At 43.1% G+C, this 576,716-nt stretch overlaps 6 protein-coding genes and 2 long non-coding RNA genes across 37 annotated transcripts in view; 5 read left to right on the forward strand and 3 right to left on the reverse strand.

Annotated features, from left to right (window-relative positions):
* The first annotated feature begins 57,349 nt into the window (after positions 1 to 57,349).
* CCN1 (cellular communication network factor 1) lies at positions 57,350 to 60,211 on the forward strand. Its single transcript, XM_045028751.1, has 5 exons — positions 57,350 to 57,677; positions 57,971 to 58,184; positions 58,525 to 58,872; positions 59,026 to 59,228; positions 59,342 to 60,211. The coding sequence occupies exons 1-5, from the start codon at positions 57,615 to 57,617 to the stop codon at positions 59,639 to 59,641; spliced, it is 1,128 nt and encodes a 375-aa protein (XP_044884686.1). The 5' UTR covers positions 57,350 to 57,614; the 3' UTR covers positions 59,642 to 60,211.
* A 15,326-nt stretch (positions 60,212 to 75,537) lies between these two features.
* On the reverse strand, positions 75,538 to 138,869 carry ZNHIT6 (zinc finger HIT-type containing 6). 3 transcript variants are annotated; one of them, XM_045027375.1, is made up of 10 exons: positions 138,713 to 138,869; positions 137,914 to 137,979; positions 137,730 to 137,836; positions 137,557 to 137,642; positions 128,809 to 128,912; positions 115,525 to 115,593; positions 114,263 to 114,343; positions 111,612 to 111,692; positions 83,184 to 83,308; positions 75,538 to 76,395 (listed from the first exon to the last, which is right to left on the reverse strand). In XM_045027375.1, the coding sequence occupies exons 1-10, from the start codon at positions 138,793 to 138,795 to the stop codon at positions 76,310 to 76,312; spliced, it is 888 nt and encodes a 295-aa protein (XP_044883310.1). In that variant the 5' UTR covers positions 138,796 to 138,869; the 3' UTR covers positions 75,538 to 76,309. The 3 variants fall into 3 exon arrangements, with proteins under 3 accessions (XP_044883310.1, XP_044883312.1, XP_044883311.1); XM_045027377.1 differs by lacking the exon at positions 138,713 to 138,869 and adding an exon at positions 138,133 to 138,341; XM_045027376.1 differs by lacking the exon at positions 138,713 to 138,869 and adding an exon at positions 138,058 to 138,341.
* LOC123375936 lies at positions 138,867 to 143,934 on the forward strand. The gene is made up of 3 exons (XR_006581631.1): positions 138,867 to 139,374; positions 141,145 to 141,263; positions 143,797 to 143,934. It is a non-coding gene; the product is annotated as an uncharacterized LOC123375936 (long non-coding RNA).
* On the reverse strand, positions 143,857 to 398,112 carry COL24A1 (collagen type XXIV alpha 1 chain). Of its 4 annotated transcripts, XM_045027371.1 has the most exons (61): positions 397,895 to 398,112; positions 381,664 to 381,728; positions 368,382 to 369,697; positions 354,940 to 354,993; positions 349,139 to 349,192; positions 337,375 to 337,428; positions 331,354 to 331,407; positions 321,542 to 321,586; positions 318,268 to 318,321; positions 316,888 to 316,932; positions 313,089 to 313,142; positions 311,952 to 311,996; positions 305,176 to 305,229; positions 302,196 to 302,240; positions 291,475 to 291,528; positions 291,327 to 291,371; positions 290,896 to 290,949; positions 289,965 to 290,018; positions 288,214 to 288,267; positions 272,207 to 272,260; positions 267,466 to 267,519; positions 265,777 to 265,821; positions 256,502 to 256,555; positions 254,397 to 254,441; positions 234,558 to 234,611; positions 231,871 to 231,924; positions 229,245 to 229,298; positions 228,491 to 228,544; positions 220,944 to 220,997; positions 220,510 to 220,554; positions 220,345 to 220,389; positions 217,535 to 217,588; positions 214,187 to 214,240; positions 211,863 to 211,916; positions 211,597 to 211,650; positions 207,148 to 207,201; positions 206,381 to 206,488; positions 201,850 to 201,903; positions 201,134 to 201,241; positions 194,938 to 194,991; positions 194,072 to 194,125; positions 192,752 to 192,808; positions 188,293 to 188,346; positions 187,097 to 187,150; positions 186,919 to 186,972; positions 183,685 to 183,738; positions 181,777 to 181,884; positions 174,994 to 175,101; positions 173,233 to 173,340; positions 173,088 to 173,141; positions 171,578 to 171,640; positions 170,098 to 170,151; positions 168,108 to 168,143; positions 156,901 to 156,936; positions 156,777 to 156,803; positions 155,416 to 155,481; positions 154,419 to 154,587; positions 147,655 to 147,764; positions 145,578 to 145,793; positions 144,733 to 144,866; positions 143,883 to 144,003 (listed from the first exon to the last, which is right to left on the reverse strand). In XM_045027371.1, exons 1-61 carry the CDS (start codon positions 397,948 to 397,950, stop codon positions 143,883 to 143,885), a joined length of 5,199 nt encoding a protein of 1,732 aa, XP_044883306.1. In that variant the 5' UTR covers positions 397,951 to 398,112. The 4 variants fall into 4 exon arrangements, 3 of the variants coding, with proteins under 3 accessions (XP_044883308.1, XP_044883306.1, XP_044883307.1); XM_045027373.1 differs by lacking the exon at positions 144,733 to 144,866 and having other exon boundaries at positions 143,857 to 144,003; XM_045027372.1 differs by lacking the exon at positions 186,919 to 186,972.
* LOC123375937 lies at positions 240,322 to 283,452 on the forward strand. Of its 3 annotated transcripts, none has more exons than XR_006581633.1 (3): positions 240,322 to 240,532; positions 240,993 to 241,170; positions 283,300 to 283,452. It is a non-coding gene; the product is annotated as an uncharacterized LOC123375937 (long non-coding RNA). The 3 variants fall into 3 exon arrangements; XR_006581632.1 differs by lacking the exon at positions 283,300 to 283,452 and adding an exon at positions 264,816 to 265,110; XR_006581634.1 differs by lacking the exon at positions 283,300 to 283,452 and adding an exon at positions 253,820 to 253,923.
* Positions 398,113 to 480,577: 82,465 nt separating the features above from the next.
* On the reverse strand, positions 480,578 to 541,944 carry ODF2L (outer dense fiber of sperm tails 2 like). Of its 15 annotated transcripts, XM_045027470.1 has the most exons (21): positions 541,592 to 541,696; positions 540,869 to 540,967; positions 536,038 to 536,181; positions 535,048 to 535,211; positions 534,127 to 534,244; positions 532,827 to 532,958; positions 531,229 to 531,291; positions 529,768 to 529,839; positions 527,846 to 527,962; positions 522,223 to 522,408; positions 520,379 to 520,488; positions 518,705 to 518,840; positions 514,814 to 514,924; positions 508,333 to 508,437; positions 507,411 to 507,569; positions 505,452 to 505,537; positions 505,205 to 505,367; positions 504,102 to 504,227; positions 481,907 to 481,988; positions 481,497 to 481,606; positions 480,638 to 480,761 (listed from the first exon to the last, which is right to left on the reverse strand). In XM_045027470.1, exons 2-21 carry the CDS (start codon positions 540,953 to 540,955, stop codon positions 480,756 to 480,758), a joined length of 2,277 nt encoding a protein of 758 aa, XP_044883405.1. In that variant the 5' UTR covers positions 540,956 to 540,967; positions 541,592 to 541,696; the 3' UTR covers positions 480,638 to 480,755. The 15 variants fall into 15 exon arrangements, with proteins under 15 accessions (XP_044883406.1, XP_044883405.1, XP_044883408.1 ...); XM_045027471.1 differs by lacking the exon at positions 481,497 to 481,606 and having other exon boundaries at positions 480,578 to 480,761; XM_045027473.1 differs by lacking the exon at positions 480,638 to 480,761 and having other exon boundaries at positions 481,014 to 481,606; positions 481,906 to 481,988; positions 541,592 to 541,694.
* Positions 537,688 to 561,449, forward strand: LOC123375972 (cytochrome P450 4F22-like). Of its 7 annotated transcripts, none has more exons than XM_045027487.1 (12): positions 537,688 to 537,872; positions 542,988 to 543,210; positions 544,382 to 544,526; positions 551,220 to 551,273; positions 553,465 to 553,592; positions 554,006 to 554,127; positions 556,911 to 557,178; positions 557,694 to 557,760; positions 558,630 to 558,759; positions 559,228 to 559,361; positions 559,491 to 559,555; positions 560,251 to 561,449. In XM_045027487.1, the coding sequence occupies exons 2-12, from the start codon at positions 542,989 to 542,991 to the stop codon at positions 560,335 to 560,337; spliced, it is 1,422 nt and encodes a 473-aa protein (XP_044883422.1). In that variant the 5' UTR covers positions 537,688 to 537,872; position 542,988; the 3' UTR covers positions 560,338 to 561,449. The 7 variants fall into 7 exon arrangements, with proteins under 7 accessions (XP_044883422.1, XP_044883424.1, XP_044883425.1 ...); XM_045027485.1 differs by lacking the exon at positions 537,688 to 537,872 and adding an exon at positions 541,878 to 541,993; XM_045027484.1 differs by lacking the exon at positions 537,688 to 537,872 and adding an exon at positions 542,224 to 542,371.
* Positions 561,450 to 575,635: 14,186 nt separating this feature from the next.
* LOC123375366 (maestro heat-like repeat-containing protein family member 2B) overlaps positions 575,636 to 576,716 on the forward strand; it is a 57,773-nt gene continuing 56,692 nt past the window's right edge. For all 3 annotated transcript variants that reach the window (XM_045026159.1, XM_045026160.1, XM_045026161.1), the window contains exons 1-2: positions 575,636 to 575,734; positions 576,284 to 576,382. In XM_045026159.1, the coding sequence (XP_044882094.1) occupies positions 575,647 to 575,734; positions 576,284 to 576,382 (187 nt within the window). In that variant the 5' untranslated portion in view covers positions 575,636 to 575,646. The remainder of the gene's footprint in view (positions 575,735 to 576,283; positions 576,383 to 576,716) is intronic.

Raw genomic sequence — 576,716 nt, forward strand, 5'->3', positions numbered from 1 at the left:
TCACTATGTTAACTAAGTGTTGCACAAAATTAAGGAGCATGAAAGACCAGGACAAAAAGGCATGTTAGGCATTCAACCAGCAACTCTCTGCCATGTGGATAAGTCCACTGTACCAGAAACATAGTTAGAAGACATTGGGTAAAATTTTCAAGTTTCTTCTATGTTTCTTTCACCTCTGTAGGAAAATACTGCAACTACTTTGCAGAGGAGTGCTAATAATCACAGAATCTAACATAATCAGACTGCTGCCCAAACATGAGAAGTATGATCCTACACTCCTTACTCGGGCAAAACTTCCATTAGTATCAATTGGAGTTTGGTCTGAACAAGGTACATGATTCGATTCTAACTGTTAGGGAGATAAGTATTATTTATCCAATTTACAGATAGGGATGCTGAGGCAAAGCTGTTAAATGAGGGCTTATCTACGCAGGAAAAAAGAGTTTGGAATAGCTATTTTGCATTAAACTATTCCCAGTCAAATTCCTGAGTGGATTCTTTTATTCTTGAATAAGAATTCTTTATTCTGAATTATCTTAATCCATTTAGGATGTGGAGTTAATCAGGAATAGCTATTCCACTTTATATTCAGACCCTACCTTAAGCCAAATTTGCTTCACAGTATAGACAAGCACTGATTTTCCAAGGTCACATAACAAGCCAGTGTCAGAGCTAGGATTAGCATACAGAATTTCCTGACTTCCAATCCAGCCCACTTTTACACAAAATAGCTCAGTCATTTAGGCAAATTATATTCTTATTAAAAATCATGTTATCAGGGTATCAACTCAATAATCTGGGTAAAATCAGGGGAATTAAAAAACATTAACTGATTGCATTCAGGCAACATGTGCACAAACACTAAGACACCTTACAAAGCTTGTGCCAGTCTTTATATGTTCAAAGTGCTGTACAAATATAACTATTTAATACTGAAGATTATTCCCTTTTTATTATAATGGTAGAAAAAGAAGCTAATGCAAGCTGAAAATAGCTGTGAACTATTCAGTGTTTATGTAGCAGAGACCTCTTTGGAGGGAACAGTGATCGCTTCCAGATGTTAAACCATGTACCTGTCATCATCTGGCAGAACGTTCTGGAGGTGCAATGTTTTCCTGATTTCTCCCCTACCTGAGCCTAGGGGAACTGGAGTTGAGTTATCTAAACAAAAGGTTATAGATCCATACCCTGACTGCAGAATTTGTTCTATATGTAGCTTGTTCAGCAGAAACACAGTATTTGTTTAATCTACTGTGCTTTAATGAACTAGGCACTTTGTCAGCTGGCATTTTACATAAGACAAGTAGCAATTTCCATGAACTGACAGCTAAGCAGTTGGGGAAAAAATGCTGTCAAAGATTATCCTTTAGAAATCAGCTTTGACAGCAGTCTTGCCAATATGTGTGGCACCAAGAAGCACAGACAAAAATCAGAGGAGTCATGCATGCTTCACATCTATGGTCGTCCCACTTCTTTTGTTACAATGAGATGCACTAGTACAGCTAGGCTGAACTTTGGATTTACTCAGTTGGGTAAACAGACCTTTTGGACATTAACCACATAACTCCTGTAGAATTATTTTCTATAGATTCATTGATAGTATCTCATCTTCTTCTAAAATTCCCTTTCAGTAAGTGAAATCTGTCATTTAGGAGTGTGGAAGATTAAAGATGTGGTGCACCACAAATTCACATTACCATGGGTGAAAGGGTCTCCAGGTGAAAATGAAAGCATTAGAATTTTTCTTACAGAAAAGAGTGGAGAAGATGATATTTGGTTCAATGATGGATGCATTTCCTAGACAAATGCAACAAATACTAGATAGACAGTGAGGAAATAAAACTAAGACATGCACTCTCTATTGTGCCATTGTCATTCCTGTAGAAAAATGAGGCAATAATAAATTTTCCTGGCATCTGGCATCTTTTACAGGCTATGTTTAGGTATATGGTCTTCTGTGCATGGGAATGAGACAGCGTTGTAGTAATGTATGATGTTATTGTATTAGCTTGGCAAGAAAAGGTCAATACGCTTTTTGTAGAAGACAGTTCATTTGTATCTGACAGGTACGTTACTCATTCTCAGCCCACACAAGTGTATTATAAGTTTAGGTAGGAAATGCTGATCTATTAGTGATGGCACAGACCTACAGTAAGTTTACCAAGGGATGTTTGCATAGTCTGATAAACCCCACCATCCATCATAAGGCACAATAAATTTGCAAGACATATGGGATGAAATCTGCAATCTAAAGCTTCACTGCTCCAGTGGTAATCATGTGGGCGGACACCTGCACAGCACTCACAGCAGGATCAGAACCAAGTGTTGGATTTAAGCCATGGTTACACAGCATGGTGTCTATAAAAGAACCAATCATTTAAGCGGCACAACTGCAGTTTGCATTGGAGCTCCTGGGATAGCAACTACATTAACAGCAAAAATATATACACAGTATTTACTGTTAAAAGCTTGAAAAGACTGATAGATTTGTAAAGGACAGTCCAACTGGGTGCTGACTGGATGATTATGAAGGGGGATGATTGGGAAGAAATTCAGTAGGAAAAGACAGTTTCAGACTTACAAAATACAGTGGCACTCAAACTTAGAGATTTAAGGCTGCAGTTTAGTAACTACCTAAAATGGCATTGTCAGACACCTGTAGAGAATGCTTTGCCTTCAGGCTTGAGTGTTTGAGGAAATTTGTAATGTACAAAGCAGATTTTACAGATTGCTCATTTTATTATTCTCAAATTGTTAAGAGCATCTAAAATTAATAGGGAAAGATGCAGGTGGATATTGTCAATAGCTCAGGATACTCTCTGGGGCAGTCAGAAATCTGGTGGCAATGATGTTAGCCTTCTCAGAGAGTCTACTCCAGCAATTAAAGCAGAAAGGATTATGGCATATTCACTCATGCTGCCGAGACAGGGTGCAGGGACACTAGCTAGTGCCCAGTGAACAAGGAGCAGACACTAGCCCACCTTCCCCCAGGGGAAGATCTGTAAGAAGGTCTGCCTGGGAGACAGAAGGGGTAAAAATCCTTTGGGAAGTTAGGGGTCCACAGCCAGGGTCACATGGCAGGGCTGAGTTGTAGCCATGCCAGGGCTTTTTCTGATTAATTTTTTGTGCTTGTGTTTATAACAAGAAGTTATGTTAATTTTATTCTTGAAGAAAGAAGCCATAGTGCCTGAGGGTAAAATTTTCAGAAGTGCCTAAGTCCCATTGAAAAAGTCAATGGGACTTAGGTGCTTTCAAAAATGTTACCACAAGACTACATTTGTCTGTTCTGCTGAGTCATCCAACCAGCTGACAACCCTTTGCTGGTGCCCTATGGCAATCAGGTGGGCCAGGCCCAGGAGGTGACTGGACAGATGGGGACAGCTGTTGTCCCCAGCATCATCTCCTGAGAAACGCATGGAGAGTCAGCATTATGAGACAATGATGTTTGGACTGTTGCTACAGAATCTGATGCTTTCCTGAGCTTGGACCTCCCATTACCTTTGGGAGCTATTAGTAGGTGAACCAGACTCTCTCATCACTTCATCATCATATTTGTCTTGAGTTTTAAATGTTTTGTGTATTCTTGATGCTGATGGCCTCACATGATATAAATGCTGCCTAATACTGTATATAGTATCTTCCTTCTTTATGGTAAGTATATTGTCAACAAACAGTTTTCAGATGTGACTGTGAAACCGGATATTTAAATGAAAATGGCTAGGTGGAGTTAGTTACATATTCCTGGGAAAGACATCACAAAGTTATTACTTATATATAAGTCAGCAGTTCTGTGGATTTCTTTTTGTTCCCACACAGGCCAGGAGAAAGTTATTTTGCAAGCTAGGTCTGGAGCCAGACAGACAGATTAATACATCACAAATTAAACTAAAAAAGTGAACATTTCCAAGGTTCTTTATTACTAAATTTAATAATATACTCTGTGGACAGTGATGGTTAAGAGATTGTATAAGCAGAAAGAATATGGAAGGTTAGCTTCAATATCAACCCTCTGGGTTTAATGCAATTATCGTTGCTATTATTTAGCACAGAAAAGGATGGGAAAGGTTCTTCTTTCTTCAATACAAGATGTTCTTTAGACTGCGCAGATTTGAAAAAAAATGCAGATAATTCCATTGGAAACATGATCAAAATGTAATTAATATGGGCAGCAATATCACAGGAAATCTTGAAAGGATATCAGCTGTGGAAATTTATTCTTTTAGGACTTTCATATTGAGACTGCCTTGCAAGTCACCCCCAAGTATTTGATAATTTTAAGCCTCCAGCTGAAAAGGAGCAAGGCACCGTTCATTAAGGGATAGAATATCTGATTTCTGCCAGTTTACCTTATAACAAAAGAAATAGAACATGTCAGAACAAAGGGTTCTCAATTCACCAAATAAACCAACAGATCAAGAGGATAACATAGAATATATTGCAGCAAGTTTCATACCATTAAGTTTTTAACAGCAATAGCTAGTGGTTCTATAGCAAAAAACAAAACAAAAAACCCACAGAGGCTGATAGAGAGCAGCCTTGCTATGCACGTACATCCATTAAGAGAAGATTAACTCCATTAAGGGCAAATCTTGCTCCCACAATGATGGGTGCAGAAGGCACCATGTACAGTGAGAGGTGAAGTTTTACCTTCTCTGGTAGGGCAGGCTTAGGAGAGAGTACAGAGGGGTGTACACCCCACATGGTTCCATGAATGTGCTATGTGTGTTATAGTGGGGCACTTGGCGGGAGGAAGAAGGAGGAAGGATGGTCATTGCTCCCATGCAGTAGAGGTACAGGAAGCACAGAGGTTACTACAGGGGAGCTTCTGTGGCTATGCTGTCACTCCATGGCAGACTGGAGAAGAATTCCTCCCCTTGCCCCTGTGGATTTCTCCAGCACAAAGCCCAACTACTTACTCTGTACAGATGACTTGCCACTCAGTGGTACTCCAATCACAGGGCTGGTATATAGCAATAAGGGGACCGATTTTGTACCCAAGTGAAGCCTTTTTAAGCTTGAATATTCAATGTATTTTTTAATGTTTTGATCCTGAAATAGCAAGGAGGTTTCTAGAATTATTGCTTTCCCAAAAGAAATTTGCTTTCCACATAGATAGAGAAAATCCAGTCCCTTCACTTAACATTGTGCTGAATTTATGTCTGAGTATTGTTGTATATTTATGAGTAGCAAAAGTTCTATCAAAGCCTCAGTACCACCCATTTGGTACTATGTAGTGCAGGGGTTCTCAGACTTTAGTACTGGTGACCCCTTTCACACAGCAAGCCTCTGAGTGCGACTCCCCCCCCCCCTTATACATTAAAAACACTTTTTTATAAATTTAACACCATTATAAATGCTGGAGGCAAAGCAGGGTTTGGGATGGACTGGGAATGTTCTGCCTCCTCCTTGCTTAGCTAGCCTACAGCTAATGTGCCTTGTAGACCTGCTGCCTTTTTAAAATCTCTATATTTCTATGTTTGATGCCAGTTTTTGCATTATGTGACAATTTCAACCACCCTTGTATTATGTACAGACAACAGATACTTGGCATTGTTAGTTGCCTTATAGGAATGCAATGAATGTTGGCTTAACCATATAGTTAGAGAGAAATTGAATAATAGATGCAGGCTCTCTCTGCTGTTAAATTTGGTGGCCTTATTAGTTTAGCTGTGTTTGAGAACAGGTGAGATTAATGTACAGGACTTGTTATACTTTTCCCAAAGTAACTGAAAAGGAGAAAGTCAGCATTGAAAGCAGGTAGCCTTCCCGCCAACGTCACTGAAAGAAATAGCAGATCATCAGCAGAACTGTACTCTACACAGTCACCAGGAGGCAGCACGGGCTCAGACACTCCTTCCCTCTCCCCCAATCCCTCACCTGGAGGTGTCAGGGCTCTGGCTTTCAGCAGCGTGCAGGGTGGCAGCAGCAGCGCAGAAGTAAGGGTGGCAATGGGGCGCTAAGTCTGCTGTGAAAAGTGATATTGACAAATATCACTTTTCCCTTTGCCTCCTTTATTTCTGTGCTGCTGCTGGCATGGCGCTGCTTTCAGAGCTGGGCACCCGGCCAGCAGCCCGTTGCTCTCTGCTCTGCCTTCAGAGCTGGGTGGTGGTATATATACTTGGGGAGAGGTCTAAACAACTACAGGCACAAAGAAGGGAGGCCTGATCAAATAAGTTTGATAACCACTGTACTAGAACAAAACTGGCAACTACAAACTGAAATGTGTGTGTGCTGGAAACAGCACTTTCTTAGCAACTAGCCCGTGAATTTGGAAGCCACTCCCTGAAGAGGTCAGGTTTGCGATGAACCTCAGTACCTTCAAAGTGAAATGCAAAATCCACTTCTTTGATCTAGACTTCTCGAAAACACGCCATTTAAAAACAAACATGCCTCATTTAACATAAACTTAGTCCAGTGTCCCTGCTGACTGGAGAGAGAACAATCTCTATGTCTACACTTAATTTTCGAGAGGCACTCAGACACTAGAGTGACAGAGAGTGTATAAGAACCTAGAGATGAACAGAGTCTCCAAAACTGAAAGCACATTGTGCATTTGGGAAGGAAGGAAGGGGAGAATAGCTGATTTTTTTAAAAGTCTACCCACGTACTCCATTTAACCCAGAACTAAAATTTGAAGACTAAAGGGGTCTCAGCTCATGCATAACAAAGACACAGAATGAAGATATACATCAAGATGACGAGTACTGTGAAGTAAATGTTGTGCCCAGATGGAAATCGATAGCTTTGTTCGTTCTTTGGCACCATCAGTTGCTTTGGATTGCAATTAAAAGCCTACCAGCTGCCAAGTGTCCTAATTTCACACAAGAAATCCCACATCTCTCCATATACCTGAAACATCCCTCCTGCTACATTCATTCAGCTCTTTAAAGTCATGCTTGCTGCTGCTGAAATACTTCCTTAAGAGACAGCAGCACGTTCCCGATTGTGCATGGCTCCTTGAGTGAATGATTTCCTTGAACTCCTGAGGATATTAAACAATAACAGCCTCCTTTGTGTAGTGTGAAGTGTAGCTGTGGTAAACCAGCAATCTTGCAGGTCTGATACAGGACCTTTTGTGTCAGTGTCTTTCTTCCCTACCACTCTGCTTTCTTCCCATATGTCACCACTGGTTTTTGTCCCCACTACATTTTGCAGCCTGCTTATTTCCCAGCCCTTGGCAATCCCCATCAGAAATAGTTTTCGCCTGCTCATCCACTTGCGACTTGGTGCTCTTAATTCTAGTAAGCACTCCAGAATCCGTTGCAACAGTTGCTGCAACAACTTGTGTTCTGAATTCTGTGTCATGTTCTGAACGAAGCAGTTACAGACAGCAGAATGAAAGGTGGCACAGACCAATACTGAGGGTATGTCTACACTACGAAATTAGTTTGATTTAATACAAGTCGATTTTTCAGAAATCGAGTTGATACTGTCGTTTGTGTGTGTCCCCACTAAGCACATTAAGTCGGCCGTGTGTGTCCACAGTACCGAGGCTAGTGTCGACTTCCGGAGCATTGCACTGTGGGAGCTATCCCACAGTTCGCAGTCTCCGCCGCCCATTGGAATTCTGGGTTGAGCTCCCAATGCCTGATGGGGCAAAAACATTGTCGCGGGTAGTTCTGGGTACATGTTGTCAGGCCCGCCTGTGAAAGCAACGGGAAAATATCATTTCTCGCCTTTTTTCCTGGGTTACCCATGCAGACGACATACCATGGCAAGCATGGAGCCCACTCAACTCACTGTCACTGTACGTCTCCTGGGTGCTGCTGACAGACTGGGTACTGCAGTGCTGCTGACAGACTGGGTACTGCAGTGCTACACAGCAGCAGCTCCTTGCCTTTGCAAGTTGGCAAAGATGGTTACCAGTCATACTGTACTGTCTGTTGCTTTGCAAGTTGGCAAAGACAGTTACCAGTCATACTGTACCGTCTGCTGCTGTCATGGGTGCTCCTGGCCGGCCTCGGTGAGGTCGGTTGGGGGCGCTTGGGCAGACATGGGTGCTCCTGGCCTGCCTTGGTGAGGTCGTTTGGGGCACCTGGACAAAAATGGGAATGACTTCCCAGGTCATTCTCTTCTTTAAGTTTTGTCTAATGGAGATTCAGTCCTGCCTAGAATATCAGGCAAGCCTATTAAAGAACCATAGATGCACACGGCTGCTCCGGGTCAGAGCCCCAGACATCCTGCAGAAATTATGAGCTGCATGCCATTCTAGGGGGTGCCCCTACAACAACCCCACCCGTTGCTTCCTTCCTCCCTCACCCCTCCCAGGCTACCTTGTCAGTTATCCCCTCATTTGTGCGGTGAAGTAATAAAGAATGCATGAATTTGAAACAACACTGACTTTATTGCCTCTGCAAGCAGAGACCAAAGGGGAGAGGGGAGGGCGGTTGGCTTACAGGGAAGGAGAGTGAACCATCATTCTGCACTTGCTCAGCCTATAGTTGGACTGCTCCTTACTACTGTCCAGGCTTCATGAGCCATGGGAGCAAGGGGTAGGCTGGGGTAGGTGCAACCACGCAGTGCTGCCGGCTGGGAGAGCAGCCTGAGGCAGAAGCCTCCAGTTGGCATGATATTCCAGGCAGGACTGAATCTCCATTACACAAAACTTAAAGAGAGAATGACCTGGAGTCATTCCCATTTTTGTCCAGGCGCCCCCAACCGACCTCACGAAGGCCAGCCAGGAGCACCCACGAGACGACAACGATGGCTACCAGTCATACTGTACTGTCTGCCGTCTGCAAGGCAAGGCAAGGCAAGGGGATGCTGCTGTGTAGCGCTGCAGCACCGCGTCTGCCAGCAGCATCCAGTAGACATACGGGCTGACAGTGAAAAAAGACGAGAAACAATTTTTTCCCATTGCTTTCATGGAGGGGGTGGGGGCTGACAACATGTACCCAGAACCACCTGCAACAATGTTTGAAGGGTCACTGGCGCAAGTTACTGACTTGCTCAGACCTCAGTGAAACCAATATCACCATCGTTATTGCTGCTTGCTGTGCGCTCCACAATCTCTATGAGAGTAAGAGGGAGACGTTTATGGTGGGGTGGGAGGTTGAGGCAAATCTCCTGGCTGCTGATTATGCGCAGCCAGACACCAGGGCGATTAGAAAAGCCAAACTAACCTCCCCCATCCTTTTCTCTGGGATGACTGCTTTAACCCTCCCCCCACCGCACCACGTGGCTGGTATCAGGGAAGATCCCTGCTAGCCAAACACGAACAGCTCAGCGCCAATGCCCCATCCCCCACACCGCTTGGCTAACTGCAGGGAGGATTTCTTTTCAGCCACAGACAAACAGCCCAGTAGGAATGGCCACCTATGAATGTCCCCCTAATTAAATTCCCATATTTCAACCAGGTTACCATGAACGATATCACTCTCCTGAGGAGATAAATAATGGATGTTGCTTGAATGCCAGCAAACACTGGGACCATACGCTGCCAGGCTTTGTCATGCAATAATACCAGATTACTTGCTACTAGCATGACGTGGTAAAGTGTCCTACCATGGAGGATGGAATAAGGCTGCTTTCTCCAGAAACCTTATGCAAAGGCTGTTAGAGTACCTCCAGGAGAGCTTCATGGAGATGTCCCTGGAGGATTTCTGCTCCATCTCCAGACATATTAACAGACTTTTCCAGTAGCTGTACTGGCCACGAATGTATCCCAAGTCCTCAGGGCAAATTAATCATTAAAAAACACTTGCTTTTAAACCACATTTTATATTTACAAAGTACACTCACCAGTGGTCCCTTCTACGGCTTCATGGTCCAGGACACCGCCTTGGGAGGATTGGGAGGGTATTTCAGTCAGGGTGAGAAAAAGATCCTGGCTGTCAGGGAGAACAGTGTGCTATGTGCTCTCCTCAACCTCGTCCTCCTCATTTTCCCTGTCCGCAAAATCCTCAGGCATGGTGACTGAGAGTGCCCCATCATCAGAGTCCATGGACAGGGGTGGGGTAGTGGTGGTGGTCCCCCCTAGAATTGACTGCAGCTCAGCGTAGAAGTAGCATGGCTGTGGCTCTGTCCCGGAGCATCCGTTTGATTCTTTGGCTTTCTGGTACTCTTGTCTCAGCTCCTTAAGTTTCACACGGCACTGTGTTGAGTCCCTGTTGTGGCCTCTGTCCATCATGGCCTTGGAGATTTTTTCAAATATTTTGGCATTCCATCTTTTGGAATGGAGTTCTGATAGCACGGATTCATTTTCCCATACAGTGATCAGATCCAGTACCTCCCGTACAGTCCACGCTGGAGCTCTTTTTGGATTCTGGGACTGCATGGTCACCTGTGCTGATCAGCTCTGCATGGTCACCTGTGCTGATCAGCTCTCCACGCTGGGCAAACAGGAAATGAAATTCAAAAGTTTGCGGGGCTTTTCCTGTCTACCTGGCTAGTGCATCTGAGTTCAGATTGCGGTCCAGAGCGGTCACAATGGTGCACTGTGGGATAGCTCCCGGAGGCCAATACCGTCGAATTGCGTCCACACTAACCCTAATTCGAACCGGCAATGTTGATTTCAGCGCTACTCCCCTCATCGGGGAGGAGTACAGAAATAGATTTTAGAGCCCTTTATGTTGACAAAAATGGCTTCGTTGTGAGGATGGATGCAAGGTTAATTCAATTTAATGCTGCTAAATTCGACCTAAACTTGTAGTGTAGACCAGGCCTGAGACATGATGGGCTACATTTTTAAAGTGAGGCCTCCATTTGTGCACATGCAGCTTTGTGCCTGCAAAATCTGCATGTGCATCTTTTGAGCACTCTCACTTGTACACAGGAAATGAGTTTTGTATGAATGAATTTTATCATAGATTCATAGATTCTAGGACTGGAAGGGACCTCGAGAGGTCATCGAGTCCAGTCCCCTGCCTTCATATATCAGATACATACAGAGACTTCATATATCAGGTTCTTAGCAGTATTGGTGAGTTTGCTGACTTGAAAGTCCCTCTGGAACACATCCACAGCTTGAACGGGTCATTCAGTCCTTTGTCTAGAGCTTCATTTGCAGAGAGGTTTCTCCAGAGGTAAGAAGCAGGAATGAAGACAAAATGGAGATGATGCAGCTGCCTTTTTATATCCTTTGCCATGTGGCTTGGAACACAGAGCACATGGCATGGAAAAACCTGAGTTCTGTCCATAGCCATGCCCCTACATGTCTTGCTGACTCATAAGGTGTAGCCCTGCCATCTCTCAGCTGATGTCTCTTGATGGGCCACCACGCAGACTTAGTGCTGATGCCATTTTGTCTGGGGGTATCACCCAGAAACACAGCATCAGTTTTGAAATACAGATATACCATACATCTCTATAACTCACAATACAAAGGTGATACAAACATATAAACAAGATCTGCTTGCACAAATAAGAATGCTCAAAAGTGAATGCATAATTATTTTATGCCTGCATATGTTGGCCTCTTTGACAATCTTTGGAAAATTTGGCCTTACCTTTTTGCCTACAGATTTTTCATTTCTTATTTATATTTCCTTTGGGAGCTAAACACTAAGAATCTTTGGAGTCTGAGTGAAAAGGGTGGATTTTACTATCCTCAAGGGAGAAAAATAGGTTTAGCAATGGTTTCTGATTGATCTTTTATATGTTATATTTTATATGCCCGGCATATTTTAGGTGCTGTATAAATAATAGCATATAATGGACAGTCTGACTCAAATAGTATGAATGGTTTCCAGTAACAGCTCCACAATGGCTTTGACCAAGGAGATGTGGTTTTTAATAGGCCTTAAATTACTCAGGCCTGAATCCAGTTAATTAGTGAATGTGTGCAAAGCACTTTGAAGATGAAAACCACTAAGAGCTAAGAATTATTGTTTTATCATTATTATTACTTTGTAATAGAGCTAAGTGAGGACAGCCATAAAGTTCCCAAGGAGACTAGAGCCATGGGTTATCTGGTGATTAACACAACCATAAACGTAGAGGTGAAGAAGCACTCCGGTTGAGGGATTAGCCAGACACCTCAAGACCACATTGCCCAAGATATTACACTGTACATATAACCTTGAATTTGCAAAATGGGATGATTTATTTTAATTAAGGGTAAGGGTAGCTGGACAAGAGTTCAGTCTATATTTAGCACCAGTAGAGATGAACAGGCTGTGAAATAAATAAAAGAGAGAGAAGAAAGGATCACTGGGAGTCGGTCATTCTTCCTGAGCCATTCATAGCCATGCCAAATTGTCTGTGAACTCCTGAGAAGGGGGCCGAATAAGACCACTAAGGTGAGTTGATGGTGCTCACTTTCTCTGTTTATCTCTAGAACCAATTCTTCTAATATCATTCTGAATCTCACTTACCTTGATCCCCCTTCACTCTGGAAGTGCAGAGGTGCCTCTGATGTGAGTGTAAATGGATTTATACTGCTGGAGAGACACAAAAGGGGCTTAGGGCAAATGAGAATCATTGCCATTACCAAAAAGGAAACAAACATATTTACTGAACATTCAGGACTATTTTCAATTTCAAAAGAGTTTGAAAAATTTACTTCCCCTCGCTTACACATTTTAGTATCTGCACAAAATACTACACTAATCCGCCTATAACAAAAATCAAGGAAATTCACATACACACAAATTACTTTAAAATTAAACCTGCTGGGAATCCACCCCTAAGGACAAAAATGCCATCAGTCCTGCACCAGCAAGACACAAAAGGAATGTCTTGGCTTTTATTTTTAATGCCACTTGTCCAATTTAATGTTGAAAGATGATCTTTCACAATATCATAGAATCATAGGACTGGAAGGGACCTTGAGAAGTCATCTAGGCCAATGCCCTGCCTCATGGCAGAACTAAGTATTATCTCGACCATTCCTGACAGCGGTTTGTCTAACCTGCTCTTAAAAATCTCCAGTGATGGAGATTCCAGAACCTCGCTAGGCAATTTATTCCAGTGCTTAACCACCCTGACAGTGAGGAAGATTTTCCTAATGTCCAACCTAAACCTCCCTAGCTGCAATTTAAGCCCATTGCTTCTTGTCCTGTCCTCAGAGGTTAGGAAAAACAATTTTTATCCCTCTTCCTCATAACAACCTTTTACGTACTTGAAAACTGTTATCATGTCCCCCTTAGCCTTCTCTTTTCCAGACTAAACAAACCCAATTTTTTCAATCTTCCCTCATAGGTCATGTTTTCTAGACCTTTAATCATTTTTGTTGCTCTTCTCTGGACTCGCTACAATTTGCTGAAATGTGGTGCCCAGAACTGGACACAATACTCCAGTCAAGGCCTAATCAGTGCAGAATAGAGCAGAAGAATGACTTCTTGAGTCTTGCTTACAACACTCGTGCTAATACATCCCAGAAGGAGGTTTGCTTTTTTTAAAAACAGTGTTACACTGTTGACTCATATTTAGCTTGTGGTCCACTATGACCTCCAGGTCCCTTTCCACAGTACTCCTTCCTAGGCAGTCATTTCCCATTTTGTATGTGTGCAACTAATTGTTCCTTCGTAAATGGAGTACTTTGCATTTGTCCTTATTGATTTCATTCTGCTTACTTCAGACCATTTCTTAAGTTTGTCCAGATCATTTTGAATTTTAATCCAATTCTTCAAAGCACTTGCAACCCCTTCCAGCTTGGCATCATCCGCAAACTTTATAAGTGTGCTCTCTATGCCATTATCTAAATCATTGATGAAGATATTGAACAGGACTGGACCCAGAACTGATTCCTGTGGGATCCTACTTGTTATGTCCTTCCAGCATGACTGTGAACCACTGATAACTACTCTCTGGGAACGGTTTTCCAACCAGTTTTGCACCCACCTTACAGTAGCTCCATCTAGGTTGCATTTCCCTAGTTTGTTTATGAGAAGGTCATGTTAGACATATCAAAAGCTTTACTAAAATCAAGATATACCATGTCTACCACTTCCCCCATATCCAGAAGGCTTGTTATTCTGTCAAAGAAAGCTATCAGGTTGGTTTGACACAATTTGTTCTTGAAAAATTCATGCTGACTGTTACTTATCACCTTATTATCTTCTAGATGTTTGCAAATTGATTGCTTAATTGTTTGCTCTATTATCTTTCCGGCTACAGAAGTTAAGATGACTGGTCTATGCAACATGCATTCACCTATGTTGGTGAAGGGCTGTGTAATTTACAGTGCTGAACAGATGTTGTGTAATAATACTGATCGGACTATAATTTATTAAAGTTTTACACTGACCTGCTAGTGGAAATTCTTGGCTGGGCATTGTCTAGAGAGCCTAAGGGCTTCCACTGGGGATAGGAAGGAGGAGAGTAAAAACCATTTTCTGAAACATTTAAAATGAGTAATTAAAAAAGAATGCTAGAAGAATACCAATACTCATCTGATTGGGATGGTGTTGCAAAAAAGCTTACCTATTTTTTAAAAATCCAAAGATGATGCAAGAAGGGCCTGTCTAGGAAGAAAAATATGAGCCTATAAACATTTGAAAAATACATTTAAAAAGTACAAAAAAAGAAGGTGCTGAGATTTTTCTTACTGTTTTTAATTTGACAGCTGGCTATAGGTAGGGTGACCAGACAGCAAGTGTGAAAAATCAGGACGGGGGTGGAGGGTAATAAGAGCCTACATAAGACAAAGCCCCAAATATCGGGACTGTCTCTATAAAATTGGGACATTTGGTCACCCTAGCTATAGGAAAAGACAGACAGAAAAGGGAACATCTCCAAGACATTGCATCTTTCTGCTCAATGAAAGTTCCTAGCAGCCTGAAAATTTACCTGCTTTTCTCCCTAATCCAAGGTGGCTACCATATGCAGTGTTATGTTGTCTCATGATTAAGGCTACGGTTTTGTCATGGAGGTTGCGGAAGTCACGTGACTTCCAGAGACCTCCATTACTTCAGCCCGCAGTTCCGGGCCGCCGTGGGGACTTGGGAGTTCCCACCCACCATGAGTGGTAGGGGGCTCTGAGCCCAGCAGCTCCTGGCCACCAAGGGCAGCGGAGGCCCCCCGGAGGTCCAAGCTGCCATGAGGGGACCCCACAGCTACCAGCTGGCAGCAGTGGCAGGGCCCCCCTGCTGCATCTCCCAGCTGTTGCAGGCAGCGGGTGCCCCTGGAGCCATGGGTTGTGGAGGGACCCTGCCGCTCAGAGCCCCCGCAGGTGGTGAGGGACCCTGGAGCTCCGATCCCCCCATGGGCAGTGGGGTCCCCAGAGCTCTGAGCTGAAGCCCCCACAGCTGCCCAGCCACCGCGGGTGACGTGAGGATTCTGCAGCTCCCCATTTTTGTCACAGATATTTTTAGTAGAAGTCAGAGACAGGTCACGGGCAATAAAGAAAAATTCACGGAAGCCTGTGAGCGAGACGAAGAGCCAGTGTGTGTGTGTGACTGTGTGTTGGGGGACTGTGAGACTCTGTGTGTGTGTGTGTATGTCTGTGTGACAATCTGTATTGGGGGATTGTGACTTGTGAGAGCAGAGTGTATGTCGGTGTGAGAGCCAGTCTGTGTGTGAGAGAGACTGTGTGTGTGTTAGGGAAGTGTGACAGACAGTGAGCGCACTGTCACTTTAAGTCCCCCCTCCTTCACTAGCTTCTCCTGTTCTGACCCAGCCCGGCCTGGCCCGCCCCCCGCCAGAGACCGAGCGGCACAGGCAGGCAGGGTCGAGGGAGGGACTCCACTCTGGGCGGTGGTGGGCCAGGTGCCACGCCACCAGTGACCGGCCGCACCACTCTGGGCTCCCCAAGGCTGGGGTGGCAGAGCCGGAGGCTGGAGCCCTCAGCTGGTTTGCTGAGGAGCAAATGAGGGAAGGGGTGGGGTTGGGGTTGGGAAGAAGCCAACCGGCCCAGCAAGAGGGTGGGGGAGGCTGGAGAAGAGAGGATTCCAGCCATGGCCAGCGAGGGCAATGGTGCCCCAAATTTTCCGGTGCCCTACACAGCCGCATATGCGGTGTATGCTTAGGGACGGCCCTGCGGCAGATATGACAGCATTGTCTGAACTAGCCCTAGGAACAAGGGATTGCAGGGGTGCTTGAACAGTTTTTATAATAGGGGCGCTGAGAACCGTTGAACCAAACTGTAAACCCTGTATATAATGGAAACCACTTCAAGCCAGCAGCCTCTCTCCTCCACACCCTTAATATCAGCACCTCTGAGGGTTTGGCCAGCCAATCATGATAGATGAGGCAGAAACACAAACCAACAAGTTGAAGGGAAGCTAAAAGCTGGACAGTGAAGCCTAGAGAGATGTGAAATTATCATAATCACATGAAGAGACAGAACAAGAATATGGGGAAAGAAACAAAACAAAGGTGAAGGACATGTTGATGTCTTTGAAAAAAATCACAGGTGTAATGGTCATGCTGTCAGACAGAAGATGGTTAGAATAAAGGCCAATGAGGAGGCTATCAATGGTGGAGGTATAAAGGCAAGTCAGAAGTCGTTTCAGTTCCTAAAAGGTCAGATCTATCCCCATTATTGCTTACTGAGCACTGATTGTGTGCTCAGTACTATCCAGGACAAAGAGGAGGCAAGGAACCTACTGCAAGCAGCTTATAGTTTAAGACGACAAACATGCAGACAACAATTATAGCCCAAAAGCAGTGACTAGCCATGTGGTGGGGATGCGTTGTGATACAGTAGGTTTTGTTGTTAAGGAATCATAACACAACAAGGGTGCTTTATGATCACATTGTGAGGCTGTCTTCTAACCAGGATCTCAAGGAGATTGGGAGGATGATTAAAGATTAGCAACTGCTTAACTCATATTGTCCTGGAAAGAATTTAAGAAGAATGAGGAGACTGCATCATAACGTGGAAAAGCCTGAAGATGTCCTAGCATATTTGTGCAGTAAATCCCGCCAACATTTCTCTACTATTGTGATTCTTGGATCATTATTCTTTGTAAGCTGTGACCAAAAATGCCTTCTATTATATTCTGCTCCCTTTTCATTTCACACACAAGGGAAATCTCCCTCTGTGAATGCCATCGGTGAATACTGATTTCTCAAAAGTTGCATGGCAAAGGTGTTTTTCATCATTTGTTTGCATACTGTAAGCTTCAGCACTACTGTAAGTCATTCATACGCATTTCAATTGTAAAGGTCTGCTCTTTTTTAATACTCAAATGTGTTACACAGAAGTTTCTTTGCAAACCTGAACATTTATTTTAATTAACAGTTCCATAACACATGCAGCATTCAGGGAAATGAGCCACTAAAATGAACAAAAGGGTTGAAACAAAGATGATCCAGTAAAAAATCTCATTACATGCACATAAACACACACACTCACACAAATAGTGTTGTAAACTACGGTACAATACACAATATTGAAATAAGAACAAGATGATGGATGTGAAAAGGTCCTGACTAGAAACTAGAATGTTTTTCACATTCAGCCCTGTAAGGTAATTTATAGAAAAGTCTGACACAGCTGAACATGAGAAAGTGAAAACCTCTGAAACAGAAGGACAGCACAGGAAAGAAGAGGAGGTAATATCTAGCAGAGGGTAACAGAGCAAATCAGCTGATGAGTGAGAATACAGCACAGGAAAGGACAAAAACTAACTGCAGAGTCTTCTAAATAAAAGAATGAGGATAGAGCTGCAGAAGAAAGTAAAAGCTGTTTTCAGACAAGAATAGAAAATTCAAACTCTGTCAGGGGTTTAAACGTAAATAGATTTACTTCAGCCATTCCAGAACAGAGAAATACTTAGGAATTTTGGCATTCATTATCCTGAGTAATTGTAACCTTTGAGTGTCCAGGGTGTTTAGTGTACTGTAAGTCCACCAAGAGGGTACTTTTATGCTATTTGGGTGCATGCTTGAAGCTATGCTAACCTACTGATGATTAGCATGGACATTTCTTCCAAAAAGGTGTGACTGACACCCACACCACACACACCAGGGTGATAGGATTGGGTAACTCGGTTTATAGGTGGTTAATTTCCTCACATCTATGACTGAATCCTAGCATTTACTATTTACAGAGATTGAAGTCCTATAGTAATCCCCAGACCAAGTACAATACAAGCAGTGGCAAAGTTCCCCCCACTGCCCTACCGTTATGTTCCACAACCATTAACAGCAGGGGACTATCCCTAGGGCATCTTAGTCTCCATGCCCCTTAATAACATCCTTGACCATCTGCTGCAACTATGAAGGAACAGATTAGTGCCAATGCTGATGGTGATTTGTGTGTCCTGGACTGAGACCACTAAATAGAGAGCAGTGCAATTTATTTAAAGCAAGACTGGACAGAGCCCTCACCAATGTGATAGACTGATTCCCCATTTTCCTCTTAAATACTTTCCCCCTTCTCCATTAGTGTCACCACCACTATCACATACAAAGTAGGGACAACTCTGACTCCTTCATTTCCTCATCCCCTTCCATCCAGGATGTGTCCAATTCCTGCCACTTCTTCCTCCACGTCATAAATGAAAATCCAACCTAGTCCATCTGTATCAGCAGCTTGTTCACACTTTAGTCATCTCCTGCCTTGACAATAATTGTGTCTTCTCTAGTCAACTTGATACCCACATTGGCCACCCCTACAATCTGTCCAAAATGCAGCTAAAATCATCTTCCTTGCTGATCACTCAGATGACCACCTCCTCTTTGAACCCCTCTACTGACTCCTCATTGTCTTGCTTCAAGTTTGAACTTATTGGAGTAGATCCTCAGCAAATGTAAACAGTCCTAGCTCCCACTGACTTCAATGGAGCTATGATAATTTACACCAGCTGCAGATCTGCCCCCTTGTTCTTCCTTTGAAGGCCATGCACATCTCTGCCCCAGCTAACCTTATCTCCTACTGTGGACACTCTCTGCTTCAATCCATCACTTCTCCTTTAAATCCCTCTTTAAAACTCACTTCTGCCATGTTGTCTACAAGAAGTGAGTTCTAACTGAGAACAAATGAATACTACCAAACTTTAATAATTTGCAATGCATTCTCAAGAAGTGCTCCTGGCAAAACAAAGTCACACTGTGAAATAACTATAACTACTGTATAATCCTAGTCCTCCCGACTGCCTTCCTACCTCCCACTTCTGTTTTAAACCTTCTCATTGCATCTCTGGCCAGGAACTTTGCCTAAAGAAAGCTTTTGTAAAGTACGTAGCAAAATTCTGGACACTGTCAAAATAACAGTAACTGGAAAGAAGATGGACAAAGTAATTTAAGGTATTTTACATTTCTAACTTACTATGATAGTAGAGTGAAAAAGTAATGTATTTAGCAATATTTGTTTATAACATTTGATTTCTGTTTACTAATTTGATTTAAAACTACAGATTTCCTATGCACTAATTTTACTTTGGAGTTTACTGCACAAGACAGGATTACTAGTATACTATTTTAGTTCAATGACTCCTGGGCCCATTTCTGAAGAGTTATTGAGTCTAGGACTGGAGCTGCAGGTGAGTAATCATTATAATTATGGGAGTTGAAAATGAAACAAGAAATGATAAAATCATTAAATGTTTGCAGTCACAGAAAAAATATTAAATATTCAAATATCTAATGGGAGGGACGTTAGACCATATAATCGTTCCATTTCTGCTTCTGAAAAGGCACCAGGACACCATGTCATGGCTTCTACATTTGAAGCCTTGATAAAATGTGCACTTGTAACCTCTGCAGTTTCTATAAAAAGGTTGTTGCTAGTGAAATAGGTACTTAATTTGTATTGAGTAATTTTGGAAACTAAATTCAGGCTTGTTTTAAACAGCAGAGTGCAAGAGCTGACGTTTTCCTAAGCTTCTAGCTGTTCTCTGATGAGGTACGGTCTTATTTTATGTTGCTTATAGAATTTATGTCTGAAAGTAACTATAATTTGTACTATTTGATTTGTGGTTTGTCTTTTTTTTAAGTTGTTTTTTGAAGAAGAGTGTCAAAGATTTAATTACAATGTTTGTATTCTGTTCACAAATCTGAGCATCAGTAGAGAACTAAGCCCATGGCACATGAATGCACAAGTGATATGAGTCAAACTATGATAAAAATGAGAATCAAGGAAGGGGAAAAGCATCAAGCCACATGGGTGTGGGCTAAGATGTCCTAGAGAAGAGTGTGTCAAAGGTTACACAGACCGTGTTACAAATCAAATCTAACTCATCTAAGGTAATTGTAAGGCACCTATCCCCATGATACCAATGTACCAAACAAACAACTGAATCAGAAAAAGATGACGTGGAAAATGTATTGCAACAAATGGAGACTATTAAGGTTCTGCTTAAAAGCTTGCTTTAAAGGAGAGGGAGAAGCAAATGGATAGCATTTATAGAACCTACACAGAAAAGTCCGACCCAGGATAGGAACGTTTGTTGAAAGCATAATGATGCTTTTGTGTTTTGTTAGATTATAAAATTCTCTTATGTGAGAGACTGATTCAGGAGAGCACTTAAGCACATGTGTACTTTAAGCACATGGCTAAAGTCCATTGAAGTTAATGGGACTTTAAAGTTAAGTCCCACATGGTGTAATGCTTTCCAGAATAGGGAACCAGAGGCTGGAAGGAGTTTTCCCTTGCCCCAGGAATAGCAATGCCCATTTGTCTAGAGACACTAGTTGGAGTGGAAGGATTCATCTTTCTCTGAACATCAGGCACTGGCCACTGACGAATGAGGGATACCAACTAGATGGGCTAGAAGTCTTATAAAGCTTGGACTACAAGGAAATAGAATTCCTCACAGAGAAGGAATAAAACTCAGAGAAAGTGGACCAAATTCTGCCCATATTCCACACAACCCACTATCATGCTCACTTGGTATAAATCAAAGAATACTTGGCATAAAGAGCAAGGAAGAAAAGCATAAAGTAGAAGGAAGAATGTGGGGGCAGAATGGTATTTCTTAAATGCTTATAGAGCAGGGTGTGAGGAGGAGAATTAAAGATGAGTATAACGTTTTTCGTATTAATATCGCTGCATGAATCTGATCTGAAGAGTTCAATGTCACTAATGCTTTGTGTGTGTGTTTTACTTAGGGGGCGGAGAGACTAATATCATCAATTTTTGCAGTAGAACATGTGGCTTCAGAATTCTGAAAGACTTTTCCTAACCCTTCTCCCCTGTGCACAAGTGGTAACCTCACAGTTCATTACTAGAAAGGGGCATGGAACATTTTTTTTTAAAAGTCAGATATCAAAAGGACATGCTGTTTTCCAAAATGGAAAACTCCTAGTTTTGAAATCAAATAATTTAAAAGTTGCTGAAACAAGACACTAACAGTTAATCCTGCCCAAAGGGTTGATCTAAATTCTTCCTGGAAAGGCTATTGTATGTGGGTTTATATACAGTGGTTAACCAAGTATTCAAGGGCCATTAGTAATTACCATAACATCCCACCACTCACTGTGTCATATACACAACTTAGTCAACAAGCCCACAACATAAAACAGAATCCGTTTATTTTTAAATGGTTGGAAATATATTTTCCAATTATCAGATCTTTTTCTGATCACCTTCCTGCCCTCCCCTAAAAAATACTTTGCCTCTCAGATTTCTAGGTGTGTAGGATGGGATCCCTGTTATGTGTAAACTCTGAAACACACTTCAAAATAATTTTTCTCCCACTGCTTGTTTCTCACACAAGTTCCTCATTTTCTGCTCTTACTATGCTATGCACACATTAAACTACTATGCCCTTTCATTGTGGGTGCTACGCTATTGACAAGAACATAAGAATGGCCATGCTGGGTCAGTATCCTGTCTTCCAACAGTGGTCAATGCCAGGTGTTTCAGAGGGAATGAACAGAACAGGTAATTATCAAGTGATCCATGCCCTGTCGCCCGGGCTAGAGCCTGGGAAGTGGGGCGCTAGGACCCTGCAAGGTGGAAGTGTCCCAGAGCTCAGCCTGCAGCCAGAGCCCAAATGTCTACATCACAATTAAACAGTCCCTTAGCCCAAGTCACTGGGCACGGGCCAGCTGCGGGTGTCTTTGCAGTGTAGACATACCTTTATGAAAGGTGCTCTGAAAACAGATCTCCTCAATGTACCCACCAAATATATAGAACAAGTATCAGCAGTGTATGATTCCCCCACATTGCCCCATCAGTGTTGCTCAGCCCTGATCCCAGGGACTATCTATAGGGATGTGTCATAAACAGATAGTTAAGGGTAAGGTCTCTTTTACCTGTAAAGGGTTAACAAGCTCAGTAACCTGACGGACACCTGACCAGAGGACCAATCAAGGGACAAGATAATTTCAAATCTCTGTGGAGGGAAGTCTTTGTTTGTGGGTTGTTTTCTCTTTGGATCTAAGAGGGGCCAGACGTATATCCAGGCTCTCCAAGCTTCCTGAAGTATTTTCTTCTATTCAGTATAGTGAGTATTAGAAAGGCGGATTAGTCTTATAATTAATTTCTGTATTTGCAAATGTGTGTTTGCTGGAGAAATATCTTTATTTCTGTTTGCTGTTACTTTTGATTATTCTGAGAAATGGGGGGGGGAGAGTCCCCCTAGGTTTATAAGCTAGACCCTGTAATATTTTCATCCTGGTGTTACAGAGATAGTATTACTTTCTATCTTTCTTTTAATAAAATCTTTTCTTTTTAGAACCTGATTGATTTCTTCTCTTCCCCTGAGATTCCAAACAAGGGGAGTGGGGGGGAAAGGTGAATCCCTCTCTGTTTTGATTCAAGGAGTTTGAATCAAGGTGATCTCTCCCAACGGCTAAGGGAGGGGGAGGTGGGGGGAATGGGCTATTTCCCTTTGTGTTAAGATCCAAGGAGTTTGGATCGGTGTTCCCCGGGGAAAGTTTTGGGGGAACAGGGAGTGTGCTAGACACTGGAATTTCTAGCTGGTGGCAGCATATCCAGATCTAAACTAGGATTTAAGTTTAGAGGAGCCCATGCAGGTCCCCATCTTGTGGACGCTAAAGTTCAAAGTGGGGAATAAACCTATGACAGGATGAAAGGAGAGTTCATCATTAGCTCTTAGCTTCTCTGCTCCAGATTTCCAACAAAAGTGCCACTGCCAATTACGGTGACAGTCTGAGATGTGAGCTCCTGTCTACCAGGAAATGTCCTGAGACCACCATGTTTCACATAGGCCAAACAGCTGTCAACTGGGAAACACATTCAATCATTGCCATCCAGAATGGAATTCAAACCAGGGTCCTAAAAGCAAGAGGCTGCGGCATTACTAACTCCCTGAGCTGTCTGATTCCCCTAGTGTAAGGTGAACTCTGAAAACTTCAGCCACTTCACAAGGGCTGCCTTTTTGGATAAAGCAGATGCACTGCACATTTTTAGGGTCTGGTCCTGGGAGCACTCAACTCCCATTAAAGTAAATGAAAATTAGGAGCATGACTTGAGCCCTTCCAGAGTCAGGCCTTGGGCCTTAATGCTGCAGTTGCTAGTGTTCAGGTGGATTGCTACATCTTTGCCTAGCCTCAGTTAATTCATTAGGACTCCACCTGGACACCCCAGTGCACTCACATGCTGTCAATTGCAGGAGTGGGGCCATAGATGGTAAATGTCAAGAAAAATATCCTAGTTGGGTTCCTCCCTCTGTTCCTGTTTACGTCAATAGTTTTGTCACTCACTTCAGAGGCATTAGGATTGGGCCTATGACAGTGTAGGATTCATTACAGAGCCTTAAGAGATTATTTAAAAATGAGCATGCATAAATATCAAAACCAAACCCCTCTAGTTTGTCCTCATTTTTCTTCCCTTGATATTGCACATTCCAGTATCATCTTGCTCACCAGTTAAAATAGAAATTCACTAATGCATACTTTGGGAGTTCTGTCACTGACGGAAGCATTTAATGGTGACAAATAAGCCAGAGAATAAAATAAACAGATGGAAAATGGTCATCTCCGTCCATGGACACCTGCTTTGGGATGAAGTCTGTAATGATATATGCACTTAATTCTTCAGAGACAAAATCACTTTGCCATATGTTAAAGATTTGATATCTAAAAATGAGTTATAGGGAAGACAGAATGGGTACCAGAGATGGCATAAAATCAACTGTCAAAGCAGTGCCTAGTTGTAGTTCTGAAAAGAACTGATTATCTCATTCAACAAATAGCCGACAGATTGAGAAATAGTATTTCCTATACTTCAGCTGTAAAAGTGCTTAAAAGAACTGTTTTGATTCCTAGTATCATTAATCCAGGCAGAGCATAATTCACCTACACAACCAGCTAGAACAATTTTTTCAAACCTTGGTGCCTAAAATTAGTCTTCTAAATCCATATTCAGGCCCTATCTCTGTAATTAAATACATGTGACAGTAAGGGTGAACTTCTGCACATCTCACTGCAGGATCCAGCCCTAAGGGACCTAAGCAGAAGCCAGAGTGTTGAGCACCAAAGCTCCCAATGACTGTCATGGACAGTGGGGTGCTCAGCACCTTTGAAAAAAAATCAACCCACTTCTATCATGGTGCCTAAATATGGCTTTTCAAGCCTAACTTTAAGTGTCCAAGTAGAGCAAATTACTCTAAAGCATCAAATATGGTAAGACAACAACAATGGACATATTTAGGACACACTTTAAGGATGCCAACAACATGATTTCCATGGCAAGTGATAATCTGAATACCAGCTGGAAAGAGAATACGAAGAGGGTTCTAGAGAATCATTGCGCAGAACAATAGAGAAAGAAGCCAAATCCAGCCACATGACAGTCAGAGGTCTGAACAGACAAGCACAAGACCAAAAATAAAGGGCAGAAGCTGGTGGACCTGAGTGTGAGGGAAGATAAAGAAGAAAGAGGGGTACAGTATTTTGAGTATTGCCATGCGCACAGCACCCAATTAAACTACTCCTCCTCTGACACAGAAAAATTCAAATTCATGGGTAGGCTTTCTTGCTTTATGTGGTTATCACCTGGTGTTTATCATTACACCTTCCCTTACTGGCAAATAGGTAGATGTTTGGTCTGATGCCAAGCAGATTTTGATGTAACTCCAGGCATCTTTTGGTGATCACCTTTTTGATGACAGGTACATTTCCACAAGGCTTAACCAGAATGTGGCTCACACTGATTTTGCACATCTTACAAACAATGATGGCTATTTTTAGAACCCAGATATCTAGAACTTGCAGGACTTTCCCCATTAGATAATTGCTATTTTAAGATTATAATTTGCCTGCCAAACTGAGCCAGAAAGATGAGATCCAAATTTAGCACTGTTTGTGTCACCATCTAAAGTTAGCAATTGGTAATGCTGTAGAACAGGCTAATTTTAGTCATCTGTGGAGTCTTTGTAAGCATGCTATAGTCAGCCTTCTTCCTAAATATCATTATGATGAGTAGGCCATATCTGACCTGAAACTGAAAAAATATGTTTGGTGTCTTTAGGATACCTCTCAGCACATCTGGCCTGGATAAGATAATTAGCTTCATATCTAGATTTTACTAGTTCTGCTTCAGACCCATTCTAACATTCTCAAAGCCTTTCAAAATCTAGAGACACTTCATTTGACTTTCTTATCAATTCTTACAGAACTGTGTGATATTTTCAAAGATCTAAGTTGCTTTAGGAGAAAGATGTCTCATCAGTCAGAGTTGGTCACTTGCTTTCTATATTCTGTACACTGCACACATTCAGATCCTGAAAAGTTTCCTAGGGGACACTATCGGGTTGCCAATTTTGGTTGGATGGATTCCTGGAGGTTTCATCACATGACATAATCTTTCAGTAAAGATTAATCTTTAATTCCTGGAGACTCCAGGACACTCCTGGAGTGTTGGCCACTCTAGAACACTGCTATGTATGCTGGTCAGGGTGGCATATGCCATGACAATGAGCTATGCTCTATTCATAGTCACATCCCAAAACAAAATCACATTTAAGTCATTCAGGACTGGTATCTTACAGGTAATTTAGAGAAGTGTGTGATAGCAAGGTCAGAGCAGTCTCAATCAGGCTTTATTATTGCAGGTTGCTGTGCTTGACCTAGGGACCTAGCCAGGAGGTACACGTGATATAGTAAGAATTCCATTCAAGACCTTGCATCAAGGTCTCCTGTTGATGAGGCAGATGCTGTTCTTGGCTCTATGTTTCATGGAATGTGAGGTGAAGGTAGGAGGTGAGTGGGGAGTGGGATGTAGGAGTGGGGATATTCCAGACAAGCTAACATCCTTGCTGTTGACTGCCGTTACTCTGACTGTGAGCAATACAGATTGTGAAAGACCTCAGTTGTATGTGAAAGAATTTTTTATTTCTTCCTCCACAGAAAGGGATGGATTCAGCATATGCCAGACCTGCTGCTGCTTTTTTGTGTGTGTGACAACTTGTGGCCCACTGTTTATCAAATGGCATTCTGAATCGTTTGCATCATCTTCTCTCTAGCTTAGGCTATATCTACATTGCACAGGACTGGCAGCGGTGTGTAGGATATGCGTAGCTACATGCTGCAGTGAAAAGCGGGCTGTATCCACACTGCAGTGTGGAGCTACATGCAGCAGTGAAAGGCTGCAGTAGGAGGGAAAAGGTTCCTTTCCCCACTGCCTCTCCCCTGACAAAGCATTTTCTCGCTGTGGGGAAAGGTTCCGCAGCAGGAAGCTGCTGGTCCAGAGCCTTTCCCTGCCGCCTCCCCCCTGCCAGAGCCTTCCCCTTCTGCTGGAGAGGTAGTGGGACACTACACTGCTAAAAAGGCAGTGTAGATGTGGGAAGCGCTACTTGGGTGTGTAGAGAGCCATGTACATACTCCTAGGGCTCAGGGATGTCTTTACTCACCTAAGCAATGCCTCACCCTCTACCCTGGTATTTATGCCTGTCCTAGGGTAGTGTGCAGTGTAGATACTTTACACACTGACGTAAAGAGTGCGCAGCACAGACATACCTTTAAAAAGACCTTTATATCACAGTACACTGCTACTCCGATATAACACAACCCAATATAACATGAATTTGGATATAACGCAGTAAAAGTGCTCCAGGGGGGTGGGCTGGGCTGCACACTCTGGTGGATCAAAGCAAGTTCCATATAACATGGTTTCACCTATAACACGATAAGATTTTTTGGCTCCCGAGGACAGTGTTATATCAAGGTAGAGGTGTATGTGTATTACCAAAAAGATGCTTTATTAGAATGTTATGGAAACCAAGTTTAAAATTTCTCACTCACATCAGATGATGCATTTTACCAGGGAGGTAAATAACTAGTGTTCATTCCTTCTCTAGTGTACTGTGTGTGAATTCAGACTTTCTAATGGATTTATTTAGTATTGTAGTTGAAAGTTTCTCTTGCAGCAAATGCTTTCATTACTGTGACAAAGTTCTGTCCTTGGGTCTTGCATTTCCTGGCAGATTTTTGCTAGCCTCAGAGGCTCACTGTGACCCTCCACATAGCCCTTCTCTCTCTCTAGAGGTAAGGGTCACAGCTTACTGAGCCATTTTCAGCATAAGCCATCAACAGAGGTGAGGAAAAGCAATCCTCCCTCACACAGTCTCTGTTGTCTCCCAGTCTCAGTAATTAATCAGGGAGGGGAGGAGAGAGCCTGGGCCCACCCTCTACTCCAGGCTCCAGCCCAGGGACCCTAAAATTAGCAGCTATGGTAGCTGACTTTTTGGAAATAGGACATGTACAATTCCCTGGGCCACTTCCCCACAGCAGTTCCCCACTCAATATCTCCTTCACCATTACCTCAGGGCTGGCTGGCTAGCAGGCGGGCGGGTGGGTGGGTGGGCTGGCTTCCTTCCTTACACCTGATATGGATTCATACTGCATCATTCCTCCAAAAGCACAGCTCCCTCCTATAACTCCTCACACCCACACCTCACTGACTACCTGGGAGGCTTTTAATTAGTTCCAGCCAGCCCTTGATTGGATTCAGGTGTCCCAATCAATCTAGCTATCTCCACTGCCTTCTAGAAGGATCTTAATTGGCCCTAGGTGTCTTGATTAACCTGGAGCAACTGTCATTTGGTTACCATGGTACCAGGGACTTGTTTAGCCTGGGGCTAACATACCTGTTCCTCACTACATTACTGTAGCCATCTGGCCTTGCCCAGTGATGAGCTGCCAAAATTTTAACAACCGGTTCCCTATAAAAAGTTCTGATTTAAGGGGGGGAGCGGGGGAGGGGCCGGGGCAGGCGGAGACATACTTGTGGGGCCAGGGGACCCTGCAGGGCCTGCGGCAAATTGCCCCACTTGCCCCCCCAGCAGCCCTAGAGCTTGCAGCCCCCTCCCCCCTTACCTTGATGGCAGCTCAAAGCAACTCTGGAGCTCAGCTGAGCTGCCCAGCTGGTGCCGGCGGCTGGCCACGCTGCAGCTGGGGGGAAGCGGGGAAAGGGCCAGGGGAGCCTCAGCCTCCCCAGCTGGGAATCCTGGGAGCAACAGGATGGTCCGGCCCACAGACCGGAGTTCTTTGCCCACCTCCTGGCCCTTTAACAACCGGTTCTCCATGGAGGTCTAATTTTAGCAACCGGTTCTTGGGAACCTGTGGGAACCGGCTCCAGCTCACCACTGGCCTTGCCCCATCACAATTACAAGAGATGACAGTCTCTCCCCATTTGTTAAGGGTGTTGCTAGCATTCTGTTACAAACCACATTTTGAACTCTCTGCTATCCCAGAATGGACAGATTTGCCCCAAAAAGGGACAAGTGTCTTGCTCTCAGCTGTGCTTTTTTTTGGAAGTAATCTGAGTGTGGGAAGGGGGAAGATCCTGGCCCAAGCAAGATTCCCTTTGTTCTGTTTCACCACAGCAGGTTCTATAGCATCACTGGCAACACCCTGGACTAAGAAAGGTTGTGACCAGAACACTCTGTACTTCAGCAGTCCCCATACAGCATAACAACCCCTTGGGCCTGTTAACAGTCTGCACAATTTAGAGCAGCCTTGAAGCTGTTCACAGTTGTGCCAGGGGCTGAATCATTCCATTCTCTGCCTCAGTGTTAGGGGCATGAAAGGTGGTGTAAAGCCACCTTTGTCTCCCCTCAGAGCACCTGAGAACTGAGCTCAGGGAGTTTATAAGATGTGACTGAAGTCTCAGATGATTTTTCCTTATGTAAAATTGTTTTAATTTCTGTCCTGAAACACTGTATCAAACTGGAGTTGGCCTAGAAATGTCAAATTTGATTTCTTCTATCCTTACTGACAGCTGGTGCTCAAGTATTTCTGAGAAGATTGGGTGGTCAGCTATTGTTATTTGATCTGATTTTGACAGGTCCACGAGATCTCATTATCTATTTCAATTATAATTGAACATATCACTTCCTCAGTGCATTAGTTTTAAAAACAAAATTCTCTTTATTTTTCAACAAAGAACATTACAACAACAAGTCTTTGGAGGGCATTCATCCTCCAGCATTGGCTACCCATTTAACAGAACATTCATTACATAGCACAACACAACACACCTTCCACTAGACTCCTTTACACCTGCCATACAATCCTCTCCAACCCACACTCCCTATCTCTTACTATTATTAACTATTATTTCTTACATATGGACACTAATGTCCCCAAACATAGCTTGTTAAATCTGTCCACGCTGCACAGAAGTGCTATTTATTATTATTATTAATTTGTATTATGAGTGCCTAGAGGCCTGCCAAGATTGGGATTCCATTGTGCCTAGCGCTGGATAAACAGAATAACAGACAGTCCCTGACCCAAAAAGCTTATAAGCTAAATGCACAAGAAAACGAGAGGTTATAGGGGGAAGAGGTTACCATACAAGTATAGCTTTAGTCTAGCTAGCTTGGGGACCAATAGCAGTGAAGCCTGGTACATGGACTTCAGCATGAATTAGACACCTCAGTAAGTACCCTGGGTCCTGGATGGGCTGGGATAGCCCATGCTGAAGCCCAGGCTGTCACAGCTTCACTGCTTTGGTAGCCACACTAACTAGATTAAAGCTAGCTCAGCTTTGTCTACACACGCTGCAGCCACACACCCCGATCACAGTGTAGACATACCCTGTGAGGGAGGGAGCAGGAGTGGGGCTGGAGCAAACAGCCAATCAGCACAGAGGAGAGAATGTCCAGGAGTTCTGGATGACACAGTACAGGAGGTCGGGGTGCTGGAATAGCTGTGACCACAGCCTATCTTCCAATTCACTCTTCACTGACAAGTTCACCACTTATGCTATATACACAACATGCACCTCTCCTACCCCCATGTCACCTTCCCTACATAGCTGTCTCACACCAGGCACGGGATGTTTTATAATAATTGTGGCAGCAGCATAGTCTAGTGGCTAGAGCACAGGCCTGAGACTCAGGAAATCTGGGCTCTGCTCCTGGCTCTGCAACTTGACCTTGGTCAAGTCACTTTCCTTGTTTGCAACTCAGTTTCTCCACCTGTAACATTTGGATAACGATACTTTCCTTCTTGGTAAAACATTTTGAGATCAGTGGACAGAAAGTGCTCTAAGAGACATAAGCATGTTTTCATTTTAGCTCTTGGTTATCACCAGTGATCATGCTTCCTGAGTAGAGGACATCTTATCCCCAACATCAGCTATGTAGCACCTAATATACAAGCCTAGGGCCTGATTCTGATCTCATACCACTGTTGTACTCTTGTAATTTCATTGGCTTCAGCGGAATCAGTCCTAATTTGCACCAGTGTAAGCAAGAGAAGGATCAGGCCCTTAGAGTCCTTGTATGAACTAACAAACTATATAGGGTTTCAGATGTTCCTAGCCCCCTGGGTTCATGGTCAGACTGCCAAGGAATACAGGACTTAGTATGTCAAACAGCTCAGAGACTTGTCACACAGATGGAAAGAGCACCCGGTGGCATAGAGATGGAGTTAGAGAAGTTAAAGTTGTTTGGGGGTTTTGAATGTCACATTTCTATACTTTCCAAAGTGTGTTTATTCATTATTTTAACATTACAACTTTATTTTCATGTGTTTTCTTTTAAGATATTGATGTATATACTGCCTTAAAAAGACACTGTCATCTTAGAAATCACACTTGTCTGAACTGATTTTTTGTTTTAAACAAATTGTAGTTATAAATAACATCTACAATTACTAAACCTGAAGGAAATTAGAGAAAAATATTTCTCATTTTTTCAGTTTATTTAGTGCATTTTAGATATTCAGTTTCATTTTTTCCTACTTACGGTCACTTTCCTGTGTTTGTGTGGGTCTTTTGCACAGCAACAGAGGAGAGAAAAACATTGAAAACAAATAGGAAAATGTGATAGTAAACCATAAAAAATTGACAAAGGGATTCAGAGGCAGGTGAAGATACTTTTTGTATTTTTAAAAGGACTAGATTTCAAGCAGAGGTGTCCCTTTATCTCCAGTTTAATAAGGATATTTGGTGGGATGACTGGGAATTTAGACAGCACTTCATTTAAACAGGTCTGTGAAGTCAAGTCAGCTTTGTCCTGCAAAAGTCTGATTCTGCTCCTCCTACTCACAGTGAGAAGGGTCCTTACTCCTTAAATTTATCCAAACTTCTAAGAGTAAGTAAACCTGCTACAGTCCAGAATTTTTAAACACACCCCAATGCCCCTGCCATATGTAACACCTTCTGGGCTGTAGCTGGTAACCAAATTGCAGGCTGCAAGTTTTTGTTTGGGAAACCATTTAAAACGAGCAGCCACATCGAGTGGTTGCTGGTAAGGCTCTTTGTCCAGTGAAAGAAGATTGCTCAGTCAGCTATGTGAAGGGCATAGACAGACTTTCCACAGCCTCCTAGGTGCCGTAACACATCTTTTGAGGGATGCTATGTTTATTGTGGCTGGAAAGTTTCTAGCCAAGAGAGTTGCTAAGTAAGGAGGTGTAGCCAATGAAGAGTAACATGCAACAGTGTTGCTGTGTTCAATAATACTGGGGCGTATTCAGTTAGGGTTATGAGTAAGCTGAACAGCTTCATTTCACCTTTGAAATGTTTCATGTAGTTTTAGAAAATATGTGGGCAAGCTTCACTTTGTTGCACTGCTGATATCTTATTTGGTGGAGAATAAGAGAGGTGGGCGGGGATGTTTGTATGCAACAATGCAGAGGCCATAAACTAAGTCTTGGCAGTAGTTTTGACTCCACGAAGTCCTAAACTCCCATTAACATACATGTTAATAATCACCATAATAAAAGCTTTACCACACTTTGAACAGTTGCTGTTCACGTAATCACAAATCTTTTCCCAATAATGGTCTCAAATGGGTAATTTTTTCTTGAAAGTCACATGTTGCATATGAAAGCTTCTTCTATTTAATGAACTGCAAATAGCTACATTTGCAATTATTTTTCACTGTGTAAGATAAGCATATTAGCATGTGTCAACTGTAAGGATCCTATCACAGAACCAGCTGCATGAAAGGAAACCAAAAATACCCAGTCTCCAATCTGAACACAGAGCAGTGTCCACTGACTTCTTTATTTTGTATGTAGCTACATCGCGTACATTGATCTTGGATTCTGGTTGGCTGCTATTGATGGTACATTTTTTTCTATATAACTACAGGTTCAGAAGTTTTAATACTACAATTATCTCTGGGCTAGATTATAGTTAGCGCCTACGTAGCCACTAAGTGGAGTGTGAGAAAGTAAGGATCCGCTTCAACCACCCCTGCCCCCTTTTGCTGCCTAAAGAAAGGACAGCCCAGAATCACAGCCCTTGCACTTGGTGGGTACATCAGAGGTCTGAATGGTATGAATGTGGGTTCACTCTCCCTCTGTGTGTGTGTGTGTGTGTGTGTGTGTGTGTGGTGGGGGAGGGCAACATTTGACACCACTCAAAGGGATATAGCAAATTGTTCTCATCCAATACAACTGAAGAGCTCAAAGAGGCTTCCAGATGCTCCCCTGGCACCCACCCTTACAACAGATTATGCCTTAAAGACACAATCAACACCTTTATGATTTGGAAAAGGATGTAAACAACAAGCTGGAGAAGTCTCCTGATAGTGCTACGTTTTTCTGGTTAGTAAAAACTAGTTTAAAGGACTGTGAGAAACTCCTGATGGATTTAGACATACTGAAGATTGGGCAGCATGTCAGATGGAATCCAACTTGGATGAGTGTATGGTAGGGCATACTGACACAATTATTTTAACTTCTATACTTACCCATATGGGCTTTAAACTTTCCAGATCCTCAAAGGGACATAAATTCAGGAGTCATTATAGATACTCAGTGAAGACATCTGCCCCCGGGCAACAGCAGTTAAAGCAAATAGAGCACGAGTACATTAATAAAGGGATGATAAACAATAGTACCCCCATCATCTGAAATAGCATTACCAATGCTGGTGGCCTCATTGAGACATAGGACAGACTGAAGAAATCTGCAGAAGGGCAACCAAAATGCCTAGATGTCTGTCTGAATTTACAGAGATGGGAGATTACAAATAGACGAACATTAAACAGCCTGGAAAGGAGAAGAGGGAGTTATGTATTCAGAATGAGGAAAGACTGAAAATTGATCACTGAAAACTAATCAGCCTCTCACCTTTATATCCTGTCCCATAAAACAACAAGTATACACTTGCTGAAATTAAAGGCAGTAATTTTAGAATAAAGGAATTTACTTTATAGTTAATCTGGAAGTCAGAATCAAAACACAGTGGCTAGATAATTTCATGAGCACTAACACCACTAGTGCTATGCAAGTTAAGACAATATGGACAATCAATCTCCTGAATAGAGAAGGAAGATGGGCCAGTGGTTGGAGAACTAGCCTAGGACTAAGGCCCTGTCTACACTGGTAAGTTTCTGCACAGTAAAGAGCTTTCTACGTTGTAACTCCTGAGGTGTACACACTGCCAAGCCACTTAGTGCGCAGAAACCGTGCAGTTGCAGCACTTTAAAAAAACCACCCCACCGAGAGGGGTACAGCTTTCTGCACCAGGGAAGACACCATGGTCGACACCATGGGACACTGCAATTGGCCTCTGGGAGGTGTCCCACAATGCCTATTCTCACCTCTCTGGTCATCGGTTTGAACTCTACTGCCCTGCCCTCAGGTGACCAACCATCATCCCCACCCCGTAAATTCCTTTGGAATTTTGAAAGTCCCCTTCCTGTTTGCTCGGTGACGCATGCTGTGGTCTCAGGGCATCTTTCCAGGTGGCCATGCCTGCTCCACGCACCGGGCGATCCCCCACTTGGAGCAATGCCAAGCTGCTGGACCTCATCAGCATTTGGGGAGAGGAGGCTGTCCAGTCCCAGCTGCGCTCCAGCCATAGGAATTATGATACCTATGGACAGATTTCACGATGCATGACAGAAAGGGGTCAGGACCGGGACACACTGCAGTGCAGGGTCAAAGTGAAGGAGCTGCGGAATGCCTACCACAAGGTGTGGGAGGCAAACCACTGCTCCAGTGCTGCCCCCACGAGCTGCCAGTTCTACAAAGAGCTAGATGAGATACTTGGCAGTGACCCCACCTCCACTGTGAAGACTGCTGTGGATACTTCGGTAGCTCACGTGCCAGTTGAAAGTGGACCAAGCCAGGAGGAGGAAACCTTGAATGAAGACGTGGAGCAGGATGGGGAACCAGAGACAGAGGATGACTCGGAGGTCAGAGATGCAAGCAGCCAAGAGCTCTTTTCTACCATGGAGGAGGCTAGCCAGTCACAGCTGTCAGATGTTGGTGAAACACAAACAGGAGAGGAGGCCCCTGGTAAGTGAATATGATTTTGGAATCACTGAGGTGAGTTGTTGGGGGCAGGAGGGTTGCTTGTCTCCCACTACATGCCTAGTCTGAGCGGTGGAACAGGCTGTTGATTGATTCCCTCACTTCAGGGGAACCTGTCTCAGATTTCCAGGAAAATCTCATGGAGATACTGGGCAATCCGTTGCCGCAGGTTCTTCAGTACAGCTGCTTTGTTTCTTGCCCCATTATCAGTGACTTTCCCACACCACTGTGCTGTCACAGGGATCATTGCTGCACACAGGCGAGCTGCGCAGGGGCCACGGTGGAAGCCGCAGTCTTGGAGAAGACCCTCTCTTGATTCCTTGCTCACCCTCAGCAGTGAGATATCTTCCATAACGATCACATCCTGTGGAAAGTGTGGGGACAGGAATGATTATCAGGCCCCTGCTACAGTGCTGGCTGTCCCCAAGAGCTACGTGCCCAGTGTACAGCACGGTCCGGGAAGAGTGATTTCCCCTGCCTCTGAGGCTACTCACCATTTTGGGGGTCTTGTGGCTCATGTGTGCTTGCCTGGGGTCAGCCAGTTAGTGACAGGTGTGAGAGTACTGGCTATGTTTTAAATCACTGAATCAGTGTTCTCTGTGTTGCAAACAATTCTGCTTCTGTAAAATGCTGCATTTAAACTTCACAGAGATGACTTTGGGAGCACAGCCTCTCTCTTTGTTATCGGCAGCTGAACGGCTGTGCGGAATTAGAAAATGGCCAGGAAGAACTAAGGAGGACTTTCTGTGAGACGTTATGATGCACTCTGCAGCCAAGAAACAGGAACTGAAGGAGTGGTGGAATGAAGCCGTGGAGCGGCTCTTAAACATTATGGAGCGCCAAGCGGACACACTCCAAGCGATACTAGCACTGCAAACTGCAACTGCACCCACCCTCTCCTGCAGCCGCTGTCGCAAAACTCTTTCCCATGCTGCTCCTCTCAGACACTGCCGACATACCGTTATCAACCTCCTGGCTCCAGTCTATACCTGCGGCATTCCACTCCTCCCCCATCACAGTCCAGCACTGCGGACTCACAGTACCCACTGCACTCAACACCCATCCCTCTGCAGTTTGGCCCTGCTGAAGTACAGTACCCGCTGCACTGTATTCCAAAGGAGAAGGTTGGATATGATCCCTGGACATACACAAATCTTTAGCCGTCCCGGGACACCACCTCCTCCTGGGACCTTCCTTTCCCCCATCCTCCTCACTGCTGATGGTTTTTTTTTTTGGTTTGACTCTCTCCTCCGGTTATTGTTTTTTAATAAAAGAATTGTGTTGGTTTGAAAGCCATCTTTATTCTATTAATTGAAAGCAAAAGGAGCCATACAAAGCAACATTTAATTATGTTAAACCCACATATTGCATCATCTGCACCAATCACCTCCTAGCACTATACACTGCACTCCAGAGTATAGCAACATATATTAGTGGCTTTCAGCTTCAAATTTCTGCCTCAAGGCATCCCTGATCTTTATGGCCCTGTGCTGCACCCCTCTAATAGCCCTGGTCTCTGGCTGTTCAAACTCAGCCTCCAGGCAATGAGCCTCTGTGGTCCAGCCCTGAGAGAAGCTTTCACCCTTCCCTTCACAAATATTATGGAGCATACAGCATGCAGCTATAAGCATAGGGATATTGTCATCAACGAGGTCCAGCTTCCCAAAGAGGCAGCACCAGCGGGTCTTTAAATGGCCAAAAGCACACTCAACAATCATTCTGCACTTGCTCAGCCTGTTGTTGAACTGCTCCTTGCTGCTGTCAAGTTGCCCCGTGTATGGCTTCATAAGCCATGGCATTAAGGGGTAGGCGGGGTCTCCCATGATCACAGTGGGCATTTCTACTTCCCCTAGGGTGATCTTCTGGTCTGAGAAGAAAGTCCCTGCTTGCAGCTTCCTGAACAGGCCAGTGTTCCGAAAGATGTGTGCATCATGCATCTTTCCGGACCAGCCTGCGTCAATGTCTGTGAAATGCCCACGGTGATTCACAAGTGCCTGGAGAACCACTGAATGGGAATATGCGTGCCATCTATCACCCCTCCACAGTTAGGGAAGCCCATTTGTGCAAAGCCATCTACAATGTCATGCATGTTGCCCAGAGTCACGGTCTTTCAGAGCAGGATGCGATTAATGGCCCTGCAGACTTCTGTCAACACAAGTCCAACAGTAGACATTCCCACTCCGAATTGGTTAGCAACTGATCGTTAGAAGTCTGGAGTAGCCAGCTTCCACAGTGCAATCGCCACGTGCTTCTCCAACGGCAGGGCAGCTCTCATTCTTGTGTCCTTGCGCTGCAGGGCTGGGGCTAGCTCATCACACAATCCCATGAATGTGGCTTTCCTCATCAGAAAGTTCTGTAGCCACTGCTCATCATCCAAGACATGCATCACGATGTGATCCCACCACTCAGTGCTTGTTTCCTGAGCCCAAAAGTGGCACTCCACTGTGGTCAACACCTCCGTGAATGCCACAAGCAATCTCGTGTCATAGCTACTGTGCGTGGCGAGATCAATGTCACATCCCTCTTGTCTTTGTAGTTTAAGGAATAACTCCACTGCCACTCGTGACGTGTTGATCAGAGCAAGCAGCATACAGGTCAACAGTTCGGGATCCATTCCTGCAGCTCAAAAAGGCAGGGTGTGCAGTACACAAACGGTTGAAAGATGGCGCCAAATGCAGACGGAAGCACAGGGATTGCTGGGATGCGACCGAGGATGCCCCATAACCCCCTCCACCTTCCCACAACTCTTAGCGGCAGAAGAGAAAGAGGTTCTCTGTGGGATAGCTGTCCAAAGTGCACCACTCCGAATACCGCTGCAAGTGCCACAAGTGTGAACACGCTATTGTGCAGGCAGCTGACAGTGTGAGAGGAGGGATAGCTCAGTGGTTTGAGCATTAGCCTGCTAAACCCAGGGTTGTGAATTCAATCCTTGAGGGGGCCATTTAGGGATTGGGGCAAAAATCTGTCTGGGGATTGGTCCTGCTTTGAGCAGGGGGTTGGACTAGATGACCTCCTGAGGTCCCTTCCAACTCTGATATTCTATGATTCTATGAACACACAACAGCAGTTTTCCTTCAACACTCTCTGAGTGGCACTGTAATTCCCAGCGCTGTAGTGTAGACATGCCTTAAAGAGATACAGGTTTAATTCCCTGCTCCACCACAGTCTTCCTGTGGGCAAGTCACTGACTCTTCATGTGCCTCATTTTCCTATCTGTAAAATGGGAATAACAGTATTTCCCCACCCCACAAAGATGTTGTGAAGAAACATACACTAAATATTGCCAGGTGTTCAGATACTGTGGTGATGAGGCCATATAAGTACCTAAAATAGATAGATGGTTTAGGGAATAAGTTAATTGTGGTGGTCAGGAAGCAATCCATCAGATTCAAAAGTTCCCAATTGGCTTGAAATGTGCTGTTTGTGGGAGAAGGATTCACATGCCTCCTAAGCACCCATATTGGTGGAATTCCAGGCTAAAGATAGAACAATGGTGTGATCTGACATAGCACATCCTATATTGAGGCAGAGTAATTTAGCAGCAAGAGGACAGCAATTTAGACTCTCAATTTGTACTGAGAGCACAGCTTATGTGTCAAACCCTCTCCCTCATGATCTAGGTGAAAACTTGCTTCTGAAAGTATTTTCCTTTCTAAAACAAAACATGAAAATGAAAACAGAAGAAACTTAGCACAAAAGAACTGTTTAAATAGCAGAGTTATTGAGATACTATGGAGTAAAAAAGTCAAAGATAGGGCTGACATACCTGTAGGCACCTGAGGGGCTGCCAAACTGCAAATGTTTAATATATACACTCAGTGAAACAAACATTGAATTTGATCCTGCTCCCACTGAAGTGAATAGCAAAACTCCCATTAGATTTCAATGGTTCAGGCTCAGGCCCCTTCTGACAAGGAGGTAGATTAAAGACTTTTAAATGTTGTATTTGTTTATTTGTGCCACAGTCAGTGTTGCTAACACTTCATTTTTTGTACATTTAGAAGATATTTAGTTATCTCAATTATTTAACAATGTGTAAAATTACAAACAAGTTCAATTACAATATGTTCCTCTTGCTTGCGTAAACCTCTCTTCTTGGCCATATACATAATGAAAACCCTATTGAGTCAGTAATAAAATCCAGAAATCTTTCAAGTCTCAGAACAGAATGTTCAAATTTTGTAGCTCACTTCCTTTTCTAACCAGACAGCAGGGCTGCCAAGAGAATTTCTGGGCCTTCAGCCCCTTTTCATATTCTTTTAGAATATATATATATAAAATATAGCACTCTATCGGAGCTGCCAGGGAGCAGACACTGATTATTTTTAATCCAATTATGTATAAAGGCAATTAAAAAATTAGAATACGCCTTGATTTTTATTCAAATGAGACAAATGCCTCAGTCTCGGGCAGGGAAAACGATCATCTGCAGTTTTGTCAATAAATAAACGTTCACATGTCATCCCAGTGAAGGAATAATGCACTACCAACACACTTCAGGACATGGCTTCCAAGCACACAGCCCTAATTCACATGTTGTTGAGCATGCAAAATGGGTATTCACACATGCCAGTACCTGATTTGCATGTGTAATAGCAGTAAGTGTGTGTGCAAGTTAGGTGAATGATTTGGCATATATCGTTTTTTGAAGACCATTTTCTTAAGACTCATCCTGTGAGAACTTTAATGCCCTCACCTCTCATTGAAGCCAATGAGTGATGAGGTGGTTGGCAAGTCACAGCATGGAGATTTTGATAGTAAATATAAGAGAATTAATTGTATATTACACACGACACTTGAGATTCCTGTATGATGGATTAATAGTCTGGCACTATCTGCACAAAATGAAAATTCCACAACTGCACTTTTATTTCTCTTTGGTAGCACTGTCTGCTTTTGTATTTATACTGTAAATAGCCCGTTAAAAAGGCGCACAATAGATTTTGCATATGTTAGTACAATAATTACAGTACAGGAGCCGGCAACAGCCACGTGAAGGGAATGACAAACATTCAAAGAGATTCATGTGGCATAAAGATACAAAACTAAGCTCAAGTCAGAGAGTTTTCCCACACTCCAGTTAAGTGCATTACCAACAGGCCACTGATGTACTTTATGTGATCACATGAAAACATCATTGTACATGGCATAATAAAATGTATCCCTAAGGCATTTATCATAAGATATCTGTAACAGAGGTATTTAAACTGGTGTATGTGTTCCACAAGGACCAATGAACATACAGTTTTTAAGGGGGCTATGAGATAACCTGACAAGGAAACAAAGGAATCAACATGGGAGGGGGGAGTTAACTCCATCCCTCTTAGAAATTTTACAGGAAAAACCAGGTAATCCTAAACCTAACCCACACCCTAAAATGGAAGGAACTCATGGATTTTTTCCAAGCTCTTTGCACTGCTCCTATGCTTAAATCTTTCCACATCAGTACAGTGACATAATGAGGCAGAATAGGGCACAGATAGCAATTACTGAAGGGTCCCTGGAATTTGAGAGAGCCCAAAAAGAAATATTTAGGAAGAAGAATCCTAGGCCACGTCTATACTTACCCGCCGGGTCGACGCGGCGAGTTCGACTTCTCTGATCTAGACGCGATAGTTCGAACTCCGGAAGCACCGCGGTCGACTCCGGTACTCCACCGCGGCAGGAGGAGTTGCCGGAGTCGACCTTGGAGCCGCGGAGTTCGCTTCCGAGGCGTCTGGACGGTAAGTCATTCGAACTAGGGTAGTTCGAATTCAGCTACGTTATTCACGTAGCTGAATTCGCGTACCCTAGTTCGAACCAGGGGCTGTGTGTAGACCAGGGCCTAGAGAGATAAAGTGAATGAAAACCAGCCAAACAAAAACCAGACAAATTATAGGGATGGGAGGCCGGTTGGGGACAAAACCCACAAAAGGATAGATAAGCAAGCAGGCAAAAAGATGAGGGGACATGGATAAGGGGAATTCAAACAGAAACAATGGGTTGTCGGGGGGAAGGGAAGAGAAGGAAGTGGGAGAGAGAGAGAGAGAAAGCAGGTAAGAATGGACTAAATGGAGGAGGAATGGAGAGCAAGAATAGTAAGAATGGTGGGATTAAGAGATATGAAAAGATGTGACACGCTCCTCCCTGTGCCTGCTGGGGGGTGCCTACTCCCTTGCTTGGCTGAGGACTAATGCAGCGCAAGTTTCCCACGGGCAGCTCCAGGTCGGCGGCAATTTGGCGGTGGGTGCTTCAGTCACTCCGGGTCTTCGGCGGCAATTCGGTGGTGGGTAATTTGGCATGGCGGGTTCTTCAGTCTTTGGCGGCAAGACTTGGGGTTCTTTTTTTCCCCTTTTTTTTTCTTCGCTGCTTCGCAGTGGATGGCACCTTTTTTTTATATGTTCGCTCCCCGTGCTCTTAGAACCTGGCTATGCCACTGCGCTTAATAGGGGTAGCTCCCCAGGAGCACAATATACTGCACATGCATTCAGTGTTAACAGAGGAACAGCCATACTGGGTCAGACCAATGGTCCATCTAGCCCAGTATCCTGTTTTCTGACAGTGGCCAATGCCAGGTGCTTCAGAGGGAACAAACAGAACAGGTATCACCAAGTTATCCATCCCCTGTTGCCCATTTCCAGCTTCTGGCAAACTGAGGCTAGGGACACTTCAGAGCATGGTTTTACATCCCTGCCCATCCTGGCTAATAGCCATTGATGGATCTATCCTCCATGAACTTATCTAGTTCTTTTTTGAACCTTGTTTTAGTCTTGGCCTTCAGAACATCCTCTGGCAAAGAGTTCCACAGGTTGATTGTGCATTGTGTGAAGAAATACTTCCTTTTGTTTGTTTTCAATCTGTGGCCTATTAATTTCATTTGGTGACTCCTAGTTCTTGTGTTATGAGAAGGAGTAAATAACACTTCCTTATTCACTTTCTCAGCACCAGTTGTGATTTTATAGACCTCTGTCATATCTCCCCTTAGTCGTCTCTTTTCCAAGCTGAAAAGTCTCAGTCTGATTAATCTCTCCTCATATGGAAGCTGTTCCATACCCCTAATCATTTGTAGAGCTATTATTATTCGGCAGTAATTCAGGAACAAGAACATTCTAAATGCAAATGGCATCATCTTGAGAGTTTTACAAGTAAAATTCCTGTCATAAAGAGGACAGAGAATTAAGGAAGAGCAGACTCCAGCAGGCAAATTCTTAGCCAGCCCATCTTCTGAATCCTAGAAATACTGTTGACCAGGGCTAATAAATTTCCCTAAGACACAGACATTCTCTTGGCCCTGATCCCAAGTTCACATAAGAAACCATTTCATAGGCTAAGTTCTTATTTATGGTTACTCAGCTCCCATAGTATTTTATCTGAGGTGGCATTTTTAAAACCTCTACCACCACACATGCTACTGGATGAACTGTCTCTTTCTTTGCTTTATAGATTTGCAACTAATCTAGTAAAATCCCATAAATATTGGGATGCTTCAGTGCCCTACACTCAGACAAGAGCTGGCTGAGGAGAAAGCTCATTAGCATCGAAATGATGGTGACATGCAGACTGAGGCTGACAGTACATTCATTTGTTAAGTCTCTTGTCATTATGCCAGCTGTCCCTGAGGAACGGACTATGTACCAACTGTGCCGCCTTCAAAGTGTGTGATATTCAGGCAAGAGAAAATCTCTTGCCATAAAATCAAGAGAGAATCAAAAGTCCCTGCCAGGTCACTACACTAGTGTTTCAACCTCTGGAGTCCATGTGCCAGTTTCTCTGATTCACTGCAGACTCTACATGCCTCTCTAGCAGCACAAATGGGTCATAAAGGCAGAGGAATGGCACACTGGGGAATATCCACAGGATCAGAGGTGCCCCAGGGAAATTCTCTTTCTGGAATCAAGGAATTTCAGTGTGGGCCTGACGACTGCTGTTTGTAAATGTTCATATGGCTGAATTTTTTGTTTGACTCACTATTCACAAACAATAAATACTAAAAGGGTCTGAATGGCCTGAATTGAAGCTTGGTTTCTAATTTAGTTTTGCAACCAAGTTTTTCTATTATTCTGCTAGTTCTATTCCTAAACAGCATATCTCTAGTAGTGAGCTCAAATAGGTGGCCTGTAACACCAGTGTACCTTGCCTCAGCGTGGAGACGTGGTGTCTGCCTCAGTTTCCCTCTGCTGGCACCATACTTTCACAATGCAATGCTCTGCATTCTTCAGTTCTTCTGGTGCTCTGAGGTGGCTTGTAGTTGTGTAATCCCAGGTTATGCCCTTTAACCAAACCTCTATACAAACCCTTCACTTCCCAGGGATAACAATCCATCAGTCCTACCTTGCCTCAGTAATCCTTTAACAGCCCTTCTCTGGACTCAGTAGTATTTCATCATCTCTTCCCCAGGACACAGCTTCCTTCAGCCTTTCCTAGCTGAATAGCCCTTTCTCCCTCTCAAGCAATAGATTTCTGTACCACTTCTCTAGCTGACAGTATAGGGCTGCAGGGAAATCCAGTCCCTCTCATCATTCCAGACGCCACCTCCAAGAACATAATAAGTGAAGCAGCCGTCTGCTTCGGCCTCTATGTTTGTTTCACTGATCCCCAGGGCTACTGACCACAGAGGCTGGCTTGCTTTTTAGGCCTTCACTCTGGCCCCTTCCTAGGCAGTCTCCCACCACTCCGTCCTAGACCTTCCCCAGGCCTCTTAAGGCTCAGCTCCTTACAGTCTCTGTTCCCAGGCCTCTTTAACCCCCACACCTTGACCTGGAGCTCTCCCAGACCAAGCCACAAACTTGTCTCATATGGCGGCATCAACTTTTAAAGGGGCTAGCACACTTGTTACAAAGCCTATAGCAAAAGCTAATTGTATTTAGTCAAGGGGGGGTAGCATCCAAGAACAGGGACAAACCCTGGGAGCCAGATTCTGCGCTGTGTTTTTCAGGAGGTGCTCCACAAAAGGTGCAGTCCAGGGTTTGAGGTTAAGGGTGGCTTTATGACATGTTTGCACCTCCCTAATTCTGGGCTGATCCAGGAACTCATGACAGGCTGGCACAGCTGCCTATGCACTGCTCTAAAGCTCAGAATAGCTGCAGTGCAAAGCACTCCTGCCACTCCTTTTCCTGTCCTCAATTTGCCCATAGCATGCCCTGTGCTGAGGGCTGTGCAGAAGGGCAGCATAGGGCTACCTATAGCAGGCTTACAACAGCCCTGAACTAGGGTACTCCCAGGAAACTGTTCTGGTCCCTTTATGCCACTCCAGTTGGACAGACACACTCACCTATAGTCCTAGCAGGTAAGAAAAGAAAATAATCTGCCTGAGACTCCTGGCTTTCCTCCTGTGCTGTGCTGACAGTTAAATGAAAAATATCTCAATCCAGAATAACTGGCTATATTTGACCACATACATCTTACCAATATCCAGGCTCTAACGGACTCTTATTTCCAGCATTCACTTTCCATCATCAGGAGCCTCTCCAGCTAGGTCAGTCAGGCAGCTCAGCCTCAGCGACTGCTTTTAAGCATTACCGTAATGAGCCTGGGTAACTAAGCTTAACGAGGGGTAGCCGTGTTAGTCTGGCATCCGACGAAGTGGGCATTCACCCATGAAAGCTCATGCTCCAAAACGTCTGTTAGTCTATAAGGTGCCACAGGACTCTTTGCTGCCTAAGCTTAACAAATCCCCTGCTCTGATTAATTAGATCAGCAAGGAGGCCCCGTGGTTGTCCCTCAGCCCAGGGAAACTGCAGAGAAGTGGGTAGGACAGGGCTAGAGACAGAGGAAGGAATGGCATCCCACTCACCCATTCTTCAAGAGCTCTCTAGAAAATCCACACACAGATTCTAAATCACATTTACATGGATGTAAATCAGAAGCAATTCCATTGATTTCAACTGAGTAACTCAGAATAATGCCTATATAATTGAAATGAGAATCTGGCCCCCAGTTAAGATCTTGATCAAAGTTCAAAACTAATCCTTACAAATCCCCTTGGATGGTCCTGGCTTTCTGAGCAACATTGCCAGTTGCCTATACATATCCCCAGTACTGTTTACACAGATGACAGAGGTTTGCCCTGAATGCTTTTGACTTGAGAGTGTTCTCCTGTCAAATGCTGAGAGACCTACTCACTCAGTCACATCCACCACATTTGGTCCTGCATAGACATTAATTCTAGTGCTCTTTTTCTCAATTGGCAAGAGCTTTAACAATGTTGGCTCTCAGTTTTTAAGAAAATGCTGATAATATTTTAACTACCCAACTTTGGAGATGAGGCTCACAGCATTTAGCCTGTAGTAAGGGGCAGTATGGAGGACCAGAGGTGATGGTTGATATTCCCCATTCTTTCCTTCCAGCTTCAGAGCTGCAGCTCTTCAGGATGAGCAGCTCACTAGCAGCCCTGTGCTCCCCCAAGCACAGGGGCTGTTATTCTGTATGTCCCTGACACAGGCCATGCAAGGTAGGGGAGAATTCTTCCTTCCTTCCCTAACCTCGCTAGCCACAATCTAGCTCTTTATTTTGTAAATATTTCAGGCCTCAAATGTAGAATTTGGGTTTCTAAAGGAAGCTTTTACACCAGCTAATATTAATAGAAACACTTCCATGAGTTTTTTAAATGTCAGTGGAACACTTTTATTTTTTTAAACATTCCTCTGGTGCTCGCAAGCCAAACACTGCGGCCTTGTGCTACTGCATAGAACTGACTATGAACAGATCAGTCTAGCTTCCCTGTCAAGCTGAGTGAAGTCACAGCATAAATGAGTAAAAGTATGTTTGTACATTAAACATTCATTTTCAGTGTGAATAATCTAAAAGTGTTATTAGTAACACAAACAAGGGGCAGTTTAATCTAGGATTTTTATCTTGACAATGCACTAGTAAAAATCTGATAGGTACATTCTGAAAATGCAAACTCCTCCTGCTCTGAGGCTACTCAGAGACAAACCTAAGGTTATGTCTGGTTAGTTTTCCAAATAAAGAGTTACAGGTGACAGAATCGGAGATGTAGCTGAAACTTTCCTACCAAACCTTGCAGTGCAAAATTCAACAAATCTCTGCTAATCTGGAAAATCTGCCTCTCGGCTTTAGAGTAAAATCTGGAAAATCTGCCTCAGAGCTTTAATCTGGAAAATCTTCCTCTCACCTCTCTCTCTGGGCCCCTGAAATTGCTATGGATTCTTATTCTGATTTTGCTGTCAATCCTTTTTATAGCTTCCTTCCCCAGCACTGGATTTTTCATCCATTGAGAAAGGTGCAATATTAAATAGGGACCCATTCTCCTCTACGTATGAATAACCTGCACATGGAAGCCAAATACAACAGTTAATTATGTTATAGTCATTGTGGTTCTTCAAGATGTTGTTGTCCCACTCCAGGTGTGCATGCACCTCACATGTATGAGACTGTACTGTTTTGAATAGCAGTCTCCATCAGGGCCACGCCTGCATTGTGCATGCCACAGTGACACCCTCCTCCCACCCCACCTGATGACATAAGGGCTGCAACTGTCCCTCAGTTCCACCCGAATTCAGAATCCCAGATGAGGAGGACTTTGAAAAAGAAGAGACGGAGGATGGGTCTATATGGTCAACATCTCAAAGAACCACAGTTGCTATAAGGTAAATAACTATTCTTTTTTCTTTGAGTACATGTCTGTGTGGATCCCACTCTAGGTAATTGATAAGCAATGCCGATGTGTAAGGTGGGACCAAGGAGTACCAATTGCCACTAACTAAACAGTCTGTAACACTGCCAGACAAAATTTTGCCTCTGATCTTGCAGCCAGGTCAATGGCATAGTGTTTAATAAAAGTAAGGGATTACTCCATGTAGCTGCCTTGCAAATTTCAGATATGGGGATGTTCCTGAAACACTCAGAGGATGGAACTTGCACTCTAGTCAAACGAGCTTTAATATTTGGAGAGAGAGCTGTACCTGCCTATGGACAGGTGCCATCCCTGAGCACCTCCTTGTGGCTTGAGGTAGTCCTGCAGGCATCCTGCCCTCATTCCCTCTTCGTTCCTTGCAATGACTTAGGCTAGGTCTACACTTGGGGGGGAGTTGACCTAAGATACGCAACTTATCTTAGGTCGATTTACCTGGCGGTGAGGACGGCAGCGAATCGACCGCTGCCGCTCCCCCATCGACTATCCCCCATGGATAGAAAACTGACTATCCAGGCGGGCTCAACGGGTAGTGATCAATGGGTCCATGTCTAGTTGGCAGCCGGTATCAAGTGGAGTGCCCCAAGGGTCGGTGCTGGGGCCAGTTTTGTTCAATATCTTCATTAACAATCTGGAGGATGGTGTGGACTGCACCCTTAGCAACTTTGCAGATGACACTAAACTGGGAGGAGTGGTTGATACGCTGGAGGGTAGGGATAGTATACAGAGGGACCTAGACAAATTAGAGGATTGGGCCAAAAGAAATATGATGAGGTTCAACAAGGACAAGTGCAGAGTCCTGCACTTAGGACGGAAAAATCCCATGCACTGCTACAGACTAGGGACCGAATGGCTGGGCAGCAGTTCTGCAGAAAAGGACCTAGGGGTTACGGTGGACGAAAAGCTGAATATGAGTCAACAGTGTGCCCTTGTTGCCAAGAAGGCTAATGGCATTTTGGGTTGTATAAGTAGGGAAATTTCCAGCAGATCGAGGGATGTGATCATTCCCCTCTATTCAGCACTGGTGAGGCCTCATTTGGAGTACTGTGTCCAGTTTTGGACCCCACACTACAAGAAGGATGTGGATAAATTGGAGAGAGTCCAGCGGAGGGCAACAAAAATGATTAGGGGGCTGGAGCACATGACTTATGAGGAGAGGCTGAGGGAACTGGGATTGTTTAGCCTGCAGAAGAGAAGAATGAGGGGGGATTTGATAGCTGCTTTCAACTACCTGAAAGGCGGTTCCAAAGAGGATGGGATCTAGACTGTTCTCAGTGGTAGAAGATGACAGAACAAGGAGTAATGGTCTCAAGTTGCAGAGGGGGAGGTTTAGGTTGGACATTAGGAAAACCTTTTTCACTAGTAGGGTGGTGAAGAACTGGAATGGGTTACCTAGGGAGGTGGTGGAATCTCCTTCCTTAGAGGTTTTTAAGGTCAGGCTTGACAAAGCCCTGGCTGGGATGATTTAGTTGGGTTTGGTCCTGCTTTGAGCAGGGGGTTGGACTAGATGACCTCCTGAGGTCCCTTCCAACCCTGAGATTCTATGATTCTATGACTCTGCTTCCGCCTCTCACCAGGGTGGAGTTCTGGAGTTGACGGCAGAGCGATCAGGATTGATTTTATCACGTCTACACTAGACGCGATAAATCGATCCCCAATAGAGGGTAGACATACCCTTTGTCTCAGACCAGAACACTTAAACAAGATTCCCCCTTTGTAAGGTCTCATTTTGTTCAGTCATTTCCAAAACACAGACTCTTTTAGCCCTAAGCCCTGTCATTCATTTCAGGAGTCTGACAGACCTCCTTGGGATCTGTGTTGGTTCAGGCCAGTTTCCTCTCCTGGGCTGAGGAATCACACAGCTCTCCTTGGAGTCTGTGTTCATTCAGGCTCACTGCAGCCTTACACCAGCTTCTCCCCAGCTGGCCTCCTTTGTAACTCAATACCTTTCCTCCCTGGGCTGAGAGAGGTCAGCAGTTCTTCCCCTGCTGTTGTCTTCCCTGTTATGAGTAGGGGTCTACTTAAATCATGGAGAAATCACACATTTTACATGGGCTGGTCATGGCATAAATAGCAAATTTCACGGCTATGTTACACATTCATGAAATTTTCTAAATGCCATGATCAGTTCACGAAAAATATGTGATTTCTTTGCAACTTTTTTCAAACCAAGGTCCCTGATCCAAAAGGAGGTTGCAAGTCCATTGTAGGGGGTCGTGGTATTGCCACCCTTACTTCTGCGCTGGTGGTGGTGGTGCTGCTTGAACCTGGGAGGTGGGAGAGCAGTGGTTGCTGGCCAGGCGCCCAGCTCTGTAGGCAACATCGCTGCTGGCAGCAGCAGAGAAGTAAGGGTAGCAATACCATGATATAGGCCGCACAGCTTGAATAGGATCCACACAGACATGTTTAAAGAACTGTGAGTTTGAAAGTGTGCAGTTTCTGGTGAATTCTTCATCTGGGAGAGAGACTATGGCTTCCCCATCCAGGGAGAAGCCAGAAACCCACCCTTTTAACCCATGTCTCAGGAAATCATGGGTGGATGGTTCTTGCTTCCAATCTGTTGTCATGCCCCACAGGGACCATGCTTCCATGATCTAGCCCTACTGTCTGTGTGAGGTGTGAGCTATACATTTTAGAAGGGAAAGCTGCACAATTTAATATAGCCTGCAACTGTCTTAGTTTCCTTGTTTTTTCTGTGGGGTCAGGAGGAGGAAATTAGCTCCCCCTCCAGTTCCGTAGAACTGGAAGCCCATGATACCCTGGAGAGGAGTCAGTGGAAAGCTGTCATATCAAGAAATTGTTACCCTTGGCTATTCTAAAAGCCAAACTCCCCCTGAAGATGTGGAGGGCAGCATGGGGCACATAGATAACTAATATATCAGAAAATACAGGCACAGACTACAGGAGAGCTGACAGGCCTGAGCCCAGCTAAAAGAAACAATAAGTTGATAGTAAGGGAAGGGAAAGTACAGATAGGAAACCCTGCACACAGGAATTCTGCATTAACTGTGCAGATCCAGGGAGTAAAATCTGAACCCACTTAAATTGTACATGTTGAGGCCTTCCTGCTACTGCTACTCCACTGCTGTGCCTGTATGTTGCTATGCTTAATTTGCCCCACTGGATTAGCACCTCCTATGAGTCACCGAGATGAGCCATTGATCCTGGAAGAGCTGATTTTGTGCAGCAGGAACCAGCAGCCTGGCAGGAGCAGCAGAAGAGGCCCAATCTATGTAAGTAAACATTAAAAAAGGAAAGGCTAGGGGGAGAAAGAACTGAAACAGGGCGAAGGAAACCAAAGAAGAGGGAACATGTAGGAGGGGATGGGTAAAAGAAAAGGAGAATGGGAAAGAGGAAATTACAAAAAGATTTGGGTTCTGGTTTTAATCAGAACCTTCCCAAAAGTTCACATAATTACAACCTTTTAATGTTCTCCTTTCCAATTCTGGGTATGTACTTTCAGTGGAACCAGCAACACCTAGGGGAATATCTGTTCATAGCCCCCAAATCCCTGAAAATAGTCTTGAAAGACCGAAATCTTTAGGTAGGGAGACACACTCCTCCATTAATTTCCTTTTTGTTTCTGTGGTTCCTGTGACACGTCATTCCATATTATTTATGAAAATATGCTTATGCTATGAATATGACATAACTGAGATATACTTTATGCCAGTGTAGAAGGGCTCGGCCGAGGCTCGTCCCTCAGCGGGGCTGTGGGGTATCCCACCGCCTCGCACTAATTCGCTCTGGGCCCACGCCCCGGGTCAGGGCTGGCCAGTAAACACACAGTCTGGAGCTCGGGCCCTTAAGCAGGGGCTGAGCCAATAGTTCAATATGAGCCCTGGCCCTCGGTCAGGGCGGGGCAGCAAACACACAGTCTGGAGCTCAGGCTTCTGAGCGTCTGGTGCGAGGGGGAGACTGCCACCTGTGAGTGGGGTGCCAGGTGGGGACACAGGTCCACCTGCTCCACTGCGTCCCAGCCCGGGGCCCTAGCAGCGGCAGAAGACTCACTGCTACGTCAGTGGGGCTCCTGACCGCAACACACTGACATTGGTTCTGGCCCTGCTGCGGCCAGGCCAGGGTCGGCTGCCCCCGGGCTACTTCCGGACTCCCCCTCGTAAGGTACCTGGGTTTGGCTGGCGTCCTCGGCGGTTTCCAACACCATCGGTTCCTCCGGGTAACTAGCAAAGGGTAGGCACGGCTGCTCCTCGGGGTAGCTGGTGAGAGGTAGGCGCGGCTGGCCTGGCCAGTCCTCGTGTTGGCCATGGCCTGCAGGCGTTCCCCAACCCGGAGCTAGGTCACAGGCATCTGGCCTCTCCTGCAGCTGGCTTTCAAATGAGCTTTGCAGCGGGGCTTTTCTACTTCCTGTCCTGCGCCGTGACCTCTGGGGGGCGGGCGCAGGACCCACTGGCTCCGCCCACATTGGTGCTAGGGGAGGCTCGCCCCTCAGCAGGGCTGTGGGGTATCCCACCACCTCGCTACAGCCAGATGGCTCATGTGAGATAATACTGGAAAGGTTATGATTTACTGAATGTGATTATCCAATTTGTATGGCTGTATCATTTCTGTATCTGAAGTTAGGAATATTGACCATGTATCTGTATTTCAACTATGCGACTTTATTTGACGCCCACTGCTAACACTTCAGGTACAACAATGGAAATGCCAGACAGGGCAGATGGCCCATCAGCAAAGACAATGGACTGTGAAAAACTTGGCCTTTCTGTGGATGCTCCATACTGCCCCTGACTCATGGACGCTGTAATCCTACATAGTCAGGTGGTCTATTACCTGGGACTTCTTGTAACTTTCCACTGTAAGGGAAGGGGGGGTCAAACTGGGGAAACAAAGGATTCCTGCCTTATGCAAATCTTATTTAAGGTTAGGGAGTGAGGTAACCAAGGTCGTCAGTTCTCCCCTGCTACCCCACACAAGATGACTACTGGAAACAACTAAGACCGAACTGGGGGAAAGACCTGGCCCCAGGCTGGAAGGGCATCTGGCCTGTGAAGAAGATTATTAGAACCACATTTAGGTTGAGAACTTACATGTAACCAGTTTCTTTCGTGTATTAAGCTTAGTTTGCATGCTCTGTTTTATTTTCTTAGTAATTTGCCTTGTTCTGTCTGCTACCTCCTTAAGCACTTAAAATACACGAGTTATAGTTAATAAATTTATTTCTGGTTTACAATATAACCCAGTTTATGTGATTTCTAACTGGGGTGGGGGGAATAGTTGTACACACCCTCCTCCACATTGAGGGAAGAGGCGAATTTGATATTATTTTGGGTTTGTACTCCAAAGGTGGGTGGACATCTGGGTGCTGTGGAAAGTTCCTTAAGATGAGTCTTCCCTGAGCTGATCTGCAGCTGGGTGTGGCCCTGCCTGTGTGTGTGTTAGAGGAGGTTTTAAGAGCCTGGCTCAGCAAGACAGGTTAAAGGGGGCCCAGGCTGGCAGAACAGGTAGACTCAGTGGTATCTCAGCACATCAGGTGGCTTCCCAAGGGGTCCAACCCATCACAGTTCCATTGGAACCCTTTTCCCTGAAGAAATGAAAGTTCAGAATCTAGGCTTCTAAAGCACAGGTGCTAGGGAAATGCAAAGAGAGGTGGCCTGTGAAATTAATGTTATATATACCCAGTAAATATATATAGCCACAAGTATAATCCGTTGTCCCAAATGCTTGCTTTGTACTAAGGAGGGTGTAGAATCATATAAGTGTAGGACTGGACAGGATGGCTATAGCTCATCTAGTCCTGACCCCCTGCACTCAGGACAGGACTAAGTAATAACTAAGTAATAACATCCTGACAGGTATTTGTCTAACCTGTTCTTAAAAACCTTCCAGTGATAGAGATTCCACAACCTCCCTAGGCAATTTGTTCCAATGCTTAACTACCTTGACAGTTAGGAAGTTTTTCCTAATGTCCAACCTAAACCTCCCTTTCTGCAATTTAAGCTCATTGCCTCCTGTCCTATTCTCAGAGGCTAAGAAGAATAATTTTTCATCCTCTTCCTTGTAACAACATTTTATATACTTGAAAACTGTTATCATGCTCCCCCCGCCCCCGGTCATTATTGGAGGTTTTTAGGAACAGGTTAGACAAATACCTGTCAGGGATGGTCTAGATAATATTTAGTACTGCCTCAGTGCAGGGGACTGGACAAGATGATCTATCTTCCAGTTCTACATTTCTATGATTTATCCTGGATAAAATTGTGTCAGAGATTCAACCAGTCACAGGTTCAAAAGGAATTACAGATCTTCATATCACATGTTCAAAAGGAATTACAGATCTTCATATTAAAACATCTGAGGAGAATCATACACTTGCAAAATAAGAAAACCTGGAATACTGGATAGCTCAGAGAGTTGGAAACAGGATAAGAAACTTTTCACCTCCAGGTCACCAACTGCAATTTTGCCAAGTCAGTAGCGGTAGAAATGGTTAATGGAACCACTTAATGGTTATTGGTGGCTCATGTGAATTAGTTGGTGGTCTCAGGCCAATTATTAATGGGTAGGTATGCAAATAAGAATGCCTATAATCACAAATAGCACTAATTGGTGACCTATTGTCAATATTGGGAGACAGTCAACGAGCTGAATGGGAATAAAGAATTAATTACCCTTGCAACCCTGTTTTTAGGTCAAGTTTTGAGGCAATTGATGGGTAAGGGCAGAGAAGAGAAGGGAAGGGAAGGATTGCCTGCTACCACTCATGCTCAGGTAATATCTAATCTGTGAAGAGAAGGCCTGGAGCTGCCAACCCATCACCTTTCATGAGCCACAAAAACACCATAGAAAAAAACCCCAACAAATCTATGTCACTTGAATGAAATTGCAGCAAGGGAGATTTAGATTAGAATGAAAAGAAAATGGTGAAACGATTAAAAGGATGAAACACCACATTAACCCTTTTGTGGCTGCATTCAGGTGCGGGCTCTGAGCCATGGCAGAATGCATATACTATACTCATATAAATTACAACACTTCAAAGTATTTGGTGCTACTAATCTAATCAATCAACATCACTAAAGCACACATCTGGGACAGCTGCTCACCTGCTTTTTGCCCCCAGCAATGTATCAGGCACATGCACTGGCACACAAGGAAATGTAAATCCTTAAGAAAGAGTGAGAAAACTCTGTTCTTTTAGACTGCACACCTGCCTTATCTTCTCAGCTCTCCTAAACTCCTCCAGGCACTGCCAGATTACAAGATTAGCTGCGTTTTTCCTTTCCCTTATGGAACCCGGAGCAAAATGACTTCACAGATGAAAACAAAAACAAATACATAAAGTTGTGATTCTGTTATTCTAACCAAACCGCAGAAAAACATTGGCCCGGAACCAAAATCCCTCAAGGGCATTGCGGAAATTTGGCCCCAGATCCAAACTTGGCACTGGTCCCTATCTCTGTAATGGGTCAAAACAAAATCATCACCCAAATCCCCCATCCCACCCAAACTCTGAGGACTGTCAGATCCAAATGTGAACTTCATGGCTTGGGTCCATCTCTAAAACAATGTAAAACAAACTCAGCTGTTCAGTCCTATCCCTAACTTAATGTGGTTTACATGCCAGGATGAATTGATGATATTCATTCTTGAGGCACAACGGTCATCAGTAAACTCTCCAGAGGAGGAAACCCCCCCAAGCCCCTCCCCCAGGCTCAAAAGGGAAGGATTGAAAACGTGCCCACAGATTCTCCAGTGACCTGTATTTTTGGTATGCAGGTCAAAGACCCCTGATTTCCTCTTTCTAAAAGGAGCTTGGTGGCTGCTGCTGAGGCTGCATCATCCCCATCATCGGGTGGATGACGAAGCTCACAAGACTTTCACCAAATATGGAACTGAGCTGGAAACATCCTAAGTTTGTGCTGAAGCTGGAAATAAGACTCTGGCAACAGACTCTCTTCTCTCTCCCTCATTGCAGAGCCTCAGCAATGGGCTGAGCAGGGGCCAGTGCAGCCCATTCCCTTCCAGCATGGGGCAGCAGCACCTCCACAGCAGTGACAGCTCTGGGGGCAGCTGCTGCTGAGACTAGTTCCAGTGCAATGACAGCCACACAAATGCCTCTTTCTGTCTCCTTTTCGTACTCTCTACATTCCCACCCTGGCACCATATGAAACATAACTGAAACAGGGAGACCATGAAAGAGCCTTTAAAGCAGAAATGCTTCCAGTAAAATACTTCCATTGAGCTGGGTCTCTTCCACCAAGAGAAGTTGGTCCAATAAAAGATATTACCTCACCCACCTTGTCTCTCTTATAATTGTAAAGGCACTTTCAGAGGGGGGTTGGGTGGGGGAGAATTATTTTATGCTTAAATTGGTCCCTTATGCCACCATTTCGGGTCAACAGATGGTTTCCTCATGTTACTTTATTTATCCAGGGTGATGGTGGTGGGGTGTTGATGGGGAGGAGGGAGAATGGTCTCCAGAAGAATCAACAAAGATGGACTTTATCCATCAACCCTGGTCTATTCCTTTGGGGGGGGGCAGGGCAGGGGTGGCTGGAGCCAGTTAGAAAAGATACATGCTTGAGAAGTAAAACAAAACCACATATGTTTTGGAAACTCCACTGTAGGGTTCAGGCTGCAGCTCCAAGCCTCTGCTGAAGACAGTGGCCCTATTATATTGGCCCCTTTCTTGTGTCGCCTTCACCTCCCTGGCAGCAGAGCCCCCCCCCCCCACCGCTCAATCTAAAGCCAAGTCTAGGAGCAGGCGCTCCCAAGACAACAACAAACCCCCTTTTCTGTGGCTCCAGCAAGGTCCAACAAAGCTGCCTATTATTCCTGCTGTATTTTAAAAAAAAACCCCAAACACACACACACATCCCCCAGCCTCCTAAACAGATTTAGCACCGGGAGCAACACTTACCCTGAAACATGTGCACAGTCCCCCAACCAGTCACCATGAAATGATCCTCTCTGTAACCCTTTCAGTGGTGGAAAGGAGCAGGCGACAAGACGTCTGGGCTTCTCTCCTCCTAGCAGTGAGGCCGGTGCTGCTTTCCCTCCCTAACCACCTATCCTTTAGGAGCAGCACACAGAGACACATACTGTTTGGAAATGCTAGGCAGACAGGTTAATCAGATCCCCCCTCCTCTGCCCATCTCCTCCCTCGCCACTTCTTCCTCACCACCTCTGGTTTCCCAGGGCACTGGAGGTTTTTGTCAAGTTTCTCCTCCGCTGTGGGTCTGCTCTTCCACCTTCAGTCATTGAAGGCAACAAAAAACAAACTTGTGTTAGGAACCGTAATCTGCTTGCAAAGAAAAAAATCCTTGGAATGGGGATTTATTGTAACGCTGTTGGGTAGCAGACTAAACTACTTTGCTTTTTTTCAATAAACGAGCAAGCTACAGTTGGCTCCTCCACTGTAATTTCTACTAAATCATGATAGACAGATTGCATGAAAAACAGGAATTCCAAAGAATTTCCTGCCCTGGGAACAGAAGTTAAGTCTATATTTAACACCATTTGAAGCTGTCAAGAATGCTTTGTGGTTGGATAACAGAGCAGAAAAATGTGAAAAATGCAGGCTACCGCTATACCAAATATGGAAATATTGTTACGTCTGGTGTCTGAATCACCATCTGGAAATACTTACAGCCATGAAACCTAAAAAATGCCACAACAGAAGCTAGGAACTTCTCTTCCCCGCCCCCCCCCATCCTAAATTTTTAGCTTCATGGAGGAATCCCTAAGTGAGTCTAACTGTACTGAGGATTACTAACAACTTTGGTGATAAACACGACTGCAGAGGGATGTATGTGCTGCAGGGCCTGGGATTTTCTCCTAACTTGTTCCTGGCCTAAACACTAGACATCTAAAGCACTCAAGGGTTTATCTCTGAAATAATAACCCCAATAACAAATGATTGGATTAATGTAAATTTGGTATGTAGCGAATATATTAAAAGCTTTAAAAAGTCTATGTATGAGTATTCCTATACAAAAGTAACATGGTTAGTCTTTGAATGTTCACTCCTCTAGGGTTAACCTATAGTTTAGGCAGATGTTTATTTTAATTGCTTATCATTGTATGCTGGAGTGAAGGTCATAGGGAGGTCAATATTCCATAGAAACTTAAGGTTTGTTATTCTGCCCTCCTAAAGTATTTAGGCAGAATAAAATAGCAATGAGGCTAGTAAACTCAATATAATAATTTAAAAAGTTCCTTATATTCAATTTCAAAATCCAGAGTTTAAAATAATTCTAAACCAAGGAGCAACTTTCTTGCAGCGACTTCACCTTTAAAAATTATAAATTAGAGAGAACACAGTGTAGCAGTTTCTTCATTTTTCCCAGGAAGAGTATATATAAAAGAGTTGTCTGACTTACCCTTCCTAGGGCAAGGCTTAGGATAAGAACATGTAGCAGAGTTATTTGCATTTCCAAATTCCAATCTTTAAAAAAAAATTACACAACCTGGGGGTAAGGGCTGGGCAAGGTCAGCTGATTATATATGTACTGGACCTGTAAAAAAGTAGCCAGCTTTTTTCCTGTGATTCTTCAAAGTCACTGCACTGAGAACCTCCACCTTCCATGATTATAACAAAAGTGGAAATCTCTCAAAGCAAAAAGCTAGGGAAGACCTTTTAATGGAACTTTGCCAGACACTAGGGAGCTATTTATTGTGTTCCTTTACCATTCATAAATATTTAAAAGTAAGGCATCAGGGCATTGAAGTACACACCCTCGCTCACACACTGGATCAAGTTTTTTGGCTTTGATAGGAAGGTGCATAATTCCAGCAACAGATTTGTGCTGCTTTTCCGGACACCCCCCTCCTCCCCAATATTTCAGAGTGACATTCAGTCGTACATAACTTACTTAATAAACACACAGGGAGGATCTACATACAGCGTTTCCCAGCCTGAAAACTGGGAACTTTTTTTTTTTAAAGAACCTCCTAAAATGCATTTCCCACATGATCATAAAAAAGATCCTTAAAGGGAAGATTATTTAAATTATCATTTCAAGTGTGGGAATTGGGGGGAGGGGGGTGTAGAACTATTTTATTGAGACAAAAAAAAAAAGGTGCAATTTAGACAGGGAGGAGCTTGGACGCAAACCGCGCCAAGAAACATTCCTGAGATGCTTTGGAATTCTGGATGCTTTAGCATTCTGGAACGCTCAACGTCAGTGCAGCTGCAACACGCGGCGGCATCAGCACTGTATATAAGGAGTGGCTCCCTCGCTGCCTCCTCAGACTGCAAAGGGACCCCGGAGAAGCGGAGGATCCAGGCAGCAGCCCTGATATCCCTCTTGCTCTTCTCAGAAAAGAAGAAAACGTAGCAGCACACGCTTTCACAGCCCTTTAGGATTTAGACTCCTCTCTCTACAGGCACAAGAAGAGATCCACTCAGCCTGTAAAGCCGCAGGGAAAGTTTTAGACTCTCTCTCTCTACTCTAGTCTGTTATTTTATTTTAGCTATAGTAGGAAAACAGTTCCTGCGCTAACAATGAGCTACCAAACCACCAGTTATTTCTTTCTGGCTGTTGCCTTCCTCCACTTATTCAGGCTGGTAAGTTTGCGTTTGCATGTAACGTTGTTTGGGATCGTAGGGTTTCGAAGTTTTTTTTTTTTTAATCTGTTTGCCATTTTTGGTCACTTTCCTGCCGCGAAATATACCCCCGGAAAGTCGATCGCCTGCGTGTTTGTGTTGTGAAAGCATAAACTGGGAGCATCGCTAACTCCTAGGTGCGGACGAGCGCTGCTGTCCATACTGTGGGCTGTTGTAAATCTCGGGTTTGTCTCTCTATGCATGAGCCATTTAGCACATACACTCATCGGCTTTTAATGTGCTTCGTTCCCTAGGCGCTTTCCGCCTGCCCGGCCGCCTGCCAGTGCCCTCTGGAGGTGCCCAAATGTGCCCCGGGAGTCGGTCTGGTTCTGGACGGCTGCGGCTGCTGTAAAGTCTGCGCTAAACAACTCAACGAGGACTGCAGTAAGACCCAGCCTTGTGATCACACCAAGGGGCTGGAATGCAATTTCGGCGCCAGTACCACGGCCCAGAAGGGGATCTGCAGAGGTAAGAGGCGTGTGGTTTGGCTCCTTTAAAAATAATAATAGTCCCCGTAGTGCCCAAGTTTAGTAATTTTGAGTCCATGTATGGTTATGCTTTGTTGTTGGTAGCTTGGCAGAAAGGCATATGACTTCAGCAGTCTGGAATGCAATTCAGTATGTCTGGGCTCCGCTAAAAGCGCATAAGGAAAAGTGATTCCTGACTAACTTATTGTTCTAGCCTTGAGTCTCTAGGGGATTGTAGGGAACTTTACCATAACTCGAATTTAACAGAGCAGCAAATATGCATGCGTTTAAAACAGCGGGTCTCACCTCTAACTCCCTCCTTTCTCTATTAACCTCTGCAGCGCAATCTGAGGGGAGACCCTGTGAATATAACTCAAAAATCTACCAGAATGGTGAAAGTTTCCAGCCCAATTGTAAACACCAGTGCACATGCATAGATGGAGCTGTGGGCTGCATCCCACTCTGCCCGCAAGAACTCTCTCTTCCTAACCTGGGCTGTGCCAACCCAAGGCTGGTTAAAGTCCCTGGCCAGTGCTGTGAAGAATGGGTCTGTGATGAGACCAAAGATGCTCCTGAGGAGTTGGAAGGTTTCTTCAACGAAGAATTTGGTCTGGATGCTTCTGAAGGTGAATTAACCAGGAACAACGAACTGATTGCCATTGTGAAAGGAGGACTGAAAATGCTACCTGGTGAGTAAGGCTATTGTGCATATTAGTAACACTGTATTGGGAGGGGATACATTAAATACAATGGGTATAGTGCTTTGCTGTACTCCTCATATATCTTGGTGCTTCTTCTCAATGAGAAAGTTTATGCCAAGTTCTTCTTCTCCTCCCTTCTAGTCTTTGGATCTGAGCCATATAGCCGATCTTTTGAGAGTCTCAAATGCATTGTGCAGACAACTTCGTGGTCCCAGTGTTCAAAGACTTGTGGAACTGGCATCTCTACCAGAGTCACCAACGATAATCCCGACTGTAGACTAATCAAAGAGACCAGGATATGTGAAGTGCGGCCATGTGAACAGACCAGTTATGATTCCCTAAAGGTAAATATAGATCTCTGTGAATGGCTCCCTTTTTCTCCCCAGATGGGTCTAGGTTGAAGATGGATGTTACAAAGAAATCTTTTGCTAATAACATTGTTACCTCTTCCATACAGAAGGGAAAGAAATGCACCAAGACCAAGAAGTCACAAGCCCCAATGAAGTTTACTTATGCTGGCTGTTCCAGTGTGAAGAAATATCGCCCCAAATACTGTGGCTCCTGTGTGGATGGAAGATGCTGTACCCCCCACCAGACCAGGACCGTCAAGATCAGGTTCCGCTGTGATGATGGAGAAACTTTCACTAAGAATGTAATGATGATCCAGTCTTGCAAATGCAACTACAACTGTCCACATGCAAATGAAGCTTACCCCTATTACAGACTGTTCAATGACATTCACAAATTTAGGGACTAAATTGTGGTGGGGGTGGGGAGTTATCAGAATTTTGAAGTAACAAGCAACGGAGAAAAGAACTCTGTGGAAATGGTGCCTTGCCCATTTGAGGGCAACATTGAGATACTACTACAAGAGCACCCTGTGCAACTGGACACTAATGCAACAGAGATTTAAGCATACTTAAAGCTTCATAGTACTGGAGCAACTTTATTGCTTCTTTTTGGAGCACCGTACCTTAATCATGTGCTGTTTTCTGTTTGTAACTTATCAGATAAATGTTTGTTCTGGTTATGAAAACTTTAAACTTTTCTAAACCCTTCAGTTTTAACACTATGCTTTTTTTATTTTTTTCCAAACATGAGTTGGAAGATACATTCCTTCCTGAGGTGGGCACTTTAGAGTGCTCACTGGTGGCAGCTATTATGTACCAACGATAGTTTAACTGCAAACAGAAATCAGTTGTTTTAAAGCTGAATATTTTATTTATCAAAATGTAGCTTTCTTTTTTTGACCCCCCCCGTAATACTGGAATAAGTTGTAAATGATTTTAATTTTATATTCAATGAATTAAAAGAATTTATTTATGGATTTAATCATTTAATAAAGAAATATTTACCTAAGTGTACTCTTCGTAGAAAATTTTGACAGGTAACAGACAATTTGGCTAAACGTGGAAGCGTTTTGTAGTAGAAGCTTGAACTTATACAAACTCAGTTCCTCCAAAACCTAAATCAAGCTCTACCTTGGAACTAATGATGATTGATAGACTTTAAAATTATTAGTTTAGGGGGAAAAAATTAAAAATTGCTCTACTCAAAGTGCAGTCCCTTATTTGCTAAAACAGATGAAAACAATTTAATAGGTGTACGATCAAATCTCTAAAATAGAGATTGCTTTGTTAATTACATTGTGAAAATATTTAAATTATCCTGAAATTTGCAATATAGAATGCAGACATGCACCACAGTGCTGAATGGTGGGTTTGAAGAGTTAGCCCAGGCTGACATGTTACTTTGTATAGTTGCTTCTTGAAAATTAATACATTTATGTGGAAAAAGAATGTTTCCTAGAGTCTGTAGGAGGTAGTTTGCTTTCACTAAATTCAAACTAAATGAGCTTGAAGCAATGACTTGTGTTAATCCTAATAACTCAGTGATTAAAAGTAAACATGCTGTTAACAGGAGAAGAATGTGAAGAATTTCAAGTACTTTTCCAATAGAGAGTTAAGGCCAGCCTCTCTCCCTTTCCCTTTCTCCCCCTTTTTAAATATAATTAAACTTCATATTTTGTAGATGTGAATTCAGTTTGACTATCAGCATGGTCAAAGGGTAGGTCACTAGGATATGTAAAGAAAAACACTTTTTTTTTACTAAGGCTATAAGAAACTGAGGAAGCTGGCATGAATGTTTGTACTAATGCTGGCTGCTACAAAGCTGCACTATAGACAGGACTGACAATAAAACTATGATAGCGTAGATTTCTCTGTTATTTCTACCCTCTTGTCATCAATACAGCCCTCTAGCAACATATTTCACTATACTCTTAAGTACATTATTTTCAAGAAGCAGATGTGGGTGTTTGTGTTTCCACACTTAGAATATAGTCACTGTGAGTGCCACCAGACGACACAGATCAGTAGTCTAGTGTCATAGTTTAGGTTTAAGTTAACTTCCATTAAGGTTAGCCATAAATACTACCACCAAATAAATGGCCAAAGGTCTCAGAACTTCATTGTTTGGCAGCTAATACCTCACCTGAAAAATTATAACCTGGTATTTTCTGCTCAGTCAGGTTTTCCCCCTCAAGGCATTAAACACTTTAGCATGTTTTGGAATTTACCAGCTGGCCCCCAGTCTTACCTATACCTAAACTTGTCTGTATAATATTTGTTGACAGAAAAAGTATGAAATTCAGTGGGGCACTTTTGTTGGGCTTCCATTTAAATCTAGCAACAAAGAGTGTATACATCAGGATGTAGACTGTACATAGCTCATGGCTGGGGTATTTTCAACAAACTCACTCTTGCTGAGAGTTCACCACTTGTATGGGCTGGTTTATTGGATAGCGGGAATGAAAAGGGCATGTCCTCTACAGACATGTACACAGTAGCTGTATTTTCATTCCTAGCCACTCCTACTTTTAGTATGTGGCTGTACCTTTAGTTTATTGTATTTTATTCAATATTAAAAGTTAACCAGAGTGAATTAGTACCCTTTTAAACAATACACATAATGGCACTTCCAACTCTAATAAAGCAGAGTAGTAGTCATGCCCCAGCAAGAATGACATGCTTTTGGCCTTTCATACTTTACAAGTTTTGGGCCTAATCCTGTGAGCCTTACTAAGAGCAGTCTACCTGAAGTCAAGGAGTAAGGGTTGCAGAAGCAGAATGGGAAGCAAGATATATTAAATGGAATTCTCCTGTTAAAAGGTGAAATTCTGGCCCCACTGAAGTCCATGGCAAATCTCCCAGGGTCAAAATTTCATACAGAGCGTGTGTGTGTCGAACAGGGATAAGTAATAACAGAATTAACTATATTCCACACAGGTGTGAAATGGAAATAGCACAGAAATAAAAATACTAAACCCCACTAAGTTTGATACTGTAAATTTCACCTCCCACTTATTTTTCATCTGCAGCTTCTACAAAACTCTCCATCCCCTCAATTGCCCCAACAGAAAACCATGCACTTTGTATATAAAAATGGGAAACAGTATACTCATGGAGTTCCTTCAAGATGTAAATGGCAGGGGTTACAGCTAAATTCTGAATGCATTATTATAATTTTATTTATTGAGTAAAAGCAAAAGAAAGCACTGAAATACCCCTTCAAGATAGATTATTCCTTTCGAGTGTTCCTGTTAGAGTGATACTAAAGCAGCTCTATGGCCTGCTTTTTATAGGTACTGGGGACCTTGCACCATTCACACCAAAGGGAGCTGTGAGTGCTCAACACTTCTGAAAAACAGGACATTGAATATTTCACTCACACCCCAAATACAAAACCAAACCATCCTATACAAAGCAGAGCTTCCTATAACCACGGCCAGATTCCATGAATTCCAGTAAAGACTTTGATATGCCAATCTAGTCACCTGCAAAGAACTCATTACCATAATGAGCACCAGTATGCAACCAAAAGATTGAAGGAATCCAATATTCTAGCTATTATTCTATGTGCTTGGAAGTATCTGGGCTGTATTTTAATTCCCCCACCCACCCTGAGCAACAAAATGAAGTTAAGTTCCCTTATTTGAGGCCTGATTTGGGGAGGGGGCAGAGAGAGAACAAGTGCAAGGGGACTGTTGCCCCCTTACTAACACTCAGTGGGGGTGTTTTGGTTGGCTAGCTCCCAGTACCAAAAGGCGAAGGGTCGATGGGAAATCAGGACCCTGAGACTGACAGTCCCCAGGAACAATGGAGAGAGGCCAGGGCTCCAGGTCAGCCGGACTGACAGGGCGGGCAGGCTAATCAGGGATTCAAGAGGCCAAAGTGGATCCCGTCCTCCCTGTGAGCTGGAATTGCCTGGGTCAGACAGAGGGGGGCCGAGCTAAGGAGATAGCAGGGGCCTGAGCTAAGCTGCTGGGAGCAGAGCTGCAGCCCCAAAGCCAGAGCACAGCCCAGAGAGAGCAGACCTGCCTTGGGAGCAGCGCTGCAGCAACCAGAGCCAGAGGGGCCAGACAAGCATCCCAGGAAGCAAGTCAGAGCTGGGAGCAGAGTCACAGAAGAAGCCTGCAGAGCAGACCTGTCCTGGGAGCAGAGCTGTAGCAACCAGAGCCAGAGGGGCCAGAGAAGCAGCCCAGGGAGCTGGAGGCAGAGCAGCAGCAGCAGCCGTGCTGAGGCAGAGTGGAGCTGGAGCTGGGGCTGGAGCAGTCTGGAGCTGGGTGCGGTGAGCAGCTGGGGAGAGCGAGGGGGACCCTGGGCAGGGGGCCCAGCACAGGGAGACGCCTCAGCCAAGATGCTCTGCAGGCCAGACTTGGAGGGGGATCGTAACCCTGACAGGGCGGGGGCGACACTGGGAAGAAGGGTCCTGCTGCCTAGAGCCTCAGAGCGTGTGGCCACCGCCAGAGCAAGTGTCCAACCCGCAGCATCCCAGCAGCACAGCCAGGGCCTGAGAAGGAGGCCTGGGACCTACAAGGAAGACTGTGAACTGCCCTGACATTCCAGAAACGCTGTGATGTTCCCGGCCACAGAGCAGGGTGACGTGTTTCCTTTAACCTTTCCCATTTTTCCTTATTCTTTTTTAAAATTGTTAAACAACTTGTATTTGCTTTAAATTATATGAAATGATCACTGGGTCAGGGAGGTGCCCAGTGCAGAGAGTACCCCAGAGTGGGGACACCCTAGCCCCTGCCCTAGGTGACCACAGTAGGGTTGGGGGTCAAGCCCCCCAGGAATCCTGGGCCCAGCCTGTTGCGGTTATGAGGACTCTGCCAGACAGGAGAGTGGAAGGGGAGTCCTCAAGGGCAGGGAGGCCTCTGGGTAAAGGAAGTGGGTGCGAGGACTCAGATCCTTTCACTAGCCCACTTCACCGGGGTAGTGCAGAAGCCAGGAAAGTTCCCCACAATAGTGGGACCATTCCCCTGCTTACACAAGCAACACTAGCCAGGAAGTTGAATTCAAGAATTATATTCAACCATCTCTGTTGGAATGCCTCTAAAATTCTATCACAGACTAGCTGATAAGGAGCAGATGTATGTAGATGTTCACTTCAATCACTAGCCGCCTGCAAAAAACAGATCAATTCCCTGATCACCTTTATTTCCATGGAGCAGCTTCAGAAACAGGACCATGGCAATGCAATCCCACAGTGGTGGGTCAGTGGCCCTAACAGCACTTGTTACTAAGGTTGCCTGGCACTCCCCATTATAAGACCCTGTTTTCAGTTGCTTATAACTTTGCTAAACTTTAAATGTTGGGGCTGAAATTTTCCATACTGGATTTATTTCAGGTTTTGGGGTTTTTTTTTGGTGGGGTTTTCTTTTTGTGTGTGTGGGAATTTTAGCCAAAACACATAATCCATTTCTGAGAACAAGACTATGGAAAAATACATTGTTTTGCCCATGTTAAAAAAATAAATCTGGTGGCCTTCTTTGATAATCTATAAGCAAACCTGTACCTTGGAGAAGGGACTTGACATTTGGGAGAGAGAGGTGTCTTTTGCTGTTCTAGTGAAAATCTTCCCACATTAGGTGAAGTTATATGCATTTGAAAAACTGCACTATGCATATGCGCACAGAGACAAGATTTTAGCAGCCAAATTCCCCAAATATTTTGTTCACACAAGGCATGCTCCAGCCTGCGGCTGAGCAGGACTTTACCTGTAATTTCAGCTTTGGGCTGCTGCAGGTTATTCTGGGTCCAGACACTTGAACTAAGAGCAGGGAACCTCTCTCTCCTGTGCTCTCAAGGCCCTTCCTGCTGGGCCCAGGTAGAGTGGAGGAGGAAGCTGTTTCAGTCAAATGTAGAGGTGGGGAGAGTAGATTGGGCCAAAGAGAATGGGGACGATACAGAACCTCAGATTGGGAGTTGGGGTGGGCAGTGACTGGGACTGCCTGGGCCAGGAGACTAGGAGAGTGAGTGGGGGGGCACAGTGGTATTGGGATGGGCAGTTGGAGAGGTGAGACTTGGACTTGGTGGGCGAGGAAACTGGAACAAAGATGAAAAGCCTGAGAAGCAGAGACTGGGACAGCCTCGGTAAGGAAAATGGGACAGGGATGAGGAACCAGAAGTGGGGAAGAGACAGGGTTGGGTTGGAGGGAAACATAGGAGTCTGTGGCCATTGAAACACACTCCTCTGACGAGCCTGAAATGGAACCTAAGATTTCTCAGGCCTACACTCACAAAGGCACTTAGGCATTCCAACCTAGAAAATCACAGGAACACTGCAATTCAGAAACCTGAGTTAGGCTCCCTATACAATTAATGGGGAGAGTTAGGTACCTAGGAATGCAATCTACAAAAGCCAGAGTGCTAGGCAGGGAGCTGCCTAAACTAGCCAATAGGAGACCCTGATGACAAGGGTGTGTCTTAAGCCCCACCCCTTTCATGGAGATGAGCAATAAGTCCAGCTGCAGAAAAGCACCTAGCTGTGCTACCTATCCATGAACAGGAATCTGCTGCTTGGAGTCAGGCTTAGGCACTTAAGTATTTCTTGTAGTAATTAATTAGCTGCCTGCCTTGCACCACATAAAATATCTGGAGAAGCTGGTGCTGCTGCTGTACACTTCAGAGCTGTTAGCCCAGTGGTTAGGGCACTTGCTTGGGATGTGGGAGACCAAGGTCCAATTACTCCTTTTTGCAGGAGGGGGAGAAAGGATTGCAACAGGGGGTCTCCACTTCTCAGGAGAGTGCTCTAACCACTGGGCAATCGGATATTCTGATGGGAGGGGCTCCCTCATTCTCTCCTATTGAAGCTGTTCCATTGTGGATAAAGTCATTGGAGCAGGGGACTGGATCCAGGGTCTCCCACCTCTCAGGGGGTGCCCTAACTACTAGACTGTAGAGTCATTCCTCTCTGACCCACTGACTGTTCCATTGTGGATAAAACACTTAGTCACTGGGCCAGAGAAAGAGAGCACCTGAGAATTACTGCATGGTCCAGTGTGTAGAGCACTCTCCTTGGAATGGTGGATCCCATTACAATCCTTTCTCCCCCCGGCGGAGAATTAATTGTGTATTAACACAGAAGCTCAAAACTTGTCTCTGTAAATGAAAACTTGACAGAATTTAAATCTGTCATAGGAGCTGGATATTGAGAGGGCCAGCTATGGCCTGTAGGTTGGGAGTTTGAGATCCCTGCCTAGACAAAACAGGGTGTGGAACTCATGAACAGAGGAAGCAAGTGAAGCTGTAATGACAGGTTGGTACCTATATTAATTTCAAGAGGCACTGGTTCTGGGGTTAAGTCTCTAACTCAGGGGTCAGCAACCTTTCAGAAGTGGTGTGCTGAGTCTTCATTTATTCACTCTAATTTAAGGTTTTGCGTGCCAGTCTTACCTTTTAATGCTTTTAAGAAGGTCTCTTTCTATAAATCTATAATATATAACTAAACTATTGTTGTATGTAAAGTAAATAAGGCTTTAAAATATTTAAGAAACTTCATTTAAAATTAAATTAAAATGCAGAGCCCCCTGGACTGGTGGCCAGGACCCAGGCAGCGTGAGTGCCACTGAAAATCAGCTCGCGTGCCGACTTCGGCACCCGTGCCATAGGTTGCCTACCCCTGCTCTAACTGATAAATTATTGAAAGAATTAAACAGCCAGGTACATCTACAAAGACCACAAAAAAGCAAATGCAAAAAAAAAAAGGGATAGATAGTGTCTGGCATACGATGATGAACTGAGATTACTATAACTGAAGAGATGAGACTTTTGTATGCACAACTCCTATATACATATATGTATGTAACTTCATCCACAACTGAAATGTGCAATGTTTTTGTTTCTTAGGTGGAGATGAAGGACAGTTTCTCTAATTCATATTATAGGGGAATTTTTTACGGTAACCACATGTAATTACCCAGAATGGAATACAGCTAGGTGATAAAAGTTAACGTATCTTTTTGTGAAGAGCACAATGGGATTTTTAATAACACGTGCACAGGTATTCCATTTTAAATCTCATCTAAAAACACCAGCAGTTCCTTCTAGCACTATGTTAGGGACACTGGTTCAATACAAGATTAGAAGCAAACCATGAAACCTACTGAGTAAGGGAAACCACTTGCTCCAAAACCTGTGATTTCCTTGGAGATCTCACGCTCCAAGTACTGACTAAGTCTGACCCAATTAGCTTATGAAAACTGACAATCACAGATTGAGATGGTCTGGCTGGAAAACCAAGACATTTGTTAGTAAGAATTTAAGGTAGAAGAAATAGTTTTTCTACAACTCTGCCCCTCCCTGCCCCCTTCTGCTCTCAGGTATACTGGAGCAATCCCATTAAAGCCATCAGGGATGCATGGGTGTAGTTGGGAGCAGAAATTGGCGTGAAGCTTATTAATAAGATACAGATGAGAATTTAAACATAAAGATGTCAGGAGAATCTCAGTTAAGTTTCTAACACTGTCCCACACAGCCATCTCCCCATCACATTCACCAGCTTTAATTCTGCCCCCTTTTGTGCACATGCACATACAATATGGGCCACCTGGGGAGAGTGGATAAGTTCCTGGCCTGTAATAGGAGTCTACACTGGATGCTTCGTTCAGTGGTGTGTAGCCCCAGGTAGCCCCACTGGCAGGGGGTTCAGTAGCAATGGAGATGGTAAGGCATGGTGTAGGCGAGTAGAGGGTGTGGGTATGTTCCCGAGTACTTACCCTATATGACTCTACTCACCCAAGCTGCACCTTCCCTTCTACATTGCTATTTTTAGTCATGTAGTGCCCCGCTGCCTCTCTGCTGCCAGAGCCTTTCCCCACCGCAGGGAAAAGGAGCTGGCAGCTGGGACTCCGTCAGCTCTCTTCTGCTGTAGCCTTTCACCACTGGAGGGAAAGACACTGGCAGCCCCCATTGATGGAGTCTTTCACCATTGCAGGTAAGGACTCCAGCAGTGGGGAGGCAGCAGGTAAAGTCTCCACCGTCTTCTCACTGCTAGAGCTTTTCTGCATTGCGGGTAAGGACTTCCGTAGTGGGGAAAGACTCCTGCGGGGTGGTGGGGGAGAGAGAGAGAGCGAGCACAAAAGCTCCTCACAGTAGCGAAAGGCTCTAGCAGCAGGGAGTTGCTGAAACCTTTCCCTGCTACCACCCCCCTGCTACAGCCTTTCACTGACATGTGTAGCTATACACCAGTGTGTGGACACAGAATGCTTTTCACAGAGGTGTGTAGCTACGTATACCCTATATGCCACCAAAAGTGGTGTATTGTGCAAACATAGCCTATGAGTACAGGACTTCCGTAGTGGGGAAAGACTCCTGCGGGGTGGTGGGGGAGAGAGAGAGAGCGAGCACAAAAGCTCCTCACAGTAGCGAAAGGCTCTAGCAGCAGGGAGTTGCTGAAACCTTTCCCTGCTACCACTCCCCTGCTACAGCCTTTCACTGACATGTGTAGCTATACACCAGTGTGTGGACACAGAATGCTTTTCAGAGAGGTGTGTAGCTACGTATACCCTATATGCCACCAAAAGTGGTGTATTGTGCAAACATAGCCTATGAGTACAGGGTCCATTTTAAATTGATGGCTGGAAAGACATTAGGCCTGATGCTCAGTCATTCTATTCCTGTGCGTGAATCAGTGATAGAGGGAGGGCAGGGAGTGGAACATATAGTTGTAAGCCACCTTTGCAAGCCTCATATACTGGGATTGTGCAGGGACCTGCCCAGCACCAGTGTGAATTACTGCAGCTTCAGGGTTGATCTAACTTACACTCTGCTCCATAGTGCTCCCTATGAGAACACGTGAATTCAGCTTCACGGCTCTCATTAGCACAGCGGTCTGCTTATCCAACGTATAAGTGCAGCTCACTGAACTGAATCTTTTCAGTGAAGAGACTGGAATAAAAGTTTGCTTCGCAACTCCAAACCATTTTGCTATTCAGATGGCATAGAATGAGATGACCATGCAGGAGCTGCCATTGCAATCCTCCATACCACTTATGGAACAGTCCCAGATGCCCAAACCCAGCAGAAGCCCCTCTTTTGATTGAGCACAGGGAGCAGTCAGTCTACTGACTCCCTGAAAACTGTTAAGACAGCTAACAAGGCTGCAAATAAATATTAACTGTGATGCTGGAAAAGCCCTCAACATTCTAATGGAAAGAAAAATAAAGACATATTGGAAAACAACTTCTAATACTTGATTACAGGCAGAATTAGTAGTTCTATGTAATAAAGGAGGAAAAGACCACTAAAAGAATCAGATAAACAAGTAATGGAAGTTTAGGAAGAGCAAAATAATCTTGAGAAATAGACTCTGCTTGGATTCAACACGTTAATTAAATACAAAGTTATTCCTCTTTCCACTACATTAATTTCCTGTTGGAATAAAAATCTTACCAAGGTGAGATACAAATATGACATGACTTCTTGTCAGAACAAACAGTAGGTGGGACAAACATCCTCATCCAATCTGCTCAGAAGGCAGATGACCTCGTTTCACTGTATTACAAATCTCGGAATAACAAGCGTGCAATACCCATTTGCCAAGATTGCCAACAGTAGAGCTAGGAGATTTGTCCTACATTTGCCATGACATCACATTTCACAGTGCAGCGCAAGATGAATTTTGCAGGCAAGAGGCATGTGCAAATGCATATACATTTAACAAGATTGTGAATACTGAGAAGCTCATTGGGTTAAGTTTCAGAAGATACATGGAAATGGAATTTTTATTGAACATGCAATGATACAAAAAATTCAAGCAAATAATCTGAAAAAATTAAATACCCAACCAGGGGCAAATTCTGTTCCCTCCTTGCATGGAATAACATGGCCTGAAAACAGAACTACTAACATGCTTCTGCACAGAGTACATACAAGGTCACAGAACCCAGGAGCATTATTGCATGGAATTTTTGCAGCCGTGCAGATGGGAGTTTGGACAGTCGCCAAGGTACTAACAGTGAGTCTGCCAAATCCACTATCCAACACCCCCTTTAAGAGGGGCTGTATCAAGCAGCAGCCACAACTGTAGCCAGGAAGATCTGCTCTTTGTCCTGGTGGGGCGAGGAGACAATTCTGCCTAGATCCTCCATGCAAAGCCCATTAATTTTTATATGGAGAATGGAAGTTTGAGCAGAACGAGCACTTCCAAAAGGAAAATGTGAAAAGATGTCAGGAAAAAGCATCTACACCTCAGAAAAAATTCCTACAGTCAAGAGTAGCTGGCAGCAAATACCCTTTTCTGGATTATTCAGAAGGCAGGTGATCTAGTACTGTAGTGTCGCCATCTTTTGAGTGTCTACATGGATACTGTCAATGTCAACAAATAAGAAGCCATATTCCATCCTGCTCTAGAAATGGTTTAACTATTTGGAATACAGCTTTGTGGCAAAGATCTTCATTTAACTAAAGATACAAAAAGCATGTTGGAAACAGCTTTACAGTGGGACACTGGTGTGACTGATATGCCATGGGAGAATACTTGCTGCTTGCATGCAACTCTGTGACACTGTGACGGGTGGGGGTACCCCACCCATGAATAAGTCTACTGGACTGCTCTTGGTCTCAGGGCCTCGAGACCTAGTGGTCAGAGTCTGTAGAGTTGCCCTCGCTCTCAGGGCTGTAAGGCCAAGTGGCCGGAGTCAGGAACTCTGGCCACCACCTAGTGGAGGGTGATGGCTAGGGAAGGAGAACCAAGGTCCTCCCTACTCCATTGGGTCCAAACTCAGGGCCCTGTCAATGGCGGGGATCCTGACCACAACATGCTGACTATTCTCGGCCGGGCGGCTGAGGACGCCCCTGGGCTATTTCCTACTGTATCTCTTGTAGTCATACTTTGGGTGCCTCCATGGTCTCCAAACACTTTGTTGCGGATGGCTCCTGGCAACCCTGGATTCTTCTTGACCTCCACCAGTGTCTGAGTCTCTGCCTGGGCTTCAGCATTCCTGGTTCCTGCTGTCGGAGCCTTTGGCACCTCTCAGGTGGGAGCCTGCGGCAAGTGTTCTTCCTCCTTGGCTGTCAGCCCAGACTCAGCTGCGCAGCTCCCTTTTATACTACTGCTATACTTGGAGCATGCCTAGTAGGGAGGAAGGGTCCTGGCTTCCTCAACCCACAATATGGAGTTAACCGTTCCCTGTCCAGTGCAGGGTGAGTACAACCGGTTGCAGACACTACTATTAAATAAAAACTCCATTTACACTCTCTCCCTCACACACTGTGCACATGTCTGTATCAATATCATCTCATTGTGAGATTGTAGGGAATATTGTGCAGAGCAAAATGTGATACATATGTTGTGGAGGAACTTTCCTTCTCTTAGATGGTGAAAAAAGAAAACATGAAGTGTAGAAATTGTTAGAGAAGTCAGACTGACAAACCTGGCTGACATCTAATTTTATCCACAGTACAGATACAGTACATGAAATCGCCATGCAAGCTATCCCACATCACCAGCCAACATGCATCCATCCTGACCTGAAAGTAATACATTGAGGAGTGAGAGCATAACATCACTTGGGCTGTGCCTCCACTAGAGAAGTTTACCAAAAGTTTATAATCTGCTCCACTGCACCAATGGGAGCCCTGGTATAGAAAAGGCTGCAGTGGCTTCTGATCTTTTTACCACCATGTTAATTAAGCCAGCTGAAAAGTCCTTCCAGTCTATCCTAATGTAATGGGCTTTTCAGCAGGTTCAATTAACAGAGTGGTAAAAGTAAGTTTAGCCAACGGCGCTTTGCTTCCACAATAAAAACTATTATGATCAATAGAGTTTTTATGGGAAATGAGCTAGAACAAGAAAAACATCATTAGAAACTATGCCATTGTCCATCAGTCATACAGGTCTGTGACACAGTGGGAGTGCAGTTCTGTTACCAAATTACAAAAAAGTTGGCAGGAAAAAGTCTACATTATCTATGTGATGTTTTCCTGGATTTAATATATCATCTATGACAGCTCTTTCACTTTCAGTATTTATACTGAACTTTCTTTGCTGCAATTTCTTTTTTGTTTGTCCTGCATACATGATTTCCTTCCATTTCACTGCAAATTTCTATCAAACAAAACCATATGCACTACCATAGCAACATTCTAATACAAACATAGGGTAATCTTTGTTCACTGGAGTACACAGTTCATCTTTTTCCTTATTAACAGAATCTGCATCTGCATACAGTTGAACTAAAATTCCATAGCAACAACACAAACACATATTCATGGTGTATGTTTTTTTTCCCGTTTGGTAAGTGTTTTCAGGGAAATTGTTTGGAAATTAAAAAGATAGAATGCAGTGTTTGTGAGCAAACAGCTTGAATTGAATAACACTGTCACAGCTGTACATTTACTCTTTGGGGGCCCCATGTTGCAAGGTGCTGAGCATACTCAACTCCTACATACTTCAGGGGAGGACAGGCAGAACAGAATAGAACAGAGTTCTGTAATAGGGCAGACCCAATCCCATCACTTAGCTTCACTGCCTCTTAGGAAGAGCTTGTCATATCTTTGTCCTTGACCATGCGGGGTGTAAAATGGAGCTACTCATGCATCCTTCAAGATCAGGCCCTGGATTATAAATACCTCCATATAAAACATATAGAGCCAGCGCAGGACTATGCACAGCTTAAGTCCCACCGAAGGGACTAAGTGCTGGCTTTGTGCCGGCCTTCTGCACAGAGATGAATTTCACCCACAGTGCACACAGACCATTTGATACATGATCAGGCTTTTAAAATTTTTTTTTATGCTTTCTAGAGTCCTAGAGTATGTTTGATAAAAGTCACATCACTTGATCATATCACGAATTCTCTAGTACAGACATACTACAGTACTGTATTAGGAGAGACTGGTTTGCTCTCCACTGCAACAACCCTCACAGACCCAGCATATGGCCTCAGTACCTCATCTACCCCTTTTAGTGGCAGCACATGGGCAGCAACCTCCCCTCTTCACATTGTCTGGGAATGGGATAACTCCTGGAGCAGCGAAATACAAATGACAATAACTGGGAATAAAGACAACATGAATTCTAGACTCACTATTTATGCTGACAAGTCTGTACTCTTTACAACTCATTATTAAGCAATGCCTCTTCTTCCAAATACAGGTCACACAAACTGGGAATAGAACAGAGTTCTGTAATAGGGCAGACCCAATCCCATCACTTAGCTTCACTGCCTCTTAGGAAGAGCTTGTCATATCTTTGTCCTTGACCATACGGGGTGTAAAATGGAGCTACTCATGCATCATCAGTAACCCACTGTTTCACTGTGTTACACATCTGCCTCAGAATAAACATTTATCAAATACTGGTGAAATTAAACTGTGTTTGAACTAGTCATGGAGGAAATTCAGAGTCATCCCCATTGTTCAAATTGGTAGCACCCTTTTGCCAACACAGGTGAAAACGATTGAAGGCAGTCTGGAAAACAATGGTAAATGCATCTGTTAAAAATTAAGGTTTAATTCTATCTATACTGCGAAAGCCTGGGTGATGGTTTGCAGCTTTGTTCTGATGAATTTTATTTCTAACTACAACCAAAAGAATTATGCTAAGTTATGTTTATTTTACCATTTTAAAGCAATGAATACTTTCAATCTGAAAGGCAGATTTAACAGTATTTACACTTAAAAACAAATCAGGGTTGTGTTTGCCTGTGACAAAAGAGCTTAAATTGGACCGGTGTAAAAATAAGGGCAAGCCATTTCTGCACAATTAATGAAAAACGGCAAGCATTTAGAAGAGTAATGCAAATTGTATCTACTACAAAACCACGTGCCTCAGCCAAATATTAATCATACACAGATGAAGTGCCCAGTTTGCTAATATCTTTGGTATTCTAATTTCTACGGTATCCCATGAATCTTAAGAACAGGAATCCCACTATCTTCTACAGATGAAACTAATTTTCTATCAAATAAGCTTTGGCAGTTATATTGTTTAGTTAAAATGAGAGGTTTATTGCTAATGCATATTTATGTGAACAGGTGCAAAACTTGTTTTCAGTAACTTGTGGCTACTGAGCCTGAATGCAGTAATCAGTAATTATGAAAGACCTAGTATTTCATTTGAAGTGAAGTAACATGGAAGTATCTATAACAATGGACAAAAATCCTTGTAAAAGTGGGTAAAAAACTAGCTTCATGTGTTATTTTTCTCTATTACTATGAATTGTAAAAAGAAAGTAGGGCACAGGATGCTGTCACCAGACAGGAAGAAGTTTGGTTGTTTGAAATTTATCAAGAATCCAGGGCATAGGAAAGAGTCAGAGATGTGACTTCCCCCCGTGGGAGCAGGAACCTAGTCCCTTGCATGCATCAAAAGCAGCTAGAGAGCCAGGGTGATGGGGGTTGGTGGAGTGAGGGGAGGGGCAGCTGGGGAAAGGAGATGTGGTGTTATTGTCAGAAACAATGGCATGTATCCTATAACTGTCCAGTGCTAACAAGGCATCAACCCTCTCTCCAACACTTGATTAACTGGATGGCCCAATGAATGGAGCATTTGATGAATATCAGATTCCTATGAAATGATGAAAGCATACCTTATACCCAGGAAAGTTGGTGGAAAAATTGATCAGTGTGGGAGGGATATCAGATGCAGGTTAACCATGACCATCTTGCACAGACAGAGCTACCAAAGTCTTCTGAAAGGAGCATGATGGGTAAGGAGCTAGCAGGACTAGCTAGCATCATGGGTCAGTGAAATAGGACACAGGAGTGGGAGTCAGTAGACCTGGGTTCTCTTCTTGGCTGTGCCACGGATCCACTATGTGATCTTGGACAGTCCTTTCACTTCTCTGTGCTGCTGTTTTCCTGTCTATTTAGGCTGTATGCCTTCTGCAGGGACAGTTTTTCTGTGTGTGTTTGGGAGTGCCTGACATGAGATCTCAATCTGAATTAGGGCCACTGTGTCCTACTAATCAAGGATCGGCTTTCCAAGTTCCTATCACACGGGTCATCTTAAACTGGAAGGCGGGTAAGGGATTTAACAATGCTGACTTGTGAACTTACAAGAAAAGTATATTACAAACACGTCCTGATCTTGCAAGCAGCCCTGCATGTGGAGATCCCCAATGCTATGTTGGACCATAATGATTTGAAACTAATAGTGCCAGGTAGGTGTATCGGTGCTTTACTGCCCCCAGCCATGTGTGCTGTCCCCCTACAGCAAATACCATAAACATGGGATCTAACCAAAAAACAGGCTGGAAGGTATTAAGTGACTCATGACATGGATGTATACTATGGGATAATCACATCCTGCTGTAGAATTTCACAGCAAATGTTCCTTGCCAGCAGGTGATGTGTTACATGAATCTCTATGCAGCATCTTTTATTTATTTTAAATTAGAGATAAATCTCAGAAGATATTCCATTAAAACCAGGAAATATTTACAATGTCTGATTTCAACAGATGAAATCACAATACAAAAGTACACAAAATAAGAAATATTTATAAGTCATAAATGTATTAGCATTACCTGCAGTTAGTGAATTTACTCAGTTCTGCTGATTTAAAACAACATCATGCTAACAATGCAAAAGCTCACTACTACTCTAGCCAGAAAAAAAAATGTTCTCACTGGATCCTGCACAATGCACTTAAATACGAAAAACTAAATTTACTGCACTAAACACATACATTGTTACCAAATGAAGATTAAAGTCAACAAGAAATTATGACCCTGTCTACAGAGGCTCAGCACAGCAAAGAAATACTGTAAAAAAATAAATTCAACTAGAAAAAACATTTAGGTCAAGATTTTTTAAAAAATAGTAGGAGCCTAAAGTTAGGCACCTAAGTAAATGGCCAGATTTTTAAGCTCTGTTTGAGAAATATTGAGCTGGGTTGTTAAGATAAAAGCTAGATGCCCAAGATTACTGCACAAGCTGAATGTACCTTTGAAATATATAGTATTACGCTGATTTATGGAAAATGTATGGCTAGGACTTACCCTAAAGTTAGGCATCCAGTTTTGAAAACGCTGCCCTTAAAACAAAAAAACTGTCACAATAAATGTAATGAAGGAGAAAAAAAAAAAAAGAAGTATAAGAAGCTGATCACACCCCCTTCTGTCAAAACAGATTTTTCAGGAACTGTCCCGTATTTCCCCTTCTTCCTCAGATGAGAGGGATGAACTGTCACTGTCCAAGTCCTCAGTGGATTCACTAGCATCTGAGGAGGGCATAAAAAAAAAAGAGGAGACCATTATTACAACACTGTTTTTCATTTATTTGCTCATGGTAGAGTATGGGTGTTCTAGAAAAAACACTTTATATTTCTGCTTTCCAATAACAGCGATTATTTTCTTGAATGACCATTTCACAGTGAGATTATGAACACAAACTGGTGGCATCAAGAAGAATCTCACTATTGTGGGACAGAGCAAAAGTGCTTATAGATTTCTTGACATTTAGCAATAAAGGCAGAGTGCATTTGCCTCCATGTGACTTTTCTCCTCCATCCACTGAAGTTTGGCTCATTCCCTCAGCTAATTTGTTTTGAAATACTGCTTTCTTGGTTGCCACATACTTATAAGCCAAAAGAAATGCAGTATCAATTATTTGAAGTTTTGTTAGCGTTTTGATTAAGAGGGAACTCTTGAGACATGCTAGTTTCCTGTTGGAAAATTAAGATATGATGCACATAATGTGTTGTGTTTATATGTTTCACTCCTAAAGATGAGGCAAGGCTACAGAATCCTGAGCCAAAGATGATGTTATGGGTTCAGGATGCCCAGAGCTTTAGGACAGACCTACACTGTCTTAATATCATCACATTATGCAGCACACATTTTCTAATCTGGTCTTCACACTCATATTTATTTCCTGACACAGCAGGTACTGACTCCTACCCTGGGATGCTGGAACATTTTGTATAGTAGGGGTACTGAGAGCCATTGAATGAAACTGTAAACCCTGGATATGATGGAAACCACTTCAAGCCAGGCAGTACGGCAGCACCCCCAGTACTTCTAGTTCCAGTGCCTATGCTCCTACCATCCCAAGATGAGGTCATCAGATGCCAGCAGTTTGCAGCACCACCACATAAGCAATATAAATAGTCTTGGAAGGATTTGCTTTTTCTGGTCAAACTCTGGATTTCATGGCGCACACAAAAAACAGTATTTTCATCCAAAATAATCAAAAGCTACAGATAGGCAAAGAAAGAAAAACGCTTGACATTATTAGAGCGTAAAGATATTTGCTTTGTATATTTTGACATGTGATGTTTTAACTGTTATAAAAATTTAACTTTTTGAGTCTCAGAATCTATTGTCATTAAATAATTATCTGGCCCCCTACTATTGCCTGATTCCCCATAATTTCCCACAACTGTGAAAATTTAAAATGAGTACAAAGTGAAAATGCTTAAAAATATTATCCATCAAAATTATTTAAAAAATTAAGAATCAAATTCTGCCAAACCTAAACAAACTACAGCTAGAGCAAAGTAAGGCTACAATAGAGACACATGCCAACTTCCCCTTCACCCATTGGTATTTTCAATGTTTGATCACTGATTAATTCAAATAGGTTTTCTGGACATATGGTGTCAGCTGCTCTTTAATAACGAAATATTACGGAGAGGGAGCTAATGGAGCATCATTATTATGTTGTCAAGATAAGTTCTGCAGCTGGCAAGCACAGATAATACATGGACCATAGTGTGCACCTGTACATTTTCAATGGAATTTGGTCAAGAAAATAGAAGCATTTCACCCAGAAACATTGGAGGTCACATTTTGTCTACATTAAATCTAGTGTATAATCAATTAAGATTTATATGCCAGATATGTACTGAGTTAATGCACAAAGTGAGGACTGTTTTTGCCCCTCAGTCTTGAAAAAAATGTCTGTAATTCCCTATGAACTTGACCCATGACTGACCCTGTGTGCTGACAGCAGAGTACCTGTATTTTTTCTTTACGCAAGTCAAGCATCACAACTTTATAGAAAATAGTCTGACAAACTTCTGACTCAAAGATGCTCAATGGGCTTAAAGTTTGAATAGTAGTTTATTTCTGCTTTGTTACAAGTACTACTACTTCAATGGATAGTGTACATTGTTTTCACTCAGTTAAAAATAGTATATTGTTTGTTAAGGGTGGGGTTGGTAGTATTACCTATTAAGGTTACCCAACACTTCCCATTATAAGACTGTTTGATGAAAGCTATGATTGTTATGGTACTGGTGATAATGAACAGAAACTAAAGACTTTTGGTTAACAATCTTTGAATGGATTACTCCTTATTGTGTATATTTGGGGACATTTATATATATAAATAAAAACAACCTGAAGAGTCTCAACTGTTTATGTGATCTCTAGTCAGTTTATTTTATATCTTTTCTTCCATCTTATTTTGTACCTTCAATAGATTTCCAGTCCATTACAAAAAAAAAAAAAAAAAAGAGGTTGCACCTGGATCTTTTATGAGGTGAACTCTGCTTTTAAAAAGTCTTAATAATCGAATAATGTAGTTGGCTTCAAAAGTTATGATAATTTTCCTTCAAACCTAACTCCACTTTCTGGGCAGTTTCAGGATTCTTCAAAACACCGAAATTATATATAGTCACATTTTAAAAAGGGATATTTGAATCAAACACTAATTTTTTTTTTACATTTAAATTAGAACAAGTGTTAGGGTGGTATTTTTCCAAACCTCCCCCCCCTTCCACCCACCAGGTGAGAAGGAGCTTGCTTGGATATAAAGGTAAGTCCTTTAGTATGCACAGAGAAGGCCCTGCAGGCCATACAGCCCAAACTGAGCACATGGCTTAAGAGCATTATTAAAAAACAAAAAAGACATGTTAACTAATAAGATGTGCAAAGGTAAAAACAGCATGATCTTTCCGTACTGTAACCTTTACCCTTTAGTATACAATCTTTTGCTATGCTATGTCTAATCTTGTTTGTAAACTTATGGTAGGGGGACTGCATTCTTGAATTTTTATGTAAACCCATGATGCCATATTAACAGCCATAAAAAGACTAAGCAAATTCATGGTTTGCTAAACCGGAAATGGGTGTCTACATTTACTGAATATAAGCCTTTTAAGAGAGCATCTTTTTGAACAAACCCTGCAATAGATGGTCACTGTCTTGAAGACATTTATTTGCACATCTCTAACACATTCCTCAACATTTCCTCAGGTTTCTGGCCAACATCAGTTTTCTCTTCCCTTTGCTCCAGTCCTCTACTCTGAGTTTTTATGGAACCAACTAGTTAGAGAAGCAGTAGTAGTACAAAGGTTAGAATTTCTTTCAATACTTTATTTGGATAATAAGCTCAAAGGCAGTTGCCATAATAGCTCATCAGGCAATAATAATTTTAATGACGTCAACCCTATTCAGACTTGGTTTTTAGAATTGAATTTTAGAACGAATTCTCTCATGCCAGTTATTACCACATAGGGGTCCTGTTCAACAGGGAAGGGCTCAGCTCAAGCCAAACTGGATAAGACGAAGACAAAGTTTCTCATTGAATGGAAATGTTCCAGTAAGTGTAATGTGTCTGCTTTTCCTCCTGGAGTGAATGTCTGTGGATGTAGTTGCAAGACAAAGACTTCAGTCTCACCCTCTGATGTGGTGCCTTACTTCTCAGTAGAAGTTAGAGTTTCTGTCGTTTATCAGAAGCTCTCAAGGTCAGCTGGAAAGGATCCCATCCCTTTCTTTAAGTGAGGGTAATCTAGCAGGATCATTCATTATAATCCAGACAGAACAGTGGTTAAAAGTCATGGAAGTTAGATGGCTACCCCACTGCAGCCAAGAATAAAAGTATATTTAGGATAGAGAGGTGAAATATAAATATTAATTAATATTGTAACACAGGCCTTTCAAGTCTCAGGCCTGTAAAATACTCAGTCACACAAGGCCTTAGGCCTGAAATAGGTTGGTCTGACTAGTTTATTCAAAGATAACCCTCTACTAGTAAAGATTAAAATTATGGTAAAAGATGGGTTAAGTGCTGATGTTCCGGAAACTATTCAGCAATCGACTGGCAAATACATCGCTATGTACCAGTTAATACCACAAGATGCCTGATAGAGAATACCCAAAAATGTTACTAATAACCTCAAGTTGTTATGGTAACTCATTTATGTAGGTGTTAATGAGAACAAGGGGAACTAAGGGTAGCGCCAATGAGAGATGGGGCACCCCTAAATTATCCATACTTTCACTCCCCGCTGAAGAAAAAGGGGTTGGAAACCTTATATACAAGCCTTAGCAGGTGTAAGCATAACTCAGGGAAAAAAAGGTGTTGTCCGGCCTGTGTGCTGGGGAGTGGGGTATGTAGAGGAGATATCAGGATGAGAACCCCAGGTGACGATGATGCAGGGAAAGATAAAGACTGATACTCCAAGGTCCCCCAGCAGGAGATCAGATGTGAGTGACGCCACTCATACGGTTAAACACTTTGCAGTCTTTATCGCTATTGCATTTCAACATTTGTGGGACTGTTTATCTGCATAGTGGATTTGTTAATAAAGGGACTTGTGATAACTTGCAAGTTGCTTCTCATGTCTTCTAGGATCCCTTATTCTAATGATACTGATAGTAATACTCCTGATGCTGTAGCCCTCAAGAGACTAAACCTTTATTGATCACTGTGGTTTAAAAGATTAATCAATCACCAATCCATCAATAAGGCTATACCATCCTCCTCAGCTACTGCAGGACTGTTTCCTATGGTATGCAAGTCAGTGTTTTCTCCAGTCCAATTCTGAATCTAGGTAGAGCCATGATTAAGACTGCCAAGAAAGATCTGCTGCAAACCTATTTGGGAGTTTCTCCACAGAACTTTGTCAATATTACAGACTGGATTGTTGGAGCTTACTTTGGTGCAATGCTTGAATATTCAATTCCTAGTGCTGACATTCCTGATCTTCCAGCTCACCTACAAGCTCTTTGAGTTGATGCACCAATTAGGAGGCACATGTTATTGTTACCCATTGTATTTTTTCTAGTTAGATTCCCAATACCAGCACCCTCCTTGTTTTCTCTGTTTTTTGTGCCTTTGGGGTCTTTCTGGATCCATTTTGTACTTTTCTTTTGTTGCACAGTAACTTATTTCTAAATTAGCTGTATAAATAGGAAGCAAGTTCCTCTCAACCAGATGGCAACTTCAACCTTCTAGCATTCAAACAGGCAGCCCACGTTTCTGTATTGGCAGCTTTAGATACCACTTTCCTGTGTTTCCTGTAGAGCAGAAGACAAAATGCCTGTGCCTCACTTGTCATCAGCATCACTAAAAATGATGCGATGAGTCACCCTTCTTCCAAAAGTTGTGCTCCTTCTGTTAGTGGCAGTTTGAAGTGGAGTAGAACAAAAGTGAAAATTAAAAAATAAAAATGAAAACTTCCTGTAAGGGTCCGTGTGCGGGTCCCCTTGTCAGGTGAGGGGTCGCTCTTCGACTTCAGGGTGCCTGGGAACCAGGCCGCCTCACTACAGGAGGCTGAGTAGCATTTCAGTCTCACAGTCCACGCCCTAGATCAGGGCGGGGCAACAGGCAGTAGTCCTGGGCTCAGACCTTCAGGCAGGGGCTGAGCAAACAAACAGTACTTTAAGCCCAAGCCCTAGGTCAGGGCGGGGCAGCAGGCAGTAGTCCAGGGCTCAGACCCTCAGGCAGGGCTGAGCAGCAGTTCAGTTTATCAAGCCCAAGCCCTAGCTCAGGGCGGGGCAGCAACAGATACAGGGCTCAGACCCTCAGGCAGGGCTGAGCAGCAAACAGGTAAGTTCAGGCTTCTAAGCCTGAGCGTTGGGGTGAGGGGGAGACTGCCACCCGTGAGTGGGGTGGCAGGGGGGACACAGGCCCACCCACTCCACTGTGTCCCGGCCCGGGGCCCAAGCAGCGGCGTGGATCTGCTGCAGTCAGTGGGGATCCTGGCCGCAACACACTGACATAGGCTCAGTGTCGGCTACAGCCAGACTGGGGTCGGCTATCCCCGGGCCACTTCCAATCTCCCCCTCCGTTGGTACATGTATCGTCGGAGCTTCGGCAGGGGGGTCCACCAGCATCGGCTCCTCAGGAGACGGGTGCACGGGAGGGCTCGACTCCTCCTCAGGATACCGGGCTCGGGGCAGGCTCGGCGATCCTCCTCTGGGTACCGGGCTCGGGGCAGGCTCGGCCAGTCCTCCTCAGGGTACCGGGCTCAGGGCAGGCTCGGCCAGTCCTCCTCAGGGTACCGGGCTTGGGGCAGGCTCGGTTCAGCAGGAGCTCGGGCACCAGCGTCTGTCCTCTCCAGCGGCCGGGGCGCAACTGAGCGCTGGGCCCGGACCTTTATACTTCCTGTCCCGCCCCTTGACTTCTGGGGGGCGGGGACAGGTGGCGGTGGCTCCGCCCACTGAGGCGGCTGTTCTGGCTTGTCCCTCTCAGGTGCGGCGGGGAGCCAGGCCGCCTCACTACACTTCCTTTAAAGTTTTCAGTTCAAAATGTGATTTTTCCTCTTTTATTAAACTAACTATCAAAAGGTGTTCACAACAAGGTACTTTGAAAAGATAATGTAGCTCTTTTAAGCCCATTGAAACTCCATCTTCTGAATTATCTGGTAGGCATTCGAACTTATAATGTCAATTAATTGTCCAATGTGGGGAAAAACTACACTGGGAAATTACGCAAAATTGTGTCCTTAAGGCCAACAAGTGTTGCACAGCTTTGCTACCCATGAAATGTAATAAATAAGACTAGAAAAAAGTCCAAAAATTTTATTGCTGTGGTTACACTACATACGATGTTCTAAAAACTAGTACACAGAGTAAGCACAAAATTTAAGCCATCTACCTAAAGGAATTAAAGCAGAGCATTCACAAAATCTGTAATAGATTTTTTCTGTCAATATTTTAAATTTAGAGGCAAATACAAAACATACTGTACATTCCTGAGATTAATAAAGGATGTATCCTTAATTATTGTTTATTCAGCTAAAACATCTAGCATAACAGGAAATAAATTTATGCTTACCTTGGCCAAGAACTCCCATATCATTCTTGAGTTTCTTTAATACCACAAGTAATGTTGGGTACTCAATTACTACCTTGTCTTTCAAATTGTCTAGAAGGCTTTTACTGGTATGCAGTTCATCATAGCTTAAAAAATAATTGAAAGTTTATTTTAACTTTTATAGCATCGAGGATATAATATGCATTTTCTTATTTCCAGAAATGAATATAATAATTAGTTGTAAATCATCTTGGTAAGACTAATTTTCAATTGGAAACCATTTTAATTACAAGCCAATGTTACTATCCATCTAGATCAAACAAACATTTTAAAGCTTAACACTTTATCCTAAAAATATAGGAATGAGCGAAATGTAAGTATCTCTAAAGACTAAGAGGACTAAAACCTGATTTTGAATTAAATAAAAATAAACCTCAGTGCGCAATTTGTTTTCCTGTACTAGTTGCCATTATAGTATGCTAAGTAAATAAACAGATGTAATCATAATTTTTCATGCTTTAAGGCTCTAATATTAAAGGTTTAATTTACATGCTTAACACTGAATATTAGTTTAACATACTGGCTTTTTAATTGTCAATACCTTATTAGACAGGTAGAAAAGATCATATAGGCTCAAACTGTCAGAACAAATTTATATTGGAGGCATTTACATCTATCTTGTAAAGGTAAAATTGCTTGGACACAATTTAGACAATGTATGATCCCCATTATGTGAATCATGTTTTGAAAAAATGGCATAATCTTGCCATTTACCCCTCAGCCAAACCCTCTCCTCACTGCATCAGCTGCGAACACAACTCCCAGCAGAAAACTCCACTTATTCGTCTGTTCTGCCAGGGTCACGTGATTTGGATCAGCAGGCCTTTTCCATATAAGGAAGCCTTTTCACCCTCCAGGAAGGATATATTCGGAGCCAGTACTGACATCAGCTTTACGTAACACAAGTTATGCCACAGTAATAAAAAGTCAACTGAGCATATTCCCTACAATTACATCCTAAAACTACCCTATCCTCTCTGGTCTTTATAAACCTCCAAACCAAAATAAGCTGGATGGTGGTGTTGGGGGGGAAAGAATTTTCAAAAGTTTTCTACAATGCAAACCCTGTTTCTAATACTTAATATAACTGCAACATCTAACAGATGCTCAGCTATTATTACAATGTGATCTGAGTGACGTGACTCCCGTTTTGAAACTGAAATTAGGATTATTAAATTACTACTAAACTACTGAATCAGTTAAAGGCAAATAAAGTTTAGATACAAAATAAATTTTATGTACAAGGGGGACATTTCCCTTAGTTGCTCTTTGCTCCTTTTTTTTTTTTTTTTTTTAAACATGCTGTATAGTTATTCTTTACCAATAACCACATTGCATGGATGAGAGAAGTTATTGATACATTTTACTATTTACAGTAATGCGTGATTAAGAACAGTACACCTCAGAAACCACCAGACAAAAGAAATACTGAAGGTAAGCTAGGAATTGAGTTTTCTGGCTTTGAAGGAAACTTTATGTAAACAATAGCTATTCCCCCCCCCCATATTAAACTTCAACCATCATGAAAATATTTGATTTCATATTTCTCTTGACCCAAAGTAATTATGACCTGTTCTTTCTTAAACCCTTTAAAAAGGATAACAATATATTACATTTCTTATTCAATGAATGCTTTCATAACTTGTGGATTAAAAACACAAGAACAGAAACATTTACTGGTTTACTTACAGTACTTTGCATTTAAAGTATAGCAATACCTTTCCTTTGGCAAGGACCTCAACACATTCTTTTCTGGTTAAGCAAACATTTACCTCAAAGAGGCTAAAGTAATTCACATGCCACAATACACTTTCCATTATCTCATGTTTTAGACAAAACAGCTTTAGTCTCAGTTTGGCATAGCATAAAACCTTTGTACGTTAAACTATTTTATGATTGTAAATTATTGAAGTGTTAGATCACTGAACCACAGTTTGGTTTTTTTAAAGTAAATTTTATTGGCGATAGACAGCAAGAGTTACAGAAAGTATATAGAAGTTTAGTTTTTTTTTTTACAGTGCAAATACTTGCAAATATAAAGTGAGCACTGTATGCTTTGTATTCTGTGTTGTAATTGAAATCAATATATTTGAAAACGTAGAAAACAGCCAAAAATATTTAAATAAAATGGTATGCTGTTTAACAGTGTGATTAATCATGATTAATTTTTTTTTAAATCACTGACAGCCCTACTGGCAACAAATGTCAGCAAGGGGTGCATCTGAACTGGTATGGAACACTGCTGAACTGCATGTGTAGACAGGAACAAACAACATTCAGTACTGTTTCAGAAACTGTGGTTAAAGCCTGTTGTTATAAACAAAGCTTCATTATCTGGCACCGTATTCAATCTCCCTGCCTATCCCATCATGTTCCCCTGTCCCCACAGACACCCCACATCCACATTCTCTACAAGCTCTCCCTTCATTGTTCTGGCCACCCGTTGTATTCACTTCCGCATATTCCCGACTTCTCCTACACACCTCTCTGATTCCCTGCCTTTACTCCCCACCCTGGGGGGCATGGATCAACGTTCATGTCACACTCTCCATCAGTACCCAGCCTGGGCCAAGGAAGCTAATGATCCAATCAGCAGACCAAATTCGGTAATGATTCCTGGTTACATGCCACCTGAGGCACATTGTGTATATGCTAAGATGATGACTCTCCACCCTGGGTCATTCTTTGCCCCACACATTGTACTGTTTCCCCTGCTCCCTCTTCTGCCTAGATCTCACATGATGAATAAGCTGAGGGAAGCCTAGATTCTGTCCCACTGAGTACAGCTTCACTACCACCTGGTAAAGGCTGTAGGCAGATGGCTGCCAACTTGGCGGGGGGGTTGCTTGTAGTTTTAGCTCTGTTGTGACAATGGTAGATAGTAGCCATTTTAGTAAGGGCAATCACAAGCTGGTAAGCCTAACTTCAGTACCAGCAGTCATGGGATAAGAGGGGAAGTCCTCTTATGGATCAGTAACTGGTTAAAGACAGGAAACAAAGGGTAGGAATAAATAGTCAGTTTTCAGAATGGAGAGAGGTAAATAGCAGGTCCCAGAGGGATCTGTAATGGGACCAGTGCTGTTCAACATAGTTATGAATGGTCAAGATAAAGGAGTGAGGAGCGAGGTGGCAAAGTTTGCAGATGATAACTACCTTCTGTAATTTTGTACGTCCAAAGCTGACTGTGAAGAATTACAAAGGGATCTCACTAAACTCTGTGACTGGGCAACAAAATCGCTATTGAAATTCAATGTTGATAAATGCAAATGCAAGGTAATGCACATTGGAAAACATAATTCCAACTATCCATACAAAATGGAGTTTAAATTAGTGATTACCACTCAAGAAAGAGATCTTGGAGTCATTGTGGCTAGATCTCTGAAAACATCTGCACAATGTACAGTGGCAGTAAAAAAGCTAACAGAATGTTAGGAACCATTAGGAAAGGGACTGATAATAAGACAGTAAATACCATAATGCCAATATATAAACCCAGGGTATGCTCACACCTTGAATACTTTTGCAGTTTTGGTCACCCCATCTCCAAGAAAAGATATATTAGAAATGGAAAAGGTACAGAGAAAGGAAACAAAAATTATTAAGGTTGTGATCAGCTTCCATATGAAGAGAGTTTAAAAAGACTGGGTCTATTTAGCTTGGAAAAGAGACAACGGAGGGTGGATATGATTGAAGTGTATAAAATCATGAACAGTGTGGAGAAAGTAAATAAAGAAATGTTATTTGCCCCTTCACGTAAGACAACAACCAGGGTCACCCAATAACAACAGGCAACAGGTTTAAACAAACAAAGGGAAGTACTTCCTCACACAATGCACAGTCAACCTGTGGAAATTTAATGTGGATAAATGTAAAGTAATGCACATTGGAAAAAATAACCCCAACTATACATACAACATGATGGGGGCTAATTTAGCTACAACGAGTCAGGAAAAAGATCTTGGAGTTATCGTGGATAGTTCTCTGAAGATGTCCACGCAGTGTGCAGAGGTGGTCAAAAAAGCAAACAGGATGTTAGGAATCATTAAAAAGGGGATAGAGAATAAGACTGAGAATATATTATTGCCCTTATATAAATCCATGGTACGCCCACATCTCGAATACTGTGTACAGATGTGGTCTCCTCACCTCAAAAAAGATATTCTAGCACTAGAAAAGGTTCAGAAAAGAGCAACTAAAATGATTAGGGGTTTAGAGAGGGTCCCATATGAGGAAAGATTAAAGAGGCTAGGACTCTTCAGTTTGGAAAAGAGAAGACTAAGGGGGGACATGATAGAGGTATATAAAATCATGAGTGATGTTGAGAAAGTGGATAAGGAAAAGTTATTTACTTATTCCCATAATACAAGAACTAGGGGTCACCAAATGAAATTAATAGGCAGCAGGTTTAAAACAAATAAAAGGAAGTTCTTCTTCACGCAGCGCACAGTCAACTTGTGGAACTCCTTACCTGAGGAGGTTGTGAAGGCTAGGACTATAACAATGTTTAAAAGGGGACTGGATAAATTCATGGTGGCTAAGTCCATAAATGGCTATTAGCCAGGATGGGTAAGAATGGTGTCCCTAGCCTCTGTTCGTCAGAGGATGGAGATGGATGGCAGGAGAGAGATCACTTGATCATTGCCTGTTAGGTTCACTCCCTCAGGGGCACCTGGCATTGGCCACTGTCGGTAGACAGATACAGGGCTAGATGGACCTTTGGTCTGACCCGGTACGGCCTTTCTTATGTTCTTATGTTCTTATGGAACTCATAGCTAGGGATATTGTGAAGGTGAAAACTATAATGGGGTTCAAAAAAGAATTAGATAAGTTCATGGAGGATAGGTCCATTAATGGCTATTAGCCAAGATGGTCAGGGACGCAACCCCATGCTCTTGGTATCCATAAGTCTCTGACTGCCAGATTCTGGGACTGGACGACAGGGGATAATTGCCCTTTTCTGCTCATTCCCTTTGAGCCATCTGGCACTGGCCACTGTCAGAAGACAGGATACTGGGCCAGATGGACCATTGGTCTGAACCCATATGGCCATTCTTATGTTCTTATGGCTGGCAGCTTTCAGAGGGTCTCAGCAAAATGATCTCTTGGCAGGAAGCTGTGAGTGTGGAGAGGATGAGAGCAGGGCATTCTGTCTGCTGCACTGCACCCTCTGGCATTTCCAGGGGGCTCATGTGCTCTGTGATGGTAAAAAGGCTATGGAACAGGGCATTGCTTACATGGGGTTGGTTTGGAGCACCTTCTCCAAGGTGCTGGAGTGTGAATACCCAAGGAGAAGAGGGTTGCACGGGAGTCCATAGGGTGTGCAAAGACATCCATTCTTTTAACCAACAGATTGTTGCCCTTCACACTAGCCTGAACCTCTTTGGGAAACCCAGAGGATTAGAATTATGAAACCCGTATCATGAAAACTGAAGTCACCACAGATCTGTGTCCATGACATCAACTGAAGCTTGGAGGCTGACCTGGCTGTCAGCTGATCCTTGTCAATGATGTCTTGAAATTGTAGTTTGAGTTACTGTGGAAGTTTTGTTGGTAAACTCAGATAATTTGTTGTAATTAATAATGTTGTATTTAGAAATCAATGCCTGATAATTTGCAATGCAAAACTGTAGGCTAGTGGAGGAGAAATTTTCTTCCAAAGAGGTCTACTTTTTGGCATCCTTGTTGGAAGGAACAGAATTAGGCTGTCTCAGTCTGATGCACTCAGTGACAGTCTGAACTACCAGAGATTTGGCGTGTGTGTGTGAAAACAAATATTCCACCCCCTTAGATGGTACACCTTTTAAGGGTTGGGGCACAGGTGGCTGGGGTATGCAGATTGTCTTGATGGACCCCAATATAGCTTCACTGATCAGAAGTGATACTTTGATAGGGACTGCAGTCTGGAAGATGCCCAACATTTGTCAGTGGAGTCCTGGATTTCCTCCAGGGGAATCTGGAGTGACTCCCTAATGCTCCTCAGGAGGTCTTGAGATTGGCAGAAATTGTTGGGTAGCAATGAATAGCCTCAGAGCTGCTATCTCAGCCTCTAGCTCATCATAGGAGTATGAATATCCAGATTCCACTGGCATAGCTGTTGGCACCATATACCTCAGCTAGTGGACAATACTGTAAAATGGGGCAATGATGTTGTGGATATCTGTCTAGAGACCACTGATTCCACCAGTATCAGTGACTGGGTTGGAATACAGAGCCAAGTCCTCAAGCATAGCAACCAGGGTCTGATGGGTGGGTAATGGGAAGGGCTTCTGCCTTTTGGTTGGGCAGATGGTGCTGAATTAGGCTGGAAAGTGAATGTCACTACTATCTAGTATTTCTTCCTGTACCATTGGTGCAGCTGGTAATCCTTCCCTTCTTTTTCTTGCTGGTGCCAGGTTGTGTTTTGTTTTTTTTAAATATCAGGGTTGGAAGGGACCTCAAGAGGTCATCTAGTCCAACCCCCTGCTCAAAGCAGGACCAATTCACAGGCAGATTTTTGCCCCAGATCCCCAAATGGCCCCCTCAAGGATTGAACTCACAACCGTGGGTTTAGCAGGCCAATGCTCAAACCACTGAGCTATCCCTCCCACCCATGTCCTTCCCCTTCCATGACCAGCAGTTTTGGGGCAGCTCTTGGCAGTTCAGATCCATGCTCTCTGTGAGCCCCTGACACATCCGTACCAGGGTGCAGAGTCTCATTAGATTTGGAGGGTGCAGGGAAGGCAGTCATCTTCTTGTAACCCTTTAGGAGAAGATTTCGCCTGCTTCTTACGAGAGTGTTTCTCCTTACCCTCCTGCCATTGACTATTAAGAGTCCTTGGGCCTGGTCTCTGATGGCCCAAAGCCAGGGTGCGTCTGGCTAGCAGGGGTGTTAACATGTACCTCCAGCTGATGTACAGGGTGTATGTGTGAAGATCAGCTGATCCAGGGTCAGACTGGGCTTTCATAGACCACTCTATCAAGTGTCTTCAGAACTGGAATTCATGGGATTGCTGGATTCAGGGTGGAAAGGAACAACCAATATTGCATTTGGAGGAAATGTGGGATTCTCCAAAGCAATATAATCCCGAATCATGGGGGTCACGCCATGCAGGAATATAAAGCCTGGAATTTTAAGCATACTAAGAACTAAATGGTGGTGGTGTAAAAGAGGGGGAAACCCCCCAGACAGCAAAATACTACCTACCTATTAGTAAAACTACTGTAACTATACAAAGGGTACACTATTTACAGAAAAAACACACACCTAGATTAGAAGCAGGAAGGTTAGTGAAGCTATGGACAATGAGGGGTAGAACAATAGAAAGGAACTGGGGAGGTAGTCACCCTAACCTGTGACAAGGTTTGCATACCCCGCACTAGGCAAGAAAGGGTGGTGGAAGTCCTACTCTGGGTGGTGGAAGTCCCACCCCACAGACCATGCTGGGCATGCTCCAACTGCTGCCTCAGTATAAAATGGAGCAGCCCAGCTCATTTTAGGCTGACCACAGAGGAGGGAGGATGCTTGGTGGAGGCTCCAGCATCTGACTGTGGGAACCAGAAAACCCATGGACCAGACCAGAGACCTTTTGCCTATGGCCGAACAACCAGAGTTGGAATCCCAGAGCGCTACCTACACCAAGGAGCTTGCAGATCCCAATGATGTACAGAACCCGGCTTCAGGAGACACAGTAGGAAGTGGCCCAGGGAGGCAAAGTGAGTGGTATCTCCCATCTGATGAAGATCAGCATGTTGTGGTAAGGTCCCTTTTGACTGGATGGTGACCACACTCACTACTGACAGGGCCCTGAACCGAGACCCAGTGGAGGGGGTCCCCCTACCCCAGCTATCACCCCCACGGTGGCGGCCCCTGACTTTGGCCATTAGGCCACACAGTCCTTATCCCTAGGGAAGCCATACTGACTCTGGCTATTAAGCTGCACAGCCCTGATCCCCAAGGACAGCTGTATAGACTGACTACTAGGTCACGCTGCCCTGAACACAAGAGCAGCCATATTGATTTTGGCTATTAGGCCACACAGCCCTTATCCCTATGGCAGCCGTACTGACTCCAGCCATTGGCCTGTGTTGCTCTCAGCCTAGGGATAGTCAGGTAGGCTGTAACCGTGGTGGTATCACAACCCCAAAAGGGGATGGGTGTGCATACTTCCTCTAATGCCCTCTGTTCGGAACACGAAGATGTGCAGGAGCAGACCAGGGGACACTTCTAGTGAAAAAAATTTGTGGTATGCTCACCCACATTGGAACACCCACCCATGGGGACTACCACTCAAAGAAGAATCTACAGTTTTGTGCCCTGCAACCATTCTTCCATCTCCCAGGAAGACAAAAATATCCAACCTCCTTCTGTAGACAGTAACATTACATTTGTTTAGGCTATTGCAATAAGACCCCCTCCACTGGAGCCTACAGCTATCATCTCAGTGGTATAACTGCCTGCACTGGTTCAAACAACAGGAAATTCCCTGCTAAGATCAGGTCTCCCCCTACATCATCCACAGGAACTCTGATTTTGTGTTGCAATCTCAGATTAAAGAAAACAAATTCTCATGCGATTTCTGGAACTCATAGAACTCTAGTTGTAGGACAGAAAACTGTCATATCGGAAACAATCTTTGATCAGATAAATCATAACATTTACAAAAATAAACAGAATGCAAATAGTTCACACTTCTAAAAAATTTTCTTGCACTAACCATCACATTTGATCATTACCCAGATTTTAAGATGGTAGTCCTGAAGCAAAGCCCTCCCCCCCATAATATTTTGAGATCGAGCTTCCCTAAATGGAAACAGAGGTATTATTAGTATAATTAAGACACAATAGATTGATGGCATGAGACACTACAGTTTTGGACCCCATCTTAGTATCGTTATTCAGGCAAACTCCCAATAACTTCTGGGAAGTAAATGGAATTTTCCTGACAAAAGATTGCAGGATTTTACCCTTTTCTGGATGCCTATATTTTCCTCAAAGAGAGCACTTACAAGATCTCTCCTAAGCACTCATTCTGAAGTGCTGTAGCACAGCAAAGATAATAACTAACAGATGGACTTTCATTCCTAAGTGGTGAATAAACCCTTTGTGTGGTTATGATTTGGTGAACATGGAAGTAGTGAAATACACTTCTGAATTAGATGAGAGAGGAAAATTTATTTTTGGATTGGGAATACATTTTTCCTTGAAACTACATAAAATTCTTTAGCTTTGTATTTACAAGTTCTGTCAAAATTTTAAATGCGCAAATTTTAAGAATATCAATCTGAACTCTGAAGAACTAGGAAAAAAGTAAATCTTTAAAAGGAACACTCCCACCATGAAACTACCTTTTGATTAACATCCCTTCCCCATAAACTTAACTTTAACATAAATACATAAACCTGTTTTTAAATTGAACAATACTTTTTGAAAAGTGAAAGTAAGTTCAAGGCAATTAAGTTTACAAATGAAAATGTAATTTACACTAATATTTAAAAATATATTGGCATCACCTTTAATTCAGTAGTTTATTTTATTACAGATTTGTGAACCTCTACTTTGTGAGCATTTTTAGGCTGTATCTACACTAGTCTCTCTCTAAACTTTCCCCCTTGCTGTTAACACATGTACAGATCTACCTGTGCTAATACTGTTGAGTGTAGAGTCCAGCTCTGGCATTTTAACCATTATGTGATCTATCCCTCCTAAGTACAGGTGTAGACAACTCGGTGGCTGCCAGCTCCTCATGTACACTAGCACTCCCACTACTGCAATGATGGGAAATTTCAGGAAAAAAGTCCTAGTGTACATAAGGTGTTAGAACACACTGCCTTCCTCTCAGGGGCGGCTCTAGCTTTTTTGCCACCCCAAGCACGGCACCAGGCAGCCTTCAGCAGCTTGCCTGCAGGAGGTCCGCCGGTCCTGCGACTTCGGCGTACCCGCTGCCAAATTGCTGCTGAGTCTGCGGGACTGGCGGACCTCCCGCAGGCAAGCTACCGAAGGCTGCCTGACTGCTGCCCTCACAGGGACCGGCAGGGCGCCCCCCTGCGGCTTGCTGCCCCAGGCACGCGCTTGGAGTGCTGGGGCCTGGAGCCGCCGCTGCTTCCACTGTCAATCAGTTGGTCCAAAAATCTTGCCAAGAACCAACTGTAACTTTTATTATCACTATTTCAAGAGAAGTTTTTTAAATTCAGCTCATTTCATCATTAAATGAGGATCATCCACAGAGCGAATCTTTTAAGTCAGTGTTCTATATCCTTCAGGCACAAAGTTTTGTTGTACAGCAGCTTTATGCAGTGTTTGAACCTGGGATTCTCAGCACAAAAGCAAAGACCTGTACCACTTGAGCTAAAGGAGTAACTTCAGTAGCTGAAAACAGCAGTAGGGGGTCATTGCCTGGACGACTATAGAGGGAGATGTAACCTACTTCACAAGCATGTTACACATGCATCTCACCATCCAACTTTACCCATCTGCATAAAAAGTGCATATTTTTCTCCAACTATTAAATACCGAATGGAACAACAGAACAGAAAAGGAATAGCATCATCCTTTTCTTTAAATTCAGATTAAGTTCTTCAGACTATGTAATGATAATTTCAGTCATAGAAATACCATCAGAACCTTCAGAAAATATAGATCCTGCTGAAGACACAGTTACAGCAAGCCATATCTCCTCTCTTTTGTATCTATGAGCCTTTGACTATGGAAATCAAAGTACAGTTGGAATCAGAAGTGATAGAAACATGTAAACTAATATTCTAACAGTTACAATAAAATTGAATGATTGAGGCAAGAGTGAAGCAAGACCCAGTGGAAAATAGATCTGTAAGGACACTTTTTATCTATGTAGTGAGGCACAGCGGCCTCCCACTGAGCCAGACAGGGAGAGTCTACACTCTGAACCAGGGTGGGCGGGGCCAGGCCATGCTTGCACACCCATCCCACCAGAAGTCAGGAGGTGGAACAGGAAGTATAAAGGGAGGGTCCTGGAGCTCAGTAGTGCTGCAGCCACCAGAGAAAAACAGGCACCTCTTGCCCACTCCCGGGATGACAGACTGTAGTGGAGTCCTGCTGAACCGAGGACGGGACAGAACTGCTGGTGCTGCCCACTGACCCAGGCACTGAGGAGTCACTGGCCTTCTACTCTGAGGAAACAAAGGACCCCCACGGATCCAGTTACACCTCAAAGGAATGGTAGGAAGTGACCCAAGGGCAGCTGACCCCAATCTGGCTGCATTGCTGCTGGAGACCTGGTTAGTGTGTTGTGGCTGGATTCCGCGTTGACCCAGTAGCGGAACACTCTGCCACTGTTCGGGCCCTGGGCTGGGGCCCAATGGAGTCAGGTGGGCCTAGGCCTCTCTATCCCCTGCCACCCCATCCCCACTCTAGGCCAAGAGGCCTGCGTTTGTCGGCCATCCACTGGAACCAGGGTACAGGCCAGAGCCATAGACTATTGCTGCTCTGCCCTGACTGAAGGTCTGGGCTCAACAAACTTGCCTGTCCTGCCCTGAGGGCTGGGGGTCATAGACTTGTGCTGCTGTGCCCAGATGCTGGGCTAGAGCCCCTAATTATTTGCTGCTCTGCCTAGACTGCAGGCCAGAGCCATAAGCTGTTTAATGCTCTGCTAATTCCCTGACTCTGGGCGATGCCCAGTGACATAGTAAGGCAGAGTGGCCTCCCAATGACCCAGAGGGGGAGGGACCACCCCAACCCACTACAATCTACTTATCACCTAAATTACTAGTGATATTTAAATACTCAATATAGATAAGCTTTTCATTGTTAGTCTAGAGATACTAGGTAACAGTGAAGGGGAAGAAAAGGTACTAAGACAGGGGTTCTCAGACTTTTGTACTGGTGACCCCTTTCACATAGCAAGCCTCTGAGTGAGACCCCCCCCTTATACATTAAAAACATTTTTGTATATATTTAACACCTTTATAAATGCTGGAGGCAAAGCCGTGTTTGGGGTAGAGCTTGACAGCTCATGACCCCCCACGTTATAACCTCACGACCCTCTAAGGGGTCCCGACCCCCCAGTTTGAGAACCCCTGTACTAAGAAAATAAAGAGTGGAACTAAGCCACCTCAGAAGGACAAAGGTTGTCCTTGTCACATTTTGAGAATGAGGCAATGGCTCAGAGCTGAGCAGAGTAAAACTTGTCTAAAGAGAAGCATAAAAAAACGGTAAAGCATTAAAAGCAGATAGTTTGTCTGCTGCAATGATTCCTTTGACAAAGTGAGGGGTAATTTGTGAAAGAAGAGTTTGGGCTGCATAATCATAATCCAAAGACTCCAACCAGAATGGTTTGTCCTTAGGATTTGCTTGTCACTTATGGGAGAGTGGTAGAAAATATGAAAACCCTTGCGACTGGAGGGAAGGGAATGAGGTTGGAACTAGTGATTGTCAGCTGCCTGGATTCAGTACAATCAGGTTAACAGAATGCAGCAGTACAAAGGAATTAAATTTCAGGAAAAAAAATGTTGAGAAAATAAAGAATTCAGTAAGGCATAATGGGAGGAAATATTAAAATCCACCCACACAAAAGACACTTGGAGTTTCCCAAGACATTACAATTAAGATGCAGAAGACAGAAACATCTTATAAAAATAATTAGCCATGTGGCCTCACAAGGAACTGCTGTTAAAAAATAACGATACTTTAAATGGTAAGATGGGGAGGTAATCAAACAAGAATATTCTGAGTCAGTTAAGGCTGGCATAGAAAAGATAAGGGCAGCAAAATGAGCTAATGCTAGCTAGAGGGGCTAACGGAAAGTCTCCAAAACCAAAAAGCACAAGGGAGAAAGCCAGTCAGCTAATACTTCAGAAGGATCAATTAAACGGATGTCTCAAAAATAACTCAGATATTGTCATTTTCTATACTACTAAATTATTCCTAAAAAAAAAAAAAGTCATGAACAGTTAGTTACCAAAAAACTAAAGGAAAAATCAAAACATGTAACTTCTATCACTAGTGTAATATTGGAGAAATGGGGAGAAAAAAGGGAATGCTGGAGGTGCAGTGTATTTTGATTTTAGTACATTCTATAAGGTTTTATAAAATATTACTTGAAACAGTTTGAACAATCACGTGGACTGCAAACAGCCTAAGGGCTTGGCTACACTGGAGAGTTGCAGCACTGGTGGTGGCTTTACAGCGCTGCAACTCACTCACCGTCCACACTTGCAAGGCACATACAGCGGTGTATCTCCCAGGCTACAGCGCTGCATGTACTCCACCTGTGCCTGGGGAATAACGACTGCAGCGCTGGTGATGTAGCGCTGCTCCGCCAGTGTGGCCACCAAAAGCATTGTTATTGGCCTCCAGAGATATTCGGAGGTATCCCAGAATGCCTGTTCAGCCACTCTACTCATCAGTTCGAACTCTACTGCCCTGGCCTCAGGTGATCTGCCCTTTAAATGCCCCGGGAATTTTAAAAATCCCCTTCCTGTTTGCTCAGCCAGGTGTGGAGGGCAATCAGTGAATCTTTCCAGGTGACCATGCCTCCACGCGCCAAACGAACCCCAGCATGGAGCAATGGCGAGTTGCTGGACCTCATCAGTGTTTGGGGGGAGGAAGCTGTGCAGTCTCAGCTGGGCTCCAGCCATAGGAATTATGATACCTTTGGGCAGGTATCAAAGGCCATGCTGGAAAGGGGCCATGACCGGGACGCGCTGCAGTGCAGGGTTAAAGTGAAGGAGCTGCAGAGTGCGTATTGCAAAGCCCGCGAGGGAAACCGCCGCTCTGGTGCTGCCCCCACGACCTGCCGTTTTTACAAAGCGCTGGACGCGATACTTGGGGGTGACCCCACCGCCAATCCGAGGACCACGATGGACACTTCAGAGTGGGGGGGGGGCGGAGGGAGGCGGAGGAGGAAACCGAGAGTGAGGGTACTGGGGTGAGGGGAGACACCCCGGAGTCCCTGGAGGCATGCAGCCAGGAGCTCTTCTCAAGCCAGGAGGAAGGTAGCCAGTCGCAGCCGGTACTTGGTGGAGGACAAACAGAGTAGCGGGTTCCCGGTAAGCAGCTTTTTATTTTCAGGATGGAAATTTTTCGGGAGAGGAGGGAGGGTTCTGCATGCATGCCTAGATGTGGAATAGCGCATTGATGTGGTCTATCACGTTGCGGTAATCGGCTTCGGTAATCTCTTCAAAAGTTTCAGTCAGAGCGTGGGCAATGTGCTTGCGCAAGTTTATTGGGAGAGCCATTGTGGGCCTTGTCCCAGTCAGGCTAACGCGTCCGCACCACTGTTGCCGCGAGGGGTGGGGGGCACCATTGCTGCACACAGGCAAGCTGCATAGGGACCAGGGCGGAATCCGCATTGCTGTAGAAGACCCCCCCGCTCTTCCCAGGTGACCCGCAGCAGCGAGATATCTTCCAGGATCAACTCCTGTGGAAAATGTTGGGAGAGTGTTCAGTGTAGGTGCCACCTGCAGCTGTTTGCTTCCCCCAATGCACAGAAACCCCAGTACAGCCCTGACACAATCAGTCCCCCTTACTCACCATTTTGGGGCTCCTGTGGGTTATGTGCGCTCTCTTTGGTATGGGAAAATTATGCTATTGTGAAGAATGTTACTCCTTCACTGTGTGGGAATAACTGTCTGAGATATAAACAATGCTGCCTCTGTTAAGTCTTGTCTTTTTTGCCTTTCCACAAGCAACCTTGAGTTCTCGGCTGCCCGTGTTATCAACAGCTCAAAGACTACAAAACCTCCGGAGAAGCCACGAAAAAGCAAAGATGACCTGCTGCAAGCAGTTATGGATCACTCTGCCAGAGAGAATCAAAAAGTGCAGGACTGGAGGCAAAGGGAAAGCAGGATCCACCAGAGAAACGCAGCGGCCAGGAAGAAAAGCACAAAGCAGCTGATAAGCATCCTGGTGCGCCAAGCGGACTCTATCCAGGTGCTCGTAGCCATGCAGGCAGAGCACTACCGCGCCGGCCTCTGCCCCGTCCCAAAGCTCTTTCCCTTGTGCCCCAATGTCAGCTCAAAACCCCCTTCCCCAGCATCCAGGTTCTTACCACCACCAGCTGCCTCCAACACCTGTACGTTCACCAACCAGCCCTGAGAACTACGACCCTTACCCTCTGCACTCAACCCCCATCACCATGCAGTATAGGCATTCTGAAGTGCAGCAGTCATTGCACAGCACTCCAGACAGGACATATTCAAACCCGTGACTGCACAGTTCCCCACCCCACCCCCCTGCCCTTTTAGGTTCCCAAAATGTTGTGTGTCTGTCAATAAAGTTATTTTCTTTTCAATAAATGAATTATTGGCTTTGAAAACAGTCTTTATTATTGCAGAAAGTCAAAGATACCTTAGCCCAGGAAAGAAACAGGCACTGCAAATCAGCTTAGGAAAAACAGATTCCTACTTACATTGTAACCACTGCACTTCACTCCCGTGCAAGGCACCAAACATTACTGTTGGCTTTCAGCCTCAAATTCCTCCCTCAAGGCATCCCTAATCCTTGAAGCCCTTTGCTGGGCCTCTCTAGTAGCCCTGCTCTCTGGCTGTGCAAATTCAGCCTCCAGGCGTTGAACCTCGGAGGTCCATGCCTGACTGAATCTTTCACCCTTCCCTTCACAAATATTATGGAGGGTACAGCACGCGGATATAACCGCGGGGATGCTGCTTTCCCCCAAGTCTAGCTTCCCATACAGAGATCGCCAGCGTCCCTTTAAACGGCCAAAAGCACACTCCACAGTCATTCGGCACCGGCTCAGCCTGTAGTTGAACCGGTCCTTGCTCCTGTCAAGCTTCCCTGTATACGGTTTCATGAGCCACGGCATTAATGAGTAAGCGGGGTCTCCAAGGATCACAATGGGCATTTCGACATCCCCTACTGTGATCTTCCAGTCTGGGAAAAAAGTCCCTGCCTGCAGCTTCCTGAACAGGCCACTGTTCCGAAAGATGCGTGCATCATGCACCTTTCCAGGCCAGCCTGTGTTAATGTCAATGAAACGCCCACGGTGATCCACAAGCACCTGGAGAACCTTAGAGAAATACCCCTTCCGATTAACGTACTCAGATGCTAGGTAGGGTGGTGCCAGAATAGGAATATGCGTCCCATCTATCGCCCCTCCACAGTTAGGGAAACCCATTTGTGCAAAGCATCCACAATGTCCTGCACGTTCCCCACAGTCACGGTTCTTCTTAGCAGGATACGATTAATGGCCCTGCAAACTTGCATCAACACAATTCCAACGGTCGACTTTCCCACTCCAAACTGGTTCCTGACCGATCGGTAGCTGTCTGGAGTTGCCAGCTTCCAGATTGCAATAGCCACCCGCTTTTCCACCGTCAGGGCAGCTCTCAATCTCATGTCCTTGCGCCGCAGGGTGGGGGCGAGCTCAGCACACAGTCCCATGAAAGTGGCTTTTCTCATCCGAAAGTTCTGTAGCCACTGATCGTCATCCCAGACTTCCATAACGATGTGATCCCACCACTCAGTGCTTGTTTCCCGAGCCCAAAAGCGGCGTTCCACGGTGCTGAGCATTTCCGTGAATGCCAGAAGCAATTTAGTGTCATACACGTCAGGCGACTTGCTATCATCACCAGACTCCTCATCACTTTGGATCTTAAGGACTAGCTCAACTGCCAAACGTGATGTGCTGGCAAGACTTGTCAGCATACTCCTCAGCAGTTCGGGCTCCATTTCCTACAGAAATCACGCTGCACAGAAACCATTGAGAGACTCAAGATGGCGCCAAACGTGGACGGAAAAACAGGGATAGCTGGGATGTGAAGCGATGCATCACGGGGTGTTGGGACAGGAAGCAGAATGACCCGCCCCCTCCGCCCCCTTCCCACAACCCACGGCTCCAAAATAGCACCAAAATGGGATGAGGTGCTCTGTGGTATAGCTGCCCATAATGCTCCACTCCCAACACCGCTGCAAATGCTGCAAATGTGGCCACACTGCAGCGCTGGTAGCTGTCAGTGTGGCCACACTCCAGTGCTTTCCCTACACAGCTGTACGAAGACAGCTGTAACTCCCAGCGCTGCACATCTGCAAGTGTAGCCAAACCCTCAGTGACTGTAAGCAAAGCATAATGAAAAGTGGTCATGTACAGAGCAGGAGGAAGTGTTAGGTCAAATTTCATTTATATCTTAATTAATGGAAGTAAACAGCACATTAATGGAATCTGCAGATGCTACAAAATTGAGAGATTTATTCCTTGTAAGTGGGGAAGGATTTTACAAATAGGCATTTTATGGGGATGTGGGTGGGACAGTAATGTTGTAAAACTTGTTTCAGAAGTAGAGACAGCTTTTAAGTTGCAGGTCAGACACAGACTGTCATTTAAGATTCCTAGTTAGCGGATTCTTACGTACAAAGTAAGCATTATTGCCTGGCTAGCAATATTTTTGGAAATATTAGCACAAGGAAGGATATAGATTTATAGACTTTAAGGCCAGAAGGGACAACTGTAGTCTGATTTCCTGCATAACACAGGCCACAGAATTTCACCCAATTATTCCTGAAGTGGAGGGAATTATTATTCTTACGAGAATATTATCAAGCCCAGCAAATTGTAGTTTTAACTTGTCTATATTTTAGAAAAACATCCAATCTCAATTAAAAGACTTAAAATGATGACAAATTTACCACTTCTCTTGGTAATCTGTACCAATGATTAATTACTCTCACTGTTACGAAGTTGCATTTTTTTCTAGTTTATATTTTTCTAACTTCAACTTCTAACCACTGGATCTCATTATGTCTGTCTGCTAGACTAAAGAGCTCTCTAGGTATCTTTCTACTTGTGCAGGTACTTCTTTCATCGTGTGACCCAGCTGGCAAGCCTAGGGCACGGCGGAGAAAGGCACAAGGTATTCTACCCGATCTCCAATTAGAGCAGCAGTTTCACAGGGACTGCTATCGCTGGCACCGTATAAAGCAGGCCTAACACACCCTGAATTCAGACTAGAGGAGATAAATCCAACCCTGACAGTGCAGAATCCTTACTCCACCCTTCACCAGTGTCCAATCCCGCTCCAGAACATGGATGTAAACATAGAGTATCTTTAAAACAACTGCAAAGGCAGTTTTCTTTGCACCAAACTCTACTTTGTGACAGAAAGAAGATAAAAAGCTGATGCAATAGCCATTGGCTAATCCAGTGTAATGAAATGTGACATAGAATAAAAGATATCTGGAAACACTAACACAAGACCTTTAATGTACTGTAGACAGAATGATGTTCCAGTCAAGAGGACTTATTACTTCCTCACATTCACTACTTTTGACATGCGTTTTCCCCACTCCCTCAATTTTAGACTGGTACAGCTTATCTTGCCTAAAACTTAAATCTTGACTCTGTATTGTTACTCATCGGTCTTAGGCTTTTACAGCTTATCTGTGTAAGAGGCTCATTGCCATACGCTTGCCAATAAGGGGTTACTAACCCTTTGAGGAAAGGGAAAAAATATAAATAAAAAAAATAAACAAGCTCCTTTCCTGGCAAACAAGCAGGAAGGTCAAGTCCCTCCTTGGTGGGGGACAAACCGTCCTAGTTCCCTTCTGTCAGTAAGAGATAAACAGAGGGATTCCCCTTTGGCAGGGTCAGAAGGAAACAATGTTGGTTCTCCTTTCTAACAGGAACATAAAAGGCTCCCTTTTCAAGTCTGCCCTTGTATCAGAAGGGACAGCCAAGAGACCATTTTTCACAGCAGTCTGGCTTCACTGAACAATCCTGTGTGTTCTCTGCTCAGTTGTGAGCAAGCTCGACTTCTTTCTTCCAGAAGCCCTTGCCCCCAAACCAACCCTGCTTTATGGAAACATCTTAATATGGCCCAGTTGAAGACTCTTCTTGCCAAACCTAGCAGCCAATGAAACCTTTATGAATCAAGGCAGAATCTCTTCTCTCACCCCTAAAGGGATTTACCAGCTTCGCTATCCTGATGGATGCTGGCCATATATACTACATCACATGCCTTTTATTTACATGCCCCTCAGATCTCCCCCAGAGCCTACAGAACACTCCTAGCTGACCAGATAGGCAGGAGGTAAGCCATGACTAATGTTAAATGGATGATTATATTCTCTCATCCTCCACCTCTTCCTCTATACTCCTTTCCCCATGTTTGTAGCTTTTGTGCAGTATTAGCACAGTAAGGCCCTGACTCCTTGACTGAGGTCCTTAGGTGCAGTAATACAATTAAAAAGAGTCCATTAAATCCAACGGAATTCACTATTGGGTACTAAATGCTGTTTTGTGAAACTGTCTCCAGGTTTAAAACAATTACTCCTGAGAAAACAACTTATTGCTCAAGATAGCAAGAAGGACATGTTCTATCCAGACTGGAATTATTTATAAAAGTTTCTCAAAGGTCAAGTAAGCGATTATGAACATTCAACTTGGCATACTAAAGATTCAGATCATACGCATTAGTTACTGTTAGCAATGACTATATTTCTGCTTTCCATTTGTGTTGTGTAATACAAGGTTTTAGTAAAGAACATTAAGTGAATAGGAATGAAAATTGACGATCATTACAGTAAAAAACTTACAAGTTCTGGAAACTGCTGCTCCCTATTGTTTTTAATCAGTTGAAAAATTCAAGCTAACTATTACTAAAAGGAGCAGACAGACTGATACTCCCAAGAAGAAAGGGAAAGCAGAACTTTAGTTGGATACCGAATGGTTGGAGTTGCTGACAACAGTTAAGGCTGGAGATGGACTGATCAGGAGATTTAAGAGATATGTCAAGCTATAATGTCATTGCTATGTAAATAGTAAAATGCTTCATGTACCAACATGGCATCTAATGACCTTGCTAAACCAGTGTAAAAGCCATTAAGTATAGAATATTTATACTAATGGGAAATTAAGAACTGGCACAGGATAAGAAAACCCTTAACTAACTCCAGAAGATAAGAATCATCTCTCTGAAGTCAACAACTTTTAATTATTTAAGCTAAAGACTTTGAGTTATTTAATTTAAAAAGACATTTGAAGACTAAAACTTTTGTATAAACAGGTGTGTTTGGGATTTTTGAAAACAGAAATTCATTTTCTGTCAAACAAAAAAAATTGAAAGAATTTCTCTGAAACTGGCTGAATGAAGAGAGTTAAAACTAACTTTACAAATTATCTGGATCTTTCCTACCACAAAAACAAAGGCAATTAAAGAAATGTTGCATATTTATTAAGCAGACTGTACATTCAGGAGCTGAAAATGTCAACTAAGCTAACCCCGAAGGCATGAAGCAGTGACCTTTGAATCTAAACAACCTTGCAAGAGGTGTGTTTTCCTATAATTCAATGGAAATAGGAAGGGGATGGGTATAAAAAGCTCTGAAGTGAGCACTCCTCATTTGCACACTCTGGTACCAAGCTCAAACACATCACTGCCACAGACAGTAAGAAAAACCATTTAAGAAAGATGACTCAAGAAAAATCTCCCCAAGACTTCAACTTGGATTGGTGAGATGAAGTTACCTAAGACACTGCCAACGGATGAAAATTTAAAACTACTGTCATGATTTTGATGGAATGTTGAAATGCTGTTGTAATTTAAGACTAACAGTTTCTCCTGTTCATCACCAAGTGGTTAGAAGACTATGTACTTCTTGAGAGGAGATGGGCTAAACATTGGTAAACAGAGAAATAGTGGAATGTAATTGGCCTTAAGAATCTTAATATTCATAACTGGCTCATTAAATGCTGCTTCTAAGTAACAAATTTAAATGTTTTCCTTGATTTCATAGGGTTTAGCTAAAACTGCCTACTTTGCCAACTATAAACTGGTTAATTATTTAATAATAACCAACAGGTTCACCAGCCTTGAACCAGAATTCTTTAGCCCATCTATAAACATTGTTAGCTGCCTAACATCATAGTAAGGGATGGATTCACAATAATTTTGGAAATTAATTTACCTTGGTCTTAACTTACCAAGAGAGAAGAGCCCACAGAGGGGTTCACTCTCAAGGGTAGAATCTCTGTTAAAGCTCTCTCCAGAAAGATATACAGAAGATATTGAAATGGTCACTAGTTTATCACTTGTATTGTGTCATTTGTGTTGTTTTGTTTAAAGTTTTCTTTTCCTTTCTTTGATAATAAAATAGCCCTGGTTAATAATTGTGATTATTTTGCTTAGTCTTGATCAGAATACTACTTTTGTTTATACCACATCTTACACTCCAAGACAATTTTGTGAAGGTGAAGTGGCACATTGAATAAATACACAATTAAAGCAAATGGATTTTTATAATTAGGAGATGAAGTCAACTTCCATTTACATTTGATTTTAATTTTAACCTATCGTGTCTACTTGTGACACCTACAATTACTTTAACTGGAAGGTTAGAGAAAGAAAGGCTCCCTATTTTTATCAGTTTGTCTTTTTAGACAATAACCCTATTTGGACACAAACTGTGCTTTCTTTCATATTTGTACAGATCATAGTGCATGGCAGGTGCACTCAAATACATAAATAAAAACTAATAAGTCAATATCAACATTTACAACTGTCATAACTATAAAGGGAAGGGTAACAACCCTCCTTTATACAATACTATAAAATCCCTCCTGGCCAGAGGCACCAAAATCCTTTTACCTGTAAAAGGTTAAGAAGCTCAGGTAACCTGGCTGACACCTGACCCAAATGACCAATAAGGGGACAAGATACTTTCAAATCTTAGGGGTGGGGGGGGGGGGAAGAGCTTTTGTTTGTGCTCTTTGTTTTGGTGGTGTTCGCTTTTGGGACTAAGAGGGACCAGACATCAATCCATGTTCTCCAAATCTTTCTGAACAAATCTCCCATATTTCAAACTTGTAAGTAACAGCCAGGCAAGGCGTGTTAGTTTATCTTTGTTTTCTCAACTTGTGAATGTTCCCTTTGTTAGAGGGAGGTTTATCCCTGTTTTGTTGTAACTTTGAAACTAAGGCTAGAGGGGGTTCCTCTGGGCTCTTTGAATCTGATTACCCTGTAAAGTTATTTTCCATCCTGATTTTACAGAGATGATTTTTACATTTTCTTTTTAATAAAATCCTTCTTTTAAGAACCGGACTGAGTTTTCTATTGTCCAAAGACCCAGGGGTTTGGGTCTCTGATCACCTTGTAACCAATTAGTTAGGATATTATTCTCAAGCCTCCTCAGGAAAGGGGGTGTAAGGGTTTAGGGGGATATTTTGGGGGAAGAGGAACTCCAAGTGGTCTTTTCCATGTTTCTTGTTAAATCACTTGGTGGTGGCAGCGTATCAGGTTTTAACATAAGCTGGTAGAAATAAGCTTAGGGGGCTTTCATGCGGGTCCCCACATCAGTACCCTAGAGTTCAGAGTAGGGAAGGAACCCTGACAACAACAAAGTGCATTTCAGCACAATCACTATTACAGGATACATACTATCTTTAAGTGATAGAGGAATGTACATCAAGCTTTTTAAATTTGTCAAGGAGTTGGTTTTCGTGATATTAATAGCAAAGAGCATGATATTAGCAGAATCTAAAGCGACTTTAATCCCTAGATATTTAAAAAAAACAGTAGGCCACAGAGGAAAATTCTCTCTGGGCATGGAAATAAGAGTTTACCAAAGCAAATAACTCCTACTTCTGCCAGCTGATCTTGAGACAGGAAAGTGCTCTAAAATTACTAACATCCAGCATTCTGGGAAGCAAATGTTTTGGATCAGCTAAAGCAAAATAAGTGGTCACCAGCATAAGAGATGACATTTAGAAGAGAAGCACTTGCAATCCTTGTTTAATGGATTTTTCTTCCTCACTATCCACTACAATTGAGTAAGCTAGGATAGCTGTGTTTTTCATTTGCTTGGCGAATGTCACTCACTGCAGCTAGCAAGAGGCAATCTGATGGTGGGTGTTGATGTTTTAAGGTTTCTTAAAGCACTGAAATATGAGTTGCACCAGGACAAAATGTACAGACCCCATCCTTGGAGCCCTTTGAAAGTGTGAACTCCACTGAAGTCAATGGAAGCTTTGCATTAGGAACACCTGTAGGACATAACCTGATTTCACTCAGTATTCCTGTACCGTTCAAGGAACTGATCCAAAAACTCACTGAAGTTAATGGAAGGCTTCTAGGCCTTTAAAGCCAGATTTTAAATCACACTATGCACCTATCTGCATCTTTACGTGCCTAAATACCTTTTAAAATCTGGCTCTTAGTGTTATATTAAAATTAACTCCATGACAGTTTATTCTGAAAAAATATATTAATAATGAATCATGAACAGTTAACAGGCTAGGAAGAAAATTAACTTATGAAAGGATCCTTGTTGAGTTTCAAAAAGACAGTCTGTTAGAAAAAATATTTCTTGCAAAACAAATTTGTCCTAGTCAGTATTAACTCAACAGGAGAATACTATATGAATGATTTAACAGTAGCCTCATCATGCAATATTTGTATTGGTATAAATGCATGTAAACTGCATGTCTTTGTTTACTAATCTGATGTAACTATTCTGATCATCAATTTAGTTACAGTGAACATCAAGTTCTTTGCTTAACAAAGGCAAATCTGGCAGCACTCTCAGGAAAATGAGAAGGTGTATTTCCCAAACTAGACTGTATAATTTGGCAGTTGCGTTTTTCCTTCCCTTAGTGGAAAAAGCAATAATCTTACCACATGAAGTCACTTTGAAGGCATCCCAAATAAAGGATTAGACACAGTAAGGGCATTAATTTATTTTGAAGAAAGAAAATATTATTTTATAAAAGAATTTAGAAGAGTGCAAAAATCATCCAACGGGCATCAGTTAAACCTCCCCTGGAATAGTTTCACCCCAGAACAAAACTTAGACAAACTGAATACTGCATACCAGGTGATAGGGGTTAACATCTCCAGATGGAAAACTTCATTTTTAGCAATCCATCCAAAAGCAGATTTTCCCAAACCAACAAGAAGAGAGCTGTGGATTTCAGAGTAAAAGGAGCACTTCTGTGTCTATATAACATTGGTGTTACCAATCCTCCCTCTAAATTAACTACAGTTACCTTAAAAAGGATCTTTGAGTGGCCTATCAAGGGTCTAGTAGTCACACACTACAATTCTAGATAATGGTGGGAGGGTGTGCTTTGAGTCACTCAACCAAAGCTGCTCCAAATGATTCAGGAGTAATACCAACACATAATGAAAGAAATCCTGGCAAAGTCCTCCTAAACCAAGATAGGCTCCCATATTATGTGCACTTCAGGAAGAAGAATGTCACTATCTAACATAAAAAGGAGTCAATGGAAAGCAAGCAAGCTTCATGTTGTTCAACAGCTAACCAGTCTATCTGTGCCCTAGTGGTGTTAGCTAACTGTTGTTTAACTTCCCTAGCTGAGGCTCTCATGTTTTAAGTAAAAACATGTAGTAGCTGGCAAATATAAATATTCTCCTGAGAAAAATATATTTAAAGATAGTATTTTGTAAATGACATTCAAATTAAAATGGCTGTTACACGGTGAGCCATAGAATGAAACAGTCAAAATTAAACCACAAACTCCTGTTCTATAAACATTTTCAGGAAATAGTGAAATCCTCTTGCAAGATGCTTATCTTAAAACTAGAAGCCTAATGTTTTATAGCCTATAATAATCCTATTTAGTTCTCTGAAACACCACTGCATTCCATTAATGCAGTGGTTCTCAACCTATTTACCATTGTGGACTGCATATGCTCCCTGTGTTATGTGGGTCACATACATATGGATATATACTATCTGTATGGTGCTGAGGATGTCACATGGGCTACAGCTGTGCGCTGATAGGGCCCTAAACTGAGAACCACTGCTTTAATGATACATAACTGCAATTATGAGCAGCACGGTCTTAAAAGACTCTGGACTAAAATCTTACATCCAATTTGACAATGTATAGTTTTAAAGTCCTCCTATTAGCTAATCATTTTAATAAGGTGTTTTGAGAATCCTAGATAATACAATATTCATATGAACTTAAAGGCTGGGGGGCAGTATACTGGTACTTTCCTCCAGCAACCCGCTCCTCAGTGGTAAAAGGGTCCCTTTCACACAGCTGGGTTATTGCTCTGCCTGATCTTAGACAATGTGAGCAGAGCAGAGCACTGGTGGATTATGGCATACTCTTTGTACTTATAGCCGCAGAGTGAAACAGCAGTATATCCAAGGCTGGCTCCAGGGTTTTTGCTGCCCCAAGCAGCAAAAAAAAAAAAAAAAAAAAAAAAAAAAAAAGAAAAGAAAAGAAAAAGAAAAAGAGCAAGCTGCGATCGCAATCACAATCTGCAGCTCTACTTTGGCGGGAATTCGGCAGCTGGTCCTTCGCTCCAAGAGGGAGTGAGAGACCCGCCGCCGAATTGCCGCCCAAGACCCCGATATGCCGCCCTTCCCCTTGGCTGCCCCAAGCAGCTGCTTGCTGGGCTGGTGCCTGGAGCTGGCCCTGGGTATATCAAAGTGTACTACAGAACTTTTAGGCTTGGCAGCAGGGCCCACACAGCCACTTAGTGGGCAGCAGCCTAGAGCACTGTAGATTTACACCCTGGCTTGCTGTGAACTAGATCAGGGCCGCCCAGAGGATTCTGGGGGCCCGGGGTCTTCGGAGGCGGGGGGCCCTTCCATTCCTGGACCCACCGCCGAAGTGCCCTGAAGACCCGCGGCGGGGACCCCCCCGCCGCCGAATTACCGCCAAAGTGGGACCCGCCGCCGGAGTGCAGCCCGGTCTTCGGCGGTAATTCGGCGGAGGGGGGCCCCCGCCACGGGTCTTCGGGGCACTTTGGCGGCGGGTCCCGGAACGGAAGTGCCCCCCGCCGCCGAATTACCGCCGAAGACCGGGCTGAACTTCGGCGGTGGGTCCCGCTCCGTCTTCGGCGGTAATTCGCCAGCGGGAGGTCCTTCCGCTCCGGAGCGGAAGGACCCCCCGCCGGCGAAGACCGGGAGCGGCAGAAGCTCCTGCGCCCGGCCGCACAAGAGTTTGCCGGGCACCCCGGAGCGAGTGAGGGACCCCGGTCCAGGGCCCCCGAAAAACTCTGGTGGGGGCCCCCGTGGGGCTCGGGGCCTGAGGCAAATTGCCCCTCTTGCCCACCCCTCTGGGCAGCCCTGCACTAGATCTCCATACAGACAAGCCCATGTTATTAAGAATAACCTGGCCTGCACAATAGAGGAAAAGCTGTTAACACTACCCTTACTAATATAGGGCAGCAACATGGTGGTGGGGGAAAGACGTGGTCAGGAGGAATGCAAAGGGGGAGGAAGTTATAGCAAAGATCAGCATTCAACTTCCTTGCTGCACCCAAAACTGCACTAAAAACAAGCATATCTGTTTTAACAGAACTGAAACTGATATATTTGCTAAGTGTTGATATTTTAAAAGGGATGCCATCAGCTTTAAATCTATCACCTAAAAAAAAAGTTACCTGCTTGAGTTCCTCACCAAATTTTTGGTGTTCAACAATCACATTTTCCTTTTAAAAATATTTTGCTTCCTTTTTCTGTGTGTAAGAACCACACAAAAACTGAAGATAACTGACTGCACAAAACGTGTTGATAAATGCAGTTAATCTAAGGAAGATTTTTCTCTCTAACACAGTCTTCTTTGTAATCATAAAAAGTGAAGATTTCAGACAAAAGAGCAATTCTGATGTTGGTGACTGCTCTTAAATTCTCCTGTAATACTCATCTTCAACCAGAACGTTAGTCTTTCCTTTAAAGCACTGCGTTTCCTATTAGAATATTGCCTTTTAGACACTTGGAACCACAGCTTAGGTCTATCTTTGGTCTTGGTTAGTAGGTTTAGGCTATTTTTCCTAAAGCTATGGTAAGTTAATCAAGCACAGAACAAGTTTTATTTTCTATTCACGTTCCACGAGAGGAATACATAATTATACCCAGGATTCAGCAAGGTACTTATGTACTCACATTAAACATGTAAATAATCCCATTCATTTTGCTGAATATCTGGACATACAAGATGAAGATCAACCTTAAGGGTTTTTTAATTTCTTTTAAATTCACTACACCTTCTATCTGAAGATCCAAAAGAGCTTCACAAACCATTAATGAATTTTAGCTCAATTCCTCTGTGAACTAAGAAAAATATAATGCCCATTTTATAGAAGGAGAAACTGAGAAGAGATTGTGTGACTTGCTGACAGGCACGAAAACTTTCCATGATAGAGCAGGTAAAAGAACATACACTTTTGGATTCCAAGTCACATACTTTATAAAGCTGATCCTCCCCTCCTAATCAAATGTATTATACTAGTTTATAGAAAGAATGCCTACATGGCCAAAAAAACAAACAAACAAAAAAAAAAACCAACCCAAACCAAAAAACTCTGCAGCAGCAAGTCTCAGTTCAGTGGTGGCAGGCAACGTGTGCACAAAAAAGGAAGGGAACAAGATAGGCTGCAATCATAATAAGTCAAGTTTCCAACAACATGTTTGTTTTTGGAGCTCTTGACACCCCCTCCCCCAACCAATCAGAAGAGAGCAGAAAAGCCCAAATAAAAATAATTTAAAATGGGAAATTTTTCTAAAAAATACTATCATCAGAAAGGTAATTTTATAAAGTTAGTCAATTTTTATAAAAAGTAGAAGCTGACAAAGTCTCCTTAATGTATTAAATCCTGAAGTGGAAATCAGCTCATTTTATGCAAAAAGAAAAACTGCTAGCTGACAACTATCTTGTAGCCAATGTTACAGTTATTGAGAAAAAAGTATCAGAAGAAGAAAAAGTTAATTTGTAAAGTTTCATTTTTTCCATTCAAATCCAGAGTATATTCTACACTCACTCTTGCACAGAGTTTACAATGAAATAAATTACAGGGAAATAGGATTTCTCGTAACTTCATTAATGTTTTTCTTTAAATAGTGGTATGTCATGTTCCAGGGAACAAGTTAAATGACATTAAGTTTGTTACATTTGAAGAAAGGAATGCAGTTTAGAAATCTTAACTAGAAATTACTGGTCAACCACAACAAACTATGATATTAAAAGTATGTATTCTTTTCAGTAACAATGGCAGCTGGGTGGAGTGTTCTAAATGGTGCTTATGATACGTGTAGAATTATTTCTTTAGCTATTTGCACAGTTTTTATTTTGATGGTATAAAACAAATTTTGTCCTAAACTAATATAATAAAGAATAAAATTATATTAAAGTTTAGGTTCAAGAAGCTTAAATCTTGAGTCCAAAAACACCAAAATGTGAAATCTGACCAGTTAATAATGTTAAGAAAGCATCATGTGGCACAGTAAATTCAACTTAATTTTACAGATGTCTCAGTAAACTTTATCTTGATTTTAACTACATTTTTTTTGTAATTTCATGTTGCAAAACAGAAGGAATTTAATCAGAGAGTAGAGACATATTATCCTTTATCACAGCATCACTAGAGACTAGGAAATACGTTCAACAAGTAATCTCTCTCTAAAAAATACACAAACAGCCTACATACAGAAAAAAATATATCCCTTACCTGACAGAATTATGTTGCCTGTTTTCTATTTTCATTAAAATTTGCACATCTGACTGAGGAGACATTGTATATATTTTTAATCTGGGAAGAAAAAAAAACCAGATGAAATCTAAACAAATCACATTAAAGAAAAGGTCTAAATCACTTGTTACCGTTAAGAGATTTACAAACTTTTAGAAGCCTACAACCAAACCAGCCTTCCTGTCAATGTAAATACAGGTTTGTCACTATCTAGAATTTTAAGGCAGTCTATGAATTAGAGCTTGGATTGCAAATGTGTTTCTCTACTTTCTCCAGATAAGGCATTAACACTACCGTTATTTAAATTAATTCTTTTGATTTTTTAATCATTTCAATTGCATCATCAGCCAATTTCTTTGAGCGCTGCTAGTTTAAATTCAATGACTTTAGAATAATACAAATGTAGGGCTGGCAGGGACCAAGTAAACTAGATCATCCCTGACAGGTGTTTCTCAAACTTGTTTTTAAAAGCTTCCAATGATGGGGATTCTATGACCTCCCTTGGAAGCCTATTCCACAGCTTAACTACCCCTTATAGTCAGAAAGCTTTTCCTTATATCTAACCTAAATCTCCCTTGATGCAGATTAAGCCCATTACTTCTTGTCCTACCTTCAGTGGACATGGAGAACAAGTGATTACAATAACCCTTAACATACTGGAAGACTTATCAGGTCTCCCCTCAGTCTTCCTGTCTCAAGACTAAACATGCCCTCCTTTTTTAACTTTTCCCTCATAGGTCAGTTTTCTAAACCTTTTATCACTTTTCTTGATCTCCTCTGGACTCTTTCCAATTTGTCTACATCTTTCCTAAACTGTGGTGCCCAGAACTGGACACAGTACTCCAGCTGGGGCCTTACCAGTGCTAAGTAGAGCAGGACAATTACCTCCTGTGTCTTACGTACTACACTCCTGTTAATTCACTCCAGAAACATATTAGCCTTTTTTGCAGCTGCAGTACATTGACAACTCTTACAGTTTGTGGTCCACTATAACCCCCAGCTCCTTTTCAGCAGTACCACCACCTAGAAAGTTATTCCCCATTTTGTAGCTGTGAATTTGATTTTTTCCTTCTTAACTGAAGTAATTTGCACTTGCCTTTATTGATTTTCATCACAATGAATTCAGACCAATTCTCCAATTTGTCAAGGTCATTTTGAATTTTAAACCTGTCCGCCAAAGTGCTTGGAACTCCTCCCAGGTTGGTACGATCTGCAAATTCTATCAGCATACTCTCTACTCCATTATCCAAGTAATTAATGAAAATATTGACTAGTACCAGACCCAGGACTGAACCCTGTGGGACTCCACTAGACACACCCTCCCAATTTGATAGCAAACCATTGATAACTCTAAGTACAGTCTTTCAGCCAGTTGTGCATCCCACTTTACAGTAATTTCATCTAGATTACATTTCCCTAGTTTGCTCTGAGAATGTCATGTGGAACAGTGTCAAAAGCCTTTCTAAAATCAAGGTATCTACTGCTTCCCCCCATCCACTACGTCAATCGTATCAAGAAAGGAAATGAGATTGGTTTGTCATTATTTATTTTTGACAAATCCATGCTGACTATTCCTTATAATCCTATTATCCTTCAGGTCCTTATAAACTGATTGTTTAATAAATTTGCACCAGTATCTTTCCAGGTACTAAAGTTAGGCTGGCTGGTTTATAATTCCCTTGGTCCTCCTGGTTCCCCTTTTAAAAGGTACTATGTGTCCCTTCTCCACTCTTCTGGGACCTCTCCTGTCCTCCAGGAGTTCTCAAAGATAATTGCTAATGGCTCCACGATTGCTTCAGCGAGATCCTTAAGTACCCTAGGATGAATTTCATCAGGCCCTGCTGACTTGAATACATCTAATCTATCCAAATGTTCTTTAACCTGTTCTTTCGGCTTATGTTTCTTTGCCTTGGTTGTTAATATTGTGTTGAGTATCTGCTCACCATTAACCTTTTTAGTGAAGACTGAAGCAAAATAGGCATTAAGCACTTCAGCTTTCTTGATGTCATCTGTTATTAGCTCTCATTCTCCAATAAACAAAGGACCTACACTTTCCTTTGTCCTTTTCTTGCTCCTAATGTATTTAAAGAACCTCTTCTTATTGCCTTTTATGTCCCTTGCCACGTCTAACTCATTTTTTGTGCCTTGTGCTGTTCTTTTGTATTCCTCCTTATCAATATCGCTATGTTTCCACTTTTTGTAGGATTCCTTTTTAATTTTCAGGTCATTCTTCTGATCTTTCCTTTGCATCGGAATAATTTACAGTTGTGCCTTCAATATTGTCTCCTTGAGAAATCACCATTGTCCTGAACTCCCTTTTCCCTTAGATTTTCTTCCCATGGGACCTTATCTACCAGTTCTCTGAGTTTGTTAAAGTCTGCTTTTTGAAGTCCTTATTCACCTACTCACTCCTTCCTTTCTTTAGAAATCATGAAATTTACCTAATTTAATTTCAGTCAATAAGTATTAATGAGGTAGCTTTCCTCATGAAGATAGCGAGTGCACTATTAGCTAGGAATCCAATTCTGAATGGCTAAAGTGGAAAACTGACAGTTTGACAGAATTTATTTGAATAGTTTGGTTATTTTAAAATCAGTCAAGTAAAATTACTAATGGTTTTTAATACATACCTTTGACGAATAACAGGATCTGATTCTTCAGGATCAAGGTACGGTTTAAGGATTTCACCTAGCATTTTATCATCAGGCACCCTTTGGCCAAAAAGATAAAAATGCAGTTTATTAAGTATCGTTCAAAAAGAAATATTAAAGCAATTTTAAGGAAATGATATTTCCATATTTAAATTGATATAACACCAGCAGGTAACATCTGGAAACGGTGCAATGTGCATCAACATAGCACAAGCTAGCAATGGATATTATCAGCCCCAGCACACAGAGTACGTCTATGCTGCAATTAAAAACCTACGGCTGTCCCGTGTCAATTGGGCCTTGCAGAGATCTGGCTAAGGGGCTGTTTAACTGCAGTGTAGATGTTTGGGCTCAGGCTGGACCCTGGGCTGTAGGACCCTGAGTGGGGAGGGTCCCAGAGCTCAGACTCCAGCCTGTGCATCTACACCACAGTTAAACAGCCCAGTGAACCTGAGGCAGCTGGTGCAGGCCAATCATGGGTGTCTAACTGCAGCACAGACATACTCTCATTCAACATTAGGATTTAGCTGGCACCTGCAGGAAGGAATCAGAGACCCTACCTCTTATCCTTCCCCATGTGTGCAGCTGGAAAAGCAACTTCCAGTCCTTGCAGCCCTGAGAACAAGTGGAGAGGGCCTACTTCTGAGCTTTCCCACCCCAAATAGGCATGGGGAGAGAAGAAGTAGTTTTTGTTTGTTAAGGAGAATTGCTGTTTTTCTGCTTTCCTAAAGGCATCTTCCAAGGAGGGGGTTTGTAGCATCTGCTACAAAGGCAATATTGCTTCCTTTCCATCCTCTCTGGTGTGGGAGAGGATTTCCTGCAGGGAGCTGGATTTTCTCTGAAGATCAAGGAAAACATTGGGAGTATGCAAAGCTCTTCTATATTAGCATGCTGATGCATGTGGACAGCAAGCATCAAGAGGCATATACAAGGCTGCTCTATTTACAGAAGATTAGTAAATAAAACAAGTATTTAAATTAGAGAAATTCAATCTGAAAACAGACTTCAGTATTATGCTTCTAAGGTGATAGAAACAAAACTAGTATTTTAAAAAAGTGATTTAACCTGAAGTGTCCCCTTTGTAACACCCCCCCGCCCCACCCCCGAAAGAAAACAACAACTCTTTATCTTGAGTCTTATTACCACATACATAGGGATGGCTAAGAAACTAACCAAATAGTCTTATAAAACTAGTTTGCTATAATTAACTACAGACATCTGCTTTTCACAATCTCAGGTACCTTTTTACTGTGTATTCAGCATGACTGTGAGGAAATATGAGCTTCAAATGCCAGTAGAACCTTTGCTCCCTAAAAAGAAAGAGAAAAACACACACTAATATCTCAGAGGTATTATTTGTATCATGGTAGGGCCTAGAGACCTCTACCAAGATGGGGTACAGCAAATAGTAAGAGACAGTCCCTGCCCCAAAGAGGTTACCATCCACATAAACACAGAGGGGAAAAAAGTATTATTAAACCCATACTAATATATGGGACATTGAGGCACCAAGAGATTAAGCAATCTACAGGAAGGTCAGAAAGGAAAGCTGTGGTAGATTCAGGAACTGAACCCAGATCTCCTGAGTCCCTGTCCAGTTCCTTAATTAGAAGCTCCTTCCCTTCCTCTCTTGCCGACACAGTTAATTATAGAGCAGTTTTTATTAGGTATTTGGAAGCAGAAATTACCTACTGCAACATGGTTCAAAGTAAGACACACTCTTTATGGGAGGCAGTCAGACCTTCCTGACAGCCCTGGGCTGGGACTTGGGAGACCTGGGCTCTATTCTTGGTTTTGCCACTAGCCTGCTAGGTGACCCTGGGCAAGTCTCTTCACTTCTCTGCGCCACAGTTTTCCCATCTGTAAAACGGGGAGACAGACACTGACCATCTTTGTAAAGTCCTCTGTGATCTACTGATGAACAGCACTATATAAGAGCTAGGTATTATTATGCAGCTGCTCTTTCTAGTTTAGAATTTCACACACAGCACATATAGTTAAGGTGAGGATAAACTGAAGCAGCATTTACAATGTTCCAGAGGTCTGACAATTCCCTGAAATTCAGGAACTTTTGATGGTACTTTTTTCAGCTATCCAAGACATGGGACTCCTAATAACACCCCCAAAACCATCAAGTTTACAAAGGTTTACAAACTTATGATTAAAAATAACGTGCTGCTGTTGTAACAAAGTTAATTTGGATATCAGACAGATGAAACACTATACAGTTGGGTCCAGCTGGCTACAGAGGCATGTACGTGCATTCAGTAGCAAAACAGTAGACAACAAATTGGTTGCTAAGTACAATTAACTATGTTATTGCTTTTAGATGAGAGCTTACAAAGTTTGTTCACTGAAATAAACAATTATTCTTAACCTAGTTATTTCTAGGGGAAGGTTACAGTCCATACAGTATTTCAGATTACGTATATAGCACAGAAAGTTTTGGATGCTCTTCTAAGAGGAGGGAAAACAAGGTCCTTACCTACAAAAATCTTAGAATCTAAACAGATAACGAACGTATAGATGAATATTAGGGTACAACAAGGAGCAAATAACTGAGTGGAGTTGTACAGAATGTCTTGTGAATTCTCCATTTCCATCCTCTTCCTCTGAACCACTTGTTAAAGTTTGTTAAGCCTCTAAATATTAATCCTCCCCTTTAAGTATGAATGTTTTAAAGAGAGATGGAGTCACGGCAGACCAGCTCAGGGAGAGGAAAGAGGATGCAAAGACAAAGGTTGGAGGAGGACACAAAAAGGGTGGCTGTAATCAGAAGTTGGTACAGTTGAAAGTCTGTGCCCTGTCTTCACATTTTAAGACGTGCCGTTTGGTGTAATGGTATGGTATTTACTATTACAAGTTCCAAACTTGAACATTAATTTAAAAATAATTTTGAAAGCAGATTCTTGTTTTGAATGTTAAATCTGCCTTATGAAAAATTATATAAAAAAATTCTTAGCACCTCTGGAGCTGGCAAACTCAAAGCAACATTAATATCACTGAACAATTGTACAGCAAACTGCAATGCTAATGAGGAAGGGCTTCAACTCAACTGACTATTAACAAGGTCACAATCCCAATCTCAGCTGTACTTTAATATTTAGCACTTAGAACATAAGAATAGCCATACTGGGTCAGACAAATGGTTCATCTTGCCCAGTATACTGTCTTCCTACAGAGGCCAATGACAGGTACTTCAAAGGGAATGAACAGAACAGGGCAATTATCACATGATCCATCTCCTGTCATCCAGTCCGTGCATCTGGCACTTACCCGGCATATACAGTGTAAAGCACTATCCCAGTATTTAATTAAAACTTGCTGTGGAACTAAAGGTGGGGGTGTTGTCAACTGGAAGGCGGGCTGCAGGATCACTACTGATAGTCACAATTGAGAAGATGTACACTTATGTTGTAGTAGTGTTCAGATTAGATATTTCATTTCTTGCTCTGAAAATAGGGCCTAAGAATGAGGCTTGGCTTTTTCTTTTCCTTTCAGTTTGGGCAAAATGGTCTCACAGGTGAAATCATCTTCCTCCAGTACCTGTGTGTAGAGTGATAGGAAGAGGCAGTACCTGGCTATTCCAGGAATGAGCAGATTGCCCTTGGCAAAGTGCACAGTGCAACATGTACATGCTGTAACACATACATTGAGCTGTAGACTACCTCTCTATCACCTCCACAGAGAAGGGCTGCATGTACCTAGACTACTTGAGAACTTTTCAGCTCATTTACAAATCCAGCAATCACATCCCGGACTTCATACAAAAGGGGGATTCTTCCACCCATCCTTTTTGGGTCAGAGCAATAAGAGTGAGGGAAAGGTTGGGGATCTTCCTTTCCCAAAGGGCCCAGAACAGCTGTAAAGTGGTTAAGGAGCCATTTCTCTGGCAGGAGCAGAGGGCTGCCTCTACTCCAGACAGCCGAGAAGATTCATCAGCACTTGTCGCAATCTGGTGCTTGAAATTACGATTTCTACTGACACACATCAGTACTTCTGTCACGCATCACAGCCTGATCTCAGAGGCAGGTCTAGTTCTTCTTCGAGTGCCTGTTCATGTCAATTCCAATCAGGTGTGTGTGCTGCATGCACGACAGCCGGAAGATTTTTCCCTTAGCAGTATCCATAGGGTTGGCCTGGGTGCCCCTGGAGTCATGCCTTTATGGCCCAGTCGACCTGACCCCTCCTCAGTTCCTTCTTACTGCCAGTGAAGACTAGCTGGAACTTCCCTCTCTCTTGCTTCTGCAAGAGCCTTTAGCAGTGTCCCATTGTGATCTGTATACAGTTAGTTTCTTAGTTAGTAGTAGTGTCAGTAGTCATTTATCTAAGTTTCCATTACGCCCCCTTCTCCCCCCATTTCTTCCCCGACACCAGGGGATGCCTCAGTCACCGGGGTTCAAATCTTGTGAAGTCTGCGGTACACTGATGCCAAAAAGTGTACACTTCTTGTTTGAAGTGCCTTGTTACCAAAAGGACAAGTGCTGCATTTGTAAGGGTTTCAGATGTAAGGATCGCGAGCAGAGACTCAGGAGTTATCCTCATGGAGGCAGCCCTCCATCCACAGTCCGACTGGGTCGGCAGAGCCCATGCCAAGCACCATCTCCTCCGTGTGCAGCACACCAGTGTCAACGGCGTGCAAGCCAACAGCAGGGAAAGAGGCTAAGGACTCCCAGCACCAACATGGTGCCAAACATAAGACTTCTGGCAGGTGCCGATCTTCATCCCTGCTGCCCCAGAAGAAAAAGAGGTAGGAGAAAGAGTGCTCTCCCCCTTCCTAAGCCTAATGAGCCAGCAGCAGGGAGATGCCAACCCACTCAGCCTACTTTGGGCCCGGTGGCTCCAAGGGGCTTGTCGACTCCTGCCCCTCAATGGGTCCAGTCGAGTCCGGCCCACTATCATTCTCCAGACCTTCATGGCTGGGACATTCAACTCCCTCCACTCTGGAAGCTTTTGAGGCAGCACAGGACCTTATTCGCCTGACGGCACTGCCTTCTCCAAGGAGGGACAAGGCACCAGTGATAACCTGGCCACCTATTTCATCTAGGGGTAAGCCGGCTATCATGTCACACCACTCCCCATTTCCGGTGCACCATTCCATGGCGCTGGCCATCCACATAGGGGGAACCACACCAGTCTTCAAAGGCCCGGTACCGCTCATCGGCACCACCCCTAGTACTGCTCCTCCGTGGTCTTCCTTTTTGGAGACCTCAGAGTCCAAGGCAGAAACCTATTGTTCAGATAGGTCCAGCAGCAGGAGGTCTAAGATCTAGGCGACACTGCCAGCCTCCTCTGGCACCATGGCCACCCCAATGGCAACCACCAGCTCAGTGGCCCTTTTGGACCCCTGGTCTTATCATCAAGCCCAGCGTCGGAGCAAGGCATCAAGATCGAGGTCAGCGTCAGTCTTGTCGGCATCCCTCGCCTCCACGAAGCACCTGGCGTCGAGACTATCTCTGGAGACTATGCCAGTACCTCTGCCTGCCGCTCTGACGTCGGCACCAGCGGCTGTCTTGGCATCATCAACACATGAACATGACCCTCTTGCCGGTGACGGCAGCGACCAAGGCCATGTGCCGGTGCTCTCGTCCTCCTCAGATGAGGCCGTTGCGGGCACTTCAATGGCCCCGGCCTTAGAGGATAGCAGGGCCCTGCAACACTTGTTGGGCAGGGTGGCCCAGAACATGAATTGGATAGCAATCTAAGCACCTCTTCTCCTAAATGAGATGTACCAAACTTAAAAATATTTATGCAAATTAGGTTCTAAAATGTGTAGGCTTTTTAGCAGCTACTGGTTCTTCCTGAAAAAAAATCTGCTCCCCTTTACCCTGCCAAAAAGTTTTAAATTTGCAACATAAAGTAATTTCTTCAGCTACGCTTTTCCTAATTTCCCCACATAAACATACAAGCAAATAATCCATAAGCAAACCAAGCCTCTGTTCCTATAGGTAAGGAAGACAGCAATTGTTACTGTCATTTCTTTCAATATTAGAGACATTTAGATATAACAACTGTGGCAGCTCTATGAGCACCACAGTCATCACCTCCTGAGAGCAGGGGTTCTCACAACCAGTTTTTTGGTGGCCTCAGAGTGTGGCCACCAACTCTTGCTGATGGCCGCTATGACAATTTTCCCTAAAATCTTTAATTAACTTTGGGGAAAACAAATAAATATGCACATGTACATATAGTCATTTATGTAAGGTTTTTTTTGCAGACTCAATAATAAAAATAATGTACAGTTATCTCTATTCTTTACTGGACTTAAACTGAATAGAAACAAATAAGATGCTTTGCATGTTTTGTTGTTTCTTTTGCTTGTTTTTATTTTTCAAAAAACATGCTAGTCGGTAAGTCTGTGTCTATGAAAAGTGATATCTGTAAGTTTGTTACTATCACTTTTCACAGCAGCAGACTTGTTAGCTAGCTAGGAGGCAGTGAAAAGTGATAGTAACAAACAAAAATATCACTTTTCACAGCAGACTTACTCAGCTCTGGCAAACCGGAAGACAAATTAAGCCTTGGAAGGGAAGGTGGGGAGGCAGCGGGGGCCAAGGATGATAGGGAACTCTCACTGGCTGCCTGCTTCTCTGGCGTTTGTTGCTCCGGAGGTGGGCAGGGCCTAACCCTTCCTGGTAGCCCCAGGGGAAGGCTGCTTTGCACGCCCTTCCTCCCACCCCCATCACCACTCAGAATGCTGTGGCCACATGAAAAAGCCCCTGGTGGCCACATTTGAGAAACACTGTTGTAGAGTATCTGGACTGCTGTGCTCTCCAACCTTTTTGCTGAAACAATCCCTAGCAGTGTGGTTCTGTGTACCATGATTTAGGCAAATGCTGTAGACACTGCAGCTTCTAGGCCCCAAGAGACAGATTTTTATAGGTATCTGGGTACCTAAGGAGGCAGGATAGGTAACTACTGGTATTTTCAAAAGGGCCTAAGTACAGATTTAAGGTGCCTAACCTGCTCTGGCATTTGTAGCCTATCTGCACTTTTTGGTACTTAAATATCACAGTAAGTCTGGCCTCAAGGCTCTACCAGCACCTGGTGGTCCTAAATAGCACTCTGCCAACAACAGTATTTCCCTCAGACACCCCATTTCTGTGATCCTTTTCCTTCACCAACTGCCATAGAACCTTTTCCTTCCTTCCTCCTGGCAGAGAAGCAGGGAGAAAGCAACAGCAGATTCACCCTTATCAGAGTCATCACACCTGCATTCTGCTGATCTGCCACTCAGCTGATTTAACAGAATTTAGAGGAGAGAATCAACCCCCCCCCCCACTCCCTGCCCCTCCCCACCACACACAGATTATGGAAGTGCAGTAAAGGCAGAAGCAGCACTGAAAGGAAGCTCAATGATTTAGAAGTACAGTAACTGTATGTATTTAAGGGATGGAGGGCAAAAAGTGTTCAGCTTTGTTTTCTTGTCTTACATGAATATAATTGGTTTACAATGCTGAGAAGAGAATCAGACCCTTTGCTCATTCCTTGCTTTGTTTTCCATTAAAGAATCTTTAGCCTATCTATCTGAAATTAAGTAGACGACATTTACTGTTGATCAATCCAAGAACCACTTGCCCACGATTTTATAGTACTTGAAATTGTCCAAACACCTCACAAAAGCTGGGATGACCCTAATTCAATAGATCTTTTCAATAAAAAAACTAAACTCGATTTTCCTGCCCTCAAATTAGCCTTTGGTTCAATGTTTACATTTACCAAAGCTAATTCCAACTCTCTATCACTCTGCGGATAAACACCTTGAAAGCAGTCACATGAGACCACTCCCACCTATTCCGGACATTATCTTTGCCCTTGTCTACACTGAGGTACGAGGGGGGGGAGAAAAATCAATCTAAGTTACACAACTTCAACTACGTGAATAATGGAGCTGAAGTCGATGTACTTAGACCAACTTACTGTGGTGTCTTCACCGCGGTGAGTCGACTGCTGCCGCTCCCCCGTTGACTCTACCTGCGCCTCTCGCGGAGCTGGATTACAGGAGTCGACGGTAGAGGGCTCAGGGGTTGATTTATCATGTCTAGACTAGACATGAAAAATCGATCCCCGCTGGATCAATCACTGCCTGCCGATTCGGCGGGTAGTGTAGACATAGCCTTAATTACTTTAAATCAAGTAGCCTCAACCAGATAAACATGAGGAGGCATGAGAGACAAACCATATTTACAGATTCTAACATTAGTAAATATGATAAGATTGTTCAACCAGCCTTGAAAATAAAATCAAACTAAAATTACTGAATTATAAAGAACCATCACATCCTGACTTAAGACCACTGACTTTCTGCACATTTAGTCCATTTTAAGAATCAGAAACGCTCCTACAGAGCATCAGAAGTCAAACATGCAGCGTGAGCTGCTACTTACTACCTAAGAAAGAGTACACACTTTAAGCACTCAGCTTTTTGATCCACTCCCCAGATGTGCCTGGGACTTCGCTTCCCCCTCTAAGGAAAATATATTTGATGGGACACGATGTCTATGAATTTCATGAAAACATGTAGAATCTGCATCTTGTGAGTTTCACGGGCCACCAAAACATCCTATCATGTGCTCATTCACAAAACCCCTTTTTTAATCCTGCAAAGCAGCAGAGGAGCATTTATACATATATACGAATATAGCCACTATTACAATCAGTTTAATATTATAGTGGGCTCTTGTTAGGCTTTGTGATACTTAAGGTTGCAAAACAGTTTGTTATAATCCTATTTTCACATGCTCTTAACTCTCAAATTCTACTTCAGGGTTTGAAGTTTTCCCTGCTTGTTTTTTGCCTCAATGTAAACCCTATTTCAGAAGGCAAAGCTCTTTTAGCCACTTTTTTGTTCACCGGAGGGGTGAAGCCACGATACCCTTTTTGCCTTTCAGAGATATGCCAGATGCAGACTTGTTAATTCAAAGAACTTACAAGCCCTGCTGGTAAATTTATTAAGCTCTTGCTCCTCCTGCCCAGTGAGTAGAACTGTGCACTGTATTTTTCTCCTTATTCTTCTCTGATTTTGCCTAGTGTACTAGGTTTACATGCGACACTGACTTGTTTACATTTATCATTTACTTTCCATAAAACCATAAAAAAGCAAGTCAAATGTAAGGATACTAGAAATTATTTCTCAGAGACAGGAGAGAACATTAAGAGTGTTTATATTAAGGTATTTTGATAGATATGCTTCAGGTTTCTCAGTTAAACTTATAAACGTTAGGGTTTTAGTTCATCAATTCTCAAGGTACTTTTATGAAATGTATCATGTATAAATTTTCTCATCTGACTGTTCTTTTAGCTTTTATACAAACTCAGTCCTAGAAGCCAGCCTTGATTAACACAAGAATCAGCTTGCTTTATTAGTAATTATATTAACAACTGTCCTAGCTAGCATTATTCACATCCTAATTTGCTAACAGGAAACACCTAACTTTAATCATCAAAAATCTCAAACAAACAATGCACATTGGAATCTGCTTACAATGAACTCAGATATAGAAGACATCGTTTTTATATATATAAATAAAAGTAGACTGAAAATCCCAAATTGTTCAATGCATTGTAATGTACCAATTGTGACTACAGCGAACTTCACTTAAAGCGAAACCCTGTGAGACAGAATGACTCATTGGGGATTTTATTCTACTGAATAATAGATGCCATATAAAGTTATTGGAAAGAATATGTGGAAGTACCTTAGATCCGGGCATATGCATGTTCACATATACAATAGCATCTGCTATACGCAGGTTATACCACATCAACAAAAAGGAGAGAGGGAAGAAATGGGGAAGTTTAATGAAATACCAGTCATCCTTTAACCCTGATTTGCCACTTTAGTGGTCCATCTCACCCACAGTACAGCAGTTTAAGTATAAGGGGATTAAATGTTTACTCCTTTTGATAATATTGCCTTAACCTGCTTTAGGCAACACAGATCCAGTTCAATTAAGTCACTGGATTCTTGAGAAATCCAAAAGCCCCTCAATAAACGAATAATAGTTTGAAGCTTTCACAAAAATACACTGTCTCTAGTGCCACTATACCTACAGTGCTAACGACATTAAACAGCAGAAGGGACCCACACTTCGTTGAAACTCAGCTAAACTAATTCCCAGCTGAGATGCAACGGACAAACAATAAAGTTGGGTTATTTCTACTTAAAACTGAAGCATTTCCCAATTGTAGTAAATTGTAAAGCAAGACTATCCACCAAGAAACTGATTGAAAAACATTTCCTTTGTAACATATATGGTCTTTCTCCCAAGAGCCTCAGAACAGCAGGAGATCTTACTAACCATATGTGCTGCAATATTCAAGCACACTGGGTTTGAATTAAAGGTTCTGTGGAAACCGAAAGACTTTGCCAAGGTTGACTAGTCCAAAATTTAACCTTCTTTAAATATGTGTTTTGCCCTCTCCTTTGATTCTCTGAGGAAACAAAAATGCCCATCAGCTTCCCTGCATGAGAACTAACACATTTAGGTTTCTATCACACTTCCAGGCTAGACAAGCTGCCAAGTGCTGAGCTGGGATGTAGTCTTTCTTCATGTTTGTATGTCGTCCCTCCATTTTCATGAGGCTATCAAATTATTGAAATGCACAGGGATCATCCTCTCCGATCTTTAGTGAGCAGCATTCATGTAATGCTACCTGGCCTTCTTCATGCTTGTATGCAGAGAAAGAGTCACCTTGTGATCATAGGTACTGGAACTAAGGATGTGGGGGTGCACCCCCTGGTCTGAAGTAGTAATAGCAACCCAAATACATGGTTTACACTTTTAGCACCCCCACTACAAAAATGGTACCTGCAACACTGATTGCAATGAGACCCAGACAGCAAGCAAAAAAAAGCAACTGTACTACTAGATTTAGGCTTAACAGCCCTGATAGGGTACATTTAATTCAAAATACCTTTGCATTTCTGAGTAGTCTAAACCTTAGCATTGCGATATGGCTTCTGTTCATTATTTTAACGCAATTAAGAAGTGAAGAGATTTTCATGTACTTAAGTTTCCCCAGAAGTATACCTCAGATTAGTATAATCTTACTAGAGGCGTTAGACAATAAGAGTTAAAAAAAATCTGATTTCCTAAATGTAACAATTTATCTAGCCATGATTTCCAGTAAATATTTGATCTATACTGAATGTGCATGTCTGTGTCTCTAATTTCACAGGCCAAACTGAAGTTTAATTTATTAAAAATGGGTTTGTTTGTTTGTTTTTTGGACACAGCAGATGAGGGGCAAGAAGAACTCCTTCAAAGTCATTTCCAATATCCTAAGCATCACCTATTTAATACTATTGCCAACCTCTAAAGTTATGGCTCCATTGTCTAAATGTTTGTATGAAATCGAAGAGATGAGAGTTTGCATATAATCTATCTTAACTGTTTGTGAACAGTTGTCAATGAGAACATGCTTATAAAGAGGATGCTCTACGAGACTTTACATTATTTGAATAATGGGGATGTCCCATTTTGACAGATACTGCAGATTTCAAGGTTTACCACTGATCTGCAAAGAAATATGGACCATAGTGGGACACACAAAGAGATACAGGTGGCTCCCAGTAATATAACTTGTTTTCTCACAGCAGCTCTTAGACACAACTTTCTTCATCAGAAGGCAGCCCAAATATCATTTTGTCACAACTCTGATTGGACCCTATTTTCTAGTTATAGCATAGTCAGTTTTAAAGAGAAAAGGCAGACTTCTTAGCCTTGATAAGCGATGACACCTGTTCCAATACAGCTGGGAACGGGCATTTTGCAGTATCTGCAATACTTCCCCCCCCCGACCCACAGTGGAGGCAAAACTGCACTTTACCATGTAAAATTTGTATTTAATACCTCCCTTTCATACTCATCCACAAAATGTGTATCATTCTCACTGCCTGGAAAAATATTTGCAGAAAGCAGATGGCTACTTTCCTAAAGAATGATGTTGCTGTGCCACTTGATGACACTAGAATGTGTCTATGAAAGATTAACATTTCAAAACAAAAATTGTTCTCCACTACGACAGAAAAAGTCATTGTCTTATTCCTTTCTGGCTGGTCCTGAAATAGTCCCATGCTTAACTATTTACCTACAAATAACACACCAATCCTGCTAGATCTTAAAAAGGGCCTCTGTTCAATAAATGTATAAATATAAATGTATAGACACATGTAATTCAATGCAGAGATAAATTAATCCCCAGCGCTCAGCCGTGTGTTTCCATATGTGAAAGTATTTTTGTGAACAGAAGAGTTTAAAAGCCACACTACATAACAGCAACAAATATCTGTCAGTGTGTGGCTGTCTCGTGTACAGGATTTACCAGTGAGGAGAACGTTTTTGTGGTTATGCCCCCCACAACTCTCAGCCATTGATGCAGAGATCTGCAGTATTTGGGGGTTGCCTTGTGGTCTGTTCTGAGGAAGCCAGGAATCCTCATCAATGTAAGAATTCATGAGAAATTTAAATGGGAAAAACCACATTTCCTTTCTTTTAACCCCTCTTGTGGATTTTCCCTGCCACTCAGAGCCTCTATTTTAAAGTATGTAACACAGAAAGCTAACATTTCAGAAATTCCTTTATGCACTATGTTCTGCTAAGAATAATCTCCACCAACAAGAAAAAACTGCTTTTGTTTCAAAACAGAAGAAATTATGCTAGTTTTTATTTATTTTTTTATTTATGCAGGCAAACTTACTTGCTAAACCTTTACAAGAGGGACACCTAGTGGTTTAGTCACTAAAATACTGTCAAGTTCTCATCCATTCATTGTTACCAGATAACTAATGGTAAATGGCATTAACTGAATAGAAAAAATATCTAGGAGCAGAATGTGTGACCAAAACCAATAAACAGAGGGGAGGGAGGGAGGGAAAGAAGCCCAAAGAGAAACCATCAGGGAAAAAGCCTGCTCCAAGTGGCTATTATCTGAGGCTCTCAAAGTGTTCACTGTCTCTCCCCCCCAGCTCAATCAAATATTTAAATTTCATTGAGCCCTCATATTAACTTTGGACCTGTCCCTGTAGTTCACACAGAAGCATTCTTCACCAAGTTACTACATTTTTGTATTATGACACAGTACTATACAAGGAATATCAACTTTTTTATATTGGCAAATGTTTGCTTCATGAATAACCCAGACTTAAATCCACATCCTTTCCCCTCCATGAGAGGGAGACATTTTCAGCAAGTCTTCTCATCTTAAACAGATGTACCCATCCTCCCAATCAAAGAAAAAGAAAGCCAAGAGTACCTTTGATCAGCAAGTACTTCGGTAATCCCAATTAATGGAAGAATGACAGATACAGAACTCGTCTAGGGTCTAAGAGTTACAAATCCTTAGCAAGGAAATATGAATTGAAAATCATTTTGGTAAAAGCATTAAAAAAATCCCGTCACAGGCAGGCATGCAAGTAAAAGCCCAAATTAATTTATGAAGAAGGAAGAACCTCTCTCTCACTCTCTTCGTGAATGCCATTGTTCAGTAAAGACAACATTTAATTGACTAGCACCAGCAATGGATGGTATAATGCCACATGGCTGATTTCAGTACTTGGATTTCCGACTATGACAATCAGTGACTACTTTATGACAGTGGGAAACATCAGCCCAAGCACAACAGAAGAACCCCAACTGAAGTTTGGGGTATAATAAATCGTCATTGAAGAAGCTGAATACTAGAAGACTGCAGAAGAATTTAGTACAAATTTCCATCTGAATATGTTTCCAAATGGAAGCATTGTTCACTGTCTAATGCAGGGGTGGGCAAACTACAGCCCGGGGGCTGCATCCGGCCCTCCAGGCGTTTTAATCTGGTACTCGAGCTCCCGCCAGGGAACGGCGTCTGTGGCTTGCCCTGCTCTGGCGCTCCAGCTGGGGAGCGGGGATGGGGGCTTGCCTCACTCCACGTGGCTCCTGGAAGCAGCAGCATGTCCCCCCTCCGGCTTCTACATATAGGGGCAGCCAGGGGGCTTCGCATGCTGCCTCCATCCCAAATGCCTCCCCTGCAGCTCCCATTGGCCGTGGTTCCTGGTCAATGGGAGTTGCAGGGGCAGCACACAGAACTTCCTGGCCGCACCTCTGTGTAGGAGCTGGATGGGGGACATACCTGAAGCAGTGGCAAGTACCGCCTGGAGCCTGCCCCCCTGCCCCCCTCCTGTGCCTCTGCCCCAGCCCTGATCCCCACTCCTGCCCTCAAACCCCTTGGTCCCAGCCAAGAGCTCCCTCCTGCACTCACAGCCCCACCCCAGAGCCCACACCCCCAGCTGGAGCCCTCACACTCTCCTGCACCCCAACCCCCAATTTTGTGAGCATTCATGGCCTGCCACACAATTTCCAGACCCAGATATGGCCCTTGGGCCAAAAAGTTTGTACACTCCAGGTCTAATGTGATTCTGTCATGAAAAATGCTACCAGGCTTGAAGTCTTACACAAGAGCTCTTCACCAGCTATTTTTTCAGTAATACTTAAATGAAGGTTTTGCCCAGTTGTCCCCAAACCCCATACTAATTAGAAACTTACTTCTTGTTGAAGGTGGTTGAATTCTCTCTCCTTTTTGTAAATCCAATGGGTAAAGTTTTCAAGTGGATATTGTGCTTTCGAGCTCGGTTTTTCAAATAATTTATCTAACACAGAAAATAAAAGTCAAAGTATATTCAAATACGGAAACATTACTTCTGTCCTGCAAGTCTAAAAATTGAGGCCAAAAGAGCAGTCCCGGAACCAAAGTGCCTGTCAAGCATTTAAGAAGCAGCATAATGGAGAATAGTACACAGTGATAAACTTTCTCTCTCTCTCTCTTTTTTTTTTTAAACAAAAGTTCTCAGTTAAAAAAAGATATTTAGATATCTTCTAGAGTTTCTAAGCTTTTTCCTTGAACATTTACAGACAAAGTTTTCCTATGGTGAGCATAAGGAGTCCCAATGAAACATAAAAAGTATGTTATAAGTAGAACTCAAACAGTACGAGAGGGTTGGAACCCAACACAGCTACAGAATTAGTGACTGACCTCTTACGATTTTTTAAATCCAAAGGAGCCCTAAACCTTTTTGTGCACAAATCAAGTACAAAGCCTGTATCTTTGAGGTCCAGAGGAGAAATTTTCCCCAAACCCACTCCACTACTGCAGTTGCTGCACACAGTTTCCCTGAGATGAAGGCTGAATAGTTAGTAAATCTACACAGTCATTAATCAACTGGCCAGTGCAGAGGAAACCCAAAGAAGCGGGCTCTGCAATGCCAAGGGGTAATAATGTTGACATGGCATGGCTGAAGCACCATTAGATCAGTATTCTGTAATGGTACAGTCTGCTAAAACACTTAACTATGCTCCAAGGCATTACTGACTTCCATCAGAAATTCCGCAACATTAACACCACCCTTACCACCATGGATACCACCTCCCTCTACATCAACATCCCCCACCACAACAGCACTGCTGCCTACCTCAAATACCTACAGAGAACGTATGTTTGAAAATCCACCCTATGCACATTGTCTGTTGTTAATGTGCATAGGGTGCACTTTGTCCAAACTATGGGGACAGCCATGGGTGCTAAGGTGGCTCCCCTATACACCAACCTCTTCATGAGGAAGAATTTCTGGAAAAAATGCACCATAAAAAACATACCAATATATATGAGATACATCAATGACATTTTCATCCTCTGGACAGAAGACCTAAACTCCTTCATAGATTTCCACCACTTCAACAACCACCATTGATCTATTACACTCTCGGTAGGACACTTCCACACCAGCATCAGCTTCCTGGACACAATGATTAACTTCAACAATGAAACCTTACATATGACTGTAAAAGCAGCAAAGAATCCTGTGGCACCTTATAGACTAACAGACGTTTTGCAGCATGAGCTTTCGTGGGTGAATACCCACTTCTTCGGATGCAAGTGGTGGAAATTTCAAGGGGCAGGTTTATATATGCAAGCAAGAAGCAAGCTAGAGATAACGAGGTTAGTTCAATCAGGGAGGATGAGGCCCTGTTCTAGCAGTTGAGTGAAAACCAAGAGAGGAGAAATTGGTTCTGTAGTTGGCAAGCCATTCACAGTCTTTGTTTAATCCTGAGCTGATGGTGTCAAATTTGCAGATGAACTGGAGCTCAGCAGTTTCTCTTTGAAGTCTGGTCCTGAAGTTTTTTTGCTGCAGGATGGCCACCTTAAGATCTGCTGTTGTGTGGCCAGGGAGGTTGAAGTGTTCTCCTACAGGTTTTTGTATATTGCCATTCCTAATATCTGATTTGTGTCCATTTATCCTTTTCCTTAGAGACTGTCCAGTTTGGCCGATGTACATCGCAGAGGGGCATTGCTGGCATATGATGGCATATATTACATTGGTGGACGTGCAGGTGAATGAACCGGTGATGGTGTGGCTGATCTGTTTAGGTCCTGTGATGGTGTCGCTGGTGTAGATATGTGTGCAGAGTTGGCATCGAGGTTTGTTGCATGGATTGGTTCCAGAGCTAGAGTTACTATGGTGCGGTGTGCAGTTACTGGTTAGAATATGCTTCAGGTTGGCAGGTTGTCTGTGGGCGAGGACTGGCCTGCCACCCAAGGCCTGTGAAAGTGTGGAATCATTCTCCAGGATGGGTTGTAGATCCCTGATGATGCGCTGGAGGGGTTTTAGCTGGGGACTGTATGTGATGGCCAGTGGAGTCCTGTTGGTTTCTTTCTTGGGTTTGTCTTGCAGGAGGAGGCTCTGGGTACACGTCTGGCTCTGTTGATCTGTCTCCTTATTTCCTCGTGCGGGTACTGTAGTTTTGAGAATGCTTGGTGGAGATTTTGTAGGTGTTGGTCTCTGTCTGTGGGATTAGAGCAGATGCAGTTGTACCTGAGTGCTTGGCTGTAGACAATGGATCTTGTGGTGTGCCTGGGATGGAAGCTGGAGGCATGAAGGTAGGCATAGCGGTCGGTAGGTTTTCGGTATAGGGTGGTGTTAATGTGACCATCAATTATTTGCACCGTAGTGTCTAGGAAGTGGACCTCCCGTGTAGATTGGTCCAGGCTGAGGTTGATGGTGGGGTGGAAGCTGTTGAAATCGTGGTGGAATTTTTCCAGAGTCTCCTTCCCATGGGTCCAGATGATGAAGATGTCATCAATGTAGCGTAGGTAGAGAAGGGGCGTGAGTGGACGGGAGCTGAGGAAGCGTTGTTCCAGGTCAGCCATAAAAATATTGGCATATTGTGGGGCCATGCGGGTGTCCATAGCGGTGCCACTGATCTGGAGATATATATTGTCATCAAATTTGAAATAGTTGTGTCTGAGGATAAAGGCACAGAGCTCAGCAACCAGTTGTGCTGTGGCATCATCAGGGATACTGTTCCTGACAGCTTGTATTCCATCAGCGTGTGGGATGTTGGTGTAGAGAGCCTCTACATCCATGGTGGCCAGGATGGTGTTTTCTGGAAGGTCACCAATGCATTGTAGTTTCCTCAGGAAATCAGTGGTGTCACGGAGATAGCTGGGAGTGCTGGTGAATAGGGTCTGAGTAGAGAGTCCACATATCCAGACAGTCCTTCAGTGAGAGTTCCAATGCCCGAGATGATGGGGCGTCCAGGATTTCCAGGTTTGTGGATTTTGGGCAGTAGATAGAATAGCCCTGGTCGGGGCTCTAAGGGTATGTTGATTTGTTCCGGTGTTAGTGTAGGGAGTGTCCTGAGTAGATGGTTCAGTTTCTTAGTGTATTCCTCAGTGGGATACGAGGGAAGTGGCCTGTAGGATTTGGTGTTGGAGAGTTGTCTGGCGGCCTCCTTTTGGTAGTCAGACCTGTTCATGATGACAACAGCACCTCCTTTATCAGCCTCTTTGATTATAATGTCAGGATGGTTTCTGAGGCTGTGGATGGCATTGCGTTCTGCACGACTTAGGTTATGAGGCAAGTGATGTTGTTTTTCCACAATTTCTGCCTGTGCACGTCGGCGGAAGCATTCAATGTATAGGTCCAGACTGTCATTTCGACCCTCAGGAGGAGTCCATGTGGAGTTCTTCTTTTTGTGCTGTTGGTGGGAGGGTAACTGTGTATCAGTGCACTGTTCAGTGTTGTCCTGAAAGTATTCTTTGAGTCGGAGACGGCGAAAATAGGCTTTCAGATCGCCGCAGAACTGTATCATGTTGGTGGGGGTGGCAGGGCAGAAAGAGAGTCCCCGAGATAGGACAGACGTTTCTTCTGGGCTGAGTGTGTGGTTGGATAGATTGACGATGTTGCTGGGTGGGTTAGGGGTACCAGGATTGTGGCCCCATGTGGCAGGTAGGAGTTTAGACAGCTTACAGTCCTTTTTCCTTTGTAGAGAGGTGAAGTGAGTGATGTAGATCTCCTGTCTTATTTTAGTGAAGTCCGTTTGTATGGAAGTTTGGTTATTAATGAGAGTCTCCAGGTTGGAGAGCTCTTTTTTGATGTTTTCCTGTTTGCTGTATAGGAGGCTGATCAGGTGGTTCCTCAGTTTCTTTGATAGAGTATGGCATAATCTCTCACTGTGGTCTGTGTAGTATGTAGATAGCAGTGGATTTTTTACCTTTAGTCCATTTGGTATGATGTCCAACCGTTTGCATTTGGAAAGGAAGATGATGTCTGTCTGTATTTGTGCAAGTTTCTTCATGAGGATGATGGATTTCCACTCCATACGGCTAAATGCAGTGCCTTGCATGGTGTCAAGTATCAGAGGGGTAGCCGTGTTAGTCTGGATCCGTAAAAGCAGCTCTGGAACCAATCCATGCAACAAACCTCGATGCCAACTCTGCACACATATCTACACCAGCGACACCATCACAGGACCTAACCAGATCAGCCACACCATCACCGGTTCATTCACCTGCACGTCCACCAATGTAATATATGCCATCATATGCCAGCAATGCCCCTCTGCTATGTGCATTGGCCCTACTGGACAGTCTCTAAGGAAAAGGATAAATGGACACAAATCAGATATTAGGAATGGCAATATACAAAAACCTGTAGGAGAACACTTCAACCTCCCTGGCCACACAATAGCAGATCTTAAGGTGGCCATCCTGCAGCAAAAAAACTTCAGGACCAGACTTCAAAGAGAAACTGCTGAGCTCCAGTTCATCTGCAAATTTGACACCATCAGCTCAGGATTAAACAAAGACTGTGAATGGCTTGCCAACTACAGAACCAATTTCTCCTCTCTTGGTTTTCACTCAACTGCTAGAACAGGGCCTCATCCTCCCTGATTGAACTAACCTTGTTATCTCTAGCTTGCTTCTTGCTTGCATATATAAACCTGCCCCTTGAATTTTCCACCACTTGCATCTGAAGAAGTGGGTATTCACCCACGAAAGCTCATGCTGCAAAACGTCTGTTAGTCTATAAGGTGCCACAGGATTCTTTGCTGCTTTTACAGATCCAGACTAGCACGACTACCCCTCTGATACTTACATATGACTGTATACATGAAATCCACACATCACCACACTCACCTTCACAGATACAGTAACCATCCCAGACACACCAAAAAATCTGCTACAGTCAGCCAGGGACTCAGAACCCGCCTCCAAAGAGAAAATCCAGGCTATACACCTTACTGAACTTAAAGCCTCCTTCACTAAACAATGATGCTCCACCAGAGAAGTAGATTGCATCATGGAAAGGATCACCCAAATACCCCAGGAGAACCTACTTCAATACAGAAAAAACAACCCTCACTGACTGCACACCCTTACTTGTCATCTACTGCTCTACCCTAGAGCCCAACTGGGGTATTGTCAAATAATTACAACCCGTATTTGATGGGCATATGCTGAAGGAAAACTTTCCTAACCCCCTCTTCTGGCGTTAAGAACAACCCGCGAACCCTGACAAGCTCACTACCAAAAACAAGCTCACCACAGACCCGGACACACCAACTCAAAGCAGCATCAGACCCTGCCTGAACAGATGCAAGACATGCAGACATATCTCCACTGCCACAATGATCAATACCTGCCCCAAGATATCTTTCAAGATCCCTGGGTCCTACACATGCCTATCAAGCATGTGGTTTACCTCATCCAGTGCATCAAATGCCCCAACAACTATGTGGGTGAAACCAGACAATCACTACACTTTTGAATGAACTCACACAGAAAAATCATAAAAGACAAAAACATATCACCTGTGGACAAACACTTCTCATAAAACGATCACTCCATATCTGACCTCTTGGTACTTGTCCTCAAGGGGAATTTGCACAACACCTTCAAAAGGTGAGCCTGGAAACTTAATTTCGTAACTCTGCTAGACACTAAAAACCATGGACTCAATAGCCACACTAGTTTTTTGACTCATTACAACAACTTACAACACACCCCACTGCCTGCTAATCATTAATTGCCTACTTCATTTTAAGGGGGTTTCCCACAACATGTTATTCCCTTATGCTTAATTTGTCCCAACTTTTATTTAGCTCAGAAAAACTGATTTCCTTCTCCACAATGGAAGAAGAGCCCTGTGAAGCTCAAAACCTTGTAACTTCCACTACAGACATTTTTCTAATACTGTAACTCCTCACTTAAAGTCATCTTGGTTAACATTGCTAATCAATTAGGGAACATGCTCATTTAAAGTTGCGCAATGCTCCCTTATAATGTTGTTTGGTAGCCGCCTGCTTTGTCCACTGCTTGCAGGAAGAGCAGCCTGTGGCAGCTAGCTGGTGGGGGCTTGGAACCAGGGTGGACCAGCAGCGCCCTGCATCAGCTCCCCACTCCTCTAAGTTCCCTGTGCAGCAGCTGCTCAGCAGGCTACCAATTGCCATCCCCATTGCCATGTGCTGCTCCTTCCCTCTGCCTTGGAGCTGCTCCCAGGAACCTCCTGCTTGCTGTGCAGGGAAGGGGGGGGGGGAAGAGAGGAGCTAATGTCAGGGTGTCCCCCTTCCCCCTATTCCTGCCCCCCCTTACCCCTTCTCCATATACTGCAGGGTGGGGAGAGCTTGCTGGCCACAGCTGCTGTCTCAACTTCCTGATCTTTTTAAAGGCAATGTACTTAGAGCGGGGCCAGTGTACTTAAAGGGGCAATGCACGTCTCTCTCTCTCTCCCCCCCTCACACACGGTGTCTGTCTCTGTCTGGTATGCTGTCTCTCCTCCCTCCATTTGTGCTGCCTTGTAGAGCATGAGGCTACATTAACAATGTGTTAACCCTTGAGGGCTCAGCTGAATGCTAGTTCATCATTTAGCACCAAGGCATTCCCTGGGAAATATCCCACCCTCTAACTTCACCACCTCAACCAAGCTTCACAATCATCATTGCTGTGTACAGTATTAAATTGTTTAAAACTTATACTGTGTGTGTACATAAAATATATAGTTTTTTGTCTGGTGAAAAAAAGTGCCCCTGGAACACATTTACATTAATTCTTATGGGGAAATTGGATTCACTTAACATCGTTTTGCTTAAACTCGCATTTTTCAGGAACATAACTACAACGTTAAGCAAGGAGTTACTGTACAAGATATTAGTTCACCCACCTTGTCTATCTCATATCCTAGGACTAACAAAGCCACAACAACACTGCAAACTTAACTATGCTGTACTTTAAAAGATCTGTTTAGGAAAACTTCAGTGATCACTTAGTTTATAACAGGGGTTCTCAAACTGGGGGTTGGGATCACTCAGGGGGTTACAAGGTTCTTACATGGGGGGGGGGGGGTTTGCGAACTGTCAGCCTCCACCACAAACCCTGCTTTGCCTCCAGCATTTATAATGGTGTTAAATATATAAAAAGTTTTTTTAATTTATAAGAAGAGGTCACATTCATTGGCTTTCTATGTGAAAGGGGTCACCAGTACAAAAGTTGGAGAACCACTGCCTTATACGGATAAGTGAATTTGCAAACCAGAGATACAGATATAAAGAAGTAAGTTTCAAAACAGTTTTTGGTAATACCAATCACTATTCCAGTATTCCCATTCAGCAAACGGGGCTGTTCTCTCTCAGTGAGTTACAATTATTACAACTAAAAACCGTTTGATGATGTAAGATTAGACTGAAATAACATGATTTCCCATTGCAATACACTGAAAACAAGAAAGCTTCAAAGTTGCTTTTAGGCAAGTTACAGAATTTGAGAATTCGCGGTAACTTTGATAGCTGGTTTAACAACAAACGAATATTTTAAAACTTACAGCACTTAAAACAAAACTGGCACTTCCTGCTATTTGGTGTTTTCTAAAGGCTCACTCCTGCAAACATGCATGAATAAATTTACTTAGACAGATTTCAGTGTTTGTATATCTTTAAAAACTTGTCCATAGGTAATTTGCCCAAGCTCATACACGAAGTCTGTAACAGACCAGGGAACTGAGTCTAACCACAGGACCACACTCAAGTAAAGTTACTTGTGTGTGTCTGAGTGACTGAGTTCTAATAGAACACTTGATTCTTTCAATTTTACTTTACAGCAAACTGTCCACATGGCATCTTCTTGCTGGATCAGTTCTAAAATTACATTTAAAGATGGTTTGCATAGGGCTTAAAAAATTAACAACATCGAGTTCGCGGCTTTTTATGATGTACAAAGAAGTCTTAATACGTCATTTTGATTTTCTCTCCGCTTGTTATTTTAACTTAGAAGTATAAGGAATGTAAAGTATGGTCTTCCCTAGCTTTGCTGGGAGGACCCGTGAGAGAGAGAAAATATATTTATTGTGAGCTCTTAACACTTTAATCGAAGGGATGATTCTTATTGAAAGTCCTTTCCCCTTTTTAATAGCTCAGCTCTCACTCGTTGTGTGATGTCACTTATCCCAGCTCTCTAGTTGTCATCATCTCCCCTCCCAATGGTGATCATATAACAATTCTGTGGCAACTAAAGTGATTGCTTACATGAGAAATTTCAGGAAATATTTTACATATGTGTAAAATGAATTTCTAAAATAAAAAGTCTTTCAGGCCTTCTTTATACACCATAAAGAAGCAGAAATGGGCACAAGTCAATTTTTCTTCATTCGGGATCACCTTTACTATTAAAAAATGTTTGTAGTGATTTATTCTTCTTAGTTATTAAATGTAGTGATCAGAATCTCTCATATTACATTGGAGCTCTCCTTTAATTTAAGACTGGGCTTCATATATACAGTTCTGATCCTGAACTTCAGGGGGACTCAGATTTAAGGTTTGTTCAGTCCATTACAGGAAAAGAACCAGTCATAAATTTTGGATCTGGATATCCTCAATTTGGAGGTCAGGAGATGTTCTAATCTGGGATTTTGGAGCAGCCTCATTTCTACTTTAAACTGACAGAAAAGGTAACTTGAAACTCACAAATTTATTGGTTGTTGGTCTATGCAAGGAAACATCTCGAGCAGCACCATCAGTCATCCTTCCTACATCTTCCAGAAAACGATAATCTAAATATACAAAGAACAGGAAGAAAAGTGTAATGCTGGTTTAAAAAAGAAGATGGGGTGAAGTTTACACAGCAAAACAATTCTTACCACTTAGGAGATTCAACTCGTTAAACTCATGTATGGAGACAAATGCTGCCTTCTCTCTGACTCCATTACAACTCAGTGCAGTTTTGTGCTTTTTCACACACGCCAAACTGAAAGTACAGAGAAATATGAGCATCCTGTTTCTAGCACACAAGAAACCAAACGAGAAAATTCAAATTGTATATACCTGCATGAGTATTTCATGCAACGTGGACACCTGTACTTTGCTTCCTCTCCACCACAGGTTTCACATCTGAAAGAAAAAAAAGGCATTTCATTTGTATTAAAATACTGCATTTGTGTTTGTACTTAAAAGACAGGTTTTCTTTACATTTAACCAAGCCTGGGTCATAATTCTGAGAAACGATCACTGCAGCTTGAAAGCAGGGAAAGGAAATACGGATGCCTCAGCAAAGCGAGTAGTTTCCAAACACTTCCACAGGGTGAGCCTCAGATCAATACCGGGGGAGATTTCCCAAGAAACAAAGGGAAGTGAGGAACCAAGACCCAGCTCCTCAAAGATACTTAGGCGCTTAACTCCCATTCAAAGCCATGGGAGGTAGGCGTCTAAGTGCCTTTTAGGGTCTGGGCCTAAACTGCCACTCAAAGGGGGCGTCTAACTCCCCTCTGCAGGAAACCGCGCGCGCCTCGGGGGACACTCACTGGCTGTCTTCCTTTAGCCCGCCTCCCGGGGAGGAGGCCAACCAGTGAGAGACGCGAGGGCAACGCTCGCTCGCTCCGCCCGCCGGAGCTGAGGGCCGGGAAACCGTGACGCCCTCGCGCCCTGTCCCGGCGAGGGGAGCGGGCACAGGGCACAGAACAGCCCCCCCCCCCCCCGCGCGCGGCATCCCCGGCCCGGGGCGCGAGGGTGAGACAAGCGGCGGCGGCGCCGCGGCCGCCGCCAGGCCTCGGAAAGGGAGCAGCGGGACACCCTGCCCCACGGGCAGACGTGGATCTGCGGAGCCGAGGCTCCGGGCTGCTCCTACCCGTGCAGCGCCATCTTCCGCTTGCCGCAGGCCAGCCCCGGGCTCCCCGCCGGCCCGCGCGCCGCCCCGGCTCCCTGCTCCATCCGAGCCCCGGCCACACACGCGCCGCCAGCGGTCACGTGAGCCGTCTTCCTCCCGACCGGCCTGCACAGCGTGGCGGCGCGTGACCGCCCTCTGGCGGCTGCTTGGGACAGCGCCGCTGTTTCCATGGAGACCTGGAAACTCCTCCCTGCGGGATGGCTCTGCTCCCCCACCCCCAGCCTGCGCCCGGGGGGGGGGGTGGCTTTGCCCCCTCCCACCCCAAGCCGCTCCCACTGGCGGGCCGGGGCCTCTCCCTCTTACTCCCGTTGGGGGCCGGTGTCACTTACACACAGTCCCACGCAGAGCTGCTTAACCGTTCGTACCCCTGCGCATCCCTGGCTGCGGCCACCCGGCTGCACCTGGACGTGACCAATTCGCCTCAATCCACCTGTCGGGGTTGTGGTCCCGAATGGGGCAGGTTGTGCCGTTAAGTTTCTTGCAGTCCCAAGCCTGGAGCCCAGCGCACTTGCACGGGACATGGCAGGGTAGACCATGGCTCTGAGTGATCACCTCCCAGCGAGGATACAGAAGTTCATCTCCCTGATGCACATGTGGTTTCCTCTGATTGGGAACTATCCCTGGTATACAATGGGCAGACTGGGGATGATATTGCTTTAGCTTTTTAATTTTACCTATAACCAGTGAGGGTTTTTGTTTGTTTGTTTGTTTGTTTTTGTTTTAAAAATCTGGTCACTGTGTGGTCTGCACTGTTGCACTAATCTAAGCACTGCTGGATATTTGGAAAATTCTTTGACCCAATTAAGAGCTGTTACTTTTCTGGCTGGATTTTGATATTTAGAGATAATGGTCCAAAATCTACACAAAGTAAATCCAGAGTAACCCCATTGATTTTAGTGCAGTTAAACAGTTTGACTAATTTTAATTTAATAATTGGAAATATACCAATCTCCTAGAACTGGAAGGGACCTTGAAAGGTCATCAAGTCCAGCCCCCTGCTTTCACTAGCAGGACCAAGTACTGATTTTTGCCCCAGATCCCTAAGTGGCCCCCTCAAGGATTGAACTGATAACCATAGGTTTAGCAGGCTAATGCTCAAACCACTGAGCTACCAAGCTCAATGGTTCTAGGATAGCATATGTCACATTCTGTCTGTTGGGTGATGAAGGGGCCATAGATTCCAGCATCACTAGTGAGCCCTAAATGACAAAGGTGGCCACCTAGGCCTTAGAATGTAAATGATCATATGATAAACAGCCTACTTAGTTCACTTGGTCTGTGATTACATTTCTAAACATGGACTGGTGTATACCTCCATTTATGTGGACAGAGGGGTGGAAACCCACCCTGCTTTCAAGTATCAGAGGGATAGCCGTGTTAGTCTGGATCTGTAAAAGCAGCAAAGAATCCTGTGGCACCTTATAGACTAACAGACGTTTTGCAGCATGAGCTTTCGTGGGTGAATACCCACTTCTTCAGATGCAAGACTTGCATCTGAAGAAGTGGGTATTCACCCACGAAAGCTCATGCTGCAAAACGTCTGTTAGTCTATAAGGTGCCACAGGATTCTTTGCTGCCACCCTGCTTTGTGGCATTCTCCCCGTAAACCTAGAGAACACCCTTTGTAGCGATAGGGGTTTACAGGCTAGCAGGCAGCATGCCAGAATGGAGTCATGTAGTTCCTATCCAGAGCAGGTTTTCTTCAAGTTCCCTGCCACTTAGACCAGTATTAACTCCATGTGGCGTGGGCTATTTGTGCAACTGCAGTGGGAGCAGGCTGTACTCTCATGGTAGAGTAGGTTGATGGTGGTTGTGTAAAGATTTCCAAATCTGTGTGGACATCTGCAAGGGTTGGGTTTCTATTTGCAACAAATCCTTTGCCTAAACAGGCTGATTTCTTTCTCATGTTGATGAGGTGGCATGCACCCCTCACGAGATACATACTATATTTTTTCCCCACTCTGATGCACTTCTCTTCATGAGGTGACATTTGGTTATAGGTATTATTTAAACCTTATAAATAGGTATTATTTTGGGTCTGATTCTTTGTTTCCTACATCTGCAGAGGTGTAGCTAAGGACAGAATGTGAGGACAATAGGGTTGTGTATGTGTAACTTACAGCAGCTATTGGCCTATAGAATCTCTATTACTAGAAGTGACATGTCAGAAACTATCCAGCTTGACTTTGAAAATTCAGGCTGCAGCAGAGCGCAGTGTGCAAAACCAGACTTGTTTGGGTTTGTACAGGTGACAGAGAAACCCTCTTCTTGATTGTAAATGAACAAATGTGATACAAAAATCAGCTAGAGCTCCACAGTGCCATTTTCACAGCTACTTTTCAGAGTAGTACTGCACTTTAAATGTTTAGCGTTTCTCATATTCTGTTTGTTAGGTTAGGTTACAACTGTTAGAGACAGAACAGCTCTATTAGGTCAGCCAGTCACTGCTGACTCAGTCAAGAGAGGCAATACTTTACGTAACACGAGGAATCAGAGGAGTCCACTTCTGCTGGTAAGTTGCTTAGCAAAGCTTAAAACAAAGTAGAGCAGGGGTTCTCAAATTGGGGGTTGGGACCCCTCAGGGGGTCACAACCCCTCAGGGGGTCGCAAGGTTATTACATGGGAAATCGTGAGCTGTCAGCCTCCACCCCAAACCCCACTCTGCCTCCAGCATTTATAATGGTGTTAAATATATTAAAAAGTATTTTTAATCTATTAGGGAGGCGTCACACTCAGAGGCTTGCTGTGTGAAAGGGGTCACCAGTACAAAAGTTTGAGAACCACTGAAGTAGAGATTCTGTCTGGCTTTTTATATTGTTAGAAATATATTGAAGATATTTTTGGCACAAGACATGCTCTTCCTTAATCTAAACTTCAAACTATTAAACATTCCTTTATTTTAATGATAAAATAAGGGAGAGGGGTTCATAGTTGCTTGGCTGGACTGATTCTGTGTTGCCTAGAGCAATTTGAAGTATTATCATCAAAAGAAGTAGAGATTTAACCTTCTTATTTGAATATATGAGAAAGTGGCTCATTAGGGTTTCCCACTCTCTCCCCCTCCAATTTTATTGATGCAGAATAACCATTTTAGAGCATTAGCTATAAAATTCAGGAATGCATATATATGCCAATCTAAAGAATATACACACACAAAAAACTTAACATTTAAAGATGCTTGTTTTTTTAACACAGCACTGTCCTTATGAGATACAAGCATTAAAAATGCATTAAACATTAAAAAAGTAAATGAAAATGAGAATAAGGTTAATAAAGGGATAAAAAAGCCCCAGCATGTTATAAAAGATTGCATTCTTACAAAAACAAATGGAAGTAACATGATCTCAAACTAAGTCAAACTAAGAGCACATGTGAAATGGTTAACTGTCATAATATTGCCTTTCAATGCTGAAATGACAATGATAAATCTTCTCTGAACCATCTCTTCTTTTCTCTTTTTCCCCTTAATTGATCATTCTATATCTTGATTTGCTTCTTTAGATTACTCAAAGAATATGCACACTTTAAAGAAATCCATAATTTGAGGAAAAATGCTACTTCAGCCCCAGATTTAGAATTGGAGATTCTACACATTTGTCTTGTATAAGGAAATGTTCTATGTCATTTGTGCAATATCCTGTAACACCACAAATATGCATGTGTTTCCCTTCCTAATACAAATATTTATCAAACAAGAGACTCTGTACTCTTTTCATGGTTGCTGAAAATGAAAATACCAGGAAAGGGAATCAAAATAATAAAAGATAAACAGTTATTTTTGAAGCACATTTTATTATAGATGAGTAAGCATGACTTACTATGGATAAAGATGATTTAAATGAATTGCTCTCCCTCCCCCCAAATACGAGGTATAATCTTGCTCTGTATTACTGTACGAACACTGCTTTGACAACAGATATAGGCAAGCAGTTTGCAAAACCTTTTAGAGTACATGTTTTGTCTTAATGATAAAAGTGTATTTTGTTCAACAACTGAGGGTCAAATACTTTTAGACTCAATAAAATAAAAGTGTGAAACTGTCTAGTAATATTGCAAACAAATGGAATTTCTAAGTTGCTGAAGTAATGGTGATTATAACTTAGCAGCCATTCAGAACATATGCTGTATTAACATTTTCAACAAGTTACAAAATATATACACAATACATCATCTTAGATGCTATTGGGTGTTTAAAATAGTTAACTGCAGTCCAGAAACTAAACCCCAAAACTATTGTAAGTAGCTCTTCTACAACAATCTTTACAATGGCTAACAATTAGTTGTCCTTCCTATAAGCACCATATACAATGTGCTGTCTGGTATACCACTTCCACAAGAATAAACAAAAACATTTTAATCAAAAATTTCACATAAATAATGTTTTTACTTGTAATGAAGTATGTGACCAAACAATTTAGATAAGTACTTTTACAACAGAAACATATCTTGATGTAACCAGCACATACAGTCTGCAAGAGAAAAAGGGAATCAAATAATCTCTACTAAAGCCACAAGCACCTTGTGTTATAAAGAGCACCAGAAATACAAACAGGAAACACGTAAGAGGTAGTGTACCATCTGTTAAGATGTATGTGTCCAAAAGGACTATAATACAACTTAGTGTTTAAGAAAAGACAACTTCTTGTACTGTGGCATAATTCACTCTCATACATAAGCTATTGCACATTTGGGAGCATTAGCCAGTATTGCTCCTTACTACTGTATGTCTCCAGCTTTCCTTAGGATGTCCTGTACAGTGTTGTTAAATAGGTTATTAAGAATACTAGAGGTCCTGAAGAATTTTATGTTTAGATATATAGTTCTCAGTTCCAGGGAAATATACAAGAAAGCACCAACCAATATTTTAAAAAATTAAATACTTTAGCAAAGTCATCATAGTCTTTTTTTTTTAAATGCCATTTCTCCTTCTTAGGAGGAAGTCTTTTTCTTCCTGAGATTCTTTAAGATATAGCCAACAATTTGCTTTAAAATTCTTCCACAGTTTCATAATGATTTAATCTTTAATTCATTTTTGTTTTGAAAAGATGCTTTTTCTGTGCAACAGTTCCACGGTGTTGTGAGAAACCAGAATCAGGTCAGGAAGCTTAGAGAAAGCACACTGAACCACTTTCTATGGTATGCTGTTGTCCTGGTTTGAGATGAGGAAACGTATGCACTTGAACAACCGGAAGGTCAGTAGTGTCCTGAGTGTGAAAAAGGAACTCTGTCTTATGCCAGCTGCCATCTTGGATCTGCAGTTCACAGAATTAGAGCATTAAATGCATATCAACTATCAATTTCAAAACACAGAGAGACTCTAGAAATCAAGGAACCAGAGAAGCAAATGAGCAATCTGTTCTCTTGTCAATACATGTAACAATTGTGTGTTTTTTTTCAAAGGCCATCTCCCAATCCATTGAAGAAAGAACATCTGTCAAAATTCTAACTTGCTGTAAAGCTTGATGAGGACTTGAACTCTGAGACTAATACATATCTATATTGCCTAGGCTTTTGCTTGGATTTAATATGCATTCTTAAGAGTTATGGGGAAACTGTTACCTTATAAAAATATAAAATAACAGTATAACACTGTTTGGGGATGTGGGAGTCTTGATGTTTGCAGTCACTGCTTTCTTGCCCAACCAGTCAAAGCAGCAGGTACAGTGGAGACCGCTGAAAAGTGAAATCCCTGCAGGAAGGGATATGTGAGATTCTGCAGGAAATCTGTATAGTACATAGTTTCCTGACAAGAGAGAGATCTCATAGAATCTCACAGAAAAACTACACTTTTCAGTAGCCATCACTGCGTGAAAAACCCAAATCTGACATACTTTTATAAATATAGGGCCTGATTATTCACTGCTTTTCACTTTTTGCAGTAATTTATACCAGTGCAAAGTGCTACAGGTCTAAGTGTGTTGAAAATTCTGATTTGGTAACATTTTATATCCACTTAATACAGTTTCCAGTTTGAAAAGCACCTGTCATCATGCCATCTGTCTGCACACAAATCTCCCAGTGAATTCGAAAGAGTTCCACCCCTGGAATGATGACAGGATAAGGTTAAGTCCTTTGTTCTCTTTAGCACAGTATAGAATTGGATATTGTAGGCTCTCTGTAATAAAAATACAAATTATTGCTACAAGAGTCAGTGGTAAAGGCAACATCTTGCCTGTTAATGGAGTTGATCTAATAATCATTGGAAATGTATTAGATTTTTAAGATTTTTCCAAGTGCAAAAACATTTATCTTAGCCAATGAAAGTTTGTCCATCATCAGTTTATTACATAAGTAGACAATTGCCCTGTAACTAGTGAAGTAAATGACATTCAGTCATCAAAAGATTAACTTCTAGCCTGTAATAAACTTGCCCTTTTCCTGCAGTTTGGTTTTATTCAGATAACATCATCAGAATATACTCAGCCTAAGATTTCAACCCATGCCTGGCTGTTCCAGGATTTCCTGAAGAACCTCCATGTATCTATCCTAAGTTTCCTCTGAAGAGAGGGCCCTGTCACCTCTCAGGTCCTGGTAGAATTAACAAGCAGGGTCCACTGGGTCTGATGCTAAGAGCAAAGACAGATTCCCTGCATAACTGCAATTGCTGTTAGCATCTGGATATACCTTGAACTTAATATCAAATGGTCAACATATGGAGAGACTTGCTAAACAAATGAGAAGTGTGCTTCATGTTATGGAAATCTAAATGACTGTTATAATGATAGAAGGAAAAATAAATGCTCAAAGCTTATATTTATTGTTGTTCATCTAATAATATCTAAACATTAATTGCACTGTAAGTTTAATAACGCCAAAATTTATTTACCATGCATTCATCTGTAAGCACCTTTGGTTCAAGTAGTGTATTTGCTTCAAACATTTGACCATTCCAGCCTTTGAAGTGAACAGATGTTTTCTGAGCATCTGCCTCATTTGTTCCCCACACTGGTGTGTTCAGACAGTGAACTGTGATGGAATGGGTTGCTTCTGAACTCAGTAAATGAAGGAAGTTCATCTGCACTTTTCCAACTGCAAACTCCAACTAGTTTACAAAAATACATTGTTAGACGTAACAGTTGTATCATGCTCAATGGCCAACAATCAGAAAGATTTTGGCAATATAAATGTGGCACTTATAGGTGATATTAACTGTATCAGTTAATTTGGTTGACAAACCAAAATGCACGTGTCTCTTGCTTTCTTCAGAAGTGTTTATATATAAAAGTGGAATTCCATAATCATCATGATGAATGCATACAATTGTATACAAGCCTATACAGTATATACATTTGTATAACTTACATTTTCAAAGCTCGTTATAAAATTAATTAATTCTCAGTATACCCCTGAAATGTAGGTAGGTAGATATACTTATTCTGCAGATAGGAAACTGATTCAAAGAAAGATATGCACAGAAAGAAGTGACAGAGTTTGGATCAGAGTTCAGAAGTTCTTTGCTCCCCGTCTTGTTTTTAGTCCATTATATTGCTCTGCCTCTCAACACCTAGATTTTATTAATAACCTGAGATATTGCAAGACAGAGAGAGAGGCGATATACATTGAGCTATATATGGAAAATGTAATTTTTCTTGCATTATTTCTTGCATATTTGCAAGAACAAGTATATATAGAGGGCCAACCCATGCCCCCTAAGTCTGTACACACAGGAGACCCTCTGTGCACAGATCTCACTCCTCCCAATCAGAGAGGTGTGTCAGTTGCCTGTGCTGCACCATCCTCCAGGACTTGTGAAGGACTCTCCCCAGGACTGGAATCCGCCTAGAGGAGAGAGAGCAGGGACTGGGCAGTTAGTAGGTGGTGTATGTTGGGTGAGGACTAAGCCTTGAAAATATAATACATTTCTGTGGAGTCCTCCATAGTGGGGAAATGACCTTGAAGAGGGATACTGGGGGAAGCATGGCTAGGGGTTCTCTTGCTCATGTGGATCCAGTGGAACTGTGCTGTGGGAAAAGGAATGTGAGATGTTTGGGCTTCTGGGACGAGTTGATTGTGTTGGGAAAGTTAGACAGGTGTGTAGGATGATAATTATCCTATGAGGTCACAGCTGTGCCTGTGTAGATCTAATTAACCTGTTAGTCGTTGCCTGATTGCCTAATATAATTGTGTATATAAGAGCCTGCTGGTGTGGAATAAAGAGCTCTCTCTGCTTGTGACCACACTTGACTGTTAGACTTCGTTCCTGCTCCTGTGATGCAACACTGTGCTGATTGGCAGTGAGAGGAGGATGATCTGGAGATACAGTTGGCATAAAGGGCACAGGTGCTTCACAAAGACAGCATCCCAGAGAGATCTATGGAGTATGGGGCAGAACCATGGCTCATTCTATTGGAATGGGAAACCCCCACCTGAATAACAATGTGAGAGAAACCCAATAAGGGACTTTTTCCTCCCATGGGCAATCTGGCCCCCACCCCCACAGATATGGTTCAGTACAGTTCAGTTAAAGTACATAGGTAAAACTTCACAGAAAATCAAGTCCCCATTCCAAAAGGCTTGCAGTCTAAATATAAATAGATGTTAGGATGTATTTAGTGAAACAAAAGGAAAACCAGTTTGTACTGAATACTTTGGTTAAATGTTCAAGAGTAGTGACCCTTATGTCAATTCACATTTTAATGACAACTACAGTGCGCAATACAGGGACAGGGCATTTTAAATATTATAGACAGATTAAAGAGAGGTCCATAAAGATAGTCACATAGAGACATATCTGAAAAGAAACAGATAATCAAATGAAACAGAGGAACACAGATCTAATTTATGGTGAAATAAAGCTGGTTAGCACTGAGAAATCTGACATGCCAGCATACATTGGGTAAATCAGTGTTCACTTATTCAGCGTTTAAGCACAGAAATATATCCTAATGAGAAGCAAAGCATACCTTTGTCACAGATACGGGTGATAGACATGTCTGGCCACCAGCAGTAAAGTTGCAGAAAACCTCAATGGCATCAGAAGGACATCCAATATTTGGGTCAATCCAGTATTTTCCTATCAATTTATAATCCCAGATAGAAAGGTGAAAAAAGATATAACGGCTGTTAAACAATCTTCTGAATAAAATTTCCATAATTTTTGGCAAATGTTAGAAGTATTATTACTGCAGCTTAACCTCCCTATGGCATCACTAAAGAACATAACAGACTAGCCTCCTTGGAGTTACTCTGGGTTTATGCCCAATGTAGGTGATCTGAATTTGGCACATAAAAATTTGATGTTCAGCCAAAGCAAAGCAAATAAATAAAAAAAATCCACAAAGCCTCCACATTACTGTCATATTATCAATAACTATTCCATACGGTTTACCTTTTCTATCGCTTTTGTACCAGTTTGGGATTTTCAACTCTATCCTTTGTTTCCAATACTAAATACTGAGTGTGAACAGGTGTCATTCCCACTCTGCTCCCAACAAAATCTATGCATGCTATAGGTGGTCAAACGTACTCCTCTTCCTGGGATTTGGCTTTATCAAATACATGAATATCAGCCTAAGTTTTCATCCTGAGCCTGGCTAGTTCCTCCATGTCCCTGCCCTCAGTTCCCTCTGACCAGAGGTTCATTGGCAGCTCTTACATCTTGGTGGAGTTACTAAGCAGTACCTGCTGCCATCATGAATTGGTACAAGTTATTCCACAGCTTTATGCAGGGTTCTAACAGGGTGGGCAGCAGAAGAGCCCAGCATATGTATGCTGGATCATAGCTCCTGCCACCCTGTTACTCTGACAAAGTCATCATCACGGCACAGCTAATCTATATTTGATGTACAGCATGTCTGATCTGTATTTGTGACCTGGTTTCTGTTTAATCCCCTCTCTCTTGATTGTTTGAGTTTATTTCAATGTGTTTTCATCTAGACCAGTGGTTCCCAAACTTGTTCTGCTGCTTGTGCCCCGTGCCGCTTCCAGCAGCTCCCATTGGCCTGGAGCAGTGAACCACAGCCACTGAGAGTCGCGATCGGCCAAACTTGCAGTCGCGGCAGGTAAACAAACCGACCTGGCCTGCCAGGGGCTTTCCCTGAACACGTTTGGGACCATTGGTCTAGAGGGATATAACAGCGGTTTTGGATACATGGCAGACATTGTAACTCAGGGGTCGGCAACCTTTCAGAAGTGGTGTGCCGAGTCTTCATTTATTCACTTTAATTTAAGGTTTCGCGTGCTGGTGATACATTTTAATGGTTTTTAGAAGGTCTCTCTCTAAGTCTATAGTTTATATAACTAAACTAGTGCTGTATTGTAAAATAAACAAGGTTTTCAAAATGTTTAAGAAGTTTCATTTAAAATTAAATTAAAATGTTGATCTTATGCCGCTGGCCCGCTCAGCCCACTGCTGGTCTGGGGTTCTGACCCTGGCTGGCAAGGGTCTGGCAGCCAGAACCCCAGACCGGCAGTGGGCTGTGCGGGGCTGGCGGCCGGGACCCCAGACCAGCAGTGGGCTGAGCGGCTCACCCCGCTGCCACTCAGGGGTTCCATCCGCCGGCTCCTGCCAGCCAAGATCCTGGCTGCTGGACCCGCTCAGCCCACTGCCGGTCTGAGGTCCCGGCCCTGCCCACATACAGTGGGTACCTACCTTCTCCCTGGTTCTGGCCCATTCTCTTCCTCTCTCTGCACTGAGCTGAGGGTGGGAGTGCACTGAGCACAGGGCTGGGGATGAAGGGGCCAGGAGCCAGAATGAGGGAGAGGGCTCAGGGTTGAGGCAGGAGGTTTGAGAGTGGGGCACTTACCTGGGCAGCTCCCATTTGGTGTGAGGGGTGGAGGTGGGAATGTGGGGGTGGTGGTGCAGGAACTCCCATTTGGTGCTCAGGGTGGGGGTGGGGATGTGGGGGGTGCAAGAGTCAATACAGAGGGCTGGGGGCATATGAGGGGGGTGCAGGTGTCAGGGCAGGGAGTGGGGGGGGGCTGGGTATGTGTGGAGGTGCCAGAGTCAAGGCTGGGGTCATGGGGGGGGGTGAAGGAGACAAGCAGATGGCTGCGTGCATATGAGGGGGGTACAGGGCATGGGCCTGGGGGGGGGGTGGGGCTCAGGGCACAGGCCTGGGGGGTGTGCAGGGCTGCGGGGCTCAGGGCAGAGGGCTGGGGTGTGTGTGAGGGGGGGTCAGGGCAGGGGCTGGAAGGGATATGCCCCTATTCTACCCCCCCCCTTCCTCAAGGCCCTGCCCCCGCTTGTTCTTTGCCTCCGCCAGGAGCAGCAAGCACGCTGACTCTGCTCCTTCCCGACCCCCTCCCTCGCAAGGGCCATCAGCTGATCAGCCGGCAGGGAGGGAGGGATGGAGAGGCGGAGGAGAGGCAGGAACCCAGCACACTACAGGAAGAAGCAGGGGAGCCGGCAGGACCAAGCTTCTGTCCCCTGCCCCTGTGGGTGGGGGGGTGGAGGGTGGAGAAGAACGGGCCGTGCTGGGCTGGACAGGATTTTTAATGGTACGCTGCTGCCTGCCTCGTGTGCCATCTTTGGCACGCGTGCCAAAGGTTGCTGACCCCTGTTGTAACTAATCTCAAAGCAAAATACAGTTTGAAAAATGTACTGAAAGGCCTGTGCCAACAGAGAAAAGAAAAAAATTAAGCTTTGGAATTATAAGAAAGATATGTTAAGTTTTACATCTACCTTAACAGTTACACACTTAGAACTGGTACACTCTTATCCATTCTAGATTCCAGAGCACATTTCCTTGATGGAACTAATGTTCATTCTATAACTAATACTGACTATTCAGCAGCTAGGAGGTGTAAATTAGAATCTTAACGCTGAATCCTCTTCTCCACATACAATAGTTAGAGATATGTTTCAAAATTAATTCTGAGAGGAAATCCTTTTTCTATAGTTAGTATAATAGATGCTCATCAATTTCTGTGAACATGAAATTAGTACAAGTACCAGATCATAAAATAGAAAATTGTTTGTTTGCACGTAGGGGCTGTAGTGCACAAAATGCTTTTATTTTCTCTATCTTCATTTCACTTTTGCTGCTAAGATCACAGGTGACCCTCTCTACAATATGTGGGTGTAATGTGCTTTAAAGATGTTGGTTAGTGTTTGCTTTCATACTTGGGATAGAATATTAAGGCCAATTATTCGTTTTTTATCCTGGTGCAACTCCCACTAAAGTCAGTGAGAGAAGAAACAGTGCAAGTGACAAGTCTAAAATAAAGCAGAATTTAAGTCCATGTTTCCTAAGCGACAGTTAAAGATAGGCTAGACTGTGCCCCAGAATTGACAAATGGAGGATCCTTTGTGCAAATCTCCCTCTCCCCATGTCGGCAGGAGAGGGCATAGGGAATGGGTGGCTTCCAGTGACGGCCAAGCACATCCTTTCTTTACCAGTGTTTTGCAGATTAAGTAGACAAGATAATATAACCTGGGGCTATATTACCTTTTGTGTGGAGCCCCTTCTGTAATAGGAACCCCTCTTTCAAAGGGCGGTCCTGGGGGCAATTGGACCTCTGGTAGTGCAGTTCCACTGAGAGTGCACTAGCAAGAACTGAGAAGGCGAAATGAGATGACACTTGGGTTCTAGAGCCTGAGAGAATAGCTCTGGCTTCACGTGGATCCTGGAGGACCCATGGAGTTTGGAGTCAGACCCATGGAGGGCATGTTGAGGGGGCAAACCCCAATGGTGGAACAGCTTTGTTAAGAAAACCTCATTGAATTTTCCTCCCGCTTAGCCTCTTGCGGCTTTTACTGCATGAGGGATGGTCCTATTCTATGCTTTTACCATGCTACAATGACACAGGCAATGAGATTTTAATCCTCAACTGTTTGGGATTTGGCTACTTAACTCCCTTAGGCTCCTTGGAAGAGTCTTGTTTTACATGAGTTTTCTAAACATGTTTATTCATGTTTAAATCATTACAGTATGTGAAAGCCAATGCATACGTTTATACTGAAAATGAATACAATACTTTTTTGCTCCATACCGGCAAACCCTACCACCACAGGGAAGTACAGCTCCATTGCAGGGTAAGGGGTGGAGGGCTAGGTGCCTGCTGACTGCACACCCTGCACCTTGATGCACAGGGCAGTGTCAGAAGTGGGGCAGGGGCTGATGATTCACCAATTGTTTCCCCTTCCCTCATGTGCAAAGGGGTGTAGGAGCTATTGTCTGCAGTGGTCTCAGAGTTGTTCCACTGCTGCTCCACAGTTTGCAGAAGGGTGGTACCTTCCTTCTTGACCTCTGCAGCTATCCACAGTGCACAGCCTGGTTACTCAGGGCCAGGACTTGGCCCACAGAAAATAAAGAGTCCACATGCAGGAAGCAAATTCTTTCATGATTGGCTAATAACAATCAGGTATGAGTCAGTAAGTTGCCTAACAAAGACTGACTCTGGACAATTTTACCTGGTTAGATGCCATATACATGCTGTTTAGCTCATCTGAGGGCACAACAATAATTCCCCATAACATTTACATAAGGTTGCATTTGAAAATAAGTACTTTGCCCCCATTACCTCTAAATTCATTTCCTTTTTGCATATTTGTTTTTATTTTAACAATTGTTACCTGTAAGAAATTCATGGTGCTAATGGAAAGATTTGAAGATATTTATAATGAACACACTCAGACAGTGAAGTATGTGAAATACTTCTATTGATGTCACATTTCAATGACCATTCAAGATTTATTGATTAATGGTTGCCTCAAATATAATAGTTGTCAATATATCTGATTATACACATTTTTTTCCTATAAAAATATAGACCTTTATCCACACAAAGTTCGTTGCAGGATGAGGTATTTGAGAAATTATTTCTATAACAAAGCTAGATTTAAAAGATGTGAAAATGTTACTAAATATTAGAAAAACTAGATTTCAGATTTTCAGCATGTTTTTTATTTACTTTATATCTGAAGTACTTTAGTGTTAAAAATAAAAATATAATTATACATATCTATACAATATGGCCAGCTTTCACCATATTTGAACATAGTACAGGACATTCCAAAGCACTGTTTAGTAGCCTGTTATTTACTCTGTTCTTATGCTATGTAATGACTGGGCTCAATCCTTTCCCCTTTGAAGTCACAATTGGCTTCAATGGGAGCAGGATCAAATCCATATTGTCTGGAAACTGTGATAATTACAGAACTCAGATTCTGCACATTGAGTCAGATGATGCCATTGGCTCAGATTCTGCAAATACTTGCATACACGAGTAACTTTATACATGTGAGTAGTTCAATGGGACTACTTTATGTGTATAAAGTTGTTAAAACATCTAAGAGCTTCCAGGAGTGGGCACTTCAGTCAGTCATGTCAATATGCCCAGTTTCGTCAAGCTGCAGTTTGAGGGTGTTGATATGAGCAGTGAACACTGAATATGCTAACATCAAAAGACACACTTTACATATACAATACATTCACATCAACTTAGTGCAAAATACATATAGATTTGTGCGAGTTTGAGCAGTGATGGCCATGAGAATTTCTGTAGAAGTAGAAGCAATCTTGAATATCGTGTTAGGAACCAGTGACCTGGTGTTAGAGCAAATATTTTAAATACCTAAGTACCAACTACCTCTAAAATTTATTTTTGAATAATAAATCCATAACCTACTGTAAACAGGTGCATATGGAAATACTGTGATAGGTGCTGCAGAAATACTATGGTAGCGAGATTAAGGCAGGGCTTTTCAAGGGGGCATAAAGGTACTAGATGCTCAACTTTCAATGAGTTTCAATCGGTACTGGGAGCCAAACTCTCTTAGGGTTCTTTGAAATTTCCAATCTAAATGGTGTGTGTAGCAAGGCTTTAAAATTACACTGTTTTTGTTGAGTTTTTGAGAAATACATCACACCGAGTCACCTCAGTCAGATCACTTTTCATGAGGTTCTTTGATATGAGGGGCACACAAGATACATAACATCTCAGGGTATGTCTACACCGGAGCTGGAAGGTGTGATTTGCAGCTGAGCAGAATACCCACGCTAGCTCCGATTGAGCTAACGTGCTAAAAATAAAAGTGTAGTCGTGGAGGCATGAGCAGTGGGAGGGGCTACCTGCCCAAGTATGTACTTAGGGTCTCAGATGGGATCATACTCAGGTGATTAGCCCATCCCACCACTTGTGCCACTGCACAAGTACTTTTAGAGCACTAGTTCAATTAAAGCTAGCGTGAGTATTTCTACTTGAACTGTAAATGACACCTTCCAGTTTCAGTGTACGCAAACCCATAATGTAAAATGAAAAAGGTAAACGTAGAAGTCCGGGTGTGGGCAGTAAGAAGTCTCTAAGCCTGATTTTCATCAGTGTACATCGATTGACTTCAGCTGAGTTACCCCTGGTTTACACCAGCATGATAAGAGTATCATATCCTCTGTACTGAAAAAGTGCAGGTTTGAGATTGTTTTAAAGATCCTGTTACTCACAAGAAATTCAGCACTGAGTATTGGTAGGTTGGAATAGCCTAGAAGTAGCAGCAATTACTTTTTCACCATCCACAGAGAGCAAAGGCTGCTTTGGGCATAAAATGACAGGCAACTCCATTATGGATAGGTGTGTGGTACTCAGTAGTAATATGGAATTAAAAAGTTAAAATTAATATAGTTATTAAAATGCCACCCATTACAGTTTTGCTCTAGAAATTAAAAGTTGGAAACAAGATATTCTAAATCTTGATGATATGTATGATTTGATGAAAGTAGACACTTACCATCTGATACTTTACGTTCACAGTTAAGCAAATCCCTGCAGATGCGTGCTGGGTTATCCCGAGTGCCAAGGGGGTTCTTGATACTGTGCAGTAAATTGCTAAGATAGTGTAGCGTTTTGAATATCTCTGCACTGTGATCTAGTAAAGTTACTTCAGTATTCTGGTAGCTCTGCCGTTAGCAATAATGTTATCACAAAAACGCCATAGCAGCAGTGCATGCAGTTAAATCAAATGCCCATTGGAGACCACATGCAGAAATGAAAGGTGTTTATGATGCATGCAGCCGGCCACATATAAGATAATAGAAATGATTTATTCAAATTAGAAATAATTAGTACAATTTATTAAAATTATTGGAGCAAAGGAGTTGCAGTCAGGTTAAAAATCATGCAAAAACATTGTTATAATACATGGAAATGGAAATTTGAATGCCCAAAAAAGAAAAAAAAAAAAGAAAAGAAAGAAATTAGTTCATTTTATAAGCGATACCACGCTGTCGGATTTTGAACAACGGAGTTAATAGTCTTAGGTCCCATTTCTAAAGACACGTACAAATGTGCTTAACTTTACACATGTGAGTAAGTTCATTGCATGTGCATAGTCCCATTGACTGCAATGACTCTACTCACATGCATGAAGTTAAGCGTGTGTAAGTGATTGATGGATCAAGGCCTTAATGACAGTCTCATTTGTAGGCATGTAGCTGAATGTATACACTTCACATTGTATAATGGATTGATACTTTCCATCCTCTTTAATCATATTTAAACATTGGAAATACTGTGGTTTTTAAAACTTGACTTAAATTGCATCCTATATATCCAATTTTGTTTAATCATATTATACATGCGTTAGTTTTTCCTCACAAAACAGTTCCTAGTTTTTCTCTGTTTTCAATAAAGCCTTTGTGAAGAAGCCATGTTTTGGCCTTAAAAAACCCAACTCTTTATAAATTTTCTAATGTATGTGCCAATGTAAATAAAGCAAGATATATTACCTCCATCTGTAGTGCACCATTTGATTCAATCAAGGCTTGAATAGCAGCATTGATGTCCATTTGTTTCTGTGTAAACCAAAACCATTGAAGATCAGCAGTAAAATCAACAGAGAATAAAATTAAGGTTGTAAGTTCTTCATGTATGGCTGCAGAAATATACTAGTTATATCTGATGAAAAATTTGAAAGTCTTTTGATTAAAACATATTGCGCATAAATGTGTATGTATCAAAAAGGACAAAAAAGCCCGCCTTCCCCAAAACCTCTGAGGTCTCCTCATTATTTAGTTGAATGCTCCACACCCATCACATTACATACTATGTGAATTCTTACTTTTAAAAGGAAAAAGCAAATGGCAGAATGAAATGGAATACTCTTATTTTAAAGAATTGTAATTTAAAAAAAGAAATTACTTTAGTTTCTTTTATCAGTTATTTTCCTGGGAGAAAAATAAAACAAACAAACAAAACAAAAAATCCCCCCCAAAATCTCAAACCAAAACTATTGGCTCCAAACCTGTCTGCCATCAATCTAATTAATACATCGACAGTTACAAATACTATTTATATCTGGAGAAAAAGGTGATATTTACTCTCCAAACAAGATACACAAAGAACAATTCAGTCTCTAGTCATGCACATACAACATGGATCAGATTCTCTGATCCCTTTGCACTACTCTAGTGGCGAAAAGTGCTATATCTTGCCAGCTGAGAATTCCTTTGATGCGAGGGAGTCCTTGACTGGCAGACAACTAGTTCAGCTGCCTCCTATACCTCAGGCCACCCTAGTCCCCACTGTAGGGGGGATGCCAGAGTGGGAGGGAGTGCAGCATCTGTCACGCCATGGCCTGACTCAGGAGGGTGGCCCAGGAAGGGGGCTGCCCAATAGAGCAGAAATAATAGAAAAGAACTAGAACGGTAAATCCATCCTCCCAGTAAGTGCTGGATAATAACACCCTAGAAAAAGATGGATACATTTGATGTTAACTGTAATGGCATCTGGTGAATGACATACCATGGAGCATCCTACTTCCCTTCAGAATTTGTATATGCTGAATTCCTACCAGTAAGCTTTCAAACTGGAGTGAAGTTTATGTAGGTCAAGCATGTGAGCATGGGCATGTGATTTATCCTTTTAGGACTCTGCAACATGGTAGCACTACTAGAACAGAAGATGTCAGATAGGAGGTTTAGCATAGCAACTATATCTGAGCTTAGATATTATAGTGATGAGTGCTAAAGAAAAAAACATCTGAATTTCACTTAAGATGGAGGAAGCAATACCCTATGAAGAGGGTCTCAAAATTTTCACTTTCAACAATGAGGGAATGTGTTGTAGTTAGCACAATTATGAAACTTACTCTTGGACCAGGTACCCCAGGTGGACCCTAGAAAACAAGATAAAACAGTTATTAGGTATTGCAGGCTTTTTTAAACCATACGTGCAAGGAGAACCTAGATAAAAATACCTCTTTATACACTTACTGGTGGACCTGGATGACCCCGTGGTCCCTGAGGGCCCTAGGAGAAAGGAAGATAAAATGCATTAGGGTTACAAAAAATCCTTCTACTTTTGATTTTTTTTTTAAATCAGAAAATGCCATAATGAAGTGTAGTCAGCTGTAATCGGCACAACGATTTCTTGGCAGAGCTGTAGACCATTTGTCTCCATTTCTGAATGTACGGCATTGTGCATTTTAAAAAAGTGAGTGTGGTTCTTGTGAAAGGTGCCAGGCTGATAGTGCTGGATACCAAAAAACCCTCTGTTTATCCGATCACACTTGATATTCAGAGTACATTTATAAATAGTGTGCAAAAGATTAATAAATGTTTAATAGATTTTATAAGCATGTCACACATGAGTAGTATGTGTTATGGATAGCTATAAACACATCAGCACAAAGTGTTATAGATGGTTATAAAGAATCTCTTAATTTAATGGACTCTAATAATTGATCAACCATTTAGTAAAATATATATTAATAATGTATTAGCCCATAATAAACTATTTATAAAAGTACACTTAATACAAAGTATGACATTTGATCCAGGACGTGGAACACTTACATAATGGGCCCTTACATTGCAGGCTTCTCTCCTTCTAATCAAGCAACATGTCGCCACCATCCCCGGCCCCAGAGGAACTTCATTTAAGGGTGGAATTAAGCAGCAGGAAGGGAGGGGGAACCAATTACAGTCAGCAGGGGCCTTGCAGGGAATAATGTGTACAACACACACAAAACGTTAACGTAAGTGGAAAAGGAAAGAGAAAAGTTGACACCTCGGGTGTAGACCTCACAAAAATAACATCCTTAATCAACACTGTTATACCAACAAAAGTTTCTAGTGTAGACCTGGCCAAAACCCTCATTCTAGTAGTAAACCATTTCATCTGTTCCTTTCAGTTCTCTAACCAACACACCAACAAGTAGTATGTCATCCAAGAGACTTCAAAAGAAACATCTGCATAAGCATCACTGTACAGAAGAACTGCGAGCATGATCCTGCATCTCAAACTGCCAACCAAGTCAATGGGAGTTTGGGGGGTGTTTAGAGCATGCAGGGTTGTGTCCAATGCTAGTCCACACACATTTAAATGAAAGGATGCCAGATTAGATCATATAAAAGAGACTAATTTGGGTAATTGAGACTTTTCAGATCTATCAATCTTTAGAAGCACATTGGTCACATTCTTTAGCCCATGTGATATAAAATTCATGGGACAAAACACATGGTAGCTATGTGAGAGCGCACATGATTTTCAATGAGAGCTGTTACGATGACCTTGATTCCCTCAGTCTCCATAGCCCAAATCTGTATATTGTGAGTGCTGCTGTTCTATAAACAGCTGTCTAGTAATTATGGAGGGGAGTTAAAACTGAGGTCATTTCTTTATGTTTAGGTTTAGCCTTTGCTGTTTTTTAATGTGAAGGCTTTAAGGGCTGAATCAGTTCGGATATTTTATTTTGTCAGCTTTTCATCCACCACCCACTGTCACTGGGTCCTACTTACCTGGTTTCACCCTGTGTATGCATATTCAAGACTATAAGCCACCACCTCCATGCCGCAGACCAACATCTACTGTAATTTTACAGAGGCACCATTGATTAGTGGTTAATGTAGGGGAACAGTAATATAACCTAAAACTTCTGATTCCTAACTCTGCGTGATTTTGGCAAGTCACGTAACGTCACTCTGTCTCCCTTATTCCATCTACGGCTAATACTACTTACCAACCTTTAAAAGTGCTTTGGGATCTCATGCTTAAATAGGCACAAAGTATTATTATTGTTGTTATAAAATTGATGAGATTTGGTATTAGCAAAATCTTCCGTATGACTACTTTGGGTCAGATTCTCAGCTGGTGTAAATCAAGTGAGTTCAATAATGCTATGCCAGTTTATGCCAGCTGAAAATTTTGCATTTAATTAACCAGATCAGTAGCAGGTTTGTCGTCAATCTGTCTCAAGGATCCTTCAAACCAATGGGTGTATATTACTGTATTCTTTGATCATGCTTAGCAAATTGCATCTGATATCCTTATTGGTAGAAAAAGAAAGGGAAAGGGTGAAAAGAAACTAAAAGAATAATTTCCACAGAGTAAGGAGATACTTATGTATCTTGGTTCAGGACTGGGTTACACAATGGCCAAGTTACAGCAAGATGTGAAGGCTTCAATGATCTATACTGCCCCTATGTAAACACTTATTTCTAGTGTATAGATGTCTTTGTTCTGTGTACAGTGATTCAAAACTTTCATTGGATTTCTCATAATAGCTGAAAGATTCTATATTTTTGGTGTATGCGCCACAACTGTATGTCTGTGGAACTATTTTAAGACACTTGAGATTTATAGAGAGGGATTTTATTGACAGTTGTATTGTTCTGATGAATTTAAACTGTTCTATAAAGAGTTGATGTGACTCAATCTGCCTTGATCCACTATTTCCTTGCTAATCAAATCCCATATGAAAAGGTAAATTGGCAGCCAACTGCTACCTGGGGCAACCCCCCTTGGGCATATTACATTTCTTAAATGCTTTAAAACTTCAAGGATCTGCATAAATTACTTTTACAAGCCTTTTAAACATAACAAAATTGCAAATAGTATGTTGGAAATTCTGTAGAAACATTATAAATGCTCCTTTCTGCCACAGAGCTGCAGTAGAAGGTTAAATTGCACATTTTATGGATTCAGTTAATTGCAGAATATTCCCCTGGAATGTACAGGATTAGCTTTATGAATCTACTTAAATGCTAATGTGATCAAAGGATAAGTAAAGGAGTGAGAAAACTATAATTCCAGTTCCTTAATTCCAAAAACAAAGAATAAAATTAATTATTTTTAGTGTATCCTTTAATCCTTTCAAGCCCTTAATTTGACTGGTAGCACAAAAGGTCAAAGGCCTGAACTCCATCCTTTTTTCTTTGATACCTAAAAATTCTGATCCTACAAACATTTATGTATGTGCTTAACTTTAAACATGAGCAATCAGTGACAACAGCACTACTTACATGCTTACAGTTAAGCATGCACAGAAGTGTTTGCAGGATCAGGACCGTAAACACAGTTGGCCTGATTTTTAGAGATGCTGAGCACTCATAACTCCTGTTTGACCTAAAGAGAGTTGTGGGTGCTCAGCCTCTACGAAAATCAGGACATATGGTTTTGATCATCATCTCACTTCCACCACCTTTATGCCAGTGTAACAATGCTGACTGGAGCGGAATTCTTCCTGGGTTACACTGGTGTAAGTGAGAAGAATCACCCTTTACATGTTTTTATGTCCCATTTTATTGAAGACAATAGAGAATCAGAGAATATCAGGGTTGGAAGGGACCTCAGGAGGTCATCTAGTCCAACCCCTTGCTCAAAGCAGGACCAATCCCCAGACAGATTTTTGCCTCAGGAAGGGCTAATAATGTGATCCTTGGATGCACAAATGGGAATCTTGAGTAGGAACAGAGAGATTATATATATCCTCTGTGTTTGGCCTGATGAGACTGCTGCTGTGTCTGGTTCTGGTGCCAACAATTCAGGAAAGATGTTCATGCCTTATAGTGATAGACTCAAGGAGTTTAATGTATTTAGCTTAACAAAGAGACGGTCACGGGGTGACTTGATTACAGTCTATTAGTACCTACATGGAGAAAAATATTTACTAATGGGCTCTTCAGTTTAGCAGACAAAGGTATATACAACAAGATCCAATGGCTGGTAGCTGAAGCTAGACAAATTCAGACTGGAAATAAATTGTAAATTTTTAACAGTGAGGAGAAAGTAAATAAGGAAGTATTATTTACTCCTTCTCATAACAAACTAGGAGTCACCAAATGAAATGTTTGGTGGGAAAATGAAACTCAGTTGTGAATGTTTGCAAGGGGTAAGAATCTCTTCATTTGAAAAGAAAATGTTTGCTGCAAATACAAGAGTAGGGTTCAGTCCAACAAAGTGTATCTGCAACTTCAAGTCAGGCTCCCTATTTAGATACAAAGATGGACTGCTGTTGAAGGCTAAAAAGCAAAAAATTATGAGCCAAATCCTCAGCTGCTGTAGATGGATATAGTTCTATTGAAGTCAATGGAGCTTCACTGGCTTACTTTAGCTGAAGACCTGGCCCAGCATATGAAACCAGTTTCTGAGTTAGCTGGGGAAAGGACAGAAGAGTTAGGGCAGGTCTACACTTACAACACTGCAGCTGTGCCGCTCCAGTGCTTCAGCAAAGACGCTACAGACATGGACAGGAGGACTCCCTAAAGAGGCAGTAGCTATGTTGATGAGAGAAGATCTCCTGTGGACATAGCACTGTCTACACCAGGAGTTAGGAGAAAATCCCTGAGTGAAGTAGTTATACTGACATAAATGTCTAGTGTAGACCAAACCTGAAGCTTTGTTGCTTTATCTTCAATATTCCCTTTGGTAGATCTGTTTTCCTGACACTCTCTTCTTACCCCCATTAACCATGGTCAAATCTCATGAATGAAACCTTCAGGATGAAATTCACTCAATGCAGAGGATTCAGAAGCTCCTTAATGTGGGGCTTCAAACGCATGGGAACCCTTGTGCAGGCCTCCGCCCTGGGGTGAACTTCATCCTCTAAGGACAACGCTATTTATATTAGATCATGAACAATCTGTCTGCACCCCTAAAAGCAATTTTGGTTGGCATTTTATTGATGTATAGGTAATTCAGAGGCATAAATTAGAGAAAGTATTATACTGTAGAAAAGTACCATGCTGAGTTGCACAAGAATGGTAATAACTTCAGTGACCTATGCTTAGACCAGGGGTGGGCAAAATATGGCCCAGGGGCCACATCTGGCTCTCCAGACATTTTAATCCGGCCCTCGAGCTCCAGCCAGGAAGCATGCGGCATCTGGAAGCAGTGGCATATCCCCCTCCAGCTCCTACGTGTAGGGGCAGCCAGGGGGCTCCGCACACTGCCCCAGCCCAAAGTGCTGCCCCAACAGCTCCCATTGGCCAGGAACAGCGCGCAGAGCTGCCTGGCCATGTCTCCGCGTAGGAGCCAGAGCGGGGACATGGTGCTGCTTCTTGGATCTGCTTGAGGTAAGTGCTGCCCGAAGCCTGCACCCCTGATCCTCTTCTGCACCCCAACCCCCTGCCCCAGCCCTGATCCCCCTCCCACCCTCCAAACCCCTCAGTCCCAGTCCAGAGCACCCTCTTGCACCCCCCAACCTTTCATCCCCAGCCCCACCCCAGAGCCTGCACCCCCAGCCAGAGCCCTCACCCCCCCTGCCCCAGTCCAGAGCCCCCTCCCACACCCTGAACTCCTCATTTCTGGCCCCATTCCAGAGCCCGCACCCCCAGCCAGAGCCCTCACTCCCTCCTGCATCCAACCCCCCAATTTCGTGAGCATTCATGGCCCACCATACAATTTCCATACCCAGATGTGGCCCTCGGGCCAAAAAGTTTGCCCACCCCTTAGACTATAGACTGGCTGCACAAAGTAGAATACATAGTTATGTTAATTGGAAGGAGCCACTGATATAACTCAATGACTTATGACTGTTGAAAAATGTGTGTCTGCTTCTTACTTTTAGGCTGGGATTTTCAAGTGTTCTTAGCACTGGCTTAGCTTCAGTAGCAGCAGAATTAGGCCAATACTGAGCACTTTGGAAAATCCCACCCTAAAGAAATATGGGCCCAGATCCAGACTGTACTGCTGTGTAACAGGGAGCGGGTGGAGGAAAATTATCATACTTGGGAATAGGGGATGTGACTTGAAGGAAGCAGTCATGGCCAGGGTTCCACTGTGTTTTTGCAATTTTCAGTTAGTACATTGGGCTCTTAGAGGCCATGGTGAGACAGTATAATTTAGAGCACTGGTTCTCAATACTTGGGCGGCCGCTTGTTCACGGAAAGCCCCTGATGGGCCCGGCCGGTTTGTTTACCTACCGCATCTGCAGGTTTGGCCAATCGTGGCTGCCACTGGCCACGGTTCACCACTCCAGGCCAATGAGGGCGGCGGGAAGCAGCAGCCAGCACGTCCCTCGGCCTGCGCCGCTTCCTGCAGCCCCCATTGGCCTGGAGTGGTGAACCGCGGCCAGTGGGAGCCACGATCGGCCGAACCTGCGGACATGGCAGGTAAACAAACTGGCCTGGCCCACCAGGGGCTTTCCCTGAACAAGCGGCGGCCCAAGTTTGAGAAACACTGGTTTAGAGCAGCCTCAAGCTGTTCTAACATATGTTAGCAAGAGGACCATGTAGATAGAACTGGCTCCAGCTTTGGGAAGGTGCAAATGTCTCCTTTTCAGGTGAACTCTATCCCAGTTGTGCTCATTGCTTAGTAGGTGTGGCTGATGATTGTGCTCACAAAGTTGTAGAAGGTATTAACTCCAGTAGAGAATATTAGAGAGCAATTCCATAAAAAGTGGTATAATCTGCTAATTTATTGTTACGGTGAATAACTAACAATGCCAAAGAGGTGAGACACCTTTGTTCATACTGCCTCTTACACATGAAACCCCCTCCTCATGTCTGCCAATACTCTCTCCTCATTTAAATCCCTACTGAAAATTCAATTCTTCTGCAATGCCTGCAGCCAGGGAGCCATTAACACCACCTGAAATATTTTTTTATAAAAGGAAAACAAAACAAAATGTATAGAACCACCAAGAACTGCATATATACAGACTGAAGATCCAAGTGACTGTAATGCTATAGCCTTCACCCTCCATCTCCCCAGTCCCCTCCTGCTGTTTCTTACCATGACTCATTATATCACATCTAACATTTACACTGGCAGCTCCTTGAGGTGCAGACTGTCTTTTATTAAGAGCTATACTTTTTGGGTGCTATAAAGAGTGCTTTTTGAGAGTCATCCATTTTATAGTTCAAACTAGGAAAAGCACAGGATGCTACTGTGAGTTTGTAATGCTTTGCATTTATTTAAACCAGGGGCAGGCAACCTAAGGCACGTGTGCCAAAGGCAGCATGCACAGGGGTGAAAGTAATTTACAGGACTTACCAGTACTGCCAGAGTCCTGAGGGGGGCGTGGCCTCATCCAGAAGGGGCGTGGCCTTTCAAGATTTAAAGGCCCTGGGGCACCAGCTGTGGCTGGGAGACCCAGGGCCTTTAAATCAACCAGGGGCTCCCAGCTGAAGAGGTGGCTGGGAGCCCCCCAGGCTCAGGGGCAAATTAAAGGGCCCGGGGCTCCGGCTGCCGGGGGGAAACCCCGAGCTTTGCAGGGCTGGGGCAGGGATTTAAAGGGCCCATAGCTCCTGCCACTGAGGGGAGCCCCGAGCCCTTTAAATCCTGGCACCAGCCCAGCTGTCAGAGCCGCGGCCAGAATTCAAAGGGCTCTGGGCTGCCCGCAGCCCCGGGAAGCTCTGAGCCCTTTAAATCCCAGCCACAGCTGGGATTCAAAGGGCTCTGGGCTGCCCGCAGCCGCGGGGAACTCTGAGCCCTTTAAATCCCAGCCGTGGCCGGGATTCAGTGGGCACTGGGCTGCCCGCAGTGGCAGGGAGCTCTGAGCCCTTTAAATCCCAGCTGCAGTCAGGATTCAAAGGGCTCTGGACTGCCCGCAGTGGCGGGGAGCTCTGAGCCCTTTAAATCTCAGCCGTGGCGGGGATTGAAAGGGCTCTGGGCTGCCCGCCGCAGGCAGCCCAGAGCTTTTTCAATCCCGGCTGTGGAAGCTGGTGCGGTCCAGCACGGCGTACTGGCTCTTGCTGGTATGCCGGACCGTACCGGGCCGGACCGGCTTACTTTCACCTCTGGGTACGCAAGCTGATTTTCAGTGGCACTCACACTGCCTGGGTCCTGGCCAGCGGTCCGGGGGGCTCTGCATTTTATTTAATTTTAAATGAAGCTTCTTAAACATTTTAAAAACCTTATTTACTTTATATACAACAATAGTTTAGTTATATATTATAGACTTATAGAAAGAGACCTTCTAAAAAAGTTAAAATGTATTACTGGCACGCAAAACCTTAAATCAGAGTAAATAAATGAAGACTCGGCACATTCCTTCTGAAAGTTTGCCGACCCCTGCTTTAAACCTTGGAGAACTTGAAAAAAAAATCCACTGTCAACCACGTAAATTATGAGGGAGGGCAGGGGTGAAATTATATGAAGTTCCATACAGGTTACTTCTGTCGGTTAAAAAAATAATGGGCCTAATTCTCCTCTGCTTTTCATCTTGTGGAGCCATTTTTATCTGTGCAAAGTGAATGCACAGTAGGTATAGAAACACTTCCATCAGCATGAGTGAAAAATTCAGATTTGGTAGCATTTTAAATCACTGAGCCATTAGAAAATCAGGCCCATTCATTGTCCTCAAAGAATGTCTCTGTGAGTCCCAGTCAATGTTGGGTCAAGAGGAATAGAAATTACTTCTGTCATTATTTTGGAATTCCAAGTATCTACTGAGGGGTATCTAGATCTGGGAGAAATCAAACCCACAACTTCTGGAATTAATGACCACTTGTTCATGTCCCTCAGGTTAATCGCACACTTGCCTTTAAACTAATATCACTGCACATGCTTTAGAATTATACCTCCCTCTTCTGGAAAGAGAGTCTCATGAGATGAGTACATTAAGAAAGGAATTGAGTATAAAATGCCAGTACAGATAATAGAAACCAGTGTTTCTAGATGAATAAGCATTTGCATTGGTTTCAAAATGCAAGGGCACTTTTAGCTCCACACTGCCCAGAGAGAGGGCATCTGGGAGGGTGGGGTGGGGGGGCAGATCCTAAACCAGAGGAATGGAAATGAGAGTTAAATATCTAGGGAATAGTCTTAAATGAGCACTGTGGTATTTGTTCTGTCCCTCAGATAGGAATTGCCTCAAGAATATTAAAATAAAAAAGGATTGTTTCAGAAAACGAACAGCAACATATTCTGAGCTAGCTAAGCACAAAGCCCACATTCCTTCAGCAACGTTCCAAATTGCTTTAAAATATCGGTTACTGTAGTGTTTAGGTCAGACTTGGGGTCCCATTGTGCTAGGTCACTGCAAACACACAAGCAGACACCAAAAAAACTTATTATCTAATTTAAGACAAGACACAACAAGCAAGTATGACAAACAATAGGAGGGAAGAGGAGAGGGAAGGGGAGAGTAAAAGGGATAAGATTACATAGGTTAGTTATTGGAAAACATGGGCATTCCAAATCATTATAGCAATTTATATATATTATACCACACACACACACACACACACACACACACACACACACAGATATCTGTTGCAGCAATGGACAATGGCCCTCTGCATGGTCATTATTAGTAGGCAATTTTTTGTATGTTCAATGCAATGCAGTGCATTTTAGTTAGATATTTTGGACGTTTATAACATTAAGGCAGCTAAAGTAAAATAATAATAAGATGATGATGAAGAAAAAGGAGGAGAAGAATAAGAGGAAAGTGACTTAATCATGTATATACCACTTCAGTAGTGCCTGCTGCTACTATAGCAGTCCATATATGTTCAGTTGCTGGCCTGCATGCTCTCAACCTCTGCTTTTGCATATACTCACACAGCCGGTGAATTCCTGTATCTCTATGTAACATTACCTAGAGGGATCTGATTCACAATAGTGCTGTGGTACAGGGATTACAGTATCAGCTACTAGAGCAGGGGTGGGCAAACTTTTTGGCCTGAGGGCCACATCTGGGTATGGAAATTGTATGTCAGGCCATAAATGTTCACGAAATTGGGGGTTGGGGTGCAGGAGGGGGTGAGGGCTGTGGCTGGGGATGCGGCCAGAAATGAGGAGTTCAGGTGCTGGAGGGGCTCCGGCTGGAGGTGCGGAGTCTGGGGGGGGAAGAAGTGAGGGGTTTGGGGTGCAGGAGGAGGCTGCATGTGGAGCAAAGGGGTTCAGAGTATGGGAGGGGGCTCTGGGCTTAGGCAGGGGGTTGAGGTGTGGGAGGGGGTGAGGGCTCTGGACTGGAGGTGCGGGTTCCAGGGTGGGGCCAGAAATGAGGGGTTCAGGGTGGGTGCAGGGGAGGGGGCTCTGGGCTGGGGCTGAGGGGTTTGGAGTGCAGGATGGGGAGCAGGGCTTGGGCAGGGGGTTGGGGTGTGGGAGGAGGTCAGAGGTGCAGGCTCCAGGCGGCGCTTACCTCAAGCAGCTCCCAGAAGCAGCGGCATGTCCCCTCTCCAGCTCCTACATGGAGGTGTGGTCAGGCGGCTCTGCGCGCTGCTCCGTCCACACGCACGGCCCCTGCAGTTCACACTGGCCACGGTTCCTGGCCAATGGGAGCTGCAGAGCCGGCAGTTGGGGCAGGGGCAGCATGTGGAGCCCCCTGGCTGCCCCAATGCATAGGAGCCAGAGGGGGCACATGCTGGTGGCTTCCCGGGAGCTGCGCGGAGCCATGGCACGCGTGGAGTGGGGCAAATCCCTGACCCCACTCCCTAGCTGACTGCAGGAGTAGGGCAAGCCCCCAACCCTGCTCCCCAGTGCGATCTTGAGGGCCGGACGAGGCCCACGGGCTGTAGTTTGCCCACCCCTGCAATAGAGTGACAAGAGGTCTTGTAGGTTCAATTCCTAACTGGGATACATTTTAAATATACAATTATTTTATGACCAGAGTCAACAAGGTCTGTGTCCATGGGCAGCATACTTATGCAAGTGGGAGGGGAGTACATGAGTCAGCTGTTATACTAATGGAAAGGCATCACAGCCAGCCACTGAGCAGTTGGGAGTAGAGCTGGTCACGAATTTTCTGATAAAACATTTTTCCATCAAAAATGCAGATTCATTGAAACTGAAACTTTTTTGGGGGAAAGTGTCAATGAATTTCCTATTTCAAACCATTGACAAAATGGTTTGAAATCATCAGAACATCCTGTTTCAACATTTTTTAAATGAAAAGTTGAGATTTTTTGTTTTGAAATTTAAGTTAATTTATAATAAGAAAAATGTTTTAAAAGGTAAAAATCAGAACAAAGTGTTTCAAAATTACTGAAATGAAAAGTTTCAATGGGCCTGAGCCGAATGTAGTTTTGGATTGCTGGTTCACAAAAAATTTTAGAGATTTTGACATTTCATCCCAATTCAGGATGTGAAAATGTTTTAAAATCTCTAAATTTTCCCCAGGACGGGAATACAGTTTCCTGCCCAACTCTAGTTGGGAGCACTGTGGGAACATCAGGGAGTGCTGCTGTCACAGTACTCTCATGGCAAGACACAGCCAAAAAATAAATATACAAACGATGTTTAGACTTACAATTTCACCCCTGGAGCCTTTTTCACCCCTGGATCCCTGAAAAAAATAGAGACTGTTAATCCAGTGCACTTTGTAATATTTTAGGACCTCAACCTGCAAAAACATATACACGTGAGTTACATACTCACATCAGCAGTCCTTTAAATATTAATTGCCTCATGTGTACAAATGTTGCAGGACTGGGGCCACAGTTTGTACTATAGATACATAGATTATAGACTAGACCAGGAGTTGCATGAACATGACCTGCGATTTCTATATTTTGTTTTTTATCTTGTCAGTTGTAATTCCATGTTTTGCTCTTTCTGAAAATGGTTAATATTATTTTTCTTTTAGTCAGTTTTGCCCTGTTTAGCTGTTTGTTTAGCTAACTCTTGCAGCATGCTTAAACCATCATCATGGGGCTTCTGTGCTTAAGCCATCATAATGCTGCGAATTAAACTATATACTATCTGCAAGTGAGAAAATCCATTTAATTCCACACCACATTCTATGGGTATTTCCACATCTGCTTTTACTGCTGTCATCAAAGATATAAATGATCATTATTAATTCCCAACTACAGGTAGATTAGCCATCTCTTCTTTGCCTATATGAGGTTCTTGGCCAGTTTTGCATCGTTAATCTAAAATGTTAATCTAGCAATTAATCTGATGTGCATCGAATTTTGGATCTTGATGTTTGAAAATGAGTCAGAGCTAAACCATTTTATTTATTACAATGACAGGTTGTCTGGCTTTGTATGAAGGACATTAACAATCTTCATACAAGTACACAATTGTGGAGAAACATTTTAGAGTAAGAGTTGTCATCTTTCCTTTTGTTGGGGGAAAAAAAGGAAAGCAAATATTGTACTTTGCTGGTGTGGCCCTTTTTCCCAACAAGGGGCAAGAATGATCTATTCCTACTTCCCTTCTCTTTCTTCACTCCAGTTCCATACATGTTACAAATACTAAATATTAACTACTGTACATTAACATTATTTTGCTGCTCTGTATTCCAACTTCATAGGGTACGTCCATACTACCCGCCCGGGTCGGCGGGTAGCGATCGACTTCTCGGAGTTCGATATATCGCGTCTCATCTAGACGCGATATATCGAACTCCGAACGCGCTCCCGTCGACTCCGGAACTCCACCACTGTGAACGGCGGTGGCGGAGTCGACGGGGGAGCCGCGAACTTTGATCCCGCGCCGTGAGGACGGGTAAGTACTTCGAACTAAGGTACTTCGAGTTCAGCTACGCTATTCGCGTAGCTGAACTTGCGTACCTTAGTTCGAACCCCCCCCCCAGTGTAGACCAGGCCACAGAGATATCAGGTGAGATCCTCACTCCTGCTCCTGCTCCTTTGTGCCATGAGAGGGTGTAAAGGGGCCCTAAAAGCCTCATATCTGGCCAGGAGAGGATTCTCCAGCACAGAAACTGCAGAGAGAGCCATAAGGCTGCCTCCCAAGGACCCCTTTGCGAGCCCTGGCATAGAGTATGTGCTGGAGACGGCGCTATGGGCAGGAAGAAGTGGATGGGGGTAGGGCCACAGCAGCGCAGAGATTCTAGGCAGCGCTATGGGCCAGAGGACGACCAAAGCAGGCTGCCTTAATTTACACAGGCCCCCAGGCTGCCTCTATTATGATAGGTCCTCTCCAAGATTGGGAGAATACAAAGATGGATTGAAGCCACTACGGCACCTCCTGTCTGTGGGTTACAGAATCTGTGCTGAGCCAATTAGAGGAGCCGGCTGGACTCTCACCCTAGGCGTACTGCATTGTCAAGAAGAGAACTGGTTCACTCCAGTGACACTTGCCATCTTTTAGTTTGCTCTACTTATATTACAGTCACATACAGTAGCTTGTGGTGTAATATGAAAATAGTCTTGCTAGTTACTGTTTAAGTTGTAAACATCTTCTATTAAGACATAATTAAACACATGGATGAAAGAACATCCTAACAAATCATGTGAAAGGTAAAGGGAAACCTAAGGACTTGAACTTACAGGTTTGCCTGTTGGGCCTATTATGCCTTCTTGACCAACGGGGCCAGTGTATCCCTGTAAACAAACAAAGGAATTTACTAGCTAAGCATGATTTCAACATGAAGAAAATCCCAGGAAAAACACATACTCTGTTTTAAGATTGCTCAGTCTTCAAATAACTGTATTTATATTTAATAACACCATTCTATGCCTCCATGCATAATTATAGGCCTAAAACTTTCAACAGCATCAGGGGCGGCTCCAGGCACCAGCACACCAAGCGCGTGCTTGGGGCGGCAAGCCACTGGGGGCGCTCTGCCGGTCGCCGCGAGGGCGGCAGGCAGGCTGCCTTTGGTGGCTTGCTTGCGGAGGGTCCGCTGGTCCCGCAGCTTCGGCAGACTGAAGCCGCGGGACCAGCGGACCCTCCGTAGGCAAGCTGCCGAAGTCAGCCTGCCTGCCGTGCTTGGGGCAGCAAAATGCCTAGAGCCGCCTCTGAACAGCATAGTAATGAAGCAACACAGGATGCCATATATATATTCAAAGTGCCATGTCAATGCTGGCTTTCTGAAGACTATCAACAGGCAATGAACCAGATAATTATTTTAATAATCAGTAATTATGTGTGTGTGTTTGGAGAGCCCTTATATGGCTATGAAAGTCAGAGCACTAAAAGCAATGGTAAATGAAGTCTTTTGTTTACCCAAAAGCCAAATATTCCTTGTTTTGAGCTACCGTCAGTCACATCCTGAGGTATATTGCTACCCACAAGTAATCATATAAGACAACTAATAAACACTGCTAACAGAGGTATTTTCCTGTTTCATTCTGGTAAATGATAAAGCTCCTTTTGGGCAAATAGCTCAGAACCATTGTCTTTCTTGTACACCGATGATCAGGAAGAGAAAACAGCTATAAAAATAAGTCTCTCAAGCTGGTTATCTCAGACGCCAGCTAATCAAACTCTCTCAGAAGTGATGTCAGGGCACATATCACACTAGCCAAGACCCTGTCATTGGCAGTGAAGAATAGAGTATTTTACAATGTGATTTGCAGAGATGCAACCTGGCTATCACCCCAGATTGTGAGATGGAAGAATATTCCCTCCCTCAAATATCACTATTGATAAATTCCAGCAGTGCCTCCAGATCTCTGGATGAGTAACAGGAGAGAAAATTACAATGTGAAAAGCTGTCACAGGTCGGACACAATCAGATAATTCAGTTTAGTTACTCTTCATTTAAAAGGAATAATTCCTAAATGTGACATTTGAATTAATTATTCCCAGGGGCCAAATTTGCCCTTCAGAGGCAGAGTTTGGCCCTTTTTAGCTGCTCAGAGGTGGGATTTTGACTAAATATTCTGGCTTGCTATGAAAAAAAGGGAGTTCTTTGGCTCATTCAGTCTGATTACAGAGCTCTACTGAAAAGGCTATAGAAAACGAAGGTGCACCAACTAAACAGTATTGTGAGAATTATTTTGTAGAATTACATATAATACTTACAATTTGGCCTGTAGGTCCTTTAGGACCCAGAATTCCAACTAAACCAATGTCCCCATCAGGACCCTAAAAATAAAAATAAAAAGCTTAAATCACCTGACCATCTGACAGATTAAAATCTAGCCACTATCTCAGCCAAAACTACTGTACGTAAGCAATTATTTTTCTCAGAAAGAACAATATGGAAAGTGGAAGCATGATACTTGCTAAGAGCAATCAAAGTGAAAACATGAAACAAACTGACTCCGGGCTTATCTACACTTACAGTGTTGCAGTGGTGGCAGCAGCACGGTTGTAGCACTTAGTGAAGATGCTGCCTATGCCGATGGGAGAGCTTCTCCCATTGGCATAGGTACTCCACCTCCCTGAGAGGTGTTAGCTATGGCAATGGGAGAAGTCCTCCTGCTGACATAGCGCTGGGGGTTAGGTTGGTCTAACTACGTCACTCAGGTGTGGATTTTCTGTAGTTATAATGTAGTTATATTCACAGAAGGTGGTAGTGTAGACCAGGGCTCAGAATATTACTGTTCTGGGTTAGGCTAAAACTCATGGAAGCTGGGGGATGTAACTGGTGCCTTTTATTTAAGATAGCTGTAAGAAACAGTTAAGTTCCTTTTTGAAATAGTAGAGGCCTCCACCCCAAACACAGGTATCTGACAACACTCAAAACAAATTCAAAGAAATTTGACACTATGAAGGAGAGGGGCTTGGGTGGGTATTGTAACAGAGGTGTGTGCATGATAGAAAGAGAAGCAGGAGAAACACCATCGAAATAGACACAGAGTGCAATTAAAAGCCTCCAGCTGGCCTGTGCCAGCTAAATCAGGCTCGTGGAGCTCAGGTTAAGGGGATGTTTAATTGTGGTGTAGATGTGAGGCTCAGTCTGCAGCCTGGGCTCTAGAGTCCCAGAGCTTATTCTGTAGCCTGAACATCTATACCGGAATTAAACAGCCTCTTAGCCTGAGCCTCTTAGCCCGATTCAGCTGGCATGGGCCAGTCACAAGTGTCTAATTGCAGTGTAGACATACCAAGAGAAAGTGGAAAAAGCCAGACACAGCCTGGACAAGCACCAAGAGCGTAGCCCCGAGAAAAGCCCAGAGAGAGTGAGAGCTTTTGGGCTGAGTGCTGGCTGAAAGGGGCTTGGAGCTGTGAGCAAAGAAACTCTCCCCCATAGTTTGATTCCGCCTGTATTCAGGGAATGAGGACTTTGTACAGTCTTTGTAAATAAACATTATTTCCTCACAGATACCTGACTGCATCATCAGTTTCTCCTCCTAACAGAAACAACCCACAGTGCCCTGAACTTTGGCTAATTACTCAGGTCAAAAAGGGGTAATCCTACTTTTTGATCTCTGCTTTAGATCTGTGATACATAGCTTGATGTCTGCAACAGTCCAATAGTTCTGGATACATTTAAAACCAATTATTGCTAAAACCAATTAAAAATTGCCCCATCTTTCTTTGGAAATGGCTTAAACGCTAATTAAAAAGAAAAAAAAAGATGCGCACATACTTTTGGACCTGGGAATCCTTGAAACCCCATCAAACCTTGATCTCCAAATTCTCCCTGTAATATTAGCAGGCATGTTGGTTATTATTCCATGTTGCTGACTGAATTGTTAGAATATTGTTTTGTGTCATCCGTGGTAGATACGTACAGTTTTCCCTTTCAATCCAGGATCTCCTGGTGGGCCTTGATCCCCTTGTACCCCAGGATGGCCTCTTTTACCTTGTTTTCCTGGATGACCCTGAAGCCCTCGCTCACCCTGTGGAGAGACCGATAATGCATCTTTCCTTATCATTGCAACAGAACAGCTATAAGATTAACTCCTCAATGAAAGTGTGTCAGAAAAGAATTATGTAGCTAAACAGCTTACAGCAACAAACTTTTTCACTATCTATTTCGAACAGTTGTACAGTATTTTACTACTTTTCCTCCAGGAATATTTTCCAGTAATTATTCCTTTCACTAAAATACAAACATTGCTTGATTGTTGTTTGACTTGGGGACACAAAACATCACCCTGACAACTTTGCCGGTGAGTTGTATCCCTCTCCTCTCCCATTGTCTGTTCCCTGAATGTCAGCTCTTCAGGGCAGGAACTGGCTATGTCTACACTACGCATGTTTTAGTGACACAGGGGTACCACTACAGCTGTGCCGCCAAAAGGCATGCAGCGTAGCATCTGTTTATTGGTAGGAGCAGGGCGGCTCCAGCTTTTTTGCCACCCCAAGCGGCAAAGAAAAAAAACAAAACCGATTGAGCTGCCGCTGAAGTGCTGCCGAAGAGGAAGAGAGGGAGTGAAGGACCCGCTGCTGAATTGCCGCCCCAAGAATGGACAGATTGTCGCCCCTTTCTATTGCCCGCACCAGACACCTGCTTCCTTCGCTGGGATCTGAAGCCAGCCCTGGGCAGGAGAGAGTTCTCCCATCAACAAAAAACTTCCACTCCCAACGAGCGGCGGTAGCTTTGTTGGCAAAAGAACTCTCCTGCTGACAAAGCGCTAGTCACACCGGCACTTTTTGTCAGCAAAGCTTTTGTCATTTGGGGAAGGGGTGTTTTTTTCACATCTGTGAATGACTTTCAGGTTCCAGTGTAGACAAAGCCACAGTCTGATACTGACCTAGGGCAAAAGAGACCCAATCCCGATTGGGGCCTTTCAGCACTATCATAATACACATAATTAGTAGTGACTAGAATAGTTAGTTCCAAAGTATAGTCATGGAAAGATAACAGAGAGATCAGAAAATCTCTTCATACGTTCTAAATAAAACCTTTTTGTTTTTAAAAATGGTTTACCAGTAAAATCATGTGGAGAAAAATGGACTTTCTAGAAATCATCAGTTTAAATCAAGCATTCCACTCCAAATCCTGAAAAGACTTCTGTTTCCACTCTCTGCTGCCTACGGCACTGGCTTCACTTTACTTCTAGTCAGTTTCACATTAGTAGATGGATCAAAACATGCTATTATGGTATCTGGAATTGCCTGGAAAATGGAGCTAATGGATTGCTTCACAGGACAAATCATGCAGGACGTACTCCAGCAAAACTCCCATGTCCAGTCAGGGGAAGTTTGCCTCAGTAAGACTAAAGGATTTGGCTCTAAAACTTGTATTAGCATGGGGCCAGATAGATGAATTTTGATTGGTTCTTGGTGTTGGAAGTAAAATGCTGATGGATGGGAACTGATGCTCCAAAGCCAGATTAATTTGCTCTGTTTTTATAAAATGTGAGAAACAAGAAAAATTATGCAGTCTGCAGTCTTACATTTCAAATGTGCGTTTGATATTAACATTAGTGTTATTAAAAAGTGTTTTGTTGTCCCATGATCTGTCACAGCTAGGAGATTAAGATGAAGATTAAGGAATGTCAACAATACTGGATCTGACAAGCATAACAAAATATCATTCACAGTACCTTTAGTCCTGGTTCTCCACTGATACCTGGCATGCCCGGCAATCCCTTTGCTCCCCGAGTTCCAGGATACCCTGCCAGCCCTGCTATTCCTGGGCTTCCTTTATTGCCCTTAACAAGACAAGAACAACTGATTACAATCAGAACAGCCATTGGCAGCATTTCTGTTGCACACTAAAATAGGCACACACTTTAATGTTCAGCCAACGCTTTTTATATATTTGTGTATATATTTATACCACATCTCTGTATATGCGCGCACACAGCTAGAAAATAGTATACAGCTGTAAAACATATTGTGATTACTCTATAAATAAACTTGTTCTTAGTAATTAAAACAACATTTTGTGCTGGGGTGCCATTTCGGTCTTGGAGGAGGGGCAACTTTAACTGTGATTCCAGGGGCTACATAGGCACCTGAAAACTCTAGGTTTTTTTTGCAGATAATTCATAAATTTGCTGACAGGAGCACTGTATCTAATTCCTATATAAAGAACAAAAATTAAATAATTATGAGACCCACTTAGCTCGAATACTAAGATGTAGACATGTTATTCCTGGACTTTAGTAAAGCTTTTGATACGGTCTCCCACAGTATTCTTGCCAGCAAGTTAAAGAAGTATGGACTGGATGAAAAGACTATAAGGTGGATAGAAAGCTGCTAGATTATCGGGCTCAATGGGTAGTGATCAACAGCTTGATGTCTAGTTTGGCAGCCAGTATCAAGCGGAGTGCCCCAAGGGTTGGTCCTGGGGCCAGTTTTGTTCAATATCTTCATTCATGATCTGGAGGATGGCATGGATTGCACCCTCAGCAAGTTTGCAGATGACAGTAAAACTGGGAGGAGTGGTAGATACGCTGGAGGGTAGGGATAGGATACAGAGGGACCTAGACAAATTAGAGGATTGGGCCAAAAGAAATCTGATGAGGTTCAACAAGGACAAGTACAAAGTCCTGCACTTAGGACGGAAGAATCCCATGCACGGCTACAGACTAGGGACTGAGTGGCTAGGCAGCAGTTCTGCAGAAAAGGACCTAGGGGTTACAGTGGACAAGAAGTTGGATATGAGTCAGCAGTGTGCCCTTGTTGCCAAGAAGGCTAATGGCATTTTGGGCTGTATAAGTAGGGGCACTGCCAGCAGATCGAGGGACATGATCATTCCCCTCTATTCAGCATTGGTGAGGCCTCATCTGGAGTACTGTGTCCAGTTTTAGGCCCCACACTACAAGAAGGATGTGGAAAACTTGGAAAGAGTCCAGTGGAGGGCAACAAAAAGGATTAGGGGTCTGAGCACATGATTTATGAGGAGAGGCTGAGGAAACTGGGATTATTTAGTCTGCAGAAGAGAAGAATGAAGGTGTTTTGGTAGCTGCTTTCAACTACCTGAAGGGGGTTCCAGAGGATGGAGCTAGACTGTTCTCAGTGGTACCAGATGACAGAACAAGGAGTAATGGTCTCAAGTTGCAGTGGGGGAGGTTTAGGTTGGATATTAGGAAAAACTTTTTCACTGGGAGGGTGGTGAAGCACTGGAATGGGTTACCTAGGGAGGTGGTGGAATCTCCTTCCTTAGAGGTTTTTAAGGTCAGGCTTGACAAAGCCCTGGCTGGGATGATTTAGTTGGGAATTGGCCCTGCTTTGAGCAGGGGGTTGGACTAGATGACCTCCTGAGGTCCCTTCCAACCCTGAGATTCTATGTTCTGACATCTTGTATCAAGTCACTTAAAGGACACTGGTTTGGTTTAAAATTTTAATGTATATTCTAACTCTTGAATAGAACAATTGAAACAATTGTAGAAAAATCTAACTACTTTCTATCACTTTTTTGCAGTTCATCATACTTGAAATAGATCATTTAATGTTTGGAAACACCTTACTAGGGCAGGGCCCCAGGAGTTTATACTGCACCTGCCTGGGAGATCGAGGGGTGTTAACCCACTACAAATAGACTAAAAACAGACTTTAAATAGGAGTGAATCTGACACTTTCAAGTCATTTTCACTGTATTGCCAACACCAAGTGTTCAAAAATCATGAATCAGGCTCACCAAAAATCATGTGATTGGCTTTAAAATAATGAGATTATGTAAAAATAATAGATTTGGTGTTCTTTGTATTTGCCTTCTGCTTTTTGAGACTTTAGGGTGCACTGGGGTCATGCTTTAAAGCTTTCTCCACAGCCACGAGAGCTAGAAACTTTATTTTTCTTTAAGAATGAAGGCTGAAATAATTACATATCCACTTGACTCCAGGAGCTGGGGCTTTAAGGAAAACAATAATTATCACGAGACTCATGACGAAATCATGAGAGTTGGCAACGCTGCAAAGGCTAGTTACTTTCCAGAAAGCTCTTGAACACAACACTACAGTGACTGAGTTGCAATTTTCACAGGAGAGTATTTAAAACCAAACACCAAGAAAATGCCACATTTTAAAGATGAGAAAAAAAAAAGACTTCCAAGGTATATCAGGGCCACTGCAGGCAAGAAAGGAAAATAAACAGGCACAGGACCTCTGGGCAGCTCTTCCTCTTGAAAGACAGTTAGAGGGTCAAATCTTCTAATCCTTAATCAAGTCAAATTTTTATTGCCTTATATAAGCGCCTCCACTCACAGATATTAACATGTGCTCAGTAACTATACACTTCATACTTAAATATCTGAGCCATCTTATCCAGGGCTACACATCTTATACACATTGGCTCAGGGACTACATTTTCTGGCACATTTTGAACAGTGCTGAGTACACAGATGGTGCCCAGTCAATAATACAAATCATGACAATAATCGTCGACTTTATGGACTCTGTGGACGCAATTTCTGTTCTTTGTTCTGGAATTGGCCTGGATACAGCTCAACACATCTGACTAAGAATTTGAGGTGTAAACACATTTGATACTCAAATGACACTCTCTCATTCCTTCCTTTTCTCAAACTCAGAACAAAAAATGACAAAACAAAATGGTTTTCAGTTAAAATCTAAAATTGCACAGCAGCCATTGCTATACAGCCCAACCTGGGGCAGAACCTGCCACCTATTGTGGATTAAGTGATCTCCTCGCATTCTCGCTTCATCCTTCCTGACCACTGTGCTGCTTTTCATGTTGTGAACCATGCTTCCCAATCGCTTGGGACTGTTTGCTGGAGTCTTAGAGAACTGGCCTTCTTGGTTTTGCTCCCATCTATCAGAGTCCTTTTTTTTTCTTTTTTCCAGCATGCAGCAGAGAGATAGGTTGGTCCAGTGGATAAGGAGCTAGCCCTGAGTAGAACGACCATATTTTCCCAAAGAGAAAATGGGACACCCCCTGGGGCTGGCTGAAGGCCTCCCACCTCCAGACAGGGCCGGCCCAAGCCCTCCCTGCCTCCCAGCCCAAGGTACTCTTCCCTCCCCCCTATGTGGGGCCAGCCCAAGCCACTCCTGCCACCCACCCGGGGCCAGCCTAGCCCAAGCTTCTGTCCTGAGCCCTCCCTCCCGCACGGGGCTGGCGTTGCCACTTGCCCCCTGCATGTTCCTCTGTGCCCTGCTAGGAATTGCACCCCACTTTTGTGGCAAAATTGTGCATTTGTCCAGTTTGCTCTTGCCAAGTGGTGATCAGTTGGCAAGAGCAAATGGGACAAATGCCCAGTGGGACAGGGCTTAAAAAAGGGACTGTCCTTGCCAAAACAGGACAAAGGGTCACCCTAGTCCTGAGAGACCTGGATTCTACTTCCTGAATGACCTCAGACCACTCAGGTACACGTAGGTACAGAGTTTCCAAGGTTTTTAGGCTCCCAAAGATGCAGCTGGGCATCTAGTGGGGTTTACAAAGCACCTAACCTTCTAGGTGTTTTTGAAAATCCCACTAGGTCCCTAAATACCTTTGAAAATCTGACCTTTATTCTCTCTGTGCCTCAGTGCCCCATCTGTACAATGGAGATCCAGCACTGCTCTACCTCACAGAGGTGCTGTGAGGAAAAATAGGTTAGACATTGTGAGGCACTCAGATATGTGGTGATGGGGCCACATAAGTACCACAGGTAGAGTGGGAACTTCTCTATACCACTTCCAGCCCTTCCATGGGTATTGGCCCCTTCTTTTGACCTATGCCCCTCAAATCTCCCTCTTTTCAGACTGTAAACTTGGCTCAGAGGGCTTGGCTGTATTTCTTCTGAGTCTCCTGCGTTCTCTCTTTAACACTCCTTCCTCTCACCAGGGATTCCTGTTTTACAGGTTCATCTAACCACTTCCAGATCCTTAAATCAATTACCAGCCCTTTCTTATCTTAATCACGCTGCCTCTGTCTGTAAACAAAATACTGACTCCCTGCCATAAGGACACAAGCTGGGAGCAGCACATCTCCTCTGCAGAACTCACATTCCACACTAATGCTGTGCTGTAGGCTACGTCTTCACTACCCACCGTATCGGCGGGTAGCAATCGATTTCTCGGGGATCGATATATCGCGTCTCATCTAGACGCGATATATCGATCCCCGAATGAGCTCCTGTCGACTCCGGAACTCCACTAACCCGAACGGTGGTAGCGGAGTCGACATGGGGAGCCACGGACATCGATCCTGCGCCGTGAGGACGGTAGGCAATTCGATCTAAGATACTTCGACTTCAGCTACATTATTCACGTAGCTGAAGTTGCGTATCTTAGATCGATTCCCCCCCGTAGTGTAGACCAGCCCTTAGTTAAGAACTCCGGCTGGGAGCACAACACCTGTACAAAACTTGCGGTAGGGAGCACAAATGACTCCCCCCACAAATGACACCCCTGATTTTGTGATTTGACCTCCTCTCTCAGTGTTTACTCTGAGAATCATCTCCACAGGCCTAGATAAAGGCATTGAGAACTGTGAAGTGAATAAACACGAAATCAGTGGGGCTCCCTGCTGGCACTGATGTCCCCATGTGTGTGGTCAGTTGCAGGACTGCAGACTGAGTCTGGACATTGATGACCAGCACAATGATCTTCCACATAACTGTATATTTCAAAACTGCTTTGCTGACATCCCAGTGGCTTCTTTCACTTCTTCTATTCAAGGGTAGTGTGGATCATACAAAGTTGTTTATAGTAGTGATGGAACCATCTATCTGAAACTAACACCACACCTCAAGTTTTGGGGACACCAATAAAATGGGATCTGGAGCCGATCCATAGCTGGTTTTGCTTGATTACCGTTTACAATGTGCAGGGTCAGGGCCCTAATCAGTGTTAGTAATAGAAAATGACTGCTTGGGCTCATCCTTGGATGACACATGTATGATCTTTCCATAGATATGTTGTTTTCTTTTTAATTAGGTCTGAGAATTCAAGAGATCACAAGCTTATAATAAGGAGCTCCTCTTGATGAAAACCAGATGTCAGACTCATTGATTGCAGATGTACTGAAATGACTGTTCAGCCTTGAACCACTTACTCGCGTAGGAGGCTCTCCACATAATAAAAAGATAGTGCTTTTTCTCATAGCATCTTTCAGAGACATTCAGATTCAACATGCTTATTTATAAATGCCAAACATACTAATAATATTAGCATTATTGTGTACAAAAAGGATGAATATAAAAATAAATTTACCACATCAAGAAACATCAGAACATTTGCTACTAAAATATATTGGTACCCCAGACTGTACAGAAGAGTAACAATTTTTAATGAAAAAAACATGCTGCTGAGTGTATGGAGTTAAACCAAAAGAACGTGCCTATGCCATGTTTTAAAAAATGAATGGAAAGATGCCCTCCTCATCCTTAATTAGTGTTTATTATGATGTCACTTAGAAGCAAACACAGAATATCTTTTTCATATGTCGTTCCATTCATCATTTCTATTAATAAAGCAGGTTTCCTAATGTGGCTCCCACAGCCTTTCAATATGTTACTCTGGTTCCCAGTCTGATGAACTGCTGTGCTTTCATAACAAATGCTCTGCTCTCTCTATTTTATGTGGCTAACTCGTGTTTAAAATATCTCTTAAGTAGATACACGTCAATGTTATTGTTAACTTTCAGTATTCAGTAGTACTGGAAGAATGTTGAATTATTACTGAACAGGCTAAAAAGAATAAGAAAAAGCTATCCATTATGGTGTTCCCTCTTAATTCAACTGCAAAGAACTACAGTCACTTGAAATAAACCCTGTAACTCCGCAGTTAGTAGAGATGAAGCCTTTAACAGCTAGAGTAATATGCATCTTCTGCCCCCTTATGAACAAGCTATTTCATTTGTTTTTTGTTTTTTTTCCACCAAAATGCAAATACACCAGTATTTATAGCACTTCTTCGTCAACTATTAACTTGACTAAATAGTTACATCAAATTTAATCTAATTTATCTTCATAACAAATTATGGGTCAATCCAGCCAATACTTACTACCAGGCACAGTGTTTACTACTGTAAGTAGCCTCATTGATTTCAATGGGCCCTAATTTTCCATGGGGGAGAATTAGCAACAGGGTTTCCGTCCTTCCTTTTGGTGAAATAGTGACATATAAAAGATGTTCAGCGGGGCGGAAGGCTGCCTGCCGTCTTCTCTATAGGAAAGTAGGATTGGCGCGCGCACACACACACTCTCTCCCCTTTCAGACTTCCCCAGCAACTCTGGGCTACCTGGGATGCCTCAATCTCTAGTAGTTATTAAGGAACTCCCAATACTTTTCTAGCTGCTGTGGGAAAGAATATGGGATGACTATGCCATAACAACAGTGCTGTAAACAATGCTGTAAAAAGAACTTTTCCTTAACCCTGCAGCCTCCCTCTGTTTATATGTAAAGCATGTAAGGCAGAGGTAGGTATATGTTACTCACAGGAAAGCCAGCATTCCCAGGTAACCCAGGCTTTCCAGGATTCCCAGGAATGCCCTCTGGTCCAGGATATCCAGAAGCACCTTTCTGCCCTTGTGGGCCTGGTTTTCCCTTGAAACAAATTCAAATAGAATATGAATCTACTCAATCTATTCATATTCATGAGCAGTGTCTAAAATCATAGAAAAAAGATTTCATAAAAATATTTCCGAGACCCTACTATAATAATAGTCTCAGTAACCTAGATCAACATTTTCAAAAGTGGCCTCTGAGTTTGGATGGCCAACCTGAGATTCCTTGGGTCTGATTTTCAGAGGCGCTGAGGACCTGCAGATCCCAGTGACTTCAGCTGGAGTTGTGACTGTTTGCACATCAGGTCCAAGGTATCTTAGGTGGGACATCCAACAATCAAGGCTTCAGAAGTCAGAGGTCATTTCTGAAAGTATTTGGAGCTATTATATAATTGAGAAATTATATAATTCAAACAAGTCTGTACCAAAAACACGAGCACCTCTCATTAAACAGCACTCACCTTGCTAGCCCTTGGTTAAGCTTTCACTGAATGCTATCATGCTATCTTCATCAAAGCTTCAGTGAATTTCTTTCAACAAGGTGATTTACCTTTAAATTGCGATATACTAGTGGAAGAGGCTTAGAACTCATGTAACTATCTCCAAGTGAATGCTAGCACCAGAAATACAAAATATCCTCTCCAACTAGATCACTATGCCTCATCCAAAATGTGTTTTAAACAGTGATATAAATATGTAAAATGTTTGTCACGTAAATCTTGGCTTCAATTTTTAGTGGTACAAGAAACTTGCACCTTGTAATGAGCCTGAGATAAGCTTTGAAATTCCCCAGAAGCCTCCTCTCATCGCTCCTCTCTTCCCTGCTTCTCCTTCCTTTCCCCTGCCTTTTCCCATGTTCTCTTTGTTCTGCACTACTGATACTATATATGTATCTGTTCAGTACTTCAGAGGGCATAACTAAACTTCTAGGATTGCTACATAACTTAATTTATCCAATAAAATGCTGTCCATCCACTCTGTATAGGATGTGCAGTTTGTTGTCAGGCTTCTATTAGGCAGCTGTACTTCTCATTTACCAGAAATGATTGTATGTGAAGCTAGTAAAAGTTATTTACAGCATGTGCTGGTGTGTGTTATTTATTAGTGGACCCAGAAGTAGCCTTGTTGTAATGTATACTAGGTAATGTTTATGGAACATCCACTGGTTCTCTCTTCTACTCACCCCTTGTAGAGAGGGGGAAGGATTAGTTCCTTTAAAAAGGAGTAACTGCTTTTTAATGAAAGTGTATTTTACTTCTGGGGTCTGATGGAGTGACAAAGGTGGGGAAAGGTCAGACGCTCAGGCAGCCATATTTGTCATGGGCACATGGATGGAGAGTTCTGAAGGCAGTACACATTCAAAGGAGAAATTATGGGAGCCAATGAGTGAGAGTGTGTGTGAGGGGAACAAATGCAGCTAACTTCAGGGTGGTCCCTGTTAATGTGATAAGAACTGTATGGTCTGTGTAAACTCTACAGACAAAGAATGTAGTTATAACTTTGCAAATGGGAAGCAGCCTCAGGATATAATTCACTAATTGTACCTCATTCCAAAGTGCTGATTAACTGAGAGAATTCGTTTTCAGTATCATTTAATACCATTTTGTGTTTCATCAAAGATTACTAGCCTGATTCTCATTTATCTTAAGGACAATTACATTTAGATCCACTTTGAGTCCCATTTAGATTGGCAAAGCAGTATAAAGTGGTCTTATGGTAAATGAGAATCAGGCCTTATACTACCACAAGCAATGAATAATTTTGATTTTTATAGGCATCATCATTTGCATTTTTATCTGTTTTATAAACAGAACATAGATGGCAGAACCTTGTTACTTACAGGAATTCCAGGTTTTCCAGCTTCACCAGTCATTCCTTTTTTTCCAGTAGGACCCTAGATAATTCAAACATTTGTGAACTGGTCAAACCAAAGACATAAAAGAAGATTCTAATGAGAATCTTTTCATCACCTGGCTTTGGATCAGGCCCTAAAAGCATGCCATTTTCAACAATCAAAACAAAGATTTCATAGTGTGGTTGCAACCAGTTTTCCCCCTCTTCTTTAATATACTGTACAATTTCAGGTAATTTCAACAGTACCAGAGCTAATCAGGATATTCCAGATTTTAGGTAACTTTGCACCATCAGACAATATCACTGTAACAAAGTACATTTTCTATAGCACTTTCATCTCTTTTTGAAAAGCAAAGCATACAAAAGCACACTGATGCCCGTATTGGAAAACAGGACTCTTGCCATAGTGAATATTCCCTTTTATCTGGACTCTAAACACAACACAAATGATGAAATAAACAGTTAAAAAAGCTACTTTTTGGATTGCACAACCAATGTGGAGACATCTGTGGATTTAGCTAACTTACTGATATGGAGAAGGTAACATTTTCAAAAGCACGTTAGTCCCTTTGACTTTCAGTGGGTCTGAAGCACTTTTGAGAAGATCCCAAAGCACACAGAAAACTTTAAAAAGCAATTATAAATCACAGTGTATACAGGGATCATTCATCCACTTCAGAAATACAGCCACCTCCACGTAGACGGCAGTAGCACACAACAACACTACAGCATAGAGTGAGTAGAAAAGACCTTTTAAAGTTTTCTGGTCTAAATTATTTTTAACACAATTTCTAGAAATAAAGGCTACTGAATAACCATACTATGTTAAAACTATATTCAACCTAATAAAGTTTAAACAAACAAACAAAGATAAAGATAAATACAAAACCCACCACCCAACTAATGTAAATACCAGAAAGTTAACAAAATACTGTTCCATTGTTTACTTTAATAACTTTTCTTAATAAAACTATGGCACAAAAACTCCACCAATTAAAACTGCAATCTATAAATTTAAAGCACCCTGTTTTGCTTTCATTAACAGTTCAGAGTTCATATAAAATAAAAATAGTTAATTTATGTTCTGTGTGACTAGCCTTGTAAGACTTATTTATACCAGCATTATTCACACCACAGGAGCTAAGGTTGTGTCAATGTTTCTATTATTAACCAGCTTTTTTATAAGACTTTAGGTTGTAAAGTTTTGTTCCAGACTGAATATTGGCTCCAAATTGGCATATGGAGATTTCTTGCTGGGGAGTATTTTCTGACTAATATAATGGAAGTTTTCCCCAGGGAGAGGGTTGAGGGATGACTGTTTTTGTCCTTCAATGTGCATATGTTCTCAAAGTCAATATATCAGAATGCATAGGAGAGTTTCATGTTGGTACTGGTATATGAGGATTTCATGTGTTCATTTTGCATTACTGCCCATTTCCAATGTGTCTCAGATTATCATCTATACACAGAAAATGGTTTATTTGCAGCAGGATTGTGGGGTGAGGGTGGGAGTTCTGGGACAAATCACTAATATCCATCCCATTTAAATTGCAATGGGAATGCAGATTACAAATCATCTTTATTCTAATCCTTCTAAAAATATTAGAAGCCAATAAAAGTCACCCAATGGCAGAGTGTGAAATACTTTGGGCAACTGACAGCACACCATGAGGACAAAGTATTACTAGTGAAGGAAAATATTTATATTTGATCTTTTCAAGATTTGCTCTGTCATTAGAGTGCTGTTGTTTTGTAGCATATCCATGCTTCCAGGCCTCAGTCTAATGCCCAGCCATTCTGAATGTACATACTATACAGTCTGATTGGGCTTTCTTTACAGATTATTTCATCAGATGGATCAGTGCTATGTAATTCTGGGTGTTTGGACAGGGCTAGTTTGTCAAATGGGCTTCCATTTAAGGACATAAAAGGACATTCAAATATTTTGAGAAGAAGCAAATTTTTAAAGGCTTTTCACCACTTCAGGGTAAAAATACTTATCTATCAAGTAGTACTTATTTGCTATCTTAGGTTATTGCGAATTTTTGGTAATTTTCCATTTCATGCTATTTTTCTCCTTAAGGGATGAAATAGAAACAGGATCATTTAAGTCTCAACATCAATATAAATGTATGATGCCTCAATACCACTGTGCCACTGTCAATCATTTTCGGGAGAATTATCACATCTTTTCTCTATAAGCCTAACAGTTGGAAAAAGTAGTCCAAATGTTTCAAAATTGTATTTGATTCTGATATCTGATTCTTAATAAAGCTGATACAGCACACAGGTATCACATAGGAGCCAGATTGGGGCAGGCCCTTGTGTGGGCACAGGAAAGAGGAAACATGAAAGGAACTTGCTCATTTGTGACCTGAGTACAGGTGGTCAGTCTCAATTGTAGACCTTAGGCTAACTTGAGAGCAATGACTGCTCCTAGCTAGTACCATTTGGGAGAGGGTGGGGTGACATTTTCTCTACCTCTAACCCTAACCCCAGCCTACTTCCTCTCAGACAGTGGAATGCATGGTAAGGGATGTAGAAGTGGGCATACACCTCCAGCACACCCTGGGAGCTTCAGAAGACATTGTGCTCGGGAGTGGTGGAACTCTTCACTGCTTCCAACTCAGAGTGGTGCCTTAAAGGAAGTGTTGAAACTTAGGTAAATACACATTAACAGTTCCTAAAATATTTGGAAATATAAATATGTTGTAATAAAATATGGCAAAAGGAGACATACATCAGGTAATTAAGGCCAAAAATCAACCAATTCCAAAATCAGTTGGCATCTTGAATCTGGCCTAATTTGAAATCTAAATATCTTTTACAGAGAAAAGTCTAGTGAGCACAGGGAATTCTTTGGAGAAATACAAATGAAATGTACCTAATTTGATGGGGACCCTGTTCAAGTCACAAAAGTGGACAACTATCCTATTCATCTCTGTTTGGTTTTAGGTAGCAATCAGGTCCATTGTGTTTGTGTTTGTAAGGACTTAACAAGGCGTACAGTGTCAATACGTGGCAAGAAGTCATGTTAAAATAGAACACGAAGACAAATACTGCAGTCATCTTTCAGCACAACAGCTGTGAATCATGCTTTGTTCTTAAAGGGACCCTTATGGTTTAAAAATTTCACTTTGTCTTCTAAGGACAATAATGGTTGTTACAATTGCAAACACAAAAGAATTACAATAAAGTGGAGTTTTTTTTTTCCACCTACTTCTGATCCTCTCTCCCCCTTTGGTCCTTGTTCCCCCAATTCACCTGGTTCACCCTTTAGAAAGAACAAAAAAAACACAAGCAAACACAATTGGCCATGAAGGTAGGAGAGAAATAAATTATTTCCAATAACAAATACAGAAGCACAATACATACAGCTAACTGCCTGGAACACTTACTGGAGGTCCTTGTTGTCCAATTGCTCCTCTTAGACCTGGAAGCCCTGTGTGACCCTAGAAACAGAAAACATAAATATCACTGCAGAGATAACTCTGATGAGCTGATCATTTTCTTCTAAAGCCCAATCCTGGGAGGAGCTGCGGATATGTTTACATTGCAAAATAACCCACATTGGCAAGTCTCACAGCCTGGGTCAAATGATTTGAGCTCATACTATGAGGCTAAAAATAGCACTGTAGATATTCCTGGTCAGGCGTGTGAGGTCAGTCTAACGAGCTAAATCAATTAACAGCAGGATACCAAGGGAGAAAAAATAACTTTTGAAGTGGTAAGAGAGTGGCAAGAGAGTTGACAAGAAGGTGTGAGTAACAGTAGGGAGAAATTAGTATTGGGGAGTTCTGTTACTCTCACCTTCTTGTCAACTGTCTGTAATGGGCTACTTTCTTACAACAGCTCAGTGGTTTGAGCATTGGCCTACTAAACCCAGGGTTGTGAGTGAAATGCTTGAGGGGGCCATTTAGGGATCTGGGGCAAAAATCTGTCTGGGGACTGGCCCTGCTTTGAGCAGGTGGTTGGACTAGATGACCTGAGGTCCCTTCTAACTCTGACAGTCTATGATTCTATGATTTACCACTTCAAAAGTTATTTTTCCTGCCTTGGTATCCTGCTGTTAATTGATTTAGCTCGTTAGACTGACCTCACACTTGGTAAAGCAACCCCCATCCTTTCATGTATTTATACCTGCTTCTGTATTTTTCACTTCATGCATCTGATGAAGTGGGTTCTAGCCCACAAAAGCTTATGCCCAAATAAATTTGTTAGTCTCTAAGGTGCCACAAGGACTCCTAGTTGTTTCTGTCAGGGACTGGATCTTTTTGTTTGGCTGACGCAACAACAGTGGCAAGTTTAATGAGTGTTTGTTATAATGAGGTTACAGCATATTTGCAGGAAAACTGCATAAAACATACACAAAATTATTAGGATGAAAGTTACAAAATAATAGTGTTTGCAATTCCAGACAAATGTATTAGTTTATTGGATACAGTATAAATTTACACTAAGGACTAATCAATACAGGTGAAGCATCAGCAGCTCACTTGTGTGAGTGAGTGTGTGTGTGTGTGTGTGTGCGCGCGCACGAGAGAGAGAGAACAGCAATTTTGTTTTGCAGTTTTACAAAGCAAGTGGTATTTACCTTGAATCCCTCATCACCAGGTTCTCCTCTATCTCCACGTTCACCACTAGGACCCTAGAGAGACAACCAAAGAGCAGAGTTTAATCACTGAATTGAAATACTGCTGCAGTAACAATACATCTGGGCCTTTCCTTCAGAACAAACCAACCAACCAGCTGTGAGGTTACCAAAACATACATACTGGAAAGGGTTAACAAGCAGTACCTGTGGACACCTGACCAGAGGACCAATGAGGGACAGATCCGGTCCTGGGACTGGATGTACTATGGCTGCTGTAGTTGTTGGCATGGGATCCGTTTCCACCACCTCTGTCTGGGTCTCTGGTAATACAGACGGGGCCCTGGTGGATGGCTCAGGAACAGGGATGGGAGTGCCTGCTCGTTTGGTTTGGCTGCGGGTGATCACCCCCCCCCTCTTGGCCAGCTGCACATGGCTGGCCAAGTCTTCCCCCAATAGCATGGGGATGGAATAATTGTCATAGACAGGAAAAGTCCACTGTCCTGACCAGTCCTTGTACTGGTCTTCAGGGATGCTGTACCCATGGCAGGTCCTTTTAAAATTTTTCAAGAAGGCCTCAGTGTCCTCACCTGCCATGTAGGTGGGAAATTTCTTGGGATGGGGAACAGTGCCTGGAGAAGGATTGTTAGGGTTGACTGGAACATGTGGGTTAGCTCTTGCTAATTCCAGGTCTTTGTCTCTTAACTCCATTTGTTTTCTGTGTTCAGCCTCTTTGGCTGCCTCTTTGGCTCTGTGGTCAGCTTCTTGTTTCTCCAGCTCCCTCTTGTGGTTAGCCTTTTTGGCTTGTTGCTTCTCCATGTGTTTGTGCTTTTTGGTGCTGGCTACACCCCTCTGCATTCAGTGAACTGTATTGCTTGGTTAACTTTTCCTACCCTTTCTATTCACGACTGAATAAAAAGAAACAAAACTTTTTATTTGCAAATGGTGATAGCTGATGTTTGCTGATATACTGAGAAGACCAAAAAAAACCTGGTTTGTCCTGTTTCTAGCACTTGCTAAGTACCTCATAGTGGGGTTCTTCTAACAAGCCTCCTAGAAAACTTACACCTCTTTCCTAGCTGTTTTTCAAGCAACCAGAAAGAAAAAAGGAAAAAAAAAGAAAAGAAGAAGAAAAAAAAGTCTTTTCCTAACACAGCCCGTTAGAAAACCTTATTTCCCTCAGCTAAACCCAGCTGAAAATCTGTTTCCAAAAAAAAAAAATCTCCCCTTCCTGGCTTCCAAGAAGGTAAAAAAACCGGTTTTGCAACTCTCTCTCGCAATTGCTAAGCACCCTCTCAGTAGGGTGTTCCTTGTAACAAAAGCCTGGTTAGAAAAACTAATTCCCTCCAGCCAACCATGCTGAAGATTTCTTCTAACCCTGAAAAACTGCTTTAAAACTCCCTTTTCCTCAAGCTGCCTGTCCAAGCGACCAGAAAGAAAAACTGCTTCCAACAAAGCTTGCTGGAAAACTTAATTCCCTCCAGCCAACCTTGCTGAAGATTTCTTTTAACAATACCAGTTAGAAAGTGAATACTTGTAACCCCCCCTCCTCTCTCAGGTTGCTTTCCTGCTCTAGAAGAAGAGAATAGCTCTTTTCAGCTTAGCCCAGCTGAAAAAAAAACTGCCTCTAACAATACCAGTTAGAAAACCTGTGTCTGTTTGTCTTCGGGGTATCTCTCCCTCCTAACCTGCAGTCCTGCTTTAGGAGAAGAGAAAAGCAATGGCTCTCTGGTTCAGAAAAAAATCCCTCACCGCTGCCCACCATGTCATAGGTCTCACCCCCACTTAGAGCTGTTGGGTTCCAATGTGGGGACCTGCCTTGGTTTCCCTCTAAACTGAAATCCTAGTTTAGATCTACTACACTGCCACCAGTCAGTTTTCTAAGTGTCTGACACACTGCCTGTTCCCCCAACTTTCCCTGGGGAACACAGATTCAATGTCCCTGAATCTCTACACACAGGGAAGCAGCCCACTTCCCCCCTCCCTCTCTCCTAGCCACTCTGGAGAGATATACACCGAGTCAAATCCTTGACTCAACACAAAGAGGGACTCACCTCCCCCTCCCCTTCCCTTGAATCTCCACAAAAGAAGGAATTAACCAAGTCCAAAGAAAAGAAAAGAATTTATTAAAGAATAAAAAGAAAGTAACTGTCTCTGTGATACCAAGCTGGAACAATACACAGGGTCTAAACTTATCAATCTCTGGAGAGAATTCCCCCTCCCCCTTTCTTTCTCAGAAAAAGCAATATCAGCAAACAGGAATAAAGAATTTCCTTTAGCAAACACACAATTGCAAATATAGAAAGCAACTCAAAAGACTAATCCGCCTTTCTAATTAATACTCACTATTAAATAGTAGAAACTACTCCAGGAGAACTTGGAGACATGACTGACCTCTCTTAGATCCAAAGAGAGCTCTGAGCAAACAAGGAACACAGACAAAGGCTTCCCTCCACAGAGATTTGAAATTATCCTGTTCCTTGATTGGTCCTCTGGTCAGGTGTTTCTCAGGTTACTGAGCTTGTTAACCCTTTCCAGGGAAAAGAGACCTTAACCCTGATCTGTTTATTTATGACACTGTTAAATTAGAAAATCAGCTAAATCCACAGAATAAAAATGAACCATTTCTAAAACAAAAATGTATTACAGTAAGACATTCAACCCACCGAAAATATATTGTAAATGAAGACCACAGTCCAAGCTTCTAACCTCCCACAGCTGCAAATCTGGACATCCAAGGAATCTCTCCAGATTTACACCCATGTAAGTAAGATCAGAATGTGACCCTTTTTTTATTTGAAAGGATTATTTCATTCAAATTGCAGAAGATTATAGGAAGGTGTCATTGCCATGATTAATATGTAAAGAAAACAAATGACAGGGACCATTAGGTACAGATAGAACCTGTTTTATAATGAACCTGCCTATAGTGAAACTCTGTATGAGAGGAAATCCTCAATCCCTTAGCAAAGCCTGCATGAAGAGGTTTTGTGTATGAGAACTGTACAGAAGATGGAGGAGGCAGGGAAGCCGCTCACCTAATCCAGAGGCAGGGCCCTGTGAATAACGGTGCTGCTACTATCGCATCCCATCACCTGCAGTAGAAGCTGCAGTTTGCTGACTGCATTTAAAGGAAAAAAGTCTCAACTCCCAAATCTGCAAGGTGCTGGGTCCCCGCTGGGAAGGGTTAAGCGCTTTAATGCTCATTGCAGTCAATGAACCAAATCCTGCATCCACTGAAGCTGATGAGTGCAGGATCTTACCCAATGGACGTAAGGAGGCTCAGCACCTTCCTGAAGGCACTCTGCATTTAGGTGGATGGAGATTTTAATAGGGAGCAGCTTTTCCCTCCCAGTATCTGAAATAAAAGCACTAAGAAAGCAAATATTGCTTTACTTCAAGGTTACCAGGGGATCATCAGGCGCGGTGGATCTGCAGAGTTTATGAACTGACCCACTGGCCATCTCTATTACATGCTTGTTACCATGGTATCTGATGCCAGGTCCCTACTTCTCCCCTGCACTCTAATGTTTCTGCAGAGACAGTTGCTGTAGAGCTCAGCTACATGGCATGCATGGGATTGTGGAATCCCCCTCCATTGCCTCTCCCCTTTTCTGTGTTTCCATTGGGTTTTGGGCCTCCCGAAGCAGCCACGTGGTATGCTTCCCAGCGGAAACCCACAGGGAATGGAATGATTCTGCATACAACTTTTGCTCCAGTTAGCATGGCAGAATCAACACAGCTATTGGTGAGTGAACTAGAGTCTTTTCTTTCTCAGGCATCTTCATGAGAATTGTTAAATGAGTTCCCTCTGGAGGTCCAAATTCTGTCCTCATTTACATCATCTCATTCCATGGCCATCAAATTCTTCTTTTTGGAGTAGCAAAGGTATAAATAATAAGGGAAGAATCTGAAGCCAAGTGGGCTGGATAAGTGTATCTGAGGGCAGAAGCCGGCCCTGAATTCAAAAAAGACTTACGGTTATGGGAGAGTTTTGTTTGGCATGCTCCTTATTGATGTAGATAGTTGTAGGTAGTGCTCACCGCATTTTAATAAACAAATTATCATAGCAGCTCACCCTCGCACAGTTGCATTCATTTTGCATTGCTAACAGGAATGAAAAGACACTTATATTGGGTCATTAAAACAAGCGGATAACTATTTGGAATAAATACAGGGACAAATTCTGTTCTCAGACATGTTGATCTAAATGAAAAGTAATCTCATTAGGATAATTTAACAGAGAGTGCAGATCTGCTGAGTAAGAAGGTGCCATTTTTGGACAGCCACTTTTTATAGTAAAACAATGTGTTCAGTTTTGTTTCTAATGACACCGGTTCTGCACCTTTGTATGACAAAGTGAACCTAGACTTCTGAGGCAACTGTATAACTTGTGGAAACTCCATTTACTGCCTCTTGTCTTGAATCACTAATATAATTTTTTTGAGAAAGAAAGACCTACTGGTTCACCTATGGGCCCAGGTGGTCCCAGTACGGTGTTGTCTTCGCCTGGGTAACCCTAAAAGGAAAATAATTATTAAAAATATTTATTCCTGGTAATGAAAATCTACTTAATCAAGTATTTCTTTACTATGCAATACATTCTGATTTCATCTTCAATATTAAACAGAAATAAACATTTCATACAGTGCACATACATGCAAATATGGATTATAAAACACAATTACCGGTATACCAATTGGTGGTAGTGACTACTATAATTAAGGTTGCAGAAACCCCCTTGCTTTTACGTGCACTGCACTTTCAAAAACATTCACATTTTGGGCTAATTACTCCTAATCCAATAGGTGTAGAGGAAAGGCTCTTAATTACACTGAATATCATAATAATTATATAGGTTAATTTTATGATGTTTTAAATGTCACACTACTACCCATGCCAACAGCTAAAACACTCTCTGCTTCAGTAACATATTGCCCTTAAAGACTAAGGGCCAGATTTTCTTAGGTGTTTAGGCATCCACAGATCCAGAGAGGATTTTCAAGGAAGCCTAGGCAGGTTAGGAACCTAACTTCCATTGACTTCCTGATTGTTAGTTGCCAATCTACTTAGGTGCTTTTGAAAATTCCACCGGGCACCTATTGGCATCTTTAGGAGCCTAAACACTTTGAAAATCTGGTCCTAATAGGTTATTCTGCAAGGCCTTGATCCTACAAGCTCATCTGCATGGGTGGATCTGTGTACCTGTCTGACACCCCATTGCCTTCAGTGAGCATAAGGGTCCACCTGCAGGATCGAGGTCTAAAAGAATCAGAGTGAATCTATAACATTGGGTTCTGATCCTGTAATCACTTTCTACCAAACATAGACCCTGATCCACCAAAGCACTTAAGCATGTATTTGACTTTAAAGTCAAGTCAATGGAAATTCTCACATACTTAAAGTTAAGAACAAAGTTAAGTACTTTGCTCGATCTACATTGTTTACTACTATAAGCACACCCAGGGAAGTCAATGGTGATGTCTGGTATAGTGCAGAAAATGACTGCAGAAGTAGGACCTTATGTTTTCTAACCTGAAACATTTTATCATTCTAATTCTTAACTTTATCTTCCTGTAATTTGTTTCCCCAGATTTGGATTTTGGCTCACACTGCATCACAACAACAGAGGTGTCATTCTTTTTCCCTTTGATGGTTTTGGATAAACAAAGGCTGTGAAAACTGTCTTTTGAGAAATGCTTTGATAATCTATGAATGTACCGCAACATTTCCACCCTTTACAATCACTGGGACTGTAAACAACAAGAACCAGTCTCCGTACCTTCTCTCCTTTGGGTCCTGGTGGACCAGGTGATCCTGGCTGACCCTGATGACCCTAAAAAAAACCCCAAACAAACTAAATACAAAATGTTATATATTGATCAGATTAGTGCTTTCTGCTGTATGATAAATTGAATAGTGACATTTCAGACAAATTATGGGCCCAGTTTGGAAATTTGTTGCAGGCAGGTAGATCTCTGTGTGTGCAGTCACAGAGGCTCTGTCCAGACAAAGGGGGCCAAGTGCAGGATCAGGGCCTTAGTTTGCAATTAATATTTGAAGACAAAGATTTGATTATTATTCCATTAGGAGACAGCAGGAATCCACCTACACTTTGCATCTACTATATCAGTTTGGAAGAAAATGATTATTTTTTGAGAGAGGCCACAAAACATTAATGTCCTTCTTCTAATCTTGTTAAATCTAAAAACTACAGGTTCCCTTATTGAAAGGGGAAATGCCTGTCCAATCAGCAGACAATAACTAAGTTTTTAGGAGCTCTCTTCTATAATCATTATCCTACATAAGTAGTCCTTATCTATGGGAGCAGCCCTATTGAATGCAGTGGTCGAGAGCAAGGATTTCATGACTGGGCCTCATGTGTGTAAGAAATAATTGCCAGTGAAGCTTTATTATTTATCAATCCATCCAACATGATTAAATTTATTAATTAAAAATTAGTTTTCATGTAAAAATATCTGGTGTGTCGGTCACCTAGTTGGATACTTACACATTCTTTGTATAGCTGACCTCCAATTATGAGAGATTGTTCAAAATATATTGTAATCACAAAATTATATATATCAGATATAAATACTGACATATATACACACACACACATATACATTAATTTGGTAATAAGCTCACCATGTAACCTGGAATCCCTGGCTCTCCTTCAGGTCCCATTACTCCTAAATGTCCCTGTTAAACAGAATAATCAGTGATAAAGAAAAGGACAGTTACTTGTTCCATAACTGGCGTTCTTCGAGATGAGTTGCTCATGTCTATTCCACAGTAGGTGTGCGTGCTCGCCACGTGCACTGGCGCTAGAAGTTTTTCCCTCAGCAGTACCCGTAGGGGGAGCACTGCTGCAACCCCTGGAATGGTGCCTTTATAGCGCGCTATAAGGGGAGCTGCGTGCTCCCCCCACTCTCAGTTCCTCCTTGCCGGAACAACTCCAACAGAGGGGAAGGAGGGTGGGATGTGGAATAAACATGAGCAACACATCGCGAAGAATGCCAGTTATGGAACAGGTAACTGTCCTTTCTTCTTTGAGTGCTTGCTCATGTGTATTCCACAGTAGGTGATTGCAAGCTATGTCTGATGGAGGTGGGTAGGAATTCACAGATTCCCTGGCTGAAGCACAGCTCTACCGAAAACAGCATCATCCCTGGCGTGGGAGAAGATCACAGAGTGCGACGTGAATGTGTGTACTGAGGACCAGGTAGTGGCTCTACAGATGTCCTGGATAGGGACATGGGCCACAAAGGGCGCCGACGAGGCCTGAGCCCTTGTTGAGTGAGCCCTTACTATAGGTGGTGCGGGAACCCCTGCTAGATCATAGCATGTGTGGATGCACGATGTAATCTGCTGGGAAAGCCTCTGGGTGAAGATCGGTTGACCCCTCATGTGCTCGGCTGAAGCAACAGAGTTGCGAAGAGCTGCATCCGATCCAGATAAAAAGCCAGTTCTCTGTGCAAATCGAGCATATGGAGGCAACATTCCTCGTTAGAGGCATGAGGTTTGGGGCAGAGGATAGGCGGGAATATTTCCTGGCCCATGTGAAAAGCGGAGACCACCTTAGGGAGGAATGCCGGGTGTGGGCAGAGCTGAACCTTGTCCTTGTGAAAGACTGTGTAAGGGGGGGTCGAAGGTCAGGGCCCTGAGCTCCGAGACCTGCCGGGCTGACGTGATGGCCACGAGCAAGGCCACCTTCCATGAAAGGTGAGACCGTGAGCATGTGGCCAGGAGTTTGAATGGGGACCCCGTGAGGCGGGATGTTGGGTTTTATGCGGGCCGGATAAAGCACAACAACCAATATGATTGCAAGCTGAATCATTTTATTTTTTTATGCACCCTTTTTATATATTTTTATTACAATTATTATACTATGATTATATTATTACTACACAATTATTAATTGGCTCCCAAAAGTTTGTACGTTCCCTGCATAAGCGCTGCTTTTTATTTATTGGCGAGCTGTCATGTTGCATACCTTTTTGATTTATTATTTTGTTTACGGCCTTTCCTGTATTAAAAGACCAGACAAGGCCGCGTTGAACCGGTTTCAGCCGCCTGGCACACAACCTTACTTAACCCCTCTATCCTAGAGGCCTGATGTTGTAGCTTTCCACATTCCTGTTTATCATGTCAGCATAGGGGTAATATATTCCCACAGCGGGATAACACCAAATTTAGATCCCACTGTTGGGAGGAGAAAACCCTGCTCAAGCGATCGGCCTGGTGTGTTGTTGATGGCTGGCAGGTGGAAAGCCTTCAGAGAGATGTTGTGGGCTATACAGAACTCCCAGAGGCTGAGGGCTTCCAGGCAGACCTCGTCCCACCTTGCCTGTTGATGTAAAACATCACGGCGGTGTTGTCCATGAGCCAGGGGCGGCTCTAGACATTTCGCCGCCCCAAGCACGGCGGCACGCCGCGGGAGCACTCTGCCGGTCGCCGGTCCCGTGGCTCCAGTGGATCTCCCGCAGGCGTGCCTGCGGACGGTCCGCTGGTCCCGCGGCTCCACCGAAGCCGCGGGACCAGCAGACCCTCTGCAGGCACGCCTGCGGGAAGTCCACCGGAGCCACGGGACCAGCGGACCCTCCGTAGGCACGCCGCTGAAGGCAGCCTGCCTGCCACCCTCCCGGCGACTGGCAGAGCGACCCCGCGGCATGCCGCCCCAAGCACGTGCTTGGCGTGCTGGGGCCTGGAGCCACCCCTGCTGTGAGCACTCTGACCACTTTGCCGTGCAGCTGTGAGCTGAACACCACACAGACTAAGCGTATCGCCCTGAGTTCCCTGACGTTTATGTGAAGGGACAGCTCCTCGGCTGACCACATCCCTTGGGTCTGTGAGTTCCCTACGTGGGTCCCCCAGCTCAGGTCCGACGTGTCGGACACTAGGTCTAGTGATGGGGTTGGGTCCCGGAAGAAGCATATTGGCCGGGCAGGACCACCATTGTAGTGTGGCGATCACCGGCGGCAGTACCGAGAGGACCTTGTCCAGTTTGTCCCGGGCCTGGGAGAACTCTGAAGCCAACCAGAGTTGTAGGGGCCTCATCCGAAGCCTGGCATGGTGGACCACGTATGTGCATGCCGCCATGTGGCCCAGGAGCCGCAGGCATGCCCTGGCCGTGGTGTCAGGAAACTCCGTGATCGAGGCTATAACCCCCTTCAGGGTCTGGAACCTGTTCAGGGAACGGAGGCTGCGCCTATGAATTTTATGCGCTGCACCAGAACCAATGTTGACTTGGGCTCATTTACTAGGAGGCCTAGGTTGGCACACATAGCCAAGATCTAAATGAAAAGTAATCTCATTAGGATAATTTAACAGAGAGTACAGATCTTCTGAGTAAGAAGGTGCCATTTTTGGACAGCCACTTTTTACAGTAAAACAATGTGTTCAGTTTTGTTTCTAATGACACTGGTTCTGCACCTTATTCCTGGTAATGAAAATCTACTTAATCAAGTATTTCTTTACTATGCAATACATTCTGATTTTATCTTCAATATTAAACAGAAATAAACATTTCATACAGTGCACATACATGCAAATATGGATTATATAACACATATATTATATAACACATATATAACGGTGTCAAGGATCCATGACCCGCCAATCTATCCCTCGGGGGTCTGGATAGTGCGGCTGAAGGGGCCTCCGACGCCCTTGCTATTGACCAAGGGCCTTGCTGGGCATGCACGGGGGGCTAGGGGGTCCATTGGCACCGCTGGCCTTGCCATTGACTCTGGTGCAGCACCGGTGGCACCAGCTGGTCGGGTTGGCCTGGCTGAATCTTAGGGTACTGCGTGTAGGTTGAGGTCAGGGTTCCCAATGACCTATCGGTGCCGTGGGAGTGATACAAGCGGTGGTACCGAGAGTGACATCTGCCATGGGACCGGCACTCTGACGTCGACGAACGGTACCACCTTGAGCTGCTACTCCTCGAGACGCTTCGACGCCTGGATCCACGAGGAGGTGGAGCTGGCGATCTCCGCCGGGAGCCGTGGGCACGGTGCCTCGAGGTGAGAGAGCCGGAGTGTGACCGGCGACGGCACCCATGTCGGAAGCGGCTTCGGTAGCTCCTCCAAGAATGGGAGCATCTACGGCATCTGCCCCTGTCCCATCGATACTCTGTACTCAGCATGGAGTGGTGCCTGGAACTCCGCTCCGACGGCACCTGACCAGACAACCTGTTGGGTGACGAAAGCGGAGGCCGGAGGCTGTGTCCTGACAGGACACTGAGTGGCGAGTGGGCCTGAGAGAGATTCCCTGACCGGGATCTGCATCAGGTCGGTGTCGACTGTTGAGAACCCAGTGGCGGCTTGCCTCTAGAGCGGGGTCCGGGCACCTGCAGAGTCATAATGTCCTTGGCCGCTTGCAGGGCCTCTGGCGTCGAAGGCATGCAGATGTCTGGAAAGGCCTGAGTTGATGCAACTGGGCTGCTCCACTCAATCTGAGTCAGAGCTCTAGAGCCTGGGGGGAACTGGGGTTGCCCAACGTGGGTCTAGCCTCACCTCTTGCTTTCTCTCGACACCTTTGAGAGGACGGGGCCTTTCTCTGCTTCTTGGACGGGGAGCAGTGTCGGCCACTGGAAGGTGCCAGGAGATCACTGCGCACCGAAGACGAAGTGCCCAGTGCCGATTCCGCTCGGCACACTGGGGTTGGAGCCAGTGCCGACTCCATGAGAAGGGCCCGAAGTCTAATGTCTCTCTCTTTTTTAGTTCTGGGTTTAAAGGACCTGCAGATCTTACCGCGGTCTCTGATGTGAGATTCGCCCAAGCAGCGGAGACAGTCGGCGTGCGGGTAACTTCTAGGCATCGAACACCTGCAAGACTTGCACAATTTAAATCCTGGGGCACAGGGCACGCCCTGGCCCGAACACTAACTAACTAACTAAGCTGAAACTTTATTGAACTAACACAGGTACTACTAACAACAAAACGAGTTCTGGGACGAGCTGCAGCAAAGCTGGAACAAGTAGTTCCGATGCACCGTCACTGGCAGCAAGAAGGAATTGAGGGTGAGGGGAGCGCGCAGCTCCCCTGATAGCACGCTATAGAGGCACCACTCCAGGGGTCGCAGCAGTGCTCCCCCTATGGGTACTGCTGAGGGAAAAACTTCCAGCACCAGTGCACGTGGCGAGCACACACACCTTCTGTGGAATACACATGAGCAAGCACTCGAAGAAGAACTAATTGCTTGGCACTTGAGTAATGGTTTCTTCTTTGTACAGAGGATGTGTATGCAGGTATGAACATCATCACTGACCATTAGAGGGAATACAAGAAATCTGTACAAAACCAGGGTTGCCAACTTTCTAATTGCACAAAACCAAACATCCTTGCTCTGCCCCTTGCCCCGCCCCTTCATCACTCCATCCCCCCCTCTGTTGCTCACTCTCCCCCACCTTCACTCACTCACTCATTTCACAGGACTGAGAGTACGGGCTTTGGGGTGTGGCCATGAAGGGTTAAGGGTGTGGGAGGGGGCTCTGGGATGAGGCAAGGGGTTGGGGTGCAGGAGGAGGCTATGGACTGGGGGCTAGGGCCAGGGATAAGGGGCTTGGGGTGCAGGAGGGGGCTCTGGGCTGGGGCAAGGGGTTGGGGTATAGGAGGGGGTGTGGGCTCTTAGGTGGGGCCAAAAATGAGGGGTGCAGGAAGGGGCTCTGGGCTGAGGCACAGGGTTGGGGTGTGGGAGGGTGCAGGCTCTGGGCTGGGCCCAGGGATGAGGGGCTTGGGGTGTAGGAGGGGGCTCTGGGCTGGGGACGAGGGATTGTAGTGCGGGAAGGGATTACAAGATGGAGCAGGGGGTTGGGATGTGGGAGGGGGTTCAGGTTCCAGGAGGTAGTTTGGGTGTGGGAAGGGGCTCAGGGCTGGGGCAGGGATTGGGGTGCTGGCTCCAGATGGTGCTTACCTCAGATGGCTCCCTGGAAGCAGCGGCATGTCCCCGCTCCAGCTCTAAGCGCTGCCCCTGTCCACTGGTGCTGCTCCCGCAGCTCCCATTGGCCACGGTTCCTGGCCAATGGGAGCTGCAGAGCTGGCACTCGGGGTGGGGGCAGCATGCGGAGCCCCCTGGCTGCGCCTCTGCCTAGGGGCCGCAGGAACATGTTGCTGCTTCTGGGGAGCCGCGCAGACCCAGGGCAGACATAGAGCCTGCCTTAGCTGTGCTGTGCCATTGACCGGATTTTTAACGGCCCAGTTAGCAGTGCTGAGCGGAGATTCCAGGGTCCCTTTTCGACCAGGTGTTCTGGTCAAAAAACAGACACCTGGCAACCCTAGTACAAACAGGGCCTTATCCAAAGCCCATTGAAGATGATGGAAAGACACCTATTTCAGAACAGGGGGTGAATTTAAAAATATGACTTTAGAATTTGATTCTGATTACAGACACATGGGTGCTTGTGTCAGAAAATTCCACTTACAAGAAACAGACTATATTTTTGGAGTATCTGAGAATAAACTGTGTTCAAAGATAAAAAACATTCCCTCACTGATAGTACTGTTTGTATACATCTTATATCATAATTGGTCTAAAAATGTTTTAAGGTGGTCAGTTATAAACATCCTTCTTTATTATATTCAGCAGATGATTCCTGAGCTGCTTAGTCTAGGCCAAGATTCAGGGTAACTCTGTGTGATGACAATAGATAGTGTGGATTGTATTAGCTATTCTAGGAATGAAACAGACAGAGAAATGCAGGGTCTATCTGTGTCCAGCAGCCTCAATAAAAATTACCTTTTAAATTCACTACAAGCAAGACTCGTCTCTTCCCCTCTATGAGACTCCATGCCCCTAAACTGTAAATACATGACTCCATAAAAATATATATTGTACTAACCAATGGACCTCTAGTTCCTCTTGCGCCTTTAGGACCAAATTTTCCAGGTTGGCCAGCATCACCTGTGGCTCCAATCTCTCCTGGGGGTCCTAGCTGCCCCTTTTCCCCCTGTTGGTGTTATTTTATGGAAAGAATTAAGACATTTACATTACAATTAAATATCAGTTTATACCTTAGCAAAAAAGAGTATAATTTAGTAAGGGTATTATTTTTAAAACACACAATTTGCTTTTAACTGTAGTTTTTAAATCTGAGAATCTAGGACATGCAGTGAGGAGTATTTCACTAACAAGCATGATGGTTTGTTAGTAATTTATTTTAATGTTTTATACTACTACTAGTGATGGGCTCAACCTGCAAAATCCAGAGCCACATTTTGATGCAAACTTCCCCTGAGCTGTACAGAACTTGGATCTGATGTTCTGTTTTGGGACCATACCTACCTACTACAGGCTCCACTGCTGTGCTAGTGATAGAAAATTATTTGCCCAACTTCAGGGCAAAGTATGAGATGAAGTACATGGGGACTTGATTCCTCTTATGCCTGGGGTTTCCCGGCTCATCGCATGAGCCTAATGATGCAAGTGGCACAAAAACTTATGGTATCTTCTGGGGCTCTGGATCCATCAACACCAAGTGATTAAGAGGAATTATTTTGTAATAGAAATTCAAGGCTCACACAGAAAGGAAAGTAGGAAAGCTGAAAAAGACATTACCTTTCTTCCTGGACGACCCCTTTGACCTGGATTTCCTGGTGTTCCTTCAGATCCCTGTGTATTTATCATGGAGGGAGAAACAGATATTGAGAGGGCTCTGAGAACATGTTTAAATTGCACTCCAGACTGGATAATCTCTGCGAGGCCTTTGAAAATTAGAGATGTAGGTAGAAAAATGTTATTAACCTTGGCCTTAAGTTAGCATGGGTGTTAGAATGAAGTAAGCATCAGATCACTTTGAAAAGGCACCAAAACCAGCCAAATGAAAAATATTCATGTGGGAATAAAAATCATTTTGTCTTCAAGCCAAACACCGGATCTAGTGAAGTATGATATGCAGACAATGGAAAACTGACTGTGGATCCCAAGATTCCTTCTGTAGAGGGAGCCCTAGTGAGAGCAGTAAGGCCCATGCAGGGCTCACCGCAGGTCTGAGGCCTAAACCAGTAAGCAGCAGGCAACATGGTGCACAGTTCATTGCTGCCAGCCACGCAGTAATCCAGGTGCAGGGCCCACCAAGCAAGAGATGAATATCAGGTCCAAGCTGCCCCTGCTATTCAAGTTACACCACAATCTGACCAAGCCAAGGAGGTGGAGGGGGGAAGCCAGGCTGTTACTAGGAGTCTTATGATTCCAAATGAGCCAGAGTGCTCAACAATTGATGCTGACTTTCAAGGGGGAGGAGAGAAGAAGTGTAGGGTTTCTTTTTCTGGAGGGGAGAGAGACATTTTGGTGAATTTGGGATCAAAGCAGGTTAAACCCATCTCCTACTTTATAATCTTCCTCTATGTTTAGACATGGCCTCAAAGCAAAACTATTGGTTAAAACATCACTGACATTTGAGGAAATTCATTTCCTGGTCTAGAGCTGAACTTTGGAGCTTGGTCCATATGCTCATAATGAGGCCAAACCAAAACATAGGGTCCAAACATTCTCAACCTTTGAGACCTTTAAGGAAGAAGGAAAGCAATTTACTATAGTGGCCTGTGAAGGAGCAGAAGCCTGAAAAAGCTTCAGCTAACAAACAGCTAATCACCCGATTAATCTTGTTTTGTGATGCACAATAAGACTTTGATAATGAGATTTGCTGTATAAAAATATAATTTTATAAAATGAAGATGTGCTAAAGCTGGGTTGTTTTTTGACCATTTTAGTATACAAGTAGTGCAAACAGACAGCATTCCAAGTGTTCTGAGTTCTTCCGATGTTTGTAGCAAGGAGAAGAAAATATCCAGCATGGTACTGCTGATCTCCAGATTTATGCAAAGTTAGTAGGGCTTAAAATCAACAAAGAGGAAACTAAAACCCTGAGAATCAGCTGAGTCAATGTCAGGGACCATGAACCCTGGCCCACAGGGCTCTGCGGAGCTAGCAGGTTCCAACTTGCCACCAAGGGACCAGCTAATTGTTATCAGAATAGGAGCTGAACTCAGACAGAGGACCCAGTCCCCAGAGCTGATTGGCAGAACACTTGGGGCCCTGATTGGTTCACAGGGATGGCTCCAGGCACCAGTGCACCAAGCATGTGCCTGGGGTGGCAAGCCAAGGGGGTGGGGTGCCTGCTGGTTGCTGTGAGGGTGGCAGTCAGGCAGCCTTCGGCGGCATGCCTACGGGAGGTCCCAGGTCCCGCTGCTTCGGCAGCAATTCGGCGGTGGGTACGCCGAAGGTGCGGGTCCGGCAGATCTCCTGCAGGCATGCTGCTGAATCCCTGTTACCAGCGGACTTCCCACAGGCATGCCGCTTAAGGCTACCTCACTGCCGTGCTTGGGGCGGCAAAATATATAGAGTCGCCCGCCCCTGTTGGTCCACAGCCCCTATTTAAACCCAGCACAGGAACAAGAAGTGTCCATGCATCTGGGATCCACCTTGATCTGGACTGTGCCTTGTGCTTCCTGCTCCTGCAGCTTGACTCTGGTTATCGATCTGTGGTTCTGCTCTCAGGTTTGTCTCCAGCTTCTGGGGTCTCCTGGTAACCTGACTCTGCCTGCTTCCTGACATTCAGCTCTCGGTTTGCCTCCTTTCCTGCCTGCTTCCTGACATTCAGCTCTCGGTTTGCCTCCTTTCCTGCCTGCTTCCTGACATTCAGCTCTCGGTTTGCCTCCTTTCCTGCCTGCTTCCTGACATTCAGCTCTCGGTTGCCTCCTTTCCTGCCTGCTTCCTGACATTCAGCTCTCGGTTTGCCTCCTTTCCTGCCTGCTTCCTGACATTCAGCTCTCGGTTTGCCTCCTTTCCTGCCTGCTTCCTGACATTCAGCTCTCGGTTTGCCTCCTTTCCTGCCTGCTTCCTGACATTCAGCTCTCGGTTTGCCTCCTTTCCTGCCTGCTTCCTGACATTCAGCTCTCGGTTTGCCTCCTTTCCTGCCTGCTTCCTGACATTCAGCTCTCGGTTTGCCTCCTTTCCTGCCTGCTTCCTGACATTCAGCTCTCAGTTTGCCTTCTGGGCTGTCTTGGATTCTGACCTCTGTGTGGCTGATCTGGCCTGACTCCTGCTTTGACCACTAGGTCAGATTGCCCACCTCCAGGTCATGACAATCAGCTTTAATTCCCTCTGGGGACTCTACCTGCTGTGCTGCCTCTCTGCATGCCTCCAGCATCCCTGACTGTGCCAAGGACTCAGTTTAGCCTTATACTTTTTATTCTTGAAAAATATAAGAAGCTTGTTCAATTAGTGATTTCAGTGTTTTCCCTAATGCATTTCATAAAATCTTTAAGCATTTGACTCTCTGGGACTGCATATCTCAGGGGACTTGATCGTGGGGTAAAAAATATAATACGCTCCTTTCTCAGTTTGTGAGACTGTTTCTTTAAGGAGCCAAGAATAAGCAGTATGTTGCAGAGGTCCTCCAGAAGAGTTTAAAGTTGAAGACAGTCGGAATGCCTGAGCTTCCAAGAAGAGAAAAGTTCTCAAGAAAATGCAAATAGGGACAGGTGAACCCAGCTACCCAAATTCAGCAAAGGAATGTTACAAGTAGTTATGTTTCTAAGTAATTACAATGTCCAGTATTCAATCCAGATTTGAACAGAAAGGCTACAAAATTATCCAGAATCTTGAAACTCTCAGAACTACCTCAGCTGCAGGTTCAAGACATGCCTCAGGTGTATGATTCCAATTTCAGACATGAGCAACTGATTACTCATCTTCAACTGTGGGAAGCCAACTGTCAGTTTACAGAAAGATCAGTGAAGTCAGTTCAGAGATACCTCAGTATGCTAAACCAAATCAAATTTCCACTGTTTTCAAAGTGGTGACACTGATAAATGATTTTGGACATCAGTAACTAATGAGGTATACGAGAGAGTCTCAGAATAAGTTGTAGCTTTCATTTGATCAGATGGACTCAAGGTAAGTGTTATTTGTGTTCTCCCCCTTTGAGGGAAGGGGAACGTAACAGCAGAGAGAGGATGGCTGAGGCCTTCTCTCTAATCTATGTGGGGCCCTGTGAATAAGAATATTTAAATCCCTTGTCCATTCACACTGTCTGCGTCTAGATGCTAAAAAAAGGTACTTTTGTAGAGTGACTTTGAAATTGCCTCCCTTCCCTCAGTTAAGCAGAACCTGGGGAAAGCGATTTAACAGAAATTCGGCTCAGGGGAGCTCATCTGAGGAGTTTTCCACTTCTAGGCCAGTTGTTCAGCACAGTTTAAAAGTTCTTTTCATCTGATAGCTGTTCAGTGGTTTCTCTAGAATAAGTTATTGCTGTCACTCTGGTTCCTAGTGAATGCAGGTGCCCATGTGATGGTACTATTGTTATTCTCAGCAGAAAAGCTAAGTGTTGATTGGGGATGGTGGCTGAACTGACTTGTCATTCCTTTAGGTGGTCTTTCAAAGATAGGGTTGAGGCACATAGCTGAGGCAGCATTGGGGACACTCGCTGGTGTCTGTGGGGCAACTGTTTTGTAGATTGAGAGCGCACCTTTCACCGTACAGGCTGTCACTCTTTACAAGCGCTAAATTCTTTTGCAGAAGTTTTTTTAAAAAAGTTGAGGCTTATAATTCATTGTTATAAAAGGATTTGTAGCTAAAACCTGGTTACACTTTAAAGCCTGAAGCCTCGGCATTTATAAAGGTTGCAGATTGTTTTTATTTATTCAGCACTAGGTGCTTTATAGACCAAAAGATGGCAGCTTTCTACCTCAAGAAGCTTACAACAACAGACAATAAAACATTAGACAATCAAAGGATGACAATAAGGACACAGGTAGGAGGAGGAGGAGGAGGACAATGTGTACAGCATGAAAGGTCATGACATAACATTTACTGCTATGTATGTAACTTGTCAGGAGGGGTTTGAAGTAGGAGACTTTAAATTACTGGTATATGTTGCACAGGATCCTTGTGATTGTTCCAGGCATAAGGGAGTGACAGTGAGGAGACAAAAATCTACCAAAAGGTTCCACATTTAAAAAATGGCCAACATGGTTCTCTTCTTATCCATGCATCAAGCCATGGAAAGTTATATGGAGGTGGCGAGCTCATTCAAAGGAGATTTCTTTTTGCAAGAATACCCAGCTTGGTTGAAATTTATACTTACTGGAATGCCCATTATGCCAGGTTCACCAGTGGGGCCTGTAATTCCTGGAATTCCAGTCTCTCCTTTTTCACCATCCTCTCCTGGAAGCCCTTGGTCTCCAGGGATCCCCTAAAATACAGCAGAAGAATAAATCAAGCCTGAAAAGAATTAAACTGTTATATTAAATGATGTTACACAAGAATTCTCTGCTTATTTTTGGCCCCAATCTAAAGCCGATGGGGTCTTTCCACTGACTTCCAAAAGGTTTTTGGATCAGGCCCCCAGTTAGGGGAAAATGCTTTTTATTCAGTTCAAATTGCCCTCATAATGTCAGATTTTTGCCTGAGTCCGATGCAACTGCACTGTTCTTCGGAGGCCTCACAAAATCTTCCTTCCTTTGTGTCCTTTGCACAGGGGCCTAGTATAGTCTTGGTCCTTGTACTCCTTTGAAAGCAAGGACTGCGAGTGGCTTAGCACTTTGCCACTTTTGGTTGGCTATATAAAGAATCTCGTGTTGCACCTTCTTAAGGGTCACAGTCACTGTGCTCCCCAAAGCACTGGGGTTGTGGAAGGAAGCATTGTGCCTCCCTGAATGCCCTTTCGCAGATTTCTTGGTGGGCTGGTCCATAGGGTCCATAATAGTAAGGCAATCCTTAGCTATTTTACATTAAGTGCATCATTGGGCTTGTGAAATGCAGATAAGAAAAACTGGACTTAGGTAGGTAGGTTCTTAACTAGGTAAGTAAAACCAGGAATATTTCACACCTATTATGAAAAATGAAGACTACCTTTGAGCCATCTTTCCCTTGAACGCCATCTTCTCCTGGGGATCCTGGTTCACCCTAATTTTGAGAAGAAATAAAACAAAGTTACTGCCACTTCCCAAATATCTGAAGGAGCTCTCTTTATTGGGACAGAGTTGACTGTGAAGAACGTGTGTTGTTTAGTATTACATGCATTTTTTAACTGAAATCAGATTTTTGTAGACAGATTTTTTGTTGCTGGGATTTTTTTGTCTTCATTAGAACATAACAATGGCCATAATAGGTCAGACCAATGGTCCATCTATCCCAGTATCCTGTGTTCTGACATTGGCAGGTACCAGATGTTTCAGAAGGAATGAACAGACCAGGGCAATAACTAAGTGATCTATCCTATCATCCAGTCCCAGCTTCTTGCAGTCAGAGGTTTAGGGACATCCAAAGTGTGGGGTTACATCCCTGACCTTCTTGGCTAATAGCCATTGATGGACTTATGCTCCACAAAATTATCTAATTCTTTTTTGAACCCAGTTATACTTTTGATCTTCACAACATCCCCTGGCAAGTAGTTCCACAGGCTGACTGTGTGTTGTGTGAAGAACTTCCTTTATGGCTGTTTTAAACCCACTGCCTATTAATTTAATTGCTTGATCCCTAGTTCTTGTGTTATGGTAACGGGGTAATTAACACTTCCTTATTCACTTTCTCCTCCCCATTCATGATTTTATAGACCTATCAGATCCCCCTTAGTCATCTTCTTTCTAAGCTGCACAGTCCCAGTCCTTTTCTCTAGCTCCTTGTATGGAAGCTGTTCCATATTTCTAATAATGTTTGTTACCCTTCTCTGAACTTTTTCAAATTCTAATAGTTCTTTTTTGAGATGGGGCAACCAGAACTGCATGCAATATTCCAGGTGTAGGTGTACCATGGATTTATAGAGTGGGTTTATAATATTTTCTGTCTTATTATCTATTCCTTTCCTAATGGTTCCTAATATTGTGCTTTTTTGACTGCCACTGCCCATTGAGCAGATGTTTTCAGAGAACTAGCCACAATGACTCCACAATCTCTTTCTTGAGTGGTAACAACTAATTCAGTTGCTCATTACCTTAGGGACTAAAACTCAGAGGTCTGTAAATATGAAATGCAGTAAGGTATAGGTCAGGACTCCTACAGTTACAACATTCTGAAATTTCAGATTCAAATATTTGAAAGCATGAAATTTATGATTTTTAAAATCTTATGACCATGAAATTAAGCAAAATGGACCATGAATTTGGTAGGTCCCAATTAATGGCTCATTTATATAGCTCGCTCAAGATCAACACTGTCCATGAAAAAATCATCACTTATCAACAGTTACAACACCAAGGTATTTTGGGTTCTTCAATATTTGTCTTTATTAGGGTCTGATCCTGAGAGAGACTGAGCACGCATAACTTTGCCTTCACAGCAAACTGCAGGTGTACTGCACCATAGGAAATAACTTTGTGGTATCTGATATACAGTGGTGTGATAAGTGTTGACTTTTTAATGCTGAGTTTATTTTTCTCCAAGGATCAGCAGAATCTTGAAACCTACTTCAATTAGGATTCTCTAAAGGAAGAAAAGGGGGTGTTGATGAATTGATGGAATGTACAATTACATTCTAAAGTTGAAGTTAGAAAGAGTCTTGCTTTATTCTTGTCAAAACTTTCTAGAGAAAATCGTTTAAAAACCAACCTGATAACTTTCTTTGACAGGGTAACAAGCCTTGTGGATAGGGGAAAAGTGGTAGATGTGGTATGTCTTCACTTTAATAAAGCTTTTGATACTGTCTCGCATGACCTTCTCATAAACAAACCAGGGAAATGCAACCTAGATGGAACTACTATAAGGTGGGTGCAAAAGCGGTTGGAAAACCGTTCCCAAAGAGTAGTTATCAGTGGTTCACAGTCATGCTGGAAGGGCATAACGAGTGGGGTCCCACAGGGATTGGTTCTGGGTCTGGCTCTGTTCAATATCTTCATCAATGATTTAGATAAAGGCATAGTGAGTACACGTATAGTTTGCAGATGATATCAAGCTGGGAAGGGTTGCAAGTGCTTTGGAGGATAGGATTAAAATTCAAAATGATCTGGACAAACTGGAGAAATGGTCTGAAGTAAATAGGATGAAATTCAATAAGGACAAATGCAAAGTACTTCACTTAGGCAGGAACAATCAGTTGCACACATAGGAAGGAGTACTGTGGAAAGGTATCTGGAGGTCATAGTGGATCACAAGCTAAATGAGTCAACAGTGTAACACTGTTGCCAAAAAAGCAAACATCCTTCTGGGATGTATTAGCCAGGGGCGGCTCCAGGCCCCAGCACGCCAAGCGCGTGCCTGGGGCGACAAGCCGTGGGGGGCACTCTGAAGGCGGCAGGCAGGCTGCCTTCGGTGGCATGCCTGCGGAGGGTCCGCTGGTCCCGCAGCTTTGGTGAACCTCCCGCAGGCATGCCTGCCTGCCGTGCTTGGGGCGGCAAAATGCCTAGAGCCGCCCCTGGTATTAGCAGGAGTGTTGTAAGCAAGACATGAGAAGTCATTCTTCTGCTCTACTCCGCACTGATTAGGCCTCAACTGGAGTATTGTGTCTAGTCCTGGGTGCCATATTTCAGGAAGGATGTGGACAAATTGGAGAGAATCCAGAGAAGAGCGACAAAAATGATTAAAGGTCTAGAAAACATGACCTATGAGGGACTATTGAAAAAACTGGGTTTGCTTAGTCTGGAAAAGAGAAGACTAAGGGGGACACGATAACAGTTTTCAAGTACGTAAAAGGTTGTTACAAGGAGGAGGGAGAAAAATTGTTTTTCTTAACCTCTGAGGATAGGACAAGAAGCAATGGGCTTAAATTGCAGCAAGGGAGGTTTAGGATGGACATTAGGAAAAACTTCCTAACTGTCAGGGTGGTTAAGCACTGGAACAAATTGCCTAGGGAGGTTGTGGAATCTCCGTCATTGGAGATTTTTAAGAGCAGGTTGGACAAACACCTGTCAGGGATGGTCTAGATCAGTGGTTCCCAAACTTTAACAACCTGTGAACCCCTTTCAATAGAATGTCAAGTCTCACGAACCCCCTCCTAAAAATGTATATTTCCACGAATTTTCTCCTTTACCTGAGTACAAATTATAAAAGCAGTGATCTTGGAAATATAAAATTTGTTTTTAATATGCTTATTACACACTATTTATGATTAATTATTATTATTTATCATTACAGTATTTTTATTAAACTATGAAAAGGGTAACACTCTTCCAAGATCTCACTTTCATAGCTTGTGTCAGTTTGAATAAGCCTGTTATAAGACAAGGCTCCTATGTTTCATCAAGAAGTATCAGATGTGAAAGAGCAGGAATGTATTTAAGAAGCCAACTCAAAGAGTTCCTCCTACACAAGCATTCAGGTCTTCAGCAGTCCAGGCAAAGAACATACATTACAACAAAGCTTAAGCTTGTTCTTCATAATAATTTTAAAAACAATACTAGCTGCCTATTTAATTTTTAAAACAGCAAAAAAAAATCCGCCTCCCTTTCCATTTCTTATAAGGAGTCTTACAGTTTAGATCTCCTCAGTGTGATAGAGATGCTTGCTTTGATTTGCTTGTCTCTTGGAAGTCCAGAGGCTCCAGGCTGCTGGTCCCGTGCTGCCCGGGATCTCTAGGGCCAGCTCTGTCCGCCATTAGGGGATTTTTTCCTGACAACCTCCTGTAACATTTCACGAACTCCAGTTTGGGAACCACTAGTCTAGATAAAACTTAGTCCTGCCATGAGTGCAGGGGACTGGACTAGATGACCTCTCAAGGTTCCTTCTAGTACTTTGATTCTATGATTATCAACTTCAAAGAATTTTTACAAACATTCAACACCCCTCAAAAGTTGGTAAGCTGTAGGGTGACCAGATGTCCCAATTTTATAGGGACAGTCCCAATATTTGGGGCTTTTTAAATATATATATAGGCTCCTATTACCTCCCCCCCCCCGTCCCAATTTTTCACACTTGCTGTCTGGTCACCTTGGTAAGCTGATGGGGAATCTGAGGCACAGAGAGGTGAAGTGACTTGGCAAGTGTGTCAATATCAGAGCTAGGCTTAGAACTCAGGAGTTCCTGTCTCCCAATCCTGTGCTTAGACCACCTCACTCTCAGTGACACCAGATACTGCATGGAAATATTTTAAAAAAATCCAATCTTTACTCATTTTAATTATAATGCTTAGAGAAAATCATGTACTTAACCTTATTGTTATTTCCACAAATTAAAACCACTCTCAGATATTTTAGTATTATAATTTATGCCTTTTTAAAATTAACCTGTTACAGTGTTGCCAATATTATTTTTAAATGGTTCAAAGAGACATTTTATTCAATTTCTCTCACACATAGAGGTAATTAGACTTGACAGTTCTGAAATTCAAAACATTCTCCTTTTGGAAATAGAATTATATTTTTCACCCACCCTTAAGCCTTGTTCTCCTGTTTCTCCAGCACTGCCAGCAGGTCCGATGTCTCCCTGGAATATGCAATATGAAAATTAAACTATTGAACTGCTGGGAACAAATAGTCTCTAATGAGAATTACTGATGCTGATGGGTATTCTTTGACATTTTCTTTATTATTGCTTAATTGCCTAATAAGCTAAATCAACAACAGAAACTTGATTTCCTTTTACTTAATTCAGCAAAGAATTTATGCAACATAGAAGAAAACAATCCCACCATCTACCTTTGCACCTGGTTCTCCTTGCAGGCCAGGCTCTCCCTCAGGGCCAGGAGGTCCCTATATGGTACAGAAGCTACTGTTACACGTTATCACCAAGAATGGTTTCATAGCTATCAAATAAAACAGTAAAGATCTAAACAAAAACTGTGATGCACTAGGACAGCTACATGACTGAAAAACATAAGCAAGTTGTGTTCTTTGATCTAGCCTGAGACATGCAGTATTAAGGGAGAATGCAGTGTGGTAGAGGTTCAGGAATACACCACGGACTCAACAGATTCATTAATCCTGTATCTTTCATAATGAAACATGTAGTATAAGCACAACTCTGCATTTTGCAACCTTGTTCCCAGACCCCGACTTACAATTCCAGCAGTTTTTAAACCACTAGCCAAATGCATGCTTAGGAGGATCTATGTGTAGGTCCACAACCTACAGAGTTATTGGCACCTGCTTGTTTCTTTCAGAGTTTAAATTTTAATAGTAATAAAAATAATAATACAAAACAGATCAGAAGGGCATGGTCATGGGTGTTTGGCAAAGAGCATTTCTTTTGAATGAGCCAAATTATTTGTGAATGAGCTCAGGCCTCAGCTACTCCATTGCAAATGTGGTTAATAGCTCCTCTCATGTTTCTTTCAAAGAGATATTAAAAAGCCCAAAACCAACCCCCCCAAACAGGACCACAAGCAAAGTAGAGAACTGTATGCAGCTGCTTTTTCATCCACCGCTAGCAAGTGACATAATGACTTGAAGAGGAGTTATCCGTGGTTTGCTGTGAAACTGGGAGGCTGTATCTTGTGGAGTCTTGCAGAGTGTGGGTGCACTACTATTTACTAATTTTCATGAATGGCTTAAGAGAATGGAGTGGAGAGTATACGGATAAAACTTGTGGGGACATCCAGCTGAGAGGGATTACAAGCACTTTGGAGGGCAGAATTAGAATTCAAAATGACCTTGATAAATTAGAAAGTTGGTCTGAAATCTAAAAGAGGAATTCAATAAAGACAAGTGCAAAGTACTACACTTAGAAAAGAAAAATCAAATGCACAAATACAAAATGGGGAATAACTGGCTAGGCAACAGCACTAAATCACAAATTGATTATGAGCCAATAATGTGACACAGTTGCAAAAAATTCATTATCTTTCTGGGGTGTATTAACAGGAGTATGATATGTAAGACACAGAAAGTAACAGTTCCACTGTACTCAGCACTAGTGAGGCCTCAGCTGGAGTGTTGTGATCAGTTTTGGGTGCCATATTTTATGACATGGACAATGTGAAAGAGACTAGAGGAGAGCAACAAAAATAATAAAAGGTTTAGAAAACCTGATCTATGAGGGAAAGTGAAAAAAAACTCGGCATATTTAGAATTGAGAAAAGATGACTAAGGAGGCTTTGATAATGATTTTCAAATATATTAAGGGCTGTTATAATGAGGATGCTGATCAATTGTTCTCCATGTCCACTGAAGGTTGGAGAAGTAGTAATGGGCTTAATCTGCAGTGAGAGAGATTTAGTTTAGATATTCTGAAAAGCTTTCTAACTATAAGGATACTTAAGTACTTGGAACAGGTTACCGAGGGAGGATGTGGCATCCCTGTTATTGGAGGTTTTAAAGAACTGGTTAGACAAACATCTGTCAGTGATGATCTAGGTGTACCTGGTCCTGCCTCAGCATGGGGGGATGGACTAGATGACCTCTTGGAGTCCCTTCCAGCCCTTAAGATTCTAGTTGCAAACCCCCAGCCCTGGATAGGTGTAAACTGACTAACTGCAAAGGGAATGGTGTTGCTTCTGGAAAAGTGCTGCATTCAATAAATGTACCATTTTCCTTCCAGATGAAGATACCCTGAGATTAGGTTTGCAGAAGCAACTGGCATCATTACATCCTTTTTTCTTTCAAATTATTGTTTGCAACAACCATAAGCAATGGAGAATCTCTCAATTACACATAGCAACGATGAGTCCTGTGGCACCTTAAAGATTAACAGATGTAATGGAGCATAAGCTTTCGTGGGTGAATACCCACTTCGTCAGATGCATGTAAACATAGTTTGCATGCATCTGACAAAGTGGGTATTCACCCATGAAAGCTTATGCTCCAATACATCTGTTAGTCTTTAAGGTGCCACAGGACTCGTTACTTTTTACAGATCTAGACTAACACAGCTACCCCTCTGATACTTAATTACACATGATATTCAAGTTCACTGTAGGTAACACAAATATAGTTTTTGAATACGTTATTAAGGTACATTCTGTGGCTTAAGTTTCTGTTGGAATTTATTATAAATAAATAAAGACAAAGCATAAAAAACTCACCTCAAAACCCATTTCTCCTACAGGGCCAGCATCACCTTTTTGTCCTCTTGGGCCCTAGCATTAAACAAAATCTTCTGTATATATAATTCAGTTATATTTAGGCAATACATAATATTAACTGTATAATATAATACACTATATGAACGTATCACATTTAACTGCCAGCTGGCATAATCAAGTATATCTTATTTTGCTTCATCATTGTGTTTCCTTCCAAATTCTGTGACTGATGTTAGTCCCTGTAAGGGAACATTGTTACCAGGAGTGAAGACTTCATTGCCTCTCTTGACATAGTCTAAAGATAGATTTCAGAAGGACAGCACTGGTTTCTCTTCTCTTGAACCAGAAGTAAATTCTAATCTAAACTATATTCTTCTCTTGATTAATGGAGACTTTGTTTAATTAAGACTTATTTAATTCTTCATCTGGTTTGTTTTGCACAAAAGCCTACAGTCTGCTATGGAATTAACTGAAAACAACTACTGTATGTTTCATTTTATGGATTTAACAATGTTTACACAGGACAGTCACTGAGGTGTAAGGGACTGCAGACTGGAGCCTTTCTGGCAGTTTCAGTAAGTAACTATACTATGAAGCAGTGTTCTTGTAAGCCAATATACTGTAAGTAAAGACACTGTAACATCTAAGGGATGAATTTCTAAAGCAGTGTGCGTGAACGATATATACAAGTCCGGTTATCCATATTCTGTAACAGTGAGATTTGTGTGCCTAACTTTCAATTAGAGTTAGCTTCTAGACATCTAAAACTCCACCCCTTGGCCCAAGCTCTATAACAGGACAAACCAAAACCCTGGATGTAGCCATCCCTGATCTATGGGGTCATTCAGAATCAGATCCAGACCTGAACACTGTGGTCTGGACCCGTCTATGTTTTAAAGAAACCCCTTCAATGCTAAAGTAAACAAGATTTTTGGTGCTACATCTTTATGTGCAATATAAGCCTTCCAAGCAGCTAATTTCCCTGTATACCTTCTCAGGACATGGATTGTGCATGAGGTGTTCTTGTTCCTGTTGACTTGCTAATATTAATAAAAGCAGCCTCTTCCTCTTTTCTGGCACCGGAGCTAATTAGATATTGCTGGGAAGATTTCAACGGGTATCCCTACATTACTCAGCAATGTCATTTAAGTACAATCAACAGCTAAGAACTGCAATGAATACACCATTAGGGATCTATCCAGGCTGAACCAGAATTGCTTTGGTTTGGGATTGCAGCACCTCTGTAGTCTTCCTCAGCTTTACTGTCATAAACTTAAGTCTGATTTAGGAGCCAAACATCTCCACACTATTCCCACAGAGCTCAGACGTCTGGCTTGGCAATATACCTCTCTCCCATGACTTCCATGGAACACCAGAAGCCAAACAAATCCAGGAACGTTTTGAATAATGCTGAGACCGCTTTCAGTTCTAATCAAAAGACAGTTTGTAACCAATTACTGTACTAACAGATGTCTAACACTTAGGCAAAATGAATCATTTACTTTACATTAAACAAACTAAATTAAATTGCTAAACAAATTTAACAGTTTAAGGGTTTTTCTCTAAAAATATTTCCTTGCTTTTTGCAGAGAAGCCAGTGACAAGGCCTCTGAAGCTACCTTACATACAGCAACCAACAGACTGAGGAAGAAGGCAGACTGCTTGGATAAATCCTCAGAAAAAAAACATTTTATTTTGCCATATCCTGTGTCATTTACTTAGCCCTCTTTGAAACTATACACACAAATTTCCAACCAAATCCACTTAAACGTCTGACATAACATGCAAATAGTCAGATTCTGAGTCTTTTCTTACTTGCTGCCTTTAACTCATAGATGCTACAATGATCAGCAGAGTAGAAATGTAGATTGACTAGAGCAGAGTAGGTGTCTTTAGATTACGTAAGCGTGCTTGCTGGCCCATATATAAACATGAAAGTCAGGCTCATGCTGACAGTATCATAGGAGGATGAACACACATACACTGCTACCTCAATATAACGCCACTTGATATAACACAAATTTGGATATAATGCGGTAAAGTGGTGCTCCGGGGGTGGGGGGGAGGGGGGCTTCACACTCTGGTGGATCAAAGCAAGTTCAATATAACACAGCTTCACCTATAACGTGGTAAGATTTTTTTGGCTCCCAAGGACAGCGTTATATCGAGGTAGAGGTGTACTATGATTTTGAATTTGTAAGGCTCTCAGATACCACAGATTGGAGCAAAGTATAAATTGCTTAGGCTGGTAGGCGAGAGACTAGATTAGATTAGATGAAAGACACACAATGAAGGGGATCCAAACTAATAATAATAAACATTAGAATATACAATGCTTAGTGGAGATTTTCTATAAAGTGAAATATATTTGTTTTTATAAGCTAGCTATCTACTTCTAGCAGGAAGTGATTTAGAATATGCAGATTAAAATGTATCAAAGGAAATTTACTTAAATAATTTATCTTAGGCTGCCAGACTTTTTCCACTGTTTTAGCCCAAATAATTATGTAATGACTACCTGCAGGCATCCATGTCATCCTATGGATTTATAGGCATCAGTTCAGCACTTAAAAGAATACAGTATACTGTAAATCTTAAGATTATATCAACAATGTACTTCTATGCCATTTGCTACAAGAAGTAATTTTTTCATAGGTAATAAAAATAAAATATAAAAAGTTATTTGACAAGTTTTTGTTTTGCAAAATAAAATGGCAGCCTTATAGCGAGTCCCACCACGAAAACACATACTACTACATTATATTTATAAACTTGCGACTTGGCTTTAGAGTTGTTGATGTAACAACATTCTTGCCGTGTTTATACCTTCCAGCCCATTGTATATAGTTACTACCTCTCTATATGGTCTTTTGTTATAGTATTAGCCACATAAAAGTATGTGGGGCTTTGTAATAATAGAAATAAGAACAGCAAACCATTCAGGAAAAGAATGCCTGAGGTTTATTAAAACAGACTCTTTTTTGTTAGAGCAGTAACCTGCCAAGTATATGCGGTTCCAGAATTCCAGAATAACTAGCATAAAACTTGGCTGAAAATAACAAGGAAACCATCAATGTCTACATTTAAAGTTTTATTTACATACGACGTCATATAGTATGTCTGTCTCTAAGCAGTGTGAAGCCGCATAATATAATGGACCAGATTCTGCACTGTTACTCATGTTGAGCTACCCAAAAAGAGGGCTACAGAATCTGTTCCAAAGTAGTCTTGGCGCAGTTTCCAAAAGTAGTGACAGTTGCAAACCTTGACAGAGTGGAAGTCGAATTATCAGGGAATTAAGTACAATATATAAAAAGCCTTATCAAGAAAGTATGACGGTCAACTTACTGGCTCTCCCACAGGGCCTCTGTCACCCATGTTTCCAGGAGGTCCAGGCAAGCCCTAAGAGAAACAAAACCAATAGGAAAAAGATCTGTTTCAAATTCTGTAAAAAGCCACTTCCTTCCCACTTCTGTACACCCAGCAACTCCCTCAAAAAATCCCTCTAGAAATGTGCTTAGCCTTCTCCTATGTGATCTGTGTTATTACGTCACCTCTTGTGAGTCACGAGTGAGCTGACCTGCTTGTGCTTCATTTACTTAGGGGTAGCTGGTTTGCTGATTTTCCATTTAAAATCTTAACAGATTCCTGCGGTTCACACGTGACCTAACAACAGGGTTAAGGGACTCTTTGTCCCTCAAACAATATATGTGGGATTAATTGGACAAGTCTCAGCTTTACACCATAGCAACACATGCAAGTTCTGCTCAACTGTTTCATGGAATCCTATTTCCATCTATGAAGAGGAGATATAGAAGCATAATGGCAACCTTTAACACTCTGCAATAACGTCACTTGTTCCTACAGACAATATCTCTTCAACCTAAAGGTGTTTTGCTCTATTTGTTCCTTTGATATAAACACCAGAGTCTGTGAAGAAATGAAACACAGAGCTCTCAACTATACATTATTTTTTGTCTGTCACAGATCACTCAAGTGAAAATGCCCCTCAAATTCAGTAAGGGTCCTTGGGAACAGGAAAGAAAAAAACAGAACAGATGGCAGAAAGCAAGAGGAAGCATTCACCATGCTGCAGCAGTAGAAGCAAGATACATTTCTGCCCTATCGTCTAGCCAGCTTTATTGCCTGCCTGGGGAACGAGACAAAATCTGCTTAGAGTCACTCATGGGACTTCCTTAGCTATTTCTTTGACCTGTTTGGCAGATGAACCCATCTTTTCATCCAGTGTGGTGGTGCCCAGCAGTTGTAATCTCAGAAGTGGGTATATTGTACATGGGAGTTTTGTGAGGCCACACTTAGTTTGTCATTCAAAATCCACTTTAGGTTGTAATCGGAGTCATTTATGCAGATATGAACTAGAGTGAGCTAAACAAAGGCAAGTAGAGTCAAATACCCAGTGTGTTTATTGAGTCTGAACCAGAATTTAGACACAAGTGCAGCTCTATAAAATAGAACCCTTGGGCCAACCTACCCTGCAGAATCAGCCGTAGTTCACAGATTAATACATCAGAAATGGGGGTTTCCACTGCAGTGGGGTGCTGGAATAATTTGTATAGTAGGGGTGCTGAGAGTCATTGAACCAAACTGTGAACCCTTTATATGATAGAAACCACTTCAAGTCAGGGAATGCGGCAGCACCCCCAGTTCCAGTACCTATGCACTGCAGTGGAATTAAAGACTATCACCAAGAGAAGTAAAAGGGAATATCAAGAGAATAACATCTTGAATTTATATAACACCTTTCATCCCAATGGATCCTCAAGAACTCCATAAATAAACTGAATTACATCTACTGTATAGATAAAGGTCACCTGGCACTAAAGTGACTTCTGGTTTGAATGACCTCAGCAATACCAGGCAACAGTGTAGAACAGGAAACAATGAAGAATACCATACCTGACTGAAACTGAAGGGGCAATTTCTACTCTGGCAAAAAAATGCCATGCGGTCCTTCACAACCACGAGTGGTCAAGACCTCAGTTTTACATCTCACCCGAAAAAGGATGTGGTTTACAACTATGTGAGATTCCAAATTTTTTGACTCTAACACTGGATTTAAATAGAGAGTTGCTCAGCGACTGAAGAGAGGTGGGGCAAGGTATCTTCCTTGCCATTATTTTCCTTCTCTTATTGAGGGATGCCATTTCTTCAGTGTGTTTTCTATATGACCTCTCTACTTGTCAGCAACCAATGTGGGACCAATACTCCCTCCAAGTGAATGGTGTGAGGTGGTACACATATTACTTGGTGGAATGACTGACAGGGGGCAGCAAACTTCCCAATTCTCTAGACAAACAGGCAAAGCTATGAAGTGGCCCTGATTAAAATGGCAACCAACATGATTAGTCTTAAGTACAGCATTGCACTGGTAATATGATTGATATTAGTCTCTTGCCTTTGTTTTCCTTACTTCTTTTCTATTAGCTCACCACTCTTGAAAAGTCACTATAGCGTGACTGGTCTGTTAACCATATTACCATAGGAAGATGTGTGATTTTTCACAGAAGGCTGAGCTTTGTTCTCTTATGGAAAAGCTTTTTTATTGGTATACAGTTCAAAGGAAAGGTGTCCTAACATAGCGTTCCAGTTATGTTTATGAGATATACATTTTATCCCTGCAATGATCACATAACCCTACGGTTATACCATAGTGGCTGTCTCCTCTAAAAATGGCGATAAAACTATTCCAATGTGCAAGGCAACTTCTAGCTGTCTCCCACAATTACGCAATAGAATTTCTTCTACTGCAATGTTCTTTTAAGTTACATCCTATAGACGGTATCTCACCTGAAAGATTACATTTCTAATAATAGACAGGATTACTATCAGATATTCCTGGGTTTCATTCCCATATCTGCCAGTGTTTGACCCTGAGCATGTCACTCTACCATCTGTGCCTTAGTTTACCCATTTGTGAAACTCAGATATAATGCCAAAGAGGAATTCTGATGCTTTGTAAATTGATGTTACTAATATGCCTTAAGACCTCAGATGAAAGGTTCTATACAAAGTTAATGCAAACCATTATTCTCAGACCTCAATGACTGGTATAAAGAAAATAATTTCCCTTGCATTTGAGTGTGAAGCAAGGTTTTGTTTTGTTTTTTGTAGCAGGGCTATAAGATTTCAGTACTTACTGGTACTCCTGAATCACCCCTTTCTCCAGGGTTTCCAGCCTTGCCCTGGTCAAATAAAATTATTAAAAGAGAATGCTGATGTCAGATAAATTCCAAATCAATGTCAGGCAAAAATTCCTAGCGTAGGTATTAGTGCCTAATGCCCAGAACATCTCTGATACTTACAATAAGTCCATGAACACCTTTTTTCCCTGGATCACCTCTTTCTCCCTGACAAATAACCAATGATGAATGAGTTCAGTACAAATTTACTAGTTTTGCCACACAGAAAACTACACATGAGGAAAAAGAGAATTACCATGGGCCAAATTGTTCCATCATTTACACCAGTATAAATGTAGAGTAACTTCACTTAAATTGATGCATCTACTATGGATTAACTCCAGTGTGAATGAAACCAGAATTCAGATCTACATGTCTACTATACATAAAAATAAGAACCTAAATGAAACAGAAAATTATGAATCCCCACTGGATTAATAACAAACTCAAAACTATTTCATAGTGTCCTTTTTTTCCTTCTTTTCTTTTCCATCAGTCAACATCATGTGCTGTATAAGCATCCTCAGCAGTATTGAACAAAACAAATAAATAATTACCTTAATACCTTGTGTCCCTTGCTCTCCTGGAGGACCATCTAGACCCCTTGGCCCCTGGAAATTAAACAAGTGATTTCTGGTTTTAATTATAAACTACTGACAGTACCTACTGTAGAGATTTAACAGAAAGATACCACATCAGCTTTACAATTGAATGGAAAGCTACCCATTCTCTTAGCATGGAGCTCTGAAATTCCACATGATGGAAAGCACTTTTTATTCTGTTAAATGTGAAATAAAGCATCAACTATTATAAAATCAGTTTCCAGCTTGCTGTAATATGAGTCTAAAAAGAATGCCTTTACTGTTTAATATTTAAACAAGATGTTCAACCTGCTTGAAGGCAGACTCTATTTCTATGCTCTCAGTTGCATGTGCAGACAAAACCTGCATTTGCAAGTATAACTGATTATTTGGATGCTCACATTTGGTCATGTTATCAGCTGAATGTGCAAAAATTGGTCTGAGACTGAACATCTGGCCTTTAAAATTTAGATAGTACAGTTCTTCTGATGTTAAACCAATATAAAGCCAAATAGAAACGGTAAACTATTTTTCAGCAGGGGCTTCCATATTGCTAGATTAACTGAAGTCTCTTGAAAATTGAGATTTTGTAATACCAACATATGAACAAAGTATAACTTACAGTATTACACTATATATTGCATTATAATTAATATCTGTAAAATGGGAATAATGATATTTAGCTCCTTTGTAAAGCACTTTGAGATCTACAGATGAAAAGTGCTGTATAAGACCTAAGTACTATTATTATTACATAATAGCAAATGTTTAAAGTCAAAATATTCAAAAGTGTTTGTTTAAAATTAGGCAACTGAGTCCATAAGTAGGCATCTAAATCAAAGCAACCAAAAGTAGCTAATGACCAAAATCGTAGGGGATCTCATTCATACTGACAATGGAGGTTGTTTTTATGATTCTAAACATTAGAACCATTTGGATATTGACAATAAATGTAAGATAACTTAATACAGATATAGAACAAGTAAATCACAACCACCAGATCTTCATCAGCATTTAAGGACTTGATGAATGATGCTCTTCAGATATGGTCAGAACAGTATTATTTCAGGATGTTTTATTGAACAACATGGATACAGTTTTCTTAAAAGCAAAATAAGATCTGCAATATCATACAGCAAAGTGAACTGATGTGTAAAGAAGAAAATGGTTTGTAGTTTCAAGTGCACAGAACATGGCTGAGTAACACTTCTACATAGTCTAGAGTTTCCTACATGATTGGCCACCTGTTCTTCAGATCACATGCTACATTGTTCCATCTAGACGGTCATGCAGGATTTCTACATAGTCATGAGAGCGATATTATACACAGTATTTTTCTAGTTGGTAATTAAAAGAACTCAGATGAAAGCATGTTGTGTAAGACTCAAGACTGCGAACAACATGCTGAAGCTGCAAGCAATGTCTAAGTGTTGTTCTCAGTCTTCACACTTGTATTTGCTTAGGGGAGAACAGTTGGAAGACCCTCTCCTTGGGCACCTGGGACCAGGCTGTTCTCAGAAGAGCATTATGTTTAGCTGGTTTTGCCTGGCTCACTTTCTCTCTAAAACGTGGCTGATTCACATACGTTCCTCTTGCATCACAGAATTCCGTTTGGATTTAATAATATAAATCAAGGGCTAGATCAAGGGTTCTCAAACTGGGGGTCGGGACCCCTCAGGGGGTTGTGAGGTTATTACATGGGGGGTCATGAGCTGTCAGCCTCCACCCCAAACCCCGCTTTGCTTCCAGCATTTATAATGGTGTTAAATATATAAAAAGGTGTTTTTAATTTATAAGGGGGGGGGTCACACTCAGAGGCTTGCTGTGTGAAAGGGGTCACCAATACAAAAGTTTGAGAACCACTGGGCTAGATCCTGACAGGTGCAGTGCACCCATCTCTCTGACACTCTCTGTTTGTCTTATCCTCTCTGGGATTCTCCATCACTAATGTGTCTCCTTCTTCCTCAAAAAGGGAGAGGGGAAGAAGGAGACACATTAGTGATGGAGAATCCCAGAGAGGGCAAGTAGACAGGTCAGTAAGCTAAAGAAGGGTTGGAAGTTGAAGGGAGAGTCAAGAATGCATCACACAAGGAAGCAGTCAAGTAAGCAAAGAAGACACTGGAAAGTGGGAAAATCAGAATACTAAGCAGAGCAGTTGCAGAATGTAGAGAAACTAAATAGGGAGGGTGAATGATCTGAGGTACGTCATGCACGCATTGAATTTTTGCTGGACATTGAGCCACCACTGTTTTAAGTGAAGTTGACTTCAGTTGTCTATTCATTAGGAAGAACTTAACAATTGCTTCAATCATGGCTAATCAAATGACAGCTAATCAAAATAAAACTCGGGGGCAAGAACTAGAAGCCAAGGACTAGGTTTTGGAGCAATGTAATTTAATTATAAAATGAAAACAAAATAAAGGAAATGAACATGATGTCCAGTGATACTAGATATTGTATTAACCTCTTGTCTGGCACAGGGCAAAGAATATGAATCCAAAGAAAGGGCAGTTATATATTCTATCAAAAGCAGAGCATCATTCCTATAAATACTACTGCGTGACTCATTATTGGCACAGTTAAACTCGATCAAATAGAATTAGTGTCATTCCCTACAGTAGCTAGTGCAGAATGAAATACACACAATTTGGCTGCAGTTATTTAATATAGGCTGCGTATTGTATGAGTCCACAAACTGCAGAGTTGGGCAATGCAGCTGACAAGTGATCACTACTGCTTTTTTAATTTGGCATAGGTTCAGCTTTATTTTGAGGAGGAAATATATTATCATGCATGTTTATAATTATTTAATCATAATTAACCCAGGAATATTTGCCTGACAAAACAAATAAACAAATAAATAAACAGCACTCATTCCCACCCTTTCTCCTACACATAGAAAAAAGAGTGAGCACAGCATACTCTATGTCCCACCCCCCCAAGTTTAATATGCAAGAACAATGGAAAATTATATTAGTTTTAAAACCTCTTTCCTTGAACAATTAAGCATACACACTTACTTTCAGCCCTTAGTAACATATCCCAGAGCCTGTCTTATTTTTGTCCAGACGCACATAGATCACACGTTCTCCCTTGCTCTCAATTCAGTATCATGCAGAATATACTGAACCCATCTCATCGACTCACATAACTGATATCCTTATTCTTCTGTAATTCAGGTTCATTAGACCAAATTCAGACCTAGCTGGAGTGAGTGTAACTCTATAGGCTTCAATGGAGTTGTGCTGCTATTGCCTGCTCTGACTTTGGTTCATCATTTGTATGCGTCTTAGAAAGGCTTGCGTTTGAATGACTTTAAAATGTGTATTCAAGATGGGACATATGAACGTCTACTAACCTTTAACATACTGAACTTTGGTCTGAAGGATGTTAGCGGCTAAGAATGGTATACTAATGAAAATATTTCTCAACAACTTATCAGTCGTCTTCTTACCATTCCCTGCCATGCAAAAGCTATCATGTTCATACATCTTTGATTTGCAAGGACACATCCTTATTAAACATAGGCAAAGAATGCTAACAGTGACTTCCCCCTGATTTCAATGAGAGTTTTGCCCATGAACGGACAACAGAAGTTGGTCCATAATGTATATTTTATCATTACCAAATAAAAAGGAGGCTGGTTATATTAGCAGAAAGGGCAGAGGTTATAGTAAGAACAAAAAGCAGCTCTGGCACCTCATGTTTTAGGTTATGTCTGCACTAGAGTGGGAAGGTGTAAATTCCAGCTCCAGGAGACATATCTGCACTAGCTCTAGTGTGCTAAAAATAGAAATGTAGCTGCAGTGGCACAAACAATTGGAGGATTTGGCTGCCCTGAGTACAGTCCTGTCTGAGGCCACAGGTACACTTCGGGTGGCTATGCTTCTATTCTAGCTAGTGTAGCTATGGCTCCTTGAGCTGGAAGTTCTACCACCTGCTCTACTGTAGACATACTCTGAGATTTCTATTGCATAAATTAGCTTGCATCACGGCAATATGGTACTAACAGCTCTCCTGACTGATATCTGGATACTAGTGAGCCGGCACAGCAGCTAGCAGGAAGAACAGCTTCATTACTGTAAACAGGGTCTTTTTATACTTCCAGCAACACCTCTCCTGGGTTCATACAAGCTCTCAAGTTCACCCACCTTAAGAAGTGTAACCCTATTGACTCCCCTCCTCAAGTACAATTATCCCCACCTCCTACCCCAGAGGAGCCACCAGCGTGGAAACCTCTATAGTCCCTTGTCACAAGTGCAACATTTAAAGAATAAAACATGGGTTGCTGTAGGACCAGAACCAACAGTTCCCATGCTACAGCTGCTGTTCCTATCTCTGGCCTCCTCACGGTTGGTAGGTGATTTGCCTCTCCACAATGACGTTAGCTGGGATGCAGAAAGTCTTAAGCATGAAGTGGTGAAATACAGTAGAAGCTAGGTGAGACACTTACTTGGTAAACTGTACACCAAATGGCACAGCAAAGAGAGAATGAAGGAACACCTGATCTTTTCTTCAGCTAGTCAGAATTCCCCCATGTACGGAAGACTGAATAGCTGGATACTCCTAACAAAATTAAATTGCTGGGTAGTCTTAAATGCTAAATGGCTGCTCAGGGGTTAATGGTGCATGGTATAAAGCCATTTCATTGTGTAACAATGCAGCAATAGCTGGTCACTGCTATTAAAACTTCCTATAAATTCCAGCTGTGAAGATGTGATCTGTTCTTTTATTTATACACAAAGGAGAATTTTCATATGCTCTTATTTAATTTTTGCATGCAACTTGCTGTATGTGCCCTTTTAAATCCTGCCACACACAGCTCAGTGTCCCCATTGAGCTTTCTTTTGAATCCAAAGGCGACATCTTCAGTTTTAAGTGGTCTCTCTATATTTTTCATACATTAATCCCATATTGGGCCCAATCCTGCAGTCGAGAATGCAGGCAAAATTCCTATTGGCTTCAATGGGGAGGTTAGCCTGAACAAAGACTGCAGCACTGGGATCATTTTGTAACAAGTTCTAATGAAGTTACTTTTAGCAGTGCAGTGTCCTGCTGCCTCCCCACTGCTGGAGCCTTTTCCCACCACCGTGAAAGACTCTGGCAGTAGGGAAAGGCTCCAGCACTCCCTGCTGCCAAGCCTTTCCCCATTGCCTCCCCCTGGCAAAGCCATTCACTGACATGTGCAGCTACATGCTGCAGTGTGAATGCAGCCTGTTTTTCACTGTGGTTTGTTGCTCTACATACCATTCATGTTGCTGCACGTCATGTCTCATTAGATGCTTCCCACAGTTCACTTGATGATTTTCTGAGCTAAACTACGTATGACTGTTTTCACATGCAGATTTATCTAACCAGTTCTGAACATTCCTAGGTGTTTTAGGAGGATTTTAAAGATTATTCACTGTTTAGTTAAAAGATATACTATTATTATTAAATCAACAAATACATCCCCAAATTGTAACATTTTATTTCCTCAACCTTTTAAATCCGTCTACAAAGTAACATTTTAGAAGACCAAATCCATTGTTATTAATGAAGTAGGAATTCAAGCACCCTATTTTCATAGGATTATAGCAATTCTTTTTGGTGGGACTTGAAGATGCTTTTGCCTGTGAGCAGCTGAAGTTTTAGGTTAATTTCTTAATCCTGCAACCCTAACTCAGACAAATCTTCCACTTAAATAGGACTTTATTTGAGTTAGACCATCAGAATCAGACCTATAATGTACCAGATTTAGAAAGTCCATCACAATCTCATGATTTTATGTGTAGAATAACTATACAGGAACATCTAATGTTAGCACAGGCACTTAGAGCTAATATTGACATTTTTAGATGAAAAGTGGATATGCGTACATGTTTCAACTAGGTTTCACATATTTGTTCAAGTGTAAAAGACTGGGATAAGTTATTCTGTATATCTCATCTTAAAGAAAACATTGACGTGGCATTTCCAGTTAGAAGCAGCTTCATAATAAGGTTTATTATTATACCAATTCCTAACTTTTAGCAGAGATCATACATTTTATATGTAGTATTTCACAAATGGTTCATATGTATTATACTAGCAAAACAGAAGCAAATTAAAATAGATTTATTTTGAAGGAGGAAACCATAATTGAAGGGAGAAGAACATTATAGACAAGATATTAACTTTCTCTAATGAAAAAGTAATATATTCTTAGTACTATATAAAGCATATTTCAAATCTATGGGAAATAAATATAAAATAACACTTTTTTCTAAATATCTTATGTAACCTTGTATAAGGCAGTAATAATAATGAAAGAAAAAATTAAAAGAATATATAGGTCACATACTTTTATGATGCAAAACAAGTTTACTAAACTTAATCTTCTGTATAGGACCCTAGTGTTAGGACATATATGTAAGCTTTTTAAGTATTTATCTTTATCCAAGAAAAGTTACAAATCCTCCAACCTTATAATATTTGTAAATTAAAGTATACGAACATTTTCATTTTCATCAAAAAACTATATATTGAAATGTCTTTTTAAAAAGAAGGAAATGATGTAACAGATATTTAACTATATGAAGGACTATTTTTGTTTCCAGTTCCTGTTACAAAAAAATATTTGACAGAAAAGGATTCAAGAATTTTGGCAAAAGAGACCATTAAAACTTTGTTTTAAGTATTCTCTAAGTAAGATGATACCCTACTTTTCATCTCATAAAAGACCCAGTTCTGTAAGGCATCAAGTGTCCCCTGGTTCAAAGCATTAAATTAAATCTAAGGTGATGAGTGCTCAGTCCAACAAGAATAAGTAATTAACTAGCTTTCTAAGAGGAAGAATTCACATAGATCATGCATCAAACCATCACATTATTTTACAGCTTAATTGCTCTCTTTGAAACTGTTTAACTCAATGGAAAAACTGCCACTGACTCAAATGGACTTTGGATCAGTTCACTGTGCACAAGAAAAAAAATACAAGTTTTCACATTTTGCTGATAAAATAGGGAACATGCAAATAGTCTAAAATGAGTTTTATGGTGCAGGAATATGATGAGATTAGGTGTCATGTATAGCTTTGTTTTTCCTCTCCTAAAATTATACAGTAGAAATTATAATTTTCTTTCACTGGTATTAGAAGGCATTGAAAGAATGCTGATCAAGAAATTTTTTAGTCTGTAAAACACAGAAACACAGCCCATCAGCAGGGATGAGGGTTTGCATTAATATATTTCTGTAAGCAGAGATGGGTAAAGTAAACAAGCAATAATTTTGGTTCTGATCCTGCTTCCAATTGAAGTCAATGGCAAAACTCAAACTTACTTCAATGGGAGCAGAACTGGAACTTGGACTTATTTCTTACTAGAAGCACATGTCTTGTGTGTCATATTTCAGTTAAAATGCCTTGAATCGATATTGATGATCAATATTCTATAACCTAGCAGAGAGTTCAAAAGAAGCAACTGGGGGTAATTTAGAAACTACATTCCTATTAAGTCATGTGCTGATCATTTATTTAGGTAAAATATAACAACAATTCTACTTACTCTTCGTCCTTTAGATCCCTGTGGTCCTGGAGGTCCTCTTGCCCCTGAAGGACCCTAAGTATTACATCAACGCATTATTTAATATCCTGTACAGAAATACCTCCAGAAGTGACAAGAGATCTATATTATAGACTACATATAAATTCTCATAGTAGTTCACTATAGGCTGAAAAAAAATCAAGCATTCTCTCTTTCTAAAAGCTCAGAATCAACCAAATTACTTCAGTACAACTTGTCCAATAAAATATGCTTAGTATTGGCTTTGCGCTGGGTAAGAAATAATGTGGACTGTGCCTTTCTCTAGTGGCTATTCATGTAAATGATAAGAACCTACTACTGCTACCAGGTCCTTTGGTTCAAATGGTAGAAACTTATGTTTTAGGGTGCTACAAGGCTCATTTGCTATCCCTGCTGGTGACCCATGGTGGAGAGTATAACACAAGCAAATCAGGAAGATTCCATTTGTTTTTGATTAATAGCAAATACATCATCCATACAATTAATGGATTTTAATTAAATATCAGCAAAATAAAATTAAAATGGCTACACTTTAAATCAGTCTTGAACAATTCTACTTGTCTACTTGCTCTGTGTAAATAAAAAATATAGGTAAAGGGCAGGTGAACAGTATTTGTGCCTGAGCTGGTATGTTTTCATGCCAGTTCTGCAAATAGCCTTAACAGTAACAGAAGAAAAGATTGATTTTTAAACCGACTGCATTTTATGTTAAATCAAAATGTTGGTCTATACTTACAGGCAGCCCTTGTGGCCCTAAAGGCCCAAAGCCCCCTGGAGGTCCTGAATAGCCCTAAAATAGAAAAGGGATTGAATAATTCTGATCTTAATTTGCTGAACTCAAAATTGCAATTTTGGCAGGTAATGGCATTTAAAATAATCTCCCCAAAAGCTGATTATATAATCTTCAGAGTATCTGAAAGAAGCAATCCACTCTCCAAGGTCACAAGATCTGAATGTGCACCAACTCAAAAGAGCTTTTACGAACAAAACCAGATTTTCAAATTTCTAAAACAGGCAAAAGATTTCCATCCCATCCCAAAGATAATCCAGTCTGGCAACTCTGATTTGGTGACTGCCTCGGACACAGCAAAATTATAGTTCTCCTGGATACATGTTGCCAGAGCCCAAAACAGAAAAACTTGTCAGTGCCACAATCCAGAACTGGATACATACATTTCAAAGAAGTCATTTAAATTTGGGATGTGTCCCAAGCCCAAAGGAATTGCTTACCATCCATTATCCTCCAACCGGGACTGTGCGTAGTGGTGTGAACAGGTGGTCATGGTAGACAAGTATCAGTGGTATTTTATGGGAACAGGACTGGCAAGGAAAAATTATTTTGCAGGCCCACCCAAGATTGCAAACTCTAGCTCTGGTCCACAATGTCATGGCATGTTACATTTACTGCAAACACTTACCACCTGGCATAGCACTTTCTACCATGACTTTAGTGGGACTACTCACAGTAGTATGCACTATGGCTGATAGTAAAGTGTTAACAGGATTGTATCCTATACTAATAAATCCTTGTTTATTCAGTTCCTGGCTGAGATCTGTTCCTGAGTGTAAAGTGGCAGATAGAAGATGAACCCAGTCAAGACAAATTTAATGTTGGTAGGAAGCAGGAAGTGTGTCAAAGAATATCATCTCATTTCTACAGACTGCTGAACTGATCTGGAGCCTAGGGGTCCATTTGGACTCTTCTCTGCTAATACACACCTAAAGAGCAACTGCTGCAAAAAAATGTCCCTTCTATTTGCAGCTGGCCAGAAAACACATAACACCTTATCAGTCTCAGGCCTAGTGATCTGTGTGTTTGGGATCTCCAGCTTGACTACTGCAATTTACTATATCTAGGAATGAAGCCATACACCCTGAAAAACCTTCAACTGGTACCAGATGCATCACCCTGCTAGGACAATGGTTACAAAATACATCAGCCCACCCACACATCACCCCAGGGCTCTACTCTGTGCACTGGCTTCCTTACTGAATAAAAAGAGCTAGCTTCAAGGCACCCCGGTCTTGCTATTCAAATCCATCCCTGGAACTGAACCAAGCTGCCTGAGAGACTGCCTCTCCCTCCTGCTCATGACCTCTCACAGCAGCTCTCATTAAATATAATAATGCTGCTCTGAGCAACAAGAGTTTGGTCTTGTTAGAAAAAGAACATTAAAAGGAGAGAGGGAAACGTCATGTAACAATGTAACCACCAGTAGACTCAGTATAGGCCCCCAACTCCAGGAGAGGATCCCTGGCTCTGAATCCCAAGTGGAAATAGGTGCCTCTCTCAGGGTGTGACTTGCTGCACACTTCTTTCATCAGCATGTTGTACATCCCCATGTAAGCTCCCTAGCACTGGTACAAATAGCAGGGTAGATGGTGAGGCACAGCTTAGGTGAGTGAAGACATGCCGGATGGGGGTGAGTATGAAAACAAGTACAGCCCCTAATGGCTCTCTCTTCGCCCAAGCCATGCCTCACTGCCTACACTCCTATTTTTAGCAGTGTAGCATCCCACTGCCTCCCTGCTGTTGGAGCTTTTCTCCACTTTGGCAGCCAGGAAAAGGCTCCAGCAGCTCCCGGTTGCAGGGAAAGACTCTGGCAGTGGGGAAAGGCTCTGGCTGCAGGGAGCTGCTGGAACCTTTCAATGTTGCCTCCCCTCTGCCAGAGCCTTTCACTGACATATGTAGCTACATACTACAATGTGGATGTGGTGTGTTTTTCACTGAGGAAGGTAGCTACCTGTACACTACATGCTGCTGCCAGTTATGTGTGTAGTGTAGTCATAGCCTCAAAGTCCCTCAAATATACCCTCTGCTTGGCATTTCTTGTTGGCTAGTGAAGGCAGCTCCCTGCTCAGCTTGCTGACTTCTGTGAATCCCTTTTCGGGTGCCTAATTCTCCCCACACATTGTACAGAAAGCCTGGACATCTACCTTAGGGCTGTGAATTCTACAAGGCATCAGAGCATCTAAAAGTCAGACATTTCAACACCTGTGAATCCAGCCCTAAGTCTTAGAAAGTAGTTTCTCAGCAAACATAATCTGCAGACTATGAAGTTTACTTTTCCTTCTTTTTTGTCATGCTTGCTAATTCACTGGGCTTCAATCCTGCACATAAATCTGATGAGAGCCATTTTTAAAAAAAGGGGGTGATTCATATTCACTGCATGCTGTTTCAGTCTGCAAAGTACTTAGCAAACTACTAAATGGAAACTTTCCTAGAAATAATATATCGCAAATGCTTTACTTTTCCATAAGGCTTTTTGCTATTGGCATGGCCAAAATGAATTAGGCTTTTGGGAAGGAACAGTTCCTTTGCAAGTAAAATAAAGCTGACTTGTACCTCATTTACTGCTTACCATGACACCTTTCTCTCCAGGAGGGCCCACTGGTCCTGGACTGCCCCGCTCTCCCTTTAACAAACAATTTAAAAAAAGAGAAGAAACAAATTTATGGTGTGTTATTTCACTGGCACAGTTCTTTTTCCCCAGTGAGGATTTCTTACTGTGGCCCGGAGTCCCTGTAGCACATGAGCTGCAGGAAGAGGAGGGCAGAAGTAGAGATGAGGCTTCTGTGGGGCTATTTCAAAGCACAGGTACATGCTCCTTACTGCTACTACTCCTATTGTTTTGGATTTCGCACCAAGTAGGAAGGGGAGGGTTTAAACTTCTGAGCCTGCTGCTCATGGTGGATATTAGGTAGGTAAAAAGTTCAGAGCCTGCAAGTTGGTTTCATGAACCCGAAGGGTTGTGTGTGTGATCCTCTGAACTAAGGAGAGTGATTCTGAGCTCTAGAGAAAGAAAAGGGGTTCGCAGCCTGGAGGGAGACATGTGCATTCACATGCATGCACGTGTGAGGTGTTTCTGACCATGTGGGGGTTTGGCTGGAGGAAGAGGCGGCGGCCTAGGAACTTTCTGAGCTCAGAGGATGATGTGTGGGCGGGTTTGAGTTCAGGTGGAAATGAAGTCAACTGATGAATGGGGAAGTAGGTGAACAGGTGTACAAAAGTGGGGAGATAGAAGGGGAGAGCTTGAGATTAGGAGACAACAGCAAATGGGCAATAGAGGAATAAATATGGTTTTCTCCCACTGTACCCTTTACTATAAAGTGTCCCATTTCCTCAAAGGGAAGTGGGAGAGGGCACTTCTCCCCCCGCACTTCCCCACCAACCTCTCTTATTTCCCCAGCACAACACCTTCCTGTGATCCCCCAAATGCAATCACAGTGTCCCAGTTTTTCATTTTGAAAATAAAATCAAACTACAAGTTACTCTTTCCCTTCCATTTTACTAGGAGGCTTACAGGAAAGAGATTCAGAAAGTGAACTGGGCTATGCAAACCACCAGCAGCAGGGACGTGCCTTGCATGGGGATGCGTCACATTCATAGCTACCTACATTCTTTATGCATCCATGAGTTATCCCTGGCTAGAGGAGGAGGAGGGTTTTCCTCACCTCTTATAGCCTTACTCCTCTTCTATCCTAATAACATCCGGCCCAGCTACTAGGCCTGGCTGAGGATTAATATTGGCTGCTAAAATACAGCTCTTAAAAATAACAAATGATTCCTTTATGTTACAGAGAGGCACCTGGTACATCGCATTACAGCCCACCACTAATCATGAAGAGACAAGTATGCAGTGTAGTCATGGAAACTGTCACTCTGTCATAAGCAGTTTGCTTCCATTTGCTGGCAGATATGCTACATTTCCTCTCCTATTTTAGACAGGGCCGCCCAGATGATTCAGGGGGCCTGGGGTCTTCGGTGGTGGGAGGCCCCCGCCGCCGAATTGCCGCCGAAGACCCGGCACTTCGGCAGCGGGTCCCGGGGCGGAAGGACCCCCTCCCCGCAGGTCTTCAGGGCACCTCAGCGGCGGGTCCCGAGGCGGAAGGACCCCCCGCCGCCGAATTGCTGCTGAAGACCCGGAGTGGAAGAAGCTCCGGGGGCCCAGGCCCCGCAAGAGTTTTCCAGGGCCCCCGGAGTGAGTGAAGGACCCTGCTCCAGGGGCCCCGAAAAACTCTCATGGGGGCCCCTGTTGGGCCTGGGCAAATTGCCACACTTGCGCCCCCCGCCTCTCCCCCCGGGCGGCCCTGATTTTAAACCAGCAACTGAAGTAACTTTGTAAGTGCATGAAGAGCAAACAAAATGACAAGATCTCCTTCAATACTGTATTCTAGGCATTTAATTATGATTAAAGCCTTATCAGATTTAAGATTTGACAACCAGTGCTTTCATTTCATGTATTCCCTTTTCCTTGTAATATAAACCAACAGTAAAAACATCACCATATTTTCATGGAAGTTATAATAAATTCATAGAGTAAGATTTTTGTCAATAGCATACTTTTGAATTCCAGACACCAAAGTAGGTGAACTAATTCAACCCTGCAGGGGTTGAATGGTGCTAGATCATTCTGACAAATAATTATGTGTTTATTGTAATTGAAACTGACATTCAGTTAGGTAATAGCTTCCTGTTTTTATCTTTTTGTTAAAGTAGAACTTGTCTAATAGTCTTAGACTTACATTATGCTAATAATATTAACACTGCCAAAGATTAGATTCACAAACACATCTGGGTGCCATATAGGAGAGGAAATTGTAACTACGTTCATTTATTGACTTAGCTTCATTTAAAAACTGGCACAGAAACGTTAGTAATGCTTATTGCTAAATAATAGTGTTCTGCTTTTATCTCTCTCTCCACAGTGAAGTGAAAAATGGCCACCCAATTGAAACAAATACTGGTCATGTCACATTCTCAGACTGAACCCAATGAAATGCATAGGAAGGTAACCACTCAGGCACGAACAATATCTCTGCCCACTCCAGTAAATTCACACGCTCCAATTTCATTATAAATAAATTCAAACGTATCACGTGCCGGTCACTGGTATTGGATTTGTGCTGCATTTGATTACATCCCTAAGTGTTAAAATGCACACTGACATATTAGTTATGTCACGGTGATCACTAAATAATCTATCATCAACGTATGGTTTCTATAAGCAATTTATACTGCTGTTCAGACTGAGGGGTTAGAAGTTACCTTTTCACCTGGTATTCCAGCGGGTCCAATTTCTCCAGGTAAACCAATGGGTCCCTACATGAAAAAACAAACGGATTTTATTTGTATGATGCCCATGCTGCTTCATGTTTTTGCATCTGCCAACAAACAAAGGGCAGATTGTGGAGCCCTTTTTCACCCTGGTGAGCCACCTACTCACAAGAGCAGACCCGGTGGTTTGGAAAGGACTGTTTGTGTGAGTCAGAGTTCATCCATGTGAGTAAGTGTTGTACAGCCTAGCCTATAGGACTTCAGGGGCAGATAACTGATACTAATTCCTAACCTTCCCCCTCCTGGTAGTCTCGCCACAGCATTACAGAGCTTTTCCTAATATACCGTTTTCCCTGCTGAGCAAACATCTCTGGTAGTAGCTTCTGCTGACAGTTTGCAGGTGGGGCTAGACTCTGGCCTGTGGGAGGCACCCCCTGTACTCAGATCCAGATGCAATCAAGGGATGTTGAAAGAAGGGGAAATATTATTTAATTATTATTTAACTTTTGTGTTGTGGTAGTGTAAGCCACACACCTCCTGGGTGTGGTGTTTTGTCCCATTCAGTGGCACCAAGACCACTTAGAGAGAGATTAATGAGTCTGCTCTACAGCCATATGGGTTTTAGCTCGTGCAGTAGAGGCTCATGCATTTAGCTCCACAGCTCCCAGGTTTGATCCTGCCCACCGACAACCAGGGTCTGTTGGCGTTACAGTAGCACCTAAATGCCACTACTAGGCTGGGTCTCATTGTGCCAGGTGCCCTATCAACATATAACTAGCGGTGCTAATTGCTTTCCTAGTGCTTTAGTCCTAGCCACAAATTTCTAGGAAAGTATAAATTCATCAAAGAATATCCTCAATGTCACTGGAGCCCAGTCTGAGTGAGTCAAACCCGGGCAAAACAAAAATACTACTGGATGGGGGTAATCCTTATTTTCTCCTTTCTTAGCTTTCTAGGAATGGAACACCCATTGAAGTCACGGGGAGTTTTGGCTGAGTAAGACACAGGATCAGATCTTTTCTTAAGAAAATAGCTCTCTCGTGACTCTCTCCTACTAATTTCCACCAGCATTGTACTGGCTATAACAAAAGATTTATATGGAGGGGTTCTAAGCAGGTGTGTTCCACTAATAAAATATATGTCCTTTTGGAACTAATCCATTCTCAGTGGCCTCGGTCTGCTCCCATTGAAGCCAATGGTAACACTCAACAGGCGCAGGGTTAGACCAATGCTGAGTACTTGTCAAAAATCTCACCCCCACACCATGTAACACACCGCCACCACAACATTCAAAATAAATGAACAATTAAATAAATAAAATACCTCCATCTTTGTAGCATTTAGCATCATTGTAACACTAGGCCCTGATTCAGTAAGGTACTTAACGATGTGCTTAACTTTAAGTAAGCCTGCGTGTAGCCCAATTCACTTCAAATGCCTACCGTTAGGCTGGTCCCTAAGTACCTTTGCTGAATTGAGGCCTAAATGCAGAAAACAAAGAAATTTAGAGCGAGGCCTGTTTTCCAACATGCAGTAAAACAGGACAACTCTTTGATTACTATCCTGATATTTCCCATTGGGTATTAATAGTGGAGCGCAGCCTTAGCTTTTTTTTCTTTTTGCTCATCTAATTTAGCAGGTGCTGGTTTTCTGTAGTCTGCTTGAGGGGAAAAGGTACATATACAGGCAGATAGACAGATGTCAAAAGAGATAATGGAAGCTAAGCAGCTACAGTATCTGAAACCATATGGGCAAATGGTGCCACTCACATGATTATTTATTTTTGAATTTTATACATATATATATTGTTCAGTGCAGTTACGCTGCTTTTTCCCGAATCTCTCTAAAATGGATATGTAATTGAAAATTACATAGTATCCTCCTAGCTTCAAAAGACTTGGATGATTGACATTTCAACTCTTGAGTCTGTTGTTAAAGCTTTTGGGCTCCTTCTGAACTCTTTATTTTTTTTTCTTTTTAAAGAAAATGGAGTCTTACTTAACAAATGGAGGGAGACAGACATATCTGTCCAGTGCAGAGTTTAAAGCAGTCTATTGACAGTGTTTGAAAAATACCTTCCATAAAAGGCTTGTAAAATTTGCCTAGGAAAAAATGAAAACTTCTCCAATGGAAGAAAATGTCCTTTTTGTAATTCTTAACATAATTACATTCTCTCATTTGAATAGACCTGTAATCATTAATCCTATTGCATATGCCTTCCCTATATAGCCCACACATTGTTTTACTTTTACTAGCACTACCTCAGAAATCTACCATCCTGGAGACATAGTCCTTCAATTTGAACTGCCTCCAGATTCTAGGGTAGAAGGAGACTTTGAAAACGAGGCACTATGTAAACAAATGAGAGTCTAAGTACAGAGGAAAAGGCAGTTCTTTATATTGAACAACTGAAAATATCTTCTTTTTATGTTCATTTTAAACCATTCTTTCATACCAATAGGGACACATAAAGGAGAACACCAAACCCTGTCATCAAGACATCTTGTTAAAATGGATACGTTTATCAGTCTGTACATAGTAACAGCAGTTTATATACCAGGTGGGAAAGTCTGGCTCCATTGAAATTAATGGGAGATTTGCCACTGAACTGAGTGAGTTCACCCCAGACATATAAACTCCGTCTGACCATTAAAATCAGTGGGATTTCTCATATGAGTAACTCCCCATCAATGGAAGTCAAAGCTTCACAATCTGGCCAAGTCTTATAGTTCTTAATTGTGATATAGACTAAAAAACAACAAACTAATTACACCTACAACCAATTTGTTTAAGGAAGTCTTAATGCTTTGAGGCAGTTTAGCGGCTCTGGGATTTGTATTCTGAACATTACATTCACAGCCTGGACTGAGAGTAGGGACTGAATTGTGAAAAGAACACAGTAATGATCTCAGGGGCAACTCCTCAGCTGGCGTAAACTGTCACAGCTTCAGGGATTTAAACAAAATGGAGCTAGGATGGTTTAGTCCAGCTGAGGATCTGCCCCTGATTGTATTACAGGTAAGAATAATCTTTATTCCTGTTGAGTGCATTTATTTTATTCTGAGAACACCTAATAGAATCATAGCTAGAAGCTATGTAGAGCTGTGTTCATTTGAAAGAGTTACCATTCCCTGTAATGGGAGTTAGAAGAGATCTTTCAGGTACTTTTAATTTTACAGGACACTCCATGGTTAGGTGGAAAACTGAAAGTGCCCACACTCAAGGTTGGTTAGTGACTGCAGCCAGTTACTTCCAAGCAGTAGTAATGAGCACGGGCGCCTTCCCCCTGGGACAGGAAAGCTGTAGAGAGGGTGGAAGAAACAACAAAGGGAGCGATAGGAAAAGAAAAGAAGCAGTCAGTAGAGAGAAGCTGTGAATGCCTTGGGAAAGGAAAGCACATTCACGATCCCAATTTTGAGCTATCTGATGAAGTGAAAAAAATTAATGTATATTCAGTATTTTACTAAATAGAACAACAAATAATAACAGATCCAAATGTATTTTGGTTAATGTATTTTTATAGCAGTGAGGAAATTACCTAACAGCATGTAGACATGGCAAACATGAATGTTGTCCCTTTACTACCCATATTGGCAGTCCCAGCTATGTATTGGCATATTGATGCCTTTTGCTTCTGTAAATAAAGATCAGTAAATGCTTGACTCAACTCCTTCAGTTCCACCTTGTTTTCTGAGGATGTTGCGATTTTTTTTTTCAAAAAGAAAATACACAGAGCTGGTGGTCCCAGCTACGTACTTGGAGGCAGCAGATTTTCAATAGCACAAATGAGAGTTAGGGATCCAATCCCAATGACTTGCAGTGGGAGCTGGCAGCTTAATTACCCTTTGGTGCTTAGGAGGTTGAGAGTTATCGTTCTAAGTGTTTCCTCGATTGTAACCCTTTTTGTTAATAAACATGTGGAAGTTTTTGGCTGTTGTATCTTTTCGGTAAGATGTAAAACAACTCCTGTAAATCATCTTTCTTGTGAATGCAGTATATTTCTTCCAAGAGAAATTATTTCTGGAGTTTCCAACTGGAAAATCATGCAAATGGGCCACAATCAGTCAGCAGCTATGTGCGTTCCAGGTTTTGAACACATTAAAGGATACCTCTGATTACTATTAAATTCTGGAAGAAAACTGCTTTAGGGAGTCAGTGCAATTGTAAAACAAGTATTGTTGGAAACATGTTCTCAATTTCCTTGCTATCCCGAAGATCTGGACGAGGATGGGGTTAGCAAAAGTGGAACATTTAAAAAAAAAGGTGATTGAAGAACTAGCAAAAGGCACCTGGAATACATCATATGAGTGATCATGAAATATGCAGTGTTGTTGTAGCCATGTTGGTCCCAGGACCGACACTGCTTGCGAAATATGGCAGAAATATGAAAGTTACTAGTAATGTAGTAATATTCAACTGTGTTATGTCTGTAACACATTAAATCAGCTTATGTGTATAAGATTCAGATGTTGGCAACTGCTATCTCTACATACATAGGAATATAACCAAGTTTAATTAGCAGTAAGCAACTTTAACTGGCACTTAAACAAGTTTTTATTTTTCAAGAACAAAAATATTCACACACACCAGATAGCTCTTACTTCTTTTATGATTTATTATTTTATTTCAGTCTATCAAAATCATTGCACTATAGATTTATACTGTTGACAAAACAACAAATTCAGTGATTTCTGCCTTTAAACATGCTCTGTTTACGTATATAGGTTCAATAAAATCCACAATCAAGGCCACTAGAAAACAGCAGGTGCAAAATTACTGCTAGGTTTTGTGATTTGTACTCTGCTCTAGGGTGACCAGACAGCAAGTGTGAAAAATTGGGACAGGGGTGTGGGGTAATAGGCACCTATATAAGACAAAGCCCCAAATATCGGGATTGTCCCTATAAAATCGGGACATCTGGTCACCTGTCTCTGCTCCCTATTTTCCTGGAATTTGAGCTGCGTTAGAAATCTCATTGTTTAATACATTTTGATATATTAGCCAGTGTTAGGCCATCTCAATTGCCCTGTCGAATACAGTATAAGGAGGGTCTGCCATCAGTGCTTGAATCTCACTAACTCTCCTATCTGAGGTTGTAGCCCCCAGGAAGACAGTTTGGGGTGTGAGCTGGCGAAGAAAGCACCTGGATAAGAGTTCAAACATAAAGCATCATTTCACAAGGCCCTAAAAACTACATTAAAATCTCAAAATGAGGGAGGTTCCTGAAGAAGGTGATATGTGTGAACCAGTCCTTTTGGAATCTTTGAAAGAGTGGAATGAGAGAACACTGTGTAAGTCTGAGTGGGAGGGTGGCAAGCTGCAATGAAAACTAAACACACCCTGACATGGGGGCCCAACAGCTTGACCTGGAGGCTGTTATCCAGGATCTTGGTAATAGAAGCTTGCAACAGGATGAGGCCTTGTTGTGAAGACCAGATGGAAAAATCTCTTCCACTTTGATCCGCAGACTGATTGTGTAGAAAGGTTACTGTTCTGTTACAGGATCTTTTGGATCTATGTGGATCTAATGCTGTCATTTTTCTCAGCCAGCTAACTTCCAGGTAATCAGAGTAAGGAAGTGGAGTCTGGGTGGAGAATTGAATATGTCTGGCAGACTCGGGAGAGACTGGTGGCTGTGTGGACATACACAATAGGTCTGTGAGCCAATAATGACTGTCTGGCCCAATAAGAGGCTGTAAGTATCACTGTGGCCACATCCTGACTGATCTTCCTTATGACCCTTTGGGGGATGGGAAGAAAAGCACAGAGAAGCCAATGAAGCCAGGGGATGAGGAAAGCATCTTGGAGTGACCCTCGCCTTGGTATCTGCTCTGGAGCAGAAGACAAGGCAAGATCTACCTCAGGGAGCCCCATCAGTGGAATGAAGGCTTAGGAATAGAGGGACCACTCATGGTTGGCTGAGTACTGTCTGCTGAGGCAATCCACCAGATCTTTGTTTGTTTCTGGTAGGCGAAGGGCCAAGGGAGTTATCCTGTGAAGCTGGTACCATGTGCATAGCTTGATTGCTTCCTGACACAAGGGGATAAGCAGGCATCTCCCTGCCTGTTGATGTGCCCTGTGAAGGTGTTTCTGTCACGATATGTACTGTGGTTCCTTTCAAGCACAGTACTGCAGAGACAGGTGCTAATGGTATTGGTACTGGGGCCAGGGTTGGGGTCAATAGTTAGTAACCGGCCTGCTGGTATTGTTAAGGACTGTGGTACTGGTAAGTCTGGCACTGAAGGTGCCAGTGAGGAGTCATTGCCAGTATTGAGCTTCATGGCACAGTGCACTTAATTCTACATGGAGCTGGATGCAACAGGGAGTCACCCCTGCTAGCCTGTCCAGGGTGATCAGGCATGTGGGCTTGTGAGTTAGAAACGTTGGAAGGCCCATGACTAATTTCTTTGCTATCTCCCATTCCAGAAAGAGTATTGGTGCCATGAGTTACCCCTTGAGCAGAGCTCATATCTGCCCTGCCTCAACATAGTGGAGGCGGTACCAGGATTTGGCGCTGATTGCCAAATCTGGTTTGGAAGACTGAGGACAGCTGAGTGAAGAGGATGCGGAGCCTTTCTTGGTACTAGCAATGGGAGCCTTCCAGGTAGAGTCTTTACTTACAGGAGTACTAAAGCAGCGGGATCTCTGGGAGGAGAGCGCCATTTTTTAAAGTAGATGTTGCAAGCCTGAAAAATGGGAAGGGTAATGGAGTTTTCAAGGAGGATGGGAAGGAAGAGAAAGGTCAGAAGTGAGATTAGAGAGTCAGAGAATAAGGTGAACATGGTGGGGGTGCCAGCAGAGATGGAAGAAGAGGAACATTCTTGATGTTCTTTTTCTTTTGGAAAAAAAAATGGCAACATCCTGGCCAGACAAAGTGGGACTGAGGAAGCCTAGTAAAATATTTACTGACATTTATTTACAGAAACAAAAACACCTTTATACCAATTAGGCCGAGCCAAATAGTGTTGATGTCATACTAAACTTTCTCAGAGTTCATGGGGCTCTTTAGATCCAGGGCTTTTGTTTGGCTAACATAAGGAAGCCAACTGCAAAGTTTGGATCCAGATCACTACAGGTTTGAGCCCATCTCTGCTTATTACGGAAGAGGATAAATATCTGCCAAAGGTAGTGTATTAAGTCAGAGTCCTTTGGCATCCCCATAACTCCCTTTTGGCACAGTGGTACACTCCAAAAATCAAATTGAATGTGTTAAGTAGAAGTATTATAAAGGAAAGGAAAAGGAAAACAACTACATGAAAAAAGCGATCATGGCCATAAACATTGTTAAAAAATTAGGCCATAAACTTTCATTTGCAAGGATTTCTGTACGACTCTCTAATGACAAAAATCTCTTTATAGAAGCCTCCTTGACATAAGCATTTTTATGGAAAATGGATCAGAGACCAGATCCCACATCTAACACATGCGTAAGGAAGACCAAGCATATTGCCAGGGCACATGCTGTGTGTTAGAAACTGGACTAGAGTGCAATAATTGGAAACATATTTTATACTTAGTGCAAAATAGAGTATGTAGTAATTTTTAAAAAGGCTTGGTTAGAGAGAAGCGGATATTCATCCAGTACCAAAAGGTTCCCGTGTCACCAGTTACCTGTCAGGCTATATAAACTAACATTTACTTTTAAGTCAAAAGGAAACTTTCCAATAAACCATCATTTCATATAGAATTCAAAATTTCACCATATTCATAAGACATAATGTTAATGACATGATACAAATAACCATACAATATTTTCTTGCCACAAGAAAATCTTTATATTATTGTACTCTTTTCTTTCTATTTATTTCCATGAAACTTTCCTTGCATCTGCACATTCCTCCCAGCTGGAAGATGAGATCTAACCTGTACCAATGCAATAATTACTGTCTGCTTGTAAGGATTTATACACAGACATTTTTATCAAGAGCCTGTAAACTTCAGTCTTTGCAAAGAGTTTCCTTCCCCTGGGTACAGTATTTAAAAAAAAAAAACCAAAACGAATCAACATCCAGATTTCAGCACATCAAAATTAAACTGAATAAGTCAGTTTCTTTCTATGCTAATTTTAACAAAACAACCACTACTCAAAGAACAACCATATTACAAACCTGAGCTTCTATTATTTTATGTCATACGAATATACCTAGAAATGTGTTTTCAACTTTTAATATGAACCCCCCCAACCTTTGAAACTAAAGTCCAGTCTCAGGCCAATTTCACCAGCCATGCATTATGAGACATAATAAGAGTTGGTATATTTAGATTAGTTTGATATTTTTAATAGACAACAGCAAAAATAAATTAATAATTACAAGGTAATGCAGCTTATTTGCAATAAATAAATACATAAAAATAAATAGGCCAAATGGTTGTCCAGCTAGCAAGACACCCGCTGTACCCCTGCAACAGCAATGCACATCACAGCTAACAATACGGGAAGAGAGGCATGCTCAAAAAAGCCACTCTGTTCCCTCCTCACAAAGGAGGGGGTGGAATCTTGACCTGCCCACATAGTGTGCCAGCTAACACCATTGTGCTGGCTTTCTGGGGAACAGAACATTGTGCTGCAGATAGACCCAGAGCAGTTCATTCCCTCCCTGGAGCAGCAAGGGAGCCAGGAGGGGGACTGTGACTCTGAGTCACAGCATCACTCCTGACTGCTCCAGAGGCAGTGCCAAAATGCAGATCCTTTGCATCCAATGGATAACTGGATCTGAGTTCATTCAGAGTTTTGAAGATGAAAGCAAAGACCCCGAAATGAAGCCCAAATCTGATCAGTGCTAACGCAGAGTGCAGACAATTAGTTTTAAAGGCTGTCCTGTCTCCAGACTGCTGTGAACATGGAACAAAAAGGAGCTGAAATGGAAAAAGTATTGAGAAAATTCTGACTTCCTACAGATAGGGGGGAATTTAGCTTTAATGGGGTCATCTCCTGGGCCCAAGACACTTCCTTTGTCAATGTCACATAACTACCGGTATTTGCCAGAAGCTTTCTGTCTGACTGTAGGTGAGGTACAACATACTTGGGTCATATTACTTATCCTTCCAGAGGGAACACCAAAAAGTTTTTTTTTTTAAATAATATATTTTATTCTGTAATGGTTAGGAAAGGCTTTTCACTGTGGGGAAAGCAAGGAGGTAGAGGAAAAATTCTTCCTCAAATGAATCTAAGGCCTAGCAAGTTGGTTTACTTGGAGAAAGGAACAATAACGAAAATATAAAAGTTTGCATGCACACACACACCTCGCTCATTCTAATGCTGCCTTCCCCATCCATTTTTGTCCTTGTAGCTTTCCCATTTTTTTCTTTGTTTGTATAACATGGTGCTGCTGTTGCTATACCCTGCAACAAAGCTCTCTCAATTTCAAATAGAACAGAAATAACACACACTCTCTCTCTAATCAAGATCAGATCTGACTCATAAACAGTACTGTTTCTTCTAAATTTTGAAACAAACCTGAGATACTAAAGCATATTACAGTGCCATCATTTACTATGCAGATTGAGTTGGCTTTGATTTACAATACCATAAGCCAGGAGCTCAGGGAGGAAAATTGAACATACTTACCGAATTTAGTCTTTTCCGAAACCTTTAATGCCTTGTGCTACACGTATTTGCTGATGACACTGCATTCTGAGTTAGGCAAAAAGATGATGGTAGACTAGAACATTGCCCCATGTGCAGGGCCTGACAACTAAACAGCTGTTTGATCACAGTTTCTGAATCTCACTGCTATGCTTATGCCACTTGGCAATCTAAGCTTTTTGGTGTGTGATCTGTATTAATAGTCAACCTTAAAATTTCAGATCAATTTCCTGCCTCAGAGCCTTTGTACCAAAAATGTTAGGAAGGGAACATAAGATCTATAGGTGCTTTACTCATGATTATGTTCAGAAGCACAAGGTTAGAAAGGCAGATGCCCTTGTCCTCTGTTCCACACACTGGGATCTGACTATTGGTTTTGTTAAAATTTTCTGTCCTTTGAAATAGTTATTTGGTAGTAAATCAAAGTCATCTGAGTAAAAGCCTCTGAAGCTACTTATCTGGGATATGTACATCCTGCTGGGGAAATATATTGATTTTGCAGCAGATAGCTACAGTCTCACTGGAACCTTCAAAGGTGCAGTTGCCAGACTCCAGAATGAACTGAATATTAGAAAGAGAAAACATGTTGGCATCACTGCTTTATCCACAATTCAAAGATACAAATATCATGGGCCAAATTCTGCTTTCAGAAACTCTGTAGTAAATCCAGAGTAATTATTCCAGATTTACACCAGTATGATGTACCTAAATTCTACCCCATGCTTCTCATCTAAGATGACAGAGTGCTGGCAGGATGTTCTCATAAGCAAAGTGTTGGAAGTCAGTCTTTTTCCACCTTCTTCCCAGATGCCATGTGAGGACACTACTCATGTTAAAAAATAAAATGTTTTCTTGGATCATAACGGTGTACAAAAGAGGTGCATTAGACTTTGAGAGGCAGACTGACACTCATGAAAATGAATACATATACTCTATGAACGTCTGTAAGGATCCACAGGTCTAGAACGCAGGGTTGTGGGGTCCTTGGATGATTGATCCTTCCACATCACCACTGGGGAGCCAGGTGAAGGAGGATCCAACAATTACTGGAGGGTTACACACCTCAGGAAGTATTGCCCAAAAAGACCACAGTGACACAGAACCCTGTGAACACCTGTTTGGTCCACACCAACTATTTAAACCAAGAAGTTGCCCCGGGAGCTGTCTGAGCAACAATGCAGACTCCAGCTTGCTGCTGCTACCAACCCTGTCTTTTGCCTTGTCTTGCTCCTGATTCCTGCCATCGATCCTGGCCCAATTTGACCTTGACAGGCATCTTCTGACTTGGCTTGGTAACTAGTCTCGACTCCTGCCTTCGACCCCTGCCCAGGGGACACTACTGGCCCAGCAGCCTATGCCCCAGCCATTACAATGGCATTTCCTTGATCATCAGTCAGATCGTTCCCAAATGTCTCTTCTCATATTCCATCTTCACAGGTGACCTTGATATACACATAGACTGCTACAGATGAATGTAAAGGAAGGTAGCTAGGAACATTATGCTGGGTGGTAAAAACATTATGTTGGGTATAAATGACTGTGACATAAAGAGTGTTTGAAGTCTGATGCCATTGCTCTCCAGAAAGAACAAAGCGGTTCTTTATTTCCAGCATAGCATCTGGTGAACAGGACTTAACAGATCTCTTCTGAATGGTAGATGTCATGCTGCCTTCCACAAGTAGCACAGCTGAGCATTTGTTGAAAGTTGTTATTCTATTTTGCAGATAAGATTGCCTGGATTTGGAACAAGATGCTGTTGAGATGACAGCACACGCTTGTGCAGGAATTGTTGGACTCACTCTTATATGGTTTTGTTTTCTTCTCTGCCAGGGCAGACCAGATGGAGAGCTAATTTAAATCAAGATTGGATTTTTTTCTAAAATAGATGCTCTAAGGATTATTTTCAGGAAATTCCATGATCTGTGCTATACAGGAGGTCAGACTAGATGATCACAATGGTCCCTTCTGGCCTTGGGATCTATGAAGCTATGTGCCCCATAGCTCTCTTGTCTGAAGTACTACAGAGTTCCATTTTGTCACTCCTCCAACATGTATGTAACGCTTTTAGGTGGAGATGATGATGAGGTAGTGTGGACTAAGGTGACTCCAGTATCTGGAGCACTCTCAGGGCTGGTCTTTTTGGCTGCTAAGGACAAGAGCTTTACACAGTGCAAAATGACCTTAAAACAGCTAGTGATTTCTCACAGAAAATTCCCCATGTGTGGGGAATCTTTACTGGCGCAGGGCTGCTGAGATAGCGTAGCCACCTCCTACACCAGCCACTCCCCCTCAGTGCAAGGGGGAGGTGGGAGCATGACGGAGCTCAGCTTCACTATACCTGATTCTCCCCTAGTGTAAGAGGCCTTATACCAGCAGCATAATTTAGAGGACAATTCCACTTGGGCAGCACTGAACAGGGAACCATAACTAGGCTGCACCCAAGGCTGTGGTCAGACATAGCGGAGAATAAAGGCTTCTGTCTCTGCTTTACTGGATCTGGTTGGTATGGTTGACCAGTTTATCCAGTGACATGCTGGGATTGGAATGAGAGTGAACAGCCCTCTGGATTTGGATGGATTATGCTGGTAGGCTGGGGAAAATAGCTATAAGAAATATCTGTGGTGATACCAGCTCCCTCAGTGTAGGTAGCTTGTCCACTTTTCTTTCTTCAGGTTCATAACTTGGGGTCTTATTGGATCAGTGAGCTGTTTCTGAAGGTCAAGATAAAAGTATGGGCCAAATGGTGTTTTTAATAATCTGCACATGGCCTTTTCTTTTGAAATGATCCCTTAACACAGCAGATTCATACTATTGTCATCTTGAGATCAGACTGCTGCAAAGGACTATGTCGTGCTGCCCCTTATAGCAATTAGAAATTTCAGCTGGTGAATATGGTGGTGGCCTCTTTGTTGAATGGTTGTTCTTGCATGGAGCATGTCACACTTGTGCTTCATCACTTTCACTTCACCTTCATTTGGGAGGGTCAATTTAAGATGCTAGTTCTGATCTATCAAACCATAAATGGTTTGGGGTGCTGGGTACTTCAAAGACTACCTCTCTCTCCATGTGGGATACCATGGCATCTGAAATCAGCTGATTAAGGGCTTTATCAGTGAGGAATCCTTCAACTTTGCAATTTGCTTCTTAAACTGGTACACCGGAGCCTGAATTGGTTGACCTTCAGGTCATGTCACAATGTCTATCTGTTTTCCAGTGCTTTTCCTGAGGGGGATGGATAAGTGGTTGATGGATACTGTCAGTTATGTGGGATCTGAGAGGGGTTTTAATCTTTGAGGTCTACAGTATAGATGAAAAGTGTTATATAAATGCAAAATATTGTTATTACTACTCTATAAATCCTTAATAGTCTCTTTTTCAAATCTTTATGAAGTAGGTTTTTGAGAATGGCTGCGCTAGTTGTGTCTTCTAATGCCCCGATTGACCCCACACCTTCACTATCATTTCTTTGAAAAATGTTTTACTCAGTTTGCTTTTCTTTTTCCTGCTGTTTCCAATTTTTGTTTGTGCATCCCCAGAGTCCAGACTTTTCACAATAGTTCAAAGGACTGTCTACTTAGCCTCTTGAAAATTCACTCAAAGCCCCTTTAATCTTTTCTTCAAGCAAAGAGAATTGCAATTTTCCATTCCCCATAAATTAAACATCCATTCCATGGGGCCAATCTTGCCACACTTTGCCTCTGCAGGAGGTGGGGAAATTACTTACATGAGTTCTTCCCAAAAGTAACTCCACATCTCCTAGACACAATTACTGTCCACAATTGGGCGTACTTGTTTAAATGTATTTTAAAAGCTCATTTGTGAAGTGTTAGGATTATTTTTTCAAGGTTTGTGTTCTATGCCTCTGCTTACTCTGGTTTGTCATTTTGACACTAACTGTACATTGTACTGTTGACAGCTTCTCTGTTTTTCCTGAATTTTTGCAGTGATGTTGGCAGGGAGAAACGTTCATTAATTTCCTATCCGGCTATTCATAGTCTGTTACTACCTGGATGAACTCTAGCATTACCAAACAGTAACACAGCCCTAGCAGGCAACTGTTTTAATCTCAGAGAATTTCCGTTTTATGGCACAAAACCCATAAAACAATCACCTTCTTAAAATGTCTGAAGTCATCCATGCACTGGGATGAGCTCTATACAATACAGATGCAGTATTTGTTTTGATGTGCTTGAAGTAACATGGTTTCAAAGATTTGCCAACCACCAATAATTTAAGCATATGAAACCCACATGCCAGCACAGTGAGATTTTTTTCCCCTCTCACCCAGAGGCAATCTTCTCAGTAGCTGGAGCCAGTGTTTCTTTTGGGATGGTTTCCAAAAGATCATCTCTCACTGGTATTGTAAATTTGCTCTGGCTGCAGTCCCTTATTAAATTAACCAACCACTGTCTAAATGGATCTATTGATTCCATAGCAGATGATTATCTCATCAGCAAGTTAGTTTCTGATTCTGCTCAACCAAACTGCACCAGCCAAAAATGGGACTTCACCATATAAACCATGATGAAACAGAAGCAGCTTTTACGTTAAAATCATACCTGCTTTGAACAGCTGACAGGTTTTACACTACTAGACAATATGCTGATAATAGCTTTGTTCAAGGCTTCATCACAGCAGTGTTTCAGTTTCCTTTATCATTATTTGGACCATACAGAACTCAAAGCCATCCAAGCCAAGTACCTTTGTTTTTGTTCTTGTTGGGCTCAATCATATGCGCGTTAGGAAGAATTTTTTATGATTATATCATATTGTACAATGGGCTAGCTACATTGTGGGAATGCAGTGTTTCATCATCTTCTGAGGCATCACATTTTAGATTATATGGATCAGTTGGTCTCATTCAATGTTTGGCAATTCTGTGTTCTGATGTAAACTTTAAACCAAATCCAAAGCAATGCCTTATTAATATTACAGTATGTCTTTTCTTCATCTCTGCAACTACTTTTTAAATCTGGTTACATTTGACAATATACTTTCCTATGGAATTTTGATCCTGATGAAAGTAGTTGAGAAATGATTCTGTACAGTACATCACTTTGATTTTAAGCTTCATTTTGGTTACTTTTTTGGCCTAGGATTGTTATGGACCCATTACAACAACATTTATTAGACAAATAATATTTTCCCCTGAAGTAAAATTGCAGTATAGAGTTACAAGTGTTTTAGCAAAAGGATCTTATGTGATTGTAGTGTAAGCATCCATAGATGCCTCAGATAGCTATCGACAAACATGCAGAGAGGAATGGAAGGAAGTGTGAAAGGAGTTTTACATACAGAAAATGGTGAAAATCTCCTGGATTTAAAGAACATTCTTAAGCAGTCCAAGTTCCATCAGTAGAATAGTTAGCACCATGATTCATGAGAAATTGAGAAAATGGGTTGTTTGAAAGAACTTTTCTATGTACTTTTTATTTTTAATTTCATATAGAAGTTCATAAATATTATAGTGCTAAAGTACATAGAGCTAAATCCAGCAGGCAGCTGAATACTGTTGAAGGAGGTGCACAGAGGCAAAGCAGTAAGCCCTAGGAACCCAGCTTTTGCTCAGCAGCCTTGGAGAGAGATTTCTGGGTAATGAGAAAAAATAGGAACTGTGCTCAAATTCAGATAAAGCTTTGACTTTTGAGGGGTTTTGTGCCTAAGGCTTTGGAAAATTCCACTGTACATCCACCCTGAAGGCACATGGGAGTAAGAGGAAAGGGAGTGGGCATGGCCAAGGACTAATAGTCTAAGTGCAATCCTGTACGTGGAAATGAAAGCCCTAATCCAGCAAGAAGCCTGGGTGTAATTCTAAGCATATGAATAGCCCCACTGGGCCTAGATCAGGGCTTATGTGCACAGCGAGCATGTTCACAATTTCAGGATAACCAGCTGGAGATCTTCTCCAGTTGAGTGTATGGAAAAACCGACCTTAAGAGGGACTGAGAGCAGAAGCTGTCATTTGGGCCAATGATGTAGATAGAAATGCTTGCTACAGCTCCCAACAAGACAGCAGCTCAGTTCCCCTTGATATATGCCATTCCAGGCAGATGTTCTTGCTGGACCATTAACCATGGTCCAGCAAGACCATGGGACCCAGGCCCCAGCATACTTCATCTTACTGGATCATGAATAACAAAGCACCATGCTTAGAATCCCTCCAGCTGGCTTTGTCTTGCTCATGTTCAACCCTTGTGTATTCCTGCAGGCTGAAGCTTATGTTCAGCAGGGCTTACTCTGAGAAAGCTGTTCACTGTAGAGTCATCCTTTTGATGCTTTGGCCACAAGCTATACTCCCATCAGCTTAAATAAATAAATAAATAAATAAAAAAAGCTGTCTGGAACCAGGGGACAGGAGAATAAAAATGGTGACAACCATTAAATTAGTACTTTTAATGAGGTGGACTCCTCATGTAGTTTGTTAATTAACAGTAAATAAAGTTATTTAAAATAATCTCTCTTTTAGTAACATATCCAGAGAATTTGCATGCTTTTATCTGGAGATTTTGATTATGTTTTCTGATGTAGTATAACAACTTTGTTCATTTCAGTTGCAGGTTTATAAGTATATGCTATATGCTATGTAATCTTGGATGAAAAGGGGAGTCAATGAAGTTTATTATTAAGAAAAAAGAGGACAGGCAAAAAAAAGTAATAGGCAAGAGCAATAAATAAACTAAGAAAAAATAATAAAATCATCATATGCCAAGTACAGCAACTAACAAGGTTTGTGGCTGCCATTCCCCTGATCACTTTGCTTGTATATCCCTTTCTTCCACTCATTGTATTGTCTGATTAGTCTGTAAGGGTATGTGTATACAGACGAGTCTCATCTTACCTGCATTTAAGATGCACTTTACGCGCTGACAGCGGCACGTAACCCCAGCGTAAGATGAAACTCGCCTGTACTACAACATAACACCCAGGGCTTGCCCATGTCAGCTGATTTGGGCTTGCAGGGGTTGGGCTCTAGGGCTATAAAACTGCAGTGTAGACATTTGGGCCTAGGCAGGAGCCCCTGCTCTGGCACCCTTTCGCCTTGTGGGCTCCCAGAGCTTGAGCTCCAGCTTGAGCCCAAACAATTGGCAGAGACCGTGCGGGTTTTTCACTTTCCTCTATAGCATGGGTCACTTACAAGTTTAAATTAGAGTAAAAGGGTGGATTCTCTGTAACTTGAAGTCTTTAAATCATGATTTGACGACTTCAGTAACTCAGCCAGAGGTTATGGGTTTATTACAAGAGTGAGTGGGTGAGGTTCTGTGGCCTGCTCCAGGTCTTTCATTGCAGTGTAGACATGCCCTAATGTCCTGATAGGTCCTCAAAATGTTTTAGGTGCCTAACCCCAATTGATTTCAAGGTCTTTGGATAGGGACTATTTCTTTTTACATGTATTTGCAATGGGGCTCTTATCTTGATTGGTGCTTTTGGGCACAACTGTAATACAAATCAACAATAACATTATTTCACCTGTTCCAATATACCACATATTTAGTGGCCAGGATTTTCAATGTTCTTCTCTTTTAAAATTCACATGATTGTAGGGATATTGGTTCTTGAATTCAAAGTTCTTGAAGGAGGCAAGCAAAATGAAGGAATTCACTGGTGTGTCTTCGCTAACTATTATTATTACTAATATGTGGAGGCGCTTAGAGGCATAGATCAGATGGGGCCCCATTGTACTTGGCACTACAGAAACATATAGTAAATGACAGTCCCTGTCCCAAAGATCTTAGAATCTAAAAGATAGAACTTAAACACTTGAGTATGTGTGTGTAACAAAGGCTCTATGTTCCGCAGTCTGACGGGGAAAAAAAATCAAATAGGTGTATATTGGCATAGCAATGCTGGTAACGTGGGTAGCAGAACTTACTCCACTCTCTCACACAGCTATTAAGTTTCAGTAAACATTCATCTCTGAATCTCCCTGTGAGAAGAGTCTTCACTCATTTCAATCATAAATATGCAACCCCACCTATTATATCAGCATCCAATTCTCTCCCATCTTTGCACTGATGATTCAGCATCATTACAAAATACACACATCCCTTTCAAACCACTTTTTAACTTAGTCAGCCTGATTAAAAGCAATGGTTTTGATATTTATAAACTGTGGAAGAAGTTCTGGGGTCAAGCTGTTACTGGTAGGTTTTTATCTTTTTTAGATATGTTGACTATCATATCTGATATTAATAATATGCATTATCCACATTTTATATATACACACATTAAGCACCAAGCACATGAAGCACAAATACTGTAACATAGCCTAAACTGATATAGCCTAAACTGGCCTATACCATAATCCTATTCGCTTAAGCTAAGTATCCCATAACTCCTTGCATTTGCTGAAACAAGTATTTGCATGAGCAAATAGGAAACTTGTAAACATCAAGATTAATTTGGTCTATGTCTTAGTACAAGCTAGGGAGGTACCTTCATGGACCAGTACCTGGAATGCTAGTATCCATAAGAAAGATAAGAAAGGAACAGAACAACAAGTTAGGGAACTGGGACAAACTGATGGGTTGGATTTTAATGATGTGTAAAGAGATATGTAAACTTGTAAAATCACTGCATAAATAATACCAGCTGAAATTGTAACTTTGGGGAGCACACCTTCTGCATAAGGTGAATCTAACATCACTGCACACGATGGCTTCTTGGACACTGGCATCGTACAGAACCTTTGTCCTGGACTATATTAATAAACCTGACTGACACTGGTTATCTTGAGTATATTTCATAACAAACCAAAGGATGGTCAAGCAATTGACTACACAACTTATCAATAGATATGAGATACGATGTGCAGGTTTATTTTCAAAGTGGGCCAAGTGACTTAAGCTGGGCCTGCCTGAGCATTTTTAAAAATCTTGATTTTGGGGCCAGTCCCTTGAGCCATACCTCTGGCCCTCCCTCCTTCTGGGACCATTCAGGCCCAAGAGCCCTCAACAGACTTGGGTATGACGGATAAACTGTTCTGAAAGTTTCCTGATTGCTCAAACATTTGAGTTCATTTGGAGTTCCCAGAAGGCCATTTTCACCCATACAACCTACAGAAGTTTTTCAGAGCACAGAAAATGGTTGAGAGAAATATAAAGCAAATATCTCAGACAGTGGTGAACCATTGCCAGTACATTTTACAAATAACTAGCTGGAAAAAACTAAAGGAAGACTCCATATGAAGGAATATAATTTATCATCACTTTTTCACTGTCTCTTCATTGACTTGAATGAGTTTTGGATCAGGCCCTTAACCTGTAGTTTTCAGTTTACCCATTAAAATGGGCTCAAACTGGTAAAATGTCAGATTAAAGCTACATTCAGTCAAAAGGCAATCTAATCAGGGACTTTCTTATTAACAGGAATGATTCTGAAGCACCCTTTAGGCATAATTCCATGGTGTGGAAAATCAGGGAACGCAGTATTTTAAAAAAATATCATGTGCACCTCAGTTTACGTGTGTGACATTATCCTGCCTGAGTGCAAGGATTTAAATCAAAGGAAGCTGTTGGGGCAGGGGAATGAAATGGGAAGCAAAACCATGGCAAAGTTAAGGAATGGTCCAGAGAATACTATAGGCCCTTGAGGAAACAACAGGGAAGCTATTAATTGGAGAATCCCTCCAGCCCGGCTCCAACTAAGATGGCAAATGTATTCTTCCCAGACCTGAGCCTAGGGAAGAAGAGGGATTGAGTGGACTGTCAGCTAACCAGAAGGAGACGTGACAGGCACACAGAGAGACACAGAAACTGCGGCAAGCAGACTGTCTTCCCCAGCTTAGAGATGGAGGTAACTGGCTGAATGGAACTCTCCAAAAGCCCATAAGAAAAGATTTAAAGTTTAGGTAAAGGGAAATAGGTGTAGAGGCCTTTTTGTTTTTATCCACTGCTGTGTGCTATGTACCTTTGGGTGAGTAAATAATGCTTTGATTTGAAGATGCTGTTTTGGAGTCACTATAATCAGCGGCTGCCACAGGAAGGAAAAGGATTTCCAAATGCCAAACACAAACTTGTGTTAACATGGCTTGAAAACATAGGGGCTGTAGCCCAGAGATCCAGTCAGAATGGCTGGACTTCAGGAAGCCAGGCCTGATACCTGAGGGATGCACTCAAGAGGAGAAAGCAGCACTCACCAGGAAACATGGTTTTAAAACAATTTAAGTCAACAGGATTATGACAACATACAGCTCTCAAAATAACTTGTACAAAAAAAATTAAACTAGAAAGAGCATCTAAGCTTACTGCTTCACCAGTTTTTCCAAGGTTTCCTTGATCTCCTGGTTCTCCCTGTTAATGCAGAAAACAGATTATATAGTTTATTATAAATTTCACTTCTTGCAGGAGGGTACTTTAAACTTCTCCATTTCCCCAAGTTCCCTTTGTGTTTCATTTTCTATATAAAACCTAAGCAGTAAAATTATACACACTTAAGTTTTGCCTTTATGATCAGGTATTGTTTGGTTCTCTTTTTAACCCCCTCCCCCTTAGATTCATATCTTCCTTTTGTCAAATGGAAATTAAATATAAATACACTATATAATTCCCTTCATTAGTTCATAACCACTTCTACAAGCAAATTTTACTTGTAAATAGTCTGTTAACTTGACAATACACCATAGGGGGCAATTGTCTAGATAGACTATAATAATATTAATCAGATATTTAACTCTTCAATTGCTTTTCCAAATTTGCACTGTTCCACATTTATGATGGTTTTGCCAGACACCCTACTTTACATAGCAGTTGGAATGAAATTCTAAAAATCTCAGGTTACTCTTCCAAAATGCTACATTAGAAAGAGATAGGAGTATTATAGGAGCAATTCTACTCTCAATTATTATGCTGCAAGTCTTGCAAATCCGTAGAAGCTCCGTAGTCATGGTGGATTTACACTGATGTATTTTAGAGCAGATTTTTACAAAAGAATGTCACTGTATTAATTTTCTTGCTAACACTACAGAAGTGGCAGTATCAGCCCTGCTATCCCATCAAATATTGCTTTGAGGAGCACTTGCTGTTATGTTGGCTTAGCTGTGAGGCATTGTGCTTCCCTGCAGCTAGAGCATCGGTATGCAAGGAGCTGCAGCATCAGTGCCATGGAAGTCCTTTAAATGCAAAGGGACTGAACTCACGCCAGCCTTTTCAACATGTACCCCAATCCTCTCCTTTCTTCCTGCCTCCACACCCCCATGTCCCTAACATTCATACTAACCCTCCTCTTAGCCTCCTCAAATTTCCACTTATCCTCCCCCACAGAGCCATATGGAGGGACAGCAGGTGCTATCCATGTCCCACAATCCTGTTGGGAATAGTCTTCACTCTCCCAATTGAGGAACCTGCAAGTAAGCAGATTCACTGGCTAGATTAAGTCTGTGAGTGGTCTCCTCTCAGGTGCCCCCTCGTGGCCACAAGACCACTCTGCAAGTGGTCCCTCACCTCAGTTTTCCTCTTGAGTTCACAGTAAGTTCAATACAAGCATGTCCTCATGTCCATTACAGTTTATTAACCAAAACACAGTGCAAACATCCCAAACCAAAAGTCACACAACACAGTTCACATCATCCCTGTTCATGTAATCTTTAAAAACCCAGCTCCTTTTTCACCATCCCAATGTCTTCCACTAGACCTGAACTCTTTATCAGTTGTTCTCTGTCCCACCACCAGGACTGCCACCCGAGCCCTTCCTTCGGGGCACAATCCCCCTCTTCCCAGTGGCAACTCCCACAGTCTCTCCACTTAAAGTCTCACCTGGTTCTTCTGGGACCCAGCTCCCCGGTAAGGAGATGCCAGCACCAGCAGGTAAGGCCCTCTGCTGCTCCCCAACCTTCAGCCCTCTGGATCCAGCTCACCAGCTTAGAACCAGTAAGCATCTCCCTTTGTTGCTCCTTCCCACTTTCAACCCTCTCCAATCCTGGCTTGGGGAAACCTGCCAACAAACCCCTTGCTACTCTCCTGCTTTCAGCCCTCTCCTAGGAACTACTCTTCCTGACTGAACCAGTGTGCTCTGACCCTCTTAACTCACTCATAGGTCTCTTATGTTTCCCAGATGGTGCCTCACCCTCTTAATTGGCTCAAACAGGGAGCAGCTGTACTGGAACAGGAGAGCTGAGCCCAATTTCTTTTAGTGGGCCAGCAACCCTGTTACGATGCATCTCTCTCGCGCACACACACTCTAACCAGGGTGTTGGAACAATTTTTATAGTGGGAGGTGCTGTTGATGGAAACCATGTATTTGGTGTTTGTTATTACTAAATACTTCAAGTGAGGGTGTGTGGCAGCACCCCCAGTTCCAGCACTACTGACTCTAACTATATTCTATTTTCATATATAAAACCCAGCAGTATTACCTTCAAGCCTTCTGATCCAGGTTCACCTGCGTACCCTTTCCGACCTGGCCTTCCCTAAAATAATAAATAAAATTTAAGATTTCAAATATTTGACTTTTACAAAAAATATATCTCCATTTCCTAATTTCCCTATTTATCACAGGCTCGCTCTCAGAAAAGCTATTTAATTACATTTATTAAATGTTTAAATATATTACACTGTCTACTAACTTTATTGCACTATGCATTTTACAGCCACTTTTCTGAAAATATGCTATTGAATATAAAAGAAAACAGTACACTCAACAAAACCTGTATCAACTTTTACGACAGCCAATGATTTATTAGAGAACATTCTTCAAAACCCAATGATGTAACATCCACTTCAATTTCAGTTACAAGAGACCACTGAGGTGGCAAAGAACAGAAAGGAGCTAATTCGCTGCTGTCATACCACCACTGAAGCAGGGGGAGTAACATTGCCAGAGAATTTAATGACAGGTGTTCCAACTCCCTTCTCTCTATTGGACAGAATCAGCTCAAATTTCTTCTCTCCTTTGCTCAGAAAGTGTATTGTAAATTTCAACTCCTGAGTTGTTTTACCTTTGGTTCGATGATTATGCTTGTTAACAAATCTTGCTGCTATGATAACTACTTAATTGTAGCATATTGTTAGCTGAGGAGAAGTATGGTACCATTAATGAGACTGAGAGACCACAGATGAGGAGGCCTTTGGAAACCTTTTACTGTGACCCCCTCTAGCTGCTGCCACTCACACAAAACGGCACAGAAAGACAAAAAAGGGATTCTTCTCCTGAATTTTCACTTGGCTATTTGTAAAACTTTAATTGCGCCAAGGGCAGTCTTATTTTTATTGTGCCATTTATTTATTTTTTTCAAATATGTCTTATTTCCTCCTCAGAATAACTTGCAGCCTAGAAATCTTAGCCCAGTACAGTCATGTAACAGTAGTGACAAGTTAGTCTCCCTAAGCGATGGCAGTTTTATTTACCACACTTCCGTTGAATGTCCCCAAATTTCAGTGAAGACTGTTTATCCAAACGTAAAGGTTTTCAGAACAATTGTATTTTAAAAGGACCATCTTGGTTTTTTTAGAAATACACTGTGATACTGCAAAAGTACAATACATCACTGCAAGTTATGGACATAACATGGCATATGCTGAGGATTATATCATTATCACACTTGGGACTGCAAAATGCCAAACACAATTACCCAGGCCATTTGCAGCTAGCAGCTGCCAGTAAAATACATCCTTGGTGCACAGTGAAACCATGGCTGCTGCATAAGAGTGTATAGCGTGGGTACTCTGTTGACCAATGTATGTGTGCAGGAGGTGGATACTGAAGTCTCCCTCCTGGCTATCTCCTTTGAGGTGGTTAGTCTCATGTTGTCCTTGTGCTCAGGGGAGCACAAACAGTATAGCTGTGCCTAGCACCTAATGGGTGCAAACTATGTCTGAGATGCTTGCAATCCAAACACTCGAAACAAATATATACTAGGAGAACTGTGATGCTATATATAATGGACTCCTCTTAAAGGCTGATTGACAATACCACTGTAGGTGAAAAGCCTTAAAAGGGAAACTACAAGTATTGTACAGATTCTTGAAGTTCTGCTTAGCAGGAATTTTCAGTCTTTTGAGCATAACAGCTGCACCAGACTGAATGATTGTGACTCTAGGATCAACAGTCTGCATTGGGGCTTTCACTTACAGTATACTCATCAAAATCAGCGCAAAGTGCAATCAGAGCAATGGGCACTAAACTATCTCCTTATTTCTCAGAACAAGGGCACAATCTGCATCTTGGGGTTCTGTTACCTTGATTCTCTGTGCCTGTATCTATCCCTCAGTGCCAATGTCTGGGCATGTTCCCCGACTGTCTGAGAATTCTCTGTATGTTTTGAGACTATATATTCTTAATAGGTTCCCTTGATACAAACTTTAATCCCATTCTTTTTCTGGCAGCCACAATAACCCTAAAAGCATTCCATTTTGTTACACAAGTTTCAACAAGTCCGGACAGACATGTGCTTTGGTAATATTCTTTAGTTGTTATAAATGAGTTAATACAACCTCAGGGTGGCAATGCTGCCAGAGAGGAGGCAGTTACTGAAGTCAACCCATTTGAAACAGTCTTTGGCTGGCACCTTCCATGTGTTGAAGTTGGCGTTGCAGTTTATGATCAGCAGGCACAATGCCATCTTAATATGAGGACACAAGTGCAGGTGCAGAAGAGACCAAAAGAGAGCATCAAATGAGTTACCTGAGGGCACAATTCCAAGTCAGAAGTATTGAAACTGTATCTCATTCTGACTTTACAAACTCTGGGTTAAGGGCTACGCTGTCACTACCCTGCTCAGTGTTGGTTCAACCTTCCACCTTGGATCCAGTTACGTGGGAGTGGACTAGAGAGAGGTATGGTAATAAAGCCTAGGGCAGGGGTAGGCAACCTATGGCATGCGTGCCGAAGGCGGCATGCAAGCTGATTTTCAGTGGCACTCATGCTGCCTGGGTCCTGGCCACCGGTCCGGGGGGCTCTGCATTTTAATTTAATTTTAAATGAAGTTTCTTAAACATTTAAAAAACCTTATTTACTTTATATACAACAATAGTTTAGTTATATATTATAAACTTATAGACAAAGACCTTCTAAAACATTAAAATGTATTACTGGCATGTGAAACCTTAAATTAGAGTTAATAAATGAAGACTCGGCACACCACTTCTGAAAGGTTGCCGAACCCTGGCCTAGGACTTTGTGAAGAATAGCCCCAGAACTGGAGAAAGCACAGTTTGCAGAAAAGTCACATGTCTATAGATGGGTCAATAATGCGAGGGCCGTAAGTGATGGGCTTCTACAGGCTATTGCATGCACAGGGGCTGTGAAACTATTCTGTTGGAAACAGACCTTCATTATTTACACTCAGTAGCTCACAATATATAATAGTTTTACTTGGAATTCCCACAAGAAAAATCTAACCTAAAATGTAATGATAGATCACTAAATATTTATCATTTGTTTCTACAAAGATTGTGAAGCAGTTTCTGCAACCCTTCTAATGTGCAGCACTTACTCCTCATTAAAGTAAATGGGACTAGTTGTATAAGTGTTACCCAACCTAAGTAAGGGTTGCAGAATCTGGCTTTATAGGATTATTGGTGTCATGTGATAAATTAATTTAGGGGCACTTAAAGTTAGGATTTATATGGCTCAGCTACAGGAGTTATTTTATTGCAAATTTGCCATGCTAGCCAAGAACAATTTACAGTCTATAGTCTAACTGCAAAGAATAACTCTGAAATCCATGCCTATTATTTAGAGTTGCTCAAAAAATATGTAAAACTGAAATTGGAGGAAAACATACTTTTGAGTGAGTGATTAAATATTTCACTTGCTCTTGGAAACTGCAGTTATTAAATTCTGAGGTTAATAGTCTACCTGATGCTTTACTTTCTGGACTTTGTTGTGCCAACTTGCATTACATTGTCGCCTCTTCATATTAGCAAGCAAGTGTTCATCTACAGTATCTCACCTACAATTTCTTCAGGAGAAAAATGGTTGGAGCTTGCTCTGAATCATCTCTTTGGCTGAATTGGTATTGAAGAATCCACTCCACATATACATATTTCACAAAGTACCAGAATTTAGCAGATCCCGTGTAATTATTCTCCCCCCCGCCACCCCATATTTCCTTTCCAATCATTGTTAATTGCCAAGATTCGGGGGAGGTCCCGGATGACTGGAAAAAAGCTAATGTAGTGCCCATCTTTAAAAAAGGGAAGAAGGAAGATCCAGGGAACTACAGGCCAGTCAGTCTCACCTCAGTCCCTGGAAAAATCATGGAACAGGTCCTCAAGGAATCAATCCTGAACCACTTAAAGGAGGGGAAAGTGATCAGGAACAGTCAGCATGGATTCACCAAGGGCAAGTCATGCCTGACTAACCTAATTGCCTTCTATGACGAGATAACCGGCTCTGTGGATGAGGGGAAAGCAGTGGATGTACTATTTCTGGACTTTAGCAAAGCTTTTGATACAGTCTCCCACAGTATTCTTGCCAGCAAGTTAAAGAAGTATGGGCTGGATGAATGGACGGTAAGGTGGATAGAAAACTGGCTAGATGGTCGGGCTCAACGGGTAGTGATCAATGGTTCCATGTCTAGTTGGCAGCCGGTATCAAGTCGAGTGCCCCAAGGGTCGGTGCTGGGGCTGGTTTTATTCAATATCTTCATTAACGATCTGGAGGATGGTGTGGACTGCACCCTTAGCAAGTTTGCAGATGACACTAAACTGGGAGGAGTGGTTGATACGCTGGAGGGTAGGGCTAGGATACAGAGGGACCTAGACAAATTAGAGGATTGGGCCAAAAGAAATATGATGAGGTTCAACAAGGACAAGTGCCGAGTCCTGCACTTAGGACGGAAGAATCCCATGCACTGCTACAGACTAGGGACCGAATGGCTGGGCAGCAGTTCTGCAGAAAAGGACCTAGGGGTTACGGTGGATGAAAAGCTGAATATGAGTCAACAGTGTGCCCTTGTTGCCAAGAAGGCTAATGGCATTTTGGGTTGTATAAGTAGGGGCATTTCCAGCAGATCGAGGGATGTGATCATTCCCCTCTACTCAGCACTGGTGAGGCCTCATTTGGAGTACTGTGTCCAGTTTTGGGCCCCACACTACAAGAAGGATGTGGATAAATTGGAGAGAGTCCAGCGGAGGGCAACAAAAATGATTAAGGGGCTGGAGCACATGACTTATGAGGAGAGGCTGAGGGAACTGGGATTGTTTAGTCTGCAGAAGAGAAGAATGAGGGGGGATTTGATAGCTGCTTTCAACTACCTGAAAGGGGGTTCCAAAGAGGATGGATCTAGACTGTTCTCAGTGGTAGAATATGACAGAACAAGGAGTAATGGTCTCAAGTTGCAGAGGGGGAAGTTTAGGTTGGATATTAGGAAAAACTTTTTCACTAGTAGGGTGGTGAAGAACTGGAATGGGTTACCTAGGGAGGTGGTGGAATCTCCTTCCTTAGAGGTTTTTAAGGTCAGGCTTCACAAAGCCCTGGCTGGGATGATTTAGTTGGGTTTGGTCCTGCTTTGAGCAGGGGGTTGGACTAGATGACCTCCTGAGGTCCCTTCCAACCCTGAGATTCTATGATTCTATGAAGATATTTTGGGTGCAGTTCAGATTAAACAGGTAAAACTGTGTGTAAGTCTCTTGGTAAAATTTCCCAATGATATAAATGGCAGTTTAGGTGACACATCAGATGAAAATTGATCATAAAATGGGTGAAAGTGGATATAAGTGGGAAAGCAATGTAAAACTGAAGACAGATTTGACATTCAATGCATGTGCAAGATGAGTGTCATTTACACATTGAGGGAGAGAGTAACTGACAAGAAAACATAAGATAAAGTAAGGGTAGCCTCTCCTCATCCTACATCATTCTTGGAAAAGACACTTTAATGAAGTAAAAAAAACCTAAGGAAAATGATTTTTTTCTTAATGAATTAATGGAATATGCCAAGCCCCCTTCAAGAAAGAGAAATCAAGTGTACCCCTTTTGCCCCCAAAATGGCCTACTCGTTGTAATTTCTACATTCTACATGTTGCCCTCCTAACCCTGGCTAATCCTTCACATGACCATACCCCACAGAAGGGCAGGCACCACACTTTGGGATATGCTGCTATAACAGAATGATTGTAAATGCTCACAGAGCTTTGCTGGGACTTTCTACACCTTCCTAGGAGGAACAGATTGACAGGCTAATATATCATTTCATAGATTATTTGTGGCTTTTGCTTTTCATCTGTCTCTCACAAAGGCAATCAGGGAATATCAAGCAATATACTGTTTACATTCATTCTAATGTTCTGAAAGTTTCAAATCAGTGACTAAATGGCAAGAATAAAGGTACAAAAACCATAGCCAGCTGATTGACTGACCTACAGTGCCATAGTGATATTAATGTCTGGCTAAACGTTATGACTGTTTGTTAATTGTGATTAAATTGAATATGCAGAGGCATCTCTTGTATGTGGCATCTATTGTATTTTCACAAGCAAACTAAGCTAAAATGAAAATCAGAATACGCTACTCTACACAGAGTATAAGAACACATAAAAGAACAATCTAGGCATTTGTCACTGAGCTAGTATGAGAAGGAAGGTTTTGGTAAGAGGTGAGCCCGGGAGCTGAATTTGACTGAGAGTTGGCAAATATAATAATACGCCAAAGGGAAACACCTGGAACTTTAGATTTGGATCTGGATGTTGAATCCTGGAGTTCAGGAAGGAGAGATCCTCTATTTTGGTTCTAACTGTTTAATATATCTGGGAATTCTAATCCAGATCTAAATTTGGGATCTCAGTCTGGGTTCAGGTTCATCTCATTCATTCAGTAGCTGGTGGTGGAATTTGTTTGGGGCAGTTGTCATTGTGAGGATTTGGTCCCAAGTTTATCTTGTAGATGTGTAGAGGAGATCTTAGCACATGCCTAAGACTGGCCATGACACTAATGTCTTTCACCTGTAGATAATAGGGGCATATTAGATAGAAAAAACAGATTAGATGCTGAAGAAGGGCAGGAAACCTCTTCCACTAAAATCAATGGGAGTTTGGCCAATGACATCAATGGGAGGAGGATCATAACTGTAATTCCTTTGTTTCATTAATATGGTAAATTCTCTAATAACATTAGCTTCCACAATGTTTTTTGAAAACTCTGTTCATGCAAACACTGTGAAAAGCAAGACATGTAAATAGCTTGTTGATTTGGATCTGAACTAGCATCCAGGCGTGTTCAACCATATTTGGGGTACATTTGATCGAGGTCAATCCTCACTCCCATGTAACCATCCAATCTCCCCCAACCCATGTTATGAGAAGGGGTGCAGAGGCAAGGGTAGGCAGAAACAGGGGAAGTGTGGGGAAGGAGAAGGGATCCAGGGGTAGGAATAGGAAGCAGTAAGCTAGCAACGGGTCCTGAGACAGCGTCAGGTAGGGGAAACAGAAGTATCCAGGCCACAGTAGCTGGGTCCCTGAAGCAAGGGAAAAAGCTGGCGGCTGAAACACAGAGAGAATCCTGACCCCCTACCAATCCAAAAATCCCTGCTTCTCTTGCTCTTCTGTCTCAGCAAGGAATGTGGGCTAGCAATCTGCTCCAAAATATTTGAGGTTAGCCATGGGGTTGAAATCTCTAGCGTTCATGAAGCATATATTGTTTGTCATCATAGAGAAAGTAGTGAATCATTAGTAGGGCTACATGTTTGTCATGGTGAGGAAAATGTCACAGATAATGTGACTTTTCAAATTTGAATGAGGGGACTGGCACTAGCACTCTGGCCTGTTGGCCATACCTGAGTGTTGCTGTGACCCCACGTACCAGGTTGCAATGCCTAGAGTGGGAAGCCAGGCCCAGCCCCTCCAGACAGCAGCTGCCACTATGGGGTGAGTGTGGGACACATTCTATCTCCAGCCCTGCCCCCACCCTGCTGGGGCCTCCCCTTCTCACCAGGCTGGGATTAGGGTTGTGGTGCGGTGGTGGAGGATGCTGCTGTAGGTAGTCTGTGCCCTCTCGGTGGCAAGAGGAGGACGACGATGACTCTGGCCTATGATTTTATAGAGGTATAGTTCAATTTCATTTGTTACGACTTTTTTTAAATAAAAAAATTATGTCTTTTACTAAATTTACCATGACTGCTCTGTGGTTTCTGATAAAAGCTGTTGTGACAAATCTGCAGCTCTAATAATTAGAGATGCTGATATTTTTCAATTTTCTCTCAGGAAAATTAAAACAAAATACTTCATTCTGGGTCAAGTTGACCTGAATCAAAAAATTTCAGTTTCTTGAATCAAATCAAAAATATTTCCTTTTGGGTCAGTTCGACATTACTCTGTGGCTGACAGAGCTTTAGGGTTGCCAATTTTGGTTGGATGTATTCCTGGAGCTTTCATCATCTTGGAGACTCAAGGTCAATCTTGGAGGGTTGGCAACCCAACAGAGCTTCTGCAGCACCTCATACTCCCATGGCTATCATCTCCTATGATACATTGCAGTCTCTCCTTTGTCTGAAATGCCACAGTACATCATGGATACTGTAGTCAGTTCCCAGAGCTCACCCCATAAGAGAGAATGGGAGTATGAAGTATGCAAACTACTATTCCCATAAAGCACTGCAGCAGCTCAGGCAGACACAATTCAATGTCAAACCGCACCTCACCAAAACATTTCAACATTTACTAATCAACATTTTTCAGAAATTTTTGTTCTGTGAAATTTTTTTGATATTTTGAATTTTCAACCCAATTCAGGATGAAGATAAATGTTGAACTATCAGAATGTCCAAGGTTGACTGGTATTCTATTTTCTGACCAGCTCTAATAAATAGGCAAGAAAGGCAAAGGACGGGAGAAAAGAAGTAGTACTATGCCATTTTGCAGATAAAGAACTGAGGCACAGAGAGATTAAGATCACACAGGAAGTCTATGGCAAAACCAGAAAATGAAACCAGATCACTGGAGGCAGTCCAATGGCTTAACTACAAGACTATCCTTCCTTTCCATTGACGCCTGTGCTTTGATTTGATTTAGACAAAGTTCTGCTATGCTCCCCTGCACTCTATTGTAAATTATTATCCAGCATTTACATTTTCAAGTTTAATTATTTCTTGCGTAAATGAGTTTAGAGCCTAATGGATTTTAACAGCTGAAAAATAAATAAATAAGAGAATCAAAGTGTGATTGTAAAACTGGCATTGTGCAGTTCCATCTTTATTGCTGTTGGTGACTCCATATCAAATGTGATTAGTTTATAGTTAAAAGATGATTTCTGTAATAGCCAGCCCTGCAAATGCATCCTGAGATCTGAGAGCTGAGTTGTGTTCTTTCCTTCTCGTGAATCATTGCCAGTAATAAAAGTTCTGCAAGCCAAATTAGACCTTCAGATACACCTGTGAAACCCCATTGTCTTCACGAGGGTTGGACAGATGCAAGTGCCTAGAACTTAGTAAACAATTCTGATAATGATGCACATCGTATAAGGGACATAATCCAGCTCTCTTTATCAGCTGTGTTGACTCTGCAGGGCTAATAGGAGTAATAAAACCAATGAAAACTTTTTTGACACTAAAGTGAATAGATCTGACTCAGAATACACAGAGGAAGAAGATCCATTTTTACATAGTCATTTTTCAGAGCAGACTCATCCTTTAAACAATACTTTTTGTTGACTATAGTAATTTGTGTTTGTAGTAATAATGTTGCTCATACTTACTCTTGGTCCAACTCCTCCAATAGGTCCAATTGGTCCTTCTTCTCCCTGAAAAAAAAAATCAGGACTTGGAATAAGTTTTTTGATACTGCATTTAGTTTTAAAACCTGCAAAGGACTATGTTCACTTATATTAAAATCTTAAACTTGCATAGTGAATGGACATATGTAGAGATCTTTACTGCTAGGATCTAGGTTTGCACTATACAGGAAAGGGTCTAAAACTGACCTCTTTTAAGCCACTCTCTGTCAGAAATCCATGTTTTACAAAACCATCAAACACAATCTGTTTAAGAAAATCCCACAAACAGAGCTGGTAAAAGTTTTCCACCATTTTTGACCAGCTGTACTGAGAAGACAATGGGGTTTCACAGACGTATCATAGAATGTCAGCATTGGAAGGGACCTCAGGAGGTCATCTAGTCCAACCCCCTGCTCAAAGCAGGGCCAATCGCCAGACAGATTTTTGCCCCAGATCCCTAAGTGGTCCCCTCAAAGATTGAACTCACGACCCTGGGTTTAGCAGGCCAATGCTCAAACCACTGAGCTATCCCTTCCCATGCATTTAAGGGTCTAATTTGGTGTAGATATGCATAGATATGCATTTGTCTCTCATGGAGTCTAGTACTCTGATAGGACTTTGTCTTGCTCTGCATGGTCACCACATAGCTATGGTTTGATTCCTAAGCAAGCAAAACAGTTCTGCCAGGATCACTCTTGCCTCTTCAAGCAGATGGGAATGAGTGTAAGGTCAAAAATAGACTGACAACTTTTTTTCATCCCAGCTGCCAGGAGTACAGGAGAAGAAAGAGGAGACATTATAGTGTTACCAAGAGTCTCAAAATAATCACACACGACCATGTATTGTAATGGTAGGCTTTTGAGGCTGCCGCATTACATTATGACGTTAAATCAAGATTCTGTATCATAATGCCAAGTCATAATGTCATGCTGTGATTATCTGATGGTTCGGTGACCCCACTTAACATGAAAGTGTTTCTCCAGCTCTTGGAGGCAGAGGTGCTCTACCTGGAGGAGAACACGGCAGTCTGAATGGAGGAAATGTGGTCTGCATTTTACATGGCTTCTGATCACACTGATCGTTTTTTGTCACTGTTAGTCTTTTATCATTTAAAAGCTCTCATGATAACTCATTAAGTCAGCTACATAGAGCTCTTGAGCGCTACCATCAGACTCATTAACTGCTTTAATGCATTTTTTAAAATCTATATTTACCAGCTATCTCAACAGCACAGAATAGCATACGGAGTTGGATTTAATACATACATATTTTATGCTAATGAATTAAGAATTCTTGATTAATAAGTTTATAGGATGCAACCCTGGCCCCATTGATGTCAATGGGAGTTTTGCCATTGAATTCAATGGGGCTAGGATTTCACCCAATTTTCTTATTCAATATTATTATTTTAAAAAACCCACCACTGTTTAATTCTGGATTCTACATGCAACATTCTGGGCCCACACTGCTTAGACACTCCACAGAGCTGCTGAAATAAATCTTATAATGAACACACAATACTGTAAAAGAACTAAAAATCTCCCAAAACGGAAACTTGAAATCCTGCATGGCAACACTGCCCATCCTGAAGCAACGTTTTCTTATAGAAAAAAAATGAGTCAGATTTTTTTTAAAATGTAACTTGTTGACTGGACTCTGTTTCCATCCTACCTCGATTCCTTTCGGGCCTGGGGCCCCCGGAGGCCCTCGGTCACCTAGAAGTCCCTAAATAATAAGACAACCAAAAATGAGATTTTATATCAATCGATAAGTCTATTTGCCTGGTTTCTTTCCTCTTACAATCATGCAGTGAATGAGAGGCTGAAAGCTGAGGAAAGAGACATCAGTATCTGCTATTGTCCATTGCCCTTAGAAAGCCAGGAGAAAAGCTGCCCTAATTTTAACATCAGCTGGAATGCTACAGTATCTAACAAAGTTTAGCTATATTGACATTTCTAAGATTCAGACTATTTTCATTTATCCTTTGAAGGAGGAGACGGATCAAAGTAACTGGTGCTCACACGAGAACAGTTTATTTTTGTTACATAACATTAGTTTGAATTTGATGGGCTGCTTAAAGAGGAACTGAGAAATCCCCTGTAAATCCAGGGTTTAGGTAATCGTTAGCCTAATATTTGGTGATAATGAAAATTGACTTATATTAAAACTATTCTTCTCTCCACCACACTCCTCATTCTATGCAGTTATTTCCCAAAATCCAACACAATACCACTTACACTACCAAAGCAGATCAGTAAATCAACCTTTTCTTATTCTTTGGTGGGATTACGATTGCTTTCAGAACACAAGCATTATGGAAATAGCTGTACAAAGGTTAGACTTTTACTTTTTTACCCAGCTGCAAGCCACTTCCAAGCATTGACTCTGAAGGCAGTTAGCCATGATTGAATTTGTAACAAAATCTTGTTAAGTAGCGTAAGACAGAACAAAATAAAACTAAGCTCTGCTGTGTGTGTGAATCAGCACTGCTTTGGCAAGGGTGATATCCTGTCATATCTCTAATCTTTATTTTCAGTGTTGTCCTGATAATTTAATTTTCAGTGTAGAAAGTAACTTTGGAGACTGACGTCCTCTATTTATCCACACAAGAGGTACACCCTGGTAGTGGCATCATATACAACCTTCCCACGCTGCCAAACCTATGTACCCAAATTCTGATCAGTTAGAGAGAGAGTTTACAAAGATTCAAACCTCAGTCAATATGTTGAGAATGCCTACCGAGATGTCAAATGTAATGCTGGCATTTGTTCTGTGGATTGGGAAGTGATTTGAGGGTATCAACTCATTCAGAACTGCTGCCAGATAGTAAGGATATTCAGCCATTACAAACCTTGGCAGGATTATATCCAGTGTCCTAGAAGTGAAGGACATATTCCATTGCCAACCCTGAGTCATCACATCCTCTTACAGCAACATTTGTAAAACTCCACTACTCAGACAGAGGATCTAATGGTGTTTCAAAAACCTTGGTTATCCAAGTTATAATGGTAGTAACTGGAATAAGCACTCAACCCGGCTTTATGACCAAAAAGATGTATGTAAATATATTATTATTTATGAGGGAAGTCAGGCTTACTTATATCAGATAAAGCAATGAGAACAAAACATCATCTCTTATGAAAGAGATCATTAGCCTCTAAAGCAATATTGGATGGAAAAGCTCCAACTCTAAGCCTTATTAAATTTATGAAATTTAGACTGAAGGTGCACACATTTGTCCAGCAGCTTCCTGCCTGCCTGCTTGCTTAGCACGCAAAGCAACACTTCATAGAAAATGTATCGGGCCACCTCAAAATACTGAGTCTTCTTAAAGTTCCCATCATTTGATTTTATCTGGAATAAAGTATGATGGAGAACTGCAGGTGGAGAGCATCTCACTGGCAAAAGTAACAGCAAGACACTTAGTCACATTCCATAAATAATACTGATCTTTAGTTGGTGAAGAAAAGTATATCCTTAGCAAACAGAACTGTTATTTTACTATGCAATAGCAATACATTAACAAATGCTAAGCTTTTCAGTATCATTTAAACTCATGCAATGGTGCAAATATTAGCAAATTTCTTAGCTACTGTGTGTGTTCCTAGACAGCACTTACTCAAATTTATAAAGAACATCCCAGACTTTAAAGCTGAAAATTAACTGCAGTTTCCATACCCTCACTCTGAGGTTTCAGGCAATGAACAGAAAATGAAGGTAGCCTTTAGAGATGTGCCAAAATGTCTGGAAAGAATTCAGGGAGTCAGCAAATGGGGGTACCATGTATTTCCCATGTGTTCAGAACTTTCCATTTGACCCTCCCTTACAGGATTAATAGAACTCTTAACAACCATTTATATGAGGTATGCTACCCAAACAAAACATCAGTGAGCAGAGGAAGGAAGCTCGCAGCTATTTCCATGGTACAACATGTATTGCTAGAGAAACCATTATGATATTTATATAGTGAGCATGTCTGCCTTACTTTTTACTCTGGTTCTTGTAACATGCAGCCAAAAGTATTTGCAAGAGTAACACAATGAACAAACAACAGAAAGATATTTCAGAACTTCCCAAACTAAAACACTCCTCTTTTTTATTAGTTATTATGCAAGTACCTCATTTTTATGAACGTTGGATCAAAATCAAACACCTCCTAAGATATTGCTTCCAAGATGAATAATGTGCTATGGACCAAACTATGTAATGTATCTTTTGTGCATTATTCTAGGAGTTCATATTTGTTAATTACTGTAGTAATTTGGATAAAATGGCCATTCCCAAAGTTCTACTGGTCTTTGGAGACAGGTATATCATGCTTGCATATCTTACACTCTATCATGATGGTTGGTTTCTCTCATGCTAAAATATAAAGACTATGCCACCTTCCTGGCACTTAGTGCAGATTTTGTCTCTGAAGAAGCATAGAACAGAAGAATGAGGAAAAGAGCAGCTGAGTGAAAACAGTGTTCCAAAAATAAAGACTGAAGGAGACTCTTTAAAATTGCAGTGAACGCAAGACCACTGGGAATCCTAAAGGCAAACATTTCCAGTTCCATGTAGCCCTGCTCTCTCGGTATTAGGAGCTGTGCAAAGGCAATTCCAGTTTAGTAACACTGCATCTTCAATGTAAGTCACCAATTCTCTTTGATTAGACCTGGCTGTCCAAGCTTTTTGTCCTTGAGAGCCAATGTGCTGGAGAGACCACAATGTCTTGTATAGTCATGGAATTCTTGCTGTATTAAATGAACTCTGGAACCTTAAATACTGTGGGCTACCTCTTAGCATTTCTGCAGGGATTTGAATGAATGGAGATAGACTAGTACTGTATCTCTGAAACATAAGTCCACTACTAATAGAGCAAATTAACGTTAGCTTTGAATTGCATATACAGGGGAATAATATATATCACATCACTAAGAAGGGCTTTTGATCTCATTTACACTATTAATGCATTAGGGTGGTTATTTAAACTGAATCTGTAGCTCTAGATCTAATTTAATCCCACTTCTCTCATGTCCACTAATGCATAGGCCTGATGTCTCATAAGGGCCATTTTTCTGCTTTTCAATTCAGGTGCTATCTTTTCATTCCACAGGGAAGGAGTCTCTCCAGAACTTCTTTTAAGCTTTCAGCCTTTGGAAAGGTTTTAGGTGCTCTGTCAATTCATTAATCTTACAAAAACGTAATAATGACCACTCAGTAGTATTCATATTAAACAAGCATAAATGGTAACAAATTAACTCAGCCAGCCAACAAATCAGAGCAAAAGAAAAGCTCCTCTCTAGTCACCTCTGCCTCTGGAAACACAACATCAACCTTTCTCCCAAACCATGTAAAATGGCTTTTGCAGCATGCCTAGAAAGTTGTTATGTTTGGGCTGTTTGGATCAAGGCTATTTATACATTTGACAGATGTGGGAGGCAAGTGAGAGTCTGAGGTTGACCAGGTTTCCGGCAGTTGGAGTGACTATTAGATCTGAATGAGGGGCTAAAAGAAGATGGCGTTTGGCTTTCTATAATTCTTACTGTCTATAAATAAAAAATAAATAATAATTGGAGACATACCAATCTCCTAGAACTGGAAGGGACCTTGAAAGATCATTGAGTCCAGCCCACTACCTTCACTAGCAGGACCAAGTACTGATTTTTGCCCCAGATCCCTAAGTGGCCCCCTCAAGGATTGAACTCACAACCCTGGATTTAGCAGGCCAATGCTCAACTCACTGAGCTATCCCTTAAGATGTCAGTGTTTAAGGAATATTATGGCCAACCCTGGCACAGATGAGACTCAAGCATACAAAACGTAAGCAAAGGGCTGAAGCAATGAAGGGTAATAGAGATTTAGGTATCATTTGCATAGAAACTATACACAAGCTCACATGTTTAAAAGTGGATGGCTAAAGTGTTAGAAAAACAACAATGTAACTCCACCATCCAAAACAGAGTTAAGCTTTATCTACATAGGAAAGTTGAACAAGTATAACCTAATGAGTAAATTTAAACACGTACTGTCAAACTAGTACAAACCCATGTGTGGACCCTCTTATTCTGATTTAAGAATGGCTTGTTCTGGTTTAGCAAAAAGACATCTGGGGACAGGTTTAAGCTAAATTGAAGTAAAAATCATTCTTAATCCAAAATAAGAGTGTCCATACAGAGGTTGCACCAGTTTAACTACACTGGAGTAAAAACAAATTTAAGCTACACCAGTGCAAATTTCCTATGTAGACAAGGCCTGTCTCCTGACTATGAGAGGCAAGTCATGCTTAATTCACAGTTCTTTGCTAGTTTCCTAGGGTGCAGTGTGACACCTATTCCCAGTCCCTGTTTTTTCCCCAAGAACCTTCTCTTCGTATTATCTCACTCTCAGTGCATTAATGACATTGCGATAAGGCTCTGTAAGTTCTTACCTTTGGACCTTCAGGGCCATTTAGTCCGGGTACACCAATATCTCCTGGAAAACCCTAAGGAGGAGAAGATAGGCAAGCTGTTTATAGCATAGGAATGTTTCCGTTGTACAAAGTAAAAAAAAATGTACTTGTTGTTTTGAATCTGTTTATTCATTTTAGAAATGTTAACAAACCTGAATTGCAGAAGTCAAGACACGGATTTGTTTTACAATATCCAAAAAAATTTGAAATCCAATAAGCTCTCTTGAAAGGACTTGGCTGAGTGACAGACTTTAAACAGCCTTCATTAAACTCAATTTGACAGATGTCAGTATAGCTTTTATTTGTCTTTAACACTTTTGTCCATTTGACAAGGTTTATTATTAAATAGACCCAGTCTTGATCCCACTGAAATCCACAATGGAACCTTGCTCCATCAGTTATGAATGTAGAAAAACTGCTTGAACTCCAGCACCTAATTGCTTGAGCCCCGGCACCTCTTTCATTACAAATTAAGCACTGGGCACCACTACACAGCAGCTGTCCAGCAGCCTTTGGGAAACGAGGTTGTGGCGTCTAATGCCAACCCTGCTTGACAGACCCCCTGAAACCTGATCGCGGGCCCCCAGGGGGCCCCGGACCCCTGGCTGAGAACCACTGATTTAGACAATGAATTCACAGTTGTACAACAAAAAACTGGTTTATACTATTTTACAAGAGGTCTTTATACAGAGATGTTTTTTGACATTTTATATGAAAGTCACACAAAGGGCAGGAAAGTCCGATATAAATTTCCCACAGCCACCTTAACTTTGCTCCATTTTACAAAGGAAATGAACAACAAGTCTTTTAAACAAAACTTGTGAGCTCTTTACTGCTTTAAAGTAGAGCTGCAGGCACATGTTCCGCAGGAGATTAAAAACTGGCTGCAATCTAATAAACACAAATGTTGTCCATGGACTCTTTTACCATTTACAAGTCCTGACTGATCAGATATAAAGGTGATGGGGGGTGTGATACGGAAACCTAGATGAGCAGACAGAGTTTAAGTTATGAAATCTGATGAGATTGTAGTCCACACCAGTGTGGCTGCAGGACAACGATGTTAATGGTATTCACTGAATTCTCAGGTGATCATTCCATTTAAGAACAAACTAGACTCAAGCCAACTTAATTTTTCAAAATTGAGCAAGATCAGACTTTTTCACACTGGTATTGCCATCTGTTCTCAAGCTAGCAATTGCTGCTAGTACTGTGACACTGATATTTTATTCAGCACAGGATGCACTTATTCGTCTGTCAAAACATATTTATGTCTAAATGCATGTCAACATTGAATTTTTGAACATTTTTTAGTTTCCCCAAGTACAAAAGAAACCTATGAAAAAAGTCCTAAGAGTTGAAAAATGTTTTCCCATCACCTACTGTTCCCCCAAATCAAGTAACTCAAAATACACCAGTGGTTTTTATTAATCTTTCTGAAAATTATTCAGTATTAGCTGAGACTAAGCTATTAAATTTCAACCCCAAAGGTAAATTACCAAATTCATTCTAAAGCCCCAGCTTTAGAATGAAAGTGACACCTCACTCTTAACCACATTACTGCTACTGTAATATTATAACAAAAAGGGTTTCGTGTGTTTACTTTTCATAAACTGCTTTTAAATGAACTCAATCTGTGATGTTCACTTTTGTAACAAACCAGAAGTAAATGAGTAAAATAAATCAGAAATCTAAAACATATGCTTGAGAATTATTGATGTAACCAGTTTGTGACCCAGTCGGTTCTATGACCTTTACAGAAACCTCTAAACTTTTAGCACTTGGATGCCGAGGGGCACGAGAACAAGGCCATTAGACAGAGTGACTGCCCGATTTACAATGAACGTTCAAAACAGACGTTTCTGTACCAACCCTAACTCTGTACACTCTAATCTATATTAAAACATCAACATTAACGTTCCCCTTCAAAATGGAGAAATGTTTACTAGTATAGTTGTGCAACAACACTAACATGCCTCAGATGGCACATAATATTTTATACATATGTGATAAATGCACTCTAATTGCATATTTAAAATATATCATTTATATCACTCCAGATTTTTAAATGGTTCAGGTTAGAATCTAAAAAGCAGATGATTACTCACTATATTAAACTAATTAGGTCAATGCAACAATAGTTGCTATTTCACCTTTTCATACCTCTAAAAGTTGCTGAATATAGAAGCATTCGAGAATTTAAAATGTAGTTCTTTATATCTCTCTAACTAAAAAGGGGGTGGGTGTCAAAAGCATGAATGGATGGTAACTGCTGACATGAATACAATTTCCTTTAGGTGATATGCAGCTCAGAAAATGCTGTGTTAACAAGGAACTGGAAGAGCCATATTCCTTTTAGAAGCATTCTTACTTTTTTTGTGCAGAAATCCTTCTCGTTTATTTATTTACTTGGGTGTATACAAATGCTTCTAAGAGAAATTCTAAAAGTTCTATGATTAAGCTGTAAGTGTAGACAAGAACAAACTGAAGTCAGTATCGGTTCAGCTAAACCAACCCTTGAAAATGTACTATTTCCAAATGTCAACAAGGTGTGTGATGCGCCCAGGCACTAGGGTGATGGGCACACTAGGACTACATATAGTAACAATAATGGTATATCCAAATATTCACATATCTTCATTTTTATTTTAAAAATAATTTCTTCTGTACTATAAAGTCTCCTTTTTAATCTTCTTCTGCTGAACACAATCTATAAGGAAAACACAGATACTATGACAGTCCTGGAAGACTGTTTTGAAGGAGTTTTGAAATTAATGACATGGTATACTAATGTAGCAGTAGGAAAGTGGTTAAATAATATTTATGACCAGTTTATCAGTAAGAACCTAAATGCCTAATCTACACAAGTGTTGAGAAAACCTAACCCCACAAAAATCTGCAACGAATCTTAGAGCTGCATCTTGAAGCCCTCAGTAAATCTTCACATTTTCAACAATGGGAGTTTTGCTGAGTAAAGACTTCAGTACTAGACCCTATGGACTGGTACTGGGGAAACTATTTGAAGAAACAGATGAAATTCAGTGAGATTCCTGACTTAGAACGGTAAGAAATTATCACATAAAGGGATGCACAGATTGGCTCATCAAGATATAGAGACTTATCTACTTTTGTTATGCTAAATAGGTACCTTGGTATCGGTCTTCAAATTCAAATGACAGTGGATCCAGTACTGTAATATTATAAGAATCTAGAATCTGTAAAATGTCCTAATTTCATTACATAACATGGAAATTGGTCCTTTAATTTCTAATTTGGTTTACTGTTTTGATGGAGAAGAACAAACAGCATTGCTATTCATCAACACCAAACAGGACCAAGTTGAAGCAAAAGAAATGAACAAGGCTGGAACTCAAATTGTCTTGACAATACTGTTTTCCTTCCAAATTCCGAGCAATGTAACTGCACTCAGTATACTCCTACCTTCAGAATTTCTGTTTGCCAAGAGTTATTCAGGAGTCCACCCTAACATATCCACCCCCAGAATAAAAAAAATATTTTTTTAAAAACACAACCGATAATCTAGGAGGCTTAAGTGTAATTTCCAGATTAAATTCTTGAGTGCAAAATATTAGCAGATATTTTGACACTTCCTAGGGAAATGTAAAAAGTAGACTATCTAGACTCTGCCAATAGCCAGAAGCTAAACAGCTGGTAGGTTACAGAGTACTTCTGAAATTCTGTAACAGCCAAAGAGTTTTGGACCCCTCCCATCTTAGATACGAGGCCTGGGAAAGAATACAATTAGATGGATTACTGATTTAGATGGAATTCCATGAGCACAATAGGTAAAATTTTTGGATAAAGTCCTGAGAGTCATTTTATCAGGGAAGAAGACTGTAGTGGGGATTCTGCCATTAGGGCCTGGATTTCTCCTACTCACCTTGTAGAGGTAATGACCGCTGAGAAGGAAGCTTTCACAGAGGGGTGTAGAAGGGAGCATGATGGCTTAGGTTTAAATGGAAGCCCCGTAAGTACAGGAAGTACTAGGTTAAGGTCCCAAGAAGAAATGGGACCTTAATGGGTGTCTTCTCAACCCCTTTATGAATCTCAGAACCGTCTGATGAGAGAAGACAGATTGGCCACTGACAGGTAGCTGATGCTGAAACTCCCACCAGGTGAATTCTCCCCGAGCTCAGAGAAACATTAAATCATTTCACTTTTAGCAGGTAATCCAGAATCATAGGAATGACCTCGACTTCCTCCCCAGTGGGAGAATCTTGTCCACTCCACAAAGTAAGTATGTCTGGTGGAGTCTTCTCTACTGTTGACCAAAATAACCCTGAATGGAGATGAGCAGGCACATAGGAGGCTAGACTTCCATCCAGGAGCCAGACCTTGAAATGGGGAGACAGGAGCCCCTTCAAACCGAAGATACTACATGTGGACTGGACTTACGCTTGGGGAAGCCAGATCCCTGTAGCCATGATGACCTGTGTACAACCATGGCTGTTGCCATTGTGTGAGAAATGATGTTAACCACATCAAGGGCTGCCTGGAGAGTAGTTTTTGCTATAAGATGTCCCTCTGTGATTAAGGTCACAAATTCTTCTCAGGAATCAGCCAGAATTTTACTGGTGAATGCAGCAATTTTCTCACAGAGACTAAAATGGTATCTTGACAGTAGGGCTTGATAATTCAGAAGAGAGAATTGTGAGCTGGCTGAGGAATAGTATTTCCTGTCAAATAAATCTAACTTTTCTGGCCATTTCTCCTTTGGTGTTTTGTTTTGTCTAGCTTTTTTAATAGCTGCCATCACTGCTGGAGATGATGGGACTAGGTGGGTATAGAAATACGCAGAACCCTTGGGTGGAACCTGATATTTTCTATCCACCTTGCAAGAGGTGGGTGACACCATTGCTGGGGTCTGCCATACCACTTGGGCAAGGTCCATTATGGCCTCCTTATGGGTAAGGCTATTTTCCCAGAGGAGGTAGGTGGCAGGATGTCAACCAATTTGTGTGTGGACTCCTGGGCCTTTTCCATGGATATGTGCAATGCCTCCACTATTGTCTTAAAAAAGTCTTGAAACTCTTTGAAATCATCAAGTTAGGGACCCACTGCCAGGACAACTGCCTCATCTGGTGAGGAATATAATAAGGTTCCCACTAGAGATGGCTCAAGCTGTGGGGGGAGCCTCTTCTTCTGGTTCCTCCACTGGAAGCAGGGAAGGCTGTGGTAATGTCGGGGCCATCATGGCTGTGGATGCTGGGAGTACATAAAGTCTATTCACATAGTTGCAAGCTTCACAAGATGACCAATGACTCCAGTATGGCCATATGTGAGTGGGATATGGTCCTGATAGCCATGGTTGTGGAAACCAGAGGATTTGAGAGTGGTGAGAGAACCGTACCCACCTCTGGAGTGGTCCCTGGTGCTCCTGCAAGAGATCAAGGACTGTGGCAGAGAGGCCAGAGCAGAGAAGGTGAATTGCTAATCCATCTCTTCTGACCTTAAGAATCAGAGGAGTAGAAATATATGGGATCCACAGGCAGGGTCAAGGGTCTTGGTGTCATTTAAGGCAATGGCGATGTAGACCGTGCTATTGCCTGTGGGTCCAATGCCATTAGGGAAATGAAAATCCTGGCTCATGAACAACTGTTAAGTTCCTAAATGCTGTGAATCTCATTGTGCCATTGTGGGGAACTCAAACCACCCAGTGCTGGGAACTCTGCTGGTGCTGATGTTTGGGCCAAGCACTGTGATGCTAAACTCTGTGACACAGGTAAGACTGTAGACTCCATCAGTGATATTGTCAGTGCTGAGTCCCTCACAAGGACCGGTCTCTGAGATGGTGCTGTGAACCTCAAGCAGCCTAGTTGGGGACCTGCCCATAGAAGTTCCTGCACTCTGGGATTTATCTGAGTGCTTCTTCTCTCCCGTAGAATGCTTAAGTGAATGAGGAAAGGGAGCCGGCACTCATGCTCTCCGGCACCAGGTGTCACACAGGGCAGTGTGGATGGCCAGGGTTCAAGGCAGATTCCATAGATTTATTCAGCAGAAATACCTTAAGTCTTGCCTCTCTGTCTTTGTGTGTTCTGGAAGTAAAAGACTTACAAATGGCGCCCTTCCCAGGAATGTGGACTCTCCAAGAGAGTAGAGGCATTTCAGGTGTCCATCACTGGCATAGCACCTTCACACAAAGGGATGTTCTTAAAGCCCAGTGACTTCATTGAAGCCATCATAGAAAAAATAAAGTTCTTTTTGTATTTTTTTTTTACACCAATGGACAAAAAAAATAATCAACTACATTAACAAACAAACTGTCCTAACTGGCTGGCTAAGTACACAACTATGACTGGGTTGTACAGGGTGGTCGTCTGTGGAGCAGATCTCTGATGTGCTGTCTTGATAGCAGGAGGTGGCTGAGAGGAACTAATGGTGGTAGGCACACACCACCCTTATGTATGATGAGAAACATCAGGATGCAGGCACACTGCACATATACTGATGGCCAAAAAGTCTCAGGTCTTGAGTCCATGGGGTGCATGCATGCCAATAGTGGAATGTGCATATGGACAATCACTCGAAGGAGACTAGGCATTTGTCCAGAGTAATTGCATTGAAGCCAACGCACTTACTTTGGATTTATGCTGGAGTAACGGAGAGAAGAATCATGTTCAATATATATAAATATTATAGTATGAATGTATTAAGGTACTTATAGTAACACTAACTTGCATGCATTGTACATACTGTATTTATGACTCAGGTATATATTTAAGAGCATAAGAATGGCCATACTGGGTCAGACCAAAGGTCCATCTAGCCCAGTATCCTGTCCTCTGACAGTAGCCAACGCCAGGTGCCCCAGAGGGAATGAATGAACAAGTAATCATCAAGTGATTCATGCTGTCACCCATTCCCAGCCAAAAGCCAAATAACTGAAAGTATTGTGTGTGCAAAATATATATGATTTAATATTACTGTGAGAACATTAACTTTTGCATTATCAGATTTTGTCTTTCATCACGTAGCCTTAATTTTATCAGAACAGGTTTTTTTTCCATTTAAGTTACCTTTAAAAAGCAAAAACCTAAAGAAATTGATGACTGTTGTCATTTCTGTGGGCCCATCTAAGGGTCTGACTACACTTCCAGCTCTGGGAGCCATTTCTACCCGGAACAGTCATACCTGTGCTAGCTTTGCTCGAGCTACCATTCTAAAAATAGAGTGTAGCTGTGGTAGCACAAGTGGCTGGAAGGACCAGCCGCGCCGAGTACATCCCCATCCCTGAAGTACTCAGCGTGGCTACCCCCTCTTGCCACCAGGGCTCTGTTTTTAGCACACTAGCTCAGGTACGTCTGCTTGATCTGGGAATTATATCCCCAGCTTGATGTGTTGACACCCTAAACTTTGAACTTGACTCTTCATTGAGATGGAAGGGGTTTGTGAGGACTGCTGCTGATTAGCTCAGTTCATTTTTCTGCAAGGCTGGTTAATATGGAAGCAGCATATCTGAAAAAAAATGAAATTCAGGCACTAGTCCTGCAATGAGTTCCACATTGGCAGAACCCTGCACCAGCAGAGAGCCCCTCTAATGCCATTGGAGCTTCAGGCAGGAATCTGCCCAATTAGAGCTCATTGCAGGGCCAAAGCCTTGGGCACTACAGTCCCCACCAGCAGTCCTTAGTCCCATCATACCTGCCTGGGTCCTGGTGCAATGCAAGACAACAAAGGGAGCAAATCTTTATGAGACTGCTGAAATTTTTGCAAATGCCAAATGAGCATCCTCAAAAATGATTTTTTTTCAGTTGGATACAATGCTTTGATTTAGGTGAACATTTAGGGTGTGATTTGCTAAAAGCATTCAGTGTTGGCGCAACTCAACTCCTAAATGGAAGCATTTAGGCCAATGACAAGTGTTTTTGAAAATCCCACCCGTAACATCTTCTCAGTCAGCAAGTTACCTCAACTAAATGCAATCACATATTTACAGGTACATTTGAATGAAGCAACAAGTTAGTGATTTATGGAAGATATCTTTGAGAGCACTTGAAATTGATTTGCCAAGCTAATTTCAAATTTGTTATGGTATTCAAATCATATTTGCCAAAAAGGATATCTGTTTACAATAGTGGCCACTCTAATTGTGGAAATCAGAGTTATGATTTTGCATCCTCAGATAATAATGGCAGAGTTTATTTGTTGTTTATAATTATGTCTGTAGAGGGAAGATTTAATTTGCAATTTATTTTTTCTCTAAATGATTTTAGAAATGTCAGTATTCCCACAGTCACAAGCTTTCTTCTCTGCCATTTGTAAAACTGTGTGCCCTATCCGTAATGTGCTGAGTAGGAAAGTAATAGATATATATTTTTAATATGGCCTCCTCTGTGCGGGAAAAATCCACTCGAGGTTCAGTGGCAACATTTTTTTTAAAGGCAGCAGCAATACATTAATTTTTCCTATCAAAAATCCCGACTTTGGAAGAGGTGGGATAAGGATTCTTAACACAGCACAAATTGTTAAGGAGGTAGAGATAGCACAGTAGTTTGAGCATTAGCCTACTAAACCCAGGGTTGTGAGTTCAATCCTTGAGGGGGCCATTTAGGGATCTAGGGGGGGAAAAAAAAGTGGGGATTGGTCCTGCTTTGAGCAGGGGGTTGGACTAGATGATCTCCTGAGGTCCCTTCCAACTCTGATATTCTATGAATTGCAAGACATAAAATAATTGCAATTTGCCAGGAACAAACAAAAAGGTAGGGGAAACAACAAGTAAGACAATAGAGTTTGCTGCAGGCACTTTGATTACTGCCAGCTGAAAAGAAGCTGAGCATGATTTGTCCTTGTCTAAACTTGCAACCAAGCCATGTTCAGTGTCAGTTCAGCTCTACACATCAATAGTTCTATTTTGTGGTGTAGGAAGGTTATTGTCTATTTCAAGTGGTATGCAACTTGCTTCAAAACCACTTAGAGCACGTGTGTGTGGATGCAAGGCAAGTTGCAATCATTCCACTGGAAACCAATAGTACTTAGCATAGGAAATTTCTCAGTCTAAACAAGGCCTTAGACCAAAGGGCTCAACTAGGATTTCTGAAATGGACACAGTTTGGTCATGTATGTGTGTGCAATTAAACCATTTTCATACAAAAGCTATATACACCAAATAGGATTTCTAATATTGACATAAATAAAATTAACTTAAATTTGATAAATTTTCAGTAAAAGCTATCACGCCATCAGGTGAAACCCTGTCAGAAAAGTTCACTGGCTGACCTCCCGCTTAAAAAGTGTCCAATTTTAAACTCATTTTGGGCAATCTTGAAAAGTGCTATGACTTACTCTCAACTTCCCCCTATGGAAAAATTCCCAAGAGGAATGGGAAACTGTGTTCAACAATACAATATAGGAGACTAACAACTTTAACTGCACCATCTATAGTAAGATCTTGAACAAATTTTAATGGACTTCCACTAGGCTTAAAACAGCCAGCCTTAAATAGATAGAGGCATAGTCTCTCCCTATTGCATATTCTCTGATTATAGGACAAAAGAGCTTTCAGACAAATGTGCTCTCATCTCAGAGACTTCATAGGCTGGATGATGGCAATCAATTACTTACCTTTCCGAAATACTGGAAAAATCCCAAGCCTTTCTTTCCACAGAGAAGACAAAATTATTTTCCTCCACACTTATGGAGAAAATGACCCTTTCAGGAAGGGGCAACTTAGACTTATTTCCAAGATCATGGTAACTTTTGTAAGTTGTAATGTTCCCATACTTGAAAAGCTATAGGCTAGGTGAGGCTTGACTTCATCTCCCATGATGCAGCATGGTCTCCTCTCAGGTTCAACCACCCAGGTGCATCATAAGAATCTCACAACCATGGTACATCATGTGAAATAGAGGAGACTGGGGGCATAAGACACCTGGATTACAACAACTCCCACAAGGCAGACAGAAAGAGAAACAGAACATTTTCACATTAACAAACAATGATTCTGGGGAACTTTCCATTTTACAAAAAAGAAAAACACAGACCCAACCACTACAAATGTTTTGACCTTTTGTTCTGATTTGGGATGAAAACAAATATCAAATATTGGAATTTCTTATGGGATAGAAATTTCAATTTTTGACCAGCCCTAGTCTGTGTATTTTAAGTTCCCAGGACTAGGTTCTAAAGGCCAAATCCTAAAGCCCCTTTTTCAGTATTCATTCATTGTTTATTCAGGCAAACTCCTATTGAAGTAAATTAAAGTTTGCCTGGGTAAAGGCTGAATATAAACTGAGTAATGACATCACAATTTGACTCTATAATTGTGAATTTTGAACATTAGGAGATGGACTGTTCTTAGCTACTGAACTTCACTGTCCGCATAACCTCAAAATATCATGTGATGAGATGAAATGTGCATTGAAAACAACTCTTTCTCCCTTTTAGAGCTAACAATTCAAAGCAGCCAGTGATTCACTTGCAAAAGATTTGGATTTTGTTACTGTTTGCTATTATGCTAATGTGCCCCTTTTCTTTGTAATTCTATAGTGCCGAGGATAAAACGTATAGCAGCTGACTCCCATATGTGTACCTTCCTGAGAGAATAAGTTAACAAGTTCAGACCAAAATAATACAAAAATGAAATAAAGGTCTAGTGAAGATAATGACTAATGCTCCCTTTGCTCCAGATGAAATCTATTTGTAATACTTGAAGCAGATCTTAGGCCACATCTGAAGGAAACAATAAACTCTGCTTTAAGAGCCTATTTTGGGGATCAATTAAAATAGGCTCATGGCACAAGATTCACCTACAAATAAAATATTATGAATGCATTTGGAAACCTCTTAAAATTCATTTTAATTTCATGCCTGTTAAGACATCTCACCTATTCAATCCTGTTATAACTATTATGCAAAAAAGTGTGTTAAAACACTGCTATACAAAGACTTGCAATTAGTTTTGTGAATAAAATAAATGTCTAGAAAAGGGCACTTTTACATGAACCATTTTAAGAGACATGAAGAGGCTGGACAATATGTCAGCTCTTCAATGGCTCAAAAAAAGCTCAGTATGGTAAAAGGCCTGCTAAAAATATCTTCTGCTCTCTTAGCAGCAAATACCCTGCAGTGGATCCTGGTTCAGTGGAAGCATACCCAGAAGAAACGTTGGTCTGATACGGCTCAATCCCCAGACTGAAAAAATGCACTCCCTAGCCAAGGGTCATGGAGCCACCCAGAAAGTGAATGAATAGGAGACCCTCTATTCCCGCCCCCCACACTTGTGTCTTATCCTCAGGAACTTTAAGCCACCCACTCATGGCCCTGAAGCAATCAGGAGTTACTAAAACTCTAATCTGAAGTAACTCTGTTGCACAGCTGGAGAGGAAAGACAGATTTGGTGAGTTATTTGAGGCTGGACTGCAAATAAAAAGCAAAAATCTGTGTGTGTGAGAGGCCTAGTGGGTCTATTTCTGATCTTGCATACAACAGGGTAAATATTGACTTCAGTGGAGGAATTGCCTGATTTACAACAGTTTACACGAGAGAAGAATCAGGGACTGTACAGGGGCACCGGAACAATTTGTATAGTGGGGAAGCTGAGAGCCATTGAACCAAACCATAAATCCTGGATATGATGGAAACCACTTTAAGCCAGAGGGTGCTGCCACAACCCCAGCACATCTAATTCCAGCACCTGTGGGGCTGTATCACCCCAACTGCTACATCTCACATCTGTCCCAGCTGTGCTTTGAGTTTGGGGATAGATGTGTTCAGAAATCTCAACCAACCATTGTTGTGAATAAGAGCAGAGACCAGTGTGGGCTGGAACCTGGCTTTATAGGACCTCTTAGAGACTATGTCTACACTGCAGCTGGGAGGTACGTTTCTCAGGGCAGGTAGACAGATTCATGCTCGCTCTGCTCAAGATTGTATGCTAAAAATAGCAGCATGGATGTTGCTGCATAGGCGACAGCTTGGGCTAGCTACCTGAGTCCAAGGCCACCCAACCCCCTGGGTCTGAGCTCAGGCAGCTAGCTCATGCCACTGCCTGTGCTGCAATGTCCACACTGCTATTTGCAAACTTGAGAGGAGCGAGCACGAATCTGTCTGCCAGCACTGGGAATCATACCTCTCAGGTGCAGTATAGACACACTGTTTGGGGAGGGGGCATGACATGTCTGACCACTCTAATAATGCAGTGCAAGCAGTGAAAGCGCTCCTCCTTAACGTGCCAGCTAGCTTTCTTTGAAGCTTTGAGCAGAAATGCTATCTGAGATGTGCTGGCAGGGCATAGCAGGGAAACCTGCACTGCTACTGTCCATACTGTATATTTATGGTCTGGTTACGTCAAAATAAAACTTGCCAGGGAATTCAGGTCACTTTTAAAAACAAAAATAAGATGGGGAAAATAAAACGCAATCCTCATTTTGAAGCAGGGTTTTTGTTCTTTGTTTTGTTTTGGGTTTTTTTGCCTTCTACTAGAGAACCTTTGGCATTCACATTCCTCTAAAGATTGTGGAATACAGCTGTCCCGCCCTTATTTGCATCTCATATTTCACCATATGGTGACCATGTTATAAATGTTCACAGTACAGACAAAGCTCATTTTATCTCATGTCAACCTGACCAGCATAAGAAAGGCTAACGGATGCATAACTTTGGAGTGTTAAACGTGCTATTTGTTCAGTCACATTTTCAAAGACAAACATTTGGTCACTCTTCAGCAGGAGTTCTCAGACTTTTGTACTGGTGACCCCTTTCACACAGCAAGCCTCTGAGTGCAACCTCCCCTTATACATTAAAAACACTTTTTTATATATTTAACGCAATTATAAATGCTGGAGGCCAAGCAGGGTTTGGGGTGGAGGCTGACAGCTTGCAACCCCCCATGTAATAACTTTGCGACCTCCTGAGGGGTCCCAACCCCCAGTTTGAGAACCCCTGTTTTACAGTTTTGTTTACATAACAAGACAGACAAAGATCTTCTTCTGAGAGCTCTGTTCCCCCGAGCAACAGGAAATGCTAATTTTTTTCAGACAGGAAATGCTTGCTTGCTTGGTGACTAATCCCATTAACAATGCGTCTAGAGCATGACGTGGTATACAATATCATGCAGGTATGCATTCTTTTGCATCAAAAGAACTAGTACTAACACGAGAGGAACTCAAATCCATGACATACTCTATTAATGACATTATACTGAACAAACCAGTTCCCTTCTTTAAACAACATCAATCAGGTTCAAAAAGGATTTTTTTTTTGCACTATGCAGTCTCTTAATTTAGCATTTTCCTCCACTTTCAGGTGAGATTTCCTTGAACATCACTATGTAAAAAAGGGCACCTTCCTACCCCAACAGATCTGGTCCCTCTGTATTCCTATGTACTTAAGAGAGAAACTTTGTACCACTTTTAAATCCTCTTAAAACTACAAAGCCAAGACAGCTATGGGAGGTTGTTTTTATTCTACCTTGCATATCATCTACAGATTTAAAAAAAAAATCCAAATGCAGGGCCAGCTTCTATCTGTATTCACATCTGCACAACTCCACTGAAAACAAGACTTGCATGGGCGTAACTGAAGGCAGAATTTGGTCTATAGAATCTTTACTACTGGCAATGTAGCTTGAATCAGAAAGAATCTAACTGAACTTGCAGATTTTAGGCTCACTTTGCAGGACTGGCATTTAGAAAAACAAATTTTTCTTGTAAACTTTAGTACTCAAAAAGTTTGTCCTGGAGTCATTGGGAGAGATGGTCAACATGGAACCTCACAATGCAATTTTTAGAGTTACTTTTCAGGGATAACCTCATTTTAAAGAAGTAAAAGGGTAAAAGAGCCTTCAAGTATAAAATGCAGACTTTTATACAATTTCAGTAAGGATATTTTAACTAAAATCAAACTTCTGAGGAATCTATTTACACGTAATTCCAGTGGTATAGAAAGGTCTGATGAAGCAAATGTTAAAGCCTTATCATTTCCCCATAAACTATTAAAGTGAGGAAGACTGTGTCCCCATATAATACATGATTGAAATTCTACTTATATCTTTGCTACTTTTAGAGAGTTATTTTTAACACAGACACGCACAATGTGCTATTGTGATTCTCTAATGTGATACCATTAGGTGTTTTATCATATTAGGTTTTGCATTAACAATTTAAAAGGAAAACACTAATATTAATGTAAAACATTAAATATATTATAGGCAGAGCAGGTACTATCAGCTGTTAAGGTTGCCTGATAACCCCATTATAAAATCCTGTTTTCAATTGTTTATAACTTTGCTGAATTTTAGCTAGCCAGGCTGACATTCTAGATGCCAGACGACTGCCTCGGGTGTTTGTGTTTGTTTGTTTGATAATTTCAGCAAAAACGGTTCAGCTGTTTCTGAGAATGAGGCTAGTGAAAAATACATTACTTTGCCCATGTTAAAAAGTCCTGGTGACTTTTTCTTTGAAAAGCCCACTCCACAATGCTTTGAAGCAGGGAGCTGAAATTGGTAGGGGTGGGACCTTGGTCAGGGAAGTGCATTTTGACATACCTGTGAAAATCTGCCAAATTCAGCCTACTTATGATTTTTTGAAAAATTGCTTGCTTGTCACTTTTAGTAGCTAAAATCTCTTAAGATTCCCTCCTTACCGTGCAAGCTTGAGCCTCATACAGCTCCTACCGTTAACCAGATTGTTTATGTGCTACCTCCACAGAGTGACTGAGTGTGCTCCATCCCTTCACGGTTCCTATATTTGACCCTTACTTCAATGGGACTGCTCATGTGAATGAGCTACTAATATGCACAAGTGTTTGCAGGATCAGGTCTCATATTAGGGCTAGAAGATAGTGCTATCTGAGATGCTGCAGTTATGTAAAAACTGAAAGCAAATATTGACTTTTAAAGACGTCCTCTGTACTACAGGTCTGTCGCATCTTACGCGCATTTAACATGCGTGATTTCAGCTTTACGCGGTTGGCAAAAGCAAAAACCAAAAAAGAGAAAAATAACAATTTAAATACTGTTTCTGTAGTGCGGGCAATTCTGCCTGCCATTCAACTCAATGTAATTTTGACTATACACAGTTTTCGCTTTATGCGCTAACCGCGGAACGGAACCCCCGCGTAAGGTGAGACAGACCTGTATTATGAAAAACTAAGTTAAAACGTTCTTAAAACACACTTTCAGTTTACAATTGTAAATGTGTTATTTAAGTTGACAATGGTCATTTAATAAATGTTACCATCATTAGCAAGTTTGGCGTATTTTACAAATATACACACATTAAAGATTATAAAGATTTTTGAATAAATCTGTTGGAAAAAGTTAGCTGCTTAAGAAAATAATCTGAATTGTTGCTTTCTTCTGTCCAGAAAATGGCATGGCTTTCCTGTGTAGTCTGAAACATTCAGTCTACATGTTGTGACTCAAGATGCAAATGCCAAAAACACCCAGATGTAACATCTCAAAGATTTAGCTGGATTCCATGTAAACTTCCAGAATATGAAGCAGTTCTAAATCAACTGCTATGCCAAAGTTAAAATTTTAACAATATACGGTATCCAGACTGTCCAATGTATATGCTTTGCAGTCCTCTCAACTACATGTGCTCTGCCCCCAGAGATAAACATAAATATACAGCCAGTCGTGAAAAATTTTGAACATAAACTTGCTGCAGAGTTCATATATGGAAATATGGATTTAAGAATCACACGTACTTCATCCTAGCTGCAATGCACAACTGTAATCAACTGAGAACTGATCATGGCTACACATTAGAATGGTGCACATCAAGCAGCATTCAAGGAACAATGTGTGTTAATCCTGTGTATTAAAGTTATTGTCCAATAGCACCTTATCATATAAAAAAACCTGAACTAATCCATTTTTAAAGGACATGATTGAAAACCAGTTTTTACCTTAAGACTAAACCTTTGAACTGACCAACCACAAGTTTGCCTTCTAATTTTTGTTTTGTGTTCAAAGCACAATTAACATTAAATGTTTCATTTACATCTTTCAAGCAATTTCTTACCTCAGGTCCAGGAGGACCAGATGGTCCCCGGGGTCCTGGATCTCCGATTTTTCCCTAAAAAAAATCCAAAAATTATAACTTAGCAAATTAAAACTTTACAAGAAGCAGATTTGTATTAGATTTTTGAAAGCACTTAAAAACATCAAAATATCAAATAAAATGCTTAGCTGGATTTTCAGTTAAATAGGATTAATTTTTATACAGCTTTTTTCTCTATTTAATTAAGTCTAGTTATCCATTACTGGAATTTTTAATGAGTCCCTCTTGCAGCTGCAATAATAAAAACATAAGTCATTTATAGATATTTAATTTTGATATAATTCCTGCCACCACTCATTATTAAATATGTATGTGAGTATTCATATAATTAAAAAATATTTCTTAAACCTGTGTGCATATTATACATACACAAAGGGAATATGAGGGTTACAAAACTAAGTTCATATAGATACTTTCAATTGGCTTATTTGCCCAACCCTGCACCATTAAAATCAATGGGAGTTTTGCCATTGGTAGCAGGATCTGGTCCAGCTACATATCTTGATGGTTCCGCTGTACAAGATTTACTTACACACAAATTTTTAAAATTGCATGACCTTATTTTTCTAAATCTTGATCTCCTTTCCCCCATTTCTTTCCCTCTGTTTGTTGCTGCCGCTGAATGCAGTGTGTCTAAAATTTAATGTCACTGAGGTTTGCAAAGTTAAGCATGTGTTTGCTTCCAAAACTTTAATTTAACAAAGTACTTAAACATCTGATTATTTTAAGTTATTCAGCAAAGGGCATAAGCACATGCTTAACTTTACATTTAATGGGACTACCCTCACTGCATAAAGTTAAGCATGTGTGCATAAGTCTTTTGCAAGACCAAGACTCTAGATTATGAGTTCCCCAAGGTAAGGAAAAGTGGCGGTATTTTTTTTTATTGCTCTGTAAATTGCCTACCGCATTATGGGTGCTAAATAGGAATACCATCACCATGATTCAAACTGTGCATAGGAAAGCTCCAACTCCACTGACAAGTTCTAGTGACATATTAAGTGGGCTGGTTGTGTTTGCCACTAGGAATTATACAGAAAGTCAGTCTAGTCATGGAGAAAAAAGAACAAAAGTCTCAAATTTTTGGTAAGGAGAATTCCAAGACCCAACAGTTGCATTATTACAATCAAAGTATCCTTTATTCTACTGCTGAAAGTGCTGTCCAGTACCAGCCACTGCAATTGTGCAGCATCAGCAGTGCACAAAGGCAGGTAAAAGACTGGCAATACTACATCCTCTTCAGCGCTGCTTCCTTGTCACAGTGTCTTCAAAGGCAGAAGGAGCAGCGTTATGGCAGAGTTGTCAAAAAACAATTCACAAGCACACAGGCTTAATCATAAGCCAGCAGAACTTCTAAGACTGAATTCAAGCCTTACTTTATTTGTATTTTGGGGTAAGTGATTTATTATTATGGTGATGATTAAGTGAGCCCTAAATACCCAAGTGGCCTTCTACACTTCATGGGAAATCTGAACTAGCAGATTAATGACTGAGCACAAAATGCCCTCTTATGGACCAGAATCTGTTCTCAGTTACACCAGTTATATAACTCTCTTGACTCCAACAGCATTAACTCCCAATTTACACCAATGCTAGTGAGATCAGAATTGTTCCCCAAAGCAGTTGGATTGTCTGAATTATACAAACAAGTATCGACCCATGTGCCACATACTGACGTAACCAGAGTAAACAAAATAAGTGTTCAAACCTACAAGAGGACCTGGCTTTCCTCTGATTCCTGCTGGTCCTGGCAAACCAACAGAACCCTTAAGGGAAAAAAAAGCTATTAAATATTGTGGAAAATTATTTATAAAATTGCCTGTAGTAAAAAACTGGTTATACTTTCCCACTTGTGCAAAATTAATTAAATATCAGCTCAACACTCAGACCAAATTTAAAATCCGTTGAGCGGATCTGAATCAAACTCTTACATTCATGTTACAGCAAAATAATTCAGTTAGTTTATGCTATTTTAATTAGTTGTACTGCAATAACAACATACCAGTTTAAAATTTTTATAAAAACAATCCTTTGGGTAATTTAGGAGTTATGGATTACCTACCAAAGATTCCTTTACTCAAATAGGTATGAAAAGCTTGTTTATTAACCATTTTCATTATATCCCAGGGCATTGGCCCTGCTTTGAGCAGGGGGTTGGACTAGATGGCTTTCTGAGGTCCCTTCCAACCCTGATATTCTATGATTCTGGGCTGTCTGATAACACATTTTTGCCTGGCTGCTGACCACAGTTTTCAGGTTTTTTGGGTCAGATAAAACTTTAGGCTCCACCCCAGGAGGCTCCTTGGCTTCTGTTGCAAATTACCTGTATAACAAGCTCTCAGTGAGTTTTGGTGGGAATTAGACTGCTCTGTCCTCCCTCTTCTTACAGCATGTTTTCTGACATGCCTAAGTGCAAACATGGCAGCCAGAATTTGACCCATACATTTTACATGCCTTTGATCATTATTTTCATAAATAAATAAATTAAAATAATGGTACAGAAAATAAAATAGTGCTGGGGTGTTCAACTGATATCGCCGAATTCCATTTGATTGTACATTACTTGCTGCAATTTAAAAGAAGAAAAGGCCATAGGGATTATTAGACCAGAAGATATGTCAAAAGAGTGCTGTCTTAATTTACCTTGTCTCCTGGATAGCCCAGCTCTCCCGGTTCTCCTGCAATGCCTTGTTCACCCTAAACAACATATTATTTTAAACAGACATATATATGCAGCTTAAATGGTGTATTTTTCAGACTCACAAAAGCAGAAAGATTTAAATCAATGTTCAGTATTTAAAACTATAACATGGTTTTTTGAAGGACAGAGCATGGTGAACCACTGTACAACCCAATCCTGCAAACATCACTAACACAGCGCTTGACAGCACTATTCATAGTAGTCAGCACTATGCCCTGTAGTGTTTGTAGAATCACACCCTCAGTTTGCAATAGCTTGATAAAAAGAAAACAAAAAGAGGAAAAAAATGAAAAAGGGATGCTTTGCAAAACAGAGGTGAGAAAGACTGTCTACATGTAATATATCTCTATGAGAATGGAAATATTTAGATCACCTTATCACCTTTCATTCCAGGCTGCCCCATACTCCCTGGAAGACCCTATTAAAAATTAAAAAAAACAAACAAACAATGTTTGACTATTATTTGAAAAATAGTCAAGGCAATTGGCAAATGGTAAAGTGAGTTCTGCTTAATGCCATACCAGAGGCCCAGGAATTCCAGGAGGTCCACTCGGTCCCACAGGCCCAACAACACCCTAAACAACAGAAAATAAGATGACTGCATTAAACTTTTACTTACAGGGGGACTGCTTCCTGAATGATTCAGGGAACTGGAAATGCCATAAAGTATCTTTTGCCTCTATGTTATTGGTTGCATTTCAGCCCAGGTTGACAGTGACTGAAAGTGTTTTCATCTGTTTGCTGTTTGGAGATGCAAATCCAGGTACTCATGGACAAGTATCCAGATCACAAAACCTCCACCATTACTAGCATCCTCTATCTCAGCAGAAGCACCATGAACTAAACTACCCTCTCATTCCTAAATGTCATGCACACAGAAGAGGATAGATGCATATCTGGTGGGGGAGTGTGAGAAAGCTTGCACTTGTATTGTAACTGCAGTCTGTAACTTCATTACATGCTAGGACTGCCAAATCCAGCCCTTTTCTGTCAGCACCAAATTTTATTTAAATGAATTATTCTGCTTTGAAATGTGACACTTGTAAAGGTATCTCAGTGATTTCCATATCAAGTATACCCAATATACAATGAAAAGATGCATTTTTCCCAAGTACTGGCTGTGCACATTTAGCCTAAACTCTATAGCAGCCAAGCTGGGTTCTTTCATTCTCATGCATCTTCACCAGTAAATAAAGGCTAACTATATCAAATTAATTACTAGACTACTCCTCTAGGTGATTTAAACTTGCACTTCTACTACTAGATGCTGCAAGAGAAGAAACAGAGAAAAAATTAAAGGTAAAACTAAAAGAATCAACAGTATATTCATGCATGATGGTTAGATGAACATGAGAAATGATTTGATAATGGCTACAACCATCAATACAGGGGAAAATGCTTTTCTGCTTCCTGCCATTGATTCTACAATTTGAAAAGAAAATGGCAAAATGGTGTGTCCCAGTTGCTGTAGATGCCATCCAAGAATGCAAAGAAAAGTATGAGGATGAGGTCTTTCATCATTTGCTGAGATAACAGAAATAGCAGAGAAGATGAGAGAGCTTCCCAGGTGCAGCCTCCTGCACTTCTGATATATTCAGTACTTAAAACAGCCCTATAACACATTTTGAAAGTTCAAAAATCCTTCTGCAGCCACCAACAGCCTCACGGTTAGTTGACTGAAAAAGGAAGATTGACGACTCAGCTTCCCAATGATGCCTGCCTGGTAAAATTATCAGGAAAACTGTCTCTCTACCTCTGCATCCAGCTTCCATGAGTGCTTAGAAGTGTTGCTTTGCCATGGTCGCTGCTGCCAAGAGGACTGAGTTCTTGATTAAAATGTGCTGCTTTTGCTGTGGATATTGCATCAAGGCAAACTAATTTAAGCTGCCTTAGTGGTCCTATAAATATTCATTGAAAATAAGAAAGGCAGTGACTGAAAAAGCAGAATTTCACACAAGGGATTCTGCAGAGAGACATCACACTTTCCAAAGCAACAGAAGGAGGTTTCAGATGGGTTTGACAGATTACAGTTTGATGACACTAATGTCACAGACTCCACGGGAATCTGGCTTGACCTAGTTAACAGCAAAGAACTAGAACTACACAAAAATAAAACAGAAAAATTATACAGAGAAACTATGGACCCTTTGCATTATTTAGGTACCATGACTGATCCCAAATACAAAGCTTATAGATTGAGTCTAGAACAGGAAAAAGTAGAAACAGTCTGATGCAATTTAAATCTGAATTCCTTCCTACTCTTCTAGCACTTAAAATTGAAGATACAGTTTCTCCAACAACAATATATTTGTGAAGGAGATTGTCTCAGTTTGTTGTACCAAGATGGTGTGAACCTGTGGAAATAAAATCACAGGTAATAGAACTGAATTAATAATTTTGTCATTTTTTTTAAATTGCCAGCATCAATTGAGTGTGTATCAGCACTTACTGGTTGGTTTGGCTGAAACATCATAATAGGCGCTGAATGAGCAAACAGCATATCAACATCAGGCAAAATAAAAGAGAAGTTTAATTACACAGTGGAGAGATGACTCTATTGTGTTCATTTGTTTTACCTACAGAAATGCAAGCTTTTCATTTAAGACAACACATGCACCTTGTGATGCTTGAAGAATAAACATAGTTGGGTCATTACACTAATTGGATCTATTTCCCCATGTTAAGTTCTCCTCACACCATCTCTGGGTCATTTCGATTATCGCTTCAAAGGTTTTTTTTCTCCTGCTGCTGATAGCTCATCTCAATTGATTGGCCTCTTAGTTGGTATGGGTACTTCCACCTTTTCATGTTCTCTGTATGTATAAATATCTCCTGTCTGTGTGTTCCATTCTATGCATCCGAAGAAGTGAGCTGTAGCCCACGAAAGCTTATGCTGAAATAAACGTGTTAGTCTCTAAGGTGCCACAAGTACTCCTGTTCTTTTTGAGGATACAGACTAACACAGCTGCTACTCTGAAACCATACTTATTATGTGAATCACCTAGTATGTGATTCACATGGTTTATTTCACAGAAAACATTTCCTGTGTTTTGGGTTTTTTTTAAATGTTGGGGAAATATTATAACAGTCCTAGTCAGTGTCACATATGCAGACCAACTGTCTTCAAATTACACCATCAGTGACATATGCAACCTCATTGACATCAGTAGGTTTGCATAGGCATAGCTGAATGGAACTTCATAAAGAGTTCTGATGGGGATGCACAAGTAGGCATAAAAACTCACTCCTGGTTTGTTGGCTCCAGAGAGCTAACAGAAGTGAAAAAGCAAATACAAACTTATTTTTGTCAGCAGATAAGACTCTATATACGTCTGTTAAGCTGTTACTTTTCAGACACAACCACACCTTAAGACTGAAGAAATATATACACTAGGGCAGGTCTTCACTACCCGCTGGATCGGGTAGACGTGAATAAATCGATCCCCGAATGCGCTCCCCGTCGACTCCGGAACTCCAGCTCGTGAAACGAGGAAGAGGAGTCGATGGGGGAGTGGCAGCGGTCGACTCGCCGCCATCCTCACGGCCAGGTAAGTCGACCTAAGATATGCCGACTTCAGCTATGCTATATATAAGCCCAGTGTAGACCAGGGCTTATATATAATTGACAGCACTATTATATATTAATTCTAATTTTTCCCATTAGAATAGTGCTTGTAATGCTCTAATCATTGATAGCCAACATTTATGTGTTTCATGAGAAAGAATGAGGAATGTATGCTTCTATCTCATTACTAAAAGGTTGAAAATGAGAAAAAATTCAGTTTCCAGAATAAAACTATATGTGATATGAGGGAGGAAAAGAGTAATTTGTCCCAGCTTGTTAAAAAAAAGAAAAAGATATGTTAATTCATCATTTTTGTTATTTCTGAATAGAAAAGCTGTACTCTGATAATTACAGTAGCAAGTTTACTCAAAGTCTACATCTTTCTAAGGCTCATGGCCTTATAATTCATGACAGACGGAATCATGCAGACAACCAGAATTTGGTACTTGGCAATAGTTTTGACACTTCCAAAGAAACAATAGCAGGAAGTGTTTACAAATGTCTTGAAATCAACTCTCCCCAGCTGCTTGCTTTACCATCACTTCTATGAACAAACAAAATAATGTACATAGTTCTCATCTTGCACATACTGTAATTAGATTAAACACATTACTTGAACTATTACTGTCAGCTTCAGCTAGAATTAATGTTGCATTGGTATCTGCTGTACTACATTGCATCACGTCATGACATAATGTAATATAACAAACATTAAATGCCTTTGGACAAATGCTCAGGTCTTTATTTTTTAACTCAGTCCTCAAAGCAAATGGGAGTATGCCTGAACAGAGTCCGAGTTAAAAAGTGAGGGTCAGATGGCAGCCTTTAAGCCACAAATTACATTCAGGGTGTGGGTGCAGTATAGCGAGGGGCCATGCTATAGAGGGAACCCCAGGAGGAGAGTCAGCCTTCTACCATCCCTTTAAAGGAGCACAGTATCTTGTAAATACACCTTCAAAAAACAAACCGTAACCTTGAGGATTCCCTGTGCTACTAAGAGCACCTTGAAATACAGCACTGAGACTTGATATTGAGGTATACAGCAATGAGCTTTATGCCAGCACTGCCTGACTATCCACACAGCACCAACTATGACAGATCTCAAAGTTCTTTCCCATAATGCACTGAGCTTATTTAAAAGCCTGCAATAGATTCCCCTGGGGCCATCTGTGCTAAAGCTGTTCCAAAGCCCTGTTCAGAAATCCAGAGGGAATGTCACCACCTGAGGCCTGTTATCTACCTGGGAGGATTAACCTTCAAAAGAAGCAGATTTTCCAACACAGCCCTGGCTCAAATTTCTGTTGGAGGAAGGTAGCTTTGAAATCCACCAAACTGTTCACAGGATCCTATCCAGCTGCAATGGAGATGCACCACATCACTTCCCTTCCCACTACCTTGACTAGTCCATTACCTTTTGGGGAAGCAATAGCTCCCTACCATAAGCAGGGTATTGCACATATGTTTTGTCTGCACATTTGCCACACACAAGACGAAACTCAATGGAGACCATAGTTTGGTTTTCAGATTTGGCTATTTTTAAATCTGTAAACACTTTCACAGCTTTTCAGCATATTTGCATTAACTGTAAACACACACGTACACGTCCAGTGATCAAAGAAACTCCCTATGCCACGAAAATCTCAAATCCTGGAAAGCCACCTTCTCGGGGGGAGCAGTAGGGGAAACAGGGGCTTTGCAACACACTCTGAAGGTCGAATTCTGGCTCTGTTGGACTAGTATAGTGCATTGCAGAGTCAAGGATCCCCACTCAGAAGGTCCAGCCTCAAACGCTCAACCTTTCAGATCTGGAGACTCTTAGCAAGAGCACTTTAGCTGATCTCACCTGCGCAGAGAGAGGCAGGTCCCGATCCTAAGGTCTCTGTACTTTTAGTGAGCATCAGTTACATGAATATAGAGCACACCTACCTGAATGCCCCTTTATACTGCTGGAGCTGTGCAAAAGGGCCTTAGTGCAAATAAGGATTAGGCCCACAGTATTTACAAGAGCCAGTCCTCAAATCACTTACGGCCTTGGAGAGCAAAATCAAATTACACCATCAATTTAGTTTTGCTAACAACCACTAGTCTGAATAGATCACCTTAGACTAGATTATATGTAGTAGTCCACATGTGGATATTTTCCCTCTCTCTACTCATTCCAGCAGCTGAAAAAAAAAAGCAGCTGTTAATGTAGAAATGCTAGTTTAAGTATTTTCTATCAAAACTTGTCTTGCTTTCACTGATAGTAACTTAGAAGCACAGGTTTTAATTATTTATTTATTTAGCACAGTAGAATACATACCCTGTATACCCGACGTTTTGGAAGCATGCAAATCATTCCAGCTGTAAGACTGAGTTTGGAAGCTTTGGCAGTCTTGCTGCACTACATTTGTATCACAACATCAGCCCAGAAGAGCCTGAGTTTCTGAAGCCCATATCCAGAGCACAGATAGCAGGAGATGGAAAGCCACACCAAGAGGCATCACATGAAAACAAACCTTATGCTACTAGAGCCCCACTCCAGAACATGGTGAGGATAAGGCCAAGTAGATGAAGCTGCTATCCCCTATCTACTGGGAATGGGCTCCCAAATTCAGGGGCTTTTCTTACCTACCCAAGTAGCCATGCCTCTCCTGCTAGCCATACTCCACCCACCCATGGAGCACATGCTTTCTGGTTTGGTGTCACAATACAGTAGCAATTATCTTATGACAAACATCACCATATCACCACTAGAGCCAGTTGCAAATGCACAACAAAAAATGTTGAAAATGTTGACCATCACTCAACCATTTTTCATCAAAATCTTGCAATTTCGAAAAATTTAAATTAGCTCTAAATATAAGGCTCCATGCTGGGCACAGATGCACCCACACAGATGTAGTTGCAGGGTCAGGGCCAGACTTCAGGTAAGATGAAATTTACCAAACATTATCACGTAGAATGTGACAGATTTACTGTTCTGAGAGGGTCCTGTACCCTGGAAACCATGAAATCCCACTAAATTAGCTTATCATCACATTACTGTTTGTGTTGGTTTAATTAGGTAAACATTTTAAAACTTGTTATTGCTTTTTTAACAGCAATATAATAGTACAATGCTTAATAAGATTACATTATTGGCAAGGGAAGGACAAACAAAAAGAAGATAAGAATAGAGGTCAGGAAATGGAAGATTAAATGAGACCCTGTGTGATGGTGTGTGATGAACAGAAGCTTTCACATTATTTGGCTCACCCTGTGCCTACACTGTTCCCCTACCAGCTTTCCATATGACTGTTTGGGGAAGATCACATTTTCTTTGTATTCAAATTGTTACTCTTCCAGGCTTTGCCTCTTCAAAGTCAAAGTTTAATTTCTCTATGAGGCACCCATCACTGACTGCCCCAAATAACAGTTCTGAGATTCAATTAAATTGGTGATTTTACCAAAAGCAAGACAGAGAAAAAGTGTAAAATTAAAGGTAGTACTAGGCTAATACTTCTAAAAATATTGCTAGGCAGGCAGAAATGTTCATTTTGTAAAGTAAGAATCTATTATCCAGATCCAGAAATGGCAGAATCTTTGGTGATTGATCCACAGCTCAAAAACCGTTTCATAGCTTCTGAATCCAATTTTACAACCTTCACCCTCACTGTCCTCCGAACGCATCTATTAGCGAAAGCCTTCTCACTTAAACTTCTCTGTTTTCTCACTTCTATATTCATGGTGACAGGATGCTTATTACATCCCATTTTTACTGGTCCACTAAGGAAAATATAACTGCACAAACTCATTCATTCTCAGCTAGGAGATTTGTTCCTAGCAGCATTAGATGAGTATTAATGGAAACACCAATTCCAACCTATCTTTTCAGATACATGTCTCTCTATCAAGGAAATCTGAATGTCCTACCCTCAAGTACAGTATACGCATCCATTAGTGGCTCTTCCATCTTTTTAAACAACCCTTAATTAACAGCTTGAGACAGGCCTGGCAAATTTCTAGCAGCTCTGGGCCAGAGAGGTTACTTCCCAATAAGTAAATTACGGTTTCTTAATTAGACACATACAGATTGATATAATAGTTGGAGTCTTTAAAGAAAATTTCCAGATGAGGCCAAGGTAAGGAAGAGAACAGCTAACTGTAATCCAGATGAAGTTCCTAATACTGTTAACACTTAAGCACACGAGTAACTTTACTCCCAGGAGTGATCCAATGGACTCAAATGGGACAATTCATGTGAGTAAAATTATCCATATGCGTAAGTGTTTTCATGACCAGGCTCCGACTCCACAATGGGTTTATCTAGCAAGAAAATGTGTCTTGTCTGGGCTAATGCAACAACAAAAAATCAATAAAGGATAACTTACTTTTAAAGAATTTTTTATTTTATATTATAAACAACACAATAGCATTTGAAGAATATAACAACACTGGGACTCAACTATATCCTACTTCAAATGAAAGTTCACATGACCCCTACTGAGAAGAAACAAAAATACCGATTAATACTGGAAGCAATCAGAGCTTTTCTAACTAAAACTGTTAACATGCCACATTCCCCCACATAGTTATGTACCAATAATATACTGGGTAACTGATCCTACCCGAGCTGATGGCAGGATTCGAACTCAAGTCCTTCACTGTTAAAAAGCATTAGATGCTATTTCTTGAGCTAGCAGTTCTCAAACTGCATTGTACCGCGACCCACTTCTGACAACAAAACTTTCTGCATGACCTCAGGAGGGGAGACCGAAGCCTGAGCCTGCCTGAGCCCTGCCACCCCGGGCGGGGAGGCTAAAGCCAAAGCCTGAGCCCCACTTCCCTGGGTGGGGTGCAGGGTGGGGTGGGGGACAAAGCCCAAGGGCATCAGCCCTGGGCTGGGGGCTTGTAACCTGAGCCACGTTGCCCAGGACTGAAGCCGAAGCCTGGCCCCACTGCCCAGGGCTCGGACTTTGGCTATGGCCTCGAGCAGTGAGGCTCGGGCTTTGGCCCCAGGCCCCAGCAAGTCTAATGCCACTTTGGGGTCCCAACCCACAGTTTGAGAACCGCTGAAGGAATAAGTACATTAGCTGAAAGCATAACCTCTTGTGTGGGCCAGCTACTAGAGGAGGACAAAGACATAAGAACGGCCACACTGGGTCAGACCAAAGGTCCATCTAGCCCAGTATCCTGTCTTCCGACAGTGGCCAGTGCCAGGCGCCCCAGAGGGGATGAACAGAACAGGGAATCATCAAGTGATCCATCCCCTGTCGCTCATTCCCAGCTTCTGGCAAACAGAGGCTAGGGACACCATCCCTGCCCATCCTGGCTCATAGCCACCGATGGACCTACCCTCCATGAATTTATCTAGTTCTTTTTTGAACCCTGTTATAGTCTTGGCCTTCAGAACATAGTTCTCTTACTATGTTTTTTAATTTGGGGGTATACATTTAAGTTGAACCTCTATTATGGTGTCTTTAAAAAATTTCCATTCAGCTTGCAGGGATTTTACTTTTGGTGCTGTAGCTTTTAATTTCAGTTTAATTAACCTCTTCATTTTTGTGTTGCTCCCCTTTCTGAAATGAAACGCTACAGTACTGGGCCACTGTAGTGTTTTCCCCACCACAGGGATGTCAAATTTAATTATATTATGGTCACTATTATCAAGCAGTCCAGCTATATTCACCTCTTGGACCTGATCCTGTGCTCCACTTAGGACTAAATCAAGAATTGCCTCTCCTCTTGTAGGTTCCAGGACAAGCTGCTCCAAGAAGCAGTCATTTAAGGTGTCAAGAAACTTTATGTCTGCATGCCTTCCTGAGGTGATATGTACCCAGTCAATATGGGGATAGCTGAAATCCCCCATTATTATTGAGTTTTTTATTTTAATAGCCTCTGTGCATGGAACTGGAAGCATTTCAGAGAATGCTACCATGGAGGTCCTGGACTTTAATCTCTTACCTAGCAGACTAAATTTGGCCTCCAGGATCTCTCTTTCTCCTATCCTTCCCTATGTCATTGGACGCATGCTTCCTTGATGGGGTTACATATGTATAACTAGGATTTTGCCATATCTGCATTATATGCATTATCATCGGCAATGCAGCTTAGTTTTCATCTGGTCATCCAGGTGATGACTTATTGTAAAAAGTCATTTACTAATAGCATATATAGAAATAGAACATTTTGAGGGGGACACAGGAAACAGCACTGTGAGATTCTGCTTTTAGACATATTTAAGGCATGTTTAGTTTTGAGAAATGAGGACTGAAATGGGAACCTGATAACAGTCCAAATACATCGAGGGCTGTTATAAAGAGGACCGTGATCAATTGTCTTCCATGTCTACTGAAGGTAGGACAAGAAGTAATTGGCTAGAAATGCAGCCAGGGCAATTTTTTTTTTTTTTTTTTAGATATTACGAAAAGCTTTCTAACTATATGGATAGGGAAACACTGGAACAGATTACTGAGGCCTGGTCTACACTGGGGGGGGGGGTCAAACTAAGGTACGCAAGTTCAGCTACGTGAATAGCGTAGCTGAACTTGAACTACCTTAGTTCGAACTACTCACTCATCCAGACGCCGCGGGATCGAAGTCCGCGGCTCCCCCGTCGACTCCGCCACCGCCGTTCGCGGTGGTGGAGTTCCGGAGTCGACGGGAGCGCGTTCGGAGTTTGATATATCGCGTCTAGATGAGATGCGATATATTGAACTCCGAGAAGTCGAACGCTACCCGCCGACCTGGGCAGGTAGTATAGACGTAGCCTAAGAGAGGTTGTGGAATCTCCATCATTGAAGATTTTTAAAAACAGGTTAGACAAATATCTGTCAGGGATGGGCTAGGTCCTGACTCAGTATAGCGGGGTGGAATAGGTCAGTTTTTGTCACCCTTTTCAGACGTCTGATCTTTCTTGCGCTCCCCCATGTTACACCTCACGTCAAAATTACTTGCTTACAAAATCAGACATAAAATACAAATGTGTCACAGCACACTAGTACTGAAACATTACTTACTTTCTCATTTTTCCATATAATTTATAAAATCAATTGGAATATAAATATTGTACTTACATTTCAGTGTATTGTATATAGAGCAGTATAAACAAGTACCTGTCTGTATGAAATTTTAGTTTGTACTGACTTCACTAGTGCATTTTCTGTAGCCTGTTGTAAAACTAGGCAAATATCTAGATGAGTTGATGTACCCCTCTGGAGACCTCTGCATACCCCTGGGTGTACCCCTGGTTGAGAACCATTGGAATAGGTGACCTCTCAAGGCCCATCCCAGCCCTATATTTCTATGATTCTATATCAGGCCAAATTCTGCTCTGAACACAATGGATTGACAACAGCAATGAAGTTGGACTATACATCTTAACTATATTGTATAAAATATTGCACCTAACAGCAAAGTCAAAATGAATTAGAGGGAATAAACTGGCAAGCTGAGCTGTTTCAAACAAAAGTTCTGATCTGCTGAGACTGGGTTTAGGTTATTAAGTATACAAATGTTCAAACTCGAATGATGGAAGAGCAATGTTGTAAAATTATTTTATTAGAATGACCAGAGCAGTTTATTAAAATAAGGTTAGATTTAAATAACAACCCCAGAATCTCTTCGTTTTAAGATTTATTATTAGGATTCTGGACACAGAGACAAAATGTAAATATTTTAAAGAAGTTCAAATAAATGGGAAAAAGTTATACTCACTCTCAGCCCAGGAAATCCAGGAGGCCCAATGCCTCCAACAGCTCCCTTTAAAGAAAAAGTGAATATGGAACAATCAGAACTTTTTTAATACACCCCCACTATTTTAATACACCCCCACAGGTGATCAAAGATGAGCTGCAAAGAAAAAGAAATTGGAATTCTGACTTCTCTCTGATGTATAAATAGGGCCTGAAAGATGACTGACTAACATTATGCATAAAGAATGTACGTGCTAAAAGCCCCTTTATCAAGGTAAGAGAACCCATAATAAACATGACGTGAGAAATGAAATCCTGCCTTTAAAACCAGGGAAGATCAGACTTGATATTCCTACTATTTTAAGGGGGGAAAACAAAAGATGGAATGGGAAACTATTTTTTTGTTTTGTGGGGGGGAGATACAGCTTGTCAGGCTCCTTTTATCTATAACAAGGAAGCCAAAAAATGCCCAAGCTCCATTTAAGAATCGATTTCTTTGCAGACTGCCCTGAAAGGCAATGCTCTCTTTATGGGCAATTGTTTATGTATATCTAAAGCTGATTCCAGTTTTAGTGCACATCTGAAGTGAACAGAGAGTTCATTATAATTATTCCTTCTTTCCCAGCTGGAGAATATTTTTAATAAGTTTCAGAAAATAAATTACTTCAAACTTTTTTAGCAATTTTAACAAACTACTGGCTCTTTCCTACCCAAATTAAACTCTATGGCTGCAGAATCTCAAAGGTGCTATGAACCTTATGGGTTACCCAGCCTCAAAGACTGCAATCTCTATGCTCTCCCCCTTTAGCCACCCAGGTCTGCCTCCTTCCAGGCTCAGACTCTATGCAGCTGAATTACCATATGGGCAGCCAGGTGATAGAAATATGTCAGGGGCTCAGTGCATCCCTCCACATCCTAATGTTGGAGGTGGGGAGTATGAAAGCAAATCTGGGCCCACTGTGAAGCTATTGTTTGGGCTTTCCAGCTGTGAGACCAAAACATTTAAAAGGTAACTTCCTCCTTCTCTGCCAGCCACCCATCCACCAGCCCCAAACTCCTCTGCCGTACCAGCTGGGAGGGTTCTATTCTGTGTGGGCTGTGGATGGGGAATGTAACATGTACACGATTAAGGGCTAGGGAGGGAAGCATGAAAACAGGGATGGAATAATCCTGGTAAACAGAAGCAGGCTGGGATGTGGAGAGTATGATTTGTCCCAGCCAGAGCTGAGATAACGGGGGAGACTTCCTGAGTCTCCAGGGACTTCTAGCTCTTATCACCACAGAACTCCCAGGCAGCATGCAGTAGCTCCTGCTCCACATCATCAGCTCTAGAGTACGCTCAGTGAATATCACATTATATTTGCAACCTGACCTCCAGCCCCCTGCAGCTGCAGACTTGGCACCTTGCCTGAACCAGCCCTGCAGGGTGGGTTTTTCGCTGGCTATTTGAGGAGGCTGTGATAGCAGCAGCTGTCTTGCTAGATTAGAAGAAACTCATTTTCAAAAGTGTGGTGCTAAAATGCAGTTCTTTGTAATGTTTAAGTCTGTAATTTAGGACCTAGACTTGCTGAGTTTGTCTCTATTAAAGTGTTGCTCTTCCCCTTCAGTTCTGGTGGAAAGAACGCATCTGCTTTGGAGAAGGGCAGAGGGGCAGAACGAACTGACCCTTGTGTATAATTTGTACAGCAGTTGGTTACACTAATAAAGCCCTTTGAGTTCTTTCAAGATGAAAAGTGCCACAGAAGTGAAAGATATTATATTACCTAACCCCTTGGCGAGCTTCATTCCAGAGATCAGAAATGCCGAATACATTTACTGCGTGCCAAAATCCTGGTGCCACTGGGCAATCAAGGCACCAGCAAAACTTTAAAGAGTTTCCAGGTGGTGCAGCAGAGGAGGGGTCATCCTCAGAGATTTTGTTACGGTTCCCTGGTTCTTCGCCCAGCTCCTGGCCCCCATCCAGGTTAGAGTAGCCCGTAGGCACTAACTGCCCATCTTTCCCAAGGGAACATCCATCAGCTGAGAACAGCTGCAATCTGGCCACTCCTACTACCTGTTCACTGTGTCCAGGGCCGGCTCCAGGGGTTTTGCCACCCCAAGCAGCCAAAAAAAAAAAAAAGCCGCGATCGCGATTTGCGGCAATTCAGCGGGAGGTCCTTCGCTCCAAGCGGGAGCGAGGGACCCTCCGCCGAATTGCTGCCGAACACCTGAAAGTGCCGCCCTGCTCCGGAGTTGCCGCCCCAAGCACCTGCTCGATAAGCTGGTGCCTGGAGCTGGCCCTGATTGTGTCAGGGACCATGGGAAGAGTGGTGGAGGAACTAGCTTTACATCTATGGTGGGCTCCTCCAAGCCAGGGGAATCCACAGCTAAGAACTGCAGCCAGAGTCAACTAAGAACCGGGCAAAAGAGAGAAGCTCCTTTGAAGTCAGTACTGAAACAATGACATGATGACTGTCACATGTTTTGATTACTGCATCACCAGAGCACTTTATTCTGAAGAGGTGTTGCTAAAGAAAGAGCAGCTGCCCTACAGGTCCAGAAGCTTATTCAGTAACAGTTCAAAGGTTAAAGCTAGTAAATATCTGAACATACTAAAGCCAGTTTCCTGAGAAACAACTTCAGAATATCCCCTTTTTAAGAGACCCTGGAACTGTAGTTTACTCATATCAATGCAAAGTCATGTCCTAGGGCGCTAGTCACTAAGGATTTTAGCAAGAATGCAGATTTCTTTAGTTAGCCCTAAACAGGCAAGAGTTTGATCCTGAAAGGTGCTGAGCATCTGCACCTCCTAATGGGAGCTGGCCACATTTAGCAGCTTTCAAAAACTCTCTTGCTTACCTTCAATGTAAAATCAAGAGCGATAGCAAATTTCTAGTGGACTTCATTGAATCTCTCCTTCTTTTCAAGGGGTTTGTTTGGTTTTTGGACAGGTTTTATCACAGACACATTTTAATACCATCACATTGTAAATTGCAAGGTCACACACACAGTTTGATACTTACAGGACTCCCATCTGCGCCAGGGGGGCCTCTGTTTCCAAAGTCACCTGGAAAACCCTGGTAACGAGAGCACACACCAGATATTATTTACTTGGAAATGTGTACGAATGTGTAAGAAATTTGGCAAGAACGAATGACTTGTCCTTTCTTATCCAAAGCTGGGAGGTTCTAAAAGAAGCTTACAGGAGTAAGAATTTCTATGGAATTTGGACATCATTGAATTTCTATGGAATTTGGACATCTCATTCCCATAGGTCCCTTTGAAAGCCCCAGCCCAAATTGATCAAAGGTACTAGAAAGTAAGATGATATTAGCAAGAAAGGGGAAAAATAAACAATTTCAGCTGCAGAATTCAAAACACACTTCATTGTCTTATTCCAAAATCCCATCCAAGAAAGATGTAAGAAGATTTTTTGGATGACATTTTGAGTTGCAAAAATATGACATTATCCTCTTACTGAGCCCTTATTAGGTCAATACTACGCAAGTGCCCACTGGAATGTTTCTTTGGGGTCTTCTGATACCCAGTTCCATGCCTTTACTACAAGATCACATCTTCCCCATGCCCTATAGTATTTATCTAACCCTGTTTTTTAATATTTATGGATGAAAACTCAATATGACAAATGTGCATTAAAATCAATGACCAGTATGAGGGACTCAACGCTGCTCAGATTTAGACCTTCATTTTCTAACCATTCTGCATGCAAAGTTATCCTTGCCAATGTAAACTAATGCATGCTTGCCTGGTTGAGTCTGCAGCTAGAGACTGAAACAACAGCACCAAATGAGGTATGAATTTCCTCAATCATCTTAGCCGAGTGTTGACTTCAGAGTTTAGTTATCGGGTAGTGATGCTATGTAGTCACCAGATGCACCTAGAATCTGATTGGACAAGTGAAATTTCAATTTTGAGCCAAAATTAGCATTGTTGCCTGGGGCTGCAGGACTTGTAGTCTTGCCTTCCTGGAATCATGGTCTTTCTTGCTCCCTATTAAGGATCCTATTTTACTTCCCCAGCTGTTGCCCCTGGAAAGGAAGCACGAATTGACTGAATTATTTTAATTCCTAATGATTTAATATCCCTATCAAATGCTCACTAACCAACTGGAAGAGCCACATGTGGGAGAGAGTGGATTCAGTGCTGTGGTGCACAAAAGTTAATGCCCACAAGAGCAGCACAATTCTGTTGTAAACAAGAGCACAAAAATGTAGTGATCAATGCCAATATATTAAGTTGGAGGGAAGGTGTGTAGTGGAGAACTGTGCAGAGCACTGCTAGAACCAGTCTGATTTAACACATTTCTTAATAACCTAGAAGAGGTAGTAAAACAGCACACCAATGAAATTTGCAGACGATACTAAATTGGGAGGGGATTCTGCTTGGAAAAATGCAAGCTAATACAGCCAGGAAAAAAAATCTTAAATACAGATAGTATGGGAATAAAATATCTTGCAAGCACCGGGGCTGTAAGAGAGCCAAGAATGATCCGGGACATATGAGCTTGTGATACAGCTGTAAAATTCCAGTGCAATTTTGTGCTACATTTGCCAAGACATCCTAAAAGTAGGGAACATGGTATTTGAATGGACAGTTCATAGTTGCTAGCATAGTATTTTTAGACTGTAATAGAGGACACAGTTTGCTGTGTTTCCTTTACACCCTCACAGGTGTTTCAGACAGTGGATTAACACCATTTATGGACTTACTGGCCATCCCTCCACAATTGCTCTGATCCATCCCTAACCTTCTCAGTGCATTCTCATAGGGTTTGTCTTGTTCATATTGCAACTTCAGCAACATGATTTAGCTCAAGTAATTCAAGTTCACTAACACAACTGTAAATTCTAGTGTACTGTAGATATTCCACAATAGTTTGTTCCAGGAGGTAAACATTTGTTCCTAGTCATGGTTCACCCTAGGTCAGTGGTTCTCAACCTATTTACCATTGTGGGCCGCATATGTGGCCCACAATTTGTTATATGGGTCACATCCAGTACTACCTGTATGGCCCTGAGGATGTCACATTGGCCACAGCTGTGTGCTGACTGGGCCACAGGTTGAGAACTACTGCCCTAGGCTGAGCCCCAGGATAAGCTAAGGATCCAGAACATACTTTTGGGAGTGTTTGCACGAAGATTTACAAATAACTGCGAGTGTGCATGTTAGAATTCACAACTAGTTAACTCACATTAATTGGAACCACCCTTCCATTCCCACAGACTGGAGGGAGCAGTTTCTTTTATCCTGCATGTAATTATCTCATAAACATTACGTTTTCTGCTCTCAGGTGTTTTCAAGGTTATAGTTTTCTCTCTGTATAGCTGCAAGAGTAGGTTAAGTTACTAACCTTTCACCTCCAGTGGGCCATGCTCAGAAGTGCCTCAGGTCACACATACTATTAGTTTAGCCCTTTCAACCTTCCTTCGTTAGGCTGTCTAGCTCATGATTTAGCAAAGCTAAATATCTTTAGTTAAAAGCTGGGAAGGGGGAGAGGGGTGCCTAACAATGGATAAACAGGGACCACAGACCAGGAACTGAAAGGAACCTTAACAGTTGCAATGGGGAGGTGGGAAGTTTGCCCTGAAATGCAAAATACCTCTGGATTTCTCAGCCATGTTTTTCTTTAATCAGAACTATTAGTCTTTTACCTTGGTGTCATCATAAGAACTGGAGTTTAACTAAATAATAAGGGAAAATTATCTTGTATAACTCTCCTCTCCTCCACAACCATTGAACTAGAGTTGTTCCAGCTAGTTTTGTTTTGTCTTGTATTGTCTGCTTTGGTCTTATTTACTTATACTTTGTCTTGTTCTTTTCAGTTTTGTCTTATTTTGTTCCAGTCAGTTTTCATTGTGGACAAGAATACGTCCCACTCCTATTCCTCTGTGAATGTACCATTAATAGCCTATATAGCATCTTGCAATAACTGACTAGGCTCATAATTCCTCATATTTCCATCATAATGTGAATTAAATTGATTTATTCATTCTAATTCATGTGCTGACTTTTGAATTGTAATCATTACAATGAACGAACATTGTATTTTTAACAGAAATAATAAAATATCAATTATGAAAAGGAGAAAGACAGGTAAGATTGACTGGACAGTTGCATAGTAGATGGTTGTTTATTACAAACTGTGAGTCAGCTCACTACTTCAGCACTCCGGGGAGTAATGCTAGCCTAAATCCTGGCTCTCCTGAAGTCAATGAGAGCTTTGCCAATGTCGTCAGTGAGGCCAGGATTTCACCCAAGATGTTTAAGCCCTGACAAATTACTGTCTGTGACTGCATCTGAAGTTTTAATTTGTCAGATGTTCTCCAGATCAATTCTGAAACATTCTCCATGCTCTGTAGCAGCTTTCACATTCAAAATACACAACAAACCATTCAGTCTTTTATGATTAATCCATTAAAAAACTCCACTGGATGGCTACGGTAATCTCAATATTTAATGTAAGTAAATGGAAAAAACTGTGGAAATTCATTACTGGACATTATATTAAAATCCATAAAGGAAGTTAAACCATTAAAGTTCCTACAACAGTGTACACATACCCACATCACACAGATACAATTTAATATCCTTTGAATTTCTAGTTAAATAGAGGAAGGTGGCTTATTCACAACAAAATGCAGACATGCTTAACTGACCAGGCCGTATTTACCAAAAGTGAAGCGGCAAGGAATACATTATAGCTGTTACCACCCTGACATCACCACTGCTGCCCTCTTTATGGGCCTTCTGCTGGGAGAGCAGAAGGCCAGCTTTCCTTAGCAGCTGACACTACAGAGACGCTCTAATGGTGAAGGTGGCAGAGGGATGCACTGAATCAAGGCATCTGCAGGCAAAATCCCTGTCCTGGCAAACACAGTTAACTTTTTGGGCTGCACTCACCTTCTAAGAGCCCTCTGAGGAAGGGATGTTTGCTGCTATTTTCTGCTACCTCTTCCTTTTGTCAAAGTTTCTGCCACCAAACTCCTGAATTTTCACTGGCTGAAGCCCTCCCAAACACAGGATGACCCTGGCCCAAGGTGTTTTTTGCATTCTGTTGCAAACTAACAAACAGGGCCAATTTCTCAGAAAATTCTGCTAAAGTCTGCATGTGTTAAAGGCAAAAGATAGCCCTCCAAATTCACCAGTTTTCAGCAAAAATGATTCAGGCCATTTCCAAGCAACAAACAGGCCCATCTATCACACTGTGAAAATTGTATTCAATATCTGATGATGGTGCTCATAAGTGACAATTAATATACCTTAATTTTAAGGTACGAGTTTTTCATAACATAAATAGACTGTATAACATTTATTCCTTATGTGGCTGTTGATTCAGTAGATGTTCATAATGTTAATTATTAAATATAATAGACTTTGAAATTAACTTGCAAACCTATACACTCTGGGCCAAATTTTCAATTGGACTCTGAAATTGTATCATGAAATTTCACATGTGCAATATATCTTTTGCTTATTTGAGGCCACCTTCTGGGAAGCCATAGTCAAAGGCTAATTTACTGCTCTTTTAAGAAAAATAGCATATTTTGGGAGGATGTGTGCTCGAATAGATGTTAAACTCCAAATGACACCCATGAAGACACACGCTTTTAAATAGAAATTAACAGTTGGATCACAAGTGAAATGGAGGAAGCAACAAGGCAATTTTTCCAATTACTAGGTCTCAGATTCAGATTGTAGGTCAGGTTTGGGCAAACTTTTTGGCCCGAGGGCCACATCTGGGTATAGAAATTGTATGGCAGGACGTGAATACTCACAAAATTCGTGGTTGGAGTGCGGGAGGGGGTGAGGGCTCTGGGGTGGGGCCGAAATGAGGAGTTCAGGGTGTGGGAGAGGGCTCCAGACTAGGGCAGAGGGTTCGGGTGTGGGGGGGGGGGTGAGGGCTCCAGATGGGGGTGAAGACTCTGGGGTGGGACTGGGGTGAGGGGCTCAAAGAGCAGGAGGGGGATCAGAGCTAGAGCAGGGGGTTGGGGCACAGGAGGGGGTCAGGGGTGCAGACTCTGGGTAGTATTTACCTCAAGCAGCTCCTGGAAGCAGCGGCATGTCCCCGCTCCGTCTCCTATACGGAGGCGTGGCCAGGTGGCTCTGCGCACTGCCCTATCCACAGGCACCATCCCTGCAGCTCCCATTGGCCGCGGTTCCTGGCCAATGGGAGCTGGGGGAGTTGGGGCATGAGGCTGGGGCATCATGCAGAATCCCCTGGCTGCCCCTACACATAGGAGCTGGAAGGGGGATGAGCCATGAGGTGCCACGGCATGTGTGGAGCAGGGCAAGCCCCAGACCCCGCCTGTGCCTTAAAGATGAGGAGTAAGGTCTTGGAACTGATTTCAGGATCAATAAATAGACCTGGCATTAAGTAGAAAGCCAACGATATGTGCAGAACACTGGGCTGATGTGCTTTCATTGATTTCTGTTACTTAAACCGTGGACTGCCATGTGTTAAACTATTTGAAGATGGATCTCTATGGTCAAGAGTCCTCACTAGAGAGGGATGGGTGCAATACATGACTAGCTGAAGATGGAAAATTAATTTCTCACCACTTCAGCTACTGGTGTAGCTAGGAGCAGGCCAGTGGGATCTACACGTCATACCACCTTGAGAACCAGGGGTCAGGTGCCTTCAGTTGAATACAAGATTATAATTCCAGACAGTTTTTTAAAGTTTCCTATTAGCATCACCTCCTTCCTACACAGATTGAGCATGAGCCATCTGCTTTTTTACCTTGATGCTCATTCTTCTCAGAAAAGCTAGCACATTGCACATGGCTAATACGAGACTTATAAGCATACCAATAGCATGGATCTGCTAGTGTACACTTTTGGGATGCACAAAGCAGTACATGATTCAAATGAGAAATGAGCAGCAACAATGTAGACAAAAAACTGAACACACTGTCCTGTTAGCCGATTACTTTAATAAATTTCACCTTTTTTGATTCACACATTAATCTGTAGCATTAAAAACTTAAATAAGGTTCTTGATTTTAATTAACGTATTTCAGGAGCACCTTTGGTGTTATGCACTGATTAACCCAAAATTCACATGTATTGGAAGCTGGTCCATATTTCACATGGTTTTGTAATAACTATGCAGCAAATTAAAAAAGCAAATTCAGATGTACAGAGCTATACATCTCTCCCTCCACAGTATTTTACATCCAGACAGCAAAAGTCTTAAAGTACAACCATATGGCAGAAAACAAAGAACTTGGCACATAACAGATCATGCTACAGTTTTCTGATCTATCAGAAATACTGTAAACCTTAGGAAGGTATGCATAGCAGATTTGTGTCTGTCCCCAGATGCAGAAATACATTTGTATTAAGTAGGGAATACTATTTTTCCTACAAACATCTGAAATTATTAGAAGCTGCAACTGACTTGTATTCATGCCAACACCTGAATCAGACTCCTCATAAAGTCTGGAATCATAAATCTGTGTTGCATTAACAATAATTTTTTAAAAACTGTTTGCATTTTTCTGTGACCTTTTAACTCCATGGCAGTCACACTGATAGTTCCAATGGCTGAACTGGCCATCAGGTTAAGAATTCGTAATTTACATTTATTTAGCAGCACCACTAAATTTACCCAACAAGTTGTCATTTTTCTGTAGTGCAAGGTATGTGCTGGAAACAATAATACAATCATTTGTGAATAAAACTACAGTAACATTTTCAGCTACTTAAAATTATATGCAGACTTACATTATTCATTTAAATTAGCAGCAAAAGTAGTAAACCATATTAGTAACCTTACCAGTCTTCCCTTAAGACCCCTTTTTCCTGGCAGTCCTGGAATACCCTAGGAAAAAAAAAAGAAAGAAAAGAGACTCTACAATCTAAAAACTCTACAGAATCTAGATTTTTAAAAAGTAATTTAAATTACATATTATTGGCATGCACATTTGATTGCAAAAGGCAATCTAAAAATCACCACCACAAAAAGCAGACACTGTACCTATTTCTTGTTATAAGGGAGCACGGAGAATGCAGGGAGAAATGTAAATTGTGATCTCTTCACTCCAGGCATATTAGTTGAATTATATTAATGTGTCCTAGAATGTTGAGAAGGGCCTGCTCTGGTTGTCATTAAGGTCAATAGAAAAACTTTCTTTGATTTGAATAGTAGAAAGATTAGGCTCAAAATCAGTTATCAGATTATCATGGGCATTTTTGTCTTAAACACATACCAGGCAATTCAAAAATGTGATTTATACATGGACTGAAATTACTCTTAGGGTAGGTCCACACTAAGAAGGGGGGGTCGAACTAGGGTATGCAAATTCAGCTACGTGAATAGCGTAGCTGAATTTGAAGTACCCTAGTTTGAACTACTCACCCATCCAGACGCCACGGAATCGAAGTCCGCGGCTCCAAGGTCGACTCCGCCACTGCCGTTTGCAGTGGTGGAGTACCGGAGTCAACTGGAGCGCGCGGGGAGTTCGAACTATCGTGTCTAGATTAGACGTGATAGTTCGAACTCCGAGAAGTCGAATTCACCGCGTCGACCCGGCAGGTAAGTGTAGACTAGCCCTTAGAGGAAACTTTCACTGCTCACTTCAATGACAAGAACAGGCATCCAATCTCAGAAATTTTAGATGAAATCCAAGCTTCACTTTACAGTCAATTCAGATTGATTAACCCTGGTGCTATTTTGATTTTGTTCACTAGATTCATTCTAATCAGCAGAATTTTATTATTTAATAGGATGACATTTGCACACAACCCCAATCAGTTTTGCTGTCAGACAAGCCTTATTTTCCTTTTTAAAAAGTTACATAAATAATACATCTTATTTAAGTTTTCCTTGGTCTCATTCTGGAATATGTTATACTTCAGTGCGTTTCATTATCATAAATATGTACACATTTAATAAATGATTCATTAAACCTACTCTTTCTCCTTCAGGTCCTGGCTGTCCTGCCACCCCTGGAGGTCCAATGAAACCCTTAGAACAAATAAATAATTCTTAAATTTCTTCATTAAAAGGTTGCATATCAAGAACAAGGCTAGAGATTTACCACATTTATGTACGTAGAGTAGTTTGAGATTCTGGGTGAAATCCTGGCTCAGTTGAAGTCAATGGCAAAACTCCTGGTGCCTTTGATGTGGCCAGGATTTCACCCTCCAAATCCAACTGATGGTGACAATCACCCACCATTGCAGAGATAACATACAAATTAACCATACTAGGAAAAAAAATTCCCAAACGATATATTATTACATCAGAAAGTGCTCATCAAAGAAAATTAAAAATAACCTTTCAAATTTACTATCTTCCCCACATGTAAATCAAAAAGAAATTATTTTTTGTCAATAAGTTTGAGTGATTTCCACTACAAAGGAATTATTTTGCAAGTTTAACTTGTCACAGCTGGATTGTTTTATTAAAAAGTGACTAAGATGTCTTCTCCCTCCCTGCTTAAGTAGAAGGGGAGAATTGTCTATCCCATTAAAAAAACAGTGACACATTATTGTAAGCCTCAGTTTAATTGTACCTGCATCATGCCATGCTCTCTTTCCATGTAGAGAGTGATGCTGTCTGAGTGATGCTACACTGGAAGTTGCAATTTCCAGGTCAAGGAGACATCCCACACTAGCTCTGACTGAGCTTGTGTGCCACAAATAGAAGTGTTGCTGCAGTGGTGCAAGTGGTGGGAGGAGCTAGCTGCCGAGAGTACATGCCTAGGATCTCAGACGAGATTATATTTGGGGAAGCTATCCTCTCCTATTGCTTGCGCCACTGTGGATACATTGCTATTTTTAGCAAAGCTAGTGCAGGTATGTCTCCTCAAGCTGGAAATTATACTTTCTGGTATCAATATACCCTGAGAAATAACTTCCTTATGTTGCATCAAAATCTCAAAATCCACAGCTAAATACCACTGTGTTCAGTTTTTAAAATGATACGGTAGAAATAACTGAATTTTAGAACATATGATCAATAGAGTAGCCAGAGTAGTAACTATTGTGATAGGACACATGCTAACCACTGTTCTCAAAATATCCAATTCACTTCCAGTTAAATGAAGAAAAATAAAGTTAAGAAAGTGAAAACATTAAACTGAAGAACTTCTCACATGAAAATAGCACTTAGGAGTTTTTGAAAATTTTGCCTTCTGTGACTGAATTAGGAAGCAATTCTACTTTTCATCAATATAGTGGAGATCAGCAGAAGCCCCACAAAGTCTAGTTAAATAAAAAAAATCATAATATGAAATGCAATGAAAAGTTATAAAGGGCAGTAAATGGTTCTCACTCATAAGAGCTGTTATAATTCTCTGTTGAGCAAAACACAGGTGTAACTTTCTTCTACTAGACAACGAGAATGTCATTGGTGATTACTCCACTGTTGGGTTTGAATGGGATATGTGCAATTCAGAATATAAGGTGACTTGAAGGAAGTCACACTTATGTCCTTGGTCAGCCCATTTACTTCAACATGAAACTGGTAAAGGGAGGATTGTATTAGGAGGGAAAATAAGTTCCACGTACAGGGAGCTATCCTGGGAAAATGTATTTTTTTAAAATTACGCTTAAAAAAAAATCCACCTCCTAAAATGTAGTCATCATTTAAATTCCTGGCTCTTAAGATTTGAAAACCCACACTATGTCCTGAGAAATTTACATCTCCTCTCAAACCTTCCATGGTTTGTATGTGCTATATTCCATGATATTGCTTCCAAAGCTCAGTTTCACATTTTCATGGCTGTGTGCATACATGACAGACACATACAAATTCAATTGCAAATTGGCATAAACAAAAGTACAATGAAGTGATTCTACACATAGAGGCTCTGAGAGAGAATGTGCAAAGGCAGGTGCAGCATCTAGTTACTGAAAAAAAAATCTGTGTTTTCACACCTATCTCTACAGTCCTTTGAATTTAATGAAATATCTTAACCCATCTTTTGAGGATCTTAGGAAGGACAATATCTTCTTGGTATCCCACACATTAGGAAAAAATGCAGCTCTCGTTTCTTTCCCTGAATTGTCTTAAAACCCTTCAATAAGCAGGATCCACAGCTATCATAGGAGTGTGTTCTAACCTTAAGAGCTCAAATTATATTGACATAACTGCATGGGTCAATGGCACAAAAACATGTTTCTGGGTCAACATTACAGGCAACATCTGGCAAAAAGGATTATGTAGGAGACACCCTTTTGAAACATGACATTCTGAGATTGTTAGTATGAGTCTTTTTTGAGCAATTACAGAACAAGTCATATGAAATAAGAAGACGCTTGTGGGCCACTTAGTGGAAAAGATTGCGACCACCTTTCTCTTGTATAACAGGAGAAGGAGTTGGCTACAGGTTTATAAAGAACTTTGGGGCAAGAGAAAAAGGAACAAATGTCTGAGGACTGAGAGCCATGTGGGTGCAATATTTTTGGGACACAAGATCCTTACAAGCAGAGGAATCAACTCTCCCATCATATAATGAAAGCTGAATTTAAGAAGAGCAACACTTAGAGACATTTCAAAAAACTGTTGCAGATGAAGGCATTAAATATCTGCAATAAAAAGCACAAGTGCACAGATTCAGCAACATGATGGAGAAGTTGTAACAGAAGCTTGACAGCATCATAAGGTACAGATTTAAAAAAATTATTAAAGTTAATGTTTAAGATTAAATATACACAAGTTAAGAGGGAAGGTACTGTACATCTGGGGTCCAGCTTGAGTTATGGGGGATTACAGGTATCAGTTACAAGGATCACGAGATACATACATATCACATAACCAGCATAGACCCAGATTGCGGTGCGGGTTTTTTTAACGCATCAGTGGATAAGTGGACTCAGATATGCCACCCATGGAATGTATAAAGAGCTCAAGTCAGTATCAGTGTCACGAATAAGTACATGGGTGGGGTACTTCACAGCAACCTGTACGATAATGGAGTTGTGTAAGGATGGAGGTGGAATAAAAAACCTGAGAACTTTCTAGTGTAAAGCAATTACAAATCAAACGTTACAATACGGAGTTAACATCATATTCCCATGTGATCCAAGTCTGATGATCTGTTGAGGGCAGTGACCTTGAAAGAAATAAAATCTGATGGTTTTTACATATATAGGTGTATATGTGTGAAAAATAAAACTTTTTTTTCCACTTTTCTCCTTGAAACTTTACTCAAAAATGATCCAAGCAAAGCTTAAATTTTTAAAGGGCTCAGATTTGTACCCCTGGTCTGGGCTACAAACGATATCAACGGAAATATTTTAGGATCTAGCAGAAGGTGACTCTCATATTCTTTACATGACAAGATTGTTTCCTTCCATCAACCTCTGTCACAGTTGAAGATTACAAATGCCAGATCTGCCTTCACTCCTGACAGCTTCTATTACAGAAATAATGCTTCAGGCAGGAAACGGCCTCTTCCCCTCCACTTCCCCCTCTGCTCGCCCCCCCCCCCACTCTCACACAATTCTTTTTCTTTCTTTTCATGTCTGTATATGTTCCAAGCAAAGGAAGAGCAGCAAGATGAGATTATTCTATACTGCTTGTAGGCATGAAAAAGAAATAAATCCTCAAATTGTTAATGAAATACAGTTTGTCATTAACCAGTTCTGCAATAGACAGAGTGATTCAGTGGCCGTGCAACTGGTAATTCAATGAAGTTTCTCAGGCATACTATATGTATAAAAATACAGCCATGCATGCCGTAATGCTTACAAATGTTACTTACTCTTACACCTTTAGGACCTGGGTTACCTTCTGGTCCAGCTAAACCCTAGTATGAAAAGACACAACTTTTACTTCATCTAAAATAAATGGAAATACTAGATTTAAAAGAATTATCACAATAATTGTTAATTTCCAAACTGGCAATGCACTTTTCATGATGGGTGCTATGTGAACCTCTAGACAGAGATTGCAACTTCCTTTATATTAAAGTTATTTCTTTTTGGAAAGTTCTTCCCAATCCAGTTGAAATCTTCTACCCAATTGTGAACTTGGCATTAAAATAACTTCATGGAACTTTTCATAAACTTTTATATTGGAATGCAGTTCCAGTAATTTTCTAGCCAACATTAGAACAATAAGTTTATTTCAAATACTCAAAGCATTTTGTATTTTTAAATGTTGGCATGTTGTCATCCAGTCATTATATAAACTATTTAATAATGCTTTTTAATATATAGCCACTGTAAAATTGGTCTAGTAAAATGTTGAAATAGTTTAGAGAGCATGGGTCAAATTCAGCTCCTTAAGCAGGCAGGACTCCATTGAATCAGTTGACGAATACAAGGACTGAATTTGGCTCATGTAGTTTGAATGTTAGGAAAAGTGACTGACATTTCCTCTTAGTTCAGTATATGCAGTTGGTGCATTATCTATCTGTCCCAGGTATATAAACAACCAATATTACAAATGGCTTGCATTGATAGCATTTGATGTTTTCATTGGTTCTCTCTCTCAATGAACTGAATGGAAAAAGCCCTTAAACATACTCTTTCCCCACATAAAAGTTAAAGAAAGAGTTTCAGCAGTAAAAAAAAGTAAGTGTAGGCAAATAAGTAGCAATGGCACTAGAGCAGAATGCTTTCTGTTTCTTCTGAACATTAAATGCCAAAAGGTTGAAACAGACAGAGAGCAATGAAGGTTTTCAAAGGGGTGAATAGGGCTTATACATTCTGTAATTTGGTAACAAGATATGTATGCACTAGAGGGATACAGAATTACTGTGTCTCACTCACTCAGGGCTCAGTACTAAGGGCACAATGTGCCACATTACTTCCGTGTATGGTGCCTCTGAAAGGAGGCTTGTTCCGAGTATTAGTGATACAATGTCAGCCAACACAGTGATGCCATCAGCACTGCCAGCAGATTTAGATATGGTACTTTTAGAAGTTACATCATTAATGCTACATGATGGCAGACAATCCTTTTGCGGTAGATCAGTTTGTCAAAACACTCCTTGCTGACGAACAGGCCATGTATACTAGGCATCACTTTGAAAATTAACCCCAAAGAGAGGAAGGGAAACATATTTTGAACTAATGTATACTACTGAAAAGGTGCTTATAACAGGAAAACATATAATTCTATTGTATAGTTACTGCACCTGCCTGCCAGGGTAACCAAGTGAACCAGCATTGCCAGCCATTCCTGGAATTCCCTAAATTGAAAGTGAAAAAAAATGTAATCAGGTTTAGTGTATTTTTACCTGTTGGTGAGATGAAAGAGCTTTCTCCTAACACAAGACTGTTTCTTGTGTAAGTTGCATAGGAAGCCCATAAAACCCACTTTTTATACATAATTAAAATCGGCATGATTACTTCCTGAGCAATGGTGCACACATTGCAAAAGCATTTAGGATGGAGGGAGAGGGAGGGAATTAGTCCAAAATGAAGTGAAGTACAAGGGAAAAACCACTGATTCATGACGGAAAACCCTTAGATGATGTTTGGCAAAATCAGGTATGCACAACGGGAGATGCCCTCAGGGGACAGGTATTTATGGTGCAGATAACCCAAGCTGACACTGATCTTGGCCATATTATTAAGATTTACACTTTTATGGAACAAATGTATGTCCTTGTATAGCTGAATTTCCTTATATTGGTCTCAATATGGGTATGCTAGGATAAGGTTAGACTAACAGTGGATTGATAATGGGTACAGTAAACTCTTCTGTTTCCCCCTCTTCCCCCCCTAATCAAATCCAAAAGTGTCCCTTGCCCCCTAATAATTCTGTGTATTTGATTGTTTATTTTAAGAAAATTCTACTTTTCTGAAATGGGCAAATTCTTGGGTGCCGGGTGGTAAAGTTCATTGTTGAAGAACTGGACACCTGTTTGGTGAGCAACCTTTACTCAAGCAAGGTCCAGAACTAGATGAGATGTGGTGAAAATAGTCAGGATGGGAGAGCACTTCATTAGCTGAGTGGTGACACTTGACCTGTATCTCATCCTGTTAGTCCTTCATTCAGGGAATAATAAGTTCACTAAAAAGTTTCAGACAAATGAACCAGTTGAAGGTGTTGCCAAGAGAGAGACAGGCTCTCTGATATCAACAATTTCCCAGTCATTACATCGCATCACAGAGAATAAGAAACCTCTGAAACATTTAAAATGTCTTTCATAAATAAAAATGAATAATTAACAATAAACCAGGAGTTACCATCTTGACCAATTTCCACTTTGCAATGCCAGGGAGCTGGGCATCTAGGCCTGGCCTCCAGGACTGGTATTCCTGGCAGTATCAGCCAATCTAGACTAACCTCTGTCTGGGGAAACTCATGTAGTTTTCCTGACCCAGTGCCCACTCCTACAATTTATCTGTTAGAGAAGCTGATTTGGCCCAACATTTCTGGACCGTAGGGCCCTTAGAAGGTCCATTCTTGATATCAACCAGGAAGAAAAACAAGAGGTGCCACTGGCCAAAAATATTAAGAGAGAAGAAACTCATGGCACAGGTGCTGGAGGAAGTGAAGCCACTTGGGATTCTCCAATGATCAGCTTCTCCTCAAAAGCAACTACTAAGATTTGGAATGGGAAGGAAGTAAGAAGTTAGAATGTCACCATCTTTCTCTCCACCCCTGGCTCTCTACTTGGCTAATTTTATGCTTACACAAACCAAGTCCATAGGGAAGGCATAGAGATTGTCCAACCTGTCCACCCATTGTCACATGTGGGAGTCACACTAATGCAAAATCAGAACTTCCTCCATGAGCGACATGCAGCTGGTTTGAGTGAGGAAGAATAATCCCAGGCATCAGAAGTCATGAATGTGGGAAGCAAAAGTTATTTTGCGTAAGTGCTGTGCCTCCAAGACGGTTCTGCTTTCCATGATTTCTTTCATCCTCTGGGCATATATGGGAGATTGATTATTCCCTGAATGGGTTGGTCTGCCATGGAACCAGGATCCAGGGACTCCTAAAGCTTGAAACACTTCAGAGGGCTATGGATATTTTTGGCTGAATTAGGTCCCAAAAATTCCAAGTGCAGATCATGACAAAAAACCCCAAGAGCAACAAATCATTTTAATTTACTCTTTGTTCTTTTTAAAACCTTGCTTGCACTCCCAGTCATGCTTCACTCTCAACTAATTCCACATTTGATATATTTACAGTAACTTTTTTCTTTGTTGTAGAGGTTTATGGAAATTCCAGCCAACAAGTGGATACTTTGAACTTCACAAAGTCTGTAGCTACTGACATGCAAAATGACTATCATTGTCCTGACTCTTTCTGGGCCATCCTCTATAATTACATATCTTATTGTTACAGTCCTTAAAATAGCAGCAGTAAGAACAGGCTGCAGAACAAAAGTATTTTCCCAAATTTTTATAAATGAGTTTTAAATATTTCAAAAATAATATATCAGACTATGAATAATATTATTTATAACCATAGTAGGGGTATGTTGAGATGAGGTCAGACAGTCTTCAGTACTGCTGGGCAAACAGTAATTTCACACTGAGGTCTAATGTATCAGATTATATTCAAGAGAGTTCACACCCTTGCATATTTAGTGCCAAAATTATTCCTCTGATGTCAGTCTCTCTCTCTCACACACACACACAATTTACCCTCTTGTTTTCATTACTAGTTAATCACTTTTCACAAGCTCCTACTTTGGTTCTCAGGTCCTGCAGTTAACAATGCTGTTCTTTTGAACAACTCTGATAATTAATTCTCTTGCAGAAAGACGACAGAAGCCGAGGGACTGAACTATAACAATTGCCCTCACTTCATTTGGTTTCTTGGAGTACAGCTCAGTTAAAGTTTTGGACAGCTAAAATCTATTCTTGTATTTTTTGTTTTTGACTGCTCCTCTGGTCACTACTATCATTAGGTCATGGTTATTCATTCAGCATTGACAAGGCATTCAGTACTGTATACAAAAGAGAAAATCTTGACTCCTGTTCCAAGGTTATGCGAGTTGACAACCATGGCCCCTTGCCCTTATCTCTTGAAGGGAGGAGTAACAAGTGTCTACCTCTTACACTCACATGAAGGATTCTTTAAGAAAGCAACACACAGTCCCTTCCCATCTCCCCATCCAGAGATTAAGCATGCATTGTCAAGTCGCAGCGGTAAGGTTTTGAAAGATTCTGAATTGCCTCCTAAAACATTACACAACACACTTCTTCCATGCCACCAGACTTGCTGGAGAAAACAAGTTGGTCTATTATGTTTTACCTAGGCCCTTAAACCATACTCATCTCCATGACAACTAAGTATCTAGTCAAGAACTAAATCTATTGAGTATTTCTTCAACCAGTCAGCAATTGAAAGAAATTATTTGATATAAGCATTTAAAGCCATTATCTTTAATTGTACTTAACATGCTTTGTACAATGTGTATCAACTGTTACAGTGCCTTCACCACTCACTTGCTCGCCTCGTGGACCTGGTAGCCCTGGATAGCCTTTGGGACCCTGCAGGTAGAAGAGATAAACAGATGTTGCAATGAATACATTCAGATATGCAAGATGCAGTTTTGGGGGTCTTGATTCCCCCCTCCCCACTTTATATTTTTCTTCAGCAAAGAAGAATTTTGCAATCTTTCTTTCTCTGTGACATCCACATTGCTTAATTTCAGTAGCTGCTGTGGGAGGAGGGAGAAAGAGAAACTTACCTCAGCATAGATGATTTCTAGCTATGCCTGCTAAACTTGCACCAGTAGTCACAGATTTGTGTAAGCTTAAGTAACACGTAGACAAAATGCCTTTAGCAACAATCTGCTTGTAATTATTGCAAAGCTGGATTTAGTCCAGACTGTTTCCCCATTCCAAATCCTTGTCATAACACTATCTCTGAATGAGCCAGTTCAACTGAGATAGGCATAACAAGAAGATACTCACAGAGAGCGCCAAGAAGCTCTCTAGGAAAAGATAACTAAGAAAACAAAAGATTTCTTTCATATGGACTTAATTTTTTTAATATTCCATATATGATGATAGTTTTGCACAAGTAAATGAAACTACCACCTTCCTGACCCTAAATAAAGTTTTCCAGATTATCCTGGAATCTTTAAATCACAGAAGTTTATCATTGTCCCTCTTTATATTGAGCATTATGATGATGATGGTTTGCCTGTACAGATGGTGGGTGAAATCCTGGCCCTGTTGAAGTCAAGAGGAGTTCTATACATGATTTCAATAGGGTCAAAGATTTCATCTTTTGGTTTCTAGACCATGCCAAAAGCTTTGTTACAACAAACTAAATGGCATTACCTCATATGAAATCATAAAAGAGGAATAATTTTGTTCAGTAATAGTTTTACCTAATGAAAAAAAAATCACATCTGTTAAGCTTCAAACTTTGCTATTTTAGTATTATACACTTGCTTGGGAAATAACGTTAGTCCTAAGGACATGTGCTCATTAAAAAAATCTAGAGGCTCCATTTTCTCCAAACCAGTGTTGCAGGTATTCCCTTACATCTTGCTAAACACTCACACAGCATTGCTAATTTGCATTAATGTTTAGATATTACAGTAAAGCAAAGGCAAACAACAATCATCTGCAAATCACAAGCTGCAGAGCGTATTTCAACCATACAACTGAGTGTGTCTACACAGCCCACAGAACTGAGCCTCCCAGCCCAAGTCAACAGACTCAGGTTAGTGGGGCTCTCACTAGTGCTCTAAACATAGCGGTGTAGACAGCGTTTGAAGTTGCATTTCTACCCCCCTTTCCAGGTGTCAGAGCCTCAGGGCTTGTCTTCACTATGGGGGTAAGTTGACCTAAGTTACGCTACTTCAGTTATGTGAATAATGTAGCTGGAGTCGACATAGCTTAGGTTGGCTTCCCCCGGTGTCTTCACTATGCTGCATTGATGGGAGACACTCTCTGGTCAACTTCCTTTAATCTTCTTGGGGAACTGGAGTACCAGGGTTGACGGGAGGGCACTCTGCCATTGATTTAGTGGGTCTTCACTAGACCCACTAAATTGATCCCTGCTGCATCTTTTGAAGCAGAGTTGATCTCCCCATAGTGAAGATCAGCCCTGAGCTCCAGCCAGAGGTGCAACTTCAAAGCACTGTCTACACAGCTATTTTTAGAGCACGAGCATGAGCCCCACTAGCCTGTGGCATAGGTATGGGAGAGTGGGTCTTGGACAAACGGACTGAGAGGGACTGCCTAATCAACATGCCAAGGCATGCCTCAGAAATGCTGTTGGTCAGATCATTAAATGAAGACAAAAGCATGATTAATGACTGCAGTGCAAACCTGGAGGGGAAAGCAGTAACACTTCCTTAGGAACTGTGTGTAAAATTTTCAACAGCACCTTAAAAGGACATAAAATATTTAGAAGCCAAAGTCCCACTGCATGATTTTCAATGGGATTTGGGTCCTAAGTGGTTTAAGCGTTTTTGAGAATAACCCTACTTCTGGGTTTTAAAGGCTCTTTTAGAATAGGTGCTTACAGAGGAAATGTTCAAATGTTTTATTATATCTGGACCAGGAAAAAAGGGAACTACATTTGTTTTGAGCTAAAAGGAAAGTGCGTGTAAAAAGAAAAGCTAATAATATCTGTAGATTGATTGGAGGATGAGGTACTCCCCAAATTCTAACGAAGACTCTCACATTTGGACTTCAAAGGCAAAAACGGAAATGGAAGGGCTTGAGCTCCTGATTACACCAGCACACCCACTTTGTGGGCATGTTATTGGCACTCAGAGAGCTTTGGTCTGTGAGAGAGAAAGGACTTTACTGCCAAATGAAGTAACTTAGCCTCTACTTTGTAAGGGGCCACATTTAAGGAGCTGTTATTTACTATACGTTTTCACAGTGCCTAGCACAATGGAGCCTCAATCTTGCTAAGGCCTCTTGACATTATATCAATATAAATATTCAACAACAACAACAACGTTGGGACCCCAACAGTGTTTTCCATTGTTTCCATAATAATTCCAATAGCACAGGGTTGGGACAGTTGCTTGCTGGTTATAGCATCCAGATAGAACAGTAATGCTGCAGCCTCCCAAGAGAGACAGAGGAATGGGCAGGTGATTACAGGAATGGAGGGGGATTTGGTCTTCTCTGAACGGTGCCAAAGAAAAGTTGAAAAAGGCTATTGAGGGCATGTGGCGAGCACAATGAGCTATACGACTGTAGGTGTTTTTACAGAAACCTTTGCCATGGGTGCTATGAGAATGAAGAACTGCTTTGCAAATAGAGTTAATACCAGCATTTAGATCTAAAGCAATGTTAAAAACTTGCTACAAATCAACATGGAAAAGTTGAAACAGCTGGACAGACATTTTCCAAAATGTTGAGAAGGTCAAAGAACAACACAGCAATATGGATGAATGGCATACATGACACAATACCATTCTTATTCCTCTATGACAAATACTGTATGGACCAAAAGTGGCATAAAATTAATCCCAAATCAGCATAACGACGGGAACAAAAATGTTAGGGAAATAAGCTCATCCCATTCTTGTTACTCTCTCATGACTGCAATCCTGTGGTCCTCTTCTGAGGCTGGATCAGACTCATAACCAATAACCCACAAACACCACAAGACACAATGTACTTATCAACTCCACATTTTCACCATCTGACACAGTTTTGAAATGCTTATTTGGTCTCCATGCACCTTCAGATTAGAAATGTGTTTGGCTTCTGTGTAGATCCACTGTTGCTTATCTGTGCAGCATGTAAATAATATAAATCAGGGTCTCTGGCTAGCATGTGCTACCTGTAATATTCTAATGACAGAAGGCTTCACCCTCACTCCATCACTGTTTTTTTTTTTTTGTTCTTTTGGTTTTTTTACACAAGCCTGGTGTCAGGTATGTCTACACAGTGCATTAGTCTCACAAGAGGGGTGTTCATTCTAATGTGCACTAGTGAGTGCACACAGGCACTAACCTGCCAATGTGGACCCTGCTGACATTCCCTAGTGCTGTAGTAACATGCAATAGGGAACTTATAGTGAACTCCAGCAGGATCTACATAGGCCAGTTAGTGGGAAAGATTATAGTGCACAGTAGAATTGATACCCCTGTAGTGGGTGGTGAAGCCCTTAGATTCTCAAAGTCCCAGGATTCAATATTTCAAGTGTAAAAATAAAGATTTACTTCCTTTAAAAAATAGGCCGGGGTCTCTTCTTATCGGTTTAAATCAGGAGTAAGGGGATTGAAATCCTGGTGCCGGGGGAGAATCGGTCTTTGTGTCTCCAATGGATGAGGCTGTTCTAAGAATCCCATCATGGGCCCTAGAATCACACTGCCTCCAAATAGTTGCTTTTCAATACCTCTGAAGACTCCTGCTTGGATTCTCCAGGCAAGCCCTAAATGTAGGAGGTCTTCTTTCATGTCTAACTACTAAAATAATGCTGTTATCATGCTTCTGTTTGTAGGACTTAGTAAAGGAAAATGTCCATGATTACTCAAAATTTTGGAAACCTACAATCCTGTATTGAAAACAATGAGAGTGTCTACTTTAACAAGCTAATGTGGTATTTTACGACAATATGCCAAAATTGATTCCATAGAAGCTTGTATCTACCCTGATCAGGCAGGAAACTCAATTAACTGAGATGGAAGAGTTCCTTGCTCATTGATAACAGTGAGGAAAGCATTAATGTTTTTAGGTGGCAATGAAGTTTGGTTTGAAATCTTTTGTCTTTTTGCTACATTTGGTAGTTAGATGTACGTTTTGTACAACAATAATGTACACCCTGAGAATGAGTGCTCATGTGAGAGCCTTTCCCCTTTACATGCTTTGCAGGGATGGGAAAGAGGGTGAAAGGAGGGGTTTCCTCTCTTTGCGGTCTAACTTCACAGTTAATCTAAGGCTTCATCTACATGAGGGGTAGGCAGCCTATGGCACGGGTGCCGAAGGCAGCACGCAAGCTGATTTGCAGAGGCACTCACACTGCCTGGGTGCTGGCCACTGGTCCGGGGGGCTCTGCATTTTAATTTAGTTTTAAATGAAGCTTCTTAAACATTTTTAAAACCTTATTTACTTTACATACAACAATAGTTTAGTTATATATTATAGACTTATAGAAAGAGACCTTCTAAAAATGTTAAAATATATTACTGGCATGCGAAACCTTAAATTAGAGTGAATAAATGAAGACTCGGCGCACCACTTCCGAAAGGTTGCCGACCCCTGATCTACACTAAAGTTTTGCCTAGCTGTGTTGGCTCGGAGCATTACAAAAATAATCATACCCTCAGCTGACATAGCTATGCCTGCAAAACCCCCCACTGTAGACTCAACTATGCAAACAGAAGGATGCTTTTGTCACATAGCTAATGTCATTTGGGGAGGTGATACAGCTATGCTGGCACAAGAACTCCTTTTGCCAACATACACTGTCTCTCTACTAAGGTGCTTTGCTTAGTTATGCTGGCACAGCTCTACCAGCAAAGGCTCTGCAGTATATACAACCCCTGACGTTAATCTGAAAGGTAAATATCTTGCTCTTTCTATTACTGCTGCAACCAGACCTTCACTTTAATGTGGAACCAACAAGGAATCTAACAAGGGCAGCAGGCCTAATATTGCTGTCACACCACTTTTACATTAATGTAATTCTGTTAGCTTTAATGGTGTTGATCCTGATTTATAACTGGTGTAAGGGAGGGAAGAATCAGGTCTAGTGTATCTAGCAGGGAGGAGCAATTGAAAGCGAATTTACTTGGCTACCGTAGCAAGTTTAAGTGAAAGTTTTAGAGTTGTTATGATGAAGAAAGAAGCCTCTCCCTCTCCTCCCTGCCTAGCCCAGGCGCCAAAGGGCAAGAAACAGAGGTAGCAGGAAATGTGCTGTTACTTAGGGAGAGGTGATCCACATTATTTATCTTTTCATGTAAATCCCAGACCCTGTCTGCTTGGTAAATAATAAGACCAGTTTAAGGCAAAAGTACATTTATGCCATATCAACATATTCTCTTTTAAACACCTGTCAAAACTTACCTAAAACAGCATTCAAAGGAGAATACTTTTCCCTTTGAAATCAATGGAAGAATTTCTCTCATTTAATCAAACTTCATTCTTATTCTAGGAAAATAGCACTCTCTGTGAAAAACTCAGCCACTCACTACCATAGAAATATAGAAATTTCCCACGATATTTATTATACTGCTCCTCTTTTTTGTATGGATGCTTCAAACAAACATACCAGACCTCAGAGGACTGACAATGATACAACACTCTGTTCTTGTTCACACAGGTATAAATTTGGAGTAACCATACTGACTTCATTAGAGTTACTCTGGATTTGCACAGGTGTAATTGGGCAAAAATTGGCCCTGCATAATAAACATGTTGCAGGGAGTGGAAATATGTAGTCAATGGCTACAGGATTACCATAGAATAGTGCAGCATTTTTTAAAGAGATCCCTCAAGGAAACTCTACTAATGCAGTCTCTCATTTGTACTAACCTCTTCCCCATCTGTGCTAAATTCAGACATTCAGGAAACCAGAACCAAGAGTATGTAGCACATGACTAAACACAAACCATATCCATTCAAAACATAGAAATTTAATATGAATATAGACCACAAAATTTTCACAATCATTGTAACAGTGCACACTATTGCATAAGTACTGCACAAAATTTCACAAAAGTTCCAAATCAGGCAAATTTTGATGAAAAAAATCTTATTATTTTATCCACAACTTTGAGCAGGTCTAATTATGCCCAGGAGAGGGCAGTAGTAGGCACTATGCAGCCAGCATGTTACCAATGAAATTTTCAATTCCACCATTAAAATTAAGGGACAATGACTCTTCAAATCCCCAATGCTGTTTTGAAAGTGTCAGCCTATGAATCCTTCAGGAAAACAACTAAGGTCAATGGAAAAAAGACAGTTACCAAGAAATGGGCATAAATAAATTGGTATTATTCTACCTGAAAGGAAGACCTGAAATAGTGCAAGAGCTAGTCCACATGAAAACTTATGTCATGGTTTAAATGCTTATCATTTTACTACAGATCAATCTACAGGAAGATAAAAATCAGAGGCAGCTGCCCAAATCAAACAGGACTTAGGAAGCAATGAATTTATGGATTTTTTTGTCTTCTTTATAGTTAGGTGATAAAAGAATTATGTTACTCATTTATATACACTTCAGCAGCTCCCCAACAGCATTTAACAAAATCAAATATAAAGTAACAAAAGAGAATGTTTGTTTTTTCCCCCCAGGGATTTCCCTGTTTTCCCTGGATTATTGCACAATTTGCACACACACCTCTGAAATGACTTTCCAGAATGAAAACAAGCTACGAACTCAACTGAAGTCTGAAACTACATTCATTGTCTTGGGTATATCTGGTAATGATATGGAAAGATCAAGCATCTTAAAACTGCAAAGCTTGGACTTAGGTCCATTAAATATCAAGCATAAAATACTCTTTAGTATTTACAGGTGTAACATAATTCATGGACTCAGTGATTTTACAAGATTAGTTCAGACTGGAGTTTTCTGAAACGTGGTTCCAGTTAGTGCCTACTCTCTACATGAAATGGAAACAAAGAGTAAAAGTGCCAATGATCAAACGAACAGCATTACCCCTAGCTTGTATTGCAGACGTAGCCTAACATGATTTTATTGAAAATTAAGTAGAAACTGCTTTGCTTTTCCAAGCAAAACTGTGAACCTGACAATATAGTAAAGCAGTATATGTTTTGGGACTCAGAAGATGTCACAGCTCTGCTGGTGACAATTGGTGATAACAAGCAGGCTATCAGATAAATCTCTGACTTGGATAAGAACAGATGCTGCTGGAAGGCATTTTCCCACATAAGAAATGAAAATTTTAGTCAGGCCTTCAAAATTGGATTAATATTGTTAAATCCCAGAAGGTTTGTGGACAAGTGAAATACATTTCCTAGGAGCTTTTACACTAGTTTTGTAACTTCTTCCTTTTTCGGGTTACAAAGACTAAATTTATGCTTTTGGTCAACACAAGAGAAGTGAATTAAACCAAATCAAATTTAGGCCACTTTAATTCTGAATGAGAGTGTCTATACAGGGGTTTAATGCAGAGGCGAAAGTAAGCCGGTCCGGTCCGGTCTGGCGAACTGGCAAGAGCCAGTACGCCGTGCTGGACCACACCGGCTTCCACGACAGGGATTGAAAGGGCTCTCAGCTGCCCGCAGCTGCAGGCAGCCCAGAGCCCTTTGAATCCTGGCCGCAGCTGGGATTTAAAGGTCTCAGAATTCCCTGCCGCTGCGGGCAGCCCAGAGCCCTTTAAATCCTGGCCGCGGCTGGGATTTAAAGGTCTCAGAGCTCCCTGCCGCTGCGGGCAGCCCAGAGCCCTTTAAATCCCGGTGGCAGCTCCGGCGGCTGGGCTGGGGCCAGGATTTAAAGGGCTCGGGGCTCCCCGTGACTGCGGGCAGCCCAGAGCTCTTTGAATCCCGGCCACTGCTCTGGCGGCCAGGCTGGGGCCAGGATTTAAAGAGCTTGGGGCTCCCCTCAATGGCAGGAGCTCTTGGACCTTTAAATCCCTGCTCCAGCCTCGCAAAGCTCAGGGTTCCCCCCAGTGGCTGGAGCCCCAGGCCCTTTAATTTGCCCCTAAGCTCCGGGGGGCTCCCAACCATCTCTTCAGCTGGGAGCCCCTGGTTGATTTAAAGGCCCTGGGTCTCCCAGCCACAGCTGGTGCCCCAGGGCCTTTAAATCTTGAGAGGCCACGCCTCTTCCGGATGAGGCCACACCCCCTCCAGCCTCCGGCAGTAGCGGTAAGTCCTGTAAGTTACTTTCACCCCTGGTAATGAATTTTAACTAATCCACTTTAAGTTCACATCTTTAGTTAATTCACATTAATTTTCCCTGAGTGGCCCTATATAGACAAGTCCTCTGACTTCCTATCCATTACTGAACCCAATTAAACAATATTTTGGTGTTTTTCAAAATAATTTATCAATTTATTCCACCCTTCTTCTCTGGCTTTATGTCTATGTACTCTCCGTATCACTCGCTCCACTCCTACAATCTTGGCATCCTTTTTGTCCCCTTTCCTGAATACTTCTTTGTCTGCCTCATGCTGTTCCATGTTAATGGACTGTTAAGGCCTGGGTAGTTTCCTAAGTGGAATATGGGGTTTTTATTTCTTACAGTGCTTTGACATTTCTCCTAGTGAAGAAATAATTACGTGAATATTAGGTAGCTTCCAAAATCTAAACTTATTTCACTTGGCTTCAAGGCAAGCATTTTAGCTGCTCTGACACACATTGTTGAAAAACATCCAATTTTGTGGTGCTGAAAGATTGAGCTCCATCACTAACACTGAATGAATTAACACACGATTCAGTGAATGAATTAATGAATAGAAAAGAGGTGGGAAGTCCTGAAACTGAGAATAAAGTGGGATTCGTTCATTTAAAATATCAGTATTTTCCAGGCAGGAGTATATTTATTGAAGCTTGAAAGAGCTCACAATACCAGAGCAGAAACATAGCAAGCTTTACGGAGTAGCACACCATTTGGGAGGACCATAAAAAACTTTAAATTTACATTTTGCTCACTACATTTTAAATTAATTTAGAACTCAGGAAAGGGTCTGGATGGACCACATAGGGACCAAAGTCTTATACTGTATGGACAGTGGCAGTACATGTGCTATAGCCTCGCTTAGATCAAGGCTCCTGAGTTTGGACAGGTTTCGTACTGGCCCTACCTAGATCAGACAAGCAGTGGAAGGGAAGATTTCAGCATGTACCATCTTCTTTTGCCAATAGCCGAGTATGCACTGAACCTAGAAGCATTGCTTACATGGGAGGGTGAACAGGCTGACCTGGAGGTGCATTTCAGCTATGCTTCCACTACTGGCTAACAGGGAACACTGCCTGCTGACTTCCCATCCACTTCCTGATATTAAAGATGGAACTTTTGAAGTAGGTGGGGGGCAATGGGGAAGAGGATGGTGGGGCTTGTTGTGGGATAGGTTGGCCTTTTTCCTACACAGATTGGCTGGCTGTGGAGCTCTGTAACTTGCATAGCTTGGGAGAATCTGTTATTTTCCAGATTGGGCCCATCCTGAAAAAGAGGCACATGCAGTATATGATCTGTGGCTCGGATTCAGTCCTGCATGTTGGGTTTTGATAGCTCAGGTAAGGAATTTCCAAAGACAGACTATGCAGCTCAAACTTGGAGGGCGCAATTATGCAGACCCCCCACTGATTTCCCATGGTCTTACACTCAAGAGCTGAATATAAAAATTAAGAGAAAATCTTACCTTCTGACCTTTGATACCAGGAGGGCCTAGTAAGCCTCTTGGACCTGGGTCACCCTGTACAACACAGTAAGGTAGAATCATTTCATTTTATTATAATCTTTGAAAAGACTATAAACACCTGGTAAGCAGTACATTCTCTATATCCCTGGACATTTAAAATGGAATAGACAGAACAACAACATTTATTTCAGGATCTCAGAATATCTATATTTTAGCCAGCTTAAGTAGGACTGAAGTGGTTACACAGGTCTTGTGTTGGCATTTGCCCAGAGGTGAATTTCACTCCAAGTGAGTAGTTTTAAATTATTTCTTAACTTTCAGTTTGTTCATATCAGATCGATTTCCCCAAAGTTACATGCTTCTTGCACTGGAAAAAAAAAATGACTGCCACATTTAGTTTCTATACAAACTGCAAGTAACAAATGAAACAAAAAGGTTTTCTCGGGGGGGGGGGGGGGGGGGGAATGCTGTCACTGTTATGCAACCTTGGGGAAGCTAAGACAGCAGAAGTCCCATTTCAGAAATACTGTGTCTTCATCATGGCTTTATTCACAAAGGATCTTTCAGCCCTATTCAGCTATATTCATTAAGAACCCTCTTAATGCTAAGAAATCAAAGATTCTGTCCTCCACTTCACCATAAAGTGGATTCCAGGAGTAAGCTCCTATCGTTAAATTAGTTGGTTATTTTGTCTTTCCAAAATGATTTTCAGTATAAAAATACAGAGTCGTTCTTCATGGAAGCTATGGCTTGGAGGTTTATGATTACAGTTTACTTTTGAATTGCACACCTACTAATTATGGTTAATGCTTTAAAACCAATGTGCTCATATTGAGAGTTTAATTAGCATGCTTATTTCATAATGTATATTTAGAGTTTCATTTTAAAGAGCTGCCTATCAAAGGCAAGGCTAAATTCAGAAGTGAGACTAAGTGTGTTTAGAGATCGATTCATTTGGTGAAATGTGTATACCTCCATTTGGTCCTTCCACTTGCATGTTACACAAATGTAGGCCTGGTCTACATTTAAAATTTATGTCAACATAGCAATGGCATTCCAGAGTGTGAAAAATCCAAGCCCCTGAGCACCGTAGCTATGCCAGCCTAAGCCCTGGTGTAGATGCTTCTAGGTTGATGGAAGAATACTATTGCTCAGGGAGGTGTTCCAGCAGTGATGGAAAACCCCCTTTTGTCACTGTAGGCTGCAACTGCACTGTGGGTTTACATTGTCATAGCTACAGCACAGTCGAAGTGAGTCTACAATATCTCTGACTTTGGCCCATTGTTCTGAATGAAAAGAAAATTGCCAGTTTACTGTTTTCAAACAGATTTAATGAGATTTACATTTAGAAATCTGGAAAGTATTTATATTTGGAAAGCATTCAAAATATTTTCTAAATGTAAATGTCATTAAATCTGTCATTGTCTCTTGGTTACTTCTTGAATAGTTTGCTCCATTTGCAAATAAAAACATGTTTTTTTAACAGTCCTTCAGGTTCAACTTGACTTCTTGATTCTAGTTTGGATTCTTTCTGGCTTGGGCCTCATCACCAAAGTCATCAAGATTCTTTGGGCCAAACTCTGCTCTTAGCCACACCTGTGCAAGCCAGTTGCAACTTAGATAACAATGATGTTTATGATGTGTGAACTGAAATAGAATTCTGACCATTCTCTCAAAGTTGTGTTGGGTCAAGAGGGTTAGAAGGGGCGGAGTGGGGGAGCTTATTTTTTAATCACTAAAGTCAGCAGATAAGATCCGGAATAAGCACAGGAAGCAGATCTGCTGACTCAGAAGGTGTCATTTGTACACTCTTTTTTCAAAGCAGAGCTTTGCTCTGGATCTGATTCTTCTGTCACTTACACCAGCCGTACACAAGGGTAGCTATTGATTTAAAAAGAGTCACTCCTGACTTACACCAGTGTAAGTGAGATCAGAATCAGGGCTCTTTATTTTCAAGTACACCGTGTTTTAGCATTTTTTTTTTGAGAGAAGACAGTGACATTGGTGAGAATCCCCTAATACTACAAAGATTTACACATGTGCTCGGCTTGAAATACATGAGTAATCCCACGGAATTAAATGAGTTTAACTCATGTGCTTTACGTTAAGCATATGCTAAAGTGTCTATTGAATCAAGGCTAGACATGGGAAGGAGGGAAACGGATAAACAGAGGGCTTTCAAATTTTGAAAAACAGGGAAAAGGCTGTGATGCATGACTGGAAAGGGTTAAGCATCCTGTAGGATAAATGACTCAAATTCAACCCTTAAAAACACATGGGGAAATAATGTTTGTGGTTTTGTATATTTACATATATATTGGTGGTGGTCAACAATGTAATCAAACTGTCCCTGTCTATGCTGTATTCTGTTAATTCAGAGATCAAAAGAACATTTAAATGAACAGTAAACATGGGATATCGCTGTATTCATTTCTCTCTGAAATGTACAGCAAATAATCTGCGAATGGTGGTGTAGTGAGGCGGCCTGGCTCCTGGCCGCACCTGAGAGAGAGGAACCAGAACAGCCACCTAAGTGGGCGGAGCCACCACCACCTGTCCCCGCCCCCTGGAAGTCAAGGGGCGGGACAGGAAGTATAAAGGCCCGGCCCCAACGCTCAGTTGTAACCCGGCGGCCGGAGAGGACAGACGCTCTGGACCGTGCTCCTGCTGGACCGAGCCTTCCCCGAGCCAGGTATCCGGAGGAGGACTGGCCGAGCCTGCCCCGAGCCAGGTACCCCGAGGTGGACGTACCGAGCCTTCCCCGAGCCAGATATCCGGAGGAGGACTGGCCGAGCCTGCCCCGAGCCCGGTACCCCGAGGAGCCGTTCGAGCGCTACCCCGACCCGAGTCCTGAGGAGCAGCCCAAGCTAGCCAGCCCTCCACCCGGCGAGGAGCCCATGGTGTGGGACCCAGCGCCCAACCCCAGGGATGAGCAGGTACCCATAGAGGGGGAAATGGAGTGTAGCCCGGGGGTAGCCGACCCCTGTCAGGCTGTAGGCACCGAGGTGCCCATGTCAGTGTGTTGCGGTCAGGACCCCACTGACCAGCGGCAGTGATAGCCGCTAATAGGGCCCCGGGCTGGGACACAGTGGAGTGGGTGGGCCTGTGTCCCCCCTGCCACCCCACTCACGGGTGGCAGTCTCCCCCTCACACCAGCGCGCAGGCACAGAGCCCTGCACTCTTATTGTTGCTCAGCTCCTGATGCAAGGACCTGAGCCCTGAACTCTTATTGTTGCTCAGCTCCTGATGCAAGGATCTGAGCCCTGAACTCTTATTGTTGCTCAGCTCCTGATGCAAGGACCTGAGCCCTGAACTATTATTGCTGCTCAGCTCCTGCTGTAAGGACCTGAGCCCCTTGAACTATTGTTTGTTGCCCTGCCCTGACTGAGGGCCTGGGCTTCCTGACTTTGTTATTGCTCAGCTCCTGCTGCAAGGACCTGAGCCCCTTGAACTATTGTTTGCTGCCCCGCCCTGACTGAGGGCCTGGGTTTATCTCATTGACTCTGTGCCGCTCAGCCCCTGACTGAGGGTCTGAGCTTAGAACTGTTATTTGCTGCCCCGCCCTGACTGAGGGCGTGGGCTTTATTGACTGCTTGCCTTTTGTTCAGCCCCTGCCTGAGGGGCGGAACCCCTGGACCTTCGGAGACTGATCACGAACTTAGGCCGTGTAGTGAGGCGGCCTGGCTCCCAGCCGCACCTGAGAGGGCCGAGCCCCCGCACCGGACTGTTACAGGTGGAAAAATAGGCAATTGCCTTATGTTGATCAGTGTGAATAATTACCGGCAACGCTTAGGAAATAAGTGTCTATTGTTCGCCAAGGGACTCTGAGCTGTCAAAGAAGGCCTGAAACTGTATAAAAAATGGCTTGGATCCTGACATCTCAGATCTGCTTGAGGCTTCGTGCAGTGGAAGCTGAAGCCACAAGGACTGAGTTCCCAGTTCTGATTGGACTGCCCTGAATACAAACATGGGACCATAATCTATGAACTATTTTGAAAAGAACTCTTTGCAGCTACAAAGCTCACCATCTCTGCTATGAATCTGAACCTCAAGAATTGAACTCATGTCTGTATGTGTACTGATCTTTTCACCTATACTCACTCTCTTTTCTTTTTAAAAAAAATTTAGTTTAGTTAATAAGAATTGGCGGTAAGTGTGTATTTGGGTAAGATCTGGAATATTCATTAACCTGAGAGGCAATATGTCTGATCCTTTGGGATTGGTAGAACTTTCTTATATGATGAATAAGATTTTCACTAATCCTCATCAGATCTGACTTGGGTGTCTAGGTGGAGGCCTGAGGCTGGGTTACTTTAAGCAGGGGCAGCTCTATGTTTTTTGCCGCCCCAAGCATGGCAGTCAGGTGGATTTCGGCGGCGTGCCTATGGGCGGTCCGCTGGTCATGTGGATTTGGTGGCATGCCTGCGGGAGGTCCGCCGGTGTCGCGCTATCAGCGTCCTCGCCGCCAAATTGCCGCCGAAGCTGCGGGACCGGCTGACCTCCCACAGGCATGCTGCTGAAAGCCACCTGTCTGCCGCCCTCACAGCGACTGGCAGGCCACCCCCCACGGCTTGCCGCCCCAGGCACGTGCTTGCTGGGCTGGTGCCTGGAGCTGCCTCTGACTTTAAGGGAAATGTGTTGTTGACTTCTGGGTAAGCAGTAAGGTATTACAGAAGGTTTTGTGCTGGCTTGTTAAGTCTAAGTATTGGAATGTCCACCAGCTTTGCAGATTGTCTACATCATTCTTTGCAGTTCATCCTAACTGAGTGACCTCAGCTGGCTCCCCTGAGATTCTGGTCACAAAGGCTTATTTCTAAAGTTTCAGTTATGCTAACATGAAGTATCCCTTGCAAGAACAGAAGGTAAAATAAGTTAAGGTTGAGATGTGATTTTTAAGTTGGAGATATTCCTTTAACCATCATTGGCCAAACAAGACAGTCTCTATGCAAAAGAATAAATGGACACAAATCTGACATCAGGAATCATAACATTCAAAAACCAGTAGAAGAACACTTCAACCTCTCTGGTCACTCAGTAACAAACTTAAAGGTGGCAATCTTGCAACAGAAAAGCTTCAAAAACAGACTCCAATGAGAAACTGCTGAACTTGAATTAATATGCAAACTAGATACCATCAATCTAGGCTTGAATAAAGACTGGGAATGGCTGAGCCATTCCACACACTGAATCTATTTCCCCATGTTAAAAGTATCCTCACACCTTCTTGTCAAACTATCTGAAATGGGTCATCTTGAGTATCACTACAAAAGATTTTTTTCTCCTGCTGATAACTGCTCATCTTAATTAATTAGCCTCTTAGAGTTGGTAGGGCAACTCCCATCTTTTCAAGTTCTCTGTATGTGTATATATAGCTCCTTACTATAAGTTCCATTCTATGCATCCGATGAAGTGGGCTATAGCCCACGAAAGCTTATGCTCAAATAAATGTGTTAGTCTCTAAGGTGCCACAAGTACTCCTGTTCTTTTTGCGGATACAGACTAACACGGCTGCTACTCTGAAACCTTTAACCATTGTCACTCTGAGCTTTGTGTACCAATATAAGATGTTATAAGGTTTCAATACTCACATTTTGTTGCTGATGTGAAGGAGTTAACAAACACAACAGCTTAACTGTACCATATTTATTGAGTCCTAACAAACTGAATTTAATTTAATTCTTCCAATAGAGTTTTACTTTTTAATTTTTGTTTCTTAAATTTTAAATTCTGTATTTGATTTCAGATTTAACTACAGGTGAACCATTAAGTGTTGTTATTTTATGTCTGTTTTTGGTTCATAACTGTTGCCAGAGGCTTACTTTATCATAGAACACTAAAATCCAGCGACCCATATAGACACCAGCCATTGTGAGACAAACAATAATGGGAAAACAGAAATTGCAATTTAGATAGCACTAGACTTAAAAGGTAATTAAACCCAACAATACAGATGATTGACATAAGCAAACTTCAACAACAAAAAATGTGGCTAACATTTCTCTGTAATTATGAAGCAGTTACCTTTTCTCCACGTTTTGCTTGTCCTGGGGAGAATCCTGGATCTCCTTTAGGGCCCTATTGCAAAGAAATGAAATCAGTGTGGTACAGGGACAGATGATTTAATTATATAGCTAGCCACAAATATTTTCACTGTTGAAGAAACTGATTGTGTGTGTGCAAGATCTAATGCTGTACAAAGTATATTTCTTATTCCAGGAATGTTTCCTTATGTCAATTTTCCTATTAAAATATGCATGTCACATTATATGGCATAATACAATAATCTGAATGCCTATGTGGCGATGAGTTTGAATTTCCCTGCATTTCTTCATAATGTACCTGAGGATTATTTATTAAAAAGGCAGAGTTTAATTGCAAATGCAGTCAGAGGTACAGAAAAATCAGTGTGCCTGCATTCTCAGCTATAACAGAATACTTTATTTGTACTTTGCTGATTTATGAAAGCCTGATGTATCAAACCATATCAAACATGAACACCAATATAGTTGTGATGTCATTTCTATTTCTGCTCAGTTCTTTGTTCCTATCCTTTAATCTAGTGTCCTTGACAGATGCTGTTGAGATGTAGTCAGTTGCAATTTTTCATTCATGGCATAGTCCCCCCCAAAACAAAACTTGTCATAAAACTCGCTAGAATTACCCCACGATGTAACATGGAAATAATTTTCTCTGAAGGCTAGTGTGAAGTTGCTCATTTGTTGCTTCAAAAATGCAAGGTTTGGAGTTACATTCCTTACAAACAATGTAGATACTTTTAAAGGGGAAATGTGATGTTCAGGTGGCAGGCAGAGGACATTTTACTGGGGAAATAAATTGCATAAATATACATATGGCTTTTCACATATTCTGGCAATAGGAAAATGTTGTCTCACATAAGGAAAACATATGGCTATGTTTCATGTGCCATATTTCATAGCTTGTTGTGTTCCCACATAATTAAGTTCTGCAGCGTGCTACACTTTATTTTCCCATCTCTTTCAAGTGTCACTACCTGTTTTTATTGCCATGAGAGTCTGAGAAGCCTGCGTGCTTGTCACAACTTTTTGAAGTCAATTGCTTTTTGTTCCCAGGTAATAAATTAACCCTCAGAAGTAGTAAACTGCCTGCATTAGAAGTGACTGAAGCATTCCCATTGACCAGGCTTACAATAGACAGCACACTAACTTAACAGTTTTCTAGCCTGAGTTTAAAAGAAGAACATTAATGTCAATTGAAAATAATCCACCAGTCCTTCATGGTTCCATGTTTTCTCTAAATCAGGTGTAGGCAATCTATGGCACATATGCCAAACGCAGCATGCGAGCTGATTTTCAGTGGCACTCACACTGCTAGGTCCTGGCCACTGATCCTGGGGGCTCTGTATTTTAATTTAATTTTAAATGAAGCTTCTTAAACATTTTAAAAACCTTATTTACTTTACATACAATAATAGTTTAGTTATATATTATAGACTTATAGAAAGAGACCTTCTAAAAATGTTAAAATGTATTACTGGCATGTGAAACCATAAATTAGTATGAATAAATGAAGACTCGGCACAGCACTTCTGAAAGGCTGCTGACCCCTACTCTAAGGCCTGGTCTACACTAAGCGTTTAAACCGGTTTTAGGAGCGTAAAACCGATTTAACGCCACACCCGTCCACACTAAGAGGCCCTTTATATCGGTATAAAGGGCTCTTTAAACCGGTTTCTGTACTCCTCCCTAACGAGAGGAGTAGCGCTAATATCGGTATTACCATATCGGATTGGGGTTAGTGTGGCCGCAGATCGACGGTATTGGCCTCCGGGCGGTATCCCACAGTGCACCATTGACCGCTCTGGACAGCAATCTGAACTCGGATGCAGTGGCCAGGTAGACAGGAAAAGCGCCGCGAACTTTTGAATATTTCCTGTTTGCCCAGCGTGGAGCTCCGATCAGCACGTGTGGTGATGCAGTTAAAAATCAAAATAAAGAAAGAGCTCCCGCATGGACGATGCGGACGTGATCGCTGTAAGGGCAGGCAAATCTGTTCTATCAGCGCTCCGTTACAGAAGACGAAATTCAAAATCATTTTTAAAAAATCTCCAGACAGATGCCATAGCAGGGACTCAGCGCACTGCTGCGTGACAAGCGTAACGGAAAGCCAAAGAATCAAATGGACGCTCATGGACTGGAGGACTCAAGCTATCCCACAGTTCCTGCAGTCTCTGAAAAGCATTTGCATTCTTGGCTGAGGTCCAAATGCTTCTAGGGTCAAAAACAGTGTCCGCGGTGGGTCAGGGCATAGCTAGGCAATTTACGCACCCCCCACCCACCCCCAGAAGTGAAAGGGAAAACAATCCTCTCTTGACTCTTTTACATGTCACCCTATCTTTACTGAATGCTGCAGATAGACGCGATGGTGCAGCACTCAACACCAACATCCTTGCTCCCCCCATGCTATGGATGGCTGATGGTACAATATGGCTGGTATCCGTCCTCATCATCAGCCTATTGGCACATGGGGCAGTGCAAAAGGACTGGTAACCATGCTGACTAGCATCTGTTAGGTCGATCAAGGGCGCCTGGCCCTAATTTTTCCTGGTAGATGGTACAGTATGGCTGATAACCATCGTCATCATAGCAACAGGGGGCTGAGCTCCATCAGCCCCCACCCTTCATGTGTAAAGAAAAGATTCAATTGCCCCTGGACTAGCAGAGGGATGCTGGGCTCCTCTCCTACACACTCCTTACTGTCCTGTCTGGACTATCATAGCAGCTGGAGGCTGCCTTGCCTTCCACTCATATCTCACTAACAAGTCACTGTGTCTTATTCCTGCATTCTTTATTACTTCATCACACAAGTGGGGGGACAATGCTACGGTAGCCCAGGAAGGCTGAGGGAAGAATGGAATCAACAGGTGGGGTTGTTGCAGGAGCACCCCCTGTGAATAGCATACAGCTCATAATTTCTGCAGGATCTGACACAGAGCAGCTGTGCTCTCTGGTTCTATGATACAGTGGTTCTCTAGTACACTTGCCCATATTCTAGGCAGGACTGATTCTATTTTTAGATACCAAAAAGGAGGGATTGACTCAGGGAGTCATTCCCAATTTTGGCTTTTGCGCCCCTGGCTAAGAGCAGCCAGGGGCACTTATGACAGCAACAGATGGTGCAGTGCAAAAGGACTGGTAGCCACGATCATCTTATTACCAATTTATGGCATGGTAGATGGTACAATATGGCTGGTAACCATCTCTGCTATCATGCAAAAGCAAAAGCATGCTGCTGTGTAGCGCTGCTGAATCGCCTCTGTGAGCGGCATCTAGTACACATACGGTGACAGTCACAAAAGGCTAAACAGGCTCCATGATTGCCATGCTATGGCATCTGCCAGGGCAATCCAGGGAAAAAAGGCACGAAATGCTTGTCTGCCGTTGCTTTCCCAGCGGAAAGAGTGACTGACGACATTTACCCAGAACCACCCGCGACAATGATTTTTGCCGCATCAGGCACTGGGATCTCAACCCGGAAATTCCAAGGGGCGGGGGAGGCTGCGGGAACTATGGGATAGCTACGGAATAGCTACCCACAGTGCAATGCTCCAGAAATCGACGCTAGCCTCGGACCGTGGACGCACACCACCGATTTAATGTGTTTAGTGTGGCCGCGCACACTCGATTTTATACAATCTGTTTTGTTAAACCGGTTTATGTAAATTCGGAATAATCCCGTAGTGTAGACGTACCCTAAATGTTATCAGAAATAGTAGCCTCTGCCATCTTTTTTTCATACAACCAATACTTCCTAAAAATAGCACAGAGCCCTGAAGGATGGAGAAAGTAAGAGAGAACAATCCAACAGTCCTAGGTTCAATTTTTTACTGGGCAGGTTATGAGTCATTCCTGACTAGAAGTCATAGAATCGTAGGGTTAGATGGGATCCCTGGCCAAAATATAGGATTAGTAGTGTCTAAACCAACCAAGGCAGATGGCTATCCAGACTCCTTTTAAAAACCTCCAGTGAAGGAGCTTCCACAACCTCCTGAGGCATCTGCTCCATTGTCCTACTGTTCTTACACTTAGGAAGCTTTTCCTGAGATTTAATCTAAATCTGCTATGCTGTACTTTGAAGCCATCGCCTCTTGTCCTGCCTGCTATGGCAAGAGAGAACAACTTTCCTCCATCTTTTTTTATGGCAGCCTTTCAAGTATTTGAAGACTGCTATCATGTCCTCCTTTAATCTCTTTTCCAAACTAAACATACCCAGTTCCTTCATTCTTTGCTCATATGGCCTGCATTCCATCCTTTTGATGATCTTTGTTGCTCGCCTCTGGATCCTTTCCAGTTTCTTTACATCAGTGACCAAAATTGGACACAGTCCTCCTGTTGAGGCCTAACCAGTGTTAAGTAGAGTGGTACATGCCGCAGTTAATGAAACCTAAAATTGCATTTGCTTTTTTTGCAACAGCATTGCATTGCTGACTCATGTTGAGGTTGTGATCCACCACAACTCCCAAATCCTTCTCAGCAGTGCTGCTGCCAAGCCAGTTATCCCCCATTCTGTGTTTGTGCATTTGGTTTTTCTTCCTTAAGTGTAGCACCTTACATTTGTCTTTGTTAAATTTCATTTTGTTGTCAGTAGTTCAGTTCTCCAATTTATCAAGATCTCTCTGAATTTTAGCTCTGTCCTCTGAAGTATTGGCAACCCTGCCTAAACTAACTTTGTATCATCTGCAGATTTGATTAGTATGCTCTCTATTCCTACATCCCAGTCATTAACAAAGATGTTAAATAACAATGGACCCAGAAAACATCCTTATGAAACCCCACTTAAGACCTCCCTCCAATCTAACATCATTCCATTAATAGTTACTCTTTGTTTGCAGTTGTTTAACCAATTATGTATCCATTTAATGGTAGTTCTGTTGAGTCTGCATTTCTTGAGCTTACTTATCAGAATGTCATGTGGGACTGTGTCAAAAGCCTTGCTGAGGTCCAAATATATTATAGCCACCACATTCCTGCTATCAACCAAACCAGTTACTGTGTCAAAGAAGGAAATCAATCTGGTTTCGCATGATTTGTTCTTAATAAATCCATGCTGCTTTTAGTGATTATCCCTTCATCCTCCAGGTATTCGCAAATTGAATGTTTTATACATTGCTCTAATAGCTTCCCAGGTATCAAGGTCAGGCTGACTGGTCTATAGTTCCCTGGCTTTCCCTCCCTTTTTATAGATGGGCACTACATTAGCCCTTCTGCAGACTTCCAGGACCTGTCCTGTCATTCAGGAGTTTGCACATATTATTGCCAGTGGCTCCCAGATTTCTTCAGCTAATTCCTTCAGTACTCTGAGGTAAATAGTATCAGGCCCTCCTGACTTGAATGACATAACCAAGTCATGCCCTCTACATGCAGAAATGGTTTCCACAAGGGAAAGGGAGTTCTTCCAGACTGATCTCTCCTTTTCCACAGCCTTCCACACATCTGTCACCAAGACAACAACTTATGTTCATTGACTCTTTGGCCAGTTAACCTTGAATGTGACCTCACTTAACATTTGATTCTTCTCAACTCAACCTGATTTAGTCAGATGTTGTTTAACTGGAGCTCTTCGGCTGAATAACAAAGACACCCTTTGTGCTGAAACAGTTGGGCCTCTAGGTATCTGAGATTCCTTTTATCTAACACTCATTTCTTATGAAAACCCAGTTGTGTCCTATAATGTGAGTCACTTTACCATCAACAAACCCAACCATCTGAAAACTCTCTTTATACGAATGTTTTTGATGTCCCCAAAATATTTTGGGGAAACACAGCAGCATTGCTGGCCACTGTCATATATTATCAACTGGACAAAGAGCAATGTCTCTGACACACTTAAGACCCAATTTTCCAGAGGTCCTGAATGACGGAAGCTCTGATTGACATCTTCTGGAGTTGCAGATTTCATAGAAACCTCAGTAACAGCGGTCCTTGGGAGAAGTACTGACTCAGCAGATCTCCTGGCTAGCCCAGCCCTGACTACTATTTTAGTTTGTGCTATCTAGCTTCAGTCCTCCAATACAGCAGGGATTCTGAGTGGCTGGCACTGCAGTGCTCTCTGTTACTGACAGACTCACCAATGCTGGGGACCCACAACCTCCAGCAGGTAGATCAAGACCCACTATTGGCTAGATAATTCCTATTACAGGTAACCTCTCTACATAATTATCTTAGTTTATTGCTTCACTTGTATCAAACCTGGGCATTTGGAAAGTTTAAATATTTAGACTGAGACCATACTTGTACTTTCTCTATCTTATCATTAAAAACAATTATTTTAAGCTAAAATACAGCACAAGTAATCTCCACTGGTTTTAGTTATAAATGCTGTACACAGTACATATGGTTACATTCCATTGACCTCGTCATATCAAAACTGTACAGACCAGACGTAACCTTTGGCCTTGAAGCTGAAAACCAAATGATAATGGATTGCTCCATACTCAGCTTAATTCAGCCTCGCCAAGAATTTCTCTTCTATAGCCAAGGAAATTATTTTTTATGGTTAAAGCTAGTCCAGATCAGAGCTGGATTAAAGATGGCACATGCCCTTTATTTATAAGTAACTAAAAACAGTATGGACAGCTGTTCAGGCATTCTCAGCAGAGAATTCTGCCCTCAACCACCGAAGTAATGTGTGTGTGTGTGTGTGTCTATGTGTGTGTCTGGCCTACACTCATGCCCATCTGTTAGGGTGGCATTGTGCCAATTTACAAATTGGGCAGACCCTTATGTCAGAAAAAAGTCCCAATCAAGATGGGGTTTATATTAACAACTGCAAATTACATCTCTTCTTCAAGAAGCCCTTGCTCTGTAGCACTGGCATCACATGACTCTCTACATTTCTTTGCATCCACTAACACAAAACTGCCCAAAATAAATACTTCTCTGATCAAGAAAACCAGCCAAGCCACTGTTCAGCTACTGGGTTCTGGAAAAATGAACTTGTATCTGATAATCGCAAAAAGTGCCCAGGCTGAGTGTGTGTGCAAGAGAGAGAGATAATTCTAATTCTAAAACAATTAGGCTTCCAAGTGTTAATGCTGCCATGCACTTAGAGCTCTGAAAGAACAGGATTTAAGCCTCAGGGTGGGTTGTGACTTACACTGGCCTGTAATAGCAACAAAGAGCAGAAAACACAGCCTGGAACTGTTATGGCACAGGGATATCCTGCCCATGCCCACTCTCCCCTGCTACGTTAGCAGGAAAGAGGGAGTATGGCATAAAAGTCCCATATACCAGTGAAGACTCCCCCTTGCTGTGTGGCGCTCCTCCCTCGATTGTTTAGACTGGGCTTACAGCCAAAGTCCACCCATGGTGAGACAGAAACCAGCTGCACTACCCCTCAGGATCTGGCCTATTTTCTCTTTAAAATCTTTTTCTAGTATTGCTTTGTTATGACTGCTCAGAGAATGCTTGAGTTGTGTTTATAAGCATGTCAAGTCTTCCAAACTGAAGATGAGACAGACTCTATACACAGTACTTACCTTCCAAGGGTTATTGTGGAATAGTGCTTTAACTGTGATAAAGATTAGCATCTCTCTAATGACAGCAAAGCTTGCGTGGCACAACAGAAAGGCCATATTGCAAGCAGAGACGAAAACTTGCCAGTGTCAAACAGAAGATAGATATTCCTGCGGTAAACATGGTTCTTCTAAAAATAATTCATAAGACAACGATTTTGCAATTAGTCTTGTGTTGGTAGCTCTCAGGAATTCCTCTTGTCATACAAATCACATACCCCTTCTATTTCATTATTTTCTTACTACTAACCCATAAAAAAACAAAGTTGTGAAGCCAAGAAAATTACCAAATAGAAGTTTGCTAATTTTTAACAGCTTTAAGACAGAAGAAATCAGTACACTAGTTAACCATATAAATAAAGGTAGGCTCTAAGGAGCCATGATGCCAGGTGGGAAGGGGGATCCATCCAAAATGTTTCCTGCCACTGTGTGGAACGGGGATCCCACAGATGTACAGGGTTCAGAGGGACTGCAGCCTCTGAAATCTGCAACCTCCTAACCCTTCCCACCATGTAAACCTCACAGAGTCCAAACCCTCCCTTTAACCCATCTGGGCAGGTTTCTTCACAGGACAGGGTGATCTGGACCTGTCCTGCACTTTGTGTAATTATTTACTCTCATGCAAAGTGGGTATAAAATGCTTCAAATCAGATTCCTCCACTCACTTTATGCCCAGTTTGCACAGGTTTAACTGACTACACAAGGTGCAATGCAGTGGTGAATCCAATGATTCACTGCATTTTACATTTGCATCATCACCACAGACTCTATTACAGCTAAATGAATTCATTGTCCATGCAACAAACTTTATGAAAACAAAAAGAACTACATATAATTACTGCCTTGCGTGATAGCTAAGCCTCTGTACAATCATCGCTTGTATACATATTTCTATTTCCTTCCTCAGTAAACTGGCTCAACTTCGCCTATTCATTTAATTCCATACTTCACTGTAGCAATTAAAGTATAGTAAGGATTGATGTGTTATGTCAATAAACAGTGGTATATGGAGTGGCATGTGGGTGAACAATGTCAATACTCTACACAAAAGAGTCTGGCCTAAAGATAGAAATGACATGACAGATACCAGCAGCATGTTTAAGTTCCTGTCAAATGCAGCCACAGACTGGATCTTGAAATTAAACTGTAGTCTCAGACAAAGCTCTTTACTTAGGGTGAAGGATGACTATAGATTTTCTGGCATATAGCCAGATTATATGCAATGAGACAACTATTAAAAAAAAATCCACTGTTTGACACTGCCAACTTTTCAAAATCAAAATGAAAAGGATTCAGGGCATTCAAAAGGAGTTGAGCGCTACTAATTCCTCCCCAGCCAGAACTGGGGACATTTGATTTTTTTTTTTAAACTACCAGTAAATTATCCAGGCTTTTTTTAAAAAAAAAAAAAAATATTCTCATTCCTTTAAGATCTTTCAGGGTTTTTCCCCCTCTCTTTCCAATACATTAAACTTTCTGATTTTGGCCCCAATTCTGCACTTTGTTGCATGTGGGAAGACAGCTCCCTTCCCTGCCGAGATCCATTCCCTCAGCATGGCTGTGCATGGGTGCAGCAGTCTGATAGTGCACAATGAATTGCAGGACTGGGGGACCAGCCTTTGTCCCTTTACTTATGTTTACCATCATTGATTTCTCTTTCCCATCAAATCTCTTCACACCATTATCTTTCCACCCTCCTTTTCTAGCCCCAAATCCTTCATATTTGCTTCTTTTGGCATGGAGACCCGAGTGCAAGTCCTGTTCACTCTCTGCCTTTTCAAGTCAGTGGAAAGACTCCCCTTGACTTCAATAGGCACTAATCAGGTGATAAGTTTGGGTGATGGTATGAATAGGAACAAGTGTAAGTTGATAACTATTATTTGAAATGATACATGTTCAGCCTGATCCTCCTCTTGCTAACACCATTGCCAAGGAAGCAGTGTCCTGCTTCCCTTTTACAATTCAGACAGACTGAACTAAAAAAGTTATTTGTAATAAAGCAGCAGCTGGTTCTTAGCTAGCTAAAATATGTTCCCTTTCATACCTTGCCCAATGCCATTTTCCCAATAAAGCATACACAATTCTTTGTCATTTTAACTTAGAAACAAGCAGTCATCATTATATATGGTTTTCAGTTGTGAAGCAGGAACAAGGAACTATAAACCATCTTGTGAAGGTAAAATAAAATATATAAGTATTTAATCTATTTAGCATTACAATGCAGCTATAACAGTGCCAAAATCCACACACTCCGTTTTCTTGAAATAGTTCTTTTTTATGATAGCTAGGAAAATGCCAAAAACTCATGCATGCTTTTGTGATTTGAGACCACATGTCAACCTTATACCCCTAGGCCAAGTATCTAAGGTTACATGCTAAGGACCCTAAACTATATACATGTCAATGGAAGCTGCTGGCACACACACAGGGACAGAACCTGACCTTCGGTTTAAAGCCATGAGTGACAATCTAGGAAGCTATAAATGTATTAAATTCCATTCTTGAAGCACATGTGTAACTCTTCAATGTAGATAGGAGATACACATGTACCTTGAGAGGAGAATAAAACCCATTGTGATGTTACTGCCAGAAAATGATTACATTTGATCTTGTGTGTTCTAAGATTAAACCCAAGTGTCTTCAGTCTCCGTTAGTGTATATCAGCATAGGTCAATTGACCTCAGTGGAGCTTCTCCAGTTTACACTTGGTTAGGATCTGGCTTACTTCTATTTAATTAAAGTATTGTAATACTGTAATTTTACAGTAAAACTGCAGTTGTGTGGAGCTCTAGCCCCCTCTGCATAAAATAATGATACAGTATTAACAATAATAAATTGTGACCAACAAGAAAATGTAGCTTTCATAGCTAAGCCTAGAAAATACATTATTTTTTATTAATTACTTGATTTTTTAAAAGCAGCAAAGAGTCCTGTGGCACCTTATAGACTAACAGATGTATTGGAGCATGAGCTTTCGTGGGTGAATACCCACTTCGTCAGATGCATGTACTTCGTCGGATGCATATACATATACGTGCATCCGACGAAGTGGGTATTCACCCCTGAAAGCTTATGCTCCAATACGTCTGTTAGTCCATAAGGTGCCACAGGACTCTTTGCTGCTTTTACAGATCCAGACTAACACGGCTATCCCTCTGATACTTCATTTTTTAAAACCATGAACTCAACTACAGAGTAGATAAATACTCAGAATCTTGGTATGACTCAACGAAAGGAAATATATATTATGAAATAAATCCTATGAGTAGCTGGCTACAGTTATTTCAAGTAACAGCGGTCTACACTTCTCTATTGCCCAGTTTGCATAAAACCAAGTTAGAGAAATCACTACGTTTAATGGTTGTAATAAAATTAGATACTAACAAAAGGGCACATAGCAAACACAAAGCCACTTTGTTTTACAATGTCAAACATCACAAGCTTTATTTGATATATTTTCATGGCCTAGAGCAGTTTTTAACACCTGTCACTACAGGTCAGATTCCTGCCATAAGGAATCACACTAAAGCATCATGTTTTTTCCTAACATATCTATCAAATTGTTAAAACTAAATATGAATTGAAGGCATTTTGCAACTGCTCAAATCTGCCTGCTGGTATTTAAGTGGCCTTTGTAACCCAGGTTTGAAAGTTATTAACTGAGTTTATGGCTGAATATTTTTTCTTAAATTTGCAATATCAAATCTAGGTTCCACAGTTCTTATTCTATCATTTAACCAACAAACTCTGAAAGTTAGAGTGGTTAAATGCCATCAGACAGGTGAAATCTTGACAGCAAATAGAAGTATTTATGGAGAGTGACTTGGCCTATTTTTTTATTTTTTTTTTTCGACCAAAGCAAAAGGTTACCGCCGGGATTAAATGTCCAATCCTGCAAATGCCTCACTAGAATAATTCTGACTCACCCAAGTAGTTGGATTGACTTCAATCGAAATCCTTTGGAAAGCAAGGAATACTCACATGAGTAAAGGCCTCCAGGCCATCATTCCACATGCATCATTTTCTCCTGTGAAACTGGCTATTTTTCTTTTGATCTTGGTTTAAGTTTTATTGGTTACATTTCTTTAAAAACTGTTTATAGCTGTGCTCGCCATTTGTAAACCAAATAAAATTAATCACTACTATTATTGGAAGCAAACTCTAAGACTTCCAAAAAGTTACACATCTGGAAGTTCAAATAATGGTTATGGCAGTGTGGTTAAGTTAGCTCACCTTTTGACCAGGCAGCCCTGGCAGCCCTGGATTCCCATGTGGCCCTGGAATACCCTATAAAAACGAGAAAGAGCGGGATTATTCAGAACTACACCAAACAATGTTCATTACTTTGCAGAAATATTGTACAGCAAATCATCCTCAAGGATCACTGTTCCATCTAAAATCATTGCCTAGGATTTTCAAAGGTGCCTAAGGGAATCAGTGTCGATTTCTCACTGAGATTAAATGGGAATTGAGCACCTAACATGCATCCAATGAAGTGGGTATTCACCCACAAAAGCTCATGCTCCAATACATCTGTTAGTCTATAAGGTGTCACAAGACTCTTTGCTGCTCTAACACCCATAGACTCCTTTGACAGTCTCAGTCATTAACTTTTCACTGGGCTCCCAGGTAATTCAGGACATGCATATTAGAGCAAGCTCATTGTGACGATGACTTTTCAGCCATAGAATATCTTACGATGTTTGGGATAAAAGGAAATCCTAAGCATCACATTACTGAGGTATCCCTATGTACAGTATATAAAGTTCATGCAGTAAGGAACTGGAACAATTACTTCTCCAGATCAGTGGCCCAAAACGCTGACATTTTTGAGAGTCAAAGTTGACTTTTATATGATCAACATCCATTAACTTCAATGAGAGTTCCATGCAAAGAACATCAGGAGTACATGGCTAAATTGACCCATCTGTGGTTGGAAAACAAACACTGCTGACAGTGATTGTCAACAACAGAACTGGTGAAACGTGGGATTTATAATACTTTCTGCAATGGGACAAAACATGTTTCCAGGCCATCCACACTAGAAGTTAAAAGGTTCAACACCGGGTATCTGATCCTGCAAGGTCCAGAGCACTTTCAACTCTCATTGAAGCCAGTCCTTGTAGAATTGGGCACTGGGCGAAATGGTCATCACAATTATTGTCAGCAGCTATTCATCTATGACGCATGGAAGAACCTGAAGGATAAAATCCTGTCCCCACTGGTGTCAATGGCAAAACTTTCATTGACTTCAAGGGGGGGCCAGAATTTCACCCAAAGAGTTTATCAAAGGTACCAGAAATAATAAGAATCTGTTTTAACTCTCTCAAAACATAAAATACAAATTCAATGAACTGTTAAGACAGCCATCATAACATTTACTTTTCCCTCACGACTCAGCGTTTACCAATTATACTGCACATTAACACTGAGAGCCTCACAGTTTAATGCTTCCTCCAGCGAATAACCATGTTGACATAACTAAATGGAAATGCTGATCCCAGCCCCCTTTGAGAGATTAATGTGCACACAGGCAGCTTTCAGGTCTCTCTCAGGGATTTACAAGAAAGAGGAAACCCGCTACTGAAGATGCCAATATAATTAGTGGGGAAATGGCTCAGAAAGTTTTTAGAGCTTTGTTTGTTTGTTTTGCTAGGGTCGAGGAAATGCCACAACAACATGGGAGAGCACAGTGGTATTTCTGCTCAATAAAAGTTGCCCTAGGAATTCCACCTCACTGACAATTAACATACATCTCAGATAAAACAGTATAAAACAAGTCATTCTGGAGATATGGGTGAACAACAAAAATAATTTGTTTCAAATCCTGAAAACTCACTTATTTTCTTGATGTGCCCTGTCTCAGACTCAGTTTGGCTGATACACTCCACATTTTATTTTTTAAGTCTCCTCTGTGCAGAGGTCCCACGTGAGGAATTTTTCTAATAAAGTTAAAAGTGGTTAAAATCAAGCTCCTGAGGGAAATGTATCACTCTTAACTAAGGTGTCACTACTGAGACCATCGGACCAAGGCACGATTAAGGGCTGACGGAGAAAAGCACGGGAATCCTGGGGAAGACCAGGGCCTGAGGCAGGAGGATCCTCATGCATCTGGGAGTAGTGGGAAGGAATCACTGACACAACAATCACTGAGCAGCAAGTGGAGCAGCACACAGCTGATTGCTGATGGCTGAGTGCTGCCACTGCAAGAAGAGAGTTCCTTAGATCCCAGGTGCCTCCATTCAACAGCTCAATATGGCACATCTCAGTATGACTAAAGATGACTCAAGAGACAGAAGAAAGTCCTGGGTGAAGGTCACGTGACAGGCTCCATGTCTGTTCAGGAGGGGTGATGAAGGGCTTTCTTTGACTGGGAGTCCAAAGTTTTCAGTAGGTCTAGGCTCAGATAACCCACCTGACTATCACACCACATCTGTGTATAATGTATATACTACACATAGAATTTTCTAATAAAAACCTCTATTTTGGGGAGTCCATGTTATATCTTGCCCATAAAAGCCCAGGGCCGCCCAGAGGGGGGGGCAAGAGGGGCAATTTGCCCCAGGCCCCGAGCCCCACAGGGGCCCCCACCAGAGTTTTTCGGGGCCCCTGGAGCGGGGTCCTTCACTCGCTCCGGGGGGCCCAGAAAACTCTTGCGGGGCCGGGTGCAGGAGCTTCTTCTGCTCCCGGTCTTTGCCGGCAGGGGGTCCTTCCGCTCCGGGGCAGAAGGACCCCCCGCTGGCGAATTACCGCCGAAGACGGAGCGGGACCCGCCACCGAAGTTCAGCTCGGTCTTCGGCGGTAATTCGGCGGCAGGGGGCCCTTCCCTTCCAGGACCCGCCGCCAAAGTGCCCCGAAGACCCGCGGCGGGGCCCCCCTCCGCCGAATTACCGCCGAAGACCGGGCTGCACTTCGGCGGCGGGTCCGGCTTCGGCGGTAATTCGGCGGCGGGGGGGGCCCCGCCGCGGGTCTTCGGGGCACTTCGGCGGCGGGTCCCGGAATGGAAGGGCCCCCCTGCCGCCAAAGACCCCGGGCCCCCGGAATCCTCTGGGCGGCCCTGTAAAAGCCTCACATCAGCCTCAAGCTTAGCACACAAAAGTAAGGCCTGCGACCTATTTTTCAATGTAAAAAAACACCAACCGACACTTGCTGGTATTCTGATATTTATGGGCACTGTAAGAGCTAAAGCGCAACAATGACTTTTCAAAAATGAAGTTTTCCTGGCCCTTAGCCCATCACCTGGACTAGTCTTTGCAGCAACACTTAAGTACACTTTTAAAATTCTATTTAAATCATAGTTACTAATAAATCAAACTGGCCCTTCTCAACCTAGGCTGTCTCCGGACGCTAGCCACCCCTCTCTAATCTAAGCTCCCCCACTTCCCATTATGCTTTTTTGCATGATCAACTCCACATTCAATTCACAAATTTCACACTGTGGAGCTTTGTGCCCCAGAATGCACTGCATCCATCAGAGGTTAAGGAATAGGCATCTGAAAGAGACAGCTACAAGAGATATAAAGGATCCTGACTCCTACCTCCCACCTCTACCTTTATAATGGTATCAGAGGGAATCAAGCACGTCTGGTATGCTTTCTGACTGGCCATGTGACAGGATTGTTTTACATTTTTAACATGTGGTTTATTTGGGCTCTCTCTTTTTAAGGAATCAAGAGTGAGGGTATCCTCAATGAACTGCCTTAGCATACAACATTTTACCCTCTCTTCTTCCTCTTTTTCTCTCTCCAGTAAATGTCCAGATAGAATCATAGAATCATAGAACTGGAAGGGACCTCAAGAGGTCATCTAGTCCTACACTCATGGCAGGACTAAGTATTATCTAGACCATCCCTGACAGGTGTTTGTCTAACCTGTTCTTAAAAATCTCCAATGATGGAGATTCCAGAACCTCTCTAGGCAATTTATTCCAGTGCTTAACCACCCTGATAGGAAGTTTTTCCTAATGTCCAACCTAAACCGCCCTTGCAGCAATTTAAGCCCATTGCTTCTTGTCCTGTCATCAGAGGTTAAGAAGAACAATTCTTCTCCCTCCTTGTTGTAACAAACTTTTATGTACTTGAAAACCATTATCATGTCCCCTCCTCATCTTCTCTTCTCCAGACTAAACAAACCCATTTTTAGTTTTTTGTTCCTCCCCAGAACTAGGAAAACTTCTCGTGGGGAAGTGAAGGGACAGAGCGGGCTGGGGAAGGACAAAGATGGGCAAGTGGTGATGATTCATGAATGGTATTTAAATACTTCCTTCCACCCCCCAAATTACTTCAATGTTCTGTTCTAATTTTTACCCAGGCAAGAGAGGAAATTATCCTTTTTTTTCTGTATTTAGAGACCAGCTGTATAACTTGCTCATGCAGTATGGTTGCAGCTCACCTAAACTTGGGAGGAGAGACTAGTGCCTTCTAATGAAAGGAAAAAGCCTTAGCTCGTTTCCCCCTTTTTGAGTCTATGGAGAAAGAAATGTCTATACCTGATGGGAAAAGAGCAGTGTCTTTACCTCTTGGCTGCTTGATCACTATGGCAATCTGGCATTGCCTGACAGGAATTACTATTAGGCACCAGTAAGTGACTAATTTAGGCTCCAGTCCTGGAAACTTGAACATGAACAAATCTATGCACCAGAGTAGCCCTACTGAAGCCAACAGACAACAGGTGAGAAGTTGCTGCACGGGACTGGGGCCTTCAGAGGGTGCAGCATTAACCTGGAACAGAGGCAGTATATATAAAAACCGGCAGCAGCAGCTGCTGCTGTTGTGTCATGTCATCATAAGTAACAGCTCCAGCATAAAAGGATAACTTGAGGGAAGACCCCAGGAGTGAACCCAGGAAATGAAGTTAGACAGGGTCTGGATTTGGGGAAGATACAGTCTGACTTCTTTTGTTTTCCTGGTGTCAATATACATTTTTAGTTCATGCCCTTGATCACCACTTGCTTTAAATTCTTTCTTCAAAAACCTAATTCAATCAGCTGGTGATATCCCCTTTCCCCAGCCATCCATTTCAAATGTGAGACAGCATTAAGGAGCATAAAGCTGTGCAATATACAAATTTTGTTTTCAACATGCTACCAAACAATGGCGTACTCAAATGTTTGTTCACAAGCACTAGCACAAGTAAACCCCGCCTCCCTAAGATACCTCTTTCACATCAGCTGATCCATCATACCATCTGCCAAATACTTCTACCCATCCTAGCAATCTTACGTCCCATCTCTTAACCCTGCCAGACACCACACTCCATTCCTAAACCCATGACTATCCACTCCCCTCCAGCCTGCCCAGCCTTCTAGATCATTCAGCCCACAAAACCTTAACTACCCTCTCCAGCTGCCCAAAATCCCAGATTTCCCTCACTAAGAAATTCTTGATTCTTCCCCAGCCATTTCCAGAAGGCTTCAGCATTTTATAGTATATATGTGCGCGCACACACACACAATATATATATCAAGATGTATTAGCTATGGTGGTAAAATGTACTTGAAGAAGCTACAGACACAGAAATTATGCTTTTATTGAGCTGCTGTAAACCAAGAAACTAAAGCAGATCCTTAGAGCAATTTTCTTTTTAGCCAGCAGTGGATAATTCCACTTTCATTGTTTTCCAGTCTGTAGCTGTGGAATGCACTATTCTGGGAAGCCCACTCCCCTTCATTCCAAAAAGCAAATGAACCTGACCTTCTCAGCTAAAGATGGCAACACTGAAAAACTAACTAACTAACTAACTAAATAAATAAAAATGCTACAAGTAGCAGCATAACAGTTATATTGCAAACTCAATAGCAGTTTTTGGACACATTTACTCAGAATACCTCCTCTAGGTATTTATTGTAAAATACACGTTATTTTATCTGTCTTGTCTTAGTTTGTTTTAGCCCATCATATGCTGAGATTAAAGAGCAACAGCTTCCTTGCTGACTAGTATATGAACACACTCTACAATCAAATGATGATACAAAGTTTGGTTTTACTATCAATGTCCAGTATACATCTATAGAAAAATATAGCCCTTATACTCACCCTTGGACCTCTCTTCCCTGACAGACCAGGTAAACCCGGAGGACCGGGGGGACCCTGCAGGGACAAAAACCAAACAGTTAAGGTAAGAGTAGACCAGTCATTGTGCTGTAGGTCATAATCTGACTAGCCCTCCTACAGCCACCCAGCTGATTTTCTGATTACAAAACCTTCTCATTTTGAAAGCAAAGCTCAGAACTAAAGATACAATGTGCTTTTCCCCAATCTGGCTCCCAATTGGAGACATGGTTAAAATTATGTTACACATAAGGCTTGTAAATCTCAGTTTAGTGCATAACTTAAATACGTTTATTTTTATTAGAGGAAGAAGAATCCATTTCAAAGTCTAAAAACAAGGAAACACAATGTATTTCAAAAAAAGAGAAAACAGTTAATTTACTAAATTAAAAACAAGGCATACTAATTCAAACGTTTACATCCCAAACAGTGTATGTATCATTTGAGGCAATTCAGACAGTTAATCATTATAAGAAACTAAGTAATGATAATAACCCATAGAAAAGAAAGACGAAGAAATAGAAACACCACAGACACGGTTGAAGACTTGTTTGACTTCCTAATTATGAACTTCTCATAGGAATCATTGGTAGCACATTATTTGATTCTTTACATTCATATTTTTGAACTAATATAACTCCTTTCAAAGAGAAAGCATTTTGATTTTTACCAAATAAATTCATATACTGTTTTATGATCTGATGTAACCTTTGCAAATAGATTTGATCATAAATAATTGTAACAATATTAGGCACAGTACCATGTTTGAGCTAGGTAATAGCTTTGTCCCTAAAAATGATCCCTTTCCTTTTACATTGGACTTGTTAACTTCTGAGAGCAAAAGCAGTGTTTCATCTGAGCTCAAATTATGGTGAGAACTCTAGGACAAATTCTGCACTGGCTTGTTCTGCACTGCAAGCCATCACTTCTACTTCAGTGAGGTTGCATGGTAATGGGGTGGAATTCAGGCCTCCTCCTTTAAGAGCAAATCAAATTCCCATCTCCATGCAGGTGAAGAGGGCCATGGTTGTAGCAGAATCAATACACTTTCATAGCAGAGGCAGGTGAGTGGCAAGATGTTAGGACTTCATACGGGCAGTCCCCCTATGTGTGTGTCAGTTTTTCACTGGTGGGGTCACTGCCTCTGCTTCCCAGTATGCAGGGTGAGAAATTGGGGGGGTGGGGGTGAATCCAGAGGCTACTGCAAGCCCTAACTCTGCACTACCAGTCATGGAATGACCTGAGGGAAGGATTCCATTACCACTCCCTAAACCAAAACCCTAACTCACCCCAAGATCTCCTGCATACAACTCAATTACTCAGCTTGTGCACTGGGTAAAATATATTAAATAGCTCTGACTGTACTGCTTGAGGCTGTTCAAAATTATTTAAAATCGGGGGAGAGATGAAGGATAGCACCAGGATTACTACTGTGGCTGAGATGGCAATAAACAACCTGTTTAGGAAATGTAAAGATGGTTTGTGCACAGCACTATCCACATAACTTCCCATTGGTTTTTATGAGCCCCTGGTGCATAATTTTATTATGATTAAAATTCAGAATAAAAATGTTAAATCTTAGGAAAAATGAATCATAGAATCATAGAATATATGGGTTGGAAGAGACCTCAGGAGGTCATCTAGTCCAACCCCCTGCTCAAAGCAGGACCAATCCCCAGGTTTTTACCCCAAGTACCCTAAATGGCCCTTTGAAATAGAAGGATAACTTCACTGGCAGAGAAGCCAACACCGACTAGGGACATCAGTCGACGACAGACCAATTGTCTTTACTGGAGTAGAATGCAGATAGTGGCTTCAGGGAGACCTCAAAAGGCTTTCTGGGAATACAGGGTAATAGTAGGAGAAGAGGTCAAGCCCCCGTACAGTGCTAATTGTACAGGTAGTAGGTTTCCAGCAAATTCAACCCCCATGAAATGAAGAGAGTAGACCAAGAAGGCCACTTAAGTAGCAACCAGTGCACTGTGACACAGTAGAAAGAAACCAGTGTGCAGTCAGGATTACAATTATAGCAACACTCATACACCTTAGCATTGTACAGGTAGAGGTTGGCATGGTGGAGGTCAACAGGGTGTTTAACCTGGCCTAAAGCAAGTCTAGTGTTAATGCGGTTGCTTGTGGACATTTAGGTGTGAACATATGGTGCATTACAGGCATGCTACAGGGACTAACCCATGACCCACTGGTGACTGTATGTTACAGGTTCCCCTCTGTGCCTGATCTGAGGAGGATGTGAGTCTGTTACACTGGCTGCTATAGGCCCTTGGCTCTATAGCTCATGCTGTAGCAGCTCATATTTTTAGCTCTTTAAGTCCCCAGTTCACTCCCCGATGAGTCAGCCAAAATGGCAGCCATCACACAAGCACTGGTTAGCATGCCAAATTGCTCTAGCATAGACAAGGCATTTGAGTGCATTTCACTTCCAAGAATAAAAAAAGAGCAGACAGACACACAGAGCTTGACCTGGCATTCTTGTTGAGGGAGAGTTCCAAAAATATAACTAAAAAAAGCCTGGAGTTTTTGCATCTTGTTACATCTGGAGGAACTGTTTCCTATTTTTTCCTTTTTGAATCACTGAAGTTAGGCGATGCACCATGCACAGAAAGTTATCCTGGGGCTACACAAGGGAAAGAGTCAACAACATTTCTTCATAAAAGGTGGACAAGTAAAATATTTTGAAGTTATGATACATTGCTTTTTTAATTGTAATGTGAAGCTCTTCCTACACCCTATTTCAGATACTGATTATATTTGCTTTAAAATAAAGTGTTTTGATAGCTGGGATCCCTATTTTCCCCTTATGAAAATACTAATGCCTATTTACATCTCTTTGTGATCCTTGTTCCGGATTTGTTTGGTGTAGTTGGATGTGTATTTGGGCCTGTTTGGCTTCTAATTTTTTAAGATTTCTTTTTCATTTTATTTTGACTTTTGTATAGCACCTATGTGCTATGCACTAGGCAACTTATGAATTAATGAAATAATGAGTAATTGCTTTTATTGGTCTAAGGACAATGAATGGTATAATGCTATAAAAATAATTATTTTTTCTTCATAGGGCATAAAGATCTGGTCTATGAATGCCACCATTATGACAAAACCAATTGCCAACAATCCCTAGAACCTTGCATTAAGGTAGCCAGAATCTTTATAAAGATGTGTGAACATAAACCTCCCCCATAAGGTTCCTACCTCAGAACTGCTCAGCTCACCCCACATCAACCTTCTTTCTAAATGTTTACTACCACCTACTTTTCACCTAGGTGGGATAATGAGCCACCTGCTACTTGAGTCAGCAGAAGCCACTTAAACCTTTCTCAACATAATCACTTGCTACTAGGGTAGTGTGTTTCAGGCAAACATTGCTAGCCTATTACACCAACAGTTTAGACAGTTGGTTAAGTTATCAATAGAAACACTCCTTAATTAATTTAATTGAACTACTGCTACTTCAAATTGACAGTGGAGCAGTATTAGGAAACTGATGCCTCTGTTCAGCTAAAGCAACAACTTAACTGATTGTATATTTGGTGGAGACCATTAGAGAGTTTGCTGATAATTTTTTCAATTATTTGCAAGAAGTTACACCACTGCACAGAATTCTACTGCCTGTGGAAGTAGTTACAATAGTTACAGCTTCAGACCAACTTATTTCTTCTGTTTTTATACTGACATAGAAAGTTAGTTCTAGATACCTACACAAAGACTCCCACGAGCTTCTACACAAAGTCAATAGTTCCAGAGTCAATCTGATACATTCCCAACCTAGGGAAATTGGTGGTTTGTTTCAATAGTCTTTCCTCCAATAATTATAAACTGTAATTAATCATTAAACAACTGCATAGCATATTACATTTTATATGATGAACCAAATCATTGTTTGGTACATCAAACAACATAATAATTGTACATGATCTTCTAAATGGTACTACAGATGCAAACTGAAAATAATAAATTGGTTTAATAGGAATGGCATAATAATAATTCTTGTATATTTTCCTCATGTATGTTTCTAATAAATGCTTGAGTTTACTGGGCACCTAAAAACTGTGAAAGCTTCCTTCAGATGTTGAGAAATACTACAAAAGTCACAAATAATTAGGGGCCAATCCTGCAAACACTCAGGCCCCAATGACTTCATGAGGGCAAACTCCAGCACCCCATAAGTCCCCTGACTTCATGGGCGCAGAGGTGCAGTATCTGGGTCTTACTATGTCCCAATGGGAAGTTTTGTGATTGAGTGCTATAGTGCAGAATCAGACCCATAGTGCTTAATAGCAGGTGTAGTTCCACAGTAGTAAGTACTATACTCAGTAGCTGGCATTTGCAACATCAGATCCTAGATGGTGGTCCAGTTACAGTTCAGCACACAGAAGTCCTACTGACTTTAATGGAAGTTTGATGTGCAGAGTAATGATAGGATTCTCTCTCTTAATAAGGTGTTGGACCAGTCACTATCATTTCCTTTTAATGAAGAATTAAGAAATGAATGAATTCATATTCATGTTTGACTTCAACTATGCCTCCTAGCCAATCTTGTAAAACACCTAAGTGCTGACAAAGCAATGTATAGTTCTGATATAAAAAAATCTTTCATCATTATGTAGGATTATTTTTATGCCACTTCATTTTCAAAATTTCCAGCCAAAAATAATGGCAAGCACTAATCCCTACAAATTGCATGGAAGTGCATCATGAACCGCAATCAGAGGGTATCCAATCAATAGCGTGACTGATCTCCTTCTCTTACAGTTCTGGAAATCTCTTCCATGGTGAATTAGGCAAGCTAGAATTTCCAGGATTGCTAAAGTGGTACCATTAACATCAGAGGACTGTATGCAAAGCATCGTGTACCAGATCCAAATTTCAAAGCAAAATCCCCTGGTTTCTAACACAAGCCAGTGCAATGAACTGGAAATTGTCACTGCTTCATGGAAATTCAAAAATTTAGGCTTTGTTTAATTAAGTATGAAAATAAATAATACATAATTACAGTACATCTTCCATTATTTATTTTGTTATTAAATTCTGCTTATTGTACTCTGGCCCTAAATTTTCAATAAACTGGCAGAGATGAGGATGGAGGTTTTAGAAACTGAAAACATGGGGTATTTGGACAGTCAAGGTAGGTGACTTACAATTGTGCAATAAGCACATTAGCTCAATTTCCATTAAAATGACCAGCAGTGGAACAGTTAAAAATGACGACATTTACTTATATTGTCATATTTATGTTTCAAGTTAACAGCCTCTTTGGGGGAGGGGCCATCTTTTTGTTCTATATTTGTACAGTGCCTAACACAATGGGGTCCTGGTCCATGACTGAGGCCCCTAGGGGTTACTGCAATACAACAGCCCATTGAGGTGCATGAGCTAGTTCTTAGTCAAGAAGACAACATTGCTCCAATTTATACTCATCCATATTTAGAAGGGGATTTTTTCAATCATAAATAAAAAAAACCCACTAGCACTTATGTATTTTATTGATTTATAGAAAATACTAAAGAAAAGGGTGCCTAACCATACACCGTCCAGAAATGAAAGCTTAAATTTCTGTAGCAAAGGGTGAATTCCGTAGCTGTGGGATCATGGAATTTAGGGGGCCCTAATTATACTAGGCAAGAGTTGGTTAGGGTGGATGATTATAAAGCTAAAGCAAAGTTGAGAAGTTTGAAAACCACAAAAGCGAGTTATTGCTTGTCAACTCTAATAGATTGAAAATTATTTCTGTGTTGAATCCTTGAAAAAAAGGTTTAAACCAGCCATGACATAATGAAAAATATATTTTTTTCCATGTCTCATCAGCATTTTCATCCTGTGATGGAATTTTGAAAGTTCTTTGCTGCTGCTTCCTCAGGTTTTCCAGTGATGAGATTTTAGGAGTGGGGCTCACATGAATCTATTCAAGTGTTGGTTTGAAGGTGAATTACTGTTCAAGGGAGCAGACTTAGCCCTGGTCTACACTATGAGTTTAGGTCGAATTTAGCGGCTTTAGATCGATTTAACCCTGCACCTGTCCACACGACGAAGCTGTTGTTTTCAACTTAAAGGGCTGTTAAAATCGATTTCTGTACTCCTCCCCGATGAAGGGATTAGCTCTGAAATCAACCTTGCCAGATCGAATTTAGGGTAGTGTGGACGCAATTCAACGGTATTGGCCTCTGGGAGCTATCTCAGAGTGCTCTATTGTGACTGCTCTGGATGGCGCTCTCAACTCAGATGCACTGGCCAGCTAGACAGGAAAAGCCCTGTGAACTTTTGAATCTCATTTCCTGTTTGGCCAGCATGGCAATCTGCAGCTGAGTGCAGATCTCATCAGCAGAGGTGACCATGATGGAGTCCCAGAATCGCAAAAAAGCCCCAGCATGGACCAGACGGGAGGTATGAGATCTGATCACTGTATGGGGAGACAAATCCATGCTATCAGAACTCCATTCAAAAAGACGAAATGCCCAAACATTTGAAAAAATCTCAAAGGGCATGAAGGACAGAGGCTATAACAGGGACCCACAGCAGTGCCGCATGAAACTTAAAGAGCTGAGGCAAGCCTACCAAAAAAACAGAGAGGCAAACAGCCACTCCGGGTCAGAGCCCCAGACATGCCACTTCTATGATGAGCTGCATGACATTCTAGGTGGTGCAGCCACCACTACCACACCCTTGTGCTTTGACTCCGTCAATGGAGTAGCATGCAACAGGAATGCGGGTTTTGGGGATGAGGAAGATGATGAGGAGGAGGTTGAAGATAGCTCATAGCAAGGAAGTGGAGAAACCGTTTTCCCCAACAGCCAGGAACTGTTTCTCACCCTGGACATGGAGTCAGTACCCCCCAAACCCACCCAAGGCTGCCTCCCAGATCTGCTAGGTGGAGAAGGGACCTGTGGTGAGTGTACCTTTGTAAATATTATACATGGTTTAAAAGCAAGTGTGTTTAATGATTAATTTGCCCTGGCATTTGCGGCCAGTACAGCTACTGGAAAAGTCTGCTAACGTGTCTGGGGATGGAGTGGAAATCCTCCAGGGACATCTCCATAAAGCTCTCCTGGATGTACTCCCAAAGCCTTTGCAAAGGTTTCTGGGGAGGGCAGTCTTATTCCGTCCTCCATGGTAGTACACTTTACCACACCAGGCCAGTAGCACGTAATCTGGAACCATTGCATAACAAAGCATGGCAGCGTATGGTCCCGGTGTTTGCTGGCATTCAAACAACATCAGTTCTTTATCTCTCTGTGTTATCCTCAGGAGAGTGATATCATTCCTGGTCACCTGGTTGAAATAGGGTGATTTTATTAAGAGGACATTCAGAGGTACCCATTCCTGCTGGGCTGCTTGCCTGTGGCTGAACAGAAATGTTGCCCACTGTTAGCCATGTGGTGGGGGGAGGGGTGAAGCGATCATCCCAGAGAATTGTGTGTGTGTGTGTAGTTAGTTGGGTTTGTGCTGCACATTAACCGGAAAACCGCAGCCCCCTCCTCCTTTTAAATGGCCAACCCATTTTAAATGGCCAACCCAATGGCTGCTTGGTATGGGAAATGAGGGCACTGCTGTTTGAAACCATTCCCACATGTTATGAAGGTTAAAGAAGCCAAAAGACTGTGTGTCTTACCATGGCTGCCTGCAAGCCGTGAAAAATCTCTCACACCAAACCGGCCTACCCTCAATAAGAGGCAAAATGCAACCTTGTACCAAAAGCACATGTGCTATGTAATGTTAACAGCAAGGTTTACCATGAAAGAGTCTACCCATTGTTCTCTAAAATGTGTCTTTTTAACTACCACTCTCCCTTTTTTTTCCTCCACCAGCTGCAAATGTTTCAACACTCACACTATCTTCTCCTTCCCAGAGGCTAGCGAAGGTTAGAAGGCGAAAAAAACGCACTCGCGATGAAATGTTCTCTGAGCTCATGCAGTCCTCCCACACTGAAAAAGCCCAGCAGAATGCGTGAAGGCAGACAAATGTCAGAGTCCACGAAAACACAATATGAACACAAGGACAGGTGGAAGGCTGAAGATGATAGGTGGCGTCAGCTTGGTTACAGAAAGCAAGAGGCAATGCTGAGGCCACTGGGGGAACAAACTGATATGCTCCGGCGTATGGCTGAGGTTCAGGAAAGGCAGCTTGAGCACAGACCACCGCTACAGCTCCTGTGTAACCAACCGCCCGCCTCCCCAGGTTCCATAGCCTCCTCACCCAGATGCCCAAGAACACGATGGGGGGGCCTTTGGGCACCCAACCACTCCACCCCAGAGGACTGCCCAAGCAACAGAAAGCTGGCATTCAATAAGTTTTAAAGTGCAGTGTGGTCTTGTCCTTCCCTCCTCCCCCACCCCTCCCGGGCTACCTTGGCAGTTATCCCCCTATTTGTGTGATGAAGTAATAAAAAATGCATGAATGTGAAGCAACAATGACTTTATTGCCTCTGCAAGCGGTGATTGAAGGGGAGAGGGGAGGATGGTTGGCTTATAGGGAAGTAGAGTGAACCAAGGGTTGGGGGTGTTTAATCAAGGAGAAATAAACAGAACTTTCACATCGTAGTCTGGACAGTCATGAAACTGGTTTTCAAAGCTTCTCTGATGCACAGCGTGCCCTCCTGTACTCTGATAACTGCCCTGGTGTCTGTCTGCGTGTAATCAGCGGCCAGGCGATTTGCCTCAACCTCCCACCCCACCATAAACATCTCCCCCTTACTCTCACAGAGATTGTGGAGTGCACAGCAAGAGGTAATAACAATGGGAATATTGATTTTGCTGAGGTCTATCCAAATCAGTAAACTGCGCCAGCGCACTTTTAAACATCCAAATGCACATTCTACCACTATTCTGCACTTGCTCAGCCTATAGTTGAACAGCTCCTGACGACTGTCCAGGCTGCCTGCGTACGGCTTCATGAGCCATGGCATTAAGGGGTAGGCTTATTTTCTGGTCTGGGAAGAAAGTCCCTTGCTGCAGCTTTTGAAACTTGAAGCTTCAGAGTTCCTGAAGATGCGAGCGTCATGTACCTTTCACAGCCATCCCATGTTGATGTTGGTGAAACGTCCCTTGTGATCCACCAGTGCTTGCAGCACCATTGAAAAGTACCCCTTTTGGTTTATGTACTCACTGGCTTGATGCTCCGGTGCCAAGATAGGGATATGGGTTCCGTCTATTGCCCCACCACAGTTAGGGAATCCCATTGCAGCAAAGCCATCCACTATGACCTGCACATTTCCCAGAGTCACTACCCTTGATATCAGCAGCTCTTTGATTGCGTTGGCTACTTGGATCACAGCAGCCCCCACAGTAGATTTGCCCACTCTAGATTGATGCCCGACTGACCAGTAGCTGTCTGGCGTTGCAAGCTTCCACAGGGCTATCACCACTCGCTTCTCAACTGTGAGGGTTGCTCTCATCTTGGTATTCTTGCACTTCAGGGCAGGGGAAAGCAAGTCACAAAGTTCCATGAAAGTGTCCTTACGCATGTGAAAGTTTTGCAGCCACTGGGAATTGTCCCAGACATGCAACACTATGTGGTCCCACCAGTCTGTGCTTGTTTCCCAGGCCCAGAATCGGCGTTCCATGGCATGAGCCTGCCCCATTAACACCATGATGTGCACATTGCTGGGGCCCATACTTTGTGAGAAGTCTGTGTCCATGTCTATGTCTTCATCACTCTCGTCACCGCGCTGCCATCGCCTCCTCGCCTGGTTTTGCTTTTGCAGGTTCTTGTTCTGCATATACTGCAGGATAATGCATGTGGTGTTTACAGTGCTCATAATTGTGGCAGTGATCTGAGCGGGCTCCATGCTTGCCGTGCTATGGCATCTACTCTGAAAAAAGGCGCGAAGCGATTGTCTGCTGTTGCTCTGATGGAGGGAGGGGCAACTGACGACATGACTTACAGGGTTGTCACACAGAATGGCCCCCTCAAGCATTGAACTCAAAACCCTGGGTTTAGCAGGTCAATGCTCAAAATTCACGGCGGGGGGGGGGGGAGCAAATGAATACAAAAAAAATCTGGTCTCTTTATTGTTTTGATCCACCTCATCTCTCTTAGGCTGGCAGCAAATGGTGCAGTACGACTGCTAGCCATCGTCGTCTCCCATTATGCCCAGGCGCCCCTGACCGACCTCACCGAGGCTGGCCAGGAGCACACGTCTGCCCAGGTGCCCCCAACTGACCTCGCCGAGGTCGGCTAAAAGAGCACCCAGGAGACAATGACGATGGCTACCAGTCGTAATGCACCGTCTGCTGCCAAAAGGCAATGAGCTGCTGCTGTGTAGCAATGAAGTACCATGTCTGCCAGCACCGAGGAGACGTACGGTATGTGGTATGTCGTCTGCACGGGTAACCCAGGAAAAAAGGCAAGAAACGATTTATTGCCGTTGCTTTCATGGGGGGGGGGGGCTGACAACATTTACCCATAACCACCCGCGACAATGTTTTTGCCCCATCAGGCATTGGGAGCTCAACCCAGAATTCCAATGGGCAGTGGAGACTGAGGGAACTGTGGGATAGCTACCAACAGTGCAATGCTCCAAAAGTCGACGCTAGCCTTGGTACTGTGGATGCACTCTGCTGACTTAATGGTCTTAATGGTCTTAAGTGGGGACACACAATCAACTGTATAAAATCGATTTCTAAAAAATCGACTTCTATAAATTCGACCTAATTTCGTAGTGTAGACATACCCTTAGTGAGGAAATGGAGTGATGTGACTGAATAGATAAGAATCAGATTATCACTGGCTCCTTCAGAGGTGTACAAGACTCAGAGAGGGAGCAAAGAACATTCTCCATGAAATAGCGGCCAATCAGAGTGGCAGCCCCTATGTTCTTCTGGATTTACAGGCTGCATTTCTCCAGAGATCCCATTGGTGCAAGTCACTTCCAAAACCTTATTGTAGAGAAGGCTAGGCTCCCTTCATGAGCTCCTGCTGTTGCAGCAAACTCTACATCTTCCCCCATGTGCCAGTGGCCCACAGAGAAGAAGGATGGTCCTGTGGTAAAGGCATTGGACTGGAGCTCAGGAGATCTAGGCTAAATTCCTGACTCTTCCACAGATTCCCTCTGGGTTACCTTGAGTAAGATACTTAGGATCTATGACCCAACAAAGAACATAAAAACATAAGAAAGGCCACACTGGGTCAGACCAAAGGTCCATCCAGCCCAGCATCCCATCCTCCGACAGTAGCCAATGCCAGGTGCCCCAGAGGGAATGAATAGAACAGGTAATCATCAAGTGATCCATTCCCAAGCACATTTAACTTTAAGCATGCAAGTCATCCCATTTATTTCAATTGGAGTACTCACATGCTTAAGGTTAAGCCCATACCTAAGTGTTTTACTAGATCAGACCCTTAATTTTTCTGCATTTTCCAGTTCCCCTTCTATAAAGTGGGGATATTAACATTTCCTTTGTCTTCTCTATTTAGATTGCAAGACCTCTGAATCACAGACTGTCTCCTACTACATGTATGAACAGCACCTAGCACAATGGGGCCCTGATTGTGGTTGAGGCCCCCAGGTGCTATTGTAGTACCAAGAATAAATAATATGTCCCATAAAGATGTCAGTGCTATTTGTGAAAGAACAGATTTGATTTTTCTGACTGACTGAAATCTTGTCATGGAGTTTTTGCATTATCCTTTCCAATTCAACACAATCTATTGGTGGTCATAAAATGTCCTCATCTTTAAAAACAACAATTAACAACATCTTGATTGACAGCCAAGGACTTAATGATATAACTATAGAAATATTGTTACAAAGGGCAAAAAACAACAAAATGAAGGACTGGCATCATATTCAGGGCAAGCAAGCGAGACCACTCACGGATTATCTTTAAATTACTTTTTTAACACATCGTTTCTCATTTGTCTCTCTAGCCCTTAGCATCTGGATCTTGTTTAAAGTAGAAATTGGGCTCTTAGATAGGATTTTTAGTTGCTGATGAATAGTTTTATGAAAAGATGTTTGCTGCGCTGAGAGAGAATACACACACTAAATTTATGGACTTATTCAAACATATTAGAGGCTGCCTGACATATATCAAATAACTTTCCAGTAATAACCACAAACACACAGAGGAGCACAAGTGGAATTATCTACTCCCTGCTATGGTTTCTGGAGCTCCACCAGAAACTCAAATAAGAATCAACTATCATATTACTCAAGTTAAGCATGTTGGGGAACATTCTACAGTCAGCCTGCAATCTCACATAAATTAGTTTCTATCTGCATATATTAGGAAGGTGTTTGGATATTGCACATATAAAATAAGAGGACAATTAAGTTCACAGTAAAGAAATACAAACATGCATTTTCATACATTTCAGAAGTTGCTTATCACAATAATTAATTAAATGCATTTTGTGATGGAACTGCAAAGCAAGGGACTGCGGTTCACCCATACCCCGGACAAGGGGAGCTGCGAGCAGCTGTACCTGCTGACGCTCAGGTAAACAAAGCATCTCGCGACCCGGCAGGGGCTTGCCCTGAACAAGCCATGAACCAAGTTTGGGAACCCCTGCCCTAGGAGCTTGGGCTACAGAGTGGCCTCAATAATTAGAATTTTAATTAATGTCAGAATGCTCTAAATATATGGTTATACTCAGATCCCACAGGAATGGAGTTCCTGATTTAGATTTTGTGTTCTGTCTCATGCAAATATTTTCTACCTGAATAAACTGTTTTCCATCATGTGATTATAACCTTTAAGCATATGTCTACACTGCAATTAAAAACCTGTGGCTGGCTCATGCCAGCTGACTTGGGCTTGCAGGGCTTGGGTTAAGGGGCTGTTTAATTGTGATGCAGACATTCAGGCTCAGGCTGGAGCCGGGGATCCAGGACCCTGCAAGATGGGAGGGTCCAGAGCTCAGGCTGCAGCCTGAGCCCAAATGTCTACACTGCAACTAAACAGCCCCTTTGGCCAAAGTCAGCTGGCATGGGCCAGCCCTGGGTGTCTAACTGCAGTGTAGACATACCCTAAGAGTGCTGCTCATCTGAGAATCTTATATCATTCTTATAACAAATTCTTTTATTTTCTTTGGCTCATTTTATCCATTTTGGTCATGCTTTAGTCTTAACACTTATGTACTGTATGCATTAACCCTATACTTTTATTAAGTAGCTATTTATATCTAGTGCAGTTATAAATATCTTGCTGCATTTCAAATAAAAAAGGCAATATATCTGGTTTGCTTATCATTTTACCAGAACTGAGTGTCTTCGTACTCTGTCAGTGTATAAAAAAATACATTTATGCCAAAATTACATTCTGGACAGCACATCTTATGGCAACCATACATTTATACAGTACATTAAGAAGTTTCTGTCTCAGTTTTGACATACTTTTTAGGGCTGATTTCAGACCCTTTCGTTAAATGTGTGTTACTATAGTATATTAATGTTTATAATAAAGACAACTTACTGGAGGTCCAGTTTCCCCTTTTGGCCCTCTTGTATTCTCCATTTCAAACATTTTGTTAAGATCTTCATAATCATAACTGTAACTTTGAACATCAATTTCATAACCGTTTTCTGCATCATAAGTCTCGTCAGCATCAAATGCACCTTCCTCCCATGGATTGAGCTGATTATCCAAAGACAGGTCTACGGTAGCCCTGTATAGTGTGGTGTTTAAGATTTGCTGCATTTCCAGGGGTTCGTCTGAATGCTGCTTGGCCTTTACTTGTGTTTTTGCATCTTTGATCTTACTCTGTTTTACATGAGAAATGAGGAAGGGATCACTTTTTCCACCTGCATCTTCTGTGGCATTATCTGAACTATTTTGAGGTGATCCCAGGATTTTTTTGGTGCCATTCCTCTTTTTGATCAAGCCCTGTTGATGAATTGACAGACTGAAGTTTTCCTGGACACTTGCTTCAGGTCTAATTGTTGTGGACTGAGGTTCAGATTTTACACGCTCTGATGGAGTAACAGTTCTTAATGCTAAAGATTCAGGTAGGGTATGGATTGGTGCAGTATTGTTAATAGGAAGGCTTAATGCTTCTTTCTGTGTGTACAATGATTTATGTTCAGATTGGTTGTTGTCACCAAACTGTTTGCTTGGAAAGTTTACAGACACCCCAGCTAATGTGTCGGGAGGTGCTGGCAGAGATCGGTATGTTTCAGCGTGGCGACACTGCTGTTTTACATATTTACAATAGTTTGCAGAGGCTTGTGCAGAGGGGATAATATCCAGTTGACATATTATTCCTTCAAAGCTGACAGACTGAGAGTTCATCCGTCCTAAGGTAAACAAACCATCCAAATCAAATATCTGTACTTTAGAAAGTGTTTCCCTGCTGTAATATTTCTTTCCACACTCAGCAAACATTGAGACTGCCTTGTCTCTAATGTCAATAGCAAATGAATGCCATTGTTCATCATGAATACTGTAATCAAAATATACAGACTGCTTCCCTCCAATATATACCACTACCTTCCTTGGTAGCAACTGTACACCAAACTGCAGTCTGTTTTTGTTTCTAATACTGAAAAGAAAAGCATTGTTTACTCTATAAGAGTGTAGCCCAATCAATAATGTGAACTGATTCCCTAGACTTGATGGTATGACTTGAGTGATAGGGGATTCAATGTGAGCATCTCCGGTTAAAACAATGCCTGATGCTGTTAAGTGAACCCCCTGAGGTAATGGAACAGACGACAAGGGCATTGTAGACACTGTTGATGGATGTTGTGTGTCTTTCCCACCAAGGCCTAACTGGTGAAGAACATCTATGCCTGCAAAAGAAACAAAAAGAGGAGGGGGGGATGTATTATTGTTTTATTTCATTCATATGCTCATAAATTGATATATATGCATATATAGCATATAGACACACACACACTAATATCAATACCATCATCTGAATACAATTATATTTCACAGAATGAATGTACTGTATACTGTTAGGTCACTAAATCCCAAAGTAAGATGCATCAGTCAGTGATTTAAATGGAGAGCAGAAACCTGACTAAAGTCAGCTAAACTAATGAACAAAACAATCCCCAAGTTGTTTTTTAAAACCTGAGACCCAGCTTGTCTCCTCACTTGGTTCACCCACAGGAGGTGCTATGAGGGGAGGAATCTGTGTGATGATTCCTTCATAGAGACACCCCCACACACCATGCACATCATTATCCTATGGGCAGGGGGAGTTGCCCTCTTTGCAAAAGTCCCACTCCCAAATTTGACAGGAATTGAGGAAGAGAGGACCCATGCTTCCACTTTGGTTCTGGCCTCCTACACTCCCCTGGCTTCGATAGAATGACCCCAATGTTGCCAAGGACTCTCCCCAGCCATAACTCCTGCTGCTGTATAGCATGGAGATTGAGAACTGTCCATGTACATTTATTCCCAGTACTACAGTGGGATTACGACTTGGTGAGAATATTCTCACAGCATTCTACACTCCAACAAGCTCCCAAAACTTAAAACATGGAGCAGCTAATTTACAAAATGGAACAGTTCCCAATTCCTGTCCTCTCTCCATTTTCCAACAGACTGAAAGCAGAATCCCCACTTACTCTAAATTCACATCCTCACTACTAATCTGCCACTTTCAAGCTGGCAAGAGGTCATGGATTACTTACATACCACCACAGTACCCTCCTTTAAAATACTTCTTTTAAATTAGACAAAACATGCTGCACTTTTTTCTGTTAATCACTCATGCTACAATGCTTTACCCTGTGGCATAAATAACATTGCCGAAAACACAAGGTAGAATTTTGTTTAAAGATGGATGACCAGCATATTAGCACAGCAACAGCTCACCAAGTACAATAAGGGAACCTCCGGTTAGGCAGAGAGGTAAGCCTGACAGCGGAGATATTGAGTGTATTGTGGATATGCTGCATTTGGTACGTGAGGAGGAAAGCTGCTGCCATTCCATCAGGGTGCCCCACCCACCACGCAGTAATGAGGCTGGCTTAGAAGGAATGGGATAGCCCTCAGTTGCAGATATCTGTACCACGAGACAGTCAGGGGAAGAGGAAAATAAAGATTTTCCCAGAGGGACAAAGGGTGGTAGCTCAATGACAACGTTTGTACTCCTCTTCCTCTGCTGAGTTTACTCGTAAAGGGCATAGAGGAGGTAAACCATGCAGAAGCAGTCTGACCATGCAAAGGAGAAATAGGCCAGGTAAGGGAGGGGAATCAGCAGGACAAAAGTGCCAGTGCTCTCCATCGTTTAGCTCTTAGGCTAAAAAGTCCCCATCCTGCCCCCATCCTTTCTGTTGATCAAGAGGCTGCAGCTATACAGAAATGATTTAAACTAGGATTTCATTATAGTGGAAGAGAGAAAAATGTTGTAATCCATTAACATGTAGCACTCACGAGATTGCTACTACAAGTGTGTGGGTCACCTCAGAAGGATCCTTGCTGTACAAACTAGTTTTGGCCCTGAGTGGGGAATAAAATCCTATTTCCTCCCAGAGGGTGAATATATTCTGATCAATTAATAGAGATGAGAGAGTAGGCCTCTGGTTGAATTTGTTTGGTATCCAACAGTGGGACCATTAAGCTATTACCCCTGCCTGGGGAGAGATTAGTATTTTCCATCGTATTTTGGCAGAGGGTACTTTGTGCTATGTAATTTGTGTTTGCATTATGTAAATAAAGCTGAGGCTTTTTAACTATTAAGTGGTTTAAATGAAATTGGGAGTGGCCAGTGGAGGCTAAGGATTTCTGCCAAGGTTAAGGGAGTGGAGGCATAGCTACAAATAAAATGAAAAGACAGCAATTGAAACAAATGGATATTCACAATATTAGATTTCCTTTTCCAACTCTCCCACTCTCTGTTTACTGAGCATATTAGTAGCAAATGTTAAGAATAGACACATCTTGGCTCAGTTTCTATAGATAATACAAAAAAGCTGGAGATTTCCTTGGAAGTGTTTTAAAAATTGGAACCAAAAGCATAAACCTGAGTGCACTGTACAGCTTGAAAATTAATTACACACCTTTACAGAGTTTGCAGTAGTGCCAAGATTGTACTGGCAGGTAGCCAGCACAGACCGGGGCAACGGAAAGCATATCTTTGGAGAAAATCATAGATACCTGACAATTTCTTAGGATGCCACAAAGTAATTACCGTATATACTCATTCATAAGCCGAATATTTTTGGTAAAAAAGTGACACATCAAAGAGTGGGGGTCAGCTTATAAACGGGTCTACACCAAAATTTGATGATTTTAAACTCTATGGAATCATTGAATTGAATATCTAATACATTGTCATTTTGTTTACCTGGAGTGTTCACAGACATGGAGCCCCTCAGCTCTCTGTGGCCACGGTTCACCATTCCCAGCCAACGGGAGCTGCGGGAAGTGATGCCACGTCCCGTAGCTCCCATTGGCTGGGAACGGCGAACTGCGGCCACTGGGAAGTGAGGGGCTCCATGCCTGTGAACGCTCCAGGTACCACAAACAAAACGTCCAGGCCCACTAGCGGCTTACCCTAATGGGCCAGGAGCCAAAGTTTGCCAACCCCTGAAATATAGGGCAGGCTTATGAAAGGGTCTTACAGTTTTTGGTATTTTTACCTATCCATCTTGGGGGGGTCAGCTTATAAACAAATGGGCTAATGAACAAGTATATGTGGTAATTTATCCAGGCTGTATTTTAATCCATCATAAACTAATAGGAAATACTTGATTGCTATGCAACTGCCAAATTTAATGCATCTGGTAATGAAAAATCATGATTTGCCATGGGCTAGATTCTGCTTAGTCATGACATGTGTGCACAGGGGGAAGAAGTACTTGCATTGCTCTTGCAAAGACCAGGTAAAATTATAGTTCCTATGCTCTGGGGAGTGCAGGTGCTCCCCTGAGGAAATGACACCCCAAAGGAGGCAGCAGCCATGGCTCTGAGCCCTCTACGCAGTGGCCAGCTGAGGCGGTTGGCTGCACAGGATGGAACAAATTGCACCCTACAAAAGGTTTGGTGCTACCCCCAGGGGAAGTGTCCTCCTAATTCCAGGCTGTGCCTAAATGGCACATTTTAACGCTATAAACACCTTACGTTTGTGATGGATTGTGTTTGTGTTTGCAAAACGACATGCGTAAGCACGGACTTTGTCAGAAGGATCAGCGTTGAAGGATAAATCAGAGATGGCTCAAACAAATTGGGCTATTAATTATTTTTTTAAATCACTGTCCATTAAAAATACTGTACCTCCCTCTGAAGTAATAACACAACTGCCCAAAGTCAGGCAGTTCAAATGTAAAGATGACATTGATGGACTTAATACAATCCTATCGCCTTTAGAAATACAGCACAGGAAGGAGGCCCTCAATAACCTAGCTAAGAGCTTCCCTCTTAAAAATGCATCAGCACAGTATTATCACAGAGCTTGATTGTGTCAGATACACTTAGCCCAGAGAAAGGGACAGCAGTGCTGTGAGGTGCCACACTGCCCTAGGGAAACACTAGGAGGCATTGTGCTTCAAAGAGCCAGAATTTCTTCCAGAGCTTAGAGGCTACTTGTCTGCTGCCACACTCCTTAGCTGGGTGCAGTATACTCCCTCCAGTGCAGCCAGCCTGCTCCATTGGCCAGTGCGTGTTGTGTTTGGCATGGGGAGGGAAAAATGAAGCTCTGGCCCTGGCTTCTTTAGGGTACTGTGCACCACCAAAGGAGTAGGTCCAGAGTGCAGGGATTACACTGGCCCTTGCATGGGCTCTGGAAGGGGGACCACAGCTCCTTATATGCCCCCCATCCCACTATTGTGCACCCATTTAAGAACCAGCCAGAATCTTGCCCATAATGGTTGACTAGGTAGCTCAGAGGATTTGTAATAGGATATAGACACTTTCATCCCCAGATCAATGACCAAAAGTTATTACTTCATGATGGCTATTCAGTGGCCTGTGGGCAGTGGTGAGCTGGAGCCGGTTCACACCGGTTCGCAAGAACCGGTTGTTAAATTTAGAAGCCGGTGCAGAACCAGTTGGTAAAGGGGCTGGCAGGTGGGCAAACTCCATCGGCCACATCCGGCCCGTGGGACCGTCCTGTCCGGCCCACCTGAGCTCCCAGCTGGGGAGGATCCCCCAGCCCCTCCCCCGCTTCCCCCCCCCTCACAGAGCCCCAGCGCGCCACGCCGCCAGCGCCAGTGCTCTGGGCAGTTCTGCAGCTCCTGTCGCTTTGAGTGGCATGGTAAGGGGGTGGGGCTGCGAGCTCCAGCGGGCCGCGCAGCATCCATACACGCTGTCCTGAGCAGCATGGTAAGGGGGCTGGGCCGGGGCTGGGAGGAGGGGTTGGATAAGGGGCAGGGAGCGGTTGGAGGGGTTGGAGTTTCTGGGGTGGTGGTCAGGGGACGGGGAATGGGGGGCTTGGGTAGGCGTGGGAGTTCCGGGGTCTGTTGGGGTGGTGGTGGATGGGGTCAGGGCAGTCAAGGGACAGGGAGCGGGGTGAGTTGGGTAAGGGGTTGGGTCCTGCAGGGCTGTTAGGGTGGAGGGTCTCAGGAGGGGGTGGTCAGGGACAAGGAGTGGAGGGGTTGATGGGTTGTGGGTTCTGAGGGAGGTAGTCGGCGGGGCAGGATGTGCGTTGGGGTCGGATGGGTGGGGGAGACAGGCATGTGGGGCTTGTACTCACCGCGTGGTTCCCTACCAGGTCTTTGTTGGCACTTTGGCAGCGGGTCCTTCACTTGCACCGGGAGAAGGAACCGCCGCCAAAATGCCGCCGAAAACCCGGAGTGAGTGAAGACCCCGCCCACCTCCCCGCCACCGAAGTGCCACCGAGGATCCAGTAGGGAACCGGTTATTAGGATTTTGGGAGCCCATCACTGCCTGTGGGAATGAGGTTTGTGGTCTTAACGGTTCAGTATGTGTGCCCAAATCACAAAAATCATCACTACAACTGGAACCTAACAGGTGAAGAACTGAAGGGCCATGGAATTTGAGCTGCACTCCCACCTCTAGAGTTTATCCTTCTAGCTGGTTGTTGTGATTCATTGTGGGGAGGTAGTATGGGAAGACTATTTGGTGAATGGCTCAAATATTTCAGTTTACAGAGCTTTAAAAGAAATTATGAATAAATAAGTTAATGAGCAGCAGTCATTTTGCATATTAAATGGAGAAAGGTCTAAGATGGCAAGCCTCCTGTGACTTCAAAGTTCCAAGTTAAATATCCTTATCCATCAACACGAGTACTGTAACCTTGCAGTGTTTTCATCCTTATGATTTCTAAAATCAATAATATTCATTTTCATTTCATGGCCTTTTTTTCAATAAACTGTATGGGTGGAAATGTCATTGGTGAATCTGGTTGTCATTTAAGCAAGTGAGAAGAGTAAACATGGACATCACAGTAGAGGTGAGCTAAAAGGTGGACTGTTTGCTGAGACACTTGAAATCCGCAGCACACAAACTTTCTAAAGTCAGTGTGAGTGGGAGTGAAAATCACGTTAGTATCTGTGCCAACAACCGTAGAGAAATTGTGCTCAATTCTTGGTTCCTCATTCTGTTTATTTTGAAAAGTACCCGATGCTCCAAGAGTTTTTAGAAGCTATTCTCTTAGTTTGCTAAGATACAAAAGCAGGATAAATTTAGTTTTTCTTGTTTCAAAGAATGGAAAAAAGAATCTCTCTAATTCCATCATAAAAGAATAATGGAAAAAGGAAAAGAACCAAAGATCCTCGTGAAAAAGAAAGCATAAATGCTTTTTACACCCGCAATATACTAGTGCCCTATGAACAAGTGATAGCTCAGGAGAGGGCTAAAAACAAAGCAAGCACAGAATGGAAAAAGAGACACAAAAGATTAAGTAGCAACAAATCACCCCAACTATACTGCCATACTCACACTGTCTATGTCCTAACATGCAGCTACAAACTGTTTCTGGGTATTTGATTTCTGGTCAAGTGTGTGGGTTTTTTGGTCGCTTTTGAATACATAAAGTTTGGTTTTAGCTTTCAAAATTCATCATGGGTTTTAGGAACATGTAATCCTCTGAACTCTTTCCCCATTATGAAAGCCATTATTTTCTATACCCATTAAAGGTCAGTTGTTTTCCCTTATGTATGTCTGCACATCATCTGTCTTCACTTACTCTTTTACCCAGTAAATAAGAGCATATTTGTCACACAAATTGCTATGGCTTTTGCAGCCTGATGCTTTTCTCCTTCTTCCCTAATGCCCTGCAAAATTCATTGAGTTGTTCCATCACTGAGGGTATGGGGAGTGAAGGGGGGTGGTGGAATAAACTTTGGCTCTCTCTCTTCCCTATCCCTTTGTGGCACCATCCACCAATAGTAGTGAAGACCACTGAAAAACCAACAGCCCCTCCCCCCAGTTTTTGGCCACTGAAAACTGCAAAATTTAAAGTTTTTTGTGTTTTTCATCTAAAACCTCAAAAAATTGCCAGAAATGGATTTTAACATGTCAAAATGTAAACATCCACCAAAAAGCCATTTTCCACTGAAAAATACATTGCCAGGAAATTTTCAACCAGCTCTAGGCACCGCATTGGGAGTCAGGTGACCTGGATGCCCAGTTCACCAGCAGATATATAATCATAACAGCCCCAAATAATGACAGCACAAGAGACTGAAACTGCAGTGTTGTGTGGCAACAGTGACATATAAACTGCAGCAATCACTATGTAGCATTGTCAGAATACAACACCCTGATTGTTTTATGGCTCTGCATTTCCATCCTACCTTCAGGAGGGCTGACACATTTTGTATAGTGGGGGTGCTGAGAGCCATTGAACCAAACTGTGAACCCTGGGTATGATGAAACCACTTTAAGCCAGGGGGTGTGTCAGCACCCCCAGTACCTTTAGTTCCAACACCTATGTCTCTCTTATCTCTTTTTGCTATCCCTGCCACTCATGGCAGCTGTGAGGAAGATAGGGTGACCAGATGTCCCGATTTTATAGAGACAGTCCCGATTTTTGGGTCTTTTTCTTATATAGGCTCCTATTACCCCCCACCCCATCTCGATTTTTCACATTTGCTGTCCGGTTACCCTAGAGGACGAGCTACTTGGGGTGTCCTCCCCACTTCAGCCCTCCTAGTACGCGGGAATGTACCCTTCTAGCTGTTTGGTCAACTCTGCAGTGGGTAAATACGACTGGCCAGCTCAACATCGCTGTACAAGTCCAGTTGCTAAGCACTCCCTATGCTGCATCAGGTTTTAGTTAACATGGGGAGCACTCCTCCGACTGATGCTTGAGACCCAGTGGAATAAGTGGAGCAGTGATTCACTGCTCTACAGTTTTCACCGCCCCAAGCAGCGCGCCGAATTGCCGCCGCGGGCAGCGGGGGCAGTCCATCTGCCCTTAGAGCGGCAGGCACGTTTCCGCGGCGGCGGCAATTCGGCAGTCGCTTCTATGTTTAGCTGAAGCCGCCCCGGACAGCTAAACATAGAAGCTGCCGCCGAATTGCCCTCACCGCGGAAACGCACCTGCCGCCCTAACGGCGCACGGACTGCCCCCACCGTCCACGGTGGCAATTCAGCGCGCTGCTTGGGGGCAAAGCAACAGGGACTGCCGACCCTTGCAGAATGCTGCCCCAAGCACCAGCTTGGAATGCTGGTGCCTGGAGCCGGCCCTGGCAGTGAGTACCAATTAGACCTGTGGGTTGTGCATGCAGAGTTCCCCACTTGCGGCTTAGGCCCGATACATACAAGGACATTTACACAATGCATTGCTTCTCAAGCCATGTGTGCATAGCTGCCTTGTAAGAACAAGAGAGGAGGGAATGCATATTAATTACTCCACCCAGAAACATGATGTTTGGCAGAATAACTACCAATATAACCACTCCTTCCAACATATCAATCAGAAACCAGGTACTAAGATATTCTTAATGGCTGGCATCTAATCTTTGGCAAACTCCCTAGATAATTCTGTGAGCAGCTTAGTACTGTCTCTGGATCAGCTATGTAGTTTGACAGAGGGATAGGCTGCTTGAATTGTCTGATATTTTGCTGCTTCTTTCTTTGAATTTCTTTTGATTCTGAGAAATCTAAGCAATTTTCTCTCTCACAAATCATTCTGCAATCTACCATACATTTAAGCGACTTCTTAAAGAGAGATTTTTAAGAACTGAAATTTTGCAGGCCTGGGCATCTCAATATGTCCTGATGCCTTTTCCTATTTAAAATAACCCACATATGTTTTAAAGCAGAAAACTTTTAGAAATTAGTGACTTTGTATGTATAACTACTTTTTACAGCCTTTTATATTACTACCTCCAAAGAACCACATGCTAGGCGAAATTCATGCTGGTACAGGCTGCCATCGCAAGGCCAAGTGTATTATTTTGGTCCCAACTAAGCCCTTAATATAGGACTTAAATAGAACTGAAGTATTGCATAGGACATCTGCTTTAGGGGGAATTTTCATTTAAGGAGATTTCCCATTGAGTTACATAGAACGGATATCAGCTACAAAGGGGGTAATGTCTACAAGAGTGTAGCAAGATACTTGTAGCAAGATTTCTTCATGAAACATGTTATAAAAGAAATTCAAATATAAGAATGTTAAGTTTGTTACCTAAGCCAAGAAAAAAAAATGGGATTCAGAATTAAGGATCAGGCTCTGAATAAGTGGTCACAATAAGCTTCAGTAGAAGAACAATAATGTGTTCTCTTGTGCCTAAGTAAGATGTTATTCTGAAAACTTCCATACATTTGATGGGTTAAGTTACAACCTTCGCTATCTTTTAATGCAATTTTTGGGGTTCTTTTCACTTTGCAGTGTGCGCTTAACAATGAATTCTATTAGAATGGTGTCCCTAGCCTCTCTTTGCCAGAAGCTTGGAATGGGCAACAGGGGATGGATCACTTGATGATACCTGTTCTGTTCATTCCCTCTGGGGCACCTGGCATTGACCGCTGTCAGAAGACAGGATACTGGGCTAGATGGACCTTTGGTCTGACCCAGTATGGCCATTCTTATATTCATGTTCATAGAGGGGCAAAAAAACACCTTTGAAAGTTCATATGCTTATGTGGATGTGAAATATATGGGACAAATTCTTCTTGATGCATCAGAATGGCTCCTCAGATCTGCTTTTTCCTCTAACCTGGGAGCATGAGGCTGGGGTAGAAAAATTGCATGATTCCAAATCACTCTGCCGCTGTATTTTATCTACATAGACTTCTAAGAACAGGTGTGTGTCCTAAACTCTAGGCATCCTTGGCAATCATTTTAAACCCACCAAATAAACATTAAACCTGCAGCAACCTCCACTGCACACAGCACTAATTAGATCAGGGGTTCTCAAACTGGGGGTCGGGACTCCTCAGGGGGTCGTGAGATTATTACATTGGGGGGGTCGCAAAATGTCAGCCTCCAGCCCAAACTCCGCTTCACCTCCAGCATTTCTAACGGTGTTAAATATATTAAAATGGGTTTTTAATTTATAAGGGGAGGTCACACTCAGAGGCTTGCTGTGTGAAAGGGGTCACCAGTACAAAAGTTTGAGAACCACTGAATTAGATAGTACTTACAGCAAAGTAAAGGTGTGAAAACTAACTAATGATAGCTCCTCAGCAAAATCCCCTTCTCCAAATCCCTTGTGAAAGGTAAACTTTTCAGTGTGCCCTAGGGATTAATAAACCTGGATGATTTCAGACCAAGTGGGAAGCAAGTTCCAAAGCCAAAAGGTTCTCAAATACTAGGCTGAGAGGGCTATACAAGTGGATAAATGGCAAGATAAAATGCCCTGCCAACAACTCCCTCCCTGATACTCAAAGAGAGTCAGCTTGAGTGCTTCCACTGATCTTAGCTGTGGCAGAGAGACAAGCAGGCTGGGAAGTATGCAGGTCCAAGGCCAGTTAGGGTTTTATAGGCAGATCACAAAGCAAGAGTGTAACATGCTCCTGCTGAGATACCTGCTCAGCATGAAGCACACTCTGTACCTGCCACCTTCAGTCCCTGCATGGATTGAAGACCCAGCCCAAAGATTGAAAAGACTGAAAATTAACAGTTAAGGGAACCAGACAATTCCCAAGCACGAAATAATCCTTCCCAGGCAAAGCAGCCCTAAAACTGCTCAGGCAACCAGTGCAGGATTCCCCCTTCCTAGTGGCATTTCTGGGTAGTGTAGAGCTGCAATAGTAGCTTCTACACGAGTCCCCTCCTGGTACAAGGAGCACAGACAGGGCATTCCTTCACCTAACAAGCCCCTCAGGGTATCAGGCTGCTTACGAGGACAGCAGAAGGCACATTTGCACCTCCTAATGGTAGGAGCACTGTTCTGCTATAGCTTTAAAACTCCTTTTCTGATATTTTGTCAATCTTCCCAGAAAATTTCCTCCTGGGGATGACACGTGGCATGTGAAATTTTGGGGGAACTTGGTATCTTTTGGAGAAATTTGGAGAGGTTGGGTGAAAACTGGATATATAATAGGAAGCTAGCTCCATCCTTATCTATAGCGCAGCTACCATCACTCCATAATGCCAAGCCCATCACTAGTATCTCTTACCACTTCTGCTGCTTCAGGAAAAGTGGAAGCTGACTGCTTAAATCCACCCACCTTCCCTCCCTGTTCCTTAGGTGGCCCCTAAAGTAGCTGGCCATGGGAGCAGTCCATGTACATATATGGCTGTAGGCTCAGTCTGCAAGGCCAAACTTTCTCTCTCTTCCGTTGCAGAACTTGGCTCAGTTAAGAGCAGCACAAGGAAATTAGCAACATCCCAGGCAGCATATAGCATGCTGCTGAATGGGAGAATAGGGAGACAGTCTTACCAGGGGAGGATGGAGAGAGCAGGGGAGAAATAAACAAGTAGTGGAGGAAAAAATTAAGAGCAAGAAAGGAAAAGAAGAAACATCCAGGAACAAAAAACACAAGACAAAGAAGAAAACGAGAACAGAAAAATATTGCAACTGATAGGTAACAGTGCAAAGTGGTACATGGGGAGGAGGGTACTCAGCAGCTGATTCATCCCTACAGACTCCAGCACACTATAATCAGGAATCAGTCCTTTTCTTTAAAACATATTCCAGTTGTTTGGTTTGGTTCTCTTTGTGGTGAGTCTAGTCACCAGACAAGAGTGACCATTTATTTCAAAGGTGAAGTCATTTTGTGTGCTGCCTAGACAGTGAAGGGCAATTTACATGACAGGCACTCAGTGCTATCCATGACCCATTACTGGCAGCCAAAAATTACCATCCTGACACATTAACTTTCATCAATTTAGGATGCATGTTCCTCAGCTGTCTCTGATGTAACCCTTCACATCTGGTAGTCCCAGGGCACCAAGCAGACCAAAACAAAACACCACCCTATTTCCTAACCAACATCTATTTGAATACAAAAATAAGCTAACATGCAAATTTCACTTTTTGCCTAATAATGCTCATCTCGACTAAGCACTTATTACAGACCCTTGTTTTCTTGCAAAGTCTTAAGAAGTGCAAAGGTAACTCAGCCCCAGTTCACCACCCCCAAGAACACCCACTTACAATGACGACACAATCAAAGCCTTTTCACTGTACAAGACTTCTCTTTTATAAAGACTTTGGTTAAATATGTAAGCAATTTCATAGACAGAAAATCTGAGTTATTTTCAAAAGGTCATCTTTTCCAAATGGTTAATTTGAACTTATGATCTCATTGTACTCTATCTGACATTTAGATTAGTAACTTTTGAACAGCTGAATTTAAGGTCATTACTACCAGAAGCCATTTACTTTTTTTCCCCTCTAGTGGCAGATTATTCAAATACTCTGTTATAAGGAAGTCTTCTCACCTTGTGCTGGCATTTGTGCGGCACCCACAGCTATGCATATCGCAAGAAAAAGGAGGAGGGTTTTCCTAAAAGAAAAAAAAATTTAATGTGAAAAAATTCTTAATCAATCAACAGTTTAAAACTCCCTGGGATTTAGAAGGCCTGAATCAAAGCCATTTGAAGTCAACAAAAAGACTCTTATTGATTTCACTTAGTTATGGATCAGAGACACAGTACCCTCAGATTGTAGAACTTTCCATTGATGCTGATAGGAAGTTTCACACAAGGGTCAAGGATAATATGTCCTCACGTTTCAACCAACACATACCCAGTAGATACATTCTACATTGTCTTGTGAATCAGAGTCAATTATATAATTTTGAAATTATTTTATTGTATCTGTTTCATATTTAGAGGCTGTTATATAGTAAACTACTTTCTAGAAAAATACTATTGTAATGAAAATATAAGACATGACAATTTGTTACACATGATGATCATTGTGCATTGTACCCACTACCAATTTTATTGCATATTCTATCAGTTTATCCAGAAATGAAAATGGTGTGCAGTAACTAATAATTGTGTAGGTCTTTTACTTCCTTCTTTTCTACTTGCATGACCAAGACCCCAGTTATAACCGCTAGTGTTTCCCAGGAGGCAGTGTATCATGCTCTCCTAGTGGTATAAAAATCACAGAACATCTTTGGAATAAGACTCCATGCTCAGAGGGGCACTCCTGTATTCTCAGGTGACCCATGAGCATAGATAGCAACAAAAATAGATTAAGTAAGATCCATTTAGATAATGTGTCTGGATTTTTTGAGCAAGAGTCCATTAACACTAAATCTGTGTAATGCAGAAGGAAAATCAACTGTGACAATGACATTTTACAATTTCAGTTAATTTTTACTCTTGATTTTATCGCATTACATTTCTTTCTTAAATCCTTCTAATTTTGGTGGATATTCCAAAGTGAAAGAACCAGACTTAGAAATAATTTAACAGTAGCAGCTCTTATTTATACAGTATTAAATAAGAATTGTCCCTACAAGAGAATATCAGTTCTTCAAACATTTCACATTATTGTACATATGGACCCAATTCTGCAAACATTTACTACCACAGTGCTTACTACTGTGAATAGCCACATTGGCTTCAGTGGGACTAGTCATGGTAATAAACACTAGATCCAACACTATGTGTCTGTAGGGTCAGGCTCTATATCAGCATAGCAGCTGAATTAAAGGGGGAAAATATTTTAGAGCTACAAGTCTCAACTAAACACCTGTAGTTCAATGGGATTCAATTTCATCAGATTATTGCTCAAATTATGTAAATCAAGGTCAAGTACAGGATAAACAACTGATTCAAATAGCACCAGCAAATAGGCTTCTTCTGGCTAAAGTTTAAACAAAAGGACTTCTTCCACCCAGAGTTCATTAAAGGGTCACCTTAGGCCCAAAATTTGTGCAAATGAGTTTTTACAAGATCTATGAGGAGAAATGTTCTATGATTTTGTAAGAATTCGAGTGAAAACAGTATCTTGTTTGGATTTAAACATTTCTTTAGAATGTTCATAACTCAAACACATTAGCAACGTGCTAGTGAAGGAGAATCAAAGTATGAGTGAAATGAAACAAGAAAACAAACACAAAGTGGAAAAGTAAGTTGGATGACTGACATACTACTAGTAACAGAGGTAAAGCCAATGTTTTATTTAAATATATCAGACTAATTTGCCTCTCACTTATACAGGTTTATAGTGGTGTAACTCCATTGGCTTAAAAGGAGTTACTTCTAACTAATACTAGTGGAAGAGGAGACTCACGGATTTTGAAAACACCAGTGTCCCTTCCAACAAACAGGATACGTGCAGCAAGTATTCACCAATAAATAGCTTCCTACAGACAAATTCTGTTCATAGTATCCCACTATCAGCTCTGCCCACATCCACACAGCAATGGATCTCAACAGCTCATTCTTCTAATATAGTCCTTCCTGAAGACACACATTTTCACTGCAGCTGAAACCACTCTGTCTGAGTCCTCTGGCCACTGATGTTCTGAAGACAAACGCCCATGGTAGATACTATGTGGCAGGAGTGAATTTTATAGACCCAACAAGTACAATTCATCAAAGGTGTTTTGTTTTAAAAAGATACTTTAAAAAATACTCCAGGTGGTAACATCTTTGTTGTTCTTTTCTGGCTGACTGAGCAAGTGACACTGACATCACCCAAGAACCACCCTCCATTACTGATATATTAGGCTAAATATTCTATTAACTGTATAATATTTCAGATGCTTAGGAAAAAATAGCAATATGTACAAAATTAAACTAGGTATAGCTACAGCGCTAGATATGCCCTTATGATGCAATCTGTCACAAATCAAAGGAAAGTTTTCACTGTATAAGGCTTGCATAGAATTCTTAAGAAGGTAAGCCCCAAATTGTCAAACTAGGTAAGTGGCCTTATTTTCAAAGGACGTCAGAGTCTTATTTAGGTAACTTTATATGGATTTACTGTAGGTGCTTTTTAGACACCTAAGCCATGGAAAAGAGTTCATAGATAAGAAATCTGGGTAACTACAGGTTTGTAACCTTAATTGCTGCTTACAACTAAAAGTTTTTTAAAAGAGATATGCATATATAATAGGTGGGATTTTCAAAGGTGCTCATTGTTGATCTAACTGCTTTCACTGAAAAATCACTGGAAATTTTACCACTGATTTAAATGGCAGGAGAATGGGGTCAACATTCAAAATCCCACCCTATAAGTGTGAGTCAAACTGCAGATATCTTTGTTACCTATTTCTTTACACACACATGCAGGACACATTTATATTTTAAAATAGCTATTCAGTTTTTTGGCTCTGCTTTTCCTGCTTTCTTTCATGGCTGATGGAATTGCTGTAGTTCTTCTTGCCTTCACAGCAAGAAATGCCTTTTACAAGCATTTTTAGCTGCCATTCACCAGCAAAAACCACTGGCTGACATCTGAAACCCAGGTGATGCAATGGGTTTGCATTTTAGGCTTTCATTTCTGGAGACCTGAATCCAAATCCTAATGTAATGTCACAAGTGAATGTGAGCACATAGTAATCCCCATTCGTATATATATCATACAACCTGACACTGTCTGACTTTACCCATGAGATGCTCAAAGCTAGGAGGTCAGATTTTAGCTGCTGTAACAAAAATACCTATGTATGGATGCTTGTATTGTACCTGCCCACAGTGTGCATGGCTCAACCTCAACCCACTGTTATTAGTGACTTTTTTAAGCATCAATTTGACTCCCAAATGAACAAAAACAAACAAAATAATCCCAACAATTTCATTAACAGGACTCATAAGAACATAAGAATGGCAGTACTGGGTCAGACCAAAGGTCCATCTAGCCCAGTATCCTGTCTACCGACAGTGGCCAATGCCAGGTGCCCCAGAGGGAGTGAAACTAACAGGTAATGATCAAGTGACCTCTCTCCTGCCATCCATCTCCACCCTCTGACAAACAGAGGCTAGGGACACCATTCCTTACCCATCCTGGCTAATAGCTATTAATGGACTTAACCTCCATGAATTTATCCAGTTCTCTTTTAAACCCGGTTATAGTCCTAGCCTTCACAACTTCCTCAGGCAAGGAGTTCCACAAGTTGCCTGTGCGCTGTGTGAAGAAGAACTTCCTTTTATTTGTTTTAAACCTGCTGCCCATTAATTTCATTTGGTGGCCCCTTGTTCTTGTATTATGTGTATAAGTAAATAACTTTTCCTTATCTACTTTCTCCACATCACTCATGATTTTATATACCTCTATCATATCCCCCTTAGTCTCCTCTTTTCCAAGCTGAAAAGTCCTAGCCTCTTTAATCTCTCCTCATATGAGACATGGTCCAAACTCCTAATCATTTTAGTTGCCCTTCTCTGAACCTTTTCTAATGCCAGTATATCTTTTTTGAGGTGAGGAGACCACATCTGTACACAGTATTCAAGATGTGGGCGTACCGTGGATTTATATAAGGGCAATAATATATTCTCTGTCTTATTCTCTATCCCCTTTTTAATGATTCCTAATATCCTGTTTGCTTTTTTGACTGCCTCTGCACACTGCGTGGACATCTTCAGGGAACTGTCCATGATGACTCCAAGATCTTTTTCCTGATCTGTTGTAGCTAAATCAGGGCCGCCCGGGGTGGGTGGGGGCGGTCCGGGTCTTTGGCGGCATTTTGGCGGCGGGGGTCCCTTCAGTGCTGCCGAAGACCTGGACTGCTGCCGGGTGAGTAAAAGTGCCACAGCTCCCCCACTTTGCCCCAGGCCCCCTGAGTCCTCTGGGCGACTCTGAGCTAAATTAGCCCCCGTCATATTGTATGTATAGTTGGGGTTATTTTTTCCAGTTCGCATTACTTTACATTTATCCACATTAAATTTCATTTGAAATTTTGTTGCCCAATCACTTAGTTTTGTTAAATCTTTTTGAAGGTCTTCACAGTCTGCTTTGGTCCTAACTGTCTTGAGCAGTTTAGTATCATCTGCAAACTTTGACACCTCACTTTTTACCCCTTTCTTCAAATCATTTATGAATAAGTTGAATAGGATTGGTCCTAGGACAGACCCTTGGGGAACACCACTAGTTACCCCTCTTCATTCTGAAAATTTACCATTTATTCCTACCCTTTCTTCCCCGTCTTTTAAGCAGTTCTCAATCCATGAAAGGACCTTCCCTTTTATCCCATGACAGCTTAATTTACGTAAGAGCCTTTGGTGAGGGACCTTGTCAAAGGCTTTCTGGAAATCTAAGTACACTATGTCCACCGGATCCCCCTTGTCCACATGTTTGTTGACCTCTTCAAAGAACTCTAATAGATTAGTAAGACACGATTTCCCTTTACAGAAACCATGTGACTTTTGCCCAACAATTTATGTTCTTCTAGGTGTCTGACAATTTTATTCTTTACTATTGTTTCAGCTAATTTGCCCGGTACAGATGTTAGACTTACCAGTCTGTAATTGCCAAGATCACCTCTAGAGCCCTTTTAAAATATTGGCATTACATTAGCTATCTTCCAGTTGTTGGGTACAGAAGCCAATTTAAAGGACAGGTTACAAACCATAGTTAACTCAAATGTGAAGTTGCGGAAGTATTATTTCAGAACTCTTGGGTGAATGACATCTGGTCCCGGTTACTTGTTAATGTTAAGTTTATCAATTAATTCCAAAACCTCCTCTAGTGACACTTCAATCTGTGACAGTTCCTCAGGTTTGTCACCTACAAAAGCCGGCTCAGGTTTGGGAATCTCCCTAATATCCTCAGCCGTGAACACTGAAGCAAAGAATTCGTTTAGTTTCTCCGCAATTACTTTATCGTCTTTAAGTGCTCCTTTTGTATCTCGATCATCAGGTGGCCCCAGTGGTTGATTAGCAGGCTTCCTGCTTCTGATGTACTTAAACATTTTGTTATTACCTTTTGAGTTTTTGGCTAGCCGTTCTTCAAACTCTTTGGCTTTTCTTATTACATTTGTACACTTAATTTGGCAGTGTTAATGCTCCTTTCTGTTTACCTCACTAGGATATGACTTCCACTTTTTAAAAGATGCCTTTTTATCTCTCACTGCTTCTTTTACATGATTGTTAAGCCACGGTGGCTCTTTTTTAGTTCTTTTACTGTGTTTCTTAATTTGGGGTATACATTTAAGTTGGGCCTCTATTATGGTGTCTTTAAAAAGCATCCATGCAGCTTGCAGGGATTTCACTTTAGTCACTGTACCTTTTAATATCTGTTTAACTAACCCCCTCATTTTTGCATAGTTCCCCTTTCTGAAATTAAATGCCACAGTGTTGGGCTGTTGAGATGTTCTTCCCACCACAGGGATGTTAAATGTTATTATATTATGGTCACTATTTCCAAGCGGTCCTGTTATAGTTACCTCTTGAACCAGCTCCTGCGCTACGCTTAGGACTAAATTGAGAGTTGCCTCTCCCCTTGTGGGTTCACGTACCAGCTGCTCCAAGAAGCAGTCATTTAAAGTATCGAGAAATTTTGTCTCTGCATTTTGTCCTGAGGTGACATGTTCCCAGTCAATATGGGGATAATTGAAATCCCCCACTATTATTGAGTTCTTAATTTTGACAGCCTCTCTAATCTCCCTTAGCATTTCATCATCACTAGCACCAGGGGCGGCTCCAGGCCCCAGCAAGCCAAGCGCGTGCTTGGGGCGGCAAGCTGCGGGGGGCGCTCTGCCGGCGCCGCGAGGGCGGCAGGCAGGCTGCCGTCGGTGGGTTGCCTGCGGAGGGTCCGCTGGTCCCGTGGCTTCGGCGGACCTCCCGCAGGCAAGCTGCGGAAGGCAGCCTGCCTGCCGTGCTTGGGGCAGCAAAATTCCTAGAACCGCCCCTGACTAGCACTATCCTGGTCCGGTGGTCGATAATAGATCTCTAATGTTATATTCTTATTAGAGCATGAAATTACTATCCATAGAGATTCTATGGAACATGTGGATTCGTTTAAGATTTTTTACTTAAGACTCCACTCAGGATGCTTGCTTGCCTACTTCTTTAACTTGCCAGCAAGTTAAAGAAGTATGGATTGGATGAATGGACTATAAGGTGGCTAAAAAGCTGGCTAGATTGTCGGGTCCAACAGATAATGATCAACAGCTCGATGTCTAGTTGGCAGCTGGTATCAAGCGGAATGCCCCAGGAGTTGGTCCTGGGGCCGGTTTTGTTCAACATCTTTATTAATGATCTGGATGATGGGATGAATTGCACCTTCAGCAAGTTCTCAGATGACACTAAGCTGGAGGGAGAGGTAGATAAGCTGGAGGGTATGGATAGGGTCCAGAGTGACCTAGAGAAATTGGAGGATTGGGCCAAAAGAAATCTGATGAGGTTCAACAAGGACAAGTGCAGAGTCCTGCACTTAGGAAGGAAGAATCCCATGCACTGCTACAGGCTGGGGACCAACTGGCTAAGGAGCAGATCTGCAGAAAAGGACCTGGGGATTACTGTGGATGAGAAGCTGGATATGAGTCAGCAATGTGCCCTTGTTGCCAAGAAAGCCAACAGCATATTGGGTTATATTAGTAGGAGCATTGCTAGCAGATCAAGGGAAGTGATTATTCCCCACACCTGGAGTATTGCATCCAGTTTTGGTCCCCCCACTACAGAAGGGATGTGGACAAATTGGAGAGAGTCCAGAGGAGGGCAACGAAAATTATTAGGGGACTGGGGCACATGACATATGAGGAGAGGCTGAGGGAACTGGGATTATTTAGTCTGCAGAAGGGAAGGGTGAGGGGGGATTTGATAGCAGCCTTCTGAAGGGGGTTTCCAAAGAGGATGGAGCTCGGCTGTTCTCAGTGGTGGCAGATGACAGAACCAGGAGTAATGGTCTCAAGTTGCAGTGGGGGAGATCTAAGTTGGATATTAGGAAAAACCATTTCACTAGGAGGGTGGTGAAGCACTGGAATGGGTTACCTAGGGAGGTGCTGGAATCTCCATCCTTAGAGGTTTTTAAGGCCTGGCTTGACAAAGCCCTGGTTGGGATGATTTAGTTGGGATTGGTCCTGCTTTTAGCAGAGGATTGGACTAGATGACATCCTGAAGTCTCTTCCAATCCTAATATTCTATGATTCTATGCTTAAGGAAACCCCCATATTCTAAAAGCAAAGGTGGTTCTTCCTTAACATTCTAACAGGTCTATTCATATTAAATAGGGATAGCTATTGTATGTCACATATATTTATTTTTTACATACTCATCAATAATTACAGGATGAGTCCAAAGGATTCTGAAAAGCTGAAGGTTACAGAAATATAATTGGATATGCAGATATATTAATGGAGAGGTAAAGACAAATGTCTGGCATATACAGCTCCCTTCCCCAGCTAATGTCAAGAACAGGTAATGAATTAGACAAGGAAAAGACTAAAAGACAACCATAGGGACTGAGGTCCCCCAATAGTTGAGAAAATCCTATTCCTTCTGCTTCTTTACTCCACAACAGGTAAAATATTTTGTAAATTGTGCCTTTCCCCTGATCTGCAGTTGCGCAAGAGAGCTGCTCCGTGCCTATAGAGGAGGAGGGATGAAGAATTAAGGAAGTTGCTGTCATGGGATGAAAATTCATTTGCATGAGTTCTCACTTCTCAATCAAGACCACAATTTTTCAAGTCTTGGTGCTGGTTAAGGGCCAATTCTTACCCACTTTGCTCATATAAGCAGTCCCACTGAAAGCAGTGGGACTGCTTGCTGCATAAGGCTTGGAGGATTTGGCACTAAAAGGGGGTTATTTTTTCCCCTCCCCATGGGTTTCTAGAGCAGGTTATTCATTTTCTCTGCTGAATAACTCAGCTTCGACCCTCTTCTTCCTGGGACTTCACGACCCTAGTTACAAACCCCAAATTACAAAACGAGTCTTATTATACTTTGCCTCAGCTAGAAGAAGTTCTTAATCCTTGGGCAAGCAGGAGTGAGTGAAATGTTTCAAGCCCTGCTCCTCACTCTTTATCCAGTCAGACCTTAAGAGAGGAATGAGTGAGCAGTAGGGCCTCATGAACATCAGAGACTCCTGACCCGTCTCCTTAGCCCAACTCATATGTTTGTGCCTGCTGGGCCACCTTCCCTGATGAGACATGAAGGCAGGGAAAGTGGGAATGTCTGTGTTTGGGAGTCAAGCAAAGTAACCTCAAGCTGACTTAACTGCTGGCTGTTTTCTCCCTCTTTCTGAACTCTGGGGCCCCCTGGGGCTGTTTCAGCGACACTTGGCCACTGCCCATTTCCTGTCCTAGAGTCTGGGTCCCCTCCCCGCCCTTATTCCCATCCATTCTTGTCTCCTCACCCTCTCTCATAATTCTGAATATAAGCGTAGGCCGAAGGAAATCACATAATTACATAAGGAATGGAGCAATCAAATGTACTTGAACCACCCCTAGTGAATGTGCCAATCAGTGGTGTTAATGACTGATCATTCTGATATTGCTTTTTGTGATGTGGACACTTGCCCATTAGAATATGGACTAAGGCCATCAGTATTGTTAGTTTCTTCAAGCTAGGGGACTGAATAGTGCAGGGGACTAGTAATGATCACAGCCTGCCCTGGTCAGCAATGACTGAAAATTATTACCACCTGATGACTGTTCAGTGACATGCAGGGCTCAGAATAACAAACGAACTAAAAACACCCCATGTCTCTAGTTGTTACAGTTGCAAAGAAAAGCTTAAAAATGTGAACCAACTGGAAATTAAGCAGCGAAGAGTGTGCAGGGAGCCTAGAACAATAGATGTGAGCAGCCCCATTCATTTCATTTAAATGTTAACTCAGATACCCAGTGATGATGATTTAAATGTCAACATTATTAACTATTTCACTCTTCCTGTATAAAAGGAGTGGGAGGATCACAGATCTATGCAATTTATTGAGAATGACAGCTCATTTTGGTGCTGAAAGTGGGTGCCATTTGGGAGATACCGCCCTTTTTGGGGGGTGGGGCGTGGGAGCAAGTCAAAGAGCAAGTTCAAGAAGCCTGCCGGAATCCATGAATATATTCAAGCCCCACCAAAAGAAAACCCAGTTCAAAGCTGGAAGTTGAAGCTAGACAAATTCAGACTGGAAATAAGACATAAATATTTCATGGTCAGAGTAATTGACCAGTGGAGCAGTTTGTCAAGGGTTGTGGAGGATCCTCCATCAATGACAATTATGAAATCAAGATGGGATGTTTTTCTAAAAATTATACTCCAGGAATTATTTTGGGGAAGTTCTATGGTTTATGTTACACAGGAAGCCAGACTAGATGATCATGATGGTCCCTTCTGGGCCTTGGAACCTACGATTCTATGAATCAAAGAACCCAGAGAGCACACATGCTCATATTTTGAACATTTACACAATCTGCTGCGACCAGCTTCTGATTTTGGTGACTCAAATGGGTGGCGCTTATTTTGTGAGCAGATCTTATACTACCACCATTTCCCCCAATTGCACTCCTGGTGACATGTGAATTGGTTGGTGTTTTCAGTCCTGTTCCTAGTTTGCCCACATTAAAACTGGAACTAATTAGCTCCCTTATTGGCAGTGATATTAGAAAGACTAAGATAGAGCTAGCACAGAGTTAGCTATCCTCACTCTCCTATAGATGTGTTCTCCACAACAGAGATGAAACATATTGGATAAGCCACTCAAGAGGTGTGCAAGGAGCTGTCCTTAAATTATGTAAGGAATTAGGGGATGGGTGGGTCCTTAATTTTGCATGTTGGTTTTAGGGTTACAAAGTGTTACAAGGAGTGGATGGGTTTTGAAAATCACTGACAAATGTGTTACATAATTTATGGATGCCCCCTCAAGACCTCTCAGGTTTGAGCCCTAAAGAATCACTGATTAGATATACATTAACAGGAATTCTTCTAGATTAATTTTCATGGATTTCTGGTGACAAGAATCTGTTGTTCTGCTAGCAACCATTTCTATTAACTTTCATTATGGTCTGCATTAATGAACTGAGAGGCCCACACTTCTGCATGCTGCAGAGAATAGCTCCATACAGACTGTTTGCACTGCAAGTGCAGAGAGAGGATGGGCAGCAGGCCAGGGATGAGATGAGGCCAGTGTACCATTCCTCTCCTCTCTGAGGAAGAGTGCTGAAATAGAACAGCGATAAGGACTACTGCAGTAGTGGCCTGAGAGAAGTTCTGCTACTCCACCATGGATTTGGAGGAAGGATGCCTCCCTCCCTGGTGCTTGCACACCTCCCCTGTGGACACCCAAGTTACTCAGGCTGTGCACTGTGAATAGGACTTGGCATAAGGTAACACATGTAGTATGTACCTAGAAGAACTTTTTTTTTTAATGTTGACAAAATTTGGAATAAAACAACTGAGAAAAATAAAAGGAAATAAGTTACTACAAATCTTTTGTGAATTTTTTACCTGATTCTTTTTTTATTTTAACCAGTTCTGCTATCTACAGTATCTTAAATACTTCCATTTGGATGACCCAAGGAAAGCCTTTCATTAAAGTATTCCTCTATGTCCTCCTCTTCACTAATAAATTTAGGTTTTGTTTTTTTCATTTTATCGACTGTGATACCAATATAAGATTTAAATAAAACAACAATTCAGGACTTGCAGTTAATCAAATGTAAAAAGTCTGTAAATAAAAGTATCATAGGGTTATATGGTTCACATTTAAGAATTAAAAGTTTTGTCAATTGAACTCAAAGGGAGCCTGGAAGTGCAAGGAATGCACAATCAGATACATTACTGCATACCCTGCACAGGGAACACTGGAGCCCAATTTGACCTAACAGCATCCCCTCAAAAAGGTGCTTTTTAGATAGTAAAAAATTGTGTACTTTCCATGAGGCCTTTGTTTGCTTAACACAAACACTCCATTATCCCAGAAGGTGCTTATTCTCTCTAGTATCAGATGGGTAGCCGTGTTAGTCTGGATCTGTAAAAGCAGCAAAGAGTTCTGTGCCACTTATAGACTAACAAATGTATTGGAGCATGTGACACGCATCCAGTGAAGTGGGTATTCACCCACGAAAGCTCATGCACCAGTACATTTGTTAGTCTATAAGGTGCCACAGAACTCTTTGCTGCTTTTATTTTCTCTATTTGCTCAGCTAACCTGGGGACAAAATACCTCTAACTGTACTTATGCAAGTAAACTCACTGGAGTCAATGGGACTATTTCTGAGAGTAAGCGAGACTCGGCCCAAAATTATTTCTGTGTGTAAGGCAAGCAGGATCTGGCTCTTGAATTACACTTAGTTCTCCCAAACATTAGAGGGTACTCATCTGCCTTTGCTTCTAATTGAGATAACCCCCCCGTCAACACACACATTCTCTCTCTCTCTCTCTCCCTCTCTCTCTCATTGCCCTTTAAGAAAACACAACTATCTTGGATAAATATGTCATGTTGTTTAAACCCTGCCAGGCGGAGCTTCCTATAATACTTTTCTCCCTGGCTGGCGACATACATGAAGTTTATTAATGGATGAGTTGCTACTGATTCTGACACAAGACTATTGGGCAGGGAAAGACAGCTCCCCTGCCAGGAATGTGCAAACCAACCCCAGTGTCCCAACAGCAGCAGCCTCCCAAGAAGCCAAACTCCTTCCCTGCTGCTACTTTCATGTTGCTGTGTTACACAAATGTATGAGATTTTTCAAACTCTTCCATCCCATTTCAAATCGTTCAGATTTTTTCCCATCTGGACCCAATTTGCAAAGCCCTGAATTACCCATGAATCCATCCGAGGGCCTAATTCAGAGAATGCAGGGCTTGGGAAGGGGAGCTGAAGGAGCAATTTGGTCAGTTAGTAAGTAAGAAATAGCAGGCAGCAGTTCTAAGCCAGTGCCTGGGACACAGGGACCCCTCATGCTTAAACAGCTGTCAGGAGTAGAATTTAAAGTGACAGAATACAGAGCAGGATCTTTACTTCAGCTTAAACCCAGAAACAATCCCTGCAGCACACAGTGTGTCTGGACTTCTAAAAAACAAAAGTTATTTAAACCAACTGATTGTTATTATTATTATTTTATTTGCATTAGTGTAGCGCTCAAACTAGCTGAACACCACAAGTTTTGGACACAATTAGGTAAACTTCAGTTTGTGCTGTTGTACTGCTTTAACAAATGTATTTGCATTTATCTAGCATTAAGATCCCTCTACAATTTTGTTTAATCCCACAGTTACTTTAGATTTAAGCAGCAAAGAGTCCTGTGGCACCTTATAGACTAACAGACGTTTTGCAGCATGAGCTTTCGTGGGTGAATACCCACTTCTTTAAGGTTGCTCAAGGGGAAATCCGACCAACACAATCACTGAAGATCAATCAGATCCTGAATTAAGGCAACCTACATTCATATGCCTTAATAACTAAACATCACTCAAAGATCCCTCACCTCCACAACAAACTCCCTTGCACTTGCACTATATAACCAGTCACAATGTACAAACCAAATGCCTCTACTGCCCACTCAAATTTACAAGCAACCTTAATTCTGACCACAGCTAGGTTAACATATAAACTTGACAGATGTGCACTGATAAAGTCTATAAAGTTATTTTTACATGAAAAAGTATGAAATCATAAAGTTGTATGTTTTAGTGCTGCATAGAGGAATTTGGTGTGTGCACAGTGGTAGTTATATGTTGCAAATGCAAGAGAAGTTGTGGAAGTAAGGAGGCATTTGAATATAGGTTGCCTGACCTCATGATCTTGATTTTCAGTAATTCAGAAACCTAAACTGTCAGCAAAGGTTTTGGTTTGTTAGCAAGAATTTCCCAGTTTTTAATAAATACTGTATATGTCAACTCTGATAGTTATTCACATGGCTAGCTGTCATCATTGACAGGCAGCAACCCCCACAGAGCCACAATCTCCACACACCCTCTTGGACCCTTGCATACAGCCCGGATTGCCCCCAGGCTCCCCACCCCACACAACTTCGCTGCCCCCCACAGACCCCAGCCTTTCAGTCCTGGTAATATATAACCCCTTCCAAGCTGGGCTTCCCATTGAAAAGCAGAATGCGGTAGGGAGGGGCAGGTAGTGGGGATGGATTGTGCATGGAAAAAGGCCTGAGGCTGGAGGTATAGGTGGACAAGGGAGGATGTAGCTACAGGAAAGCCGGCATGGGCAGGGGCATAGGGATAATCTGTTGGGGGTTATGAATCTGTAGGGGATCTGGGAGTGGCTGCTGGGAAGGGGATGAGGGGACAACAGAGATGGGGGGGATTGGGGCTTGAGCTGATTGGCCGGGGAGCAGAGCTTAGAGGAACTCTGCATTGACAAACCACGGCGGGCTCATCAAAGAGCTCAGCGCTAGGGAACCACGGAGTTGTCCGCTTCCCCCACCACGCTCCCCGCAGCGCCCTGCTCCCCCTCGGTGCTGCTCACCCCGCGCTGGGGTCCCCCGTATGCGGCCGCACGATGCGTGGCGAAGGGGAGCGGGGCTGTGCGGGGACTGAGCCAGAGGGGCAGGGTCCGGGCGGGGGCAGCCCCACTCCGCCGAGCCATCGGCGCTGCCTGGGGAGGGGGGCTCGGCGGTGCTCCAAGGCAGCGGAGCCTGGGAGCTGAACGGGGTCTGCACCGGGCCGCCAGCAAAGCAAGGAACCCCCCCCCTCACACCTCCACCCCTGGGGAGCCCTGCGCGCCCCCACTCAGCCCGCTTCCCCCATCAATTCCCGCTGCGCCTTCCCACCCCACCCCAATACCTCGCCCCAGCCCCGCTATCCCCCCCCCGCAGGTGTGACAGGGAGCAGCAGCTCCGAGCTCCTCCCGCAGCGCCCCCCCCCGCCATGCCTGCCCCCGGCCCCTCTGCTCCCCCGGGCCCCGCAGCACAGGGGGCTCCTCGCGTACACGGGGCGGGGGCAGCACCCGGTGTGCGCCGGTTCTGGAGCTGGGGGGGCCGAAGTCATTTCCATCGGCAGCACCGCCCCAGCCCCCTGCCCGTCTAGCTCGGCCGGCCCGGGGATGAATGAGCGCGAGGCCGGACCCCTGGGTGACGGGGCCTCCGGGGAGTGCGTGGGGCAGTTCCAAGGCGGGCTCAGCTCACCGATGCGGAGTCTGCCCCAGTCGGTGCCCACTGGAGCGGCACGTACGTGAGCAAAGCGAACTGGCTCCTCCAGAGGGAGCGTGTCAAACACGGAGCCTAAATTCCATCGCCGGGCTGTGAAACGGGGATTTCGGGCTTTTTAAAGTGCAAATCTCGCCCCCTCCCCCCCACACACACCCCTCCCCACTGCCGTGCCCGCGCGGCGCACTGGCCAGAGACCACCATGCGCGCCGAAGTGGTGTTTATAGAAACGGGGCCAGCAGACGTTTCTGTACGAAATGAACAAGCGGGAGGCTCGCTGGGACGCCGATCCGTTGCGAAGGAGAACCGGAGCCAAGTCAAACTGCGTCCGGCCAGAGTGATCAGATCGGATTCATCGCCTTGATGTCAACCCCTCCTTACATGTTTAAACAACACAAAGGTGTGTTTACAACGCACATTTCCCAGCCAGGCATCTGCGCCCCAAAACCTCCCCCCCGTCTCCTCCTGCCCTTTCTTCAGAGAGACTGTCACTAAGATGCACCAGCAGAAAGCACTTGTACCTATCTTTTGCCACCCGGGTCTCTGGCAGAATTTGCATGTAAAGATGGGGGGGGGAGCGCCTCCTATTTGGGCTGCCCTCCCTCCCCGCACATACAACTCCACACAAATATTCGAGGGCGTCTTTGCAACTCCCCTCTCGCGGCGGCGAACTGCTGATCTGGGACCTTTCAGCCTCCCCCCAGCTCTTCGCTAGGAGGCTGCAGGCTTCACAAACGCTATTACGAAATGATTCATTTCTGCAGACTCTTTACATAGCCACTAGCCCGAGTAATCAACCTTAGGCTGAACAGGCGAGGGGGGGCTGCAGCTAAGGACTACCAGCTCCCCCTACAAGTGCGTAGGAAAAAAAAGCTTCTTGAGCATATCCTCGATTCTAAAAATAACGCCAGGGTCTGCCCCAGCTGGGAGGAAGTCAAAATACCACTTCCCCTTAGTTTCCTCATATTATTGCCCTCTCTCCTTCAGCAGCAGTTCAGCAGTGACAACAAAATCAGCCCGAGCCCTGCAGCAGCTCCTTGTACTACTGTTGTGTCCTCAGGAGGAGAAGCAAGCTGCGGCCAAACACACACACTCAGTCATCTCTTTATCAACCCCTTGCCCCAACTCCCCCGCTTCATTACTCGGGAAACTCCATAAACTGCTACCCTGGGTGTAAAGGTTCTCGCATTACTAGGCTAAACAGAGCCACGCTAGCACCGTTCATCTGCCTCCCACCCCGGAGAACGCACGGAGCGCAGAATTCTTCCCTCCATGGGAGAAATCGCAAGCCCAGGAGCCCGCAGTTCGGGGGTTGGTTTTTGTTGGTTGTTGAAGATAAGTGAATCCCGTAACTCATTTCGGAAGGGGGAGACCTGGAAGTCGCTAAGCCCGCGAAGCCTGTTTTAGCCGGCAGTGGGAAAAGTGCCAATAAACTTTTCCTTCTGCGCGGCTTGATTGCTTTAACATAAACCGTCTGCAGACCCGCTGGCAGAAGGCCTTTTAAACAGGGCATTTTACAAATTGCAAAGACAAGGGGAACGCGTAGCTCCAAAATAAACTGCCTGCAGTGCTCACAAACACTGACAAGACGTGCGCCGTGTGTGCAGCGAACTGCAATCTTCACTCCCAGCCCCACAACGCACACGCTTGACTGCTGGGCTCTTACTTACGTTTTTGCTGTGGGAGAGATGCTTCCAGTCCTTGTCCTTTTTGCTCCTAAATGCATTTGTCTGCATTTGTCCGAGCAGCGAAGATCTAACCGAAAACAGAAGCCAGCTCCAGACCGCTCAAGGTTCAGGTACTGTCCATGAAATCAACCCCAGAGCAGAGGTCCCTTCCGAGCTCTTGGCAAGCCTAGTGCGTCCCCCGCATGGTGAAGGGGCGTGCCTTGGGGTCTCACTCTCGGGGGAGTTAGGGAGAGGATGGCATCAGTATAAACAAGAGCGGAGCGCTCGGCTTCACACGTGGTTCACAGACAGGAGCCTTTGCAAGTACAGCGGAGCCCTGCATTGGACTCGGCGATCCGCTGCAGGGATGGGGCGGGCCGGGAGGGGACGTGCAGGAGAAATCCTTGGCTGGGGTGAAGAACCGGTGCCCAGGTTAACCAGAGCCTTTGCAAAGCGCTTGGCCGCGGGGTCTAGTGGCGATGCACAGGCGTGCAGCGTTGAGCGCAGCCTGCCTCTGGCTGGGTTGCAGAGTCGCCAGCCGACCCAAGGCAAACCCTCCCCACCCGCGCTCGGTGTTAAATTTCACCGCTCCCTGATTTGCGATTACATCATCAAACCCGCCTCACCCGCGCCTGGGCCGAGCCCCGCAGAGCGCGCGCCTGGCCCGAGGCGGGGCGCACGCGGTCTCGGGGCTCCCGCCTGGGGAGGGAGCTGCCGCCGCCTCCTCGCTCGGCCGCAGCACTGTCTGCAAGTTCTAGCAGCCGCCGGCTGCATCGGCTCCCCTGGGGGCCCTGCGCCTCTTGCAGGGCCAGGGGCGCCGCGCAGCCTTTGTGATCCCTTCCCGAACGCATCTGTCCAGAGGTGGCCTCCTAAAGCATCTTCTCTGCCCCTGCTCCCGCCTTCCTTCTTGCGCTCTGCTTTTCTCCCCAGACACTTCCTTTCTCCTCTGCTCCTTCCCTTGCCCTCCTTCTCCTCCCTGCTCTCGCCCCAGAAGCCTCTCTCAGCTGGCCAGATTTAGCTCTACACCAAGGTAAACGAGAGTAAGGCCAATGAAGTAATTAAGAGCCCCTCTGATTTACATCCACGTCCATGGGAGCCCGGATAACTGCAGTCCACTTCCCTTTCTTGTCATGGTTCTGCTCCAGCTCCCACTGACAGAAGCCCCTGGCTAAACTCGGCTGTCCTGCTCCCTGACAGCCTCACTTACCCACAGCCTTGTCACCTTATATTTACTCATTTAATAAAGAGACATTGCCAAGTCTCCTTTTCATTATACAGTGAATCCTTCTTTCTAAGTATGACCAATTTAATAAAGAGGGGAGGTTTTGTTTCATTTTGTTTTTGGAGCAAATCAATGACACCAGAATTTTTCAGAGTCCTTACCCCAATCTGCTGTTTGCATGTTACCCAAACGGATTAGCAGTGGTGCCGCCAAGCTACAAATGAAGGGGATGGGAGACATAAAACTGATGAATGTATTTAATAAACCTAAATGGTTAGCATCTGCTTAGATTCCTGCTGGGGTTCAGCAGCAAAGTCCTGGCAGAAAGATACAGGCTCAAATAAAATGTGGGGAATGGGGGGGAAAAAAGGATGAAATGATATATAGAGAAAAATGACTTTGCTGGAGGTTTTGCATCTCAAATGTAATTAAACCAGGATCTAAGAAAACTCCCTCTGGAAAATGTATGAAGAACAGATGTAATTTGGAAGCTCTGTAATGCCAGAAGAAAGAGGACACCCTTTTCTGCCTTGTCTTTTTCATTTCTTTTCCAATGTTCCTACCTTGCCTCTGTAACAAATATATTCTATAGTGTTATCTTACATAGTGTCGAAGAAAAACTTAGTTCTCACTTTTTGTTTGGGTGCAGCAAAATCAAATACTTTATTATTTTCTCCAGTAATTACAATGGAGGGAGAGAGTGCCAGAGGACACAGGGTCGCCCCAGTCCTGGACAGGTCTCTCAACTGGTAAACAATTACATCAAGCCTTTATACCTTTGTTACAGACAATTTCTAGCAATCATGGAGACAGTAAAAAGCAACAAATACATTTTGTTTATACATAGCAGAAAGGCTTATCTTATTTGTCTCTCTCTTAAGAAAAGCAAGCCTGCATTTTGGTTAGTGATTGCAAGGTCGTAATAACTTTGTACACAGTTCTTGTCCTGTCGCCTTGCACTATCTTTGCTCCTACAAGTCTCACGTCATTAGGGTTACAGTATGGCCTGACTCTTGCTAACTGACTGACACGCATTAAAATCCGCTTCAAATCCTTATTTGAAGCTTTCCCTGCTTCCACAATAGTGTCAACCTGCCTTCCAAAACATTCCTGGTATAGAATTGAATAATACAAGACCGTGCACTATATACGTTACAGACAACGACAAATGGCCAGCTCCCACAGTGCTCCCTCGGGCAAAATTCCCATTGACTTCAGCAGAAGTTTTATTTGAGTGAGGACATTAAAGATTTTTCTGCACTAAGAAGGGCTACAATTCCAGGGAACAAAGGTGGATCTAGAAAAGTTATCTGAAAGTTTTAAGCATTTAACTTCACACACATATATTCCTATTCAACATCAGAAAACATCCAAAATGTATATCGTCCCACTGGCTACCGTGATATTTCCTATTTATTCAGTTTTTGAAAGGAAAGGAAGAAAAGCCAACAACATATTGTATTGCTACCCACATTTCTTTCATAAAAAAATCAGCAGCTGAACATGACTATGTATGTGTTTGTTAAAGTGGGAATTCCTGTTCATTAGAGTATTATAGTGGTGGCCTTACCAGTTCTGTAGTGAAAGTTCTGTTAGCATTTCCATTTTAAACCCCACTTGAATGAGCTCCAACAACTACAGTGTAACCAATCAAGCAATTAGTTTTTGTGTATTTGCATTAAGCTGAGCTAAAACAGGTACATTAGAGCTTTCATTTGGAACTGTACGATGCCTTCCAAGAATTAGCAAAAGTCTGTGAACCACTTAAACTGGATGCTATATAACAAGAATTGTTAAACAATGTGACTTGTTAACTCTTTAACATCGGATGTAAGAAAGTGATGGAGAGAACCTTGGGGGAAGGTTGAATACTGGATCAATCCTGCCCTTCACACTGACATGAAGTAGAGCAGTGCCGGTCTTTTGGTGCATATGGGAGCCATCCTGCCAGCACAAGGCAAGATGGGACAGAGTAACTACATGGTGGGACTCATTTCATAGTTGTGCTGAGAAAGGAGCAGCATGCTTAAGGCTTACTGTATGCACAGCGTACCCACGGGCTGATGATTTTGACTATGCCCGCATGGGAGTGTGGTGCACCATTCATCACTGTAATAGTCCAGTGTTGGGGCCGTGCCCTCTCAGGGGCCGTCGGGAGCCAGGCCGCCTCCCTACACGGCCCAAATCAGTCTCCGGGTTCGGAAGGTCTCGGGGTTCTGCCCCTCAGGCAGGGGCTGAACAAAAGGCACACGGTCACTGCAATGAGCCCCAGCCCTCAGTCAGGGCGGGGCAGCAAACACTAGTTCTAGGCTCAGATCCTTCCTGCAGGCTGAGCACCAATAAAGTCAATAAACCCCGGCCCTCAGTCAGGGCGGGACAGCAAACCAGTTCTAAGCTCCGGTCCTTGCAGCCGGAACTGAGCAATCCCAAAGTCAGTAAGCCCAAGCCCTAGCTCAGGACGGGGCAGCCCGCAAGAGTCCAGGGGGCTCAGAGCCTTCCTGCAGGCTGAGCAGTAACAAAGTTAAACAAGCTAAGCCCAGGCCCTCAATCAGGGCGGGGCAGCCACACAGCAGTCCTGAGCTCTGATCCTCTCAGCAGGAGCTGAACACACAGGGGCACTAGCAAGCCCAGGCCCTCAGTCAGGGCGGGGCACCAAACACTTAGTACGAGGTTTAGGGCTCCGGTCCTTGCCTCAGGAGCTGAGCAGTAGCAACAGTCTCAGAGCTCAGGTCCTTGCCTCAGGAGCTGAGCGGTAATAATAGTCTCAGAGCTCAGGCCCTTGTTGCAGGAGCTGAACCACAGCAATAGTTCAGGAAGCCCAGGCCCTTAGTCAGGGCGGGGCAATACAATAGTTCAAGGCTCAGGTCCTTGTAGCAGGAGCTGAGCTACAGCAATAGTTCAGGAAGCCCAGGCCCTTAGTCAGGGCGGGGCAATACAATAGTTCAAGGCTCAGGTCCTTGTAGCAGGAGCTGAGCTACAGCAATAGTTCAGGAAGCCCAGGTAAGTGCAGGCTTCTCTGCCTGAATGCTGGTAGGAGGGGGAGTCTGCCACCCGAGAGTGGGGTGGCAGGGGGGACACAGGCCCACCCACTCCACTGTGTCCCAGCCCGGGGCCCTAGCAGCGGCGTGGATCCGCTGCAGTCAGTGGGGATCCTGGCCGCAACACAGACATGGGCACGTCGGTGCCCTCAGCCGGGCAGGGGTCGGCTATCCCCGGGCTACACTTCATCTCCCCCTCCATGGGTACCTGCTCATCGCTGGGCTCGGCAGCGGGGTCCCACACCATGGGCTCCTCGGTGTGCTGAGGGCTCTCTAGGTCGGGCTGCTCCTCCGGACTCGGGTCAGGGGGACGCTCGGGCAGCTCCTCGGGGTACCGGGCTCGGGGCAGGCTCGGCCAGTCCACCTCGGGGTACCTGGCTCGAGGGAGGCTTGGTCGGTCCACGTCAGGATACCTGGCTCGAGGGAGGCTCGGTCCGTCCACATCAGGGTACCTGGCTCGGGGCAGGCTCGGTCCAGGAGGAGCCCGATCAGGAGCGTCTGTCCTCTCCGGCCGCCGGGCTCCAACTGAGCACTGGGGCCGGGCTTTTATACTTCCTGTCCCTCCCCTTGACTTCCGGGGGGGCGGGAACAGGTGGCGGTGGCTCCGTCTACTGAGGTGGCTGTTCCGGTTCCTCTCTCTCAGGGGCCGTCGGGAGCCAGGCCGCCTCACTATAATCACACATACTCAGGTGAGGGTGTGAGGTAGTTTCTCACTTCCCCTGATGTTCCTCACCTGTGCTGGCAGCCAACCACCTTTTGTATTTTTTAAGGTATCTAATGTGATTCTTCAGTTTATTGTTAAATTAATGTCACTGAAAAATAACACAGCTACACAGCACTTTTCACTCACAGCTCCCAAAACAGAAGTGCATAAGCACTGTTACTCTCATTTCACAGATGGTGAACCTGAGGTACTGAGAAATCAAATGACTTGCCCAAGTTCACACAGCAAGTCAGTAGCAGAGCTGAATACAGAAGCCTGGTCTTCCAACTCCTTGTCCAGTGCCTTATTTTTCAAATAGACTGCAAATCATAAATTAATCACTATACTGTACTAAAAGTCAATCAATAACAGCCTTTCATGGATTTTGACATGTTTTAATGCACAAAATCCCCTATGTTTAAAGCTATCCAGTTACATGTGTTTATCTCCAGAACTATATATAGTAGTCTGTGTACTTCTGAGCAATAAAAACTGTGCTTGAGCTCCAAATTTGTCAACTTGCCTTGGCAATGGACAGTGAAATTTGAGTTGCACTTCCTAAGATGAGTTTTTCCCAATTCCAGTTTTTCAGTATCTCTTGCCATTTCTCCTTGACCTCAGTCTATCACTGATTTATCTTATCTCTCAAGCAAATCCAGGGGTTACTGGGATCAAAAATTAGTTCTCTCAATATTGCTTTTGCCTTTCCTCCAGGGCTGCAGGCTGCTTCAGCTTTTTCTTTTTCTAGCACTTCTCTCCTTTCATGAACCAGCTTGTTCACTGACACACTGCTAAACTCCACTTTTCAAAGCACAGAGCAGGAATGACTCATAGATGATGTGAACTGGTCTGAGGCATAGAAGATGGTTCATACAACTGATTCTTTTTCTAGAAAGGAAATTCTATAGACAGCAATGGTCAGATTTTTTCCAAGACCTTGATATAACAAAAAATTAATAGGATTTTTCCCCATTAATGTAGGGCATGACATTGTCTAGGCCATGATTCAGAGTTAGGGTCTGATTCTTCTCCCACGGAAATCAAGAGGAGTTTTACCATTGATTTCACTGGGAGTAGGATGAGACCTGTACATATTTTCTGGTTCAGTCCCACAATGTGGGATTTTTGGCAACGGATCTGCACTGCAACTGAGGCCACTTAGGAGATTTATTTTCCCTGCACATCACAATACATGGTGGTAGGCTACATACCTAAATTGTTGGAATGTAATATAGCAAAATGTTTATTTAGAATTCTATTAGTGGCAGCCAAAAAGTAAATAACACTGCTTTGGCAAAAGAAAGAATTGCCAAGCTATCAAATATGGATTTAGGAAATCCAAGAAATGGAAGGAATTACAGCGTGTTTTTGACGGCTAAATTAACTGGCTAAATTAAAAAGAAGATGGACTCCAGTTTTAAAAACTTTAAGACTTTTCAGTTCTGTGTAGAATGTGAAAGAAACAGAATTGAAATAACCAAGCCAGGTTTCTTGTTTTTTTTGTTTTTGTTTTTAACTCTAGTTACATACATTTTTTTCTATTAAAGAAATTAGTATGAAATGCAGTATCTTCTAACTCTTGGTTTTATTATGACTAAAAGTCTGGAAAAGCCTTTAAAATGAGCACAATACATATGACTTATTAAATGGATTCTATCCCTTTAAATTTTCTATTAGCAAACTGGAAAAGTAATTAGCATACAGTTACATTGTTCTGAGTTCAGACTGTAGGGTACTGTATTTTTCTGTCTTGCAGGAACAACATCTAGAAACTGAGAGAGAGAGAGAACAGCAATTGAGTTCAAGCCTGTATATTAAAAGTGGCATGTATCACAAAGGCAAAATCGCCAAGCAGCATTGAGATTCCTTAAGACATTCATTTAGAGCCAACAACAAAGGAATATACCCAGCAAGGAATAAGAAAGCAGAGAAAAGAGCAGTGAACTGTGAGATGAAGCAAAGGTTCCAGACCACAAAGTTCCTGTGATTCAGACTGAGAAAGGTGCTGCAGTGAAGCCAACATACTTGCAATTGTTACTAAGACCGGGCAACACCCATTCATAAAGCCGCTTCAGTAGCAAAAAAACACCATAACTGAGTAAAAAGTTGTTGAAAAGATTAACACACACTATTAATACAAACCATGCAGAGGAAATTCTATACCTGATTCTGAGATACTGCGAGGCTTTATTTAAGTGATGGTGTAACATATGCCATCAGAGGAATTATGAGTAAAATAGCCAAACACTCAAGAAAATACCAAGGGGAAGGGAAAAAGTCGGTCAGGAAATACTAGAAAAGTGATAAGCCAATGGGTAGGGAGGGGGGCAAGATGCATGAAGGGAACTTCAAAGTGAGAATTTTAAGAGTGCATTGGCAATGGACCAGGAGACCCACATCATCACATTTGGCACATAGGCCAATCTGCCTAGAGAGAGGCATGGTGAATTTCCATCTGCAGCCCCCTTGCAATTGGCAAAGGAAGAGCCCTGAAAGGATCCAGAAAGAACGTGGTGATTTTAATCTTTATTTGTTCTTCATCCCATCCTTGCTAGAACAATTTGTAATCCAGAGAAGAATTGGAAATACCCATTCCTATAGTGGATAGAATTGTTCGGAAATAAGCTTTTTTCTGGGATATTTCATTGTACCAAAAACACATATAGTTAAGAGTCTTTGGATCTGATAGAGAATTTGTAGTCATATGGTCAAATCATAACCTCCACAGGAAAGCCTCGAGAAACAGAGAACAACAGGGGGTCTCAATCAATGGATCTTCCTACAAATCTTCCCATCAGGGAGTAGGGATGCAAATCTCCTAGCCAATAGAAGATCAGAAATCCCTGGGGAAATCCCATGCCTTTCAGAGCAAACAAAGAATGCCAAGGCAACTGTGCTACTTCCCCAGACCCTCTTTCCCATGATAGGAATGGTTCCATTAGGAGCCATGCTGTCAGTGGCTCTCCACCAATGCCTGAACCAAACTGAGAGAGGGATTGGACAGATTGAAGCAGGTTTCTGTGAAAATAATACTGACAAGGTCAACATTATCTTATGCAAAGAAATCCTTATGAGTTTAGAGGAACCTGCTGCTATGGAAAGGAACAGAACAAATGGCTTGTAAATATTTAGCTTGGCACAGATGAAAATAGAAGTGCTGTCAGCCATTTATGCCAGCTGAGGTTCCAGAAGTGGCAGTGGGTCTCAGAATACTCCTAACGTTGTGATCTTTGTGGGATAATAGCAGGCAATCTCCCTCAAACATGAGGGAAGGAACCACTCCTGCAGTACTCTCAAAATCCTTCTTCCATTCCGCTAGCACCATATCCATTTTATCGGAATGTCATTCAAATCCCAATCTCAGATGGGCAACTGAAAGCCACAGTCACAGCACCATTCAGGTCTGACAAAGCCAAGTCAGCAGTAGTGGTCATCCACATAGTCATGACTTTGCAGCCCAACCTATCTTGCAATCTTCCCCAGTGGCTTCCCATACATGAACAGAGGGGTTGAAAATGGTGAGTCTTGCAAAAACTCACACAAGAGATCCCTTGGGGCAAATAAATGTTTGCCTAAAAACACGCCTTGGCAAAAAGAGGGAAAAAAACCCCCAACCAATCTAGAGTGAGGCTGTCCACCTCAGCCTGGCTCTGCCAACCAGCTAACAAAACTCATGGAAGTATTAAAGGTCGCTGATACTATTAGAGGAATAAGGATGGACACCTGACAATTATCGACGGCGAGGCTCCCAAACCTAGAAAATTGGGATCTCCTAGGCCTATCCTCTATGGAAAAGTTTGAGGAAAAAAGCCATTTCTGAATCAATGGAAGGGATAGTTAACTCCAAAAAACCTCAGTTCCTTACTCCTAAAAAACCTTTCTTGATGACCACCTCCTCTCATGGCAAAACTAATACTGCACTTCCAGGTTTTGGTGGAATAAATAGCTTTTTCAGTGCTATATTGTAAGCTACAAGAGTTTACTCTCCTCTGACTTTGAAGCATTCCCACTGCAATCACCAACAGAAGTTCTCAGTTTGCTTCTGCCAAATTACATTCTGGCAATTGCAGTGAAAACTGAGGTACTGTGTCCAGATTTGGCAAAGACTCAGCCCCACCACCATCTGGCCTGGAGTCGATGTCAGTGGCTAACACTGTATTTCCAACTCCATTCTGATGCAAGTTTTTACATATAAACATAGTCAAAAATTACTCCCAGATCACAGTTAGCCAATACATGTGTTAAGCGTAGTATACACCAAAATAGATATTATGCCTATAGTATTAATACCACACATTATATATGGGGGTTGGGAAGTTATGTTAACTGAATGTATCATGGTTTTCCCACAATTCTGTTCACACGTCAAATATCCCACAACACTTTGCAAAGTTGAAGTCAGCTTTGGCACTAGAAAATGGGAAACCCGTCAAAGCAAAAGATGAATGAATACCGTATACCAAGTTCAGTTAGGGAATACTTTCATGGCTCATCAACACTTGGAACGTAGTATTCAAAACAAGATACAGGAAAGCATACGGAGATACCAAAGGCAAAGCTGGCAAAGTAGTGGGTTAAATTTAAACTTTAAGTGACGTATAGGGGCCTTTTAGCTTGTAAACAACACAGTATAAATAGAAGTGGGTTTGAGGGTGTATCTTTGAAGCACTCGTTCTGTGTAAGGTCAGCATACTGTGACTCGCTTCCCAGAAGGAGGCTATGTATGTCTGCTTTTTGTATTGAACTGTTTGTCTTTAGGCAATACATTTGGTTAACTTTGGTTAGTTGGTCTTTTAAATATTTTTAATACCAATTGACTATATTTTAAGCTATATCACAGAAGAGGGGGAAAAATCACAGAAAATCTACAGTCTATGGTCTTAGAAATGATGCCAAATGGAAACAAAGTGTCTGGGTAAGCTCCATTTTCGTAGTCCCAGATATGAATCAGAGCAAAATAATGATGAAATAATTTGCACTTTCCTTCCTAAAATCTCAAAGTAAATGGCAAGGTGAATAAGTATTAGCCCCATTTTACACACAGGGAAAGCAAAGCAAAAAAGATATTAAGTAACTTGTCTAAGGCCACACACCAAGTTGTTTCAAACATTTGACTAACAGACAATTACTCTGATCTTTAAAGTAAGTCACTCCACACTTGCAGCATTTCAATGTGATTTTTAAACAGCTTACGAGTTTGTTTTACCACACTGTGTACATATTATATGGAACCATCAGAAAACAACTGCTACAGATCACTGAAGTTAGTAATCTACTGCTAATGATATCTGTTGACAAAGCTCATCAAAACTCTAGTGTGACTTGCAGGTTCAGTATTTGTATACTAATTAAAATGGAAGTTACAGCATTTCCCACCTTCCTTTTTGGAATCAATATGTTGATATCAAAATCTTTCAATGCTCATTAGTTCTTTGTACAGTGGAAAAAAAACCCATAACCAACCCAGCACCCTTGGAGCTTGGCATCTTTATGGGTCAGCAGTTTCTCGCCTCAGAATCCAAAGGGAGAAAGACAAAAGTATCTCCTAGCATGACTCATTTTTGTACCATAGGCAATTCACTTCTAAATTAAGAATTATAGATCATGCATGTAGGACTGCAGCAAAACAAGTTTCTATTCAGAAACTCCTAAGTGGATTCTTTAAGTAGACATCCTCTCAAAACAGCAGACAGCTGAAAACATGGCGCTAGTAGACCAAAATACATTGGCTGTGTAGCTCTTCAACACTGATATTTTTAAGGTTGTAGTATAATTACATTTTTAAAATCCTTTACAGCTGTAGTACCAACATAGCATGGTATTTTTAATAGCCTATTTTCATAGCATGGGTAACAGCAGTGTAGACATGGGCTAGATCCTGAAAAAAACTGACTTCAACTGGATTATGTGTAAGAGTGAGTATTGTTCAAGAGGGTTAAAGGACTGGGCCCTTAAGTAGCTCCAATATGGTTTCAGTCCAGAGAAAGCATATCTGATGGCACTGAATGTTCTCAGAAAATGGAGGGTAATTAAAAAACATAAACAAATCCAAAACCAATCAACCAAAAATCCCTAGTAACAAAGTCTAGAGAAAAGATGGACAGCAGAAGTGGGAGTTTTCCTCCCCAGATTAAACATGAGATCCATCAGGCCAGAATTGCTAGGAGAAGAATTTTTAATACAACAAACTATAAAATCCTCATGGTTTGTTTACTCTTCAGATGTTGCCCTAAAAATAGTCCAAACAGTTGAACACCATATGAGTATGAGTAACTATTTGTATATATAATTTATATTTATATTACACACAGAAAAACATCTCTATATTAAAGTAACATTATGAAAGTTGTAAAGTCAATAACTCAGATGTTAGGAACCTGTGCTGTCTTAATTCACCTCCTTTGGGTATATGCATTATGATGCAGCCTTTAATTAAGTGATCATATACTATTTTTTCCCCTGCAAGACTCCTGCTTCTTTCCATGTACAGGATGGACTTGCTGTGGGGGATGAATCAGGATTTTCCCAGTCCCAGTATCCTTGCCCAGGTGTTCCCAAATTCCCCTTCTAGTTCCCAGCTCTTCATTTGATCAGTCTCCCCAAGGCCCAACCTTCAGTCACTCCCTCAGCTCAGAATATCAGGGTTGGAGGTCATCTAGTCCAACCCCCTACTCAAAGCAGCACCCATCCCCAGACAGATTTTTACCCCTGTTCCCTAAATGGCCCCCTTCAAGGATTGAACTCACAACCCTGGAGTTCACAGAACAATGCTCAAACCACTGAGCTATCCCTCCCCCTTGTCACAGTCTGCCCCAATCCCTTCTCCCAGTCCCATTTGCCTCTCTCTCCACTCCCCTAGGCTCTTTGTTCCAATCTACTCCTCTTGCCACCTGTATTCAAAGCAGGCAGCTTCCTCCACCATGCTGTCTGGGTTCAGCGAGGGGATCACTAAAAGCACAGAAGAAACAGGCTCCCTGCTCTCAGTTCAGGTGCATGGACCTAGCCCTCACACAAATCTGCAACAGCCCAGAACTACAGTTACAGGGGAAAGTCCTGCTCTTCCCCAGGTTAGAGCATACTCAGTATGAACAGAATCTTCAAGGAATTTATTTATGAAGCTATAGCTACACTACTGGGCATGTGCAAAATGCAATTTTTCTTTTTTTTCTTTTAATACAGTACGAAGACAATCACAGCCCACAAAAATAAAAATAAATTTAAATCCTTAGTGACATTATTTATATGCCATTACATCACTCCTTTCCCCTATGGAACAGTATACTTTTTACCTGTGCTCCCCTAGGGAAATAACTTTTTAAATCCATCCTAATTCATGCAAGCACTGCCTTCAAAGCAACCACCTTGGAGTGGAAAGTCTGAGGGCTCTGCAGCTTAGACCATTCCAAATAATGATATAGGCAAAAAAAAATCCTTTTTTTTCCTCTGTATTTTGTTAAATTTATTGGATCACTTTCTGAATTTTAAGAAGTGTTCATGGCATTGGAGTGTACTCACAATAATGGCATTTATGGTTATCAGATGTTTTAGCTTTGCTATAAGATTGCATGACATACAAATGGCCTAATCTCTTCCATCATGAACATTAACCCTTAGCTGTTACATTTCAATGGTTTGTCTTACATAAAGTATGCTGACACATTGTCATGGATTTATCACAGAAATGGAGGAAAACAGTTTAGAAATTTTCTTGCAAAATGAGTTTGTTATTGGATGACAAATAATTGCTTGCATTTACAAGGAGAATATAAGTTATTGTAGGAAAGATGTTTAACAATTAAAATATACATTAAAAAACTGGTTGCATTTCCTTACATGCTTTCAGATGATTTGTCCTGCTCTTGAAGTGGAATTAAAATGATTACAAGATCCCTTCCCATGGTTTAATGTTCTTTATAACCTAAGCATGTCAATTTCATGTTGTGCAGTTCAGTGGGGTAGTTGGGGAAGTATGAAATGAATTTGAAAAGGATTTCCTACTGAAAACTGGTCAGGAATATCAGAGTTCTTGTCTGGTGCAGCCCCATGGCCCTAGGAAGCCAAATTTGTGAAATAGTGTGAAAAAAGTCAGAGGAAACCGGCATACAACCTGTTAAACATTCCAAGGAAAAATCTCTTTTCAGAGCTACCCAACAAATTTCATCTATTTTTCGCTGTATAGGCAAGCAGCTGACACCACCAATTTGTACCCCTCCACACATGCACATCATCTGAAAGCTTATTATGTCTACTTTTGGGGGAGTATGATGTGAAGCTGTCAAGTGGTGCTGTTACCATAGAAACAGGGATAAATCTAAATACATTAAAAATAACCACTTTAAATATTTGCATTATTTTCTGTTAGTTTAATGATTATGAATATTTCAAGACATAAAATTGGATTTCTTTGTGACCTCAAAGCATCACAACAATCAAAAAGATAAGATAAAAATCAAATAAATTTGTAGAGGTATCACTGAAATGTAATAGTACTGGTGAAATGTCTAGTCAACACTGTAATCATCATCTTGTTCATATTATGACCCCTGTTCAGAGTGCGTGAGTTACCAGAGTTTTCATTGCCTTAGCATTACATAGTTCTGTGCTGGGAACATTGTTCTGACTACAGACATAGCTGATTGTGCAGTGACACCTTCTGATACAGGGTCAGATGCCATTGGGCCCTTGAAAAATACAGGAAATAGTTCATCATCCACATTTTCCCATCAGTGTTGCAATGGTGATCCAATATTGGATTTACTTATGTGCAAAGACATCCAAGTCTTTGTTTGCCAAGATGCTCTTTTGACATGCTCTTCAAAACTGTCCTCATATAGTGGAAGTTTGACCAATGCCTTTTCCCTTTTTAAGCTAGACTGAGGTGCAAGAATTCAGGTCTTTGAGCATCTCCTTTTCTTTCTCACTCTGGTCACACAATGCACCAACCAGCTTCCTTGCTGCAGAAATTGAAGCTTGTCTATGATTCTCTCCCAATTTGGAAAGATCTCTGAAGTGGTAAGTGCCCTTTGTTTTGACAACACTAAACAGATTCCCTCCCCCAATTCTAAATAGGGATGACACAAAGTCATATCCTGTTAATGCTTGTTCAGCAGGACTTATGCTGCAGAAGTCAGGAGTGAGTGCATCACAAATTCCATGCACAGGTATGAAGCAACACTTGTCAATTGTGCTGGTACTGGTGCCTGTTTCAATCCACATGTCATCTATGTGTTCCAATTTTGGAAAGCAGTGAACAGGAAGGATTAAAACATCTGAATCAAGTGACCTAATTACTACTGTTCCTTTGCACCAAGAGACTCAAAAGCTATATGGGAACATGCAGAAACATACTTATGTCTACTTCTGCTTGAGTTTATACAAGTCTTGTGCTTCTTCAACACCTATGGTGGTGATGGACTTTGCTACTTCACCTTGCAAAAGCCTTCAGCAAGAAGTCATGTTTGTGCTGTGTGTGCTCCTACACTCTCAGGTGCATTCTGAACCATATATTCACAGAGGAATTTTACAAGTGACTGATTGTTGGATACCATGTTTAGAAACTTTTTCCATGGAGATAAAGGGCATGCGCCAATCACCTGTATTTCTGGAATTTAACCTTAGATCCTGTCTGGTGTTGTCTTTCTGCAGTTTTCACAGAGTATGTCTTGTCAGATCTGTCAAAGACTTTGATTACAGAATTAGCTTTGTCAAATCCTTTTTGGACCCGCCTCAAGTGCTCAGCAGCCAATTCATCGAATGTGTGATATTTGTCTCCAGCTATCTTTGTATGACAGCAGTGACATCTCTGAGGTACACTGTGGTTTCTTTGTTGCATGCTCTTACCACATGGATTCTTTCAGCTTGAGCTTCCAGCTTAGACCCTAATTCAGCTTTGTCTGTTCTTCTCATGCTTCCATCAGCCTGAAAGAGGGACATAGACATAGATCCTATTGGGTGACTAAGAACAATTGTCACTGAAACATCATCTCTTCATCTGGCTAAGGACAGGGTTTTGTGGGAAAGAATTTCTTGAGTGATAGCTGCTGTGAGTGCCCTCTCTCTTGCCAGACTTAAATTTTGTCTTCTTGGCCATGTCAACAAAAGTTTTGATTTCAGATTTCTTGACTGGGATGAAGAACCTGTGTCCCCCATCAGAATCAAGTGCACTTCTCACAACTCTTTCAATTTGTTCTTCACTAACATCTATTTTCAGCAGAGACTCTTGTACATCTGATGTTACATGCAATCAAGTAAATATATTGATAAGCACCTCTGATTACAACACTATGCTGCTCATCCATGTGAGCTCTAAGGATATTGCCAGGTCTGACCCTTACCAGATCAGCAGTGACTACAGGGATCTGGGAGGTAGGGTGCAGGAGTCAGGGGGGGAGCAGGTTGTGTTCTCGTCCATCCTCTCATTTGAGGGTAAGGATCCAGGCAGGAACTCGTGCATCCTGGAGATGAATGCATGGGTGCGCGGATGATATCTCTGGGTGGGCTTCAGCTTCTTCAACCATGTGATGCTCTTCCTAGAAGAGACAGGGTCCACCTGACCAAGAAGGGGAAGAGCATCTTCATGTACCAACTTGCCAACTTAATGAGGAAGGCTTTGAACTGGATTCGATGGGGACAGGTGACAAGAGCCCACAGGTCAGTATAAAAAAGTTGACATTAACAGAGCATTAGATGTTGGCAGGGTGGGGGAGGGGGCATGGGGGCAAACGAACAACCAGAAAAATCAGCATGTGTTGTATGTAAGACACAGGAGGTAATTGTCCTGCACTGTTCAGCCCTGGTGAGGCCCCAGCTGGAGTACTGTGTCTCATTCTGGGCACCACAGTTTAGGAAGTATGTGAACAAATTGGAGCGAGGCCAGAGGAGAGCAATAAAAGTGATAAAAGGTTTAGAAAACATGACCTATGAGGAAAGATTGAAAAAAACTGGGTATGTTTAGTCTTGAGAAAAGATGACCAAGTTGGGACCAGATAACAGTCTTCCAGTATGTTAAGGGTTGTTATAAAGAGGACAGTGATCACTTGTTCTCCATGTCCACTGAAGGTAGGACAAGAAGTAATGGGCTTAATCTGCAGCAAGGGAGATGTAGGTTAGACATTAGGAAAAACTTTCTAATGATCTAGGTAGTTAAGTTTTGGAACAGGCTTCCAAGGGAGGTCGTGGAGTAGGTGCCAATGTCCACATTTTCTTAAAACTGCCAACTGTAACATCTAAAGGCTGTAGCTAAAAATACCTTAGATTCAGATATCTTGAACTGATTATAACTATTTGTACAGTTGTGAAATAATTAGCTTAAATGATCTCTGCAGACCAGTTATAAATTAGCATTACCTTGTAAAAGGCCGAGATTTATTTTTGACATTTTAAGAGTTGCCAAGACAACTGCAGAACACAGTAAACTGAGATTTTGTGTAATACTTCTAAATCATCACTGCAATCTCAAATGTTTCACTACTGCAACCATGAATGTAACAATATTACTTTGTAGGTGAATGGGAAGCAAGAGACAGAGTTTGAGTTCCATTCATTAAAAAATGACAAAACCAGAAATTCTGGTTTAGGAATCAGGCCCTTAGGTAGAGTAACTCACTTTATTTAAAATTCCAAAGCAGACATGTTATCTTATATAATTTGGCAAAAGAGTCCTGTTAACAAAATACATAAAGAAAGAGTTTCTCAATTAACCCCACAAAGTGGAATTACCAATCCTCATCTAATTTATCCCTACTATCTTCCTTCTTTAAATGGATTAGAAATCAATAAACTCTAAGGAATAATCAAGGATTCTGAAATAAACAAGAAAAACAATGAATAAGTATTAAATTTAAACACACACTTCAGTGAACGATCAATAATAAATGTAACAACTCTCTATTGACCAGATAAAGTCCACATGCTTCCTTCTGTCTGTGAGTACCCTCACTTCCTAATTGCCATTTCCAATAGGGAATCATTGTACAGCACTGTCCTTACTTTATTTATCTACTTATTCACAATGGCGTGCTTTACATTTCATTACAGATCAGATCTGATGTGTTCTTGAGCAAGAAAGAGAGAGAGAGAGATTTTTGATTTTGCAATGATCTCAGGGTTAATTCATAAAGAGCACTTTCACAGTTGCACAGAGGTCCCACAGTGGTATGCCAGTATTTTTCAATTATCTGGCTTCACAGATTATAGCTCCAGAAATCAAACATCTGTTTTATGTCACTGATCATTGATCTCAGACAGCTCGTCATTTTAGTGCCAGCTGAAAAGTGTAATCAAGCACATCCTCAATTTTCCAGAGCAAAATTGCCCAGGTAAGTTTTTTGTTGATGATAAACAATGCTAATAACCTCATGGCCAATTATCTTCTATACTGACCAAGTTCCCCTCCTCCCCCAACATACCCGTCACACCATTTTCCACTGTCTTCAGCAATCATGATTGATGTCACAATGCTGGTAATGTGATGCCTATTCTCTGTTCCCTTGATTCTTTCTCAAACTAGATCATCTCTATGCTTGTCTCACCATGTCTAATTTTTGCATTGGTCTCACTCAGAGCTTCCGTCACACAGGGCTGATTGCTGGCTGGGTTTTCCTGCAATTAAGATGTCAGTTGTTGGGGAGTTAGATTCGGTTGTGAGATGATATTCTTAGATTCAAATGCTTCTTAGGTCAAAAGTGGAAAGGAATCTGGTAGTTGCATACTAGTCCCAAGTGCAAGTGTTCATAAATCACAAAACTCCTACTCAAAAGGGTGGGTTGTGTCTGGTATTCTGAGGGTGCACAAGGTGGAAGAGCATAAAATACCTTCCTCCTTCCCATTGGTGTGCCACCAATGCAAGAGCTAAGCATTATTAAGTCTGTGCTCTCCTGAGCTCAGGGACTGCACCCTGCTCGTACCCCTTGCAAGACAAGCTACCATAAAGAAGTCAGGAATTATATAGTACTAAATAAATGACATTTTGTTTAGGGCCCTGTACATTGCTGAAATGATCTAATGGGACCTTAGTGTAAATGAGAACTGGGCCCATTGTATCTCCATTAGCACATTTCACTTCAAATCATAGGAACAAAACAGCTCAGAGTAACTCATAAAAACAATGGCCACTGTGAAAAAGCTCCGGAGATGACCACAAAACAAAAAAGAAGCTACCACAAAGAATAGCAACCATATAATGGGCTATGTTGTGCTTGACCTGTGAGTGAGCCACCCAGGAGGGGGAAAAGGACCTTACCCTCTTCACAGCTCCTCCACACAGAATTTAGGCACATCTGTAGTCAAGGAAGTCATTCCCAGTATGCCACTGACAGCAGGCGGTGCCATGGTGGGACAGAGGGGCCTGCAGCATTGTCAACTCATGATTTTATCAGAAGTCTCCCAATATTTGGTGTTTTTCTTAAAGCCTCAGCTCCTGGAATCATGTGACTAGGTGAGGATCTCAGCTTTCATTAAAAAACAAACAAAACACACACATTTTTATCCCTCCTGGCTGTGGAGAGAGAGACCCCTAATAGCTCAAACCCTAGAAGCCTAATCAAAAGAACATCAAATGTTGTTTTTAAAATCTCATGTTTTAAACTAATCTCAGGATTTTTGAGTAATTGCGGTTGGCATGATGTGCACTAAGAGCTTGGGAGGCATCGTTCCTTTTGGACTCACACTGTAGCTCAGAGCTCACACCCCGGGGGCTGGAGCTGCTCTGCAGTGCTCCCAAAGCAGGACTGTGCCTTAAGGACACAATCTCCCCCACTGTGTTTTTACTAGGACCCACTGAGACCCCAAATCTGAACTCCAAGCTTTGGGGATTTCTAAATCCAGATCCAAACCCAGCGCAAATGTTGTGGCCCAGATCAACCTCTAGTTTAATAGGGGAAAGTATTACAGTGTGTCTAGATTAGAAATGAGAGCCTACACAATTCACCGCAATAAACTAAACACTGTAGTGATACATCAGAATATACAGTACAGGGCTTGGAGCATGCGTAAATTTAAAAAAATCTCATAAAAATCTGCATATTTTTTGTCAGTCCAAGAGATGCTAAATTGCTATACAAAGAGATAAAAAGTGTGAGGAGAGAAAGGAAGAAAATTTAGTAATTGATGCCAGCAAAAGCAGTATTAGTGTCTCCAGAGATGAGGGCCTAAAAGAGTCAAGGGGCAGCCTCTGTAGCCTTGTTTTAATACACTCAGCACTTTCTGAAAATTCCTTCAATCATAACAGGTGCTCAAATCTCATACAGCACCATCACCCTCCACTTTTCCACCTGCCCCCTTTTTTATAACGTGTAAAGCGCAAAGGAAAATAAACCAAAACAAATCCATTTCAAACCCGCAAAAGTGTCCTGAGGTGAAAACAGTCTGTGAGTGTCAGCGAGCTGATGTGTCACATAGTCCAAAGGCTGAGGGAAAACAGAATAGTTTCATTCTTCTAGGGACTGGGTACTTGAAAGAGGATGTTAGGTCTGCTACAGCTGCAGGAACTAATGGATGTTTTCCTGTAGCTCAAAAAGGTAACACTTATTATTGTAACTAAAAGAGGCATGAAAGTTTTAAGTGAGATGGATTCCTAAGAAAGAAGCCAAGTAAGGAAAGTCTTTCATTTGGCTTATCTTCAACTGGAGCGCAATCATGCATATAGCTGGCCCCCAATTGACTTCAGCAGGAATTAAGGGCACTCAGCACCTTGCCACACCAGGCCTTTGGTTATCATTTATTTTACCAGGAGGCACCACTGGATCTGCTACTTGAACAGTGTTTAAATACTGGCCTCACAAATGTATAAACCACCACACAAGTAAGCAATCAACAGACAGGAAAGTTACTGCTTGTGGGCAAGGATAGAGAGCACTGCACAGTGCTGATAGAGTCTCATGTTGGGACAGCACAGTGGGGAAAAGCAGCTATATAGGAAGTGTCTTCCCCTTTCTACATAGATTAGGGTCTTCCATAAAACAGCCTCATACCCAAGGAACTGCCTAGAAAGTGAAGGGGCTGTGTCTGGGGACAGACAGAAGACAGAACATTAAGTGGTATATTTCCCTGGGAAAACTGAGTAACATAGGCAATAAATGTATGGTTAAGGCTCTGTGTTCTGTGATTCCGTTTTGAAGGGATATACAGCATTGGTCTGATAGCTATTGGCAGCCTGGCAACTACATCAGCCATGTTATGTAGCCTCTTGAACAGTCATGGGGTTGGGCTCTGGTTCGCAGGCCACAATCTCTGGTCCTTTTCCAGGTCCTGGCCCTGGTCCTACCCCTGCATGCCCTGAACCATGGCCAGTCCCATGACTCAGGAGGGAATGTTCACCTAAACTGCAGTTCTAACACTGCCACAGAGTTCTTGACTATGTTGCTCCCTTTATGCAGTGAGGGAGTACATGGAAACTCTTTTTTTTAGTATCACTGGTGTAAATCAGGAGAAAGCCCCTAGGTTTCAAGGCTCTTATTTCTAGGTCACTGGCTTGAATCTAGGCCAGGTTGTCAGTGGGAAAAAAAACCCATTAACAGCTGATGTCTCTTTGATGTTCTGTATAAGAGGAGTTGGTGGGTTTGATCTAAATTGCAATGGACAAATGTTGACATCACACTGTAACTAATAGCCTTGTCGGCAGTCTCAGCTGAGGGGCCAAAGACCGAACGTGCATGGAGGCTGAACTATATCATCATCACCAGTTAGTCCTTCTAGGCATATTGGCAGGGAAGTGTAGGGAAATCCATACTGCCTATGCTGGCTTCTGTCATGTGTTCTTCAACCTATTTGGCATCTAAATCCACTACAAATATGAAAACTTCCAGTAAATTCACAGATTAATTTTTTCCCTATTTAAAAAATATAAAAACAATATATAAATTATGATCCCTTCAGGAAAAGAAATGTAAATCACCACATCTGCATTGTGTCAGGATATCATTTTAAGCCAATTTCATAAATATTTAAAAAGTGCAGCACTCAGGGGAATATTTTTTAACAGTATGACAGTCACTTCCATGTTAATATTACATAATCTATTTTCCATCCTTTCCTATGTCTCTTTAGTTCAGTTGTTTGAGTCATTTGATAATCTTCCATAAAGTTTGAAGAAAATGATACTTGTAGCCTTTTGGAAGAGGAAGTGTTTACAAAGCATATACATAGACTGGGATGGATCCAGAATAGATTAGTTGCAAGGACAGTAGTCAGAAACTTGGAGAGCTCTAATGGTTAGTATGCTGAATTACCTAAAAACTCAAGGTTTATTGTGATTTCTGGGTCTGGTAGATTGCTGTATAGAGGTGCATAAATTCTACTTTATACTCGGAAGTCAAACAAATATGATGGTTAAGTTCAGACCTTAAGTGGGTGTAACATCAGTGAAGTTTTAGTCACTTACCCTAGATATGACTTTAGCCCAAACTCAAACTGCATTACAACAACCTGGTCTAATACAGCATGGTCTAGTAGGGAAATGCAACTAGGTGGAGCTACTATAAGGTGAGTGCATAACTGGTTGGAAAACCGTTCCCAGAGAGTAATTATCAGTGGTTCACAGTCATGCTGAAAGGACATAATGAGTGGAGTCCCACAGGGATTGGTTCTGGGTTTGGTTCGGTTCAATATCTTCATCAATTATTTAGATAATGGCATTCAAAGTGCACACATAAAGTTTGCGGACAATACCAAGCTGGGAGGGGTTGCGAGTGCTTTTGAGGAGAAGATTAAAATTCAAAATGATTTGGACAAACTGGAGAAATGGTCTGAAGCAAATAGGATGAAATTCAATATGGACAAATGCAAAGTAATCCACTTAGGAAGGAACAATCAGTTGCACACATACAAAATGGGAAATGACTGCCTAAGAAGGAGGACTGCAGAAAGGGATCTGGGGCTCATAGTGGACCACAAGCGAAACATGAGTCAACAGTATAACACTGTTGCAAAAAAAGCGAACATCATTCTGGGCTTTATTAGCAGGAGTGTTGTGAGCAAGACACGAGAAGTCATTCTTCTGCTCTACTCTGCACTGATTAAGCCTCAACTGGAGTATTGTGTCCAGTTCTGGATGCCACATTTCAGGAAAGATGTGGACAAATTGGAGAAAGTCCAAAGAAGAGCAACAAAAATGATTAAAGGTCTAGAAAACATGACTGATGGAAGATTTAAAAAATCAGGTTTCTTTAATCTGGAAAAGAGAAGACTGAGAGGGGACATGATAACAGTTTTCAAGTACATAAAAGATTGTTACAAAGAGGAGGGAGAAAATTTGTTCTTCTTAATCTCTGAGGATAGGACAAGAAGCAATGGGCTTAAATTTCAGCAAGGGCATTTAGGTTGGACATTAGGGAAAACTTCCTGACTGCCAGGGTGGTTAAGCACTGGAATAAATTGCCTAAGGAGGTTGTGGAATCTCCATCACTGGAGATTTTTAAGAGCAGGTTAGACAAACACCTGTCAGGGATGGTCTAGATAATACTTAATCCTGCCATGAGTGCAGGGGACTGGACTGGATGACCTCTCGAGGTCCCTTCCATTCTATGAAACACCCAAATTAATGTTTTCCTATATAGTGAAGACTGAACTAGCAGCTACCCCCAGCAGATCACCCTCTAACCTTAAAAACCATCTCAAAGTATCCCCAACGTTTTTAACGGGATTCTGTTTCTAGTGAAGATCCTCAAACACCAGCAGAAACCAGTGAAAGTTCATCTAGGGTGACCAAATAGCAAGTGTGAAAAATCGGGACAGTTTTTCCCCCAATAGGGATATAGTTACATACAAGACAAAGCCCTTCATATAGAGACATCTGGTCACCCTATCCAGGTCCTATTGTATAAGCAGGTATTTTTAATTGAATGACCTGGATCTCCCTGCTCTCATGGTCATGTTTTAAAAGACTGCACAATTTTTTTTTACCTCAGATAGTTGTTTTCTGGTTGGATTTTGGCTAACTCTTGGCCTGTTCCAAACACCATGTCTGAATGAATCGTCTCCCTTGTCAATATGATATTTGTCTATTGTTCTGAATGTGTGGAGAGCAGCCTTTAAGGATTGATTCAATGTACCCTTCTTGGGGAGGCATTCATGCACACGTGCACTGAGAGATGTAATGATTCAGCATCTTAACAGCAATAATATTGAGATACTCCATAGATGCAGTACATATCTGGTCATTCTTCTCTTCTACCCGATGTTTGGTTTTATTCTATTTTGCTCAGCGATTCTTTAAATGAAATATTTACTACTCATTCTGGACCTACTATAGGCACAGCATACAGGGTACAACTTGTATATATGATTCAAATGTGTACTCATGAGTATTTTAGTAAGGGTCTGCTGCACAGCAATGGTGGTAAGAATCTGAAGTTTTATTTCCTGGCCTTAGTCAAATGGACCTGGGTTACGGTTCCAAAGATAAATGTTCGTGCCACAAGAGGAGTTCTGTATGCGCTGGCTCCAGTGGTTACTCTTACATACTTACAAAGGGACTATCAAATGCATACAGAATTCATAATCAAAGCTGACAACTAGTATAATCAATTAATATTGTAATCACATGGTCACTTCCTATTCTCAAAACAGTACTTTCTGCAGTGGCCTATTCAACTGCTAAGGTCAATTTGGCCTTTGAGGCCTACGTGTGCTGCTCCTGTTCTTGTTCCATCATCGATGAACAGAGTCTTGCATTAATTCTGTCAACACAGAACACTGTCAGTAGCATTCTGGTTTTAAGACTCCTACAGGCAGTGTTGGTTTTGGCTTTATTTAGAGGGGGTTTTCTTCCTCCTTTAGGACTAACTATAAGAGGTGATTAGGTCATATAACTTTGGTGTACATAGTGTAGCTGTTACCTTGGGAGTTTGCCAATTAGCATCAGTTTGAAGTCTAATATTCTCTCTACAGCTGGCCCAAACTCAGAATTTCTGCTTTGCAGGACATTTTGACATAATCGGTACAAAATGACATTTGGGTGAGACAGATCCCATTGCCTGAGAAATTTTGAAAAATTTGGTAATTTGTTTTAGAAACACCCACACATGGTGTTTGTGACATTAGAAGTGCTCCCCTGCACAAAAAACTGACAAAGATCATGTCAATTTCACTAAGAGGCAACCAGGGCTTGTGGTTCAGGGACAGCCCTACCCTGCAGACTAGCCAGAACTGGAGATAAAGGGCTTCAAGACTGCCAGGCCAGCTGCCTCTGCAGGCTCACAAGTGCAAGTACAGTGGTACGGTCTGGAACGCTGCATCAGCAAGATATTTATAGCTGGTACGGCCTACTGGAAAGACACAGGAGCAGGGCCACCCAGAGGATTCAGGGGGCCTGGGGTCTTTGGTGGCGGGGGGCCCCCGCTTCGGCAGTAATACGGAGGCGGGGGGTCCTTCCGCTCTGGGACCTGCTGCCAAAGTGCCCCAAAGACCAGTGGCGGGGGCCCCCGCTTCGTCAGTAATTCGGTGGTGGGGGGTCCTTCTGCCCCGGGGCGGAAGGACCCCCACCAGTGAAGACCAGGAGCAGAAGAAGCTCCGGGGGCCTGGGCCCCACAAGAGTTTTCCAGGGCCCCCAGAGCGAGTGAAGGACCCCGCTCCAGGGGCCCCGAAAAACTCTCGTGGGGTCCCCTGTGGGGCCCGGGGCCTGGGGCAAATTGCCCCACTTGCCCCCGTCTCTGGGCGGCCCTGTACAGGAGGAGCAGAACGTGGGGCTGCTCGGCAGCTCCTCTGGCTCAGCTGTACTGCCACCAGCCTTTCCACGCAGGGTCTCCTCCATCTGTACAGCAGCCCTGCCAGGACTGGGCAGGGGACCCAGGGCATCCAGATGCCTCCTTGGGCTTCCCAATTCCTGCAGCCTGGGCAGTGGTGCAAGTGGAATCCATTTCTTACCCGTACAGGGGGATGCATGTGACCTCCTCACATGACTCTCCATATGACTCCTCCCCACCCCACACCCAGCCTCATGGCCTCCAGCAACCAGTCAGAAAACCAGGCAGTTTTCGACAGAACCTATTTGATTCAACTAGAGTTCATTGAACCAGAGATGTTTTCGCAAAACATTTTGTATTTTGATAATTTAGCATTTTTCAATGAAACTCTATTTTGTCAAAAAATTCCCAATCAACTCTAATTTTCTCACCTGTAATGGCAGGCATCATTGTATTCTTTATTACAGTAATTCTTCTGCTGCAGATTCTTGGCATATTGCTCTTTAGAAACTGATTCAGGGTGACTTGTCTTCAGCTCAAAAAACTTGACTGATGTTGGCACTAGGATTTTTTTGTCCTTTGGTCCACAAGTCATAATAAAGCACCGAAAGCCATGTGTCGATATTTTAAACAATGACAGGTATTGTTCTCAGCGCTTTTTTTGTTGTTGGCACTTTCTTTGCTAATTGCACTGACATTTCCTATAACCTATTTGTGTGTGCATAGTAAGGGTTCGACACGGTGTGCTTGAACTGATTATCAAAGAGAATTACCGAAATGTGAGTGCTTATCTGTTATTAACTCATCTGGAATCTTATGACGATCAGACAGCAATTTACAATGTATTATGATATTGCTACTCAATTTTAAAAAAGCACAACTAAGCAGTAGTCTACTAGAAAGAGGTAATCTTTACAGTTTAATTCAAATAGATCTGACAGCCTAGGCCCAAGGGTGATCAAGATCCTCATATGGTTTCAGTGGTTCATTTATATTTTGCTTCCTGGATTGACTGTCTGTTTCACACTTGGATATCTTAGGCCAGATTTCTTGGTCTGTTATGGCTCTTTTGTGCTGCTCTGGAGATAGAGGGGGTCCCCACACCGCTGGTTTATCCATCCAGGTGAGGATTGCTCCTGTTTTGTGTGTTGTACATAGTGGTCTGCTTTTGTGTATTGCACTTTTGAAGTGTTGTGGCCCTTAATAAAACACCTACTAAAATCATTCAATAACCTTTCATAAAGAGGTTAAGAACAGCAGAATTTGATTCAGGATTATCATATTTTACAAACAAATCCAGGTTTCTTCTTTTCTGTAGATATGTACATCATGATCCTGACTTAATCTTTTTCCCCTCAATGAAATGCTGTGTTTTTCCTCCAATAGCAGTTATATATTCTCATAACCTATTACATGCTTCTTAAAGAAATTGTTCACTGGTGCATATGTAGAATTTAAAATCTAAGGACCAAATTCTGCCCTGAGTTATTACGTATGTAACCTAATTGTTTTCATTCATTCTGTGAGAGAAATTGGCCAGCAGTTTGAAATAAATTTTTCCTATTACTCTAAAGAGAGAACAAAGGAGTTTTTAGTAGGCAGAAAAGCTGCCCAATGAGATCTGCTTTCAAGTTTGTAGAGACAATCTTCCTACTAATTTCCCCCTTCCTCTGACAAATCTTCTAATCACTTTACCCTGTCCATGGACTCTTATACATTTTCTGTTTCCCCCAGATTTTCTACCATTTGTTAAGTTACTCTTAGCTGCTTGTTGATATTGTAGCTCAGCTCAGAAAAGGTTATATTCAACTGCATGAAAATCATGAATTGCTTCTCTAATGCCTGGTAATGGCAGACCTCCTTAGGGAATTATTTTGGTCTTATTCTTCTGGTCATTCTTATTTTTACTTTGCCTCATTGTTATGTAAACCCATATTCAATACAGTAGCTCTTCTCACGAACAGAATATGACAGTCAATCTTTTACAAATTTCTCCTGGAATGCCTGTATTTTCAGTGATATGATATGTTTTGCCCAGAAATAAAAAATTCAATTTATGGGCTAAATTATAGTCTCTGTTGCAGTGGTGCAAGTCTGTAGTGACAACTGACTTCAAAGGAGTGACTCTCAATTGATATTAGTGTAAATGAGATCAGAATCTGGCTCACAGTTTGCACGTATACTGCTTAACAACAGGGACTGGAAACCCTTAATTTTTGCCCAGAGAATGGCTGGTTGCAAACTTAATTGGTATATTTGTAATTCCTTTTGGGCCCAGTATGTTCCCCTTGACCTCAAGGGATAGCTCAGTGGTTTGAGCATTGGCCTGTTAAATCCAGGGTTGTGAGTTCAATCCTTGAGGCGGCCACTTAGGGATCTGGGGCAAAAATTGGTTCTGATAGTGAAGGCAGGGGGCTGGACTCAATGACCTTTCAAGGTCCCTTCCTGTTCTAGGAGATTGGTATATCTCCAATTAATAGCAAAATTCCCATTGGTGAAGGAGCAGGCCCATGTGAAGCTTACTCAAATGACTATTTCTAGAGAAAAGTGTCATATCATATGATGTGCCCACTACAAGATTTTATCTATAGATTGTAGAAAAACATAACATTTAGGCCCAAATCCGAAGCTAACTGAAATCAATGGAAAGACACTGCTGGACTTCAATAGGCTTTGGATCAAGCCCTAAGGGAAGCCAGTACTCAGTTGCACAGTAACTTCAATGGGAGCTGGGAACCTGTATCAGAACTAAATTGAGAAGTAAATATATAATATTTCAGCATCCACAGGTGCTAATAAAGAAGTATTACAACCCACATGGCAGGATTTGAAATGAGTGCCATGTTCTTTGTTAGGAATTACCAAGAAGCTCACCACTCTGTTTTGCTTGAAAACTAAATATAAGTGAATGGGACAAACACATCCTCTTTTCTTTGATATTTCTACCTGCAAATACCTGCCTGATGCTTTCATGCATTGAAAGACTTGCATTGAAAAAAAAATACAAAAGCTGCAATACTTTTTTAAAAAGAGAGCCAAACTTTTAAGGATTTCCTGCACAGACATGTCACAACTCTTTGCATCTGGACCATTCAGTTGCAGTGCAATATTTAACATGAAGTGTCACACTCCTACTGTGGGAAGTGATGGATCACAATATTATAGGTTAGCCCAGAAATGGGTGAAAGTGTGGTTTACTAAATCCATGGTTTCCGTAAACAAAACAGAAAGCCTTTAAAACTAACTCTAGAAAAAGAAAAAATGAACCAAACTTTGAAGTTGATGATGTTGCACATATTTCGAAAACTGTCAAGAAGAACAAACAAACAAACCTCTTAAAGGGGACCAAACCCTATAGTCCTTATTCAGCAAAATTCCCATTGATTCAATTGCCAGAATAAGGATTGTGTGATTTGGCTCAATGGAAAACTAATATATAGAACACAATAGCAAATAGTTAAATACAATCCAAAGTAGTCTGTGGTACTGAGAGTTGAAGTTGCTTCTGATGAGTTCCACTTGAATTCAACAGGCTTGATTCTCTTTTCACTCCAATTGGTTTTACGCTAATTCTCTTGACTGCTTTGGAGTTACACCAGCTTCATATTGGTGTTTGGAGAGCAGAATTGGTCTCAATGAATTTTCTGGTGATGGGTCTCAGTTTTTATCCTTAGCAAGAACAGAGTTGTGTCCTGCTCTGAATTGTTTCTTTAGGCCAATTTATTCTTCTTTTGATTTTCACATCTTTTGGGTGTTGAGAGTTAGCCACTTTGGAAATAAGAGAAGATGAGTAAACAGGGGAAGCATGGGATTTGCACTTTTTGTATGTTCTAGTTTATTAGAGTGATCTCCAATTCAAGGGGTAATTCATTTCTGAATGGAGACCTGTCTCTTAACAAAGTCCTTTGTAAAAGATACTATTTAGTTTTATTGTCCGATCTAACCACTCTAGCATACAAGTTTCTTTATCTGGAAAAAACAAAAAATCATTTTGTGTAAGGTTTTTGGGACACTATGATAAATGTATATAAACAAGTACAGTAATACACATTATAAAAAAAGAAAAAGAAAGAAAGTACTTTTATTCCCAATAATTTGCTTAATTACGTATGTACAGGTTATAAGCATCTGACATGTCAAACCAGCCATCAGACTACTTTTATCCTTTGCTTAGGATATTATTAATGGCTACAACAGCAGACTGCCAAATAATCCAACGGAAAACAGACCTCTGTCTGATAAAGCACCCAAAACAATTGTCCATCAGAATGTTAAATAGTAAAATCCACCCCAAAGTATCTAGCATAAATGAGTTTTCCATTTCATTTCCTGATTCAACATCTTTAAAATGAATGAATTTGTCTTCTTGATGAGTTTTCCAGCCCTGTTTAAGAAGAGGAAATGGAAAAAAAGACAGTGGTTTGTGTATTGAGCAAGCAAGCAAAAGCTATGTAAATTTCTGTCATGTTTCCTTTTTATTCTAGACCAAAGTAAACTCTGACTCTCTGGTAGGTAGCTCCTTTGGGAAGAGAAATCTTATATATATTCAGAAAGTGAAAATAACTGGTAACAATATACATTTCTGTGAATTGGTTATGGAGAAACCTCTGAACCTCCTCTTCTAAAGATGAGTAAGAAATGATCACCTGTGTTCAAACTCCACTACTTTAAATTCCAACACTGAGCCAGTATTTAGCAAAACAGATGTATATTTGCTCATTTAAATGCAGAGAGTGTAAAACATAAATGAAAAGTAGAGTGTAATCTTAATAGTTCCTTTTAATGTAAGTTTTAAAAAAAAACTTTCATTGTTAAGTACAGTTCGTCTGTGGCTGTTTTAATAATCATTTCAGATCATAATGCATTTTGTGATACTGCATCATGGGTTATGAAGAGTCTTTCCTTCATAGAAGACTAAGTAGTACTTTCAATCAGTAGTAGTTTCACAATCAGAGTTACTGTATAGTTTTTCCTATACTGGACTACCAAGCAGAAGGAGAAGATGCATTGTATGGTTATTTTTCAGCAGAGAGAGATCAGAAAACATCTTGCACATGATCTTCGTCTATTTCACATTATCCTATAGTACTCGACTGCCAGTTGTTGCTGTCTTGGAGTCTGAATGAATGCAATGATCTAAGCAGATGGTGGTGAAGAGGCAGGATATGATACTACCATGATTTTTAAGTTAAAGAATGTCTGAAGAGGTTCTATAGTCCATCATAAGATTTTGGGGGAAATCCTAACCATCATTAATAGATCTGAGCAAAATATGGAATTTCCATCCATGGAAAATTCTAACACGTCAATATTTGGTTTTGTCCCAAATCAGGACAGAAGATGAATTTAAAACATTTTTGCGGAATGAAAACTGAGAAATTTTGATTTGGAAGTGTCAACACATTTTAACATTCCTGACTTGGAAATGTTTCTTTTTGGTTTGTTCAAATCATGCAAAATGCCTTTTTGTTTTAGTCAGTTCAACAGTAAACTGTCATAGGACTGTCTGCCACTCTAAGTGTCAGGGAGAGCCAGAGAACAGCCAGCCCTGTTCTGGAGAGAAGCCCAGTAGACAGGTGCTGGGGATCAGCCAACCCAGCTGGACAGCATCTAGTAACTGGGTCTGATTTAAGGCTGCCAATTTTGGTTGGACATATTCCTGGAGGTTTCATCACGACATAATCTCTAATAAAAGATTAATCTTTAATTCCTGGAGGATTGGCAACCCTAGTCTGATTATTCCCAGCTGGGGGATATAAATGAGGGCCTAAGCCACATGAGGGAGCCTGGGACCAGGAGAAGGCTGAGGGAACCCTCTCTTGTGGCTTCAGCAGAAGGCTGCAAGAGGGGAGGAAAGCTCTGTGGACCTTCCTAAAGCTGGGGAAGGTCTAGACCTTTAGCTATCTGAGGACAAAGGTTCCCAAAATCTCACTTGAGAACAATAGTCTTACTTTTTGTTATTATTCCACATTTCCTTTTGTTTGTGTGTTGAAGAATAAACCCAGCCCTGAGCAGAGGCTACAGACTGAATTGAGTGTGGCCAATTGTTTGTCCCAGGTTGGTGACCAAGTCCACCACCTTACAGTTGCCTCATGGGAATTGTAGTTTAAGATTACGATGCCCCTATTCTTTCCTATGGGCCAGGCTTCCTGGTGGACTACATCTTCTATGATGAGCCCAGAGCCATGAGACTCCCATGATGTAGCATGCAGCTCAGTGAGTGGGAAATCTGCATTTTGTTATGGGAGATATAGTCCTCCAAACTACAACTCCCGTAAGGCAATGTGCTGATAGGAAAATGCAATTTAAATGTTCTGCTGAACTAAGTGTCTAGGGTCCATTAAAAAAGCCAAAAAACTATCCTGATTTGCTTTGAACTGACATGAAATGAAATATTCCCTTTTGATTTTCCCAATGGGAAAAAGTTTTCAGCAAAATCAAAAATTTCCTACAGGAAACTTCGGATTTGTAAAAAACAGTTTCCATTGGAAAAATCATTCTGATAGAAAACCAGAGTTAAGGTTCTGCCTATTTTGTCAAATTTCATGAAGCGTTACCAAAGAGTCTAATAGGCTCAGATAAAGATGATCCTTTTTAAAAAACAACCTCGATGCAAGACCAGGAAGCAAAACAAGTTTGAGAAGAAGCAGAATGAGGGTTGTATACAGATATACTAAACTGACTGATAGCAACGAGGACTCTAGATAATATCTTATTGCAATACATGTTTTTGTTTGCACTTTCAAACACTGCTTAGCAAAGAGCCAGTCCCAATGGAAGAATTACCATAGATTTAATTGGGATTAAGGTTTTGCCCTAAAACTGAGTTTCAGCTGCTTTTTCTCAAAGCATTTTTGTCGTCAGTGGAAACTGCTTCAAATCCAAATACTCAGATGCCTTCTTGATTTTCACAACTGTGATTCTCTCTCCCACTTATTTTGTGAGTTTCCCACATTAACTCTGTACATTATGCTTTCATTCTCAGTGCATGCTGGCCAGACACTATCACAAATGTGAGAGAGTTTCAGGAGAACTGTCTGTAAGATTCAGAGAGTATATAGCAGCAAAGAGTCCTGTGGCACCTTATAGACTAACAGATGTATTGGAGCATGAGCTTTCGTGGATGAATACCCACTTTGTCGGATGCATGAGAGACTATATAATTATTTCCCCAGCTATAGCACCCCAAACAGTACCATCACTTTCAAGTTGACAGCTGGACTCTAATGTGTCTAATTCTCATTTACACTAAGGCCACTTTGCACTGCTCTAGCAGTAAATATAGTTTACTTCACTTTAAAGCCCCTTCACACCAGCAGAACAGTAGTGTGGCCTTATTGTCTGTGAGAATCAGTCCCAGATGTCTGACAGGAAGTGCTAGATGAAAAAAAATATATACACCGTTACAAATATAGTAACTTTTCATTCACTTTCAAACCTTAAATTTTCCTTAGACATATAAAGACACATATAATTAAGGATGTTAAGTTGGCTACAGGAATACAAAATATGTCCCTGCTCTAAGTGGTAGGACAGGCCATTAATCAAAGAAGAAAACATTTATAGAAGACCGGAGGAGGAGTAGCAATGCCCTGTCTATTCTTCTTTTTCCCAGCTGAATAAACTAGGTCTTAGCTTGAACCAAGCTATGGTCATGAGAGGGGATTTTATAGAGGAGACATATTCCTCAAAGTGCTTTCTCTTTTCCTACCAGCATCACCTCAGTCTTTCCTGGCATCAGGTTTAGGCTTTGTCTACTCTACCACTTCTGTCAGTAAAACTTTTGTAGGTCAGGAGGTTTGTTTTGTAAAACAAACAAACCAACCCGACCAACATAAGTTTCACCGGCAAAAGTGCTGGTGTGGATAGTGCTATGTTGGTAGGAGACCCTCTCCTGCCAGCATAGCTAAAGCTGCTCATTGAGGGTGTTTAATTATGTCAGCAGGAGAGCTCTCTCCTGCCGGCAAAGAGCAGCTACACAGGAGACGTTACAGTGGCACAGCTTAGCGCTACAGCCGTGCCGCTGTAAGGTCTGTAGAATAGACCAGGCCTTAACCACTTGCTCGTCAATGGAGGTGTGCCAATTTGATCCAGGCATCACAAAAAAAAAAGACAGGGATGTGGGTGTCGTCCCTCTACAGCTGCCACTTCAGCCCCATGCTGTCTCAGCAGCTCTCTCAATCGCTTTACATAGATCATTAGCAGTGAAAAGAAATGGAGAAAATATTGTTGAAGAAAAGCCTTGACTGACCGAAAAAAGCCATTAAATACAGAAGTCATTTTGTACCCATCCAGGTAATCACCACTATTGGTGTAATGGAGACTCGATGAGACAGTCCTTGGCATGCATTTCTACCAGCAGCAGCTGTTTCAAATAGCTAATAATGCTGCAGCCCACAGTGCAGCACCAGCTGGCCTATATAAGGCAGTGTCCAGTTTGCCAACACAAGCCCAGAGACGAGTCAGGTTTTTAATATACTGACAACCAAGATGTGAATTGGAGAATAAAATGCCAGTTGTATGAGGTTGTATGAGGTTAGTTTTATTTTCCACTTCTCAAGGATTTAACAGCATTCCCAAAGACCTTCAATATACAACTATCTTTAACTGAATATCTATAATACGGCACCTAACATTCCCAGCTATAAAGGACCCAAATAAGCGTGAGAGTCCCTTCTTAAGATCTATAGCCTCTTTGAGCCAATGTTAGCACTTAGTGCAAAGTGTCAGTTACACACATGGGGCTCTTGTTTCCTGCCTGAACTTGGCAGAGGACAAAAGGTTTGAAGACATTGCAAGCAAATATACAGAAGATCCAGTTCAGACTGAGGAGAAATACAGAGTACTCCTCCCTGCGTAGTGCATTACATGAGAGACAGTAAACATTGTTAAGCAACAGAAGGTTATGCATATATTATGCAGTAAATAAGGAACAGCGTGACCATTTTCAAGCTCGGTTGTCTATCATTGGGCACCACAATCCATATTTAGGCACCTAAATAAGTGGCCTGATTTTGAGAGGTGCTGAGCATCGATGGCTCTCAAGAAAGTCAGTAGAAACTGTAAGAGCTGAACACCTCTGAAAGATCAGGCCACTTAGATGCCTGAATCTGGATTGAGCCACATTAGAGCACCCAAGTTTGGGCATTTTGCCCAGGATCTTTTTAATTACAGAACAATTCACAGTGTGTAACTGTGCCAGGTTTTGCAGTTTTTGAAGGAAATGACTTTGAATGGAAGTGAAACTGAATTTGTCAGTCTGCTGTGATGCACGCTTAAAACAAACCCCCAAAACTAAGGCCAAGCTGTTTTAAGGGATGTATCAAATGATCTTCTGATTCATCATGTGATGCCCAGTTTAGTTGTATTGGACAGAACTGCACTTACAGGTAGTGCTTCACTCTTTATATAAAGAGGGAGAGTCTGGCAGTACATTTTTCTAATAGTGTTAAAGAGAACTTACAAAGATGATGAAAGAATTCGCTAATACGATGCAAAATCAATCAATGTGAGAGGAAAGCAAGATGGAAGAGAATGTCAGAGCATATTTAGTACAGTGAGGCCTCTAGACTTTACCATAATACAAATAATAATAATACAGTCCTAGGACTATAGAGTTCCATTCTGCAGGAAGGATGTGTCCTTTTTACAAGAAGTCAGGGTTATTCAATGGAACGTGCCTTGCAAGACGGGCTAGAATTTTAAGGTTCCTTATCTTAGCTATTTTGTACATTCATCACTCACAGCTTAAATAAGACTTGAATCCAAGTCTCCTGGGCTAAAGGGGCAATACATTAAATAAGAACGGAAGATTTCTACAGTGAGAGGTTTTGTACTATCTCAAATAATCATTTTCTTTCTTGGTTTCCAAAAGTAGTCCAGGTTCTCAATCCCTTTCCTTTGAAATTTAAACTCATAATACACCCCATGCACCCAGAAAGGTAATTCTGTGGGTGGTGGAGGGGGGGAAGAGGACTGTTTTCCTTCTATTGGGAACAAGGTCTCCTTCAGCTCCTAAAGCCTTGCACACACAAATAGTATATTTCACATCCAGAATTTTCCCTCAGCCTCCCTACTCGTTAATTCACAGACTGACTGGACTAGTTTTTCACTCTACCTGCTCCCCACTCCTTTTTAAATCCTATTTGTCAATCAGATTTTTCCCTCTGTGGATTTCACTCCTTTTCAAACAGTGTCTAAATGGAACACAAACCTTCAAATCACATTTTGGGGTGTGTGAGATTTGTGAGATCTTGATTGTCAGAAATATGTGTTTTCCCATCCCCAGCATGTATGGTACTTTACTATGTACATCTGACCTCCAATCCCACCAAAGTCTGAATGTTAATTGCTGTCATTGCCAGAAAAGGCACTAGATTATGATTAGCTAAGGTCTCACTTTTTGTCGTGACAATAGATTTTAAGATAAAGTGTTTTGGAGCCAAATCCTGAAGTCTTTACTCTATCATACCTCCAATTAAAATCAATGGCAGTTTTGACTCAGTAAAGAATGAGTCATTTATTTTTAACCAGCTGGATTTTTCTAGATTCTCCCCTGGCCCAGATCTACAAGAGAACAGAAGATAGGACTAAAGCTGCATTAAACTACTTGTGCTGCAGAACCCCTCCTTGCAGGGAAGGAGGGCTCCAGGGGCAGCTGAGAGGGTCCCTGCACTGCTCCTAGTGGGGCCAGTTACTAGAAGGGAGGCTAGGGACATCTGCTTGGATGCCCCCTTCCTACTGCAGAGATTCTGAGACTTACAGATCTTGGGAGCTCTCCGGGGAAAGGGAGTGGGGCCGTTGGCATCTGTCAGAGGGTTATTCCTGTGTAGAGGATAATAGGTTAAAAACCAATTTATGGATTTGGCACTTAGTCACTAGGCTCTTCAGGGGTAGTGAAGAACCACACTGCCCACGGGGAGGGGATAGGCCTTAGGAATCAGCAGGAAACTAAGCTTGGAGTAGTTAAACATAAGAACGCAGAGGAACTGGGTAGGTTGCATGATCCTTTATCTGCCATCTACTCTCCCGGGGCACCCCTCCACAGACCAGTACAAGGATAAGCAGAGGGGCCATGGTCCTGCCTCCTTTTGGAGTAGCGTGCATCTCTGGGGCTGCAGGGAAAGAGAGCAGGTCCTGTGCTTTCACAAGTACAAGGGCTGCAGTTGTGAGTGACCCCTGCAAGGGGCACATGAGGCTTCAGGAAACTTCTTTTCTCTCTCCTCCCACCCCCACACACCCAGTTCCCCAACATTAATCTGACAGGCTGAATTCTGGGGCTGTTGTGTGTATGGCTAATTTGTTGTTGCTTTCTGCAGAAAGGAGAGGCTGCATCTCTCATACTGAACTCACTGTCTTCTCTTGACCCTAACTCCATTCTTCATTCCCACTCTCCTCTTCCTAATCCCAATATTCATGCCAGACAGGTAGCTCCAGACAAAGATTTTTCTTTTCACTTCCATTTAATCTGTTTCCTTGGAAGACCAGTTTAAAATCCTTCTCCTGTCTCCCTCTATTCCTCCTTGCTGCCATCTCCTCCTCCTCCAACTTTTTAAACAAGGACTAGCCTTTAAATAATGTAAAGAAGTATTTTCGAAGGAATGAGAAGGGATGTATCTATGTAAAGGAGAGCATTAAGGTGTGGGGTAGCTGCTAGTTTACTACAAAGAGATGGACTCAAAGGATTACCAGCTGCTCCTCTTTCCTCCCTATAATTCTACCTTTCCCCTTTTCAAAAACTGCTGGGAAAGCAGTCTAAAAATGCTGCTGCTTCCACCTGCCCTGGAATAGCGCCACTCACTACAACTGCAGTCTCCCTCTGTGTTGTTTGAATTGGAGTCTCTTTGGGTATCTTTTCCTGTCCGTGATCAACAGGAGGCCTTGTTTATGGCCATCTCCGGTTCACAGAGTGAGGAAAAACACAGAACAATCATAGTTGCTGTACATGGCAATTACTACAAAGCCAAAGTTACATTCTAAGACGGCCACATAGCTCTGTCATATTGTCCTACATCTGGGGCAGCTAATTCCACTCTAATCCTGCAGAATCCACCAATTTGAGGGAATAATTTAATGGTATATGGCAACATTTCCGTTTTTGCAATGTGTAAACAAGAGGCTTGATTTAGTTAAGAAAGATAGAGACTGACTTTCTGTAAATAAACAATCCTTCTAAAATTCGGTGCATCACTCAAAATAAAGCCTCCTTTCTTCAAAAATGAAGGAAATAATCTTCTACCCTACACTTTTCAGTACCTCTTTCCAAAAATCACACCACTCTCTTCCTACATTACCAAAATGATACTCCCAGAATGACCAAGTCTTGTAGCTGTAATGCCAAAACAGTGGGGGTTATTTTCTTTAATATAATGTCTTGCTGAGAACCTTCTTAAAAAGGTTCAGAGTCAATTCAGCCTTGTTTCAGTATCCACAGTTACAAGAATCACTGCCTCAGTTTAAATGGTAGTAAAACACCTACTTTGCTGTCACTGCACATCCAAATGCCTTTTCAGCAGCATGAGAAACATTTTTAATGATCAAGTGAGTCCAAATACTGACAAGGTTGAATAACTGGCACTGGAATGGCAATGAAAGTAAACACCAGTTAACTAGGATTCCTGTAAGTGAATATTCTAATAAACTTTAGATACTAGTGCTACGGCTTCATTTGCTACAAATTCAAAGGCCAAATCTGACAGTCCTGCCCATGAATGATGTCTATTCACAGCTGAAACAGGGGATTGTACCAATGGAAGTTAGACATAAATCCCATGAGGTGATAGTATTGGAATGACTACCCTAACTCAGTAGATTTGATTTAAGATAGATGAGCATATTTGACATGAATGTTCTACAGTGTGTCATACTGGCATCCTCCTGCTCACCAGAGTCAATCAGCAGAGGATTTGCCCATCTGAAATATATAGTTTCAGTTAGAAAGTCTGGAGGGATGTGCCATTCAATAGCAATATACCAACTACAGTGGGACAATATGGACACTAGTGCCCACACTGTAACCAGCATGTTAGCAGGAGAGGAATCATATACTACAAAACTTTTAGAGAAATGCACTCTCTATTGAGACAAGACAGCCAGCCTCTGGTAAAGTGGTTACAATATTATGGGCAAGATCCAGATATTTTTTAAAGTAATCATTATGATCCTTAAAAGCACAGTTGGCAAGTCCTAACATTTGATTTATTGTAATTTTTAGCATCTCTTTTCAATTTCTTTCTACAATTTGTTTTACAAAGCAAATGTTTCAGGAAAAAAATCATTGAAGAAAGAAAACCAACGTCAGTAGCCACAACCAATTCTACTGTAACATAACTGGTGTGTCTGTACAAGGGAGAAAAATGTCATTTTAATCTGTTAGGGTTTAACAGTGAGAAAATGATTTGAAAGTTTTCCTTTCTTGACCTTTTAACAGACAACCATCTAAAGGAGCAGGGCCCACACCTCTGGAACCTGCTACCTCTGCAGGGCCACCAGAGCATGAGTTCTGGGAGCTTTAAGCAGAGTGAAGCTTTTATGGGACAAATTCTCTGCTGGTGTCAGTTTGTGAGACTCCCTTGAAGTCAATACCACTGCACCCATTTACCCCAGCAGAGAATGTGGCCCTAGATGCTTAGCTAGGCTTTTGTAGAGACCCATAGCAGGGATTTACCCACTCTGGTTTCAGACCTGTCCACTCAGCATGCTGTGTCAATTTCCTCTTTCAGAAGACATCCACCAGCTTCCAGCACTGTTAGCTCACTGCATTGACTTAGTCTGGCTAAGTCATAGGAATCCAGCCTTTCCAAAGTTAGCTAGAGTGCAACAGTCTTTAGCCTTTTGTTTTCTCCAACTTCCTTCCTGGGCTCCAACCAGAGCCTTCTCCCCTTGCTGACAAGGGGTGTCTACACCCTCCCCATAAGGTGGCAGCCTAAGGAGCCCATGTCAACTCTCCCACTGCCCTGGGAACCTAACAGTTCGACTGTCTGCCTTGCAATGTGAACTGCTCTGACTTTGCGTCCCATGACTCTTCATATGTGGGTGACATAGGCCCAAGCCACCTCACTGGCCTTTCCTCGCTATTCTCCTGCTCTTTAATGGAGCACTCACTGGTTCACTCCACCTGGAGTCTCTCTACATGGATGAGCTGACACAGCCCTAAGACTCTGACCACCACTGCCCTTTACATCTCCAAACAGGCCTCGAATTTCTATATAACAGATAGTCCTAGACAGCCTTAACAACAGCCATCACTACCCAGTCTCTCCAGGAGGTTTGCTGCTATTATTTTGAAAAAAAAAAATCTGTGCACTTATAGTGACTTCAGTGGTTGTATCATTGCACAAATAAAATTAAAAGGAAGACAGCCATTTTTCTGATACAGCACTCTAAAACAGATAAGGGCAACGATCAGTAGGGGAATACGGTTGGAAGCTTAATAAAAAGTTAGAGGCGTATTGTATTACAGAAAAACTGGTTTCATTTCATATGAAAGCTGAAATCTCTCTGCTGTATGTTAATACCCAAATTGTATATATGCCCCTGTCCAAAGATTTACTCTTTCATTTCACAGTCACAGGTTTTAAACATATAAAGACAAGTACAGGAAAGTTAGACCTTAGATCTGTGATTAAAATGTATGATTTCAAGAGCTGATTTATGGAAACTATATAATTTAGGCACAACACTGTGGATAGCATATGTTCTAAATTTTACCATCTGTGTTCTTTTTACAGTCTACATGTACAAGAAATCAATATCCGCTTTTAAGATTCCTCACTCAAATTCATAGTCATCACTAGGATGCAACAATGTGCCAGGGCTATCCAGGGGAAACCACCACCAAGAGTAAATGCATTATTAATTAATTTAAATACACCTATTTTTATAATAAAGATTAATGGAAAACAAATCTAGAAGATGCACTATATGCATAATAATGTTTCTAATGTAGATTTTCCAAAGTTTCCACCTGTAACAGGGTTCACTCACCACTGCAGTGCCTCTCGCTGGCTGTCCCAGGGATTAGTCTGCTAGCCAGTGCACCCTCTGCTGGTGGTGTTTCACCGCCATCACTTCTGCTCCTGGACTTGTGTTGCTCCAAGGATGCAGCAGCCTCTTCAGCCCTCCAGCTGTGCCGCACTCTGTGCTCCGCTCTTCCGGGGGACAGTATCACAGTCCCTCAGTGTGGGGAGCTCTTCTTTAGGTCTGGGAAACTCATCTGTAATTCATTCTTCTTGAGATTGGCCCTAGGCAAAACTTCCACTTTGCGCCCTCCCCCCACTGCGCCCCCGCCCTGAGGCGCCCCCCCCCCGCAGCAGCTCCCCTCTCCGCCCTGAGGCGCCTCCCCCGCCCCAGCTCACCCCTGCTCCGCACACGAGCATGAGCACCCCGAGCACGCCGTCGCTGCTTCACTTCTCCCGCCTCCCAGGCTTGTGGCACCAATCAGCTTAGGCGCCGCAAGCCTGGGAGGCAGGAGAAGTGAAGCGGCCATGGTGTGCTCAGGGAGGAGGCGGGGCAGGGGTGAGCTGGGGCGGGGAGTTCCCCTGCATGCTGCTCTCCCCCTTACTTGCTGCAGGCGGCCCTCCCCGCGCTCCCCCGCTCCAGCGCCCTCTGCCTAAATGCCAGCGGAGACTGGGGCAGCCGAAGATCTGTCCGCCACAGTCGCTGCCGAAGAAAATGGCGCCCCCCAAATGCCAGTGCCCTAGGCGACCACCTAGGTCACCTAAATGGTTGCACCGGCCCTGATTTTATGCAACAAGACAAATAAATGCTCTAGGCCTTACAAACTTTGTCTGAGTTATTACAAATTAAAATTGTATGCTACATGAAATGAGTACAGTTGAACCCGGTTATGTTGCCGGCCTAGGGGTTTGCCAAAAAGCGTCGAGATAACCGATGATCGAGATAAACGAAAACCAATATGGCGGCAATATATTAACATGTGCTTGAAATTTCTTTATGTACATGATGTGCGTTAATAAATGAGATGAAGCGATCGGCATGCTATAAAAATGTACATACATGTTTGCTAACAACAAAAGGCATATGTGCACCAACTAACAGCAGAGATTTACCAGTATACAATACAAACCACCGTCGATTCTCGATACAAACCTTTATTATATTCTCCAACATTGCAAACACAAAGATCGCTCACAAAATCACAAAATCACAAAAAACGTGCGGGGTGTAGTTCGTTTTTACAAAAAGCTAACCAGTGTCAAAATTAAATTCGCGAGTCATTTCACTCTGACACAGCTCTGAAAAGTATCGTACACGCGGTTACTATGGTTTCTTTACAAAGTCTAAAATGCTTTGTTGCTTTTTGCCTTTAACAGTCTGCTTGAAAACAAATGCTTCAATATTATTTATGCTGTCTAAAACAGTTTCATCTCCTACAAAAGAACCATACCGTCGAATTTTCTGTAGCATTTCTACCACCTCTCCAGCTGAGGGAATTGGTTCCAAATCTTCGTCCGCATCTTCTTCATCTTCTTTGTCATTGCCGCATGCAGATGTGCTTGCCTGTGCTGACTGCACACTTGATACAATGTCTTCATCGGTGATCACGCCATCAGTAACGACGTCTTTGCCGATTTCTATGTAATCTCGGAATTCCTGGACAGTGATGGCTAACTCCTGTGCCTCCTCTTCCAAGATAGCATCTGTAAGGCTTGATTTTCCCGCCACTTCCACGAGTTCTTCTGCGGCTGCACGGCACTGTGCCTGAAACTCATCATCGGAAATATCCTGAATGACGCAGTGCATCCAGCAGTTTGAGATTGTTTCCTTCTTCACGTCATTCCAGGCTGATCTCAGGAAGTTCATTGCATCTAGAAGGGAAGGGGTGTACTGTGGCTTCTTTTCATCATGGAGCAGGTATTGGCGCATCAACATTTTCCTGTAGTACACCTTAAGCACTTGGATTATCCCCTGGTCCATTGGTTGGAGCTTACTCGTTGTGTTAGGTGGGAGGTAAAAGATCTTAATGGCCTTGAGACCAGGAACATCCAGATGAGCTCTACAGTTGTCCACGATCAGTGCCACCTTCCTTTTCTCTGCTTGGAACTTCCTGTCCCACTTTTTCACCCATGCACTGAATAGATCTCCTGTGATCCAGGCGCTTGGCTGGGCATCGTAATCACATTGGAGAACTTTGGTCTGCTTAAAGCATCTGGGATTCTTGGACTTTCCTATAACGTAGAGCGGGAGTTTTTGGCTTCCATCCATGTTAGCAGCAACTAGCACTGTAAGTCGGTCCTTCGACTTTTTTCCACCGTGACAAGCCTCCCCACGAAACGCCATAGTCTTGTCTGGAAGGCATTTCCAAAACACCCCAGTTTCATTAGCATTAAAAATGTTCCGAGTCTCATAGGTATCCAAAATTGTGCGCATTTGAGTCTTCAGCCATGAATCCACTTGTTCCTGTTGAACCGCAGCGCTCTCTCCACAAATTGCTTTGAAGACAATGTTGTGCCTCTTTTTGAAACGATCCAGCCACCCCTGACTTGCTTTAAAGTCAGGGTGTCCTAGCTTTGCAGCAAGGATGTCCGCCTTCTCCATCAGCAAGGGACCATTGACGGGAAGGTTTGTTGCTCGCGTATTTGTGAACCATTGAAACAGTGCATCGTCGACATCTTTGTGCTCAGCCACTCTAAGTTTTTTTCTTGCTGGATCAAAGACAGACTTCTCGTACATTTGCTTTATCACGTCGGCCTTCTTTTTCCATCCTGAAATGGTGTTTGCTGGAATGCCATGCTGACGACTAAGGTCTGCCGGTTTTGTTCCTTTTTCTAGATGCAGTATGATTTCATACTTTTTCTCTATTGACTGATTGTCCAGTTTTCTCTTAACACCTCCAGACATTTTTAGAAGGGAAAAAATAAACAGACTAGCTACAGCATGTTATCCTTCAGAGAAGATCAACAAGAGTGAGTGAACTGGCATGGGAGTGAACGACCATACGGACCATGATCACGTGCTACGTGAACTCAGCACATGCGCAGTGAACCAAGTACGATCATTTTTATTTATATACTAATATATAAGACGCACGATTGGTCATGGGGATCGAGATAACGGACGTTAAGTGGCAAATTTGGCCCTCTTTTGTGCTCGAGATATTAGGGTACGACGACATAAAAGAACCGACATAACCGATGAGAAAATGCTAAGACAAAGAGAGAATTTGGCGGTTCCACTTCTAAAACGTCGACTTAATACGATTGGCAAGTTAACCGAGGTCGAGATAAATGGGTTCGACTGTAGTTCTAAATAGGTAAAGAATTCTGTGTAAAAGAAAATTCATAAGCATCTGCCTTTAAATCTTCAGATGCTATTTTGTTTTTGCTACTGCTATGCAATCTTATGACAATCCAGGGACACTTCTATAGCAGTCAATAGGGTTCCCATTAAGGAAAGCACTTAAGCATATGTTCTAGTCTGTCCTTATTCAGAACAGCAGTTAAGCAAATTCATTGAGTTCAATGGGACTTTAATGTTGTCTTGGATAGAAGTATTTTTCTGAATCAGGGCTAATATGACAGAAGGCTGGATAATTTCGGTTAGAAAAAATGCTGTGCAAAGTCTGAACTGAGAACAAATCTTGCATATTACTAAAGCCAATTAGGAGCAGCTTTAAATTATTTTCCAATTTAGTGGATGAAAAGCTCATGTAATTTGCTTTCACCTTCTGGGTTTGATACTGTATGTCTTTTGGACAGCGCATACTTTGCTGGCCCTCCCTCCCCACACCACAACTGGCAAGCTTCTTCAAGATACACACCAACTCAAATGAAGCAGAAAACTGACTATGTAATTCCAGTGAGAGTTGCTTACATTTCTGCAAGTTATTAATACAGAGGAGCTAGATTAAAGTGTGTGTGCATCTGAGCAGAACAGATAGGAAGGCCAAGTTGCTCCAGGCCTACTTTGCTTCAGTCTTCTCACAAAAAATAACATGGGACCAGATGATTAGCAAAGTTACCATAGACAATAAAGGGGAAGGGAAGCAGCTGGGGATAAGTAAAGAACACATTAGAGATCTTCTGACCAATTTCAATGAATTCAAATGAGTGGGGTAGGATGCTATTCACCTCAGGCTACTGAAGGAATTATCTGAGCCACTGGCAATAATATTTACAAATTTATGGGGGACAGGAGAGGTCCTGGAAGACTGGAGAAGGACTAACGTAGTGGCCATCTTTAAAAAGGAGAAAAAGAAGGTGCTGAGCAACTAAAGACCAATCAGCCTGATCTTGATGCCTGGGAAGCTGCTAGAGCAATGTATAAAACAATCAATTTGTAAATACCTGGAGAATGAAGGGGTGATCACTAGCAGCCAGCATGGATTTACCAAGAACAAATCATACCAAACCAGCTTGATTTCCTTCTTTGACAGGGTAACTGATTTGATGGATACGGGGAATGTGGTGGGCATAATATACCTGGACTTCAGCAAGGCTTTTGACACAGTCTCACATGACATTCTGATAAATAAGCTGGAGAAATGTGGGCTTGACAGAACTACCATTAAGTGGATTCATAATTGGTTGAACAAGCGCAAACAAAGAATAACTATTAATGGAATGATTGGAGGGAGATCTCAAGTGGGGTTGCACAGGAATCTCTTCTGGGTCTGGTGTTGTTTAATATCTTTATTAATGACCTGGATGTAGGTATTGAGAGCCTATTGATCAAGTTTGCGGATGACACTAAACTGGGACTGTTGCCGATGCGTTGGAAGACAGAGCCAAAATTCAGAGGGATTTTGATAAATTAGAGAACTGGGCTACTGCCAGCAAAATGAAATTTAACAAAGACAAATGTAAGGTGCTACACTTAGGGAAGAAAAACCAAATGCACAAACACAGAATGGGGGGAAATTGGCTTGGCAGCAGCACTGCTAAGAAACATCTGGGAGCTGTGGTGGATCACAGCCTCAACATGAGTCAGCAATGCAATGCTGTTGCAAAAGCAAATGCAAGTTTAGTGGCATTAACAGAGGCATAGCATGCAAGTTACAGGAGGTGATAGTTCTACTCGGTGTTGGTTAGGCCTCAGCTGGAGTACTGTGTCCAATTTTGTTCACCAATGTATAGAAAGGATGTAGAGAAACTGGAAAGGATCCAGAGGCAAGCGACAAAGATGATCAAAGGGATGGAATGCAAGCCATATGAGCAAAGGCTGAAAGAACTGGGTATGTTTAGTTTGGAAGAGAGGGGATTAAGGGGGGGGGGATATTATAGCAGTCTTCAGACACTTGAAAAGTTGCCACAAAAAAGATGGAGAAAAGTTGTTCTCTCTTGACACAGGAGGCAGGACAAATGGCAATGGCTTCAAACTACAGAATAGCAGATTTAGATTAAATCTCAGGAAAAACTTCCTAAGTGTAAGAACAGTAGGACAATGGAACAGATGCCTCGGGAGGGTGTGGAAACTTCTTCACTGGAGGTTTTCAAAAGGAGGTTGGATAGCCATCTGTCTTGGATGGTTTAGACCAGTGGCAGGCAACCTATGGCCGAATGCAGCATGCAAGCTGATTTTCAGTGTCACTCACACTGCCTGAGTCCTGGCCACCGGTTCAGGCAGCTCTGCATTTTAATTTAATTTTAAATGAAGCTTCTTAAACTTTTTAAAAACCTTATTTATTTTACATACAATAGTTTAGTTATATATTATAGACTTATAGAAAGAGACTTTATAAAAACATTGAAATGTATTACTGGCACACAAAACCTTAAATTAGAGTGAATAAATGAAGACTTGGCACATCACTTCTGAAAGGTTGCCGACCCCTGGTTTAGACACAACAAATCCTGCATCTTGGCAGGGGGTTAGATTAGATGACCCTTGCAGTCCCTACTAACCCTATGATTCTATGAGATATAAAAACATAATGCAATATATATGCTTAGATAGAACAAACTCCAAAGACTTAGTAGCTTTGTTTTATTCATAGCAGGTAGACTCCCTGGCAGCATGCATTGGCACCATTCATCACAGTGGTTATAAATAATCTAAAGATTAAGATTACACTAATAATACATTCTGTTATGACATTTTGTCAATGGTCCATACATTAAGGAATTTCTGCTATGCACTGATAATATAAATTATGATGACTTAAATCATGCATGTATTAACTGATCCATAATAACGCTCCCTCCGTGTCTTGAATAGCACAGAGCTATGTTTTTTAAAGCATCAGGCCTACTTGTGGTGCTTCCAGGATGTATTGAGATGCAAGATCTCAACAAAGATTCCTAGAATCAAAGTGGAAGTAACTTCTTTTTTAACCCTTTTTGTAAGATTAAAACAAAAAATGATGAATTGAACTAACATTGAGATTATAACCGAAGTGAACAAGAGCCAAGAAATTCCAATTTAAGACTTTAACAACTTCATAATTCTTTCCATTGTGGATAATTAATGAAACATATGGTACACACATGATTTTCATGCTCTTTTTTCAGTGCCTACTCAAGATGGAGACCGAGATAAAGCAGGAGTTTTAAGTTAGAATATCAATTCTTCCTTGTATCACAGCCTTCATTTTAATTCAATTGCTGTTTTATTTAGCATAATAGGGAACAAAAATGATCATAGTCTTATTTTCTAATTCTTTACTTTGAAACAGAAAGCCAAAATTCAGAACATTTGACTAATCTAGCCTAATTATTTATTTGGAATATGATTGCAATTTCTTTGAAGGAAACAACTTCCCTCCCCATTTCATGTCATCCTGAACTGGTCTTTTACACTTATAATCTGTTTCCTGCATCTAAATCCGTGGGTTTAGTTTACACTATGTATCATGCCTTCTCATATCATTGCCACACATACTTTCTTCCTGAAACCTGGTTTTTGGAGTATTTAGTTTTTGGAATATTTATTTGCACCTTCCCAACTGCAAATTGATTATTTTGCAGATCTGTTTCCAGGAGATTTAAGGGTTTTTCTATTTTTCAGATTTTCTATTTTTCACCTCAGCAGTCAAAAACCTTCCTACCATTTACCATCTTCCCAAGACTACAAAAATCTTAAGGTAGCCTTTATGTTGTAAACTTTCTGTTGTAGGGTATATGTGTATCCTGTTTCTGAAACTGTACAATCTTATTGTACTATATAAGTGATCTTTATTCATGATCAGTAGAACATTTTGTCATCCTTATGATTAAACATAAGATTACATCATCACCTGGAACAACAAGAACCTCATCAGACATTATTTTGTACTAGTTATCAGACAAAATGTTAATAATGCTGAGTGGCAGAGATTTGCTAGAAGTCAGAGGGCTAAGAGCCTGATCCAGTGCCCTTTGAAGTCGATAGAATTATTCCTACTGACCTCAGTGAGTTTTTATAAAGTTTGTGCTAAAATGCTGGTTTATGTTTGAAGTAAGGATTTTAGTTCAAGCTGACACTCCTATGCATGTGAGCGTCTTAGTGAATCAAAAACACAGAAGATATACCATGCAACTTCCCCCATTTGACGTAATCCAATGAACAAGTCTTGAAATCAAAATAGACCATAAATAAAAATTTGCTGAAACCTAAAGACGGAAGCTTTTTGCAAACCCTTTTTGTCAAATCGCAGTCTACATACAAATAAGCTAGGGTGGGTTCCTAGACATTCAAACTTTAACCAGGCTGACTTTAATAATTTTTGGAGCAGAATTTGGTTGGCTCTACAACTGGCAGGTTTTGTTTTAAAACAATCTCATACATAGGGCCAACACTTGCCACGCCACAGGTACTGTGATTTATGCAGACAGTCTGTCACACTAAACTAGTAAAAATGAGTTTTCTTACATAAACCTTCTAAACGAAAAAAACCTTATTTTACTAAAAGGAGTTATTGGAGTCATCAGACTATGCCAGAGACATTCTAGCATCTCTGAAGAGAAGGTCTGACAGAGGATGTTTACAATTTAAGAGTTGTTTAGCGTACACAGTATAATTTGAGCCATATGTTCTCTGATTTACAGTTTTCAGACCAAACCATCTTCTATTAGATTCTGAGTGCAGGAATATTCCATTACTGCAGTAGCTCTGCATCTTCTGAAGTAAGACATACCCTTTTATTAAATTTGAGATTTTCTTTCTATTGCAGTTTGTAATTGAATAACATTCCTTGAATTATCTATCTGGTCCATGGCTGAAAAAATAAATGATGCAATACACAGAGTTCACTTTAAGAGCCTAATTTTCTGGAATCCAGTCTTTGTGAGCTGCGCACATATTTAATACAGAGAGACAGCTTGGTTTCTGGCGGCTTCTGCAATTGATTTCTAGAGGAAAATCTTTGGCGGCTGCCCCTAATTGGTGGGAGCCTGAAAGGCTCCAAATTGAGAATCTTCTACAAAAACAACAAGGCCTTAATGTTGTTCAAAGTCTTATGGAGACTGCGGCTGCAATAAGTTAAGACTTAAGTCCTAACCACCAACTGAATAGTTTAAAATGCCACCCTATAGCATAAGGGTTTGTTTTTTTTAATGGTCCCATTCCTTCTTGAAGTATTGAGTTTAATTACTAAGGAATATAGCAGGGAAAAGGGAATCATAGACAGAAGACTTAAAAGTGGTGATCGGCCTAAAGAATTGCTTTGGTTACTTTACTGAAACAGCATGGTCTTAGATTCCTCTTCTGAGACATCCTCACACCTGTGTTATAGTATGTGATCAGACCTGTTGCTTGTGTGTATTCATGTGACAGGGCACTATTGGTAGCACCCTGGTCACTGACATTGCTGCAGCACTGGTTGTAGTGCTGGCTTAATTTAAGCCACTTAATCAGTTTCTGTTGGGGATTACTGACACTTGGGTGGCAATTTCTAGGCTAATGAGGCAATTGGCTCAGTAATTGGGAAGATATAAGTGGGAGGAACAGGATGCGCCTGGGCTGAGGAGAGACGACTGCATGGAAATCTGCCTTGTGTATGCCTGCAGTATGCGCTGTTATATTTTGTAAGTGAAGAATAAATACACAAATGGTAAAGGGGTGACAACCTGGTGTGTGTCTGTGGTTAAGAGACAGGCCAGGCCAGGCAGTGTGCCACGCTGGGTAGTAATGGAGGCACCTTGTGACATTTCAGAATAGTGGCTTCTTACATTACTGACCAAAAAAACCCACAACCTTTTCATTAGCCTCTTTAAAAAATCTCTTGTAGTCCAACGGAGCCACTACAGCTATTGGGGCTGAATTCTATTCTGGTTTCTACAGCAATTGAATTGTTAAAGTTTCAGTTACAAAATCTTTGTTATTAACGAAGGGGCATAAACAAGAATGAACCCAGCTTGACTTTCAGCTCTGAGGAGGAAATCGCAGGATTGGTAGTACAACCTCCCCCCCCCTTTTTATTTTTACTTATACACTGAACAAGTTAGACATATTCCAATAACAGTCCATGGTACAAGTGCACAGAGTATTCTCTATCACTACGTGTAGTGTCTGGTCCTGTTTAAAGAGATGCACCCAATGGAGAGATGCTACTCCATAACTTTTATTTTTTCTGAAGACAGTGCTCTTATGCAGTTAGTTAATGTTAGGTTTTGTAGGTCACTTCTATTCAGTTGGGCTAATCATTTTGGACCATATTGGTGAGTGGTTACTCACACAGATAGTTCAATTCATGACAATGGGGACTATTTGGGTAAGTAAGAGTTTTGCAATCTGGGTGCAGCAGTAGAAGAATGGGAATTTCCCACTTGGCTTGGCCTGATCAGGGCATATGTTAATAGGGAATTTCTTCTTTGTTAAGCCTTTTGTTTTATGATTTATTGTAAGTCTGAGTCAAGTGAATATGGCTTTCTTCTTTATGCCATTCAGGAGATGCTTTATAGCCATCTCCTCCCCCTTTTTCATAACATATCCACAATTTATGTGTGACCTCTTATTACATAGACAATAGGGCTAAGCAGCTCTTGTGCCATTAATCCTGTTAAGAAGACTGCTTGTGAGCAATACATCATGGACTGCATCCTTACAAGAAGACTGAAAGAAGGATCTCTGTGGTATTCAGAGCATTTGGTGGTGTTATGATCTGAGAGACCAAGATTAATTTTAAACAGGTCTTCGATGTAGCAGGGCACTGGACAACCACCCAAGTCATTTTGCCATTCAGTGGGTGCAGCCAAAAAGTTCTGTCTTACCTTTGTAAAGATATTAGCAGTTTGCGTATGCCTACTGGATTGTCCTCTAGTTACAACAGGGCATACCACTGGAACGAGTACTATCTAGCTTGGTGGTAAAACGATAACAGAAAAAACGTTCCAGCTTTGCCCACTGTTCCTGATGGTTTTTTAATACCATAAATGCAAATTTGATTTTGTGGCTTCCTATTTTGTAATGTCTAGTTTGTTGTTTATTTTCCTCTGTATTTAATGTCTATTTCATCTCGCTCTCCAGTTTCAGGTTACTGTTTCTTCATGAGTCTCTTTGTGAACTAACCACTTCCTTTGTAGCTCTCTTATTAAGGAAACAAGCTGTAGAAAGTTTGGACTGACATTCTGCAGAATTCCTATTGAGAGTTTTCATATGCAGTGCAGTCCTTTTGTTTTGGTATAAAAGAAAGGACTTATTTTCTTCTGATGCTTTTACTAACAGTGTTGGTGAGTTAATCAAAACAGGAGCATATATTCCTGGCTTGAGTGGAGATGCAAATATATCTTTATAATGAAAAAAAATTACCTAGAGTTCTTTTCTTTATTGTTCTTTTTCCTATTATACTATAATAAAATAACCAGGTTGGAAGAACGGCTCTTTGAAAATGGTTTTCTACTGCAGAAACTTTCTGGAGAAAATTACCTCCAGGTGTAGGAGTGAAACTGATGTCTTGCTGTCATATTTGTCCTTGCCTGTTACCACAACACAACACCATTACACATGGACTGCAGGAGCACAATATCTGCTAAAAGGCTTCCAACTAAAACCTCCAACCTGGAGACAGACAGACAGACACATGTTTCTGTGGCTCTATTTCCATTTCCTTTGTTTTCAGAAGCCTAAATATAGAATTTCAAGTTTATAGACATATGAAATTGGATAAATACAGTCAGACTATTGGAAAGCTCTTGCCCTGAAGAGTTTTCTTTTTCACAGAATGCCAGTATAAGGAGACTTCCTAGTGAATGGAATTGCAATTGCACTGAAACAATTTGACTTTGTCTTCACTAGGAAATGAGGCAGCATGATCCAGTGGACAGGCCACTGTACAGCGAGTCAGGAGAGCTGACTTTTAATACCAACTCTGCTACTGACCTAGTGGATGACCTTTGGAAAATCACCTCACCTCTTTGTGCCTCTGTTTCCCCTCACATCCTTTCTCTGTCCTGCCTCTTTAGACTGTAACCTCTTCACAGCATCGACGGTATGATAAGGAGGCCCCTGCCTAGGGCTTTGCCCTGTGGCAGACCATGCCGTCACAGGTACCCCTGCCTCAGTTTCTACTTGGTCCAGAGGTCCACTCACTGCACGTGGTGCCTCCTCCTGGCAGCTCTTGGGGATTAGCTCTTACCAGGCACTGCCCTCCTCTGGCAGTGTCTCTATCCATTGTCTCTTCCACCCTTTGGCCCCTCTTGCTACCGGAGTTGCAGCTTCCTGTTTGTGACTTGGCCTCCCCAGCCAGGTCACTAATGTCTTCCCTTTCCAGGGAAGCAGGGCCAGCTCCAGGCACCAGCGCAGGAAGCAGGTGCTTGCGGTGGCCAATGGAAAGGGGTGGCACATCCGGGTCTTCAGCGGCAATTCGGTGGCAGGTCCCTCAGTGCCTCTCGGAGCGAAGTAGTGCCGTAGAGCTGCCACCGAAGTGCCAACGATCGCGGCTTTACCTTTTTTTTTTTCCCCACTTCACCGCTTGGGGTGGCAAAAAAGCTGGAGCCGGCCCTGCAGGGAAGTCAAAGTCCTTCTAGACCAGCAGTCCAGCTGGTGTCTCCAGCACCCTCCACCACTTTCCAGTGGCTGGTAAGGCTCACCCTCTATACTGGGTTCTAGCCCAGAGACCCTAGAACAAGCAGCCAAGGTCTGTACAGTCCTAACCCTTGCTGCTGTTTCCCTGGGTTTCCTCCTAACTATCTGGCTTCACCCTCTTTCTGGGTTTGCCCGCCCAAGTTTCCTCCTCCCAGGGAGTGACTGTAGACTACGTCCTTGCAGCCTTCTTGCTGCTTACAGCTCCTAGGCTTTATACAGGCCCTGCCTGTTCCTGCACAGCTGAGCCCATTTCCAGTTAGTGACCTGCTCCCTGTCTCCTTTTTTAGGTGCAGCCGGAGCAATTAATTGGCCTGCTTACCCCTTTCACCCTACCAGGCCTTGTGTGGGATGCGCACCCCATCACAGCCTAATTCAGAACCCCATATCTAGGCATAAGTTATTCATGTACAAATTCAATAGTCCAGACCCCTCATGACAAAACCATTCTCTCCAAATCCCAAAGTACAGCAGGTTGACAGCACTTTTCCATGCCCTCTTCTGGGACATCATTTTCAGCTCACCCTCCCAAGAATCCATCTCGAGTCTGTTCCGAGACTCTCTGCCCTTATTCCAGGGCTTCACTGTCCAAGGCCACTGGAGAGCTCCCAGACTTGCTGCTTTCCCGCCCCAAGTCAGGGGTCCCGCAAGAGAACTCTCGGCATCTTCCACTCGGCCAGGCCTCACGGCCTGTCAGCCCTTCACTCAGACCTATTGCAAGGGGGCTTCCCTCAGTGTTCTACTCACCCAGGTCTCTCTGCCTGTGAGTCCTACCCCTGTGGATCCACCCTCCAGCACCAACTCTCTTGCTAGGGCTTGGCTTCCCCTAATCAGGCAGGCTCTTCCCCTTCCTTTTAGGGCCCACTGCCCAAGACCTCTGAGAACTCAGAAGGGATTCCCCAGCTCTGGACAATCCCCATCAACAACATTTTTCACCTTTTGTTCTTTCCAACGGCTCTCTGTACCAGCTCTCCTCTGCTGCTCCTCTTTCTGCCTGTGTGATGTCTCTCACCTCCTCAGGGAGCTCTCAAGTGCCCCTTCATAACTTCCTTTTTTCAGGCCCAGCCGCCTTCTCTTAAACCCAAGTGGGAGGCAGTGGGCAAGTCACAGATCCACTGGACCCCACTTCCTCTTAAGGGGCCAGTCACCCTGTGACAGACTATCACTATGTCCTTCTACAGTCCAGCTTGATCTTGGCCATGGCAGTACACTAACATAGATCATAATAAAATGTTTGCTAGTATTCCCTACTATTGCTACCAGCATTTCAGGACAACTGGTGGTATGTGAAGCAAAGTACAGTCTACTAGAAATAACCTTTTAAATACCTGTAATCATATTAGTTACAGCCAACACTGAACAGCAAATATAACACTAAGGTGAATAAAAATCCTCAGGTTCAGAGCTGAAAGCTAAAATTGTTTCCACCAGTTGCAGACCAGGTTCTCCACTGAGCACAACTCCATTGAAGCCAATGGCTTGCACTAGTGTAACTCAGGAGAATGACACATGATCTAGCTACATTTTACAAAACTAGATTTTAAAATATAGACATGAACTTATCAAGACATTAATTGAAATATGTATATCATTGATGTTTCTTCTATTGCCACTGAAAAAGGACACCCTGAGTCCAACAGTAGATAAGTATATTTATCACTAAAAGTCTATTTAATTCTGCAGCGTGCAAATATCAATTAGCATAATTTATAGGCAGGAGATTGGACCTTTGATTTAGGAAAACAAAATAACATAATGCCCTGTTCAAAGTTCAATATAGGAGCACAGATCTCACTAAACTGTAACCCAGTGTAATTTTGCTGTGACCTGATCTTCACTTCCTACTGTAAGTGCACATATATCTTTTTAATGTGTCTCCCTTAAAAATAGAGTGAGGATGCTAACCTAGTTCTAAACATAATCCATCTGGCAGCTAGCATCTTTGAAGTAAGCTCCTTAATGATTTTGCTGAAGTCAACACAACTCACTAACTGTTAATTAAGCTTTTTATCCTATAGTCCACAGACTATAGAATAAAAAGTTTGGATAATAAAATGAGGGAAACATGAAAGGTTTTCCTTTGATCTGGAATTCTTCCCACCACAATGAGATCACAAATGCTTCATTATGTTTTATCGACTGACAGAAGTTCAAAGCTAACACTAGACAGAAATTGGCTGTAACCACTGCATTAAATATTTACCATTCTATCAAATACCTTTATTGGGCATGGTAGTTCCCAGAGAAGTATATATCTGGGTCATCTGTGTCCCAAGAGAGCTTCTTCAAAACAGTAAGGATGATAATCAAATATATAGAATATCACATATGATGATCATACTCACTTAACTGATACGCTCAAGAATATCTTTGCCAAATTACTTGTTACCTGAAAAAATTGTGGGTAAACAAATAATCTGTTTATTACTGGACTAATGGAAACAAAACAAGCAGCAAACAGAAAAACCAACAACCCAGGAACACTTTCAAATAAATAGTGTGTTCTCATTCAAGCATTCACAGCTGCTAGCTACAAGACTGAGGCTGGGAAAGACAAGAGATTGAGCCATCTGAGGAGACACGAGGGAGAGGCATGAGTAAGGTAGCAAACTAGAATGTACGATAGCAGAGCAGAATGTGTTTTTGAAGAATTTCTGCTTCCCTGCCCCAATATTCAGCCTATGCCCCTCTCTCTGCCAATGTCACCTTTAATTATAGTTCTTCCACTTGATTAATTTTATGCAGCTGTGCTCTATCGAGATACAGTGGGAAACCCAGAGGGGTGGATTGCCCTTCCTTTGAACGGAGCAGCTACTGCGTTGGTAAAGCAAATTTATAGCACCCTCACCCAGGAACTGGCCAATTGGTGAAGTGAAAATAGTGCCAGCAGGATACTTGGAGGAATGACCAGTGAACAGGCTTCATTCACTGTGGCCACTCAGAACAGCAAATGGGCACTGACTGGGACAGCAAGGTAGTGGACCAGTGCCAGAGAAGAGCAGGTGGCAGTGAGAGATCTATAGCAGACCCCTCATCTGAAGCAGCACTCAGCAAAATCTGTTCTGAGCCATGGAAACAGTGCTTCCCTATGGATCAGGAACCCACCCATGAATGAGCAGAGCAGATTGTAGAGGGAGAAGCAGATGGAGAGCAGGTTCCCTTTCTCACCCTCTTTTTGTCTTCTACGTGAGAGTAAAAACAATCGTGGCTTGCTGGAAATGAAGCTGGAATGGCTCCATCTTTAGGTTGTCACGACCCTCCACTTATCCCTAGGCACCTTATGCAGATACACGCCGAGCAACCCAACCAGACATTACAGGTGAGTAAGACAAACAAATGCGGGAGAGGAGAGGAGGGGTAACAAAAACAATACGGTATTTAGTATAGGCTAGCTGTGTTCACAGTTCACCTAAATTCTTAACAAATTGCCTTCTCACATGACAGAGACATTTTCATAGCACACATAAAATGTGTGTTGGTATTATGGGTGAGAGCCATGCAGCCTGATTGTGCAACCCCTTACAGTGATGGGTCCAGGGGGTCTTCTTAATGATATGGCCTAATGGTATTAGAAAATCTAGGCAAAGAGACTTGGACCCAAGCAATACTTCAGTGTTCAACATCTCCAGTACCATGGTTGTTTCAAATCGTTGGCCAGGGAACAGTGGGTATAATATTGTCCAGTCTTCCTTACTTTGGATAGAAGGATGAAGATTTATAAACATAAAATTCCTTTCTTGAACACCTTTTGAGAAGCGCAATTTTAATGGTGCAGAAGTTTCTCCCTTGTGGCTAGTGATCAAGCATATGAAAGCTGATTACAGAAAGGGACTAGATAGAACTAGAGATAAAAACTGAATGAAAGAGCATTACCAACAGAATCAAATACAGAAGCAGTCGTGAACCAAAATAGCTTCTCACTTTGAACACTAGAAAGGTTTCCAGAGGTGCAGTCCTGCTGGGACACGACTAGTAACTCTTTTCTGACCGTTTCACACTTCTCTCCCTCCCTCTCATTAACCTCCTATTGCCTCTTTTGAAAAATCTTTTGGAAAGTTCATTAGACATGATGTCAGAGACTTTGCTGTTCTTTTCTTGCCCTAACAAGACTCAAGTATGCTTTCTCCCTATGGCACATTCTCGCAGTGCTTTAGACTCCTCTCCACATTTTTTCTATTGGCTTGGGGTCGAGTCAGTTCCTCACCTCTACAAATAACTGAAAGACAAGCTGAGTCAGCAAGAGTGGGCGCTAATATTGGAATATGCCTCTGTGAAGAACAAGCAGAAGGTATTTAACTATTACTGGAGAGTAGGATTTTATTATTTTGTTATTTGGTACTCACTGAGGAAGGAGAGAGAGGGGAATCTGAGAAGGAAGACATTAGAATTTCAGAGAATTCTGAGGCAAAAACCTCATTAGGAACAGAGACATCAATACCAACAGCAGAGATACTGTACCAGGAGCACTGTCCTTCAAGAGCTCAAGCCTATGAAGTGCTGAGCAGCTTCAGCTCCTGCTGTCTTCATTGCCTTGCAGGATCTGACTACTAATACTCAGCACTGAAGGAGATGAAGAGAGCTCCTTGGGAAAGGCCCCGGGCCAAGACCATTTTCCTGTGGGATGCCATTAACAGAACAAAGAGAAGTATTCTTAAAGAAGAACAAGAACACTATAAAATAAAACCATATACAACTTGAAACCAACATAAAATTCTGTGATATACAATAAAAACATAAAAAACTTCTGAAAAACACACTTGAAAATAAATCTTTGTGAGGTGACAATACTACAACATATGTTCTCCTGACAGCTCTGCTTTATAGCTACAGAACAATATTAGTTAAGGATGGACTTTAAGTGTAAGAGTAAGTTTTTTAAAAAGACCTAACTGACTTAGGAGCCAAAGGCCCCTTTAAAGGGGATGGAGGCTCCTAAATCCTATTGACTTTCAATGAGACTTTGGCACCTAAGTGCCTGTCAATTAGGCTCTTTAAAAAATTTTATCCTAAGTGATTTTGTTTGGTTCAATTAATATTAATTTCTATTTTAAAATTTTCCTTAAAGGAATGGAATAATACTGAGCTGTGCAATTATGGAGTGGCTAATATACAATGCCTAATCCACAAAGAGTAACATGCATTAATATGGCAATCCGTATTCTTATGGAGTGCATGCAGCATGGAACATTGACCACTGCTATTAGGTTTTTGAGTGACAACATTGGTTCTGATGGAGTTTCATCCATTTACACCAGCAGGGAATTTAGCCCAATGACTTAGGACCTGATCCAAAGCCAAGTGACGTCAGTGGAAATATGCCCATTTGACCTTAATAGATAAACCACTGACAAGCTACATCCAAAAAGAGTTGCACAATACAGTTAGGCGTGGCATTCTGTTAGCACATATACAGTTAATCCTAAGTATCCATATCACAAAACCACTGTTATAAGTGATATTCTCATATCAAAGCCCCGAAGTTAAAGGGTATGAGACTCCCATTCTCCATAAAGGTAATTCCACCAGATAAGGATTGAGGCACATTAACAGGGCAAGATAGGGAAATGTTTGCATTGTTAGTGTACCTAGTCTATAGATAGGCCATCTCTAATGAAGGCAGCCTGGCACCTTTCATCACTGCTAAATTCTACTCATTTATATTTATTTATATATTTAAGTTACATGGAATCAAAGATAAGTATGAGACCTCTTCAGGATGAACTGAATGACAGAAAAGTCAATAAGGATTTTATAAGGATTGGGTTTGAATATTAAACAAGTTAAGGATGCAAATACATTCTCAATTTGCACATGCAATTATGCACACTATGTTCACGAGCTGGATAACTGAATATGTAAATGGATATTTATCGTCACTTGGATGTGCAGCTATCCAGTTTGAATACACGACTGAGGTATGCACATAGATTTTGCAGACACAGTTGCATGTCTGTAATGCACGTCTATAAAAATAACAACCCTGATTTTCAACAAGGTTTTCATCTTGGGTATTATGGGTGGGATTTTTTAAAGGAATCAGTGTTGGCCTCTCTGTTCCCACTGAAGTCAACAGGAGTTTAAGGATTGATTTCAAAGGGAAGACAGTTAGGACAATGCTGAATGTTTTTGAAAATTCCACCTATATGTTTTCTAAAACAAAATTGTTAATATATTTAAAACTCTTAAAAACCATGACATGTGAGATCAATTATTTTTTTAAAAATAGACTTAGGTAGTGGAGAGTCTACAGTTTCTTTTTACACTGATAAATATGTTTATGTACTAAAGACTTCTGGAGAGGATTTTTTTTGATTAGTGCAGGCATTGTTTTATTTTGGAAAGCATGAGAACAAATTTTGGGATATGTGTCTAGAGGTTTAAATAACTGTATGAGATGCCTGAGTGAAGTCTATAGGAATTGCTTGTTGATATTAAATGAATGATGAATTTCTTTACCAACATCTGGTATAAATGAAGATCATGTAAATCATGGCTAGCTGGGGTCAGCTTTAACTTATGCTACAGAAATGTGCATATGGAAGTTTATATGGAGAATATATATAACCTCCATCCACTTACATTTCTCTGGGAAGTTTACGTTGATATTGGAACTGCCAAACATTTTGCAACGAGCAATATTTGGAAAGTTCAGACATTAGGTTCCTGATTAACAGAGCAACCTACTGGTGGTACATTTTTGGTCTAATTATAAATAATTAATTGTGTTATAGGTTACTGTGGTCATAAACAATGCCTGTAACACTTATGGGAGAGGTGTCATGTTACTTGTAGGGGAAGGACTATGCTATTGCCTTTAAAGCATCTGAGCATGACCAGAGTGAACTAGACCTTTTGAGAAGCCTGAACAGCATCAGATTGAGAGGAGTACTTGTGAAGCTTAAAGAAAGACAAGGTACGGTCTTCTCTCCAACCAGCTTGACCCTTGAGTGTCTGTTAATCATTACAGTACTGTGACCTATTGCAAGGACTTCTAAGAATCTTCATACACTATCTTGTGGTAAGATTGCAGTTTGCCTATATCACTAATGAACATTTGAAATACAGACATTATATAGAAAAATGAAGAGAGAATGTGTAATAAAAAACAACACAATATATTGACATCCCATAGGTTGACTGGTGGGATCTGTATCTCAGACTGAAAGTGACATGTTACCTTCAGAATTACCTGCCTGGATATACAGTCACAAGCATGTTCTTCTGAAACAGGTTTGGCTTGTGGTTCTGGATTCACTGATCCCTTGTCTCTGAGGTTTTCAGACCAGACGTTTGGAAGATTTTCCTCATGTTTATTCTGTTTTAGTGCATCTTAAGAACTGCAATTCTTTTTAAAGAAGTGTAAGACCATCTACTGCTCTGCCAGCCTATTACAATAATTAGTTAGCACAGATAGTTTAGTTTGCTCATTTGTGTAATTAACTGCCACAATTAATTGAAACCCCCTTTTCTTTTAAGTAAAACATCAAAGTCTACTGATGACAGAAAGCCCAGGCTTAATTAAAATCTTTACAAATCTGCTTGCACACACTTCAGTTTAGTATATAAATTATTCTTCAATTGTTTCCAGCTCTTAAGGAAATTAGGGAAAGCATAAACCAATATATTGACTCAGTAAGATAAAAATTCAACTGCATGGTCAGAGATTAGACCTTTGTGAAATTATATAGAGATATCAAAGGGAACTGAGTATGCACTGGATCAGTGGAAAGCAAAGAATGCTACATACTAACAATATCTTACTTTATTAAGGAAAAGCCTCTGTAATTTGGAGAGGTTCAGGTAACTTGGAAGACAGCAGAATTTAGACGCCTGTAGCTAAGTTAGTTATTTTCATTGCCAACTTTCATAAACTTCGTATTACCCCTTGTCTGTTTGTAGTATCCACCTGTGATCACTCATTTTATACTTCCTTTGTGAGCTCTCCAGTGCAGGGACCATCTTATATGTTTGTATAGTGCTGGAACAAAGGGACCCTGATTCCTAACTGTGGCCCGCAGGCAGTACTACAATATAAATAATAATAATACTAATGACAAAATTAAAATACATTTCCCCCCACCTATGAAAATTGTTACATTGTTAGCTGTGTGTGTAAGGGTCGATGTGTTGTCCATATACAAGCAGGTAGTTAACAGCCTAGTTCTTTGGCTACAGGAATTTACAAGCGCAGTTGTGAGAAGGAGGAAGGAAACTGTACATCTGAGAGGATTAACAAGTTTGGTGCAAGGGACAGTGGAGCTTGTAAGTACAGGAAACTGCTTATCTCCAGACTAAAGAGCTTTACATTGCCTTTGTAGGTTCAGTAGCTCTGCTGACAGTCTCTGCTGGGAAAAGAGGCATTAGCTGCAGAAAACCAAATAGCTGTGAAAGGAATTTGAATTAATTATTCATGGAACTGATGCTACTTTTGAAGCTCAGGTTAAAGGATCTGACATGTCCACAGTGGAAGCTACAGATGGGTCTCACCTGAACAACAGCTTCATGAGTAGCCAAGCAGAATGTATTCAGGATTTTCTGTTTCTCTTTTCCTTGTTCGATGTAAGCTTTCAAATATTGTTTGCTGTAATCATATACCAGAAAATACATAGGATATGCAACCTGGGTGAGTTAACATCATTGAAAGAAACCTTAACTTCTGTAATTTTGCTGAAGTTTTAGCTCTTTGTCTTGCAGACTCAAAGTTTTATTATTGCTACTTTTGTGTGTTTTTATCCTGGATATTTTAAAGTGGAAAGAGGCAAGCAATCAAAACCTGATGCACAACAATTTACTGGACTAGTCAGAAAAAATTATGTACAAGTAATTTCTATAAGAGTTTGTTGGCAGTGAAACTAGTATTTTCTAGGTGCTGAACAACTTTGCTCTTTAATGTGTAAATAGAAATCTCCTTTAATTTCACCTATTTGGATTGCAATATCCTCTGTTTTATAAAGTCAAAAAGTTTCACCTAATGAATGCAGGACAAGACTTGCCAGGCAGCAAGTCTAAGACGACTGAAGTCAGACTTTTCAACATCGTCTCTTGAACACATGTTCAAGAGAGTCAAAGCCCATCTATCCATTTGTTTCATACAGGTTAAAGTTATGTTAGGACTTCTCATTCATTCATTTAAAGGAATCTAAATATAGCTGCTTTTATTGTACTCATAATAATGCAGCTGTCAGCAATAGGTTTTTGCGGAAGGGATTCATGTGTACACTGTAAGTCTGTTGTTCCTAGTTTCAAGAATGTGGCCATAGTTTGTAGTCATCCAAGGAAAGGTGTGTAGTTCAAATATAATTTTATATTTGCCAGCACATATACACATTGTTTTACAGAGTGGAACCACAAGAGCTCTAAAATGCAAGTCTCACACATACACTTTCAGATGGCTACCATGTGCTCTATGCCATGAATTGTAATCATTAGAGCCAGAATTAAAAATATGATTGAGGGTGCAATTTGGTACTAGAGACGGACAATTAGAAAAACTGTCATTACCTTGAGCAAATGAATTTCTCCCATCTGTAAAAAGCGCCAAGAGTCCTATGGCACCTTATAGACTAACAGAAGTATTGGCGCATGAGCTTTCGTGGGTGAACACCCACTTTGTCAGACGCATGGTCTGACGCATGACCACATGTGCCTGACGAAGTGGGTATTCACTTACGAAAGCTCATGCTCCAATACTTCTGTTAGTCTATAAGGTGCCACAGGAGTCTTTGTCGCTTTTGAGAGATGAATGTGGCCTAACACTTGTGAGAGGCCCATCACCGCCCTAAAGGTCAGATCCTGAGCAATGCAGAGGGCTCGCAACACTCTCTGAAGTCAGTGGGCAGTAGCTACACCTGTTTCCTAGCACCAGAGGAACTGCACTGCTGCTAGAAAGGCTCAAATACTTCCAGCACCAAGTCATGACAATTTGCAGGGAAATGTGGGTAATTACTACTAAATAAGATCAGTCCTATCATGTTTGTATTGCAAGGCAATACCTTACATTTGTTGTTTTACTGGATTTTAAGGCCACAAGTGACTTATGATTATGTACCCCCACCCCCTGCATGACACCAGCCGTAGCACTTCACGCAGTATCACACACACAACTTCCATGGTTCTATAAGAACCACTTGGGTTTTACCAAAACATACTGATCTGCTAAGTGCACATTTATCTTAAGTAAGATATTGATAGATGAACAATCTAGCTCAAAGAATGTTTAATCAGCTCCAGTGTGCTAACATTAAACAAGGATGATCAATTCTGGATCCTAGGTTCAAGACCTTAAGCTTCTGGATGGGTAATCAAATATATACAGGAAGTTTAGTCGCATATCACAGGCCCATTTGCCACAATGAGACATCATGGGCCAGCCTCATCTGTCACAACAAGAATAATTTCATTGTGAGAGCCACTTGGGCGCATTGTTGGATATTGTGCCTCAAAAACTCTACCCACTGAACCAAAAAATACTGCCTGCTAGCTACCTTGAAAGAATCTCTGTAATCCATATACTCTCTCATATACCTTTATAAAGGACACAAGAGTTCCCATTATGAGCTCTTAGTGGAAGTACTCCATCTTCATCATCTCTGCCCAAAATAGATATTAAATTACTAAAATCCAGAATCAACTATGGAAATATTGGACAGGATTTTAAATGGTTTATTAATATGCACTGCTATTAGATGTATTCCTTTGTAGTCTGGCATGCAGCATCTGAACATGTATTTTCTAGGGATTCTATGGCCATTATTTCATTGGTAGGTGCCATTTTCTCTTAGAAGAAATGTATCTTTCCAGCTGTCTGGTTGTCTCGATCATGGGGTTTTACTCACAGCTGGGGTACCTCCCATGGCTGAGGCTGAGGATTAGCTTGGCTGGATCTGATGCCTCCTTTCTTCTCTTGCTGACACCATGGACCCTCTTGCTCTTTAGGAGTTTTACTGCTTCCCCTTTGTGGTTTGGCCCTCCAGCCAGCTCACTATACAGTTCTCCCCTTCCAGGATAACCAAGTCTCACTGTTCTCTGGGTGCCATTCCAGGGAGCCTTCCTAATCAATTTTGTGCCACTTCCCCAGTGGCTAGTTGGGGAACCCAGGCACACCTGCTAATTTAGGTTCCAGCCCGGGGACCCCACAATCAGTAGCCAATGTCTCCACCATTTCAACCCTTGCTGCCAGTTCCCTGGGCTTCTCTGCAGAGAGCTAACTCCTGTTAGCTGTACAGAGTGTTGTTTTAGACTTTGTAGGGAAGACTAGGAGTTATAGGGTTTTGTATACTTTAGAAACCATAGGTAAAATCCTGGCCACACTGAAGTCAATAGTGGAACTTCTGTCAACCCCAATAAGGTCAGAATTTCACCCTAGATCCTTAGCCCTGTTCTAGCTGGCTTGTGCTACTGCAGCATGGTAAAGCTGCCAAGAAACCAACTAAGCCAGTCACTGAAGATTGCTGTCTTAAAAAAACCCAAGCTCTCATTATAGCTATAAATTTAATCTAAGCACACCTGCACAGTGAGATGTAGGGTGAAATCTTGGCTCCATTGCAGTCAGTGACAAAATTCCCATTGACTTCAATGGAGCCAGATTTCACCCAGGCTCTCTAAGGGCTTGTCCACACAGTGGGGTAATGCACATTAAATGGGTGTGATTTCTAAAGTGCATTAATGTGTTGCAAATTAATTGGTCTGTGTAGATGCTGCTGGTGTGCACTAAATGTTCTCTAAAGTGTGCTATGTTAAGGCACACTAAAACAGTTAGTGCACATCAGCAGGGTCTACATGGACCAACTAACATTCCATGTGTTAGCGTGCTTTAGAAATCACACCCCTGTGGGCACGTAACCTCCCTGTGTTGACAAGCCCTTAGTGGGGTTATTTTCTCAACAGAGAGGAAACTCTAGGTTGATGGAGAACCAGTGTAGAATCTCCTCCACCACCCTCCAACCCAGCCTTTGGGACAGGGGACAGGATTGGAGAGAAAGATGGTGTGCCTACAGGGATCCGGTGTTGTTGGAAGAGTACTTTGGGACCATCTGGGCTGGGCATCAATGAGAGCAGCAATAGAATCAAGGGAAACTACTGAGAGGGCAAAATTTGCAAATGATACAAAACTACTCAAGATAGTTAAGTCCAAAGCAGACTGCAAAGAGTCACAAAGGGATCTCACTAAACTGGGGGACTGAGGAACAAAATGGCAGATGAAATTCAATGTTGATAAATGCAAAGTAATGCTCATTGGAAAACAGAAACTATACATATAAAATGGTGGGGTCTAAATTAGCTGTTACCATTGAAGAGGGAGATCTTGGAGTCATTGTGGACACTTCTCTGAAAACATCCACTCAGTGTGCAGCAGCAGTCAAAAATCGAACAGAATGTTGGGAATCATTAGGAAAGGGATAGATAATAAGACAGAAAATATCATATTGCCTCTATATAAATCCATGGTACGTCTACATCTTGAATACTGTGTGCAGATGTCGTTGCCCCATCTCAAAAAAGATATACTGGAATTGGAAAAAGTACAGAAGAGGGCAACAATAATTCTTAGGGGTATGGGACAGCTTCCATATGAGGAGAGATTAATAAGACTAGGACTTTTCAGCTTGAAAGAGAGACGACTAAAGGGGGATGTGATTGAAATCTATAAAAATCATGATGGGTGTGGAGAAAGTAAATAACAAAGCGTTATTTACTCCTTCTCATAATGCACAAACCAGGAGTCACCCTGTGAAATTAATAGGCAGCAAGTTTAAAACAAACAAAAGGAAGTATTTCTTCACACAATGCACAGTCAACTTGTGAAACTCTTTGCCAGAAGATGTTGTGAAGACCATCTCTATAACAGGATTCAAAAAAGAAGTAGGTACATTCATGGAAGATAGGTCCATTGATGGTTATTAGCCAAGATGGGCAGAGATGATGTCTCTAGTCTGTTTGCCAGAAGCTGAAAATGGACAAGAGGGGATGGATCACTTGATTGCCTGTTCTGTTCATTCTCACTGAAGCACCTGGTATTGGCCACTGTCTGAAGACAGGATACTGAGCTAGATGGACGTTTGGTCTGACTCAATATGGCCTTTCTTAGGTTCTTCAAAGTAAACGTAACTTTAAACCATTTTTGGCCCACCTCTTTGGCCTTGCACTGAGCACAGTGTGTGATTTCTGCTCACTAGAACTCTTGGGCACCAATTCTGAAACTCAACTATCAACAATGGATTTTTTGCAGGGTGGATAAAACTCAACTGAAAAAAACCCAAAATTTTATTTACATTCATTCTTCAGTTTTCAAAGTAAACCTATTCAAAATTATGACATTCTATAATCTCTTTAAATCATTTAATTTAAATTATAAAAAAATATTTAAGCATTACACGGTTACTGTTGAATTTTAAAGAAAATCAGGCAACTAAACTGGTGGAAGTCACTGACCTCGCACCTGGAACCAGAGCTCACTGAAGTGGTAAACCAGCTTTGGCAGCAGTAACTTCTCCTGCTGGTGCACAGAGAATATTTTCTTTGTTTCAGTTTATTCAAGTAGTTCGTTTCAATGATTAGTTCATTCAAAGTTGAGAAACCAATTGGGAGTTTCCATTTGTTTTCTTCTTCCAATCTATGAACAAAAATGAGGTGAGAAAGAAGGAGATCTAGTAGTTCTAAAATCTAGAACAGGGGTAGGCAACCTATGGCACACGTGCCAAAGGCGGCACGCGAGCTGATTTTCAGTGGCACTCACATTGCCTGGGTCCTGGCTGCCAGTCCTGGGGGCTCTGCATTTTAATTTAATTTTAAATGAAACTTTTTAAAAACCTTATTTACTTTACATACAACAATAGTTTAGTTATATATTATAAACTTATAGAAAGAGACCTTCTAAAAACATTAAAATGTATTACTGGCATGCGAAACCTTAAATTAGAGTGAATAAACGAAGACTCGGCACACCACTTCTGAAAGGTTGCCGACCCCTGATCTAGAAGGTCATAGTGATCAAAACCAATCAGTTCTATGCATGAACTACAAACAACACATCCTTTATTTAATAAATCAATTTAAATGCAAAACATGTTTTGATAAACTTACCTTTTTTTCCTTATGTATTCAACACATTTAAGGTAGTTTTATTTAACTAATTTAAAACAATTTTAATTTTTCTAGTTGTGCATTTTTAATTGAATTGAATTTCCATTCAAATGCAGATTGACGCAAATCATACATAAATAAAAATAATCATGATCTTGTTAATAAGAAATGCATCGTTCACTATTTTCTAACAAAAAAGTAAAAATTAAGAATTTGAATAAATATATGTTAAGCAACATAACTGCTTAAATAAACATATATAAATACAGTGTATTCTCTTTGTTAGGAAAAAGAAGTACCACATTTAATGTAAATGCTGTATTTCATTACAAATCAACATGCTTTAATGGTTACCAACCAATGAGAATCAATCTTTCTTTAGGAAAATTAAAGTACAAACACAAATATTAAAATAAATTATTTGAATCAAGGGTTCATTTAATTTAAATAATTATTGAAATCTGTGATGTAAAACATTTCTATTTAAATCAATCTGCCCCGATTTTTTATGACTATTCCATAGACTGCCATTTGTTTGCTTGGGATAGTCAAATAACATTGAATACCAAAGTGTCAAAATTAATGGAACTTGTTTGAGAATACTTTGGGAAGCCAAATTTCTATGCATTTTGGAAACTATGTGTTAGCAATGACAAACACTAACTTTGTAATAGTGACTACAGTAAGGCCAAGAGATTGGTAAAGGAATATACTGGAATGTGGGGAAGACAATAGCTATAATAAGTCTTTAAAATATTCATATCAAAGGCTTTGTTCTAACTGTACTGAAGGCAAACTAAGGAAGAACACAGCCCCAGAGAGAAGTTATTGAGTACAGTTTGAGGTCTTTTTGGCTTGATTTTCTTGTTTCCAGTATTTAATTGGCCAAACTACAGCTGCCACTGGAAAATGCCCATGAGAGAGAGAATGAAATGGCTACTCAGTGATTTATTTAGTCTTCATTGTAGAGTTGTTTGATCCCAGGGAATTATGCTGAATTGAATTCCTGAACTTTCTATGGCTAATGTAAGGCTGATTTTTGGTCCTGTACTAGTTAACATTTTTATCAGTGATCTAGAAGAAAATATAAAATTATCACTGATCAGGCTTGGAGATGAAGATGAAACAAAAATTGGGAGTGGTAAATATTGAAGAGAACACTGATTCAGAGCGATCTGGATTTGCTTGGTAAAGTGGGTACAAGCAAACAATATGTGTTTTAATATGACTAAATGTATAGATCTAGGAACAAAGAAAGTAGGTCATACTTACAGAGTAGAGGACTCTATCCTGGGAAGCAGTGAATCTGAAAAAAGATTTGGGGGTGGTGGTGGATAATTAGCTGTATATGATCTCCCAATGTGATGCTGTGGCCAAAAGCACTAATGTGAACATGGGATGCATAAACAGGGGAATCTAGAGCAGGAGTAGACAGGATATTTTACCTCTGCTGGAATACTATGTCCAGTTCTGGTGCCCACAATTCAAGAAAGGTGTTGATAAATTGGAGAGGGTTCAGAGAAGAGACATAAGAATGATTAAAGGATTAGAAAACATGTCTTAGCTGTGGTCTACACTACAGGGTTAGATTGAATTTAGGCACATTAGGTCAATTTTATAATGAATGCATCTACACAAGCAACCCCATTCCGTCGACCAAAAAGGCTCTTAAAATTGACTTCTGTACTCCTCCCTGGGAGTAGCGCTAAAATCGACCTTGCTGGGTCAAATTTGGGGTAGTGTGGACACAAATGGATATTATTGGCCTCCTGGAGCTATCCCAGAATGCTCCAATGTGACCGCTCTGGACAGCACTTTCAACTTCAGTGCACTAGTCAGGTATACAGTAAAAGCCCTGGGAATATTTGAATTTCATTTCCTGTTTGGTCAGCGTGGTGAGCTCAGCAGCACAGGTGACCATGCAGTCTCCCCAGAATTGCAAACGAGCTCCAGCATGGAGCGAGCGCGAAACACTGGATTTGATTGCTGTATGGAGAGAAGAATCTGTGCAGGCAGAACACCAATCAAAAAGAAGAAATGCTGATATATATGCCAAAATCGCACAGGGCATGATGGACAGAGGCTACAACAGGGACACACAGCAGTGCCGCGTGAAAGTCAAGGAGCTCAGGCAAGCCTACCAAAAGACAAAGGAGGCAAATGGTCACTCTGGGTCAGAGCCCCATACATGCCGCTTCTATGATCAGCTGCATGGCATTCTAGGGGGGGGACCCTACCACTACCCCACCACTGTCCGTGGACACCTGCAAGGGGGGAGTCTCATGCAACACAGAGGAGGATTTTGTGGATGAGGAAGAGGAGGAGGAGAATGCACAGCAGGCAAGCAGCGAATCCGTTCTCCCTGGCAGCCAGGATCTTTTCATCACCCTGGAGCCTATACCCTCCCTGAAAGCAGAGAAGGCACCTCTGGTGAGTGCACATTTGTAACTACAGTACAGGGTTTAAAAGCAATAGTGTTTAATATTTGATTTGCCCTGAAGACTTGGGATGCATTCGCGCCCAGTACAGCTACTGGAAAAGTCTGTTAACGTGTCTGGGGATGGAGTGGGAAACCTCCAGGGGCATCTCCATGAAGCTTTCCTGGAGGTACTCTGAAAGCCTTTGCAGAAGGTTTCTGGGGAGGGTTGCCTTATTTCGTCCTCCATGGTAGAACACTTTACCACACCAAGCCAGTAGCAAGTATTCTGGAATCATTGCAGCACAAAGCATGGCAGCGAATGGTCCTGGGTTTTGGTCGCATTCAAGCAACATTCGGTCTATAGCTTCCTGTGTAGCCTCCCTTTTCTTTAATTAATAAAGAATGCCTGGTTTCAAAACAATAGTGACTTTATTTCCTTTGCCAGCTGTGATCAAAGCAGGGAGGCTGGTTGGCTTACAGGGAATTAAAATCAACAAAGGGTGCGGGTTTGCATCAAGGAAAAACACACACAACTGTCACACCGTAGCCTGGCCAGTCATAAAAGTGGTTTTCAAAGCCTCTCTGAAGCACAGTGCGCCTACCTGTGTTCTTCTAATTGCTCTGGTGTCTGGCTGTTCAAAATTGGCAGCCAGATGATTTGCCTCAACCTCCCACCCCACCATAAATGTCTCCCCCTTACTCTCACAGATATTATGGAGCACACAGCAAGCAGTAATAACAGTGGGAATGTTGGTTGTGCTGAGGTCTAACCTAGTCAACAAACAGTGCCAGCGAGCTTTTAAATGTCCAAAGGCACATTCTACCTCCACTCTGCACTTGCTCAGCCTATAGTTGAACTGCTCCTTACTACTGTCCAGGCTGCCTGCGTACGGCTTCATGAGCCATGGGAGCAAGGGGTAGGCTGGGTCTCCAAAGATAACTATTGACATTTCAACATCCCCAACAGTAATTTTTTGGTCTGGGAAGTAAATCCCTTCTTGCAACTGCTCAAATAGCCCAGAGTTCCTAAAGATGCGAGCGTCATGCACCTTTCCCAGCCATACCACACTGATGTTGGTGAAACATCCCTTGTGATCCACCAGTGCTTTCAGCACCATTGAGAAGTACCCCTTGCGGTTTATGTACTAGTTGGCAAGGTGGTCCGGTGCCAAGATAGGGATATGCATTCCATCTATCACCCCACCACAGTTAGGGAAACCCATTGCAGCAAAGCCATCCACTATGACCTGCACATTTCCCAGAGTCACGACCCTCGTTAGCAGGTCAGTGATTGCATTGGCTACTTGGATCACAGCAGCCCCCACAGTAGATTTGCCCACTCCAAGTTGATTCCGAACTGACCGGTAGCAGTCAGGCATTGCAAGCTTCCACAGGGCTATCGCCACTCGCTTCCCAACTGTCAGGGTAGCTCTCATCTTGGTATTCCTGCACTTCAGGGCAGGGGAAAGCAACTCACAGAGTTCCAGGAAAGTGCCCTTATGCATGTGAAAGTTTCACAGCCACTGGGAACCATCCCATACCTGCAATTCTATGCTGTCCCACCAGTCTGTGCTTGTTTGCTCTGCCCCGAATCGGCGTTCCACTGTATTAACCAGCCCCACTGCCACCATGATGTCCCAATTGCTACATCCCTTGCTTTCAGAAACGTCTGTGTCCGTGTCCTCCTCACAATTGTCTTCATGCTGCCGTCTCTTAGCCAGGTTCTGCACATACTGCAGTATGATGTGAGCATTGTAAACACCTAACGCAACAGCAGCGGTGAGCTGAGCGGGCTCCATACTTGGCGTGCTATGGCGTCTGCACGGGTAACGCAGGAAAAAAGGCGTGACATGATTGTCTGCAGTTGCTTTCACAGAGGGAGGGAGGGAAGGGAGACTGACAACATGTACCCAAAACCACCCATGACAATGTTTTTGCCCCATCAGGCATTGGGAGCTTAAGCCAGAATTCCAATGGGCAGTGGAGACTGCGAGAACTGTGGAATAGCTACCCACAGTGCACTGCTCCGCGAGTAGGTGCTAGCCACGGTAGTGAGGACGCACTCCACGGACTTAATGCGCTTAGTGGGGACATACACAATCGACTGAATAAAATCGATTTCTAAAAATCAATTTCTCTAAAATCAACCTAAGTTCGTAGTGTAGACATACCCTTCTAGTCACAGACTCAAGTAGCTCAATCTATTTAGCTTAATAAAGAAAAGGGTAAGTGGTGACTTGATTATAATCTATACATTTCTACATGGGGAACAAATAGACTCTTCAGTCTAGCCGAGAAAGGTATAACATGAGCCAATGGCTGAAAGTTTAAGCTAAACAAATTTAGACTGGAAATAAGGTGTAAATTTTTAACAGTGAGCATAATTAACCACTGGAATCAAGGGTCTTGGCGGATTCTTCATCACTGTCAAGTTTTAAATCAAGATTGGATGATTTTCTAAAAGATCTGCTGTAGGAATTACTTTGGAGAAGTTCTATGGCCTGTGTTATACAGGACATAAGACTAGATCAGAAGCTGCGGCCAGTAAGTCCCTCAGCCCGCGCCGCTTCCAGCGGCTCCCAATGGCCTGGAGCAGCGAACTGGGGCCAGTGGGAGCCGCGATCAGCCGAACCTGTCTATGTGGCAGGTAAACACACCGGCCCGGCCCACCAGGGGCTTTCCCTACACAGGCGGCGTCCCAAGTTTGGGAAACACTGGGGACTAGATGATTGTAATCAGAGCTGTCCCTTGGGTACAGTGAATCGGGGTGACTGCCCCAGTCCCTGTGCTTTGGGGGTCCCCGTGGGTGGGGAGGTGAGGTGAGCGGCAGGTAGGCAGATGGGCGGGGGGGGGCAAGGAGGAGCCCCTCTACCAGAACCTCCCCCCTCCCACCCAGTGTCTCTTGCCTGCTAGCAGGCCCCGCCAATCAGCACCTCCCTCTCCCTCCCAGCGCCTACTGCCTGCTGCAGATCAGATGTTTTGTGATGTCAGGAGGCACTGGGGGGAGGAGCGAGGGCACAGCATGCTCGGGGGAGGGGGAAGAACAGGCGGGGTGGGGCCTTGGGGGAAGGGATGGAGTGGGGGTGGGGCCTGGGCAGAGCACCCCCCAGCAGATAGACACCGAGTTTCTAATGTCCCAGGCTCCGCACCCCCTTAGGGACAGCTCTGATTGTAACAATGCCTTAAAATCTATTAATAGAAACAAATAATGCCAAGTAAAGTAAGACAAAATGCAAACAGTAGCAAATCTTAGGGCTAATTCTGCCCTCAGTTATTCCTGTGCAGCTCCAGTGACGCAGGAACTCAGGCAAACTCATCTCTATTGCAACTATTCTGGAAACCGGATCAGAGACTTAGGAAATATAAAAGACATCAATTTGTTCACATCTGAAAGCAGGTTTGAAGAAAGTTGCTCACTCCAACATTTTAAATGCTGTTCTGTGAAAGGAAAACCAGGCACTGAATACCATTTAGAAAAACTGTAGAGCTCTTAGGGCAAATGTGGTTTGTCAAAAGGCTCAGAAAGAACGGATACCAATAATAGGGCTTGTGAAAAACTGGATGCCTACCATTTGGTTTTGGATACTGTATAGGAACATTCAGATAAAGTGTTCCAAATCTTGGTGAGAAAGCTAAGTGTGGGACTAGACCATGGCAAGAAGGGATATTATTTTTCAATTATTGGATGCGAGGCTCAAACCAATGTGGAACTGGATGGAAAATAGTGCCTACTATTAACATAAAGTTATTAGTTTAATCAATATGGTGAGAAGACAGAAGGGAAAGGGAATTCTTCTTGTTAACAATTTGCTATTCAAGGCCTGATCAGATGCCAAGAACTGAGACTAAATGATTAGGCGGCTAAAAAGAAACAAGACATTGTACAAAAATCATAAAGTACTTTTGTTTCCAGATGTTAGTCTGGTAATTGAAGCCAAAAGAAGAGAACTGAGTCCTAGCAAGTGGTATTTTATAGAAGTGGGAACAGAAGCTTATTTCATAGACCCAGATAAGCCCTGTGTGCTGCTGGGGGTAAGAACTGTTTGTGTAGGTATGTGGAACTCTGCAGAGACACTACTGCAGAAGTGATAACAGAAAATAAGCCCTGGTAGGATTTAGACAATGTCTCTCACACAAAAGAGTGATGAGGAGGTTTGTATTTGTTGTGGAGATTTAGTTTGTTCTGGGGAGTTTGTTTTGTTTAAGACCTTGGGTGATGGTTGCCTGACAAGATCATGTCATTATAGGACAACCAAATTTCCTCCTCATTACTACATAGGCAGACTGAAAGAGAAATAAACATGAACACCACCTCTGAATGCGTCTGTCTACGGGGGAAATTCCCTTTAAATACAAGCCTACAAAAAGGGGTTGTGGCCCACGTACAGAAAGCTTTATATTTCTATCTCCAATCCATGCATCCCAGACAGATAGATATAAGCACGATTACATTCTAACTGTACCAAAATTACATCAATAATTTGGACATGACTAAATGGATAAAGGCTAAATGATAGAGACCCTCCTACATTAGCTTTAAATGGCACTTTTCAATGTAATTTAAGATGCATTTAACAAGTGTGTTATGCCAGGTATGTTTACTGATGTTTTCCAAAGAGAATGATTTTTATAGTAATAAATTTCCAGACTTACATAGTTGTCGCTGAGGACTTGGGATAAATTCTGGTAATCAGGAGATTTACAGTAATTAATAAACATTGATGGGTAGTACCTTGTTTTGATAACAGGGAGTTTAAAATAGCTGAAATCTGGATAATCAAGGCCGAGCTACATACTTCTAAAATATTTGCTTGCGAAGGGCTTTTCTTTAACCAAATTTGGATAGCGAGACCGAGAATCATACTTATGTCTTTTGCCCTTTCTGGCTTGGGGATTGCATTCTGCCAGCTCACAGAAGCTTTCATGCTTGTCATCTTATACTCCAGAATCTAAATTTTCATTTAAAAAAAAACAACAAAAAACAAACAAACAAAAAAACTTGTAGCCCTTATTGTTGCAAAGATAGCCCTCAAAACATAAACTGAATAACCAATGCAGCATAGCCCACTTGAATATGCAAACATCTTGAACCAATTGTGTGACCAACATAATGGCCAGCTCTCATCTCCACACTGGTCTTTCATTCTCCTTGCATTCTCCTCTACAGCCTGATAACAGAACTCATTGGGAGCAGACTCTTCTGTCCATACTCCTTGAACAAGCTTGAGTTGGGAATTTAGGTTTCAGGGACTTTTTATCCTTCAGCACTTGCACTTAGAAGTTGTGGGGTTCTTTTCTCTTTGGGCAGCTCTGTGAAATTTCCCTTACAACAGTAATCTAAATAAAAAGATTTAGTAAAAATAGAAAAGGGAACTAACTAGATGAGGTATTTTCAACTCACTTACCAAAAAAAGTGATTGCCTTATACCCCTTGAAAGCAGCATCCTCCTTCTGAACTCTTTTGCCCATCTGTTGGCATCACACTGTGTACAGAAACGCTTTTGTCTGCTATCCTCAAGACTTCCCAATCAAGTCCAACCTGATCCAGGGCTGCTACTCCTCTTTCCTAACCAGTTTTCTCTGGTTACCTATGCACACCATAATGTCTGGTAAAACAGCTTCATTCTTCACCTTGTAGAAGATGGTCCATGGAGGAAAAGAAAATCCTTAACTATGATTAATGGCTGCCTTTCAAAGGTTTACAACCTAGCTCAGATTTTACTTTCACTGGTGATTAGGCATTTTTGGTCAAGTCCCATTACAAACCTTCCAAGCAATTTTATTTAATTTTTTTCCATAACCTATGAATTACAGACAGAGGTTCAGATCTCTGTCACAGAACAGTCAACTCTGAAATCTAATCATATCAATATAAATGTCAATATTGTTACCGGTACTGCTTGACAGTACTCCATACACTAGGATTATCATTAACACAAAAGGGATAAAATAATCTGATATTTTATTTAAGTAATTATGACATATTTTTGATATTTGATTTTGAAAAAAATTGCAGCACCCTATAACTAAAAACAAAGAAAAATATAAAAGCTATTTACAGTGGCTCAGATCACTTTAATGGAATAGTACAGATCTTGTAGGTATTTTTCTTTGAATATAATGATCATATTCAGATAGTAATTTATCTGAAAAATAATCTGTGTGAATGAATCTGTAAGAAAATATACAGTATTTGCCCTGGACTTGTCAATGGAACAACCTGTGTGCTTAAAGTTAAGCACATATATAAGTGACTACAAGTTTGAGGCCCAAATTTGCTACAGCCAAACTGGACTTGAGTTAAATGTGGCCTCTTCTAGTATATAAGAGTTAACTTCATAAAAAGAGAAAGAAAGAGAGGAAGAAAGGGGAAGAAGCTCAGTGAAAGCATTTCAACTGCTCTGGGTTCTGTTATGTTTTATACTCGTCATAAAAAGTACTGTGTAGTACATCGCATTATAAATTAAGAAAAACAACCCCCAAAAAGAATAAAGTATATTCATGCATTAGGACCATTATGAAAAAGGTAGAAAAAATTGGGATTTCTTTTAAGATTACTGAAAATTGGGCTGTAATCTACAGAAAATAATTAAATGTAAGTAACGTATAGCTCATGTTTTATAATATACTGTATATTGATTTTCTTAGAGGAAAAAGACCTAACCTGGAAGAACACCGTGTATTCTGAAAATAATATGAAATGCCAACCTAGCATTTTCGTACTTCAAAATGTTTTCAGTTTTGATAACCAGGCACGACTGTTAAAAATACATGAGGCTGTTAAAAATACATGTTTACTTTAGTAGTTCATAATTCAAAGGGGCACTTTAGTGGGCGGGACTGTAAATTGGCAAGTGGATTGCTGCCACAACGGAGTAAACTGCATATCTGCAAGGATCTTTACTAAGAATAGATGTGGTCACAGTGATAATTAAAAAGGGCTTGGCCTGAAAGAAGCTTTGGTGGGGAATGATTAAAGTTATGGAGGTAGTTGCTGGGTGCATAAAAACTACACTAAAAATTACATGGCACAGATTACTTTAAAAGGGTTACATTAAGATGAAAAAGATACAAAGTATAACTGATAGGCCACAGTTTCTATTTTTAGCAAAGCCAATGAAATAAACGGGCATTTGATTTATGCTAACAATAACTCAGAAGGCACAATTTTACAGAAGAAAAAGATAACTTGTGTTGTGAGAAGATGTGGTGAGATTGTGGGAAGGTGTACACACTTAGAAGCATATTTTCCCATCCCTTTTCAAACGAACCAGATCAGAGATTAATTGCTTTGTGTTAATTGCTTTGTATCAAGTATTTGGTACAGTTTAACCTTTGAAAATAATAAAATGTGTAGAAGGTCAATCAATCTCAGAGGTCTGCGATTTCCTGGGAGAATCCTGGGGAGAAATGCCTTTTATGTAATCAGAATGTCAAAAGGTATCAGATTTCTCTGGGCAGGAATAATTTACTCATCACTTAATAGGGTGATATTCTTTTGGGCTACTTATAAGCACCAAGAACCTTAGCAATGGGTCTCAAACCAGCCATGTTATGCTAAGATTCTGGGCTGCAAGCTGTGAATTCATTTTAGTGATGATGTAATCATTGCACCACTGATGGATACTCTGAAGCTTCATCACTCAATGATCATGCAGTTATGAGCTTTGGGATCAACCATGAACAAAAGAGTAAATATGCTAATCCAAAGTTCAGCTGGGGATAGGTAGGGGGTTTACAATAAATGTGCCCTCTGACTGCAGGAATTCCTTGCCAGAGAACGGCATCAATGGGGTTTATTTACCTGTATGGGCTCAGGGAGTGTGCAAGATCCCTGTACCTGTGGGGGAAGCTCCATCAGCAGAAGCATTCTTCTGTGGAGCTTTACCTGACTGGAGCTCCACAGGAGCCTCACCAACAAAAGCAGCCTGAAATTTGAGCTAAATCACTGCACCTACTTGGTGCTGTAGCCCATCTCCCTTTCCGGGTGGTTCTGCTTCAATTGTTGGTTGAACTGACTGGCTCTAGCTCTCCCACCAGGGGAAGGAATATAGCAAACTTTCTATTGTTACACTGCAGCCTAGATTCTGTTAGTGGAGTAAGTCAGGCTCACTGTCTCTGCCAAGCCTTTCCTTCCACTCCGCCCACCTCTCACCAGTTACTTCATGGAGAAAGCAGGAGCTGTTTCCTTCCCCATGTAGTCATGCTCACCTTCACCCATGCACCATCCCTCCCCTGCTCAACTTGACCAAGACTATTTCAGCTCAGGTTCCGACAATTTTTTCTTTTACTGGCAACTTTAACTTATCAACTTGCCCCTTGACTCCATTCTTCTTGGCTTCTAACTGCCCTTGCTTCTTCTTATCCTCTTCCTCACCCACTTTAAAGTTAGGAACTAAGTATTAAGTATAACAAAATAATTTGTTATTCCCTGAGCAACTGAGAAATTAATGGATGTGACAGAGCTGTTGAATCTGTGCCTGATATCTGTCCAAGCATTCTCTCCTTTCTATTGTACCTCCTATGATTATGGAGCAAAAGGCTTCCAAAGGAAGGTGGGCTGCCCATCCAATCAAACATGGAAAGGGAATTGAGAGAATCTTCTAAAAATCAACAGATTAATCCAGAACATTTAAAATCTAGAACATCTAGAAATGTTCTCCTCCTTCTAGATGTCCCACAAGAGATCATCCACAAGTTCTAAGGCAAATTGGTGGTATCTTAGCCAGGGAAGAGATTGTAGAGAGCAAAATTAGACAGATGGCTCTACTAATAATTCTGAAATTATGCTAGATTCTAGCAGCTTCTCTTGCAACACTTCACATTCCAAGCAAAAGCAAGATGATGGGGAAAGCCCTTTTGAAAAGGAAAATCTTCAGGAGGAAGAGAATTTTCCATAGATACATAACTCTATGGGGGACTTCCAGAACAATCAGAAAACAGGAGATTGGAGACATTTATCTGCAAGTTTCCTTGTAGGGAACACAAAGTGACAGGTGCCTTTGCAAAAAAAAAGTGCATATACGGGGACTAATTTCTTTCCTTTATTCTCTTTGCTGCAAAATGCAGTAGTGGAGATTTTAGTGGAAGTTATGATGAGCTGGATATTAGTAGTCCCTTTTAAAATTTATCTGGAGATCCAAATCTTGGTTCCAGGCACTAATAAGAATACTAATGGACTATGCAAGAGAATTGGGAAGGCTTGAGAGCTAGTAACATATCACATCAGGCTGATGACTCAGCTGTAAGGAACTCAGTGGAGATCATATCTCATATGTCTTCTATCAAGAAATTCCTTGAGGAGGCAGGTTTACAGAGGGAAGCTATTAAGTTTTCTATTATCTCTCTGGAAAGCCTCCATGAATATATCTTACAACAGAATTTATAGCAGCTTTATGCCATGGATAGGAAACAGAGATAAAAGATCTTCTATCAACCCTAAACTACTAGTAATAGCCTATTTGGCAGACAGGATTAAAGAGGGTAGGGCCCCAAGTAGCCTTAAAATTTATGCTTCTGCTTTAAATTCTGTTTTTCCAGACATTAACAAATCTAAAGCATATGATATTATGAGCATCTTCTACTTCAAATCCTGATTTTCCCAAATACAGTGAAAAATGGGGCACTGGTGCATTACTTTCCCTTTTATCAGAGATCAATAATTGCAAGACTAGTGACTGAGTGCTTATTGGCTTCTTTTGGACTAGCAGACTCAAAACTCCACCTGGTTAGAATTTCAGAACCTTAATTAAGGGACACTGTGCATGGATATGGAATTTTCTGGATAGAATGGACAAAATGCAACTCATCTTCCAACTTTACTGAGTCTAGATTGTCCTAGATAATTCTAAACAAAACAATTTACATTTTATTGTGTTAACAAATATACACAGAAAGGTACAGAGAACGGAGGAAAGTCAACTCTTCTGAATGACACTGTCCCTTTAATGGGCTGCTTCTCCTCCCAACCGAAACACTCAAAGCAATCTGTCAGGTTGATTAAAGAGACCCGGGTCCATGGATCATATATTAACAATCCTTGGATGGAAGCTACAGTAAAACTTAATTTAAGACAAAAAATCCCATTCATCATGTGGAGTTACTAGTACAAATACAGTGATTAAAAAACATGGATACTTCAGTACGATCAAGAGCATAATGTAAACAGTATAAGTGTCCTTGACCTTGATTTAGTGAGGAACTTAAGCATGAAACAATAGTCCCAATGACATTGATGGGATAGCGGGACTACTCACATGCTCAAAGTTATGTACAGATTAAGTACCATGCTGAATCAGCCTTTAGGTTGTATTGGCACAAACTGTTTATAAGTCAGAATTTAAAATCCTATACTATGCAGAATGACTGGCTTTGTATTAAAAATTAAAAAGCTATAGTGAAATATATTTTTACTAGAGAAGATTCTTAAAACAGAATAGTGTAGACCTGACCAATATTGCAGCCTTATTTTTCTCTTCATCGTTATACAGACAACACAAACTGTTTGTGTTCTTACATAGCTTAAATCTCTTGATCAGTTTCTGCTGGATGAACTCATCTTTGAAAAGGATGTTCAAACTGACATGAAGAATGTCTGATCACTTTTGCTACTCTATGTGACTCAGAGCAGCAGAAAGGGAAGGGTCCCACTTGCTAAAGCTCCTACAAGAGTATTATAATAGACAGACATTCATGACCACGTAAGCAAGTACAGTACCGATGAGCTCACATTGCTACTTGACAATTCTTCTGTAACTTTTTGTAACAACAACTAGAAAGAAGTTCGATGCAGCCAGCTTTCTCTCTTTTGAAGTGATACAGCTGCAGTTGAACATCTAAAGATTTTTCTGGAAAAAAATATCAAAAGCTTATTTGAAAACCACGTGGGCACTTATGTTAGTAGCTTTGTCATGAAGTGTCTCTAAAGATGAAAATGACAGTAAAAGGTACATATAGCAAATCTCTATCAAACAGGGCTTCTAGAATGTTAAGATATACATATAGGAAAAGAAGAACCTGGTGTAGGCTCTGTCATCATTTTCGTGCATGGGGGGGAAAAAGGGGGGACAAATAAAATAATTTAAAGGATAAGAGACCTCAAACTTTATTACCTTCGATTGGAACCCAGGTAATAAACACAGTGTTCATATGATTTGATTTGTGATATGGTCAAGAGTGTCCTTAAAAGCTGCTTATAAAATTAAGTTTTCTTCCACAGTGCATTGGTGGTGGCTGCATATCATGAGGTTGAGTACAAGCATTACAATGACGTCATTTTAGTGATCTGACTAAATGACATGTCAACTTTGCCACTAGCAGTATGAGAAAAAAGCCAATGAACATGACTCATAATAAGAGAACTACACATAAAGACATTTGAATTCTGTAATGTGAAAATAAAGATCACAAGCTGCTGTGTATGCTGAAAAACAAGGAGACAAAGCCATAAAGGTACCTTCTAAAATACAAGATGTACAAATGTTAATGGTAACACATAGCTAATGCTTTATAAAGAAGTAAAATCCTCTTTGGGTTGTCATCTCTCTGACGCTCAGGATGTTCCCTTTCAGTGTGGAGGCAACATGCACTTACTACTGAGCAGACATATGATGTATGTGATTTAGCAGTATTATCCAGTTGGATCTAGCAATTGTTTAAACCATTTGGAAGCAATAAAAGAGCACAGGCGGGAACTGTACTGTCTTATTTTTAAAAAAGGGCAGATTTGGGGAACATTCTGATGGCTGGCAATGTAACATATGCATCCTAACATCTTCTCTGAACACTCTCCACTTGTCCATATTTTCCTGTAAATAAAATGCTCAGAATTGAACATTATATTCTGGGTGCTCTACACTGGAGTCATACAGACCTTTCATTTCCTGGGCCATTGTTCCTTTATGTACGCAGCCTAAAACTGCATTGGCCTTTGTTGCTCTCATTTGACATTACAAATTATGTCCAACTTGCTGTCACTATCACCAATAAATTTCTCCTACTGAATATCTGTTTATCCAGATGTATTAGTTCAACCATGCAAAAAGTTACTCACTTGCCCGGGGTTAGTAATTTTTTGACAGGCAAGTTATCAACATTAAGATAGGCGAATATACTTTGTTCTTCTGTGTAGTAAATATACAGATTGTCTGCAGCCCTCCAATTTACAATCCTATAATATCTCTGAGGCAACTACATATATTTCTATCTGTCTTTTAATACCATTAAGCAGTTAGAAATAAGGGGGAAGGATCTAGCACCATGTGATCAACCAGCTCTCTGCAGACCACATAAAGTGCTCCACAGAACACAATTTAAGAATCTCTGACCTACAAGGCATGACTTACATACATGCCAGCTGACTTTTATATGTTCAAATTTTCCAAGTGTTCCCTTATGGTTCCCTGTTCTTTGTGAACAGTTATTTTTACAAGAATTTCCTCATTTCTGAACTGTCTAAACTTACTTTATTTTTTTGTGGTTGAATACAGATTTAAACAAGGAGTTCAGTACCTTAGCTATTTGAGTCAACATTGGACACTGATCCTCCTACCACTTACTATGGACCTATTTTTTTCTCTAGTATTTTTCCTCCTGATGTGTTTATAAAAGATGTTATTCTTTTTGCTTAGCATTAACACATCCTGGCCTCCAAGTAAATAATACTTAAGCACAGTCAGAGTATCAGCTGGTAATTTAGTAGCCTCAGGCAAACTCTCAGTGCTTTCTAGTTGCAGCTACCTATAGTAGGAGCATCAAAGTATGTGGGTAAAAGGGCTGCATAGCTACTGTCTCTTAAGCTTCAATCCTGTAAATACTTACACATAAGCAACTTTATACAAAAACACATGGTCCCACAGACTCTACCTTGCACAAGCTTAACTTGACACATATAAGTAATTCCATTGGCTTCAACAGGCATAAAGTTAAGTGCATGCATAAGAATTTGCAAGATAAGGGCCTCACTGATTCCATAATTTCTTTTCTCAGTTCACAAGTAAAAAAAAGATATATTTTTCTAACTGCCAGCCCAGCAATCTCAACCTGATATCTCAGTAGCTTATTGTTTTCTGAGCAGGGCATCACCATCAGTCAGCCTGACCCAACTGAGGTGTATTATACTCATGTGATACTTGAAGCATACAAACTTGTGTACTACATTGAGGTAAAGATTCTGCCTCTGAAATTGTCACCAATTCCACTAATCCATGTAGCTAGCTATGGTAGGTAAGGTATAGGTATGGATAGAGCTCTGCGCAGATACAAAAATGTGGATCTGCATCCGCCAGGATCAACCCGCTAGCCAACCCACAATCTGCTAGCCAACTTGTACCTCTATCCACATCTGCAAGCTGTCTCGGGGGGGGGGGGGCGGGTGTTGCAGGGAAGAGGAAGCGCGAGAGCAGGGACTGGGGGTAAGGGGCAGGGTCTGAAGAAGGGGCCGTGAGGAGGGAGCTGTCCAGCATGTGGATGGCGAGCAAATGCTGGACAGCCCCGATTCCAATCTGCTGCCCAGCCCCAGCCACTGGCTGCTGGCCACCAGCCCAGAGCGCATCGCACCCCCTGGGTTGCCTGAGCTGGATGCCACAGGAGAGGTGCCGCTAGGGTGAGCAGATGTCCCAATTTTATAGGGACAGTCCTGATATTCAGGGCTTTTTCCTATTACTCCACACTCTGTCCTATTTTTCATACTTGCTAGCTGCTCACCCTAGGTGCTGCCATTGAGACACGGCGCCAGAGTCCAGCTGCTGCTGCTCAACATGTACTTGTCAGATATGGGGCCTGCCGCCTCAGGGGACAGGAGGGCAGGATGGTGCCCAGGAGGCCCCAGGGCCAGGCTCAGATTCCCCACCCCCCACATGCGTGGGCCTGCCTAAGAGGATGGGAATGGGCTCCGAAGTCTTCTCACCTGCTCCTGCTTATCCCCTGGCTCATGGACTTTCATCCCTCCACTCTCTGAGCCGTCAGCCAGGCAGCACGGCTCCTTGGTCTCTCCTTCATGGTCTCTCCATCCCCTGCCAGGCACTGATTCTCCCCATTTCCCTCACTCTCCCTTCTCACCACTCCCAGCCCTGGCAGCATACATTTTATCCCTATTTAAAGTGCTCCGGGCTCTGTCGGAAATCAGATTACCTTTTCCTGGACGTATTTCTTGGCTTCATAGACCCAGCGGGGGGGGGGGGGGGGGGAAGGGAGAGGCATTCGCCGCCGCTGCCACGAAGGGGGCTCAGGACCGGGCTGCACTTTATAAGCCGCCCACCAGGTGCTGGGAAGAGGCAAAGTGTCTCCAAAATGGTTTGAGACTTGGATGGGCGCAGCTCAGCTTGGCTCAGCCCTGTGCAAACACGTCTCTGTCTCCACTCCAGATCCATAGAGCCCTGTGAGGTTGTATCTGGATCCGCCCAACTACCCGCAAAAATGGTCCACAGATATGAAGCAGATAGCCGCGTATTTGCAGGGCTCTAATTATTGCATTAAAGTAAAGACAAAAGGTTCAGGTTTTTCTAATTTCCTGCATAGCAGAGGCTAGGTTAAAGCAATGTATTGGAAATTCTTAAACTATTTATCAAATAAGAAGCCTACACTTACTACAGTGACCTCCATGTGGTTTAATTGGACTGTGCTAGGCTTTTAAAAGTAAACCTGGTACTGGATTCAAGATTTTACTTCCGCATATCTTGATGTTTCTTCACTCATGATTTTTTAAAAGGTTATGATCGTTCAGTATCACTAAACAGGTAAATTCTGAAGTGGTGGAGGAAAATGTTAAACCTAATCAAAAGAAAATTTAGTGTTAGTTTTTTAAGGCCGGGAACCAAAAAATTGTAATAGAAAGTACTGTGCTAGTATCACAATAATCAAATATACTTAATAGTTTTCTTTTTTTTTTAAAAAGTGTAGAGTGTAAACCAACAGAATAATACTTCATATACCATTAGCTTGTTGATATGGATACCTAATTGCAAAGTAAAAAAGAAAACGCTGATGCACCAATAAATATTTCATTGCTAGTAGTTTGTTATATGTTGAGAAAAGATTATAGTTAAAACATGTACATGTAAAACAAAATAAGTAACTTCAGTTATATTTTTATATAAAAAGGAGATTTATAGGATATTTAATATACACTTAAAATTTATATATTGAGATGTTTAGATGTTATCTGAATCTGTTATCCTTTAAAAACTATATCACAATTCTGTAAGAATATTTTATACTATTGCTATAGAAAACCAATTTACATAATCAGGATTTTCCTTCAGACTGGCCCCAGTTCAGCTAGGTACTTAGGCATGTGGTTTGTTTTAGGCACATGAGTAATCCCATTGACTTCAAATGAATTATTAATGTGCTTAAAATTAGGGATATTCTTAAATACCTTGTTGAATTGGGGCCATTATCAGGAGGATTGTCATCACATTTAGTGCCTCCACATGATAATTTGAATGGATTTTCTTTCAATTATATATTACATATACAAAATATTAAGAATAGTATTTCTATTACCATCATGGTAGCTGGAATGCAAATTGAATCCAGTGAGATTTCTACAGCAATGGAAGTACATTGAATAACAGGAACACATCTTTCATGGAGATTGCACAGTTTTTCCTTCACTATTGTTCAAGAAATGAAGATTAGTAATGCCATTTTTAGATTAGTAATACCATGTAAACGTTCAGAACATGATCAACCAGTGTATATACATCAGGGTAGGCTCAATTCTGCAAAACTTGGAGCAAGAATTTCGCTATGAAGCCCCAATGATACAAGGTTCAATCCAGCAAAATGTCCTCAACTTCCATTGACTTCACTGAGAGTTAAGGACATTCTGCCCTTTAATATTTAAAATATTCTAAATTAAAGAAATCAGCCAAACATTGTTACATATGAGTTTTTCAAGAACTGTACATAACTGTGGATGCTGTGGTTCTGGTTTTCTGATTTTTGTAGAGTGTGCTCTAATTCTTTCAAACATACTTCCTGATGTTTCTCTCTCTAAAGAAAAAGAGGGAAAGGGGATGCAAGTTAGAAATAAAATACAAAATAAAAATATAGTAAGACTAGTACTTCAAGTTTATAACCGTGTCTGTCATTCCCTAAAATTTTACTCCACACAAACGCAAGACCTTCAAAATGACCCCAAAATCTTGAACCTATACATTATGTCTCCTGAGCACAAATTGATCTGTTTGAGTAACTTTATACTCTTAAAAAAGGACATGAGTCCTGGGATATTCTTTACAGCAACTGTCGAACATTTTGCATTTCCATCATTAAAGATTTGTGGCACCTTAATTCCAATACAAACTCAAAACTCTCATGCTTATTTTTTTAATGAGAACATCTGTTACTGATCTTTAATGCAGCCTGATTTTTGTGGCCTATGTTACCCTTTAAAATAAAGGGTGAATGATAACACCGTTTACTTGTTTATTAGATCCATATATGGTAATTTGTTACATTAAACAATAGCCATTTTTTGGATTTTCTTTTATGCCTATCATAACACGATTTCAGATGTGAGTTACTTAAAATAAACATTTTTCTTATTTTTTTGAGTCATTTGTAACATTTAGATTTAATTCTAACATTATATGAAATAATCAGGTTAAAGTGAACTAAAGACAAAATTACCTTCTTAAGCCCTGCCCTGTTTCCAGCATCATGGTAACAGGAAAAGATGGTTACTCACCGTAGTAACTGTTGTTCTTCGAGATGTGTTGCTCCTATCCATTCCAGTCAGGTGTGCGCGCCGCGCGTGCACGGCTCTCCGGAACATTTTTACCCTAGCAACTCCGGCGGGCCGGCTGGGCGCCCCCTGGAGTGGCGCCGCTATGGCGCCGGATATATACCCCAGCCGGCCCGTCCGCTCCTCAGTTCCTTCTTGCTGGCTACTCCGACAGTTGGGAAGGAGGGCGGGTCTGGAATGGATAGGAGCAACACATCTCGAAGAACAACAGTTACTACGGTGAGTAACCGTCTTTTCTTCTTCGAGTGATTGCTCCTATGCATTCCAGTCAGGTGAATCCCAAGCCTTACCTAGGTGGTGGGGTCGGAGTGAGACGTGGCGGAGTGTAAAACCGCGGAGCCGAAGGCTGCGTCGTCTCGTGACTGCTGCACCAACGCGTAGTGGGAGGCGAAGGTGTGGACAGAAGACCAGGTAGCCGCTCTACAGATGTCCTGGATGGGGACATGGGCCAGGAAGGCAGCCGACGAGGCTTGCGCCCTTGTGGAGTGAGCGGTGAGGTGGCATGGGGGGACGCGAGCAAGCTCGTAGCATGTGCGGATACATGCCGTCACCCAGGAGGAAATCCTTTGTGAGGAGACCGGCTCGCCCTTCATGCGGTTGGCGACTGCGATAAACAGCTGGGTCGAGCGTCGGAAGGGTTTCGTCCGCTCGACGTAAAAGGCAAGCGCCCTGCGGACGTCCAGGGTGTGCAGCTGTTGCTCACGAAGTGAGGTGTGCGGCTTCGGGAAGAAAACCGGGAGGAAAATGTCCTGGTTGAGGTGGAAGGCCAACACCACCTTAGGGAGGAAGGCCGGATGTGGTCGAAGCTGCACCTTGTCTCCATGGAAGACGGTGTATGGAGGACCAACCGTTAGAGCACGGAGCTCTGAGACTCGTCTCGCTGATGTAATTGTGACGAGGAAGGCTGTCTTCCAGGAGAGGTAGAGCAGAGAGCATGTGGCCAGAGGCTCGAAGGGCGGACCCATAAGCTTGGCCAGGACGAGGTTCAAATCCCAGGCCGGGGCAGGACGCCGCACCGGCGGGTATAAGCGGTCCAGGCCTTTAAGGAAGCGGGAAACCATCTGGTTGGAGAAGATGGACCGACCTTCCACAGATGGACGAAAGGCGGACACTGCTGCCAGGTGTACCCTCAGGGAGGAGACCGCAAGACCTTGCTCCTTAAGGTACCAGAGGTAGTCCAGGATGGTAGGGACAGGGACTACGAATGGATTGAGTCCTCGTTGGTCACACCAGAGTGCGAATCGCTTCCATTTTGTAAGGTAGGTGGAGCGAGTGGAAGGCTTTCTGCTCTCTAGCAGGACGTGCTGTACTGCCGCCGAACAGCCCTGCTCTGCGTGGGTCAACCACGCAGGTACCAGGCTGTAAGATGGAGGGACTGCAGGTTCGGATGGCGGAGTCTGCCGAAGTCCTGTGTGATGAGGTCCGGCCACAACGGAAGGGGGATGGGATCCCGAACGGAGAGCTCTAGCAGCAGGGTGTACCAATGCTGCCTCGGCCAGGCCGGAGCTACAAGTATGACGTGGGCTCTGTCCCTCCGCAGCTTCTGTAGCACTCGGTGTATGAGCGGGAACGGAGGGAAGGCGTAGAGGAGGTGATCCTTCCAGGAGTAAAGGAAGGCGTCCGACAGGGAGCCCGGTGAGCGACCCCGGAACGAGCAAAACAGGTGGCACTTCCTGTTCTCCTTGGACGCGAATAGGTCTACTTGGGGAAACCCCCACGTCTGGAAGATTGTGTGCACGACATCGGGACGGAGAGACCACTTGTGGGAGAGGAACGACCTGCTGAGACGGTCGGCCAGCGTGTTCTGCACTCCCGGAAGAAAGGACGCTTCCAGGTGAATGGAGTGGGTCACGCAGAAGTCCCACAGGAGCATCGCTTCCTTGCAGAGCAGGGAGGAGCGGGCTCTGCCCTGTTTGTTCACGTAGAACATCGCCGTCGTGTTGTCCGTGAACACTGTCACGCAGCGGCCTTGCAGGCGGGTGCGGAAGGTGTGACACGCCAAACGGATCGCTCGCCGCTCGCGGATGTTGATGTGTAGAGCGAGCTCTTGGGGTGACCAAAGGCCTTGGGTGTGTAGGTCGCCCAGGTGAGCTCCCCAGCCGAGCGCTGAGGCATCCGTGGTCAGAGTGGCGGATGGGCGAGGAGGGTGGAACGGGACTCCCGCACACACGACCTCCGGGTCTAGCCACCAGCTGAGGGACTCGAGGGTCGGTTTGGTGACTGTGACCACCACTTCGATGGGATCTCGATGCGGCCGGTACACTGACGCTAGCCAGGACTGGAACGGGCGTAGGTGGAGCCGCGCGTACGCGGTGACATACGTACAGGATGCCATGTGGCCCAGGAGGCGGAGGCAGGATCGCACTGTTGTGGTAGGGAAGGTGACGAGGTCTCTGATGATGGAGACCATTGTCTGGTGCCGCGATCGTGGCAGGCAGGCCCTGGCCAACGTGGAGTCGAGAACCGCTCCAATGAACTCCACCCGCTGCGACGGAATCAATGAGGACTTCTCGGCATTGATGAGAAGACCGAGTCGTTGAAAGAGGAACAGGATTTCTGTCATCTGGTCCATTACCAGCCGCTGAGACTTTCCGCGAATCAGCCAGTCGTCGAGATACGGGTAGACGTGTATCTGACGACGGCGGAGGGCTGCGGCAACCACCGCCATGCATTTGGTAAACACCCTCGGTGCGGTGGATAGGCCGAATGGTAGCACTGCGAACTGGTAGTGAACGTTGTTGACTACGAACCGCAGGTAGCGTCGATGGGGAGGGTAGATCGCGACATGGAAGTACGTGTCCTTCATGTCGAGGGCGGCAAACCAGTCTCCCGGATCCAGAGAGGGAATGATGGTCCCCAGGGGACCATGCGGAACTTGGGCTTGAGCAGATACTTGTTTAGCTCTCGAAGGTCCAGTATAGGACGTAGCCCTCCTTTCGCTTTGGGGATTAGAAAATATCGGGAATAGAATCCCCTGCCCCGCCTGTCTTGAGGCACTGCCTCTATGGCACCCACGCTCAACAGAGTCTGGACCTCTTGTAAGAGGAATTGCTCGTGAGAGGGGTCCCTGAAGAGGGACAGGGAGGGAGGGTGGGAAGGGGGGGGGCGAAACAAACTGAAGGTGGTATCCCAACTGGATTGTTTGGAGCACCCAGTTGTCCGTAGTTATATGGGACCACGCCGAAAAGAAATGGGAGAGGCGGTTGCAAAACAAAAGGGTAGGATCCGGTGGAGAGACTGATGGGCCGTCCTCGGGTGTCCCATCAAAAGGCCTGCTTGGAGCCTTGCGGGGCCTTGGAAGGGGCCTGGGTCTGGTTGCGCCTGTTGCCGGATGGACGACGGCGATTTTGGCCCGGTCGCCTGCTATTGTAAGGGCGATACCGATGCTGAGAGAAAGGACGTGAGGGTTGCTGCCTGAAGGACCGGCGCTGTGGAGCCGGTCTGTGCATCCCAAGGGTGCGGATCGCTACGCGACCGTCCTTCAGGGTCTGGATCCGGGCATCAGTTTTCTCGGAAAAGAGACCCTGGGTGTCAAATGGCAGGTCCTGCAATGTGTACTGCACCTCCGGTGGCAGTGTGGAGGACTGCAGCCAGGAGATGCGCCGCATCGTCACTCCTGAGGCTAGGGTCCGAGCTCCCGAGTCCGCGGAGTCAAGGGCGGCCTGGATGGAGGACCTGCAAGATTTCTTCCCCTCATCCAACATCGTCGAGAACTCTTGGCGGGAGGCTGTTGGGAGCAGCTCTGTAAACTTCGCCAGGGACACCATGATGTCATACGTGTACCTGGCGAGGAGGGCCATCTGGTTGGCGATGCGAAGTTGCAGGCCTCCGGCCGAGTAGACCTTACGGCCTAACAGGTCCATTCGCCGCGCCTCCTTCGACTTTGGCACAGGGGCGGGTTGACCATGCCTCTCCCTGTCGTTGACCGACTGCACGACCAACGAGTCTGGGGTCGGGTGAGTATACAAATACTCATAGCCCGTAGGTGGGACAGAGTACTTGCGCTCGACCCCGCGGGCCGTAGGAGGGATGGATGCCGGCGACTGCCAGAGCGTGGTGGCGTTCTTCTGGATTGTCCGAATGAACGGTAAGGCCACCCGTACTGGAGCCTCCGCACCAATGACATTCGTGACGGGGTCCTCATCCTCCTGGACCTCTGCTACGGGGAGATCTATGGCCTTCGCCACGCGGCAAAGGAGGTCTTGGTGGGCCTTCAAGTCTATCGGTGGAGGATCCTTGGCAGATGCTCCAGCCACCGCCTCGTCTGGTGACGACGACGAGGACAAGCCCTGGATGACAGCCTCCGTGGGTGGATCTTCCAGCGGTTGATCGGCTGGCTCGGGCTGAGGATGCCTCTGGGGGTCAGGCGGTACCGCGATGTTGAAACCGAACTCGGTGGCGAAGGGGGCGGTCGGCTGACGGTGGCCTCCGGTACCCTGCACTCGGAGGCAGGGGCTCTTGGAGGAAAGGGTACCCCTTGAGTGTCGTATTGGGCCCAGGGTACCCAGAAGCCCCACTATTGTGCACCCTGAGGCTGGCTCTGCGGAGTAGGTGGCAGGTGCCCATTGCTGTCTGCCCCGGAAGCGACCGACGCAGGGCGGGATGGCCATGGGGGTGCGGAGGCGCTGACGGACTGCGCTGTGGAAAAGGGCAGTCTGGCCCCGGACGGTGCCGAGGATCGGTGCCGAGGATCACGGTATCGGGATGGTGACCAAGACCAACGTCCGCCGCGGTGCCGGGAGCTCGACCGGTGCCGGGAGCTCGACCGGGATCCGGACCTGCGGTGCCGGGAGCGGCTGCGCGAGGCACGGTGCTGGGAACGGTGCCGGGAAGCAGACCTCCGTCGGTGCCGTCGCGAAGGCGATCGGGACCTGGAGCGACGCCGGGAGTGCGACCGGTACCGCGATGTTGAACGGTACCGGGACTGCGACCGGCGTCGGGACGGCGACCGGTACCGCGATGGTGAGCGGTGCCGGGATCTTGAGCGGCGAGATGGTGACCTGCGTTGGGACCGGGAACGAGACCGGGACCGGGAGCGCCGTCTGTGCCGTCCGTCCGGAGAGGGGGGCCGGAGCATCATCGCCGGCTTTCCCGCCGATACAACAGCCCGCACCGGCGGTGCCGGGGGCCGGAGGCTCGGTGCCTCTGTGAGCTCTATGAGCTCGCGCGCCGTAGAGAAAGTCTCAGGCGTGGATGGCAGCCGAAGCTCAACCGCGGTCGGTGCCGGGGAGCATGGCGGTGCCGGACTCAGGCCCAGGGTACCCAGAAGCCCCACTGTTGTGCACCCTGAGGCTGGCTCTGCGGAGTAGGTGGCAGGTGCCCATTGCTGTCTGCCCCGGAAGCGACCGACGCGGGGCGGGATGGCCATGGGGGTGCGGAGGCGCTGACGGACTGCGCTGTGGAAAAGGGCAGTCTGGCCCCGGACGGTGCCGAGGATCGGTGCCGAGGATCACGGTATTGGGATGGTGACCAAGACCAACGTCCGCCGCGGTACCGGGAGCTCGACCGGTGCCGGGAGCTCGACCGGGATCCGGACCTGCGGTGCCGGGAGCGGCTGCGCGAGGCACGGTGCAGGGATCGGTGCCGGGAAGCAGACCTCCGTCGGTGCCGTCGCGAAGGCGATCGGGACCTGGAGCGACGCCGGGAGTGCGACCGGTACCGCGATGTTGAACGGTACCGGGACTGCGACCGGCGTCGGGACGGCGACCGGTACCGCGATGGTGAGCGGTGCCGGGATCTTGAGCGGCGAGATGGTGACCTGCGTTGGGACCGGGAACGAGACCGGGACCGGGAGCGCCGTCTGTGCCGTCCGTCCGGAGAGGGGGGCCGGAGCATCATCGCCGGCTTTCCCGCCGATACAACAGCCCGCACCGGCGGTGCCGGGGGCCGGAGGCTCAGTGCCTCTGTGAGCTCTATGAGCTCGCACGCCGTAGAGAAAGTCTCAGGCGTGGATGGCAGCCGAAGCTCAACCGCGGTCGGTGCCGGGGAGCATGGCGGTGCCGGACTCAGGCCCAGGGTACCCAGAAGCCCCACTGTTGTGCACCCTGAGGCTGGCTCTGCGGAGTAGGTGGCAGGTGCCCATTGCTGTCTGCCCCGGAAGCGACCGACGCGGGGCGGGATGGCCATGGGGGTGCGGAGGCGCTGACGGACTGCGCTGTGGAAAAGGGCAGTCTGGCCCTGGACGGTGCCGAGGATCGGTGCCGAGGATCACGGTATCGGGATGGTGACCAAGACCAACGTCCGCCGCGGTACCGGGAGCTCGACCGGTGCCGGGAGCTCGACCGGGATCCGGACCTGCGGTGCCGGGAGCAGCTGCGCGAGGCACGGTGCAGGGATCGGTGCCGGGAAGCAGACCTCCGTCGGTGCCGTCGCGAAGGCGATCGGGACCTGGAGCGACGCCGGGAGTGCGACCGGTACCGCGATGTTGAACGGTACCGGGACTGCGACCGGCGTCGGGACGGCGACCGGTACCGCGATGGTGAGCGGTGCCGGGATCTTGAGCGGCGAGATGGTGACCTGCGTTGGGACCGGGAACGAGACCGGGACCGGGAGCGCCGTCTGTGCCATCCGTCCGGAGAGGGGGGCCGGAGCGTCATCGCCGGCTTTCCCGCCGATACAACAGCCCGCACCGGCGGTGCCGGGGGCCGGAGGCTCGGTGCCTCTGTGAGCTTTATGAACTCGCGCGCCGTAGAGAAAGTCTCAGGCGTGGATGGCAGCAGAAGCTCAACCGCGGACGGTGCCGGGGAGCATGGCGGTGCCGGACTCGACGGCCCTTGCGGCGCCGGAGTCAACGGCCCGGTGCACGTCCTGTGCATGGCCACAGCGGAGACCGCAGGTGACGTAATCGCCTTTGCTGCTGGGCCCTCAGCGTGGGACTTGGCAGCTGCCTTCGCCGGCTTGCGCTTCTTTGATGGCGACAGGGAGCGGTGCCGGGCCTTCGGTGCCGCTGGCTGAGGTCGCGGAGCCTCGGTGCCGGAGCGGCTCGGGGCCGCCGGTGCGCTCCACACCGATGTAGTCTTCGGTGCCGGCGCAGACGGTGCCGGGGGCAGGAGCGACGCCTCCATTAGGAGCTGCTTTAACCTAATGTCCCGCTCCTTACGCGTCCGGGGTTTGAAAGCGGAGCAGATAGGGCACTTATCTGTCCTGTGACTCTCCCCGAGGCAACGGAGGCAGGAGTCGTGAGGATCCCCGACAGGCATAGGCCGCTGGCAAGATGCGCAGGGCTTAAAGCCCGGTGCCTTGGGCATGAGCCCGCACCGGGAGAGGAAAGGGAGGGGGAGCCCCCCTTATCCTTATCCTAAACTAACTAACTAACTAACTAACAGAACTATCTACACTAAGTAATGAAAGAACTATATACAGGAAAAAGTAGCGAGAGCTAGGGTTGTGGAGGACAGAGATCACTCCACAGTTCCAACTGGCCGTCATGGGCGGTAAGAAGGAACTGAGGAGCGGACGGGCCGGCTGGGGTATATATCCGGCGCCATAGCGGCGCCACTCCAGGGGGCGCCCAGCCGGCCCGCCGGAGTTGCTAGGGTAAAAATGTTCCGGAGAGCCGTGCACGCACGGCGCGCACACCTGACTGGAATGCATAGGAGCAATCACTCGAAGAAGAATAAAACAATATGATTTTTGTTTTTCCTTTCCATAACTGTATTCCCAATTTTATGGATATGTAACTGGAGAAGGTGAACAATGTATATGTTTTGTTTTTGTTCAGAATGCTCCCCTCAGGCATAAATAATTCTCTTTTCATATTTATTTTGAACTGGCACCTAAATACTTCTAGAATGGAAACCATTGAAAAGTATACTACAGACCTGATATAGAGGTATCAGAGAGATTCTGCTGAAAAATAATAGCAATGACTTATAGTCCTTATCTGAAAGGTTTTAGACCCAGGTGGGAGATTTGGAAGTGGAGTTACAAGATAAAATAATTTAGAATGCATGGGAAAGTCTCTGGTCATGTGACTTCAATTCTTTTATAAAGCTAAGCAAGTTGTAATAAATCCATGCTTTGAGGCTTGACTACGTTCCCATTGACCTCAATGTCAGAACTCCAATTGGTTTCAACAAAAGCAGGATCAGGCTCATAAAAAATGAAGAAGTGTATAGGTATCATGGATAGATTTTTAGAGGTACTTTTCAGAATGGGAAAAAACAAAAAAGAGGACAAGAACACCCTGCCCGAAATAGAAATACCAAAGGGGAGTGGCGGGGGGGAGAGGGAAGAGCAGGAATGATGAATGCTGACGGTTTCAGGAGCAGCAGTGATCTGTATGCTATGTATAACCTGCAGGCTCAAAAGGTTTGTTACACCTTCCCCGCCCCACCCTTCTTTTGAGCTTAGCTATCAGTATAATAAATGTGCTGCTTTCTGCCAAACTCTGGTGGGTCATTAGTTCTCCCTAAGCTTACTAGCTGGCCCAATTTCGGTTAACATTACTGGTGGACAATGCAGGCAGCTTAGTGGAGGATTTGACCCAAGAATAGGGTCCCCTGGTGCCCTCCGGTAGTCTCTTGAGTGGGTCCAGCTCGAGGCTGAATGAAAAAGTGGTAGGCTAGCAACCTGCTGCAGGGAGAAAAGGACGCCGCTACTAAGTATGCCACTGTGGGCAAGGGGAAGAAAAAGGCGAAGCAGCCTGAGCGAGAAGACATCCTCCCCTTGGGGAGCTGTGCCGCCGCCAGGGGTGTTGTTAGAAGGGCTCCAAAAGAAAAGGGCAGACCCCTGGATGCTAGAGGGGTTCCACCTGGGAGTACAATTCCTGAACTAGAGCTCATGTTAGATAAATCTGTACTATATATAGTCCCAACAAGGTGGGACTGGATCATGCAACCGCCTGGCTGCTGTGAAAAGCAGGCTGGCAATGGCAGGTGGCAAAAAGTCAGCTTGCCACTGAAACAGATTCACTCAAGGACTGATGTAATGCGTTGGAGAAGGAACAGGATATGTGGAAGGCGCAGGCTCTGACTGCTAGCACCCAGGTGTTTTCCCTCTCTGTAGCCGTATTACAGGTGGCGGCAGCAGAGGAGGAGGAGCTGGAGCGGGTGAAAGTAGAGAATGCCACTCTGAGCCAGGCAGTTACCTGCTTGAAGGATCTGGTCCTGGAGGGGTCCACCCAGGAGAACAGGGCCCCGGGGGCTTATTCAGCCCGGGTCGCCGCCATTGGGGTGAAAGCCCAGGGTGGTGTGGGACCATATGATGATTGGGATGGGGATATCTGGTATGATACGGATCCCCCAGATCCGGACCCCGGATGGCCAGACCCCAGACACGGTGTTGCAGCGGTCCGGAGGGTGGTCTGCAACTATGGGCCTGCGCCCGCAGGGTGCGAGGCAGCCCCAAGTACTGGACACACTGTGGCAGAGACCAAGTTGGCTCCTGCGCAAGCAATAGAGTTAGCAAAAGCCCTGGGTGGCATAGATAATATCCCAGAGGGAAAATGGGTACCCTGCGGACAACTCAAACGAGCACAGTCTGCTGCGGTGGGAGCACTGTGCTAATTTGTTTCTAAGCTATCTTTCAGCTTCCGAACCAGAACATCAGGGGAGCTGGTACCAGCTGAAGAGTTATAGAAATACCAAGGTTATAGTATTGTGACAAATTCTGGGTTCAGTGCTCTGTGTTGTATGTTCTGTGTCTGTCTCTGGTGGGTGTCCTGTGCTAGCATTGGGTCCAGAGAGAGAGGGGATACTACACTAAACAGGGTAAATGCCTTTTCCTCTCTCTACTTCTCCCATCTCCAACCAAATTACCAATCACATCCACCTCTGTCCTAAAGACTTTGGTCCCCAATGCATCAGGTTTATTTTTTGTTAGGTTCTCTAATAATCATTTTGTTGTTAATTTTTGTATTGATACATTTGTATTGTTAGTTCCATTTTCTTGTATTGTTAATTCCACACTTTCCTCTATGCACCCTGGTTCTACTTCCCCAAGCCCTGAAGAGTAGTTCAAGGGCCCACATAAACGGACATTTAGTTGTACAGGTTAAGTATCAGCAATTTCACCAAGTTATCTGTTACTATGTATCTTCCAAATCAGTTTAACTTTGCATGATAACTGTGGTACTCCTACAAATCTTATTTGTTATGTGCACTTAAGGAGATCCTGACCTCAGTGACTTTTATTGTTTGATGGCTATTGCAGCATCAGACTTGGGCCTCATTTTGTTAGTCGATGTACCCAATTATTGTGATAGTTTTACTGTATTCCCAATTATTATGATTGTGATTGTTTGCATTTGTGTTTATGTTATATCTGGTGTTTAGTCAGTTGTAATGGTTTTAGTTATATTCACCTGGTTATGATTGTTTGGTTTGTTTGCAACAGATCACCTGTGCCCTACGACAACAACTACTGTAATGATCATAGATCAAGGGGCAGAGTGTTGTAGGAGCAGCCGTGAGCTGTATGCTATGTATAACCTGTATGCTCAAAAGGTCTGTTACACCTTCCCCCAACCCTTCTTTTGAGCTTAGCTATCAGTATAATAAATGTGCTGCTTTCTTCCAAATTCTGGTGGGTCACTAGTCCTCCCTAAGATTACTAGCTGGCCCAATTTCGGGTAACACTGACAATGTTGGAAATAAGTTATAAAAACAGCTAACAGAACATCCTGATTTGGAGCAGTCGCAAAGGAAACTCACGTCTTCCTTGTTAACACTCAAGTAGGGGGCTGAAATCTGTCGTCCTCTCCTATGGGTGAATTTTCCCCCTCTGTTGGGGAGGTTACATCTTTTCTCACTCAGAAGGTTCCCCTGGAATTATTCCACTAATGTGGGGGACTAACCGTTCTTCGAGCCTCAAAGTGGCACAAGGTCATCCCTGTGCCTCCACACTTGGCTCTATAATCATCCCATGCCCCTCAGAATCTTTGGCAGTGTGGTTCCAACACTACTCCCATGGGCTCCGCACAGGAAAGTGTCCCCAAGATTCTCCCATAAATAAGGACTCCAAACTGCAGACTGGAGACATGGGTAAATTAAGATCTGATACTGCAAGGTATAAGCACCTTCAGCTTCTAATGAGGACATATAGCACACAACTCAAGTAATCAGGCCAGGCACCAGGCAGCTGACCTAGTTAAGTAAAGACAAGTTTTGCCTGAGTAAAGACAGAGAGCTATATGACCCTTTGACTTCAGTAGGTAAAGAGACAGGAGTCCAGCAGATCCTACTGCTCCGCCCTTTCTCTATCCCTCAGAAATCCCTTTTACACAAGCTGGGGATCTGAGTTGAGGGTGCTGGAAGAGCACAGCACTTTATGAGGCCAGGCCCTTAATGTTTGCAGATTCAGCATTAATTTGCTTGCCAAAATCCTATGTATTTCCAGGAGATCTGATACTACTTCTGCAATTGCCCCTCTGGATCATGCCTTCACAGCTGTAGATCCTTGACTCCTGTAGAGGGCATCAGGAAAGGGACAGAATGATCCCATTCCAATGCTGAGATCTGTTAGGTACCACTTACTCTAGCCATTAAGGCAGAGGAGTCATTATAGCCCTCACTCCTTACTCTGGTAAATTTATATTGACTTCACTGGCTAATCTGACCAATGCCTGGCTCAGCTGTTCGAACTATGTACCAGGTGGAGATTTGTTCCTTCATTTCTCTATGCTACTGGGAAAAAAAAGATACACAGTGAGAGAAAACAAAAGTAGAAGGGAGTAAAAATTTAAGGCAATGGGAAAACAATAATTATGCATTGCTTCATACAAAATCCTTTTACGAACGCAAGTCCATAAACAAAGGAAAAAGAAAACAAAGTTATTTGAAATGTTAAACACTCCCATTTGCATTCTAGAGCAGTGTTTCCCAAACTTGGGATGCCGCTTGTGTAGGGAAAGCCCCTGGCGGTCCGGGCCAGTTTGTTTACCTGCCACGTCTGCAGGTCCGGCTGATCGTGGCTCCCACTGGCTGTGGTTCAATGGGAACTGCTGGAAGCAGCAGCCAATACGTCCCTCGGCCCACGCTGCTTCCAGCAGCTCTCATTGGCCTGGAGCAGCGAACCGCAGCCACTGGGAGCCACGATCGGCCAGACCTGTGGACGCGGCAGGAAAACAAACTGGCCCGGCCCGCCAAGGGCTGTCCCTACACAAGCGACGTCCCAAGTTTGGGAAACACTGATCTAGAGGAATAAAAATCATAAACATTAAAACTTATTGCTAAAAGAACAAGGGACAGATGATTCCCTGTCCCAGCATAATAAACAACAGATTTTACTTACAAAGAAATAATAAAAGTACCACAGAGAACACAGCCTTGAAAAAAGCCAGTATTCTAGGAGTTTAATACGTGGCCAACTGGGAAATAGCTATACAGTGGAATCCTGATTAATTGAGACCGAGGCCAGAATGCATAATCAAAAATTTGGATAAATCGGGAGAATGGGCGAGGCTCCAGCTGTCAGCCCCAGCAGCGGCAGGACTGACAACCCGAGCCCCGCTGCCCTGTTCAGTTAATATGGAGAGCCAGATAATGGAGGCATGGATAAATGGGGGTCTATTGTATTGCTTTGTATGAATAACATACATGCCTCTATAAGTTGCTTATGATTAAGGCTACGATTTAGTCATGGATATTTTTAATAAAAGTAATGGACAGGTCATGGGCCATAAACAAAAATTCATAGCCTGTGACCTGTCCATGACCTTTACTATAAATACCCTTGACTAAATCCTAGCTGGGGGGCCCCAGGGTGCTGCTGCTTTGGGGTGCTCCCAGGAAGCTGCTGCTCCAGGGGGCACCTGGGGCATCACTGCTCTGGGGGCCCCCCGGAGCCAGCCCCATCGACCACTGCTCAGGCCATCCGTGGGGCCAGTGGCACCAGCCACTGCTTGGGAAGTCCTCAGGGCCAGCAGCTGTGGGATGCCGAGCAGCAGCTGATGCGGCTGGCCCCTGGACTGCCAAGCAGCAGCCAGTATGGCTGACTGTGAGACTGCCCGAGCGGCAGTGGCTGGTGTGGCTGTCCCAGTGTTGCCTTAACAGTTGGTCCCAGGGCTAGCTGCTTGGGTGGCCCTGGGGTCAGCCACACTGGCAGCTGCAGAAGTCAGGGAGGTCATGGAAAGTCACAGAATCTGTGACTTCTGTGACCTCTGTGACAGACATGCAGCCTTAGTTATGACTGATTCTTGTTATGGAGACATGGGTTTATTAAAGAAACAAAGCATGAAAAATAAAAATAATGATCTAGATAAGTATCATCCCAAACACTCCAACAACATCATCTGTGAATAGATGACTCCTTGTCCCCAACCCTTGTAACAAAGCTGTTTTGCCAAGACTAAGGGAGAAACCAAAGAGTATACAGGAACTCCTCACTTAAGGTTGTCGTTATGTTCCTGAAAAATGCGATTTTAAGTGAAACGATGTTAAGCGAATCCAATTCCCTCATAAGAATTAACGTAAATGAGGGGGTTAGGTTCCAGGGAAATTGTTTTCACCAGACAAAAGACTATATTTTTACACACACACACACACACACACACACACACACACACACACACACACACAAAGTTTTAAACAAACAATTTAATACTGGTACACAGTGATGATGATTGTGAAGCTTGGTTGAGGTGGAGGAGTCAGAGGGTGGGATATTTCCCAGGGAATGCCTTACTGCTAAATGAACTAGCAATTGACTGAACCCTCAAGGGTTAACTCTCACAACACTCTACAAGGCAGCAGGAAAGGAGGGAGGGCAGACAGAGACACACACACTGTGTGAGAGAGAAAAAATGCACATTTCCCCTTTAAGTAGCTGACAGGCTTAAGTACACTGCCTTGCTAATTAAATCAGCTTGCTGAGAGGCAGCTACTGCCTAGAAGCTCCCTCCCTCCCCCGTGTGTCCCTCTGCTCTATGGAAGATGGGGGAAGCGGGGTGCAGGATTAGGGTGACCAGACAGCATATGTGAAAAACCAGGACAGTGGGGGGGGGGGGGTAATAGGAGCCTATATAAGAAAAAGACCTAAAAATCAGGACTGTCCCTATAAAATCAGGACATCTGGTAACCCTATGCAGAAGCAGGGGGGAGGGGGAGACACCCTGACATTAGCCCCCTTCTTCCCCCCTTCCCCTGTACAGCAAGCAGGAGTCTCTGGGAGCAGCTCCAAGGCAGAGGGCGGGAGCAGCACATGGCAGTGGCGGGAGGGACAGCTGCTGCACAGCAAATTTAGGGAGTGGGGAGCTGATAGGGGGGCTGCTGGTCCATGCTGGTTCTATGCACCCACCAGCTAGCTGCAACGGGCTGCTCTTCCTGCAAGCAGCGGACAAAACAGGGGGCTGCCAAACGACATTAGAAGGGAGCATTTCACAACTTCAAATGAGCACGTTCCCTAATTGATTAGCAACTTAACATCGAAACGACGTTAACCGGGACGACTTTAAGTGAGGAGTTCCTGTACTAAACTCTTACAGATGCTAGCCTTCAAAAAGGGAGGGGTAGTGTAATGGGGCTCACACTGCACCCCTCCGGATTCAGCCTCTTGGCCCCTGACCTCCGTGAATCAGGGATACTTCCGTCTGGTGCAACAGCCGTGTTCTTTATTCATGATCAGTTTCCCACCACCAGTTTCCAACTATATATAGGTTTTACAACTGCTTGGCCTACCACAGGCCTTGCCAGCAACAGACTAGAAGGCTTCTACTCCCTCTGAGCCTGACCTCCCACTCTTAGGGCTTGGCTACACTTACAAGTTGCAGCGCTGGGAGTTACAGCGCTGGTCATGCAGCTGTGTAGGGCCAGCGCTGGAGTGTGGCCACACTGACAGCTACCAGCGCTGCAGTGTGGCCACACTTGCAGCACTTTCCAGCGCTGTATTGAGAGGTGCATTGTGGGCAGCTATCCCACAGAGCACCTCGTCCCGTTTTGGCGCCGTTTTGGCGCTGAGTATTGTGGGAAGGGGAAGGAAGTGTGTGGGTCATTCCGCTTCCTGTTCCAACGCCCCGTGGTGCATCGCTTCACATCCCAGCATTCTGTCTTTCCGGCAACGTTTGGCGCCATTGTGAGTGTCTTTCTGCTCTGTGTGTGAATCGCGATTTCTGTGGGAAATGGAGCCCGAGCTGCTGAGGACTGTGCTGATGAGTGTCGCCAGCACAACATGTTTGGCAGTCGAGCTATTCCTTCAGCTCCAAAGTGACAGTGAGGAGTCCGACGATGATATCGATATGGATTTGCCTGCCGCGTGTGACACTACAGTGCTTGTGGCATTCACGGAAATGCTCAGCACTGTTGAACACCGCTTTTGGGCTCGGGAAACAAGCACTGACTGGTGGGATCACATCGTCATGGAAGTCTGGGATGACGAGCAGTGGCTACAGAACTTTCGTATGAGAAAAGCCACTTTCATGGGACTGTGTGCTGAGCTCGCCCCCACTCTGCGGCGCAAGGACACAAGATTGAGAGCTGTCCTGACGGTGGAAAAGCGGGTGGCTATTGCAATCTGGAAGCTGGCAACTCCAGACAGCTACCGGTCGGTCAGGAACCAGTTTGGAGTGGGAAAGTCGACTGTTGGAATCGTGTTGATGCAAGTTTGCAAGGCAATTAATCGCATCCTGCTAAGAAAGACCGTGACTCTGGGGAACGTGCAGGACATTGTGGATGGCTTTGCACAAATGGGTTTCCCTAACTGTGGAGGGGCGATAGATGGGACGCATATTCCTATTCTGGCCCCCCCCATCAGAGTACGTTAATCGTAAGGGGTATTTCTCTATGGTTCTCCAGACGCTTGTGGATCACCGTGGGCGTTTCATTGACATTTACACAGGCTGGCCTGGAAAGGTGCATGATGCACGCATCTTTCGGAACAGTGGCCTGTTCAGGAAGATGCAGGCAGGGACTTTTTTCCCAGACAGGAAGATCACAGTAGGGGACGTCGAAATGCCCATTGTGATCCTTGGAGACCCCGCTTACCCGTTACTGCCTTGGCTCATGAAACCCTATACAGGGAAGCTTGACAGGAGCAAGGACCGGTTCAACTACAGGCTGAGCCGGTGCCGAATGACTGTGGAGTGTGCTTTTGGGCGTTTAAAAGCCCGCTGGCGGTCCTTGTATGGGAAGCTAGACTTGGGGGAAAGCAGCATCCCCGCGGTTATATGCGCTTGCTGTACCCTCCATAATATTTGTGAAGGGAAGGGTGAAACATTCAGTCAGGCATGGACCACCAAGGTTCAAGTCCTGGAGGCTGAATATGCACAGCCAGAGAGCAGGGCTAATAGAGAGGCCCAGCACAGGGCTTCAAGGATTAGGGATGCCTTGAGGGAAGAATTTGAGGCTGAAAGCCAACAGTAATGTTGACTGCCTTGCATGGGAGTGAAGTGCACTGTTTACACTGTTATTCTATTATCCCTAAAATGATTTGCAGTGCCTGTTTCTTTACTGGGCTAAGGTATCTTTCACTATCTGCTATAATAAAGACTGTTTTCAAAGCCAAGAATTGTTTTATTGGAAAGAAAAAAACTTCCTTGACAGACAGACACACATAACATTTCATGAACACAAGAGGGCAGGGGTGTGGGTTGGTGAACTGCACAGTCACAAGTTTGCATACATCCTGTCTGGAGTGCTGTGCAATGAATCCTGCACTTCAGGGTGCATAAACTGCATGGTGATGGGGGTTGAGTGCAGAGGGTAAGGGTTGTAGTTCTCAGGGCTGGTTGGTGAACGTACAGGTGTTGGAGGCAGCTGGTGGTGGTAAGAACCTGGATGCTGGGGAAGGGGGGTTTGAACTGACATTGGTGCACAAGGCAAAAAGCTTTGGGACGGGGTGGGGTGGGGGAGTAGCACGGTAGTGCTCTGCTTGCATGGCAACGAGTGACTCGATAGAGTCCGCTTGGCGCGACAGGATGCTTAGCAGCTTCTCTGTGCTTTTCCTCTTGGCCACTGCATTTCTCTGCCGGGTCCTGCTTTCCCTCTGGCGTATCCTGCTCTCCTTTTCTCTCCACTCCTGCAAGTTTTTACTCTCTCTAGCAGAGTGAGCAATAACAGTTCTCAGCATGTCTTCCTTGCTCTTTCGGGGATTTTTTCTCAAATTCTGCAGCTTCTGTGCTGTGGTACATCTGGTCAGTCCAGCAGTCAAGGTCACTTTAGAAAAAAAGAATTGACAACATTTAACAGGGAAGCATTGTGTTCATTATCTCCAGACTGAAATTCCCACACACTGAAGGAGTTCTTTAGTCCTCACTTTAGCATTCTTTTACCACACACATAACACAGCAGAAGCCACAAAATGGTGAGTGAGGGGTGCTTATAGAGGGAGAAGTGGGGCTTGAGTGATAGAGGGGTGCTGGTTGCTTTGGGTAAGCTTCAGTGATAGAGGGTTTGAGTGAAGATGCAGCTGCAGGGGTGATCTTCACTATCTCCCTATCTCTATCACTAGCTTCACTGAAGAGTCTCCCAACATTTTTCACAGGAGTTAATCCTGGAAGATAACTCCTTGCTGCGAGTCACTAGGGAACAGCGGGAGGCTCTTCTACAGCAATGTGGATTCCGCCCTGGACCCTATGCGGGTTGCCTGTGTTCAGCAATGGTCCCCCCACCCCTCGCGGCACAGTGGCGCAGACGCGTTAGCCTGATGGGACAAGGACAACAGTGGCTCTCCCTATAAACCTGCGCAGGCATATTGCCCACGCTCTGGCTGAAACTTTTGCTGAGATTACTGCAGACGATTACCGCAATGTGATAGACCACATCAATGGGCTATTCCACATCTAGGCTGGCATGCATACAGCCCTAACCCCCTTTCCTCTCCAGAAACATTTCCACCCAGAAAATAAAAGCCGCTTACCGGTAACCCGCTGCTCTGCTTGTCCTTCTGCAACTGCTGGCTGCTGCGATTGGGTACTTTCCTCCTGGCGTGAGAAGAGCTCCTGGCTGCATGCCTCCAGGGACTCTGGGGTGTCTTCCCCCATCCCAGTAGCTTCACTCGCGTTTTCCTCCCCCCCCCCGCCGCCGCCTCCGCCTCCTCCTCCTGTCCCCCACCCGGCTCAGAAGTGTCCATCGTGGTCCTGGGATTGGCAGTGGGGTCACCCCCAAGTATCGCGTCCATCTCCCTGTAAAAACGGCAGGTCGTGGGGGCAGCTCCGGATCGGCGATTACCCTCGCGGGCTTTGTAATAGGCACTCCGCAGCTCTTTAACTTTCACCCTGCATTGTAGTGCGTCCCGATCATGGCCCCTATCCAGCATGGACCTTGATACCTGCTCAAAGATATCGTAATTCCTACGGCTGGAGCGCAGCTGGGACTGGACAGCTTCCTCCCCCCAAACACTAATGAGGTCCTGCAATTCGCCAGTGCTCCATGCTGGGGCTTGTTTGCCGCGTGGAGGCATGGTCACCTGTAAAGATTAACTGATTGCACTCCACACCTGGCTGCAGCAAACAGGAAGGAGATTTTTAAAATTCCCGGGGCATTTAAAGGGCGGGTCACCTGAGGCAAGAGCAGTAGAGTGCAAACTGATGAGCAGAGTGGCTGAACAGGAATTCTGGGATAACTCCTTATTCCCTGGAGGACAATTAAAGCGCTGGTGAGTGTCCACACCTGCTGAGCAGCGCTGGATCACCAGCGCTGCACTCCTTATACCCCAACCCTGACGGGTTTTCAGCCAGCGCTGCAACCAGGGAGTTGCAGCGCTGGTTGTGCCCTGCAAGTGTGGATGGGGTGTAATTGCAGCGCTGGAAAGCCTCCACCAGCGCTGCAACTTGTAAGTGTAGCCAAGCCCAAAGTCTCCAGCCCCACACCTCTTGTCTCACTTCCTTCCAGCCTTATAGCTCCTGCTAATGAGGCTGGCAGGTGTGGTCAGTTATCAGTCAAACACAGGGCAGTTAACCCAGCCCCAATACATTTTCCCTGATTGGGGCTGGTGCGGCAGGAGCTGATTAAGGGCTTCTGTAGCAGCACCCTGCCACAGATAGAAAAGGGTGTCAGCAGACTGAGGCTGACACCAAGATAGATGCCAAGAGACAGAGATGCTGTACAGGGTAGGCTGCCTCTCCCTGCCAGTGACGGAGTTAGCTGGGCTGATGAGTACTTATCTTGACCCCCCTGCAAAGTCTAATTCCCCCTGCACCTGGACCCCTCCCAATAAACTCCTGTGCATCCAACTCCCCCCGCACCAACCCCTCACCAAGCCCCACACCTAGATCCCCCACACACACTAAGCTCCCTCCAAACTTGGATCCTGCCAGGCTGAGTCTGCTAGCCTCACACCTGGACTGGGAGCCAGGGCTGAGTGTGCATGCAAGACTCTGTCCCTCTCTCTTGCTATCTTGGTGTGGAGGGGCAGGGCTCTGGGGTGTTTATGGGGCAGGCCAGGCCCTTGCGCTGTGTCAGGATCAGGTGCAGCCTCACTGCTGAGTCTGTGTCCTGGGGCCGGGGGGGGGGGGGAGAGGGGAGCTGCAGGGTGATCTCCCACCTCCATGCAGCCAGTGGCCTGTGTCTCCCCATGCCATGCTGGAGCCTCCACATTTATTGAAAAATAAAATATGAAGATTTTTCAGAATTACAACATAAAATTGGAATCAGAACTCAGGAGTTTCTACCTTAGAGTAAAACAGTAAAAACTGTTGTGCAACTAGATGCTCATGAAAACTGTTAAAATATAGTGGCACATATTGCGCTGTAGGCTGATGTGGAGGGACACGTGTTACTGACAACCCCACAGGTAAGTTACCTTCCTCATTTAAAAACCATATAGACTCCCTATCCCCTCCCCCACCCCCGCCCCCGCCCAAGTTGACCGTTTTAACTGTTGGTACAGTCACATACTGCTAGACTTCTTGATAATAGTTGCCCAGAGAAACATGACAAATTGGAAAGATGTATCAAAAATATTCAAAAAATATTCAATAATCAACTGACTACACAAGGATGAACAGGGAGCAGCCAAAAAAGCCAACTTCATTCTCTGTCTCAAACTTGGAAAGCTCTAACAGACTTCACAGAAATATCCAAAGTAGAACAAGAAACTAAATTCTCCCTGCAATACTGCTTATCTTTGTCAGTGATGTGCCTTTCCATTCTTATTATATCATTTCTATCCATTGTAAATTGTTTTTATTTTATTATAATTAAAGACACATCAAAACAATTCTGTGATGATGGGGAGACGTATGCCATCAGTTTTGGGCTTTTTTCCCCGAGCTTCTAGAGGGTTTAAAAAACGTCCTGTGAATCTTAAACCAGAGTTCATGCTAGAAGGAGAAAAAGTCCAGTTCAGAATGTAAGAAGAATCCCTGGCTCTAGGTGACCCGGTGTAGCCAGAGTTCCTTTTGACCATATGCCACCTTCAATTTAGCTGGAATTCATCTCTCCCCCCACCCAACACCCTCCCAAAAAAGTCTATGAGGATTTATGTAATATTCATCCACCTCATGAAGGATGAAAGAAAAATGAAATTTTGTTTGTTGTTTTTTAAATTAAGGGGGGAAATGTTTGTTACCTTTGTGGTGTTTATGTGGCTGTTGGCAGAAAATACCATTTTACAGCACTGCAGGGCCAGAATCAGGTCCCCGGTCTCTGAAACCTTATGCATCAATTTGAGTACTGTTGTCTCTAGCCGGATGTCATGAAATCAAGGGCCAATATTTTCTATTTGGATACCTAAAGTTAAGCACCTGGGATGCAATTTTCGAAGATTAGAGGATTTAGACATGCATTCTATTAACAAAAATGGAAAATGTGTTGAAATCCCCAAGATTGCTTTGAAAATCTCCACCTAAATTCATACTTTGGCACTTAAGTAGCTAGCCTGATTTTCAAAAGGTGCCAAGCCCACAATACCTTCTTGAAATGGGGCCATGCTGATAGGGAAAGTACCAATGTGCCACACCTAGGATCTGCAAGTTCTTGAAACCTTTGAAAATCAGGGCACTTATTTAGATTCCCGTATAAGGCTATACGTGCCTAACTTTAAGCACTCATGTTTGAAAATGTTTGCATAGATTCTTGGTCAGATCAGATTCTTTTACCAGCTCAAAAATACATTTATCCACTTCATTAAGTAGGTCTGGACCTGCTAACAATTTGTTTGTCTGGGTGAGCCTTTAGAATAAGGAGCAGCCCCAAGGGAGGTTACTAAAGGGTCTTAGCAGAGTAGACAATCCTGCACTAATGTAGGAAGATGGATTAGGTATCCCGGAGATCTTTTCCTAACCTGTCATCTATAATTCTGTGCACAAAATATGCAGTCTTTCTGATAGTTCTAGGCTTAACTGAATGATGTGAACTGACTCTATGCCCCAAATTATGTACAAATTCATTTAGAAATATTTATCTATTTAAAACACTTTAGTGTATGTAGTGATTAAATTAACTAAGCAGTTTATGATCAGTGTCAGTAAAGTGATAGATACTCACATTGTTTAATTTGCAGACAAGTCGCTTTTGCTCCTCTCGTCTCTCTCTTAATTCGGTTTCCAGAGTCAATATTTTTGTCTGAAGAGCTCTCTCCTTGGATGACATTTTTTCAAGCTCTTCAGACTCCTGTGATGGTAATGAAGGAAGAAAAAGCTATTTAATTACATATAGACCTGCATTTGAAGCACAAAACAACAAATAATTATTCTAAACTATTTTATGCTACAATTGATAGTCTTGTCCTTATTTGCTGATTATAATCCTCCCTCTATTCCCCACCAATTATCTTGAGCACACATGGAATACATTCGGATTTAAAATGAAATAAGCTGTCTCATAGGAAAATACTGCAGGAATGATTAATGGGGGGGAAAAAGTCTGACTCATCTGTGAATCTGTCCTGAACTGAGACTTATTCAGAATCCATCAGTATTACTAGAATATGAGAACAATCATACAATTGTACATTCTACTTTACTTATAGTTAATTTACTGGGAACATTATCACTTCAGATATATATTTTTCTGATTGTACTGCAATAGTTACTTGTGATGTAAGTTCCTACACGTCTTCGCCTATTTGTTTATTGCTTGAAATCTAATCTTTTCTGTTCATGATCACACAAAAACTTGCAAATTTTGAGCGTGGAAAGCCCTCTTCTGACATTAGAAAGGCTCGATATCAAAGTCCTAGTGGGCTGCCCATTCAAAAGGGAAATGAAAAAAGACAAGCTGAAGCTTTTGATCAGAAACTCTGTCACTTCTGCACATTTAAATATTGGGTGGTTGAAGCTCTTCATGTTGTTTGAAGGAAAGAATTCCTTTGTATAAAGATGAAGGACAAAATCCCGGCCCCACTGAAGTCAATGGGAGTTTTGCCATCAGCTTCAATAGGGCTAGGAAATCCAAAGTTCTTTGTATTTATTCAGGCAAAATTCCCATTGACCTATTTTTCCATACAGCCTCCTCCTATGGAATGATCTACCTTTCTTGATTTGTCTGGCCCTCACCTCCTCAAGCCCTTTGTTCTTTTCCAGATTTTTCTTCATTTGAAAATGGGAAAAACTGCAATCAAATTTAGAAACATATTACATCATATATACCTTTTTTCTGCCTTCTTCCAAAGCAGCCTCCAACTGTCTGGCTAAAGCATCATATTCTGCTAATTTCTCTTTAAGCTGCAATTCACTGCGCTGAAGACTCTCCTCTTGGTTTGCCAGCTGATGTGCAAGTTCTTCATTTTGTACTTCCATCCTTTCTAACTGTCTTTATGTAAAACAGATACACACATGAAATTTGATTATGAGGAGAAAAATGTAAAAGTGAGTACTAGTCAGATATCACATTTACCTTTTAAGATATTCATATTTCTTCTGAATGTTACAGTTTTCCTCTTCCAAAGAATGGTTTCTCAAGAACCTGTTGTTGTCATCCATCTGTGAAAATGATGTTTCCATTCTATTTAGTGGAGATTTGCACAGGACATTATAAGCCAAATCAAGCTTGCCTTATTCAAGCTATCCTATTAAAATCAGTGGGCCCACTTCATCACCATGGCAAGCAGTATTTGGCCTATATTTGAAGCAAATAAAATACAACTATAGTAGCAGACTATACTGTAACCTAAAGACTTATTAAGGCATGAACTTAGGGCTGGTTTACCCCTGCAACCTAATACATTTAGTTGGACAGGTTTAAATTCGTGCAAAATCTGGCTCATAAAGCCTTTTTTCTCCATTTTAAAATTATTTTGTCCTCACAGTATATAAAAAGTGCTTGGAAGCTTGATAATGATATTTGTTTCCTTACCATTTTCCTACATGTACAATTGTTGTTATGCAGGAGCAGCTTAGGAGTGCTGTCTGATGGATTTCATTAAAGCACCAAAGCATTTATTTTGAAAAGAGCAATAAACTTTGCAAACATATATACTAGACTTTAACTATATATATGAGACTACAGCTAGATATAATAGAAGAAAAATACTGATTATTTGAATTTAAATGTCATGTCGACAAATTAGTGATCAGATTCTGATCTCGGGTACACAGTGAAAACCTTGCGAAACATCACTGACAGAGTTCCTCTGTATTTAGGCCTCAATTCAGGACCATATCCCTCATCAAGAAAGCATGCAAGCATTAGATTAACTTTAAGTACATGCTTATTCTCAATGAAATTAATGGAATTTACTTAAAATTAAACATGTGATTAAGTGCTTTCCTGAATTGAGGCCTTGGACAGGTTGAAGTGAGAGCAGAATCTGGTCCTATAGCTATAAAGATGACCTTTCCAAGAAATTTAACATAAAATCCAGAGCTTGTATTTTTATACGGATCATAAAAAGAGCACATGGGACCTCTTTCTGTTTCTAATGACGTCATTGGAAGTTTTGCCACTGACTACCTGTCAATAAGTTTTAGGAGACTCTTTCTGGTTTTCTCCATTAATTCAAACACTTCCCAGAGCTCTGCTGTCTCAGATTATTCTAGTTCACAAAAAAGATATATGGTCTGTCACATAAATTTAAGTTTAAAATAAAAAAAACTAAGTTGTTTTTCTCTCAATGTTCAGAATCAAAACCTTTGAAAAATGAAATGTATATTAAAAACAGGAGGAAAAACACATTCGGGGCCCTTAAGAGGTACTACAAACAGTGATTAAAAACTCTAAAAATTACTTGGAAATCATCTTTTTTAGAAGTCTGAAGTGTCCTTTTTAGTATATTTATATGTAAAATACAATGTAACTTGTAAAATAGAAAAGATATAATTTACTGCTTTGAAGTTTATGATTTGTAGCCATTTTCCTGAACAAGTATTGCCCAGCTTATAAATTAGGCATTACAATATCATTATTTTTAAAATGCAGTATTTTCATTACATGAAAAAAAATCCAGAGATTGAAATTACTCCATTAGATATAATGGTGTCCTTTAGAACTGTACAGTACATTAACAAGGAAAACTTTCTGGGATTCAGCTAGGGATTCACGTTGAACGTATCTAATTATTCAAAAGGGAAGAGGTCTTTCTTATTAGAAAGCTCTAAAATCTAAATGCAAAAATAAATAAGAATTTTCAGTTAGGGACTGAAGCTGCAATTTCATCTCTCTAAACGTACAAAAAAAGGCAGGCAGCACATATCACAAAGAGCATCACAATCGTTGCAGAAGGAACTTTTGTTCTATTAAGCAAGTATGTGGATGAGAGAACACTGACATGGGTTCCCTCACATGGCAAAACTACTCCCAAGACTTTCTTCCACATCATTTAGATACTTTACTATTAAATGGTTATGCTCTAAGCACCTGAACCTGTAGCTCCCTAATGGTTTTGGATTTGTCTGCATAGCTCCTTTTGTAGGACAACAGATTTTCCTGATACTCCAGCAGCCTCTCTTCAGCTACTTTCAGTAAGTCACGAACATGTTCTAACTCCTTCAACTGAGCCTGTATCTGGCTCCTCACCTGCACGGTAGCATTAAGGGAAAACAGGTGGGTACAAAACCATAAATTAATTGTTGAAATTTTTCAAAAGCTTTCCATATGATAACATACACAATACATACATCCAAAATTCTACACACATTTTTGGATAATGTTATTCTTCCAATAATAATGAAAAATGGAATGAACATTATGGCACAAACTCATCCCTCCAGCCCTATATTTTAGTTAGGGCTCAGTGAAACTGAAAATGTAATGAAATGTTTATGAAAAGTAACGTGAACATTTTCAATAAGTTATTGTACGTTTACTGCACTCCTAAAATGCTAATTTGTAGGATGCTTAGCAAAGCAAACCTTACAGTAATTTCCTTCTTCCCTGTCCAGCTTCCACAGTTTTTCTTGAGGGTGGGGGTAAACTAGGCCACTGATTGGTATTTAAAAAGCAAACAAACAAATCAGTCAATATGAACAGTCTATGGTGGGTTCACAAATTGTTATAGTGTTGACCACCTCCTACCTAGTTACTGTCCTGGGAATGACTGCTGCTCCTGCTCTGCAATTCTCACTCTGTGGTGATTACAGCAATTGCTTACAGGGAAAAGTAATGTTAGTGAAGTATTTAATGTATTTTTGGCATCGTTTTATGCAATTTAGTACCTGGAAAACAGGAAAGCCACCACCTTACAACCATCAGCAAGTGGTTCCCAGGCCAGTCTGAGGTTCACTGTTCTACAAAATACCATGAAACCATGTTATACTGTTTGTTAAAGTGGACTACTTACCTCACTAATCTCTACATTTTTGGCTTCTGTTATTATTTTGTTTTCATTTAACACTTTTTCGTATCTGGCTTTCAATTCTTCTGCTTCTGTTTGTAATTTTTGTACCTAGGATACAATATATTTTACATATATTTGCAAATGCTACTCCATCATTCCTTAAAGCTGGAAGCATTTATGTCAAGCAACAGCCTTTCATTTCCCCAAATGGTGCTTCGTCATTGCCTATACTTACTTATTCATTTTCTCTATTCTCATAATTGCCTTCACAACTGAGTAGGCTGCAGAAACACTGAATACCACCCAAGCTGCTGAGCAACTGGAGACTGCTCCCTATTCCAAGCCATGTATTGTACTCGTACAGATGCAGAAAGCCTATTTTGACTTTGTTGCCCCCAAACTTATATCTTTGCAGTGGCAGAAACTGTGACTTGGCACTATTTGACTATTATCTGACTCATTTACTTGAACCCCCTTGCATCACTCCCCAATTGCAACAACTGCAGTTTTCCTTCCTTGCTGTGCGACACCCGGACAACCTGATGAAGTCTTCCAAATGTGTAAATGGCAAACGTAGTCTTCTGGGACTCAAACAAGACCAAATTACTTTTTAGATGAGGTTCCCATGTATTAATTCAAACATTGTCGTTATTTTTTTTAGAGGCAAACTTTTCTGTCCTGCAATTAAAACTCATCTAACAAAGCCCAAATAGCATTAACATATTCATGTTAATACACTTAGGCTAGGTCTACAGCGGGGGGCGGGGTCGACCTAAAATATGCAACTTCGGCGTATCTTAGGTCGATTTACCTGGCCGTGAGGACGGCAGCGAGTCGACCGCTGCCATTCCCCCGTCGACTCCGCTTCCGCCTCTCGACACGGTGGAGTTCCGGAGTTGACGGCACAGCAATCGGGGATTGATTTTATCGCGTCTACACTAGACGTGATAAATTGATCCCCGATAGATCAATCACTACTCACCGATCCGGCGGGTAGTGTAGACGTACCCACAGACTTTAATGAAAAGCCTCTGTGCTTATCATGGAAAAAAAAACCCACAATCTTTGAAACAATTCACTTGAATTTACACAGGCACTTGAGGCTCACTGCACTTTAAAGTTACTTTATTTCATACAGTAAATAAAAGGCAACAAGTGGTTAATATAATTTATGAGCACCTATATCTTCCATTTCAAAGGCTTTGTTATGGCCAAAGGCCATATGCAAAAAGTTATAAATACATAAATATGAATATATCTAGCCATTTCAAGAGCTCATACTTCCATGACTCCAAATTTCAAAAATTCTCATCACTTTAAGATACATGGGGTCAAATTCATCCTTGGTGTACTGAATGTTGCCAGTTATTCATTAAGAGCCTGATGCAACTCCCATTGGAGTCACTGGACAGGCTCCTATTGACTTCAATGGGAGCTGGATTGATTCTAAAGGGCCAAGGCTAACATTTTCAAAATTGTGTGCATAAATTTAGGCTCCTAAACACATTTTTTGGCACCTAAATGTCTGGTGTGGCTTTCTAAGGTGCAGAGGACCCAGAAGCTCCTGCTGAAGTCAATGGACCACCACTTTTAAAATGATCAAATTGTACGCCCTTTTAGTTAGATAGCAGTAACTGAATTTTTATTTCTCATGGGGATAAAAATATTCAACATTAATTTACCATAATTTAGATTTGGTGCGATGAGATCTTATTGCAGACTAGAAAATTCTGCCTGTGAAAAAAGTGCTGTTCTGTTTAAAATGTTTGTAACAGAATTAACAGAGAGAAATACTACTTCAGTTAAAAAGAGCTTTTACACTGCAGAATACTTAAAGGTAAACCCATTCTTCTTACATGTGTTTCACAGGTTTTCCATGCCTCCAACTTCTGTTACTTATCAAAAATATATGTGCTTTAACAAGGAATTTCTCCCTTTATATTCCAATCTCTCCTCTATCTCATCTTTGTAGTGAAATCAAAATTACATCAATCATTTCCACTGTAACAAATTCCTATGATAAAAAGCAAAATTATGGCTTCACTGCAACAGCAAGTAAGTGGAGAAACTGGGCTTAGAGGGAGAAAGTTTGTTTAAAAAAAAAGAACGTAATCAAGAGAAGCAGTGAGGAAACTAAGTTCCTGGCATCAGGAAATGATATTCGTATTAATGTTTTCTTTTTTTCACATTTGCTACAGCGTGACAGACCCCGCTTCACAGAAAATATTTTGAAAGGACAACTCTGAATATAAAATGCCAAATTAACTGGTAATATAATGGCTCATTATCCACCATGGAGAACGAGCTGCAGCTGTTGTGTGGGGGCAGTTGATTGTCCAATCCCCTCCCTCTCAAAACAGTGGGTGTCAGCTAATGGCAGTCTATTTCTGAAAGTAGCCCAGCCACTAGTTTGAACCCTAATAACTACTTAAGGCTGGATGTGCTGAGGAACTACCTCTTGTCTCTTACAAGAGGCTAAAAGTTTTATTGTAGCTCTTTGCTCCATAGGCTAGGCCTGTTGGCAGGGTTTCGAGTTTGTAATAAAACTGTTGCCTGGTCAGTAATTTCAAAATACGATGAGTCAGGGATGTCAATCAAGGGTGTCCTTACGCTATCACTGAATTCTATAAAACATCTAATTCATCATGCTAAAATTTCCTCTCCGTAAACAAAGGCACATACTACAAAGGAATTGCTAAGGAACTTAAAACAGATTTGTAAAATATGGGCTTTACTGGTATTTCCCTAGCACTGAGACAAAATATCCATATGCCATATAAACAGACTGCCAAAACATTACTCTAGTGCTACCTCACTAGTCCCCGGACTGTTACCAGATGTCCTGGTCTGTGGGGATCTTTTTTCAGATGATGAGCCTGGAGAGGTTGTTTGAAGGCCAGAAGAGGGAGTTCAGGAAAGATTTATTTCAGGATGAGGTCCTCATCAAGTAAGGGTTGTAGTAGTTTGATGATACCATGTATGGGTTCCAGTGTGGGGTGGTAGGTGACAACTAAGGGTGTGCAATTGGAATGGGTTTTATATCTGTACTGAAGCAGGTTCTCTCCAGGTATTTGGGTGGTCCACTCCATGATGCGATCTACTTCTCAGGTGGAGTGTCCTTGTTTGGTGAAGGTGGTTTTGAGTATTTTAAGATATGTATCCTGGACTTTCTCCTTGGAGCATATTCTGTGGTATCTGAGTGCCCGGCTTTAAATAACAGATTTCTTGGTGTGTTTGGGGTGATTAATGGATCTATCAAAGTAAGTGTGGTGATCCGTGGGTTTCTTGTATAGAACTGTCTTTAGGGTTCCATTGAAGCTGATCATTGTGTCCAGGAAGTTGATGCTAGCAACAGAGTGTTCCAGAGAGTGTTCAATGGGTGGGTGGTGGTTATTGAAGTCATGGTGGAAATCTATGAGGGAACTTAAGTCATCTTAAATATCATTGATGTATCTCAGGTATATCATTGGTTTCATGGTGCATTTGTCAAAAAAAATTTCTTCGAGTTATTATCTGCTATCTATATCCAGGTACTCAGATACCATTGACTATGCTCCAAGGAGAAAGTCCGGGATAGACACCTTAAATCACTCAAAACCACCTTCACTAAACAAGAACAGTCCACTAGAGAAGTAGATCGCATCACGGAACAGGCCACCCAAATACCCTGAGAGAACCTGCTTCAGTGCAGAAATACACCCCCCTCTGACAGCACACCCCTAGCTGTCACCTACCACCCCATACTGGAACCCATAAGGGGTATCGTCAAACAACTATAATCCATACTTGATGGGGACCCCATCCTGAAAAAAATCTTACCTGAACCCCCTCTTCCGGCCTTCAAACAACCCCCCCCACAACCTCTCCAAGCTCATCACCAGATGCAAGTGCTCCACAGACCAGAACAGCAACTCGAAGCAACACCAGATCCTGACAGAACAACAGATGCAAAACCTGCAGGTGGTATCTCCATTACCATGATTAACACCCCCTACAATATACCTTTCAAGATCCATGGGTCCTACACATGCTTATCACAACATGTGGTGTACCTCATACAGTACACTAAATGCCCCAGTAACAACTGTGTGGGTGAAACCAGACAATCACTACAGTCTCGAATGAACTCACACAGGAAAATGATAAAAGACAAAAACACCATATCACCTGTGAGTGAACACTATATCTGACCTATCGGTCCTCATCCTCAAAGGAAACCTGCACAATAACACTTTCAAAAGGAGAGCCTAGGAACTTAAATTCATAACTTTGCTAGACACTATAGCCTTGTCTTCACTACAAAGTTTTGTCAGCAGGGGAGGTGTACAAACTACAGAGCTACTTTTGGCAGCAAAACACTGCTGTTTTGCCAACAAAATAAAACCACCTCGACGAGAGGCGTAAAGCTTTTTGTGGCAAAGTTAAAGCGACAAAGTGTCAGGTCAGTGTAGACGCTGCTGTTTGTTTTGTCAACATAACTGGCTTCCACCAGTATCCTACAATGCATGCAGTGACCACTCTGCTCACTGTTTTGATCTCTGCTGCCCTGAAGGCATGCGTCCCTCCCCTTTCAAGACTCCAGGACAGCTGAACATGCTGCTCTGCTCTGGGAACAAAGAGCAAATCATTAACTTGGAATGCTCCTGTTCTGCCCTGCACTAGGAACACAGCAGCAGGCAGACTGCTGTTGCAGGGAGTGGAGGGTGGGTGGGGACTGCTGTGCTGCTTTCACGTTCCTTAGCATTCAGAGCTCAGAGCTGCTCAGGATGCCACCCCTGGCAGCGGAGGAGGCTGTAGGAGAACTCAGAGGGAATCACAGAACCGCAGGCAGGCAGAGCGGGTTGCTTCGAGAGGGACTGCTGTGCCGAGCAGGGCCGGGGGGAGACATCGAGTGGCATGTCCCCCTCCCCTGCCTCAGGGTAGGTCAGTTGGCCTGCTGTCTCCCCCGCCCTGGACACACCACTCTCCTGTCTCTCCCCACACCACTTCAGTTGAAAAGCAGCTGATAATCTACTAGGATGCCCATGGAAAGATGGGACTGAGAAACCTGCATCATGTGACACTGTACCTGCCCCACGAGGCATTGCAAACTCTTCCAAAAGCATCCTGCGGCCAGTTGCACATTGGGATAGCTACCACAGTGGCCTCCTCTCTGCTAGTGTGGATGCACTCTGTCAACACAATGAGCATAGTGTGGACATGCAGCAGCAGTTTTAATTAAAGCAGCTTAACTCAGGGGGGAGGGATAGCTCAGTGATTTGAGCATTGGCCTACTAAACCCAGGGTTGTGAGTTCAATCCTTGAAGGGGGACACTTAGGGATCTGGGGCAAAATAAGTGCTTGGTCCTGCCTAGTGAAGGCAGGGGGCTAGACTCAATGACCTTTCAGGGTCCCTTCCAGGTCTATGAGATAGGTATATCTCCATTTTAAAAAAAATTATTTTATAACTTGCCAACAAAACTTTGTAGTATAGACAAGGCTCCTCCCCACTTTTTGCACTATGACTACAAGGATACTAATAGGGCACTTCACCTTCAATGGTCCCATAGAATATGTGCTAACTACTTATGCTAAACTGTTCAACCTCATATTTAGCTGTGACAGTCTGAGGGCATGGCTTCACTTGCAGATGCAGAGCACTGTGAGTTAAACCAGCCTTCGGAGAGCACAGTAGGGAAAGTGCTGCAGTCTGTCCACACTGACAGCTGCTTGTGCACTGGCGTGGCCACATTTGCGGCACTTGCAGCGGCATTGGGAGTGGTGCATTATGGGCAGCTATCCCAGCATGCAAGTGACTGCAACGTGCTTTTCAAATGGGGGGTGTGTATGTGGGGGGGAGAGAGAGTGGGTTTTGGGGGGGCTGAGAGCATGTCAGCATGCTGTCTTGTAAGTTCAGACAGCAGCAGACCCCCTCTCCCCCTGCCGCTCTCTCTCACACACAGCATTCCACACTAATTTGTCTTGGAGCATACTTATCTGTCTCAGCAAATAAGCAGCCGGTTGTCAGAAACGGAGCTTTCAAACAGCATATCCGCATTCCTACAGTCAGTTCAAAACAATGACAAGGGGATTATCGGACGTTTCCGGAGGCTGGTCAGAGCGCAGTAATACAACATCTCATCCACACTGGCACCACGGCGCTCCAGCAGGGGCGCAGCAAACATTATTCCACTCGCCAAGGTGGAGTACCAGCAGCGCTGTAGCTGCGGAGTCAGAGCGCTCTATGTGCCTTGCCAGTGTGGACGGGTAGGGAACTAGTGCGCCCGGTGCTCCTTTATTGCACTGTAACTCGCAAGTGTAGCCAAGCCCTCAGTACCTTTCCCAGACCTGAGGAAGACCTCTATGTAGCTCAAAAGCTTGTGTCTTTCACCAACTGAAGATATTACCTCATCTGCCTTGTCTCTCAAATAAGACCCTCATCATTATCTCAAAACTGCATATTGACATAAAACTGATACTTAAGCCTTCCAGGTCCATTAGTCACCTGAGTTTTATACTGTTCAGCAAGGTTTTCCTGCTGCTTTACTTTTTCTTGCAGATTTAAGAGTTCAGCTTCAGCCGAAACAGTGTTGTCTTCCAAAGCAGCAAGTAAAGCCTAGATTAAAATACACAGAAAATAAATATTTTATTTCTTTATAGGCAATACACTTTTTTTCTGATAGTGGAGAATTAAGAAATCAAAGCACCATCAGCACTATTATATAACTAGCAATTAAACTACTGGTATTTAATTGTACATGATTACATTTTGTTATTTTGCATGGTAAGTAACTGTGACAAACTCATTTAAATCTGTCAACTTTCATTCATATTTGATCCAGAGTAGAAATACTATACAAAAGACATAAATCCTGTCATTTTAAAGACAGACTGAGTGTGAGTTAATCTAACTCTAGGGCAAACCAAGATTCAATCAGCTTGATTCTCTGGCTGACTAAGATGCAGGCAAAATCAAAGAGGCATTTGACAGTCTTGATTTTAAAAAAGAAAAATTTGGAATTATTTTCCAAGTTGGAAGGGCTGTTGGATGTTAAAGACTATAGGGGATAATAGTCACTATACAGAGAACAGACTATTACACTCCCCCCAGATAGTGGAATATATTGATCAAACAATATATTGTTGAATTGCCTATGTAACCTTGACTGGCATGTCTGATATGATGATGAATTCTGGAACATCTTTATAGTCTGTGACCACTTTCAACATTAAAGTACAGGGATCTGAAAGGATAGCAGTGACGTACTTGAAACCAGAGAATGTGATTCTCAATATATGTCTACACTTCAAGCTAGGAGTGTGATTCCCAACTTGAGGAGAAATACTCGCACTAGTTCTGATCAAGCTACCATGCTAAAAACAGAATGTAGCTGTGGCAGCACAAGCAGTGGGATGGGCTAGCAGCCCTGAGTATATGTCTGGGGTCTTGGATGGGAACGTACTCGTGGCAGCTAGGCCTTCTGCTGCTCATGGCTACACTCTAGTTTTATCATGGTAGCTTGTTCAGAGCATGAGTATTTCTTTTTGAGCTGGGAATCACACCCCCAAGCTCCAATTCCAAGTGTAGGCATACTGTGAAAGGCTAGAGGGACAAAAGGAAAAAGTACTTTCTAGACATGTTTAGGTTTTTTAAAACTTTTATTATAACTAAACATAGACCAGATATTATGTATGCTATTTATTTTATTCTGAGCTGATCTTCAAGGAAAGTGTGGGCCCCTTGCTGAATGAGGGAGAGAACCTAGTGACAGAGGATGTGGAGAAAGCTAGTGTACTCAATGCTTTTTTTGCCTCTGTCTTCACAGACAAGGTCAACTCCCAGACAGCTGCACTCTGCAGCACGGTATGGGGAGGAGGTGACCAGCTCTCTGTGGAGAAAGAAGTAGTTTGGGACTACTTAGAAAAGCTGGACGAGCACAAGTCCATGGGGCCGGATGCACTGCATCCGAGGGTGCTAAAGGAGTTGGCCGATGAGATTGCAGAGCCATTGGCCATTATCTTTGAAAAATCATGGCGATCGGGGGAGGTCCCGGATGATTGGAAAAAAGCTAATGTAGTGCCCATCTTTAAAAAAGGGAAGAAGGAAGATCCAGGGAACTACAGGCCAGTCAGTCTCACCTCAGTCCCTGGAAAAATCATGGAACAGGTTCTCAAGGAATCAATTCTGAACCACTTAAAGGAGGGAAAAGTGATCAGGAACAGTCAGCATGGATTCACCAAGGGCAAGTCATGCCTGACTAACCTAATTGCCTTCTATGATGAGATAACCGGCTCTGTGGATGAGGGGAAAACAGTGGATGTGTTATTTCTGGACTTTAGCAAAGCTTTTGATACAGTCTCCCACAGTATTCTTGCCAGCAAGTTAAAGAAGTATGGGCTGGATGAATGGACGGTAAGGTGGATAGAAAACTGGCTAGATGGTCGGGCTCAATGGGTAGTGATCAATGGTTCCATGTCTAGTTGGCAGCCGGTATCAAGTGGAGTGCCCCAAGGATCAGTGCTGGGGCCGGTTTTGTTCAATATCTTCATTAATGATCTGGAGGATGGTGTGGACTGCACCCTTAGCAAGTTTGCAGATGACACTAAACTGGGAGGAGTGGTTGATACGCTGGAGGGTAGGGCTAGGATACAGAGGGACCTAGACAAATTAGAGGATTGGGCCAAAAGAAATATGATGAGGTTCAACAAGGACAAGTGCCGAGTCCTGCACTTAGGACGGAAGAATCCCATGCACTGCTACAGACTAGGGACCGAATGGCTGGGCAGCAGTTCTGCAGAAAAGGACCTAGGGGTTACGGTGGACGAAAAGCTGAATATGAGTCAACAGTGTGCCCTTGTTGCCAAGAAGGCTAATGGCATTTTGGGTTGTATAAGTAGGGGCATTTCCAGCAGATTGAGGGATGTGATCATTCCCCTCTACTCAGCACTGGTGAGGCCTCATTTGGAGTACTGTGTCCAGTTTTGGGCCCCACACTACAAGAAGGATGTGGATAAATTGGAGAGAGTCCAGCGGAGGGCAACAAAAATGATTAGGGGGCTGGAGCACATGACTTATGAGGAGAGGCTGAGGGAACTGGGATTGTTTAGTCTGCAGAAGAGAAGAATGAGGGGGGATTTGATAGCTGCTTTCAACTACCTGAAAGGGGGTTCCAAAGAGGATGGATCTAGACTGTTCTCAGTGGTAGAAGATGACAGAACAAGAAGTAATGGTCTCAAGTTGCAGAGGGGGAGGTTTAGGTTGGACATTAGGAAAACCTTTTTCGCTAGTAGGGTGGTGAAGAACTGGAATGGGTTACCTAGGGAGGTGGTGGAATCTCCTTCCTTAGAGGTTTTTAAGGTCAGGCTTGACAAAGCCCTGGCTGGGATGATTTAGTTGGGTTTGGTCCTGCTTTGAGCAGGGGGTTGGACTAGATGACCTCCTGAGGTCCCTTCCAACCCTGAGATTCTATGATTCTATGATTCTCTCTTCACTCTTAATAAATCTTGTTTTTAACTGGATCTCTCGAGATTTACTGTTTGGGAATTTCACACAGAAAGTCAGATGCCATTTGAACTATGTATGCAGCAATAAAATGACTTGAATGGTAAAGAAGCTTTCTTGTTACAAACTGGATTGCAGTATTTGTAGATCAGATGACATATGAACTAGGCATCTTTTGATGTAATTAACAATTAAATAATAATTGTGAATATAATCTTTGGAGGAGTGGGATGAAAAGTGGCCACCCACAAGCCCCAGTGATTGGTTTTTCAGTGTGTAAAGCTTTGGTTTACAGGAAAAGGCCACAATGGATATCCAGGATCAAGAATATGAGCCACAGAAAAAGAGTAGTAGGATAGGCAGGAGCAAAACCAGCAAAGGGAAGTCCTAGAGACTCTATCAAATTGTGCCAAGCAAGTTTGAAATCTCCCTAACTTAATTTGAAACTAGCTATTAAAAGTGAACTCAGTTCCCATGTTTGGAACATTAGTAAAATTTTGTTAAAAGGGTAACTGTTAGTTAAGTAATCATGAAAAGGATGGTAGTGTGGTTAAGATACAGGACTGGGAGATCAAAGATCTATTCCTAGCTCTGCCAGAGATTTCCTGTGTTAACCTATCAATGTCTCATTTTCACCAACTTCAAAATGGGGATGAGAATACCTACTTCACAGGGGTCTTGTGATGTTTAGTTCATTAATACCTGTAAAGCTCTTTGGGGTCCTTGGATGGAAGGTACTGGATAAGTGCACAGTTTATTAAAGGAGGCCTCGAGATATTAAAAATGTATAGTAATAACAAAATTTGAATTAAATCTAGGTACTCTTTATTTTAAAATACATCAGGTATCCAGGGTTATTCTCATACTGAACAATGAAATGATATAACAATCTACCTTTAATTTTGCATTTTCAAGACGAACATTTGCACTTTCTGAATTGATAGAATTAAGCTTTCCATGGATTTCTTCATTTGAATTTCTTCCACAATCTTGTATTTTTTTCAGGTCCTCCAAAAGGTTTGTGATCTGCCTTTATTAAATAAATCAAGAACTTTTGCAGCAACTAGCATGTAGTACTTTTTAAAATTTAATTTGCATATTATGTTCCTCTAGCAGCTATTGAAAAGTTTGTGGGGGTTTTTTTGTTTTTATTAAAGTAACTCCATATATTTACACACCCCAAATGAGCAACAACTGGAGAAGTTGGAAGTTCTTCAGCTTTTCCAATAAATGATGTAATAAGATTAAAGGATGTGAAATGGGGTTAGAACAATTGTAAATAAGCTGATTAGATGGAATGCACAGGCACTCTTCCAATGCAAATATCAGATTATATATATTTACAGTCCAAGACATTATGATGCAGAATTTAAAAAGGGACTGCCAAATTAAAAGCCATCTTAAAAAATTTTCTTCCGAAGGTTAGGAATACCACCTTCAACTATTAAAAGTAAACCAATTCTACTTTACTTTTCATCATTTATACCAATTTACTTTTTGTACTACAGTCAAATTAGATAATGAAAACTGTCTAATCAGATTCACTTCTGTTCACAGACAGTTTAGCTTTCTGGTGCTCATTCACTGGCATAGTGCCATAGTTTTTGCTGCAATGTTTAATTCTAAGCAAAGAAACGTTTTCTTTTAAATTTAAAAAAAACGAGAACGCTTTCCATGAAAATTAGGTTTTCTGAAACTCAAAAAACCAAAACCCGTAAACTTAATTTTGGCCCTTACAAACATGTGAACATTCTTCTTTAAACAGCTATTTGACAAAACAAACATTCTGCATGAAACCCAACTAAAAAGTATAGGCAGCAGCCATTAGTCTTATTTTACGTATTTATGACAAACCTATTGGAAATACGAACTGTAGTTCAAACCATAAAAATGTGTAAGGATATTTCTTACCATATGCCAAGGAAAAAGGCATTTTTAGGTATTCAACCTTTTTCTATTATATATTTTAAGATTTTAGGGAGTTCTGTTTTGTCTGTGAATACAGACAAATAGCATACATGTATGCATTCGGGGGCAAATCCCATCCCCCATCTCCATGTATGGAAGGCCCATTCTGTAGTGGTCCAATTCACTGCAGCAAAATTGTGAGTAGAAAGCCAGGAGTCTATGCAGGGAGGTTCTTCTGTGCTGCTGTGGAGGCAAGGTTTGACAGTGGGGCTGGAGAGGAGAATCCCTGTTCTATCAGTTACTACTCAGATCCTTCAGCTATTCCCCCCCTATGGGGTGTAACCCAAGTAGAGCTTATAGCAGCTCATAGCCTGTAATTGCAGCCACTGCTGGCAGGTGAGAGGGTTCCCTGTGTCAAGCACAGTAAGCCCCTGTAGTCAGGAATGATGTAGGATTTACAACTTCCATTATAACTAGAGAGTGTGATCCAATGGAGAGAAGGCGATAATGCTAAGATATGTTCCATAGTTGAAACATCTAATTCTGAGCACCAATTTCCAAGTTCTGAATTCTACCTGGAATTTTAAATAGTAAAAACATGTATATGAAATTAATATTATTTCTTATTCATTTGCAAAAAGCTTCAACAGTTTAACTTACTTCTTCAGAGTTTCAAACTGAACCTCTAACCGAGTCTTTTCTTCTACAGCCTTCTCATGATGATTTTTCCAGACACTGGAAGCTGAAAGTACTTCAGACAATTTGACTTCCTGGAGAATATACAAAATATAGATCATGTAACATAAGAACTGCTTTTTAATTTTGCACAGTTCCTAAACACAAAAAATATTTTAACTTAAAGCAGCCTTAAATCACACCTCAGTAGTATAAAATAACGTAAACTTAAGCTTGCAATCTCAAGAAGAGAAATTAAAATAATTTTTAAATGAGGTAATTTAAATATATTAAATAAACTTGAACTACAGAATTATGAGTCCCTAGAACTGAATCAGAATTAAGCAATCATGGTGTTTTCAAGCTGCAGTCTACAGCAAGACTTCAAAATTTGAGCTAAAATGCTTTCTTAAAAGAAATATTTTCGACTGTACTAATCTCTGAGACATAAGAATGACATTTTAAAATCAGAAATCAAAATAAATGCCAAAATGAAATTGAGTCATAACAGCAAAATGTTGTAAAAAAGAAATAATAGCTAACTAAGAGTTTCAAACACAAAAGAAGAAAGATTAGATTTTGTGGTTTATTTAATGGCAGCTAAGTTGAGCTTTTCAAAGCAGTGAAGAGTTAGCTACACATTTCATTAAAATTAACTGCTTTGGAAACCTTCACCTTTAACTTCACAATAGGAAAATAAAGAGAAAATACTATGATAACACAAAAAAACTGATATTGAAGTTTGACAAATGGCAATTAAATTAATTAATTAAAATGTCCAGTACAACTGAATGTCATCATGAGAAAACCAAGTTGCATTGTGTGGTCTGAAGGTAAATTAAGCCCACAAAGAAAATTTAATTAGATCCTAATAGAACGACTAGGCAAATGTATGTCTACAATGGTGTAACATGCTATGAAATGGTAGGACAAAAGCATATTCCCACCTGTTGGGAAGTGCAATGAAAGGAGACCAAGTTTTAAATGTACTCTAATGGACCAATTGATTCCATTCAGAATTGTAAGCCACCGACTCCAGAAAGATCACTCCCAAAAGTTTTGATCCTCCTGGCCTTATGAAATTTAACATTGGTGGAAAAAAAGGCAGCAAGAGGCCCTCAACAAGGTCTGAGTGACAGCTGAATGAGAGGGTTCTAACTTCATTTTCAAAGCTCTATAAAATTCAGAGCATATAGCTTACAAAGAGAAATTTGAGCATCTACATGACATGCTGCCTGCTTGATCCATTTTAAAAAAAGACAATGGCTGAGTACTAAGACATCAAGATCCCAATCCTGCAATCTGATCTGTGTGAGTGGACACTTGTGCCTATTAACTTCAGCGTCTATCCACACAGCTCAAACTGCAGGATCAGGGCCCACCTATGAATGTAAGGGAACAAGCTTCTCAATGATATTTAGTGATTAATGTGCATGACTCCTAGTAGCATTAACTGGCGTATACCATACTGAAAGGAGACCAAACCCCCTAGAGCAAAATTACAAAGTGTACAACCACATGGTCCAAGTCATTCACTAAACTGACTTTTTAATTTTGTAAACAAAACAAAGATTAGATGATCATGATGGTCCCTTCTGACCTTAAAATTCATGCATCTTATCTAGCAATTGCTTTTGGATCACTGTTTATAAATTACCCTTCTCTAAAGTGGAACCAATTAAAATGTACCAGTCCAGAATACAGAACGCTCAGTTGGTCATTACTGTTCTCCAGTGATGAGGCAATCTTAATGTTTGATTGCACTTATTATTTTAAACAATACTTGATTATTTTAAAAAATATTTGATTATATCAACACAGCCACTTACCCTCTTTCTAATTTTGGAAGTTAGTTTTTCAACAGATGCTTCAAAACATTCAGCTCTTTGTTTCTGGGCTCTGGTTGCTTTTTTCAGAGCTTTCTTCTTTTGCTCATTTGTTTCCTTTACAGCTAAAATTTGATGCTTGTGTTTGCCAATTTGAAGCTTCCACTCAGTTATTTTCTTTTCCAGAGTCTGCAGCATAATTAAGCAAAATGAATATGTTCTGAACATTATGGGGCAGATTTTGAGTCACAGTAACATAACCATGAAGGGGAGAAAGACTTTCACCCCACCTGCATTAAGCTTCCTGCATCCCAAATATATGCACAAGGGTGAGAGCAGAAGCTGCGCACCCAGTATTTCCACCCACTGAGTAGTGAGAAATGGTGAGGACAGAGGGGGAGGAGAGTGCATAAGTCAGAGGGTAGGGAAGGAGCCAAATGGTGGGGAAAAACCATGAGGATGGGGGCACAGCAGAATGGGAAGAGGATAGGAATCAGTGAGTAGGTTGTGGGGGGCAGCAGCAGATGGGGACAAGGGCAGACTGGGGTCACAGGGGCAGAAGAGTCTACAACTACTAGAAAATACTCCCCTCCAGAACCTGGAATAGAACCCAAGAGTCCTAAATCGCTACATTCTTCTGTTGTCAGCAAATAGCTCTGAAGACCACTGAAAAAGTGTGTTTTTCATCCTCCTCTAGTGGCTGGCCCACACAGAATATAACCACCTACTACTGCTATCAGTTACTACATTGGCTCAAGTGATACCGGTATGTGCTGTGGATGGGTCTAAAATCTGCTGATAACCCAACCTGGTGATCAATATGACTCCACATGACAGAAACTCTGTTTTTCCAGTTTGTTTTTGAAAAAACTAGGAAATTACATTTAACCAAATACATTAAAAGAACATTAAGGCTGCATAGTCACACACTCAAAAGTTAGGAAATGCCAACACTGCCTTATGTGTATGCATTATAGTACAATCTTTAATTACATGATTGCATGCTATTTTTTTCCACAGGACCTCTGCCTCATTCAGCGGTCTGGACGCATCTGCTCTGGGGATCAATCAGGGCTGTGCCGCGAATAAGATAATTATCTCCAGCACCCCTGCATCATTTGTTGTGGAAGTTAGAAGTACACAGTGAATGAGGCAGAAGATTGCAAGAAGAGAAAGGATGGTCTCAACGTTGAGTTAGATTAATGTTGCCCTTAACAACTGGATTCTCTCCCTGCCTCAGCTACAGAGTTCCTATGCAAGGCTGGGCAAGTTACTTGAACTAGATTTTTCATGGGTGTTACTATCATGATATTTATGTTTGTTCCCCTACATGGCATTTTTTATTTAAATAAGGATGCTAAAGGCAAATCACATCAAAGACATTAAAATGAGGTACAGTGACATTTGGTGAAGAAAGCAATCAGATGTATCCTTAAAGCCTGCTTTAAAGAGGGCCCAAACACAGTTGTCTTTAGGATGGTCATCGATGGCATCAACAAGCCACCAGCATGCAACTGGACGTCTTGATGGACATTCTTAAATCCACATTGATAATATCACCTCTTTTTCCACCATGCAATAAAGTAGTAAACATGTCAGCTACATATACGAGTCTATATAAAATCCTTTCAGGTCATCTTAAAATAGTTTAAAGGCAGACATGACTAAATGTAACATGAATTAAAAACAGGTATAGTGCCTTCTCTTTCAAGTTTGGGCCGTGTCCCTTCCTAAGGTGTGTTCCAGACACATACATAGCTAGAATAACATGCAATTTACTTGGTAGTCAAAAGGGGAAGAAAGGAACAATACTACTTCTTGATGTAAGTGTGAAAAGAAGCAGTTTATATTTGACTTTGATATTTATAACTGTGACTTGGGAGATAATATCTTCAATGAATGAAGCAAATTTAGGAGAAGATTTTTATTTGTCAGTCTGTTGCTTATACACTGGTAAAAGATATTACCTCACCGAGCTTATATTAACAGTTTTAAAGAAATACCTAGGGAATACAATTGTAAATCTTTTATATCACCACAAGATGTCACTATCACACTATGACTGACAGTCCTGTGTAGCATGCAGCTCTGTCCTTTACAAAGACTTAGGTAAATTTAAACTTGGAACTAATTTCATAATGAGCAGAAAACATTCAAGCTGTCCGAAGGCTTTGTCAGGGTATCAGCTGACATCAGTGTGATATAGACACTTAATTACCTTAGACTCCTTTGAAAACCTCAGCCTAGATGGCTGTCTACTCTCACTGAATCTTTATGCAAAGATCAGCTTATTCCTTGAAATATACCATTTAATAAAATGCGCTAGGATAATTCTAATAATGACATTGTGCAGAAGTACAAAAAACAATATCCTTCAGAACAAAACATGAAATGTGTATACTTAATTTCATGTTCTAGAGTAAAAGTGTTAGAGGAGAAAATAAGTAATCCTCCAAACCTAAAAAGAAAAAAAAAATCTACCCTACTTTTAATTTCCAAATGTTCACTTCTTAATGGCAAATACCATATCTATCTATCTATCTATCTAGGCTGTCAAGCGATTAAAAAAATTAATCGTGATTAATCGCCCAATTAAAAAATACCATTTATTTCAATATTTTTGGATGTTTTCTACATTTTCAAATGTTGATTTTAATTACAACACAGAATACAAAGTGTACAGTGCTCGCTTTATATTTATTTTTTATTGCAAATACTTGCACTGTAAAAAACAAAAGAAATAGTATTTTTCAATTCACCTAACACAAGTACTGTAAAGCAATCTCTTTATCATGAAAGTTGAACTTACAAATGTAGAATTATGTACAAAAAATAACTGCATTCAAAAATAAAACAACGTGAAATTTTAGAGCCTACAAGTCCACTCAGTCATACTTCTAGTTCAACCAATCGCTCAGACAAACAAGTTTGGTTACACTTTGCAGGAGATAATGCTGCCAGGAGATAATGCATGTCCTCTGGAATGGTGGCTGAAGCATGAAGCGGTATACAAATGTTTAGCATATCTGGCACATAAATACCTTGCACCACCAGCTACAAAAATGCCATGTGAACGCCTGTTCTCACATTCAGGTGACATTGTAAATAAGAAGCAGGCAGCATTATCTCCTGTAAATGTGAACAAGCTTGTTTGTCTTAGCGATTGGCTGAACAAGAAGTTGGACTGAGTGGACTTGTAGGCTCTAAAGTTTTACATTGTTTTGGTTTTGAGTGCAGTTATGTAAGCAAAAAAACCCTACACAATAAAGAGATTGCATTACAGTACTTGTATGAGGTGAACTGAAAAATACTATTTCTTTTATCATTTTTACAATGCAAATATTTGTAATACAAATAATAAAAAGCGAGCACTGTACACTTTGTATTCTGTGTTATAATAGAAATCAATGTATTTTAAAATGTAAAAAAACATCCAACAATATTTAATAAATTTCAATTGGTATTTTATCGTTTAACAGTGATTAATCGTGATTAATTTCTTGAGTTAATCGTGTGAGTTAACTGTGATTTATTGACAGCCCTAATACAGACACACACACAAAATGTTAGTATTTGGCATTACTCAGAAATCTCTACGGGGATATTGTTTTAAAATCACTTTCATTCCTATTTTCCAAAGTGTAAAAATACATCATTACAAAGGTTTATATGCACTATTAGATCATATCCACCAAGAAACAGGTATAATCACTGTTAGAATTAAATTAATTTCTATAATTAACTTATCAACTGAGTTTATCTTTGTAGTTGAGTAAGATTCTAGTAAGTCTAAACACAAAAAATCTGCATATTTGTCTGTATGGTATTTATAAGGAGATCATTAGTATCCCAAACATCAGAGTCCTAGGTCAAATCCAAGCCTTATTACTAATCTAGGCTTTGCAATATCACATATCATAGCTTTCAACTCTTACTGTTCTAGGAGGGCTTTGTGAGTGACCAAAAGACCCAAATTACGCATGTAAGATGATTTCAACTGATTTTTCTGACATGTTCAGCTAATACACATACAATGCTTAGTTTAACTGCAAACCTCAGCTTTCCTTAGATTATATAAAATCTCTCCTTCCTCTTTAAAATTATATTGCAAACTTGTATTAATTTCCCTAGTTTCTTTAATTGTGCTTAAAAGATTGAATATCTGGCTAGTTACAACTGATTTGGAGCAACCACGAATAATTATTTGGAGATTCAGTTAAAATGAAATGAAAATGATATGCTGCTCTATCCTTCTCCAGTAAAAAATTCTATTTTAGGAATTTTTAATTAACTATACAGATCAACTGGCCAAACCTCCCCCCCCTGCATATGATGGGAGATGACAGAGCACTTATGCAAGCTGCCACAGACCATGAATTGTAGAAGTGGCCTCTCCAATGGTGCTCCATTGCCAGTGGGGTAGGATTCCATGCTACTTTGCCCTGGAAAAGAACCCTGCACAAAGCCCATTTACTCGGCTGTTTTGTTTGGGCTCAGTTAGCCATAATTCTGTATTCAGAGAACAATACTATATGTAGTAGACAAAGAAGCTAATTTCAGTTATATTATCTAGTATGTAGAATTGAACTGAAAAGAACCAGCAGGCATGACAGCCAGGCCTATAGACAGCACAGACCATAAAAAGAGCCAAACAAAATTGCTCATCTTTAATAAGGGAGAATAAAGTATGGCTAACACAGGGTTTTACTGAATGTCATTGTCATTATTTAGTGTACAAGCAAGAATTAGTTTAAATAAAAAAACAAGCTTGGCGGTTATATTTTCAGCAGTAGCAGTCCTGCTTGAAGTTTGTCCCAGTGAAAGTGTGTGCAGCAGAGACCATTATCACAATATTGTTCAGTAAGAGTGAACAGCCTTTTTATTATTGTTATTATTCTAAACTGGAGAAAGTGAACAGAGGCTTATATTCATATAAAGATTTTTCTTTTTTTATTGTGTGTGATAACAAGCAACTGACCAACAGATTGATGGTAAGGTATCAGGTAAATACAAGAAGATAAGTCCACTTTTAAGACAACTCACCTGCTCAGTCTTAAATTTCACATTCCTTGCAAATTTCAAATACTCATACAGAATCTGTGGCTAGTCTGTCTCCTCCCTTGCAGCCACCTGATCACACCCTTGCAGTCTTTCAACACTGACAACTCCTGTCAACTTTCTCTGTTTGTTAACACTGAATATACATCCCTTTATTAGGCCTTGATCCTGCAAACATTTCCATATCTGTTTACTTTAAGCATGTGAATAGTTGCATTCTCTTCAGTGGGACTCCTTATATGTACATGTGTAAGTGTTTGCAGGATAAAGGCCTTACTTTGGATACTTTTTACATCATTCTATGAGTGTCTATAGTGTAAGCTATAATTCATTTGTAATTAAGAACATTGTCCAAATGGCTCTCAAGAAATATCTATTTCCATTATTTTTACTGGTTTGGGGTTTTCTATTCTAATTTGTCTATACCAGGGATTTAATTTAATAATAGCAAGAGACATTTTAAGATTTGACTGACAACTTCTAATTAAAAATGGCCCTCTGGCCCTAATATACTTTTATTAATTTACCAATTAACTAAAAGTAAACCCAAAAGAAAAATATTTGTAACCTGTATTTTTGCTTTCAACTGATCATTCTCCGCCTCCTTTTTTTGAATCTGGCATTGCAGGTGGGCTTGTACAGCTTCTACTGACTTTGATAGGTGGTCTGCTTTTAGTGCATTTGCCTATGCAAAGATATGAACACAAATCTTTTAATTTATACAGATATGCCATAAGAAGATTTTTCTATTTTTCTGGTATAATTGATTTCTAGCGTATAGTAGTATACGCATTCTGTGGGTCATGTACAGACACAATGTAATTATGAAATAGATTGCAAACCCAGACTCAAGCATAATACCCTCAACCGAAGCACTGTCAAGAGCTGTTTTAACCCTTTTATTGGGTATAGTCAGTGCTTTTCCTCCCACCCTCACTTTGCATGGAGCCACCTCCCTTGTCTGGTACAGAGGGTAAAAGGAACTATTATCTACACATTTTTGTCAGGTTAGCATGGTCTAGAGCACTAGCCTTCAGCGGGTGATGAACTCAAAGAGCACAAGGAGAGTGACTGTGAACAGCCCCTGTACAGAGGCAAAATGGAGGGGATCTTTTGCACTCTCTTCTCTATAGGGTTGCCAACTTTCTAATAGCAGAAAACTGAACACCCTTATATAATAATATATGACGATATACCTATCTCATAGAACTGGAATGGACCTCGAAAGGTTCACTAGCAGGACCAAGTACTGATTTTGCCCCAAATCCCTCAAGAATTGAACTCCCAACCCTGGGTTTAGCAAGCCAATGCTCAAACCACTGAGCTATCCCTCTCCCTACCCCTTGCTTGCCCTGAGGCCCCAGCCCTTCCTCACTCCATCCCCACCTCCGTCTGTTGGTTGCTCACTCTCCCTCACCCTCACTCACTTGCATATTTTCACCGGGCTAGGGCATAGGGTTGGGGTGAGGGCTCTGGCTGGTGGTGGGGGCTTTGGGGTGGGGCCAGAAATGAGGGGTTCAGGGTACAGGAGGAGGCTCCAGCTGGGGGTGCGGGCTCCGGGGTGGGGTTGGGGGATGAGGGATTTGGGGTACAGGGGGGCTCCAGGCTGCAGGGGTAAGGCCGATGGGTTTGGATTGTGGGAGGGGGCTCCGGGCTGGGGCAAGAGGGTGGGGTGCGGGAGGGAAAGCAGGGTGTAGTCTCCGGGAGGGAGTTTGGCTGTGGGAGGGGGCTCAGAACTGGGGCAAGGGTTGGGATGTGGGAGGAGGTGAGGGGTGTGGGCTCCCAGTGGCGCTTACTCAGGCGGCTTCTGGAAGCAGTGACATGTTCCTCCGACTCCTAGGCAGAGGTGTGGCCAGGGAGCTCTGCATGCTGCCCCCGCCTGCAGGCGTCACCCCCACAGCTCCCATTGACTGCAATTCCCGGCCAATGGAAACTGCGGAGCCGGTGCTCAGGGCAGGAGCAGCACGCAGAGTCCCCATGGGAGCCAAAGGGATATGTTGCTGCTTCCTGGGAGCCGTGCAGAGCCAGGTAGGAAGCGTGCCAGCACCGCAACAACTGGACTTTTAATGGCTCGGTCAGCAGTGCTGACCAGAGCTGCCAGGGTCCCTTTTCGCCCAGGTGTTCTGGTTGAAAACCAGACACTTGGCAACCCTACCTCTCTACCTTATGCATTCATGCAACATTAGCCTAAACCTAACCTTAAATGAGAAATGACAGTAAGGTCCAAACCAACCTTCCCCTCTGGAGCCATCCCTCACATTGACCATTGGAGGGGCTGGGGTGAGGATGGTTCATAATCCAAAAAAACATCTGGAGTCAAACTTCCTGGTATGGGTCCACCTCTGTGAGAAACACTGGCCCACAGGAATAGCTTTTCATATAATGTTTGAAATTAAATATTACCCTTCTCACAATTTGAAAAATTAGGAGTTTTGGAGGTAAGAATTGAGCTGAGATAAAACATCCATTCTGAGGGGGAAACGGACTTACTTTTTCCTTTTGAAGCTGAGAAGAAAGCTCTACAATATGCTTCTCTGTTTCAAGCGTTTCTTTTCTGAGACCCTTCATGAAGGAAAATTAACACAAAATGAAACGGTCTCAATATGCACATTTTGGGCTACATTTTCATATCAGTGCACCCAAATTGCACATGTAAAAGGGATACTTTATTAGGGTAATTGAGCTCTCATTTCCAGTGGCACAAACATTTCAAGATGATGCCCCTCTCCCAGACTGGTAGTGTTTCATAAGCAGCCCTTGTACTGACACCTATAGTTCAGGTTGCCTTGACTACTGAGTATCAGACTTCCTGGGTTTTGGGGTGAGGGGGGAGGGGGAGAATGGGACGGACAGCTCTTTTAAATCTGATAGCATTCCAATTCCAATGTAGTCAATTTCTGCCCAGATTAGGAATAAAGTGACTTGGGCTATATTTTTTGGCCTTGGACAAGTCATTGCCACCACCTTGGGCATCAATTTACCCCATTTATAAAATGAGGATAATAATACATGCTACCTGAGATATTTAGCACTGTATCATGCTTTTCAGCTAAGCATCTTGTTATTCCATCTCAGTACTGGGGTAAACTGAAGTTCAACTTCCAATTACTTTGTTTTAAAATTATGAAAAAAAAAAAAAAACTGGTGGAATTTTACAATTCTTTGTAATACTGAAGTTGCACCAAAATGGTTAAAACTTCTCGTCATTGCTTTCATGGAGTTAACTGTCTGGATTCATCTTCTGAAGATTTAGGTACTTGGATACCATATTGCCCTTTATTTTCTCATTTGTGGCAAATGGCATATTTGGGGGAATGATTTGGAGGGTTTACAAACTTTTAGTTCCATCTGCTTTCTCAAAACTGTGTAGCCAGATTACGATAGTTAACATCTGGGCAGGAATGCGACCTCATGATGGAATGGAAACATTACATAAACTAGAACAAAAATGGTAATTTTGGGGGGCAACCAATTCACAGCTTTTCCCTCCCTTACATTGCCTATCGATTTGTCAGAATAAAAAGGCAATGCACTTGAATAACCATAACATTACAGCAAAAGTAACATCTGGTCTTAGAGAAACAGAGCTAGACATTCTTCTCAGTTACACCATTGTAAATAAGTAGCATTTCCATTAAAGTTACTCTGGAATTACATTGGTAAACATCATCAGAAACTGGCCCATGCTGTATATCAGATCATGTACAGCACATTAAACTCTGTAATAAGCGTGACACCATACTCCTGAAAAATATCACTGGTCAAATGGGTAAGGAAGAAACAAAATGTTGGAAATTGAGTGAACGACAGACAAGTATATCAATATACACATACGTGTGAGTGTAAGACAGAAAGACCAAGCAGTCGCCTAGTGGAATTGTATGAGACTAGGATTTCACTGTTTTGGCATGCTTTGATAGAGTAAGGAGCCAGAAAATGTAATTTACTTACATCATTTTCAGTTTCACTTTCAGTTAACTTCTGCATCAAAATGTCAATTTGTTTACTGCTTATCTGCAAGTTCAAAATAGAAAAAACAACCAATTAATTATTTTACAGTATATGGAATTTACGAATTCAGTGTACTCGGAATGGAGACTGAAATACCAACAGCAAGGAGATATTTACTTTGACATGCATGATTATTTACAATTGGTGGGAAATATCTTAAGAGATTCTGTTCATTCTATGTGCAGAGTTTATGAATAGGGGAAAATAAACCAAGATTAATTCTATATGTAACACCGATTATTTTTTAAATGGAAGCACTTACATATGCTTATTTAATTTTCCTTGTTCAAATAGTAGCTTAAAGGTCAAGTGTTTATTCCATTCCTCTATTTTAAAGACAAAGTGAAGCATTTCCTTAAATGTTTCTGAAAATATTGTTTGATGGCAGCTAAGATTATCTCCAGACTCCAAAATCTTATATCCCACAATATTAACTTCTATCACAAATATAAACAAACTTGGAATGGCAAAACCATTTATGTAGCCATAACTATCACACAATCATCAATTACATAATTTGGCACTTAAAGTTGTCCTTAATTTATCAATTAGTCTTTTTACCCTAATTGATGGAACTTCCAGTTAAGTAAATCTCAAACTTTTTAGCTTCAGAGAATGGGCTCACTGACTTCCAAGGAAGTTTCGATAACTCAGCATGTCATAGGACCAGGCCCAATATGAATATTGAATTATAGGAAGGAGATAACCAGCAAATTGGGTGTCAAACTACAGAGGGATCGGAAAGCAGGGAAAAGCAAATGAGAGCTGCATTCTCGGCACTGGTATTTGCAGAGTGCACTCTGCTGGATTTTAGAAGCATGATGTATTCTGGCTCATCAGTGAGAGGGAAGCCTTACAGAGCATTCTGAACAGAGCCACAGCACATGTGTACAATGTCCACTTTAGAAATTCACTGCTTATGTATGTTTGGTTTTGTTTGAATACAAACACCTGTGAATTGCAGGTATTCAAACACAAAGAGATAATCAAACCATTATTGTAACATAATGCTCTCTATATTTCTTCACTTTTCTTCTCGCTCTGCCTCCCTATTATTTATTAATTGTCATTCTCTATTTGTTTGTCTTTTCCTTTTTAAACTTCCTCTCCTTCCTTGATTATTCTATACACATAGGCTCCAGAAAAAAGAAAATGTCTTCTCTCATCTGATTTTTATTAAAAACTTAATATATCTTTTTGAAGTCAAGCAATTCCTATTCTGTCTTATTCAGCAAATATGATTATGCTTAAAGACTAACATATACATGAAAGGAAAGTATGGTTATTGTATGATATTTACAATTCTATAGAAGCATAACATTGCATAGATTTCTCAAAACAGGTTAAACTTCCCACACAAGCCGGGGTTGATTTGGACAATAAAGAATATTTGAAATATTATAATTTTGCATTTTCTGTGACTGGCTATTTCTTTCTTTCTTTCTTTGAAAACACTACTTTAAAAGATCAGGAAAATATAATAAAATGTGTTCATGCTCACTGTTAAACCACCCCAAGATTGCTTTGTGTCATCTTACTTCTTTATGCTCTGTTGTTCTAAGTAGGTGTAGTAACAATCCTTTTATGTTTTTGAGAGCCTCTAGTTCCTTTATCAGTAAATCCTCTTGTTTAGAAATCTTAATCATATCTGATGTAGAAAGGTCACACACCTGATAAAATATTAAACCACAAAGAAATATACTGTAAGTGTACTACAATATTTCCCCAAAACAGCACAATTACCACTATTAAAATTTAGCTTTAAAATATAGAAACCATAAAACTATTTTTTAAGTACACTGCAAAATATCATAATGAATATGCAAAATACTATTTAGATTAGGATTTAAACATTTTGGTACGAAATACTACACAATTCAATATTCACTCTTCAAAGTTTGTAACAGAGAGATCAGGCATATGCTCTACTCTATTTTAACTTTTTTGCTGATAAAAAGGCCCAATTTTCCTCTCTCAAGGGAAAATCCATTTAAATCAAACTAATTATGCTGCTCCAAAAATAAAAAAGGACAATCAGGTAGCAGACCTTTTAGTAAGTACTATCACCTAAGTTATTTCATCCTGATTTGCACATATGTATTCATGTTCTTCTATCTGTAGCTGGAGAAAAATTGAAGTACTATTGGAAATGTTAACTCTGTGGTACAGAAAAGTGTGAATTCCCAATGGCAATTCTTAAATAAATTAGTCATGAGGGAATGCAAAAAATCAAGATATCTTGACTCCTAGAATAATATTTGTTTTGTTTTATAAACTTAAATAGTAATAATGTATTTGTACTCAACAGGTTAAGGACATCAAAAACCTCATTTGAAAATATTTTTTAAAATCACAGTAAAAAAAACATATCTACTGTACAATATTGTGTATAAACAGAGTTACAATTGGGGAAGAAGATACAAATGTACTCAAGTTCTGCTCACAAACCCACAATACACAAGTAGCTATATGCTTCTGCTAAAATGATCAGCAGTGAAATAGCTCAGAATGTTGACTTTTAAATTGACAACATTAGGGTTCAGAATTAACATTCATGTGAGATGAAAAACATTCGGACCTCTCAAAGCTCTTATTTAAATATATATGTCTGCACTCAGATATCACATCAGTCAACATTTAGAGTGTTTTTATAATCAACCATATGAGTTAGACATTTAAGGTTTTTTACAATAAATGTTTAATTCTGCAGAAATGAGTGGAGCAAAAAAAAAAAAAAAGACCATACATATCCTATATCCCAGAACACTAACCAAGTTAGAGTTCTGAGGGTAAATATGTACACAAACTTTTGTATAGTATTAAAATACAGAAACTTACATTTGTCATTCCAGCAATAGTGACTTTAAATGAAGGCAAAAACATTTCTGTTGAACTGATTGCCATCTCTGCTTCAAGAAGCTTTTCCTGTAATGTGGCAATTTCATCTTCTTTCAACCTATTCACAAGACGAACTTAATAGAAATCAAATTGCACTAACTATACATGTTTAATATATATAAATATAAATAAACTTTTCCATTTCACAAATATTTATTAACCAAAGGCAGAATTTTCTCAAGTTTTCTCTGAGTAAGAACCTCAGAATTTGGTCTATAGTGTTCCCTTAATATGCAGGCTACAATTCCTTTTCAACTGCATATCATAAATTATTTACACTGAACGCTTATGGAAACACTTTCTTGCTGCTGCATTCTATGTCCTCTAAAGCCAGCGGAAGTAAGAACTTTGGGATTTACCCTATTTAAAAAAAAATGTTTAAAGAAAAGTTTATTTTAAGTGTTACCAGTAACTCCTTGGATGACTGTACCATGAACTTTTAAAAAACAAATGTACTTTTCACAAATTAGGCTGTTTGCTTTTTGCATTTCACTCAGCCAGGGGAATGAAAATAGACTAAACAATCTCACTTGCAGGGTCTCATGAACTAGTACAATATGCAGCAGTGTTTGGGTTGCAAACACAGGCAGGATAGGACTTTCAAAAAGTTCCCTATTATAAGGTGAAATTAATCTCTGTTCTGAGGACCTATATAAGCCCCTATGTTGTCTAAACAGAAAGCCTTAAATGAATCCTCTGTCCAGGCATGAATTGTACCCAGAGAAGATAAATATTTATCTTTTGAACACATTGTGTGGATTTGAACAGCTAAAGAAGCACAAATAAATGCTGTAAGAACAGATGAAAGACTGTTGGTCTCATGAAATTCTGTAATTGTATTTTTCCCAGTCTGAAGCATACCATCTCATTTCAGTTTCACTCAGGTTTGGTTCTAGGAAGTTTTCCTGTGATCTGCTTTTGAACTGGGGTGACAGTTCTTTCAGCTTGGTCTGATGTTTATCCATAACTTTGGTAAATGAACTCCAATTCTGCTTCAAGGGTTCTTCCTCCATGCACGCTGAAAACTTACAAACATTTTATTTCAGTCTTTATCTTCTCACCAACTATTTCAAGACATATTTTCTACCTATAGCAACCAAAGCTTAATCAAAAGATTCTCTATCACAAGATAACAAATCAGAAGATGGGGCCAGAATTATTTCAGAAGGTTATTTCAAATGTCCATCATCCCTTTTATTATGGGAAATAGAATGGAATTAAAAGATGGTACCAATTTTCTCCCCAATAACCTATTTATCTACATATTTTTCTCCTTCTTTCTTTAGTCTTTATGTAAGAAGTCTTGTCCAATGCTGTAAAACAGCCAACAGTGGATGTTATACCCTGCAGATCAAGCATATTACCATCACAGTGAGAAAAATGGAAGTCCAGAATCCAGTTTGTTTATTTGTATAAATGGGCAGAAAGAAGGATGTTTCTGATGATAGTTATCATAGCAACAAATTTAGCATTAAGGCCACATAGTTTAATTATTAGCTTCTTAAAAATGTATAGAAAACAATCCAGCTGGGATTTCTAAAGGAGCCTAAGAAAGTTAGGCAACCAAATCTTATTTAATTTCAAAAGAGAATTGTGTGCTTAACTCCCTGATGATCCTTTGGAAGTCCCACACTATAGGAATTTGCAGCTAGTCAGGAATTAAGTAGAATTTTCTTTATGCTTTCGCACACATCATTCTATGAATTCCTTCCAATTTAGCAGGAAATTATTTCATGTAAGGGAGATAAGAACAAACATGCAAATATCTCTAATGCCAACAGGAGTGCAAGAAAGGCTTAAGAATGTCAGCCTCATACTGATACTATTTTTAGGTCTTCCACAATTCCCTACTTGGTCTGCTTCTTCACTTAGACCTGTAAAATATTTTCCATGTTGGTTGACTTTTCTGATTCTAAAATAATCTTCACAGGACTGAATCAATGAACAGAGGTTTGCTGCTTCTCCAGGTGTAATAGGTAGTGCATGTCTTGTTCCCTACAACAACAATATTGAGAATTATGTAACAATTGGGACCACTCACTGCTAGGCTTGCTATCCTTACCTGCCACCTGAGCCTAAGAGACATCTCAAGATAAAACAACTTATGTTCTTTATTAAGTAGAAATACTCAAGAAAAAAATTTCAGGACGAACTAAATCAGGGGTCAGCATTCTTTCAGAAGTTGTGTATCGAGTCTTCATTTATTCACTCTGATTTAAGGTTTTGCTTGCCAGTAATACATTTTAACATTTTTAAAGGGTCTCTCTCTCTAAGTCTGTAATATATAACTAAACTATTGTTGTATGTAAAGTAAATAAGGTTTTTTAAATGTTTTAGAAGCTTCATTTAAAATTAAATTAAAATGCAGAGCCCCCTGGACTGGTGGCCAGGATCCAGGCAGTGTGAGTGCCACTGAAAATCAGCTCACGTGCCGCCTTTGGCATGCATGCCATAGGTTGCCTACCCCTGAACTAAATCATCATTTTCATCAGTTATTTCCATCATTACTAAAGGCCCTACTCTGTGACGTAATAGAAGGTGAGAATTGAGAAAACTGAGAATTTAGCATAACACTCTCTTAATAACTAGACAATAACATCACACTTATTTACATCTCGTCATAATGTGAAATTTTACATTTAACTTCTAGGTAATAGGTAAGGTAATAATATTTTTTTCCATTTTCATTTCTTTGTTTTTCCACAGGTTTACATTTCATAGGGGACTTCAATCTGAATGACATATGCTGGAAGTCTTATGCTGCTATTACGAAAACGTCCTCTGAATGTCTAAAAGTTATAGAGGACAATTTTTTAATTCCAAAAGTGTTACACCTAGCACAGGGGAATTCTATAAAAGACCTCATCTTGACTGGCGGAATTGATTGCAGAATTAAAATGAGTGTTTCCAAAGGTGCAAGTGATTGTGACTTGATTACATTTTTTGCATACCAAGACAGTCATAGTGATTTAAAAGGGCCAATTATACAAAGCTGAAAACAATTATGAGCCAAATCAATGGAGAGAAAGAATTTACAAGGGAAAATATTAAGGATAATTGGTAGTTGTTTAAAAACATTTTACTAGATGCCAAAAAAAAGGTACAATCCCACAACTGAGAAGGCTATACTACTTAAAAAACAACCTGGTTTAGAGGGGAGGTGATATACAAAATGTATTTATATAAAAAATGAGGTGCAGTAGCTAAGTGGTTAATGCACTTGACAACAATCCTGGAGGTTGTGGATTGGAGTCTTGATTGATCTTAAACTGAAAGGCTGTCTCCAGTTCACCAACATAGGGTTAGAGAAGACACAGGTGTAGCAGGGCGGTCACCCCGCTCTGGCTCAGAAGGGGTTAAAAGCCAGCTGTTGGGGAGGGCTGAGGCAGAAAGCCAATCAGAAAAGGCTGGGAGGCAGCCAATCAGAGCCAGGCTGGACCCTATAAAAGGGCTGCAGGGCCAGAAGGCTGCTAGTCTCTCTCCAGCCTTGAAGAGGGAAAGACTGCCTGCCTGCAAGCAGAAGGGGGTACCTTGCACAGAGCAGTGCTGGGAAGAACAGGAGCTGAGGAGCTCCAGCCTAGCGAACTCCCAGACTGAGGCTTTACTTCCAAAGCCTGAGACGGTACTGGGGCTGTGGGGAGCAGCCAGGGAAGGAAGAGGCAACCGATCTAACCCCCTTGCTGATGGTGAGCGGCCACTTCAGACTACAGTTTTCCCCTGAGGGAAGGGGCTAGATGAGGACTGGCAGTGGGTCACTGAGACAAGGTGGGTTTAGGGGATTGGGGTTCCCTGGGGAGGGGAGGACCCTGAGTGTGGGGGGCCACTGCTTCGGGGCAGTACCCAGAAGGGGCACTGTGGGCCAGGAGGGATGTGGGGCCTGAAGTATAGTGGTGGAGATTGAGAATAAAAAGACAAGTAGTGACAGCAGGAGTTGTTCTGAGGCTGGATGAGTTAATTCCCGGACTGACCAGCAAGAGGTGCTGTGGCGGTGAGTGCACGCCGTGCTACCAAATGCAGTTGGACATGATGCTAGCCACATTACTCCCTTGTATAATGTTGGCTATGGAAAATGGCACACCTTAAAGACATTACTGCTAAAGTTTGCAGATGACAAAGATTTGGGGAGTTAGAAAATGAAGAGTTCATGTCACTGATACAGAGCGATCTGGATTACTGGATAAACTGGAAAACAATATACATTTCAATGTAGCCAAATGTAAAGTCATATATCTAGGAACAAAGAACGCAGGCCATACTTAAAGGACGGGAGACTCTTAGGGGTCTCCCAGTGTAGCAATATACCCCAAAAGGCTAATGCGAACTCTGGATGTAAAAACAGGAATATCAAGTAGGAGAACAGAGAGGTTATTTTACCTCTGTATTTGGCACTGGTGCAACTGACTACTACTGAAATATTGAGTCCAGTTCTAGTGTCCATAATTCAAGAGGGAGGTTGGTAAAATGGAGATGATTCAGAGAAGAACCACAAGAATGATTAAAGGACTGGAAAACGTGCCTTTTAGTGAAAGACATAAGGAGCTATTTAGCTTATCAAAGAGAAGATTAAGAAGTGACTTAATAGATCTGTTAGGTACCTACATGAGGAACAGAAATTTTGATATTAGAAGGCTTTTCAATCTAGCAGATGAAAGTATAACAAGATCCAATGGCTGGAAGTTGAAACTAGACAAAATTTAGACTAGAAATAAGGTGGAAATTATTATGAGTGAGGGTAATTAACCATTGGAACAACTCATCAAAGGCTGTGGCAAATTCTCAATCACTGTTACTATTTTAATCCGGATGGGATGTTTTTCTAAAAGATCTTATACTCAATGAATCTATAACAGTTCCAGTCTGAAGTTTTAATAAATAATAATAATTGCAAACTGATTGCTTCTTTGATGATGCAAGTTATAAAGGGTGCTTAGTTGCAGGAGGAGTAGAATTTTGCTAGAGTGATATAAATATGTACAGCAAAACAGTAACAAAATTAAAATTCATATTCATTTAATGAAGCTAGTTAACCAAATACTAATTTAAGCTGCCCCAGTTTCAGTCGTAAGAGTGAATTAAGTCTCCATTGGTTCTACAAATTAAATTCTTGCAAATTTACTTGTATGTAAACTTGTTAAGTACGGTAAGTTCTATAAAATATTGATACAGAGGCTTAATACATTACATTCCATCTGTGCTGAATGCAAATTTTTATACATTCAAGTTAATATTGATATGAAAATATTTTTGCTATATTTACACATTGCACAACTAAGCACAAAAATCTATGACTGAGATTAGTCAAATTCCTTCTATGCAGCATCTTGGGAGGGTTAGCATAGCATTTAATTTATCCTAGTTCATCCAGAGCCAGAGAAGCACAAAATAGAATTTATCCATTTTTTCAGTATGTAATTTTTAGAGGTAGCCTTTAATTAGGATATGGGATCCTTCCTACCCAGGGGCGGCTCCAGGCACCAGCACACCAAGTGCGTGCCTGGGGGGGCAAGCCACGGGGGGGGGGACGGGGGGGGACGGACTCTGCCGGTCGCCGTGAGGGCGGCAGGCAGGTTGCCTTCGGCGGCATGCCTGGGGAGAGTCCACTGGTCCCGCGGCTTCGGTGGACCTCCCGCAGGCGTGCCGCCGAATCCGCGGGACCGGGGACCTCCCACAGGCAAGCCACCGAAGGCAACCTGCCTGCCGTGCTTGGGGCAGCAAAATACCTAGAGCCGCCCCAGCTCCTACCTTGTGTCAAACTTGCATGAATCTTATTTTAAGAACTTAACTTAAAAGTATTCATACACTTTCATAAACAAACGCAGAAGTCTTCCACATAATATCCTCTATTCTAACCCCATTTTTCTCCCCTTCTCCTCTGAATTTATTTCCCAGTGGCTTGAGATGTGACCAAGCAGCTTCCAATGAACACTTGTCTAAGAGCAGGTCTACATTACCGCTTAAGTCAATCTAAGATACGTCACTCCAGAATATGAAAAAGCAGCCTCTGAGTGACGCAAGTTTTGCACTGTTCACACTGGCGCTATGTTGGTGGGAGACACTTTCCCACCAACATAGCTTCTGCTTCTTGCAGAGGTGGAGTAATTATACCAAGGGGAAAGCACACTCCGCCAGCATAGTGTCTCTTCACTAGGTGTGCTACAGCAGTGTAGCCGCTCCATGTAGTGTTGTAATGTAGATTTGCCCTAACTCACTTATGTAGGATAATTCATTATGTCCTTTATTAGCATTGCACTCCATTCCTAAACAGCAAGAGTAGACTCTTCAAAAGTGCCTAGGGGATTAGATACATGGCTCCCATTGATTTTCAAGGGAAATCGGGCACAAAACTACCTCATACCCTTTTGAAAATCAAACCCAAATGCATCCCTTCTTCCTACAGTCTACAGAGTGGAAGCAAAATTTTAAGTTTGACTTGAAGTCAGGGTCTAATCAGTAACAAAGTGCATAGATTACTCTCCTTTGTAGGAAATGCTCATACATCAGTAACACATTAGCAGAGCCGTCCCTTGGGTAGAGTGAATCGGTGCGACCGCTCCGGGTCCTGCGCTTTGGGGGGCCCCATGGGCTGGTGCAACTGGTCCTGGAAGAGACTAATCCATCACTTCTGCCCCGGGCCCCGCACCCCACTAGTGACGGCCCTGAAAATTAGTATGAATTGACTTACCTCAGCAACATCAGGAGAAGACAACTTTTTTTGAACATGCAACTCTGATAGACTATCGTTATTCTGTGTGTGCACAGATGAGAACATTCTGTCTTAATTCTGCAAAAAGATTAAAAGTTGATATAAAAGCATCTATCTACATTGCCATCATTGTAACAAAAATAATAGAAAAGCAAGCTGGTAAAGGAAGGCAAATTAGTTAAAGGATCACTGATACCTCAGTTCAGTCAGATATAAAACCCAACAAAAAGCAGGATAAATAAAACCTAGACCCACAACAAGAATTAGGCTTCCAAATGACAGAGTGAAATTCCTGGCCAGAGTCAATACTTAATAAACATGGGTTGCAAGGATATTTATTTAGCATTTGCTGATACCTGGCCCCGACCACTCACACATTCACTGCACAAAAGTTAAATAACCCCCCAAAACGGAGGGCTGCTGACTGTAACTGACATGGGAGGGAGGGAGGCCCGCCTGGCCGCAAGATCCCCCCCACCCGAGACACAGCAGCCGACGCCGTGAGTGTGAGGGGCCGGGAAAGGGGCGGCACTACACCGGCGGTCCAGGTCACCCCCAAGCAGCTCCCCTTGCCCCGGGCAAGGCCCAGGCACCTTTCCCCAGCGCTGTCCTGCCGGTACCGGCCAGGACCCTGAGCCGCCAAGCAGCGCCCCCAAGCAAGAGAGGGGCGCCCCCCGCCCCAGCACTCCCTCGCCGGCTTCCCTGGAGACGTTACCAGCCTCCCTCCATGGCCGTCCCGCTCCTTCTCCCCGCACTCCCCGGCGGGAAGAGGGAGCCGCAGCCGCTTCCTTAGCAACCTGTAGCCGCCCGCCGCTTCCGCGGCGCGGCTCCCTACCCTCGCCCGGCGCTCAGGGGCGGAGCCCGCTGCCATGCGGGGCCGGGGTGACGACACGCAGAGCAGCCCCCCCGTTTGGCAGCTAGATGCGGTTTCCGTCACGGGAACGTGACCATCTTGGCTACTGCTCAGGCCTGGCTACCGCCTGGTGCCGGGGTCGTCGTCACACCGGCCCGGGCAGCGGCTCCAGGCGGGATTTAACCCCCCGCGCTGGGGAGAGACCAGCGGCACCTGCCGCCCCCAGCCCTGACCGGCCCGGGGATAGCTCGGTGCGGCTCCCGCTCCCCGCCCGCCCCGAAACCCCACGGGGCGGTTCTCACCCCACCGCGCCCCCCACGCGGTCAGCAGGGGCAGGGGGGAAGTTCCGTGGCAGTTTTACAGACCCCAGGCCTGTGCCCTGGGGAAGAGTCAGGTGGCTGCAGTGGATATAAAACCCTGGCAGAAATCTGGGGAGGGGGGAGAGAGAGTGGGATATGAGACCCCCCACACACACACACATTGCTTCTGGGGAGCAGGAAGGGCTGTTGGCTGTGTGGGGGATCCAACCTACCCCTTTCCCACTGCAACTTGAGATCATTGCTCCTTGTTCTGTCATCTGCCACCACTGAGAACAGCCTAGTTCCAGCCTCTTTGGAACCTCACTTCAGGTAGTTGAAGGCTGCTATCAAATTCCCCCTCACTCTTATATTCTGCAGACTAAACAAGTTCCCTCAGCCTCTCCTCGTAAGTCATGTGCCCCAGCCCCCTGATCATTTTTATTGCCCTCTGCTGGATTATCTCCAATTTGTCCACGTCCTTTCTGTAGTGGAGAGCGCAAAACTGGACACAATACTCCAGATGAGGCCTCACCAGTGCCAAATAGAGGGGAATAATCACTTCCCTTGATTTGCTGGCAATGCTCCTGCTAATGCAGCCCAATATGCTGATAGCCTTCTTGGCAACAAAGGCACACTGGTGACTTGTATCCAGCTTCTCATCCACTGCAACCCCTAGGTCCTTTTCTGCAGAACTGCTGCTTAGCCAGTCGGTCCCCAGTCTGTAGCGGTGCAGGGATTCTTCCTTCCTAAGTGCAGGACTCTGCACTTGTCCTGGTTGAACCTCATCAGATTTCTTTTGGCCCAATCCTCCAATTTGTTTAGGTCACTCTGGACCCTATCCCTACCCTCCATCGTATCTGCCTCTCAGTAGCTCAGTAACCTACAGCTTGTCACAAAGGGACCCAGTGGCAGTTCAGCCCTGGTAACGCCCTGTCTCTCCCCACAGGATGCTGCCGTTCACGGACTGGGTGCTGGAGCTGCTGAGCATGGAGTGGACCCATCTCCATGCTTACACCATCTCCGCCCTGCTCCTTGCCCTGCTGGCCCTGCTCTTCCGCACCCTCCTGCAGCTCGGGAACTCCTGGCACCACTACTACGTGAACTGCCAGTGTCTGCGCTGCTTCCCAGAGCCCCCGCGTCGCAACTGGCTGCTGGGACACTTGGGGATGGTAGGTGTCATGTCATGTGGGGGTGGGGAGGGGGTGAGTGTCTTCTCTTCCCTCTTACTCTTTGCTGCCACTGAGACATGGCTTGATCCCTGCTGGGAGGAGCCACTCTTGCCCACCCCAAGGGAGGGAGGGGCTGGTGGAATAGCCCCTGAGAGGGCTGGGGGTAGGTGACTCTGCTGGTTCAGGCCTCTCCCTCCATCCCAGGTGAAGGATTTTGGTCCCAGCCGGTGCATGGCCTGGAAGGTCACTCAGGGAGTCGTGCCCATCGGTCAGACACATGGGAATGGGGTAGGAGACAAGGGTCCTGGGACAGCTCCACCAGGTTCTCAGCACACGCCCTGTCTGGCACCAGAGTGGGCAGCGTCTGAACTCAGTCAGACGTCCTGACCCAACGAGGAAGCTGGAGTCAGAGGCATCGGTCACACTGCTGTTCCCATCCTGCTGTGGATTGGGCCCTTCCTATGGCTGCTGGCTCTGATGCACCCCTGATACAGCAGGGCCCTGGGCTCCATCTCTGGCACTGGATGGGGCGGGAGTGGTGGGGCAGCTGGGGCTCTGGCCCACGTGCAGAGTGGCAGGGTGTGTGTGTGTGAATGGCCCCCTACCCACCTACTGCCCTGCACTCAAATGCCGCATTCTCCAGGCAGTGCCCTAGGCTGAGTGTGGGATGTGCCCTGGTGGGTGACTCTGGGCTCCGGTGCCCAGACACTTGCCTAGTGGCAGGGGGCTGTAAGGGAACCAATCCATAGATGCCTCTCTGCTCACCCCTGCCCCTGCCATGCTCCCTGGCCCAGCCCTGTGCCACCCCTGCCAGCCCGCTGCACCCCAATGGCTCTACCTGCATTGGTGGTGAGTGGCCCCTGGGCCTGTTCGGTTGCCTTTGCTGTGGAGCAGGAAGGGTTATAAAGCCCTTGGCGGGATGGCCCCACCTGGTGTAGCTGTGGCAAGGGCATAGCCAATCACCATGTGCCATGATATCAGGCATGGGCCATGCTCAGGAGTGAGGGTCTTGACAGATACACTTGGTGTGGCACGGCACGTGGCAGAGGGCAGATCCCTGCCTCTGATCAGAGGATCTGATTCTACCCTGTCCGGTGTGCACTGACTTTATCTGGACTCTAGGAGGGACCTAATCCTACCCTATATTAACTCTGCCCCGTCCCTCCTGCAGTTCATATCTGATGAGGAGGGGCTGAGCTTGGTGTCCCAAACGGTTGCTACATTCTCCCAGGCCTGTGTGACATGGATGGGGCCCTTCCTACCAGTCCTGGCCCTGGTGCACCCTGATTATCTCAAGCCGATCACAACAGCCTCAGGTACGCTGGCTCCTGGGGGTGGTGGTGAGACTGAGGGTATGTCTGCACTGCATCTAGACACCCGTGGCTGGCCCATGTCAGCTGGCTCAGGCTGTGTCAGGCTTCCTTCTCCACTCTGAACTTTAGGGTACAGATGTGGGGACCCATATGAAAGACCCCCTAAGCTTATTTACCAGCTTAGGTTAACAGTAAGCTGCCACCACCAAGCATGTTTCAAATCTTAGGGAAGAGCCACTTGGGAAATAGTTGGGGAAAGGCAGAGTTCCAAGTCCCGAGCGCCCCCCCCCCTTTCCTGGGCAGATGTGAGACTAATTCCTCCCCCCCCCAAGTCCTTACACCCCTGTTCCTGGGTAGGCTTGACACTATACCCTCACCAATTAGTCCTGGTGAACACAGATCCAAAACCCTTGGATCTTAAAAAAATGAAAAAAGTGAAAAATCATTTAGGTTCTTAAAATAATTTTATTAAAAAGAAAAGGTAAAGTTCATCTCTGTAAAATCGGGATGGAAATAACTTTACAGGGTAATCAGATTCAGAGAGCCCAGAGGAACCCCCTCTAGCCTTAGGTTTAAAGTTACAGCAAACAGAGAGAAACCCTCTAGCAAAAGGAACATTTACGGGTTGAGAAAACAAAGATGAAAACTAACACGCCTTGCCTGGCTGTTACTGACAAGTTTGAAATATGAGAGACTGGTTCAGAAAGATTTGGAGAACATGGATTGATGTCCGGTCCCTCTTAGTCCCAAGAGTGAACACCACCAAAACAAAGAGGACAAACAAAAGCCTCCCCCCCTCCTGCCCCCCAAGATTTGAAAGTATCATGTCCCCTTATTGGTCCTTTAGGTCAGGTGTCAGCCAGGTTAGCTGAGCCTCTTAACCCTTTACAGGTAAAAGGATTTTGGTGCCTCTGGCCAGGAGGGATTTGATTGAATTGTACACAGGAGGGTTGTTACCCTTCCCTCTATAGTTATGACAGGCCATTACACTGCAGTGTAGATATTTTTGGTTGGGGCTGGAGCCTGGCCTCTGGAACCTCCCCCCCCCCATGGGGTCCCAGAACTTAGGCTCAGGGCTGTAAAACTGCAGTATAGACATTGGGATCAGGCTGGAGCCTGAGTCAGCTGACGTGGGCAGGTCACAGGTGTCTAATTGCAGTGTAGACGCAACCTGTGGGGCCAGAGATGAGACACTACCTGGGCCCCTCTAGCCTGTCCCCGGGGAACCTATGCAGGACTGGCCTCAGCAGTGTGTTCTCCAGGGCCCTGGCCAGGCTGCTGTGACCATCCCAAGGGACAGGGCTCCCAGCCAGTCCCTCACCCCCAGTGTGACATCATGCTGGTATGAAGGTTTTCCTGATCTGCCTCAGGGTGGGGCTGGGATCCAGTCACCTGGGGCCCTGCAGAGCAGCCCAACCAGAGCCCTGGGGAAGGCACCAGAGGGGACAATCCGCCTGGGGAGCTAATGGGCCTCTCCCAGTAATAGCTCCACAGGGTCTGCACTGTCCAGCCTGGATCTCGCTCTGCTCCAGGTCAACCCCCCCACCCCCACCCCCATGGGTTGTAACCCTCAGGTTCTCGTACATAATCAGTGCAGGCCCCTTGGCTCAACTGACTCGCTCCTGCCCGGGTGAACCAATCCTTCCCTGCCACCTTGGCTGCTCTCCTCTGGGTTCTGCACTGTGGGCCCAGCAGCCTCTTCTGGCCTTGACAGCTGGGATTGGGTTACCGTAGAGAGGGGTCCAGGGGGCCCAGAGCTGAATGCAGGCCAGGAGGGACCGTTCTGCTCCTCTAATCTGACTGCCCATGTCACACAAGCCAGAGACCCTCCCCAGAGTTCCCTGCAGCCGGCCCCGAGCTCCTGGCTGTGCTGGAGGGAGCGTTACAAAGGGACAGCCCATCTCCAGTAAAGACTCCCAGGGATGGCAAAGCCCCTGTGTCCCTGGGCCAGTTGTTCCCACAGCTCGTTCCCTCCCTGTCAAAGACTTGCACGGCGCTGCCAGTCTGAGTTTGTTCCTGCTGGATGGCAGAGCCCTCTGCTGCCAGGCGTCCCTGCCCAGGGAGGGGCTGGTAGCTGGGATCTAGGCACCTATTTTCCTGCTCTTGAGGAAATTAAATCCATTGGGCTCCTATAGCCTTCCCCGGAGAGGCAGGTTTTCCAGAGTTTGAGTTGTTCTGGTGGCTCCTCCCAGACCCCTCCCCTGCTGTCACTGTGCTATTGGAGGTGGGGCACAGTGGAGGGAAGGGCTATTGCCTCCCTGCTTCATTGTGGGACAGCTCTGCCCAGGCAGCCCCAGCAAGCTTTAGTCTGTCTCGGGGGCCGTGCTGCATTGGAAACCCCATCGGACCTGGGCTGGGCTATGCAGAATCTCCTTCCTCCGAGGCAGTTCTGGATCCCCTCAGAGGATGGGCTGCCATAGTCCAGCTTCTCCAGCTCCCTTGATGTTACTGCTCTTGCTGCAGGCCAGTGTCTGCACCAGCTTACCCTGGGCAAAGGCCGTCAACGTGCTCTGTGCAGGGAGGCAGGGGAATAAAATGGGGCTAAGTAGCTGCGGGGGCCAGGTGTTCATGGGGGTCTTCCTTGGGCCCTGGTGTGGGCTGATTCCTGTTTGACTCTTGAGAGATTGTGTCATTTGCTGCTTTGGGGAGTCCAGCCCAGCCAACCCCTGCTACCCTCTGGATGCAGGGGCACCCGGAAGCTGCCTGCTGCCATATGGGGATGGGTCCGAGTCCAGCGATGCCCCTGGGCCCCATTGGGGGGGGGAAGAAGGTGTGCAGGAGCAGGCAGAGCTCTGTGGCAAACCTCCCCCCCCCATCTCTGCAGCTGGTGCTGCCAGGGAGCCATGGACAAGCCCTCACCCCACCAGAGCCACTGAGCACTAGCAGCTCCTCTCCTGGGCACAGGGAGCACAGCCTGGCTGTAAAGTTATTTACTTATTCCCATAATACAAGAACTAGGGGTCACCAAATGAAATTAATAGGCAGCAGGTTTAAAACAAATAAAAGGAAGTTCTTCTTCACGCAGCGCACAGTCAACTTGTGGAACTCCTTACCTGAGGAGGTTGTGAAGGCTAGGACTATAACAATGTTTAAAAGGGGACTGGATAAATTCATGGTGGCTAAGTCCATAAATGGCTATTAGCCAGGATGGGTAAGAATGGTGTCCCTAGCCTCTGTTCGTCAGAGGATGGAGATGGATGGCAGGAGAGAGATCACTTGATCATTGCCTGTTAGGTTCACTCCCTCAGGGGCACCTGGCATTGGCCACTGTCGGTAGACAGATACTGGGCTAGATGGACCTTTGGTCTGACCCGGTACGGCCTTTCTTATGTTCTTATGAGAGCCAATGGTCCATCGCCGGGACTGAGGCTCTCAGCTCCACCAGCGCTGTGCCCGGGCTCCTGGGAACAGCAGGAGGAGGGACCCGGCCATGCAGGGCAGACCTAAGGCAGCACCCAGCAGGAGCTGCTACACCGCAAAGACCCCTCCGCCTGGGCAGGGTGATGGCTCAGACACTCTGAGCAGCAGGGCCAAGGGCACTGCCTGGCTGAACAGCTTGGGGGCAGCAAGCAGAGCCACCTCCCCACGGGGGACCTGTGTCATCATTGGTCTTGCGGGAGCAGCTGGGCCCCATGGGGAGGACACGGAAACACTCCAGAGGCAGGATAGTGATGGCCAGCAATGATCAGTGACGTGGGGAGCCTGTGCTGGCCCTTTCCCCTCCCTGCCACCCATGGAGAGTGGCCCCTGCTAGGGCTGGTTGCCCAGTGCGCTGGCGTCTCTTGTAGTGCCAGTCACCCGGGTGCTGAGAGGAGTCAGCGGGTGTAGCAGAGGGTGAGGGTTCTCTGCAGATCTGCCCCCGCTAGCACCGCCCTGGTGAGCGAGTTGCTGGGGCTGTGCGCTGCAGGGGGATGTGCAATGAGCAGAAGCCAGACTCCGAAGGAGTCCAGTCCCCGGCCTGGTTGGTGCTCCCTGGCCTGGGGGCTCCTGCTCCATCCTCTGCTACCCCCTTGCAGAGGTGACATCTCTGTTCCCGTTAACGTACTGCTGCCACTCTTTCCAATTAGTCCTGTTCCAAGTGGCGCCTGGGCTCGCAGGGCCAAGGGCACGTGGAGCTAAGTGGGGGCCTGTTTGCTCATCCCTGAACTGCTGCCCATTCCAGCAGCTAGGGGCTGTGCCCAGGGACCAAGTTCCGTCTGCTGAAACTTTGTAAACAATCCCTGTTGCTGATGCAGTAGCAGGAACAGAGTCCTGCTCCCTCCCCCAGTGCCAGACTGGCTTGGCAGGACGCAGACGGGGGAGATCTGGCTTTAGCGCTCCAAGCCAATGGCTGGGTCTGAGCGGAGAGTGTTGCTCCCTGGAGCAGAGCTGTATGTCACTGTGCCAGGACGGGTGTTTCGGGGCTCAGGAGCCCCTAGTCCAGTGGGGCGGCTCAGCACTCAATCTCCTGCTCAGCTCAGCTGGATGGCAGAGAAGCACAGGGCAGGGGCTGTGTGAATGCATGTAGCTAGTTCATGCCAGGGCTGAGGGCTCATGCCCCCTGGTTCAGCTCTGCACAGAGAACAGCTGGGAGCCTGTGTTTGCGATAACACAGGGAGCCCCAAGTGGCCCCGTCCAACCTACTGCCAGGTGAGGGCAGTCTCCCGTCCCCCATTAGAAATGAAGCTGGGGGCACTCTGAGAACAGCCCGCAGTGCATCTGCCTGGGGAGCTGCTGCTCCTGCAGTGGGCTGAGTCAAGCGCTGGGCCCAGCGCATGGCCCTGGCCGGAGTCCCAGCTGGCCTGTGGCTCCTCGTTGTAGGGTCAGAACACAGAGGAGGGGATGCAGTGTGTGGACGAGCTCGTTGGCTGCTATGGCCACTCCTGCCTTTGGTGGTTTAGCCCCTGGCTTCCCATTCTGCCGCTCTTCCACCCAGAGGCAGTTAAACCCGTGCTGCTGGAGTCAGGTAGTGAGGTTGGCCCCAGCGCCAGGAGTTTTTGTCTCTGTCCTGGGGCTCAGCAGGCGCCTGGAACTATCTGTTGTGTGTGCTGCTCCCTAGAAAATCCCCTGGCCAGGAGGACTGGCTGCTGAGAAGGAAGCTGTCTGGCTCTTGGAGCTGGGGAAGGGCTCAGGGCTGAGCTCGGCTCGGCACATGGCTGCTGCCAACCCAGGGTCCTTAGTGAGTTCCCCTGGCCCCAGAGGGGTTGGGGCAGAGGCTGTAGCTAGCCCTTAGCAGAGCACGTCCCCCTGGCTGCAGCCATCAGCCTCTGCGCCAGTGACTCATGGGAACAAAGGTTCCTTGCAGCCCTGCCGGCATCCCTGGCTGGTGATAGGCAGCCCAGTGGGTCTGATAGCATCTAGCCAGCTCAGGGACACCCCCCCCCCGCCCTTCATCAGCTCAGTCCATGGTCCTGAAGGGGGTGCAGCAGGGCTGTGGGGTGAAGGGGACAATCAGGGAGGTGGTGCAGGGGAGAAACAGGTCAGGGGGTCTCATAAGGACTAAATGCCCAATGTTCTTGGGGGGCAGATACCATTGTGGGGGTGCATGACTGTGAGACGTCAGGGGAAATCTGGAGAATGGTGCAGAGAGTGGGTGGAAGAGTTGGGAGTAGAACCTGGGAGTCCTGGCTCCTAGCCCTCTTCAGACCCTGCTGTAGCCACAGGATCGTCACCCTGCTCCCAGAGCCGGGGATTACAACTAATAAATAGGGAGCTTTGAAGATGCCAAGCTCTGTACTGTGAAGGCCCCATGTGACTGTCGAGCTCTCACGGTCTGTGACTGCCCAGGTGGCGTGTCTGTCGCTCTGCAGGCCCGGCCCAGGCTGCAGATGCTGCTTGCGCCCTGTGTCCTGCCTGTCCGGTGACTCGCTCGGAGCAGAGCCTGCTCTGCGTGAGGGCCTGGTGGCTCAGCGCCTGGTTCCTGTTGTGTGGCTCCTTCACCTTGTTCACTGAGCCTGTCCTGCTGCCCCAGCAGCCGCCCTCCTGGCTGCTAGGGAGGAGCCTGGAGCAGGGTGTCCAGCAGGGCTCTGCCTTGTCTGAGGGGGGCTCCTTTCACAGAGGGATGCTCCAACGCTCCTTAGGAAACAGCCAGTGGAGCAGGCGGGTGCTGGACAGACCCACGTTCCTGTGGCTGCCCCTTTCCAGACTAATAGGTCCTGCAGCTCCAGCCAGGGCTCCGATACTAGTAGCCCTGCACTCCTTCCCTGTGTTCTGGTCCGTGTATGTGTGTGTGAGTGCTGGCACTGGGGTGCACCCCAATACCGCCCCCCATTCTGTGTGTCTGAGCGGTAACACCGGGGTGTGCCCCATTACAGCCCCCCCATGCTGTGTGTGTCTGAGCGCTAGCACTGGGGTCTGCCCCATTACCGTCCCCCATGTTGTGCCGTGTGTATCTGAGTGCTAGCGCCGGGGTCTGCCCCATTACCGTCCCCCATGCTGTGCCGTGTGTGTCTGAGCGCTAGCGCTGGGGTCTGCCCCATTACCGTCCCCCATGCTGTGCCGTGTGTATCTGAGCGCTAGCGCTGGGGTCTGCCCCATTATCACCCCCTGTGCTGTGTGGATCTGAGCGCTAGCGCCGGGGTCTGCCCCATTACCACCCTCCTTGCCGTGTGTGTCTGAGCGCTAGTGCTGGGGTGCACCCCATTACTGCCCCCCCGTGCCGTGTGTGTGTCTCAGCACTAACTCCCAGGCCTGCCCAGTCTCTGGTCTCCCCCACAGCTGCCATCGCGCCCAAGGACTACATGTTCTATGGCTTCCTGAAGCCCTGGCTCGGTGAGTGCGCTTTCTTCTGGGTTTGGATCTTGTGCTTGGTGTCATGGGGCCCAGACCCCAGGGGACGGGCTTGTGGGGAAAGGAGGGTTTGATGTTCCCCTCTGGTGTTATCTAGACCGGTGATCTGCTAGGTCACGCCAATCCTTGACTCTGGGAGCCAGCCTTAGCCTGCTCTGCTGTGACAATCCCCACTCCTGGGCTGTTCACACACAGCCTCTGGCATGTAACTGCTCCTTGGACTGTGCAACTGAATGACACTAGCCAATATCTCTGGTCCCAGACACAACCCCAGGAACCTCTGTCTTGCAGTGTCCAGTTATGCCTGCTGGAGTCTGCAAGTTTATATAAGTTTGTCAGTGTAACAAAGAAATTGATATGTACCAGGCTTGTTATTCCAAGGAGAGTCTCGGCCACACTTCAAACCAAGTTGTGGAGGGGAGGGATAGTTCAGTGGTTTGAGCATTGGCCTGCTAAACCCAGGGTTGTGAGTTCAATCCTTGAGGGGGCCACTTAGGAATCTGGGGCAAAAATCAGTACTTGGTCCTGCTAGTGAAGGCAGGGGGCTGGACTCCATGACTTTTCAAGGTCCCTTCCAGTTCTAGGAGATAGGCATATCTCCTATTATTATTACCAAACACACTGCTTCAGGTAGAATAAACAAACAGATTTATTAGCTACAAAGATTGATTATAATCACTTAAAATCTAAGCATAGCAAGTTGGATTTGGTCCAATGAAATAAAAGCAAAACACATACTAAGCTGATCTTAGCACTTTCAGTGCCCTTACAAACTTAGATGCTCCTCACCACAGGCTGGCTGGTTGCTCTTCAGCCAGGCTCTCCCCTTTGATCAGCGCTTCAGTCACTTGGTGGTGGTATTTGTAGATGGAGGTGGACAAGAGAGGAAGAGCCTGGCAAACGTCTCTCCCTTTTATCATGTTCTTTCTTCTCTCTTGGCTATGCTCCCCCCGCCCTCGGGGTCAGGTGAGCATTACCTCATTGTGGTCCCTGACTAACCAAGGGAAAGGGGGTGACTCACCAAAGTTCCCTCACCAAAGGCTCTTGAGCAAAGTCAGCTGTCATGGGATAAGAGGGAAGGTCCTTTCTGGATCAGTAACTGGTTAAAAGACAGGAAACAAAGGGTAGGAATAATGGAGAGAGGTAAATAGTGGTGCCCCCCAGGGGTCTGTCCTGGGACCAGTGCTATTCAACATATTCATAAATGATCTGGAAAAGGGGGTACACAGGTGACAAAATTTGCAGATGATACAAAACTGCCCAAGATAAACCCAAAGCAGACTGCAAAGAGTTTCCAAAGGATCTCTCCAAACTGGGTGACTGGGCAACAAAATGGCAGATGAAATTCAATGCTGATAAATGCCAAGTAACGCACATTGGGAAACATAATCCCAACTGCACATACAAATGGATGGGGCCTAAATTAGCTGTTACCACACAAGAAAGATCTTGGCGTCATTGTGGATAGTTCTCTGAAAACATTCACTCAATGTGCAGCGTCTGCAAAAGAAGCGAACAGAATGTTGGGAACCGTTAGAAAAGGGATAAATAATAAGACAGAAAATAATCTATTGTCTCTGTATAAATCCATGGTACACCCACATCCTGAATCCTGCGGGAAGGTGTGGTCGCTCCATCTCAAAAAAGATATATTGGAATTGGGGTTTGGAACAGTTTCCGTATGAGAAAAGATTAAAAAGACTGGGAGTTTTCAGCTTGGAAAAGAGGTGACTAAGGGGGTATGGCCACTGTCGGCAGACAGGACACGGGGCTGGATGGAGCATTGGGCTGACCCAGCCTGTCTGTCCTTATGTCGGTGTGGAGCTGGAGCTACTCATGCCATAGCCGTGGGCACCAGCACATGGGTGTGCACAGGATCACGCATAGACCTTGACATGCGCACATACCACCACGCACCTGCACATACCACCACGCACCTGCACCTGCATGTTCATGCCCACGTGTCCCCACAAACACACGTATTTCACTCACACCCCTCCCACGCTCCTTGCACGCATTGCACACACATGCACACTCTCGTGCCAACATGCACCAGGGAGGTTGGTTCTCGTTGAGCACCCCAGCTGGCTGTGACCCGGGGGCTGCTGGGGGCCTGGGTTACGGGATGTCTGCCATGGCTACCAGGCTCTGAGCTGAGTGTCTGTCATCTCAGGGGATGGTTTGCTGCTGAGCAACGGTGCAAAATGGGTGCGGCACCGGCGCATGCTGACGCCAGCCTTCCACTTCGACATCCTGAAGCCCTATGTGAAGATCTTCAACCAGAGCACTGCCATCATGCATGTGAGTACCTCCCCTCCCCCCATGGCACCAAATCCAGGCCTGTGCCTCTGGCCCCTCCCACGGCATATGCTGCCCTGGCACCCTGCTACCCCCAGCCTGCCTGTGACCTTGCCCTCCTCCCGTGGCATATGCTGCACCACCACTACACTGTGCCCCTGGCCCCGCACCCCCCCTCACTCCAGGGCATATACTGCACCGATACCCTGCCCACCCGCCCGCCTGCCCACTGCTCTTGCACCCGTCCCAAGCGTATGCCCAGCCCTGTCACTGCACCAGTCCACTAACCTACTCCCCTGTCTGCTTGCCTGTCTCTGACGCTGGCCCACCCGCACTGCGTGGGCACCGGGCTCTGCAGTGCTGTCCCTGCGGGCAGCTGCTCGGGTACGGCTCTCACGGGCACTGTTCTCCCACAGGCTAAGTGGCGCAGGCTGGTGGCGTCAGGCTCCACCTCCCTGGACATGTTTGAACAGGTCAGCCTCGTGACCCTGGACAGTCTGCAGAAATGCGTCTTCAGCTACAACAGCAACTGCCAGGAGTGAGTGACACGGGGGCAGCTGCCCCAGCAGGGCCCTGCACTGACCCGAGGGTGGGAGCCCCCTCATTGCGGGAGGTCAGAGTTGGGAGAATGGGGTGCAGGGTCCCTCCCTTCCTCGCCTGGCCCCAGCGAGCCCGTCCGGATTCATGGAATGGGTCCCTGAACTGGAGGGTGTTACTGCCGGCCTGTGCAGGAGCAGGGGGCCTTCCGGGGAAGGTGAGTCTGGAGGTGTTGGGGGGTTTCTGTAGTGGCTGCACCAGGCTTTGGTCAGCACTGGGGGTGGAGCTCCTCAGCTCACTGGGCAGAGGCTGGTGCTTGGTGCTTCCACTCGCTGGTCTGTCTGCGAATGCCTGTGCGGTCGGCCTGGCTGTGCTCAGGGCCGGCTCTACTGTTTTTGTCTCCAAGCAGTGCGCCGAATTGCCGCCACGGACGGCGGGGGCAGTCCGTGTGCCATTAGGGCAGCACACGTGTTTCTGCGGCGGCAGCAATTCGGCGGCAGCTTCTGTCTTCAGCTGGAAGACAGAAGCTGTGCCGCTGCAGACAGCTGAACATAGAAGCTGCTGCCCAATTGCGGCTGCCGTGGAAACGCGCGTGCCACTCTAACGGCACATGGACTGCCCCTGCTGTCCGCAGCGCTGCTTGGGGGCAAAAACACACAGACTGCTGCCCCTTGCAGATTGCCGCCCCAAGCACCTGCTTGGGATGCTGCTGCCTGGAGCCGGCCCTGGCTGTGCTGTGCTTCTCATGGGGGTTGATCCTGCTGTCACATCTCACTGCCAGGAAGCTCCTCACCTCAGTCTCGTCACCTCAGAACCCTCCTGCCCCCAGTTGATACATGTACTGCAGGGCCCTCTTCTGCAGCTTGTACCTGTTTTACTGCACCGGTGCACGTTGGCTCCCTGTCATAGGACACTGCCAGCTGGCTGCGGGACCTGCCGGTGCAGGGGGGCCCCGGGCTGGCTGTGGGACCGGCCGGTGCAGGGGGGCCCCGGGCTTGCTGCGGGACCTGCCAGTGCAGGGGGGCCCCGGGCTGGCGGAGGGATGTGCTGGGAGCCCAGCATTTCTGCCCACAGTGTGCGAGTTCAGAGCGGACCCCATTGCCAGAAACAGGACTGAGGGCTGGGCTGGAGCCACCTGGCAGCGACGGGGGAAGTGGCTGGTTTCCTGGCAGGCAGGGAGTCAGTTCCCACCTCTACCGCAGTGAGGTGACCCGTGACCCTTGGGAACCCGGGCTGGACTTGCTCACACCAGGATGCCCCAACCCATCAGCCTGCTCTGGGGAGGAGTCCGAGATTGGCTCCTGCCAAACCCACGTCCATTCTGTCCAGCTGATGGGGAGGGGCATTTCTCCATCTCTGCCAGCCCCAGCTGTGCCCTGAACCCCACCCGTCCCCTGCAGGCACCCACTGACCGACCACTCCCCCATGCCCTGCTGCCATCGCTGCCCTATGGGGATGGGGCCCCCTGACACCCCAGAGTCCGTGGTGCACCCAGGGAACAGGCTGCGTTAGCCTGGGGGCTCCTTGGAGCCTGCCTGGGCCATGCAGCCCTCACACTCCCCGTGTCTGGGACTGTTTATGGTCCCTGTGACTGGGGTCCCAGGGAAGCCAACTGAGGTCACTCAATTAGGGTGACCTGCAACAAATGGGCAGGCAAACCCCCAGCTGGTGGATATTCCAATACTTAGATTTACCAAGTCAGCTTCTGTTATGCCTCATTGGTTACTCAGAAGTCAACAACACAGTTCCCTTAAAGCAGCCCAGCCTCAAGCCTCCACCTAGACGCCCAAGTCAAATATGATGAGGATCAATGAAAATCTTATTTATCATATAAAACAAAAGGTTCTACCAATCCCAAAGAATCGGACACGTTACCTCCCAGGTTAATGAATATTCCAGATCTTACCCAAATCCACGTTTACAGCTGATTCTTATTAACTAAATTTAAATTTATTAAAATAGAAAAGAGAGAGAGAATGGGTTAAAAGAACAGTATACATACAGACATGAGTATAATTCTTGAGGTTCAGATTTATAGCTTTGTAGATGCAGAGAGTTCTTTCAGAAATAGTCCATAGGTTATAGTCCAATGTTTATATTCAGGGAGGTCCTGTCAGAACTAGGATCTCAGTCCTTGTGACTTAGGTTTCCCCTGCATGAAGCCTCAAGCAGATCTGAGATAAACAGGCTCAGAACCCAAGGGTCTGTTATACAACTCCAGGCCTTCTTGGATAGCTTGGAGTCCCTAGGCCAACAGTAGGCAATCAGGGTGACTTTGAAGTAGGTCCATCACTAGTAATTAGCTACGCGAATTAACATAAGGCAGTTGCCTGTTTTTCCACCATTCGCAGATGATTGGCTGTACATTTCAAAGAGAGAGGAATACAGCGATATCCTGCATTTACAATTCATTTAAATGCTAAGATGTTCCTTTGTTCTCTGAATTAACAGGATACAGCCTAGACAGGGACTGTTTGATTACATTTTTGACCTCTACCAATATATCTGTAAATAGAAAAAAACATTTTTAAGGGCTGTATTTGAGTCGTTTATCCTGCAGGATGCTTAACCCTTTCCGGTCATGTGTCACAGTCCCACACTGGCTGAGCCACAGCAGCAGCCAGAGACACCCGAGAGATCCTATGGCCAGCCTGGAGATCCCGTGACTGGGAGATCACACAATCGCTCTGTTGCAAGGCCCAGCCCCCCGGGATCTCCCATCTCTGATCAGGGCGCGCCCCCCGCCCCGGCCTGTCAGTTACATGCTGGCCTGTTGTGTTGCAGGACGCCCAGTGACTACATCGCGGCCATCCTGGAGCTCAGCTCCCTGGTGGTGCGACGCCAGCACTGCCTGCTCCTGTACTGGGACTTCCTGTACCACCTGACGCCCGATGGGTGGCGCTTCCGGCGCGCCTGCGACACCGTGCACCGCTTCACAGCCGACGTGGTGCAGCGGCGCCACCAGGCCCTGAACTGCCTGGGCAGGGAGGCCTGGCTCAAATCCAAGCAGGGCAAGACGGTGGACTTCATAGACATCCTGCTCCTGGCCAAGGTAACATGGTGGGGGCCTGCCCCATGGTGGTGGGGGGGAGGTCACTGATGTCCTGCTATTGGCCAAGGTAGCACAGTGGGAGGCCGTGCCCTAGGGAGCTGGGGGTTGGTTGACGTCCGGGCAGGGCGTTGCCAGGTGGAAGGTGCTGTGTGATGTCTGTCACACCAGGACTCGCCCCCCAGCCCAGCTCTCTGGAGCGGTCCAGCCAGAGCTGCCTTCCCAGCATGCTCAGCGTGAAGCAATATAAACTGCACTTGGCGCCATGGGACCAGCACCTCTGGGGAGCTCGAACACCAGAGCCAGGCTGGGCATGCGGGGAGGGGAGCCCACCTTGGGGCCTGGGGCTGTGGGGCAGGGCAGGGGCTGCCTCTTTCCTTGGGCTGGGGTGGAGGGGAGATGGCCTAGTTCACTCCACCCCGAGATGTCCCATCCTCCCAGGCTCTGAGATGGGGCAGGCGTGGGCCGGGCCCCGTGGGGAGCCAGGTTACCCGTCCAGCAGTGTGTGCTCTGTGCAGGATGAGGACGGCCAGGACCTGTCAGAGGAGGACATCGCAGCCGAGGCCGACACCTTCATGTTTGAGGGTGAGAAGCCACCCTGGGGAGGGGATGGGGGGCCCTCCTGCTGACCTAACAGCCTCATGTGGGGGGATGGGTGTCAGAGTGTGGGGGAGTCAGGGCCCTGCACCCCCCACTTCCTGCGATTCACCGTGACTCTCAGCCAGCCAGTAAAACAGAAGGTTTATTAGACCACAGGAACACAGTCTCAAGCAGGGCTTGTGGGTAGAACCAGGGCCTCTCAACCAGGTCCCCCTTTGGGGCAAGGATGTTAGACCCCAGACTTGGGGTTCCCTGCCTGTTCCCAGCCAGCCCAAAACTGAAACCAAAAACCCCTCCAGCAGGCTCTCTCCCTGGGCAAAGGTGTCGACTCCCCACCCCCTTCCTGGCTCAGGTTACAGGTTCAGGTACCATCCCTCACCTAAAGTCATCCCCTGCTCTCCCATCCCCCATGCAGACAGCCCCAGTAAAACTAAAGGACTTTCCCAGGTCAATCCACCCTGCTCCCTACTGCGTCACAATCGGGTCTCGGCAGATGACATGGCTCTGGTGGGGAGGCCAGGACAGCTGGGTTCAGTCCCTGGCTCTGAGTGACCTGAGTGTGCCTTTTCATGAAATGGGGCTAAGTCAGATCTGCCCCTGGGCACTGCCAGACAGTCCCAGCAATGGAGGCGGGGTGCTAGAGGGGGCAGATGCTCAGTCACCCCACTCGCCTCCCATGCACAAGGGCCTGGAGTTCACAGCTGGCACTGCCAGAGAGTCACAGGGAGCGAGGCCTCAGTAGAGGTGCTGGCAGGAGCTGAGCCAGGCAGGGTCCCTCCAGCCCCGGACTCTCCATGTTCCCTCTCTGCCCCCTGGCGTGGCGGCTCTCATGCTGCGCTGGCCTCTCTCTGCAGGCCACGACACCACAGCCAGTGGCCTCTCTTGGGTGCTGTATAACCTGGCCTGTCACCCTGAGTACCAGGAGCGCTGCCGCGAGGAGATCAAGGACTTAATGCGGGACAAGGAGTCAGAGGAGATTGAATGGTGAGATGGCTGCTCCGGCTGCAGTGCTGGCTCTGTCCAGTGCAGTGCGGACCCCCAGCACCACCACTTCCAGGGCCTGTGGGGCCTCCCCCACCCTTTAGTCCCAGCACAGCCCCCGCCCCACATGTGAGGGTTAGCACAGCTGCTGCCCTCCCCTCCCCGCTGGGGTCCCTTCACCTCTGCCAGCCCCACAAGCTAGAGGGCTTCCCCTGCAAGATGGGCCTAGGCTGCTCCCCAGTGCCCGAGGGCCCTGCCGCTCTGGGTTTTGCATGCCCCTCCGGATGCCCAAGGGCGCTGCCACTCAGGTGTACGTGCCCCTCCCCCGCCGCTCACGGTGTCAAAGGTCCCCTCAGTGCCAGCTCCATGCAGATGTGACTCTGTCCCAACCCTGGTGCCTGGCTCATGGGTTCACACTGGGCCTCTCATGCATCCACCTCTGGGGCCAGCGCTAAGCTCTGCTCTCTGCAGGGAGGACCTGTCCCAGATGCCCTTCTGCACCATGTGCATCAAGGAGAGTCTGCGCCTGCACCCACCCGTCACGGCCGTGTCCCGGCGCTGCACCGGGGACATCAAACTGCCCGACGGACGTGTCCTACCCAAAGGTACCAGCCTCCTTCCCTGCCCCCCACCCAGGGGCATGGCACCAGAGCTGGGCCCATAACCCCTGAGGTGCTCAACCCCTCCCCTCCTTCTCCCTCTCCTCTCTAACGAGGCAGTTTCCTCTCTGGCAGGGAACGTCTGTCTGATCAGTATCTACGGGACACATCACAATCCTGCTGTCTGGCCGGAGCCCCAGGTATCGCTGGTCACTCTGTTCTACCCTTTGGCTCTACTCCACCCCACGGCCACTTCCAGCGTGGCACTAGGGGGCGCTGTGCTGCAGGGGGCAGGATTAGGGGGCTCGGTAGGGGGTGCTGTCCCCTCGCAGTCACTGCTGACCCAGTGCCTAACATAGCACTAGGGGGCGCTGTGCTGCAAGGGGTGGGATTGGGGGGCTCAGTAGGGGGTGCTGTCCCCTCACAGTCACTGCTGACCCAGTGCCTCACATAGCACTAGGGGGCGCTGTGCTGCAAGGGGTGGGATTGGGGAGCTCGGTAGGGGGAGCTGTCCTCTCACAGTCACTGCTGACTCAGTGCTCCGGCGTGGCACTAGGGGGTGCTGAAACAGCAGCAGTCTAGCAGCTACCTATTCCCAGCGACCCTCCCCAGAGAGGAAGCTTCCCCCCGCCCCCGAGCTTGCCTAGAGGGGAGTGAGGGTCGCACCCCCATTCACACTGGGCAGGGCTGGGTCACTGGGCTCGGCCCGGCTCTGAGTGCTGGGTGGAGGCAGAACCATCCCCGCTGCCAGCGCATGGTCCCAGTGGGCAGCTCAGTCTTGGGGAGCCTGGTGTCCATGCTGTACTGGGGGCGGGAGCTGCCTTTGCTCCCTCCTCGGCTCAGGGACCCCCCCCCCCCCAGCTCCCCTCACCATGCCCTGTGCTCGCTGCTCCAGGTCTATAACCCGCACCGCTTCGACCCAGAGAACTCCAAGAACAAGCCCCCACTGGCCTTCATTCCCTTCTCTGCTGGACCGAGGTAACCTGCCTGCTGGGCTCAGAGCCCCTCGCCGCACAAACTGCCCCCTCCTCTGCCACAAGGAACTCATGGTTCAAGGAGACAAACAGTGGTTGAGGGCTGGGAGGAGGGGGCCGGGTGTGGCCCCTGGGGCAGCTGGACCTGGAACTGGGGGACAGTTGCTTTCATGATATTTCTAAGTTCGTTCCCGAGCATGGTGAAGTCCAGGGCCCCTGCTGCAGGGACGAGGCCATGGGGCTTTGGGATCCAGCCTGAGGGTTTCAGGATCTGGCCCTCGAATCCGGTTACTGAGCTTTGGGTTCTGTCCCTCGTCCACATGGTGGCAGGCTCCAGCCCTGGGCTCATCCCCTCCCTCCCATCTCTCAGTCCCCGCTGCCTCCTCAGGCCCAAGACTTCAACCGCATGCTCCATTCCTTGGCCGCAAGGCTCCAGGGCCCAGGATCTGGCCAAGGGTCTTCTGGCTCTGGTCCCTAGCTGTGAGGCAGCGGGTGCCGGCCCCAGGCTCACCCACCCCCCATTGTCCCGGCCCACTCTGCCTCCTCCGGCCCTGGGCTTTGTCCACATGCTCAATCCCCAGCCACGGGGCTTCAAGCTCAGGCCACGGGATCCGGCTGCAGGGTGTTTGGCTCTCTGGCTCTGGCTCTTGGCCATGCACTGGCAGGTGCAGGCCCCTATCTCACCCCCCCACCTCCATTAACTTTGGCCCCTGCTGCCACTCCCACTCCCCCCATTGTCCATGGGACCACTGCCTCCTCCAGCTCCCTGTCTGTTCCCCCCCACTGCCCTGGGGCTCCGCTGCCTCCCTACCCACCTCCCCATCCAGGGCTTAATTTGTCTGTTTGTTAATGTCACTTTTCACAGCAGACTGAGAAGCGAGCTGGGAGACTGTGAAAAGCGACATTAACATACAAGTGTCACTTTTCACAGCAGCAGATTTACTAGCTCGCAAGGCTAAAAATAACCAACGCAACCAAAAAAGCAAAAGAAACTACAACAAAAAAGACAAGAACGTGCAGAGCCCCTTGTTTGCGTTTCTATTCTGCTTAGGGCCAGTGAAGAATAAAGACAACTGGACTTTATTTTTACTATTCAGTCTGCAAAAAAACCCCAAATCCTCCATAAATAAATGACACTGCTTTGGACATGGGTATGTGCACATTTGTTTTTTTTCCTAATATTATTTAAGTATTTTAGGAACAAGGGTCAGAGCGGCCACCAGCAAGAGTGGCCCCCGCTGGTGCGGGGCCCTTGCGCAATGGTTGGGGTTAAGAAAATTGGGGGAGATGAAAGAACTGAGTGTTGACCTGTGAGCGACTGGTTCTTGGAACACCAGGGTTGTGCAGAGTCGCAGTGAACACCGTTGTGTGGTGCTATCGAGCTGGCTTCATTTGCTACGTGGAAAAATGGAGCAGGATATTACACAGCATGAACTGGTTTGCTTCATTACTAATGTGTCGTGTAACCAGTGACTGGAGTCTTTGTATTCGCACATTTGTGTCTGAACGGGGTGGGGGCCCCAATGTTCTTTGTGCCCAGGCCCTCAATACATTTGAACCAGCTCTGCCTGCTGTGACCCAGAGGCTGGCGCCCAGTCACTGGCAGGGAGACTCTGGGCAGCTGAGGGGAGCGAGGGGCAGCAAAGACCCAGGTCTCATTGCCCAGTTGTTTGTGTTATACTCCCCCACCCCCCTCTTCTCTGCCTGCGGGGTGTGACAGCAGCACCCACATGGGTAACGCCACCTGCAGCAGGGAACCTTGGGCCGGGTTCCCCAGCACACCAGGCCCAGCAGCTCCAGGCGTTTGAACGTGGCAGAAAGGCTGATGTTCAAACAACCCAGCGGCTGAAAAATAAAACCAGAATAACAGACCTCCTGGATGTAGCTGCTTCTACACCACGCAGGCAGGAGCCCAGCCCCAGCTGTGCTGCCTGGGCAAAAGGGCCAGGGGTTAACACCCCCCCCCGACCCTGTCCTGTGAGACTGCTGGGGTGGGCGGGGGGCACTCACTTTGACAGTGGGTTACACAGCTGTTTACTAGATGGCAGCAGGATATTGGGACTCAGGAGTCTTGGGTTTTGCGTCTGTCTTGCGGAGGAGAGACAGGAGTCACAGCCCGTAGCTGGGTGGCAGGACTCCCCGAGTCTATTTCTGGCTCTAGGAGGGGAGTGGGATTTAATGGATTATAGTGTCAGAGATTTCAAGGCCAGAAGGAACCACTGTGCTCAGCCAGTCTGCCCTCCTGCAGAGAGATCTGTTAGCCAGAGACCCTCAAGCTTTATTTAAGAACTCCGGATGATGGAGAATCTGCCCTCCCCTCTGAGTCAGCTGTTCCTAGGGTTAAGTCCCCTCCCTGTTAACCATTGTCACCATATTTCCAATCTGACTTTGTCTCACTTCCTCCATTGGCAGCCATAGGTGTTAGGCTGGTAAGGCATAGGCATACGGGAAGGCAGAAATGCAATGAGCCTACACTTCCCAAGGCCTGGAAGATAATAGCTTAGCTAAATTAATTAGGGTGTAAGGCCCAAAAGCCTTAGAGTCAGGGCCAGCTCTAGCTTTTTTGCCACCCCAAGCAAAAAACAAAAGGGTGGCCGGAATGTGCCGACCCAGGATTGGCTGGAACGTGCCACCCCTTAAAATGTGCCGCCCCAAGCACGTGCTTCCTCTGCTGGTGCCTAGAGCCGGCCCTGTTTGGTACCTCGGTGCGGTGAGAGTCTGGTGTCTCCTTGGGATACACCACCCATGGTAACCCCAGGGAGGCCACACCTCTGTGCTACACAGCACTACAAATTTGTGTCAACCTAAATTACGTTAGCATACAACCATCACAGTTATTACATTGCTTGTGCGTGTGCACACTGCACTCCTTGAGTCAGTGGTGCGTGGTCTCACCAGGAGTGCTTGTATCAATGCAGAGTGCACCATGAGTAGCTATCCCACTGTGCAACTCACTGCCATTCCAGCCCAGAGTGATTAGAGAAGTTTTTGAAATGCCTCACGAGGCTGAAACGAGTCACACTGCGCAAATCCTGCAGGCTCAGGCACCCCGTGCTCACAATACTCAGGAGAGTAGTGCAGAGCTGTGCATGCTCCATGCTTCTGCCAGAGATAGCAGACACTGAGAAGGGACGTGCAGGTTTTGGGGGATTTTGAAAAGAGGTGTGAAATATTATGGGATGCAGAACACTGCATTATAGGAAGTTGAACACATGTCCCCAGTCACCCCTGTGCGTCCTCACTATGAGCGCTTGTGTCAATTCAGAGTGCAGTGCATGTCTGGAGTGGCTCACGACTGTGAGTGCCTAACTCAGAGCAGACTGCCAATATCAGGGCAGACACCCCAAGCTGGTGGTGTGTTCTACAATTAGATTTCACCAAGCCAGTAACAACTGTGAACTCCTGGATCACAATATGAGCCTTACCATGGAGTCACACACAGATCTTGGGAGACAGGCCAGTCCTCGCTTATAGACAGCCTCCCAATCTGAAGCAAATACTCACCATACAACATAAACACTAACCCAGGAACCTATCCTTGCAACAAAGCCCGATGCCAGCTCTGTCCACATATCCATTCAAGTGACACCATCATAGGACCTAATCACATCAGACACGCCATCAGGGGCTCGTACACCTGCACATCTACCAACGTGATATATGCCATCATGTGCCAGCAATGCCTCTCTGCCATGTACATTGGCCAAACCGGACAATCTCTACGCAAAAGAATAAATGGACACAAATCTGACATCAGGAATCATAACATTCAAAAACCAGTGGGAGAACACTTCAACCTCTCTAACCACTCAGTGACAGACTTGAAGGTGGCAATTTTGCAACAAAAAAGCTTCAAAAACAGACTCCAAAGAGAAACTGCTGAAGTTGAATTAATATGCAAATTAGATACAATTAACTCTGGCCTAAACAGAGACCGGGAATGGTTGGGTCATTACACTAATTGAATCTATTTCCCTATGTTAAGTTCTGCTCATACCTTCTATGGGCCATCTTAATTATCACTTCAAAAAGTTTTTTTTCCTCCTGCTGATGATAGCTCATCTCAATTGATTAGACTTTTCCTGTTATGCATACTTCCACCTTTTCATGTTCTCTGTATGTATAAATATCTCCTGTCTGTGTGTTCCATTCTATGCATCTGAAGAAGTGAGCTGTAGCTCACGAAAGCTCATGCTAAAATAAATGTGTTAGTCTTTAAGGTGCCACAAGTACTCCTGTTCTTTTTGCAGTCCCTTTAGACTCTCCAGTCTATCCTGCCATCGAGACAAACTGGGCTTAGTGATAAATGGTCACTAACACCAAAAATGACACCACATTCAGGTTGCTTCCAGTCCCAAGAGACCAGTCACCTATCCCAGATCACTTGGTACTTTCAATCCTGCATCAAAGTGATGCCTGTAGCCAATCCTGTAAGAAACTAGCAAAAGGTTTATTAATTAGGGGAAAGGACTAAGAGCGTCATTTACAGGTCAAAGCAAGCGAACATGTACAACCAATGAGTTACCATCTGACTCCTGAGAATGACAGAATTGTCCTCATCTGTCAATTCAAAGCGTCTTTCAGGGCACCCCAGGAGGCAGCCCCTGGGGATCTCTGGCTTCAGTTTCAAGTCTCTGGCCCTTCAGAGTTCAAACAGCCACAAAGGTGCCGTTTCTTCTTGTCGGGGATTTTTATTCCCTTTCCCCACAGTTCAAGGTGATGGGAGGAGTCCATGTGCACATCCCTCCTCTGGAGGCGGGGAGAGCAATCAAAAAAGTCTTTTGTCTTCTGATGTTCCACAAGGGTTTGTCTGGTGTCTATGGGCCTTCTTGTGTTGGCCAGACGATGACAGCTCCTGCGGCAAACTAGTATTTCACACCTGGTGATGTTTCTCTCCTCTCTTTGAGGGCTTCCAGTTTCAGAGCAAACACTGAAACTTACCTTATGAATTGGGATACAGATATTACCAGTAAGATTGATGCAGCAGCAACAAACAAGCATTTCACAGAGTCTAAACACTGAACACATTCTGATAAGATGAATCCTTATTTTGGGCAAAACTAACCTGGTCTGGTCTCCAGCTCTGAGGCCATTTGCTCTTAGCTAATGCCTGCAGCCTGGACAAGAGCTGGCTCTTGGCTTGTCAGCCTCACACTCGGTGCCTAGGAAATCACTTAGGAGTCCTGCACTTAGGACGGAAAAATCCCATGCACTGCTACAGGCTGGGGACTGACTGGCTAAGCAGCAGTTTTGCAGAAAAGGACCTAGGGGTTACAGTGGATGAGAAGCTGGATATGAGTCAGCAGTGTGCCCTTGTTGCTTGGCTAGCTCCCAGTCCCAAAAGAAAGGGGAAGGGTCGATGGGAAATCAGGACCCTGAGACTGACAGTCCCCAGGGGCAATGGGGAGAGGCCAGTGCTCTAGGTCAGCCTGATTGACAAGGCAGGGCAGGCTAATGTGGGTGTCAGGAGGGTCCTTTCCATGTGAGCTGAAATTGCCTGGAACAGAGTGGGGCTGAGCTAAGCAGAGAGCAGGAGCCTGAGCTGAGCTGGGGAGCAGAGCTGCACCGGCCAGAGCCAGAGAGAACCAGAGAAGCAGCCCAGGGAGCAGATCCGTGCTGGGAGCAGGGCCACAGAAGCAGTCCAAGGAGCAGACTTGTGCTGGGAGCAGAGCTGCAGCAACCAGAGCCAGAGGGGCCAGAAAAGCAGCCCAGGGAGCTGGAGGCAGAGCAGCATCAGTGCTGGGGCTGGAGCTGGAGCAGTGAGCACAGTGGGGAGCGAGGGGGAACCTGGGCAGCGGGCACAGTGCAGGGAGATGCCCCCAGCCAAGAGGCCTTGCAGGCCAGACTTGGAGGGGGATCATAACCCTGATGGGGGGACTAACCCTGGGAAGAAGGATCCTGCCACCTAGAGCCAGAGGGCATGTGGCCACTGCCAGAGCAAGCGTCCGATCCACAGCATCCCTGCAGCACAGCCAGGGATTGGGCAGGAGACCTGGGAGGGTGAGGCACAGACTGTGAACTGCCCTCACATTCCCTAAATATGTAGCATTCTATTAGTTATATGCTGGTACCTGGCCAAAGGGGGCTTTTTTGCTTGCTTTATTATCCTGTTGTCCCTTTGTTGTGCTGTTAATATGAGTCAATTAATTACAGTTAAGGACCAACTTGTTCTTTGTCTGTACAGGTGCTAGCGCAATGGGATCCTGGTCTGTGACTGGGACTATGAGGCAGTGCTGCAATACAAATAATCACATGCTGATCTACAGAAATACTTTTGTACCATGGCCATCCCCACTGGCTTAAGAGATCAGTCACTGAAAATGGAAGTATGTGAACTTGACATCTGTAGTTAAACTCAGTCCCCTTGTCTCCTGCACTGAGTGTTCTTTCTGCTCAATACACACTCAACGGTAGCATATCCACATAATAGAGTTATGAAGATGGGTCTATGGGAGGGTTTGACTTCCTCTACCATGGGCTGCTATTGCAGGAAGGAAGTTTGCTGGGAAGAGATGGGGTCCGTCTGACCAAGAAGGAGAAGAACATCTTCATGCGCTGACTCACCAACCTTATGAGAAGAGCTTAAAATTAAGTTCAGAGGGGGCAGGTGAAAAGAGCCACCAGGTAAAAAAAAGTGACTTTAATAGAGGACTAGATATTTGGGGAGAAGTAGATGTGGAAAATTGCAGTAGAATTATAGGAGAAACAAGAGGGAAATCCATGGGGGCATCTGCTTAAAATCTTAGATGTCTATAGGTTGGATATTAGGAAAAACTTTTTCACTCAGAGAGTGGTGAAGCACTGGAATGGGTTACCTAGGAAGGTGGTGGAATCTCCTTCCTTAGAGGTTTTTAAGGTCAGGCTTGACAAAGCCCTGGCTGCAATGATTTAGTTGGGAATTGGTCCTGCTTTGAGCAGGGGGTTGGACTAGATGACCTCCTGAGGTCCCTCCCAACCCTGATAGTCTATGATTCTATGAGGAGTAATAATAATGGGGAATAAATAGTAAGAACTGGGAGTTTTAGTACATAAGTCATAACTGAGCTTAACTGGCATCACAGATACTTCATGGGCTAAATCTCATGACAGGAATATTGGTATAGAGGACTATAGCTTGGTCAGGAAGGACAAACAGGAAAAAAAGAGAGGAAGTATTGCATTGTAGACTTGTTCTGAGGTCCAGAAGGAGGTGAGAAGCAGACCAGTTGAAAGTCTCTGAGTAAAGATAAAAGAGGGAAAAACAGCAGTGATGTCCTGGTAGGGGTCTATTACAGACCACCAAATCAGGAAGGGGAGGGAGATGAGGCATTTCTAGAACAAATAACAGAAATATCCAAAACACAAATCCTGATCATAATGGGGGACTTTCCCTACCCAGACATCTGTTGAAAAAGGAATATGGCAAAACACAAAATTATCCAGTAATTTCCTGGAATGTACTGGCGACAATGCTTCCTTTCAGAAAATGGAGGTAGTAATCCGAGGGACAACCATTTTAGACTTGATTCTGACCAACAGGGAGGAGCTGGTTGTGAATGTGAGGGTGAAAGGTGATTTGGGTGAAAGTGATCATGAATGATAGATTTCATGATTCTAAGGAAACAAAGGAGTGAGAATGATAGAAGAAGGACTAGAAAAAGCAGACTTTCACATACTCAGAGAATTGGTAGGTAGCCACCCATAAGGAAAATATTTGTAATACAGTTCAATAAGGTTTCATCAGGCTTTTTGATCAACCAAATTAAAAAGCAAAGGAAACCAACCAACCACACTCAAGGGTCACTGTGCATTCTTCAAGGCAGTTTCTTCTCTTTCTTTGTTTGGTGCTTTTATTTTATATAAATTCAACCAGGAGCAGATTTTCAGGTAAAACCAGTACTGGAAAGTGTGGTAAACTGAGAGATGGACCAAACCAAAATTCAAAATGATCTTGAGAGAATGAGAATTCTACACTGGAGCAAATGTAGCCACCTATTGAACTGCTTACATGTATGGGCCCAGATATTGAAATGTATTTAGGTTCCTAAAAGCTACTGATTTCAGTGTGAGTTAGGAGCCTAAATACCTTTGAGGATCTTGTCCATGTAATTACAGCACATACCAGCAGCAGATTGTGTGGTATGCTACAGTCACATCGATGTCATAATAGTGCTTGCAAAATCTGAACTGGCTATCCTGGCCATGACAGACTGAGAGGCCAGCTGCCTATCAGGAGCTCTTTGGAGAAAGGACTGGAGGAAGTGGTGAGAAAAGACTAAAACATGAATAATCTTGTGAGTGAACAGGAGGTAACTGAGAGAGGTAAGGGTCAGCATTGTATTTTCTAGATCCAGTCTATATTCACACACACATTCAGAAAGCCTAGGCATACAGATAGATTAGTTGTAATGTTCTCCATTTGTATGACCAGAACCTCAGCTGCTGTAAATCAGTGTTGCTCTGTTGTCTTCCTTGTAGCTGTGTTGATTTACACCAGTTGAGGACTTGGCCTACAGTCTCTGGACCTGGAAACTTTCCTGAGAATCTCAGTTTCTATTGAATGTTATGGGGGAGGTCTGACTAAGCAAAACTCTTAAAGCATGTGCTTAACTTTAGGTCTCTTTGTTGGCTTAGAGTTAAGCATGTGATTAGGATGCTGAATCAGGGTGTAGGTGCCTTAATATGGATTTAGGTGCTTAAGTTTAGGCACCCAGTTTTGAAAATTTGGGCCATAAATTATTATTCTGTATGCTATCAAACCTCATCAATTGATAGTAAAGAGGGAAAGGAAGATTATTTTACATGGGGATCTACTTGAAAGGAACAAATTTTCTTCATTATGATTTCCTCCCAAACACACTGGGTCCTTCAGCACACAAACCTGGTCATCAGGAGGAAGGAAGAGAATTTACATGATTCCCAGGTCGTCTTCTCCTCACAGTGTTTGGGCACCTGCAGAATCTTTACTGGATAGTGAATTAAAGAGGCCAGCACCAATTCTACTATCAGTGGTAACCAGCCAAATCCTTTTATTAAATTTCAGGTGTTTATAATGAGGTTGTTTCCCTCCTGGCACACATGGATGACCAAGATAAGGACAGAATTGCCCTCAGGATTGCCTCTATAGCTAAGACCAAGCTGGCTAGTGTTGTGAGAGTTCTGCTGGAGAAATTGCAACAGGATAAGGTAGGGCAGTTTCATGAAATTAAATCTGCTTTCCATGTGTCCACACTAAATTCTGCCTGACTTCCTGGGGGAATGCATGGGGGTAATTCAGTATAGAACTTGGCCTGGTGCACCAGCAGCATAATCTGTATTCACCCTTCTATCCTCCATCATGCAAAATGCTGTTATTACAGATCAGGCTGATATAATGCTCTATAAAAAGAGCATTGTCCGTTTTCACACAGTGGAGTACATGGGTTGTATATAGTAAAAGTACACTATAGGACCTGCAGTAATCTCTTCCAATAATACTTTGCCCTTCTTTAGCATCTTCATCCAAAAATCTCAAAGCACTTACCTAACACTAGTGAATTAAGACTCACAGCACCCTTGTGAGAATGGTAAGCATGATGCCCATTTACAGATGATTTGTGTCACAGGGAATTCAGTTACTTGCTCAACACCACTTAGCAAGTTAGTAAAAGAATGTGAATAAAACCCAAGTGAACTGACTCCCTGCTCTTATTCCTAACCAACACTCATGTCATCATAAGAAAGATTATTGAGATTATAGCACTGAAGGGACCTTATCTATATATTTTCTGGGGGGGGCGGATTCTGCAACAAAAAAATAAAAATGATGCGCACAGTATTTTAACATTTCTGCAAATATACAATATAATTGCACCAGTTCAAATTATTTATTTCAAAATCCCTGTCAGCAAGTATGTCTGTATCAATAGACAACAAAAAGGATTGAGGAAATCTTTTTTGACAAATAGATTCCTTACTATGCATATTAATACAGAACTCTGAGTAACAATTCACTTCAACTCACTACAGAGCCATATTTCTTGCACCCCTCATGGCTTGGTGGAGTCAGGGGTAATGGAGGAGCTGAGGGAGAGGGAGGTGAATTGCTGGGAAGGAGCCTGGGTGTGAACTTGGAGGGTTGCTGGGTATGGATGGGAAAGGAATGGAACAGTTTTTTTGGGAGGGGCGGGGAAGAATTGTTAGGGAGCTCTCCCCATGCAGACCCTGGCTGACTCCTAACCTCTCCCATTCAGTAAGGCATCTGCCCCTGCCTCCATGTGTTCCTGCACCCTCATGGGTCCTTGCACCCCTTGTCTACATGTGTTCCTCCACCCCCACTCAGATACCCACTCCCCCCATCCCAATGTGGCTCTATGCCCCACCCAACCATCCCCAGTCCCTGTGTAGCTCTGCACCTCCTCCCCCATCACTATGTGGTTCTGAACCTCCCTCCCCCCTGTAACACTGGGTCTCCACTCCCATTCAGCCCCTGCCCCAGTCTGTCCTCCCCCACTAGCCCTTATGAGCAGAACCAAACTGCTTGTCTTGGCCTCCTAGTACTTTAATTATTTGAATTACTTGATTAATGATGAATCTCTTTTGGTTTTAAAGAATAAAATTATTGCCTAATCCAGAGCTACTTGTATTACATAGTGCTTATGTATTCATAAATTATCAGTGACAATTTTCAATTAAACAAATCCTCCTGACATTTAAAAAATGAATGGAAGGAGCTTCTCCCCAGTGGAGCTGTGTGTTCTGATTGCAGTTTGCAGAAGCCTCCTTTTCAAGCAGCACCAATGGAATGTTTAGCCAGTCGAGAGATCTGATTGGCTCTGAACATTCCAAAGGGCTTTATGACCTTGGCATGCAGGTCACCTAGATATAGAGACTCCCAGGAGACAGAGATGGAAAAGATTTATTGGATCATCCAGTCCATGTCCCTGTGAATGCAGAACCATTCCAAATGGCCATTTCCCACTGGTTTGGCCAAACTAATTTTAAAAGCCCCTAATGACTGAACTTCCGCTATTTTCCTAGGAAGACTATGTCATAACCTTATAGACCCATCTCACAGGTGAGGCATTTTTCCTGTTATTAAAGTCTAAATTGTATGTCTTTTTTTAGTTTAATCCCATTGCTCCTACTTTTACCTAAATGCAGTGATGAGCTGCCAAAATATTAACAACCGGTTCCCACCTCCTCACCTCATGAGGGGGTCGTGCCCCCCCCGGGGGGTCATGCCCCATCCAACCCCCCATGTTCCTTGACACCCCCCTGGGACCCCTGACCCATCCCTGTCCTCTGACTGCCCCTTGCAGCCCCATCCAATCTCTCCTCTTATTCTTGATGGCCCCCTGGGACCCCTGCCCCATCCAACTACCCCTTCTCTCTGTCCCTGACTGCCCCTGCCACCTCATCCAACCCCTGCTCCTTCCTGACTGCCCCCCGGGACCCTTGTCCCCATTCAATCCCCCTGTTCTCTGCCCTCTGACCACCCTGACCCCCCCACAACACACTGAACACTGCCTCCCTGCCCCCTTACCACACTGCCTGGGTCCGGGTCCGCTCTGCCGGGACCTTGACCAGTGCCGTAGGGCCTGACTCCCCGGGCCGGAGCCGCTCGGCCGGCACCGGGGCCGGAGCTGCGGGGCCCAACTTGCCGGGCCGGAGCCGCTCGGCTGGCACCGGGGCCGGAGCTGCAGGGCCCAACTTGCCGGGCCGGAGCCGCTCGGCTGGCACCGGGGCCGGAGCCACGGGGCCCGACTTGCCGGGCCGGAGCCGCTCAGCCGGCACCAGGGCCAGAGCCGCGGGGCCTGACTCCCCAGGACGGGACGGAGCCGCTCAGCCGGCGCCGCTGGGCCCGACACCCCGGGCCGGCGCCACTCGGCTGGCGCCGTGGGGCCGGGGCTGCTCAGCCGGCACCGCTCGGCCAGCACCGCGGGGCCCGACTCCCCAGCCTGGGCCGGGCCGGAGCCGCTCGGCCGGCACCGGGGCCGGAGCCGCGGGGCCCGACTCCCCGGGCCGGGCCGGGGCCGCTCGGCCGGCACCGGGGCCGGAGCCGCGGGGCCCGACTCCCCGGGCCGGGCCGGGGCCGCTCGGCCGGCACCGGGGCCGGAGCCGCGGGGCCCGACTCCCCGGGCCGGGCCGGGGCCGCTCGGCCGGCACCGGGCCGGAGCCGCGGGGCCCGACTCCCCGGGCCGGGCCCGCTCGGCCGGCGCCGGGGGGCTGCGGGGCTGGGGCCGCTCGGCCGGCGCCGGGAGGCTGCTCGGCTGGCGCCAGGGGGCCGGGGCGGCCGGGGCCGCTCCGGCCGGGGCTGGGGAGGCCGGGGCCGCGGGGCCCGACTCCCCGGGCCGGGCCGGAGCTGCGGGTCCCCAGCTGGGCCGGGTCCAAGCCGCTCAGCCGGGACCAGACCCAGCCGGTGGTGCTTGGCTGGGGCGCTCGGCCAGGGCCAGGGGGAGCCGGACTGGGCCATGCACACACCGTCCCCCCCGCGCCCAGCTTACCTGCCTGCTGCATTTTTCAGGCTTCCCGCGAACATTTGATTCGCGGGAAGCAGGGGAAGGGGAGGAGAAGGAGGGTGGAGCATTCAGGGGAGAGGGTGAGGTGAGTTGGGGCCGGGCCGGGTGGACAGCTGCCCTAGCCTTTGTTAAATTTAAAAGCTTTTTAGAACCGTTTGTCCTGGAACAACCGGTTCTAAAAAGGCTTCTAAATTTTACAACCGGTTCTCGGGAACCGGTGCGAACCAGCTGGAGCTCATCACTGCCTAAAAAATTCCTCTTCCTCCTTGATGTTCACAGGCTACATATAGTTGTATGGTATTATCATGTCTCCCTCATTGTTCTCCTTTTGCCGCATCTGCCTTTGGCAGTTCTTTCAGTCTGTCTTCAGAAGTAGAGGTCTGCTCAGGCCCAGTTTTGAAGCCCAACCTGAACTGGCCCTAAGCCCACTCACCTCACCTTGAGAGGGTTGAATCATTTTCCATCCTGGTCCCAACCCTTCCCCCCAAACCAGATATTGCCACTGCATCCTGCTCATGGAGCCGGCGCAGCGGCAACGATGTGCATCGATGGCTTCATCCTCTGACACTGCCCCCTGTTGTGCTGATCCCATGAGCTAAAGGAGGAGAGCCGACCTGACCTGAGCCCAAGAGCCAGTTGTTTTTTCATCCAACCTGACCCTGATGCCTGTAGTCAGGTCCCATAGGATTTGGGTCAGGTTGCAGGGCTCTATTCAGAAGTCAGTTCTGCCACCCCCCTGCATTCTTTTTTTGCTCTCCCATGAATTACTTCCAGTTTGTTGCTCTCTCTGGGAATGTGGTGCTAGAAAATACAATAATCCAGATGCAGTCACACCTTAGATGAACAGAGAGGAACTGTCATCTTCCTGCTTTGTGCCATGATCCCTGTGTGGAAAAGACCCAACCCACATGGCTCTTTGTGGTAGCCGTCACCCCTTGCATATACACGTTGACTTGGTTTTTCACTGTCACCCCCAGGGCACTTGTTGCTTCCCACTTTTCTCCCTCCCATTATGTCAGTTACATCCTTTCCAGATGTGCTAGTTTGCAGTTTTCTGAAAGGAATCTTGTTCTCTGCTCAGGTTTTTAATTTCTCTGTGTCCCTCTTTATTTTTTTTCTGTCCCAGCTGATACTAAACTCCCCCATATTTAGTATCATCTGTGAATTTCTACACTGATGGGCCTCATAAAAGACACCTTTAACTGTGCGATTGTCAATGTAGATCTAACTGCTGAGCTAATTTCCGCTAGGAGCTGTTGAGGACTTACTGCGGGAGTTGGGTATTTTGTAATTACACATTTACCAATTCTGTCTGGAGTGACAAGGGCAAGGGGCTCCTTTTTATTGTTTGTTTTCAATAAATGAAACTCGAGAAGGGGGCAGTGAAGGAGGCTTCTTCTGGCTTTTTTCTCTGCAGGAAGATTAAAATATGTCAATTGTTCGACTGCTTCTGAAGTGCTGCTAATATGGTGATTATGGAGGGCATGGCATGTTTTACACCAATTAAGTCAATGGAGTAGTTGTGTGAGCATGCTGGCTGAGGAGTCAGTGTGGCCTAGGGGATAGGACTCTGGATAATGACTCAGGAGATATGGATTCTCTTCCTGGCCACAGACCTGCTCTGTTATGATAAGACTTGGGCTAATCATTTCATGTTTGGATTGGAAGCTCTTTAGGGCAGGGGCTTATTTGTCAAATTACTGTGTGGTCATCAAGAAAAACTTTTCCGAATTTTTTTTTCTCTTTTCTGGTTTGTCCCCAGCAAAACAGAGTAGCCATTTACTATATCCTGGAGGAGGTATTACAGCAGGACACCGGGGGCCTAGAGATAAGGCTAGTGAAAAACATTGTAAGCCTAGCCTCAGACCAGATGAGAGAGACTCAGGTAAGTTAGTTCTCCTGAGCTACTAATCAAAGGATCCAAAGCTTTAACTAATTTAAACTCTCTTTTTTGGGGGGGGGGTAAACTATATACTGAAATGAAAATGTATTCTTCTGTTAGAGGCCCACACCTTCCTCCAGACCAAAGCCCAGGTCCTAGACAGCACTTGTGCACATGCATAAGATGGGAAAACTCACATGTGAAAGTTACACATGTGCTTAAGTGCTTTGCAGGATCAGGACCTGAGACACATGATCTCAGACACAGAGACAGGCCTGTGGTTTCTTAATGAGCACGTCTTTCCCAAAGTCTACTAGGGATTTCATTTTTGATACTGATGTTATGTGGGAGGCGCTCTGATACTATAGGGATAAGTGTCAGTATAAAGCTCTAAGACAGACAGAATCTGAGCTATCTCCAAAAGCAGCAGCATTGGATTTAGAATCTAGTTTGGCAGCAGGAAAACCCATGGAAAAATCTCTCTTGTTCCAAAGGAAGTCAGCCTCCTTTTGGGGGACAGTTTATTCCAGGAAAGCTCTCTGAATATCTTGAAGCTGTCTGTGTCTCACTACCTCCTCAGGGAAGGGCAGGGCAAAATATCACGTGACTAAGGTGACCAGTCATCCACCCACAAGGAGCTAATAATGAATAGTCTAACTAAGCAGCTTGCAAGCAACTCGAAGGCTGAAAATTGTTTAGCCAAACGACTCAATGAATATTTATGACTAATGACTGTATCCGCAGAAAGTTGGGTGAGTTCATTCGGAACTTATGCACAGAAATAAGATCTTGACTCATATAAACAACTCTGGCTAGTGCAACCGGCTTCAGTTACTTCAGTCTTTCTCTTTTTTTTTGTTTTGTTTTGTTTTTTTTTGTAGGAAGCAACAAATGAAGTAAAAGTGGCAGCTAGCAACACGTTAGTGACTCTGGCAAGCTGCTATTTTGAGCATGTCATGTATGAGCTGCACTGTCATCTAAAACCACCGAAGCTGCCTGAAGAGTTTATTTTAGTTACGCTGGGCAACCTGTCATCAGCCTATGGTATGGTAACTTCCATCTTTTGTTTCAAAGTTATCGTCTTTCATTTAAGGACAGGGGATTACTCTCTCTACCTAAAAATGTTGCAGCTAAACAGAGCTCTGCTTGAGTGTGTGCGTGCGTGTGTGGAGAGACAAAGGATTCACTGCTCTTGCTAGTTCTGGCTTCCAGATCATGAGCTGTCCAGACGGCAGTGGAAGCTCCAACTTCTGCCCCCAACTGAAGTTCCTTAAGGATGGGAATGAGTGGAAGATCAGGTCTAGTGGAGCTCTTCTCCACCCCACTTCCCATCCGGCCCCAGTGCTCTCTCCCCTTATGCTGGGAGTGAGTTGAGCATCGGGCACAGCTGTGCACTGGTGCAGGATTCCTCTCTTCAGGGTGAATCCCCCACTGGCTTTCAATGGCTCCTTTAAAGCCAGTCTGCTCTGCTTACGCAGCGCAAAATGACCCAGGAGCCCATAGTATCCTGCCCCTCAGTGTTTCTAAGTGTGTTCTAAGAAGGCGGAGAGCAGCCGATTATCTATCTTCCTTCTCTTCTGCCTTTCTCTGCAGCACGTAAGTGTATCCCTTTTGTGAGAGTGACCCTGAACACCATGTTCTCCATGCTGGAGTTCGTCAAGGACGGCAGGCTGAGACAAGCATTTTGCGGTGGTAAGTGCCAGCACTTACTGCAGGTGCCCCAAATGGATATTTAGGGGGTCTTGGTACAGATTGGAGTGACTGACCAAGTTTGCAAACATGCCCTGAACTGTGCTCCCTGCCCTGGATTGCACCAGGTGGTGCGTTCCTTGGCTCCCGCAGCACTCAGTGAAGTTGGGAGTGCTCCTCACTTTGCAGGAGGCACTGAGCATTTGTAAGTTCAAGCCCTTTATGACTCATGGATATAATTTAAAATAAACAGACACAAAGGCTGAAGCTGCCCATCTGCCGGCAGTCTCCTGGGGGAGGAGGTGAAGGGAACAGATTTCAATACTGTACATTTAAA

The sequence above is a fragment of the Mauremys mutica genome, chromosome 8 (assembly GCF_020497125.1).
Source record: "Mauremys mutica isolate MM-2020 ecotype Southern chromosome 8, ASM2049712v1, whole genome shotgun sequence".
Classification (NCBI taxonomy): Eukaryota; Metazoa; Chordata; order Testudines; family Geoemydidae; genus Mauremys; species Mauremys mutica.

What these genes read in the sequence shown, in the direction of transcription:
- ODF2L (XM_045027469.1), bottom strand. Translation starts at nt 540,955, where the DNA reads ATGTTCTCATCTGTGCACACACAGAATAACGATAGTCTATCAGAGTTG. An exon ending in CTTCCAAAATTAGAAAGAGG is followed by an intron (nt 520,489 to 522,222) that starts GTAAGTGGCTGT and finishes TATATTCTCCAG; the next exon opens with GAAGTCAAATTGTCTGAAGT. An exon ending in TTGAAAATGCAAAATTAAAG is followed by an intron (nt 514,925 to 518,704) that starts GTAGATTGTTAT and finishes ATTTTAATCTAG; the next exon opens with GCTTTACTTGCTGCTTTGGA.
- CCN1 (XM_045028751.1), top strand. Translation starts at nt 57,615, where the DNA reads ATGAGCTACCAAACCACCAGTTATTTCTTTCTGGCTGTTGCCTTCCTC. An exon ending in TCCTCCACTTATTCAGGCTG is followed by an intron (nt 57,678 to 57,970) that starts GTAAGTTTGCGT and finishes TTCGTTCCCTAG; the next exon opens with GCGCTTTCCGCCTGCCCGGC. An exon ending in CCAGAAGGGGATCTGCAGAG is followed by an intron (nt 58,185 to 58,524) that starts GTAAGAGGCGTG and finishes TAACCTCTGCAG; the next exon opens with CGCAATCTGAGGGGAGACCC.
- COL24A1 (XM_045027371.1), bottom strand. Translation starts at nt 397,950, where the DNA reads ATGCATTTAGGAGCAAAAAGGACAAGGACTGGAAGCATCTCTCCCACA. An exon ending in AAGGGGAAACTGGACCTCCA is followed by an intron (nt 354,994 to 368,381) that starts GTAAGTTGTCTT and finishes TTGTCCCTGCAG; the next exon opens with GGTCCCCCCGGTCCTCCGGG. An exon ending in GGGGTCGTCCAGGAAGAAAG is followed by an intron (nt 201,242 to 201,849) that starts GTAATGTCTTTT and finishes TAACACCAACAG; the next exon opens with GGGGAAAAGGGGCAGCTAGG.
- LOC123375972 (XM_045027487.1), top strand. Translation starts at nt 542,989, where the DNA reads ATGCTGCCGTTCACGGACTGGGTGCTGGAGCTGCTGAGCATGGAGTGG. An exon ending in TACAACAGCAACTGCCAGGA is followed by an intron (nt 554,128 to 556,910) that starts GTGAGTGACACG and finishes GTTGTGTTGCAG; the next exon opens with GACGCCCAGTGACTACATCG. An exon ending in GAGTCAGAGGAGATTGAATG is followed by an intron (nt 558,760 to 559,227) that starts GTGAGATGGCTG and finishes TGCTCTCTGCAG; the next exon opens with GGAGGACCTGTCCCAGATGC.
- ZNHIT6 (XM_045027375.1), bottom strand. Translation starts at nt 138,795, where the DNA reads ATGGAGCAGGGAGCCGGGGCGGCGCGCGGGCCGGCGGGGAGCCCGGGG. An exon ending in GCTGAATACACAGTAAAAAG is followed by an intron (nt 114,344 to 115,524) that starts GTACCTGAGATT and finishes TTTTGGCCAAAG; the next exon opens with GGTGCCTGATGATAAAATGC. An exon ending in AGGCAACATAATTCTGTCAG is followed by an intron (nt 83,309 to 111,611) that starts GTAAGGGATATA and finishes TTATTTTTTAAG; the next exon opens with CTATGATGAACTGCATACCA.